Source organism: Typopeltis vanoorti, chromosome 25, assembly GCF_054136105.1.
Source record: "Typopeltis vanoorti isolate ZY-2024b chromosome 25, IOZ_Tvanoo_1.0, whole genome shotgun sequence".
NCBI classification, from domain to species: Eukaryota; Metazoa; Arthropoda; class Arachnida; order Uropygi; family Thelyphonidae; genus Typopeltis; species Typopeltis vanoorti.
In genome coordinates this window covers 53,649,276-54,225,991 of record NC_143573.1, presented here as the reverse complement: position 1 = coordinate 54,225,991, position 576,716 = coordinate 53,649,276, and the positions used below count along the sequence as shown (strand labels likewise).

Here is a 576,716-nt window from a genome sequence, read left to right as displayed (position 1 = left end):
ATGAAATTCAATTCAATTTTATCCTGCTCAAAACTAAATAGTGATCACTTCCAATTTCAAATCCTCTGTACACTCTGGTGTCCTGTACCAAGGAGAAAATAGCACTATCAGCAATAACATAGTCAATGAGACTTTTCTTATTTCTTACCTCTTCTCTCCATGTGAATTTGTGCACATTATTACGTTGGAACATGGTGTTAGTAATAACTAATCCATGTCCTGAGCAGAAATCCAACAACTATTTGCCATTATTATTAGCTTTGCTCTTTTCTCCAAATTTTCCCAATATATTTTTGTATGTCTGACAATCATTTCCTACTCTGCTATTTAGATCCCCAACAAGGACCAACTTTTCCTTTTTCATTGTGGCAGTTGGTTTTTCTAAAGCATCAAAAAATTCCTTCATTTCTACCTTAGTAGAACCTTCTGTGGGACCATAGGCAGAAATAAGTTTCATTGTCCAATTTCCCATTCTGACATTTGCCCACATCACTCTACTTGAGACTGCCTGCCATTCAAGGAGAGTAGCCTTGTATTTTGTGTTGAATACTATGGCTACTCCTTCTTTTCCTTAATTGTCATTTCTTGAATATAACATTTTGTATTTATTACTCAGAAAGATCTCATCAGTTTTTGTGTTTTTTGTTTCAGTCACCCCTATTATGTCAATTTGGTACATATCTAATTCCTCAGTAAACTCCATTTCTTTGCCATTCAGGCTTTTTATGTTGATAGTACCGATCTTTAACTCTGGTGATGTTGAGGTGGGTTGTTTTTTCAGATTTCAAAAAAAAAAAAAAAAAAAAAAAAAAACATTTCTTTTGTTTTGTTTGTATTTATTTTCAAACCAACTTTCAGTGATTCTTCTTGTAATGTTGTTAGTTTGTTTCAGATATCTGCATGTCTGTGAGCAATTAGACACACATCATCTGCATAGTCTAAACCCACCCAAAGTTTTATTTATTTTCCATGATATTCCTTTGGCATGTTTCATTGCTTTATCTTTATCTAGAACCAGTAGAAATAATAAGGAAGATAGCAGACATCCTTGTCGCACTCCAAATACAGTTTGGAAGGGTTGTGACAGATATCAATCATGCAGTACCTGACATTGGAATTTGTTATATCCTTCCTGTATGAGGTTTATTATCTTCTGTAGCATTCCTTTGTTTTGAAGTGCATTCTACACACAATCTCTAGCAATGGAATCGAAAGCTTTTTCATAATCCACAAACAGCAAATATAAAGGAGAGTTAAATTCATCCAACTGTTCGATTGTCATTCCCTAATGTCACTAGGGAATGTAAAGAGACATTTCCTAGTGTCAGTAGGGAATGTCTCTTTTTCCCAAATATCTTGGATTAGTGAGTAGAGCATATTTGTGATTGTGGTTGTATCAGATTTTAGAACCTCTGCTGGGATACCATCGTGTCCTGCCGCTTTCCCATTTCTCATTTCTTTAATAGCTTTTTTTTTTTTTTTATCTCCAATTTAGATCTTCGGCTGGTATCAATTTTTAATTCACCTACTCCTTTTTTTACTTTTGTTTGTATTCTCTCACTGCTATTGTTCAAGATTTGACTAAAACGTTGTCTCCACCTTTTCAATAGTTCTTCTGTTGACACTAGAATTTTTTCTACTGAGATTCTTCACTGAGACACTGGGGAGTATTTCTCACACATAATTTCAGCTTTATTTTTTTCCTTTCATCCACTAGTCTCCAAGTTTCCATCGGTAACTAATTTTCTTTCTTTCTTTTAGCATATCCTAAAACATGTTCTGCTGTATCATTAAGGACTTTTTTTACCTTTTTTTTCATTTAGCCTCTATATAATCATTCCTTATATCCTCTCCTCCTTCAATATTAATATCCTTTTTTCCCTTAACTTTATTTTAAACTCACTGCAGACTTCAGCATTTTGTAATTTAACAATATCAAATTTCTATCTATTAAATTCCCAGATGAGTCTTTGACTCCATGAGGTCTTGGGGGTAATAATAATAATAATAATAATAATAATAATAATAATAATAATAATAATGTTTTTCCCTGATGATTTTTTTGAATATATAACTGCATAGATCCTATTATTATATGATGATCTGAGCCAATATCAGCACTTCTTTTATTTCAGACATCTAACATTTTCCTATACCTTTGGCTGACAGAAATATGATCTATTTGATTCTGTGTTTTGTCATCTGGTGACACCTAGCTTACTTTACGTATTCTCTTATGCTGGAAGAAGATTGTGCGCCTATTACTAAGTTATATTTGTCACACAGTTCCACCAAAAGTTCACCATTTATGTTTCTCTCTCTCCAAAACCATACTTGCCCATTACATTCTCCAGCCCCTCATTACTTGTATCAACTTACTACCTCAGCATCCAGGGAATACCTCAGCATCTAGACATACATTTTATACACAAGCATTTACTCTCATAATAGATTTTGTAATGCTAAAAAGAACATCACCGCCGAGAACAAGAAGACTAACCCTGCTAACAAGGTTATTGGAGTTGTGGAGGAGGTTAATGAAAATGAATTAACCTACAAAATAGCAAAATTGAATCAGATCATCAGAGAAACAATGTGGGAATTACAAAAAGTCAAGAGATGTTTAAATGAGCATAGGAAGAAAATGAAAATTAAGCAGCAAAATAAAAAAGCACGCAGGTAAGTCAGGAAGTAATGGAAATCAGGTAAGTGATGTTAGTAAAAAGAAAGAAATTATTCGGTATAATGACTCTACAATAAAACATGCTATTCAAGAATATAAAGGAAGCAATTCAAAAACAGAAAAGAATAGTAAACGAAACTGTAATTGAAGTAGGTACTAACGACTTAACTAGCGATAAGTTCAGTATGAGAGAGGACATGAAAGGGTTGTTGGAAGAGGTGAGAGTTAAGCATGAGAAAGTGTAAATCATCAGTATTTTACCTCAACATGATAAAAATGAATTAAAAAGAAGGGCTATAATGTTAAACAATTCAATGTGTAGAAGGAATGGATGTGAGTTTTTGGATGTCAGGAGTGAGTTTGAAGGAAGATTGGATTTGTATAAGAGGAATGCCTTACACTTGAATGCATTTAGTAACAGGAATCTAGAAAAACTAATAACTGGTATGAAAACTAACACAGAGAGTCAGGGAAAATAAATTATAAAGGGAGGAATGGTGTGAATGTGAGTGTAAGAGCGACAATGTTATATAACTGTGTTAATGATGGGAATGGGCTTTGTCATGGAAATGTTGACAAGGGGAGAACGATTTTGACCTTGTGTTCTTCCGGCTCTGACCCATCAAACGTGTACAAAGATGTCTATATGTATAAGGCACTAGAGAAGAATAGAGATCTGCAAGTTGTCCAACTGTGTCATGCAGACTGCAGACAAGAGTATATAAAAGAACATGCAGGTAGATTATTATGTCTGTACACGAATGCTAGGAGTATTAGAAACAAAGGGGTAGAGTTTGTTGCCTTAGTCAATATGTTGGGACCTCAGATTGTAGACATTGGTGAGAACTGGCTATCAGAATCAGACACACTAACTGGTATAGAGTATAAAAGGGTACAGTATTTTTAGGAAGGATAGAGAGGAGGGTATTCAATCTAACGGATAAGCTTAGGTGTTGATGGTTATTCATGACTTATTTTTCACGGTATTAACAACACCACAAACACTTTTAATAACAAAAATGTTTTATTAACGCTTATATTTTGCTGATTTTCAACTCAGCATCATCAGAGCACAACACACATGTAAAAGTGAGTGAAACAATATAATTGCAAAAGACAAAAGATCTAAAGTCCTATTTTGGCGCCCTCTAACGGAAAAAAAAAAAAAAAAAAACTCTTTTTTTTTTAAGAAAAACTCCTGGATAACCGCTGTGTTTTTTTTTTTTCCTTCGTTAGAGGGCGCCAAAATTAGGACTTTAGATCTTTTGTCTTTGGCAATTATATTGTTTCACTCACTCACTGTCGATTTTACATGTGTGTTGTGCTCTGAAGATGCTGAGTTGAAAATCAGCGAAATATAAGCGCTAATAAAACATCTTTGTTGTTAAAAGTGTTTGTGGTGTTGTTAATACCGTGAAAAATAAGTCATGAAGAGAGGAGGGTGCATGCTGTTAATAATATTGGGTGATTTGAATCCAGTTAGAGTTGAGACCTATGATTGTAGTACTACTACTACTACTGCTACTGGTACTTCATGTGGCAGTGAGTTAAAAGCCATCTGGTGAGGTGGAATCTAACAAGATCAATTACATAGTGGAGTGCTGTTACAGACCTAGTGGATCGGTTGCTAGTGATGAAGAAATGCATCACCAAACAGACAAGATGAGCATAAAAAGAGTAATCATAATGAGAGACTTCAATTAGCCAAATATCGATTGGGTTGCATTAGAATCTCATAAGAATGATGAAAATGCATTTGAGCTGTTGCAAGGCAACTTCCTCAAGCAACATGTCACAGAAGAACCTCGAGGTCAAAGAGTGTTAGATCTGATTATAGTGTCAGAGGGCATTTCAGTTAAAGATGTAACTATTCTGCCTCTGGTTGGTGACAGTGACCATGCGGTACTCACTTGTGAGAAGTGACTAAATTTATGAATGTTCCATTCAGAAAAGGTTACATGCTGAACTACAAAGCAGGAAATAATGACCAACTGAGGAGTAAAATGGGATCTGCTGATGGATGGGAAGAATATCGACAGTGCATGGGAAGCATTTAAACAATGCTTAAATGATGTGATATCAGAGTGTGTCCTGATAGTTCAAAGAATAAATAGGGTAGGAGTCAAATGAATGTGTAATCTTATTAAGCAAGAGATTCGTAAGAAAAGGATGATGTGGAAGGCAGGGCCGTCGCCAGATTAGATTGCACCCTAAGGCAAACAATTAAATATCGCCTCTGATGGATTATAAGACAAAAATATAAGATTGGGTCTCTTGTAATAAAACAAAATAGCAATCTCCAATTGCTATTTTGTTTTATTACAACAGAAACATTAATGCAAAACAATGACATAATATTAATTAAATGTTTGCTCTATGGTGATATCAAACAATAAAACTGTTTATAAGCTCTTCTAAATTTAAATTATAAGCTATGTTTGCCTCTATCGATATAGTGGCTAGACCAACCAATCTTTCTTGGATCATTACTGTTTGCAAATAATTTTTAATCAGTTTAAGCTTGGAAAAACTTCTTTCCATACTCAATAAGCCAACACGAATTGTTAGCGTAGCGACGACACCTACCGCGATATGGCTGAAAGCACTCTTATTAAGCTGTGTTGTGAGGCAAGCTGCCTCTATGCTACACCCTGTCGATGGTAGTGGAAGGAAGACCGTGTGCATAAGGATGATATCTGTTATGAAAATTATAAGCAGCAGGCTAGAATAGTCACAACTGTTGTATGGAAAGCAAAGTGTGAGTATGAAAAGAAACTGCTCTGAGTGCTATAGACAACCCACAAGAATTCTATCGATATGATGAAAGTAAACAAAAGAATAAATATGAAAGAATTACTCTTCTAACTGCAGATGGCATGAGGATTACAGATACAGAAGAGGTTGTCCAACTAATGAGTGCACATTTTGTTAAAAGCTATCAACCTGGTGTACACAACATTGAACCCACTGCTACCTCTTCACTGGATGAAGAAACCCAGGTGTATGAGGACAAGGTACTAGAGCTATTGCACAAACTGAATAAGAATTCAGCAATAGAGACTGATGGGATATCAGCATGTGTGCTAAAAGAGTGTTCAGCTGAACTGGCTATTCCTTTGACCAGGCTGTTTAATGTGTGTCCCAGAATAGGGAACATTCTGCAGGAATGGAAAGAATATATGGTAATTCCATTGCACAAGGGTGGTGCAATGACCAATGTATCCAACTATCAACCAATTAGGAGTGATGGTGAAGAATTTGGAAAAATTGGTTAGGGCTCACATTCAGAAATGGGTTGATAGTGAATCTCTACTTTGCAATGAGCAACATGGGTGGTTTACTAAGGGAGGGTCATGTTTTAGCAACTTTCTCACATTCTATAACAATGTTACCATTGAACTAGACAAGAGGAATGGATACACCATGATACTTTTTTGGATTTTGCTAAGGCTTTTGACAGAATACAGCATGGTATACTGTTGCATAAATTGGAAAATATGGGTTTGGATTATAGAATGTTAGCTGTCTATTATGTTAGCTAAGAGGATGGCTGACTGACAGATATCAAAAAGTGGTATATGGGGGGATATAAGTCTGGAAGATTTAAGGTAATCAGTAGTGTACCACAAGGATCACTGCTTAGTCCACTGTTATTCAATCTATACATTAATGATATTGGGAAGGATTTGACAAGCAACATACAGCTATTTGCTGATGATGCAAAGATAGGTAGGGTAATCACGAATGCTGCTGATATGCAGCACTTGCTGAATGATTTGAATAGTCTGTAATTATGGACATGGGAAAACGGTTGTCAGTTCAATGTCAGTAAATGGCAAGTCATGCACTTCAGTGTGATTAGATATCCAGTCATATTATATTGGTGGAATTGACCTAGAAGAAACTGATGAGGCTAGGGATCTTGCAGTGTGAGTAGATAGGAAGTTGAAATTTAGGGGCCATGTAGCAAAGATTTGAAATACAACTCAAAAGATAACTGCAATTCTGAAAAAATGTTCACATATAAAGATTAGGATGTCATTTTGCCTCTTTACAAAGCCTTGATAAGACTTCACTTGGGCTATTGTGTGCAGGTCTGGTCTACTGTTGTGATGCTGATATGCTGGAGAGAGTACAAAGGAGAGTGTTAAAAATGATATCAGGATTATGGAATACTAATTATGAGGACATATTGAGAATTTGTAGGCTACAGACACTAGCAAATAGGAGAAAGAAGGGTGATACGATTGAGACTTACAAACTTCTGAAAGGGTCATACAGGATTTCAATTTCATGGAATTTTTCAATTTATGGAAGGTGGGAAAAGGACAAGAGATCATCCTTGGAAGCTGAGAATGAATGCTGCTAAGAGGGAATGAGGGCTAGATTTTTCTCTCATAGAGTGGTACGTGATTGGAACAAATTGCCATTGGATGTTGTGAGTGCAAGCAGTGTGAATGAATTCAAGAATAGTATGAATAGCAAGTGCGTGTAGTATGTGGCCTCTCTCAATGAGTAACTGACTCCCTGGAGGTCTCTCTTAATAATAATAATAATATTAACAATTCCCACAGCTTTATTAATATCAAGGTTGCTTAATTCCTTGTATAACTTTTCCTCACTCACACTTAGTCTCTCCTCATTATCATCCACTGCTCTCAAACTCTCCATGATGTCACATTCATGATGTCGTCCTACCATAATACTCTTTTATTCCCTTGCTGGCTGTCATCCTACCATAATACTCTTTTATTCCCTTGCTGGCTACATGTTGAAAGCAATCCCTAAGGATTTTTTTTTTTTTTTGGCTTCATTAGCTACCTGCTGCTCATACTGAACTTTTGCTACCCTTACCAACCGAGTCGCCCTCCTTGCCTGTTCTTTGTATTCCTTGTGGAACTAATTATTACCACTCCTATTATGTTGCCTCCATAATGCCTTTTTTTCTTTGTATTGAATGCTTAATCTCTTCATTTATCTATTGCACACCTACCTTATTTAACCTTCTGACCTTTAGAATACATTTAAACATTGCTTCTACTAGATAGTTCTTGAATATCACTCAAGCAGCATTGATCTCCTTTCTAGCCAACTCCTCATTCCATGCTACACCTTCAAGCTGTCTCCTAAGCTTCTCATAATTACCAGCCTCAGATTTCCACATATACCCTTTCCTCACACAGGTCGTCACATAGTTGGCAACCAAATCACATCATTTTCCCTCTTACCAACTGGAGGGAAATTTGACACCTCATAACATCTTGGATTTGATCAGATGATCAAATCCAAGAATCTCAATCCTCATGTGCTCTCTGTACTTACTGCCTTAGGTAGTTATACCTCAAAAACTCAAGAAATTCATTTTATTTACTTCCAGTTGCTATCTCATCATCCCAGTGTATATTGCCATACTGAAAATCACCCATGATCATCACCCTTTTTTTCCATTTGCTTGGCCAATTTGTTTATACATTTCCTGGTCACTACCTTCAACATTATCAGGTCTGTAGCAACATTCAATGATCTATCTCACAGCATTCTGCCTCAAAACCACTACCACTATTACTCCCTTGCATCTCTACCTTGTATGGACATAACTCTTTTTTTATTATCAGTAGCACTCCACCTCAGTGGAGCACTCAGGATTTAATCTTGGGGGGGGGGGGTTTGAGTATACAATTTGAGAATACATACTACACATTGCATACAGCCTATGACTGAGCATCTGCAATGATTGCTAATTCATAAGTGGTATAGTATAGAAATAGAAGGCACAACACAAGATAAATAAAATAATGAATTTCAATTAGGATAAGATTTTTGGAAAATTTTCTAGTGGTTTTTTTTTTTTTTTTTTTACTTTTTCTTTGGGGGGGGGGACAATTGCTCCACCTCCCTCTTTTATCCTTTCTATCTTCACAAAACACATCATACCCTTCTTTCTCTATTCCTGTCAGGATGTCATCATCATCCATTCATGTCTCTAATTACAACAATTTTTGGGTGAGGGAACTGAATCATCAATGCAACCATTTCATTTTCTTTGTTTCTGATACTCCTAGCATTCGTATACAAACAAAACAGCTCAATCCTGGATCTAGAACAACTTTTACTGATTCTTATTCCACTTATTAGATGTGAGTTCTCCATACCTTCCTCGAGCTATTTCTTTTTCTACTTACTCAACCCAGAATTTTCTTTAAATCCTACTTTCCAGGTCATCCCCTTCCCGTTTTGTCTACACACACACACACACACACACACACACACACACACACACACACACACACACACACACACACACACCCTGTTAGAACATCAACCTTTCTCACACTATGTTCCTCTATCTATCCTGAGTCTCCTCCTTTCCCTGTTTGTCATGCCCGCTTATTCTCTCATTTTCTACAGTCATGCTACCTTTTTCATTCATAAGCACCACTTCAATCTCTCCTTCCTTACTCTTCCACCCTTTCACGTTGCTTCTTACTTGCTCAAATTCATTCTCTGTACTCGTTACTCTGCTTTCCAGTAGCAGTCTCTCCAAACGACTTGTACCAAAACCATTAAAATGCAGTCCATCACTCTTATACAATTCAATTATTCCTTCAAACTCATTCCACACATTAACAAACCAAGCTCCTTTCTCTTTACACATTTCTGTAAACATATCATTCATTCATAATTCTTGCTCTCCACCTCATCTCATCTCATCTCTATCATACCTGTAAAGCACACTGACTATCTTTCCTATCACACTATTATCTTTTATCTTTCTCAACAACTTCCCGATATTCAATCTTACATTCTCCTTGTTCCCAGTCATTTGTCCGTACTACCTCTACAACTCCTTTGCTCATTTACTCCTCATATCCAACACCTCAATCACTCTACTCATTTTACCTCCCAGAAAACAAATCTTATACATCTTCTTGCTTACCAAATCTCTAATAATCAAATCATCATACAATGACTCACAGGTCTTTCATTACCTTTTTCATACTGACATCATTTGTTTTTGTCTTCTTCACTCTTCCATACATATCTCCAATTCTCTTCATTTCACTCTGCATCCATCACATCTCTTGCCTCATCTTTACCAATTCAGGCTTTCAAATCTTCCATTATTATTTTGCTATCATTAGCTCTTGCTAATTAATCACCAGTCACATACACACACACTTGTTCACCATCATCCTCACTTGCCACCTTACCATTAATTGAACTATTTTTCAACATCATTATCATCAGTTTTATTATCAATCAAACTTTTTTTTCTTGCTATCTATTCTCTCTGAACATTCGCACAATCTTCAACTGCCATGTCAGTTACAACATCATGTTCTTTGCTTGTATTTAAGCAAGTCTCACAGTCCATCAGAATATTGCATTTTCTACATGCCTACACTCGTTCTTTTCTCTTATTCAGCCTCTCTACAGAAATATCCACATCTTCCCATGCATACATACTGCATTCATAGCACTGTACAGTTTTTGAGAAATTCATGCCATTTACTTTATTTGTCTTCTGTGCAGACCTGCACAATGATTTGCCTTTCACTGCCATGTTGTATCAATGTGCAAACAGCTCTTCCCATACTATGACCAGGTCCAATACTCTCACACCCCCTAGTCCCCTCCATCACATGCTGCCTTAAGTAATTATCTCTTGGTAGGTGAATAAATTCCCTTTCCTTCCTGCCATATGATTTTTCTCCATTCCAGTTTTCTTCATTATCTCTGTAGTTGAACTTCCCCCATATAATCACTCGACTTGTAATCATTCTGCTAATTTGCTGATGCATGTCTTCCAGATCATTCCGTGAAACCCCCGGCCTATAGCAACAACCAAGTGTATATCCCCACCACCACTTATCTTCTCCATCTTCCCTGAAAATACATTCTATCCTTGTAACTACATCTGCTGTTAGCCAAGTCTCACTAATGCCTATAACTTTCGGTGAGGTTGCACTAGCAAATGCCAAAAACTACTCCCTCTTGTTTCTGATACTTCTGGCCTTAGTATATAGAAACTGCAGCATGAACTTTAGTAATTCACACAGTTTATAAGAGCATCTGAAAGAGGTCTCCATCGTGATAACTACCACCAGAGTGAGAGAGATATCCATGAAATCTTTTCAAAACCATTACAGTAAAACTCTTTGGGTGGGTTTTTATTTTTTTTTCAAAACTTCTTACTTCTGCTTTTGCCTATTCATCATTTACAAAATGCCTTAAGATGTGTCTTTAATTCAAGAAATAAAGTCAGATGCATCCAAGCCCAGGTTGTGTACAAAGAAGGTTCCACTACTTCAAATCAATCTCTGCAATAGTTGCTGAAGTGAATGGACTTGTGTGTGATCGTACATTATCAAGCGCTGGTTTTTGGCGCATACACTAATTCATTGTTTCAACTTCTTGAAGTCTATTCAATACCTTGAACTGTTTTCCCTTGAATCATAGTCTTGGTGAGTGATCATTCTCAGAAGCAGTCAGCATGCACCAATGGAAAGTTGAGTTTTGAACACTCTACCTCACCAAGAACTATAATTCTTTGTGAGGTAGAGTGGTGATATTCCAGAGACAGTATTTTGGTCCATTTTCTTTGTTCTGATAGGCAGTGTGGGAGACTTTTTCAAAGGAATGTCAAATACACTGGCAGGAATCCAGATCTTTCCCCATTTAGTAGTATAGCCAATACAGCTTCAGGACACCATCCACTAGAAAGTAAGCAGGGACTGAATCAGGAAAATTTACAATGTAGTAGTGAAATAATCCTACTTCCACTTATTCTGCCAGATCAAGAGGAAGTCTAAGTACAACAGTATGCTGGGGACTGTCAAGGCCATGCATAGACAAAAAAGTGGGTTTCCACTGTGAGAGTAGTATTTTCTCAAGTCATACACCATGTAATGCATACCCCTGCTCTTTATTTAGCTCTTCCTCCATGCTAACAATGAAACACAAAATAATCAAACATAGGATCAGAAAATTACTGTTGATCACAAAAAACAATCCAAAAAATATAAAAAAAAGACAAATCTAAATTTAAAAAAATCAAAAACTTAACAAAAAACCAATGATGACATACCATTAGTTTTACATTATGGCTACTTTTATATGGATAACATAATATACGGCTACTTTTCTATGGATAATATAAAGTGGCAAAATAGTGATATACCAATTTACTACTACAGTAATCTACCATTCATCTAACCACGTTAAGAAGGCAATTTGCCATTCTGATAATTGAAGGATCAGATAATTGAAGTACAATTACACAGTACTGTACCAAAAGTCAAATGACATGCAAGGATCGGTTAGTTGAAGGGTGTTATTTTGAAGGTCAGATGAATAGTAGATTAATGTAGTATACTGAAAATCTATGATTTTTGCATTGATTTTAGCTGACTAACCTTCCTGGGTCTAATTCAATGATAAGACTTAAATAAAGGTCAAAACTAGTCTGGACAGTGGTAATGCATCATGTTATACACATCTGAAAGGTGATGTGCATTATGGGATACATAGGAAATTGATGTGAAGGCAACAGCCTCTATATACAAGAAACCAATTGTGAAGATACACATGCACAAATTTTGTTAGCTTATTCACAAACTTTTGTTAGCTTATGATTGGGTAAAGAACAATTGCATGTCTATTATAATTTAAATAGTCTATGTCCACACTGGAATATCAGTGAATCCTTACCGTCTGCTTTATAAGGAAGGTGTTAAGATTAAGACTTCAAATTATACACCAATCTTTGTATATAGTTGGGGTTAAAGTATTAAAGAGGTTAGTGATGACCAAGATTCAGAAATGGACTGACAACAGCAAAATTCTCTTTGAAGGGCAGCAGAGGCTTGCTAAAGGAAGAGAGTGTTTTAGTAATATATTATTGTTAAATTGTGAATGAAGATATTTATAATTAATAATACTTCATTCATAATTAACATGACCTACCATATCATAAGCAGGATTTATTTAAATTTATTTTGTTAGTCTCTTGCTTATAAAATGTTATTCATGAATTCCTTTTTAGTTTTGTTAGTTAATTTTATTTATGTAATTTTTAAATATATTATAGACATGAAAAGCCTCTATATTAAAGTGTCATTTATTTTTATTTGCTTTATTCTTTTAATAATAATATTAGAAACTGTAATGAGAAGATTCTTTGTGATATCATTTGATTGGTTGTTGTGAGAAAACATGCAAATTTCTCCTAACGTGTGTTGGAGCGTGAACTACTATATACCAAGGGAAAAACAAATTTTATGTGAGCTAAACCTTCATAAGAACCAGTTTCTGGCGGGAAAAAGTAAGGAGTGGATACAAAAATGAAAGTAAAAAGAGAATCGGGTAGGGAAGTATAGAGAATGGTAGCTGGAGACTAGAAGGGAATTTTGACATGCTGAAAACGGTATTTAAAGGACCAGGAATCGCTTGGTATTTTGATATTTCTTTGTATTTCTTTTAAGTTTGTGTCACTACAAAGTAAAAGTCAATCAGGACTTTAAAGATGTTGTTCGATCTACTTATGATGTATTGAAGCTATATCCTGGTAAGATTACCTTTACTATACTTAGCGAGAAGTAATGAAAATTAATTCCTCTGAAAGTAAATTGTTCCTAGTTGCAGTATTCAGCGAGTCAAGATTTAATATGAGATGTGCTAAGACTTTTCCCTCTTCAAATGATAAATGCTATGTTATTGAATTGAGTGTTCCTTAACTGAATGAGAATACTGTGAAGCCTATTTGATGTAATTTAGGAATCTCAAACTTACATGAACTAAAATTGATTAACTGAGCCTAGAGAATCCAAATGAATGTCTGAATGTTTATGAGTTGTATTCTTCTGAATATCTTGAACTGATTTGATATTTAAAAATGTTTTGAAACGTAACCTTAATCAGAGTAAAGTTATGATAGAAGTCCTTTGTAACAAGAAGAATAAGATCTGTTAAATATAATCTTTAATTATAAAATTTAAGCTCAGCTGAGTAGTATACTAGTGACTTAATGAAAGCTTTGTATTCGTTTAATTGTATTGTTCCTGTTGGAATACTGTGTTATAATGTAATTTATGTGAAACTGCATTAAATAATTTTGTTTGAATTGAATCTTGTATTTGCCTGATTGTTTCATTGCATTGCTCATTAAAATAATTCGAATCTCAGCGGGAACCCTATGTAATAAAAATAAAAACCTCGGCCTAAAATCAACTTATGATAATCTGATACAGTTGAAGATTGATTTATCTAAGTTGCTCTTGCAATTTCTGAATATGGAGTGGCGCAGTATAATATAAATTTTCTTCATATTCGACTGATATATTAGCCTACAACCAATAAATACCAACGAGAGAGAGTTATAAGATGATAAAACGTGATTGAGAAGAAGTTATGATCCAACACTATCTTATTACAATAAGGTGACAAGTGCATTGCAAGTGAAAGTTTTTTTTTTTTTTTTGCATGGAGAGTGGTATGTGATATGAATATACTGACTAGAATTTGGTAAGTACAGAAATCATGAATGCACTGAAGAAGACAAAGCATGATGAGTGATGTTTGTGTATAACTGTGGGACTTGTCAGCATGTCCCACGGTAGAGATACATGCACTGTGATATATCTAGATTTTGCAAAGGCCTCTGATAGATTACCACATGACAAGCTTGTAATTGAATTGAGATGAATGGACTGATTAGTAGATTAGGGTATTAGATTGGAGACTGACTAATAGGTACAAGCAAATTGTGTATGTGAGAGCAATATTCTGGAAAAGGAAAGTCACTCGAGTTCTAAAGGGTCTGTTTAGGGCTGTTGCTGTCAGCTTAAAACTTACTGAACCAACTTTCTTTTTTTTATTACATCTACTTATCCTTTGGAACACTCTCTCTCTCTCTCTCTCTCTCTCTCTGAATGTAGTCTTCCCCGAGACTACATTCAGATGTTCAAGAATTACATTAATAAATGTCTTCTTTTTCCTTAACCACTTGCCATACACAGGTATTAATGTACAACAGGTTTTGCAACCTTTTGCATGTAGTCTTCCCCAAGACTACATTCAGATGTTCAAGAATTACATTAATAAATGTCTTCTTTTTACTTAACCACTTGCCAATACACATGTATTAATGTACAACAGGTTTTGCAACTTTTTGCATGCATTTGATTTAAAAAATAAAATAAAATAAAATAAATTATCCACAAACTACCAGTCTTGACTGTTTCATTTTACTAATCAACTTGTGCAGAACCTAAAGTATGCACATGTTATTATAACCCAATTCTTTAATGATCTGATTGACACATTTTAATCCATTCCTCAATTTCACTGCTGGTGATCTATGATTTTCTCTGACTATTCATCTTTATGTTTAGGGAAATCGTTATTTTCTCTTGGCTGTCCACTTTATGATAAATCATTAACATCATTTCTGCCATCCCTGTTTTTGTTCTCTGTATCCAATAATATACAGTACTCATATCTACAGCTGCTTCACTATAAAACCTTATTATAATTAGTATTAGTAAATTTTATTCATACTTGCACTCATATTTTCATATACATAACAAATCTGATTATTGAACATTGTTTTATATGCTTTTATAAACATGTAAAAGACTCATCAGGGGGTGTTTAAGGGTCAAAGCTGTATAGCTGAGAGGAAACCTCCACATAGTCTTTAAAGGAATGCGGAGAACCAACCAGGGCTTCTGACCTAATGTCCAATCCTCAACTTCTCATAGTGCACCCTGTTGGGTATCTACCTGGATACTGAACAAAAGAGGATGGGCTGGCAATTTGGGATTTAGCTGACCAAATTGTATTCTTATTGGCTTAAACCAATATACAAAATGATAGTACAATATGACAAAATTTCATGCTGGCTGCGGTGTCGCCCGGTCAATCAAGGCCCCCATTGTTTTCACCAGGGAACCAGGGCGAACAGCAAAAAGTCAGCTACTGGAACAAATCTGAAAGCACACCCCAACTCAACATCACCAGATTTAAAGATCAGTACCATCAACATAAGAAGCCTGAATGGCAAAGAAATGAAGCTAGCTGAAGAATTAGATAAGTACCAGTTCGACATATCGACATTCAGGAGTGACTGAAACAAAAAACACAAAAACTGGTGAGATCTTTCTGAGCAATAAATACAAAATGTTGTATTCAAGAAATGACAATCAAGGAAAAGAAGGAGTAGTCAGAGTATTCAACACAAAATACAAGGCTAATCTCCTTGAATGGTAGGCAGTCTCAAGTAGAGTGATGTGGACAAATGTCAGAATGGGGAATTGGACAATGAGACTTATTACCGTCTATGGTCCCACAGAAGATTCTACTAAGGTAGAAGTGGAGGAATTTTTTGATGCTTAAGAAACCAACTGACACAATGAAAAAGGAAAAGTTGGTCCTTGTTGGGGATCTAAATAGCAGAGTAAAATGATTGTAAGACAAACAAAAATATTTTGATAAAATTTGGAGAAAAGAGCAAAGCTAATAATAATGGCAAATAGTTGTTGGATTTCTGCTCAGGACATGGACTGGTTATTACTAACGCCATGTTCCAACATAAAAATGTGCACAAATTCACATGGAGAGAAGAGGCAGGGAATAAGAAAAGTCTTATTGACTATGTTATTGTTGATAGTGATGTTTTCTCCCTGGCGCAGGACACCAGAGTGTACAGAGGATTTGAAATTGGAAGCGATCACTATTTAGTCTTGAGCAGGGTAAAATTGAATCTCATATTAAAAAGAATAACATGTGAAAAAGTTTTAAAGTGAATAAAAGTTGAGCAGCTCTCAGATGTGAGAGCTGCTCAAACTAAAATATATAAAGATTATTGAAGAAAAAATGAAAGAGTTTGAGAACAGGAAACAAAGCTTGGAGATTCAGTGGCAACCCATGAAGAAAACCCTGATTAGTTCAGCCAGAGAGGCAAGTGGTGACGTTGTCAGCAAGGACAGAGAAATCACAACTCCATGGTGGACACAGGAAGTTGAAGAAGCAGTGAAGGAAAAGAAGAAAGCATATCAAAAGTTCCTGGAAAATAAGTCAGTGCTCTTAGAGAAAACAAAGACAAATGCAACCAAGTGAAACACTCTGTAAAACTAGCTAAACAAAAGTCATGGAAAACTTTGGCAAGAACATAGAAAATAAATATCAAGAAGGTGGTAAGATATTATTATTATTATTATTATTCAGGCCTCCATGGAATCAAAAGACTCATGGTGGGAGGTCCTCCCTAAGAACACAAAGTCTGTCAAGACTCATCGAGGGGAGGTGCCCCTTAAGAAACACAAAGTCTATTATACTACTCCTTAAACTCATTGACCGTTCTCACTCTCACCACTCCATCAGGCAATGCATTCCACGGATCAACTAACCTCCACACAAAGAAACCACTCCTCACCCTCTTGCTGACAGTTTCCTATCGTAACTTCCACGGATGGCCTTTTGTAATCACTCCTTCCTGTTGTTCAACCAAGCGAAAGAACTAACCAGTGTCAACCCTGTAACCACCTCTCAACAGTTTAAAAGTCTCAATCATATCACCTCTCCTTCTTCTATCCACCGAACTCTACAGTTCACATTCCCTGAGCCGATCCTCGTAACTATCTTTGTACAGTCTTGAAACCATCTTTGTCATCAGTTAATTTATCCCCTTCAAATCCTGGGGACCAAATCTGAGAACAATAGTCCAAGTGTAGTCTGATCAGAGATTTATACAACAGAATGATAACCCTTTTATCTCTGCAGGTCAGAGTCCTTCTCATTATTGCAGCAATCCTCTGTGTTACCTTTGCAATATGTCCCCTAAACTTCGGGTTTCTATCAATCATCAACCCTAGATCTCTTGTCTCCCCTACTTCCTCCATTATAACTCCTCCCATAGAGAATGCAGCATCCTGTCGATGTTTCCCAAACCTCAAGACCTTACAATTTGCTACGTTAAACTGACATCCCACATTCATTTACCCATCTATCTAGCTTATTCAAATCCTCTTGCAGGGCTACCACATCTGCACTATTACTAATAATCCTTCCCAGCTTCGCATAATCCGCAAACAACTGAATATCCCCTTGCAGTCCACTGGCAATGTCATTGATATAAAGGTTAAACAATATAGGTCCTAGTACTGAGTCCTGTGGGACCCCGCTTGTAACCCTCTGCCTCCTTGAAACTGCTCCCCCATACACAACTCTCTGATACCTATCAGACAGCCAATCCTGAATCCAGTTGACCAATCTGACATCCAGACCCATGTGCTCCAACTTAAATATCAGCTTATCATGTGGCACCCTGTTAAATACCTTCGCTAAGGCTTAAAAAATTGCAGATTATGCCTTTCCCTCATCTAATGTTCTTGTTTCTTTATTATAAAAGGCTAGCATATTGCTTAAACAAGAGCGCCCTTTCATAAATCCATGTTGACTCTCAGAGATAACATTATCCTCATCTGCCCAATGCTGCATACGGTCCCGCACCACTTTCTCCAAGATCTTAACAACTACTGATGATACACAGACTGGCCTATAATTAGACACCTCCAGTCTGTTACTACCCTTATGCAATGGCACAATCTTACCTTCCTTCCATTCCCTGGGCACCTTTGCCAAAGCCAGACTTTCATTGAAAAGCCAGGTTAAAGGCAATGTCAGTTCTCTAGCACATTCTCTCAAAACTCGTGGTGAAATACCATTCCGTCCCAAAGCTTTACTGACATCCAGAGTACTCAGTAAATGAAACACACTCTCCTCCTGTACATGTAAACCTCAAACCAGCCCTATCCCTCTAGCATTAAAACTGACTCCTTTAGGATGAAATACTCCAATAAAGTGTTCATTGAACAATTCCACTATGTCCTCTGCATCAGTCACTCTATTCCCATTTTTATCCCACAATATCATTCTTCCACAGTCATTTCTCCTCCTACTGGCCACATAGCTAAAAAATTCCCTAGGATTTTCTTTGGATCTTAGGACCAATCTCCTCTCATATTCCAGTTTCGCTTTCCTTACCAAACTAGTCACTCTTCTGGCCTGTGTCTTATATTCTTCATGCATCTTCTCTTAACCTGTCTTCTTATATCTCTTCCATAGCCTCTTTTTTGCTTGCAATTCTTGTTTAATATTGTTTGTCATCCACTTTACTCCAAATTGTGTCCAATTCTTGACTCGTGGTATACAACTTACCATTGCTGCTAACAAATATTCGTTCGCAATTTCCCACACACTAATGATTTCCCGGCCTTCCAATTCCTCCCTCCATGAAATTTCCCTAAGTTGACATCTAAAAGTATTATAATCACCTGCTTTATAATTCCAAATAAGTTCCCGTCTCTTTGATACTCCTGCATGTTTATTCATTTTCCAAGTCAAAACCATATGGTCACTCTCTCCAACTGGTGGGAGAGATGTCAACTCAGTTATTATCAACTCTTCTGATGCTATAATCAAATCCAAAACTCTTGAACCTCTTGTTCCCTCTGTTACATGTTGCCTAAGACATTTGTCCCTCAAGAATTCTAGAAATTCCATTCCCCTATTACTAAATGCATCTTCCTCTCCTCAATTTATATTACTGTGGTTAAAATCCCCCAAAACAATCATTCTTCTTGCACTTCCCAAACTTAGCTGTATAAACATCTCCTGGTCCCCATCCTCTGTGCTCCTGGGTCAGTAGCTACACCCCACTAAATATCCTGTGTTGCCCACCTCTACCTCATATGATATGCTCTCAAAATCATTTATCTCATTTCCTTCCAAAGCCTCCACTCTTAGAGGACACAGGTTGTCACTTATCATAAGCAGTACCTCACCACCATGCTTTCCTCACCTATCCTGACGAAAAATGCTGTATCCAGCAACTTCTATGCCTGTTATTATATCCCCTTCTGTCAACCACGTCTGTGATCCCAGTAACTTTTGGCTAGGCTGATGCTATCTGCACCACCAATTCCTCTCCTTTATTCCGGATACTACTGGCATTAGTATAAAGCATATAAATGCTACTGTTTCTATACCCAGCATTATTCCTTCTAGACTCCACTGGGCTCAGTGTTACCTGATGCCATTTCCCTTCTCCCAAGTATCCATTCCCACAAGAGACCACCCCTGCTATCGTCCTCCCTGGGACACACTGACTCGTTCAGAACAGCAATCACTCCAGATGCCTACGTCCTTCCTCATTCAAATGTAAGTGGTCTCTTGCATACAATTCCTCTCTTTCCTCAAACGCACTCCAAGCATCCACATATGCCAGTCCTCTCTTGTCACACATTCTCGCTATTATGCCATTCAATATCACCACTCTTCTGCTCAGCTCGTCATTATCATACCTAGGCAACACGCACACTATTTTTCCTCTTTCTGTCTTCTTCTTCCGTAGAGCCTCAAGAAAAATCTCATATCTCTCGCTGCCCGATTTACATTACCACTCAAGTCATTTGTTCCTACCATCAAAATCATCTCATCCACCCTTTCACCTCTCTTAATTGCCATAGCCACCCTTTCTATTGTTCCTCCTGGCAAACACTCCTCATGCATCCTATCTTGAACACCATTAATCATTGAGTCACCATACATTATACCTCTTACCATTCCCTCCCTCCAATTGTTTCCATTCTCTCCTCTTCTTTCATTCCCATAGGTCTCTCTCATTCCCTTTCCTCTACTGCTATTTTCTCTTCTAGCATTCCCATACTTCTCTTTCCTTCTGTTTCTATTCTCTCCTCTTCTAGCACCACCATACATCTCTCTCATTCCCTCTCTCCAACTGTTTCCATTTTCTCCACTTCTAGCACTTCCATATCCCTCTCTCATTCTGTCTCTCCTACTGTTTCCATTCTCTCCTCTTCTAACACCCCCCCATACCTGTCACTCATTCCCTCTCTTCTACTGTTTCCTTTCTCCTCTTCTAATGCTCCCAAAATTCTCTTTCTCCCTACTCTGATTCAGCTTGCATTTATCTCTTCCATTCTCCTAATCTTATCTTTCATACTTCTGCTCTCATTCACAAGACATTCCACCTCCTCTTTCAACTCATCTATCTTCCTCTGCAGGTCAGTCACTCTTAATCTAAATTCACTCTTCCAAACAAAACTATCTCCTAAACTTTCACAGTCACTCACGCCTTCCACACTATCAACTATTATTTTCTCATTCATATATATATTTTTTCATTCTCTCCTATCACACTGCTTGTCTTCCTACATTCATTCCCCGTTCCTGGAGCAACATGGTCGGATACTGATATTTCGAATGCACTTATTTCCTCCCACTGCCTGCATTTTGTGCCATATGCTCTCCGCTCACCTTCACAAGCCACATATCCAATTCCTGAGACACATACATGCCGCAAGTACTGCATACCACAAAGTCACTTATGATAATGCTTATAACAGAGTTCTTAAATGGCGGAGGACTTGGTGATACGTCACTTGCAACTGCAGCTGAATCCGTCATCATTCCTTACTGCCGAGTAGTGTAATCGTTAATTATTCAATTAATAAATTCCGTTAAATAAATATGAAAAAAAGTATAAACAATTGCAAGCAAAACAAAACCTTTAAGTACACTAAATAAAATGAAATATAACTAAATTCAGTAATGAAGGAAAACTTAGCTTCATATTCTGGAGGTTGCTGAAGAAATGGAAGAAAGAGTGCTGTGAAACCAGTTAGAGATGATAAAGGTGACATGAAAAAAGGGAGAAAACGATATCCTTGAAGTGTGGAGAAATTACTTCGAAAAATTGGTAAATGAAACAAGCAGTGATAGCACAGTGGTAATAAACACTCAACAGGCATGCAGTCAGGAATACATATCCATAGTTGAAGTAAAAAAAGCATCAAAGGCTTGAAATGTGGAAAGGCAGCAGGAGTAGATGATATTTGACCAGAAATGCTGAAGTATGGTGGTATAAAAGTCTTACAGTGGCTGCACCGCATAGTTCAGAAAACCTGGACAGAGCAACGAATTCCTGATGATTGGAGTAGAGCTCTAATAGTACCCATATAAAAAGGGAAATAAAACTGAATGTGAGAATTACAGAGTTATTTCCCTACTGAGTGTACTTGGCAAGATCTATGCAAGTATACTTAAGAAACGGTTGAGAAGAATTGTGGAAGAAAAGCTTGGTGAGGAACAAGCTGGATTCAGGCCAAATAGAGGCTGTCAGGATCAGATCTTCACTTTACGACAAATAGTTGAGAAATCATGAGAATATAACAAAGATCTGTATTTAAGTTTTGTAGATCTAGAAAAGGCATATGGCAAGTTGCCAAGAGAGAGAGAGAAGCTATTCAATATGCTACAGTTATATGGTTCAATCGGGCATTATATCAAGCAATACTTTATTTGAGTTGTAAGTCAGCAGTTAGAAATGAAGGAAATACAGGAAGATGGTTTAATGTTAAATCTGGCATGAGACAAGGATGTAAATTATCCCCGTTGTTATTCGTTATCTATATGGATCATGTTATGAAGGAAAATGGTATTAAACATGACATCATAATTGGAGATGTTAATGTCAGTTTTTTGCTTTATGCAGACGATGTTATACTTATTAATAAATCTGCTACAAATCTGCAAGATTCCCTGACTAAATTGAATAACTGTTGTAATAGATATGGTATGAAGGTCAGCATTAAAAAGACGATGAAAATAGGTAGAATTGTTGAAAATGTCAACTGTGTTGTGAACGGGGAGCCTGTGGAACAAGTAAAACATTTCAGCTACTTAGGCACAATTTTTACTGAAGATGGTAAATTAAATATCAAAATAGAAAACAGAATCAATAAAGCTGGTATGTTAGGAAGTCAATTGAATAAATTCATTTGGAATAAGAGAGAAATTAGTCAGAACACTAAATTAGCTGTACACAAGAACAGTGTTCAAACCAGTTTTAACTTATGGATCTGAGCACTGGGTCAGAAGTAAAACACTTGATCAAAGACTAGAGACCACAGATATCAGAGTCCTGAGAAAGATTAGAGCATGAAGAGATGGCATCAATGGCAATATCATATTAAAAATGAGGATATTAGGAAAGAACTTGACATTGTCAACATCCAGGAATGTGTTAGTAGAGCTAATCTCAGGTGGTATGGTCACTTAAACAGAATGGGCAAGGAAAGATTAGCAAAACAAGTGTTCTCTGCCAGGTTGGCAGGAAAACAACCCAGAGGAAGACCAAGATATAGGTGGATTGATACAGTACAAAGTGCCTTAGATGATAGAAATATCGTCTAAGGCACTAAGACACCCCTTGAGGCTACATGTTAGGAATTTGATAATGATGACGATGATGATGAAGACTCATCAGTGTGTACAAAAAAACAGAAGCAATAAAATCTCAACACAATGCTACTATATACTACACTGAAGCAAAAGGATGAAGGAGTAAAATAAGACTAGTCATAGTTTCAAAGCTATCCACACTGGAATTAAGTCTCCCAACTAAAAGATGATAATTAATAATAATAATACTGAATGAATTTATTCAAAATATGAGTGTGTCTTAAATATGTGCAAACTTAACTAGATAATATGTAATACAGCATTCATTTGTAAAATTCAAGTTTTACCTGAGCTGGGATCCATTAACTGAAATTCACGTCTAAGAGACAAGAATTAGATACTGGAAGACAAAAATATTAGTATATAAGTTAAATGAAAATGAACATACAATTTTAACTTTAATGAACAATTATTTATTATACAAATTTTGAACATAATAACATAAACATAATAAATATAAATTATTAATTATACCTATTATATTAAAAGCTTCTTTTTAAAAAATGTATCTTAAAAAGTTTTTTCACTTGGTTACACTATTAGTTAAAGATGCAAAGAAATTATCTTCTTGGTTTCATCCTTTATCCAAGTGTAAGCAAAAAAAAAGGTTTGCTCGTGAAGTATCTTCACGGCTGGACTACTTGTATATGGGGACTAATGATCCCAATCCAGAGGATTTTAGTAATAAGATGTGATACCTTTTGACTACTTGTATATTGGAAATATATGACTTCTGCATTACTTCAACCTTGGTATTTCTTCTGGGACTGGCTCTCACTCAGGAGACCTCAATCAAGGTCAAAACTAGTCTGGGTAGTAGCCCTATCCATTTTTTATTTTATTTTATTTATTTATTTTTCATAATAAATGAAGTTTTAAACTTCTGAATATTGATTGGCAAGCATAGATGCTTCTGATTAGTGATTAACCAGAAATATGTTTGCATGAATTGTACATTAAAATATGAACTAATCAGTAAAAGAAATGTTAGCATGATAATTGGTATAACTTCAAATTTCAGGTTTAACAAATAAAAATAAGCATGTTTTTTGGATCCGGTTCTTTTCTTTTTGCAATTATTTTTAAAATTCAGGGAACTCTTCATCATCTCTTAAATTTTAGACCTATAAGAAGAAGAAGAAGCATTAAGGATGATATGCCATTGAAGGATAGTGTGGCAATCAGTGTTTAGGATACTTATTACAGATGATCTTGAAGCTTGAGATGCTTAATGACTGCATTTGTCATATGAATAGGAGGAATGAAAAATGGACAAATCTGTGGACAGCATGTGAGGTCAGTGAGAGAAGATCATTTATATACATATTGAAGGGGGGGGGGATGATATAATGAGCCCTGAAAAACAACTGAATTAGTAGGAAAAAAAAACTGTTGGGAGAACACCCTCCATCATCACACAAAGTGAATGCCCTAAGAGAAAAGTGGTAATCCAATTACAAAGTGGAGTGTAGACTATAAGATGGAAAATGCCAAATCCTAACAAACAGCATGGACATGATAAATGTCTATCAAACCAGCCTCTGAGCCTAAAACATATAAGGTATTGCTGCTTGCTTCATGGTACTTAACCAATTTTCAAGCCATCCATGGAAGCTGTATAAGAAAAGTGTGAGCAGTGGAGTGAGAATCAGGCTGAATGGAGAGTGATTGATGAGTTTCATGCAATAGAATGCACTGCCTGAAAGAGTGGTCACTGGAAACTGTGAATTGAGTTTAAGGCATGAATCGATGATCTTTTTGCATGAAAGAGTATATATAAAACCTCATGCAATGAATCCTATGGCTCCATGGAGATCAGGTGTTAATAATAATAATAATAATAATAATAATAATAATAATGTCAAATGCAATACTAAACAAAAGGTTTCTACAAACCTTTCCATGGCTCTTGTCCAGATTCGTGATGTATGCAAAGATAGCCTCCATAGTGCAATTGGAAGAATGGTATGTTGTGCCTTTAATTGGAAATGGCTTAAGTTCAATTCTGGTCATGACGAAAGAAATCTTTGTATGTTTTTTTTTTTTTAATTGAAGGTGAGTTAGCTGATCTCTTATGGGGGTAGCAGGATTTTCTCCCGGAAACTTCGGTTTTTCATCCTGCATACAGAAAAATTGGCCTCAAGAACACACACAATTTATAGACAAAAAAAAAAGTACTAGTGGTAGTGGGCAGTAGATGCCATTTGTGTAGGTGAGGATGGTAGTGGCAGTTCACTGTAGTTGGTGGATTACGTGGTGGAGCCAGAGAGTTGTGGGGTGGGTGCCCTCCCCCTGTGAGTCTTTGGACTTCTTGGAGGTATCACATAATGATAATAATAATAATAATCTGCTGAGGTACTGACTAGCAGAATGCATACCGGTAGTCACTGATCAGTGGAATTCTCAAAGTGTTGAAGAAGTTGACTGTTCATGACTTTCTACATTATTTTAGACAACACTGAAGCAAGAGCAAGTTGACAATTTGATAACTGCTTATCACTTTTTTTTTAATAAAAAAATTTTGGAATTGACTGTATGTGGGTTTGCTTCCATGTCATAGGATAGATGCCAATTGAATATAATGTAATGCAGAGATTTCATGTACAGTTGTTAGTTCTGGAGTGCATCTCTTTAACATCACTGGTATAATACCGTCAGGACTAGAAGCCTTTTTAGTATATAGATTGGTCAAGAATCTTTTTATTTCTTATCACATATCTCCTGCTGGAAGAAGGACAGAGCAAGCATGCAATACAATGTTTGGGTAAAATTGGAGGTGGTTTTCCTTGGTTATCTATGCAGAAGTTGAACGAGAAGAATGATGTTGGGGAATCAGCTTTATGTTTAGATGGTGTTGCAATACTACCATCTGAATGAGAGAGAGAAGTCGGAACACACACACACACACACACACACACACACACACATGGACCAAAACTGCACCTAACAGCATCTGCAAAGGAGGAGAAGGAAGGACTACCATTGGCACAGGTAAGTTTTTTCTACACTTGGTCCTCTTGCCATGAGATTTAGTCCTATTGATGATGGTTTTGCAAGTGTTATGCTTCTGTGTAGGCTATGAGTGAAGATGACATTTTTGTTTCAAAAATTGTGTTGGCTGTAATATTCTAAGCAATGTTCTGTTCACATCATCCTTTACATAAACTATTATTATTATTATTGTATGGGCACCTCCATGGATTCTGAAGACTAATCCTGGGATATCTAAACTATCCACACAACTGATCATACCTCTCCTTGAACCAATTAACAAAGGACTAACAACTGACTCTGGCAACCCATTTCACTCACTCACAACTTTCCAAACAAATAATCTACTCCTTACAACCCTACTAACCACAACTTCCTGAGATCCTTGTATCAATTCTGTAAAACCCTTTAAGCAATTTAAATGTATCTATCATATTTATCCACATAACCAGTGTCATATCCATGTAAAGGTGCTGCAAATGCCTTTACAAAATCCAGCAGAATCATTGTGTTGTCATTTCCTTTATCCAATGCAGCTGTCACTCTATTATAAAAATTAGGAAATTACTAAGACATGATCAACCCTTCACAAAGCCATGTAGCCCACCATATATTGTCATATTCTTATTCACACATTATTGTGTTATCTTTTGAAAAATTTTACCAGTACTTTTACCACCACTCTTCAGATACTGATTGGGTTATAATTTGCTACTCTAGTCTTAGAACATTCCTTATGCAAGGGAAGTAATTATTTTGTCATCTTTCCACCCCCTTAGAACTCTACCAGTGCTGAGATTAAATTAAAAAGCCTAGTCAGAGGCACTGTCAGTTCCTTTACACATTCCCACAAAACTCAATCTGATATTCCATCTAATCCCAAAGCTATATTTATATTAAAATTCTGCAATATCCCAAGAACCTCCAATTCATCCATCTTTGTTTTCACATAAGTCTCTGTCACATAATGTCACAGCATTAACCACACCTGTATGATATACCTTGGTAAGCAGTCACTCAATAACTCAACTATCTATCTGCTTCTGTCACTCATGACCATCAGCACTCATTAAATTCATTCTTCATCTTACTTGGCATAAGAAAAGAACTCATTGGGATTTCTTTTGGCCTGCTGAGCTAGTTTCTTCTTGTAATCTGATTTTGCCTTCCTTACCACACTGGCAACTGTTCTTGCCAGTATGGTAAGGAAACACAAATTCAGGAAAACTTAAGCAATTAGGGTGGAAACAGATCAGTTTGTGAAGGCACCTATGAGGCAAGTGAGTGTGAGAATGACCCTTATACTATTCATGGGTTTGAAGGTCATCCACCTTTTTATGTACCCTCCACAGCATCATCTTTTTCTGCAGCTCATAATTAATGATATTACTCATTGATTTACCTTCTACCTGATTAACCCAGATTACTTTAGGTATACAATTTAGTATTACTTCCTCTTATGCTGCTTAAATAAAAATAAATATGAAGTATGCAATCAATCAAGGTTGTGCAGAAGAATTAATGAAGGAGTTGTGGATCTGTGGTCTGTGTTTGATGGAAAGAAGGTTATATGATGCTGATGGACTGCATCTATGTGGCTTTGGTGTCTAGAGAGAGCTTTGTTCACCAAGCATAAGGAAACACAAATTCAGGAAAACTTAAGCAATTAAGGCAGAAACAGGTCAGTTTGTGAAGGCATCCATGAGGTGAGTGAGTGAGTGTGAGAATGACCAAGGGCAGAATCTAGACTCAAGCAAAAATATTGAATAAGGTAGTCAATTCAGGAAGTAAAGATGAGTGGGGACTTAAAGGGATGCTTTAGTTTTTATATACTAATGCCAAAAGTATATGGTCACTTTTGAATAGCCAAGGTGACTATTCAAAACATATTATCTCCAATTGACAAACGTGACCATAAGGTCTTGACTTTGGATATTGTAAAACATGAGGGATATTCTATCAATAAGGTGAAAATGTGGAACTACAAGGCAGGTATTTATAACAAGTTCAAGAAGAAGCTGAAATCTGTGCAATAGCAAGGGATGGATGTTGTTGGTAGTGGTGGTGCATTGGTGATAATTAAATAGCATCTAGAGTAAGCAATATTAAATTATATAGCTAAAGCAAAGAGAGTTAGTCAGGTAGGAGTTAGATGAATGAGTAATATCACTAAGCATGGGCTGCAGAAGAAGAAAATGCTATGGAGGGTATATAAGGGGAAATGTGACCAGCAAACTCATGAACGGTAAAGTTTTGCATTTTGATATAAATAGATACAAGCTGTGTACCACATAAATGGAACTGTACTCTAGGAAACAGATGAAGCTAGAGATTTAGGAGTCATGATAGACAGAATGTCAACATTTAGAAGACATATTGCTAAGAGTGCTAAAATAGTTCATAAAATTAGAAGTAGAGATATGATTCCTTATCTCTACTTGTCAGTGTGTTTACTGAAGACCATATTAACAAGTAGAGATAAGGAAGTTGCTATTCTATTTTATAAGGCCTCAATACATCCACATCTGGATTACTGAGCTGAGGCTGGTCTTCTGGGTTTCTTGGGGGATGAGGAAGCAGTGGAGCGGATTCAGAGGCAAGTGAACAAGATGGGGAGTAGCCTGTGGAATGTTCCCTATGAGGATATACTGAGGGTGTGTGTATTGCAGAAGTTGGTTGATCCGAGAAAAAGAGGAGATATGATAGAAACATTTAAATTGCTTAAAGGGTTTTATAGGATTGATGAAGGGGAAATGTTATAGCACTTGGCTAGAGGAGCCAGAACAAGAGATCATCCCTGTAAGTTGAATAAATCTATGGTTAGTAGGGATATGAGAACTAGATTTTTTACTTGTAGAGTTGTGAATGAGTGGAATGGGTTGCCAGAGTCAGTTGTCAGTGCTTTGTGTGTTAATGGTTCAGGGAGAGGTATGACAGATTATGTCGATAGTTTGGGTCTCCTGCAATGAGTGCTCAGACTCCATGAAGGTGTGCATACAATAATAACAATAACTAGCTCCCATGCACTACTAACATACTTCCCTTGCATGGTTTTATGCCACGCAACAGCTTCCTGCTTCCTCCTGAGCTTGTCATAATCGCCTGCCTTGTAGTTCTCCATGTACAAAATATTCATCATGTTTTATAATCTCCCAAATCAAGACCACACTGGTCACTTTCACCAATCAGATGCAATGTGACCACCTGTTATAGATAGCTCTTCTGATCCTACGACTAGGTCCAATACTCTTTTACCCCAAGTTTTCCTTCATTCACATACTACCTCAAATAATTATATCTCAGCAGGTGTATAAATTCCATTTCCTTCCTGCAATGTGATCTGTATCTACATGGTTGAAGTCCCCATAAGAATTACTCAACCCACATTCATTGTATTAGTTTGCTAATGCATGTTTTCCATATCATCCTTGGAAATCCCTGGCCTCTAGCAGGGGTTTGCAGAGATGATGTGAAAATATTATTCCCTTCACATTTTATCTCTGTAACTACATTGTCTGCTGTTAGCCAAGTCTTGCTAATGCCTATTCTGGCAAGGTTGCACTAACCAATGCCAGAAACATTTCCTTCTTATTCTCGCTACTTCTGGCATTAGAATAATAAAGAATTGTGTTGTTCTTAAGATGCTAGTTAGAAAACTAGAAAAGTGCAGGCTGTTTCTGTTTTGTTATGGAGAGATATCAGAGAGTAGTTTATTCAGGAGTAGAGTCCAAAAGAAGGCCTGTGACTAGTGGTGTGCCTCAGGGTTCTGCTCTTGGACCACTGCTATTTAATTTATTCATTAACGATATAGGAAATGATCCAATGGTGCAAAGTTCGGTAAAGCAATAGTTAATACAGATAAGGTCAAAATTTTGCAGGATGATTTGGATAGATTGGCAAACTGAGCAAAGGAGAACAAAGTGTAAGGTTATGCATTTTGGGGTGAAAAGATCAAAAACCTGTATAACACATTTGTGGAACGGTACTCCAGGAAATTTATGAAGCCAGAGACTTGGGAGTGTTTGTGGGTAGGGAGCTAAAGTTTAGGGGGGGGGGGGGCAAGCAAAAGTGACTAAAGCAGCTCATCAGTTCACTTGGTTGATGAAGAATACTTTGATGAGCAGAGACAAGCAGGTTATTGTGCCTCTTTATCAAGCCTTGATAACAGTCCATCTTGACTACTGTGCACAGATCTAGGCACCAGGGTTTCTTGGTGATGGGGAGGAGGTGGAGAGGATCCAGAGATGAGTGACCAAGATGGTAGCAGATCTATGGAATGAACCTTATGAGAACAATTTGAAATGTGGGTTACAGAAACTGGTCGACAGGTGAAATGATTGAGACATTCAAATTACTGAGGGATTTTTACAAGATTAATTCAAAGGAAATTTTTCAAAACAGGTGTGGTGGTGGTGGTGGGAGAACTAGAGGCCATCCATGGAAAGTCACTAAGAGTGTAGTTAACAAGAGTGTTAGAACTAGGTTTTTTGCTTGGAGAGTGGTGAATGAGCAGAACAGGTTGCCAGAGTCTGTTGTGGGTGCCATGACTATAAATGAGTTCAAAACAAAGTATGACAAATACTGTACAAATGATGAATAGTTCTTGACATGATGTTTAGGGCCTTCCTCAATGAGTCTAAGGACTCCTTGGAGTTGCCTGTAATAATAATAATAAATAATAATAATAAGTTTTCATTTTGTGAGTTCCCAGGTTTACGAGCTCTTTTTTTTTCCAAGTATCATGTATCAGCAAAATTGAAAACATGAACATTAATTGCAATAAAGACATAGTAAACATTAAGAAATATGGCATTTCATACCACACATATAGCTTTACAATAAAATACTACTGTGCTTGTGTCAGTTTGTTCATGAGGACAAGAGCATCTCACTTGCACAACATAAAGCAGTTACCCAACATTACAAAGAGTGGTTGTGTCGCTCTTTATTTTTGCTGTCTTTTCCTATTTCAAATTTGTCCCCCCCCTCCTATAAATACTGTATAGTATGCCAAATAAAAGTAATACTACAGAGAGTTAAGTTAATAAAAAGAAACAGTGAAGTTTCTTATTATATCTTAAGAGAGTTATGTTAATAAAAAGAAAAGAAGATTAACATTAGAAACAAAATATGAGATCATAAGCACACATGCTGCAGTAATGTTAAAAATCTTTGTGCGAATTATTACCTAAGAACTTCAACTGTTACATGCTTGATTTTAAAAGCTATGTGTTCATTTCTTTGGATAAATAAATCTTGTATCACAATAGCCTTATGGCCATATTCTAATCTTAAAGGTACCTGTGACATAATTATAAACAACAAATTACACGATAACCACAATTAACTTTAATGAAAGTATAGATAATTTGTTCTTAAAATAACAGCATTTCATCACTATGTAGAAACATGCAAATCAAAGAACAGGAATCGGTTTACCAATTAAAAACAGTTGTCACAAGCTAAATATTAATATATTAATAAATCACATTAAAACTATGTTTGCATTTTTAAACTATTTTAAGCTTGAGAGAGAGAGGAGAACATAATTAATGAACATCATAACTAATAGAGCACAATGTATGCTCCTCTTCCTCAAGCTTAGAACAAGAACTTCTCACTATCAAATCTTTAGTGGAATTAAATTATTATAACTCTCATCAAATCCAGCACCCAAATAACTCCTATGCTTCAACACTTAAGGATTCTTCAACCCTATCCAATGTTTCTACATTACATTACATTGAAAACCAGGTGACCAAATCTAAGCACAATAGTTCGAGTGTGGTCCAAACAGTGCTTTATAAAGTGGCACAACCACCTTCTCATCCCTACATGTTAAGAGTATTTCTTATCATATTGGCACTACGATGTGCATCTTTTCAACACTTGCAATATGCTTCTAAACTTCAGTCTGCTGTCAGCCATCACTCCCAAATCTTGAATCTCATCCAATTCCTGCAGTAGTGTGATCAATATAGTACACAGCCTTACATTTCTGTACTCCAAAATGCAACACCTTGCACTTATTAATATTTAAACTACAGTCCCACTCCTTTCTCCAAGTCAAAAGTCCATTCAAATCTTCCTAATGGGAATTAATATCAGCAGCAGTGCTACTCATAATTCTCCCCAGCCTTTGCATCACTAGCAAACAACTGAAGTCCACAGTCAGTAGATGATATATCATTTACAAACAAGTTAAACAGCATGAACATGAACACAGTAAATTTATTAGATTTTGCCAAATGGTTTTCAATAGAAAAGAATACAGTACCATTATTAATCTTTTTCCAGAATTTCATGGAGTTAGAAGATTTAATGCTGGTGCTGGCCTGGTTGGCTGAGTTGTTAGTGTATCCGCTCTCCAGCCAAAAGGCTGCAGGTTCGAATCCTGCCGTGGACATGGATGTTTGTGATTGTCTGTGAAAGAACTAGTGGTGGTAGTTGGCGGTAGATGGCATTGGTATTAGATGATGAAGGTTGGTGGAGTAGTGCGATGAAGAGTTGTAGAGTTGATGCCCTCCCTCGAAGAGTCTTTGGACTCCCTGGAGATGTGATATAATAATAATAAGCCAAAACACTCATCAATCCCAATATCACTCATACCTTTTACTGAAAACATTTGGCTTGGAATATTCACCACCCACTCTACAGTACATCCCATTCAGTTACCACTCACCATGGAAAAAAAACTTTTCAATTTCTTACTCACATGACCTTAATAGAGTTTCCAGAGATGACCACTTGTGCTTCACCGTCCAGTGCCCTGAGCAATAATTTCCCTATATATGTCTCATGGACTCCTCTCACCAATTTCTTGTCTCGTATCACTTCTTCTTCTATCCACCATGCTCATCAGACAATATTTCTTTAATCTGTTGTCATACTCAACATTCCAGAGTCATGAGTCAGTCATTCATCTTTGTACTCTTTCTAATGTTTCCATACCATCTAGATACACTAGATCAGTGCAGAGAAATCCAAATGTGGCCTTATTAGTGACTTATACGGTAGTCCATATCCCTATTTATCAGCCTTACAACCACAAATTCTAATAAATCAGCTTGTGGCAATTTGTATAACTGACAACTCTGAGGAGAAAGTGAGTATTCAAACTTTTGAATTGCATGCAAAGGGGTCATGTGGTAGCGCTCAACAGGATAAAAAGCAAAACGCCCCTCTAAGTGAATTGATTTTGAAAAAAGCTCTTTTCATGAAAAAATAAAGTTGCAAACTTGGATGTCTTGCAATGTCTCAAAAACATTATCTAGATGATTTCACATATGGAAATATTATTATTAGATTGAAGAAGGCTGCACAATTACTGATGTTGCCAGAGAGTTTGGAATCTTACATAACGTTATAGCCAGGCTCTGGATAGCGTTTCAAACCAATGGAATGTGTAACAGTTGTTTGCTAAGTAGTCGCCCTTGTTCTACCAAGGAGCTTGAAGACAGATTTTTGGTCAAAACAGCAAAACATGATGTACCACAGCAGGTCAGGTTGAAAGCTCCATTCAAGCACATATATCTCAACAAACTGTGGCAAGACATCTGCGACAAGTAGGCCTGTAGTTTGTGTCCCTTTATCCACAGCTCATCACAGAATATGTTTTCAGTGGTGTTGTATCCATAAAAATTAGACAAGCCACTTATGGGATAACGTATTCTTTACAGCATTACCATGAAAGTGGTAATGCTTACCATCATGAGAATGTTCTCGAAAGGGATAGATACAGCAGTGCTGGGATCATGGTGTGGGGAGGCATCATGCTATAAGTACTGGAAAAAGGACTATAACTAGTGAACAATATTACAACGAAGCTTTTCAACGTCATGATCAATTGTTCCATGGTGCTGTAGGTGAAGAATTCATTTTTATGAATGACAATCCCACACCACATTGTACACGAGCAGTTGAGATAATTCTGGAGACCGAAGATATTAATCAAATCAAGTAGCCAGCACATTCCTCAGATCTCAACCCCATAAAACATGTTTGGGATGTAACAAGGAGAAGCATTGCTGCTTGAAATTACCCTTCAGAAAGCAAACAAGGCACAATTCTTGATCTGAAGGAGGAGTGGGCCAGTTTGCCTCAAGAACACCTGAATCACTTGGTGCAAAGCCCTAGTATGACATTGTGAGAGCTGCATCACAACTCAGGGTAGACATATTCCATACTGAAATGTCTCTCCTCATGGGTTCCTATAAGTACTCTACATTAATTCCTTAATTACGTCCTTAGAAAATTTGTAACTTTTTTCAAAAACAAGTTGCAAGTTAATTTGTATGAAATTTATAACACATTCTTTGTGTAATATAATTTATCAGTATGCTGGCAATAAATTTATGTCCACATTTGACTGCAGTCATGGAATTTTTTTTCATATACAGATAAATATGTAGTTCATCCATAGCTTTAAATTCTGTGCGTGTGTGTGTGTGCGTGCGTGCGTGCGTGCGTGCGTGCGTGCGTGCGTGTGTGTGTGTGTGCGTGCGTGCGCGTGCGTGTGTTCTCTCTCTCTCCTCCTTCTTTTTTGCAGCCATTTTCTGTCCACTGCTGGAAGAAGGCCTCCTCCAGTTCCTTCCACCTTTCTCTGTTCTTGGCAATGGTTGACCAATTTTTCCTAACAAAATTTGATAATTCATCACTCCACCTTCTTTTAGGACGTCCTTGGCCTCGTTTCCCTTCTTTTGGAATCCAGTTCATTAGCATGGTGGTCAATCACTTATCTTCTCTTTTGGACAGATGTCCAGCCCATTTCCATTTTAGTTGCTTGTGGTGAAGCATGAGGTCACTGATATGAGTCTGGCTTCTTATCCAGGTGTTTCACTTCTTATCTTTTAATGTGATGTTAGCATCATCCTCTCCATTTTTCTTTGAGTTGTTGCTAGTTTATTTGTCAATGCTTTTGTTAGAGACTAGGTTTTACAACCATGTGTGATGACTGGAAGTGTACACTGGTTAAATGTCTTCCTTTTTAAATGGAGTGGGACATCACTGTTGTGAAAAATGCTTTTTAATTTTCTGAATGCACTCCATGCAAGTTGAACGCTTCTATTTATTTCCTTTTGGAGTACGTAGTTCAGATCAACGAGATGACCTAAATATGTATATGAAGAGACTCTTTCCAAGAAATTGTGTTCTATTATTATGTTTTTTTTGGCATTACAAAATGATTAAACATGATTTTAGATCTTTCTCTGTTTATTTCTAGACCAACTTTTCTGCTTTCATGATATAGGCCTTCTATCATTATATTAAGGTCTTCTGGAATGTTTGCCAAAATTATGATATTATCTGCATATAAATATGTGTATACATACATACATACATACATATATATACATATATACATATATATATATATATATATATATATATATGTGTGTGTGTGTGTGTGTGTATACATACATACATATATATATATATATATATGTGTGTGTGTGTGTGTGTGTATACATACATACATATATATATATATGTGTGTGTGTGTGTATGTGTGTGTGTATACATACATACATATATATATATATATATATATTTATTTTTTTTTTTTTTTAATTGGAATTTTACTGACTAGAAACACCGAGATAAGACAAAAACTTTAATTAGAACACAACTAGTTTCGTCGGAATGCTGACTTCTTCAGATGTACATACTATCACAAAAATCTGGAAAAATTAGCAAGATAAAAAAGTGAACTTCTCACATAAACAAGTTAGAAATAACAACAGTCAAGTTTGAACTGCCATCCGCGTGGCAGGTATGGCGGGAGGGGTTAGTGAGTGGGAACCATCTCGAGAATGCCAAAATTAAATAACTGCGCTGTGTGAATCAGGTAAGATATAACTTAAATTATTGTTCATGTGTGAAGGGTCCAGAACTATTTCTTTTGATTCTAAGATGCATCTTTCTAGTTCATCAGGGCATTTATGGATATTTCTAGTAAGATTCCAGTCCATCTGGTGTTGACGCACTTCTAATTAGGGTTGGCAGAGAAAAGGACATGACTGGAGAGGGTACTTGCATGGATTCTGTTGTACAACATATCATGTTGATGCTCTTCGAGTGGTAGTGAGATAGACTTATCGGTTTGCCCATAATATGGCTTCCTTCAACTACAAATGATTTTATATACTTATGGGAACTGAAGTTGGTGATGTTTTGGCTTGGGTTAACTCAGGAAAGAACGAAGTTTTGGTAGGGTAGTGAAGTAAGTTTTAATATTAAATTTCTTCATAATTTATGCCAATTTGGGTGATAGGGAACTCACATACAGCAATGGAATGTGTGCAATAGGGTTAGAGTTATCTCTTGTCAAGGTTAAAGACGGGGGTATAGACAGTTGCTTCAAGGTGAGTAGCCATTGTTTAAGAAAGTACTTTTGATATTGTTAAGTTCAATTTGAAGCTTTTCTTCTTCTGAAATTAGAGATCTCGCCCATTGAGCCAGAATGGTGATAATTACAAGTTTCTGCAGAGGGAAGTGATGAGAGGAGGCATGTAAGTATTTGTCTGTATGAGTTGTTTTTTGAAAAATAGAAAATTTGAGACAATTAGGCATCCTAGTAATCTTTAAATCTAAAAAGGAAAGGACATCGTTCACTTCAATTTCTGATGTGAATTTGATGTTTTGGTAATTGTTCAAATGATCTAGGAAGGTTTGTAAGTTTTCTGGACCATACTCGCAGATGAGGAAGATGACATCTATGTATCGAAGTCACAGTTTAGGTTTTAGTGTATCACTAGAAATTGCTTTCTCCTCATAGTTTTCAAGAAAAATGTTGGCTAACACTGGAGACAAAGGGCAGACTATAGCCAAGCTGCTGGCTTGTTTAAAGATTTTCCCTTCAAATAAGAAATAGCCAAAGTTTACATAATGCATTAATAAGGAGAAAATTTTACACAAAATTTAACACAAGAAAACTGAAAAAATTAACAAGATAAAAAAAGTGAACTTCTCACATAAACAAGAACAACAGAGTTTGTTTTTTAAGAGATTGAGGACTTATTCAGTAGGAACATTTGTAAAGAAAGAGAGAGAGAGAGAGAGAGAGAGAGAGAAAGTCAAAGCTGGCCATTCTGTCAGACTCCTTGAGTTGTAAATTTTTTACCTTAGATATAAAATCCACAGAGTTCTTGATATATGAGAAAGAATTTCTAGTGAGATATTTTAAGGATGAGGCAAGGTATTTTGACAGGTTCTAATTGGGTGAGTCAATGCTTTCAATTATCAGTCTTAAAGGTGTGTCTGCTTTATGAATCTTTGGAAGGCTGTATAAATGGGGAATCAGTGGATGAAGAGAAAGAGATAATCTGGTGTGTCTTGGAAGTTCCAAAGTTGACTTGAGAAGGTTATTGGTCTGGTTGTGAAGTTCCCTTGTAAGGTCACTTTTGTAGAAGAGAGAAAGTATTAGACATTAATAATTCGTTGATCTTGGTGCAGCAATCAGATCTGTTAAGGACGACTGTTGCATTTCCTTTGTCTGCTGGTAAAATAAAAATGTCGTTGTTATTACGAAGTTGGTGGATAGCTTTTCTTTCAGCACAAGATAAATTATCTGGAGGCGGATGACTGTTGTTGATTGTAAAAATAGCTTCTATTCTGAGTAGGTTCGCTACTTGTTTTGGGAGATGTGAGGCAGGCTTTTCTATTTTTGTGAGAAACAGTTCATTCGGAATAGAGGTAGGAGACAGGACGAAATTGAGTCCTCAAAAAAGTAGCTTATTTCTGCTGTAGAAAGATTTTCAAAAACTATCTAGTAGATGCAATGTCTAAATGTATTCCAAGGGTGAGAAGGTTAAATAAGGTAGGTGTGAGATGGATGAATAAAGAGATTAAGCATGCAATACAGAGAAAAAGGGCATTGTGGAGGCAGCAGAAGAGAAGTGGAAATAACCAATTTCATGAGGTCTACAAAGACCAGGCAAGGAGGGTGACTTGGTTGGTGAGAGTAGCTAAAGAGAGGTATGAACAGCAGTTAGCTAATGAAGCCAAAAAGAATCCTAGGGAGTTCTTTCGATATGCAGCCAGCAAAAGAAAGAATGATTATGGAAAGATGACACTGATTGGAAAAAATGGTATAAATACAGCTGTTGCGGAATGTGTGGTGGAGATACTTAATGAGCAATTCATAAAGATCTTTCAATCTTGTGAATGTGACTTCATGGAGAGATTGAAAGCACTTGATGATGGGGAGGAGAGACTGACTGTAAGTGAGCAAGAGGTGTTTGGGGAGTTGAGTAAACTAGATGTAAATAAGGCTGCGGGACTTGATAATATATCACTGCGTATTCTGAAGGAATGTGCCAGAGGGTTGACACCTGCCTTGACATATTTTTTTAATACGAGTCTTGCACTTGGTCAAGTTCCTAAAGAGTGGAAGGAGGGCAAGACTGTGCCACTTCATAAAGGAGGTGATCGAACTCAAGCATTAAACTATAGGCCTATCTCTGTGTCAGGTGTTGTGGTTAAGTTGTTGGAGAAGCTTATGAGAACTAGGATCAACAGTTAGGTTGACAACAATGGTATAACCTTTGATGGACAGCATGGATTTACTAAAGGGAGGTCATGTTTTAGTAATCTACTTACTTATTACAATAAAGTGACTGCTTCCTTGGACAGAGGAAAAGGATACACAGTAATATACTTGGATTTTGCAAAGGCTTTTGATAGAGTACCTCATGATAAGTTGACAGTAAAACTAGAGCAGATCGGGTTGGATATTAGATTAGTGCATTGGATTGGAGACTGGCTATCTGATAGGTATCAACAAGTTCTGTATGGGGGTTCGATATCCAGGAAAAGGAAAGTCACTAGTGGAGTGCCTCAGGGCCATTACTATTTCACTTGTATAATAATGATATTGGTGAAGATTTGGATGGAGATGTTCAGTTGTTTGCAGATGATGCAAAGTTGGGATGAACCATAAAGAGTAGTGAGGATGTTGTGGCCTTGCAAAAAGACTTGAATAAATTGAGTGATTGGGCACAGAAATGGGGATGTGAGCTCAATGTTGTAAAATGTAAGGTTTTAAAAACGGATACTTTTAAAACCTTACATTATGGAAAACAAAGATGGGATGCAGAATTTATGCTTGGTGAGAATATATTGTTGGAGGTAGAGTAAATAAGAGATCTGGGAGTGATAGTGGATAAAGATCTAAAATTCTGAGGACATATCGTCAAAATTGTGAAGACAACACAAAGGCTTCTGGGAATGATGCAGAGGACACTGACGTGTAGAAGTAGAGAGAGAGATTCTTGTTCCGTTGTATAAGGTTTTGATAAGGCCACACATGGACTATTGTGCCCAGATTTCGTCACCGGGCTTTCAGAAGGATGAAGAGATGTTGGAAAGGGTCCAAAGGCGACTGACTAAGGTAGTTTCTGACCTTTGGAATGTCAAGTATGAGGAAAGATTGAAAAGATGTAATTTGCAGAGTCTGGTGGAGAGGAGGAAGAGGGGAGATATGATAGAGACCTACAAGTTGGTAAGGGGTTGTTATAAGATCAATGGTGGAGAAGTTCTACAGAGAATAGTGGTGGGAGATCAGGGGGAAAACCTGAGGTCATCCCTGGAAACTGTATAAAGAGGGTGTGAGTAGGGGAGTGAGAGGCAGGTTTTTCGTGCAGAGTTGTGAATGATTAGAATGCCTTGCCTGAGAGTGTGGTGTCTGCAAGGAGTTTGAGTGTGTTTAAGACACGGTATGATGAGCTGTATGTGTGATAAAAGGACCTCCCGGATGAGTCTTTGACTCCGTGAGGTCTTGGGGTAATAGAAGCACAGTGCGAGCTGATATTTTCCACCTCATTCCAAGATGAGTTATCGAAAGATGATTTCAGGCTGTTTTCTAATGCATCTTTTATAGAGAATACAGAAGCTAAAATATATTTTGTGTTCCTAATTTTTTCGTTTAACAATTCAAGTTTTGCTCTAAGGTTGATACTATATGCACATTTTGTGCAAATAGATTCCTTAAAATGTAAAAAATTGGGGATGATAGAGTGGAACTTATATCTTTTCAAGAAAACTAACCTGTTTATGAAAAATTAAATCTTTTTCAGAATCTTCTGATACTCCTTAATGCATTGTAGAATAACCTCGTCAGAAGGTAAATAGATATTATTAAGGGTATTTACTTGGATTGTAGACATTTTATATTGGAATTTTACTGACTAGAAACACCGAGATTAAAAAAAAACTTTAATTAGAAAACAACTAGTTTTGTCAGAATGCTGACTTCTTCAGGTGTACATACCATCACAAAAAAATGGAAAAATTAGCAAGATAAAAAAGTGAACTTCTCACATAAACAAGTTAGGAACAACAATAGTCAAGTTTGAACTGGCATCCGTGTGGCAGTTATAGCGTGAGGCTTTAGTGAGTGGGAACTATCTTCAGAAAGCCAAAATTGAATTACTGCGCTGTGTGAAGAGTCCAGAACTATTTCTTTCGATTCCAGGATGCATCTTTCTAGTTCATCAGGGAGTTATTTAGGAGTCTGATAGTTGATCAGCTTTGACATTCTTTCTTTACAAATATTCCTACCACAGAAGTCCTCAATCTCCTAAAAAACAAAGGGTTTTCTTTAGGAGATTGAGGACTATTTCTTATTTGAAGGAAAAATCTTTAAACAAACCAGCAGCTTAGCTATGGGCAGCCCTTTGTCTCCAGTGCCAACTTCTTGAAGACTTTGAGGAGAAAGCAATTTCTAGTGCTACACTAAAACCTAAACTGTGGCTTCGATACAAAGATGTCATCTTCCTCAACTGGGAATATGGTCCATAGAACTTACGAACCTTCCGAGATCATCTGAACAATCGCCACCAAAACATCAAATCCTATATCCTCATCTCCAACCTCAACAGGAAGATAACTCTAACCCTATTGCACACATTCCATTGCTGTACGTGAGTTCTCTATTGCCCAAATTGGCAAAAATTATGAAGAAATTTAATATTAGAACTTACTTCACTACCCTACCAAAACTTCGTTCTTTCCTGAGTTAACCCAAGCCAAAACATCACCAACTTCAGTTCTCAGGAATATATAAAATCATCTGTAGTTGTGGGAAGCCATATTATGGGCAAACCGATAAGTCTATCTCACTACAACTCGAAGAGCATCAACAGACTGTGCAAGCGCCCTCTCCAGTCATGTCCTTTTCTCTGCCAACTTTAATTTAGAAGAGTGTCAACACCAGATAGACTGGAATCTTACTACAAATATCCATAAATGCCCTGATGAACTAGAAAGCTGCATCTTAGAATCGAAAGAAACAATTCTGGACCCATCACACATAAACAGTAATTTAAGTTATAGCTTACCTGATTCACACAGCGCAGTTATTTAATTTTGGCATTCTCGAGATAGTTCCCACTCACTAACATCTCATGCTAAACCTGCCAAGTGAATGCCAGTTCAAACTTGAGTGTTGTTGTTCCTAACATGTTTATGTGAGAAGTTCACTTTTTTATCTTGCTAATTTTTCCAGTTTTTTGTGATAGTATGTACATCTGAAGAAGTCGGCATTTGAACGAAACTAGTTGTGTTCTAATTAAAGATTTTGTCTTATCTCGGTGTTCTAGTCAGTAAAATTCCAATATAAAATGTGTACAATCAGAGTAAATACCCTTAATAATAATAATAATAATAATATATATACAGGGTGTTCGGGATAAATTTGACATATTTATAATTAATTATATTTTTCCGTAAGTTACATGTATTAACACACACTTCTCTTCATTTAAAAGTTTGGACCCTTCTTCATTCATATACAAGATGTCAGAAAGGATGGATAGCTGGAACCCACCTGAATCATGGAAGAGAATAACTTGTATCATGATGATTCGTGCCCGCCATCAAAATAAGGATATTACGACTGCTGCCCAATGCTCCCTGAATACAGTAAAAACAATCAGGCATGAACTAGAGACTTGCAATGGTGACTACGAGGATGTAGCAAGAAGAAAGATCCCTAGCAGACGATCTGATTGCGTTCGTACAGCAGAATTCCTCGCAAATCTGCAGGAACAGGTGTTGAAGAACCCTGGCATTGGAATTCGGGCTTTGTTCGTGGAGTTGCTAACTGTAGTCAAGCCCTGGATAACAAGGGTAGCCAATGGTAGGCCGTATGTATGGCAGCAGGATTCGGCCCCTTGCCACACCTCTGGGAAAAGTCAAAAATGGTTGTCTGAAAATTTCTACGACTTCACCAGTCCAAATGTTTGGCCTCCAAACTCCCCAGACCTTAACCCCATGGATTATTTTGTATGGGGCGCAGTTGAAAAAGACACCAATCGCACTTCCAGTAATACAAAAGCCCAGTTAATGGATAAAATTAAAACAGTTTTTGCGGCCCTTCCCAGGGAGACTGTAGCATCAGCTTGTTCGAGGTTCCGAAGCAGAATTGAAGCTGTGATCGATGCTAATGGTGGTTATTTTGAGTAAATCTTGTTGATAGTATTGTAATTAACTCTGCCTGTAATGTTTTTTTGTCAATTCATTAAATTTAATAGATACAAAGAAGATTTTCTTTTTCCTTACGAAACTGTCAAATTTATCCCGAACACCCTGTATATATATATATATATATATTTACTTTAATAAATCTGAAAACCCTGCTTTAGATGACCAAACATGGAACTTTTTCAAGCCACTTCTCTCCAATAAACAGAATGATGATATACATTTCTCACATAAGCAAAATCACAAACATCTACCCAAAGAAGATTTGAACCAGAAACCCCGATGTTGAGGAGTGAGTGTTATCCTTGTTTTTTGCACGGATTGCAAAGTAATTATGTTTTAAATATAACAAAGGTAATTCCCTTCAGATTCCAGAGAATGCAGTATTTTCCGAAGAGAAGAAAGAGTTTTGTATCCTAGAGTTCTGTTACATCACAAGTGTCATTAAAAAAAACAATGAATTTCTGTTATTATAAAAGATCTCACAAATGAAGAAGGTATACAAAGGAAGACTGGTTGAAGAATGAAATTTAATAAATTAGAACATTATTATTATGAATATTTTGTAGATAAGCTTATATGATTATTATACATGACTTTTAATTTTTCAGAAAAAGACAACATATACTAGAATATTAATTATAAAAACTTAATTTAATTAATACCTTCCTATATTTTGGCAATGTTACATTGCCATCATCAGGATCACAAAAAAACAGTGCTTATGTCTTCCATGCACTAACACTGAGCAAATGAGACTGAATAAAGGCAACAGAAGTTTAAGACTCTAGACCTGACTGCTGTTGCCTTCATTAAGCCTCATTTGCTCAGTGTTAGCAGCTGCGTGCACATATCATTGTCTTTTGTGATCCCTGATGATGACAATGTAACGTTGCCAAAATACAGGAAGGTGTTAATTAAAGTTTTTTATAATTAATATTCTAGTATATGTTATAATTTCCTGAAAAATTAAAAGCTATTATTATCAGTAGTAGTAGTAGTATTTCATGGGAATCTCCATGCAATTTGAAAGCTCATTACAGAGTTCCAGACTATCTGCACACAGCATATACCTCTCCTGAAAGCAATCACCAACAAAGAGCTCATTCAATGTCTGCAGCTTACCAAACCTCTAAGGTTCATTCCTGCAAATATCAACTTCTTCCAATCAATTCTGTCTTGAGCACATCCAATCCAGGATTTCCCATTTCAGCTGTCTTTTTCCATAGGAAGACCATGGTCTTCCTATGGATTGCTTTACATCAGGTCTCATTTTGAATGCTCGTTATGTTGGCTAACAAGTTCAACATAACAGTGAGAATTATCTCTGGTACCTTAAAGTCTACTTCTCTCTAATGGTTGCTTATCCTTTTCCACTTCATTCTTCCTTTCTTCAGAAGAGAAGATGCTGTCATCAAAGAAATAAATAAAATTAGAGGCATCAACCTTTCCATACATCAAGATATCTATCTCTCCCCCTCTCTCTCTCTCTCTCTCCACCTCCAGTTTGACACCTTACCTCAGATCTCCCATCTGGGTTCCCAGGACTGGTGGGGAAGACTCTGGAATGAACTACAAACTTCAATCAGATACAAATAAGTATCTGATCAAAGATATCAAACTGTCAAACCTCCAACACTCAATTTATTGTGACATTTCTGGAACCAGCTAAAGAGATTCAGGACTAGACAAGGTCACTGTGCATACATATTACATATGTGGGGAATTTCACAATCATCCTTTTACATGTATGGTGCTGTGCAGACCATGCATTGTATCACTGATGACTGTCCCTTGCACTCCTTTGCAGGCCTTAGGAACTTGCAATTACGCTCAAATAGTGCTATGGGCTGGTTAAATGAATTGCCAAACTGTATGTATTTTTGCTCATTCATTTCTTGTATTTTTACTCATATGTAAATAAATAAATTGAATGCTTTTTTTGCCATTTTCTTCTCACCCATTTCTTTCCACATGTCCAAGCTCTGATCTCACAAGTTGGTAGTGGGGTATCTATCAAGTTTATATAATTCTTGATTATGTCTTCTCCCTTCGCAAGTTATGTTATCTCTTACAGTACAAATACTTTTCTAAGGATTTTATGTTCAAAGACCTGCATAGAGTTTGGTCTGTTACGCTGCAGATTGATACTCCACATAAAAATAAATCTAAAGTTATCTTTGTATATTTCTATTTTAACTCTACTTGAAAAAATTTTGGAAAATAATAAGTGATGTAGTGAAAGAATAATAAGATCTATTGAGGGCAGTATTCTAGCTTGTAAATATTTCTGTGCTAATTTTATTATCTTGAGCAATCAATGTTTCGAGATAACTGAAGAAAGAGGCATTTTTTAATCTCAGGTAATCAAAGGTAAACTGATCATTTTCGCCTTGGTTGCTGTTTCTACATACTTTTAAATATTTGGTTTAATCTTATTTAATTTATAACCCTCATTTTTTCAGAAGAAATTTTGAGTTTTCTGAATGTTATTCTAATGTCTTCAGCATTCCAAAGATGAAAGGCTGAATAAAATAAGAGTAAAATGGATGGAAAAGATTTGTGCTTGAAAAGATCAAACACAAATCTGGAAGAAGATGCCATGTAAGCAACACAAGATGAATGCTGATAATAATCAGCTGAATGAAGAGTGCAAAGATCGAGCCATGAATGTGACTCAGTTGGTAAAGACAGCAAAAGTTCAGTATGAAAAGAAATTAGCCAATCAACCTAAGAAAAGTCATAGTCAGTTCTGTTGATATGTGGCTAGTAGAAGAAAAAATATCTATGAAATGATGATGCTAATTGATGAGACTGGCAGATTAGTAAAAAATGCAGAAGATAAAGTTGAAGTATTCAATTAGCAGTGAATTAGCATATTTCATCCTCATGAAGATAACATCATGAGCAGCTGGAGAGTAGAAAGTATGGCAGGTGAGAAACTGATTGTGAATGAGTACATAAACTTGATGTTAATAAGGCACTGGGACTTGACATTATATTGTTGCATGTTTTGAAGGAATGCTCGAGAGAATTAACATCGCCTTTGGCACACCTGTTTAACATGAGTTTTGCAACAATCTTGCAAGTCCCAAAGAAATCAAAGGCAGGAAAAACTGTTCCATTTCACAAAGGGGAGGACTGATACCAAAAATTATAGACCAATTTATATGTCTGGAGTTATTATTAAGGTCCTATAGGGTGGGTTATTATGATGGAGGATTTCAACTATGGGAACATAGACGTAGAGCTGTAGAGAAGGTGCCCTCTCTCGACGAGTCTTTGGACTCCTTGGAGGTGCCATATTAATAATAATAATAATATATTGGAAGGAGGAGAGGACATATGGGAGGAAGAAAATGGAATTTATGCAGTTACTACAGAATAATTACCTGAGGCAGCATGGGATGGAATATACCAGGAGTTTGAGAGTGCTCGATCAAATAATTGCATCTAAGAATTTGACTATAACCAATAAGACCATGTTGCTGCCAGTTGTTGAGAGTGATCATATGGTCTTGACCTGGGAGGTGGCTAAATGTGAGGAATTTTTAGTTAAGAGGGGGTATATGTGGAATTACAGGGCTGGTAAGCATGACAAGCTTAGGAGATTGATTGGATCAGGTCATGGCATGTAAAACTGCAAGGCTGGATGTTGATAGTGCATGGGAAGTGGAAAAGGAGCGTTTGAGGAAAGTGATGGCAGACTGCATACCTAGAGTCAGGAGAGTAAATCTAGTGGGAGTGAAATGGATGAATATCATTATACTGATACCAAAAATTATAGACCAATTATAATTCTGGTATCAGTATAATGTCTGGAGTTATTATTAAGGTCCTATAGGGTGGGTTATTATGATGGAGGATTTCAACTATGGGAACAGAGAATTCAAGGAGAAACATGACCAGCAGGCACAAGAACAGTACAAAGCACAGACAAGAAAGGTAACCAGTATAGTAAGAAAAGCAAAAGCAAAGTGTGAAAGGAAATTAGCAGTGCAGGTCAACGTTAATCCCAAACAGTTCTTTCAAAATGCTGCAAGTAAAGGAAAGAATGTTTATGGCAGAATGATTTTAATGAATGCTGATGGTAGATAGGTAACTGAATCAGTTGAAATAGTAGGATTACTAAGTGGACACTTTGCAAGAGTATATCATCCAGGTGAAGATACTGGAGTAACAAGAGAAGCAAAGGCTTATATGGGAACTGAGGTAAATGAAATGGAGATGCATAGCATGTTACAGAACCTTAATGTGAATACAGCCATGGGATTAGCCAGCTCGATGGTATACCAGCCGAGTTCTATGTGAAGGTGGTAGGGAATTGTCAGTGCTCTTGACCACATCGTTGAATCTAAATCTTGGCTCTGAGTTAGTCCCAAGGGAGTAGAAAGAGGGGGAAAATGATTCCATTGCATAAAGGAGGCTCCAAGACTGATGTAGCATATTACCAGCTGATCAGCATATCAGGAGTTGTTGTCAAGAGCGAAGTACAGGAATGGATAGATGAAAAAGGGATACTGTACGGGGAAAAACATGGTTTTGTGAAGTGTAAATTGCGCCTCAGTAACTTGCTCACATTTTATGATACAGTGAAAGCTGAACTGGATAAAGGATGGAGTTTATAGTGATACTGCTAAACTGAAGAGTGATATCCCAAAAGAAAAATGTCATTAATTGAGTACCACAGGGATATATCTTGGTACCATTATTGTTTAATTTGTACATTAAATGGCACTGGGAACAGCTTAACTACAGATAAGCAGTTGTTTGCAAATGATGATGCAAAGTTGAACAGAACTATGAGATGCTTTACTTCTAATTTGCAGCCTCAATCTTATTCCTCCTCCCCACCCCTGTGAAGTGGGGAGTGGGAGGAATATGAAGGTAGGAATAATTTTTCCTGCCTTCACCTTGCAGAAGGATCAAAATAGAGTAAACGAATGGGTAAATGATTGGAACTTTAAGTTTAATGAAGCAAAGTGCAAAGTTGAAATTTCCATTCATCATACTGCAAGTGAAGAATCTAATTCCTGATGCTCTTTGCTAACCACATTCTTAACTGTTTTCCACAAACCCCCATGATCTGCCTCTTCTAGTCGAGTAGTGAAAAATTTCCTCTGTACCAGTATTATAAAACCCTTTTACCAACAATGCTTTTGTGATATTCCATCTTTTCTGCCTATCAGCAAGCTTCTGCAACCCAAAAACCCTCAATTCTTATATGGTGTATTCACAGACTATCCTACTCCCCTACCTCTGAATCCTCTCCACAACTTCCTCATTCACAAAAAATCTAGGTAATCAGACCTGTGCAAAGCAATCCAGATATGACTATATTAGAGCCTTATAAAATGGAATGATAACTTCTTATCCTATTCTTAGTGTTCTTTGATAACCAAGTAATCATATGTGCTATGTTGGTAAGCAATAATACCCTCTGAACTTCAATTCCCCCTCTACCAACATCCTCAATTCCCAGCTTCATCAATTTCCTCAAGTATAGTGCTGTGAATGTATTACAAAGCTTGTAATCTTTTCATCCCAAAGTGTATAACTTTACATTTTTCAACATTAAACTGGTATCCATTACCTTTTACCCATATAGTCAGCCTATTTAAACCATTCTGCAAGCTCTCTGCACTGTCTTGAACACTCTAATATAACATTTTACCATACATCAATCATCTTTTTTTTTTTTTTTTTTATAAAAAAGTGAGTAAATTACTAAGGCATGACCTACTCTTCAGAAAGCTATGCTGTTTCCCATAAAGTATCTTATTCTTATCCATCCATTCATTACTGAATTTTGTCTCTGGCCAACTTCTTAAATATCTTTATCACAACCCTACTTAGTCTATAATTCATTACATCTGTCTTGGCAAGTCATTTATACAATAGAACTATTTTGTCCTCATTCCACTCCCTTGGGGCCATAGTCGAGACTTAAGTTAAACAACCTAGTTGGAGACGACAAAAATTACTTTGCACATTCTCATACTAAGTGGAATGACATCAAATCTACTCCCATGGCTCTCTGCACTGTCTTGTACGCTCTAGTATAATATTTTATCATGCATCAACTACAATTATTTTATAAAAAGTGAGTAAATTACTAAGACATGTTGCTGTTACATCTGTCACTGCAATATCTCAATATCTGGATGAGAGACCCTTGCAAAATTATTGCTTAACTATTTCATCAGCTTCTCTCACCTCTCTTTATCCCTTTATCCAACTCAACCATCACTCTATTATATAAAGTGAGTAAATTATTAAGACATGATCTACCCTTCACAAAGCTAAGCCATTTCTCATATATTACCTTCACCACTACTTTAGTCTGTAATTCACTACATCTGTTCTGGAGGGTCCTTTATGCATCACCAACCATTAATGTTATACTTATATAGTCATTTCTTTTTTTTTTACTTATCATATAGTGAAAGAACTCTGAGATTTCCTTTTGACCTGCTCAGTTAATCTCCTCTCATAACTTGATTTTGTTGATCACCTTTCTCCTTATAAACCCATCACAACATTTTCTTGCAGCTCTTGCTAAATGATGCTAATCATCTTTATATTAATCTTACCTGATTAATCCCCTGACCTAGGATATATAGCATGATATTGCTTCCATCAGACATTCCACTGACCATCATTTCTCATGCCTTAGTACTGCTTCAAGTTTCCTTCTAAGCGTGTAATAATCACCTGTTATACAATTCTAATTGTCTTCAAATTTTCTTAAACGACAAATTCCATGTGTTTGGCAGCCTTCCTACTCAAGACTGCATGACCAATTTCTCCAGTTGGATAGAATGGGGTTATGGATAACTTTGGACAGATGCTATGACCAGATCCAGTGCTCTCAAATTCTCAGTCCCCTCTATCATATGCTGCCGGTAATTACCTTTTGCTATAAATAAACATAGATGTTACAGATATTTTAAGCATTTTACATAGGCTGACCATACATCCTGATTTGACCAGGACGGTCCCAGTTTGAAGGTCCTGTCCTGGTGTCCCAGCCAATTTGTGAATTGTCCCGGGAAAACATAATATTATATATTATTATTGCTATTGCTATTGTACATTATCATGAGTGGGAGGAAAGTAAAAATAGAAAAACAAATAAGTTTATAAAAATAACGATGCTGCGCTAAACTCTAGAATACATGTAATCAATCTGCATCAAGACCACTTCAATTGTGGCTAGACTACTACTAACTATAAAATTATGTGCATACAGAATCTATACAGGCATGCAAATCACGTGTCCATGATATAGCATCGTGCGTGTTTACAACTCTGTTCATCCATTCTAGTCTGATTCAGTGCTATTCATGATGTGAACTCGATGTGTGCCAAGAGTGTTCTTCTTTGTTCCTATCCCTGTCATGCCTAAAACGAATTTTAAGTTCACAGATGAACACTACAAAAGGGCTTTCCTTTTCTTGAGATATTGTGATGAAGTGTTGATTGGGTGCGATGTGATCATTGTGCTTCCGTTTTCTTTATAGCACATGGCAGGTGGTCAGACAATAAAGACCACTTGAAAAGTGCTAAGCATAAAGCTGGTTTGTTAGCAGCGGTAGGTTGTTCTTCATTTACATTTTTGTATTTCAAAAACAGTGATCCTGCAGAAAAGGACCTAGTAATAACAGCTATAAAAGCAACGCTTTCCATTCCGTTTCACATGAATTAAATTTCAGAGCCTCTTGATTGTTCTTCTAAACTGATTTCGAAACTTTTTGAACAAAAATTTGCACTCCTATCTCAGTATCTCCCATAATGCAAAACACATCTCCTTGTGGATATGTATAATGTTATGCATTAAGAGAAGGGCCACTATCCAGACTAGTTTCGACCTTTATTGAGGTCTCTTCAGTGGGAGCCAGTGCTTCTGCCTGATATCTCCACTTCTGGGTCTGGCTCCCACTGAAGAGATCTCAATAAAGGTCAAAACTAGTCTGGGTAGTGGCCCTCCGCAAGGATGTGTTTTTTGCATTATGGGAGATGCTGAGATAGGCGTGAGGTTAGCTTAGTTCACCTTTGCTACGAGTTGCCCGGTGTTGTACTACCTTACCCCAGTCCTGAAGATATTTTCAGGTGCAAACTTTGTTTGCTCACACTTAGATAAAGGATTAAACTAAATTTATTATTAGGGTGAAGAAAAATGGGTTGGAAATGTTCTCCCATTTCAAGAACCAAAAGATAAATTTGTGTAACCTCTGTCATGTCATAGAATGTATATTCTGCTTTCCTGGTACTACTGCTCCAGTCGAAAGAATATTTTCAGTGATGAACAATGTGTGGTCAGAAGAAAAAAGTAGAATACTGGAATCAACTGTGAAAAGCTCGTTGTATTATAAAATTAATATTGAACTCACCTGCACACAGTTCTATGACAAAATAAAAAACAACATGCAATTTTTAAAGAAGGTTCACTCAAGTGATAAATATGAGTAGTATACTACAGATCAGAAGGAATAAAGACAGTGGATGAAAATATTAAGAATTTTGTTTAAAATAATCATTAATCTCATCAACATTCATAGACTAAAAACTATTTTTAAAGTTTAACAGTTTTATTCCAAAAAACTAAATAGACATTTAAAACATATATAATTAATAAAATACTTTTAATTTTTTTTTAAGTTAACAGTAAACCTGTTTAATTTGCTTTGCTTGGAAGAATCGTGCTTAAATGTGCAATTATTTTGATGCCAATTAAACAATTTAAAGTTAAAAGTCAATATTAATATATTTGTCATACCAGTTATTGTCTTGTATAGAAGTGTCCTGGTTTGGGAAAATCTAAATATGGTCAGCTTAGTTTTACATGCAGTTTGAAACTGCTCAGAGTTGAATTTTTTTAAATCAACTACATCTTTCTGTGCTTTTGCAAGAACTATCATTATGTCCATGACAATTATGTATCAATTTCACCTCACTTCTTATTGTAAAGTTCTAATTCTTCTTATTCTTTCTAAGTTTTGGGAAGTGATTGCTGTTAATTGTTTATAATTTTTATCTCATCTTATCTCATCTTCTTTATACTGTCTTTTACCTTGCAGTGTCAAGGGTTTATTAATCATCAGACTTCAAACTGTTCACAGGATAAGCTGGTCAGCCCTATGTCCTGATGTATCCTATGTCCTGTAGTGTTGAGTTCTCAAGGCCGGTTTGCCTGTTTTGCAGGATAAAAAAAAACCCAGTATAAACTGGGGGAAAAAAACCCTACTGTCCATGCCCAAGACTGGCTAACTTGGCTATAGCTGAGGAAGATCCTTCAGCTCCTCATGTCGCCGATGGGAATTGAACCTTGGACACTCCTTCCCCAGGCATATGGTTGCAAAGCGCACAGCCACTAGGCTAACTGTGCAGACTATAATTTTTATATATTTATTTATTATTTCTAAATTAATTCATTAATATAAATCTATTTCCACATCTCTGAACTCTAATATTCTTTCCTCCTACTGGCTAGCTGTGACAACCCAGAACATATGATATTATACATATGTCTCGTTTTTGTATCTACTGGTAACAACATTTAAAATAATTTAAATGTTGTTACCAGTTTTTCTATCTTCTCCCCAAAAGAAGCTCATGATATATTGAGTGAAATATATAGGAGTTAATAAATTATATTTAGTTTTCTCTTACATGTGTGAAATCGTTATTCAAAAAATATAGTGTGTTGGTTCAGTGTTGCAAAGTATCAAGTTTTGAAATTTGGTAAGCAACTATGGAATGCAAAGTATACATGTCTTGGGGAAACTTTAAAGGAGGTAGAGGAGATGAGAGATCTGAGAGTGGTTGTGAACAAGGACCTGAAATCCAGGGGCAACGTTGCACAAGTTGTGAAGTCGTCACATCAGATAATGACAATGATGTGGAGGACCTTGACATGCAGAAATAAACAAGTTATGATTCCAGCTTATAAGGCCTTGATCAGGCCTCATATGTATTATTGTGCACAGATTTGTTCACCAGAATTTCATGATGACAAGAATACGTTAGAAAGGATCCAGAAAAAATTTACAAAGGTGATCAGTGATCATTGGAATGTGGTCTTTGGAATAACAACAGATTGAAAGAATGTAAATTGCAAAGCCTCATGAATAGGAGGAGGATGGGAGATACAATTGAGACATAATTTATTCAGGGCTGCTATCAGGTTGATATGGAGAAAAGTTTTCATAGAAGAGGAGAGAAGGGGTGGTAGAACAAGAGACCATCCCTGGAAACTGTATAAGAAGATTGCAAAGGAGAGAGGAGAAGGTTTTTTAAATGGAGAGTGGCTGGTAAGTGGAATGCATTGCCTGAGAGCGTTGTGTAAATGAGTTTAAGGCATGCTGGATGAGCTTTGGTTGTGATAGTTTGTACCTCCCGTGATGAGTCTCTGACTCCATGGAGGTCAGATGTCAATAATAATAATGCAACAGATTCCATTCAATTTGGCCACATTGGGAATAGCATAATTTGGCCCAATTAAGTAACTGTCCCAATTAAAAGAAGTTACAGGTCAAGAGTCGAAAAGGTGTATGTACCTATCCTAGCCATAAATACAGTTACAACTCGAACAGCGCATAAACCATTTATCTATCAGTAAATCATTTACAGCTTTCAGCATACAAACTGTTGGATTGTGATAGAGTGGAATTTTATGAACTCCTATCTTATCACAATCTAACATGGGTTTCCAAACAAAAAAGGGAAATAAATACAGTAAATTGCCTCTAAGTGTAAAATAAGTAATATGTATATGTATATCAAGTGTGTTCTGTTATGAAGAGGTTAAATAAGTATATATTTTGTGCCATTCGCGAATGAGGTTAAATTAATATTGAAAATGTAAAACATTATCAGAGCTTTATAAAATAACATGTATAAAAGAATTATAAAATGTAAGCACAAATTCAACAGTTGGGGGGGGGGGAGTCAAGTCCAAAGGTTACGGAGCTGTGCGCGAGGAAGCGGCTCGCCCCAAGCAAACAACATGACGTCAGCGTACGTGCGATAGCGGGGGAGAGATATGGATGCCATGACATAATAGCACGTGAGAGTTCGCTGGACATCGAATAGGGCCAGAAACGCCGAGAAGAAAAGAGGGAAATATAAGGGTCATGCGACCCTGAAACAAGGCTTTTTGTTTCTGGATCTCCTGTGTGTTCCTCTCTCGTGGTGGCGAAGGGTGCCAGTGTTGCCGGAAGAATCCCGGCACAGGGCACTGGCACCCTTCACCACCGAGACCCGTAGCTGCCTATTAGCAGCTACGGGTCTCGGCAGCCGTATTCTCTGTGAAAAGAAGCAAGTCCGGCTGTCCACAGAAGGCCAGTTTCCTGTGAACCTATGAAGCACTAAAGAACTGAAAGGGGAAGATAAGTAAACTTTGTTTGTGTTTCACAGAATATGAAAGAAAGATTTGTGCCACGTTAATATGTTATGGAAAAGGAACATTAATGATATAGGATAAGATTGTATTGCTATCACTTTAGAGGGATATTGAATTTAATCTTACTATCTGTCGATGTGTTTAAGTTTGCTTTTATAATGAATGAAATTAAGGATATGTTTAGGGTGAAGAATTGACAAATTATAAAGAGATTGTGAAAGATATGAATGTTATCTTGAGTAGTCTGACAGAGCTACGGAGTTTTGGAATAACTGTGATAATAATACATAAATAATGCATTAGAGAGAGAGTGTTAATATAGTTCTTACTTTAGATAGCTGCTACATAATATGTTATAAGTGTAAGAGTAGTGTTTGAATGTTTTATGCTTTGTATGGATCTCTCTTAAGATGGGATTTGAATTAATGTTATTAAGTGAATCTACTTTTGAGAATTAATAAACCTTGCTTTTGATTCTAACAAAGACTTTCTGGAATCCGATGCACCTCTTATAAAATATTAATGCGAACCTATGCGGGATATTAGAAAAGGGTATATTTTGGCCACATCTGCAGAGTTGATAGGTATCATTAAGTACTGTCCTGAGATTACCTCTTGGTTGTTAATATTAATAATCTAATAGTGCTAAGTGGCGCAGAGAAACAAATAAATTTCTTGGCATTTTACGAGGGGTAAATCTCAGACACGCTGATACTCTGGTACTGCCTCGATCTCGAGGAAATTCCATTGTCCCTCAGAGGTACCACGTGTTACCCAGTCGAATGTATAATGGAGATATAACACAAAGGTTGAAAATAGTTGTAATAAGAAAGAAAGTGACACAACAAAACCACATGTATAACATGCATGTAGAAGTGCTCAATGTTCAAAATGTTCCCCTATTACCTTCATGCAAACCCGAAATGGCCACATATCGATGGCAGCACACATGCACAACATCCAACAGAAATGTTGCCACTACTTGCTCTAAATCCAGCTTCGGGCTGGTAATGCTCGGGTACTGTTTCTTGCAGGTTACTCTCTCAAGCTCCAACCACAATTTCAAGTCCAATGGATTCAGATCAGGACTTCCAGATAGCAAATCAGAGGGTGATATGTAGTCTGGCCCATTAACCTCCAACCACTGTTGTGTAGTCCTTGCCTTGTGCACCGAGTCCTGTTGGAAAGTCCACTGTCTTCCATGAAACAAGGTGTTGTTCATGGACCGTACCAAAGGTTACAGTCTTGATACACCTTGGCAAATGTTTTGACCCCTTTCTCACAGAAATGCAACTTGGATACCCCCTGATGTCATCCCCCCATCAAACCATCACTAATGCGGGATGATGACCTCTCTGAATCTTAGGTGCTATGGCATGTGCTGTGCAACCATCCAAGGCATATATCCAATCATTTTGTCAGTTAAACGACTTTTTTTTAGGGTGAAAATCTCATCTGTGAAAAGGATATCTCTGTGTCTGTTGTTTGCATACCACCAGAGAAGTGCCTTTGATTTTATCGCCCTCTGTCACATAATATTCAGTGTTAGGAAATGTTCCAGTAGAATGACGATAAGCTCTCACTCCCAGATCATCAGTTAGTACACGATATTGTTCTCTGCAAAACATTCACAGTCCTCACAAGCTGTTGCGTCCTAATGCAGAGTGGTTGACCTGTTCTTTAGCAGTCAGATATGTCTTCTGTATCATAATAACGGTTAATATTCTGATACACAAACATCCTACTAATCCCAAGTGTTTTTAGCATGTTGAAAATAACAGGTGGCTGTATTCCAACCTTGTGACATGCTATTAGAGCTACACTTTTTTCATAATCTCTCCATTGCATGTTAACCTGTGCAACTAGCCAACTCTCTCTACTGATAAACACATGAATGCTGGCTACAAACTGCACCACTAACAGAACTGGGCTTATGCAATTCTGTAGGCCGGATGGTACAGTTGGAGAGTTGTAGGGTAGGTGCCCTCCCACAATGAGTCTTGGACTCCTTGGAGGTGTCAAGTAATAATAATAATAATAATTTCATTTATTGACATACATATTAAACATGTATGCTGTTCTTAGCAGCTAATGACATCATAGAATTGGCTGCAATTAAATAAAATCAGTGCAGATATAATATTGTCTTCCTGGATGAAATAGTTGTAATCTAGTAATAAATTTTTCTAGCATCTTGGATAGTCTTTTGTTCAAGCTCAGGTGTGTCCTCCTTGTCACTTTCTTTTCTTCTAATGTCCTCTGATGTTTTGCTTATATCCCCTCCTCAAATCTTCATTTTCATTGTAGTATTAAAGCTACCATCAATGGATGTAAACGATTCATAGTTTCTGATGTGGTTTATGTTTAATGAGATGTCATTTTCACTAAACATACATTCCCAGGCAAACAATCACCTGTTAGTTCCACAGTGCTACCAACTGTCCAGCCAGCACCATGACTGTGTGTTAAGAGTTAAGAGGAATGGAGTTCCATGGTCGAGCAGCTGCCCATAAACCAAACATTTCAACTTTGAACGCTAAGCGCAACCTACAGTGGTGGCTCTTTACACCAGCGGTGTAAAGAGCAACACCACTAGACAGTGGACAACTGGAAACATGATTTGGAGTGATGAATCACGCTTTATCATGTGGCAGTCCAATGGGAAGATCTGGGTGTGGAAAATGCCAGGAGAACAATTCCTGCAAGAGTGTGTAGTGCCAACAGTGAAATTTGGAAGAGGTAGAGTTATAGTGTGGGGGTGTTTTTCATGGAATGGACTTGCCCTTCTTGTAACTCTACATGAAAATCTAAATGCAGAAGGTTACAAGGACATTTTGACCCAATGTGTAATGTCTACAGTAGAAGATCAATTCGGTGATGACTATTGTCTGTATCAGCATGACAAGCTACCTGCCATAAAGACAGGTAGAGAATGGTTTGTGGACAATAACGTTCCAGAAATGGACTGGCCGGCGCAGAGCCCTGACTGAATCCCATAGAACACCTTTGGGATGAATTAGAATGCCGACTTCACTCCAGATCCCAACGATCCACATCACAAAACTGCTCTGGCTACAGTTCTTCAGGAAGAATGGGCTGCCATTCCTCCAGAGACGTTCCGATACCTGGTAAAAAGTTTCCCAAGAAGAATTAGAGCTGTCATAGAAGCAAAGGGTAGACCCATCCCATATTAATGTCCACTACTGGAAAGTGTGTCACAGGGAAAGTCTGATTACAGTTTCGGGTAGATGTTGGGATACTTTTGATCAGATAGTGTATATACATATACTGATGAGTGAGAAAGCAAGGAGAATGGGATGGAAATCTGAATGGAACTAAACAGAAGCTAAAGGAGTTTTAATTTGTATAAGTGGTTAAAAAGTAGTATTCATGTTATTTTTTGTAGCATCCTGCTGATTTCTCACTAAATTTTTTTAATAAAATAGATGCTGCTATTAAGATTACTTTTTATTTTTATGAACAAAAAAAAAATATCATCATCTTTCCCCTTAACTTATCAAAGTAATTTTAACGTCAAAGAAATGTAATTAATACTACAGCATGGTGATTAATCCTATATGCTTAGTCTATTATGTCTCCTAATTTTGTGTGTATTCTCTGGACAGTTTATCTTGCAGGATTTAAAAAAAAAAAAAAAAAGTTCATACCATTACAAACTTACTCAACCTAAGCAAAAAATCGTTTGCTTCGGTTGGTTTAAGAATTTGGTTTTCATATGACCACTTCAACAACCCATAATATTATCAAGATATACACACAAACTTTAACTTTTAATTGTTATAAAAGAAAGAACCTTTTTTTTTGGTAACAAATAAAAATCAGCAAGGGAAGAACTTAATCACTCCTAGTGAATACGGTAATTTGACTAACTACTGGCTTAATCTGTGAAATTTAGTAGTAATAACAGAACTCCAGTTCTGTTATTACTACTAAATAATTCTGTTAATCCTGTTAATAATTCTGCAACTAATTAACACATTCGCTGCCACGCTACTTCGGCATAGTCTGTTCCCATACGCCGAGCAATTTCACTTCTTCAAGGTCAGTATGGTACTCTCATTGCCAGCGGTCAGCGTCATAGGAGTATACTCGTAGTTGGCTTGTGCAGAGCATATACAATCTATGAGAATACACAGTTTTGATGCTAGCTCCACAAGCCAAGCATTTTCACTTCTTCAAGGTCAGTATGGTAATCTCGTTGCCAGTGGTAAGCATCATACAAGTATACTTGTAGCTGGCTTGTGTAGCTGGTTTACCAACTACGAGTATACTCGTAGTTGGCAGCGAATGTGTTAAAATCAACTGTAGAATTTACATCATTCTAGAAAATATTATATAATATTAAGGATCCTGAGGTGATGGTAGTTGAATAATGTACTCTCCACCCTGTATGCCTGTTACATCATGGACATTCTTGAGCTGGCTATCAGTGACTGCTAAGGGTACAGACTGGCTGCTACCAGTCATTAAAAAGCTAGAGCTAAACAATTGTGCCTACTTCATTTTAGAAATAAAATGCACTACAGGATTTTTATATGCATATATTTGCTAATAAAAAACTTCAGGCAACACCAGTCTATCTTTGTGTCAAATTCATAAGTTCCAAACATGTGATTTCAAACTGGAACATACAACCTGTATAAGACTGATGGATATAGCCTGTATAAGAGTGATAGACTGTGTTTGAAAGGTTCTGGTATGAATGATTTGGAGACACTGCTGATGCTGAAAGGTAGAGAAATGAGTGCATAGAATGAATCTGATCAAGTAAGAAGCAATATGAAAGAGCAGGAGAGAGTGAAGTGGTGGTTATGAATAAAGAAGTGGGTAGCATGAGTACAGAGAATGAAAGAACAAGTGCAAAAAAAAACGGAAACGGGAAGGCTCGGGATGGACAGGGGAACACAGCAGAGAAATTGATGCTCCAAAAGGATGTGAATGTGTGTGTAAACAAAAAAGGAAGGGGATGACCTGGGATCAAGAGAAAAGAATTAGATTTGAAGGTTCTAAGATGAATAACGAGAAAAAGAAATAGCTAGAGTTAAGTATGGAGAAGTCACATCTAATAAGTGGTATAAGTAAAACTTGCTATAGATCCACGAATGAGCTGTAATGTTTGTATACAAATGTTAGAACAGTAAGAAACAAGGCAAATGAAATTATTACATTGATTGAGTGACGTGATTGTGAAGTGTATACGGCTTACTCTACCACGGTCGGGTAGGCTGCGTACAAGCAATGTCTAAATGTATTCCAAAGGTCAGAATGTTAAATAAGGTAGATGTGAAAAGAATGAATGAAGAGATTAAGCATGCAATACAGAACTAACAGGCATTATGGAAGCAGCATAAGAGGTAATAATAAATTCCATGAGGGAAAGAAGGGCAACTTGGTTGGTAAGAGTAGCAAAAGTGAAGTAAGAGCAGCAGTTAGCTGATAAAATCAAAAAGAATCCTAGGGAGTTCTTTCAATATGTAGCCAGCAGGGAAAAAAAAAAAAAAAAAAAAAAAGAATGATTATGAAAGGATGACACTGATTATAGAAAAAAAATGGTATAATATAGCTGTTGTAGAAGATATAGTTGGGATATTTAATGAACAGTTCATAACTGCATGTTGTGAATGTGACATCATGCAGAGATTGAGAGCAGTTGATGAGGAGGAGAGACTAGCTTTAAGTGATCAAGAAGTATATGAGGAAGTCAGTAAACTTGAATCTAAGAGAGATCTATCTCTCTTAGAAAATGTTTTTCCCCCCCGACATCTTAGATCTCTTTTCCTTTGCCATTAACTCTGGGTATTTCTCTTGGAAGAACAAAATCTACAAGCAGATAGAGGGAACCGCCATGGGTTCCCCCCTCTCACCCCCCCTTGCCAATTTCTATATGGAAGATTTCGAAAAACGAGCCATTAACTCAGCCCCACTCAAACCTTATATCTGGCTAAGATATGTAGATGATGTGTTCTCTATTTGGCCTCATGGCCCAGACACGTTAGACTCCTTCCTCAGTCATCTCAATAGCCTACATCCAAGAATCCAGTTTACTATGGAAAAGGAAAAGAACAATTGCTTACCCTTCCCAGACACCTTAGTCACACGCCTGCCTAATGATACACTTGCCTTCACTGTATACAGAAAACCCACACACACACACACACACAGGCAGATACATTCACAAACTCTCCCACCACCACCCCTCTCAACAATTTGGCATTATTAAAACTCTTACCAAGAGAGCCACAATCTTTCTTCCAGTGTAACCGCCCTCACTACTGAGCTTAACCACATACAAAATACTTTCCTCTCCAATGGCTACAGTCATCACAGTATCAAAAAAAAAATCAACTCCCCCCCCCCAATTCCCCGTCCTTCTCGTCAACAAGAATTTAAAAATGCCATCACCATACCCTACATCCATGGCACATCCGAAAAAATTAGCCAAGATACTAAAAAAGTACAACCTACACACAGCATATAAGCCCCACCGCAAACTTGCTACCCTTATCAGTTCTACGAAAGATCAGTTGCCTCCTCTCTCTCTGCCTGGAGTTTACAAAGTACCCTGTTCCTGTAATCTGGCATACTTTGGACAGACAGGCAGATCAGCATCCATCCGCTTAGAGGAACACAAGTCTTACATCTGCAAAGACAACTATGGCCATTCAGGCTTGGCTGACCATGTTTTGGATACCACCCACATGGTATCTTGGAAGAAAACCACCATGCTCCACCACAGCAAATTCAAGAAAGAGAGAGTTTTCTTGGAAGCAGCAGCAGCTCTCAAAAACCAACCAAATCTGAATAAATACGGTTGTATTAAGCCTCCAAAGATTTGGGAAACACTCATCACCAAAGGTCCCACTTTACATTCTAGGCCACCTACTACTGCCCTTAGAGGGCGCTCCAACTAGATAGGACTTTAGTGTCACCCACGTGGTTGGGCTCAGTATTGTTTATTATTTGTGTGTATTTTACATTAATTGTTTTTATAATACCCGCAGATGTCCTAGTGACTAGGACGAAATATAGGAAGTATTAAATTCTATTTTAATTTTTTTTGAGTGTTGTAAAAAATCCATTAAGCCTCCAACATGATGTCCTCACAGCACTTAAGCCCCTACACACAAGGAGGAGAGTGTGTTTCATATACTGAGTACTCTGGATGTCAGTAAAGCTTTAGGATTGGATGGTATTTCACCACGAGTTTTGCGAGAATGTGCTAGGGAACTGACAGTTCCTTTAACCTGGCTTTTCAATGAAAGTCTGGCTGCAGGAAGGGTGCCCAGGGAATGGTAAGATGGTGCCACTGCATAAGGGTGGTAACAGACTGGAAGTGTCTAATTATAGACCGGTCTGTGTCATCAGTAGTCATTAAAATCTTGGAGAAAGTAGTGAGGGACCGTATGCAGCATTGGGCAGATGAGGGTAATGTTATCTGTGAGAGTCAACATGTATTTGTGAAAGGGCGCTCTTGTTTTAGCAATATGCTAGCCTTTTATAATAAAGTTACAAGAACATTAGATGAGGGAAAGGTATATACTGCAATTTTCTTAGACTTAGCAAAGGCATTTGACAGGGTGCCACATGATAAGCTGATATTTAAGTTGCAGCACATAGGTCTGGATGTCAGATTGGTCAACTGGATTCAGGATTGGCTGTCTGATAGGTATCAGAGAGTTGTGTATGGTGGAGCAGTTTCAAGGAGACAGAGGGTTACAAGTGGGGTCCCACAGGGCTCTGTACTAGGACCTATATTGTTTAACCTTTATATCAATGACACTGCCAGTGGAGTTCAAGGGGATATTCAGTTGTCTGCGGATGATGCGAAGCTGGGAAGGATTATTAGTAATAGTGCAGATGTGGTAGCCCTGCAAGAGGATTTGAATAAGCTAGATAGATGGGTAAATGAATGTGGGATGTCAGTTTAATGCAGCAGAATATAAGGTCTTGAGGTTTGGGAAACATCGATGGGATGCTGCATACTCTATGGGAGGAGTTATACTGGAGGAAGTTGGGGAGACAAGAGATCTGCGGTTGATGATTGATAGAAACCTGAAGTTTAGAGGACATATTGCAAAGGTAACACAGAGGATTGCTGCAATTATGAGAAGGACACTGACCTGCAGAGATAAAAGGGTTATCATTCCGTTGTATAAGTCTCTGATCAGACCACACTTGGACTATTGTTCTCAGATTCGGTCCCCAGGATTTGAAGGGGATAAATTAACTGTGGAAAGGATACAAAGACAGATGACAAAGATGGTTTCAGGACTGTACATGGATAGTTATGAGAATCGGTTGAGGGAATGTGGACTGCAGAGTTTAGGAGATAGAAGAAGGAGAGGTGATATGATTGAGACTTTTAAACTATTGAGAGGTGGTTACAAGGTTGACACTGGGGAGTTCTTTCACTTGGTTGAACAGCAGGAAGGAGTGATGACAAGAGGCCATCCCTGGAAGTTACGAAAGGAAACTGTGAGCAAGAGGGTGAGGAGTGGTTTCTTTGCATGGAGGGTGGTTGAGCCGTGGAATGCATTGCCTGGTAGAGTGGTGAGGGCGAGAACAGTCAATGAGTTTAAGTAGAGGTATGATAGACTTTGTGTTTCTTAGGAAGGACCTCCCACGATGAGTCAAAAGACTCATCGTGGGAGGTCCTTCCTAAGAAACACAAACATCGTGGGAGGCCTGAATAATAATAATGCCACTAAACCAACTCAGCTCTCTTTCTCCTTACATTAGTATAGAAACATAACAAACCCACTCTCCTTGAGATCATTCTACCAACATCAGTCCTCCTTACTCTAGCTCTTATGCAACACCTCCTCGACTCTGACTACTCCAATTTTCCTGTTCCATACTATGTTTTATATCTAGTAATAGAAGAATTTGATGTGTTTAGTATATTACAGAACCTTAATGCTAACACTGCCACTGAGTTAGATGGCACATCAGCCCATGTTTTAAGGGAATGTGCAAGAGAATTAGCACCTCCTCTAACTTGGCTGTTTAATTTAAGCCTCAGTTCTGGTAAAGTCCCAATTGAGTGGAAAGAGGGGAAAATTATTTCACTACATAAGGGGGGGGGGGGGGCTCCAGTACACTAAGGTAGCAATTTATAGACCAATCAGTATATTGGGAGTGGTGGTTAAGATTCTGGAGAAATTGATAAAAATTAGAATTCAGGACTGGGTGGACAGCAATATGATACTTTATAAGGGGCAACATGATTTTGTGAAGGGTAGATCTTGCCTTAGCAATTTGCACACTTTCTATAATGAAGTAATAATGGAGTTGGATGAAGGAAATCCTTTTTCAGTGATCCTGCTGGACTTTTCTAAGGCATTTGACAAGATTCCACATGGAACTCTGTTGCATAAATTGGAGCAAATGGGTATGGATCTGAGGCTAGTGATGTGGATTAGAGGATGGCTAGTGGATAGATATCAAAGAGTGGTTTATGGTGGAGTGGCGTCCAGCAGAAGGCAGGTGATTAGTAATGTGCCTCAGGACTCAGTGTTTGGTCCTCTATTATTTAATTTGTACATCAATGATATTGGGAATACTTTGAAAGGAGATATCCACTTGTTTGCTGATGATGCAAAACTAGTAAGAGCAATAGTTAATTCAAATTATGTGGAAATAGGCTGATGGTTTGGGCTAAACTAAATGGCTGCCAGTTTAATGTGGTCAAGTGTAAGGTAAGATCACATGCAGTTTACTATATTAATGGAACTGAACTGCAAGAAGTTGATGAGACTAGTGACTTGGGAGTTACTGTGGACAGAGAACTTAAGTTTTGGGGGCATATTGCAAAGGTTGCCAAAACTTCACATCAGATTACATGGTTACTGAAGAACATACTGACAAGCAGGGATAAGGAAGTAACTGTCACACTTCATAAGGCATTGATAAGACCTCATTTGGACTATTGTGCACAGATCTGGTCACCTGGATTTCTTGGTGATGTGGAAATGGTAGAGAGGATTCAGAGGTGGGTTACAAAAATTGTTGCAGGCCTTCAAAAACTAGTTGATAGACATAGGAGAGGAGATATGATAGAGGCATATAAATTATTAAAAAGGTTTTATAGGATTGATACCGATAACTTTTTTAAGACCAGTACAGGAAGGGAGAGAACAAGGGGTCATTCCTGGAGATTGTGTAAGAGTGTGGTTAACAAGGGTGCTAGGACTAGATTTTTTGCTTTGAGGGTTGTAAATGGGTGGAATGCATTGCCACAGGTGGTTGTGAATGCTTCATCTGTGAATGAGTTTAAGAGAAAGTATGACAGGTATTGTGTGAATAACAGTTAGTATGTCAATGCTGGGTCTCCTGCAATGAGTCTTTTGACTCCATGGAGGCACCTTATATATAATAATAATAATAATAATATTGTCTTCAATTCCCCCTTATGCTCATCCTTATACATTCCATCACTCTACCTTGCCACAGTCACTTCTTCACCTTTGCATCCTTCTTCCTGTCTTTCTGCAACCTACTCTTAGCAAACAGTTGTTGCAAATGTTAGTTTGATTTGATTGCTTATCATGATTTACTATAACAAAATGTAGATTTCTGTATATATGTTTATACTCCTGATGAGGGCAACTTTGATATAAATATGTCAGTCTTCAACTTACAGACGCAACTCACAACTACTTATACTTAAGACAGTCATCTCATTAATACTGTACTGAATATCACCTCACTTCTACAACCCATAGACCAGATTGTTATTGCTGCCTTCCAGCCATATTATTTAAGAAATGCTTTTGCTCAGACTACTGCAGTTACTGAGGGTGAGAAAAAACTTACTTTTCTCCCAAGACCCCTCCCCCATGGAGTAACTCATTGCAGGAGGTCCATTTGTCCTACACAGCTCACCATGCCTTAAATACATTCAAATTCTCTGCAGACACCATACTCTCAGGTAATGTAATCATTCACAACTCTCCAAGCAAAAAACCTCACACCCTCATTAAAAGCTTCCAGGGATGCCATCTTGTTCTCCCCATCTCCCACCATTTCATGAAACACCTCTTCAACATTAATCCTACAACCTCTTATCAACTTGTATATCTCTATCATATCATCCCTCCTCCTGTTATTCACCAGGCTCTCCAAATTGCATCTTCCTAATCTTTCTTTATATTCGACATCCAGGAAATCAGAATTCAATCACTTCTGGACTCTTTCCGATATATAACTTCATCCTTTTAAAACCCAGGTGGCCAAATCTATGCACAGTAATCCATATGTGGCCTAATAATGGAACAAGAATATCCTTGCTTCTACAAGTCAGTGTCCTCTGCATCACTGCCAGAATTCATTGTCCTGTTCTTACTATTGGGGCAATGTGCCTTATTCACTATCATCCCACGATCTCTTATTTTTTCCACTTCCATATAATCTCTCTGTACAAGAAATGTAGTGAGATGACAACAGAAAGCATGTTTGGAACAAGCTTCTAAAACTATATGTTCATGCAATCACAGAATTTGACAAAAAAACAAGACCTAGCAAGATAGCACTACTAGCTAAAAGAGCTGGGGTTGAATGTGGAAAATGAACATGTCAGGCAGTTAGTGGGAAGGCTCTCAAATGAAGCCCTTAGAGCAAGAAACACACAAAGTTGAAAAAGAGAACAAGTGCAGAAGAACAAGAAGCTGAGCTCCTCAAAAATGCTTCCAGCAAAAAAATGGCAGAGGCATATGTTTTTGTTGATAAGACAATCTAGTTATTAGAGATGCCAATATGGAATTATTTAGCAAAGTAGACAAAATGGTGCAAGCAGCAAATGCTTTATACAAAAAAAAAAAAAAAGACAAACTGCGAGACTCAGTTGGGCATCATGCAATTTTTTTCGAGGTGGTCCATACCAGCTGTTATCACATCACTCCCTGAAGATGAACCTACACCTGCAATTTCTGGTACATCTGATGAGCCATCCTTAGAACTTTGTTGCAATTCCTGAATTTGAAGAATTTTTTGTCGATTATCTGTCCCCCCCCCCTTGCCTCTTCTGAGGAACTGTCCAATAAATAAAGCAGCAGCATTGAAGAATTACTCTTGCTCCATGTATTTCTAGCTGATTATTTTACCATATTCATTATACATTGTATTATTTCACTATAGCAAGAGTAACAGTGGGTAAAAATATCACAAAAACAGGTCTACGCATATTAGCATTCAGATTAGCTGTTAAAATATCCTTATGGTTCATATAGTGATTCTAGGATCTTTGCAGCTGAAGACCAACTATAATTAGTATACATTTATACTAATTGTTAGGACAATGACTTTGACATAAACAATATGGAATTTTAAAGTAATTAGTATGCATTTATACTCCAGATGAGGACTTGGATATAAGCAATACGTAAAGTTATTTTATTCAAAACACTAATTCCAGAGATCTGGCATAGTGACTATGTTCATTCTACACCCAAACACTTATTTCAGAGGATCACTCACTTCCAGCCTACAGATATACAGGCAGCCATACAACACTGTTCCAGACCGTATACAATGTAACTAAGTAAATAAAGCATTTATTTACGTCAGATACGCAAAAGAAAAAGCTAGAATAATTTTCGAAAAAAAAAAAAAAAATTCTGAATTGCCTGGCTTAAGAGAACACGACTAGTTAAAATAAAATATTGTAATGCCATCCATTTTTAAAAGTGTTTCCATATCACGTTTACGGATAATTGTAGTATTAGCGGTTCTAGCACTTTTTATTTCACGAAGGACTTGGTCTACATTTTAAACAACTGTAACAACAGCAGCGATGGATAAATTTAGCCTGCAGTATATCTCATGGTTCATCATCGTCACTGAATTTAATAGGTAGCATTGCCGCGTTTTCTTTTCATTGGAATAAACAGAATCCTTAATTGGATTTTATCTGTTATTATTAACAGCAATAAAATCAAATAACAGTTATAAACAGTTCCAGTGGAGCACTCAGGATTTAATCTTGGAAGGGGACGAGCGCTCAGGATTTAACCTTGGCGGGGGGGGGGGGGGATTGAGTAGACGATTTGCGAATACACACCACGCATCGCATACGACCTATGGCTGAGCATCTGCAGTGATCGCTAATTCATAAGTAGTATAGAAATAGAACACACGACACAACATAAATAAAAAAAAAATGAATTTTAATTAGGATATAGCCAAGATTTTTGGAAAATTTTCTAATGTTTTTTCCTTTTCATTGGGGGTGTCCGGGCCCCTTGGCTCCCCCTCTGGGTGTGCCACTGAACAGTTCATAAGTCACATTAAAACCGTGTTTTCTGGTTTTTCGATGTAACGACATCGTAGGGTCCACGAAAATCACGCATCGATTCGGCAACGTCACATCAATGAAATCGTCGTATGAGCGAACAAAGCGTCGTAAAATAGGCATTGGTCACAATCGAAAATCGTCATATGAGCGGCTAAGCGGTAAGACGCGGCTTAACTTATTCGTTGGCTGAAAGCGTGTGATCTATTAGCGCATACATTCAGCCAACGAATAAGTTAAGCCAAAATTATCAAATATAACAGCACTTTTTAAACAGTTGCAAAAATTTCTGCATTCATGACATTTTGATATCTTCTACTGAGATATTTTCATCAATATAATATAAATATGTATAAGATATTAATGATAAGATATAGGAAATTATTCCTGTGTATTGGCTATTTTATGCAAGAAGGACTTGAAACCTTTAGGAAACACTTCCAGCAATTATTAAGATACTCCCATTACTCATTGTGCATGTCGCATTTCTTCAATAATACTTTGCGGTTTCTTACTCTTCTAATTAAGTAACTATAATTCAGAAATTATGTCCAACAAATTAATGTTTACATCAATATAAATGTTTATAATATTATTAGAACGTAAAAAGAATAATTCAACTTTACCGCTTTCAAATATGATAAGTAGCGCCCCCTCTTTCATATTTTTTAACTCAATTATTTATACATGTGTTATTATACAATGAAACCTGTGGAGAAATCATGACTAAACAAACACACGCAATAACCACAGTAATAAGTTTCAATAAGTAAATATTTTAACCTAAGTATCTTTGTTGTACCCCCCATACAGTTAGGGCGCATGATTACAATGGAATCCCAATATGTGTGCAGTAGCGGGTTATAGAATTAAATTAAAATATAACTGGAAAAAAAATTACGTAATAATTGTGTTAAATAATTTCTTTATATATGTTATCTTATTTTAATGTAATTTTTTTCAGTTATATTTTAATTTAATTCTATACCACGCTACTGCACGCATATTGGGATTCCATTGTAATCATGCGCTCTAACTGTATGTTATTCCTAGTGTTGTTTGAATTAACTGACGATGTCCTAAGATACTTAGGATGAAATATTTACTTATTAAAACTTGTTACTGTGGTTATTACGTGTGTTTGTTTAGTCATACATGTATTATGATATGATAATCATTACAAAATACCTTTGTGAGATTCGGCGCATATCGGGGAGGGCTATCCCCAAATTACAAATTAAAATTCACTCCACTCAACTCGACCTCTCATAAAAACGTATTCTGAAGGCTTAATTGAATGTGATCTTGTCCGATATTCCTCTTTTACGGAGGATGGGTTTCCGGTAATAATGATAACGGTATTTGTTTACTTTAGCTAGGCTTGCCAGACGTCCCGTATTTTACGTCGAAATTTGCTGTCCCGTATTGTGCTTGTTTTATCCTTTCAATGAAAAGATAAAATTATAAATATTATGTTAAACAATTATAATTTTCAATATTCTTTTCGAAAAATAGCCAGCTTGCTTGGCCGAGTGGTTAGCTTATCCACTTTCCAGCCAAAAGGCAGCGGGATCGAATCCCGCCGTGGGTATAGATGTTTGTGATTGTCTGTGAAAATACTAGTGGTGGTGATTGGGGGGTAGATGGCGTTGGTGTAGATGATGATGATGGTAGTTGCGATTCCTTGCAGTTGGTGGTTTGAGTGGTAGAGAGGAAGAGTTGTAAAGTAGGGGTCCTCCCTTGATTAGTCCCTGTATTTTTTGGAGGTGTCGTAATTCCAACAGATCAAGTAGCACAATAACACCGACTGCTGTGCGCAGACTTTAAAATAAGATCGAAGATAAGAACTTCTGGATGCCGTGGCATGAAGACAATTAAGTGGTTTCGCTTAAAAGAGGGGAGTGTGAGGAATCGTTTTAGGGAAAGGGTGTTAGAGAGGATTTCGGATGGACTGGAAAGTGTACAGGATTGGTGAAACATAATTCAAAAGTAATCCTGAGCTGTGCAATCGAGGTGCTTGCTGAGACATCTGGAATGTTTACAGAGCAGAAGGAGGGTTGGTGGTGGAATAATGATGTACAAGTGGCAGTGACAGTTAAGAGGAAGGCAAAGCAGAAGTGGGATGAGTCAAGAGTGGAAGAGGACAGAGAGGTGTACAAAGAGAGAAAGCAAGAAGCCAAGAGAGTTGTGGCACAGGCGAAGGCAATGGCATATCAAGACCTATATGATCAATTAGAAACAAAGGAAGGACAGAGAAAAATTTACCAACTAGCGAAATGTAGAAATAAAGCAGCAAAGGACATCTTACATGTGAGGCAGATCAAAGATGCTGAAGGAAGAGTATTATGGAGGGATGTGGACATAAGAAACAGATGGAAAATATACTTTGAGGGATGTGGACATAAGAAACAGATGGAAAATATACTTTGAGGGACTTTTGAATGAGGAAAATGCAAGGACTCTCAGAGGAGATGGGCAGCCTTCTGAGGGGATGGTGCAGAACATCAGTAGAGTGGAAGTGATGGAGGCCATGAAGAGGATGAGGAATGGAAAATCGGTGGGACCCGACAGAATTCCAGTGGAGGCATGGAAGGCACTGGGGGAAGAGGGAATTGACCTGCTGTGGGACCTGTTCATGAAAGTTTGCCAACAGGAAAATATACCCGAGGAATGGAGGGAGAGTACTCTTGTCCCCATCTACAAGGGTAAAGGGGATGCACAAGACTGTAAAAATTACAGAGGAATAAAGTTGATGTCCCACACAATGAAGATCCTAGAAAGGGTTCTTGATGGTAGATTGAGGAAGGAGGTGGAGATTGCAAAGGAACAATTTGGCTTCATGCCTGGTAGATCAACAACAGATGCTATCTTTGGGTTACGGCAGATGATGGAAAAATATCGAGAGAAACAAAGGGAGCTATATCTGGTATTTATTGATCTGGAGAAAGCATACGACAGAGTGCCAAGGCAAGAAGTCTGGAAGTATCTGAGGGAGAAGAAGGTGCCGGAGAAATATGTCAGGTTGGTGCAGGAAAATGTACAGAAATGTGAAGACAAGTGTTCGGACCTGTTTGGGACAGACAGAAAGTTTTCAAGTAACAGTTGGCTTGCATCAAGGGTCAGCATTAAGTCCGTTTCTGTTTAATATTGTGATGGAGGTGGTAACAGAGGAGGTGAAAGAAGATGCGCCTTGGACAATGTTGTATGCAGATGACATCTTGCTGTGTGCAGATTTAAGAGAAGAAGCGGGAACTAAACTGGAAAGATGGAGAAAAGTACTGGAAGAGAGAGGTATGAGACTGAGCAGAAGTAAGACAGAGTATATGTGTTGCACAGTGGGCGGCGGCCAGGAGACAGATCTGGAGCTGGAAGGATATGTCATCAGGAAGGTGAGAGACTTTATATACTTAGGTTCAACAGTGGAAGATGGAGGAGCTGAGAAGGAAGTGGGATGCAGGATACAAGCGGGTTGGAGGAACTGGAGGGAGATGGCTGGAGTGTTATGCGATAAGAGGGTGCCGATCAATCTGAAAGGCAAAATTTATAGGACAGCAGTGAGGCCAGCTATGACATATGCTATAGAAACTGTGGCCCTGAGGAAAAATAATATCAGCAGGATGGAAGTAGCAGAGATGAGAATGCTTAGGTGGATGTGCTGTGTGACCAGAAAGGATCGTCCGAGAAATGACTATGTCAGGGGAACAGTGAAAGTTACGAACTTAGGAGCGAAAATACAGGAGGCAAGGTTGAGATGGTTTGGTCGTGTGATGAGGAGGGAGGACGAATATGTGGGAAGAAGGGTCATGCAGATGGATATGCAAGGAAGGCGGAAGCGTGGGCGGCCAAAGAAGAGATGGAGGGAGCTGGTAGAAGAGGACTTGAAGATGAAGAACTTAGATGTGGTGACAGCCCAAGACAGGACGGTGTGGAGGAGACTCATTACAAACAGTGACCCCATTTAAGTGGGAGATGCTGCAGAAGAAGTAGAAGAAGATTCCTTGGAGGTGTCGTGTAATAATAATCCAACTTAAATTGATTTGTAAGCCATAAAAACTGACAATTCGAGGAAATTAATTGTGTTTACCAGTTTATGGCGGTGACGGTCCCTTTTTATTTGGTATAAGCATTTTATTTATAATTCTGTACAGATTTATTGCATTTACTTATTTTCAAACAGTTATTTGGACATTGTATGGGGTGGTATCGGTACAGTACGTGGATGTTATTTCAATAATTATTAGAAAATAATATCTCGCCTTTTTCGAATGTGGGATATTTGGTTAATACATAAAATATATAATTAAAGGTGACTTAATTTTCTTTATTAATTACACAAAGGTAAATTAACTTTTGTTTCTTTCCTTAACCCTTAACAAAGCCAAAACGAAAGTGCGTTTTGACCGATGATTATTCGAGAGAATGGAATTTTATTACAAAAGGAAAACATAACGATGAAGTTCAATGCAAAATTCGAATATTACACAACACATTAACTCTCAGAAACGCAAATTGAGTATTTCGAGTTCCAGCTCCAAAAGTATTGATACTTATTTCGTAAAACCAAATACCAGCAATGAAAGAAAAGTTACTGCTGCCGAAATAACTATGGCATTTCATGGCACAAAGCATCGTCATTTTTTTGGTCACCCATATCCCGTATTTGGTTTTCCAAAATCTGACAACCCTACTTTAATGGTATATTACCATTACACATAGCTAAATTGCAAAGCAGTTACGTCTCAATCCAGGGTTCTTCAGTTACACTGTATCTCGTGCAAGCTAAACTAAACTAATATGTACATTTCAAATCGTACATGCTTAGAAATAAGTTCAATGGACATAGCGTGAGAAACAAACAACCAATGCACCCACCTTAAAAAAAAAATAATGTAGGACCTCCTTTCACTGCAATGATTATAGCAATCCTGCGCGGTTAACTTCCCATAAGAGCATACGATAGCGATCAATGCGAATTTTGAACCGTTCTTCCTGTAGACATGTAATGAAATCATGGACTGTTTTAGGGAGGATGTCCATTGATCTCACCCGACAATTTCACCCGAAATTCGACATCCTGATAAGGGTTAAAAAAAAAAAAATTAAAAAATGACAACAAAAATGACATTAAAAAAAAGCCTAGAAAATGCTTGTTTAGTCCAGCTTTAGAGAATCTACAAGAATTTCTTTATTCTTCTAAGTTAATATCATAGTTGTTACTAAGAACTTTACAAAGTAAGAGACAACCTGCTTTCTAATTGAAAATTCGGAGCAGACTGAAAAACAAAACAACAACAAAAAAAAAAAAAAAAAAAAAACAGGAAAACATTTCTCCGTTTTTTTCCCTTCTGAATTACTCACCAAAGTTGCCGAATATAAGTTAGTCATGAACCAAATATATATATATATATATATATATATGGCCGCTTTAGTTCTAAGTCTGAAAGACTCAAGGGACAGTTCAATATCCACAGCAGCCAATCCTAGTTAGCTGGCCGAAGACCATCACTAATTATAAATGGCATCCGGCAAAGAGAGGTGTCGCAAATCTTGAAATTCCTAACTCTAACGAAGTATATTATTTGCCTGAAATAATGTTCATTGTCTATTATCTTGAGTTTCACGGGACGAAACATCCTCTTGCAATGCCTGAGATCGATTAACTCAGGAATTAATCGAAGAAAGGATTAGGAAAAACCAGATTCGAGCTAAGACCGCTTTCTTCGGGTGATATGGATGCACACGACATGTCTATTATTAGATATTATACTACAGGAGACTAACTTCATGTCCTTTTGGGGCAAGAATAATTCTGGTAAAACTTAGAAGAGCCGCAACCTTTGACCGATGCGATGGTAAGGGAGTAAGTGAGTATGTGCATGGCTAGGTGGGTGGCCAGGAGATGAGATGCAGAAGCTACGCCTGCCCTCCACAACACATTAGTTACACTTCAGGTGCTCATATATCGGCATTTTTCACAGATTCCTTAGCAGCCCTTCAAGCCATTAATAACTGCTACACTAGCCATCAAGAAATACTTAGAGACATAGCAAAAAACATAAATAAACTACATAAGGATTCCGAAATAATCTTCCAATGGATCCCATCCCATGTGGCATTAAAGGGAAACGAAACTGCAGATGAAGTAGCAAAAATGGCCACAACATCAAGTGATACCACAGATTTCGATCTTTTTAAAACCACCCAAAAAGAAAACATAAAAATAACAATTCTTCAGAATATGACTCACCACTGGTACTCAGCAGAAAATCCAGGAGCTACCAGCAACTCCAAATTTAATCGCAGTGCCACTACCACGATATCTCGCCGATCACACAAGACCAGTAAAGTTTTGCAATGGCATAAAAGTCTTCCCCAACTGCAAAATCTGTAACATCGAGGAAGCATCACCAATGCATTTGCTAAACTGTATGAATATTTCCAAATGTGAACTGTATAGCAACCCAGAAAAGGTGCTGTATAAAATACATGAACTTGATCTCTATGATCTGGTGTAATAATACCAAGGGATAATTATATATATATATATATATAATTGTGTAATAATACCAAGGGATAATTATATATATATACAGTATATATACGTATGCCAGAGTAAATTGATGTCTTTGTTTACTAAGGAGGCTGATGTTACTACCAAGTCTGGTTTTCTTTTAGCGTTTATTATTGAACAGGCAAAACGTCCGTACACGGAAGCAGAATTTGTCAAGAAGAGTATTGCACAAAGACTCGTATAATAAAAAAACTACTCAAACTGACTGAACAGATGCCAGTCTCCAAGCATACAACTGAAAGGAGAATTTCCGTTATGAGTGCTGACATTGTAAATAACTTGCAACATAATTTGAAAAACTGTTTTGCATTTAGTCAGGCTTTGGATGAATCTACAGATATTCAGGACAAACCAAAACTAGCTACATTTGTCCACTTTGTATCTCAGGACCTGGACGTCAAGGAAGAGTTATAGGACTTGACAGCTTTGAAAGATACAAAATGTGGCTCTAATATCAAAGAAGCTCTCGACTTAAAAAAGTTGAGAGCTTCGTTGCACTTACAAAAACTTCGGAATCGCGCGAAAAAATCGTCAGCATTGCAACCGATGGTGGTCCAGCTATGAGGAGTAAAACTAAAGGGCTCATGGGACTCCTTGAGAATGATGAATAATAACCTGCTTTCCTATCTGTATATTGCGTTATTCACAGGGAACATCTAGTTGCCAAGTGTTTCAAATTTAACACGTAATGGAATGGAAGTAGTTCTAAGAATTGTCAATTTTAGTCATTCAAATGTTAAAACACACCAACAATTCAAAACCATTCTCGATGAGTTGAATTGTGACAAGATTTCTAATGAAATATCATGGTTTAGCTCTTAGTAAGATGGCTCTCAGTTAGCAATGTAATTGGGTCTAACAACAAAATATGTTTAATACATTGAATGTATTAAACATTTTTTGTTGTTAAACCCAATCAAACAGATTCTTAGAGAGAAGGAGAAATTTCTCCCTCATAAAGACATTCAGTCGTTGTCAGACAACATGGCATTTTTCACCGATCGTTTCCAGCATTTACAGATATAAACGTTTCACTTCAAGGGAAAGAAAAACTAATAACCGATAAGGTACAGACAGTGCTAAGCTTCCAAAGCAAACTACATCAAGGTTGAAAATAAAACTTTTGATCACTTCATTTGTGTGAAGAAATACTGAAGAATTCGCCAGGAGTGGATTTAGAAACGGGATCTTATGTTAGCAAATTAAATGATCTGGCCGAAGAACTCGGCAATCGATTTGAGAACTTAAGACAACATTCGCTTTTTTGAAAAATCCTTTCCTCACGAACGTGCTTGAACACGGTTTCCTCTTTCAAAACTAATTGTGATGAATGTCGCAGCTGCAGAATTGGAGCTTTTGGAACTTCAACAGGATGAAGGACTGAAGCTACTAATGCAAAGTGGATGTTCCGTAATTGAGTTTTGGAAACGGTATCCAACATTTATGCAATGTGCCAGAAACCTGATCTCCATTTTTGGGACCATGTACTCCTGTAAAGAGCTATATATACGACTCTTAAATTTGTTAAATCTAAATATAGATCTGTTTTAAATGATGAACATTTGAACGAGCCTGAAAGAACTGATTTAACTAATTACATGCTTCATTTTAAGGAGCATACTAAAAAAATGGATACAAGGAAACCTCTGCTAGTAAATAAGTAACTAAAATTTTTATTTCGACTTTAAAATTATTCTAATTGTTCAAGGTCAACTTCATTTAATGTGTTTCGAATTCAACTTTTTATTGCAGTAATTTTTATTAACCGTGTTTTTCTCTCTATCTCCTCTCTTTTTTTGCTGTCTCCTCTTTTATTTTTATTTATTTTTCCTGGTATAGCGAGAAGAGCCGCTGATGCGTGCCGCATGCGCCTCTCGAGCCACCCCTATGATATTATATATTTCTATTCATTCATTCATTTCGTATGGTGATACAACGGCCATGATCCCCCTTTTACGGGGATGTACGGCACCACCTCAATTCTCTTCTCCTATTTTTATCCGGGCTCGGGACCGGCAAAGCTGACAATTCAGATCTATGGCTGGAGGGACTGTCTTAAGTATTCCTGACTGTATCCATGTGCCAGATGAACTGGGGGGAAAAAACCTGCTGTCCACGCCCAAGACCCGCTAACTTGGCTATGGCTGAGGAAGTTCCTTGAGTTCCTCACGTCGTCGATGGGAATCGAACCTACGACACTCCTTCCCCAGTCATATGGTTGCGAAGCGCATAGCCACTAGGCTAACCGCGCGGACATATATTCCTATGAAGACTATGAAGAGGATCTCCACTTCTCTTCCTATGAAGTTGAGAACACATCAGTATGTGTATTTGTTATAATCGATATTGTTGTGTAGAGGCAAACTAGCAAAGAAAATAAGCATAAGAAACCACTTGAAAACGGCCCACGAACCTATAATATTTATCTCTGATTATGGTCCCATCTTGTTGTTTGACTGCATCCACCTGTTTATTGGTGTTCATTAGTTGCTGTTTAGCTTTTCTAAGACTGCAGTTGTTTTCAATTATTTGTTGTATGAATTTAGAACTGAATTTTCTTATTTCTTTCGTGATAAATTTTTTGATCGTTTTGAACAATTCAGTGTCTTCAATTTTATTCTGTGGGTTATTTGCTTATTCCATTTCTCTTCGTTTCTTCATATGCTGTTTTCTTTCTTCAGAAATTTTCTCTTGTTTCTGTTTTGTGGTACCAGCTATTTTAAATGAGCATTGTAAAAGGTTTTAGGTAATAACGTCATTATTTTCTATGGATCAGCATTGTAATCTACAATAAGATTTTAAAATCTGTTGTTTAGTTCATGTTGGAATATATCTTTTTTAACGTTGGTTTGTGTACATCCATGTTTTGCTTTGATCTTGGAAACATTTTCTTGTTTCTTTTTGCCAGTTTATTTGAATCTTACTGCATATCATACGATGGTCACTTCCAATGTTGAAGATGTTTATAACAGAACAGTCCTGAAAGATGTTTTTTTTTAATATACAGTATAACTGAGGATAAACTCAATTTTACTAGTTTTTCATTTGAACTGTTCCATGTCCACTTCCTATGTGTTGTTGACTTGAAAATAAAAGGATTTGTACAGATCAGCTCTCAAACTATTTTTGCACACACACACACACACACACACACACACACACACACACACACACACACACACACACACACACACATATATATATATAATCACTTTAGATTTTATATATATATATCAAATCACAAAAAGGTAATTTTAATGAATGGAAAGTAAGTGAGATTAGCTCAAATTTGAAGATCTTAAAAGCGTAGAACTAAATTTCGATCACGGAATAGTATGTATGCATATAAAATCTCGTATCACTGTTTTTAAACCTAAAACAGGAATAACGAATAAATATCACTTGTATGCCATAACTCTTCCTACCATACAGAATGCCCTAACTCTTCTTATCAAACAGAATGCCCTAACTCTTATTACCAGAATCAAGGAGCATTAAAAAATTAAAGGTAGGCTTCAACCCTGAAGAACCGTTCCAGAACTTCACGTATATTGCTAAATCCAACCTTACTTAATTGCAAAATCAAATCATTTAGTAGTCCTGGTGGTCAAAAACCTTCATCACCAAGACTTCGCCATCTTCTCAAATGAAATGGGTAAAAAAAGACTGCTGAATAATACATACAGAAACACAATGACATTAAACAGCAACACAAGAATCACACAGAATCTAAATACTCAGCTGAATAAACTAATTGATCGAGTATGTATGGCCTATCGATACGACAAGGAAAACCACATCCATGCTATCAATAACTAGAACCATATCAAAATATTCATAAATCCAAGGAAATATAACAGAGAGCTAATCCCCTGTGCAGCAAAGAAAAATGACATTAAACAGCAACACAAGAATCACACAGAATCTAAATACTCAGCTGAATAAACTAATTGATCGAGTATGTATGGCCTATCGATACGACAAGGAAAACCACATCCATGCTATCAATAACTAGAACCATATCAAAATATTCATAAATCCAAGGAAATATAACAGAGAGCTAATCCCCTGTGCAGCAAAGAAAGGAAGTTTACGAAGATTTTCAGCACCTTGATTCTACTCTAATTGACATAGTGGCAAAAAGTACGAAGCTCTTCAATTCCTAAAACATATTATCCGAAAATCCAATCTCATCTCCATTCACACCAAAATCCATCTGTACAAAACCAACTGCCAAGCCATATTTAGATGTGATCCTCAGACATGGCACATTTCAGGTAACTTTAAATTTTTTTAAATTAATTGCTACATGAATAGAAAGGCATAATTACATATTCATGTAAATCAGCCTGATGAACTCACATGTTAAAAATGATTAATAACAAATGTTAGCCATCAAACGCTGTGCCATGAAGTTTGACCCTTTCTGTTGAAATATTATTTGTCGTAGTACGCACATCATCATCATCATTATTATTATTAAAAAAGAACTATGCAAATTGTATCAGCACACCTAGAACTGCAACGGTTGTCATAAGTTTCCCATAAAACATAGTAACCACAGCAACTAACGCTAAAAAAAAAAAAAAAAAAGGAAAGAATTAGTTAATCGGTAATCCCACTGGTTCCACAAAAGCTAACGCCAGTTTCGAAGTCATTGGATTACTCCGCCTCATCATCCTTTTACAGCGACTATTAGCTCCTAACTACTTTTCATAAATACAGTCATACCCTGACTTATGCTACCCCGACTTACGAAAATCCGGAGTTACGCGGTTTCTTATATGTACGTATTCCCTTCCCGCTTCACGCCTCGCCACTAGTCGTATCTTTCAGGCGCCGGCCGCATTCGCCAGTGTCACACATGCTGTGAACAAGCACTGGCGTGTTTCGCGCGGTCTCCATTCATACACGATTTTTATAGTCTACGATTTTTTATAGTGAACATTAAACAATCGCAAGAACCTTGCGATTGTTTAATGTTATGTTCTTGATAAAAATTTTATCACATAAAAAATAATAATGTCATCCAAAAGAAGTAAGTCCGATTCTTCTACACCTAGCAAGAAAAGAAAAACATTGCCTTTGGAACAAAACTCAACATTATTAAGGGTTTTGAAGGCGGAATGAAAATTTGTGACCTAGCAAAGAAGTTCGATCTACAGAAATCCACAGTAAGAACAATCATAAAAGAAAGGTTTACAAATTTTGGAGGACATCGATTCTAACGAGGAACGAATTGTAGCCACAAGGCAAGAAATAACAAAATCATTAGCTTGCTATGAAGAAATTTTGCGTGACAAGAAAAAGACATTATGCCGTCAGACGAATCTATTAGATTTTATGAAACCATCGACGTCGAAATAACTTTCTTTTTTTTATGTACGAAAAACTACAATTATGATTATATTTCTTAAAAAATATAGGTGTTTTTGTAAACCTTTGGTCCCAATTGTATGTTTGTATATATAAATTACATGCAAAATTATACCCCGAATTACGCGAACTCGACTTACGCGCTTTTTGTTGGTCCCACTTACCGTGTAACTTCGAGGTTTTACTGTATATCATTTGAGATCCTTACATCACACTACATTTTATTCATGTAATCTATGTTCATATATCTACTTGTATACACATGTGCGCATGTATACATTGTAAATAATATTATGTATGAACATTATTATTATTATTATTATTATTATTTTGACACCTCCAGGGAGTCCAAAGACTCATCGAGGGAGAGTGTGCCGACAGCATCGAACGATTGGCCCCCCTTTCAACTACTAACCGCGCTCAAACTTACTTAACTGAGCTATTAGTAGCAGCGGCTCTACCAATCGGCCAACCTTTGCCGACCAAAACATTAAAAATTTTGATTGATAATAAAAAAATATATTATTATTATTATCAAACCTTCATGGAGTCAAAAGAGTCACCCCTTCCAACTACTAACCGCGCTCAAACTTACTTAACTGAGCTATTAGTAGCAGAGGCTCTACCAATCGGCCAACCTTTGCCGACCAAAACATTAAAAATTTTGATTGATAATAAAAAAATATATTATTATTATTATCAAACCTTCATGGAGTCAAAAGAGTCACCCCTTCCAACTACTAACCGCGCTCAAACTTACTTAACTGAGCTATTAGTAGCAGAGGCTCTACCAATCGGCCGACCAAAACATTAAAAATTTTGATTGATAATAAAAAAATATATTATTATTATTATCAAACCTTCATGGAGTCAAAAGAGTCACCATATTACATTTATCAAAAATGAATCTACTTGCTAATTTGTACACTGAGTTTTTGTAGTAATGAAAATGGAATGCAGACCTCCAGGGAATCAGGGACTCATCGAAAGACGCTCTAAATCACCCAAACTAGCTATCTTACCTTCCCTTAAATTCATTCACACTAGATGCACTCACTAACCCCTAAGGGTAAATTATTCCACTCGCTCACTAATCTCTGGGAGAAAAACCTAACTCTTATCCTTTTCTTGACTGCAAATAAATTTAACTTCCATGGATGCACCCATGATCTCTCCCCACATTCTATATAACGAAAAATTTCATCAGTTGATATAACACCCATTCAAAAGTTTATAGACCTCTATCATATCACCTCTCTTTCTCCTGTTAACCAGAGCCTGCAATCCACATATTCGCAATCTGCCCTCATAATCTAAATCCCATAAACCAGATATAATCTTTATAACTCTTCTTTGCACCCTTTTCATAGTTTCTTTATCCCCTTGGAACCCGGGAGTGCAAATCTGCACACAATAATCCATGTGTTCTCTTAATAAAGCCTTATAAAGAGGCAAAATGACTTCTTTATCCTTACATGTCAAGGTTCGCTTCAACATCGCAATTATCCTCTGAGTTGTATTTGCACTTTTGCTATATGACCTTTGAACTTCATATTTCTAACCACCAATACGCCAAGATCCCTTGCCTCTTCAGTTTCTTATAGCATAACCCGCTATGGCAAATCCAGGTTATGCAACAGCTCTTAAATCTCATTTTCATGAATCTCTAACTCTTCATCCAATGTAGCAGTAGCACTGTGCACCATGTTACACACACCTGGTTGATATACAGTATCTTACCAAAGTGAGCACTCATTAACTGAATAATCTCATTAGCTTCCGACACTCGAGTACCATCTGCATTCAGTAAAGTTATTCTTCCACATTCATTATTTCTTTTACTTGCGACATAAAGATAACTTTTTTTTTTTTTGGATTGCCTTCAGCTTGCATGGCCAATTTTTTTTTTTCATACTCTGATTTAGTTTTCCTCACAATACTCGATACTTTTCTGGCCTGAGCTTTATATATTTCATAACTCCTCTCACTTTTATTCTCACGATATTCTTTCCACATCATCTTCTTCTTGTGAATTTCTTTCTCAATAAGGTTCGATATCCATTTCATTCCCAACCTATTTATTCTTCGAACACTAGGGAACCACTCAGATACCAACTCATTCAAGCACTTTTTCAAAGATTCCCATGCATTGCTGACATTTTTTCCCATTCACTAACTGATACCATCGGACAAAAGATAATATTCTCCTAAGTTGATCATAATTTCCAGTTTTGTGGTTCGGCATGCAACCTGCTTTAATTGGAGCATCAATGCAATTAGATATTTCCCAAGAAAATACAGCATGATCACTGTCACCAATTTGGTGGTAAAATAGCCATATCCTTGACAGAGATCCCTTCTGACGCTATGAGCAAATCCAACACTCCTTCACCTCGAGTTCCTTCTTTCACGTGGGCAGAAAAGACGTGTATAGGAAGGATAGCCTGCACTGGAATTCATTTAGCATCAGAAACCTAATGGAGAGAGAGAGTCAGGGAAACTACATCATCAAGGGAGGAATAGGGAAAAGATGTGTGAAAGAAGATCAGCTATGGTATGCAAACGTGATAAAGATATGAATGTCTTCGAATTATGTATGTGGCGAAGATGTGGAAAAATATGCTGTACATTCAGACGTTTCAAGTATGCCTGGGGAGGAAAAAGAGAAAATTCTAAAACAAGACCAAACATATTGCATATCTAATTGTAAGAATAGGGTAGGTGGAAATTTATTATGTCTATACACGAATGCCAGGAGCATTAAAAACAAAGGGGTTGAGTTCGTTGCTTTATTGAATACGATGTGGCCTAAGACTGTTGGCATCAGTGAAACTTGGCTATCAGAATCAAATATGATAAGTAGGATGGAGTGTAATGGGTATACTATTTTCAGGAATGACAGAAGAGATAGGAGAAGAGGCGGAGTGCTAGTAATGATATCAGATGACTTAAGTCCAGTTAGGGTAGAAACACAAGAAAACAATGATGGTAACAATATCCCATGTAGTAGATTTTGAGTCTATCTGGTGTAAAGTGGTGGTTAACAAAATGAAATATATGGTGGGTGTTGCTACAGAACTGGCAGCTCAGTTGCAGTGAACGAAGAAATGCATCGCCAATTTAGCCTTATGGGTACCAAACGAATGATCATTATGGGTGACTTTAATTTTCCAAACATTTATTGGATAGAAGAAACTCATGATAAGAAAGAAGAGGAATTTATTGAATTGTTGCAAAACAATTTTCTCAAGCAGCACACATCTTACACATCTAAAATCTCACATCCATATCTTCTACATAGCCTGCGCGTGAAATCATTTACTATCATCACACTCCTTAACTCAGTATACTGTCATATCTGGTATTAATCCAACAATTTTTCCTCTCTCATATTTCTTTCTCGCTTCTTCCAACAGGTCTTTCATATCTTCTTTTATAATATATTTGTCACTACTTCAATTATTAGTACCTACCAAAACTACCATCTCTTTTACTTTTCTTTTTTGGTTTTCAATTACGTTTGTCATATTTTTAATTTTCGCTCCAGGGAAATTAGAAGTGGTGTTCCCTCGGCAAGCACACATTTTAAAATTGAGTCATCATACCATGTGACCTATTTTTTTCTTATATTTTAACTGACTTATCTTGTTGTTATTAATATTTTGACCACCAAGGTCGTACTTTTCTGCCTGTTCTTATTCTGATCCTTTTTCTTATCGTGTCTAAGTTCAGTCAAACGATTTCCCAATTCCCGGTAGATTTTCTATAATCGAGATATTTCAAATGTCATCTTATTCTCGAATAAATTACCATCATCACTGCAGCAATAATTTTGTTCATTGGGTCAAACGCTCTCCTTAGTAGCAACAACTTAAGCTTTAGACTGCCTTGTGATGAGTTTTTGGCGCTATTTTTAAGAGTAGTAAAAACGAATAATATTTCTGCAATTATATTATGAAATACTATAGCACAATAATTACACTAAAGATTACAATAATATACTAAAAATACACAATTAAATCTAGAAAACGCTTAATAAATCAACAAAAAGGACAAATCTCTCAGGAGCTTTCTAACAGCACTTCTTTTCATCCAATAATAATATCCTTAATTGTATATATGTAAATACAGCGTGTAATAATAAATTATTATATTGATATGGAAAAAAATAAGTATATTTATATTTAAAAAAAAAAAGAGAGAAAGAAAGAAATTAGCGTACTCTGCACAATGTACTGAATTTTTGTACTGAACAGAAATGCAATATGTTTTTATTGTATAGATATGCAGTGCCGTAATTAGTCAAGTGTAACAGGTACACAGCCATATGACCCAGTACAAAGATGGCCTGAATTGGGGTATCAAAAAAAAATAAAAAAATAAAAAAACAAATCATTATTATAGTTTCATTTATAAACTTTGAATTTTGCCGCGTGGGGGGGCCAATTCCGTAAAAACGTTTTTGGTTAGTTAAAAGGTAACCGATCCCTACACGTATTTCTATCGTATTTGTTTGTTTGTTTTTTCAAAAAAAAAAAAAAAAAAAAAGGTGGGGAAAGAACAAAAACAAAATCTTGCACAGGGCCCATGAAAAGCTAGTTACTGTATATGCAAATACTCTGTATGATAAAAAAAAATATTATGGAAAAAAATTATTCCTAACTTACGTAGTATGTATATTTATGTAAGAATGTAATTTACTGATTATTTACAGAATATTTACATTTATAACATGTGAAGTGTATAAATGTAAATATTCTGTATAACACTCTGTCAAACCTAAAGAAAACACACCATATTATCTGTCTTGTTTAGCTGTAGATAACTGCAAAGCATTAAGGATATGAATGGGGGGGGAAATTATTATTATTACGTGACTAGAAGCCCAAGGACGCATCGCGGCAGGGCACTCTACACCGTTACACATCTCACCGTCTTCCCTACTACTTAATTCACAAACTACATACAATGGCAATATTACCATTAACGCTATTTACCGACCACTACCAACAACAGTATTTTATGTCTGTAAATTACGTGATCTCATGGCCGATTTGCATGAATGTGGGATGAGCTGCGTTTCAGGGAGTAAAAACTCTGCTACCTCGATATGAGATCGGCTAACTGACCCTCAATGGAAAAAATTCTTACAAAAAAATTGCATTTTTTATTGTAAAAAAGTGAGGTTTACTTTTTAAAGATAAAGGCCTGTGTAGCTCAGTGGAAGTGGCACTTGTGTCCTCTGCACTTGGTCGCTTGAAGTCAGACTTAAGTTCAAGTCTAGTCGCTGACTGGAAGAACTTTTTCTAAGCCTTTCTTCGACCGATTCCCGAGTTAGTCGATCTCTGGCACGGGCAAGAGGGTTTTTCCTCCCGCAAGAATATCGACTCACATTATTTTTCAGACAGTAACACATCTTGGTAGGGTTAGGTACCAAGAGATGACAGCACTTGTTTGCCAGCCTCTTCATCGGTGGCTGCTATAATTAGTGATAGACATGAGCCAGCTATCTCTGATCGGCACTGGTGGAGATTGAACTGCCCACTCAGTCTCCAAAAGTTAAATAGGGTATAAAGGCCTCGCTTACTCTCTATAAGGGAATAAAAGGCGTTAGCAGATTTTGATTTTTTGATGGCAACAGATACATTTGATGTTTCACAAAAAGAAAAAAAAAATGCTTAAAATTATTAAAATTATATTATATTAAAATTAAATGTATATTTCTTAAAAGAACACCAATTTTGTAGACATTGCCTTTCTTCATTTCAACTGATCCAGAAACAGAGATTTACAGTTCGTTTATGCTACTTTTGATGTATACTTTGAGATTTTCCAAAAGATATTTTTTTCATTCCAGTCTATTTTTTTTTTCCTTTTCTTTTTGGTCTTCCTTTACTGAATAGAGAAGACTGGCATTAGAAACAAGTATCTGACATGTGAATTACAATAATAATATGAAAAAATCAATGGTAGAAAAATAATTGCCTCATTACGAGTGCCGCTAGCTTTAGTCAAAATGCTGACAAAGTGTCGTGACAAATGATATATAAAGGATAAAACCGGATATATACAGGGTGTTCGGGATAAATTTGACATATTTATAATTAATTATATTTTTCCGTAAGTTACATGTATTAACACACACTTCTCTTCATTTAAAAGTTTGGACCCTTCTTCATTCATATACAAGATGTCAGAAAGGATGGATAGCTGGAACCCACCTGAATCATGGAAGAGAATAACTTGTATCATGATGATTCGTGCCCGCCATCAAAATAAGGATATTACGACTGCTGCCCAATGCTCCCTGAACACAGTAAAAACAATCAGGCATGAACTAGAGACTTGCAATGGTGACTACGAGGATGTAGCAAGAAGAAAGATCCCTAGCAGACGATCTGATTGCGTTCGTACAGCAGAATTCCTCGCAAATCTGCAGGAACAGGTGTTGAAGAACCCTGGCATTGGAATTCGGGCTTTGTTCGTGGAGTTGCTAACTGTAGTCAAGCCCTGGATAACAAGGGTAGCCAATGGTAGGCCGTATGTATGGCAGCAGGATTCGGCCCCTTGCCACACCTCTGGGAAAAGTCAAAAATGGTTGTCTGAAAATTTCTACGACTTCACCAGTCCAAATGTTTGGCCTCCAAACTCCCCAGACCTTAACCCCATGGATTATTTTGTATGGGGCGCAGTTGAAAAAGACACCAATCGCACTTCCAGTAATACAAAAGCCCAGTTAATGGATAAAATTAAAACAGTTTTTGCGGCCCTTCCCAGGGAGACTGTAGCATCAGCTTGTTCGAGGTTCCGAAGCAGAATTGAAGCTGTGATCGATGCTAATGGTGGTTATTTTGGGTAAATCTTGTTGATAGTATTGTAATTAACTCTGCCTGTAATGTTTTTTTGTCAATTCATTAAATTTAATAGATACAAAGAAGATTTTCTTTTTCCTTACGAAACTGTCAAATTTATCCCGAACACCCTGTATATCCGGTTTTATCCTTTATCCAAGTGTACACTTGGATAAAGGATAAAACCAAATATATATAATTAGTAGCATAGCCAAGTGAAAAAACTTCCATAAACTTATTTCTAATCCAGAGAATTTTAATAATAGGGTGTGACATCCTTTGGCAATTCGTATGGGTATATGTGACTTCTCCATTACTTTCACCTTAGTATCACCACCTCTGGGTCTGGCTTCCACTGATGAGACCTCAATAAAGGTCGAAAAAACCATTCTGGATAGTGACCCTTCCCTTAGTGCATAGTATTATACATCTCTGCAAAGAGATGTGTTTTGCATTATCGGATACTAAGGCAAGTGATGAGAACTTATACCACCTCTATAAAGAGTTGTCCCAGTACTGAAAGAACACGTGCAAACTTTGTTTGCTTACACTTGGATAAAGGATAAAACCAAATATATATAATTAGTAGCATAGCCAAGTTAAAAAACTTCCATAAACCTAATACAATATATTTAATGTCTGAAATAGTGTGGGTTCTACGGTCGATTTTCTTGAATTTAATTTACGGCACAAAAAAACTCAAGTTTCCGAGAGAAAGAAAGAAAGAAAAAAAAAAAAACACTTGCCCATGCCAGAGATCGATTAACTTGGGAACTAGTCGAAAAAAGGCTTAGAAAAATTTGCTCTAGTTGCCGACTAGATTCGAGAGCAAGTCTTCCTTCGTGCGGTCAAGCGCTGTAATCAAAGACTTATTTTGAAACGACCAAAAGTTGCATTATCTTAAGTCAAATGGCACTGATTTTCTTATTATTCAAAATTTGCCTTTGCAGTTTTGTGTTGAAAAAAGCTGTTATAAGTTTGAGTCCAGTTCTCACTAGAGAAATACGTTATGGAGAAATGTTTTTGGCTGGAACCTGTAGTTATTAATACCTAAATCAGAAAAACCGATCATACAACTCATATAGTTCTAGGCAATAATATCTTTCATGGTTTAGGAATGGCAAAACGTTCTTTTCTACTCTTTTCTCAAAGAGTAGAATAATCAAAAATCAAATTATGTAGATTTTAAAATTAATTAGATTAAAAAAAAATCCAATAACGCCTTTTATTTCCAAAAAGGAGTAGGCGGGGTTGTTTTTCCACCATCTAACTATCTGTGAATGGTGTGAATCAATCTCTATGCAGCTTAACAGAGATAGATAGCCCAATAATATCACTAATTTTAACCTACATCTGTTGAATCGAATAGAGCAGACAAGTACTAGCTCATCTACCCTAACCCTAACATGGTATATTACTTTCTGAAATAATGTGGATTCTACAGCTAGTTTTATTATTAGATATGAACTCAAAGATTCGCAAGAACTACTGGTGAATCTGACTGATTTCCGATTTTCTAAAGTTAGTTGGGACTAAAATAAAACAGAACAAAATAGATATATAATCTTTGTCAAGTAGCTTTATTTTATCCTCCTACATGTTTCGCCAATTTTTCTATTGGCATCCTCAGGGAATACAAACTAGTAAGCTAAAATGAAGGTTACGGACTAGGTTATAACTGATGGTTCTAAATCATACAAAAAATTGGTATTGTGCGTGACAAGGTGCGTGTCTCGTTAACATGATTTATTCGTTATGGCTCATGACGTAATTGTTATGAAAGTTCATTTCTTTGATGTTCAATGATCTGATAAAAGTTTTCCAAATTTCTGGTAAAATTAGACCTTGATTCTTGTTTAGGTTTTCAGTTTTACGGGGGACTGTAGCTGCTTCTTTAAAGGTTCTTGAATGGTAGTTATCTTCTATGTAGAAGATTCTACCATTCAAGATATTATATCTGTCAGAAATAACAGACAAGACATTTCAGGCCTTTAGAAAGGCCTGAAATGTCTTGTCTGTTATTTCTGACATATCCTATGTGTTCTTTCTTTTTCGTTTCAAAGCTTCTAGAGGTCTGACCTACGTAACTAATACCACATGAGCAAAGTATATTATATACTCCAGAGCACTTGTAGAATGGGTGAGGATCTTTCGGTGATCTTAAAAATTTCCGAATAGTGTTGATTGGTTTGAATGCCACTCTGATCTTATGTGGTTTTAAAAGGTTAGCTAATTTTTTGGAAAGGTTGCTGACAAAAGGAATCGTAATTGTACTGATGTATTGGACGTCATCACGTTGTCGATGTGGTATATCAGTAAAGAGAATCTTGTATTAAAAACTTATATTAAAAACTCAAAACATTTTATAGATAAAATAAAAAACATCCCCATTTTTGAAGAGGATATACTAGCAAGCCTGGACATTACATCTCTGTTTACTAACATTCCAGTGGGTGAAGTCATCAACGTCTTAGACAACTTGTTCCCAAGAAACATCACTACTTTGTTCAATCACTGTTTAACTTCTAACTATTTTATTTGGCAATAAACGTTCTACAAACAACTCACTGGATTAGCTATGGGTAGCCCCCCTCACCTCCTTGTGCTGACTTATTCATGGAATATCTAGAGAAAAAAATCTTAACCGAGATCATTCCAAAACCGAAAATTTGGTACAGATATGTAGATGACATCTTTATCATTTGGGATCATACGAAAGAAGAACTAATGAATTACCTCAACCAAATCAATAGTTTCCACAATACCATCAAATTCACATTAGAAATGGAAAAAGATAAAAAACTGCCATTCCTTGACATTTTAATAAAGAAACAAACCAATAATAGTATCAACCTATCTGTATACAGAAAACCTACAAATACTGGACGTTACCTCCATTTCAACTCAGCTCATCACATAGCTCAGAAACTTAGCATTATCCATAGTCTCAAGAAAAGAGCTATACAGTATACGACAGACAAAGATGACCTTCTAACGGAATTAACTAAAATATCCAGAGAACTTTCTTTAAATGGTTACCCAAAATGACTCTATAACAAGATTCTCTTTACTGATATACCACATCGACAACGTGATGACGTCCAATACATCAGTACAATTACGATTCCTTTTGTCAGCAGCCTTTCCAAAAAATTAGCTAACCTTTTAAAACCACATAAGATCAGAGTAGCATTCAAACCAATCAACACTATTCGGAAATTTTTAAGATCACCGAAAGATCCTCACCCATTCTACAAGTACTCTGGAGTATATAATATACCTTGCTCATGTGGTATTAGTTACGTAGGTCAGACCTCTAGAAGCTTTGAAACGAGAAAGAAAGAACACAGGATATGTCAGAAATAACAGACAAGACATTTCAGGCCTTTCATGCCACTTTGCCTCTACTAACCATCACATTGAGTGGGATAAGAGCCTTATGCCATACATAGAAGATAACTACCATTCAAGAACCTTTAAAGAAGCAGCTACAGTCGCCCGTAAAACTGAAAACCTAAACAAGAATCAAGGTCTAATTTTACCAGAAATTTGGAAAACTTTTATCAGATCATTAAACATCAAAGAAATGAACTTTCATAAAAATTAACGAATAAATCACGTTAACGAGACATGCATTACCAATTTTTTTTTATGATTTAGAACCATCAGTTATAACCTAGTCTGTAACCTTCATTTTAGTTTACTAGTTTTTATTCCCTGAGGATGGCAATAGAAAAATTGGCGAAACATGTAGGAGGATAAAATAAAGCTACTTGACAAAGATTATATAAAAAAAGTGTAATAGTCTTATGAATAATTGTCAAGAAAAAATTCAACACAGAACAAAATAGATGTTTAAAGGATTTTCTTTGATTTTTTTTATTCATTATTGATGTGAACGGGATAACATTTTCCAGGGTGATTCCACTATCCTCATTTTAGGTGCTTGAACGAAACTAAACTGGAACATTTGGTGTTATGATGTTTACATTTAGGCCACTACATTTCATATATCTTTTTTGAAAATGTCAACACAGATTTGAAGTCATAAAAATTAAAAAAGTGATAACCTACTTTTAAGAAAGTAATTTTAATCTTAAAATTTTGGTTAAATGTCTAAAGGATTTTCAGTACAAGTCGATTGTACAACATAATATGCAATTAACAGAAATAGTCCAAAAAGTGCTACAAGAACTTTAGAACATAAAAACGAAATAATAATAATAATAATAAGTAAAAATCTTTTCCGAATTAAAAAAAAAAATAAAATTATGGAAGCATGACAGATTCAAAAGGTTCTGCAGTTTCTTCCTTAAGGAAAGAAACGTGGTTTATTGTTCTTACCAAAGTTTGGAAAATGTTTAAATTTTACGTTTCCTTAAAATAGCGTTCCATAAGGAATCTTCTGTTGGATTGGGTATAATATTTGTCTTACTCCACAGCAGAACTCTGTACTTATTAGAGATGACATGACATGTTCAGCAAGCCACGTTCATAGATGTTCAGTTATTTCGACCTTGTGCGGGTTAGAAATACCTGATATACCATTTATGTTTATCATAACGTAAAGGGTAGATCGTCCAGATAGTCATGAATAAGATAGTCAACAAAAACAATGGGGGGGGGGATTAAGTGCCAGAAGATTGTCTATTGGTGAAGAGAGAAAGATGGAGATTCTCATGATAGGACGAATTTCCCCACAGTTGTTGATAGTTTTTAAAAATTTCAAAATGCGTTTAGATACACGATTATTATGGGAATGTGGTATACGAATTATTGCTTCTTAAACATAAGAGACAGGAATCCCATAGCTTGAAAGCTAAATTAATTAGGGCTTCATCGAAACAAATAGGCTGAGTTGATGTAATAGAATTGTTTACGTTATAAATTATCTGATGATAATAACACATGGATACGATGTATCAAGATCTTAATATTCCCAATATTTTGACTAGGATGATGCTAAAAATCTGCATAAATATATAATGATCTATGTGAATTTTTTCTTTCAAAACACTGACGTCAATTCTGACATATTATTATTTTACGTAACACCTCCATGGGGGGGGGGGGGTGTTACGTAAAATTTTTAAAAGTTTTTAAAAATTTCAAAATGCGTTTAGATACACGATTATTATGGGAATGTGGTATACGAATTATTGCTTCTTAAACATAAGAGACAGGAATCCCATAGCTTGAAAGCTAAATTAATTAGGGCTTCATCGAAACAAATAGGCTGAGTTGATGTAATAGAATTGTTTACGTTATAAATTATCTGATGATAATAACACATGGATACGATGTATCAAGATCTTAATATTCCCAATATTTTGACTAGGATGATGCTAAAAATCTGCATAAATATATAATGATCTATGTGAATTTTTTCTTTCAAAACACTGACGTCAATTCTGACATATTATTATTTTACGTAACACCTCCATGGGGGGGGGGGTACAAAGACTCATCAAGGGAAAGGCACCTACTTTACAGCTCCCCATCTTCACCACTCCACCAACCGCAACTACGTACATCATTTACACCAACGCCATCTACCGCCGACCACCACCACCACCACTAGTATTTTCACAGAAAGTCACAAACATCAATTCCCCCTGGCGGGATTAGAACCCACAGCCTTTTGGTTGGAGAAGCCAACCAGGCCAGCATGGAATATGTTTGAAGAAGAATCAGTAGATCAGAAAATTGTAATACTTGTTTTCTATCTTTCTTTTTTTTTTTTTTTTGTAATGTAAACTTTTCTGGAATGATCAGTATTTATTTGGATACGAAATTTTCTACAGCAAAAGAAGCAGGGTCAGCTCAGAAGTCAGATTATCGGGCCTCAGACGAGGTCTGGGTCCTTCGTCTAGCTATTTATAGGCAATTAATCAAAACGTTTGGTATTCTAACGTTTCACCATGATGTTAACTATAATTTAGCATTCTGAAGCTGCTAACTCCACCCTTGGTCATTATAGCTGTCCCAGGACCATCAAGACTTTTAACTAGTATTCTGGTAGAGGTAAGGTAGAACTGCCGCCATATTGTAGTCCCTAACTCTAACACTATGTATTAATTTTATCTGAGATTGATTAACCAGTCGAAGAAAATTTTAGATGTTCCTCTAGTAGGTGACTGGAATAGAATTTAGAATATTTATTCTTCAGTGGCTTACCTCGACAAGTGATACTCTTCTAACCAGTTCTTCAACCGGTTCATAAGATTCCTGAGAAAACAGACACGCTGGGATGCGTGTGTTTTCGGAAACTTGGGTTTTTCATCCTGTGAACTCAATAAAACAGAGGAACTCACCCTATTTCGGGCAATAATAAACTGTATTAGGATAAAGTACCACAAGATAGCAACATGTGTCTGTCGAATCTTCACCAGATGCCATTTATTTGTGATAGTCTTGGACCAGGCTATCGCTGATAAGCTAATCGTGCAGTCTGACTTCCCATCAGGTGCCAGATATTTGGGCTAAAACGGCCTTGCCCACATCCTGTGAGAATAAAAGGTCTTCGCGTATTTATTTTATCCATTTTTATATGCCTACTTACATTTTATTCAATGCTTAGTTAGATTTAAAGTTCATTATCAGAATGAGAGAATACAACCCTGTAATGAGAATGGTAATATTTCAAAAGTGATGTTTGGGGTAGTTTGGTTTGTTTTCTCTCACAGTCTATTAATCTTAAAATCTTAGCGATCTCTAAATGGAAATGAATTTTGACCAAGATTTAGTCATTTAATCTCAGATAAAAATTTACTGAAAACTTTGTAAACAGACTCAAGATCGAAAAACTATTATTATTATTGTCATAAGAAACCTCCATGGAGTTACAGACTCGTCGCAGGAGGTCCGCTGTTACACACAGTTTATTATACCGTGTGTTAAATATGTTAACCGTCTCTGCACTCACTACACTCTGAGGCAATGTATTCCAATCATGCACTACTGTCCATTCAAAAACCTGCTCCTCATCTCCTTGCTCAAACTCTCCTTATACAGCTTTCAGGGATGATCTCCTATCTTCACCCATTCTATGCAAAACCTTCTCGACATTAATCGTCTAGTAACTTCCTAACAGCTTATATATCTACTCTCCTCTTTCTATACACCAATTTCTGCAAATTGCATTTTGTCAATCTGTCTTCATACTCAACATTCCAGAGACCAGTATCATTCCGATTATTCGCTGTGTTCTCACAATTTTAGCAATATGTCCTCCAAATTTTAAGGTCCTTGTCTGCAATTATTGCGCACTCTACATCCCATCTCTAGTTCTCAGATTTCAAAACCTTACACTTTTCAAAATTGATTTGACATTCCCACTCATTTACCCATTCAGCTAGTGTATTCAAATCCACTTGCAAAACCACAGCTCTACTCCTAATAGCTCTCTCCCAAGTTTATATCATCTGCAAACAACTGCATATCACAATTCAGACTTCTCCCAATATCATTTACATACAAATTAATCAGCAATGACCGAAAACAAAAAGACTTTTGGTGGTAAATCACTAGTAGCTTTCTTCTTCTGGGATATCGCTCCTCCATAGACAACTCTCTGATACCTATCAGAAAGACAATCTCCAATCTAGCGAACTAATCTACTGTTCAGATCCATCCGTTCCAATTTAATTACGAGCTTGTCGTGTGGCAATTTATCAAACGCCTTTGCCAAATCTAAATATACCACTGTATATGCAAACGCTCTTATTCAATGCATTTGTAACTTTATTATAAAAAGTAAGCAGTTGCTAAAACACAGCAGATTTCAGAAGATTGCTAAAAAGGATGTAAAAACACTTAAATTTTGTTACCTGACATTTTACTATGCGTTGAAGATTATGTTGATTATTCTACAGGATTATCTTGAACCGCACTGAATTCTGAAGAGATTTTGTTAAGAGGAAGCAGTTGATTAATAGAAAAGCATACAAGGAAAGTTCTTCCTAAAAATAGGTGATAGAGAGAGAGAGAGAGAGAGAGAGAGAGAGATGGTTCTGTAATAATTACTACTGTCTTATCATTATATATCATTATCATATAACTTTTCATTTAAGATTATTTCAATCAGGTCATCATTAACATCAATAGATAGATCTTCGATGTTCAAAATCTGAACAAAAAAAAATATGAAGTGGGTGTGTGAATTCGTCACCTGCTTGGGAACCATCAGTTCCCAATAACCATATTGTCAGAAAAGCCTCATAATATATTCAGATTGAGCCGAAACAAGTAAAAAAAGTGCGGCCATCAGTGATTGCCTCTCTGGAAATGATGTCAAGAAATTTACCAATGGCATTTATTTTAATATTAAAATATTTAACTGTAACTTCTAATTGGTAATAAATAAAGAACTAATCCGTCATCCATTTTTTTATGAAATTCGGGTTATAATTCGAGTATTTGCGAGCTAAAGAATTCATCAGTTACAAATATCAAGAAGACGTTAAATTTCTTTTGATTTCCGGAACAATTTATTTCTTATTGCGTCATTTTCCACATAGGACAGTTGGCGTCATTCGATTAAGCTTGGAAAACTGCTCCTTATTCACCAGAATAAGGTAGCTAGCTTTTGATATAATATGAATCAAATGACTCCTGATGTTGAGTACTGTTTAGAATGGTGGTTACTTGTCCTTTTGAAGCAATATGAACTGCAGATTTCATTTTACGCTATTTTTTCTTATCATCCTTCGGATAATATTCTTGAGATAACCTTTGTTTTGGTTGCATAATGCACGATCTTTCAGAGGATAAGCATTTGTCTGAATTATAGATTTTAGAAATCAATTCACCTCTTAAGGACTTGTGTAGCTCAGTAAAAGTGACGTTTGCACTCACGTAGCTTGACCGTACGACGAAAGACTTGGGTTCGAATCTAGTCATCGACTAGACGAACATTTATTATTATTATTATTCGTGACACCTATTGTATTTCCACCTATTGCGGGTGGAAACCTATTGTACAACTCTCCATCTCCACCACTACACCGAATCTCTATTACCAATCATGTGTGTTCTGAAGGGCCGATTTGTCTGTATGTGGGATGAAAAACCCTACTACCACCGTATGAGATCGGCTAACTCACCTTCTATTGAAAAAGTCCATATAAAGATTCCTCCCGTCATGACAAGACTCGAGCTTAGGCCTTTTTCAATTGAAGGGCGCAACGTACCGTCGTTCTTCCAATTGCGCTACGGAAGCCTTTCTTGACTGGTTCCAGTGTTAGTCGATTTCTTGCATGGGAAAGCGGGTTTTTTCTCCCGGAAACTCGGGTTTTTCGCCCTGTAACAATAAGAAAATCGGCCGTTGAACCCATACTATTTTCAGAGATTAAAAATATTGTGTTAGGGACCATGAGGAGGCAGCACTTGTTAGCCGTCTCCTTCACTGCGTACCGATTAATTAGTGATAGCCTTGGGCCAGCTATCTCTGATTGGCTACTAGTGGAGATTGAACTGCCCACTCAGTCTCCAAAAGTTAAATAGGACTAAAACGGCCTTGCCGAGTCGAGAACAAAAAAAAGGCGTTAGCTGATTTTTTTTTAAATTCACCTCATAACCAGATTATCAACTCCTCCCCTCTGAGGTACTGTCTTCAAGGCTATGGTAGAGTGACTTAAAATAATGATCAATTCAGAAATTTTCAGATGTGGTCATGGCTTTCATGAGAGAGTTGTCTTTACAATCACAATAATGGAAAATGTCATAACCAATCAAACGTCAGTGATCGGTAGTATGGTTTTCCTTACAGTGACTTCCTGACCAACATTTCCTTCACTGGTAATAAATCAAGAATTACTTTGTATTGCCTTTGGGAATCACACAAAATGTAGTTTTCCATGATCTTATTTATCATATAAATCTCCACAGAATCAACCCTCTCCAACTACAATAGTTATTCTTCAATTATGTTGAATCAAGTAACTCTTATGTGAACTGTGCAGATGAGAACTACACTGCTTAGAAAGAAGTCAACGGACATCCCCAATGTGCAAGGTGCATCATCAGATAAAATTCAAAGTAATCAGATCAATTCAAATCAATGAAAAAGAAGACAATAAAACTGTTTATTATATTTGTTATATTTATTACAAACAAAGATAAAGTTCATAGTAGTGAAAAGTGCTTCACTAGTTAATATCACGGTTATCCGTAAACGTGACAATATTATTGACGAAAAAAATTTAATGTTGTATATTAATGACTAAACAGGTTGGCGCGCAGGGTCGACAATACCAGCCGTGCAACACATGCATTTACACGGGGCGACAAGTTTTTTTAGGGCGGCAAAATTGGCCTAAACTATTTATAATATAATAATAAAAAGCTCATTTATTCCTTCTCTGTTGAAACCAGACTTCAGGATGTCGTTAGTTAAATGTTTACATAATAAAACTTCATTGTACTGTGTTTTTTTTTTTAAATCATAATTTAAAATAACGTAGTATTATGTTGTGTTTAATATCGCACTGCCAGTGCTAATATCAGACGATGTGACAATAACAGAAAAAACTTCAATCTTGCATTTATTTCCGATTCCATTGTTGGCCGTGAGTTGACCTTAACCTGAGATTAAAATACGTGCATATTTATCAAAATTGCTTAATTAAAGTAAATTAACATATTCTTAATGAATATATAATTACAAGATTAGATTATATATAAAATTTCAGAATGATTGAATTAATTTGAAATTTTGTGCGACGTGACAATGGTAGTTATTCCATCTTCGAAGTGCGATTTCCATTGTTTCTGATTTTTAAGCGAGAATCCGACCAGTCTGCAGTGCAGTGTTAACATTGATGTGATGACTGTCTTTTCGTGTTTTACAATAAGGGAGCCCAGGGAATGCAGTCGGTCCTGAAGTAACCTTCAACGATACTTTAAATGCGGACGCTCTTTTCCCAAGAGGCGAGTGTAGTCTTTCAAACTAAAGCTTATTAAAACTTATTTACGTTTCAGATCCTCTGTCCAAAAAGAAACCGAACTTTTATTCGAAAATAGAAGAAACTAGTGGCGCCACCTGTTGTATTTTTTCGTTATCGAAAGCGGCAACCTTCATTAGTTGTGTCAACTGTTTATGACATTTGTTTCATTAGAAGCCGAGTTATAGTGCCAAGAGTGACAAGTGTTTTGACGAACGGTCGGTCGTCACGATATTCATGCCGTACGCGAATTCTCGCTATCAATCGTTTCAAAACTTCGAGATAAAACTCACCATTGACCGTTTGGCCAGGCGGCACGAATTCTTTGTGGACAATGCCCTTGGAATCGCAGAAACAAATCAGCATTGTCTTTACTTTTGACTTCTCCAAGCGACTTTTTTTTCTGATGTCCCTCTTCTATTGGTCTCCACTCAGCACCCTAGCGCTTTGTTTCGGGCTTATACTCAAGACACCACGTTTCGTCACCAGTAACGATCCTTTCAAGAAAGTTTGAGACCTCAGGAGTGGTTTTAATGAGGTCCTTGCAATGTTCAATTCGATACATTTTTTGGTCGTCGTCAACTTGTGGGGGAACAAATCGCGAAATCAATTTACGAAGGCCTAAACTCTCGGTCAAAATGTTGTGCACAGTTAATTTTGGAATCCCCAATTTATCTTCAATCAATCTCACAGACGTTTTCGTGTTTACTTTGATGAAATCACGCAGTTTATGAATGTTAACTTCGCTCAGTCCAGTTTTTGGATGCCAGGCTGTTCGTCATCCTCAAGCATCTCATGACCAATTTGAAATCGCTTAAACCACTCGTAAACTTGCGTACGGGATAAGCAGTCATCATCGTATGTTTTATGGAGTATTTGATGCGTTTCGGTAAAACTTTTACCAAGTTTAACACAAAACTCAATTGCAGCTCTCTGTTTGAAACTCATTTTCCGACCGTTCGTCAAAACACGCTGTTACTCTTGTCACTATAACTCGGCTTCTAATGAAACAAATGTCATAAGCAGTTGATACAACACTAATGAAGGTTGCTGCTTTCGACAAAAAAACAACAACAGGTGACGCTACTAGTTCGTTCTATTTTCGAATACTTCGGTTTCTTTTTGGACAGAGGGTGTATGTCTCGATCACGTGTCCCTTGTCCTTCAATCCGCTAGATTGCAATTTTCATTCCCTCATTATCTCCATACTCAACATTCCAGAAACCAAAAACCACTTTGGTCAATTGTCTTTGATAAAACCTTTCTAACATCTCGTCATCCTTTTGAAAGACATGCCAGCAAAGGTTGGTCGATTGGTAGAGCCTCTGCTACTAACGGTTCACGCAAAAGTTAAGCAAGTTTGAACGCGGTTGGAAGGGATCAATCGTTCGATGCTGTTGGCACACTCTCCCTCGATGAGTCTTTGGACTCCCTGGAGGTGCCAAATAATAATAATAATAATAATATATATTTCTCTTATCATTATAAAGGAAGTTAATCATCGATGATTGTTTACACTTTTTATGAAAATAATGTATACGTAGCAAATAAAATACCATTGCACGCAATTCAAATAATTTCTTGTGAAAATTGTGCAAACGGCGCCTAATTTTCCGCAGAAAATAATGAAAACTCTACGAAAAACTTTTAAAAAAAGACCGCGCAACATAATCCTAATTTGTAATGTTTTTAGCAAATCGAATCCGATTTTTTATAAACTATAATCGTACCGCAAATTGCTATACTTTTTTCTATGTGGATTTTTCATGTTTTTTTTTTTTAATATTTTTTAGGTTGTGTTGATAGTATTTGTGATGTTAATGAATTTTGGAGCAATGAAATTATTGATTTTTCAAATAAACTAACTTTTAATAATTGCCACTTTGTTATAATTTAATAAAATTTTACAGCAGGTGCATTTACTCTACGTTTGACGAGTATACTCGTGTTCGCTTGATTTAATTACCGATGCAGATGCACATTTTCAGAACAAAATTCCACTGTTAAAGCGGTTAATTGTCTTTCTCTTTCTGTAAAAAATATAGTTTATGATAATTTTTCATTAACTTATGAGTTTTCATTAGCTAATGCTACTATTTAGAATTTATGATGAGACATGTTGAAGTCTAGCATAACATCATGCCTTTTGAGATGTCCTTAAAAGAGTTTTTTTTTTAGGGGAAAGGGGAGGAAAAATATGCTATTGCACGGTCAACAAAATTCCTAGGGCCGATCCTCTCCGTACCAGTTTTAAATTCTTGTTCTCCATCCACCAAATTTGTATCTGATCGATACTCTGGTAAGAATATTTTTAAGTTTTCGATAGATTCTAAAGGAAGTGTAATGTTCATATTTTTGTCTTGAAGCATTTTGCTCACAGGGTTTATTCTGTTAAGTAAATCGTGCCAAGTTATAAGAGAGCAAATAAATTTATAGTCCTTTATTTTAGCACATAATGCTTGTGCTTCATGCTGAGTTTCTTTATTAAAATTTTCATTATTTAAAATTTCAAAAAGTGCATCGTAAATTTCTCCTGATATCGTAGAGCAGTGCTTCCCAAACTTCTGGATGTCAGGGCCCCCTTTGCAAAAATTAAAATATTTCACGGCCCCCCTCTAAAAAAATCGTAATAGAGAGATATATTATTATAATATTTATTGTATTTATATTCAATACAAAACATACACAGCGAATATTGCAAAAATCAAATGCATATATTACATTTTTTGCCTCTTACCGTTTGGTTCTGAAGACGATGCAGGCTGTTCTGGTAAAATATGAAATACTGTTTTCTTTTTTTTTTTTTTTGAGTCTGTTTCTGCTTCTTCTGATTGTTCGCGGAATTTTTTTTTATTTTTTATCAGCCACTTATCCATCTCAGGGTTAAATTTTTTAACGTAGAATAGATCAAATAATATCGCCACTTACCGATACTGGCACACCACAGACTGATAACATGAAATTAGTGAATATTACCTGAATAAGGGAATCCCCGGACCAGGAACATTTTTCTCTTTTGTGACTTTTCTCCCTTTACGGTAATTAAGCCTAACGCGAAACAGACAGCAAAGGCAGGTTATTAAAACGTGCATATGATTGGTGCGGTATTAACAAAAGATCGCGCAAACGAAAGATAAAAGCATAGCTCACACTTGAGTTGAAATGCTAACTCTCTTCAATTCCATATGTGAAACTGCCATAACATTCATTATATATATATATATATATATATATATATATATATATATATATATATATATATATATATATATATATATAGTTGTCTCTAATTGCACTATTTGTTGAGAAATATATTACACAGACTCCTCATACCTTATTCACTGGCATAATAAAAGTACTTGTTTTTATTGCCTCTGCAGTATAGTGGCTGCTAGGGAGGGGTTGTTGTTTACCCACATGAACTTGTTTAAGCTTTTTTTCATGTGTGAAGTATATGCAAAACTTTTATTGGTAACAGAAAACTAGCTCGGATGACAGTGATAATATAAAAAGAGTTTTGATATGTATATAAAGTCAATATCAACAGTTCCTGATTAGGAACGCATGATGAAAGGGACAGGAAGATTTGGAGCTTCCCTGGAGAGCATTTGAAGTAAATACAATTAACCACTGCTTTGAAATGAAACATATGAATAAGCAATATTTACTAATATTCATTAAGCGAAATACGCAGGAAGCAAAGTTTGTGAACCAACACCAATGTGTGAATTTTTCCATTAAAATATATATATATAAAAAAAAAGAATTAATAAATAATAAAAGTTAAATACGTTTCTTTTAAAATAAAAAAAAATCTACTTAGTCTTAAAACATTTTAAATTTGTTTTCATTATTTCACGGCCCCCTTCAACAAAACCTACGGCCCACAGTTTGGGAAGCACTGTCGTAGAGAGCGGATTGCATTAATTTTACTTTCCTATCGCGTTTCTGATGGCTGTTTCAATGTTAATTTTTTTTTACGAACTTTAAAAGGATTTCCCAACGTTTGTAAGAGAATGAAAAGAAATTGTATATTTCTTGAATAATTGCAGAGAAACTAATTGATTTTGCATTCATTTTGGCTGCATCGTTAATGATTAAATTTAGAGTATGAGCAGTACATGGCATGTAAAAAACTCGAGGATTTTTGTTCAAAAGCAAATTTTGGAGCCCATATTTTTTCCCTTTCATATTTTCCCCATTGTCATACCCTTGACTTCGAATGTCTTCAATGGGAATGTTCCATTATTGTTGCACATAAACCACATCCTGTCTAATCTGATATATCTGCAAAACCTAAAACGTTTTCCTGATCTTGACAATTCCACTGTCACAGGAAACAAAGCGAATAATAATGGTGATTTCTTGTTTTACTTGCATCAGGTGTGCAGTCTAGATTTTCGATTTTTTTTTATTTTAATAAAATTGTATCCCTGATTGTGTTACGTAAGTAACCAATATTTAATTTTGACTGTCTTTACTCAAATAGTGTACTCTATTGTTTTGTTCTAGGGCCCTTTCAACATGATTTTCCATAATGGGATCAAACTTCGCAAACAGTTCGACTAATTTTAAAAAAATTGCCATTATTCCTTTCATATAATTTATCAGATGATCTGCGAAAAGCTAAATTTTGGCTACCAAGGAATTTTATAATTTCAATCAAGAGTTCTAAAACACTCGTCCAATGTTTCTTTTCCATTTCATACATGCATTGAGTCTGGCAATCAATAGCAGTTTTGTTTTTTAAATTTTTATCGAGTTCCTTCCATTTTACGAAATTTTTCATGTGAGTTAAACTAGTCTCATGTTTATGCAAAGTTGTACTTACATTTCTCCATTTGTTATAACCTTCTACAAGACTACTTGATTCAGTAGGTGCGAAAAGTTTGCAACAAAAGCAAAAAACAGAATTTAAAGTTTCGGAATAAATGAGCCATGTTCTTGGCACGAGCTCCCCGTTTTCCATTTTTCTATTATAAAACGTGTCGCCAAATTTACGACCAAATGATTCTCTGGGATATATTATATTTTTTTTGAACAGGCCCCATTTCAATTAAAACAACTCATAATTTTTCATCAATATTTTCCCATTCACCTGGATCTTCTAAATTTAAAGAGACTAGCAATGCGTAAGTTTCGTGGTCAACTACAACTAAATCTTCTCCTAACTGTTTTTCACTTAAATCATGCGTCTTGTTATCTTGTTCAATAGTTGCAATAATATTTTCATGCAAACTGAATGATGTGCACGGTTCTTCAACTCTGATTTCTGATGTATCGAGTTGGTTACAATCTGCATCAGAATATTTTAATATTTTAACAAATTTAATAAGAGCCCCAGTTTGTTTCTTAATACAACATCTGCTTCTTTCGCAGCATGACGCTTACGATTTTGTGCACCGGATAACTTTTTTTAAATTTTTGATTCCATTTCTATTTTATACTCACAAGAAATTATTACACAGCACGACACAGAGACGAAATAATAGTCCGCACTGCGCTACTATCAGTAACCTACTGAGATGCGTACCATATGACTGGTTAACTAGCAACAAATGTTTTGTATACGTTTCTGCGCATAAAAACCGTTCACCGTTTCACTTGAGATAGACTGCAGTAGACACAACATTTAGCCTGCTCTCACTGCAAAATTGTAAACAGCCTGCTGATCAAAGAGGCGGTAATATACAATTTTTTTTAAAATTTTTATTCGGTGTCTCCGGCCATATTTATTTCAATATTGATCATTCTGTGTAGCTCAGTAGAAGTGGCGTTTGCACTCTACAGCGCTTGACCGCACGAAGAAAGGATTTGGTGGTTCAAATCTAGTCGCCGACTAGAGGAAATTTTTCTAAGCCTTTTTTCGGACGGTTCCCGAGTTAGTCGATCTCTGGCACGGGCTTTTTCTCCCGGAAACTCGGGTTTTTCGTCCCATAAACTCAAGAAAATCGACCATAGAACCCACACTACTTTCAGACAATAAAAATATTGTTAGGGTTAGAGACCACGAGATGGCGACACTAGCTTGCCGTCTTCTTCACTGCGTACCGATGAATCAGTGATAGCCTTGGGCCAGCTATCTCTCTGATTGGCTACCACTGGAGACTGAACTGCTCACTCAGTCTCCAAAAGTTTGATAGGGTAAACGGCCCCGCCTACTCCCTATACGGAAAGAACATAGGCGTTAGCTGATTTTTGATTTTTTGATTTCATTCTAAGAATTTTTGTTTTTATGATAAAAACTGTTTCTTAAAAATGAACTTATGAACCTTCTGCTGGCGACGGCATCCGCATGCCCGCCGGCCCTGGGTACGGAAGTTCGACGACGAAAGAAGACACAACAATTTGACTACGAGCTTCATGACGAAACGCCACAATCGCCAGAAGATAAATTTAGAGTGAATGTGTTTTATACACTTCTAGACATTGCGTTGTGTTCGTTAATAGAACGTTTTGAACAACTAAAAACATATGATAATTTCAATTTCTTGTATAGATTCTCTTGAAGGACTGCGACAATAAAGATGTAAATGCAATAGAACTATTTGACGAGTTATGTGCTTTTCCGGGATATTTTTCGGAGGATAATTTAAATATTCAAAAGCCCATTCGATATTCTTAATTTTATTGTGTCCAATAATTTATCTTTCCCTAATTTTTCAATTGCTTTAAGAATACTATTAACCTTAGCTGTTAGTGTAGCGAGCGGTGAACGTTCCTTTACCAAGTTGAAATTGATTAAAACCTACTTAAGAACAAGTATGTCACAAAAAAGGCTTGTTGGTTTGGCGTTAATAGCCAAACTAACAAGCCATTTTTAAAAGCTATTGAAAATGATATATGTGCGAAATTAGACGTTAAGACCATTATTTATAATTTTGTGAATACGAAATCAAAAACCCTAAAATTTTAATAAAAAAAATTTCAAGTATATTTATGTAATTTAATTTATTTTCTGTTATTCTGTAAAGATGTTATTTTTTGAATATTTATATGAAATGTTCTAATTATTTCTGAATTATTTTTTTATTTTCTCATCTATCTTTAGTTTCTTTTATTTTCCTAAAAGATAGTTCCACTTATAAAAATTCTTAAAAAATTTTTACAAGTTACTAAGAATTTATTAACTTGTAAAGCCTGTGTAGCTCAGTGGATGTGGCGTTTGCATACCACGGCACTTGACCGCACGAAGGAAGACTTGGTTTCGAGTCTAGAAGAAATTTTTCTAAGCCTTTTTTCGACCAGTTCCCGAGTTAGTCGATCTCTGGCATGGGCAAGCGGGGTTTTCGTCCTGTAAACTCAAGAAAATCGACCGTATAACCCACATTATTTCAGACATTAAATATATTGTGTTAGGGTTAGGGACCACGAGATGGCGGCACATTTGAGCCGTCTCTCTTCACTGTGTACCGCTTAATTAGTGATAGTCTTGGGCCATCTATCTCTGATTGGTACCAGTGGAGATTAAACTGCCCACTCAGTCTCCAAAGTTAGATAGGGCTAAATGGCCTCGCCTACTCCCCGTATACGGGAATAAAAAGGCGTTAGCTGATTTTTTTTTTGGTAAAATGCAAGAAGTTTTTAAACTTTAGGTCAAATAAATTTTAACTTTAATTAAAATTCATTTTAATTTTGTATAATCCCTGTATCATTATATTCAACGATTAAAGTGAAGTGGCTTTATCAAAATTTGCTTTAACTTTTGAGAATTTTTTGAATACAGTATTTGGGTTTTTAACAATAATCCTGCCTAGTCAACACCCCTGGTTCGTTACATTTAGCGAACTAATGTGTGGATGTTCTGTCAAAATTTATTTAAGAAATTTCAAATAATTTAGATTTTTATTATTGTAAAAGAACCACACACGCCCGGATCGTTACAGGGGCGATTAGATAGAAATTGCATGCGGGCGGCAAAGACCCTAGCGCCGGTTCTGCTGGTAACTAACGTGCCGAAGGAGTCAACGACTCATTGTGAGAGAATCTCCGTCACACACTCATCATGCCATGACTTGAATGCACTCACTGTCTCCACACCCATCACACTTCTATGGTACGCATTCCATCCAGCCACAGCTCTCCACTAAAAAATCTACTTCTCAATCATTTCTTCACGTCCTTTTTATACAGCATGCAGTGAAGGCATCTTGTTTTTCTCTACCCCGTCCCACGGATACACATTAATCTGGTAATTACCCATGACCAACTTATGTCTCGAACACATGCCCCTTGTCCTTCAATTCACTAGATTGCAATTTTCATTCCCTCATTGTCTTCACACTCAACACTCCAGAGAAAAGAAACCACTTTAGTCAATTTTCTTTGAAATCTTTCTAACGTCTCGTCATCCTTTTGAAAAGCCGATGACTAGATCTGTGCAGTCATCCATATAAGGTGTGATCAAAGCCTTATACAAAGGAATCATAACACCCTTACTTCCACATGTTAGTGTTCTCCTCATCATTGCCATAATGCGTTGTGGGATCCCTTAACTTTTAGTGAAATGCATCCGAAATTTAAGGTACTAATCCACTAATTCTCAAAGATATCTCCCAACAATCTCATACTCCACATAACATTTGTGCTTCCCAAATTTTAAAACCTTACACGTCACTACATTGAACTGGTAACCCCATTAATTCGTCTATTCAAGTCCATTTGCAAGATTTTGCATCATTCCAACTTTGTACTATCTGCAAATAACTGTAGATCACTTTCAAGTCCTTCCCAATATCATTCATATACAAATTAAACAGTAATGACCCCAAAACAGGCCCTTGGGGAACACGCCTAGTGACTTTCCCCCTTCTGGGATATTGTGCTCCCATACATGTCTTGCTGATACCTATCAGACATTTAATCTCCAATCCAGTGCAGTAATCTACTAACTCAATCTATTCCAGTTCAAGTTTAATTATCAGCTTGTCATGTGAAAATCTATCAAATGATTTAGCAAAATCTAAATATACAATCATGTACGCATCCATTTTATCCAAGACACCTTCACCTTGTTATAGTAAGTACATTGATAATACACATTCTTCCTTTAGCAAACCCATGTTGTACATTCAAGAGAATGTAACCCAATTCCCCCTCTAACACCTTCACCAGAACTCCAGTGGTGAAGATGTTAGAGGGGGGATTAGAAGGTGGTTCTCTTTATGAAGTGTAACAATTTTGTCCTCTTTCCAAACCTGGAAAAATCTAAGCTTCATATTAATGAAGTAAATTAAAGCTGTTATTAATTATCTAGAATATTCCAAAAAGACACGCAGTGATATACCAACAAGTACTGCATCCTTATTGACATTGAGTTTTCTGAATTTCTCACTCATCATCCATCAGTGGCTTCTTCTCCCTACCCATTTCTCTCAAGATCTGGATTATGTTACTTTCACGAGGAGGAAATACACATACCGGCCAATGAATTAGACCCTTTATTTTACATATAAGCATGTAACGGCCAATAGTGATCCTCTTCAATTCTCTGTGCATAGTTTGGATAAGAATAGTCTTCATTAAATGCTTCAGTCAATTGCTGCACAGGAAGTTCTGTTTGTCCATAATAGCCTTCTCGATGACGGGCGATCTCGTTCCTGATAGATTGTCTTAGGCCACAGTTATACCTCTTAGACATGCAGTATGGTTTGTTTTTACACTGCTCAAACACCTAGGATATCTCAATTTTGGAAAACCAGTCAGCTCTGCTGTTTTCAAAATTGTGGCTCCATCCAGACAGGTGCCCATATAAACTCTTTATTGAACACAGCAAGTTTCTTTGTTTTTCCCATTGTGATCAACACTGCTGACGATTATTTGACTCACAGCATTCTTAAATAGTTGCCTAGAACACGTGGTGCTCACATGACCAAGTATTTTGCATATACGTTGTGTACAATAGCGTACTCAGGATTTAATCTTGGTGGTGGTGGGGGGGGAGTTGAGTAGACGATTTGAGAATACACACTACGCATCACATGATCACATACGACCTATGACTGAGTATCTGCAATGATCGCTAATTCATAAGAAGTATAGAAATAGAAGACATGACACAACATAAATAAATTAAAAAAAAATAATTTTAATTAGGAAAAGATTTTTGGAAAATTTTCTAGTGTTTTTTTTCCTGTTCTTTAGTGGCGCCAGGGCCCACTCCCCCCCCCCCCCCCCTGGATGCGCCACTGGTTGTGTAAGTGACGTTTACGCATATCTACATAAAGGTTTCTAGTTCAGTGGCTGTTATGTGTATTCTTATGAAATGCTTCATTTAACATCTCTACTATATCTTCCTCAGTAGTTATCATTCTCTCTAACCAGTATAGCACTTAATAATCCTTAAAATCGCTCAACACTGAACAAAAAATCACTTTCCAAACTAGGTCAGATAAACAGTAGAGTACCGTATACAAGGGGTGAATTTTATTTTCCTGTGTGAGACAGTCATCCAGCTTATTGGAGGTTTCAAAGGGACTGTTCGAAAGAAAATCTATGTTTGGTCTCAAGTGAAGATATTTTACATAATCATTTCCAGATTGTGTAAAACACACATTAAATACAAGAAATGCATATACTGATACAAAATTAATAACGGAAAAAAACTCACGTACAAAGATTATTTAATAGTATAATTTTCGCCTGTGTGTCACAGGCATCTTCAGTACATTGAGCTTAACGTACTGAAGATGCCTGTGACACACAGGCGAAAATTATACTATTAAATAATCTTTGTACGTGAGTTTTTTCCGTTATTAATTTTGTATCGATATGTTTACTCATGGTATACCTCTTTTAAAACTTAAATGCATATACTGCCTGAAAGGAATACCCTTCACTTGAGGGATAATGTAAAGGACACATTTACATAACATATATAAAGTGAATAACATGCTAAGCTTCAACTACATCACACGTTAATCCAATAAAAACTGCAGTTTTTTTTTATAAATACACTTCAATTAATATACCTTATAATTCATTTTTCGGCAAACTGTTCATTCATTCAATGATCTGTAGTTTCAATGAAATGTGATTTAAGTTAAGGGGATAATAAATCCCTCATTATTTCAAAGCCGAATAAGAAACTCGAAATCTAAGAGTTTCATGCCAAAAAACTTCTGGCGAGACCAAGCGTAAGTCAACAAAGTATAGTAAAGTAAGTTCGGTTCACTTAAACCTTGGTATTGTTATGTTCTACTTTTGTGTCGTCTAGTGTGCTGTGTGACTGCCTTATTGTTATATCTCTAACTGTCTTTACTTTAACTTTACAGTTAACATTAATTTTTGTATCACTTAATATCAGATATTCGATTGCCGACAAATTTGTATTGATTAAAGACTGCGCCAGCCGGCAACTAAACTCTGATACAATATCCAAGAGTACTTAAAGAAAATGTAGGATCATGAGGCATGCAGTCGTGGTCCCGATTCTTATATCACTATTGGTTTCCCCCTTAATGCACGGCACGTAAATTTTCAAACGGTAGCTCAATCCTCAGAAAGCATGGCATACTCATTTGATTGTATATAAAGAAACAGATTTATTATGGCACAAAGACAAGTATACATGTTAATCAAATCCTTAATCTTAGAGAGTCTGGGTTCCCTATACTTAATTAATCACATCCAAAACTTCTATATTATAGTTCCTTACTTGACACAAATTTCTCACTTCTATACGTAACATCTATTCTCAAACTCTTATATTATAACTAAGTTACCTAATATTATCACACATGTAATATTGCATATATACACAAGACAACTCAATAATTCTGACATGAACTTCTCTAGGGTAATACTTCTTACTCTTACTTAATCCTCCCTCCAAAATTTCAGCTAACATTTAATTACGTTCTGTCCATATAACATTACTGTTCCTAAATTACACAAACAGTTCGGACCTCGGCCTCCTATTCGCCTGGCGAATAATATGCTTTCTTCTCAACCGCAGACAAAAGTGTCCAAATCACTGACTGTTCTTATAGCACTACACGGAAGTAGTATGCTTCCTTAACTTCTGCTTCCTTATTCCACAGTTGCTTTAATCCAACATTTAACATAAGAAAATCTTACGCTTACCGTTCTTGCTTTGAACTGGATATTCTGGTCTGCTTACAGTATCTTCACTGATGGCGGCCTTGCTATTCCTTTGTTTCCATACGGACCGAAAACACTCATACACAGATTTGAACACTGACGTTGATTTCATCAGTGGCTCTTTCTTCTTATGGATCTGAAAACATTGTAGTTGCAGCCTTGGCCCACGCAGCATACATAGCAAAGGGGAATTCTTGCTGCACGTGGCGGCAAGCTCTACACAGTTCTCCGACCGGAAACTAGGTGCCGACGAAACCCGGTGACAAGAGAAAAAGAGAGCGATTCGCAAGATGCAAGACGTTGCTGACTATAAGGGTGAAGCAAAATGCTTTTTTAATCAATGCTATCTGATAAGGATTGCTGTGTGAGGAAAAGTTTATGCGCTAAATGCTCTGCCTGAGTGAGTGTAATTTAGAGATCTTCATTTGGAAGTAGGATGGCCTTCGGTCTCCTGTATTTTGAGAAGTCTGTTTCATTATAATTGGCTGCTGGTTGCACTAATTCATTTGGATGTGAAGAGGATACTGAGAACTTTACTGCTGAAGACTGCATGAAAGAGTAGATGTAGGGGATATTTGTATCCCGGTGGAGTTGGAAATTTCTGACATACCATGGTGCGTTCACGCTACAGTTATATGGTGTCAATGGGACATTATATCAAGCAATACGTAGTCTTTATTTGAGTTGTAAGTCAGCACTTAGAATTGAAGGAAGCACAGGAAGATGGTTTAATGTTAAATCTGGTAATAGATCTGGCTAGTATAGCTGTGTCGTCTGCGTATAGGGCAATAATGGATGACATTGGATTGTGCGGAATGTCCGCCATGTAAATCGCGAAAAGTATCGGTGCCAGAAGGGACCCTTGAGGAACTCCTGCCAAGATGCGTTACTGGGTAGATAATATATCACCCTGCCAAAACCTTTATACCTCAAAACAGCTCCCTCACTCGGCAGTGTCGTCACGCATACGGCGACTGCCGATTGAACGCCGTGGCCACGGACAGTTTTTACATGGCTTAAAACATACTCAATTCAGACATTAAATATATTGTGTTAGGGTTAGAGACCACGAGATGGCGGCACATTTGAGCCGTCTCTCTTCACTGCGTACCGCTTAATTAGTGATAGCCTTGGGCCATCTGTCTCTGATTGGGTACCAGTGGAGATTGAACTGCCCACTCAGTCTCCAAAAGTTAGATAGGGCTAAATGGCCTCGCCTACTCCCGTATACGGGAATAAAAAGGCGTTAGCTGATTTTTTTTTTTTTTTTTAAAACATACTCTAGCTTATACATATTTACTTGGCAATTTATACATGATTTTATATTCTAATTCATTTACAACTATTCTCTATTAAACTCATGGGTTATTTTAACACTGTTCAGAGCTTAACACTTGGATATTTACATGTTCTTGGGACATTAGTCGGTACATTTCCCATCCGGAGGCATAAGCATGTCCTTATCCACTCCTTCTGAGACAACTTAATGTTGGGTGGGAAAAAAGGTGACTCATCATTTTTTTCCGACACAACAGTATTATCCAGGTCTACCTACTCACTGATGAGACCTCAATAAAGGTCGAAACCGGTCTGGGTAGTGACCTTCCCTCATAATGTGAAACAGTAATACATCTCCTAGGAGCTGCGTTTTACATTATGAGAAAATATTAAGGACAGTGATCGAAACTTGCTCCACCTTTACTCCGAGTTGTCCTAGTGTTGTACTACCAAGTGTTGACTTACGCTTGGACTCGCCGGAAGTTCTTTGTCATGAAACTCTTAGATTTCGATCTTCGAGTTTCTTATTCGGCTTGGAAATAATGAGGGATTTATTATCCCCTTAACTTAATTTACGTCGCCGAAAAAAATAGCCTCTTGGCTCTTTATTGTAGAAATGTGATTTTTTTTGTGAAATGTTGGTTTTCGACGAATTGCCTTTTGATAAATATATTTTCGATTTATTACCAATCGATATACTGTATTTTCAATTCATTGCCGATCGATGAATTGTTTTTTTGGGGAACTGCCTTTCTATTAATTTTTTTTTAATTAATTGTATTTCGATGAATTGTTTCTGGTGAATTTTCTGGATACTGCGAGAAAGAGAGTGCAAATGATGGTATGATAGTGAGCATGAATAGCAGCGAGCAAGTGATTCCAGACATGTAAGCAGAATGAAATGAGGAGAACTGTAGATATGCATAGAAGAAGAATCAAAAATATCAATGTTAAAGAAAGAGGTAACAAATAATTTGAAAGTTGCTCTGTATAGAAATTCAGTTATAAGAAGTACAGTGAATGAGATGGTTGACAAAATTTGTTTTTCTGGAGAAAGAATGTGCAGTGCGATTGAGGCATTGGATATGAGGAGTGAGTGAGAAAAAGAATTGGTAGTTGTAGTAGGAATAAATGATTTGGGTGGTAACAAAGAGAATTTGAGAATAGATATCAGGAGACTGTTGAAGAGAATAAAACAGTATGGTATGAAAAGTAGTTGAAGTGTTGTCCCACGTATGACAGCAAAGAATAGATTTAAATGAACTGAGTACATTTATAGACTACATTTAAATGTTTTTTGTATAAGCTAGGTGGAGAATATTGCTGAAAGGGAAGAGTAATGACTGCAGTGAATAGAAGATCTGCAGAAGTAAGAAGTGATGTGAAAGAGCAGGAAAGTGGGATAGGTAATTTAATCATGGTAATATATCTCAGAATAAAGAGATGGCATCTGGAGACAAAGAGAAAGAATTGACCTCAATAAGTTTAGTTTAATCCTTTATCCAAGTGTGAGCAAACAAAGTTTGTGCCTGAAAGTATCTTCAGGACTGGGGTAAGGTAGTGCAACACCAGGTAACTCATTGCAAAGGTGGAGAAAGCTCTCTCATCACTCCTATCTCAGTATCTCCCATAATGCAAAGCACATCTCCTTGCAGATATGTGTAATGCTATGCATTAAAGCAAGGGCCACTACCCATACCGGTTTCGACCTTTATTGAGGTCACACTTGGATAAAGGATTAAACTAAACTTATTATAGTCTAACCAAGTGAAAAATATACTCTCAACATCTTTCTCTGAATCCGGAGTAATTTAATAATAAGGTTGCACACCTTTGGCAATTCCTATAGGTTAGGATGACCTCTCATTGCTTCTGCCTTGGTATCTCCACTACTGGGCCTGGCTCCCACTGACGAGACCTCAATAAAGGTCGAAACCGGTATGGGTAGTGGCCCTTGCCTTAATGCATAGCATTACACATATCCGCAAGGAGATGTGCTTTGCATTATGGGAGATACTGAGATAGGAGTGATGAGAGAGCTTTCTCCACCTTTGCAATGAGTTGCCTGGTGTTGCACTACCTTACCCCAGTCCTGAAGATACTTTCAGGTGCAAACTTTGTTTGCTCACACTTGGATAAAGGATTAAACTAAACTTAATATAGTCTAACCAAGTGAAAAATAAACTCTCAACATAAATCGACCTCAACTAAATAGCCATAAAATCATAAAAAAAATGACTCAAGAAACAAAGGATAATCTACAATTAGAAGGCCCCTCCCCAAAAGAATGGACCAAACACTACAACCAGCTTCTAAACAATAATAATCAAATTGAAATTAAAACAAGTAATAAGTCAAGAAACAAATGAAGAACCAATACATTTTAATGATTTAAAGAAAATACTGGAAAAACAAAAAAATAGAAAAGCTACAGGAGAGAATGGAATAAATTCAGAGCTATACAAATATAGCTCTAAATCATTTCAATTATGATTAATTAAATTCCTAAACAGAATATGGGAAGAAGGAAACATCCCACAAGAATGGAAGACAGCAATAGTCATAAACATATTTAAAAAAAGGAAACAGAAAGGATTGCGGAAACTATAGAGGAATAACTCCATTAAATACGTGGTATAAAATACATCTAGATATAATTAAAAGTAAATTAACATCATGGGCCAAGGAAAGGTTGGTCGATTGGTAGAGTCTCTGCTACTAATGGCTCACGCAAAAAGTTAAACAAGTTTGACCACCGTTAGTAGTTGGAAGGGATTAATTGTTCGATGCTGTTGGCACACTCTCCTCGATGAGTCTTTGGACTCCCTGGAGGTGTCACATAATAATAATAATAATAATAATAATAATAATAATAATAATAATAATAATAAGTTATTGGAGAATTAAAAAATAATAGAATTTAACCTGCCAACATATGACCTTCCTGGATTATGAGAAAGCATACGATCAAATTAACAGAACAAAATTAATTAATTAATTAATGAGCACCTCTGTGGTGCAATTGGAAGAATGACGGTATGTTGTACCCTTCGATTGGAAAAGACCTGAGTTCGATTCTCATCATCACAGGAGGAATCTTTATATGGACTTTTTTCAATCGAAGGTGAGTTAGCCGATCTCATACGGAGGTAGCAGGGTTTTTTCAACCGGACACTCGGGTTTTTCATCCCACATACAGACAAATCGGCCCTCCAGAACACACGCAATTTACAGACAAAAAATGCTAGCTGTGGCAGTGGGCAGTAGATGGCACTGATGTTGTTGATTGGCGGTAGAGGTTCGGTGTAGTGGTGGAGACGGAGAGTTGAACAACGGCTGTCCTCCCATGATGAGTCTTCGGACTCCTTGGAGGTGTCACGAATAATAATAGTAATAATAATACTGATTGAATTGAAAGCTCCACCTCATATCACCAAAGCAATAGCAAATATAATGGAAGAAAGTTATATTAAAATTAAAATTAATAATGATTGCTGGGCTGGTTGGCCGAGTGGTTAACGTATCCACTCTCCAGCCAAAAGGCTGCGGGTTCGAATCCTGCCGTGGGCATGGACGTCGTGACTGCCTGTGAAAATACTTGTGGTGGTGGAGACAGAGTTGTAGAGAAGGTGCCCTCCCTCGATGAGTCTTGGAATCCCTGGAGGTGTCATGTAATAATAATAATAATAATAATAACTGAAAAAATTAAAACCAATAGAGGTCTCATTCAAGGAAGTGGATTATCACCAATACTCTTAAATATATATATATATATATATATATATATATATATATATATATATGGAAAAAATTTCAAGAGAGTGGAGGAAAAATAAAATCATAGGAATTAAAATAGGAAATAAAGAATTAATCAGCCTTTTTTACGCAGACGATCAAGTTATTTTTGCTGAAAATGAAGACCAATTACAGAAAAATCTACAAGTATTGAATGAAACTACAGAACAGTATGACAAGAAAATCTCGATAAATAAAACAAAATCAATAGTATTTCAAGGCTAAGAAATTAAAAGATGCAAACTTGTCATCCACAACAAAGTAACAGAACAAGTGAATAAATTTAAATATCTAGGAAACTATATAAGCCCAAATAGAGAAATTGACATTGCATATAAAAAGCAAAAATCCTAGTGGTTATTGGAACTTTGAACAGACACTTCAGAAAACAGATGTCTAGAACAACCCAAATACCAGCCATACCAATTCTTAAATATTGGAATATAGCGAAACATGAACTTGAGGAGAACGAGATAAAAGGCAAATAGAAACTGCAGAAATGAAGTTCCTAAGACTGCTCGCAAGCTATAAAAGAATAGACAAGATAAATGAAGAAATAAGAAAACAATTTTCCATAATGAATATAACAGAAGAAAAAACTGGAAAAACCATGTAGAAAGAATTAATGAGGATAGATGGCTAAATATTGGCTGGCAATATAAACCAAAGGGATACTGATTAAGAGGAAGACCTAGGAGGAGATAGGCAGAAGACTTTTTAAACCCTTGAAGAAGTTACAGGCAAACAATTGCCTGATAGGGGAAGCCAAGAAGAAGAAGATGAACAGAAGTTGCTTTTTAGTGAATCCATGCTCTCCATTAAAGAAGATTATGGAAAAATCTTCTTTTGAAAAATTTTCAAAAGGACAAAGAGATACTGGAAATAGTCCAGAGATGATTGAGAGATGGTTTCTGGTCTCTGGAATGTTGAAGATGAAGTCAGGCTGAGGAAATACAATTTGCATTCTAAGATAGGTGGAGAAGGGGAGAGGATATGATTGAGACATTTCAATCGGTAATGAGTTATTGCCAGATTAATGTGGATGAGGGATTTCATAGGATGGGGAAGACAGGGAGGGAGGGAGGGAGGGTATAGAAGCCATACCTAGAAGCTGTATGAGGAGCATCTGAGCAAGAGGATGAGGATTAGGAAGGTGCCCATGGAGAGCGGTAGTTAGTTAGAATATACTGCCTGAGAGTGTAGCGAGTGCAAAGGCAGTGAACATTAACAACAATCAGCATCAACAAAGCTTTTTTTTTTCTTTAAATGAAAAACAACAACAACAAATAACTAATATAGTATTACTATAGTTATCAACAGTTACTGCTTGAATCGTTATCTTCTTGCCATAACCTTCTAACTGTATAATAGATTTAAGGTGCAATGCGCAATATCGTTGAGCCATAGCTATAGGCTAAGTGACATGGCAAAAATATCAAATGAATTTACATATTTCTGCCATGAAGAAATTTCTATCAGTGGAAGGAGTTTTTAAGTCTGTTTTGATTGATTGAGATTATTATTATTATTATCATTATTGTTGTTATGTAGAATATCCTCCATAGAATCCCATAGTATGTTACATGAGGTCCACTCAATTCATACCATACCTATTATATTTCTCCTTGAACTTATTCACAGGAAGTCACTCATGACTGACTCTGATAAACCATTCTGCTCATCCACTATAATCCAAGTGAAAAATCTACTCCTGATAGCCTTATTAACCACATTAACCTACGTAAGCATGTATTAAAAATTTCATCTGCATCAATCCTATAAAACACTTTTAGTAACTGATATGTTTCTATCACATCCCCTATTTTCTTTCGCTTATAAGCTAACTTTTGCGACATACAAACCCTCAATCTGTTTTGAAGGAAACAGCATTCCACAGATTACTCTACATCTTGGTCATTTCCTTAAGGATCCTCTTTGCAATTTCATTTCCAAGGAACCCAAATAACCAAACTGTATAAGGCTTTTATACATTTTATACACTTTTATTGTACAAAAGCCTTATAAAGAGGGATATCTTTCCTTATCTCTGATTTGGGTATGTTCTTCAATCATAATCGTCATGCTATTCTGGCTTTAGAAGTCATTGTTGATTCTCTGAAGAGGACAAGCTAGTTTTCTTTTTACTAATGGTTTGGAATTTAGGGTTTGTTTTAGTAATATTTCTGTTTTCATTCTTTCAAAGTGTTCAATCCATTTATGTTTATATTTTTTAATATTTTCTATTACTGATTCCTAGTTTAATTCTTTCATAATTTCTTCATTTCTTTTGTGATCAAATAGAGTATACTTTGCAGTTTTTCTCATAAATTTCATTTCAGCTGATATTAATCTTTGTTTGCCTTTTTATTTTATTGTCCAGATTTCACTTCCATACAATAGGACTGGTAGAACTAACATATTGTATACTTTTAGTCTGGTTTCTTTTTGAACTAGGTTAGGTTTAAATATAGAGTTGTCATTGATATATTGATATAAAGGTTAAACAATACAGGTCCCAGTACTGAGCCCTGTGGAACATACTTGTGACCTTCTGCTTCCTTGATGTGGCACACCATACACAACTCTCTGATACCTATCAGACAGCCAATCCTGAATCCAGTTGACTAACCCGACATCTAAATGCATGTGCTGTAACTTAAATATCAGCTTATCATGTGGCACCCTGTCAAATGCCTTTGCTAAATCCAAGAAAATGACAGTATATGCCTTTCCTTCATCTACTGCTCTTGTAACTTTATTATAAAAGGCTATCATATTACTAAAACAAGAGCACCCCCCTCACAAATCCATGTTGACTCTCACAGATAACATTATCCTCATCTTCCCAACGTTGTATACGGTCCCTAACTAATTTTGGCAAGATCTTAACAACTACTGATGACACACAAACTGCCCTATAATTAGACACTTCCAGTTTGCTACTGCCCTTAGGCAATGGCACTATCTTACCTTCCTTCCATTCCCTGGACACCTTCCCTGTAGCCAGACTTTCATTGAAAAGCCAGGTCAAAGGAGCTGTCAGTTCCTTAGCACATTCTCTCAAAACTCGTGGTGAAATACCATCTAGTCCCACAGCTTTACTGACATCCAGAGTCTTATTTGGAACACGTTTCCATCCACACTTTTATCGTTACTCCAGGCAAACACTCCTCTGGCATCTTATATTGAACACTATAGATCATCGAGTCTCCATACATCACACCTCTTACCACTCTGTTCCTTGATTGCTCACCTGCATCCCTCACTCTCTCTCTCTTATCTAACCCTTTCTTTCAGTGTTCCCCTACTTACCTGCTGCCCTGGGATCACTCTATCCCTGGTTCCAACACTCCCTCGCATTCTTTTCACTTCCTCTCTCTGACTGTTTCCATTCTCTCCTCTTCTATCATTCCCATACCTCTCTCATTCTCTCTCTCTTCTACTGTTTCTATTTTCTCCTCTTCTATCATTCCCATAACTCTCTCTCTCACTCCTCCTCTAATTAGCCTTGCATTCACCTCTTCCATTCATCTATTCTCATCTTTCGTACTTCTCATGTCATCCCGAGACATTCCACCTTCTCTTTCAACTCATCTATCTCTCTCTCAAGTTAGTCACTCTTACTCACCATTCATCCTCCAAATCAAGACCATCTCCGAAAACTTCACAATCATTCAAGTCTTCCACACTTCCCACTTTTATTTTTTCATTCATATTTCACTTGTTATGCTCACCTATCACACTACTTGTCTCTCAAGATTCTCTCGCTCCTGACGCAACGAGGTAAGATATTGTAACATCTAACTGACTGAATTCCTCCCATTGCCTACATTTTATGCATATATACACTCCCCCTTCTCTCACCCACCACATATTCAGCTGCTGGGACGCATACATGCCGCAAGTCCCACATGCCACAAAATCCTTTATTATGTTATGCAAAATAGAGTCCTTGATGACATGCCATTTGTAATTGGAGCTGCGGCTTCTGCCATCATTGACTTAATGCCAAGGAATTACTACAACTAAATACTAAATACTATGTAATCTATTATCTATTAATTTGTTATCTATTGCTATTTTAGTTCTTACTAGATCTTGTCCTTTAAAGGCCATCGTTTTTGATTTTTCTGTTATATTATCATTCCATAATCTTTGGCTATTTCATTTACATTTAAAATATCTTTTTGTACGTTATTTTTTAAAATTTGTAATTATTATTTGGTCATCAGCAAAAAAGGAGAGTGTTTAATAGGAGAAAGTGTAACACCTTAATGGGAATTTTTATTTCATTTTATTATTATTTCATTTAGATAAATATTAAAAAGAGTTTGATAAATTTAGCTTAATCCTTTATCCAAGTGTAAGCAAACAAAGTTTGCACCCTGAAAATATCTCCAGGACCGAGGTAAGGTAGTGCAACACCAGGAAACTCCAAGCAAAGGTGGACCAAGCTCTCATCACTCCTTGTCTCAGTATCTCCCATAATGCAAAGCACATATCCTTGTGGACATATATACTGCTATGCATTAAGGAAAGGGCCAATACCCAGACCAGTTTCGACCTTTATTGAGGTCTCGTCAGTGGGAGGCAAACCCAAATGTGGAGATACTAAAGCAGAAGCAATAGGAGAGGTCATATTTACCTATAGGAGTTGCCAACAGGTGTACCACCTTATTAATGAATTACTCTGGATTTATTTCTGGAAGTTTATTTTTCACTTGGTTAGACTATAATAAATTTAGTTTAATCCTTTATCCAAGTGTAAGCAAACAAAGTTTGCACCTGAAAATATCTTCAGGACTGAGGTAAGGTAGTGCAACACCAGGAAACTCCTATAGGTAAATGTGACCTCTCCTATTGCTTCTGCCTTAGTATCTCCACGTTTGGGTCTGCCTCCCACTGACGAGACCTCAATAAAGGTTGAAACTGGTCTGAGTATTGGCCCTTCCTTTAATGCATAGCAGTATACATGTCTGCAAGGAGATGTGCTTTGCATTATGGGAGATACTGAGTCAAGGAGTGATGAGAGCTTGGTCCACCTTTGCTCAGAGTTTCCAGGTGTTGCACTACCTTACCTCAGTCCTGAAGATATTTTCAGGTGCAAACTTTGTTTGCTTATACTTGGATAAAGGATTAAACTAAATTTATTATAGTCTAACCAACTGAAAAATAAACTTCCAACATTAAAAAGAGTTGCTAAAAAGGAACATCCCTGTCGGACTCCTTGGTTTATCATTCTCATATATGATAGTTCATAATTTAATCTTATTTGTATTTGATTATTTATATATATGCTTATGATAAATATGTATTAATCTTTCTTTTAATGTGTTAAATAAAATGCTTCTTTTAACTTTGTCAAATACTTTTTCAAAGTCAATAAATGTAATATGTTTTTAAATTGTATTGTCTTCTTTTCTTTATTATTAATTTTATGCAAAATGCCAGGTCTATACATGATCGTCCTTTTCTAAATCCATTCTGCACTTCTAAAATAAAGTTTTCAGAATATTTTATTAGTTTGTTATTTAAAATTCTGCTATATATTTTTGTTTATTATTATTATTATTATTATTACATGACACCTCCAGGGAGTCCAAGACTCATCAAGGGATGGCACCTACTCTACAACTCTCTTCTCCACCGACTACGACGAACCACTAATCCATCATCTACACTAATGCCATCTACCCCCCTCCACCGTGACTACCAGCGTTTTCATGGACAATCACAAACATCCATGCCCACGGCAGGATTTGAACCCGCATCCTTTTGGTTGGAGAGTGGATATACTAACCACTTGGCCAACCAAGATGGTTTTGTAACAGGAATTAGAATATTTATACCTCTATAATTTTTAGGGTGATCTGATCTCCAATACCTTTTTTGAAGATAGTGATCACAATTGCTTTTTTCCATTCTATTGGTGGCTTACTTGTTGAATAGATTTTATTTAAAAATAATAGGAGTCTTTCTTTGAACCTTATTCCTGTATATTTGTATAATTCTGAACATAACTTATCTTCTCCAGGTGATTTTTCATTTCTTGTTTCTTTCAGGCTGATTTCTAATTCTTCTTTAGCTATTTCCTTTTCATTTTCATATTTATCTTTTTTAAAATATTTATCTGTCCACAATTCTGTACAGAAATTTAGAAATTCTTCTAATTTCAATTCAGTGTTATATTTTAAGTTTTTTTTTTTTTATTATTTGTACTTATATGTTTCAAATACCTTATGTACATTGGGTCTTATTTTATATAAATCATGTTCTAAAATGTTCTTCAACAACCCAAATAATCCAATGTGCTGTTTTGGCCATTTTTGCAACATGTCTTCTGAACTCCAACTCTCCATCCAGGGAGTCCAAGACTCATCAAGGGATGGCACCTACTCTACAACTCTCAACACCCTTCTAGTTCTCATCAATTTCCTAGAATGCAGATTCCATCATTATAATCTTTTTATCCCAGAGTGTATAACCGTATATTTCCTACATTAAACTATTATACTATCTAATTATTTATCTGCAAACAACTGAATATTTCTCATCAAATCATTTACTATATCATTAAGGTAAAAATTAAATAGCAGCAACCCTGCAACCTTCTCCTGGGATGTCCTTTATATACTATTCTTTGCCTTGGATGAGGATGAGCTAATGAATTGGATGAGGGGGGCTAATGAATATATTATTCATTAGCCCCCTCATCCCTCATATCCTTATCACCAGCTTCATATTCATCTTAGTTTATTGCAATTTGCAATATGTGTAGGTAACAAATTCCATGTATGTCTTGCAGAATGCTTCTACAAAGTCCAGCAATCTCATCATGTGGCTATTCCCATTATGAAATGTAACTGTCATTCTATTATATATATACAGGGTGTTCAGGATAAATTTGACATATTTATAATTAATTATATTTTTCCGTAAGTTACATGTATTAACACACACTTCTCTTCATTTAAAAGTTTGGACCCTTCTTCATTCATATACAAGATGTCAGAAAGGATGGATAGCTGGAACCCACCTGAATCATGGAAGAGAATAACTTGTATTATGATGATTCGTGCCCGCCATCAAAATAAGGATATTACGACTGCTGCCCAATGCTCCCTGAACACAGTAAAAACAATCAGGCATGAACTAGAGACTTGCAATGGTGACTACGAGGATGTAGCAAGAAGAAAGATCCCTAGTAGACGATCTGATTGCGTTCGTACAGCAGAATTCCTCGCAAATCTGCAGGAACAGGTGTTGAAGAACCCTGGCATTGGAATTCGGGCTTTGTTCGTGGAGTTGCTAACTGTAGTCAAGCCCTGGATAACAAGGGTAGCCAATGGTAGGCCGTATGTATGGCAGCAGGATTCGGCCCCTTGCCACACCTCTGGGAAAAGTCAAAAATGGTTGTCTGAAAATTTCTACGACTTCACCAGTCCAAATGTTTGGCCTCCAAACTCCCCAGACCTTAACCCCATGGATTATTTTGTATGGGGCGCAGTTGAAAAAGACACCAATCGCACTTCCAGTAATACAAAAGCCCAGTTAACGGATAAAATTAAAACAGTTTTTGCGGCCCTTCCCAGGGAGACTGTAGCATCAGCTTGTTCGAGGTTCCGAAGCAGAATTGAAGCTGTGATCGATGCTAATGGTGGTTATTTTGAGTAAATCTTGTTGATAGTATTGTAGTTAACTCTGCCTGTAATGTTTTTTTGTCAATTCATTAAATTTAATAGATACAAAGAAGATTTTCTTTTTCCTTACGAAACTGTCAAATTTATCCCGAACACCCTGTATATAACAGTGGGTAAGTTACTCAAGTACAATCTACCCTTCAATATGCATTTCTGTCTCATGGAGTATCATATTTCTATTTATCATTCTGAATTATGCCACTTCTCCAATTCTTTAACACCACTTCTCAAGAATGATCACTATGTAAATTTTTATTTCTGTCTTGGGGACTCTTTTATGCAACAGAACGATTTTTCTCTCTTTCCATGTCTGTGGGACTCCTACCACACCCAAGAAATTAAAGAGCCTTGTCAGGGGCACCACTAATTCTTTTGAACATTCTCACTTAATATATGAGCTGACATTCTGTCTGTCCTATAGTTTTATAACTCTGCAATACTATAAGCACCTCCAATTCAGCTACTTTTATTTTCATATCAGTTCCTGTCATATCTGTCACTGCATCATCTCCTTCTTAATCAACTTGCAAAGTTATCACTCAGTCAACTACGTTATCTGCTTATGTCATATCCCTACCATCAGTATTCATTAAAGTTATCCTTTTGTAGTCATTTGCCTTACTCATTACACAATAAAAGCACTCTTCAAGATTTCCTTTGTTCTGCTCTGCTCTGCTCATTTCCTCTCATAATCTAATTTTGCCTTTCTTATCATGCTGCTCACCCTTTCTGGGCTATAATCTTTACTGTTCATAAGATTGCTGATCACTTTTCTCCTTATATATCTTCCACATTGTTTTTTATACAACTCTGGTTTAATGATTCTATTCAGTCTAACTCTGACCTGATTTATTCTTCTAATCCTTCATGCAATCTCTTTGTCATGTATCATTCAGCAAAAACATCCTTACATTGATTCTCATAACATGATACTGCTTCAAGCTGTCTCTAATGCATGTCATAATCACTGTCCTGATGTATCACGTATACTCTTTCTCAACTGCAAGTTACATGTGTTCAGCAATCTCCCAAGTCAAGACTGCATGATTACTCTTCCCAATTGAAGGCAATGTAGGTTATGTACACATTTCTAATGCTGTCGCTGATACAGCACTCCCATCTCATAAGTTTCTTCCATTTCATGTTATTTCAGGTAATGATCTATGATATGTTATTATCTGCATAAATTCCATTTCCATTTTGTCATGTGGATTTTCTTTCTTCTTTCCAGCTGAGGTCCCCAATAATAAGTACTGGGCATGCACTTATTGCACTGATGCATATCATCTACAGGTTTTTTTTATAGTCCCTCGCATACAGCAGCAGTTATTAACATTAGACCTCCAAGAAGTCAAAACACTTACTGTGGGAGGTCAACATTCTCATACAAGAATATCATCAAACCTTGCCTTAACTAAATATCAACTTGCAAGCAACTAAATATTTAGTCTTGTTAGCCTCTATCTCACACCAGACAGCCTTAAGTGCACTTCCATCTGCATCTCTGTCCTCTTGTTCTTTTTGGCTGCAATTTGCCAGCTATCATCAGTAGAAATCGTTTCATCATCCCATTCTTTCTATCCTATCTGACAATACTATAATCTTCTTACATTCAATAATTATATCATTCCCTGTCAAGTAAGTCTTACTAATGCTTATCATTTAATGCTTAATTGGAGAGGGCGCTAGAGTCGCTGAAGAACATGGCAGGGGATTTGAGCTGTGCTGAAAAAAGTGCTTTTTTAATTGGTGCATAGTGTGACTTCTGTCGAGATTTGTGCTACGTTGTTTTTCTGTAATACAAGTGTCCTTCAGTGGTTGTTTTTGGAGTTAGTTGTCTCTATATCATGTATTTTTGGTTACCGAGAAGGCGGGGTTGGCATTGGATGCATAGCGGTAAACGAGAAGAAGAATACAACATAAGTTTTCATTATTTAGATATTTAGTATACATAATATGTTTTATACTAATAGTTAGCTTATACTTATGTAGTTATACTCACTTATACTTATTTAGCATTTAGTTGTAATAGTTCCTCGAAAGTATTTTGAATAATGGTGGCAGAGGCAGCTAAAATTGCAAATGTCATATCACCAAGTCCTTCCCCATTTAAGGACTGCATTTTGAGTGATATAATAAGGAATTTTGTGGCATGTGGGACTCGTGGAATGAATGCATCCTGGCGGTTGTGTATGTGGCAGGTGAGAGAAGGGGAAATACGTATATGCACAAAATGCAGGCAATGGGAGGAACTTGGTGAGTTAGAGATGACTATAACTGACCTCACTGAGACTATAATGGACATCATTGAGCCAGACGTGGGAGATTCTCCATGTAGAGAGATGAGTGGTACGATAGAGGGCAAGAATAGCGAGAGAAATATGAATGAAAAAATGAGAGGGGGAAGGGTGGAAAGGTTGAATGATTGTGAAGTCTTCGGAGATGGTCTCAATTGGGAGGGTGAATGGCAAACAAGAGTGGCTGACTTGCAGAGAGAGAGAGAGAGAGATGAGCTGAAAGAGCAGGTGGAATGTCTCGGGAATGAGATGAGAAGGGAGGAGATGAGATTAGGCAAATGGAAAGGATGAATGCAAGGTGAATCAGAGTAGCAGTGAGAGACAGTTATGGGAATAACAGAAGAGGAGAGAACAGGAACAGTAGAAGAGAGGGAATGAGAGAGAGAGTTATGGGAATGATAGAAGAGGAGAGAATAGGAACAGTGGAAGAGAGGAAATGAGAGAGAGTTATAGGAATGATAGAAGAGGAGAGAATAGGAACAGTGGAAGAGAGGAAATGAGAGAGAGTTATGGGAATGGTAGGAGAGAGGGAATGAGAAGAATGAGAGGGAGCGCTAGAACCTGGGATAGAGTGATGTCAGGAAGGCAGGTAAGTAGGAGAACACAGAGAGAAAGTGATAGAGGAGAGAGAGAGAGTGAGCAATGCAGATGAGCAATTGAGGAACAGGGTGGTAAGAGGTGTAATGTATGAGGACTTGGTGATCCGTGGTGTACAAGATAGGATGCGTGAGGAGTGTTTGCCTGTAGGAATGGAAAGTGTGGCTATGGCAATTAAGAGGGATGAGATGACTGAGAGGCAATGTAAATTAAGCGGTGGGAGATATGAGATTCTTACTTGAGGTGGTACAAAAGAAAAAGCAGAGAGGAAAGATGGTATGCATGTTGAGTAGGTATGATAGTGACGAGCTGAGCAGAAGAGCAGTAATATTGAACAACATAATAGCTAGAATGTGTCAGAAGAGAGGATTGAAATATGTGGATGCTTGGAGAGTGTTTGAGGACAGAAAGAAATTCTAAAGGAATTCTATGCAAGAGACTGCTTGCATTTGAATGAGGAAGGATGTAGGCATCTGGAGAGATTGCTGTTCTGAACAAGTCAGTGTGTCAATGCAGGAAAACTAGAATACCCAGGATAAATGGTAACAGGGGTGGCCTCTTGTGGGAATGGGTACTTGGGAAAAGGGGGACGACATCAGGTAACACTAAGCCCAATGGAGTCTAGAGGGGATAATGCTAGGTATAGAAACAGTTGCATTTTTATGCTTTAAACTAATGCCAGGAGTATCCGAAATAAACGAGGTGCTGCTGATAGCATCAACCTGGCCAAAGATTACTGGGATCATTGAGACGTGATTGACAGAAGAGGATATAATAACAGGAATAGAAGTAGCAGGGTACAGCATTTTTCGGCAGGATAGGAAGGGAAAGCGTGGTGGTGGAGTACTGCTTATGATAAGTAACGACTTATGTCCTCTAAGAGTGGAGGTTTGGAAGGCAATGACACTAATTATTTTGAAAGCATATAGTGTGAGGATGAGGTAGGTAAGACAAGATATTTAGTGGGGGAGTTGCTACAAACCAAGGAGCACAGAGGGTGGGGACCAGTAGATGTTTAGACAGTGGAGCTTGGCAAGTGCAAGAAGAATGATTGTTACGGGAGATTTTAACTACAGCAGTATAAATTGGGAAGAGGAAGATGCATGTAGCAATAAGGGAATGGAATTTCTAGAATTCTTGAGGGACAAATGTCTTAGGCAACATGTAATAGAGGGAACAAGAGGTTCAAGAGTTTTGGATTTGGTCATAGCATCAGAAAAGCTGATAATAACTGATATGACATTTGGAGAGAGTGACCATGTGATTTTGACATGGAAGATGAATAGACATGCAGAAGTATCAAAGAGACAGGAACGTATGTGGAATTATAAGGCAGGTGATTATAATAGTCTTAGATATCAACTTGGCGAGGTTTCATGAAGGGAGGAATCAGAAGACTAGGATATCATTAGTGCTTGGGAAACCGTGTAGGAATATTTGTGAGCAGCAATAGTAAGCTGTATTCCACAAGTGAAGAAGAGGACACAATTTGGTATAAAGTGGATGATAAACAATATAAAAACAGGAACTGCATGTGAACAAGAGGCTATGGAAGAGATATAAGGAGACAGGTGAAGAATATATGACACAGGCCAAGAGAGTGACTAGTATGGTAAGGAAGGCGGAACTGGAATATGAGAAGAGACTGGCCCAAAGATCTAAAGAAAATCCTAGGGAATTTTTTAGCTATATGACCAGTAGGAGGAGAAATGATTGTGGAAGATGACATTGTGGGATAGAAATGGGAATAGAGTGACTGATGCAGAGGACATAGCGGAATTGTTCAATGAACACTTTATCGCAGTATTTCATCCTGGAGGAGTAAATTTCAGTACTAGAGGGATAGAGCAGGTTCGAGGTTTAGAGGTGCAGGAGGAGAGTGTGTTCCAAATACTGAGTACTCCGGATGTCATTAAAGCTGTGGGACTAGATTAGTATTTCACCACAAGTTCTGAGAGAATGTGCTAAAGAACTGACAGCTCCTTTGACCTTGCTTTTTAGTGCAAGTCTGGCTATTGGAAAGGTGCCCAGTGAATGGAAGGAAGGTAAGATAGTGCCATTGTATAAGGGCAGAAACAGACTGGAAGTGTCTAATTATAGGCCAGTTTGCAGCAAAATGTAAGGTCTTGAGGTTTGGGACACATCAATAGGACACTTCATACTCTATTGGAGGAGTTGCACTGGAGGAAGTATGGCAGACGAGAGATCTGGGGTTGATGATTGACAGAAACATGAAATTCAGGGGACATATTGCGAAGGTGGTGAACCAGAGGATTGCTGAAATTCTGAAAAGGACACTGACCTGCAGAGATAAAAGAGTTATCATTCCGTTGTATAAGACCCTGATCAGACCACAATTAAACTATTGTTCTCAGCTTTAGTTCCCAGGATTTGAAGAGAACTGTGATTTTTAGAACAGAATTTTAATTGTTAAAAGGGTAGCGAGGTGGAGATAAGAAAGATGGTTTCAGGATTGTACAATGTTAGTTATGAGGATAGGCTGAGGGAATGTGGACTGCAGAGTTTGGTAGATAGAAGAAGGAGAGGTGATATGATTGAGTCTTTTAAAGTGTTGAGAGGTGGTTACAGGGTTGACACTGGGGAATTCTTTTGCTTGGTTGAACAGCAGGAAGGAGTGATGACAAATGGCCATTCCTGGAAGTTATGAAACTTCCAGGAATGGGCTGACCACCTTACCCTGTGAACGGTTTGAGGTCCGATGATTAATAAATCCTCGCCACCACAAGGTAAAAGAGAATAAAAGGAAGATGAGATGAGATAAGATGAGAGACTACATAAAACATTTCTTATTGGTCATTCTTGCATTCACTATTAAAATTTTAAAATTAAAACTTAACACTATTAAAAATCAACCAAGACATTAAATGTTTTCTTCATTCCAGTGAAATGTTTTTTTGATTAACTTGTAAAAAATGTTTAACTATAAACACTTGAAGAAATGAAATCAGAGCAAAATAAAATTTAATAACACTATTTTGTGCAAATGATTTTGAAAATTTTAAACTGCAGCTAGATCATTTTTAAGCATGTGGCAGGAATATACAAGCTCATGGAGCACTAAAGCATCTTATTTATTTATAATTTGCTGTTTTCCAATCTTTATTTACACATGGGCAGCATATTTTTTACATAGTGATGTATACACATTGACCTCCATATATTTTTTAGCAGCTGTTTAAGATTTCTTTGTATTCAGGAACAGAATCTTTACATGTCCCCTATTACTGGGAAAACCTCCCAAGCCAAAAGACATTATGGATGCATGCAGGAAAACTTTTGCACTTGTGGCATCTCTCCTAGACACTACTTCTACACATACAAATGTTTATTATTATTATTACATGACACCTTCAGGGAGTCCGAAGACTCATTGAGGGAGAGTACCTTGTCTACAACACTGTCTCCACCCAATTCTCCAACTACAATCATCATCTACACCAATGCCATCTCCCAACCACCACTAGTATTTTCACAGACAATCACAAACATGAGTGCCCATAGCCTTTTGGCTTGATATGCTAACCACTCGGCCAATTAGGCCGAGTGATTAGCTGCCAAACCAGGTCATTTTGTAGCACTAAAAGTATGAAACCATGTATTTTCTGCAACTTAAAATTTGAAAAGGTGTTATAATTGTCACTTGTAGAAAGTACATAGTAACACCTATTTATTGATATTATTATTATTATTACGGGCGACTCCAAGGGATCCTTAGACTCATCGAGGGAGGCTCTAAACATCATGTCCATCACAACTATTTGACATTCACACAGTATCTATTATAATAAATTTAGTTTAATCCTTTATTCAAGTGTGAGCAAACAAAGTTTGCACCCGAAAATATCTTCTGGACTGGGGTAAGGTAGTACCAGTCCTGAAGATATTTTAAGGTGCAAACTTTGTTTGCTCACAGTTGGATAAAGGATTAAACTAAATTTATTATAGTCTACCCAAGTGAAAAATAAACTTACAACATCTTTCTCTAAATCCAGAGTAATTTAATAAAAAAGGTGGCACACCTTTTGGCAACTCCTATAGGTAAAGATGACCTCGCTATTGCTTCCACCTAGTATCTCCACTTCTGGACTTGACTCCCACTAAAGAGACCGCAGTAAAAGTGGAAACTAGTCTGGGTAGTGGCCCTTCCCTTAATGTATAACATTATACATATCCACAAGGAGATGTGTTTTGCATTATGGGAGATACTAAGATAGGAGTGATGATAGCTAGGTCTACCTTTGCTACATGTTCCCCGTTTTGTTGTACTACCTTACCCCAGTCCTGAAGATATTTTCAGGTGCAAACTTTGCTTGCTTATACTTGGATAAAGGATTAAATTAAATTTATTATAGCCTAACCAAGTGAAAAATAAACTTTCAACAGTATCTATTAAACTTTGCCTTGAACTCATTCACTGTCACAGCACTCACAACAGACTCTGGCAGCTTATTTCACTTATTCACCACTTTAAAAGTAAAAAAAAAAACAGCTTTAACAACCCTACTAACCACACACTTGCCCAGCTTCCATGGATGTCCCCTAGTCCTCCCACCACCAGTCCTGTTCTCAAAAATATCCTCTGAATTAATCCTATAGAAACCATTCAGCAATTTGAATGTCTCAATCATATCTCCCCTTTTCCGCCTATCAACCAATTTCTGCAACCCACAAATCTTCAACCAGTTTTCATAAGGTTCATTCCATAGACCTGCTATCATCTTGGTCACTCGCCTCTGGATCCTCTCAACCTCCTCGCCATCAAGAAGAAACCTAGGTGACCAGATCTGGGCACAGTAATCAAGATGGGGTCTTATCAAGGCTCGATATAGAAGAACAATAACTTGCTTATCTCTGCTCGTCAAAGTATTCTTCCGCATCCAAGTGATTTGATGAGCTGATTTAGCCACTTTTGCAATGTGCCCCCTAAACTTCAACTCCCTATCCGCAAACACTCCCAAGTCCATGGCCTCATCAATCTCCTGGAGTACAGTTCCACCAATGTGATATACTGCTGCTAATCTTTTCACTCCAAAATGCATAGTCTTACATTTTGCCACATTAAATTGACATCCATTCTCCTTAGCCCAGACCTCCAATCTATCCAAATCATCCTGAAAAATTTTGATATCTTCTGCATTCACTATTGCCCTACCCAACTTAGCATCATCAGCGAACAAATGAACCGTTCCTCTCAGATCCTTCCCTATATCGTTAATGAACAAATTAAACGGCAGTGGTCCAAGAACAGAACCCTGTGGCACACCACTAGTCACAGGCCGCCTTTTAGACTCTACTCTTGAGTAAACTATACTCTGGTATCTCGTTTACAGATTAGACTTCCATGTGGTATCCTGTCAAAGGCCTTAGCCAGGTCCAGCAGTATCACCGTAAACCCATTACCCTTATCCAGTTCAGCCGTCACTGTGTTATAAAACCTGAGTAAGTTACTGGGGCATGATCTACCCTTCACAAAACCATGCTGTCCCCCATACATTATCTCATTTTCATCAATCCATTCCTGTATTTTTCCCTTGACTACTTTCTCCAAGACCTTGACAATGACTCCTGATATGCTGATCGGTCAGTAATTTGCAACAGTAGTCTTGGATCCTCCTTTATACAGTGGAACTATTTTCCCCTCTTTCCACCAATCGGTGTTCCTTAAAATCAATCTGCCGTGTACAGTTTTTCTTTTACTTGCAGCATATTGAAAGAACTGTTTGGGATTCTCTTTAGCTTGCATGGCTAATTTCCTTTCATAATACGTTTTTGCTTTTCTCACCACACTTGTTACCCTTCTGGCCTGTGCTTTATACTGTTCATGTGCCTGCAAGTCACCTTTCTCCTTAAATTCCTTCCATAGTTATTATTTTATATTTGCAACTCAAGCTTAATGGTGTTATTCACCCTTTAATCCCTACTTGATTTACTATTCGAACTCTAGTTTCATGGCTAATTTCCTTTCATAATACGTTTTTGATTTTCTCACTACACTTGTTACTCTTCTGGTCTGCGCTTTATACCGTTCATGTGCCTGCAGGTCACCTTTCTCCTTAAATTCCTTCCACAGTTGTTTCTTTTTTTGCAACTCAAGCTTAATAGTGTTATTCATCCATTTAATCCCTACTTGATTTACTATTCGGACTCTAGGTATACAATCAGCCATAACCTCCTGCAAATGTTCCTTGACCACTTCCCACCCCATCAACATCCAGCCCTTGCAGTTTTACATGCCATGGCACTGAACCAAGCAATCTCCTAAGCTTGTCATACTTGCCAGCACAGTAATTCCACATGTACCCTGTCTTAATCGAAAATTTCACACTTTTAGCCACCTCCTAGGTCAAGACCCTATGATCACTCTCACCAGTAGGTGGCAACATGGCCATATTCATTACAGTCAAATTCTCAGATGCTATTACTAGATCAAGCACTCTCGAACCACTAGTATTTTCCATTACATGCTGTCTCAGATAGTTATCCCTCAGTAACTGAATAAAATCCAGTTCCTTCCTTACATGTGTCCTCTCCTCCTTCCAATCAATGTTACCATAGTTGAAATCCCACATAATAACTACCCTCCTTCCACTCATTTCATCAATTTGTCTATGCATACTATCTCCACCATCTATTCCATCACCTGGTCTCTATAGCAGCACCGAAGTGTACATTTTGTTCTGTTAGTCTCAATCTCAAACCAAATAGCCTCAAATGATCTCTTTTCACTATCCTGCAATACAACTTCTATTCTCCTTGGTTGCAGTTCATCAGCTATCATCAATAACACTCTTCCCCCCAATTTATTCTCTCTGTCCCTCCTGAACACACTATACCCTACACATTCTATCCCAATAACTATATCATCTTCTGTCAACCATGTTTCACTAATGCCAATAACCTGTGGCCAGGAAGAGCCAACCAAGGACAAAAATTCTTCCTTCTTGTTCCTAATACTCCTGGCATTAGTATACATGAAATGCAGAGGTCCATTTGTCCCACCCCTATCTTGATGCATTATACTAACTATCCCATTCTGATTTCTTGTTTTTCGTACTGGCTCGGGCACATTATAAACATTCTTACACTCAACTGCCTCACTAATATGTGCATATCCACTTCCTCCCCTCCTTAATAGTTCTAGTTTCTCTGATTTGCACATCCACTCTCACTTCACTCAGCAACACTTTTTCCAGTCTTTGCACACCAAATCCATTCAAATGTAAGCCATCCATCTTATTCAAATCCTTTCGCCCTGCAAACTCACTCCACACATCCACAAACTCCACACCACACCATCTGCATATCTAATCAATGGCTACAAAAAGCAAATAAAATATGTATAAACTTGAAATTTCAAAATTCTTAACTAATAAAATTTTTAAAAAAAAAAAAAGGCTTATGTATTTAAGAGAACGGCATATGGTAAACAAGCAGTGAAGCTAGTTGGGGATTGTTATCAGGTTGACATGGAAGAGATTTTTCATAGAATGGGAGAGGGGGGGGGGGAACAGAACAAGAGGTTATCACTGGAAACTGTATAAGGAGGGTGTGAGCAGGGGAGTGAGGATCAGGTTCTTTGCATGGAGAGTGGTTGGTAAGTCGAATGCATTTCCTGAGTGTGTTGGGAATGTAGACACATTGAATCAGTTTAAAGCACGGATGGATGAGCATTCTGTGCAATAGTGTGTACCTTCCACAATGATTCCATGGAGATCAGATGTTATTATTATGGGCATCTCCATGGAGTCAGTAGACTCATCGTGGGAGACCCAAACTATCAAAACAATATCTATCATATCTCTTCTTGAATTCATTTACAGATGAAGAACTCACAACTGAATCAGGCAATACATTCCACTCCACCACCCTCCAGGTGAAAAACTTCGTTCTCACACCCTTGTTAACCACACTTTTCCCCAATTTCCAGGGATGACCTCTTGTTCTTTCATCACTATCACACAGCTGAAATATTTCCCCTGCATCAATCTTATAAAAACCTTTTAGTAATTTAAATGTTTCTATCATATCCCCTCTTTTCTGCCTATCAACCAACATATGCAATCTACAAGCTCTCAATCTATCAATGTTAATAATAATAATAATAAAATTTTGTCTTGTTGGTTAACAGACATGAAATTATTCCATTTTTTAAAAAGTAGCTAAATTATAGAAATCCATTTGTTTTATTTCTGGATTGGATATGATATGAATACATGTAATTACTCGAAATCAATGTTTCTGTCTTTTACTTTTCAACTTTGTGATATGGTGGAAAAGTACAAAAAAAAAAAAAGAAAAAAAATCATTAAATTTTGGTTGCCATTTATATCATTTTTATGGCCTATTTTTAGAAATACACCTATAAATTTTTTGGTTTATGCAAAGTATTATAAGATTTGGTGTGAACATGGTATTCAGATTATGAACATTAATGAGCACCTGATGTAAAGAGAATCTTCCAAATGAACAACACTTTTATCTGGGTTTGGCAAAATGAATAAATACATACAAACAGAATATTTACAGATATATTAAACCTTATTATCATTCAGCTTTATTATTAGTTTTTTATTATTATTCAGCTTTAGCTCTAAAATAACGCTGTACAAGATTACTCATGACTTCCTGAAAAATAAATTTAAAAAAAAAAGACAATTAGTTGGATACAAATATGTATTTAGAAATGTTTTATATTTACTTCTTTTTTTACTTATTTAAGACCACATGCACAAATAAGATTGCTTTTAATCAATTTAACTATGAGGGCTGTTATGCCAACTATGAATAATCAATGAGTTAAACTCATAGCAATTCATTAATTTAAAATGAATGTTACTTCTACATGTTTCACTCTTTTTGTTAACAGCATCTTCAGGAAGATATTTAACACAAAGAAAAAAATATTTCAACCTTGTGCAAACATTTTCAAAACCATTGTTTTTATAAACTGAAAGATATTAGATTGACAGCTTAATCATACATATCATTAGGCACATCATGCGAAGTCTGCACATTGTTGTGCAAACCTTGTATGCATAACTGGTCCCAAATGTTAAATACATTAATTAATTACTTCCAGATGTCATGGAGTATAATTTCATTGTTTCTATTTAAGGCATGGAAGATGCTTTCCAATCTCCATTATGATGTTCTGTAAGATGTGTGCCATGAGTACACTTCTTTCTTCCCTCTTATTTTCAACATTGCCTAAGTGTTATTTTTTTATGTATTTCAAAACTTTTCCCAGCTTGAGTCATGTAAACCTTTCAAAAGGAACAAGGAATCTTGTATAACTGAGGATCTGTTCTCAAGAGAATGAAAAACTGTTGAAAGTTTATTTTTCACTTGGTTAGACTATAATAAATTTAGTTTAATCCTTTATCCAAGTGTGAGCAAACAAAGTTTGCACCTGAAAATATCTTCAGGACTGAATATGGTATCGTACTATCTTACCAGGGTAGGTAGTACAACACCAGGCAACTCGTAGCAAAGGTGGAGCAAGCTACCAACACTCCTATCCCAGTATCTCCCATTATGCAAAGATACTGGGATAGGAGTGTTGGTAGCTTGCTCCACCTTTGCTACGAGTTGCCCGGTGTTGTACTACCTACCCTGGTAAGGTAGTACAACACCATATTCAGTCTTGAAGATATTTTCAGGTGCAAACTTTGTTTGCTCACACTTGGATAAAAGATTAAACTAAATTTATTATAGAATGAAAAGCATACCACCCACAAAATGTTCTAGCAAATTCAATACCCCAGAATACATGAAATGCTATAGACTGTATGCTTTCCAAGAAGGTTTCAAAAGTAGAAAAAGACTATAAATATAGGTCATCCAGAAAACATTTGTAAAAAAATGGAACACAAAAATACTAATTCTCTTGCTACTAACAAATTTGCAACGTCTTTGGTTATGCCATTACCCCTAGGTACATCCCAAATACTCTATCACATGATAAAACATTACTTATACACAAGTTTATTTAGAGCTTCCTATTTATTAAATTTCATCTACCAGAAAGCAACATTACAGAATTAGAGAAGAGCACTTTAAGAAGGTATAATTATTATTATTATTATTACCCAATACCCTGGAGTCAAAGACTCATCTTGGAAGTCCTTTTATCATACACACAGCTCATCATACCATGATTTAAACACATTCAAATTCTCTGCAAACACCACACTCTCAGGCAAGGCATTCCAATCGTTCACAACTCTGCAAGAAAAAAACCTGCTTCTCACTCCCATACTCACACCCTCTTTATACAGTTTCCAAGGATGATTTCTGTTTCTCTCCTGATCTCCCACTATTTTCTGTAGAACCTCTCCAGCATTGAGCCTATAACAACCCCTTAGTAACTTATAGGTCTCTATCATGTCTCCCCCCTCTTCCTCCGGTCCACTAGACTCTGCAAGTTGCATCTTCTCAATCTTTACTCATACTCGACTTCCAGAGGTTAGAAACTACCTTAGTCAGTCGCCTTTGGACCCTTTCCAACATCTCTTTGTCCTTCTGAAAACCAGGTGACCAAGTCTGGACACAATAGTATGTGTGGCCTAATCAAAGTCTTATACAATGGAACAAGAATCTCCCTACTTCTACAAATCAGTGTCCTCTGCATTATTCCTAGAAGCCTTTGTGTTGTCTTCACAATTTTGGCTATGTGTCCCCTAAATTTCAGATCCTTATCCACTATCACCCCCAGATCTCTTATTTTCTCCATCTCCAACAATATATCCTCAACAAGCATAAATTCTGCCTCCCATCTTTGTTTTCCAAATTTTAAAACCTTACATTTTGCAACATTGAACTCACATCTCCATTCCCATGCCCAATCACTCGATTTATTCAAGTCTTTTTGTAAGGCCACAACATCTTCTCTAATCTTCATGGTTCATCCCAACTTTGCATCATCTGCAAACAACTGAACATCTCCATCAAAATCTTCACCAATATCATTAATATACAAGTTAAACAGTAATGGCTCTAAAACAGATCCCTAAGGCACACCACTAGTGACCTTCCCTTTTCTGGATATCACTCCCCCATAAACAAGTCGTTGATACCAATGAGATAGCCAGTCTCCAATCCAATGCACTAATCTAATATCCAACCCCATCCGCTCTAGTTTGACTATCAACTTATCATGTGTTAGTCTATCAAAAGCCTTTGAGAAATCTAAGTATATTACTGTTATCCTCCTCCTCTGTCCAAGGAAGCAGTCATCTTATTGCAATAAGTAGATTACTAAAACATGACCTCCTTTTAGGAAATCCATGCTGCCCATCAAAGATAATACCATTGTTGTCAACCCAATTCTGGATCCTAGTTCTCACAAGCTTCTCCAACAACTTAACCACAACACCTGACACACAGATAGGCCTATAGTTTGATGCTTGAGTTCTATCACTTCCTTTATAAAGTGGCAAAATCTTGCCCTCCTTCCACTCCTTAGGAACTTGACCCAGTGCAAGACTCATATTAAAAAAATATGTCAAGGCCGACATAAACTCCCTGGCACATTCCTTCAGAATATGTGGTGATATATTATCAAGTTCCACAGCCTTATTTACATTTAGTTTGCTCAACTCCCCATATATCTCTTGCTCACTTACAATCAGTCTCTCCTTCCCATCATCAACTGTTCTCAATCTCTCCATGAAGTTACATTCACAAGATTGAAAGACCTTTATAAACTGCTCACTAAGTATCTGCACCACACCTTCTGCAACAGCTGTCTTTATACCATTTTCTCCAATCAATGTCAACCTTCCATAATCATTATTTCTTTTGCTGGCTACATATCGAAAGAACTCCTTAGGATTCTTTTTGGCTTCATTAGCTAACTGCTGTTCATTTCTCACTTCATTACAAAGACCAGGCAAGGCAGGTGACTTGGTTGGTGAGGGAACCAAGTCACCTGCCTTGCCTGGTCTTTGTAATCCTCATGGAATTGGTCATTTCCACTTTTCAATAATGCCCTTTTTCTCTTTATCTCATGCTTAATCTCTTTATTCGCCCATTTCACACCTACCTTATTTAACCTTCTCACCCTTGGAATACATTTAGACATTGCATCTACTAGATAGTTTTTGGAAGTTTGCATGACAATTATGCCATTATCATACTGAAAGTAGACAAAGGAAATTCTACAGCTATTTTAAGTACTGTATATTATGACATCAAAATCACCACTCTGTTATCGGACTCTTCCACTTAATCAGTAATTCACCATGATCCACTTGGTTGTCATACAGAAAACCGAATGATATGATCTCTAATATAACCGAATTCACAGAAGACCTTAAAAAAAACAACTTAAGTCACGACATCCAACACCACCAGGCTGGATGATGTGATTAAAGTACAAAAAGCGGACATTCCCTTTTTCAATAGTTGAAGGAAGAAGCTTTCTCACACATCTTCTTTTAATACAGAGATACTGTCAGACATACAAATTACTCCACCACATATATTATCTTTACTCTCCTCTGCTTTCATCTATCTTGCACTTCCACTTGTTTTATTACTCTTCCATTTTTGGCTCTCACTCTATTTCCCTTTCTCTTCCATTCTGTCATCTTTCTCTCACTTCTGCCATCCTCTTGAACTTCCATTCATATATCCACATATTTTCTAATCTCTTGCTTCAGTTCTCTTGATTCATTCCTCAAATCTGCTTCCTTTCTCATCACTTCCATTTTTCTTTTTCACAATGCCCTCTTCTCCTTTACTTAATTGCACAATCAAATTCATTCATTCATTGTCACTTTTTCCTGTGATCTGATTTTTACATTACCCATTGTAACCCCCCCCCCCCTCAGTGCTCAACTCTTAACTAGTTTTCTATGCTATTGCTCAACCCAGAACCGAGAAAGGTGATAAATCTCTCAATAATTTGCATTTCCTAAATTCGAGAGAGAGAGAGAAATGTTCACATACCCTTCCTTCACATAGATAAGATAGTGGTTGATAGAGATATCAAAACATAGCAGGTAGTGGAGCAGAGTATATGAGAATGCAGGGGTGACCAGTGATATACCACAGGACTCTATGTTTGGACTACTGATGCTTAATTTGTATATTAATGACATGGGATGATTTTAAGGGCATATCTGGCTATATATTGATGATACTTTAGATGGCAATAGTAAACAAAGATGAGCAGATCTGATATGACAGATTGTGGATAAAGTTTAATGACTATCATCTGACTTCCATGAAGTCAAAGACTCATCATGGGAGGTACACTATTGCACACAATGCTCATCCAACCATACCTTAAACTGATTCAATGTGTCTACATTCACAACACACTCAGGAAATGCATTCGACTTACCAACCACTCTCCATGCAAAGAACCTGATCCTCACTCCACTGCTCTCACCCTCCTTATACAGTTTCCAGTGATGGCCTCTTGTTCTATCCCCCTCTCCCATTCTGTGAAAAATCTTTTCCATGTCAATCTGATAACAACTCCTGACTAGTTCATTACTTATTTTTTCACGGTATTAACAACACCACAAACACTTATCAACAAGGATGTTTTATTAACGCTAATATTTCGCTGATTTTCAAATCAGCATCATCAGAGCACAACACACATGTAAACGCGACAGTGAGTGAAACAATATAATTGCAGAAAGACAAAAGATCTAAAGTCCTATTTTTGGCACCCTCTAACGGAAAAAAAAAAAAAAAAAAAAAAAAAAAAGCAGTTATCCAGGAGTTTTTCTTAGGATAACCGTCTCCCAAATTTTTGGCAAATTAATGCAACCATATTTGTTAAGGTTGGGAGAATTCTTCAAAGCCATTGCTGACTCAAAAAATAGTCTTTCAGATCTATAACGACTCCTAAATAGCACATTCGTTTTTCTCCATCTAATCCTGTGTGAAGGAGTGTCCAAAGCGTGGTCTGCCAGTCCCGACTTGCCATAGTAATAGTAGCGAATGTATCTTTCATGTTCTTCCAGGCGGATGTTCACTGATCTTCCTGTTTGCCCATAATAGGCCAAGTCACAGTCACATGGAACTTCATACACTCCTGGGTGTGCTAAAGGGTGAAGTTTATCCTTTGGTGAGCGGATCAGAGTTGCCAGCTTGACATGAGGCTTGAAGGTGGTGCGAAGGCCATGTTTCACCAATACTTTGGCTATCTTTTCCGATGTACCTCTGATATAGGGAATAGAAATCGTCATGTTATATTCTTGTGTATTAGGGGGTGGCAAAGTAATGGGCCTATGTAGTATTTTTTCTATTTTGTAGGGATTGTAGCCGTTGGCTAAGAACGTATGGCGCAGGTACTGGAGTTCAGTGGTCAGAGCTGTATCGTTAGAACAAATGGCTCTGGCTCTGTGTGTCAGTGTTTTTAAAATGCCGTACTGTTGGACTGGATGATGATGTGATTGTTTATGTAGGTATCTTCCTGTGTGTGTAGGCTTCCTGTAAATAGAAAAAGATAGTGATCCATCTGAAAGGCGGGTGACTAATGTGTCAAGAAATGGTAAACAGTTATTTGATTCTTTTTCTACTGTGAAGTGAATTTTGGGGTGTTGGCTGTTTAGGTAGGTGACAAAAGCATCCAAAGTGTCTTGTCCATGGGGCCAGATGGCAAACACATCATCTACATAGCGCAACCACACTAGTGGCTTGTATGTAGCTGTGGTAAGTACTTTGTTTTCAAAGTGTTCCATGTAAAAATTTGCTAACGGGGGGGAGAGGGGGGAACCCATAGCAGTACCATTAATCTGTTTGTAGAATTTCCCCCCCCATGTAAAGTAACCTGCATTCATGGTAAATTGAAATAATTCAAAAATATCTGGGGGAAATTTAGACTTGATTAATTCAAGAGTTAACTCTTGAATTAATCAAGACAAGATTAATTCAATAATCTACAAAAAGCTGCATATCACTAGTTAAACCCATCCCAATATCATTAACATACAAATTGAACAACAATGATCCCAAAACTGACCCCCAGTGGTACATGTACATTTAATGTTGCAAAGTGTAAGATATGCACTTTGCACTGAAGCAATTACAATCTATTTGTTACATGAGTAGGGATGCGCTACAAGAAATTGATGAGGCTAATGAACTGGAAGCAACAGTGGAATAATATTACAAAAGTGGATAAAATGGCAAAGATTGCTTGGATGTTGAAACACTAAGAAGTAGAGATAAGAAAATCATTCTCATTTCTACTAATCAATTAAGAGAGGTGTATCTCACCTTTTTCATAAGGCCTTGATATAACCATGTCTAGATTAATATGTTAAGATTTCAAAGAGATGACAAAGTTGTGGAAAGTATTATAAGGCAGGTAAACAAGATGGTAAAAGGACTATGAAATCCTTGCTATGAGGACAGATTGATGGTATGCAGGTTACATAATTTGGTTGAAAAACAGAAAAGAGATATGATAGAAACAGTAAGTTACTAAAAGGATTTTATAGGATATATGAAGAAGAAATTTTTATACACAGTATGCCTGTTATGTAATAAGACAACGATTATTATATCAAAACAAAGAATTATATTTGGAATTGTTAATTACACAGATTCAAAATAATCTCCCTCCAACTCCACACAACGTTTACATCTGTCATACAGGTGTTTGAAGGCATGGAAGAAGTCCTGAATGGGAACTTTCTTCAGTGTCTGAGTCACCCCCGTGTTGGACATCCTCAGTGTCACTGAAGTGCACTCTTTCAAGGGACACTTCATTTTTGGGAAGAGGGAAAAAGTCTACAGGAGCCAAATCTGGCGAACAGGTGAATGTTCGATCACACAGATTGACTCTGAAGCCAAAAACTGCTTCACAGGCAGTGCACAGTGTGAAGGAGGCACACTGTGCATTGTGCAACAGCAACCAACTGTTGTTGTAGAGCAGTTCTTTCCAGACATATGCCAGTGTACAGGCATTGCATTACTCCAAAATAATACTGACTGTTCACTATGGCACCTTCAGGAACAAATTCATGGTGGATAAATCGGCAGCATCAAAAAAAACCATGACCATTGTCTTGATATGTGATTTTTGCAACCTGACTTTCTCTTGTTGGGGAATTTCATTTCCAGATCAAAATGAAATCACCAACTTTTATCACCAGTGATAATTATTTGCAACACATCATGATCTTGATCAAGTGCATGGATGAAATTTGACAACATGCAACCCTGTGCGTTCTTTGTTCATGTGTCGACATGTGCGGTACAAACAGCAAACAAATTTTCCTCTTCTGATTATCTTTCTAAGATTAATCTGGTCATTTCCTTACTGACATCAAGCAGTGCAGTGAGTAGTCTAGTAGTTATTTGCCTGTCATGGGCAACAATTTCCCTAGATTTCACCACATTTTCATTTATCCATGAAGAAACTGGCCATCAACAGCATGGTTCATCTTCCAGGGACTCCCTCCACTTTTTAAACATTCAAAACCAGCAGAACACCTGTGCACAGGTCAGACAGACTTTGCCATAAACTTTCTGTAGGTCTTTGTACATTTCTGTAGCAGTTTTTCCTACTTACAGTAAAATTTTATCACAGCTCTTTGCTCCATGATGTAATTTCTGACACAATTCTATTAACACACTCTTACTTCAATGGTTACACATGAAAACTGCTGTGTTATCTGACTTGACAGTTGCATCTGTGATTACAACACACTCTAGTAGTCAAAACTATAAACACATTCGTTACTTTTATTCAGAGGACTGTCCTGTAAAAATCAATCTCAATACTTAACAGGCACACGGTGTATGACAAGAGGAAAAAAAGAGAGAAAGAGAATAAAGAGTTATCTCTGGAAATCCAGTAAGGGTGTAGGCAGAAGAGATACAAAGACTGTTTTTTTTTTATTTTATTTAGAAAAGTGAAAGTAGAATGGGTTTTCCATAGGAAAATGTGAATATATATTATTGAATGAGCTTAAGAAGTGGTATGAGAGACATAATCTGGGTTGGTGTGTGTGGGCTTCCCATGATGAGTCCCAAGATACATCAATATAAACAAATAAACACCCATTCCCCTTTTGTGTTACGCTCAATAGCTCGTCACAGCCAAGTAACTTCACTTCCTCAAAACTTGATTAATGTTCTCATGGATCAGTTAATCCTATCTTCACAATGTATCATGGCTGTCAAAATGAATGTGTTCTGCTGGCCAGGTTGCCTGTTTTGCATGATAAAAAACTCAAAATTTAAATGGGAAAGCCTTACGAGTTCCATGTGAGACTGGATAACTCACAGTCAGCTGAAAAGCCGTGATACGGATTCTCTGCACTTGAAATGGAATTTGAAGACAGGTCTTTCCAGCTAAAGGACATCATTGAAACTGAGATCTTATATGAAGGCAATCTAAAGCACTTTTTTGAAACTGACAAAAATGATAAAAAAAAAAAAAGACTATTTAGTTAAACATATGAAATACTTACATTATATTGGTATTGCTCATCCTCTCCAAGTTCTTCATATTCTATGTAACAACATCTCTAAGGAAGGGGAAAACAAAAAGAAAATAAGTTCATACATCATTGTTGTAAAATGAGAAAAAACAATTAAAGTATTTGTCAAGAATTGTTTATTTTTAAGATATGATAGCTGCACAATCTAAATAATGAAAAGAGACTATGGAAGAAAAATAATTATAATAACTAATATTAAAATAACTAACTTGTGAATGGGAAAGAATTTTGAACAAACTTGGTTCTAATATGACTGATTATGAATAAAGTTTAATGGCTGCCAATTTAATGTTGCAAAGTGTAAGATATGCACTTTTGCACTGAGGTGGTGTGAGTGCCCCAACAGTGAATAGGTTTAAGGAGATGTATGATATGTACTGTATTAATGGACAGAGTAGGTCTCCGACGATGAGTCTTTTGACTCCATGGAGTGCATATACAAATAATAATAAGAGTAATAATATTCTGTTTAGCTCATATATATATATATATATATAATATAAACTGACTAAAAACTCGAGAATTATAACAAATTGAGATTTATTTGAAAACACAACATGCTTCGTCGGGATTGATTTCATCAGGCGTTAAGAACATAGAAAGCTATTAAAAGACACTGAAAAAAACATTGAGACACTCTAAAGCTATGCAATTATAAAGCTATAATATTCGACTGTAAATTACATTTATTATGAACTTGAGCTATAGTCCATGTTAAAGTTCTATTGTTGTACACTTGTGCGTGTGTGGAACCATGGGATCTCCAGTATCTGATAGTAGAGCTGAAAGAGTAGGCAAATTATAGCTGAGATTATTGTTCATATGAAGAGGGCCCAAGGTGATTTTTTTTTAATCAACAATGCAGCGCTCTACCTCATCGTGGCAAATGTGTAGGTTTGAAGTTGTTGTCCAATTTACTTCATGTTGGCAGCTTTTGTTGTTCATGTCTATTGAAAACAGGACATGGCCTGATAGGGCAGTAGCTCTGGTTCTCTTGTAAGCAATGTCTCTCTGGTGTTCTTTGAGACGTAGGAGGATAGATTTCTCTGTTTGGCCATAGTAAGGTTTCCGCACTCACATGTGACTTTGTATACACCTGGGAATTGTAGAAGGTTGTGAGATTGTTTGCAGTTGCTGAAACTATTTTTGGAAGAGTCGAGAAGCACGTTTGACTGTTAAATTTCTTTAAGATTTACTCAGTTTTTTGGATAGTGTACTGATATATGGCAAGGAGATATAACCTTTGGAGTCATCCTGTGTCTCTATGTTGCTATGTTGATGGTGGGATAATTGTTTGTTGATACTTTTTAAAGAGTAGCCATTGCTTTTAAAGGTCCATTTAAGATGTTGCAGTTCTTTTTTTTTAGTTCTTCTTCATCTGACAGTACAGATCTGGCACTGGATGGTGATGTGAGGACGCATGCAAATATCTGTCCGTGTGTGTTGGCTTTCTATATATAGAGACTTTTATTGATTCAGGCATCTTGGTGAGTTTAACATCTAGGAAACAGAGGGAACTATTTTCTTCAATCTCCATGGTCAATTTGATATCCTGATGGAGGTATGATATCAGATATCATACCTCCATCAGGATATCAAAGAGACACAGGACGACTCCAAAAGTTATATCTCCTTGCCATATATCAGCACACTATCCAAAAACTGAGTAGGATGTTTGTATGTTAAAGAAATTTAACATACAAACATGCTTCTCGACTCTTCCAAAAATAAGATCAAGTTTCAGCAACCACAAACAATCTCACAACCTTCTACAATTCCCAGGTGTATAAAAAGTCACATGTGAGTGCGGAAAACCTTACTATGGCCAAACGGAGAAATATATCCTCCTGCGTCTTGAAGAACACCAGAGAGACATTGCTTACGAGAGAACCAGAGCTACTGCCCCATCAGGCCATGTCCTGTTTTCAATAAACACGAACAACGAAAGCTGCCAACATGAAGTAAATTGGACAACAACTTCAAACCTACACATTTGCCATGATGAGGTAGAACGCCGCATTGTCGAGTCAAAAGAAACTTACAGTTTATAAAAGTAATTTACAGTCGAATATTATAGCTTTATAATTGTATAGCTTTAGAGTGTCTCAATGTTTCTTTCAGTGTCTTTTAATAGTTTCTATGTTCTTAATGCTTGATGAAGTCAATCCCGACAAAACATGTTGCGTTTTCAAAATAAATCTCAATTTGTTATAATTCTCGGATTTTTAGTCAGTTTATATTAAAATGAACATATCCAACCTTCAAGTTAATAGTAATAGTCACACACACACACACACACACACACACACACACACACACACACACACACACACACACACACACACACATACACACAACTAAAACATTATGATCAAGTCAATGGCAGCATGCTGGTACAGAGATTGTTCTCATGGACGTCACTGAGTTCTCTTATCCCCATATAAGAATTAGTGGTAAAAATTTTGAACACTAATTCTTACCCATGAATTGTTTTGGACCAAATATTGTCCTGTGATGGATGGCAATGTAAGCCAATGGACTTGGCCATTGGCCTACATTGCCACCATTGTCTTGTGACACAGAGCAAGACAGTGCTCTGTGTCACAAGGTTCACATTGTGCAAGCATGGTTCGAAGAACATATTCAAGTATTCTATATCCTCCCATGGTAACTAATTCTCCTGATTTGAATTTCATTGAATATTTGTGGGATCATGCAGAAAGCAACAACTGCCAGTTGAATGCAGTGTAAGCCTGGTGTCATCGATCTCTGGAATGTTATTCTGTCTAGTTAGTCCAGAATACCTCAGGAGATCTTCTGTGGTATAGTGAAGCCAATGTAAGATAAGTGCAAGTAGTCATCTCAGGCAGAGAACATCCAAAGCTACTAGGTAGGTAGCAATAATATTTTGACTTTGTGTGTGTGTGTGTGTGTGTGTGTGTGTGTGTGTGTGTGTGTGTGTGTGTGTGTGTGTGTGTGTGTGTGTGTGTGTGTGTGTGTGTGTGTGTGTGTGTGTGTGTGTGTGTGTGCTGTTTATTATTATTATTAAATTTTGTTGTCATCATAATCAAAATTTCATTACAAGTTTCCTAGTAATTTTTACATCATTCATTAGAGTTGATAATTTGATGGAATTTGAAGAATTTGTAGGTGGGAGAGTATTGGACCTGGTCATAGAATCAGAAGAGCTATCTATAAAAAAGGTGACCACATTGCCTCTGATTCTCCATTTGGTGACAGTTTTACAATCTCCCAAGTCAAGACCATGTGGCCTTGACTTGGGAGATTGTAAAACATGAGGAATGTTCTATCAAGAAGAGGTATATGTGGAACTACAAAGTAGGATTATGACAAGATTAGGAAGAGGCTTAAATTTGTGCCATAGTATAAAACAGAGCAGGGTAAGGATGTTAGTAGTGCATGGGATATAGTTAAAGGTCATCTAGAGGAAGCAATATTACATTTTATACCTAAGGTAAAGAGGGTTAATCAGATAGGAGTTAAATGAATCAATAATATCACTAAGCATGAGCTGCAAAAGAAGAAAATGCAGTGGAGGGTATATAAAGAGAAATGTGACCAGCAAACTCATGAACAGTAAAAGGCTAAGGAAAGAAAGGCGACCAGCATCTCAAGGAAGGCAAATCAGATTATGAGAAGAATCTAGCCATGCAGGCCAAAAGAAATACCAAGAGTTCTTTTGTTATGTGGCAAGTAAGAGGAAGAATAACTATGAAAGATTAACCTACATGAGTGATGATGGTCATGAGGAGACAGAAGCAGATAAAATAGTTGAATTACTTAGTGACCACTTTGCAGAGGCATATCATCCTAGTAAGGTTACTGCTTTAGAATACGTGACAGACACTGATATGGGAACAGAGGTGGATGAATTGGCAGTACTTATGATATTGCAGAATCTCAATGTTAATACAGCTGTGAGATTAGATGAAATATCAAAATGTGCAATGTATTCTGACTAGGCTTTTTAATATAAATCTTAGCTCTGGTAGGGTTCCAAGGGAATGGCAAGAGGGCAAAATAATTCCCTTGCATAAGGGAGGTTCGAAGACTGCAGTAGCAAATTATAGACCAATCAGTATCTCAGGAGAGGTGGTAAAAGTACTAGAAAAATTGGTCAAAAAAAGAATTCAAGTATGGGTTGATAAAAATATGATACTATATGAGGATCAACATGGCTATGTAAAGGGTTGATCGTGCCTTAGTAATTTACTAACTTTTTATAATAGAGTAACAGTTGAGTTGGATAAAGGAAATGGCTACATAATGATTTTGCAAAGGCATTTGACAGAATACGACATGAAACTCTGTTACATGTCGTATTCTGTTACACAAAATAGAACAAATGGGAATGTACATGACACTGTTTAATTGGATAAGAGGGTGACTGCTGGAGAGATATCAAAAGTGCAGAATCAAGGTGAAAACAAGTGACTAGTGGTGTGCAACAAGGTTCAGTGCTGGGACCATTACAGTTTAATTTGTCATAAATGATATAAGAAATAACCTGAAAGGAAATATTCAGTTGTTTGCTGATGATGCGACATTAAGTAGAGTAATAGTTAATCAAAGTAACATGGAGAGCTTGCAGGAAGATTTAAATAGGTTGTCAGAATGGGCAAAAGATAATGGGTATCGGTTTAATGTGGAGAAATGTAAAGTTATGCATTTTGGGAAAAATAGATTATAAGCCATGCATCACATTGATGGCACAGTACTCCAGGAAACAGATGAAGCTAGAGATTTTGGGGTGGTGGTAGAAGACAGAGAGTTAAAGTTTAGAGAACATATTGTTAAGATTGCTAAGGTAGCCCATAAGATTACTTGGCTATTGAAGAACACATTAACAAGTAGAGATAAGGAAGTTGTCATTCCTCTTTATAAGGCCCAGATACATCCACATCTGGATTACTGTGCTCTAGTCTGGTCCCCTGGGTTTCTTGGGGATGAGGAAGCAGTGGAGAGAATTCAGAGGTGAGTGACCAAGTTAGTCAGTACCTGTGGAATGTTCCCTAATAGGATAGACTGAGGGTGTATGGATTACAGAAGTCAGTTTATAGTAGAACAAGAGTAGATATGATAGAAAAGTTTAAGTTTCTTAAAGGGTTTTATAGGATTGATGCAGGGGAAATGTTTCAGCACTTAGCTAGAGGGACCAAAACAAGCAGTCATTCCTGGAAATTGAATAAAGGTGTGGTTAGTAGGGAAGTGAGAACTAGATTTTTTGCTTGGAGTGTTGTGAATGAGTGGAATGGGTTGCCAGAGTCAGCTTCAAGTATTTTGCCTGTTAATGGGTTCAAGGAGAGGTAGATGGAGGTGCCCATATAATAATAATAGTAATAATAATAAAATTAATGTCAATATTCTGTATAGAGATGACTAAATTTTGTTTATATGTTAATATTAATTAAATTCTTAAATTAAATTAAATTAGTGGCGGTAGATGGCATTGGTGTAGTTGCAGTTCGTTGTTGTTATGGAATGAGAGGTGGAGACAGAGTTGTAGAGTAGGTGCCCTCCTTCAATGAGTCTTTGGACTCCCTGGAGGTGTCATGTAATAAAAATAATAATAAAATAATGTACAACATTCATATCAGAAGCTCCAGAGATAAGGTCTTGAATTTCTTTAGTTCCTGCAGGATGAATATCTTAAAGAGCAAATGATGAAAGCAATGGAAAGTTTTAATGTTCAATTTGGTATGAAATATTTCAATATGTGTGAAATATGTGAATGAAATATCAGTATTTCTCTAATTCATTGGTTGAATTAGAGAAATGGCAAATATTTAGGTGATGATAAAACCAAGTAATGAGAGTTTCATCAAAAGTGAATATAAGTAAAATTATAAAATGGATGATTATGGAAAGATCCATAGTCAGCTTATATTGATACCACGGTATTTTAAGTTCAAATAAAGCTGCAAGAGATTTACAAAATATGGAGATTAGTTAGAATATATATTATATTATATTATTATGTAACACCTCCAAGGAGTCCAAAGACTCTTCGAGGGAGGACATCTACTCTACAACTCTTGGTCTCCACCACTCACTCGATCAACAAACTATAATGAACCACAACGACACCAACACCATCTACTGCCCACCACCAACACTTTCACACACAAGCATCCAGGCCCACAGTGGGATACATCTGAAAAGGCAATGTACAACAATATTTTAAAAGCTGTGTGGATAAATAAAGTAGGAGCAAAATAGATGAATGTTGAAATTAAGCAGGTACTATGGATATGAAGTAGATGGTGCAAGCTAGTATAATAAGTATGACAAGCATAATAAGTAAAAGCAAAAGCAACATGAGAGGAGACTAAACAGTGAGATCAAAGGAAATCTAAGGAATTTACTTCCTTTGTTTCTATTTATTTATTTAAATATGTTTTTGTCTATTTGGCCTACTCTCAGAAGGTTGGGAACCTATAGCACTTTTGTACTATTAGTAGGCTAAGGGATATATTCTAAACTTCATCTAGACACTAAACATGAAATTTTTTCAAGCCACTTCAGACCTTTGCTAAGTGTGGTAGTGATCTCACATTGAGCAATGAAAATCAACTACCACCTAAAAACTTTTCAAACACATCTAAGCCATCATAGGATTCACAGTTGGTTAGAGAGCAGAAACACTGTGAACCAACCATACTGACCAATGAGACAAGTAAAAGGAAGAACAATTATAGAAATCTGAAACCTGCTGCTGGCAAACTGACCAGGCAGAGAATGTAGTGGAATTATTTAATGATCACGATGTAAAATAATTTCATACTGGTGAAAGTGATGTTAAAAAAAGTCCAGAATATACTTTTTACATTTGTATACAGAAAAAAATAGTGAACTGTCAGTATTCACATAGTCATTATTATTCTCTACAGAATTCAAATGGCTCTGAAATATAGTACACCTCCTCCCATTTCTCAAGTCATTATCCCCAAAAGGTTATTATTCCTGAAGAAACCAAAATAAAACAAGATGAAACATAACTTACTTGTAGCATATTACTTTCCCTTATATGAGAAAAGTAACATTAATGTTGGAAATCTTTGACTGAAGATACCTCATGTGAAGCACAATATACTGAAAGTATGCTACAGTAAGGTATGCTGCAAAAGATTCAAAATAGTGACTACAAAAATACATGAATTACAACCCCAGCAAGCACATACTAGGATGCAAATTTGAATTTCAAAAAGTTCATAGGCCTAGGAATAATATTATATGGACTAGGCATTAAAGACGTCTCATGGAAATAAAAAGTGACAAGTTTTGCATAAGCAAATTTTCATTCTGTATCAGCATTATGCTGCAAGTGTGAGTAGTATAATGCTGATATTGGGTCAGTATTTTATTTCATTTATATAAATTATTGTATATTAGCACAATAAATTAAAAATAATGACAGTGTGTAATTATAATAAATTTAATTTAATCCTTTATCAAAGTTTGTGCCTGAAAGTATCTTCAGGACTGGGGTAAGGTAGTACAACACCAGGCAACTCATTGCAAAGGTGGAACAAGCTTACATTACTCTCAACTGCAAACTTTCAACATCTTTCTCTAAATCCAGAGTAATTTAATAAAAAAGGTGACACACCTTTTGGCAACTCCTATAGGTAGAGATGACCTTGCTATTGCTTCTGCCTGGTATCTCCACATCTGGGCCTGGCTCCCACTGAAGAGACCTCAATAAAAGTCGAAACTAGTCTGGGTAGTGGCCCTTCCTTTAATGCATAACATTATACATATCCGCAAGGAGATGTGTTTTGCATTATGGGAGATACTGAGATAGGAGTAATGTAAGCTTGCTCCACCTTTGCTATGAGTTGCCTGGTGTTGTACTACCTTACCCCAGTCCTAAAGATACTTTCAGTTGCAAACTTTGTTTGCTCACACTTGGATAAAGGATTAAACTAAATTTATTATAGTCTAATCAAGTGAAAAATAAACTTTCAACAGTGTATAATTACTTACTGAAACAGACCATGTTGCTTTTGCACCAGCCTTTTTTCTGAACCAGTGATGCAGCCAATGAAATAAGTTCAAGATTTTCATAGGACTAGGAATAATATTATATGGACTAGGCATTAAAGAAGCCTGATGGAAATAAAAGGTGAAAAGTTTTGCACGAGCAAATTTCCATTCTGTATCTGCATTATCCTACAAAAGATAAACACATGTAATAATACTAAATTCATTATTACTACCACAAGCAATTTCAAATTATTCAAGTAATATATCTTACAGGACAATGCATTATTTGCATAAATTTACCTACCACTAAACCATTCAGTAAACTTTAGCTTTGCTCTCTCCCTCTTTCTAACTCATACTCAGACAATAATTCAAATCTGAAAATTTCATACTGATATGATTAATTGTTTTTGAAAGTCACCATGGAAGCCATCTGATGATATTGACTTTTAAAATATTTTCGAATAAAGTGATGGAACTGATACCATGACATGATAGCTATTGAAATCCCCCACCCAATCAAAAACTAATCTGGTAATATGATTCTTTTCTGATGTGACAATTGGTTAAAAAATTTAGAACTTATGTGCTTTGAAATGCAAAACTATTTGCATAATAAGAATACCTTATTTACAAATTAAAACTGGGTAGGAGAAGAGTTAACCTGAATGATATACATGTATAATTTAGAAAGAGAATCTTATAGCTACTATGGAAAGTTTTCAGACTAAAAGAGGAGAAAGAATCAAGAACAGAATGCCATAGAAATGCCATAAAAATCTATAGAAATGTCTGGTGATTATGCAGACTGTGAAAGAAATTAACTTTTGGTATGGAATACAATGCAACTATTTGGGTGACCCTCTCAGTACTGATAGGTCTCTCTCAAGAGAGACATGGAAATGATAATAATAAACTTTGAAGTTTTAAAATACAAAAAAAAAAAAAATAATAATAATAAATAAATAAAATACTTCAACACATTTTTAAGTAATAAGAACCATGGATTCTTAAGCACTTTTAATGTTTTGAAAAATTCAGCTTAATGAATGAATGTATCAGCAAATTGGTGCAGATCATAAAAAAAAAACTTTGTATAGAAATAGGTCTTTGCAGGCCCAATGTAATTTGAGAAATTTAATCAATATAGTAGTGCAAAGATTTCACTGTATATTAACAAGAAATTATTATTATTATAATAGACCCCCCCCCCCCAAAGAGTCAATGACTCATCACAGAAAGTTGCTTTGTCATACATATAGTTCATCATACCATGCTTTAAATACATTCAAATTCTCTGCAGATATTGTACTCTCAGGCAAGGTATTCCAATCATTCACAACACTCTATGCAAAAAACCTTATTCTCACTCATTTGCTCACTCTTCCATACACAGCTTCCAAGGATGATCTGTTGTCCCCCCCCATCTTCACACTATTTTATGAAAAATCCCTTCAACATTAATCCTATAACAATCCCTTACCAACTTGTACATCTCTTTATCACATCATCCTCATCACTCCAAGATCTCTTATTTCCTCAACCTCCAACAATATATCAATGCCAAGTGTAAACTATACATCCCATCTTTGTTTTCCAAATTTTAAACCTTACATTTCACAACATTGAACTTTCAATCACCATTCCTATGCCCATTCACTCAATCTATTCAAGTCTTCTTGTAAGGACACATCTGCTCTGCTCCTCAAAGTTCATCCCAACTTTGCATCATCTGCACACAACTGAATATCCTCATTCAAGTCTTCCCCAATATAATTAACATACAGGTTAAACAGCAATAGCCCTAAAACAGACCCCCCTGAGGAACACCAGTGACTTTCCTCTTTAAGGATACCCCCCCCACATGAAACTTGCTGATACCTATCAGATAGCCAATCTCCAATCCAATACACTAGTCTAATATCAACCCCATCCACTCTAGTCTAACTATCAACTTATCATGCAGTAATCTATCAAAAGCCTTTGCAAAATCTAAGTGTACTACTGTATATCCATCTCCTTTGTCCAATGAAGCCATCCCCTTATTGAAATAAGTAGATTACTAAAACATGACCTCCTATTAGTGAATTCATGCTGTCCATCAAAGATAATACCATTGCTGTCAACCTAATTCTGGATCCTGGTTCTCACCAGCCTCTTCAAAACTTTAACCACAACAACTGACACACAGATGAGCCTATAATTTGATGCTTGAGTTTTGTCACCTCCCTTATGAAGCAGTACAATCTTGCCTTCCTTCCTTCCACTCCTTTGGAACTTGACCCAGTGCAAGACTCATATTAAACAACCACTAAAAACACACATACTAACCACAGCAATGACTATTTAATTCGTAAATATTTCATCCCAAGTATCTTGGGACATCATCAGTACAGTAGTTCAAACAATACTAGGAATTGTAATTATACATAATTGTAATCATGCACCCTAACTATATGTTATTCCTAGTATTGTTTGAACTACTGTACTGATGATGTCCCAAGAAACTTGGGATGGAATATTTATGAATTAAATAGTCATTACTGCGGTTAGTACGTGTGTTTTTAGTGATGAATTCACTACAGGTTTTGTTATATAAAAACATCATATTAAACAAATATGTCAAGGCATATTCTGACTCCCTGGCACATTCCTTCAAAACATGTGGTGATATATATCAAGTCCCAAAGACTTATTAACATCAAGTTTGCTCAATTCTCTTGTTCACTCACTATCAGTCTCTCCTCCTTTCACTGTTCTCAAACTCTGCATGATGTCACATCCATAAGGATGAAATAGCTTTATGAACTGATCATTTACTATCTCAACTATATCCTCTGCAGCAGTTATCCTTATACTATTTTCTCCAATTAGTTGTCATCCATCATTCTTCTTTTTTTTTTTTTTTTTTTTGGCTATATATCAAAAGAACTCCATAAGTATTTGGCTTCTTTCTAACTGTTCTCATAATACACTTTTGCTACCTTACCAACTACTCCTTGCCTGTTCTTTGTATTCCTCATGGAAGTGATTCTTACCACTCATCTTATACTGCCTCCATAATGCCTTTTTTCTCTGTATTGCATGCTTAATCTCTTGATTCATCCCTTTCACACCTACATTATTAAACCTTTTGACCCTTGGAATACATTTAGACATTGCTTGGTATAGATAGTTCTTGAATTACACCCATCTCCTCATTTTATGCTATAGCTGCAACCTGTCTTCTGAGCTTTTCATAATCACCAGCCTTGTCATTCCACATAGACTCTTTACTCAAAAAAGTCTTCACATGACCGGCAACCCAGGTAATCACTTCATGGTCACACTTATCAACTGGATGGAGATTTGACACCAAGTTTATAATGACATTCTCTGATCTACTTTGAGGTACTGTCCCTTAAAAACTCGAGAAATCACTTTTCTTGACTTCCGGTTGCTATTTTGTCATCCAAATCTATACTGCCATAATTTAATTCACCAATAATGATCACCCTAAGTGATTATTATGGATGATTTCTCCCTATTTCGCTACCGTTTCCTCCTTGCATCTCTACCTTGTATGGACGTAATTCCCTTTCTATCATCAATAGCACTCCAACTCCCTCTTTGTCTTCACAAAAAAAACATCATATCTTCCCATCTCTTCCTGTCAGGATGTCATCCTCAACCAACCATGACTCACTTATTCCAATGATTTTTGGATGAACGAACTCAACCAATGTAACTGTTTCATATCTTTCTTTCTAATACTTGTAGCATTCATTATAGTAACATAACAGCTTATTTCTAGAACTATAACAAGTTTTATTGATACTTCTTGTTAGATGTGATGCCTCCATGCCATGCCTTCCTCAAGCCACTTCTTTTTCTCCTTACAGAATGTTTCTTACTTTTTATCCCAGCACCATCTTCAAATTTAACTATTCCTGTTATTGTTTTCCCAACTGTTTCCATTCCTTTCTTTTCTGCACACATATTCACTTCCTCTTGGAGCATAGATCTCTCTCATGCTGTGTTCTGTCCATATTGATTCTTCCTGTTTCCCTGTTCTGCACACTTCTTCTCTCATTTTCTACACTCATGGTGCCCACTTCTCCATTCATAAGCACCATTTCAATCCTTCCTTCCTTACTCTTCTGCTCTTTCACATCGCTTCTTACTTGCTCAGATTCATTCTCTGCCGTCATTACTATCCCTTCCAGTAGCAGTCTCTCTGAATGACTCATACCAAAATTATTCAAATGCTTCAACAAACTGACTACCTTTTCTATCGCACCATTATCTTGTACACTTCCCAACAATCTCCTGATATCCAGGTTTACATTCTCCTTGTTCTCAGTCTAGTTATTTGTTCCTACTACCAACTCTTACTTCTCATATCCAATGCCTCTATCACTCTATTCATTTTACCTCCTGGAAAAACAAACCTTATGCATCTTCTCATTCACCATAATTCTAATAATCAAATCCCCATACAACTATGACAGCAAACAAGCCTGTGTGACTGGCAAATAAGATAGCAAAAGTGAATAAGAGTGAAAAAATAATGCAAAATAATGCAATTGAAAACTGAGTTGGTGAAGATGAGGAAAGAGATGAAGCAGATGTGGAGAGAAATGAAGAGAATTGTTAATATACATGCTCAAGGGACATTTATTCTGATTTAATTTGGACAGTGAAATATAGCCACTAAACCTTTCTGGAACAGACATTCATATTTAAAACTGATTCTATGAATTAGTTAAGTATCATTACAATGGATAATATGTTCAACCCTAACTATGCTGTGTGAGATATCTGATATCAGATTTAGTAATTAAAAATTCTTCTTTCACTAAAAAGCTAATCTTTTCAGAATATGATAAATTACAGCCACAAGGAATCCAATAAACACTGGCCAGAGATAAAGCAGTTGTTTGTGCTTGGCTAAAAAATTAGGAAACATTTTGATGGGAAAATATGTAGATATCAGGTAAAACTTCTTCAAGATTCTGCCAATAGATTTTTAGATGTTAGAACAGTAACTTTGACCAAGTTGTTTAATCTAAGTCTTGGCTCTAGGTTGGAAATAGGGGAAATAGTTCCATTGCATAAAGGAGACTCCAAGACTGATGTAGCAATTATTAACTGATCAGCATATCAGGAGTCATAGTCAATGTACTAGAGAAGTCGGGCAAGAGCAAAATACAGGAATAGATAGACAAAAATAGGATACTATATGGGGACAACATGATTTTGTAAAGGGTAGATTGTGCCTCAGTAATGTGCTCACATTTTATAATACAGCAAAAGCTGAATAAAGGTAATGGATTTATAAGTATACTGTTGGACTTTGCAAAAACTTTTTACAGGATAGGCATGGAATTCTAATCAATAAACTGCAGCACTTGGGGATGGATATAAAGTTGGAGAAGTGGATAAAGAGAGTGGCTGATGGAGAGATTTATTATTATTATTATTATTCGTGACACCTCCAAGGAGTCCGAAGACTCATCATGGGAGGACACCTACTGTGCAACTCTCCGTCTCCACTACTACACAGTGAGTATTTATTCAGGAGCAGAGTCCAACAGAAGGCATGTGACTAATGGTGTACCACAGGGCTCTGTTCTTGGGCCACTACTATTTAATTTGTTCATTAATGATATAGGAAAGGATCTGAGAGGAACTATTCAGTTGTGTACCGATTATGCAAAATTGGATACAGCAATAGTTAATACAGGTGATATTAAAATTTTGCAGGGTGATTTGGATAGACTGGCAGTCTTGGCTAAGGAGAATAGATGTCAGTTTAATGTGGCAAAGTGTAAGGTTACACATTTTGTGGTGAAAAGATTACCAGCTGTGTACCACATTCATTTGCTAAGCACTTCTGCCTCTTCAATACCACTCTCCTGAACTTTCATTTCATCTCTTACTTCTGATCTCTTGCTTGCATCACATACTGCACTTCCATCTAGCAATACTTTTTCCAGTGCATTCACTTCAAAGCCATTGCAATGTAACCCATCATGCCTGTATAATTCCATTCTTCAAAAATCTAAACAGCAACAGGGTGGGCTTAAACCACCATTCTTTTTGTTAACGCCCAAATAATCTTAACTATCTCTTCATCAATACCCAAGCAACATGTGTCTCCTTCAACTCAACTACTGTTTCCACACTATTGCCTTTATTTGTCTCCTAAACTTTTCATAATCACCAGCCTTGTAGTTTCACATATATGTCTTCTTCACGGAAGTTCTCATTAAGCAACTAAATAAATTCCTTCATGAAACCAAAAGCTTGAGCATTAATAAAGAAACATAAATGCATTCATTTTGGGATAGCTCTGCATGTAATATGATCTGAAAATAAGTAAAGAAGTCTTCTGGTGAGACCAACTGTGAACTTTATTGATTCCCTTTCATATAGAATGGCAAAATTTCTATTACATGTATTAAGTGGATGCATCAGCCATTCCAGATCATTTATCAAAAAACTCTACACAATTTGTCAAACAGATAATGTTGTTTCCTTACAATCTCTAGTTAGCTTTGACTTTACCACTCTCTCTTTATATATATCCAGAGGATCTAGAGAGGATCCAGAAGCGAGTGACTAAGATGATAGCAGGTCTATGGAATGAACCATATGAGAACAGGTTGAAGATTTGTGGGTTGCAGAAATTAGTTGATAGGCAGAAAAGGGGAGATATGATTGAGACATTCAAATTGCTGAAGGGTTTCTATAGGATTAATTCAGAGGATATTTTTGAGATCAGGACTGGTGGTGGGAGAACTAGGGGGACACCTATGGAAGAGTGTGGTTAGCAGGAGTGTTAGAGCTGGGTTCTTTACTTTTAGAATGGTAAATGAGTGGAATAAGCTGCCAGAGTCTGTTGTGGGTGCTATGACGGTGAGTGAGTTCAAGGCAAGGTATGATAGATACTGTGAGAATGTTATATAGTTGTGTGGACATAATGTTTAGGGCCTCCCTCGATGAGTCTAAGGACTCCCTGGAGTTGCCCGTAATAATAATAATAATAATAATAATAATAATATATAGCCTCCTTGGCTGAAACCGTGACATGTTGTCTTAAGACTTTCTTCCCAATATGATGAATACATTTGAACTTGCAATATAGTTGGGTTATTTCAGCTGTAGAAAAAAAAAATTACAAATAAAAAAAATTATTATTACTATTATGGGCTACTTCATGGAGTCCTTAGACTTATTGAGGGAGGATCTAAACATCATGCCAAGCACTATCCAACATTTGCACAGTACCTATCATACTTTGCTCTAAACTGTATTCATAGTCATGGTTATCCACAACAGGCTCAGGCAACCTATTCCCACTCATTCACCACTTTCCAATCAAAAAAAAAAAAAAAAAAATCGAATCCTGACATCACTGCTAACTATACTCTTGCTTAATTTTCAAGGATGGTACCTAGTTCTCCCACCACCAGACTTGTTCTGAAAATTTTCCTCTCTATTAATCTTGTAAAAATCTTTCAATAATTTCTATATCTTAATCACATCATGCCCTTTCTGCCCATCAACCAATTTCTGTAACCCACAAATCTTCAACCTACCTTCATAAGATTCATTCCATAGGTCTGATACCATCTTAGTCATTTGCCTCTAGATCCTCTCCTACTTTTCCTCACCCACCCAGATCTGCATGCAGTAGTCAAGATGGGGTCTTACCAAGGCTCTATGAAGAGGTACAATAACCTGCTTGTCTCTATTCTTCAGGATATTCTTCAGTAACCAAATAAATGTAACCAATGAGCTGCAATATTCCCTCTAAAATTTAATTCCCTATTCATTAGCATTTCCAAATGCAGTAGTGTGAGAGATGAAGAGAGAGCGGGAATGCAAGAGGAACAGGAAAATGGGGAGAGCCTGGGTGGACAAGGAGACATCGCATTGAGAGAGAGAGAGAGAGAGAGAGAGAGCATAAATATTGAAAGAAGCAGTAAATGTGTATATGGAGATGGAGACTATTGCAATGTGAGTGGGGAAGTTGAGACTAAACAGATATATGTGGTAAGCGGTGATAAAGGTGATTGGGCAAGGGCAGGTGTTATGAGGAAATCACAACCAACAAGTGGCTTGGATAGGACTAGCTATAGACCTAAAAATGAACTGTTGTGTTTGTCTGCAAATGCCAGAAGTTTCAGAAATAAGGAAGATGAAATGGTTTCACTGATTGAGTTTATTCGCCCCAAAATCATTGGAATAAGTGAAACATGGTTGAACGAAGATGATATCCGAACGGGAATAGAAATTGGAAGGATACAGTATTTTCTGCAAGGATAGAAAGGGCAAGTAGGGAGATGGAGTGCTGCTGATGATAGTAAGGGAATTATGTCCACGTAAGGTTAACATGAAAGCGGGAAATAGTGGCAATTATTATGAGGCAGTGTTGTTTAAGGTAGTGGCTGATAGGAAGACATATTTAGTTGGATGCTGCTATAGGCTAGGGAATGTGGAGGGTAGTGATGAAGAAATGTATAAACAACTTGGTTTAGTGAACCAAGGAAGAGTAATTATTATGAGATTTTAATTATGACAGTATAGATTGGAATGAAGAGATAGCATTTGGGAATAAGGAAAATGAATTTCTCAAGTTCTCAAGAGATAACTATATTGGACAGCACGTAAAAGAGGGCACACAAGGATTGAGAGTTTCAGATCAGATCATTTCATCAGAGGATGTAATCTTGAGTGGGGTTTTGAGCTTTCCTCCAAGTGATCATGAAGTGATCACTTGCATTGACGCACCCAGGGAGAGGGCCCCCCCCCCAAAAAAAAAGAAAAAGGAAAAAACACTAGAAACATTTTCCAAACATATTTTCCTAATTAAAATTATTATTTTTTTAAATTTATGTTTTGTCTTTTATTTCTATGCTACTTATGAATTAGCGATCACATAAGGTGGGAATACCCCTATAGCACTCGGGAATCCTGGCCACTGCAATGTGGAGTGTGTATTCTCAAATCGTCTACTCAACTCGCCCCCTCCAAGATTAAATCCTGAGTGCATCACTGATACCTGGGTTGTGGCTAACACCATAATGCAGACTTCTGTAAGGAAAGGATATATGCCAAAGTAAAAGGCTGGATTATGACAAGCTTAGGAAACAGCTTGGAGCTATAGCATGTAACGAGGAGTTGAGTGGTAAGGAAATAGATGCTGCTTGGCAATTGACAAAGAAATACATAACAGCATCAATGTGTGAATGTATTCCAAGGGCTAAAATGCTGAATAAGGTAGGTGTAAAATGGATGGATGAATGAGGAGTTTAAGCATGAAATCTGGAAGAAGAAGAAGAAGAAGGTACTTTGGAGGCAGTACAAGAAGAATAATGGTAATAATCAGTTACATGAAGAGTACAAAGAACAAGCCAGGAGATAACTATATAACTTTCCACTCAGTTAGTAAGGAAAACAAAAGTGGATTATGAGCAGAAATTGGAAAATCAGGCAAAGAAAAACTCTAGAGAGATTTTAGATACATGGCAAGTAGAAGGAAGAATGATTATGGTAAGATGATGTTAATGGATGAAAATGAGATTCCGTAACTCAGTCGGTATAGATGAAGTCCTTTGGTCAGAAAGACCTGGGGTTTGATTCCCGTCCGTGACGTGAGGAACTTTTATTTGATCTCTTTCGACGAAACGCAAGTTAGCCAGTTTCATACGGAGGTAGGGAGTTTTTCGCTCAGAAACTTGGGTTTTTTTGTTCTCCAGAAGGGCAAACTGTCCCCCGTGAACATACACAGATTAAAATCAGGATTGAACTTTCCACTCAGTCTCCAAAAGTTAGATAGGCTAAAACAGCCTCACCTACTCCCTATACGTGAATAAAAAGGCATCAGCTGTTTTTTTTTTTTTTTTTTGTATACTTACGACCCAACCATAGGCCTAATTTATCAGTTACAACAGTCCTGAGCACGGAAAAAATTAGGGGGATTGAGATGGTACTGTATCTCTCTGTAAAAACGGGCTCACGGCCACTGTATCATCATACAAAATAAATAAATAAATAATGGATGAAAATAGTAGAATGGCAACTGCTGCAGAAGATATTGTTCAGATATTCAGTGGAGAATTTATATGGGTGTTCATCCTCATCAGGATGGAATTATGAGCAACTGAAGTGGAGAGGGCATAGGAGAGGTTAGCTTAATTTTGAGTGAGCAGGAGGTATTTGAGGAAATAAATAACTTTAGCATCAACAGGATTTGATGACATATCACCACGCATCTTAAGGGAATGTTCCAGGGAATTGGCAGTAGCACTGGAGGAATTGAAAGGATGAAATATCATCAGTTCTTGGGAACTTGTGAAGGAATATTTGTTAGCAGCAATAGCAAGCTGTATACCAAGAGCGAAGAAGAGAACACAATTTGATGTCAAATGGATGACAAACAATATCAAACAGGAAATGCAGGTAAAAAAGAGGTTATAGAAGAGATATAAGGAGAGGGTAGAGAACAGATGCATGGCATCCCAGACACAATATTTAGTGTTACGTGTGATTGTTTTGCTAGAAAGAGATCAGAAGCAACTTGTCCAAACTGATACTAAAAAATTCTGATGTCATTTTGGAAACTGTTCTGAAGGTTCGTGTTTTAAAATTGGTTCATATTCTATCCATTTTATACTATCCTATTCCACTGGTATCTGTTATACAGAACTTGGCCCACATTCAACCTATTCCTAAGAAAGGTAAACATCCTTATACCATCAAATTACCATCCAATTTCACTCACATTAATTCTTTCTTTTAGAGACACACACAGAAAACCATCTACACTCAACTTCTATGCAACCCTGAAGCTTCTCAACTAATAAATGATCACCAGTATAGATTTTGCTATTGTCAGTCAATAGATCTTGCTTATGTCACCTGCAGATAAATGCAGTGGAAAAGTTTTAGAAATTTCAAGTAAGAAAGTTCAAATTGTTCCTTATATTAAGAAGGCATTTGATTGGGTTTGGCACAAAAGACTATAAAGTAGGCAACCATCATATGGTGTGCATTTTGACTTCCACAACTGAGATGCCAACTTTCTGTCTGAATGCACATTACATTATGATTGTTTCTTCTTTTTCTTCACTGGGCATCTACAGATGCTGTATGGTCTCCGATGCTCAGTGATGTGCCACACCAGGCCTTGCCATGTAGTCCTGTTGTTTGCTTTTCTGGCAGCCTCAACTCTCTGAAGATCAGTCACTCCACACACACACCATCCATCCATCTCATTGATGGTCTACCCCTGCCTCTTTTTCCAGGAACTTCACCTTCTATTACTGTTCTGAGACGTCCCCCTTTCATCCTTTCTATGTATCCAAAATATTTTAACTTTCTTCTGTCAATATCCTTAAGAAGCCTTAAACTTCTGTTGATCTTTTCTAACACCCATTCATTTGTATGCCTTTCGGTATATGATATCCTCAACAGCCTTCTGTAACATCACATCTCAAAAGCAGATATCCGTTTCTTATCTGACTTCTTTAGGTTCTCACAAGTCTCACATCCATAAGTCGCTGTTGGAAAAACAACTGCATCCAAAATCCTCAACTTTGTTTCCATGGAGATAGATCCATCCTTCCAGATTTTAGACAGGTCTCTGACAGTTGTTTTAGCCATTCCTAACCTTTTTTTGACGTCTTCTGAACAGCAATTCTTCACATTAATAATGGATCCCAGGTACTCAAACTTGCTGACTTCCTCAATTCTTTCTCCATTAAGGTACACTTGTTTCTCAAGAGCTTCTCTGTTTGTATTTCCTTTCAGAACCATAATCTTTGATGTTTTAAGGATACTTGTGACATAAAGACTGAATAATATAAGCACGTAAACACAAGAAAGATATTTAATTAACCAAAATTTTCGGTCTGGAAATAGCAGACCATCTTTAGTGGCACTACAAGAATAGTTTTTAAAAAATAAAAATAAAATATAACATGGAATACTAACAATAGATCATTTAAAAATAGAACAAGCCGCTTGATGTTATATCACTAAGTATTAAAGGGAATATTTTTAAGCAGAGACATGATTGAAATAAAGATATTAATTAATAATATTAAATAACATAAAATTAATATGAATTAATGAGTTATCCTGATTAGATTTTCCCAGATTTTTGATATAGATATACAGTCAATTTCCTTGCATCTTTTGTTTAGATTTTTTTTCCTTATCTTTCCTACCTTTTCTTTGGAAATCTGCATTCAATTGTCTAATCCTTTCTTTGTTTCTCTGAATTTTCATTTTTCTTTTTTCTTGTGCTGTTTGAAGAGCTTTTTCTCACAATTATTTACAATCTTTCTTTCTTGTTGCTTTATTTAGTCTTCTATGCTGCTTCTATGAGTTTTGTTTCTTTCCATAGTTCTAATTCTCTTCCAGTCTTCTCCATACTTTTTGATTTCTTTCCAACTTTTACTTTAAATGTTTCATTTATAGAATTTAAATAAAATCTGATACTATCCACCTTTTGTTTCTTCTTGGCCTTTAATTTCAATTTCACTTCAGCTATCAATAATTCATGATCTGTCCCTCAGTCTGCACCGGGTAGTGTTTTTGCTGCTTGGATAGCACTCCTCCACCTTCTGCTCAATATAATCTATCTGATTTCTGTATTCTACATTAGATGAAGTGCATGTGTACAATCGTCTTCTATGCTGTTGGAAACAAGCGTTTGGAATAAACAACTGTTCTCGACACAAAACTCCAACGTCCTTTCTCCTGCTTCATCCCTCAGTCCTAAAGCAAGATTTCCAGTGATGCTTTGTTGTTCTTTTTCACTCACTTTTGCATTCCAATCACCTAATATCAAGAGAAAATCTGTTTTATAAGTACTGTATACTACTTGTTGCAAACTGCTGTAAAATTCTTCTACCTCTTCTTTACCTGAATCTGTAGTGGGTGCAAAAACCTGAATGAGCGTAGCATTCGCTGGGTATGCCTTCATTCAGATTAGAGTTATTCTATCGAACACTGGGTTGTTATCCAAAAGGTATTTTCTGTATTCTCTTCTAACTATGAATATTACTTCATAGTTTCTTCATAGGGTTCCATATCCAGAGTAATGCATCATGAAATTATCGGTATTAAAGTGACCCATTCCTGTCCATCTCAGTTCACTGATTCTTAAAATCTTAACTCGAGTTCCTCTCATTTCTTTCTTCACCAGTTCTAGTCTTCCTTGATACGTGCTTCTTACATTCCATGTTCCTATTTTATGTAAATAGGAAAGCGATAAAGCGAAGGTGGTAATGGTGAGATTACCTCTATCAGAAGTTGAACTTCCAGATGGCTTTGATCCAGCTTCATCATTCTTGTTAACTTAATTGGAAGTTCCTCTCTGCTCTTTCCCAGCAGCCATTTCAGTGGTGGCTGACCTGGATGTCTCATCTTCCAGCACTATATCAAAATAATTAGGCCTCTGTTCATAAGATTTTCTTGGCAAAATACATACCGAAGTCATTTGTTGTTGCCTACTTCTGTGTTTGTTTAGCCTACTAGGTAGTTCTAAACAAACTGCAAGAGATGAAGAAAAGTAAAATAAAAAATATTGGGGGAGGGTGGGAAGGAGCAAGAAGGAAAGAAAGAAAGATGAGTAGGGACCAGTCTACAGATAATATAGCAGATGTATATTACAAGAAATAAGGCATGGTCCAGCATCAGGTACCTTGGGTTTGCCACTCCCATACTCACTAATGTGAGCCCTTGAGATAGTTAACTGATATATCAGTGAATTTCTAATAATACTGCTAGTCTACAAATGAGTCTACAAATAAATACAAATGAGTTTTTTTTAATACAGCAAAAGGTAAAGTCAGACATATTTTTAACTTACCACAACTGTCTGGAATGCATTTGTAAGAATGGCCACTAGGGTGTTGATGAGAGCTATGATCATTAAAACATGGTAGAAGCCATACAATGCTTGTCCTACAGCCTGAGTGAAAAAATGAGTGGTAATATTTGGATTTGTTATATTGTTCTCATAGTTTGAAACTACTACATCAGCTGATTCCACTGGAGCCATGGTAAAGAGTGCCCAGAATAAAGTATTGATTGAATATGAAAACCTATGAAGAACAAAATAAAAATGAACAAGAAAGATAATATTAGATGTAATATTAGGAACTTTATTGAAATATTTATTGCGATAAAATAAATTATGGAATTTTGAATAAAAATACAAATACATTTCGCCAGGTGAATTATAGCATAAGAAGGAGAGAAACAATATAATAACTAATTGATGGAAGAACTTTTATGTTATTTGTTCTATTTATGCATTGAATTTTTAAAAGAACCATATATCTACTTCGAAAGAAGATAAAGGAAAAACTGTGGTGATGGTGGTGGTGGTGGTGGTAGTGGATAAAGACTATGAGAGGAAGACAGACTAAAAGGCAGTTGCCTTTTATAGGATACTTCCACCTATCAAGAAATTTGTTATAACTCTACAAAATCACAGATTAAATGATTAAATAAGCTCCTTGACAAAGTTGTAAGCTGGGATCAAAATACTTTGTATAAGTTGCACATCCATTTTTGGAAGGACTTCTTGTTTATATGGTCTACTAAAAATTCATAAAGAAGATTATTCAGTTAAACCCATTGTGAATTGTACTGACTCTCCCACACATAGAATTATTGCTAAGTTTCTTTCACATTTATTAATTGCCTGTACTGGACAATCCAGATCAACCATCAAAAATTCCACTCATTTCCTTGAAAAAATCAAGGGTATTGAAATACAAGTGTCAGATATGTTACTCAGCTTTGACACTGTTTCTCTATTTACATTTTGTTATCTGACACAATCAGTTTACTATATTATATGATGAACCCCCCCCCCCCCAACTTGCAAAGATTTTTGAATTTGTTATACAATCAGAATATTTCAGCTGAAAAAACATGATCCATAAACAGATTGAAGCCACTACCATGGATAGCCTTTTGTCTCTGCCTTTGGCAAACTATTTTTTGAACATCTGGAAGATACTTTGTTCTCATCTATTCATCCCCAAAACATAATGAAACCAAACCCTCTCTTTGGTTTCATTATGTTGATGATGATGTTTTTTTACTGTTTGGCCTCATTTTGAAAATGAATTTACTACTTTCCTACATTGAATTAATAGCCTTCATCAATGCATTCAATTCACCATGGAAAAAGAAAACAATGGCAGTTTACCATTTTTGGACATCCTTCTTACTTGCACAGCCTCCAGTACAATGTCAACCAGTGTTTATCGGAAACCTACCTTTACTGGCATACATTCATCAAAGTTTGCTCATCACACCTCTCAAAAAACAGGTGTTATTAAGTCATTAATTAATAGAGCACAACTACAGGTAGTTCTCACTTTACGAATTCCTGCTTTATGAATTTTTGGGTTGGAATTTTTATTTTAAATTGTGTGCAGTGAAGGAGATTACGCATATGTAATGATTAGTTAGAAAGAGCCTAAGTCACTCACCAACCTTCGGGATGCGAGCGTGTTATTCACAGTTTTCTTCAATTACACCTGAATTTTTATTTTGTTTTCTTTTTTTCACTATAACCTATTCAATTTTCCATCAATGTCAAAAAGAACAAACAGTGCAAAACCAGAAAATGAGTAAAAGAAATAAAGAAAAGCAATTACATTAGAGAAAAAATATGAAATTATTACCAGCCATCAAGTGAGTAGTACTGTTAAAGCTCTTTCTGAGAAGTTGGAAGTTTATTTTCAAGTGTAGGCAAACAATTCAGGTGCAAACTTTGTTTGCCTACACTTGGGTAAAGGATTAAACTAAATTTATTATAGTCTAACCAAGTGGAAAATAAACTTCCAACATCTTTCTCTAAATCCAGAGTAAATTAATAATAAGGTGGTACACCTTCTGGCAACTCGTATAAGTAAATATGAACTCTCCATTGCTTCTGCCTTAGCATCACCACTTCTGGGTTTGCCTCCCACTGATGAGATCTCAATAAAGGTCGAAACCGGTCTGGGTAGTGGCTCTTCCCTTAATGTATAGCATTATACATATCCACAAGGAGATGTGTTTTGCATTATGGGAGATACTGAGACAAAGAGTGATGAGAGCTTGGTCCACCTTTGCTATGGGCTGCCTCAGTCCTGAACTTTTTCTGAGAAATTTTCTCTTGCCGCTTGTACAGTTTGCACCATTTTAAAGGGTAAAGAAAAATATTTGAAAGTAAAAAAAAAAAAAAAACTATGAACGGAGTATGGCATAAACTTTGTCCTCAGTTTAATGATAATTGTGAAGCCTTTGAAGACCCAACAAAGATTGTGAATTCTGAAACTCAAGTGATCTTAGATATGACTAACCAGTAAATGGAAGTTTCAGAAGGTGATGTTAGTGAACTGCTTCAATCTCACACTATGGATCTATCACCTAATGATCGCCTTGAATTAGAGGAACAAGAAAGAAATGAAGAAAAAAAACACAAAGAAGATAACAAATATGACACTCTAACTCGGTTTTCACTTTAAAAAGGCCTAGAATAAGAAGCATTTATCAAAAAAGATCAAGCAATCTTTGAATCACAAGATTCAGACACAGAACAATTTAGTAAATTTTCCCACGAAATGAATAATGCTTCTGCTTCCTATTGAGCTATTTTAAATGAAAAGAAGTGAAAGTGAATGAAGCAGATGATACTCAAGGTCTTCTTTGAAATAAAAACAGATGCACCGAAGCTTGCTAATATATCTCCTTCTACATCGACAGCTGCTGATTCACCAAGTGATATGGAAATGAGCTTTTCTTTTTTTTTTCAAAGAATCTTTTTTAATTAAAAATTTTTCTTATGTTATTTTTTAAATACGGAAATCTTTGACCAGTAAAGTCTTTTCATATCATTTAATATTAGTTTTATATTTTATAAATTCCTTCTTACAAACATAACTCTCACTTATAGTATTATTTCTGAGGCAAATAAACTCCCGCTTTATGAATTCCCGAATTACGAACCATCGCCAGGAACCAATTAATTCTTAAAGGCAAGAACTACCTGTACTTTCACTATAAAAACTTTAATGGAATAAAATGGTTACAACCCTCATCGAATCCAACAGATAACTGATTTCTATGTTCTAATATCTAAGGATTCCTTGCAGACAGCAGGGCCCAATCCCTTATATTTCTGGTATCTCTGAACCTATTAGTAGAATTTTGAAATAAAGTATCACCTTAATCCCACATATTTTTCTATCAACAAAATTTCTCATCTATTACCATCCACAATAGACAAATTGTCATCTCTTTCTTTAGCTGGTGTTTACCAAATCCCTTGTGAATGTAATTTGTTCGCTTTGGGTAGACAGCTTATTCTCCATGTAAAAACAATTAATGAACATCAATACTACATTGAATATGTGAAACTTCAAAATTCTGGTCTAGCATACCATAGTATCTAGTAGGATACTATGGTGGTTCCAGATCAGAGTTAAGGAATACTATGTCTTATTATTTCTTAAGGAATACTTAATCCTGTGTCTGGAATACTATGGTCTTCCAGACACACGATTAAGCTTATCTTCTCCATTGAAGCAGTTTCAAATAAGAACACCTCTTCAAAGAAAGTTATGAAGCCCTTTTACATTAGTCTAACCTGAATCAGAATGATTATCTCCCCTTCTCTCTCTTCCCACCAAAAGTTTAGGAGATTCTCATTTTATGTATTATGCTATTATGTAAAACACTAGTGGTGGCGATGGGTAGTCGTAACCGTTTCCTATGCAGTGTGCAGGCACTGCATAGGAAACGTGCAAGACTCTAGTGGTCAAACATATGCCCCCATAATAATAATAATAATAAACTACTTATAAAGAAAAGAAGCCTTAATTTAGAAACTCATCTTTTGTTTATAGATTATGAAATCACTAAAGGATTTGACAAAGTAAAAAGATATATACTGTTTGATATATCACAAAAGAATAAATATATCTAATATTTTACTACATGCAATATTGAATATATACAAAGATAATATACAAAGAATGGTGAATAAACTATTATAAACTTGTGCTCCCAAATTTTATCGCTATTATAAGTATTTTTGCTCAAATTAATAATAAACGGAAATCATAACAGTGGGTACTAAGGAGCTGATTACTTCTGTACATCCTGTAAGAACTTATAGTGCATCAAGTCAGTTATCTTTTCAATTAAAATCAACCATGTATAAACGCCCACTATGTCTACCATGAGAAGCAAAGAAGGCGGCAACAAAGGCCAACGATGGAAGAGCACTTTGTGTCTTGCCAGTGCAGTGCCGTCGATCACCGACAAACACAATGATAAGAAAAAGAGTGCATTGTGCAGTTTCAGTTGCCACTGGCTACATGCTTCCTGCGCAAAAATAGATGAATAGTGCACAAACTATTAATGACCTTAACCAATCCTTCATCTGTTTGCTGTGTCTCTTTTCTGTAAAATAGCTTCTGAACTTAGGTAAACAAGTCAAAAACCTCGAATATCACCTTAACAGCGATGCAATGCAAGTGCACTCTTGCCTGCCAATGAATTCAGTGGCCTAACTGCATCAACAATACATGACTTGATTGAGGCTGAAAACAAGAAATTCAACATTGTTATTCTGAAATGGAAAGAATCAAATCACTAAAAGATGACATAAGTAAATTAACAGAAGAATGCAACTTTATTCTAGAAATATCGTCACGTGCCATCATTATGGTGCGATAAATAAAAGAAAGGACAGAACAAAATTTCCATGCCTCATGAAAGTGACTTGTGACACACTGCAAGCACATCTAAACTAATAACAGTAATTTAATAACAATTTAATAACAACTTGAACAAAAATGCTAAAATGGAGACAACAGTTGGGTCACTGACTACGAACAAGTTAAATTAGTAGAAAAATCAAGTGACGCCATTAGTAGCCACCACGGAGAGCAGTGTGCAGGCACTGCATAGGAAACGTGCAAGACTCTTGTGGTCAAACATATGCCCCACAGAGCCTTGCATATCCACTTCACTAACATCTTTGGCCTCAACCCAAGCCTTAATAGTTTCCACTACCATCTCTAGTATCAAATCTCACCTATTCTTTTTGGCAGAAACTCAAATTTCACCCCCCCCAGCCCTATTCATATCAACCTTCCAAACTACATACTCTTTAACTCCTTTTGACCCAAGGGCAGTGTCTATGCATATATCCACTCTGACATACCATGCTGGAGAGCACCCAACCTAGAATGGCTCAACTCTGAACTTCTTTGGATAAAAATCTCCCTTCCCCACTGAGTCAAATTCATTTGCTGTCTCTATTGCTACCCTAATGCCATTAACCAGTCTGAGCTCTGTAATTTCCTCTCCTTAAACATTGATTTTCTCCATTTCCACTTCTCTAACAGTGAAATCATCCTCTTAGGAGATTTTAATGTCTACAACACCAACTGACTTTCCTCGTCCAGTTGTACAGATCTAGCAGGCAGAGATGGTGAAACATTTGCCATCACCTTACACAAATTGTTCACATGCAAACCAAAATACCAGATAATCCAAACCACTCCCCAAACACCCTAGATCTCTTCCTCACTAATGACCCTTCCAAATACACAGTGAATGTAGTGGGGCCACCTGGGTAACTCTGACCACAATTTTGTGCTCATCTCCTCCCCCATGCAATAATGCTTACACAGCCACTCCTATACAAGAGTAGTTTGTCATTATAACAGTGCCAAGTGGGACAGCCTCCATGATTTCTATGCCTTATTCCCATGGTTGGACTATTCTTTTCAGCCTTCCAACCCAAATATATGCACTGAACATATCACTGAAGTAATCCTTACTGGCAAGGAAACATACATTCCTCACACTATTCTGAATTGCCATACCCTAACTAAACCCTGGTTCTCCAAAAGATTTGTACACAGCCAAGGCTATGTACAAATAAAAAATCAAGCATATCACAACTGCCTTACATTGAAAACTCCATCTTCCTTTAATGCTTGTACTCGAGCCCAAAATAGATGCAAGAAAAAAACTATCAATGCTTCCAAAACAGAGTTTGAAAGAACAAAAAGCAGAAACTTGCAGCCTGTCCAAACAGTAGCTGAGCCTTTTGGTTTCTTGCCAAAGCAACTGGTCATAACCTTTGCCCAATACTATTATACTCAGATGGCTCTCCTGCAACATCACCCACAGAAAAACCCTCCTGGTTTCACACTTTCCCTCCAATGCATGCATAACTGACAATGGTAAATGCCCCCAACCATTCCAGATGTCCAGTATACAATGCCCCTATATGCTTTTGCCAGAAAGAGATCGAAAAACCACTGTCCAAATTCTACACAAAAAAGTCTCCTGGCACTGATGACATTCCTCCAAATGTTCTGAAAGTTTGTGCACCAGAACTGACTCCTATCCTATGTCATTTGTATATATTCTTTTACTCCACTGGTATCTATCCTACAGCTTGGAAATTGGCCTACATTCAACCCATTCCCAAAAAAGGGCAACAAATCACTGCTGTCAAACCACCACCATATCTCACTAGCTTCAGTCCTATCTAAAGTAATGGAGAGAACCATAAATTCCCAACTCCTACACTACCTCGAAGGCATCAAGCTAATAAATGACTACCAGTATGAATTCTGTTGCTGCTGATCAATAGGAGATCTACTCACATATATTACCATCTCTGGGCAAATGCCATGGAGAAGATTGGTGAATCTCAAGTGGTGCACTTGATATCTCCAGAGCTTTTGGCTGAGTCTGGTACAAAGGTTTGCTAAGCAAACTACCATCATTTGGTCTGTCTCAGAATTTCTGCAGCTGGATTGCCAGCTTTCTGTCTGGATGCACACTATGTGTGATAGTGGATGGTTTCTTATCCTATCACCATTCAACTTCTTCTTCTTCTTGTGCCTTATCCTATCTATTTGGGGTCGGCCTTTTTACATGATGTGAACTTACAAAGCGATCCCAACTGATTGGTCACAGATCCTGATGTTTGGGAGGGGGAGGTATATTTGTCTGTAGAAGTGTGTGTGTATACAGGACCGGTTTGCCTGTTCTGAGGGGCAAAAAACCTGAGCTTCTGGGAGAAAAAACTCTCCACCTCTGGCTAACTCACCTTTAGTCAAAAGAGTCCTTGCATCATGGATGGGAATTGAACCCAGGACTTTCTGACCAAATACCGACTGAGATAGAGAGGCTCTCCTCTCACCTTCAATTACATTCCACAAAGTTCTGTACTCTCAACAACTCTCTTCCTTTTATATATATATATATATATATATATATCAAAGACATACTTCAGTTGATCTCTTACCCAATACACAGTTTTGCAGATGGCAGCACAATGCACTCCTCCATTTCATTTTATAAACCTTACTCTATACAACTCACCTCAACCTACAGAACATCAACTACCACTGCCCACAATTCTGATCTCCAAGCCATCCTCCAATGGGGTTCAGATAACTTCGTCAATTTCAATTCTAGTAAAACTCAATTCGGTCTTATTTCTAACAAAAAAAGAACCATTTTCTCCTAGTATTATTTTTGATACTCAAATTTCCAAACAAGATGAGATATCTCTTCTTGGAGTCACACTGACATCAAGCTTCTCCTGGTATAAACATACCACAATAATTGCATCCTCAGCTTCTAAAAAACTAGGATTTCTCTTTTGCTCAAGATATTATCTCACCTCTGAAGAGCTGTTAAACTTATACAAATCACAAATCTTCCCAGCTATTGAATAATGTTCTCACATTTGGAGTTGGGCACCTGTATGAGCCTCTCTCAAAATGCTTGAGTCAATACAGAGGAGGGCAACTAGATTGATTAATAACTCATTAAATGTAAACAAGTTTCTCCTTTCTCAACCCACTGCTAATATACAGTACTAGCGTACTACAGATTAATTAGCCAACCTCACATGTATGGGCCCAACATAAAAAAAAAAAAAAAAAAAAGATAAAAGATAAAAATAAAAATAAATGAAAAGTGTCTAAAAAACAATCTATAAACCGAGAAATAAAACATGGATGCCTTCTGTCTTCAACACTTTTTAATATTACTGTTATGTGCCATCCAGTTATTTTCAACTCTTGGTGATTTTGTGAACAAATGGCTCTCCATCCCACTTGGACTCTTGTCCTTTCTTTAAGTAATTGTAAGTTCAAGTTGGTAAGTTCATTTATGTTATCCATCTAACTATTTAGTGATCTTCTCATTCCCTCAGACCAAAGTAAATCAACTTCTGTTTAGCGATCATCGCCTCCAAGGACATTCTGTCTTTATATTCTCTAAAATCTTCTTACTGGTTATTCTTGCAGTCTGTGGGATTCTTAATCATCTCCTCTACACCCATAATTCAAATGAATCAATTTGTTTTCTGTCTTTCTTCTTAATAATCCAGATTAAACATTCATACATCACTAATGGAAATACCACTGCTTTAACAATTCTAACTTTCGTGACCTTACTCACACCTCTACCTTACATAATTTTTTTAGGTTTAGCATCGCTTTTTTTTTTCTGTGACTATTCCTTCTTTTAATTTCATCTTCACATTCATCATCATTTCTGATTATGAGCACCAGTAAATCATAACTTTCAATGATTTCTATTTTATCTCCTAATATAAATTAATTTAAATTGTCAGAAACCATCATTTTTGTTTTGCTGATGTTTAAATTAAAAGAAGCTTTGTTACTTTCCCTCTTAACTCAACCACTCCAAATCTTCTTTAGTTTCTGCTATGAGCAGAGCCAGCTGGAGGTTTTGCGGGACCTTGGGAAAAAATTATTAGTGGGGCACCTCATATTTGCTGGTGCCTTTTATCATTGCCGGTACCGGGTACTGGCAATGATATAAGGACAAAGAATTAATATAAATTTAATTAAAATATTTCCATATCAATACATTCTCTGAAACATCAAAAATTCTATTATCAAATTTCTTTGAAATGTGAAAGTGTGGGTCCCCATTGAGCGCAGGACCTCGGCCTGAGCCCCAAAAATCCATCATCTGAGCCGGCCTTGGCTATGAGGACTGTATCATCAGCATCTGCATATCTTAAATTATTTAAATTTTCTGCCACTAATCTTAATTCCAGTGTGATCTTTGTCTAAATCAGCCATTCTCATAATACATTCACTATAAATATTAAAAAGGTAGGGCATATACAACCCTGCCACACCCCCTTTTCCCGCCCAAACACTTTGTTTCCTCCAAATATTGTTTTTACTGAACTTCTCGGTTGTAACACAGCCCTCTTATCAAGAGAATTAGATGCTCAGGTATTCTCAATGATCTCATTACAATCCACTGTCTGTTGTGATCCATGAAATCAAAAGCTTTCTTATAATCAAGAAAACAAATGAATACTTCCTCTTGTTCTTTCCATAATCATCTTATGTTTGTAATATGGTTTCTAGTTCCTCCACTTCTTCTAAAGCCTGCAAGTTCTTGTGTCATTTCTCAAATCACATATGGCTCCAGTCTTTTTTGGAGGACTTTCAGCATATCTTTACTTGCATGTGAATTTAAAGCAATGGTTCTATAATTTCCCAATCTCTGGGATTCGATTTTTTTTGGAATCAGGATGAATACTGATGTTTTCCAATCTCTAGGCCAATATATTTTCTTCCAAACCTGCTGCCAAATTTCAATATATTCACTACTTCATCACCAGCTGTTCTAAATAATTCCACTGACACCCCAACAGCTCCTGGAGCTTTTCCTTTTTTGATATCACTTCACTTTTCATTATCATGGGTTCCTCAACAAATTCTCCTTCAATATTATTATCTTTCTTGTACAAATCCTCTACATACTCTTTCCACCTTTTTCTCACTGCTTCTTCTTCCATCAGACATGTTACTGAATTGCTTTTTACAACTCCTAATCGAGGGATAAACTTTCCTGTAATATCATTTATATTTCTAAACAGATCTCTTGTTCTTTCCATAATACTGCTTTCTTCAATTTCCTTCCACCTCTTGTTTAGATGTTTTTTATTATCTTTACTAACCTGTCTCTGGAAATCTGCCCTCAGATGTCTAACCCTTTCTTTATTTCTAAGAAGTTCCATTTTTCTTCTTTCCTCTGCTATTTGAAGAGCTCTTTCTCACAAATGTTTACGATTTTTCTTTCTTGTCGCTTTATTTAGAGTCTTCTTTGCTTCTTATACGACTGTATATTTTGTTTCTTTCCATAGTTCTAATTCTCTTCCTGTCTTCTCCATACTTTTTAATTTCTTTCCGACTTTTACTTAAAATGCTTCATTTACAGGATTTAAATCAAATCTAATACTGTCCTTTTGTTTCTTTTTAGCCCTTAATTTTAATTTCACTTCAGCTATCAATAATTCATGATGTGTCCCACAGTCTGCACGATGGAGTGTTTTTGCTTCTTGAATAGCACTCCTCCACCTTCTGTTGGCAATAACGTAATCAATTTGATTTCTGTATTGACCATATATTATTATTATTATTCAAGCCTCCATTATTCATTCTTCAAACACAAAGCCTATCATACCACTCCTTCAACACACCGAATGTTCATGCACTCACCACTCTATTATGTAAGCAATGCATTCCACGGTTCAACCACCCGAAATGCAAAGCAGCCACTCCTCACTCTCTTGCACACAGCTTCATTTTGTAACTTCCAGGGATAGCCCTTTGAGGGTTCCATCAAGTGAAAGAACTCCCCAGTGTCAACCCTGTAACTACTTCTCAACAGTTTAAAAATCTCAATCATATCACTTCTCCTTCTTCTATCTACTCTGCACCCTTTCTACAGTTTATCCCTTTGAAATCTTCAGAACCAAATTTGAGAAGAATAGCCCAAGTGTGGTCTGAGCAGGACTTTACAGAATAGAATGATAACTCATTTATGTCTGCAGGTCAGCATTCTTCTCAGTATTGCAGTAATCCTCTGGGTTACCTTGACCACCTTTGCAATATGTTTCCTGAATTTCAGCTATCTATTAATCATGATCCCAGATAAGTTGCCTTCCCTACTTCCTCCTGTATAATTGCTCCAACAGAATATGCAGCCTCGCATCGATACAGCCCAACTTCAGGACTACATTTAGCTGCATTAAATGGACATTCCCTATTCATTTTCCCGCCTGTCCTGTTTATTCAAATCCTCTTGCAGGGCTACCACATCTGCACTATTACTATTAATAATTCCCAGCTTCACATTATCTGCAAAGAAAAGAATGTCCTCCTGCAATCCATTGACAATATCATTGATATAAAGGTTAAACAATACAGGTTCCAGTACCGAGTCCTGTGTGATCCCAATTGTAACCTTCTGCCTCCTTGATATTGCCCCTCCATACACAGCTCTCTGATACCTATCAGATAGCCAATCCTGAATCCAGTCCACTAACCTGACATCTAAATCATCTAAATCCATGTGTTGCAACTTAAATATCAGCCTATCACGTGGTACCCTGTCAAATGCATTTGTATAAAAAAATAAATAAATAAATAAAAAAAAAAACACCTTCAGAACACACGCAATTTACAGTAAAAAAATACTAGCTGTGGTGGTGGGCAGTGGATGGCACTGATGTAGATGATTAGATGAAGTTTGGTGTAGAGGTGGAGACGGAGCGTTCTACAATGGGTGTCCTCCCGCGATGAGTCTTCGGACTCCTTGGAGGTGTCACGAAATAATAATAATAATAATAATAATATGCCTTTCCCTCGTCGATCGCTCTTGTCACTTTATTATAAAAGGGAATCATATTATTAACACGTTCGCTGCCAACTATGAGTATACTCGTAGTGGGTAAACCTGCTTCACAAGCCAGCTACGAGTATACTCGTATGACGCTTACCGCCGGGAACGAGATTATTGTAGTGACCTTGAAGAAGTGAAAATGCTTGGCTTGTGGGGCTAGCATCAAAACTGTGTATTCTCATAGACCGTATATGCTCTGTACAAGCCAACTACGAGTATACTCGTAGGACGTTTACCTCCGGTAACGAGATTATCGTACTGACCTTGAAGAAGTAAAACTGCTCGGTGTAGGGGAACAGACCATGCCAAAGTAGCGTGGCAGCGAACGTGTTAAAGTACTCCTTAACAAACTCATGTTGACTCTCACAGATAATATTACCCTCATGTGCCCAATGCTGTATATGGTCCTTTACTAATTTCTCCAAGATCTTACCTATTGATGAAACACAAACTGTACTATAATTTGACACATCCAGTCTGCTACCACACTTATGCAATGCCACTATCTTACTCTCCATCCACTCCTTGGGTACCTTTCTCTTTGTCAGACTTTCACTGAAAAGTCAGGTAAATGGAGCTGTCAGTTCTTCAGCACATTCTCTCAACCCATGGTGAAATTCCATTCTGTCCCACTGCTTTATTGTCATCGAGAGTATTCAGTATTTGAAATACGCTCTCCTCTTGCACTTTTAAACCTTGAACCTGCCCTATCCCTCTGGTATTAAAACCAGCTTCTCCAGGATGAAATACTCCAATAAAGAGTTCATTGAACAACTCCATTATGTCCTTTGCATCAGCCACTCTATTTCCATTTTTGTCAAACAATGTCTCTCTTTCACAATCATTTCTCCTCCTACTAGCCACATAGATAAAAAAATTCCTATTTTCTTTGGATCTCAGGGCCAATCTCATCTCATATTCCAGTTTTACCTTCCACACCATACTAGCCACTCTTCTGGCCTGAGTCTTATATTCTTCATGCATCTGCTCTCCTTATATCTCTTCCATAATCTCTTTTTTACCTGCAGTTCCTGTTTGTTATTGTTTGTCATCCATTTTACACCAAACTGTGTTCTCTTCTTCACTTGTGGTATACAGCCTGCTATTGTTGCTAATAAATTTAAAAATTTAAAATTTAAAAATCTCAATCATATCACTTCTCCTTCTTCTATGGTCAGGCGCTACGAACGTGCTTTGAAGAGCTCCTGATTCAGATAAGTTTTACTAGGAATAATTAAGTATATATGCGTAATTGTTTAAGTAAGAGCGGCTGTAAACGTTGTACGCTACCGATAGTATTAGTGTGGGGTTTTTTTTCTTGCTTAAACTAAATACGAAAACGTTAATATTAGACCTAGTAACCTGCAGAGAAAAAAAATGACGGCTGCATTGTCATTCCATGATTTTAATTTGGATTTCAGTAGGTTCGTTAAGTGTGAGGTCTGTTATATGTATTCCTTCGATTACATAAATGATTTGTGGATGTTTAGTGCGGATGGAAGAAGGGTGTGTGCGAAATGTGACCTGAACGAGGAATTGATGAATGCGAATATGAAGTTGATGACAGAAAGTGCTAGTACCGATTGTGTCGTGAGTGCACGTTTGAAAGAGAATGGCGAGAAAGACAGGCGAAAAAATGTTAAAAAATCAGGAAAAAAGAAAAAGAGTGATTTGACAACCGTAACGGATGTTAAAAGGGACGAAAGTGAGGCGGAAAGAAACGAAATTGAGAGAACGAATGAAAGTAGAAATGGCGTGGTGCAGAAACCGCAAGTAAAAAAAATCGAAAGAATGAATGATAGCGAAAAAAGAATGACTGATGGCGAAAGTTGGACGCATGTTGGAACGAAAGTACTGAACCAAAGAAAGATGAATGACAGTAAAAGTGAGAAGAATGATAGCGAAAGTTGGACGCATGTTAGTCCGAAAGTACAGAAACAAAGAAAGATATGTGAGAGTGAAAGTGAGAAGAATGACAGTGAAAGTTGGACGTATGTTGGACCGAAAGTACGGAAACAAAGAAGGATGAATGAGAGGGAAAGTGAGAAGAGAGGGTCGAGAGTTAGAAAGTTAGAAAGATTTAATGATAGAGTGAATGTGTCGCGAGGTTCAGAAGGTGAATTGGATTGGATGAAGCAAGAAATGAAATGGATGCGGAATGAAATTAAGAGAATGCAGGTCAAAACTATTAAAATAAATCATGATGGCATGAAAGAGTTAACAAAAGATGAGCGAGTGGCGTTGTATGGCGACTCCATTATTAAAGGTGTGCTAGAGGATAAAATGCACAAGGTATGTTTTCCAGGCGGTAAAATGAGTAGAGTGATTGAGGCATTGAACATGAGGCGGGAACGAGCAAAAGAGTTAATTGTATTAATTGGAACAAATGATTTGAGAGAGAACAAAGAGCATGTCAAAATGAATGTCAGGAGACTGCTTGGAAAGATAAAGGAGAATAGTGTGACAGGAAGGGTGGTCAGTGTGTTGCCTAGGTATGATTGTGGTGAAATGAGGCGGAGAGCAAGGATTATGAATGATATTCTGGCTGAAATGTGTGAGGAGATGGGAGTACAGTTTGTTAATGTGTGGAATGAGTTTGAGGGACGAAGTGAGCTGTATGGGAGCGATGGACTGCATTTGAGTGGTTATGGTGTGAGTCGCTTGGAGAGACTGCTGCTGGAAGGTAGAGAAGTGAATAGAGAGAATGAATCAGATCGAGAGGGGAGTGATGTGGAAGAGCAGGAGAGTAAGACAGGAGAGATTGAAGGAGTGGAAATGAATGTGGAAGTGAGTGGTATGAGTATAGAAAATGAGAGAATGGGTGTGCAAGAGGAGCAGGGAAACGGGGAGGCTCAGGGTGGACAGGGATACACAGCGAGAGAAAGGTGGATGCTTCAAGAGGAGGTGAGAGAATGTGTAGGCAGGAAAGTAATGGGATGATCAGGGATCAAAAGGAAACAGATGGAATTGCAAAGGGTTCTAAAATGAAGAAGCAGAAAGAGAAATGGCCCCAGTCCAGCATGGAGAGATCACATCGAGTGAGTGGTATCAGTGGAACTAGCTGTAGATCAAGAAATGAGTTGTTGTGTTTGTATACCAATGCTAGAAGTATAAGAAACAAGGCGGATGAAATGGTTGCACTAATTGCGTCTGTGCACCCAGAGATTGTCGGAATAAGTGAGACATGGTTAGATGAGGATGACATCCTGACAGGAATAGAGATGGAAAGGTATGATGTGTTTCGTGAGGATAGAAGGGGTAAAAAGGGAGGGGGAGTGCTATTGATGATAGAGAAAGAGTTATGTCCATACAAGGTAGAGATGCAAGGGGGAAATGGGGCCAGTGGTTTTGAGGCAGTATGGTGTGAGATAGAGGTGAATAGAATCAAATACTTGGTGGGATGTTGTTATAGACCTGGTAATGTGGATGGTGGTGATAGTGAAATGTATAGTCAAATAAGCCAAGCAAATAAGAAAAGGGTGATCATTATGGGTGATTTTAATTATGGCAATATAGACTGGAATGAAGAGATAGCAACTGGAAGTAAAGAAAATGAGTTTCTTGAGTTTTTGAGGGATAACTACCTCAGACAGGATGTAACAGAGGGCACAAGAGGATTAAGGGTCTTGGATTTGGTCATCTCATCGGAGGATGTAATTATCAATGAGGTATCAAATCATCCACCAATTGGTGAAAGTGACCATGAGGTGATTACTTGGGTGGTTGCCAGCAGTGCAAGGACCCCTGTGAAAAAAGGGTATATGTGGAACTACAAGGGGGGTGATTATGAAGAGCTCAGGAGACAGCTTGCAGGTGTAGCATGGAATGAGGAGTTAGCTGGAAAAGAGATCAATGCAGCTTGGGGGATTTTCAAAAAATATTTAGTGGATGCAATGTCTAAATGTATACCACGGGTGAGAAGGTTAAATAAGTTAGGTGTGAGATGGATGAATAAAGAGATTAAGCATGCAATACAGAGAAAAAGGGCATTGTGGAGGCAGCATAAGAGAAGTGGAAGTAACCAATTTCATGAGTTCTACAAAGACCCAGGCAAGGAGAGTGACTTGGTTGGTGAGAGTAGCTAAAGAGAGGTATGAACAGCAGTTAGCTAATGAAGCTAAAAAGAATCCTAGGGAGTTCTTTCGATATGTAGCCAGCAAAAGAAAGAATGATTATGGAAGGATGACATTGATTGGAGGAAATGGTATAAAGACAGCTGTTGCAGAATGTGTGGTGGAGATACTTAATGAGCAGTTCATAAAGATCTTTCAATCTTGTGAATGTGACTTCATGGAGAGATTAAGAGCAGTTGATGATGGGGAGGAGAGACTGCCTAAGTGAGCAAGAGGTGTTTGGGGAGTTGAGTAAACTAGATGTAAATAAGGCTGTGGGACTTGATAATATATCACCGCGTATTCTGAAGGAATGTGCCAGAGAGTTGACACCTGCCTTGACATATTTTTTTAATACGAGTCTTGCACTTGGTCAAGTCCCTAAAGAGTGGAAGGAGGGCAAGATTGTGCCACTTCATAAAGGAGGTGATCGAACTCAAGCATCAAACTATAGGCCTATCTGTGTGTCGGGTGTTGTGGTTAAGTTGTTGGAGAAGCTTGTGAGAACTAGAATCCAGAGTTGGGTTGACAACAATGGTATAATCTTTGATGGACAGCATGGATTTGCTAAAGGGAGGTCGTGTTTTAGTAATCTACTTACTTATTACAATAAAGTGACTGCTTCCTTGGACAGAGGAGAAGGATACACAGTAATATACTTGGATTTCGCAAAAGCTTTTGATAGAGTGCCTCATGATAAGTTGACAGTCAAACTAGAGCAGATGGGGTTGGATATTAGATTAGTGCATTGGATTGGAGACTGGCTATCTGATAGGTATCAACAAGTTGTGTATGGGGGTGCAATATCCAGGAAAAGGAAAGTCACTAGTGGAGTGCCTCAGGGATCTGTTTTAGGGCCATTACTATTTAACTTGTATATTAATGATATTGGCGAAGATTTGGATGGAGATATTCAGTTGTTTGCAGATGATGCAAAGTTGGGAAGAACCATAAAGAGTAGTGAAGATGTTGTGGCCTTGCAAGAAGACGTGAATAAATTGAGTGATTGGGCAAGCAAATGGGGGTGTGAGTTCAATGTTGCAAAATGTAAGGTTTTAAAATTTGGAAAACAAAGATGGGATGCAGAATTTATGCTTGGTAAGAATATATTGTTGGAAGTAGAGGAAATAAGAGATCTGGGAGTGATAGTGGATAAGGATCTAAAATTTAGGGGTCACATCGCCAAAATTGTGAAGACAACACAAAGACTTCTGGGAATGATGAGGAGGACACTGACGTGTAGAAGTAGGGAGATTCTTGTTCCATTGTATAAGGCTTTGATTAGGCCACACATGGACTATTGTGCCCAGATTTGGTCACCTGGTTTTCAGAAGGATGAAGAGATGTTGGAAAGGGTCCAAAGGCGACTGACTAAGGTAGTTTCTGACCTCTGGAATGTCGAGTATGAGGAAAGATTGAAAAGATGTAATTTGCAGAGACTAGTGGAGAGAAGGAAGAGGGGAGATATGATAGAGACCTACAAGTTGGTAAGGGGTTGCTATAGGATCAATGGTGGAGAAGTTCTACAGCGAATAGTGGGAGATCAGGGGAGAACCAGAGGTCATCCCTGGAAACTGTATAAAGAGGGTGTGAGTAGGGGAGTGAGAGGCAGGTTTTTTTCGTGCAGAGTTGTGAATGATTGGAATGCCTTGCCTGAGAGTGTGGTGTCTGCAAGGAGTTTGAATGTGTTTAAGACCCAGTATGATGAGATGTGTGTGAGATAAAAGGACCTCCTAGATGAGTCTTTGACTCCATGAGGTCTTGTTTAATAATAATAATAATAAATAATAATAATAATAATAAAATATTCCTTCACAATTTCTCTAGCACTAATGATATCTCACCCTTCCAATTGCTCCCTCCATGGAACTGCTCCAAGTTGATATCTAAGACTGTTATAATCATCTGCCTTATAATTCCATGTGCATTTTTTTTCTCTTTGATGCTCATGCATATCTATTCATCTTGCAAGTCAAAATGTTCTGATGCATTGACCAAATCCAAAACTCTTGAACCTCATGTTCCTTCTACTACGTGTTGCTAAGACATTTGTCCCTTAAGAATTCTAGAAATTCCATTCCCTTATTACTACATACAGTTTCCTCTTCCCAATTTATACTGCTGTAATTAAAATCTCCAATAACTATCATTATTCTTGCACTTCTCAAGCTCAACTGCCTAAACCAGGGCTCGCCAAACTTCTTTAACCATCGACCCCTTCAAGAGTTTCTTCACTTTTTATCGACCCCCTCTATTTTACTATTATGTAATTATAATAGGACAAGCAAAAAAGATGCTTGTATAAGTTTTTAGATTCTTTATTTTATAGTTAGTGTTTATTGTATGTATAATATAGTATGTATTATTGGCTTAACGTCAAAGGGATACGTTTTTGTTTTTGACATCCTTCTTAACATTACATATTTGATAGGAGGGATAAATAATATATAAAATATAAAATTTAATTTAGAAAACAAAATAACAATAATACAATCTTCCTTATATATATGAAAATAAGACTTTTATTAACTTAGTATACAATTTACTAACGTTGTCAATGTGAAGGGTGTGCTCCGTGAGTCTTGACAAGATTAGCAATGTTGGGTTCAAAATTAGTAAGTTTCAGCTTTAAATCACCATGGAATTCTATATCTAGCTTATTTCTTTGTTTTGTTAAAATGGAATTAACATGGCTTCAACATGTACGAGCTTGGAAATGCAAGCAAAAAGGGGAGTACCACTTCAGAAAGTTTTGGATATTTTTCTACAACATTTATATTCGTCCAAAAGTAACTTAAAGTCATATTTTCAAAAAGCATTTTAGCTTCAAGATGATTTTTAGAATCTGAAGCTGCCATTGTGGTTACTGGGGTGGGTTGTAACAAAATAATTAAAATTGAAGTCAGTAAGCAAAAGTAATAAGTCTAAATAATATACCTACTCACGCATTTCTATAGAATGTACCAACCCTGCTCAACTCTTCAACATAGAGAAGTTTAGTTTAGTTTGTGAATGAATAACGATTGAATTATAATATGTATGTTGATGAATTTTAGAACATTAACTCTCACTTGTATGTCGATGCGCAAAAATGAGACTGGGATCGAATACATGTCAGTATAAGTAAATAAGCAACCGCGCACGTGTTGCAATCTCGCTCCCACCGCACCGGCTGGGTGGGAACCACCGACATCCGTTTATTGGTAAATACGTCATTTTGGCCTATTGATTAGCCTAAGTAAATATTTTCATGACCTTGCTCCATCTTACAGGTCCTATTCATGTCACTGTTCCCACAATTCACTCTTAATTGCATTGTCATTCAGGATGGAAGTAATCCAAGTTAACCGAATTAAATATTACCCGTACAATGATATTTTTTATTTTTCTATATATTTTTCTTCTTATATTTTCTTATATTCATCTTATATTTTTCTATCGACCCACAATCAACCCCCTAAACCAAATCAATCCCTAATAATGTTATATCGACCCCTGGGAGTCGATATCGGCCACTTTGGCAACCACTAGCCTAAACAGCTCATGCTATATGCTTTCAAAACTATTAGTGCCACTGGCCTCCAAATTCTCGACTGTGAGAGAACATAAGTCATCACTTATCATAAGCAGTATTCCACTACTGCGTTTTTTCTTCCTATCATGTCAAGAAATGCTGTACTCTGCTGCTTCTAATCCTGTTAGTATATCAGCTTCTGTCACCTTAACCTTTTCCACCTTAGCAATAAGGAAGCCAAGAGGAAGCTACAGATTTCTTGGGAAGGCTCTATTTTAGAACATTCCTGGAACCCAATCTACCTCAGTGTGATTCTTGATTGCACCCTTTCATATAAAATACACATAGGAAGGATTTCACTAAGTCATATGAGCATTCACAGGTAACAGCTAATCAAATTGCTCACCAGCTGCTGCTGAATGGAAAATTCCATAAAAAGGACCCCAAAAATAAGATATTTAGAACAAGTGAGGAACAAAATATGATTAACTCAGATTTCACCATCACTGAACTCAATGCTGCCATAAACCTATTAAAACCTAGAAAATCTGCAGGCCTTGATAATATCTGTAATTAAGACAAATTAAGCATTTTGGATCCAGGAGACTAAAGAGTAGTTATTAAAACTATGCAACACTTACCTCAGAACCTTAAGGATACCAATGATCTCGAGACATGCTAAAGTGGTGGCCTTTCTTAAACCATGGAAAACTCCAACCGAAGCAAAAAATTACAGACTTATATCACTACTCAGCAGCCTCTTCAAACTCTATGAACAATTAATTTTGAATAGCTACAATCCCTAATTGAACCCCATCTTAGTGCTGAGCAGGCTGGTTTTAGACCAAGCAAATCCTGTACATCACAAATTCTCAACCTACCTCAATATATAGAAAATGGTTATGAGCAAAAACTAGCCACAAGAGCAGTCTTTTTAGACCTAACTGCAGCATATGACCATAAGCCATCTCACACTCAGAAATAAAATATACAGAATAATTAGAGACTATCACCTTGTTCTCTTGATCCAATCACTCTTGGAAAACAGATGCTGTTTTGTGAACCTGGCAGGTAGGAAGAGCCGCTGGCATCCCCAAAAAAATTGCACTGCCAGGGAAGCGTGTTATCACCATTACTTTTCAACATCTATGTCAAAGATCTCCCCATTTTCCAGGAACTAGAAATTTTATCTATTATTATTATTACTATTATTACGGGCAACTCCAGGGATCATTAGACTCATCGAGGGAGGCCCCAAATCATATTCATCACAACTATTCGACATTCATACAGTATCTATCATACCTCGCCTTAAACTCATTCACTGTCACAGCATCCACCACAGACTCAGGGAGCGCATTCCACTCATTCACTACTCTAAAATTAAAGAACCCAGCTCTAACACCTTTACTAACCACACTTTTGCCCAGTTTCCATGGATGTACACTAGTCCTCCCACAACCAGCCCTGTTCTCAAAAATATCTTCTGAATTAATTTTATAGAAACCCTTCAGTAATTTGAATGTCTCAATCATATCTCCCCTCCTCCGCCTATCAACCAATTTTTGCAACCCACAAATCCTCAACCTGTTCTCATACGGTTCATTCCATAGACCTGCTATCATCTTGGTCACTCGCCTCTGGATCCTCTCCACCTCCTCCCCATCAAGAAGAAACCTAGGTGACCAAATCTGAGCACAGTAGTCAAGATGGGGTCTTATCAAGGCTCGATACAGAGGAACAATAACCTGCTTGTCTCTGCTTGTCAACGTATTCTTCAGCAACCAAGTGATTTGATGAGCTGATTTGGCCTCTTTTGCAATGTGTCCCCTAAATTTCAATTCCTTATCCACCAACACTCCTAAATCTCGTGCCTCATCAATTTCCTGGAGCAAGGTTCCACCAATGCAGTAAACTGCCGCCAATCTTTTCACCCCAAAATGCATAACCTTACATTTTGCCACATTAAATTGACATCCATTCTCCTTAGCCCAGACCTCCAATCTATCCAAATCATCCTGCAAAATTTTGACGTCATCTGCATTCACTATTGCCCTACCCAACTTCGCATCATCCACAAACAAATGAACTGTTCCTATCAGATCCTTTCCTATATCATTTATGAACAAATTAAACAGCAGTGGTCCAAGAACAGATCCTTGTGGTACACCACTAGTCCCAGGCCGTCTTGTGGACTCTACTCCTGAGTAAACCACTCTCTGATATCTCTCCGTCAACCACCCTCCTATCCATCTCACCAACCCAATGTCCATTCCCATATGCTGCAATTTACTGATTAGAATTCCATGTGGTATCCTGTCAAAGGCCTTAGCAAGGTCCAGTAGAATCACTGTAAACCCACTACCCTTATCCAGTTCAGCCGTCACTGTGTTATAATACGTTGAGCAAGTTACTGAGGCATGACCTACCCTTCACAAAACCATGCTGTCCCCGATACAGTATCCCATTTTCTTCTATCCAATCTTGTATTTTCCTCGACTATTTTCTCTAAGACCTTGATAATGATTCCTGTTATGCTGATTGCCCGGTAATTTTCAACAGCAGCCTTGGAACCACCTTTGTGCAGTGGAACTATTTTCCCCTCTTTCCACCCCCTTGGGAATGACCCAGTCCTGATGCTCAAATTAAACAAAATGGTCAAGGGCACTGACAATTCTTTGGCCGCTTCACGTACGACACGAGTTGGTATACCATCCAATCCCACAGATGTATTGACATTGAGGTTCTGTAATAGACTAGTTACCTCTACTTCATTCATCACAGTTCCAGTATAAGTTGTTCGTTCTTCCATTCCTGCAAAGTCACCACCTAGATGATATACTCTTGCAAAGTGCTCGCTCAGTAATTCCACAATATCGACTGATTCGGTTACCTCCCTACCCTCAGCATTTTTTAAGATCATTCTACCATGAGCATTTTTTCTTTTACTTGCAACATACTGGAAAAAACTGTTTGGGATTCTCTTTAGCCTGCATGGCCAATTTCCTTTCGTAATCTGCTTTTGCTTTTCTTACCACCCTTGTTACCATCCTGGCCTGAGCTTTATACTGTTCCTGCGCCTGATGGTCACCCTTCTCCTTAAATTCCCCCCACAATTCTTTCTTTTTTGCAGCTCAAGCTTAATAGTGTTATTCATCCATTTAACCCCAACTTGATTTATTATTCGGACTCTTGGTATACAGTCAACCATTGCCTCCTGCAAACACTTCTTAACCACCTCCCATGCACTATCAACATCCAGACCTTGCAGTTTTACATGCCATGGCATTGAGCCAAGCACACACCTAAGCTTGTCATACTTACCAGCCCGGTAATTCCACATGTACCCTGTCTTAATTGTAAATTCGACTCCTTTAGCCATTTCCCAAGTCATGACCTTATGGTCACTCTCACCAATTGGTGGCAACATGGTCATGTTCGTTACTGCCACATTCTCAGTTGCAATTACTAGGTCCAGCACTCTCTGCCCCCTGGTATTTTCCAATACATGTTGTTGTAGATAGCTGTTCCTTAATAACCGCATAAAATCCAATTCCTTCCTCCCATGTGCCCTCTCCTCTTTCCAGTCAATGTTACCATAATTTGAAATCACCCATAATAATTACCCTCCTTCCACTCATTTCTTCTATTTGCTTATGCATACTATCCCCACCATCCACTCCATCACCGGTCTATAGCAGCACCCAATTGTATATTTTGTTCTGCTAGATTCTATCTCACACCAAACAGCCTCAAATGTGCTTTTTTCCCCATCCTGCAGTTCAACTTCTATACTCCTCGGCTGAAGCTCATCAGCTATCATCAATAACACTCCTTCCCCCTTTTTATTCACCCTGTCACTCCTGAACATGCTATACCCGTCGCATTCAATCCCACTAGCTTTATCATCTTTTGTCAGCCATGTTTCACTAATACCGACAACCTGTGGCCTGGAAGTGCCAACCATGGCCAAAAACTCTTCCTTCTTGTTCCTAATACTCCTGGCATTAGTGTACATGAATCGCAGAAGCCCATTTGTCCCATCCCTACTTTGATGCCTTATACTAACTATCCCATTCTGATTTGTTGTCCGTCGTACTCGCTCGGGCATAATATACTCATTCATACACTTAACTGCCCCCTAAAGTCTGCATATCTACTCCCCCCCCTCTTAATAAATCTAGTTTCCCTGAGTCTGTACATCCACTTCCACATCATTCATCAACACTCTTTCAAGTCTCCATACACTAACCCCATTCAAATGTAACCCATCCATCTTATATGTCCTTTCGCCCATCCAACTCATTCCACACATCCACAAATTCCACACCATTCTCCATGCATAACCCACGCATAAAGTCATTGGCAATTATGGCCCTCCTTCTAAACACTTCGCTGTCATACCGCGGTAAGATACTCACCATCCTAACTCTCTCACTCTTCTCTTTTGCTACCTCAAACAACTCCCTCACATCCTCTATCATTTCCATTTTGTCCTCTTTCAAATCATTCATTCCTGCCACGATTATCATCTCTTTCACCCTCTGTTTTTGCAGTCGAATAGATTCGCTGACGTCCTTTATGTTCGCACCCGGCTGGTACGACTTCGTGAAACTCTCAATTATTACGCCTCTTAATAGCGAATCCCCATACAGCACTCGCTCCTTCATTTTATTGACGTTTACGAACATTCTATTATTTGCCGTCACAGACTTCCGCCGGTTATTTGTCGGTACGTTCAACACACATTTTTCCATACGCTCCAGTTGTCTTTTAGCTCTGTGTATTGCACCATTCAAACGGGCAATTTCGCTACTCGCATTTATCTCACCATTTTCATTATCGATCAAATCATCCATTCTTTCTGTGTTTCTACTTTCATTTACACTTTCAGCGATGCTCTCACACCTATCTGGCACTACCATGCAATTCTCTAGCACACCGCCATTTTCTACATTCTGACTATCGTTAATGATATCACTCTCGACACACGAAACACGCTTGAAGTCCTCATTCTCTTTACACTTTCTACACATATTAACTCCACTATCACTTTGTAACCAGACTCCCACCGCTCTTCGCAAGGCATACATCTCACAGACAGCACATTGCATAAATTCGTTTACATCAAAACTCTTAAACAAACATGGCGACCTGGCCGCCATTTTTTTCTTTATCGGTGCCATGTGTACGCTATCTTTTCTTAAAAATAATAATTAAAATAACAGAAAACACGCAAAAATTGCACAGACACACGAAGAAACAAAAAGCAAACAATACTGCTTAAAATTCTAGTAAAATATCTAATGTTAACACAAAATACTACTAATCTTTTCAGGAGCTCTAGACAAGCCGACAATCTAATCATATCGATACCGATCTAATCTAATCTAATCTATGCTGACAACCTTGCCATAGCTACTCAATCAAAAATTTTCAAGTCCATTGAAACTTCTCTATCACTTGCCTTAAATAGTCTAACCACATATTATAGCAGCAGCAATCAATTAAACCCAACCCCTTGAAAATCCAAACTGGCCTTTTCCACCTTAACAATAAGGAAGCCAGGAGAAAGCTACAGATTTCTTGGGAAGGCACTAATTTAGAACATTCCTGGAACCTAATCTACCTTGGTATGACTCTTTCTTTGGTATGACACACCCTTTCATATAAGACACACATAGAAAAAACAAAGGCAAAAGTGAATGCAAGAAACAATATACTAAGAAAGTTTACTTCCTCCAAATGACTTGAGACCCTAGCACACTGAGATCTTCTGCCTTGGCCCTTTGCTATTCTTCTGCTGAATATGCCTGCCCAGTATGGTCCAGATCCTTCCATGCTGAAAAACTTGCATTGAATGAAAGTTGTTGCTTAATTACAGGATGCCTGAAACTAACACCACTAAAAGATCTGTATACTTTAGCTGGTATTGCACCTCTCCCCCCCTTCAATTCGAAGATCTGCATTCTTAGCTGACAAAAGAAGCAGAGAAATGAATGATGAATGCCACCCACTATTCAGCCAGACCACAGTGCCCTAAAGACTAAGATTCCGACACAGCATCCTAGCAACTGTTGGACAACCTAAAAACTTTCCAGAGACAAGTCTTCAACAATGGCTTGCACTATATTCAGAGAATAATACTGGTATTCCAACAACGAACATCTTCCACGTGGTGCCCACTTGGACTGGAATACTTGGAAAAGACTCAATAGACTTCGAACGACAAGATGCTGCAAACAAAACCCCATCAAATGGGACTACCTCACTTGACCAGATAATTGTGAGGGTGGGACAACCCAGTCCCATGAAAGAAGGTGTTCTATAGGAACACCTTCTTTCTTGTCCTTTTCTTCAATCTCCTTGCACAAAAGATGACCTCATATATCCTGCACAAAAAAAGAGCAGTTGATTGTGCAAGATACTGGAGGAACATTTGACCATATTTATTGTATATAACTTATGTATAGTTTCTTTCTTCATATTTTACTCATCATTCACTGTATAATTCACCTTATTAATATGATAAGTGTGAAATGCTTTTTTCATTAATATGCTGTTTTATTAGATAAATGCTGTTCTCATTTGTAATGCATTCTAATTTGTTGTAAATAATGTTCTACCACTTGTATTTGGATATGAAATAAATAAAGATTCTAAGATGAAAAGCCAAACGGCTATTTTTTTCTGGCGAGGTTGATACGTTAAGGGGATAAAAATCCCTTATTGGTTTCACTTACTGGCTGAAAAACAATAAAGGATTTTTATCAGCTTAACATAAAATAAAGCTTCTATCAACCATGTCTCAGAGATCCCAATAATCTTTGCAGAGGCTGATGCTATCAGCACCACCAATTCATCTCCTTTATTTGGATACTCCTGGCATTTGTATAAATAATAAAAATGCCACTTTTTCTATACCTATCATTATCCCCTTCACACTCCACTGGATTCAGCATACCTTGATTATCTTGATGGACCTCTGATTTCAGTCAGGATTTCTCCATGACTGCAGGTTGTAAAGGGTCTCCAGCTATTCCTTGGTTTTTCTCGGATACCAATTTGTTACTCTGGCTGTCCATCTGTTGTCTCTCATTCTGGCAAGATGTCCTGCCCATCTACTTTTGCTGTTGTAGACTGCTTTTATTACATCCTTGAGTCCAGACTTCTTCCTGATTTCTGTGTCTTATGTGGTCTATTTTATTTATATGACGCATTCTTCTTTCAATTACATGTTGAATTGTTATTAAGCTTTGTTCTTCTTTTAAAGTTGTGTTCCATGTTTCACTGGCTCTTATTTCTATATCTATGTTTTGGTGATTGTCGATTTATTTTGTTGAAGGCTATCCAAGTAGCTCTTTTTTGCCTTGCTATTTCATTTGATATATCATTATTCATTTTTATGGGATTGTCCGAGGTAGATGTAATCTTCAACTTTTTCGATGGTGTGGGATTTTTGAGTGATTGCATAATCTTTACAGTATTCGTTTTTCATCCATCTTGTTTTGTCCAGATATATTTCTAATCCAATTTTTTGGCAGTTTTGGCTTATGTCATTCAGCATCGTTTCTAATAGTTCAGGGAGTGCTATTAATACTGCATTGTTGGCGAATAATAGGATATTTAACATTCCACCGTCAATGTTTATTCCACCTTTCATATCAGTTTTTTGAATGATGCTGTGCAGAGTAGATGTGAAGAGATTAGGTGATGGTGATAAGATATCGCCCTGATATACTCCTCCACTTAAGTTAATTTTAATCGGGTAATTGAAAAGAGTGATATTTGTTGTGCCTTCTTTGTAGATATCTTTTATGAGCTGGATATATGCTATTTTTGCTCCTTGTTCTATTAAAGCTTGGAATACTGCATTATGTTCAAACATAACATTTTTATAGATTTTAAAAAGGTATTTGACACTGTTAAATGCCTTTTTAAAATCTATTAAAAGAAGACAAACTGGAATCTGGTATTTTCTGCATCTTTCTGAGTAACAGTTTGAATGTGGTCTATTGTCGAAAAGCCTTTTTTGAAACCGGCCTGTTCTTTGCAGCTATTTTCATTGATGGAGGTTGGTATTCTCTTTAGGATGACTCTGGTAAATATTTTATGTGTGTGATAATAGACAAACGGGTCTGTAATTACTGATGTCTTCTTTATTATCTTTTTTTATGCAGAATTATGGTCTTTGATGTTTTCCATTCAGTAGGTGCTTTCCTTAATTGTATATATCGAGTAAATCTTTTTGCTAGAGCTTTAAAGAGTACTAGTCCACCCATTAATTCATCAGAATTACCAGCAATTCCTAGTGATCAGTCATTTTTCATATGGTGGATAGCCTTTTTACTTCTTCAGGTAGGATAGATGGTATTTCCAAATTTTCATCAGGTACTGGCATTATGACCATCTGTTCAGATGAGTAAAGGTTCTCATAAAACAATTTTATTATTTTTTCCATCTCACCTCTGTTTGTGTGTCTGTTTCCTTGATTGTCTATGAAGGCTGATGGTAGTGGTTGCTTTAGACTTTTTTTTTTTTTCTACTTTTTTTAGGCTACTATGGAGCCTAGCTGCTTCTGCTAATTTTGTCATTCTATATATATTATAGCCGTCTTTGATGTTCTGCCTCAGTTTACGGATAATTTTATTCAAAATGGTCTTTTCTTGTATTTCACAACATTCTTCTTTTCTTCAGTAGTGATATCATTCTTGCTGATAGGCATCCCCTGGTCTTAGGGGGGAACTTCATAGGAGGCTCTTTCTTTGCAGTTCAATAAATGATTATTAAAGTTTGTTAAGTCTTCGTCGATGTCATTTCTAATTTCCAGTCGTTTCTTCCACATTTTTTCTAAATTCTTCTGGATTTATCTGTTTTGAGCATTTTTTATGGTTGGACTGTGCTCATATGTGTTTTTCATTTTTTTTATGTATTTTGAGGGTGGTCTTATTGGGCGGTGGTCTGAATGAACATCGCAGTAGTTTTTTCCAATGACTTCAACATTTTATTATTCTTATGTAATTTTTTACAGCAGTGGTGCACCAAGGAGGGGCCAAGGGGCTCTTCCCCCCCCCCAAAAAAGTAGAAAATTTTCCAAAAATCTTTTCCTAATTAAAATTCATTTTTTTTATTTATGTTGCGTTATGGATTAGCAGTCACATAAGGTGGGAACACCCTATAGCATAGATGGCGAACCTATGGCAAGCATGCCAGAGGTGGCACGTCAAAGATTATAACTTATAAATTATTCAACTTTTTTTTTAAAGTGTTATAATGCATACAATTTAAATTTTGTTTTACATCAGAGAGCAGCTATGAAGACGTGCATATGATTGCAGTATTGACAAAAGATCGCAGTACTCAAAGACAAAGGCAACTGACAATTGCTGAGTTGAAATGCTAAATCTCTTCAACCAAATTCCATAACATCTGAAACTGTCATAACAACATTCACTATATATTTCTTACTTTTAAGACATTCACGACGGGGATGTCGTTTATTGTTCTGATGGAACTTCTGATTACCAACGGGCTCAACTCACACAAAGTTTCAACCTTTGGTTGATGTTTATTTCTGCTTGTTTGCATTTGAGCTGGCAGGGGAACTCACACAAGCATTATATGACATGTTTCAATTCGTGGTAGAATTTTATTTGAAGTTAGCCTTTGTGATCTGTCATAATGACATCAAGAATTTCAAATGCAATCAAACAAACACTTATTTTGCATAATTGAAAAATTGGACAATAGTTATTAGTTAGATACTATGTTTCTGGTGCAACATATGGTTTTGCTTGAGTCTATACAGCATAGTTTCTGTGAGAGGGGACATGTGATTCATTAGTTAGCACCATTTTTATTCCAGCTGTCTGTAATTGCACTATTTGTTGAGAAATATATTACACAGACTGCAAAAGGCTCTGTACGTTATTCAGGGATACAATAAAACTATTTGTTTTCTTGTATCTGCAGTATAATGGCTGTTGGGGAGGGCATGTTGTTAACCACAGGGAGCGAGTCATTATTGCCTCGACGTGAACATGTTTAAACATTTTCGTGTGCAAGTTATACACGAGGGCGAGTTATTTTCTAAGAAATATGGTAAGCGTTTTGCTGACAAGTTGACATCCTTCTGCTGCTTCCCCTGCTCAGCTAACTTCGATGCTGAATTACAATGCATAAATATTTTTCTCGCTATCCTTTTTTTTTTCAAACCAACATCGTTAAAATCAATTTAATAATACAATAATCGATTTTACTGAATAATATTATAAATTTATATATAAATAAATATTATAAATAAAATAAAATATTATTTATAAAATTATAAATAATTTTTTATAAAATATTATAAATAAATGTATATATTATAAATTTATAAAATAAATAAATAAACTTAGATTAATTTTCTATTAATTTTTCCCTTATTAAAAACTGCCTGGCACGTCAGCAACTAGATTGGTAAATTTTTGGCACGCACACATAAAAAGGTTCACCACCACTGCCCTATAGCTTTTGGGAATCATGGCTGCTGTGAACGCAAAGTGAACGAAGTGATGCTCGGGTGAACTGAGCACTACTTCGTTTGCCTGAGCCTGGGAAAGAGGAGATCACAGGTATCGTGTATTGGCAATTACTGCAGATGCTCAGTCATATGTCATACGCAATATATGCAATGCAATGTGTAGTGTGTATTCTTAAATCATCAACTCAACTCGCCTCCCCCCCAAGATTAAATTCTGAGTGCGGCACTGTGTTAGAATGTAATCAATTTCATTTCTTGTCTCTCCATTTGTGGATTGCAAGTCTATCTTTTCCAGTTCTCTTTTTAAAGTAAATTATTCAAAACGTAAAGCCTTTCTGCTTCAACAAATTCTACCAGGAGTTCGCTTTGTTCATTTCTTTCCCCTTTCCCCACCGTCCAATGGATCCATTGAAGAAATTCCAATGGAATTTCTTCAATGGATCCTGTACCAATCTTTGCATTGAAATCCCCAGACACTATAGTGTATGTTGTTTTTTTCTGTAATGTTTTTCATAAGTGTTCATAGAAGTTTTCTATTTCTTCTTTGTCAGCTGCTGAAGTAGGTGCGCATAGACTACTATTATTTTTATTGTTACTGATTCTCCTATTTTTAATTTTAGTGTTCCTAGTCACGCAGAATGGATTGTGCAAGAAATAATATTTTTAGTTAGTTTTTCTTTTATGATGAAGCCAACTCCTCCAACCCCTTGTTGCATTATCTGAAGCTCCCAGGATTCAGCATTACCTGATGTATCCCCCCCCCTTCTCCCAAGCACCTATTCCCATAAGAGGCCACTCCTGCTACCATCCACCTCAACATGATTTCTCTGCACTGACACACTGACTTGCTCAGAGAACAGCATTCTCTCGAGATGCCTATGTCTTTCCTCATTCAAATGCAAGCTATCTCTCACATACAGTTCCTTTCTGTCCCCAAATGCCCTCCAAGCATCCACGTATTCCAAGTCTCTCTTTTGACACATTCTAGCCATACTATTCATCATTAATGTTCTTCTCTTCAGCTCTGTATTATAATACCTGGGCAACACACACACACAGTAGTAGCCTCGGATGTGAACAGACATGCCTGAAATCGCTCCTGCTTTTACCTTAATTTTGTGCGGTATTGAACAGAAAAACTGGATGCATCTAGTATCGACTGATAGCTTGTACAGTGATCTATCTAACAGTGAATAATTTACTCTATAGTTTCATATTTCTAAGCATGCATGAGTGAAATTTTATTCTATCTTTATAGACTGAATACTACTGGTCAGAGTATCTATTGTCCAGCAACCTCAAAGACAACGTGCCAGTCATAATAGGATTAGCTGCTACAGGCTAATCCTATTATGACATCAAGGGCAAGTGCCTTTCCTTCTCCCAACTGCTTCCAGTGGGAAGTACAAAGGTCACAAGAAACAACCCTCTGAAGCCTAACTCAATGGAAGCGTCATTTCTAGAAACAAGCAGGGAACTGTAAGTACATTATCTTAATCTTTGTACTTGTACCTTAGAAAATGTAGCAGTTCAATAGGAAAGCTATAACATCACAACTTTAAGTACTTAAGATGGCAGCATGGGATGAATTAGAGTTCGAAAAAGCCCTAGATTTGCTGCATAACGTAGCCAAAGTAAGCGGCAATTTAATGAATGATTTAAAAAAGGGCATACTAACCACAGTGAGTGAACTAACGAAGGTTTTTCAATAAAATGAAAAACAAAACTAAAGTATCAACAGAACTACAGACTGCTACAAGCCACCAGGAACAGGCTGACTTAGCTCAGCCTACACAGCTATACTCGCATAGTATTAAAAACAATGATATAAACAAAGACAAATCTGAAAACAACCCATGCTATAAACTAATAGTGAAACCAATAGCTCAGTTAAACAGCGAGGAAACTAAAAATATCATCAAAGAAAAAACAAAATCGGAATTACAAAAATGAAAAGTATTAATAACGGAGGAGTCTTAATTGAATCCAAAGAAAATACTGACATAGATTTGCTACATAGCAAATCCTAGTACGAAATATCTTCCAAGACTAATTATATATGACATTCCCAGTGAAACTGATTCGAATGCAATTGACTCAATCCGCATGCAGAATGAAGAAGTCTTCAAAACCGATACAAAGCTGACACAAAAATTCATCCTGACAAATAAAAAAACGAACAAGAGAAACTTAATTATTGAAGTCGATCCAATGGTGAGGACCAAATTGCTAAAAACCGGGTCAAAATGTTGTGGAGAATTTGCCATTGTGCAGACTACGTAAGCATTCTGAGGTGCTTTAACTGCAATAAATTCCACCATCACAAATGAGACTGCAGGGGGAAAAACCACCTGTCCATTCTGCTCTAAAGAACATAAGTTCAGTGAGTGCCCATAAAATAAGTCAGAGATGAACTGCATAAACTGCCAAAATCACAACAAGCATGCCAAAACCAAAAATGACTGCAAACACATGCACTAAGCAAAGACTGTCTGACATACAACTACTATAGCCAGCTCAAAATTCAAAACATAGATGATGGAAAGCAATAACAGAGCTAACAGAGCTAGCAGAAACAGCACTACATCCCTGGCATGCCTTCAAATAAATCTTCAATGCACCATAAAGGCTGTAAATAACTTAACAGAACTCATAAATATAAAAAATATAGGACTAGCATTAATTCAAGAACCCTACAACACCAACAACAAGATATGCAGCTTTCAAAGTAATTATAAAATATTTTCCAAAAGATCAGAAAGAAAGAGAGCTGCAATATTCATAGTAAACCCTGAAGTTGAGGCAATATTAATTATTCAGCACAGCAACAAGGACTCAGTACTTACTGAAATTAAGTACAGAGGAGTTAAAACTTAGGAATAGATAGCAACGCTGTTGCTATCTATTCCAAGATATATATTCCAAAAATGAGCAACATCATGGATTTTACCACCAACCACAGCCTAATTGACTTGTAGAAGTAAGGATGTTATGGTTCCTTTGTATAAGGCTTTGATCAGGCCACATATGGATTACTGTGCACAGATCTCATCACCTGGTTTTCAAAAAGATGAAAATGCATTGGAAAAAAGTTCAGAGGTGATTGACTAAGGTAGTTTCTGGTCTCTGGAATGCAGAGTATGAAGACAGATTGACAAAATGCAATTTGCAAAAATTGGTGGATAGAAGGAGGAGGGGGATATGATTGAGACATATAAGCTGTTAAGAGGTTATTGCCAGATTAATGTTGGGGAGGTATTGCACAGAATGAGTGAGGATAGCAGGAGAACAAGAGGTCATCCCTGGAAGCTGGTATAAGGAGGGTGCGAGCAAGGGAGTGAGGAGCAGGTTTTTTTGCATGGTGAGTGATTGGAATGCATTGCCTGACACTGTGGTTAGTGCAGAGACAGTGAATATATTTAAGGCACGGTATGATAAACTGTGTGTATAACAGTGGACCTCCCACAATGAGTCGTTGACTCCATGGAGGTTTTTATAAAAATAATAATAATAATGCACGTACTTAGCCCGCTAGAGGACACATTAGGACTTTTAGGAGAACAATAGCTTCATCACTTCATTCTCAGTTACTGTGTTGTAGTGCCTACGTGCACATGCCTTTTTTTGTAAGTTCCTTTTGAAGATGGCAACGTGACGTTGCCAAAATATCGGAAATATTTATTAAAGTGTAATTTAATTTATAATCATATCTACATTGTCAATTACTTAAGTGATTTAGTAATGCATAACCAACGTATAAGCCTGTCTATGAGAATTAACATCATCCAAGGAGATGCAATCGCACGGAAGGCCCGCCAATACGGTAAAATGAAATTGAAGTTGTCTAGACAATTAAATCTTTCAGACAACTTTCCTAAAACACTGCAAGGATAATCAGAAAATCCCGAATTGTGTAAAATTCAAGCACCGTTTTGTTTCACAAAAAGCTCTCCGTATAAATAACGACGACAGCTATGCGTTGCTTCGGGAGCAAATTGCCGCCATGCGGTTTCTCATAGCGGACATTAACAAAGCTATTCGTGCTTTTGAAGAGCTTTCATGCACTTTAAATCACTTTGGTCAATTTTACACGATGTCTCATGTACCACTGCAGACAAAGGAATTTGAAAAAATATGAGGCCGACAGATGAAAAAATTCGAAAAATTAAAAAAGAACTCGACCGTCAGTCCAAAACTTCCTGCCAACACCATTATCAACCTTTCTTCAGTCACCCTGAAGCCTGAAGCACTCAACACGCTTTCACGTGGCCACAACTTTGCCATTGCTCCCAGAAAAATACCTAGTGAAGATATGATCCAGATCAAACGCGGAATCCGCCACCTTCCATATCAAATTGCCAACAGTGTAAGACTGGATGTAGCTTGTGTCCTCTCCAAAGCAAGACCACCAAAAACCAACATATCCAACAAGGAATATAAAGCTCTGCAGGAAATGAGGAATAATAAAGAAATAATTATCACTGAAGTGGATAAGGGAAATGCAACTGTAGTACTTAACCAAAAGGACTACACAGGTAAGCTTAATATGCTCTTCTATTAGATCGGGCTACTTACCTCCCTATCGAATACAATCCCACCAACTCACAAATCAGAAAACTTCACAGGCTCCTTAAGAAAGTCACTTCTTGGCCTGTAGAAGTTACCAACAGATTAAAGCTGTTTAACTCTATTCCCCCCCCCGTATTTATGGATTCCCAAAAATACATAAAGAGAATGTGCCATTACGTCCCATAGTGGATGGCATTGATTTCCCCCACATACAAATTAGCAACACATTTGGCCAAAGCGCTCACATACTATACTGGCAACACACCATCGCACATAAAAAACTTAGCCCACTTCAAATCCAGCATAGAAAACCTTACACTCCAACATACTGACTTAATGGTCAGTTTTGACGTCCCTTATTCACAAATGTCCCACTCAAGGAAACCCTAGAGCTAATCCAAGCTATATTTCCTCCCGATATCTCAGCCCTGTTTCAGTTCACAATAAACTCAGGCTATTTTGTTTGGCAGGGAAAATTCTGCAAACAGGGGACAGCCATGGGTTCACTACTCTCCCCACCCTTGGCCAACTTCTTTATGAAGACTTTTGAAGAGAAAGCCTTAAACTCTGCCCCACAAAAACCAACCGTATGTCTTCACTACATTGATGATGTGTTTGCTATTTGGCCACATGGCTCTGATACACTCCTCTCTTTCTTAACACACTTAAACAACCAACACCCCAGAATCAAATTCACCCTGGAAGAGGAAAAAAACAACTGCATTCCGTTCTTAGACACACTAGTCACCCGCCAGCCTGATGGAACCTTGGTTTTCTCTGTTTATAGAAAACCCACCCATACAGGCAGATACTTTCACCAACAATCCCCCTCCCCTCACAACAATATGGAGTTATTAAAACACTATACAACAAGGCTAAACTAATCTGTTCAAATGACAATGCCCTAATCACTGAACTAAATCACATCCTCAACACTTTCTCAGCCAATGGCTACCCCCCCCCAAAAAAATCCAAAAAATATTGAAACCAGTAAACCACAACCCTCCCCCCTTCACAGCAAGGATTACTCTAAATCGATCACCATTCCTTACATCCGAGGCACCTCGGAAAAAATTACCAAAATCTTAAAAAAACATGACTTGACTTCTTGCTACAGACCACACAAAAAATTTGCATCCCTTATCCGCTCTCTTGTCCTACTTTGGCCAAACAGGCAGGACAGCGAATATCAGAATTTCAGAACACAAGGACTACATCCGTTTTCACCAGTATAGCCACTCTGGTCTTGCAAACCATGCTCTGGATACACGCCACAGAATACGGTGGAAGAAAGCCACAATAATACACAATAGCAAGTTCAAATTTGAAAGACTTTTCATGGAATAAGCCTCAGCCCTAAAAAACTTGCCAAACCTCAGCAAATTTGATTGCATGAGACTGCCCCAAATTTGAGAGACGTACATCAGGAGACCTTCAGCCCAACGGCCAAGAATACCTACATAGCCCGCTAGGGGCACCATGAGGACTTTTAGGAGAAACAATAGCTTCCTCGCTTCTTCCTCATTTACTGTATGTAGTGCCTGCATGCACGTATCTTTATTTTAAGTTCCTTTGAAGATGGCAACATGACGTTGCCAAAATATCGGAAATATTTATTAAAGTGTAATTTAATTTATATTCATATCTATGTTGTCAATTCCTTAAGTGATTCAGTAATGCATAACATATAAGCCTGTCTATGAGAATAATAATAATACTTGGAATATAGAGCAACGGCATTGCTGTCTATTTGGTATTATGGTTTAATGAAAACACAAACAATAGAGGAAAAAATTTGGAAGAGTTCATAGCATCAAATTCCCTGCACATACTAAACGACGACTGTAACACTCCATTTCGAAAATACCAGAGAAATGTGTGCCATTGATAGATCGACTTCATCGATCTATCAATGGCACACAATGCTATTTTACCCTGGGTTTCTGAATGGAAATACGAAGAAGAGGAAAACTGTTTTGACCATCGCATAATAAGTTTCATCATCAGTAACAAAAATTTAAATGGAATAGACAACACAAACCATCGCATTAACATCAAATACTTCACCAATAAAACGGACCTAGAGAAATTTATAAAAGCATTAAAAAGAGAATTTTCACGTCTAATCTCAGAACATCACTTTAATGCGAACAGCGAACAACCACTCAGCTTAGACAAAAACCTAGCCATCTGGGCATCAGCACAAACCGATATAGACTTCCTTGCTTCCGCACTTTCATCAGGTCTGATAAAATCCAGTGACCAAACAGAACAACCAAGAAGCTAAACATCGATGGAAGAAAATCAGTATCTTGGTCGAATGACGAACTAATCCTAAGAAAACGTGTTAACGTACTCAGACGACTATACCAAAGAACATACAATAACCAAGATTTAAGAGAGAGCAGAAGACAGAACTACTATAAATAAAATACAGCTATCAGTCCAAAATTACAAACACGAAAACAGAATCATGGAAAAAATTTTGTACAGTTTCAACCATATCGAATCCTTGGAATTGCATATATAAATTAACAGCAAGCAAGAACAAGACAACCTATACTATCAACTATCAAGAAAACAAATGGCACCTACACTAAAAACTTAGCAGAAACTGCAGCTATTACGATAGAGAAGTTTATTCCCAATGATGATGAATCAACAGATGAGGAAATCCACAAAACTTACTGACAAAGAATGGAAACAGATATAGACTTTCCTGACGACGACGACTCATTTGCAACTAATAAAATCGAATCAGTATTAAGATCAATGGATCCAAGAAAAACTCCTGGAGCTCCTAACAGCGTTTCTTGAATTCCCCGAATTCATAACAACTGTTTAAAACAAATGCCTAAAAAGAGGGCAATTTTCTTCCATATGGAAACACTCAAAAATTATACCTATAATCAAACCAGGAAAAGAAACATCTGACGAAATTAACAAATACAGACCAATCAGTCTCATAAACGCTGCTGGTAAGGTACTAGAAAAACTTCTAATAAACCAAATAATGCACTATGTCTACTCAAGAAGCCTATTAAGCAGCAATCAATACGCATTTAGACCTCAGTCCAGCACAGTAGACGCAATTATGGAGGCTAAAGAGTTCACAGAAGACAGTCTACAGCAAAAAAAAAAAAAAAGATGTACTACTGATCTCACTCGATGTGCAAGGAGCCTTGGATGCTGTGTGGTGGCCAGCCATAACCAATTAGTTAATATATTTAAAATGCCCAAAAAACTTATTCTACCTTACAAAAAATTATTTTACAGACAGAAGAGCAACCATGACATTAAAAACCACAACTGCAGCGAAATAAGTCAAATGAGGTTGCCCGCAAGGTTCCTGCTGTGGGCCAGGTTTCTGGAACATCAAGTATGACTCGCTTTTATGACTTCCTTTCACTACTGAAACAAAAGTAGCCTTCGGCGATGATAATGATTCGGGGACGGGACAGCTTACAGTTAGAAGTAACGGCCAACGAAGAACTCTTTAAAATTGCAGAGTGGGCACGCGAGAAAAAAGTTACCTTCGATAGCACCAAGTCTAAGGTACTATTGAAGTTGTGTGAATTATATGGTGTTAACATATGGATATATAAAAATATAAATGTAAATATGAGTATTGATATAAATATATATATATATATATATATGTTAATCAGTATACTTGTAAGCTACATGTAATATAAGCATTGTATGCAATGGAGCATGTAGGAATAAATTACCTTCTAGTAGGGTTACTATTGGGATCAAAATGCAAAACAAACACACACACACACACACACACACACACACACACACACACACACTCTCTCTCTCTCTCTCTCTCTAAGACTTCTTTTCATACAACCAAATCAAATGCAAGCATGAACCTCAGATTTCTTGCCACCTGATTCACACTGCCACTCAAGTCATTCATACCCACCATCATAATCAGTACCATCGACAGGGTGTAGCATAGAGGCAGCCTGCCTCACGGCATCGCATTAGGGAAATTAATTAAGGGCACTTGTTCAGACACATTGCATTAGGGCAACAAGATATTTTACAATATCTGATGTAGATGCAATAGATTTATTTGGAGAATTAAAAATTCTCTCAAAAATAATACAAGAGAAAAATGGTCCTCACCAAATTTTATCACATATATATATATATATATATATATATATAGGAATTTGTAGTATTAACTTGGTACTGGGATATGTTCATATTTATATATACTGACTATAACCGAGACTAACAATAATAATAGAACAATTAAATTTATTCAAAATGCAACATGTTTCATCGGATTCCGACTTCTTCAGGCGTGGGAACATAGAAAGCAAGTAAACACTATAAGAAACATCGTATCACTATAAAACGACTATTATAAAATCAGTTAGCTTTGAACTGTAGATACAGTCCATGTTGAAGTTCTATTGTTAAGTAGCTGCGTGCATCTGATTTCACTGCCAATATCGGATAGCAGAGCTGAAAGAGTCCAGTAGATTATAGCTGAGGTTATTATTTATGTGATGAGGGTCCATAACAATTTCCTTAGACTCGACTATGTGTCGGTCCACCTCGTCACGGCATATATGAAGGTTTGAGGTTGTTGTCCAGTTTATCTCATGTTGACGGCCTTCATCATTTGTGTTTACTAAGATTTGTAGATGACATATTTCTTATCTGGGACCATTGCACTTATAACCTTCAGTCTTTTTTAAATCATTTAAACAACTTCCACCAAGATATCAAATTAACAATGGAGGTTGAAGAAAATGGATCTCTTCCCTTCCTGGACATAAGACTTACTAAGTCATCTGATTCTATTAAAATATCAATCTTTAGAAAATCTACACACACACACAGATCAATACCTGCATGCGTCCTCACATCACTATCCTGCACAGAAAGTGGGTATCATCTCAACCCTAGCACATCATGCTAGATCTATACTGTCAGATGATGAAGATCTAAAAAATGAACTACAACATCTACAAAGAACCTTCACAAGTAATGGCTACTCATCGAAAACTATTAATAAGCATCTATACCACCACCATCAAAACAACTCAGAAACACAAGACAATCCAAAAGGTTATATCTCCTTACCATATATCAGCTTGCTCTCCACGAAACTAAGAAGAATTTTAAGAAAGTTCAACATAAAAACCTGTTTCTCTACTCTTCCTAACCTAAAATAGATTTTAAGCAAATACAAACAAGTTCACAACCATCTACAATTCCCAGGAGTGTACAAAATCACGTGTGACTGCGGGAAGCAATACTATAGCCAAACTGAAAAATCCATCCTCCTACGTCTAGAAGAACATCATAGAGACATTGCCTACAAAAGAACTAGAGCAAGTGCCCTGTCAAGCCATGTACTGTTTTCAGTAAACACAAATGATGAAGGCCGTCAACATGAGATAAACTGGACAACAACCTCAAACCTTCATATATGCCATGATGAGGTGAAGCGGCGCATTGTCGAGTCTAAGGAAACTGTTATGGGCCCTCATCACATAAATAATAACCTCAGCTATAATCTACCAGACTCTTTCAGCTCTGCTATCCGATATTGGCAGATGCGTGAAATCAGACGCACGCAGCTACTTAACAATAGAACTTCAACACGGACTGTAGCTACAGTTCAAAGCTAACTGATTTTATAATAGTCATTTTATAGTGATACGATGTTTCTTAGTGTTTACTTGCTTTCTATGTTCCCATGCCTGAAGAAGTCGGACAATCCGATGAAACATGTTGCGTTTTGAATAAATTTAATTGTTATTCTAGTCTCGGTTATAGTCAGTATATATAAATATGAATATATATATATATATAACTTAAATCTTGTAGAAATTTATCCCAACGTAACCACTGCCCTAAGGAGATACTGTTAACAATTCCTGTTAGCGCAGCAAGTGCGGAAAGTAGTTTTTCCAAGCTTAAACTGATTAAAAATTATTTTGCGAGAGCAATGGCCCAAGAAAGATTGGTTGGTCTAGAAATTATTTCGATAGAGGGGGACATAGCTTATAATTTAAATTTAGAAGAGCTTATAAACAGTTTTATTGTGGGATGTACCCATAGAACAAACATTTAATTAATAATATTATGTAATTGTTTTGCATTAATGTTTCTCTTATAATAAAAACAAAATAGCAATTGGAGATTTTCTTATATTTTTGTCTTATAATCCATCACGGGTGATGTTTAATTGTTTGCCTCAGGGCACAATCTAATATGGCAACAGCCCTGATCACAATCATCTCGTCCTGCTTAACTGCACACTTTCTATAATTTCTATCATTACAAACACTATTCAGGCATTCTTCCTTGCTCAGCTGCATTCCTCACTCTCTCTCTCTCTCTTCTAACATTTTCATTCTTTGTTCCCCTACTTACCTGTTATCATGGCATCTCTCTCCATCCCTGGTTCCAGCACTCCCTTGCATTTTTCTCATTCTCTCTCTTTTATTGTTTCTATTCTCTTCTTTCTATCATTCCCATAACTCTCTCTCTCTCTCCTACTGTGATTCGCTTTGCATTTATTGTTTCCAGTCACTTAATCTCTTTTTCACACTTCTCAACTCATTCCTGAGACATTCTGCCTCCTCTTTGAGTGCATCTCTCTCTCTCTCTCTGCAAGCTACCCACTCCTGTTTGCCATTCATCCTCCCAACTAAGACCATTTCCAAAAACTTCACAATAATTCAAACTACCACACTCCCACTTTTATTTTTTCATTTACATTCCATTTGTTATCTTCATCCTCTATCATGCCACTCCTCTCTCTAGGTCAGTATTCTCCTGAGTCTGACGCAATGCTCTCGAGGTCTGTTATACTAATTTCCAACTCATAAAGGTCTTCCCATTTCCTACATTTTTCACATATATGCACTCCCCGATGTTTCACCTGCTGCATATCCAACTGCTGGGATGCATACATGCCACAAGCACCAGATACTACAAAATCCCATAGTATGCTATGCAAAATGTAGTCCTTAAATGAGAAAGACTTGGAGACAAGCCATAAGTAAACTGAGCTGTGGCTGCCGCCATCATTCAAATAGTGCATGAAGAACCAAGCACTAAGACTTCTACAACTATAATAAAAATTTTGTTTTTAAGTACAATTTCCCAAACTGTAGATTACCTACAGACTATACTTTACATTTTGTAATTTAAAGTAGAAAACTCTAATAAAAATAATGAAAACTTATCTTTTTATTTACTGCTACCTTTGATTGCCTCCTACTCTGACCTCGCCCTCTCGGTAAGAATAAACCAGCAGCAAAACACAATATAAATAACAAAACAACTCCAAGAACAGCACTATTGTAGGAAACCTGTATCAACTGAAAAAATGTAGCACAATTCGTGACAAAAAAAAAAGCCACACTATATACTAATAAAAAACACTTTTTTTTTAAATTGTATATACACATGGACTTCACCATTAGGTGAAATCAAGCTGAGCAGGCAAAAGGAAATCCCAAAGAGTTCTTTTATTATGTGGCAAGTAAGAGGAAGAATGACTATGAAAGATTAACCTTAATAAGTAATGATGGTTACGAGGTGACAGAAGCAGATAAAATAGTTCAGTTACTGAGTGACTATGCAAAGGTATTTTTCATCCTAGTGAGGTTACTGCTTTAATATGTGTGATAGACACTAATGTAGGAAGAATTGGAGGTTCTTAGTATATTGCAGAATCACAATTGCGAGAATGTGCAAGTGAAATGAGAACACCTCTGACCAGGCTTTTTAATTTAAATCTCAATTTCCTTGCATAAGGGAGGTTCTAAGACTACAGTAGCAAATTATAGACCAATCAGTATCTCAGGAGTGGTGATAAAAAGTACTGGAAAAATTTGCAAAAAGAGGAAGAGAATTCAAGATTGGGTGGATAAGAATACGATACTGTATGAGGAGCAACACGGCTGTGTGAAGGATTGGCTATGCCTTTACTTACTTTTTATAATAGAGAAGCAGCTATGTTTGGATAAAGGAAATGGCTACATGATGATTCTGCTGGTTTTTCAAAGACAGAATGACAGAATGCTAGATGGAACTCTGTTGCACAAATCAGAACAAATGGGGGATGGATATGAAACTGGTTATGTGGATAAAAGGGTAGTTGCTGGACAGATATCAAAAAGTGGTAAATGGTGAGTGGTATATGCAGAATGAAGGCAAAAAACAAGTGACTATTGGTGTGTCACAAAGTTCAGTGTTGGCACCACTACTGTTTAATTTCCAGATAAACGATATAGGAAATAACTTGGAAGGAAATACTCAGTTGATTGTTGATGATATGAAATTAGGTAGGGTAATAGTTAATTAATAGTTATAGTTATTAATTAGTAATAGTTAATCATCCCACAAGCTTGCAGGATAATTTAAATAGGTTGTTAATATGGACAAAAGATGGGTGTCAGTTTAATTTGGAGAAATGTAAAGTTATGCATTTTGAAACAAATAGATTACAAGCTGTGCACCACATTATTATTATTATTATTATTATGGGTATCTCCATGGAGTCAGCAGGCTCATTGCAGGAGACCCAATCTATCAAAACAATATCTATCATATCTCTTCTTGAATTCATTTACAGACGAAGAACTCACAACTGAGTCATAAAATGCATTCCATTCATTTATCACTCTCCAGGCAAAAAACCTCGTTCTCACATCCTTGTTAACTACACTTTTCCTTAATTTCCAGGGATGATCTCTTGTTCTTCCAACACTATCACACAGCTGAAATATTTCCCCTGCATAAATCTTATAAAAACCTTTTAGTAATTTAAATATTTCTATCATATCTCCTCTTCTCTGCCTATCACCCAATCTCTGCAATCCACAAGCTCTCAATCTATCAATGTAGGTAGCATTTTTTACATCATTCACCAACTTAGTCACTCTCCTCTGAACCCTCTCCACAACCTCCTCATCTCCAAGGAATCCAGGTGACCAGACTTGAGCACAGTAATCCAAATGTGGAAGTATCAATGCCTTATCAAGGGGAATAATAACCTCTTTATCTCTGGATGTTAGTGTGTTCTTCAATAACCAAGTAATCCTATGTGCAATCTTGGACACCTTGGCAATGTGCCCTCTGAACTTCATCTCCCTATCCACCAACACTCCCAAGTTCCTAGCCTCATCAATCACTTGGAGTACTATTCCATCAATGTGGTACACAGCTGGTAATCTTTTAATCCCAAAATGCATTACTTTACACTTTTTCACATTGAACTGACATTCATTACCTTTTGCACATTTTGCCAGCTTATTTAAATCATCCTGCAAACTCTCAACATCAGCTTGATTTTTTATTGTGCTACCCAACTTTGAATCATCAGCAAACAACTGAATATCTCCCTTCGAGCCATTTCCTGTATCATTTATGTACAAATTAAACAATAAACTCTGCACCTCCATACACTGCTTTCTAGTATCTCTCCATGAGCCAATCTCTTATCCATATCACCAGTTTAGTATCCATCCCATTTGCTCTAATTTGTGCAAAACAGTATTCCATGGGCTATTCTGTCAAAAGTTTTAGTAAAATCCACTAGTATTACTGTGTAGCCATTTCCCTTGTCCAACTCAGATGTCATTCTATTATAAAAAGTTAATAGATTGTTAAGGCAAGATCGAGCTTTATCAAACCATGTTGGCCCCTATAGAGTATTCTGATCAACCTATTCTTGAATTCTGTCTTTAACCAACTTTTCCAATACTTTTACCACCACACCCGAGATGGCGATTGGCCTGTAATTAACTAACGCAGTCTTAGAGCCACCTTTATGCAAAGGAACAACTTTGCCTTCCTTCCACTCCCTAGGGACCATACCAGAGTTTTCAAACTTAAGTTAAATAACCAAGTAAGAGGTGTTGACAATTCCTTTGCACATTCACGCAACACCCGAGCTGATATTCCATCTAAACCTACAGCAGTGTTTGCATTTAAATTCTGCAATATGCTAAGTACCTCTGATTTATTAACTTCAATTCTCACATTAGTTATTACTATAGATATAGAGATATCCTCACTTAGGTGATAGACTTTTGAAAAGTGATCACTCAGTAACTCTACTATTACATCTGAATTGATCACCTCAATACCATCAGCACCTACTAAGGTTATCCTTCCAAATACATTCTTCCTTTTACTTGCCACATAGCAGAAGAACTGTTTGAGATTACCCTTGATCTCCTTGGCTAAGATCTTCTGATAATCTGATTTAGCTTTTCTTACTATGCTGGTAACCTTCCTAGCTTGAGCCATGTACTGCTCATGCATTGATGGAAATGTAGTCCAGGAAATAAATTGAGCTAGAGATTTAGTGGGGTAGACAGAGAGTTAAAGTTTAGAAGACGTATTGCTAAGGTTGCTAAAGTAGCTCATAAGATTACTTGGATATTGAAGAACATACCAACAAGTAGGAATAAGGAAGTTGTTATTCCACTAAAGCCTTGATACATCTACATTAGATTACTTTGCTCAAGTGTGGTCTCCTGGGTTTCTTGGGGGAATGAGGGGATATGATAGAAACATTTAAGTTACTTAAAGGATTTTATGGGATTGGTGCAGAGGAAATGTTTCAGCACTTAGCTAGAGGGACCAGAACAAGTGGTCATCCCTGGAAGTTGAATAAAGGTGTGGTTAATAAGGGTGTGTGGACTAGATTTTTTGCTTGGAATGTTGTGAATGAGTGGAATGGGTTACCAGAGTCAGTTGCGAGTATTTTGTCTGTTACTGGGTTCAAGGAGAGGTATGACAGATTGTGTGGATAGTTTGGGTCTCCTGCAATGAGTCTTTGGACTCCATGGAGGTTCCCTTACAATAAAAACAATAATAATAATATTTGTCAGGCTAGGTTGAGATACAGAGTATATCATTAATGGGGAAATTCTAAAGGAGATGGAAGAGATGAGAGATCTACAAGTGAAGGTAGACAGAAATTTGAAGTTCAGGAGTTACACTGTTAAACTGTGAAAACACCACACAGATTATGGCAGTAATGAGGAGAAACTTGATATGCAGAGGTAAAAATTTATTATTCCTTACATATGGCCTTGATCATGCTGTATGGACTATGGCTAGGCAGGCTGAGGGGATGCAATTTCCTTAGTTTTGAGTTTTGTGAACAGAATAAGAGAGGGGGATATGATTGAAATATATAAGTTGGTATAAATATAGGAAGACAAAGATGCCTGTTAGCTATATAAGGAGGATGTAAAGAACATGTTCTTGGCACAGAGAGCAATTGGTGAGTGGAATAAAATGACTGAGAGTGCAATAAGTGATGAAACTGTGAATGAGTTTAAGGCACGTTTGATGAACTTTTTTATGTAAGAGTGTGGACCTCTCGTGATGAGTCATTTGACTCCTTGCAGGTTTGATGTTAATAATAATAATAATAATAGTAAGCAATAGCTTGAGATTACAACAGGTCACTAGGCCTTATACTGGGAAAGATGATGATGATTAAAAAAAGTGAAAAGAAAAAAGGTAAAGATGTAAGTAAATATTAAATAAAGAAATAACTCAGCAATGTAATGAGGGAAAGGCTGAATGGCAAATGTCAAGAAATTGAAGACTTTATTATTATTATTATTATTATTATTATTATTTATATGGGCACTCCATGGAGTCAAAAGACTCATTTCAGGAGACCCACTCTATCCATTAACACAATACCTATTATACATCTCCTTAAATCCATCCCCTCCATGTGGGGTACCTGTTCATGGTGGAGGGGCCCTCTCAGTGATAGTACTGGCCCTTTTCATTCTTCCTCTTTTCCTTTGCATTTCTTCCCGCATTCTTTGCCTTACTTCTCCTGAGCCTTTTACACCATCCTTTTTACAGACCACAAACGGCTTGCCATCACGTTTGCTGTGCAGTGCAGTCCGTGAATATTCAGAAAGGGGGATCCTGGTGGTCTTGCACTACTTTGGCAAGACGGGCAGTCCTGGATGGCCCAGCCAAAATCAATCAGCTAGTGGGCTTGCCTGCAAGAGTCAATGGTGTTGCAGTAAGTCTCTCACCCCATGGTCTGGGGTCGGGATCTTAGGCTTGCTGTAGTGCTGGTATAGTATCCAGGGTAGCCCTGGCATTCCATTCCTCAGCACAGTCATTGCTTGCCAGGCAGTGGGCGTCCACGTCTGGCTCATTGGTGGGTGGGGGAAAGCTCTCGCGCCGAACCAAAAACTCCTTGAGTATGAATCCTTCATCCTCAAATGTTTCCGGGGCCCTAACAAAGTCCCAACCAAGTACTAATACCATAGATACAGAATACAGAAACAGAAGTAAGAAACAAAAGATGTATGATGCTAACATAATGTACCAACATTTTTAATCATTCATGCTACGGGTGAAAAACCAATACTGAAAAACCAACCAGAATGACTGGCAGGACCTCCCAAAAATGTTAAGAAATTACGTTCTGGAAATGTCCTTGTTGAAACATTATGTCAGCAACATTCCGAGAAACTACTGAGAACAATAACAACAACAACAACAATGAGAGGAATAGAAATTAGAGTAACACCTCATAAAATACTCAATTCCTGTACAGGAGTGAGATCAGAATGGAATCTCTTTGATGTTCCTGATGAGGAGATATGTTCAAAACTTAAAGATCAAGAAGTGACGAGTGTGAGGTGCATCCTGATACATAGGGATGGTCGCCTGGTTCCAACCAAGAATGTCATCCTTACTATTGATACACCTAAACTTCCAATACCTGTAAAAGCAGGGTATCTCAGTTGTCCTGTTAGAATGTACATCCCTAACCCACTGAGATGCTTTAAATGTCAGAGATATGGACATGCCCAAACTGCCTGTTGTGGTTCTACTGCCTGTGCCCGATGTGGTAGTAAAGAACATGATAACAAATCTTGCTGTGAAAAAAAAGCTAAATGTGTCAACTGAAAGGGAGATCATCCAACTTACTCTCTTGCATGTCTGAAATGGAAAGACAAAAAAGAAATACAAAGAATGAAAACAGAGCAAAATATAACATATCAGGATGAAAAAAGAAAGCTAGCCACTATCACACCTGCTCTGAGATCCTCTTATGCTGAGAAGGTAACAATTAAGAAAGTACCAACAGCAAATCAAACTTGTATGTCTGCTCCACCATCTGATAATTTCACCATACCTGCACCTTATGATCATGAGTGCTTCTCTGTTGAGCACATCAATCACATAACCTATGGCCTTACTCCAGACACAGCTCCAAAAATGGTCCCACTCAACAAAAACCCACTTGTCAAAAAAATTATGGCAAAGATATCACTTAAAGATAAACTACCAGACACTCCAACAGAAAAAATTGATACATCAGTATTCATTGAAAGTAAACTAAACCTACCAACTGACCCTAACACATTAGACGTATTGAATACCCTACCAGAGGAAGAGATGAACACTGGTCATCCATACTTCTCCAAAACAATTGATAAATATAAATATGACAAAGGTAAGTCCTCAACCTCTCAAAAACCAGACAAGTCTATAAAATCAAAGCAATAGGAAAATTTTTACAGTGGAACTGTCATGGATTTCGCCAGAATATCGATGATATCAAGATTTTGTTGCAGAAACACAAACCTTTCTGTTTCTGTCTACAAGAAATGTCCTTAAGATGCAATGAGGATCCTACCTTTAGGAATTTCACTATTGTACAAAAGGAGAGAACTGGAGGTGGTCCTGCACATGGAGGAGTAGCGATCCTAGTGGGCAGTCATATTCCTTTCCATCATGTCCAACTTAATACTCTCTAGAAGCAGTAGCGATTCTCTTCTCCATGGGATTTCTTATTACAGTATGTTCAATATATTTACCCCCAATTGCTGAGTTAAATGAAATTGATCTTGATAACCTTATCTCGCAACTGCCTGAACCCATACTTTTGATGGGTGACTTTAATGGTCACAATACTCTGTGGGGTGGTGCTAACACTAATAGACAAGGTCGAATCATTGAAAGACTCCTTGATAATAATAACCTTTCCCTTTTCAATAATAAACTCAATACTTTCTTCCATATGCCTACTCATTCATATTCTGCAATTGATCTTGCAATCTGCTCCCCTTCCATTCTTCCACTGCTCATGTGGGACGATGAAGAGAACATATATGGAAGTGATCACGTTCCTATTCTTTGCACAATGTCTTCGCAGGAACCATGTTCATCCACATGGATACCTATATGGAAAATGGACCAGGCTGGCTGGAACACTTTTTCTCATCTTGCAAAATTTAATGTGGATACCATAAGTCAAACATCATTGTGTAGGCAGCAGCAACCTCCATCCTGAAAACATCATCTCGGTTTCCACTCTATCCAAAACCTAGGTGGAACCCACAATGTCAGGCAGCCAAAAAAGACCAACACAGAGCATGGGATATATTTTGTAGATATCCCACCACATCAAACTTTATAGCTTTCAAATGTGCTCGAGTAAAGCAAGCAATGTGAGATGTCAGAGACCAAAACAATCATAGATCCAATTTACTACATCAATTAATCAAATTACCAGTCCAAAAATTGTACGGGATAAAATCCGGAAAATGAAAGGCAGATATATAGAACACATTGTTTGTCTACCTTAGACCATAATGGAAGTGTTATTGCTGATCCCAAAGCCATTGCAGACACTCTGGGAGAAACTTTTGCGAGAATATCAGCAACAGCTTCATATCCTCCTGAATTTTTAATTCTGAAAGAACAAGCAAGAGAAACAAAGGCTAAATTTTTCTACCATTGTTCTTGAGCCATACAATCAGCCATTAGTTAAAGAGGAACTAAAAATAGCTCTCCTACTATCTCACCCTAGTGCAGTAGGGCCTGATGACATCCATTATGAAATGATAAAACATCTACCATCATCTTCTATGGATCGCTTTCTCTAATTATACAATAGAATACTTGTAGAGGAAGAGTTTCCAAGTTCTTGGCATAACTAATTATCATTGCTATCCCAAAACCAGGAAAAGATCCAACACAAGAAAATAATTATCGACCCTTTGCTCTGACCAGCTGTCTTTGTAAGATACTAGAAAAAATGGTTAATGCCAGACTTCTCTGGTATTTAGAAAGCAACGGTCTTCTCTCCAATACACAATGCCGGTTCCATAGACATCGTTCAACTTTAGATAATTTAGTTTGTTTAGAAACTTGTATAAAAGCATTTCTGAAGCAATAACACCTTCTTTCCGTTTTTTTTTTTTTTTGACATGGAAAAAGCTTATGACACAGCCTGGAGATATGGCATATTAAAAGACCTCTATAACCTAGGTCTCAAAAGACACCTTCCTGTATTTATTAAAAACTTCCTGTCCAGGAGAACTTTTCAAATCAGAGTGGGAAGTACACTATCTTGACCATATCATCAAGAACAGAGTGTTTCCCCAAGGCTCTATCTTAAGTGTGACACTTTTTTGCTATTAAAATTAACTCAATCACTGAACATCTTCCTCCCATAGTAGACAATGCTCTATATGTTGATGACTTCACAATTTACTGTCACTCTCGTAACGAGGGTAATTGAGAGACAACTTCAGCAAGCAATTGATCATGTTTCTCTGTGGGCTCTTACTAATGGGTTTAGGTTTTCAACAAAAAAAAGTGTCTGTGTACAATTTGTCAAAAACACACTCCTCACCCAGATGCTGAATTAAGAATGGTCTGCACTGTTATTCCAGTAGCTACAGAACAGAAGTTCTTAGGATTCATCTTTGACAGAAAACTTACATTCTAGTACATATTCATCAACTAAGAGAAAAGTGCAAAAAAAACTTTGAACCTCCTTCACACTCTATCCTCTACTTAGTGGGGTGCTGATCGAGCTTCATTGCTCCATCTTTACAGGTCACCTATACATTCAAAGCTGGATTATGGGTCTCAAGTCTATGATTCTGCAAGACAAAGTGACCAGCAATAGTTGGATTCCATCCATCATCAGGGTATATCGATAGCTACCAGTACCTTTTGCACATCTCCCATTTAAAGTTTTTATTATTATTGTTATTATTCAGGCTTCCATGGAGTCAAAAGACTCATCGTGGGAGGTCCTTTCTAAGAAACACAAGTCTATCAAGATTCATCGATGGAGGTCAATCCTAGGAAACACAAAGGCTATCATACCACTCCTTAAATGCATTGACCATTCTCGCTCTCAGGGAGGACCCTCCTAGGAAACACAAAGTCTATCATACTACTCCTTAAATGCATTGACCGTTCTCACTCTCACTACTCTATCAGGCAATGCATTCCATGGTTCAACCACCCTCCATGCAAAGAAACCACTCCTCACCCTCTTTCTCAGTTTCCTTTCATAATTTCCAGGGATGGCTCCTTGTCAAGACTCCTTCCCACTGTTCAACCAAGGAAAACTCCCCAGTGTCAACCCTACAGTTTAAAAGTCTCAATCAATCACTTCTCCTTCTTCTATCCACCAAACTCTGCAGTCCACACTCCCTCAGCCGATCCTAACAACTAACATTGTACAGTCCTGACACCATCTTTTTTAACCGCCTTTGTACCCTTTCCACAGTTAATTTATCCCCTTCAAATCCTGGGGGCCAGATCTCAGAACAATAGTCTAAGTGTGGTCTGATCAGATTCTTATGCAATGGAATGATAACCATTTTATCTCTGCAGGTCAGTGTCCTTCTCATTATTGCAGCAATCCTCTGCATTATCTTCACTACTTTTGCAATATGTCCCCTAAATTTCAGATTTCTATCAATCATCAACCCCAGATATCTTGTCTCCACTGCTTCCTCCAGTTTAACACCTCCCACAGAGTATGAAGCATCCCATCGATGTGTCCTAAAACTCAAGACCTTACATTTTGCTGCATTAAACTGACACTCCCATTCATTTGCAAGGCTACCACATCTGCACTATTACTAATAACCCTTCCCAGCTTCGCATCATCCGCAAACAACTGAATATCTCCTTGCAATTCACAGACAATGCCATTGATATAAAGGTTAAACAATATAGGTCCCAGTACTGAGCCCTGTGGAACCCCACTTGTAACTTATTGCCTCTTTGATATTGCTTCACCATACACAACTCTCTGATACCTATTGGACAGCCAATCTTGAATCCAGTGAACTAATCTGACATTCAGACCCATGTGCTGCAACTTGAATATTAGCTTATCATGTGGCACCCTGTCAAATGCCTGTGCTAAGTCTAGGAAAATGGAAGTATATGCCTTTCACTCATCTAATGCTTTTGTTACTTTATCATAAAAGGCTAGCATATTGCTAAAACAAGAGCGCTACTACACAAATCCATGTTGACTCTCATAGATAACATTACCCACATCTGCCCAATGCTGTATATGGTCCCTAACTACATTCTCCAAGATCTTACTAACTACTGATGACACACAAACTGGCCTATAATTAGGCCACTTCCAGTCTGCTACCACCTTTATGTAATGGCACTATCTTACCTTCCTTCCATTACATGAGTACCTTTCCTGCAGCCAGACTTTCATTGAAAAGCCAGGTCAAACGCACTGTCAGTTCCTTAGCATATTCTCTCAAAACTAGTGGTAAAATACCATCCAGTCCCAAAGTTTTACTAACATCCAGAGTACTCAGTATATGGAACACACTCTTCTCCTGCACCTCTAAACCTCGAACCAGCTCTATCCCTCTTGTATTGAAATTGACTCCTTTAGGATGAAATACTCCAATAATGTGTTCATTGAACAATTCCACTATGTCCCCTGTATCAGTCACTCTATTCTCATTTTTATCCCACATTGCCATTCTTCCACAGTCATTTCTTCTACTACTGGCCACATAGCTAAAAAATTCCCTAGGATTTTCCTTGGATTTAAGAGTCAATCTTTTCTCATATTCCAGTTTCACCTTTCTTACCATACTAGTTGCTCTCCTGGCCTGTGTCTTATATTCTTCATGCATCTTCTCTTCACGTGTCTCCTTATATCTCTTCCATAGCCTCTTTTTTGCATTCAGTTGCTTTTAATATTGTTTGTCATCCACTTTACTCCAAATCGTATCCTCTTCTTCATTCGTGGAATAGCTTACCATTGCTGCTAACAAATATTCCTTCACAATTTCCTAAGCACTAATGATATCCTGGCCTTCCAATTCCTTCCTCCATGAAACTTCCCCAAGTTGACGTCTAAGACTATTAAAATCACCTGCTTTATAATTCCACATACGTTCCCATCTCTTTGATACTCCTGCATATCTATTCATTTTCCAAGTCAAAACCATATGGTCACTCTCTCCAACTGGCAGGAGATATGTCATCTCAGTTATTATCAACTCTTCTGATGCTATAACCAAATCCAAAACTCTTGAATCTCTTGTTCCCTCTAATACATGTTGCCTAAAACATTTGCCCCTCAAGAATTCTAGAAATTCCATTCCCTTATTGCTACATGCATCTTCCTCTCCCCAATTTATACTGCTGTAGTTAAAATCTCCCATAACAATCATTCTTCTTGCACTTGCCATGCTCAACTGTATCAACATCTCCTGGTCCGCACCCTCTGTGCTTCATAGCAACTCCCCACTAAATATCCTGTCTTACCTACCTCAACCTCACACCATATGCTTTCAAAATCATTAGTGTCACTGCCTTCCAAACCTCCACTCTTAGAGGACATAGGTCGTCACTTATCATAAGCAGTACTCCACCACCACACTTTCTCTTCCTATCGTGCCGAAAAATGCTGTACCCAGCAACTTCTATTCTTGTTATTATATCCTCTTCTGTCAACCACGTCTCATTGATCCCAATAATCTTTGGCCTGGCTGATGCTATCAGTGCCACCAATTCCTCTCCCTTATTCGAACTACTCCTAGCTTTAGTATATAGCATAAAAATGCCATTGTTTCTATATCCAGCATTATTCCCTCTAGACTCCACTGGGCTCAGCGTTACTTGATGTCATTCCCCTTCTCCCAAGTACCCATTCCCAAAAGAGGCCACCCCTGCTACCATCCTCCCTGGGACACACTGACTCATTCAGAACAGCAATCTCTCCAGATGCCAACATCCTTCCTCATTCAAATGCAAGTGGTCTCTCGCATACAATTCCTCTCTGCTCTCAAACGCACTCCAAGCATCCACATATTCCAATCCTCTCTTCTGACACATTCTCACTATTATGCCATCCAATATCACTGCTCTTCTGCTCAGCTCGTCACTATCATACCTAGTCAACACACACACTATCTTTCCTCTCTGTGTCATCTTTTGTACAACCTCAAGTAACAATCTCATATCTCTCGCTGCCCTATTTACACCACCACTCAATTCATTTGTTCCCACCATCACAATCATCTCATCCACGCTTTCACCTCTCTTAACTGCCATAGCCACACTTACTATCATTCCTCCTGGCCAACACTCCTCATGCATCCTATCATGAACACCACGGATCATTGAGTCCTCATACGTTACACCTCTTACCGCCCTATTCCTCGATTGCTCACATGCATCCCTCACTCGCTCTCCTGTAACAGTTTCTCTCTGTGCTTCCCTAATTACTTGCCTTTCTGACATCACTTTATCCCTAGTTCCTGTGCTCCCTTGCATTCCCCTCATTCCCTCTCTCCTGCCATTTCCATTTTTCCTCTTCTGTCATTCCTATATCTGACACTCATTCCCTCTCTTCCACTTATCCCATTCTCACCTCGTCTATCATTCATACAACTCTCTCTCTCTCTCTCATTCCCTCTCTTCTACTGTTCCCATTCTCTCCTCTTCTATCACTCCCATAACTCTCTCTCATTCCCTCTCTTATACTGTTCTTATTCTCTCCCCTTCTATCATTCCCATAACTCTCTCTCATTCCCTCTCCTCTACTATTGTTCCTATTCTCTCCTCTTCTCTCATTCCCATAACTCTCTCTCATCCTCCTCTGATTTGCCTTGCATTCGTCTCTTCCATTCGCCTAATCTCATCTTTCACACTTCTCATCTCATTCCCCAGACATTTCACTTGCTCTTTCAGCTCATCTATCTCTCTCTGCAAGTCAGCCACTCTTGTTTGCCATTTATCTTCCCAATTGAGACTATCTCCAAAGACTTCAGAATCATTCAATCTTTCCATACTCCTCACTCTTATTATTTTATTCATACTTCTCTCGCCCTCTACATGGAGAATCTTCCGTCTCTGACTCAGTGAGGTCAGTTATAGTCTCAACAAGGTCAGTTATGATCATTTCTAAATCACCAAGTTTCTGCCATTGCCTGCATTTTGCGCCCATACATTTTTCCCCTTCTCTCTCCTGCCACATATACAATTGTCAGGACGCATACATTCCGCAAGTCCCGCATGCTACAAAATCCTGTATGATATTGCGCAAAATGGAGTCCTTAAATGGGGGGAGGAGTTGGTGATATGCCATTTGCAATTTTAACTGCCACTGTCGCCATTATTCAAAATAATGTCGCTAATTAGTGTAAAAAAATAAACGCTAATAAGTATTAGGAAGTATAAATATAAGAAAAAGTACAAGCAATTACAAACAGAACATTTAAGTACACGAGATATAAATAAATAAAATGAAATAACTAAATAATGAAAACTTATCCTTCGTCTTGTCTTCCACCGTTATGCATTTGATTCCGACCTCGTCTTTTCAGTAACCAAAATACAATATATCGCGACAACAGCTAACTTCAAAAAACAACCACCGAAGGACACTCGTATTGCAGAAACAACTTAGCACTATAAAAACATAGAAAAACGGACTATTGACTGATTAAAAAGCACTTTCTTCAGCACAGCTCAAATTCTCCGCTATGTGCTATGGCGACTCTAGCGCCACCTCTATGCCTAATTATGTTGAAGCAAATGAATCAGCTCTATCACTTCGACAGAAACAGTTGTCTCTTAGTTATGCACTAAAGATAAAGTCTCTCCCAAATCATCCTACACGGAGTAGTCTCTTTTCTCTGCATTGGAAAGCTCAATACCACACACTTCAAACTGCCATATGTCCTTTTGGTATGCATGCTAAATTGACTGTGCAAGCTGTTGGTTTAATGTTGATGACATTGCCTACACTAAGCATAACAGCATCCCTCCATGGCAGGTTTGCACACCAACCTGCAATCTCTCACTCTGTCAGCTACAGAAGTCTCATACTCCATCATATGTTTAACCCCAATTGTTTAATGAACACAGGGCAGCACACGCTGATCTCTTGCCTATATATATTGATGGTTCAAGAACTAATACACCTCTGTTGACTATGCTGCTGTGTTTCCTGACATTACCATCTCCAACCAGATCCCACCTGATTGCAGTAATTATACAGCAGAGTTACATGCCATTCAGCTTGCACTTGTGCATATAAAAGAAAACTACTACCAAAAGTGTATAATTTATTCAGACTCTTTTATAATTTATTCATTGAGCTCTTTGCAAGCGATCTCCTCTCCTATGTATAATCCACATCCAGTACTCTATGAGGTGTTACACCTGTTTCACAAAATAAAAATCTTTAATTTTGATGTTCAGTTGTGTTGGATTCCCAGCCACATTGGAATAAAGGGAAATGAAGCTGCAGCTGCTAAATCAGCTCATATTTTCTGCATGTACATTAAACCCGAAATTAAACATTGGCATTCTAGTCAATGTATAAAGAGAAGAGAGAGTTGTTCTTGCTAGGCTCTGCATAGGTCACAGTCATCTTACACATTGTTATTTACTGAGGGCTGATAACTGTCTCGTGTGTGTAAAATGAAATACACATCTCACTATTTGTCATATTCATGTAGAGTGCCAGCGCTTTGCATGAGAGAGGAATGAAATTTTTGCCTATCTGGCCAGACCTCATACACTCAGGAAGATGACTCAGGCAGACTGCATGATGTTTTTAATTTTTTACAAAGAATTAGTTTATACAAACACATTTCACTGTAATTTTGTTTATATGTAAATACCATATTGCTTCACTTAACTTTTGTATGTATATATTACAAAATATGAAATATTTTATGATTATATTTGTGCAGAGATTAAGTACTAATGTATATATTATTAATTAGTTTAATTGTTGACCAATCATGTATTTCTGTAGCCTTTGATCTTGTATATTTGTTTAACCTTGTTGTAATTTTGTTAATATGTAAATACCACACAGCCAAACCTAATTTTTATACATACATATTGTATGATACATACAATATACATATGTACATACATACATACATTTATATATATGTACATACATACATTTATATATATAAATATATATATATATATATATATACACATATATACATATATATATATATATATATATATATATATACACATATATACATATATATATATATATATATATATATATACATATACATACATGCATTTATACATACATATTGCTAAAGAACTGATAGCTCCTTTGACCTTCGTAACTTTCGTGATCTTCGTAGCCAGACTTTCAATGAAAGTCTGGCTACGAAAAAGGTACCCAGGGAAGGAAGATAAGATAGTGCCATTGCATAAGAGCAGAAGCAGACTGGAAGTATCTAATTATAGGCCAGTTTGTGTGTGTCATCGGTAGATGGTAAGATAGTTACAAGTGGATTTAAAATCTTGGAGAAATTAGTGAGGGACTGTATACAACATTGGGCAGATGAGGGTAATGTTATCTGTGAGAATCAACATGGATTTGTTAAAGGGTGCTCTTGTTTTAGTAATAGGCTAGCCTTTTATAATAAAGTTACAAAAGAGTTGATGAGCGAAAGGCATATACTGCCATTTTCTTGGATTTAGCAAAAGAATTTGACAGGGTGCCACATAATAAGCTGATATTTAAGTAGTAGCAGGTTTGGATGTCAGGTTGGTCAACTGGATTCAGGACTGGCTGTCTGATAAGTATCAGAGAGTTGTGTATGGTGGAGCAGTATCAAGGAGGCAGAAAGTTACAAGTGGGGTCCCACAGTGCTCAGTACTGGGACCTATATTATTTAATCTTTATATCAATGACATTGTCAGTGGACTGCAGGGGATATTCAGTTGTTTGCAGATGATGTGAAGCTGGGAAGGGGGACATGGCGGTGAATTTGAGCTGTGCAGAAGAAAGTGATTTTTAATCGGTGAATAGTCCGTTTTTCCCCCGTTTTTCTACGTTTCTGAGTGCTAAATTGTTTCTCTGAATACAAGTGTACTTCAGTGGTTGTTTTTTGAAAGTTAGTTGCTGTCGCGATATAATATATTTCGGTTACCGTCGGAATCGAATGCATAACGTGAAAGACAAAACGAAGCTAAGTTTTCATTACTGTATTTAGTTATATTTCCTTTTATTTAATTATATTTAGTACTTAAATATTTTTTTTGCTTGTAATTGTTTGTACTTTTTTTTTCTTATTTATTTAATGGAATTTATTAATCGAATAATTATTAAAGATTACGCTACTCAGCAGTAAGGAACGATGGCAGATTCAGCAGCAGTTGCAAGTGGCGTATCGCCAAGTCCTCCGCCATTTAAGAACTCAATCATAAGCAATATCATAAGGGACTTTGTGGCATGCAGTACTTGCGGCATGTTTTCATCTTGGGAATTAGATATGTAGCTTGTGAAAGAGAGCGGAGAGCATATGTGTGCTAAATGCAGGCAGTTGGAGGAAATAAGTGCATTAGAAATATCAATATCCGACTTTCTTGCTCCAGGAACAGGGAATGAATGTAGGAAGACAAGTAGTGTGATAGGAGAGAATGAAAAAAAGATATATATGAATGAGAAAATAATAGTTGATAGTGTGGAAGGTGTGAGTGACTGTGAAAGTTTAGGAGATGGTTTTGTTTGGGAGAGTGAATTTAGATTAAGAGTGACTGACCTGCAGAGGGAGATAGATGAGTTGAAAGAGGAGGTGGAATGTCTTGTGAATGAGAGCAGAAGTATGAAAGATAAGATTAGGAGAATGGAAGATATAAATGCAAGGCGAATCAGAGTAGGAGAGAGAGAGAATTTAGGGAGTATGAGTGAGAGGTATGGGGGTGCTAGAAGAGGAGGGAATGGAAACAGTAGAAGAGAGGGAATGAGAGAGAGGTATGGGAATGCTAGCAGATGAGAGGATGAAAACAGTAGGAGAGACAGAATGAGAGAGGGATATGGAAGTGCTAGAAGTGGAGAAAATGGAAACAGTAGGAGAGAGGGGAAAGAGAGAGATGTGTAGGAATGCTAGAAGAGGAGAAAATGGAAACAGTAGGAGAGAGAGGTATGGGAATGCTAGAAGAGAGAATAGCAGTAGAGGAGAGGGAATGAGAGAGACCTATGGGAATGAAAGAAGAGGAGAGAATGGAAACAATAGGAGAGAGGGAATGGTAAGAGGTATAATGTATGGCGACTCAATGATCCGTGGTGTTCAAGACAGGATGCGTGAGGAGTGTTTGCCAGGAGGAACAATAGAAAGGGTGGATATGGCAATTAATGGGATGAGATGATTGTGATGGTAGGAACAAATGCCTTGAGTGGTAATGTAAGTTGGGCAGCGAGAGAAATGAGATTTTTGCTTGAGACTGTACGGAAGAAGACAGAGAGAGAGAAAACATAGTGTGCGTGTTGCCTAGGTATGATAATGATGAGCTGAGCAGAAGAGCGGTGATATTGAATGGCATAATAGCGAGAATGTGTGACAAGAGAGGACTGGTATATGTGGATGCTTGGAGTGCGTTTGAGGAAAGAGAGGAATTGTATGCGACAGACCGTTTACATTTGAATGAGGAAGGACATAGATATCTCGAGAGATTGCTGTTCTGAACGAGTCAGTGTGTCCCAGGGAGGATGATAGCAGGGGTGGCCTCTTGTGGGAATGGATACTTGGGAGAAGGGAGACAATATCAGGTAACACTGAGCCCAGTGGAGTCTAGAAGGGATAATGCTGGGTATAGAAACAATGGCATTTATATGCTTTATACTAATGCCAGGAGTATCTGGAATAAGGGATAGGAATTGGTGGCACAGATAGCATCAACCTGGCCAAAAATTATTGCAATCACTGAGACGTGATTGACAGAAGGGGATATAATAACAGGAATAGAAGTCGCTGGGTATAGCATTTTTCATCAGGATAGGAGGGGAAAGTGTTGTGGTGGGGTACTGCTTATGATAAGTGATGACCTATGTCATCTAAGAGTGGAGGCATTGGAAGGAAGTGAGATAAATGATTTTGAGAGCGTTTGGTGTGAGGTAGGCAAGACAGGATATTTAGTGGGGTGTTGCTACAGACCCAGGAGCACAGAGGATGGCGACTGTTTAGACAGCTAAGTTTGGCAAGTGCAAGAAGAATGATTGTTAGGGGAGATTTTAACTACAGTAGTATAAATTGGAGAGAGGACGATGCATGTAGCAATAGGGGAATGGAATTTCTAGAATTCTTGAGGGACAAATGTCTTAGGCAACATGTAACAGAGGGAACAAGAGGTTCAAGAGTTTTGGATTTGGTTATAGCATCAGAAGAGTTGATAATAACTGAGTTGACATCTCTCCCATCAGTTGGAGAGAGTGACCATATGGTTTTGACTTGGAAAATGAATAGATATGCAGGAGTATCAAAGAGACGGGAACTTATGTGGAATTATAATGCAGGTGATTATAATAGTCTTAGACATCAACTTCGGGAAGTTTCATGGAGGGAGGAATTGGAAGGCCGGGATATCATTAGTGCGTGGGAAATTGTGAAAGAATATTTGTAGGTAGCAATGGTAAGTTGTATACCACGAGTGAAGAAGAGAACAAAATTTGAAGTAAAGTTGATGTCAAACGATATTAAACAGGAATTGCATGCGAAAAAGAGGCTATGGAAGAGATATAAGGAGACAGGTGAAGAGAAGATGCATGAAGAATATAAGACACATGCCAGAAGAGTGACTAGTTTGGTAAGGAAAGCGAAACTGGAATATGAGAGGAGATTGGCCCTAATAATCAAAGAAAATCCTAGGGAATTTTTTAGCTATGTGGCCAGTAGGAGGAGAAATGATTGTGGAAGAATGATATTGTGGGATAAAAATGGGAATAGAGTGACTGATGCAGAGGACATAGTGGAATTGTTCAATGAACACTTTATTGGAGTATTTCATCCTAAAGGAGTCAGTTTTAATGCTAGAGGGATAGGGCTGGTTCGAGGTTTAGAGGTACAGGAGGAGAGTGTGTTTCAGATACTGAGTACTCTGGATGTCAGTAAAGCTGTGGGACTGGATGGTATTTTACCACGAGTTTTGAGAGAATGTGCTAGGGAACTGACAGTGCCTTTAACGTGGCTTTTCAATGAAAGTCTGGCTTCAGCAAAGGTGCCCATGGAATGGAAGGAAGATAAGATAGTGCCATTGCATAAGGGCAGTAACAGACTGGAAGTGTCTAATTATAGGCCAGTCTGTGTGTCATCAGTAGTTGTTAAGATCTTGGAGAAAGTAGTGAGGGACCATATACAGCATTGGGCAGATGAGGGTAATGTTATCTGTGAGAGTCAACATGGATTTTTGAAAGGGCGCTCTTGTTTTAGCAATATGCTAGCCTTTTATAATAAAGTTACAAGAACATTAGATGAGGGAAAGGCATATACTGCAATTTTCTTAGACTTAGCGAAGGCATTTGACAGGGTGCCACACGATAAGCTGATATTTATGTTGCAGCACATGGGTCTGGATGTCAGATTGGTCAACTGGATTCAGGATTGGCTGTCTGATAGGTATCAGAGAGTTGTTTATGGTGGAGCAGTTTCAAGGAGGCAGAGGGTTACAAGTGGGGTCCCACAGGGCTCAGTACTAGGACCTATATTGCTTAACCTTTATATCAATGACATTGCCAGTGGATTGCAAGGGAATATTCAGTTGTTTGTGGATGATGCGAAGCTGGGAAGGATTATTAGTAATAGTGCAGCTGTGGTAGCCCTGCAAGAGGATTTAAATAAGCTAGATAGATGGGCAAGTGAATGGGGGTGTCGGTTTAATGTGGCAGAATGTGGGGTCTTGAGGTTCGGGAAACATCGATGGGATGCTGCATACTCTATGGGAGGAGTTATACTGGAGGAAGTAGGGGAGACAAGAGATCTGGGGTTGATGATTGATAGAAACCTGAAGTTTAGGGGACATATTGCAAAGGTGGTGAAGGTAACACAGAGGATTGCTGCAATTATGAGAAGGACACTGACCTACAGAGATAAGAGGGTTATCATTCCATTGTATAAGTCTCTGATCAGACCACACTTGGACTATTGTTCTCAGATTTGGTCCCCAGGATTTGAAGGGGATAAATTAACTGTGGAAAGGATACAAAGACGGATGACAAAGATGTTTTCAGGACTGTACAAGGATAGTTATGAGGATCGCCTGAGGGAGTGTGGACTGCAGAGTTTGGTGGATAGAAGGAGAGGTGATATGATTGAGACTTTTAAAGTGTTGAGAGGTGGTTACAGGGTTGACACTAGGGAGTTATTTCACTTGGTTGAACAGCGGGAAGGAGTGATGACAAGAGGCCATCCCTGGAAGTTACGAAAGGAAACTGTGAGCAAGAGGATAAGGAGTGGTTTCTTTGCGTGGAGGGTGATTGAACCATGGAATGCATTGCCTGATGGAGTAGTGGGAGCGAGAATGGTCAATGAGTTTAAAGAGTGGTATGATAGACTTTGTGTTTCCTAGGGGGGGACCTCTCCTCGATGAGTCTTGACAGACTTTATGTTCTTAGGAAGGACCTCCCACGATGAGTCTTTTGACTCTATGCAGGCCTGAATAATAATAATAATAATAATAATAATAATAATAATAATAATAATAATAAAAGTGCAGATGTGGAAGCCCCACAAAGCGATTTGAATAAACTAGAGAGATGGACAAATGAATGGGTTGTGTCGGATTAATGCAGCAAAATGTAAGGTCTTGAGGTTTAGGACACATCGATGGGACACTTCATACTCTATTGGAGGAATTGCACTGGAGGAGGTAGGGGAGACAAGAGATTTGGGGTTGATGATTGATAGAAACATGAAATTCACTGCTCATGTATAGTTGTAACCTTAGTATGGCACAGTATGACCTTTGTAGTTTTTGTGCCAAATAAACTATAAACCAAACCTTAAACCCATTCACTGTTAAGGTGCTCACTACCTCCTCTGCTAATCCATTCCACTCATTCAGCACTCTAAAAGAAAATAACCTAGTCTGCACATCCATATATGAGGGTGGTCTGAGAAGTTCTCGGCCTAACAACGAATTTATAATTTCAAAATTATTTTATTTTTCAACATAATTTCCCTTAAGACCAATATGTTTATTCCAGAAACATTGCAGCACCATTATCCAATCCCTGTAGTGGTTCTCTGTAAGATCTGCAAAATACCCCTCTACAGATGTAATCACCTCTTGATTTGAAGAAAAACGCTGACCAACAAGGAACAGTTTTAGTTTTGGGAAGAGATAGAAGTCAGTGGGAGCCAAATCTGGGGAATAGGGTGGATGTCCAACAATTCATAGTGCAGATCCCTTAATTTTCCCATTGCCAAAACACATTTGTGGGCAAATCATTGTCCTGATGAAAGATATTTTTTTTCCTTCTGTAAACCAGGTTTTTCTCATGAATTTTTTCATTTAGTCTGTTTAAAAGATTGGAATGATATTCTACAGTTATTGTTTTACCCTTTTTCAAGATAATTAATAAACAAAATGCCTTTAGCATCCCAAAACACCGATGCCATGACCTTTCCTGCTGATGGAACCGACTTGGCCTTCTTTGATAGGTGGACAGATGCTGAACAACCAGCTTCTGTCCACTGTTTTGACTGTTGTTTGGATTCTAGTGTGTAATGGTGAATCCAAGTCTCATCCATAGTAATAAATCAGTTTTATGCTTGTTTTGCTCCAAGCACTGTTCAGAGATTTTCATGCAAGTGCGTTTTTGATCTCTGTGAGCAAGCATGGCACCCATCTTGCGCAAAGGTTTTTCATTTGCAATTCTTCATGCAAAATATGTCCTACAAGCTCTTTTGAAATGCCTATAGTCTCAGCAATTTTATGACTGGCGATCAATGATTTGTGGTATTGTTACACTTTTTGGACATCATTCACATGGATCATCTTCAAGGATGGTACGGCCACATTTAAACTTGGCAGCCCATTTCTTAATTGTCGAAAATGAAGGAGAAGAGTGCCCATAAACTTTTATGAACTTCGAATGAATTTCTTTTGGTGTTAAACCTTCTTTTACAAAGAATTTTATAACCACATGATACTCAATTTTATCCCTTTCAAGGGATACAGACAACACTTTTGTTTCAGACAGCTGTACAAAGCAAACTACTTGATAGAATGACTTGCAATTTCACATGGATGCTTATGATAGATGTACCAACTTAGAAAACAAAAAAAATCTTGCTGATAGTGTTGCCATCTATGGTCAAGGCTGAGAACTTTTCAGACCATCCTTGTACATGTATATACTCCAAATGATGACCTTAATATGAAGGTCGAAACATCAGGAAATTAAAAATTATTATTTATAATATGGTTGTAGAGTCCATAATTTGTCTAAAATGAATGAAAGTTGAATTAATGCAAAAGTTATATATTTTCCACATACAAGTAGTAAAAAAGATATGTCCTTTATTATTGAATACTTTGGATCAGAGAATGTAGTAGAAACTTTTTCTGCTTAGTTGCAAAATAAATTATACTTTTTAAGAAATAATATTCTTGTTCAATCCTTTAACCATATGGGATATATATGACCTCTGCATTAATTCAACCTCAGTATCTTCTTGAGTCTGCTCCTGCTGATGAGACCGCAGTAAAGATCAAAACCAGTCTGGGTGGTGACCCTTTCATAATACATAGCATTATGCATGTATGTAAAGAAGTATGGTTTGCATTATGGGATACTAAGGAAATTAATGGAGATAATAAAGCATCTGATATGAAGTCATCAGCATCTACATACAAGAGCTTAGTTATGAAGATACTTCACTGTAAGCTTTGCTTACATTTAGGTATAGGATTAAAACAAGAATATAATTTGTTGGCAAATATAATTTAAATTATACTGCTGCATATTCATCTCAACTGATTTCAACCTTTACTGAAGTTTAACCTGAGAGCTTCTAAATTAGTGGTGAAAATATGATAATTCGGTAGCAGAAAATTTGTTAATTTGCTAGCATAAGTCATTCCTCACAAAAGTAGCAAAATGGCATATTAACACGGTTTGACTATTCTTCAGATTGATGTAATATGACTACATGATGAAACTAATATAAAAACTTTGTTAAACTTAAAATACTTGAATAGTTTCATGCTTACAGGTGCACCTTGTCAGTAGCATGCTTTTTTTGTACATAAGATTAATAGCTAGCCATGTAAATGTATAATAGTAAGCAAGAAAAAAATAAAACAGATGAAAATTAAAATAAAAAAATTAACATGTGAAAGCAGGCATACTGGCATACTAGCTGGTATGATGCATATCATTGCCAAGGTTTGAATATTAAATTTCTGAAGAATGAAAATCAAATTTGGTGCAGAATGAAGCCATGAGGTGCAGAAACAAAACAATGAACAAGAACAAGTCACAGTTATTGCACCTCCATAGAGTCATATGGCTTGACTCTATGAAGATCTAATTATAATAATAATAATAATAATAATAATAATAATAATAATAATAATAATAATAATAGAAGCCAAGGAGGAATAAATGAAGTATGCATTGTAAACTATGAAATAAGAATGATGCATACTATAAAGATTCAAGCCTTAGAAATGAATACAATATAGAGTGACCTAGTTCAATTATAATCTTACTATGAGGAATTATCTGTTTGTTTTATAAACTGTCATGCATATTCAACTTCTCACTTTTTTTTTTTTTTTCTCAAATTAAAATGTCACTTACTCTTTCTAAAGGGGTGAAGTTATAGCAGAGGGCAAGGTTAGAGTTGGAGGTGTTACTATGTGGCAGCAGCAGGAGAAGAAAAAAAAATAAAAAGAAAGAAAGATAAGTATTTGTTACAATTTTTCCAAGTTTTTGCTTTAAATTTATGGAGAGTCTAATCTAGATAGAATGTCTAGTCTGTGGATAATTTGTACTTTAACGTAATATTTTAGTATAGTTTGTTAGTGTTGTCTGTGCAGTGTTTGAATAATGGCAGCATCCACAATTCAGTTTGCCGATATGGTATTGCCAAGTCCTCTGCCATTTAAGGGCTACATTTGATATAGCATACTGTGATTTTGTAGTATGTGGTGCTTATAGCATGTTTGCATCCCAGCAGTTAGAAATGTTGCAGGTGAGAGACCAGGGATGGCATGTCTGCTTAAAATGTAGAAAAATGTGGTGAAACTTGGTGATAAAAGAAATTAGCATAATTGACTTTGGCATTGTTACATCAGAAACAAGTGAATGCCAACCAAGAAGACAAGAGTAACAAGATTGAGGGTGAAGAGTATGAGTGGCATGCAAATAAGAATATAAAATTAGATAGTGTAGTAAGTTTCAGAGATAGATGGTGTAGTTTTGGAAGATGAAGTTGTTGGTGATGACTGGGAGGATGAATGTTGAGTGAGAGTAGGTTGCTTGGAAAGAGAGAGAGAGAGAGAGAGAGAGATACACTTAAGAAGAAACAGAACATATGAGGAGTGAGTTAGGCACGAAAGAAGATATTAGGAGACTGGAAACAGTGAATATGAAGTGAATGAGAGTAAGAGAGAGAGAGAGTTATGGGTTGATAGAAGGGGAGAGAGAGAGAGAGAGAATAGGAGAACCAAGGAGGGAGGGAGGGAGGGAGAGAGAGAGAGAGAGAGAGAATGAGAGGAAATCAAGACAGTGCAGGAACCAGGGATAGAAAGGCAGGCAAGTGAGAGACCAAGGAGAGAAAGTGTGAGGGGAGAGAGTGAGGGGTGCAGGTGAACAAGGAAGGAACAGAGTGGTAAGAGATGTGATGTATATCTGGAGTTGATGATCCATGGATTGCAAGATTGAATGCCAGAGTGTTTGTCTGAAGGAACAACAGACAGTGAGGCTATGGCAATTAAGTGAGGTGAAAGAGTGGATGAGATGATTGTGATGGTGGGTATGAATGACTTGAGAAGCAGCATGAATGGTGATGAGAGATCTTAGTTTCATGCTTGAGGTTTTGCAGCAGAAGAACGAGAGATAGAAGATAGTGAGTGTGTTGCCCAGGTATTATAATGCAGAGTTGAGGAGAAGAGAATCAGTGATGAATGGTATGATAGCCAGAATGTGTTGAAAGAGAGGCTTGAATTATGTGAATGCCTGGTATGTATTTGAGGACAGAAAGGAACTATATGCAAGAGATGACTTGCATCATTTGAATGAGGAAGGATGTAGACATCTGGAGAGAATGTTGTAGTTTCTGAACAAGTGAGAGTGTTGGTGCAGAGAAACTAGCATTATCAGGGTGGATGGTAGTAGGGGTGGCCTCTTGTGGGAATAGTCACATGGGAGAAGGGAGAACACATGGTGTAATACAGAATCCAGTGGAGTCTGAAGGGAATAATGATAAATACAGAAACAAACAGTGACAATGTGTTGATGTTTCTTTATATTAATGCCAGGAGTATCCAGAATAAAGGGGATGAATTGGTGGTGCTAACAGCCAGAGCATGTCCTTATTGGAATCAGTGAGACATGGCTGATTGAAGATGATATACTGACAGAAATAAGAAGTAGCATTTTTTGGCAGGATAGGAAGGGCAAATGCAGTGGTGGAGTATTGCTCGGGATAAGTGATGAGTTGTGTCCTCTCGGGATGGAGGATTTGGAGGGCAATAACATTAATGGTTCAGAGGCATATGGTGTGAGGTGAAGGTTGGTAGGACAGGATATTGAGTGGAGTGTTCATTGGAAAGACCTGGGTTCGATTCCTGTCCATGACGTGAGGAACCTTTATTTTGTCTCTTTTGACTAAAGCTAGTTTAATGGGGTGTTGGTTGGAAAGACCTCGGTTCGATTCCTGTCCATGATGTGAGGAACTGTTATCTTGTCTCTTTTGACTAAAGGTGAGTTAGCCAGTCTATATGGAGATAGAGGTTTTTCCACCTGGAAAACCTCTACCTTTCAACCCTCAGAAAAAGCAAACCGGCCTGTGAAACACACACACACACACACACACGGATCTAGTCATAAAATATATACTTAATCCTTCATTAGGAGGGCTCAACCAGTCCTGAGGGATGGTTGAGGAAAGGGGGGGAACCCCACACAAAATAAATGAATAAGCCAGGCAGCATAGAAGATGAAGAGCAGATGTTTAGGTAGATGAACTTGGTGAGTGCAAAAAAAAATTATTGTTATTGGAGATTTTAACTGCAGCAGCATAAATTGGAAAGAGGAAACTACATGTGGTAGTAAGAGAATGGAATTTCTGAGGAACAAATGTCTTATGCAACATGTAGTAGAAGGAACATGAGGTTCAAGAGTTTTGGATTTGGTTATAGCATTAAAGGAACTGATTGCAACTGAGATGACATCTATGCCCCAGGTTGGAGAGAGTGACCATGTAGTTTTGACTTGGAGAATGAATAGAAATGCAGGAATATGAAAGAGAAAGGAATTTATATGAAATTATAGTGGAGGTTATTATAATAATCTTAGAAATCAGCTTGGAAAAGTTATATGGATGGAAGAATTGGAAGGACCAGATATCATCAATGCACAGGAATGGAACCCGTGAAGAAATGTTATTAGTAACAATAGCCAGTTGTATACCTTAAGTGAAAAAGAGAACATAATTTAACAAAAAGTAAACCAAAACAATATTAAATGGGAACTGCACATGAAAAAGTGATGTGATTATAGAAGGGATATAAGGAGAGAGAGTGGAAAGCAGATGCATGAAGAATATAAGACTTAGGCTAGGAGAGAGAGAGAGAGAGAGAGTGAGTGACTAGTATGGTGAGGAAGGAATATGAGAAAAGATTGGCCTGAGATTCAATGAAAATCCTAAGGAATTCTTTTTTTGTTATGTGGCCAACAGGAGAAGGAGGAATGATTATGGAAGAATGCCACTGTCAGATAAAGATGGTTGTGTTTCAAATACTGAATACCCTGGATATCAATAAAGCAATGGGAATGGATGGGATTTTTCCATGGGTTTTAAAGGAATGCATTAAAGAACTGACACTCCATTAACCTAACTTTTCAATGAGAATCTGGCTATAGGAAAGGTGTCCAAGAAGTGGAAGGAGGGTAAGGTAGTGGCAATGCATGAGGAGAGAGAGAGAATTTCATACTCCCATTAGTAGAATGGGAGTATGAAACTATAGACCAGTTTGTATTTTATTAGCAGTTGTTAAAATTTTGAAGAAATTAGTGAAATATCATATACAACATTGGGTAGATGAGGATAATGTTATCTATGAGAGATCAGCATGGATTTGTAAAGGGACATTTTTGTTTTTAGTAATCTGATTGCCTTTTATAATAATAACAAGTGATGAGTTGATGAGGGAAAGGCATGTGCTGCAGTTTTTTGGATTTTAGAAAGGCACTCAAAAGGGCATCACATGATATGCTGATATTTATATTACAGCACATGGGTTTAGATGTCAGGTTAGTGAACTGGATTAAGGATCGGCTGTCTGATAGATATCAGAGAGCTGTGTATGAGGGAGCAGTATCAAGGAAGCAGTAGGTTGGAAGGGGTACCACAGGTCTCAGTACTAAGACCTGCATTGTTTAACCTTTAATATCAATAACATTGTCACTGGATTGCAGGGGGATATTCAGTTGTTTGCAGATAATGTGAAGCTGGGAAGGGTTATTAGTAATAGTACAGATGTGGAAACCCTTCAAGAAGATGAATACAATGGACAGATAAGCAAATTAATGGGGTATCAGTTTAATTCAGTTAAACGTAAAGTTTTGAAGTTTGGGATACACCGAAGGAAGGCTACATACTCTGTTGAAGGAACCATACTGGAAGAAGTGGGGAGGCAAGGGATCTTGGGGTGATGATTAATAGAAACTTGAAGTTCAGGAGACATATTGCAAAAGTGGTGAAGATAGCCTAGAGGATTGCTGCAATATTGAGAAGGACAATGACCAGCAGAGATAAAAGAGTTGTGATTCCATTATATAAAGCCTTGATTAGATCATGCCTGGACTACTGTGCTCAGATTTGGTCTCCAGAAGTTGAAGGGGATAACTTAACCTTAGAAAGAGTACAGAGGCAGATAACAAAATGAAATTAGGACTGTATAATGCTAGTTATTAGTAGAGACTGAGAGAATGTGGACTGCAAAATTTTATGCAAGAAGGAGAGGTGATATGACATTTAAAGTATTAAGAAGAAGTTACTGGGTTGACACTAAGGGGTTCTTCTCTATGGTAGATACAAGGGGAAATAGTCAGGACAAAAGGCCATCCTTGGAAGTTGCAGAAGCAAATCATGAGCAAGCAGATGAGGATCGGTTTCTTTGCATGGAGGGTGGCTGAACTGGGAATGCATTGTCAGATAGGATGGTGATAGCAAGAATGGTGAATAAGTTCAAGTAGTGGTATGATAGACTTTTTGTTGTCTAGGATGGGCCTCTGCATGATGACTCTTGTGACTTCATGGAGGTTCTGAATGATAATAATAAAAATAAAGTTCCATGAATTTGATGTAATAAACAAGACAAGACATTATTATTAACTTACTTCACAAATGACTGCAACTGAGTTTTTATTGTTCCACTTTCATCAATCCATGTCATTCCCTCATAATACTGATATAATCTGGTCATCACCAAAGCAAAAGAGAAAATTATTATAAAGCAAACAATTAGAAAATATGCAATTTTAATTGCAATTTTCCCAAGAGATATCTGAAATTAAAGAAGCAAACATTTTATTTTGCATGTCAACAACTGTTTCATTTGATGATAATACTAATTAACAAAATATAAGGAAACAGATCTTTAAATAAACAATGTGGAAAATTTCTTTTTTTGCTTGGTTACAAAGTAAATAACTTATACTATACAGGAAATTAATCCTTCAGCCAAGCATGAACAAACAAAGTTTGCAGGTGAAATATCTTCATGAATAGGCTACTCATAATATGAAGGCAGATTTACTTCACTTTAAATTGTACTAGTATCCCATAATGCAAAGCATATTTCTTTTCCAACATGTATGTTGATATGCATTATGGAAATAGTTACTACACAGACCAGTTTCCACCTTTGCATGTGAAAAAGTGAAGGTGTTCGTCATAGTTCTAGAGTAGTACAGGGGAGCAAGAGAGCCTGATAGTATTAGGAGAAAAAAAAAATATATATACAGGGTGTTCGGGATAAATTTGACAGTTTCGTAAGGAAAAAGAAAATCTTCTTTGTATCTATTAAATTTAATGAATTGACAAAAAACATTACAGGCAGAGTTAATTACAATACTATCAACAAGATTTACTCAAAATAACCACCATTAGCATCGATCACAGCTTCAATCCTGCTTCGGAACCTCGAACAAGCTGATGCTACAGTCTCCCTGGGAAGGGGCGCAAAAACTGTTTTAATTTTATCCATTAACTGGGCTTTTGTATTACTGGAAGTGCGATTGGTGTCTTTTTCAACTGCGCCCCATACAAAATAATCCATGGGGTTAAGGTCTGGGGAGTTTGGAGGCCAAACATTTGGACTGGTGAAGTCGTAGAAATTTTCAGACAACCATTTTTGACTTTTCCCAGAGGTGTGGCAAGGGGCCGAATCCTGCTGCCATACATACGGCCTACCATTGGCTACCCTTGTTATCCAGGGCTTTACTACAGTGTTTAGCAACTCCACGTAGCCATCTGAAGTCAACCTGAGGCCCTCTTGGTAAAAATGCGGAGGCATCACATTGCCTTCAGAGGATACACATCCGAAAACCATCACAGTTTGGGGAAATTTAGTCTGCATTACACGAGGAATGTCCTTTGTACTGTATGCAAGCCATCTGTTATTCTGCGTGTTGTGTTTTTGATCCTGGCAAAAGTTTTTCTCATCGGAAAAGAACCAGATTGTTTGTGGTTCCGCAGGATGTTTCACTTTGCTTAGAAGTTTCTTCGCGTTTATCAAACGTTTTTCACGGGCCTTTTCTGTAAGCAGCTGACCTTTGCGGCGCTTGTATGAGTAGTAGCGGAGGTCTTCATTGAGTGCAAGCTTCATAGTAGAGGCAGCAACATTCATTTCACGTGACAAAGCCCGAATTCCAATGCCAGGGATCTTCAACACCTGTTGCTGCAGATTTGCGAGGAATTCTGCTGTACGAACGCAATCAGATCGTCTGCTAGGGATCTTTCTTCTTGCTACATCCTCGTAGTCACCATTGCAAGTCTCTAGTTCATGCCTGATTGTTTTTACTGTATTCAGGGAGCACTGGGCAGCAGTCGTAATATCCTTATTTTGATGGCGGGCACGAATCATCATGATACAAGTTATTCTCTTCCATGATTCAGGTGGGTTCCAGCTATCCATCCTTTCTGACATCTTGTATATGAATGAAGAAGGGTCCAAACTTTTAAATGAAGAGAAGTGTGTGTTAATACATGTAACTTACGGAAAAATATAATTAATTATAAATATGTCAAATTTATCCCGAACACCCTGTATATACAGGGTGTTCGGGATAAAGTGTTTGACATATTTATAATTAATTATATTTTTCCGTAAGTTACATGTATTAACACACACTTCTCTTCATTTAAAAGTTTGGACCCTTCTTCATTCATATACAAGATGTCAGAAAGGATGGATAGCTGGAACCCACCTGAATCATGGAAGAGAATAACTTGTATCATGATGATTCGTGCCCGCCATCAAAATAAGGATATTACGACTGCTGCCCAATGCTCCCTGAATACAGTAAAAACAATCAGGCATGAACTAGAGACTTGCAATGGTGACTACGAGGATGTAGCAAGAAGAAAGATCCCTAGCAGACGATCTGATTGCGTTCGTACAGCAGAATTCCTCGCAAATCTGCAGGAACAGGTGTTGAAGAAAACCTAACATTGGAATTCGGGCTTTGTTCGTGGAGTTGCTAACTGTAGTCAAGCCCTGGATAACAAGGGTAGCCAATGGTAGGTCGTATGTATGGCAGCAGGATTCGGCCCCTTGCCACACCTCTGAGAAAAGTGACTACGAAAAGTGACTACGAGGTGACTACGAGGATGTAGCAAGAAGAAAGATCCCTAGCAGACGATCTGATTGCGTTCGTACAGCAGAATTCCTCGCAAATCTGCAGGAACAGGTGTTGAAGAAAACCTAACATTGGAATTCGGGCTTTGTTCGTGGAGTTGCTAACTGTAGTCAAGCCCTGGATAACAAGGGTAGCCAATGGTAGGCCGTATGTATGGCAGCAGGATTCGGCCCCTTGCCACACCTCTGGGAAAAGTCAAAAATGGTTGTCTGAAAATTTCTACGACTTCACCAGTCCAAATGTTTGGCCTCCAAACTCCCCAGACCTTAACCCCATGGATTATTTTGTATGGGGCGCAGTTGAAAAAGACACCAATCGCACTTCCAGTAATACAAAAGCCCAGTTAATGGATAAAATTAAAACAGTTTTTGCGGCCCTTCCCAGGGAGACTGTAGCATCAGCTTGTTCGAGGTTCCGAAGCAGAATTGAAGCTGTGATCGATGCTAATGGTGGTTATTTTGAGTAAATCTTGTTGATAGTATTGTAATTAACTCTGCCTGTAATGTTTTTTTGTCAATTCATTAAATTTAATAGATACAAAGAAGATTTTCTTTTTCCTTACGAAACTGTCAAATTTATCCCGAACACCCTGTATATATATATATATTTAATATTTTTAAAATATTTTAAAAAATTTATTAAAAATTTAATATTTTTATAATATATATATATATATATTATCATTCATATTTACTCGGTAGATAATGTTATAAAAAATTTGTTTGAATGACTATCATGTCTCTCTTATTTTATATAATTCTTTGCCTGTGATACCTGAAGAAGTTGATTTATTCAACGAAACTAGTAGAATTAAACTTAAACTAAACATTAAACTTTATTCTTTTTCATTCTCGGTATACAGTCATTCAAATTTTTTATATATATATATATATATAAAGGCCTTGGCGAATTTATATCATCATGTAACCAAAGGTTATCTTTTTATCCATCTCATCCAGTTGAATGAACCAAAATCCACAGATGAACTGGTAGTAGGTGGTAGCCTTTTTATCCATATGTTAGCATTCCGTATCTGGGATTGATCTCCAGTCATCCATGCAGTCAACCATAAGATGAAACTAAACAAGGAGACAGAAAATGAATAGTGTGAGAACTCTCACAATAAGAAGAAACAGAATTTTCTCTCCCTGTGATGAGTATTGCATAATGGTGGTAGTTCATAAAGACCTCAAAATTTTGTAATCTCCTAGGCCACTTCTTTCTAAGTATAAAAATAAACAGACTAACAACAAAATTTCTGCAATAAAATATCACTATCATCACCATAATCAAATTCCTGCCATGTACACTGAGGACTCCCTCAGGACATCATCACAGTACTACGTGAAAAAGTGGCATCATTACTAACTTCCCAATGACAATTTTTCTCCAAATTAATCTGCTGTCTGTCAAGATGCCAATATTATCATATCTTATATTTCTGACTTCTAAAGCACTTTTTACTGTATCAGTCAATCTAGTCCATCTAACCTTTACCCTCCCATTATGTTTAAGACTCTACCATTCGGTTTTTATTTACTTAATCTTGCTCAAAACTCTCATATCTGTGATCTCTAGTCTTTCTTTGATCAAGGGTTTTATTTCTAATCCAGCTCTCAGATTCACAAGTTAAAATTGGTTTGAACACTGTCATATACACATCTCATTTAGTATTTTGATGAATTTCTCTCTCTTATTCCATATAAATTTATTCAGCTGACCTCACGTGATACCAGTTTTACTCATTTTGTTGTTGATTTCTATATTTAATTTGCCATCTTCACTAAATATTGTGCCTAAATAGCTGAAATGTTTTACTTGTTCTATAGGTACTTCATTCAGGATGCAATTGATGCTTTCAATATTTCTGACTATTTTCATTGTTTTTATATTTTTATTGTTGACATTTATACAAAATTTATTAAAATACTCATTCAGTTTAGCCAGGGAAACTTGAAGACTTGTACTGGATTTATTTAAAAATATAATATCATCAAAATACAGGAAAGAGCTGAGATTAATATCTCTAATTCTGATATCAGGTTTTTATATCACAATAAAACTAAAATACAGTTTTATTAAGGTATACAAATAGATGATTTCTCATCTAATTGTCTTAAAGTGAAAATCTGATTCTGACATCTCCTATTTATATATCCACAATCAGATTTTCTAGTGAAAATCTGATTCTAGGTTCCCCAGAATCCAGCTTGTTTTTCTCCAAGCTTCCCTTCCACACTTTTTTTATCTATTTCTCAAGTATACTTGCATAAATCTTAATAGGAACACCTCACTAGGGAGATTCCTCTGTAATTCTTCCATTCAGTTTTATTTCCCTTTTTACAGATGGGTATTATCAATGGATCTGTGCATCAGATTTTGTTTGAATAACCTACTCAATACACTGTGCTTTCTCTTGTGGATTCATTCATTGTGATTGAGGGAAGGAAAGAAGATCTAGGGGAAAAAAAATAAAGAAAAGAAAACTTATGAAACTTGATATTCAGAAAAACTTAATAAATTTCCCTGTAAAATGGGAAAACCCCAGTATTTCTGCACTACCCGGTTGACTTTTTCAAATTGGGTAAAAGTTACAAAGATATTTGGACACCTTGAATAGTTATATACCATTTTACTACTTGTATGTGGAGAATATATGATTTCTGCTCTAATACAGAATAAGGTGTGACACCTTTTGGCAACTCGTATATGAAAATATGACTTCTGCATTACTTCAACCTTAGTATCACCTCTGGCTCCCACTGAAGATAACTCAATAAAGGTTGAAACCGGTCTGGATGGTGACCCTTCCCATAATGCAGCATCATAGATGTCTGCAAGGAGATGTGCTTTGCATTATGGGATACTAAGGCAACTAATGTGAAGTCTTAGCTTCCTTATATGAGTTGCCCCAGTCCTGAAAATACTTCAGGCACAAACTTTGTTTGCTTATTCTTGGTTAATGGATTAAACCAGGTATTATAATTTCTTGGTATCATTAATTTATATGATTTCTGCATTGATTTAACCTCAGTATCTTGCTGAATAGATCTCAATATAAGTTCAAATCAGTCTGGACAGTAATCCTTCCTATAATACATAGCAGTATACACATTCAAATGGAAGCATGCTTTGTATTACATGATACTAAAGCAATTGATGTGAAGTCAACATTCCCTCTATACAAGTATCCTATTAGTGAAGAGTCGTCAGTAGTGTGGCCGAGAGATCTAAGGCACTGGTTTGAGGCATTAGTTTCTTTAGAGGCATGGATTTGAATTACACCACTGCCAGTAGTTTTTTTTTTTTTTTTTTTGCTGGCCTGGTTGGCTGAGTGGTTAGCATATCCGCTCTCCAGCCAAAAGCCTGTGGGTTGGAATCCTGTTGTAGGATTGGATGTTTGTGACTGTCTGTGAGAGCAAGGATTATGAATGACATGCTGACTGAAATGTGTGAGGAGATGGGAGTACAGTTTGTTAATGTGTGGAATGAGTTTGAGGGATGAAGTGACCTGTATGGGAGCGATGGACTGCATTTGAGTGGTTATGGTGTGAATCGCTTCGAGAGACTGCTGCTGGAAAGTGGAGAAGTGAATACAGAGAATGAATCAGATCGAGAGGGGAGTGATATGGAAGAGCAGGAGAGTAAGACAGAAGAGATTGAAGAAGTGGATATGAATGGGGAAGTGAGTGGTATGAGTATAGAAAATGAGAGAATGGGTGTGCAAGAGGAGCAGGGAAATGGGGAGGCTCAGGGTGGACAGGGGTACACAGTGTGAGAAAGGTGGATGCTCCAAGAGGAGGTGAGAGCATGTGTAGGCAGGAAAGGAATGGGATGACCAGGGATCAAGAGGAAACAGTTGGAATTGAAAAGGGTTCTAAAATGAAGAAGCAGAAAGGGAAATAGCCCCAGTCTATCATGGAGAGATCAAATCGAGTGAGTGGTATCAGTGGACCTAGCTGTAGATCCAGAAATGAGCTGTTGTGTTTGTATACCAATGCTAGAAGTATAAGAAACAAGACAGATGAAATGGTTGCACTTGCATCTGTTCACCCAAAGACTGTCGGAATAAGTGAGACATGGTTAGATGAGGACGACATGACAGGAATAGAGATGGAAGAGTATGATATGTTTCGTGAGGATAGACAGTCAAACCAGATCAGATGGGGTTGGCTATTAGATTAGTGCACTGGATTGGAGACTGGCTATCTGATAGGTATCAACAAGTTGTGTATGGGGGTGTGATATCCAGGAAAAGGAAAGTCACTAGTGGAGTACCTCAGGGGTCTGTTTTATGGCCATTACTATTTAATTTGTATATTAATGATATTGGCAAAGATTTGGATGGAGATATTCAGTTGTTTGCAGATGATGCAAAGTTGGGACGAACCATAAAGAGTAGTAAAGATGTTGTGGCCTTGCATGAAGACTTGAATAAATAAAGAATTTATGCTTGGTGAGAATATATTGTTGGAGGTAGAGGAAATAAGAGATCTGGGGGTGATGATGGATAAGGATCTAAAATTTAGGGGACACATCACCAAAATTGTGAAGACAACACAAAGGCTTCTGGGAATGATGCGGAGGACACTGACGTGTAGAAGTAGGGAGATTCTTGTTCCGTTGTATAAGGCTTTGATTAGGTCACACATGGACTATTGTGCCCAAGATTTGGTCACCAGTTTTTCAGAAGGATGAAGAGATGTTGGAAAGGGTTCATAGGCAACTGACTAGGTAGTTTCTGACCTCTGGAATGTTGAGTATGAGGAAAGATTGAGAAGATGTAATTTGCAGAGTCTGGTGGAGAGGAGGAAGAGGGGAGATATGATAGAGACCTACAAGTTGGTAAGGGGTTGTTATAAGATCAATGGTGGAGAAGTTCTACAGAGAATAGTGGGAGATCAGGGGAGAACCAGAGGTCATCCCTGGAAACTGTATAAAGAGGGTGTGAGTAGGGGAGTGAGAGGCAGGTTTTTTTCTTGCAGAGTTGTGAATGATTGGAATGCCTTGCCTGAGAGTGTGGTGTCTGCAAGGAGTTTGAGTGTGTTTAAGACACAGTATGATGAGATGTGTGTGTGTGTGATAGAAGGACCTCCTGGATGAGTCTTTGACTCCATGAGGTCTTGGGGTAATAATAATAATAATAATAATAATAATAATAATAATAATAATAATAATAGTGGTGGTGGACAGTAGATCTCATTGGTGTAGATGATGATGGTAGCTGCGGTTCACTGTAGTTGGTGGATTGAGTGGCAGAGATGGAGAGTTTAGAGTAGGTGCCCTCACTCGATGAGTCTTTGGACACCTTGGAGGTATCAGTAATAATAATAATAATAATAAAGACACTTATACCTCCCACGCAAACTTTGTTTACATACACTTGGATATAGGATTAAAACAAGAATATAATTTCTTGTCTACTTCATTTACTTGACTTATGGACATTATGGGAAGAAGGGTAACTAGTGTGGTAAGAAAAGCAAAAGGAGATCATGAAAGGAAATTAGCAATGCAAGCTAAAGAGAATCCAAAACAGTTCTTTCAATATGCTGCAAGTAATAGAAAAATATATACGTAAAATAAGTAAAAGTAAGTAAAAAAGTAAAATAAGGAATGTATATTGCAGAATGATTTTAAGGAAAGCCAATGGTAGGGAGGTAACTGAATCAGTCAAGATAGTAGAATTACTAAGTGAATACATTGCAAGAGTATATCATCCAGGTGGTGACATTACAAGAATGAGGGGAACCAATGGCTTATACAGGAATTGAGATGAATGAAATGGAGGTCAATAGTATATTACAGAACCATAATGTGAATATATCTCTAGGATTGGGTTTAGTCCAGAGGGGTGGAAAGAGGGGAGAAAATAGTTCCATTGAATAAACGAGGCTCAAAGACTACTGTTGCAAATTACTGACTGATCAACATATCAGGAGTCATTGTCAAGGTTTTGGAGAAATTAGTGAAGAGCAAAATACAGGAATGGATAGATGAAAATGGGATACTTTATGGGGGGGGGGGGCAGCATGGTTTTGTGAAGGGTAGATCATGCCTCAGTAACTTGCTTAGGTTTTATAATATTCTAATCAGTAAACTGCAGCACATGGGGATGGATATAGGATTGGTGAGATGAACAGGAGGGTGGTTGATGGAGAGATATCAGAGAGTAGTTTATTCAGGAGTAGAGTGCAAAAGAAGGCCTGTGACTAGTGGTGTGCCACAGGATTCTGTTCTTGCACCACTGCTATTTAATTTGTTCCTTAATGATATAGGAAAGGATCTGAGAGGAACTGTTCACTTATTTGCCAATGATGCAAAGTTGGGTAGAGCAAAAGTGAACACACATGATGTCAAAATTTTGCAGGATGATTTGGATAGATTTAAGGTTATGCATTTTGGAGTGAAAAGATTAGCAGCAGTATATCACATTGGTGGAACTGTACTGCAGGAAATTGATGAAGTCAGAGATTTGGGAGTGTTGGTGGATAGGGAGTTGAAGTTTAGGGAGAACATAGCAAAAGTGGCTAAATCAGCTCATCAGATCACTCAGTTATTGAAGAATACTTTGACGAGCAGAGACAAGCAGGTTATTGTTTCTCTTTATTGAGCCTTGATAAGACCCCATCTTGACTACTGTGACCATATCTGGGAGCATGGGTTTCTTCTTGATGGGGAGGAAGTAGAGAGGATCCAGAGGCGAGTGACCAAGATGGCAGCTAGTCAATGGAATGACCCTTACGACAACAGTTGAAGATCTGTGGGTTACAGAAATTGGTTGATAGGCGGAAAAGGGGGCGATATGATTGAGACATACAAATTACTGAGGAGTTTTTATAAGATTAATTCAGAGGAAATTTTTCAGAAAAGGTCTGGTGGTGGGAGAAATAGGGGCCGTCCATGGAAACTCAGCAAGAGTGTAGTTAGCAAGGGTATTAGAACTAGGTTTTTTACTTGGAGAGTGGTGAATGAGTGGAATAAGCTGTCAGAGTCTGTTGTGGGTGCCATGACTGTGAATGAGTTCAAAGCAAAGTATGATAGATACTGTGCAAATGATGAATAGTTCTTGACATGATCTTTTGATGTTTAGGGCCTCCCTCGATGAGTCTAAGGACTCCTTGGAGTTGCCTGCAATAATAATAATGTTAGTCCCTATTTTTTAAAAAATTGTTTGGCTGCTACCCATAAAACAGTGTAATCCTATAATAATATTAGTTCTGTGGGTGAGTTAAATGATTGTTTTAAAATATAATTTTTAATTTTTTTATAGTTTTGATTTATTTATTTTTATATAATTTGGAAAGCTTGCTGTAGGAACCAAACATGGAACTTTTCAAAGCTACTTCAGTCCTCCAATAAGAAAGGCAGTGGCTTCACATCAGCTGATGAAATTCATCTCCTATCTAAAGACAATCAAAACATCCATGCTCAAGTATGCTATCCACTCAATCAATGAAGCCAGCATCTAACCTTAAATTAGACATGATGCACAAAGAATGTTCTTATGAAAAAAAGCAACTTAAGGCTAACTGGTTGGGATTAGTGTAACTGCTAAGGTCATGCTTCTAAACTTCTCTAGTATCTCCTCTAAGCTTCCCCTAGAGCAATATTTTATTTTTATTTATTTATTAGTCCCTCTCATTACTTTTATTTGCCACAGTTTTTATATATGGCTGAATTCAGGCATTTTTTTTTTAATTTTTAAAAATTTTTACAATAGTGTGTTACCTTAACTTAACTTACCTCAACTAAATTGCATTTAAAGTACTTTTAAAAATATTAATATGAATGAAAAACAGCTACAATATTTACTTTATGTTAAAAAAAAACAAAAAAAAAAAACATGAAAGTGGTGCGAACAAATTCTGTTATGTGCAGAGATTACTGCTAAAGAACAGAAGAAATGCTTTATTCCTTTATTAAAAAGAGTATATACTATTTGTACTTCAGGTACAGGACAACAAGATAAGCAATGGGTGCAACACATTTTTTTTTCTCTGTGCAAAATGACTTAAAACAATGGATTAAATCATGCTTGTCTGCGCGATTAGCCTAGTGGCTGTGCGCCTCGCAACCATATGCCTGGGAAAGGAGTGTCCTAGGTTCAATTTCCATTGGTGACGTGAGGAGCTGAAGGATCTTCCTCAACCATAGCCAAGTTAGCCGGTCTTGGGCGTGGACAGTAGGGTTTTCCCCCCAAGTTTATAGTGGGGTTTTTCATCCCACAAAGCAGGCAAACCGGCCTTGAGAACTCAACACTACAGGACATAAGATACACTGGGGGCATAGGGCTGACCACCTTATCCTGTGAACAGTTTGAGGTTTGATAATTAATAAACCCTAGACACTGCAAGGTAAAAGAGGGTATAAAGAAGATGAGATGAGATTAAAGCATGCTTTTTTTTTTATTTGCAGTACTTGTGATGTGTGCATGGAATGAACAAAGGGATCAACTGATTGACTGCTATTTATTAGACAAGATATCAAGATTTTCTTCACAAAATAAAGTCCCTTAACACTTTGAGACCTATTGATGTAAATATACATCGATCACGCGTGAACCCAGAATCCCATTGATGTATATTTACATTGGTAAATTAAAAATTCCAAAAATAATAATATATGCTTGAAATTCATTATCAGACTGTACTGTAGTTAAATTCTAATATCAACTATTTTTGATATTCTCATATATTTTTGATAAGTCCCAATAGGTCGAGGACTCAAAGTGTTAACTCCTGATTTGTTATTAGCAATAAGACTTGTCATTCTTTGTGGGTATTGTTCAAATGCCACTTGAGATGTAATTCTTGTAGAAAGGCTTATACACTGGCAACACATGACTATTAAATTATTTAAGGCATTTACAACGTATACTGGAATATTAATTAAAAGAAACTTGAATAAATACTTCCTATATTTCAGCAATGTCATATTGCCATCTTCATGGGAACATACAAATATGGAACGTGCACACAGGCACTACAAAAAGCAAATGAGGCCGAAGATAAGAAACTGCTGTTGCTCCTAAAGTCCTAATAGGCTAAATTGGGTTGTTTTGGCCTTTGGGCTAATGTTCTCATGATGTAAGTCTCCTAAATTTGGGGCAGTCTCGTGCACCCAAATTTGTTAAGGTTTGGAACGTTTTTAGAGCTGAGGCTGATTCTATGAATAATCTTTCATACTTAAACTTGCTGTGGTGTATTACTTTGGCTTTCTTTCAATGTATTCTGTGGTGGATATCCAGAGCATGGTCTGCAAGCCCAGAGTGGCTGTACTGGTGAAACCGGATGTAGTCTTTGTGTACTGAAATCCTGATATTCGCTGTCCTCCCTGTTTGGCCAAAGTAGGACAGTTTACAGCTGCAAGGGACCTGGTATACCCCAGGTAGGTCTGGGGGAAGTGGATGGTCTTTGGTAGAGCAGATAAGGGATGCTGACTTTTTATATGGTCTGTTGTTACAGACCATATGACCTGACTTCTTGTTAGAAGTCAGGTCATATTTTTTAAGGATTTTGGTTATTTTTTCAGAGGTGCCCTGGATGTATGGAATGGTGATAGATTTAGTGTAATCTTTATTGTGAAGGGGGGGGAAGGAGGTTGTGGTTTACTGGTTTTAATATTTTTTTGTTGGGGGGGGTTGTAGCCATTGGCTAAGAAAGTATGAAGGATGTGGTTTAGTTCCGTGGTTAGGGCATTGTCATCTGAACAGATTAATTTTGCCCTGTTATATAGTGTTTTAATAACCTCATATTGTTGTGAGGGGGGGGGGGGAATTGCTGGTGAATGTATCTGACTGTATGGGCAGGTTTTCTATAAACAGAGAAAACCAAGGATCCATCAGGCTGGCGAGTGATTAGAGTGTCTAGGAAAGGGAGGCTGTTGTTTTCCCCTTTTTCCAAGGTGAACAGGACTCTGGGGTGTTGGTTGTTTAAGTGTGTTAAGAAGGAGTGGAGTGTATCTGGACAGCCATGAGTTCTCCACGTTATGTGGATGATGTGTTCACTATTTGGTCACATAACTTGGTGAACCCATGGCTGTCCCTCTATCTGTTTGTAAAATTTTCCTTGCCAAATGAAATAGCCTGAGTTCGTTGTGAACTGAAATATCGGGAGGAAATTTGGCTTGGATGAGCTCTAAGGTTTCCTTGAGTGGGACATTTCTGAATAGGGAGGAGATGTCAAAACTGACAATTATGTCGGTGTGTTGGAGTGAGAGGTTTCTATACTGGCTTTGAAGTGGGCTGAGATTTGGGAGATTTTTTTCAATAAATTATCTAAATTGTTCTTTATATTGCTATTATCAAGATATATAAAGGGTCTTTTAATAAAAATATAAAAAAGTTCTATTTATAACTTTTTTTTCAACAATATACATATGCAAAAATAAATACAATTAAATCACTCCTTAATAAAAAGTTTGAAAAATGGACCTAACATTTAAATGAAACCTATTTTTTACAGGCCTGTTCAGAAAGAAACAATAATTAAATACTATTATTCATAGATACAACTCTTCATTGCATTTTAATTTAAAAAAAAAAAAAACTTTAAATTTATAAAAATTAAAAATGTTAAATCGGTATACAACATAGTCATATGTTCACCTTGTTCAATGATATAAAGTTTTGTATTCAAATCCATCAGTTTTTTTAGACTCACTATCTCTCACTCTCTCTTTCTTTCTCTTTTAATGTGGGTGTGCAATTCACCAGTTCACTCTAATTCACTCCTGCACTGAGTAATTTGGTTTTAATAATAAAAATTACTTAAATGTTCTAAAATCCCAAACAGGCAAATCTGCATGTCTATATGCGTGCTATGAGCATCCTCTTCACCAAAAAAAGTGTCGTGCATGATGCGACCAGAGAATGTTTTCTTGCATATCTTTTTCATTGCTTGCATGATATATCTTGTATAAGATGAGAGAAAAAGTCAAAAATTTTGGTATTTATTTATTTTTGATTTAGAGTTGAAAAAAAAAAAAAAAGATTGAGTGCACATTTCTGTTTAACATTCATATTAATTTTATGGTAAGCCATCTTGTGGGTTCTGTATTTTACTCCATACACACTCCCAACTAATTCGTTGTGTCAAGATTTACTTATTTCAACTGAAAAAACAAAAATAATAAAATTACATGCCATGGAAATCTGATATTAAGTAGATTTCACCAAGTTTTTATTTATTATTATTTTTTTCATGCATTCCAAAAGATAAAATCACAGTAATTGTGATATCACACAGTAAGTCATCACCCACCATAATATTTTAGGAGAAAGTGACAATGCCGAAGAATATTCTAAAACTAGTCTTAATAATGATCCAGAGTTACTCCTAAGTCAAACTGAGTCACATATTATTTCAGAAGTTGAACTAAATGATTTAATTCTGCTTGTGGAATTACTTGTTCTAGACTGCAGGGCTGGGATTTATTTCCTGATTTATGCTTATGTGTAGACCCACACTTCACTGCTCAGGTGTCCAAAACCATATTTGACAGAATATGTTAATCCTTATTCCCCAAAGTGTCCTATGTTTGTATATTGTGTTTCTTCAGGCTGGTTTGCCTCTTTTGAGGAATGAAAAACCCAAGTTTCCATTTGATTGAAAACACCTGATTAAGGTTCCTCACATCATAGACAGGGTTAACCCAGGTCTTTCCAACCAAAGGGCTCATCTAAATCAACTGAGTTATGGAGGCTCCAATAGAGGAATTTACTGGAAATGTAAACTATAGTAGTAATTTTCATACCCACAAAAAGAATTTTATCCATTTTACCATATGAAAGAAAATTTTAGCTATTGCACCGATGTAATTGATTTGAGATAAATGGCAGTGTTTCTAACCAAGCTGTTTAACGTAACTCTTGGCGCTTGGAAAGTTCCGAGGAAGTGGAAAAAAAGTCAATATAGTTCATTAAATAAAGAAATATAGTTCATTAAATAATGCTCCAAGATGCAGGTGTTAAATTGAGGACTAATTAGTATCTCGGCAGTAGTTAATAATAGAGCCTCCATAGCTCAGTCAGTATAGACGAAACCCTTGGTCGGAAAGACCTGGGTTCGATTCCAGTCTGTGACGTGAGGAACCTTTATTATTATTATTATTTATTATTATTTGACACCTCCAGGGAGTCCTAAGACTCATCGAGGGAAGGCACCTACTTTACAACTCTCCGTCTCCACCACTCAACCTCATCCACAAACCGCCTCATCTACACCAATGCCATCTACTGTCCACCATCACCACTATTATTTTCACAGACAATCACAAACATCCATGCCTACGGTGGGATTTGAACCCACAGCCTTTTGACTGGAGAGCAGATATGCAGGGAGTCCTAAGACTCATTGAGGGAAGGCACCTACTTTACAACTCTCCGTCTCCACCACTCAACCTCATCCAACAAACCGCCTCATCTACACCAATGCCATCTACTGTCCACCATCACCACTATTATTTTCACAGACAATCACAAACATCCATGCCTACGGTGGGATTCGAACCCACAGCCTTTTGACTGGAGAGCGGATACGCTAACCACTCAGCCAACCAGGCCGGCAACAAGTGACTTGGAAGGTAAACAAAATAAGGATGCTGAAAGATTTGAGTCAAGTGACCACAACAGGCGAAGGATAATAGTAATTGAGAAAGTAATTGATAATGGTAATTGAAAGAAACACGTTGGCTAGGTATGATAGTAGCAAGTTGAAGGGAACAGGTGAATAGCACAATGGTTAAGCTAGGCATGGCAAAAGTTATGCAGTCTATAAATATATGAAGTGAGTTTGATGGGAAGCTGGAGTAGTTTGAGCAATACTGCATTTGAACAAGTTTGGTATTTGACATTCAGAGGCAATGTTAGTTGAGAATGCACAGGAAAAAGTGAGTCATTTACATTTAACACTAAGGGGCATAAGAGACAAGATGGTAGATACAAGGATGAGAGTGATAGAAAGGGAGTATCTGGGCAATAGGAGCAGAGAAACAAGGATGATGAGAATGAAATAGATGTGGCACAGAGTACACAAGCTAGTATGAAGACAGCCTCAAACAGAATGGGATCTGTCATATCTAGGCAAGCATGAAACTATAGCAGTGGAAAGGCTCAAATAACATAAGACAATTTTGTGGCACATGCAAAACTCTTAACTGAGAATGGCACTCAGATGGGGGAAAAAATGGAGAGAATCTTCTGAGAGAATAGGAAAGACAAAAGAGGAGGTGTACTGTTAGTGGTAGCAGAAGAATTATTCCATTTAGAGTAGAGGTATATAATAATGAGGCTACTTTGTGCAAGGTTGAGATACAGGGTGTTCGGGATAAATTTGACAGTTTCGTAAGGAAAAAGAAAATCTTCTTTGTATCTATTAAATTTAATGAATTGACAAAAAAACATTACAGGCAGAGTTAATTACAATACTATCAACAAGATTTACTCAAAATAACCACCATTAGCATCGATCACAGCTTCAATTCTGCTTCGGAACCTCGAACAAGCTGATGCTACAGTCTCCCTGGGAAGGGCCGCAAAAACTGTTTTAATTTTATCCATTAACTGGGCTTTTGTATTACTGGAAGTGCGATTGGTGTCTTTTTCAACTGTGCCCCATACAAAATAATCCATGGGGTTAAGGTCTGGGGAGTTTGGAGGCCAAACATTTGGACTGGTGAAGTCGTAGAAATTTTCAGACAACCATTTTTGACTTTTCCCAGAGGTGTGGCAAGGGGCCGAATCCTGCTGCCATACATACGGCCTACCATTGGCTACCCTTGTTATCCAGGGCTTGACTACAGTTAGCAACTCCACGAACAAAGCCCGAATTCCAATGTTAGGTTTTCTTCAACACCTGTTCCTGCAGATTTGCGAGGAATTCTGCTGTACGAACGCAATCAGATCGTCTGCTAGGGATCTTTCTTCTTGCTACATCCTCGTAGTCACCATTGCAAGTCTCTAGTTCATGCCTGATTGTTTTTACTGTATTCAGGGAGCATTGGGCAGCAGTCGTAATATCCTTATTTTGATGGCGGGCACGAATCATCATGATACAAGTTATTCTCTTCCATGATTCAGGTGGGTTCCAGCTATCCATCCTTTCTGACATCTTGTATATGAATGAAGAAGGGTCCAAACTTTTAAATGAAGAGAAGTGTGTGTTAATACATGTAACTTACGGAAAAATATAATTAATTATAAATATGTCAAATTTATCCCGAACACCCTGTAAATAACCCAGGATATCTAATTATAGCTGAAGCAACTAATGCTACAAGGTTAATGCATTATGTCCTGTTTTGCAGAATGCAAAACAGGACATAATGCATTAAACAAAATAAAGTTATATGTTAATATAACTTTATTTTGTTTAAAAACAAAATAAAGTTATATCATAAGGCAGAATTAAACAAAATAAAGTTATATGTCTAGAGTACTTATGCTATAATAAAGGCTCCAAGTTTGAATGATGTCACTATACAAGGTGCAACAATTAAATTCCAGTAATGCAAACATAAAAACTATTTGCTTATTTGTAGACTAGTGGCTATTATTACCTTTGACGTAATCCCCTTGTGCAGCAATGCTGCAAAGATGATGCTGCCATAGTTCAAAACATTTCTGGAACTTACTCTTCTGGAATGATTTTTATTACTGTCATCACATAATGGATGTCAGGAAATCAGCATACTTTGAAGGCAATCTTCAGTTCAGGTGATAGCCAAAAGTTACAAAGGGCAAAGTCTAGTGAATACAGAAAATAGTCCAATTTTGAGATTGAATTCATAGCAAGAAATTCATGGACAGCTATTGCATCACATGCAACCTTAGTATCACCTCTGGGTCTGGCTCCCGCTGATGAGACCTCAATAAAGGTCAAAACTGGTCTGGGTAGTATACCCTTCCCATAATGCATAGCAGTATACATGTCTGCAAGCAGATGTGCTTTGCATTATAGGATACTAAGGCAAATGATGTGAAGTCATTAACTTCTTTATACGATCTGGTCTCTTTCAATGAAATGTGAGTTAGCTGGTTTCATATGGAAGTAGGAGGTTTTTTTCACTCAGAAACTTGGATTTTTGTCCACAGAACAGGCAAACCAGTCCCGTGAACACACATGGATTACAGTCAGGAATACTTAAGACCCAGCCATAGGTCTGATTTGTCAGCTGTGCTGGTCCCGAGCTCAGATAAAATTTGGGGAATTGAGATGGTGCAATACCTCCACATAAAAAAAAGGAAGGAAGGGGGGCTTATGGGCGTTGTATCATCATACGAAATAAATAAATTATAATAAGTACTAAAATAAAGAGCCAAAAGCCTTCAGTTCAGCAATGCAAAATTATATAAGCAAGGTGGATATTAGATTCAGCATTATTTCAAAGCCAAATGTAGAAACTATGTAAGTTTCGTAAGGTAAGTTGACCAGAGAGCTTACAGGAATATGCTCTCCGGCATTTATGAGTTGCTGTGCTTACCATTAGCAATAATAATAATAATATTATTATCATCATCATGATCACTGGATCTCCAGTGAGTCAAAAGACCCACTGTCACATATATAGCTCATGATACTGTGTCTTAAGTGCATTCACTGTTTCTGCACTCTGTTTTTCAGGTAATGAATTCCAATCACTCACTCACTACTCTCTATGGAAAAAACCTCTGCTCCTTAGCTCCCTGCTGACACCTTCTTTATACAGCTTTCAGGGATAGCCTCCTGTTCTCTATTTATTCTATGAATAAGAACTGCCATATTATTTTGTTAATAGTCCTTACCAACTTATATGTCTCAATCATACTCTCCATCCAGTATAATCTGTAGTTTGAACTCCTCAATCTTTCTTTGAATTCTTGAGACCAGAAACTGCCTCAGTCAATTATCTCTGAACTCTTTCTGATATTTTCTTATCCTTCTGAAAACTGGGTGACCAAATCTATCCATCAAATCTGTGCATGGAATGTAGCAAATATTATTCAGTATTTATAATCCATATGTGACCTCATCAAGGTCTTATACAATGGAAACATGATCTTCCTACTCCTACATTTCAGGGTCCTCCACATCATTGCCATTATCCATTGTGCTATCCTCACATGAGCAACGTGTCCTTGAAATTTAGGTTCTTATCCACCTATCACATCCAGATTCTTTATCTTCTCCACTTCATCTTAAGATATTCCATCCAACTGTATACTCTACATCCCATCTTTGCTGCCTGAATTTTAAAACCTTACACTTTGCAACACCGAAATGGTAACCCCACTCACTTGACATTTGCTCAGTCAATTGAAGTCCTCTTGTAATACCACATCTGTTCTATTTCTAATATTTCTCCCCAACTTTGCATCATGTGCAAACAACCACTTGTCCCCATTTAGTCCTTTTTGAATATTATTAACATACAAGTTAAATGGCTATCCCAAAACAGACCCTTGGGGCATACACCACTAGTAACTCTCGAAGAGTCACCAGTAAACTCTAGTAACTCTTGTAAAGCCACAATATCTGCCAGATTTCTAATATTTTTTTCTCAACTTTGTATCATCTACAAACCAATTGCTTTTTCCCCATTTAGTCCTTTTCCGGTAATATTAACATACACGTTTAATAGCAATAACTCCAAAACAGACCCTTGGGGCACATGCTAATAGTGACTTTCCTCATATCAGATTTTCTTCTTCACACCCAACTTGCTGATAGCTATCAGAAAGGCATCTCTAATCTACCACACTATTAGCCAACCCCTATCCATTCCAATTTAATTACTAACTTGTCATGTGGCAGTCTATCTAGGGATTTTATAAAATCTAAATATACTATTGTGGATGCATCTCCCTGTCTAATACATTTTCCACCTTGTGATAAGTAAGTAGAATGCAAAATCACAGTTTTATTTAGAAAACCCATGCTAGCCATTAAAGAGTATGTGCTTGCTCTTAATTCAGTTCTAAATGTCATTCTTACCTAATCTCTTGGACACTTGAATCACAACTCCAGACACACAGATTTTCTTATCATTTGAAGCTTGAATCTTATTGCCTCCAAGCAGAACAATATTGTCCTCTTACCACTTTTTTTGAACTTTTGGAGCTTCCTGTTCATTCACCATCAGTTCCTCCTTTCTTTACTACACTCTGCATGATATCACATTTACAAGGAAGAAATATTGAACTACCCATTTATTATAGTAACTATATATCCTCCACAGTGGTAATCATTCTACAATTTTCACAAGCTAATATTATCTTTCCATTCCATAGTCATTCTTTTTTCTGTCAGTCCCATAATGAAAGGCCTCTCTGGGATTTAAATTTTTTTTTTTTTATCTCATTGGCTAATTGCTTCTCATGCTGCACTTCTGCTATTCTTACCAGAGCCACTTTCCTGCCTGCTCTTTATACACCTCATGCAATTGATTATTATCACTTATCTTATGATGCCTCCATAATGCCTTCTTCTTCTTCTGAGGCTATAGCTTGCAACTATAGCTGAGGCTATAGTTGCAAGCTATAGCCTCAGCTTTTCCTAATTACTACCCTTACAGTTCTGCTTATATCCTTTCCTCACAGAAGCACTCATATTGCTGACCATTATCCAGGTGGTCACTTTATGGATGCTCTCACTAACTGGAGCGAGATTCAACAGCCCATTTATAATAACAACTTTTGACGAAATCCAAGACCTTTGAACCTTGCATCCTGTCTGTTACATTCTACCTTAAAAAACTAGAGAAATTCACTCTCTTCTTCATATGCTATCTCTTCATGCCACTCTGTGTTACTATAGTTAAAATCACTATGTGATTTTAACTATGGTAATGATCACTCTCATCTTGTCTGCTAGACTAATTTTCCTACACATTTCCATGTCACCATAGCGACATCCATTTAAATATTTCATATTGTCTACCTCCATCCCAAAACCATACTGCCTCAAAACCAATGTCACTATTTTCCCTTTACACAGGGTAAAATTCCTCTGCTATCAACAATATCACTCTCTCCTTTTCTGCACTTTCTCTCTACATGAAATATATCACATCTTTCCATCTCTATTCTTGTCAGGATGTCATCCTCATCCAACCATCACTCACTTATTCTGATAGGTTCTGATCAAATTCCAGGGAATTGGCAGCAGCATTGGCATACCTGTTTAATAAAAATCTTGCAATAGCACAGGTTCCAAGGGAGTGGAAGGAGGGTAAAATTGTTCCATTGCATAAAGGTGGTGATAAGGCTGTAGCTTCAAATTATTGGCTAGGTCAGTTTGTAATACCTGGAGTTGTGGTGAAGGTACTGGAGAGATTGATGAGAAGTAGGATTAAGAATTGTTTTGATAACAGCAGTATTCTCTATGGTTATCAGCATGGGTTTGTTAAGGGGAGATCATGTTTCACTAACTAACTTATGTACCATAACAAGGTGACAAATACCTCAGACAGGGGAGATGCGTATACAGTGGTGTACTTGAATTTTACAAATGCTTTTGATAGACTGTCACACAACAGGCTCTTATATAAATTGAAAGAGATGGGATTGGATAACAGACTTTTCAGTTGGATCAGTGACTGGCTGGCAAATAGATATCAGAAAGTTGTATATGGGAGTGTGGTATCCTGAAAGAGGTGTGCCGTACAGGTCAGTTCTGTGGCCACTGTTGTTCAATTTGTATGTTAATGACATTGGGATGGGTTTAACTAGTGATATGCAGCTGTTTGCAGATGATGCAAAACTGGGGAGAACAATACAGAGTCAAGTGAATATTATGGACTTACAAGAGGACTTAAATAGATTTCATGAATGGGTAGGTAAGTGGAACTATCAGTTCAATGTTGCAAAGTGTAAGGTTTGGAGATTTGGTAAGCAACGATGGGATACAAAGCATACACTTGGTGAGGAAACTTCAATGGAAGTAGAGGATATGAGAGATCTAGGAGTGATGGTGCACAAGGAGCTGAAATTCAGTGGCCACAATGCACAAGTTGTGAAGACATAACATCAGATAATGGCAATAATACAGAGGACAAGAAATACAGAAATAGAGAGGTTACGATGCCATTGTATAACGCCTTGATCAGGCCTCATATGGATTGTGCACAGATTTGGTCACTGGGTTTTTCATGGTGGTCGATGGTCTTTGGAATGTGGAGTACGAGGACGGATTGAAAGAATGTAAGTTGCAGAGTCTCATGAATAGGAGGAAGAGGGAGACATGATTGAGACATATAAGCTAGTCAGGGGTTGTTACTGGGTCGACATAGAAGAGATTTTTCCTAGAATGGGAGAGGAAGGTAGGAAAAAGAGGGCATTGTTGGATACTGTATAAGGAGGGGGTGTGAGCAGAGGAGTGAGGAATAGGTTCTCTGCATGGAGAGTGGTTGGTGAGTGGAATGTATTGCCCGAGTGTGTTGTTGGTGTAGACACACTGAATCAGTTTAAAGCACAGTTGGATGAATATTGTGTGCAATAGTGTGCACCTCCCATGATGAGTATCTGACTCTATGGAGGTCAGATGTTAATAATAAATAATAATAATAATTCAAAGTGTGTTCAGGGAGGAGAGAGAGAGAAAAGAATGGAGTTCGAGAGTTCCTGATCTAGTAATTGCATCTGAGATTTGTCTATAACGAATATGACCACACTGGCACCAACTGGTGAGAGTAATCATATTGTCTTGACCTGGGAGGCGGCTAAATGTGTGGAAATTTTCAGTTAAAAGAGGATTATATGTGGAATTACAGGGCTGGTAAATATGACAAGCTTAGGAGATTGCATGGATCAATGCCATGATATGTGAAACTGCAAGGGCTGGATGTTGATAGTGCATGGGACGTGGTAAAGGAGTGTTGGAGAAAGGTAATGGCCGACTACATACCTAGAGTCAGAAGAGTAAATTAAGTGGGAGTTAAATGAATGAATATCATCAATAAACTAGAACTACAAAAAAAAAAAAAAAGAAAGAAACAATTGTGGAAAGCATTCAAGGATTCAACGAGATTATGAAAGAAAGTTAGCAAAAGAGAATCCCAAAGAGTTCTTTTGATATGCTTGAAGTAAAATAAGGAATGCATATGGCAGAATGATTCTGAGGAATGCTGATGGTAGGGAGGTAACTGAATCAGTCAAAATAGTAGAATTACTAAATGAACACTTTACAAGTATGTGATCCAGGTGATATTGCAGGAATGAGACAGCCAAAGGCTCATATGGAAACTGAGGTAAATGAAATGAAGATGAATAGCATATTATAGAACCTCAATGTGAATACATTTCTGGGATTGGATGGTATACCAGCTCGAATTTTACATGAAGCAGCGAGGGAATTATCAGTGCCCTTGACCGTATTGTATAATCTAAGTCTCAGCTCTGGGTTAGTTTCGAGGGGATGGAAAAAGGGTAAAATAGTTCCATTGCATAAAGAAGGCTCCAAGACTGATGTAGCAGATTACAAACTGATCAGCATATCAGGAGTTGTCAAAATATTGGAGTAGTCAGTCAGGAGCAAAATAAAGGAATGGATAGATGGAAATGGGATACTCAATGGGCAACATGGTTTTGTGAAGTGCAGGTCATGCCTTGGTAACTTGCTTATGTTTTATAATACAGTGACAGCTGAGTTGGATAAAGGTAATGGGTTTACAGTCATAACAGTCGTACTGTAAACCATTACAGTGATACTGCTGGACTTTGCAAAGGCCTTTGGTAGGATACTACATGGAATTCTATTCAGTAAACTGCAGCACGTGGAGATGGATATAGGGTTGGTGAGATGGATAGGAGGGTGGTTGATGGAAAGATAACAGAGAGAAGTCTATTCAGGAGTAGAGTCACGCCACTAGTTCCGTGACTAGTGGCACGATGCAGGGTTCTGTTCTTGGACTGCTACTGTTTAATTTGTTCATTAACGATATAGGAAAGGATCTGAGAGAAACTGTTAAGTTATTGGCCAATGATGCAGAGTTGGGTAGAGCAATAATTAATACAAATGATGTCAAAATTTTGCAGGATGATTTGGATAGATTGGCAGACTGGGCAAAGGAGATGGATATCAGTTTAATGTGGCAAAGTGTAAGGTTATGCATTTTGGAGTGAAAAGATTACTAGCTGTATCCACATTGGTGTAACACTCCCAAGTCTTTAGCTTCAGGAAATTGATGAAGCTAAAGACTTGGGAGTGTTAGTGGATAGGGAGTTAATGTTTAGGGGGCACATAGCAAAAGTGGCTAATGTAGCCCATCAGATCACTGAAGTTACTGAAGAATACTTTTAATGAACAGAAACAAGCAGGTTATTGTTCCCCTTTGTCAAGCCTTGTCTTTATCAAGCCTTGATAAGACCCTATCTTGATTACTGCGCACAGATCTGTGTGCCTGGGTTTATTGACAATGAGGAGGAGGTGGAGAGGATCCAGGGGCAAGTGACCAAAATGGTAGTATATCTATGAAACATTATTATTATTATTATTATTATTATTATTATTATTATTATTATTATTAAACAAGACCTCATGGAGTCAAAGACTCATCTAGGAGGTCCTTTTATCTTACACACACATCTCATCATACCGTGTCTTAAACACATTCAAACTACTTGCAGACACCACGCTCTCAGGCAAGGCATTCCAATCACTCACAACTCTGCACGAAAAAAACCTGCCTCTCACTCCCTTACTCACACCCTCCTTATACAGTTTCCAGGGATGACCTCTGGTTCTCCCCTGATCTCCCACTATTCTCTGTAGAACTTCTCCACCATTGATCCTATAACAACCCCTTACCAACTTGTAGGTCTCTATCATATCTCCCCTCTTCCTTCTCTCCACGAGACTCTGCAAATTACATCTTTTCAATCTTTCCTCATACTCAACATTCCAGAGGTCAGAAACTACCTTAGTCAGTCGCCTTTGGACCCTTTCCAACATCTCTTCATCCTTCTGAAAACCCGGTGACCAAATCTGGGCACAATAGTCCAAGTGTGGCCTAATCAAAGCCTTATACATTGGAACAAGTATCTCCCTACTTCTACATGTCAGTGTCCTCCGCATCATTCCCAGAAGTCTTTGTGTTGTCTTCACAATTTTGGCGATGTGTCCCCTAAATTTTAGATCCTTATCCACCATCACCATCACCATTATGAGAACAGACTGAAGATTTGTGAGTTACAGAAACTGGTTGATAGGCAGAAAAGGGGTGATATGATTAAGACATAAATTACTGAGGAGTTTTACAAGATTAATTCAGAGGAAAGTTTTCAGAAATTGGTGGGAGAACTAGGGGTCATCCATGGAAACTGAGTAAGAGTGAAGTTAGCAAGAGTGTTGGAACTGAGTTTTTTTGCTTGGAGAGTAGTGATTGAATGGAAAAGGTTGCCAGAGTCTGTTGTGCATGCATGACTGTGAATGAGTTCAAAGCAAAGTATGATAGATCCTGTGCAAATTTTGGATAGTTCTTGACATGATGTTTTGGGCCTCCCTCTATGAGTCTAAGAACTCCTTGCAGTTGCCTGTAATAATAATAATAATAATAATAATAATAATAATAATAATAATAATAATAATAATCTCTTGCCTTATCTTTACAAACTCCACTTTGATGTTTGAATCACTCTCTCTCTCTCTCTCTCTCTTGCCTCTATTCACACCAATTAGCTGTCAGTCATACTCCCTTTCTTAGCATCAGTTTTACTCACTATATTATACCATTGTTACTGTCTTTCTCTGAATCAGTCTTGTCGACTTTCATTCCTATACTCATAGTTTCTCATTTTACCTTCTGCCCACTACCACTCACATTCTTATGCTTCTTGCCATCTTTAACCTAAGTCCAAGATTGGACTTATACTCTACATTCTCTAATCAAAAGGAAGCAGAACAGTATCAGGAGTACTCATAGAATAACTTTTTATTTAAGACTAAGGTACAGGAAAAGATAATTAAGGACAGAATTCAGGAATGGGTGGATAAGAATGCAATACTCTATGGGAGACAGCACAGCTATGTTAAAGGGAGGTCTTGTCTTAGTAATTTACTCGCCAATTTCTATAATAAACTGACAATTGAGTTTGGTAAAGGAAATGGCTGCAGTGTGATGCTGCAAGACTTTACAAAGGTATTCAAGAGGATACCTCATTGAAGCATACTATGTAAGTTGGAGCAAATGCAGATGGACATTATACTAGTTACAAGGATAAAAGAGTGGCTGATGGACAGACTTCAGAGAGCAGTATAAGGTAGAATATGCAGCTAATTAGTAGTGTGACACAGGGCTCTATATTTCAGCCACTGCTTTCCTTTGTACATTAATGACAGTAAGAATAATTTGCTGGGGAATATCTAGTTGTTAGCTGATGATGCTAAATCGAGAGAGGATAATATTAATACAGATGATGTGCACATCCTACACAACTGAAGAGACCGATAGCATAAGCAAATGATAATGGTTATCAGTTTACTATGGCCATTAAATACTATATCCATTAAGTCAAACTCCCACAATGGGAAGTCCTTGTTGTCACAAACCAAATTCATCAAGCTCTCCACCTACCTATTTAACCTTGTGACTTTTTGCCATATATTCCCACAATAGTTTCCCACCTAATTGATCACTGATCATTAATTGATCACCTCTTCAATCTATCCTATTCAAATGGCATCTACCTGACAACATGGAAACAGGTCCACATTTAACCCATCTCAACGAAAGGTGATAAAAGTCAATCCAGCTGATGAATGGAAGTTTTTACATATTATCCTTTGTAGCACCCTACACTCACTTTTGGTGAGTGTGGTGGGACATCCAATGTGGATAGCATTTGCAGTCACTCCGTGCACTTCCATCACAGTGTGGTATCACTAATTGTTGACATGGGATGACCCAATTGTGAACAATTTGCCGAACAGATAGGCCTGCAACATGGCATCCTATCACAAAGCCTCTTTCAAACTATCAGTTCTTATCTCACAGCCTTATCTAGACACAGTTGCACTGACTTGGAAGCATCATATTCCTCCAATTTATGCTGGTCACAAGACACATGACTTGTTACATGGCATGATATATTTTGCCCATTGAGTGCCCACTGATTTCTTTCCAAGGAGTGTAAATATATATATATATATATATATACGTAGGCTGTTCAATAAGTAATAAGACTAATTTTACTGTCTCGAACCCACTCATCACAATATTAATTTCTTTGGAATAAAGAAATGTTGCTGTCTGTATTAACAAAAGAGGTTGATAGATGGCGTATACGGGCTGATGTGCCAGAGTGTCAGGTGACTAAATGCAAGCTTGTTTCAGCGCGCCTACAAGCGATTAAATTTTGTGTACGTTTGCAAAAATTGGCATTGGACAAGCTTAAGAAGTTGTTGCCTTCTTGTTCCAGTCTTTCTTTCTATTCTGTGCACACATCCACTCAATGCTGCATTTGCTCCGGTGTCAAGAGTTTGGGAATCCATCGGGTGCAAACACATTTCAGTCCCAAATGAGTGAACACTTCCCACAGAAATATTCATGACAACCTGCAGCTGGCGTACTGTAATTCTGCGATCCTCCTTGATGATAATCGCTGCTGTGTTGATCATTGTCTCTGTGATGGATGTTGAAGGTCTTCCCTCACGTTCAAGATCTTCCACGTTTTGCCTTCCTTCCTTAAAAGTTTTATGCCAGCGAAAAACACTTGCCCTCGACATTGCTTCATCGTGGAAAGCTTTGCGTATCATGTTAAAAGTGTCCGATGTCGATTTTTGCAAACACACACAAAATTTAATCGCATAACGCTGTTCCAAGGACGCTTCCATTTCGATGGCTGGTCGCGGTTCATAGGCGTGCCGAAACAAGCTTGCATTTAGTCACGTGATACTCTGGCACATCAGCCCGTATACGCCATCTATCAACCTCTTTTGTTAATACAGACAGCAACATTTCTTTATTCCAAAGAAATTAATATCATGATGAGTGGTTTCGCGACAGTAAAATTAGTCATACTACTTATTGAACAGCCCTCGTATATATATATATATATGTGTGTGTGTGTGTGTGTGTGTGTGTGTGTGTGTGTGCATGTGTGTGTGCATGTGTGAAATGTATTTGTTGAGAAAATTAAAAGATATGTGGAAGGAAATTGAAACTGGAGAGAGAGAGAGAGCATATTAAATGTTTCAAAAGTGAGTGCCTATTAGGTGGCAAGAACACAACAAATGTTTGTAGAGTGCTACAATACCCACAATAGGATTGAAAATTATGTTATTAATGTTCAACATTCGGTTCAACACAGGAGAACGAAATGTACATTAATAAAGAAATTGCATGATTGAATGTTATCCTCCATAGAACAAAACACGAAATTAAAAAATTGCAGCAGCAGCAGCAGCAGCAAGAGCCTAGGAAGGACCGAGAAGAGAACGAAGCAGGCAGTTTGAAGTAGTAATAAAGAACAAGCAAACAAAAAAGAAAAACAAATTAAGGAGAAAATTATTTATGGAGACTCGATGATCACAGGAGTACTTAATGAAAGTGTGACAAAATCATGTTTCCCTGGTGCAAAAATTGAATGATATTAGTCATGAAGGATGCAAAAAGAAAATGACTGTCTTGATTGGCACAAATGATTTGAGAGGCAAGAAGTATTTTATGGATGTAAAGGAATTGTTAGAAGAGGCAAAACTGAAGAATGAGAAAGTGGATTATAAGTCTCTATGATAGAGGCAAACTGAGAAGCATTACTAGCTAATAAGTCTATACATAGGTTGGCAGAAAGAATTATGTAGGATCTGTGGATCTGTGGTCTGTGTTCGATGGAAAGAATGATTTGTACAATGCTGTGGACTGCATCTAAATGGTTCTGGTGTTAGGTGTCTAGAGAGCGCTTTGTTAACTGAGTATGATGAAGTGCATTTGTGGGAAGGCACCCATGAGGTGAGTGAATGTGAGAATGACCAAGTGCGGAATTTAGTCCCTCAAGCAGAAATACTGAATAGGGTAGTCAATTCAGGAAGTAAAGGTGGGTAAGGAATGAAAGGGATGCTGAAGTTTCTATATAATAATGTCAAAAGTCTCAGGAACAAGAGGAAAGAGTTTTTGGCATTAGTTAGTTCAACCTCGCCAAAAGTTATAGGCATTAGTGGGACTTGGATAAGATGTTGTAGTTACAGCGATAGACTGTGATGGGTTTAGAATTTTCAGGGAAGATAGGATAGAGTGGGAGAGATACTGCTGAAGACAGAGGATGAATTATAGCCAAAACGAATAGGAGACGGGTAGGAGGGTGGCTTTTCATTTGAAGCAGTTTGGTGTGAGATGAAGGCCAGTAAGACAAATTATTCGGTTGGCTGTTGCTATAGGCCAGGGAGCTCCACAGATGATCAGTAAGATGTGCATCAACAATTAGTACAATGGGTACTTGTACTAATTGGGAGATGTCAACTATGTAGATATAGATTGGAAGGAAGAAAGATCACATGGCAGAAGGTGGAATTTATACATCTTATGATAGACTTGAGGCAGCATATGAAGGAGGGGATTAGCAGAGTGAGACTATTAAACCTGGTAAAAGAATTAGAAGAGCTATCCATAACCAACGTGACCACATTGCCTCCGCTTGGTGAAAGTGACCATGTGGTCTTGATTTGGGAGATTGTACAAAATGAGGAATATTCTATCAAGAAGGCGTATATGTAGAACTACAAGGCAGGTGATTATGACAAGCTTAGGAAGTAGCTGAAATCTGTGTGCCATGGATAAAACACTGCTGGGTAAGGAAGTTAGTAGTGCATGTGATATAATTAAGAGTCATCTAGAGGAAGCAATATTAAATTGTATACCTAAGGTAAGGAGAGTTAATCAGGTAGGAATTAGATGGATGAGTAATATCATTAAGCATAAGCTGCAGAAGAAGAAAATGCTGTGGAGATTATATAAAGAGAAAGGTGACCAGCAAAGTCAAGAACAGTACAAGGCTCAGGGAAGAAAGGTGACCAGCATGGCAAGGAATACAAAATCAGATTATGTGAAGAATCAAGCTGAGTAGGCCAAAGGAAATCCCAAAGAATTCTTTCATTATATGGCAGTAAGAGGAAGAATGACTATGGAAGATTAACCTTAATGAGTGATGATGATGGTGACAGAATAAGAGAAAATAGTCGAGTTGATAAGTTACCACTTTGCAACCTCAACAAGTTTCATCAGAAAATCAATTTCACCTGTAAACTGCAATCTGATGACTGTCTTCCCTTTCTGGACTTTAAACTTACGAGATGTGCTGAAAATATCGAAATCTCCATTTTTAGAAAATCCACTCATACAGACAGATACCTTTATGCTTCTTCCCATCGCTACCCTCCACAAAAGTTTGGTATTATTTCAACCCTGGCACATCGAGCCAGATCTTTATTAACAGATGAAACAGAAATAGAATATGAACTCAATTTTCTTAAAAAGTCTTTTGTTAACAATGGATTCTCTCTTAAAAAGATTAATAAATTTCTCTCTGTCCACCGCTTTTGAAGATTCTTCTCCACCAAAAGCTTTTATTTCATTACCATACATCAGCTCTCTCTCTCTCTCTCTCTCTCCCCAAAACTAGCCAAAATGCTTCAGAAATTCAACATTAAAACTTGCTTCACTACATGTCCTAAACTTCGCTCCATACTAAGTAGACCTAAAATGAAACATCTTCCTACTCAGTATCCAGGAGTCTACAAGATTTTGTGTGATTGTGGCAAACCATACTATGGCCAGACAGCTAAATCCATCTTTTATGCATGGAAGAACACCAAAGAGACATTTCATACAACAGAACCAGGGCCAGCACACACTCTCTCTCTCTAGCCACGTTCTCTTCTCTATCAACTCGGATGAAGGCTGCAACACCTCGTAGACTGGCCACAAACTTCTAATATCCATGTGTGCTATGATGAACTTGAAAGAAGAATAATTGAATCTAGAGAAATATCGCTTGATTCATCTCATATTAATAACAGCCTCAGCTACAATATTTCTGATGCACACATTGCCACTGTCCAATACTGGTGCACTCGTGTCAGCTAACGCACGTAGTCAACTTCAGTTGGAACTCAAGCACGCATTCCTGTTTTTAAATGTACTTGTGTGTTTTATACTAGATCTGTTAATGTATTTTATCATGTCTCTGTCATTTTTTATTTAATTCTTTGCCTGTGATACCTGAAGAAGTTGAATTTCAATGAAACTAGTCGTATCTTAACATTAAACTTTTCTTTCTCGGTATAGAGTTATTTAAATTCATTTTTATACACATTTTCTACCGAGTAAATTATGATCAATAATATATATATATATATAATAGAATAAAAAAACCAAGTTTATAAAATTACTGGTATCCTTAATATATATATATATGTAGAAAGTATTTTACCTTGGGTATAATAAATGTTAACGATACCAAGCTATTTTAAATCTGGTTTTACTCCATTTCCCAAGTAAGCAAACAGACAAATAAGTCAAATTTGCAGCTGCAAGTGTTGCAAGTCTAGCTGGCCCTGCACATAGTGCAAGACCAAGATAACTCATGGTAAAAGTAGAATAAGCTCTGATCACTAATCTTAATATTTGCCCTTAATGCAAAGCACATCTCCTGGAGGAGATGTGTGATGCTTTGTATTAAAGGCAAGGGCCACTACCCAGACCGGTTTCGACCTTTATTGAGGTCTCATCAGTGGGAGCTGATGAGATCGCAATAAATACCAAGATTTTAGTAATACAGAGCTTATAAGTATTTTACCAGAAATATTTACCATAAGGTGTTTTAATCTTATTAAATAAAAATCTCAGGAGGAGATATAAATGTAGAGAGTATTTTACCTTGGGTATAATAAATGTTAAAGATACCAAGCAATTTTAAACCTGGTTTTACTCGAGTAAAACCAGCAGGTAAAATACTTTCTACATTTATATCTCCTCCTGAGATTTTTATTTAATAATTTTAAAACACCTTATGGTAAATTGTTCTGGTAAAATATTTATAAGCTCTGTATTACTAAAATCTTGGTATTTCGAGCATGGCTCCCACTGATGAAACTCGAATAAAGGTCGAAACCGGTCTGGCTAGTGGCCCCTTGCCTTTAATATTAAGCATCATACATCTCCTCCAGGAGATGTGCTTTGCATTAAGGGTAAATATTAATTTTAGTGATCAGAGCTTATTCTACTTTTACCATGAGTTGCCTTGGTCTTGCAATATGTGCAGGGTCAGCTAGACTTGCAACACTTGCAGGCACAAACTTGACTTGTTTGTCTGTTTGCTTACTTGGGAAATGGAGTAAAACCTGGTTTAAAATAGCTTGGTATCTTTAACATATATATATATATATATATATATATATATAACAATTTGTAGTATTAACTTGGAATTGGGATATGTTCATATTTGTATATACTGACTATAACAGAGACTAGAATAACAATTAAATTTATTCAAAATGCAACAGGTTTCATCGGATTGTCCGACTTCTTCAGGCGTGGGAACATAGAAAGCAAACAGACACTATAAGAAACATCGTATCACTATAAAAACGACTATTATAAAATTCAGTTAGCTTTGAACTGTAGTTACAGTCCATGTTGAAGTTCTATTGTTAGGCAGCTGCGTGCATCTGATTTCACAAGGGTGCCAATATCGTATAGTAGAGCTGAAAGAGTCCGGTAGATTATAGCTAAGGTTATTATTTATGTGATGAGAGTCCATAACAATTTATTTAGACTCGACTATGCAGTGCTCCACCTCGTCACAGCATATATGAAGGTTGGAAGTTGTTGTCCAATTTATCTCATGTTGACAGCCTTCATCATTTGTATTTACTGAAAACAGTACATGGCTTGACAGGGCACTTGCTCTAGTTCTTTTGTAGGCAATGTCCCTCTGAAGGTTATCGGTGCCATATGAGATGACATATTTCTTATCTGGGAACATGGCACCGATAACCCCCAGTCTTTTTTAAATCATTTAAACAACTTCCACCAAGATATCAAATTAAGAATGGAGGTTGAAGAAAATGGATCTCTTCCCTTCCTGGACGTAAGACTTACTAAGTCATCTGATTCTATTAAAATATCAATCTTTAGAAAATCTACACACACAGATCGATACCTGCATGCGTCCTCACATCACTATCCTGCACAGAAAGTGGGTATCATCTCAACCTTAGCACATCATGCTAGATCTATACTGTCAGATGATGAAGATCTAAAAAATGAACTACATGAAAGTTCAACATATAAATCTGTTTCTCTACTCTTCCTAAACTAAGATCGATTTTAAGCAAATACAAACAAGCTCACAACCATCTACAATTCCCAGGAGTATACAAAATCACTTGCGACTGTGGGAAGGAATACTATGGCCAAACTGAGAAATCTATCCCCCTATGTCTGGAAGAACACCAGAGGGACATTGCATACAAAAGAACTAGAGCAAGTGCCCTGTCAAGCCATGTACTGTTTTCAGTAAACACAAATGATGAGAGCCGTCAACATGAGATAAATTGGACAACAACTTCAAACCTTCATATATGCCATGACGAGGTGCAGCGCTGCATAGTCGAGTCTAAGGAAATTGTTATGGACCCTCATCACATAAATCATAACCTTAGCTATAATCTACCAGACTCTTTCAGCTCTGCTATCTGATATTGGCACACTTGTGAAATCAGACGCACGCAGCAGCTGCCTAACAATAGAACTTCAACACGGACTGTAACTACAGTTCAAAGCTAACTGAATTTTATAATAGTCGTTTTTATAGTGATATGATGTTTCTTATAGTGTCTATTTGCTTTCTATGTTTCCCACAGATGAAGAAGTCGAACAATCTGATGAAACATGTTGCATTTTGAATAAATTTAATTGTTATTCTAGTCTCAGTTATAGTCAGTATATACAAATATGAATATATATATATTTTTTCAAAATTCATTTTTACTCGGTTGCAATATTATAAAAAAGCTTTAATGACTGTTACCGAGAGATAAAAAGATGACAAGATATATTTAAAAAAGATACTACTAGTTTACTAGTTTCATTACATGAACATCCTCAGGTATCACAATCAAAGAAGTATATAAAAAATTACAGAGACATAAAATTGTAATAACAGAACAAGTATAAAAAGACAGTAGCGTGTTTGAAAAAAATGCAAGTATGAGTTCCAAACAAACGAATACTACGCGCTGTCGCGAGTGCACCAGTACTGAACAGAACAACGTGTGTGTCAGAGAGATTGTAACTCAGGCTGTTGTTGATATGAGAGGAATCTAGAGAAATTTCCCTAGATTCAACAATCTTTCTTTCGAGTTCATCGTAGCACACATGGATGTTAGAAGTTTCAGTCCAGTTTACAATGTTTATTGGCGGCCTTTGTCTGAGTTAGCTGAAAAGAGAACGTGGCTAGAGAGAGCGCTAGATCTAGTCCTTTTATAGGAGATATCTCTACGGTGTTCATCCAAACGTAGAAGGATGGATTTAGCAGTCTATCCATAGTATGGCTTTCCACAATCACACAAAATCTTGTACACTCCTGGAAACTGAGTAGGAAGATGTTTCTGTTTATGTTTGCTAAGTAATGAATGAAGTTTTGGAAGTGTAGTGAAGCACGTTTTGAAGTTAAATTTCTTGAGAATCTTGGCCAGTTTTGGTGAAAGAGAGCTGATGTAAGGCAAGGAGATGAAGGCTCTTGGGGAAGAGGGATCTTCACAAAAATGTGGTATTATTTCCACTTTAGCTCACCGAGCCAAATCATTACTTACAGAAGAAACAGAAATTGAAAATGAACTCCGTTTTCTTAAAAAAACGTTTATTAACAATGGTTTCTCTCCAAAGAAAACTGACAAATTTCTTTCTTCCAGGCACTCAACTACTTCTGAAGATCCCTCTTCCCCAAGAGCCTTCATCTCCTTGCCTTACATCAGCTCTCTTTCACCAAAACTGGCCAAGATTCTCAAGAAATTTAACTTCAAAATGTGCTTCACTACACTTCCAAAACTTCGTTCATTACTTAGCAAACATAAACAGAAACATCTTCCTACTCAGTTTCCAGGAGTGTACAAGATTTTGTGTGATTGTGGAAAGCCATACTATGGATAGACTGCTAAATCCATCCTTCTACGTTTGGATGAACACCGTAGAGATATCTCCTATAAAAGGACTAGATCTAGCGCTCTCTCTAGCCACGTTCTCTTTTCAGCTAACTCAGACAAAGGCCGCCAATAAACATTGTAAACTGGACTGAAACTTCTAACATCCATGTGTGCTACGATGAACTCGAAAGAAAGATTGTTGAATCTAGGGAAATTTCTCTAGATTCCTCTCATATCAACAACAGCCTGAGTTACAATCTCTCTGACACACACGTTGCTTCTGTTCAGTACTGGCGCACTCGTGACAGCGTGTAGTATTCGTTTGTTTGGAACTCATACTTGCATTTTTTTCAAACACGCTACTGTCTTTTTATACTTGTTCTGTTATTACAATTTTAAGTCTCTGTAATTTTTTATATACTTCTTTGATTGTGATACCTGAGGATGTTCATGTAACGAAACTAGTAAACTAGTAGTATCTTTTTTAAATATATCTTGTCATCTTTTTATCTCTCGGTAACAGTCATTAAAGCTTTTATATATATATATATATACACACACACACACACACACACACACACACACACATTTGACACTGTCTACTTGCCTGCCTGCTCTGTTCAAGTCTTCTCATAAAACCTCATCTACTCTACTCTAGTAGTTCTTTCTAATTTTGCATGTAAACAACTGTCAACAACTACATATTCCCATTCTTTCCTTCTCCAGGTTCATTAACATACAAGGAATACAGGAACAAACTCAAAACATTCTTTTGACTGAAGTGCATGAATCATTACATAGACAAATTCATTTTACTCATGAGGATGTCCACTAACTTATTTATACATGAATAGGGAATGTGGAGAGTGGTGATGAAGAAATGTATAAACAAATTGGGTAAGTAAACAAAGGAAGGGTAATTATGGTGGTATAGATTGGAAAGGAGAGAGTATTTGGGAATAAGGAAAATGCATTTCTTGAGTTCTTGAGAGACAACTATCTCAGGCAGCATGCAAAGGAGAGCACATGAAGATCGAGAATTTTAGAATTGATCATTTCATCAGAGGATGTAATTGTGAGTGGGGTTTTGCATTTCCCTCCAGCTGGTGAGAGTGATCATGAAGTAATCACCTGGGCTGTGGCTAGCCATATGAAGACTTCTGCAAGGAAAGGATGTATATGTGAAAGTACAAGGCTGATGATCACGACAAGCTTAGGAGAAAGCTTGGAGCTACAGCACGGAATGAGGAATTGAGGGGCAAAGAAAATAAATGCTGCTTGGGAACCGACAAAGAAATACATAATAGCATCAATGTGTGAATGTATACCAAATGTCAAAAGGCTGAATAAGGTGGGTGTAAAATGGATGAACAAGGAGATTAAGCATGAAATCTGGAAGAAGAAGAGGCACTTCGGAGGCAGTACAAGATGAATAATAGTAATAATCAGTTACATGAAAAGCATAAAGAACAAGCTAGGAGAGTGATTCAGGTAGTAAGGACAACAAAAGCACCTTATGATCAGAAATTAGAAAAAAATAGGTGATGAAAAACCCTAGAGAGTTTTTTTTAGATATGTAAAAAGTAGAAGGAAGAATGATTTTGGTAAGATGATATTAATGGGTGAAAGTGGGAGATGTGTGTAACTGCTGCAGAGTACATACTTGAGGAATTCAGTGAGCAGTTTATCAAAGTGTTTCATCCTCAATGTGAAATCAGAAGCTCAAATGTAGAAGATGAAATGAGAGAAGGCATAATGGTGGGCAAGCAAGAGGTAAATGAGAGATTAAGTAAGCTAGATGTCAATAAGGTAATAAGACTTGACATATCACCATGTGTCTTAAGAGAAATTTCTTAGGAGTAAGCATCAGCCTTGGCCTACCTGTTTGACAAAAGTCTTAAAAAGTATAAATCCCAAAGGAGTGAAAATGCAGAATTGTTCCACTTCACAAACGTGGTGATAAGGCTAATGGAAAAAATTGTAGGTTGATCTGTATATTTAGAGTTGAAGTTAAAGTTATTGGACAGACTGGTGAGAGATAGGATACAAAAGTGGGTTGATAACAGTGGTATTCTTTGTGCTTGTCAGCAAGGGTTTGTTAAAGTGAGGTTGTTTTACAAAATTGCTTATGCACAAGGTGACAAATGTATTGGACAATGGAGATGCATACACTGTGGTATACTTAGAGTTTGCAAAGGCTTTTGATAGACTGCCACACTATAAGTAGGTCACTAAACTGAAGATGGGATTGGATGATACCGTAGTGAGTTGGATAGATGAATGGTTATCACATAAGTATCAGCAAGCTGTGTATGGGGGGGGGGGGGGGCACTATCTCAAAAGAGGAAAGTCAATAGTGGTCATTTAATCCCTGTGGAACTCCACTTGTGAACTTCCTTTTTACTTGATAGTGATTCCCCCATAAACAACTCTTTGATATCTATCAGACAGCCAATTTACTATTGTTATGATGTTGCTTTCTCTAAAAATCTTAATGCTTTCCTTAATATAATTTCCTTCCCTATACTGTGATCTATCCCTTCCAGAATTTTCTAACCTTAAACTCCGAATCACTCTTTTGTAATTTCCCTATGAAAGTGAAAATTAGCCCATCAAGTAGGAGTGAATTGTTTAACCTTCTTTCTGGGGCCGTCTCTTTTTCAGACACTGACAAATTTGTTTTTTAAAGCTGCGCCAGTCAGAGTCCTAGGACAGAAGAATCGTTGTTCAGAGAGACCTTCCCAGAATTTTAACACTTCACTTATCTTACTAAAGTTCTACAGTGTCTGTAGAATTACATAACAAAACATGTTTATTAGGATCTTAGAGTACTTACAATTAGATTCAAATACACACAAGAATTTAATCAATTAAACACTAAATCAAACTGGTGAATACAAGTGAACATTCTAATAAATAATCAAACTCTAGCCTCTAAGTTAATCAATGATACACAAAACATTCACAATACAAAATTTTAAATCAGATTCTATCTACAATTCTAGCTCCTCACATTAATTTGATCACACACATGAGCATAAGTTTTCAGACAACCAGTCCAATGAAAACACCAATAAATTGCTAAACATATTAGTCATTCAAAGTTCCCTAAGTATCTGTCCATAATTTCCTTTCCACTAGAAACTGATTCGCCTTTCCTTCTAATACTATTGGAAAATAAGTAAGAAAGTTCTGTACATTACAATCACTGTGTCTGATTACCATCTCTGCCTGGTCCGTCTTCCTTTGTTGGATAAGACTCTGCACTTCCATCAGTTTGCGTCCACGTGGAGGTTGTACCTTTCTCTGCACTTAGCGATGCTAGCATTCGTCTCGATCTTTTTTGGGTCACTATGGTCAGTGTTCCCGCCTTTGGGAAATAACTTTCCGCTGCCTCATTCTGGTAGGACTTCTATCGATGGCCCGAAACAGTGGACGCCGACATCTCGCATACTACTCGTCCGACATCGTAGCACTTTCTTCTATTGGTCAGCAACCTCAGGTCCAAGCAAGAACAGGCACAAAACTCCAGAGAGCTTGAAGCTCGTGCAAATCCTTCTTTATTCTACCTCCGTTGTGCCCTCTTTTTCGCTGCAGAAATCTTCACACGGCCTTTCTCTTGTGCCCTTAATCTGTTTCGTCATAACTCTTCTCCTCAAGGAGCGCCCGTTTCAGGGAATGCAAGCTCAATTCACCTTCCACGTAAGCCTTTGCCTCAGGCATTACACTTTTGTTTACACTGGATACATTTCATATAGAATACATTTTGATTGCTACAACTTACAAAATGGAATTTCTACTTAGACAAACAAAATTCATTTTTCCTTTACACTTCACATTAAAGTTATTCATTTATACTCCCTTTTTACAATTTGTTTCCTTACTATAGTAAGGAAACAAATTGTAAAAAGTATCTCTTAGTTGTTATTTTATTCTTGTTAAATCTTGAATGAAATAATTTTTTTATGAAAATTCCTCATTCAAGATCTAGCACTATCCAGTTTACTAAACTGATGAGGTAGAAAGTATTTTACCTTGGGTATAATAAATGTTAAAGATACCAAGCTATTTTAAACCTGGTTTTACTCCATTTCCCAAGTAAGCAAACAGACAAATCAGTCAAGTTTGCACCTGCACGTAATGCAAGTCTAGCTTTAAGTTTAAGTTTTTATATTTAAGTTGCAATATATATATATATATTTAAGTTTAAGTTTTTATATATATATATTTGCAATATATATATTGCAACTTAAATATAAATTTATTACGTGGCACCCTATCAAATGGCTTTGCAAAATTAAAAAAAAAGAAGAATGGCAGTGCATGCCTTTCCCTCATCAACAGTAGCTTTCATCAATTTATATATACACTAATATAGGGAAAGACCTTAAAGATAGGAACATCAGAGGACTCCTGCAATCTGGGAAACTAGACATAATACAGAATGCAATGGAAGACAATAAGATACTAATCTTAGGGTTGGCTGAAACTTCACTGGAAAGAACGTGGTCATTTTACAACACATAAGGGAAAGAAGGTATATTTCTCTGGTCCAGATAATAACAGTGAAAAGGGAGTTGCCATCATTGTTAATAAAAATATAAGTAAAGCAGTAAAATGATACAACCCAGTCAGTGACAGAATCATAACAGTAAGATTAAACACCAACCAAATTCCAACAATGCTAATACAAGTTTATTATTATTATTATTATTATTATGTGACACCTCCAGAGAATCCAAAGACTCATCGAGGGAGAGTGTGCCAACAGCATCGAATGATTGATCTCCATGAGTCTTTGGATTCTCTGGAGGTGTCACATAATAATAATAATAATAATAATAATAATAATAATAATAATAATAAACGTGTATTAGCATTGTTGGAATTTGGTTGGTGTTTAATCTTACTGTTATGATTCTGTCACTGACTGGGTTGTATCATTTTACTGCTTTACTTATATTTTTATTAACAATGATGGCAACTCCCTTTTCACTGTTATTATCTGGACCATAGAAATATACCTTCTTTCCCTTATGTGTTGTAAAATGACCACGTTCTTTCCAGTGAAGTTTCAGCCAACCCTAAGATTAGTATCTTATTGTCTTCCATTGCATTCTGTATTATGTCTAGTTTCCCAGATTGCAGGAGTCCTCTGATGTTCCTATGGCAAAAATTTTTCCCCCATATTTTGATATTATTATTATTACATGGCACCGCCAGGGAGTTCAATGACTCATCGATGGAGGGCACCTACTCTACAACCCTCTGCCTCCACCACTCAATTCACCAACCAACTAAATCATTATCTACACCAACACCATCTACCACCCAGTACCAAGACTAGTATTTTCACAAACATCTATGCCCACAGCAAGATTCAAACCCACAGCCTTTTGGCTGGAGAGCGGATATGCTAACCACTCGGCCAACCAGGCCAGCGCCCACATCAAATGTAGAAGACTGGAAGACTACAAAGACCTAAATGAAACTATGGATACAATACAAAGAAAGGATATTTGAATAGTTCTAGGAGACTTCAATGCTAAGGTGGGATTCAATGCACATAATGATCACTTAAATAGAATCACTGGAAAATATGGACTAGGAATTAGAAATGAATGAGGAGAAAAACAATTGGAGTTCTGCATCAAAAGTGGAATTGGCAATCATTAAGCACAAGAGGAAGCTATACTCATGGGTAGCACCTGAGAATCAATGTAAGAATCAAATCGACTACATTTTAATTGACAGAAGATGGAGGACACTAATCAATAACACCAAAACACTGCCAGGTGCAGACTGTGGATCAGACCATCAATTATTAATCTCTAATTTAAAGATCCATCTGAAAGCAAACAAGAATAACAGCAACAAAAGATATGACTTTTCACAAAATCATAACAAATTTACAATGGACATTGAAACAGAGATCAAGAAACAAAAAAGCACACCTCAGGAACAAAGCACTGAATCACATTGGACATACCTAAAATAAACCATTGCAAAATCTGCAGCCTAAAATATACCAATAAAAAAGAAGAATGGTAGTCCATGGATTACAAAAGAAACCCTAGATTTAATTGAAAAAAGGAAACAAATTAAAACAACAGATTTGCAAAACTCAAATTATTTGAACCTGAATAAAGCTATTAAGAAATCTTGTAAAAGATAAAAACAGCTTATCCAAAACATCTGTAAAGAAATAGAAAGGCACTCCAACTCTAATGAAACAACAGATTTATTCAAGAAGGTTAAGGATATAACCAAAAAATTCAAACCAAAACTTAATATAATTGCAGAGGAAAATGGCAAGATCTTAAATGACACTAATGATATAGCCAGAAGACGGAAAGAGTATTGCACCAAGCTTTACAAGGACCCAGCTATTCAACAAGAAGATGAAGGAGTTATGGAAAACATGGAAACGAAACCAGAGATCCTCAAAAGTGAAGTAGAACAAGCAATCAAAAAATTGAGGAATAACAAAGTCCCAGATCCTGATTCAATACTGGCTGAAATGCTGAAAAACCTTGGAGAGAATGTAGTCAACTGGATACATGATTTATGCAACAAAATCTGGAAGATGGTCAAATGACTGGACTAGTTCCACCATTATCCCAATCTACAAAAAAGGTAATCATAACAAATGTGAAAACTACTGCACCATTGCCCTTATCTCACATACCAGCAAGATTTTACTACACATTATGAAGGAAAGATTACAAAGTTTTATAGACCGAACAATGTTTTTATAGTGGCCGAACAATCACTACCTATGATACACAGATGACACAGTGATAATAGCAACAAATGAATAGGAATTAAAATCCATCCTAAATCAATTAGAATGGGAAAGATTAGGCCATGGTTTACGAATAAATCAAGACAAAACCAAAATAATGGTTTTAAACAATGCAGAAGAGATAGATATAGAAGGAATTGAAATTGTCAACAATTTCAATTACCTTGGAGTGATAATAACAAAAAATGGATGTAAAAAAGAGATAAGAAGAAGAATAGCACTAGCTAAGAAAACGATGACTGATTTAACTAAGATCTGGAAAGACAGGACATCTCTAAAAAGACCAAAATTAAGCCTGTAGAAACCTTAGTTTTTTCTATCTTTCTCTATGCTTCTGAGTATTGGACAATGACAAAAGATGACAAAAGAAGAATTGAGGCATTCTAGCTCTGGTGCTGGAGAAGATTGTTAAGAGTGTCTTGGACAGAAAAACAAACAAACAAAATATCCTAGAAGAACTGAATATCCACACAAGATTGATAAACATAATTTCATTACTGATAAACATAATTTATTCTCATCTGTCCTATTTTGTATACTATCTGTTACTAATTTCTCCAAAATCTTAACAATGACCATAGAAGAAACACAAACTGGTCTATATAGTTTGATGCCTGCATGCTACCACTACCCTTGTGCAATGGCACTACCTTGCTCTCCTTCCACTGATTGGGCACTTTTTTTTTAGCTAGACTTTTAATGAATAGCCAGCTCAATTTGTTCAATGAAGCTGTCAGTTCCTTAGCATGTTCTCTCAAAACACAGTGAAATTCCATCTAGTCCCACTGCCTTAATAACTTCCAGAGAACTTAATATTTTAAATATATTCTCCTCATGCATTTCTAAGCTTTCAATCTTTCCCATTATTCAAGGAATGAAACCTGCTATTCCAGGATGAAATGTCCCAATAAACTGAATAATTAAACAGCTCCACTATCTATATCATCTGCACTAGCCACTTTATTCCCTTTTCCATCTATTAGGTTCATTCATAATAATTTTTTCTCTTACTGGCCATATATCGAAAGAATTTCATATAGTTTTCCTTGGATTATAGTGCTAATCCCTTCTAGTAGTCCATTTTGATCTTATCTTCCTGGCTTGCAGCTTATATTTCCCATGCAACTGCTCTAAAACTCTCTCTTTATGCTTTTCACAACCTCTTTTACATCCACAATTCCTGTTTGATTTCATTAGTCATCCATTCTAGGCCAAATTGTTTTATCTGTTACACTTAATGAATGCTGACAGAAGATAGGATATAATTGAATACACTTTTTGTTTGTCCATTTTTAGTTTGATCTTTTCTTGTAAAATGTGTTCATAGCATTCAACGGTTCCTTATCATAAAGTTTAGCATCAAATTTCCTCTTTCAATTTATTCTTTTATTTCATTTTTCTATACACTTTCCAAGTTCATAAAAAATGAATTTGAAAAATTGATGTGATATTATCATACTCAAACTCTGGAGTCTCTTTTAAGTTCCTTTATCATCCCCCCCCTCTAAATCTGTGCACTGTAGTCCAGACTATCTGAATAATGCTTTATACAATGAAATGATCACTTGGCTGCAGGGGTCAGTTTTGGGGCCATTGTTGTTCAATTTGTATGCTAATGATATTGGGATGGGTTTAACTAGTGATATACAGCTGTTTGCAGATGAAGCAAAACTGGGGAGAGTCAAGCAAATGTTATAGCCTTTTACAAGAGGACTTGAATAGATTGCATGAATGGACAGGCAAGTGGAACAATCAGTTTAATGTTGCAAAGTGTAAGGTTTTGAGAGTTGGTAAGCAATGATGGGATGCAAAGTATGCACATGGTAGGGAAACTTTAATGGAAGCAGAGGAGATGAAAGATCTAGGAGTGATGGTGGACAAGGACCTGAAATTCAGGGGCCACATTTCACAAGTTGTGAAGACGTCACATCAGATAATGGCAATGAAGCAGAGGGCACTGACAGCAAAAATAGAGAGCTTATGAATCCACTGTATAAGGTCTTGATCAGGTCTCATATGGATTATTATGCACAGATTTGGTTGCCAGGTTTTCATGATGATGAGGATGTGTTGGAAAGGATCCAGAGAAGATTCATAAAGGCGGTCAGTGGTCTTTGGAATGTGGAGTACGAGGACGGATTGAAAGAATGTAAGTTGCGGAGTCTCATGAATAGGAGGAAGGAGGGGGGGATATGATTGAGACATATAAGCTAATTTGAGGTTGTTATCGGATCGACATGGAAGAGCCCCTACTTCTTTGACCTGGTCATGGATGTACTAGTGGAGGATGTCAAGAAGGAGGCACCATGGAGCATGCTGTTTGCCGATGACATTGTTCTATGCGAATTATCCCAAGAGAAGCTTGAAAATACCCTGGAAGAGTGGAGAAAGGCATTGGAGGAGAGCGGCATGAGAATTAACCGGGTGAAGACTGAATATATGTCAATGGGGAGTGACGAGGATATCGTCATACGACTCCAGGGTGAAAGGCTAATTTCAGGGAAGAAATTCAAGTACCTTGGGTCGGTTGTCGAGAGGAATGGTGACCTGGATGAGGAAATACAGCACCGAATAACATGCAGTTGGATGAGTTGGAGGAAGATGAGCGGGGTCCTGTGCGACAAGAGAGTGAGTTGTAAGAGGAAAGGAAAGCTCTATAAGATGGTGGTGAGGCCGGCGATGCTCCATGGTGCAGAGGCGTGGCCTATAACCAAGGCACAGGAGAGGAAGATGGAGGTAGCGGAGATGCAGATGTTGAGATGGATGAGTGGTGTGACAAAGAAGGACAGGATAAGGAATGACTACATCAGAGGGACGGTTAAGGTGGGACCAATTGGCAAGAAGATACAAGAAAGTAGGTTGAGGTGGTTTGGACATGTTGAGAGGGTGAGGAGTATGTTGGTAAACGAGTGGAGTATATGGAGTTGGAGGGAAGGAGGAAAAGAGGCAGGCCCAAGCTCAGGTGGAGGGATAAGATGACAGAGGATCTTAGGGAGAAAGGATGGAGTCCGAAGGATGCCCTGGACCGGAGAACTTGGAAGAGGAAGGTTAAAGATTGGTGCGCCGACCCCGTTTAACATGGGATAAGGCAGAGTGAAAGAAGAAGAAGAAGAAGATTGGGTCGACATGGAAGGGATTTTTCATAAAATGGAAGGGGGGATAAAACAAGAGACCATTGATGAAAATAGTATAAGGAGGATGTGAGCAGAGGAGTGAGAAGTATGTTCTTTGCATAGAGAGTGGTTGGTGAGTGGAATGCATTGAATCAGTTTAAAGCATGGTTGGATGAGTATTATGTTTAGTAGTGTGTACCTCCTATGATGAGTCTCTGATTCCATGGAGGTCAAATGTTAATAATAATAACATCATACATCACAATTATGATAATTATATTGTGTCAATAATCTTCATAATCCTTGTAATGTATTCCCCTAAACTTCAACTCCTTTTTCACAGAATGTCTAGTTGTATATATATCTTGCATTTTGTTATGCTAACCTGGCAGTCCTCATTCTGGATGGCATGGTCAGCATTACTCCTCACAACTCTCACTATATTAGTATCATCTACAGCCAACCGAACATGTTTGATAAATTACTCAACATATCATTACTATGTAAGTTAAATAAATATTAAACAGTCCTAAAACAGAATCCTGTGGCATCTCACTAACGGCTTTCTTCTTCTGAGATACTGTTCCACCATATGCTACTTCTGCCATCTATCTGATAGTCAAATCTCCTCCCTAACTCACTAATCTATTATCCAACCATATCTTCACGAATGTAATTACTATCCAGTCATGTGACCCTGCATAGCTTGGTTTTGATGGAGACTGGAAAGACCTGGGTTCGAATCCCATCTGTAATGCAAAAAAGCTTTATTGGCACTTTACTATCAAAGATAAATTAGTTGGTCTTATATGGAGATAGAAGTTTTTTCCTTCTGAAACTTGGGTTTTTATTACTAAAAACAGGCAAATTAGTTTTATGAACTCACCTATCTATGGACTTAGAATACTAATGGGAAACCATCCATAATAATTCCCTAGTAATATGTAGCACTGCTACTCCACCAAAAACACACAGTCATGTAGCCAAAGGAATTAAGAAAATCTAGATGTACATTGTTGAATTTAATAGTCATTGCCCTTTGCCTAGCTCATCTGTCACCCTATTGTGACAGAGGGGTTAGACAAGGAGCAGGGAAGATTATATTTGTTGCTAAGCTGCTAAACGGTGTAGTGGTGGAGATGGAGAGTTGTACAATAAGTGTCCTCCCGCGATGAGTCTTCGGACTCCTTGGAGGTGTCACGAATAATAATAATAATAATAATAATAATAAACCACGACTGCCAGTAAAAAATCCATGTTAACAGCAATGAATAACCCTCATCTATTACAAATACTGGATCTTAGTCTTCATTAATCTCTCCAACACAAAATCACAAACTACGTGTAATTTGTAACTTCTAGTTTAGAAAGGTACTTTGTTATTGTGCATTGGTATTAAGGTATTTTTATTCTATTGTTAAACAAGTAAAACAATGACATATTAACTCTCTGGAACATTCTCTTAACCACCTTACCAGCCATTATGGATCAAATATGCATCCTCATAGGCTTCGTATCCATCATATATTTCAATGTAATGTCAATGGTATTACAATTTTAATATGCACTTTGCACCCATGGTAACTTGGACGTATATATACATCCTGGCCGGTAGTGTGGTTAAAATATATCATGCAGACTTTATTAACACTAAGTTTACATAACACTGTATATCTCTAATTCACTAGCTTCCACTTTTTTCACTATTCCATCCATGTTTCAGGTTTTGAAGAAATCTCTCACTCTCTCTTTCTCTCACCAGCATGAATTGTCTGTAATAAAATGATGAATAATTCTGCATGATGACTGTTTTCAGCAACCAAAATCATCCATCAATAATTATTCTTTTCCTAATAACTACAAATCTAAAAAAAATTACTGGGGTGTTTTGGCCTGTTAGGTAAGCGACTACTCATGCAATGTTTTCTCTTAGCAAAAATGACATGTTCCTAGCCTGCATATTATACTCTGTGTGATTATTCATTTGCTCTAGCTCTTCAGCAACCTCTTTCTTCATACTCATTGATCAGTTTTGCAACTGGTAGATTTCACTTCTGTCTTATTAAGATTTCTTACATTATCTGATACTGACTGCTTGATTCCTTTTCCCACTAATTCCTCTTTCCATGATATTGCTACAATCTGCCCTCACAATCTCTCATAATTTTATGCTTATAAGTACATATATTCTATTCCCCCACTGAAGCCTTCATATGACTGGCTACTACAATAGCATCCAATACTCAAATCCAGAATCCTCAATCTCCTGTATCCTGAAAAGTAACTGAAAACTTTTTTTTTTTCAAACACACACACACACACATACACACACACATGAAAAAAAGATCCTCAATGATCAAGTTGAAATGCTTACAAGAAAATGAAAATGGAAATATCTTGGGTATCGGAGCAGAATATTAATATCCAAACAATAAACAATTGTTTCACTGTAATGCATTCCATATTAATTATGGCTCTGTATCCAAAATTGATGCTTGACTTCCTGGGATTCTTTATCTTCATCCTTGGAGCCAACAAATCCAGGATGTAGGCATCTATCTTTAAAACTTTGCTTTCTCAGTTTAGACATTGCAATATATGCTTACTAATTGGCTATATATTTTATTCTTCTTTTTTATTAAAAATTATAGTTTTCTTAGGACATTCAAGTTCCATTTGAAAAACATGACCTGTCAACTCCAAGAATCTGAACTTGACTGAACTAGATACTGTAGGTTCCTTATAAAGTTAGTATATAACTGATGGTTGCATCTGCTCCTGCAGAGACCATTATCATTCACTGGACCAGATGTTTTTCTAAGGATTTTTCTTCTATCTAAAGGTAAAATCAAATACTCTACCTTGCTGTAAATATTCAGGTTTCACATTAATAAGTAGCAATCGGACAAATTATGGATTTATATATTTCATAACTTACTTTTCCAATGGATATCTTTTGATATGGAACAGAGAGATAGAGAGAGAAAGAGAGAGAGAGAGAAAAAAAAAAGGAATCACAACACCTTTTTATTCTATTATGTCTTCTACCACCTCTTATGGTTGGTGTATAATTATTAACCCTAAATATTTACTTTTTTTTTAAATTTGTTTCTCTATTTCAAGGTTCTCAATTTTCACACACATATCTCAGTTAACTGATTCTTCCTATTAAACATTCTGCTGGGTTTTTTTTTTTTTTTTTGGTTGATTAATTTTTAGTCCTGTCTCATGCTAATTTATCTAATTTTAAATATGGAATTCCACTTTGTCAGTTCTCAACATGTTGTTAATGTCATCTGAATATGCTTCAGCCTGAGATGGTTTATTTATTATAGTGCCTCTAGTATCTACTGGCAATATTTGAATAATGTATTCCAAAAGCAAAGTTTAAAAATACTGGAGCTAGATGATTGCTGTTTTTATCCTGGAGTTACAGGAAAGGTATCTATTAAATTGTTTCATCTTCCAATCTGTTCTGAATTTTTCATTGTCAATCTTGCAAGCCTTAGTAAGTTATCTAGTATTCCAAAGTTCTGATAAAATCTCATATCAGTTTTCTCTATATTCATCTCTGTGGTCAGAAAGATAGTCTGCTCTAACCACACTAGACACTAAATTGAAATCAATGTAATATGCTTATCCTCCACCCCAAATTCAGAACGCAAGAATCCACATCCCCCACATTTGGGAAACTTCAGAAAAAACTGCATATTTTTAAAGAGATATAATATACGGACCTCCTTCAAAGCCATAAAAATTAGCTACTCTTATGTGTTTACCAAAATATCCTTTCTGTCATCTTCATCATCCTGGTGTTTATGGTCCCTTGCTCCTGTAAACTAACATGCTTTGGACAAACTGGAAGAACAGTTAACATCTGTCTGGAGGAATCAAGAAATGATGTCCATTATTGACATTACAGCTGTAGTGTACATAATGGAGTCTGTATGAGGTGACAGACCCATGCAATGAAAAAAGATTATCAAATCCAATGAAATAAAAAAAAAAAAACACCCCTTGTAATACTGATGCAGATATAAATCTGAGGGACTATTTTCAGAATTTGCCCCAGCACTACAGCACTTTCCAAATCCAAGGCAGCCAAACAAATTTGGCTGACTTGCAATACCAAAAATCTGGGAGACCGTCTTCTTGAGACTTTTCAGCAAGATCCCATCACTACAACTAAAGAAGGTGCCCAGTTAGGAATGCAGGGTCCCCCACCTTCTTTTTTTTTTTTTCAATCAGTCTGTGTTTGTCTTCCTGTTTGTGTACCTGTGTGCATGTGCTTAGTTTATTTCCTTGTGCCCATAAAGATGCTCTGGTGAAATACAAAATATTGGCTTAATAATTTAATACCTAAATAAATGTAGTTAATTAATTATTACTCCTAGATATGTTCCCCTCTATACATCAACATCTAAGCATCTATATCCCAGATTAGTGAGCCTCCTGTGATGTATCCTATAAGTTATAGAGATATCTGAATGATAAAAATAATAACAATAATAATCATAATGATAATAATAAGAAAATTTTTAAAACCGAAAGATATACTTACAAGAAGAGGACCAAGTTGAAAATTCAACTGGCAAAAATACAACAAACGTCCAAATGCCATAATAGTAGCAACAGAAAATAATCCTTCATGAATAAGGGTTGCATCATTACCAGGCCAGTATTTTCTTTCAAGAAGATGATGATCTTTAGCTTTCTTAACCACAAAATATGATTTTCCCCAAAACAGAAAAATAAGTACAAACACTCCAAGATATGATACATCATACCTATTTTCAAAAATTTATCAAATTGAAACTGAAGTAAATTATTATTTTCACAAAAATATAGTAATATTACTTTCCTAACAAAATTTTATGTCTGAATTTGCATTAGTTATCCTAAAAGTACTGAATTCTTAGTTCCAAAGCATTCAAAAATTAGTGAAACATGAGATACTAAACCAAAAGTCACCAATTTATAAACCAAGTCCATGCTGTGCATCAAACCACATTCCCTAAGGATGCAACAAGGAGTAAGTGTAATCCGTGTATGTTCATTTGGTTGGTTTTCCTGTTCTGGGGGACGAAAAATCCGAGTTTCCAGGTGAAACCCTACCCACCACCCCCACCATATGAGACTGGCTAACTCACCTTTCGTCAAAAGAGACCAGATAAAGGTTCCTCACATCACTAATTGGTCAAACCTTTCTGACTAAAGGGATTCATCTATAGTGACTGAGCTATGGAGGCTACTATTCATTTGCCTACCAAAATCTCTAGATTATTCAAATCTTTCTGAGGAGCCACATCATCAGAGTTATTATTAATAATAACCCTCTTTAGCTTTCCAGTGATAATATCCCTGCATTCCAGTTATAATATCACTGAACAACAGTATTGAGCCCTATGGAACACTGCTTAGGAATTTCCTTTTCCCCATTACTGCTACCCCATACACAACTCTATAATATCTCCATTAAACAGCCAAGTCACAATCCAATTTACTAACCTTATCAAAATCCATATGTTTTACAAATTAAATATGAACTTATCATTTGACAACATGCCAAATTCTTTGGGAGAGTGTAACCCTGGAAAGCACATTTCTAATGGCAATTCACAGAAAAGACATCACCAGAAAATTGAAACAATATCATAATGATACAGTATATGAAAAACAAATGCAAAACAAGAAATATTTTAGAAAATATAATTTATTATATATATTTCTATATATAAATAAAATCTAATTAAATATTATTTATTTAATTAAATTTTATTTAGCTTTTTTTCATATTTTTATTTTATACTATATAAAGTGAAATTAATACTTTGTATTTTACTGATCAGTGAGTTCCCTAATTTCTATCTGAAGATGCATAATCATTTTTTACAAATGATTATTACTAATAAACCTTCCCAGCTTCACATCTTCTGCAAACAACTGAATATCCCCTTGCAATCCATTGATAATGTCATTGATATAAAGGTTAAACAATACAGGTCCCAGTACTGAGCCCTGTGGAACCCCATTTGTACCCCTCTGCTTCCTTGATATTGCTCCACCATACACAACTCTCTGATACCTATCAGACAGCCAATCCTGAATCCAGTTGACTAACCCAACATCTAAATCCATGTGCTGTAACTTAAATATCAGCTTATCATGTGGAACCCTGTCAAATGCCTTTGCAAAATCAAAAAAAAAAAAAATAGCAGTGTATGCTCTTGCAATATCAAAAAAAAATGGCAGTGTATGCCTTTCCCTCATCAACTGCTCTTGTCACTTTATTATAAAAGGCAATCATATTACTTAAGCAAGAGCACCCCTTAAAAAATCCATGTTGATTCTCACAGATAACATTACCCTCATCTGCCCAACACTGTATAGTCCCTCACTAATTTCTCGAAGACCTTAACAAATACTGATGAGACACAAACAGGCCTATAATTATACACTTCCAGTCTGCTACCACCCTTATGCAATGGCACTATCTTACCTTCCTTCCATTCCTTGGATACATTTCCTGTAGCCAGACTTGGATATTTTCAAATAAGTCTCGTTGTCCAGTTCCCCAGTGTGATATTTGCCTGTATCACTCTAATTGATACTAATTGATACTGTCTGCCATTCAAGAAGATTATCCTCCTATTTATTGTCATATGCTATAGCTACTCCTTCTTTTCCCTTATCATTACTGCCTTAACATAACATCTTATATTTGTTGCTCAGAAAAATCTCACCTGTTTTTGTTTTCTTTGTTTTGGTATTGCCTATGGTCAATCTAGTACTTATCCTATTCTTCAGTTAGTTCTATTTCCTTTTCATTGATGCTTCTTATGTTGATGGTGCCAAACTTGAACTTTGCTGATGTTGAGTTGGTATTTGTTGCAGGATTTGTTCCAGTAGCTGACTTTTTGCTGCTTACTCTGGTTCTCTGAAGAAAATAATAAGGGCTTTGTTTAACTGGGCAATAGCCAATAAGAATACAATTTGATCAGCTAAATCCCAATCTGCCAGCACATTCTTGTTCATTCAGTATTTGTGTAGATAACTACTAAGGGGGTACATCACAAGGTGAGGACTGGACATTATATCAAATACCCTGGTCAGTTCTCTGCATTCCGTAATAGATAAAATGGGGATCTACTCCCAGTTATTCAGCTTTGACCTTTAATTATTCCTTCTAGATTACTATATATTGTATATTTTCTTTTCAATGTTAGTTTTTTCCCTTTCGTTGCAGTTTTAGTGGTCATTACTATTAAAATATTTTTTTTTACATTAAAAAAAAGCATCACATATTAATTATGTATGTAACTCACTGGAAAATAAAGTGCTCAGCTTGAGATTAACACACTTATGATTTTTAATGCACTTTCCTGGCAAAAACACAACTTTCACAAACGAACACAACTTTCAACAATAAACACTTTATACGGTAAACAATTGACGTACATGCATGCTAAAGGGTATTTCCCCCTAATATATATTTGCTACTTATAACTACATGCGTGATGTGGGTAGACACAAATTTAAAAGATAAAATTTAATTTTTAAGTCGTGCAGTGAAAAATATATTAAAAGATAAAAGGTTACTATAATTTGTAAACCATGTTATATCAAAACCGCATTGAACAAGGGTTACTACAATTTATAGATCGTGTATTATCGAAACTGCATTGTATAAGTACCGCGTTATATAAGAGTTACTTGTATACAGATGCGTAGCTAAGGAGGAGTGGAGGGGGCAGTCTGCCCCAGGCAGCACTTTGAATCGTTTGAACTTTTGCAGTTAATTCTAAAATACAGTCTCAAGAACTCATTCCCAAATATTATAATACTAATGCGAATTTTCCTCACGACTGCTGTAAGTGAGAGGAGTTTTTCTAAATAAAATCGATTATGAATTACCTACATTACTATGAAATAGACTACGCCAATGTCATCGATGATTTTGTTAATAGAAAAGCAAGAAAAATAACATTTTAGGATGATGAAATTAAAGTTTTACTTCAAAAAAAAATATAGTGTTTTAATTTATTTCGCTGTGTGTCGTTTTGACTTTTTTGTAGTATTTTTGGTGTTTATTGAGAGGGGCGGTAAACTCAGGGACGGCCCGGGGAGGGGGCAAAAACTCTAGCTACTTCACTGCCGGTATAAGAAAACAAGCAACATGCTCTTGTACTCTACAAAGATAAAATGAAACTAAGCTGCATTTCAATCTGTTTATCTAGCTTGACCTCTAGTGAGAAAAAAAATAAAAATAAATAAAAATAAAGATAAAATAAAATAAAAATAATAAAAATAAAAGATAAAAATAAATCAGCTAACGCCTTTTATTCCCTTATAGGGAGTAGGCGAGGCCTTTATACCCTATCTACCTTTTGGAGACTGAATGGGTAGTTCAATCTCCACCGGTAGCCAATCAGAGATAGCTTGCCCATGTCTAACACTAATTATAGCAGCCACCAATGAAGAGGCTGGCAAACAAGTGCTGGTACCTAACCCTAACAAGATATGTTACTGTCTGAAATAATGTGGGTACTACAGTCGATTTTCTTGAGTTTACGGGACGAAAAACCCAAGTTTATGGGAGGAAAAACCTGCTTGCCTGTGCCAGAGATCGACTAACTTGGGAACCAGTTGAAGAAAGGCTTAGAAAAAGTTCCTCCAGTCGGCGACTAGACTTGAACTTAAGTCTAACTTCGAGTGACCAAGCGCAGAGGGTGCAAGCACCACTTCCACTGAGCTACACAGGCCTAAAAAAAAATAAAAATAAAATAAAATAGTGTTAAAAAAATTATTACAAACAGAACTACAATAATCTTTCCTAAGTCCTCTCGTATTGAGATTTCCTTCTGGGCTTGTTTCAGTTGCTATAATGGTTGCAGATGGGTCCTCCACATTCTAGGAATGATTAGTCCATCATTTTTGTTCAGGTTTGGATTACATTCAATCCTTTCACATGCTTCTTTAAATTCAAACCAGGTTTTGGTGTGGTGTAGGGATTTGGTGCCTTTCCAGTCGATTCTATGGTATGTATGGAGTGCGTGGCCTGATAGGTCGATTTTCCATAATGGAGGTATTTAATGTGTCATTTGTGTTCTTCTTTCCTGATTGGTATAGTGATTCCCATTTCCTCTATGTAGGGTAGGTTACATATACAATGGATTCTGTAAACCTCTGGGTAGGCCAAGTGTGGAAGTGGATCTTTGGAAGAACTGAGTAGACTTCTTAATTTTGTCGGGAGTTTGAAGATAGTCTTGATGTTGTATTTGTGTAGTGTTCTGTCTATTTTTTCTGAAATGCCTCTGACATATGGTATGGATATCGCATTCTTAAAATATTTTTTGTTTTTAGTGATGTTTTTGTGAAGGATCTTGTGAATTGTTTTTTATTATAGCCATTTATTTATAAATGTATCTTTAATGATCTCGAATTCCTGGTTTAGAGCCTGCTCATTTGAGCAAATAGTTAGTGCTCCATGTTTCACGGTGCTTATGACTCCTAGTTTTTGTACTGCGTGGTGGTATGAATTTTTGTGTATGTACTGCTCTGTGTGTGTAAGTTTGTGGTAGACAGAGAAGGAGAGACAGCCTGAGGGAAGATGTGTGATGAGTGTGTCTGGAAAAGGAAGAGAGTGGTTGTTTTCGATTTCATGGTGAATTGGATACATTTGTGTTGTTTGTTCAGGTGGCTGAGGAATGTATTTAGTGTTTTGCGGCTGTAGGGCCAAATGGCAAAAATATCGTCAACATATCTGAGCCAGACTTTAGGCTTTAGGATGGCCATATCTAGAGCTCGTTGCTCAAAGTTTTCCATGTAAAAGTTAGCTATTGGGGGAAAAAGTGGTGAGCCCATGGCCATACCTTCTTTTTGTAGGTAAAAATTGTTTTGCCACACAAAATACCTGGAGCGGTGTACGTGGGCAAAGAGGGCCATGATGTCAGGCAGAAATATGTTCTGTAGGAGAATAATAGTATCATTGATCGGGACATTGGTGAAAAGGGCAGTTATGTCAAAGCAGACTAATAAATCTTGGTCGTTGAGTGATGTTTTTGATTTTATTTATAAAAAGTTGTGTATTTTTTATGTAGGAGGGGGGAATGACCTACCAATTCCTTTAGTGTGGTCACTAATTGCTTGGCCAAGTGGTAATTCGGGCTGTCGATTCCTTCAGCTATCAGATATAGTGGTGTGTTTGTTTTGTGTATTTTTGGCAGGCCATAAATTCTGGGAGCACAGGCATAATGAGGTATTAGTTTTTTGGTTATTTCTTCTGGCCATGTTTCTTCTGAACCATAATCTTTGTCTTGCTAGGATTGAGTTGAAGTCCTCTGTTATTACTGGTCTTGTTAACTTTGTCAAGAATTAGTCCTAGTTCTTCCATGTCATTGCAAAGGAGTACTATATCATCAGCGTACCTCAGATTACTGATCAATCTACCTCCTATCCTAATTCCTGTCCTGAGCTCATCCAATGCTTCATGCATGATGTCCTCTGCATATATACTAAACAAGTGAAGAGAAAGTAAACATCCTTGCCTAACTCCTTTTCCAACTTGAAGCCAGTCAGTCAATCCAACACCTGTTCTTACTGTGGCTTCTTGCTCCCTATACATGTTGGCTATCAACCTGATAGTGTGTTGAGGAAAACCCATTCTTTTCATTACTTCCCACAGTTTCACATGCTCAACACAGTCAAAAGCTTTAGAGCAGTCTAAGAAACACATTACCAGAGGGAGTCTGAATTCTTTATATTTTTCTATGATCTATCTAAGGCAAAAGATCTGATATCTGGTGTGCTTAACTGTCTTAAAACTTGCTTGTTCCTCAGGCATCTCTGCCTCAACTTTGGCCTCAATCCTATTAAGCATGATCTTCAATAAAATTTTGCTTGCATGAGACATTAAACTGATAGTTCTATAATTCTTGCATGCCTTCATATCACCTTTCTTATGTAGTGGTATGAAAACCAACTTCTTCCAGTCTCTAGGCCATGTTCCTGTCTCCCATATCCTTGTAATAAATCTATGAAACACTCTTATCCCTCTGTCCCCTGTGGCCTTAATTAACTCTGCTGGGATTTCATCTGCACCTGGAGCCTTATTGCTGTTAAGCTGCTTAAATGCTCTTTCAACTTCATGCCTAAGTGGAGGAGGTTCCAAATTAAAATTTTCCTGGTGAGAGGGCTCCACATTTTCTTTATCCACTCTGCTGTACAGTTCCTCACAGTATTCTTTTCACCTGTTTTCGATTTCAAACTCTTCTGTTAGTAATGCTCCATTCCTGTCATTGATGACATTCAATTTAGGCTTAAACTAGTGATTTAAGTCACAAACTAAATAAAACATCTTTTTATAATTGTGCCTCCTCATCTGGAACTCTATTTCTTCACATTTATTAGTATAGAACTTTTCCTTGTCCTGCTTGCAGACTCTTCTGACTTCTCTATGTAATATTTCGTATTCTTCAGTCCCTGTTTGGTAATTAGATTGTATAAAATCAACTTTTTTGAGATAAATAATCAAAAAGATCTGCATGGTCATCTGAAATAGAAAAGCAGTAGAAGCAGCAAATGAAGGAAACAAAGTGAGGAACAGTGAGGAAACAATGTGCACTGCCACTCACAAACTGTAGTGTGCGAGTGGCAGTGTACATCATTAACTTTTGTTTAAGGGTTCAGATGTTCATGAAATGGATGTGGAAGACTTTTTTTTTTGTACAGAATTTTTTTTTCTGGCTTTTTTTTGTAGGTGTTTTATTGTTCTCTGTAATTTTTGTAGCACTTCTTTTGTTTTTTAATTTTTTTAAATTTCTTTCTTTTTATGGATGCTGTTCTGCTGCACTGCCAATATCATTCTTTGTTTTCTTTAAACCTGTAAAAACAATGAGTAGCTAGTTAACATCCACACAGTTCAGTTTCTTTCATTCTATTTATGTGCTATGTCCTTTTTTTTTTTTTCCCTTTGAGAAGCAGTTCCTCATACTGTTCCCATGGAGTGTAATATCAAGATTTTCATGAAATATATAAATGGGATCCTGATTTAGGCAGAGTTGATATTATAAAAAACATATCACTCATACAAAAAAAATATGCTAAAAATATAACAATAAAGTAATAAAGCCTGGTTGGCTGAGTGGCTAGCGTATCTGCTCTTCAGCCAAAAGGCTGTGAGTTCGAATTCCACTGTGGGTATGGATACTTGCGATTGTCTGTAAAAATACTAGTGGTGGTAGTCGGTGGCAGATGGCATTGGTGTAGATGATCAAGGAGGAGTGGTGGAGATGGAGAGTTGTGGAGTAGGTGCCCTCCCTCGATGAGTCTTTGGACTCCCTGGAGGTGTTATGTAATAATAATATATTTTAACAAAGAATGTACAATTAGGAAAACAGTTCAGGAAATTTAAAGACACTTACCAGTTCCATAAAGATGTGGAATAACGCCTGAATCCTTGTATAGCAATTTGTTTTACTTCAACCCAAATGAAGCCCATCACATGTGCTATTATCGGCAGTTCTAATCCTAGAATATTTATATCATCAGGAAAACCAAATGAAACTATATGAAAAATTCCTTTCATTAAATTTAAAAATATAATAATAATATCCACGCATTTAAATATGAGTTATAATATAAAGGTCAGAAAAAATACTTCACAAGAAATAATAATAATAATATTATTATTATTATTATGTTCACATCTCTTTGGAATATGAAGACTTGTGGAAGACTCATAATAACCATTATTACAATACCCATCACACTCCTCCTTGAACCAATTTACTGACAAAGAGCACTTCAACTGCCTCTGGTAACCAATTCCACCAACTCACCACTTTCCAAGAAACAACTCTAATCCTCGAACACTTTCTAATCACATTCATACACATATTTCCAGGAGTGTATCCTTTTCCTCTCCCTTATTGTCATCATCTACTAAAAGGAGTTCTTATTCAAGTCCTATATTTTCTGCCCAGTTTCTAACAAACCTTCAATCTATCCTGAAAAGGAGCATTCCATAGACCTGGCACTCATTTTCTCTGGATCCTCTCTGGTTCTTCTGCTTCCCCTAGAAACCTAATGACCAGACCTTGGCACAGTAGTCTAGATGGTGTCAAAGCCTCATAAAGAGGAATAATAACTTCCTTAACTATGCTTCTCAGCATGTTCATTAACCTCCAGGTAACCTATAACGAATTCTAACCACATGCCTACACTCTATCCTTATAGGAAGCATTCCACAGACCTGTCACTATGCTTATCCCTCATCTTTTCTGGATCCTATCTAGCACTTTCACCTCCTCAAGAAATCCAGATGATCAGGTCTAAGTATACAGTAGTGCAGAAGGTTTCAAAGCCTTATAAACAAAAAGATAATAACACCCTTAACTATGCTTCTCAGCATGCTCATTAGCATCCAGATAATCCCATGAGTAATACTGGATAATGAACTGTAAAATTCATCTTCTAAGCATAAACCCCTGTCTATAGTCACTCCAAATCCTTAGCTGCATCAATTCCTTCCAGTTCAATTCTATCAATGTAATGCACAGCACAATCTTTTCATCCCACAGTGCATATTGATACACTTTGATACATTAAAATTATAACCTTTCCTTTTCTCCATGTTATCAACCTATTTGAATTATCCTGTAGGAACTCCCCAGCCCTCGCCACATTCCTTTCACTAGCTATTGCTCTACTAGTTTTGTATCATCAGCAAACAACTGGATATTTTTCTTTAAATCATTTCCTGCATCATTTTTTAAATTAAGGGGATATTAAATCCCACATTGTTTTAAAACCGAATAAGAAACTCAAAGATCGGAATCAAAGAGTTTCATGCCGAATATAGTATAGTAAACTATAAAAGTATTGGCGACTACTAGCGTGAGCTAAAGCACGTAGTTCAAAGTACGTAGTACAAACTAGGGCAACTCATAGCAAAGGTGAGTAAAGCTCTGATCACTTTAGCTCATGCTAGTAGTCGCCGATACTTTTATAGTTTACTATACTATACTATATTCAGCATGAACCTCTTTGATTCCAATCACTGAGTTTCTTAAAACAATGGTTTTAAGAAAGTCAATCAGTTTTAAAACAATGTGTGATTTAATATCCCCTTAATTTAAATAATGTTTACATCGCCGAAATGAAGCCTATTGGCTCTTTATAATTAAGTAACTTAATGGTGCACCTTTTTGACAATTCGTATAGCAAGGTATATAAGTTCTTTTCTTGGTATTACTTTGGCCTAGCTACTCACCGATGAGACCCCAATGAGGGTTGAAACCGGTGCGGGGCGGATCTGGCTTTGAGAGACTCCACTTGGAGGTAGGTTTTTGCCTGTCTCTGAGTGGGGCCACCGCTGAGATTATGGCTCTGCTTGGTGGTGGGGTGAGCCTGCCACTGGGTAGAGCCAATGCTGAGAAGTTCTTCTGGGTGATAGGGTGAGCCTGTCACTGAGTGGAACAACGCTGATTTGGGCGATCTTTCGGGATTGTCTTATTTTTAGAGACCGCTTCACTTATACAAAAGGTTGAAACTGGTCTGGGTAGTGACCTCCCACCATAATGTATAATATCATACATCTCCTAGGAGATGTGTTTTACATTGTGGGAAATATTAAGAATAGTGATCAGAGCTTTACTCACCTTTGCTACGAGTTGCCCTAGTTTGTACTACGTACTTTGAACTACACATGCTTTAACTCACACTAGTAGTCGCCGATACTTTTATAGTTTACTATACTATATTCGGCATGAAACGTTTTGATTCCGATCTTTGAGTTTCTTATTTGGTTTTAAAACAACGTGGGATTTAATATCCCCTTAATTTAAATAATGTTTACATTGCCGAAATGAAGCCTATTGGCTCTTTATCTTTATAATTAAGTAATTTCCTGCATCATTAATGTACAAATTAAAGAGCAGTGGGCAAAGTAAAGGCCTATGTGGCACACTCTTAGTCATCCACTTTCTACTACTGTTCAATGTCTATGCCCATCACTCTTCACTCTTTTATGCATATCTCCAGCTTCATATCACATTTACTTTGATTTGCTTAACAGTGTAACATTCTATGTCATCCTTCTAATTGCTTTTTCATTTAGCAGGAAGATATATATAGTCCAGCAACATTATTGTATATGATTGCATAGTCATTTCAATTTATCAAACCCCAAACCTTCAATATATATCCTGAAAAAGAATATTCCATAGACCTGTTACTCATCTTCACTGGAGCCTTTCTGACTCTACTGCTTTCCCAAGAAACCTAGATGATCAGATCTCACATTTTATTATAAAATAAAGAGTAAATTACCAGAAAAACCTACCTTTAACATCATAGAATGTTAAAGAATGAAATTCTCTTACCATAGAATCATCATACTCTCTCATTCTCCTTATGCTCCCTCTATATCATATCTTCTTTTCTATACCACTAGCCAGATGTTTCTTGAGTCATTCAGACAAAGGTTTTGTCCTATCAAAAGCCTTTATGCAATCCCACTATCTTTCATTACTCCTCTATCATTTCCATCTTAGACTGTTTCTTTCATACCATTACTTATACTCTGTTCACTGTGTTCACCTCCATCACTTTACTTTCATTACAATTTTAATAATGCTCACATTTTCCTGAATTGTCATTCACCATTTTACTATTATGTTTTTTACTCTCCTAACATTTTTGGAACACACTTTCAAAACACTTCCAACCTATTCACTAACCAGACTCACTTTCCTTCCACAAATCATTTGTTCTTCAATACAGCATCCCAAACATAAACACTGAAGCAAACAAAGACCATCATGTTAAATTCTCTCTTGCCTTTTGTTCTGTTATGCATTCGCACCATATTGAACAATATACAATACATAAGTAAACAACTTTTTTTTTTTTTTTACTGTGTATGAAATTTTTACTTTACATGTGAAATTTCACAATGTTAGTTACACAGAGCAGTTATAAAACTGCTCTCTGCTCTTTTTGAAGATACCAAGGCATCTTTAAATTATAGTATAACCAAGTGGAAAAACTTCCAACAACTATGCTCTCTGCTCTCTATATATAACTGCCCCAAAATATTTCATGCAAAAACTTTTGTTTGCATGTGCTTGGTAAAATAAGGTCTGGATTAAATTATGAAGGAAGTATAGTGTGGAGCAGCAATGATCATTTACACAAGTTAAAAGAGCACTCTGGGAAAGGTGACATGGTAAATGAGGAAAGAGTAAGTACAGCATTACTACTCAGTATGAACTGTTATATTATGACTTTTATTCACACAACTGAAACACTGCCAAAAAAAAAAGAAAAAAGAAGAAGATATCATTCAAACAACAATTAACAATTTGACTGGTGATATAGTGCAATTCAGATTCTGTCCAATAATCTGAGAATAGTCCATTAGGTATATCATAAATTATGGACTGTTCCAAGTAATGCCATTTTGTGGAGATAATACATGTTAACTCATTAATGTTTATTGCAAATAGTTAGATACGTCTTTGAAATTTCACCAAGTGCATCGATAACAGCTGGGATGACTTTGGTATGTTTAAGACAAAGCTGACCAACTTTGATTGCCAGAATTAGATGTGTAGTATTTTTTCCCCATTTTTTTGGTGTTTATGTTGTTATCACTGGGGTAATACAATGTACATAATCCAAACTTGTCGACATTCAATGATTGCGATGTAAATTTTATTGTGTTCCAAAGGCTGATGATTTCGTATTCTCAAGTCCTAGAAAATTTTTGCTGTTTCATTTTCCAATAATGTCATGATTTTATGCTGCCACCACTTGTCATATGTAGAAAAATCATATATTTTACATATATGATCGTGGCGTGTACATACAATTCATTGCAGTAAAATTCTATGCAGAAAATTCATCACGGGAAAATGAATCACGTAAAAAGTTCATTGTTGGGAAAATTAACCATTTGGAAAATTAATCACACAAAAACTCATCATGAGAAAATTCTTTGCATGAAAATTTGAAATCTATGGTTATGTCATTCCCATATATGAAAAAAATAAATATTTTATGTATTATTTATTATTTCGACTATATTCAGCATTTTGATATTTTTTATTCTGTATAAAGTTAATAATATTCTTTCTTACTTAGTTACTACAGGCTCTGTAGATGGAATATCAATTTTTACAAAACTGGGATTGGATGGTTAAGGAGAAAGGGTACCATATTTAAGAATATTTAGGGATAATAGTTATTTTAAACTAATATTTATAGTTAACTATTTACATATTCCTATTAAGAATAATTAGGAAGAAAAGGCACAATATTTAAGAATATTTATTCTTCTAACTGTTCACTATTAGACATCCATCCAGGTGTGACATATTTTTTATCTGAACTAATTCAGAAGGTGACATGTTTCAGTTATTGTATACACATGTATTCTGAAAAATCAATGCACTTTTCGTTGCATAGTAATCTTGTGCACTTCTATCATTTGCAAAGCTAGTTTAACATGTTGACTGCTGTATGCAACAAGTGTGCCTCACACATACATTTTCTGCTAGCACCATGTGATATGTATCTGTTTCACAGGTTAACTTGTCATTATTCCGCAATGAATAATAACAAGTACCTGGATGGCTCAGTCGGTAGAGCATTAGGCTTTTAGCCTAAGGGTCCAGGGTTCAAGTCCCTGTTCGGGCGAAGTTTTTTTTTGCTGGCCCGGTTGGCCGAGTGGGTAGCGTATCTGCACTCCAGCCAAAAGGCTGCAGGTTCGAACCCTACCATGGGCATGGATGTTTGTGATTGTCTGTGAAAGCACGAGTGGTGGTAGTCAGTGGTAGATGACGTTGGTCAGATGATGAAGGTTGGTGGAGTAGTGAGATAAAGAGTTGATGCCCTCCCTCGATGAGTCTTTGGACTCCCTGGAGGTGTGATATAATAATAATAATAATAATAATAATAATAATAATGAAATAGCAGTGTTTCATTATTATGAAACACTGCTATTTCATTATTACACAGCAGCTATTTGAATGCATGGATTGTATATAAGCAAGGCCTGGTGCACTAGAAACCATGCGTGTCATATTGAATAAATATCTAAATAAAAACAAAAAATTGTTTTCACAGTGTGGTTAAATGAAATAATCACTAGAATAACATAATATCAAGATTCAGCACAGTGGCCTGTGGAGATGGAAAAAAATTAGTATCGTGGCAGTTAACGTGTTAAGATCATAGGTGCACTTTTGAGTAATTATATTAAAGAAACAGATAATATAATTACATAAATACTATGTAATTATGTTATGTCATATTATATCCAATACTAGTATTTTATGACACTAAGAAATTTTACATTTTATATTTAGTCTTCTTTACTGAAAAAATAAAAAAATAAAAATTAATAAAAATATATATATATATATGTAAGTGGGTGGTCTGAAAAGTTCTCGGCCTAACAATGAAAAAACAAATTCATAATTTCAAAATTATTTTTATTTGTCAACATAATCTCCCGTAAGACTAATACATTTATTCCAGCTATGCTCCAGTGCCATTATCACGTCTCTGTAGTAGTTCTCAGTAAGATCTGCAAAATACTCCTCTACAGCTGCAATCACCTCTTGATTTGAAGAAAACGCTGACCAGTGAGGAAGATTTTTTTTTTTTTAGTTTTAGGAAGAGATAGAAGTCAGAGGGAGCGAAATCTGGGGAATAGGATGGATGTTCCACTAATTCATAGTGCAGATCCTTTAATTTTCCCATTGCCAAAGCACCTTTGTGGGCATGTGCATTGTCCTGATGAAAGATAATTTTTTCTTCTGCAAACCGGGTCTTTTTGCACAAATTTTTTGTCTAGTCTGATTAAAAAATCGGAATAATATTCTCCAGTTATTGTTTTACCCTTTTCAAGATAATTAATAAACAGAATACCTTTAGCATCCCAAAACACCGATGCCACGACCTTGTCTTCTTTGGTGCCAACTGGTTTCTGTCCACTGTTTTGACTGCTGTTTGGATTCTGGTGTGTAATGATGAATCCAAGTCTCATCCATGGTAATAAATTGATGCACAAAATCAGTTTTATTCTTGTTAAAACGCTCCAAGCACTGCTCAGAGATTTTCATGCAAGTGCGTTTTTGATCTGCACGGCACCCATCTTGCGCAAAGCTTTTTTATTTGCAATTCTTCATGCAAAATATATCCATATATCCAACACGTTCTTTTGAAATGCCTATAGTCTCAGCAATTTCATGCACTTTGACTTGCTGGTCATCCAATACCATATTGTGTACTGATCAATGATTTCTGGTGTGCTTACACTTTTTGGACGTCCTTCATGTAGATCATCTTCAAGGCTGGTACGGCAACGTTTAAACTCGGAAGCCCATGTCTTAATTGACGAAAATGAAGGAGAAGAGTGCCCATAAACTTTTATGAACTTCGAATGAATTTCTTTTGCTGTTAAACCCCTTTTTACAAAGAATTTTATAACCGCATAATACTCAATTTTATCCATTTCAAGGAATACAGACAATACTTTTGCTTCAGACAACTGTATAAAACAAACTACTTTGTAGAATGACTTGTAATTTCACACCGATGCTTATGATAGATGTACCAACTTAGAAAAAAAAAATCTTGCCGATAGTGCTGTCATTTATGGTTGAGGTCGAGAACGTTTCAGACCACCCATGTATATGGATGCTCTCAAAGTGAAATACATAATTACTACCCTTGTGAACCATTCAAAAATAAAATGTAATCAGAAATATCATGTCATTAACAACCAACTACATAGCATATCCCTCTTCCACCAATGAGCTGTGGATTCAAAATTTGCAATAGACATGGGTATTTGTAATTGTTATTAGGTGAGAGATGAATTTCTTCATCTGAAAATACTAGTATTGGAGGAAAAGTAAAAGACTAATATTGCAGCCACAGATGGAAATTTAGCTTATGCTGATTTACATTATTATGATAGCATTTACATACTTTTATTATAATTTTCTTTAATATAATTATTCAAAAGTGCACTTATGATCTTAAACTAGCTCTAGTTCTGTAAATGATAACAGGGTACAACAGATCTTTCTTATGCAGGAAAAGTGGAGTCATTTTCAAAATACATGGGTATTCAATAACATCTTCTGAATTAGTTCAGATAAAATGTGTGCGTGTGTATATATATATATATATATATATATATATGAAACGTACTATTAACTCGGGGTTGGGATATGTTCATTTTTTAAATGAACATTTTTTAGAAAGCCAACACACACAGACAGATATTTGCATGCGTCCTCCCATCACCATCCAGCGCAAAAGTTGGGTATTATATCAACTCTAGCGAATCGTGCAAGATCTGTACTGTCAGATGAAGAAGAACTAAAAAAGGAACTACAACATCTTAAATGGACCTTTAAAAACAATGGCTACTCTCTAAAAAGTATTAACAACCAATTATCCCGCCACCAACGTAACAACATAGAGACACAGGACGACTCCAAAGGTCATATCGTCTTGCCATATATCAGCACACTATCCAAAAAGCTGAGCAGAATTCTAAAGAAGTTTAACATAAAAACGTGCTTCTCGACTCTGCCAAAAATAAGATCACGCTTCAACAACTATAAACAACCTCACAACCTTCTACAATTCCCAGGTGTATACAAGGTCACTTGTGAATGCGGAAAGCCTTACTATGGACAGACAGAAAAATCTATCTTACTACGTCTCGAAGAGCATCAGAGAGACATTGCCTATAAGAGAACCAGAGCTACTGCTCTGTCGGGCCATGTCCTGCTTTCAATAAACACGAACAACGAAGGCCACCAACATGAAATAGATTGGACATTGACTTCAAACCTACACATCAGCCATGATGAAATAGAGCGCCGCATTGTAGAGTCAAGGGAAATCACCTTAGACCCTTTTCATTTGAATAATAATCTTAGCTATAATTTGGCAGACTCTTTCAACTCTACTATTAGATACTGGAGATCGCGTGATTCCACACACGCACAGGTGTACAACAATAGAACTTTAACTCGGACTGTAGTTCAAGCTCATAACTGTAATTTACAGTCGAATATTATGGCTTTATAGTTGTATAGCTTTAGAGTGTGTCAATGTTAATTTAAGTGTCTTTTATTGTCTTTCTATGTTCTTATCGCCTGAAGAAGTCATTTTTGACGAAACATGTTGCGTTTTTTTCAAATAAATGTCATTGTGTTATAATTCTCGGGTTTAAGTCAGTTAATTTAAAAAATGAATATATATATATATATATATATAAAGGGTGTCCCAAAATTCACACAAGGAATAATTTTGATAGAAAACACAGGTTTTTAATTAAAAATTGTAATTTCTTATTGATTCATAAAGTATACAGTATAGGGTTATGCATGGAATAGCATATTGAGTAAATGGCTTCCACGACTTTGCTGGCACATACACACTCTTTTGTTGAAATTTTCCATGCCCGTTTTGCATAAATGTGGCTGAATTTCGTTGATACAGTGCTCAATTTCCTCCTTCAAGGCTTGGGTGGTCGTGGGCTTGTTGGCATAAACCTTAGACTTAAAAAAACCCCAAAGAAAAAAGTCCAACGGCATAAAGTCACATGATCTGGGCGGCCAATTCTGATCACCAAAACGGGAAATTACATGACCAGGAAATGACTCTCATGCAGTAATTGAATTGTTTCTCGGGCTGTATGGCATGTGGCACCGTCTTGTTGAAACCACATGTCGTCCACATCCATATCTTGCAATTTAGGCAAGATATGGATGTGGATTATCATGTCACGATAGCGATGTGGATTACGATGTCACGATAAAAAACTGGATTATCATGTCACAATAGCGAGCATCATTAACTGTTATTGCCCTACCAGCTGCATTTTCGAAGAAGAATGGACCGATGATGCCTCCAGCCCAAAATCCGCACCAAACAATGACACGTTGTGGATGCATTTGTTTCTCAACAATCACTCGTGGATTTTCTGAACCCCAAATGCAACAATTTTGTCGATTAACGAAGCCCTCAAGATGAAAATGAGCCTCATCGCTGAAGATGATTTTGTTCGAAAAATAAGCATCCACTTGTTGTTGTTCCATAATCCATTCAACGAACTCTCGTCGCTGTGTGTGGTCAGTAGGCTTCAGTTCTTGAGTCAATTGAACTTTGTAAGCATAAAGATGCAAATCTTTCGTGAGAATACGCTGTAGAGAGCTTCTCGAAATGCCCAATTCAAGACCACAGTGCTGAATTGATGTTCCTGGACTCTCAGTAACACTCTCACGAACTGCTTCGATGTTTTCTGTTGAACGACTTGTTGAAGGACGGCCAGAGTGTATAAGATCACTAATTGATCCAGTTTCCTTGAATTTTTTAATTAATCTTTTCGCAGTTGATGAAGTTAAATCACTATTCCGACCATATTTTGTACGAAAATTGCGAACTGTAGCTGCCAAACCTTCATTATTTTTAAAATATTGCTCAACAATGAAAATGTGTTGTTCTTTCGTGTAGCGCTCCATTTTTAATACCCCTGAACTGTCAGCTGTCACGCTCTCTTTTTTCTCGTTGGCAACACTTTACCGCACAAATGGCACTAAAAAATTAGTCTGAAATATGGTGTCCTTTCTCCTTTAACCACTCTATTCTAGTTTTGTAAATATTAATACTACATCAACAGAACTTGTAGTTTCTAAGTAAGAAAGAATATTATTATTATTATTATTTTTATTATTATTATTCAGGCCTCCATGTAGTCAAAAGACTCATCGTAGGAGGTCTTTCCTAAGAAACACAAAGTCTATCAAGACTCATCGAGGGGAGGTCCCTCCCTGAGAAACACAAAGTCTATCATACCACTCCTTAAACTCACTGACCGTTCTTGCTCTCACAACTCCATCAGGCAATGCATTCCATGGTTCAACCACCCTCCATGCAAAGAAACCACTCCTCACCCTCTTGCAAACAGTTTTTATAACTTTTTAAGACAAAACAGAAATTAGGAGACTCACTGATCCATAAAGTATTACTTTCACTGTATAAGAATAAAAATATTATGAAAATCTAATTAAAATCTAAACAAATAATACACAAATACATAAAAAAAAACTATATTTTGTGAGATTTATCTTGCACTGAATTTATTTTTCATATATCGTTATTGATGCAATATCATTTCAGTTTTCTAGCGAATAATATTTTCAGCAAATGTTTTGTGTGATGAGTTTTCAATGTGATGAATTTTCCTCAATGAATTTTCCAACAATGAATTGTCTGTGAACTGATCACGGCAGTATTAATAATTAGTTTTGCCTATCTTGCTGCAGGCACTGATCAAATGTTCTATAGTTTCATTTTTCTGATCCCATAATTGGTATTTACTGTTATTACTGATGCTCTCAATTTTTGCTTTGATTGAATTAGTTTGTAATGCCTGTTTTCTTGAGTGGTTAAAATAAAACTGTTTCTTTTTTACTATATCCATATTGCTGGCCTGGTTGGCTGAGTGGTTAGTGTATCTGCAGCCAAAAGGCTTTGGGTTTGAATCCCAGCGTAGACATGAATGTTTGTGATTGTCTGTGAAAATACTGCTGATGACCGTAGTTGCATTTTGTCATATAGTAATGGAGAGCTGTAGAGTAGGTGTCCTCCTCTTGACGAGTCTTTGGAGTCCTTGGACCACATCCTGGTCATGTCAATTTTTCCTTCAGTGCCTTGCAGAAATTAGCCATGAAAGGGTTTATTTTTCTAGCACATATATACATATATTGGTTATTTTGCTGTTCTTCTTCTTCTTTTTTTTTTTTTGGGGGGGTAATTGGATTTATTTCCTATTATTTTAGGCCTTCTTATCAAATAGTTTGGGGCACTTAATCAGTGCTATTATCGGTGTAATTTTTTAAACCAGTTTCTTCTTATTCAACAATTTGTCTCACTTACAGCAGACCCCATCTGCCTTGGTAGATACTTCTTGGCAAACTTTGATTGACAGAACTAGATATTTAGTAATTTTTTCCCATTTTTTTTGTTGTTGATGCAGTCATTAATTTTCAAGTTTTGTGGTCCAATTTGTCCATGTCTTTTGTCCAATCTACTATGCCAGCTGTTTATTGGATAACTGTTACAGTCCAAGAGTTCACTGCTCAAATTAGAGTAGTATTAAAATTCTTCCAAGCCTCCATGGATTCTGAAGACTCATTGTAGGAGGCCAAACACTTACAGACTACAACAATCATACCTTGCTTTGCACACATTCAATGTTGAAGCCCTCTCATCATTCACTTCAGCAATGCATTCTACTTGTTCACTATCCACAGCAAAAAATCCGTTTTTCACTTCTTTATTCACATGACCCTTATACATCAATAATTTCCCCTGTATCTATTTATTAGGCTCCTCTCACCATCTCAATTATATCACCCCTTCTCATCCTATTCACCAACCTCTGAAGACCACATTCCCTCAATCTGTCCTCATAGTCAATATTCCAGAGTCCTGAGACAGTCTTAGTTATTCACCTCTGCACTCTCTCCAATGTTTTCCTATCCCCAATATAGCCAAGTGACAATCTATGCACATAAATCTAAATGAGGCTAAATTAGCACTTTATCCATACATGTCAGCATTCTTTGCATTATACCTGCAATTTTCTGGGTAACTCTTATAACTTTCACAATGTGTCCCTTAAACTTCAGTTCCTTATCCACCAAGATGCCCAGATCCCTTGCTTCCTCCCCCTCCTGCAGCAAGGTTCCTCCGATGTGGTAAAACCTCCTTCCATCTTCTCTGGCCAAAGTTGCACAACTTTACACTTACCAACATTGAAATGGCATCCCCATTCTTCAGCCAAAGCGCACCAACCTATTCAAATCCTCTTGTAACAACAACATATAAGAATTTCTTGACAATGCTCTTCTTAATTTAGGATCATCAGCAAACAACTGCATATCTCCTTTTGCACCTTGAAATATATCACTGATATATATATATATATATATATATATATATATATATATATATATATATATATATATATAAGTTAAACAACAGTGATTTAATGCTTTAGCAAAATCCAAACAAAATCAAACGCTTTAGCAAAATCCAAACAAAATCAAACGCTTTAGCAAAATCCAAACAAATCACTGTATAAGCATTTCCCCCATCCAATACACTAGTCATCCTCTTGTTCCACCTGCAGCAACTAAAGTCAGCCTTCCATATTCACTCTTTCTTCTATTTCTTTCTTCTTCTTCTAATATTGGTATTATTATTATACAAATTAAGTGAATATTGAATCCAACATTATTTTATAACCGAATATATAGAAACTACAAGAGTTTCATGCTGAATATAGAAACTATAAAAGTTTCGGCAGATCCAAGCATAAGCAACCTTTCAGGAGAGGGGCAACTAGTGGTGACCCCTTTCCATAACTTACACTTACCAACATTGCTAAAAGGATTCTATAGGATTAATTCAGATGATATTTTTGAGATCAGGACTGGTGGTGGGAGAACTAGGGGACACCCATGGAAGCTGGGCAAGAGCGTGGTTAGCAGGGGTGTTAGAGCTGGGTTCTTTACTTTTAGAGTGGTAAATGAGTGGAATAAGCTGCCAGAGTCTGTTGTGGGTGCTATGACAGTGAGCGAGTTCAAGGCAAGGTATGATAGATACTGTGATAATGTTGAACAGCTGTGTGAACATGATGTTTAGGACCTCCCTCGATGAGTCTAAAGACTCCTGGAGTAGCCCGTGGTAATAATAATAATAATAATAATAATAATGCATAGCATCATATATGTCCGCAAGGAGATGTGCTTTGCATTATGGAGAATACTAAGGAAAGTGATCAGAACTTACTCCACCTTTGCCACGAGTTGCCCCTATCCTGAAAGGTTGCTTATGCTTGGATCTGCCGAAACTTTTATAGTTTCTATATTCGGCACGAAACTCTTGTATAGTTTCTATATATTTGGCTTTGAAATAATGTTGGATTCAATATCTACTTAATTTGTATAATTTTGCATTGCCAAAGTGAAGCCTTTTGGCTCTTTATTTGTAATTCTTGGTACCTTTTAAGATGTGACACCTTTTGGCAACTCGTATGGGAAAGTATGAGTTCTGCATCACTTCAACCTGGGTATTTTATTTTACATCTGGGTCTGGCTCCCATTAATGTGCTTTTGTGCAGAAGTGGACTATTTCCTGGAGGTATGAGAGGCTCTGCTTGGGGTAGCTTTTGCCTGTCTCTGAGTGGGGCCACCACTGAGATTATGGCTCTGTCTGGTGGTGGGGTGAGCCTGCCACAGGGTATAGCCAATGCTAAGAAGTTCTTCTTGGTGACAGGGTGAGCCTGTCACTGAGTGGAACAACGCTGAGTTGGACGGTCCTTCGGTCACTCGTAGGGAGTGGTATGGGGGATCACCTAATTTTTAGAGAGGTCTTTACTTAAACACACCTCAACAAAGATTGAAACTAGTCTGGGTAGTGACCTCTTCCCATAATGCATCATATATGTCTGCAAAGAGATGTGCTTTGCATTATGGAGAATACTAAGGAAAGTGATCAAAATTTACTCCAACTTTGCCAAGAGTTGCCCCTATCCTGAAAGGTTGCTTACGCTTGGATCTGCTGAAACTTTTATTCTGGAAAATTCTTGAGAGAATATAAAAGCTAAATATCAGAAAGGCTACAAAATATTCTGAAGACTATTGAAGAAACTTAGAAATGAAGGAAAGAGTAATATAAAAGGAATCAGAGATAATGAAAACTGAAGGTAAATAAAGAAATCTTATATGTTTGGAGTAATTATTTTGAAAGACAGGTAAATGAAACAAGAAGTGACAGAAGAGTGGCAGGAAATATTCAAAAGTAAAGTAACCAAGAGTATATATCGATACTTAAGGTAGAAAAAACCATTGCAAACTTGAAATGTAGGTAGGAAGTAGATATTATTCAGCCAGAAATGCTCAAGTATAAAGGTACATTTTAGAGTGGCTCATATTGCATAATTCCAAAGGCCTAGTTAGAAGGTCCAGGTGATTATAGTAAAGCTTCTCAACTCCTCTAAAGATCCCCTTCTACCCTTGGCCCACCCAAGGATATACCAAATCCAGTGCAACTGCAATTTATCTTACATAAGGAACAGGACATACAATTCCAGTAAGAAAATAAAACTACCACATTAAATTCCTTAATTATGGAAAATCATCAAAGGTGTAAAATGAATGAATAAAGCAAGCAAGTATGCAATCTTGAAGAAGAAAGAATTATGGAGGTAGCATGAAATGAGTGGTAATAATCATTTGATCATTATTAATGAAATAATATTTTGATTATAACTCTGTCAGAAGTAAAATAGTAATAAATAATAAAATAATTGAACAAATTAATAATTTTAAATACTCAGGCTGTAAACTATCTTACATAAATGAAATAGATATTGATTTAAAGATGATAAACTTTATAAAAATCACTGGAGTAATTAATAGAACCTTTAAACCTAACTACATACAAAAACACAAGACTTAATCTACAAAACAATAGCCAAAACTACACTATTATATGGAAGTGAGATATGGACCTTTGGAGAAAGAGATATATATACAGAGAATTCAGGCAGTAGAAATGAAATTCCTTAGAAAAACAGAAAAACTAACCCTATCAAATAAAAAAAGAAATAGTGAAATAATTAATAGTCTTAAAATTAATTCCATAACAGACTCAATGATTAAATATAGGAAAAACTGGCTACACCATATAGCAAAAATATAGAGAGAAAGTTTACCAAAAAAGATCTTAACATATAAGCCTAGAGGAACAAGGAATAGGGGAAGACTATGAAGAAGATGGACTGAGTCCGGAACAGGACACTTGGCCTAGAACCTGGATAGGAAAAAGAAGAAGTAGAATATTTTGTTTATTTGAGTAATAGTCATTTGAGGAATACAAAGACAAGCTAGGAAGATGACTCTCTTTGTAAGGACAACAAAAAAAAATTGCACTGTGAGCAGCAATTAGCCAATGAGGCCAAAAAAAAAAAAAAAATCTCAGAGAGTTAATGAACGGTTCATCAGGATATTATTTTCTCATTATTATTATTATTATTACCCAAAGAACTCATAGAATCAAAGACTCATCTGGGAGGTCCTTTTGTCACACACACACAGCTCATCATACCGTGTCTTAAACACGCTCAAACCCCCTGCAGACACCACACTCTCTGGCAAGGCATTCCAATCATTTACAACTCTGCACGAAAAAATCCTGCTTCTCACTTCGCACTCATAAGTATGATGCCATGCAGAAATTGAGTATGGAGATGACATAAGAGCAAGAAGGGCAGATGGTGAGTGAGGGGTATATGAGAAATTAATTAAATGGTATTAATATACCAACAGAACTTGATAGCACACCACCACTTCTTGAGGGAATATTCTAGTAAGTTAATGGCATCCCTGACATACTGAAAATAAATGTCCTGCAATGAAGCAAGTCCTAAAGATGTGAAAAGAAAGCAAAATAAGAACTAAGGATTTGAATTAAAAGCCACACTATGTGCCTGCCAACATGGCAAAGAAAAACTTGTTTTGCTAATCTTTCCTCTCCCTTTATGTATAAGTGACCATACTACCTGAGATTAGCTATGCTAACACATTTCTGGATGCTGACAGTGGCAAGTTCTTTCCTAATATCCTCGTTTATTAATATGATATTGCCATTGATGCCATCTGTTCATGCCCCTAATCTTTCTCGGGACTCTCATATCGCGGTCTCTAGTCTTATGTTTTAATTCTCACCCAGCTCTCAGATCCACAAGTTAAAATCGACTTGAACACTGTCCTGTATATAGCTAATTTAGTGTTTTGGCTAATTTCTCTCTTATTCCATATAAATTTATTCAGTCTACTGCCTACCATACCAGCTTTGTTAATTCTGTTGTCTATTTCCATATTTAATACACTATCTTCACTAAAAATCATACCTAAGTAGCTGAAATTTTTTACTTGTTCTATAGGTTCTCCATTCACAATGCAGTTGATATTTTCAATGTTTCTGCCTATTTTCATTGTCTTTGTCTTTTTAATGCTGACCTTCATACCATATCTACTACAACAGTTCTTCAATTTAGTCAGGGAATCTTGCAGACTTGTAGTGGATTTATTTAGAAGTATAACATCGTCTGCATAAAGCAAAGAGCTGAGATTAACATCTCCAATTTTGATATCAGGTTTAATGCCACTTTCCTTCACAATATGATCCATATAGATAATGAATAACAGAGGGGATAACGTACATCCTTGTCTACCACCAGATTTAATATTAACCATGTTCCTGTGCTTCCTTCAATTCTAACTGCTGACTTACAACTCAAATGAAGACTAAGTATTCCTTGATATAAGCCCATTGACACCATATAACTGTAGCATTTTAAACAGCTCCTCTCTCACTCTTGGCACGTTGTCATTATTATTATTATTATTATTACGGGCAACTCCCGGGAGTCATTAGACTCATCGAGGGAGGCCCCAAATCATATTCATCACAACTATTCGACATTCATACAGTATATATCATACCTCGCCTTCAACTCATTCACTGTCACAGCATCCGCCACAGACTCTGAGAGCGCATTCCACTCATTCACCACTCTAAAAGTAAAGAACCCAGCTCTAACACCTTTACTAACCACACTTTTGCCCAGTTTCCATGAATGTCGCCGTCAGCCCACAACCAGCTCTGTTCTCAAAAATATCTTCTGAATTAATTTTATAGAAACCCTTCAGTAATTTGAATGTCTCAATCATATCTCCCCTCCTCCGCCTATCAACCAATTTTTGGAACCCACAAATCCTCAACCTGTTCTCATAAGGTTCATTCCACAGACCTGCTATCATCTTGGTCACTCGCCTCTGGATCCTCTCCACCTCCTCCCCATCAAGAAGAAACCTAGGTGACCAAATCTGGGCACAGTAGTCGAGATGGGGTCTTATCAAAGCTCGATACAGAGGAACAATAACCATAACCTGCTTGCCTCTGCTTGTCAACGTATTCTTCAGCAACCAAGTGATTTGATGAGCTGATTTGGCCACTTTTGCAATGTGCCCCCTAAACTTCACCTCCTTATCCACCAACATTCCTAAATCTCATGCCTCATCAATTTCCTGGAGTACAGTTCCACCAATGTAGTAATATGCTGCTAATCTTTTCAACCCAAAATGTATAACCTTACATTTTGCCACATTAAATCGACATCCATTCACCTTAGCCCAGACCTCCAATCTATGCAAATCATCTTGCAAAATTTTGACGTCATCCGCATTCACTATTGCCCTACCCAACTTTGCATCATCCACAAACAAATGAACTGTTCCTCTCAGATCCTTTCCTATATCATTAATGAACAAATTAAACAGCAGTGGTCCAAGAACAGATCCTTGTGGCACACCACTAGTCACAAGCCGTCTTGTGGACTCTACTCCTGAATAAACCACTCTCTGATATCTCTCCGTCAACCACCCTCCTATCCATCTCACCAACCCTATATCCATCACCATATGCTGCAATTTACTGATTAGAATTCCATGTGGTATCCTGTCAAAGGCCTTAGCAAGGTCCAGTAGAATCACTGTAAACCCATTACCCTTATCCAGTTCAGCTGTCACTGTGTTATAATACGTGAGCAAGTTACTGAGGCATTACCTACCCTTTACAAAACCATGCTGTCCCCGATACAGTATCCTATTTTCTTCTATCCAATCTTGTATTTTCCTCTTGACTATTTTCTCCAAGACCTTGATAATGATTCCTGTTATGCTGATTGACCGGTAATTTTCAACAGCAGCCTTGGAACCACCTTTATGCAGCAGAACTATTTTCCACTCTTTCCATCCCCCCTTGGGACTGACCCAGACCCGAGGCTCAAATTAAACAAAATGGTCAAGGGCACTGACAATTCTTTAGCCGCTTCACGTACGACATGAGCTGGCATACCATCCAATCCCACAGATGTATTGACATTGAGGTTCTGTAATAGACTAGTTACCTCTACTTCATTCATCACAATTCCAGCATAAGCTGTTGGTTCTTCCATTCCTGCAATGTCACCACCTGGATGATATACTTTTGCAAAGTGCTCGCTCAGTAATTCCACTATATCGACTGATTCGGTTACCTCCCTACCCTCAGCATTTTTTAAGATTATTCTACTATGAACATTTTTCCTTTTACTTGCAACATATTGAAAAAACTGTTTGGGATTCTCTTTAGCCTGCATGGCCAATTTTCTTTCGTAATCCGTTTTTGCTTTTCTTACCACCCTTGTTACCATTCTGGCCTGAGCTTTATACTGTTCCTGCACCTACTGGTCACCTTTCTCCTTAAATTCCCTCCACAATTGTTTCTTTTTTTGCAGCTCAAGCTTAATAGTGTTATTCATCCATTTAACCCCTACTTGATTTATTATTCGGACTCTTGGTATACAGTCAACCATTGCCTCCTGCAAACACTTCTTAACCACCTCCCATACACTATCAACATCCTGCCCTTGCAGTTTTACATGCCATGGCACTGAGCCAAGCACACACCTAAGCTTGTCATACTTACCAGCCCAGTAATTCCACATGTACCCTGTCTTAATTGTAAATTCCACTCCTTTAGCCACCTCTCAAGTCATGACCTTATGGTCACTCTCACCAATTGGTGGCAACATGGTCATGTTCGTTACAGCCACATTCTCAGTTGCAATTACTAGGTCAAGCACTCTCTGCCCCCTGGTATTTTCCACTACATGCTGCCACAGATAGTTGTCCCTTAATAACCGCATAAAATCCAATTCCTTCCTCCCATGTGCCTTCTCCTCTTTCCAGTCAATGTTACCATAATTGAAATCACCCATAATAATTACCCTCCTTCCACTCATTTCTTCTATTTGCCTATGGATACTATCCCCACCATCTATTCCATCACCTGGTCTATAGTATACTTTGTATACTTCGTTCTGCTAGATTCTATCTCACACCAAACAGCCTCAAATGTGCTCTTTTCTCTATCCTGCAGTTCAACTTCTATACTCCTTTGCTACAAGTCATCAGCTATCATCAATAACACTCCTTCCCCCTTTTTATTCACCCTGTCACTCCTGAACATACTATACCTGTCGCATTGAATCCCACTAGCTTTATCATCTTCTGTCAGCCATGTTTCACTAATACCAACAACCTTGGCCTGGAAGTGCCAACCAAGGCCAAAAACTCTTTCTTCTTGTTACTAATACTCCTGGCATTAGTGTACATGAATTGCAGAAGCCCATTTGTCCCATCCCTACTTTGATGCCTTATACTAATTATCCCATTCTGATTTGTTGTCCTTTGTACTCGCTCATTGTCATATGCCTTTTCCAGATACAAAACTTAAATACAGATCTTTGTCATATTCCCATGATTTCTCAACTATCTGTCATAAAGTGAAAATCTGATTCCTGACAGTCTCTATTTGGCCTGAATCCAACTTGTTCTTCACCAAGCTTTTTTCCACAATCCTTCTCAACCGTTTCTCCATACTTGACATATACAAGTAAGTTGGCAGGCTTAGATGTTGGACATTATTCATAACTATTTTAATGGAACATCAAACAAAATATTAAATTATAAAACAATGTTTATTAATTTGGTTATATTCCAAATTTCAAATTGGATTATATTTTAATTTCAAAACAGTATCCTCTGAGCAAAACAATGTTACAGTTTACGATGTGTAACAATAAGTACGTGAAACAATTCCAACTGTAATGGACAAAAGATATGAAGTTCTAAATTGGCTCCCTCTAATGTATAAAATAAGTTATTACAATAGTGTAGGAGTGAATCGTAAGATGACTACCTCCTAAATTTCTGTCAGATTAATGCAGACATATTTGTTAAGGTTAAGAGAAGGCTTCATAGCCATTACAGACTCTAGAAATAGTCCCTCTGACCTGTAATGACTTCTATATAGTGCACTGGTTTTCTTCCATTTAATTCTGTGTGAATGGGTGTCCAAAGTGTGGTCTGCTAGTCCTGACTTGCCATAATAATGGCAGTAAATGTAATACTTATGTTTTCCAAGGTGGATGTTAATGGATCTTCTTTCCATAGTAGGCTATGTCACATAAGAGGGAACTTCATACACTCCAGGATCTGTTAGAGGATGGACTTCTTCCTTAGGAGAGAAAATCAGAGTTGCTAATTTGACATGTGGTTTGAATGTGGGATGAATTATTTTTTGATAGTACTTTGGCATCTTTTCAGATGTATCTTGGATATACGGAATAGGAATAGTAATGTTTTGTTCTTGTGAGTTTGAAAAAGGGGGGGGGGGGATAGGGAAAACCATGTATTTTATCTATTTTGTGAGAGCTGTAGCAATTGGCCAAGAAAGTATGGTGAAGATAGCTGAGCTCTGCTATTTGTTCTAATGATGTAGCCCTCTGTGGAAAGGGCTACATCATTAGAACAAATAGCTCTGCCTCTATGTGCAGGTATTATGAGGATTCCATACTATTGGAATGCCTATTCCCCCCCCCTCTATTGGATTGGATGATGAGGATGGACTAGTTATATAGATATCTTCCTATATGTCCTGATTTTCTATACATGGAAAATGCTAGTAAACCATCTGAAAAGGATGTGTAACTGATGTGTCAAGAAAAGTCAAACAGTTATTTGATTCTTTTTATAATTTGAAATGAATTTTAGGATGTTAGCTGTTAATGAAAGTTACAAAGGAATCCAGAATATCTTGCACATAGTGCCAAATAGCATACATATCATCAATGAATTATAATCACACTAAGGATTTGAAAGAAGCTGTGGTAAATACTTTGTTCTCAAGGTGCTCCATGTAAAAGTTTGCTAATGGGGGAAGAAAAGGAGGAAACCCATTTATCTGTTCGTAGATTTTTCCTTACCAAGTAAAGTAACGTAAAGTAACCTGTGTATATAGTTCTATATATAGTGAAGTGACCTATATATATATATATATATATATATATATATATATATGCTGATAATGATGATGACCAGCCTATTTTCCAACCTACTGCAGGGTGAAGGCCTCTCCCAATGAAGGAGGTTTGGGTCTACGATGGTGGTCTGAAAAGTTCTCGGCCTCGACCATAGATGGCAACACTATCGGCAAGATGTTTTTTTTCTACGTTGGTACATCTGTCATTCCATGTTGAATTCCATGACATAATTCTGTCATGGAATTCAACCCTATCAATAGCAGAATTGCTCTAGTCCGCCTGAGAGGAAAAACCGCTCAATATCACCATCATACAGGTCTATGCCCCAACCACAGATCACGAGGACTCTAAAGTAGAGGAGTTTTATGGTCAACTTAATGCAACAATCACCAGAGTGAATAGAAAAGACCTTTTGATTGTACAGGGCGATTGGAATGGCAAAATTGGAACAGACATCGGCAAGGATTATCTCCCATTTGTCGGACCATATGGCTATGGGGAGACAAACGAAAGAGGTTTTGAATTGATCAATTTTGCCTCACAAAATGAACTTACCATTACTAACACTCTATTTCCCCATAAACCTTCCAGAAGATGAACATGGACTTCCCCTAATGGTAAAGCACACAACCAAATTGACTTTATCCTTGTAAGCACAAGATTTAAAAACTCCATCAACCTCACAAGAACCAGATCATTTCCTGGAGCTGACATTCACAGCAACCACAATATGGTCATCGCAACTGTGAATATGAAAATGAGGGAAAGATTACCTACAAAATCAACTCATAAAAGATATAATATAGAAAAATTAAAAGATCCCCAAATAAATACACTATATAAATACAAATTAAAACAAATTTTTGACACACACTTCAAGAAACATAATAGTATCGAATCTAAAACCAAATACTTCTCACAAAAGATAACTGAGACAGCTGAAGAAATCCTTGGATTCAAAGGAAAATAAATAAACCATGAATAACCAACAATATTTTGGATCTATGCGATGAAAGAAGATATTTGAAATCTCATATTAATAGTGGTGATAATAGAGAGTGATAATAGGAAAACTGCAAAGTATACCCTATTTGATCACAAAAGAAACGAAGATATTATGAAAGAATTAAACCAAGAACCAGTAATTGAAAAAATTAAAAAATATAAACATAGATGGATGGAACACGTTCAAAGAATGAAAACAGAAAGATTACCAAAACAAGCCTTAAAGTACAAGCCGTTAGGAAAAAGAAAACCAGGACGTCCTCTTAAACGATTCAACGATCACTTCTAAGGCCGGAACAGGCCATACTAGGCCTAAATCTTTGATACGTATGATGATGATGATGATGATGATGATGATGATAGAGAACAGTATAAAAATATTACTAAGATTATTAAAAAAGAAATCGAACATGCTAGAAACTTATAGATATTGGATGAATGCAAAAATATAGAAGAGGACTTAAATAAAAATAATTCTAAAAGTGCTTTTCAAATTATCAATAAACTAACCAAACCTTTTACTGCAATTAATTGGAGCACAGAAGATGAAGATGGAATTCCTATCATGGATAACCAGAAAATAATTGATAGATGGAAATGTTATGCAACCAAGCTTTTTCAAAAGGACCTCAACTGACTGATGATATTTTGGGTGGAATTTTGCCAGGAGGTTTGGAGGAAGGAGATTACCCGATATTAAAAGAAGAAATTATTGCAGCAGTTAGCTCCTCAAAAATTGGAAAATCACCAGGAAGTGATGGTGTCACAGTGGAACTGATACGAGAAGGAGGTGACATCATCATAGACACCTTGCTAAATTTATTCCAGGACGTATGGAACACAGAGACTTGGCCTTCTGATTGGCGGACTTCTGTCCTTGTACCTATCCCTAAAAAGGGAAACAGCAATAAATGTAGCAAAATCCTGTTAAAAATACTATTGTCAAGAATTGAAAAGAAAATAGAAAGCAGACTATCAGATGAACAAGCAGGTTTCCGGAAGTCCAGAAGTACAATCGACCATATTTTTACAATACACATACTAGGTGAAAAATACATAGAACATAACAAAATAATCTGTCACAACTTTTTAGACCTTCAAAAAGCTTTTGACTCAATATGGCACAAGGCATTATGGAAAATTTTAGAACATTATGGTAATGACAACAAAATCATTAGGATTATTAAATCTCTTTATTCCTCATCTGATATGAGAATTGAAATTAAAAATTACAGCAGTGAACCGTTCCTGGCAGAACTGGGGGTAAGACAGGGATGCATCTTGTCCCCTCTTCTTTTTAATTGTTTTCTGGAATATGTCATAGCTGAAGCTCTTTATGAATATGACACTGGAATAGTAGTTGGCAGACTAAGAATAAATAACTTAGTTTCGCTGACGATATCGATCTTCTGGCAGAAAGTGAAGAAGAATTACAAGAGATAACCAGCCGTGTTTTTGGAACATTAAAAAAATATGGATTATACATAAATCTACAAAAAACAAAAACAATGAATCAGACATTGAATTCTTAAAGATACAAATTGGCAATAAGCAAATTAGAGAATGTAAAGAAGTTTACTTATCTAGGAAGCACGTTGAGTCAAGATGGTCGTTCAAAAACCAACATTAAATACCAAATTGCTAAGGCAACCGTGGCCCTACAGAAGTTAAAACCATTGTGGGGAGATAACAGAATAGCAATCACAACCAGACTAAGACTAATTGACACCTTGGTGAATTCTGTCCTTTTGTATGGTTGTGAGGCCTGGACTTTATTGAAGGAAGATGAGAGGAGACTCCTGTCTTTCGAAATGAAGACTTACAGAAGACTTTTGAGAATTCCCTATACCACTCATGAAACCAATGAAAATGTCCGAAAATTGACTGACTCAATAGATGGGAGAAAAAGGGAAAATATTCTGACAGTCATCAGAAGAAAACAGATGAAATGGTTCGGACATATGGAGAGGGCTAATGGCATTCCAAAGCAAACCCTAGAAGGAATCGTTCCGGGATCAAGGGTTAGGGGCCGACCTCGATTAAAATGGACTGATAACATCAAAAAATGGACAAATTCCTCCCTTTCTCAACTGACATCAAGAACAAGAGACCGAGATGACTGGAGGAGGCTAGCAAAGAGTATCACCTGCCAGCCATGAATGACCCAATGGTTCATTTAGGACTATGGGAGAAGAAGAAGAAGAGAAGACGTCTGTCATAAGCATCTGGGTGAAATTGCAAGTCATTCTATCAAGAAGTTTGTTTTATACAGCTGTCTGAAGCAAAAGTGTTGTCTGTATCTCTTGAAATGGATAAAATTGAGTATTGTGCAGTTATAAAATTCTTTGTAAAAGAAGGTTTAATGCCGAAAGAAATTTATTCAAAGAGTTTATAAAAGTTTATGGCCCCCTCTTCTCCTTCATTTTTGACAATTACGAAATGGGCTGCCAAGTTTAAACATGGCCGTACCAGCCTTGAACATGATCCATGTGAAGAACGTCCAAAAAGTGTAACAACATCAGAAAACATTGATCAAGTGCATGATATCGTAGTGGATGACCGGCAAGTCAAAGTGTGTGAAATTGCTGAAACTATAGACATTTCAAAAGAACATGTAGGATATATTTTGCATGAAGAATTGCAAATGAAACAGTTTTGCGCAAGATGAGTGCCACTTGCTCACAGCAGATCAAAAACGCACTCCCATGAAAATTTCTGAACAGTGCTTGGAGTGTTTTAACAAGAATAAAACTGATTTTGTGTGTTAATTTATTACCATGGGTGAGACTTGGATTCACTATTACACACTAGAATCCAAACAACAGTCAAAACAGTGGACAGAAGCCGGTTATTCAGCGGCAAAGAAGACAAAGTCGGTTCCATCAGCAGGAAAGGACATGGCATCGGTGTTTTGGGATGCTAAAGGCATTTTGTTTATTAATTATCTTGAAAAGGGTAAAACAATAACTGGGGGAATATTAATCCAATCTTTTAACCAGACTAGATGAAAATATTCATGAGAAAAGACCCGGTTTGCAGAAGGAAAAAATCATCTTTCATCAGGACAATGCACCTGCCCACAAAGGTGTTTTGGTAATGGGAAAATTAAGGGATCTGCACTATGAATTGTTGGAACATCCACCCTATTCCCCAGATTTGGCTCCCTTTGACTTCTATCTCTTCCCAATACTAAAACTCTTCCTCGCTGGTCAGCTTTTTCTTCGAATCAAGAGGTGATTGTAGCTGTAGAGGGATATTTTGCAGATCTTACAGAGAACCACTAAAAGGAGGGATAATGGTGCTGGAGCATCACTGGAATAAATGTATTAGTCTTAAGGGAGATTATGTTGAAAAATAAAAATAATTTTGAAATTTTAAATTCGTTTTTTCATTGTTAGGCCAACAACTTTTCAGACCACCCTAGTACTACTCTCATGGTGACCTAGTCCATATTGGGAGAGTGTATCTATATCTGGGTGAATGAATGTGTATGAAGATGGAAGACAATCACAAACATCCATGCCTATGTGTGATTCGAACCCGCAGCCTCTTGGCTGGAGAGCGGATGCGCTAACCACTCGGCCAACCAGCTCAGTATATATATATATATATATATATATACTGGGGGGCTCTGTCCCCCTAGCACCTACAGCCCCCCCCCCGAGTTACAGGCTGGTAAGCCAGTAAGCTGGTAAGACAAAAAAAGTGACATAAAAACGTTTCAAATTTTGGCTTATCTTTATATATATATATATATATAGCCTGTTCACTGAGCATGCTGAAATGCAATGCAAATTCAAGGAAACGTAAGTAATTAGTGTGGAAGCAAGTAAGTTTGTGTGAAGGCACCCATGAAAAGAGTGAGCGGGAGAATGACCAAGTGAGGAAGCTAGATTTAGAAAGAAAAAGTGAGTGGGGGACTAAAGGGATGCTGCAGTTTCTATATACTAATGCCAGAAGTATCAGGAACAAGAGGGAGGAGTTTTTTGCATTGGTTCGTGCATCCTCACCAAAAGTTATAGGCATTAGAAAGACATGGCTAACACAGATGTTGCAGTTACAGGATATGAATGTAAAGGGTTTAGTATTATCAGGGAAGATAGAATGGGATGGAAGGGATACTGCTGATGAGAGTGGATGAATTGCAGCCAATAAATATGAGAACTGGTGGGAGGGTGGCTGTTCATTTGAAGCAATCTGGTGTGAGATTAATGCCAGTAAGAGAAAATATACAGTTCATTATTACTATAGGCCAGGGAGTTCCACAGATTATCTTGAGGACAAGGATTGCCAAATTAGTACAATGAGTACGGATCAAGTGATTATTATGGGGAACTTCACCTATGGAGATATATAGACTGGAAGGAAAAAAATAACATGTGCAGGAAGGAAATAGAATTTATACACTTGCTATGAGATAATTACTTAAGGCAGCATGTGATGGAGGGGACTAGGGATGGGAGAATACTGGACCTGGTCACAGGATCAGAAGAGCTATCCATAGCCAAGGTGACAACATTGCCTCCAATTCAAGAAAGGACCATGTAGCTTGGCTTGAAAGATTGTAAAATGTGAGGAATATTCTATCAAGAAGGGGTATTTGTAGAACTATAAGGCAGGTCATTATGACATGCTTAGGAAGAAGCTTAAATCTGTACCGTGACATAAAACACTGCATGGTAAGGATGTTAGTAGTGAATGGGATATAGTTAAAGGTTATCTAGAGGAAGCATTATTAAATGGTATACCTAAGGTAAGGAGGGTTAATTGGGTAGGAGTTAGATGAATGAGTAATATCAATAAGCACAAGCTGCAGAAGAAGAAAATGCTGTGGAGATTATATAAAGAGAAAGATGACCAGCAAATCCAAGAAATTACAAGGCTCAGGCAAGAAAGCTGACCAGTATGGCGAGGAATACAAAATCAGATTATGAGAAAAATCAAACCGAGCAGGCCAAATGAAATTCCAAACAGTTCTTTCATTATGTGGCAATGATAAGAAGAATGACTATGGAAAATTAACCTTAATGAGTGATGATGATGATGAGGTGACAGAAGAAAAATAAAATAGTTGAATTAATAAGTTACAACTTTGCAAGGGTATATCATCCTAGTGAAGTTACTGCTTTAATGTATGTGACAGACTCTAATGTGGGGACAGAGGTGGATGAATTAGAGATTCTTAGGATGTTGCAGAATCTCAATGTAAATACAGCTCTGGAATTAGATAGGATATCATTTAGGATTTTGCGAGAATGTGCAAGGGAGCTAGCAATGCCTTTGACTGGGCTCTTTAGTTTAAGTCTCAGCATTAGTAAAGTTCCAAGGGAGTGGAAAGAGGACAAAATAATTCCTTTGCATTAAGTAGGGTCTACGACTGCAGTAGTAAATTATAGACCAATCACCATCTCAGCTGTAGTGGTAAAAGTACCGGAAAAATTAGTCAAAAAGAAAATTAAGAATGGGTGGATAAAAATATGATACTGTATGAGGGACAATATGGTTTTGTGAAGATCGGTCATGCCTTAGTTATTTACTACATTTTTATAATAGAGTAACATCAGAGTTGGATAAAGGAAATGACTAAAGGATCATTCTGCTGGATTTTGCAAAGGCATTTGACAGAATACCACATGGAACTCTGTTATGCAAAAATTAGAACAAATGGGGATGGATAAGAAACTGGTTAAGTGGATAAGAGGGTAGCTGCTAGAAGATATCAAAAAGTGGTACGTGGAGGAGAAGAATTGAGGCAAAAACAGGTGAGTAGTGGTGCGTAAGGTTCAGTGCTGGGACTATTGCTGTTTATTTTGTACATAAATGATATAGGAAATAACCTGAAAGGAAATATTCAGTAGTTTGCTGATGATGCAAAATTAGGTAGAGTAATAGTTAATCAAGGAAAAGTGGAGAGCTTAAAGGGCAATTTAAATAGGCTGTCAGTACGAGCAAAAGTTTATTCTTCTTTAAATCCAGGGTAATTTAATTAAAAGGTGGCACACCGTTTGGCAGCTCCTATAGGAGGAGATGACCTTGCTAATGCTTCTGCCTGGTATCTCCACTTGGGCCTGGCTCCCACTGAAGAGACCTCAATAAAGGTCGAAACTAGTCTGGGTAGATGGCCAATCCCTTTAATGCATAACAGTATACATATCCACATAGGAAATGTGTTTTGCATTATGGGAGATACTGGGTTAGAAGTGCCTGGTAGCTTGCTCCACCTTTGCCACCAGTTGCCTTGGTGTTGCACTACTTACTGGATAAGATAGTACAACACTATATATTTAGTCCTGAAGATATTTTCAGGCGCAAACTTTGTTTGCTCTCACTGGGATAAAGGATTAAACTAAATCTATTATAGTCTAACCTAGTGATAAATAAATTTTCAACATCTTTCTCTAAATCCAGAGTAATTTTTAAAAAAGGTGATAAACCTTTTGGCAACTCCCATAGGCACAGATGACTTGCTACTGCTTCTGCCTGGTATCTCCAGCTCTGGGCCTGGCTCCCACTGAAGAGACCTCAATAAAGGTCGAAACTAGTCTGGGTAGATGGCCAATCCCTTTAATGCATAACAGTATACATATCCACATAGGAAATGTGTTACTGGGTTAGAAGTGCCTGGTAGCTTGCTCCACCTTTGCCACGAGTTGCCTTGGTGTTGCACTACTTACTGGATAAGATAGTACAACACTATATATTTAGTCCTGAAGATATTTTCAGGCGCAAACTTTGTTTGCTCTCACTGGGATAAAGGATTAAACTAAATCTATTATAGTCTAACCTAGTGATAAATAAATTTTCAACATCTTTCTCTAAATCCAGAGTAATTTTTAAAAAAGGTGATAAACCTTTTGGCAACTCCCATAGGCACAGATGACTTGCTACTGCTTCTGCCTGGTATCTCCAGCTCTGGGCCTGGCTCCCACTGAAGAGACCTCAATAAAGGTCGAAACTAGTCTGGGTAGATGGCCAATCCCTTTAATGCATAACAGTATACATATCCACATAGGAAATGTGTTTTGCATTATGGGAGATACTGGGTTAGAAGTGCCTGGTAGCTTGCTCCACCTTTGCCACGAGTTGCCTTGGTGTTGCACTACTTACTGGATAAGATAGTACAACACTATATATTTAGTCCTGAAGATATTTTCAGGCGCAAACTTTGTTTGCTCTCACTGGGATAAAGGATTAAACTAAATCTATTATAGTCTAACCTAGTGATAAATAAATTTTCAAATAAATAACCTTACCTATTCATGGTACTGACGTATTATAGGTTTGTAACGTTTTGCAGGTTAGTCCCATAAAAATAATTTAAAATAAATAAACATATATATATATATTTATATCTATCTGACCCCAAAGCTCATATGACCTATAGCATATAGCAAGGTGGAAGAATAACAGCAGCCAATTCAGCAGAGCACTGCCCATTAAAGTATTAAGCATAATGTGAAAACTGAACATCTAGAGAGAGAGAGAGAGAGAGAGAGAGAGAGAGAGAGAGAGAGTTTGAAGTAGCTCTGTGTGAGAGAGGGATTATTAATATATATCAACCTGTCTACCTTCATCTCATATCATACTGCTTCAAAAACACTGCTAACGATTTCCTATGTAATCCCTTCTTGAGTGGGCACAATTCCTTCACTTCATCAACAACAGTTCTTCCTTTTTGCTCTTCTTATTCTCACAGAAAGCATTTTACCCTTATATCTCCTTTCTCATTAGCTTTCATTCTCATCCAACCATGTTTCACTTATACCAATGAATTTTGGGCATGTCAACTCTATTACTGCACACAACATACATATCAGTCTATACAACAAATTTGAATAAATAAATAAAATAAATTCTTTAATGTTTCTTTTTATTCCCCAGAGGTAATAGGTAGGGCTCCTTGTGCCCTATCTAACTTTTTAAGGCATGTGGAGAATGAAGCTATCAATGAACCACAGCATTTCAGGAGAGAAAGACAATATTGTAGACATCTACCACCAGCTTGTGGCCCTAACCCATAACACTCAAATTACTGTCTCTAATGGAGCAAGTTCTATGGGTGATTTGTAAAGATGTGGGGATAAAATCTGAATTTATAAGAGGAAAAAATCTTACCTACTTGCTTATGCCAAAGATTGACTAACTCTAGAACCAAACAAAAAAAAGTGTCTAGAAAAATTTCTGTAGTCAGCAACTGGAATTGAACCTGCAATGGGTACGTGCATTAGTTCAGATGGCTTAATGCTATGGAAGCTAGCACCATTTCCCCAGGTGTACACAATAATTTTGATCCAATTTATTTCTAATACTTGTTAAATTTTTGCATTTTTATTCTCATCAGTAGATCATTCTCAGGAAATCTGACTTGAACAATTCCTTAATTTTGATACTACTGGCTTTTATGAAGAAACATAACAATCATTTGAGAGAACTCGAGTATTGACATAAATCGTTGAATTATTAATTTTCTTTTTCATCACTTTCATTCCTTACTTTCCCCAAAAATAATTGTTCCCATTCTGTTGGGATTGGTCATCATTACATATACGTTAATGAACTTAATATATATATAGGAAACAAATTCAAACTCGCAGCATAGTAATTGAAGAAGGAAAATAACATCGAGTTCATTTACATAATCAATATTTAGCATTATCACTCTTATGATTCGTATTTCCCACCAAACAACATTTGGTTTTCAGACAGCTTGTAACTATGACTAAGTAATATGTTTTTATGACATTTACATCAATGCTGGCTTAGTAAATTATTATTATTATCACACCCTCAAGTCAGAAGATTCATCAGGGGAGGTTCATTCAACTGACAACATATTTATCATAATGAATCATGAAATCCTTAACACTCCCTACATTAACAACATTATTATTATTATTATTACTCAAGCCTCCATGGAGTCAAGAGACTCATGCGAGGTCCTTCTTAGGAAACACAAAGTTTATCATACCACTCCTTGAACTCACTGACCATTCTTGCTCTCACCACTCTATCAGACAATGTATTCGATGTTCAACTACCCTCCATGCAAAGAAACCACTCATAACCCTCTTGCTCACAGCTTCCTTTCATAACTTCAGGGATGGCCCCTTGTCATCGCTCCTTCCCACTGTTCCACCAAGTGAAAGAATTCCCCCAATGTCCACCCTGTAATTGCCCATCAACAGTTCAAAAGTCTCGATCATATTACCTCTCCTTCTTCTATCCAAACTCTTTAGTTCACATTCCCTCAGCTAATCCTCATAACTAACATTGTACAGTCCTCAAACCATCTTTGTTATCCGCCTCTATACCCTTTCCACAGTTAATTTATCCCCTTCAAATCCTGGGGACCAAATTTGAGAACAATAGTCTAAATGTAGTCTGATCAGGTTCTTATACAATGGAATGATAACTCTTTTATCTCTGTAGGTCAGCATCCTTCTCAGTATTGCAGTGATCCTCTGGCTTACATTCATCACCTTTGCAATATGCTCCCTGAATTTCAGTTTTCTATCAAACATCAGCCCCAGATCTATTGTCTCCCCTACTTCCTCCAGTACAGCTCCTCCAATCGAGTATGCAGCCTGCCATTGATGTATCCCAAACTTCAAGAACTTTACATTTTGCTGCATTAAACCGATACCCCATTCATTTGACCATCTGTCTATTTTATTCAAATCCTCTTGCAGGACTGCCACATCTGCACTATTACTGATAACCCTTCCCAGCTTCACATCATCTGCAAAAACTGAATATCCCCTTGCAATCCATTGACAATGTCATTGATATAAAGGTTGAACAATACATGTCCCAGTAATGAGCCATGTGGAATCCCACTTATAACTTTCTGGTTCCTTGATATTGCCCCACCATACACAACTCTCTGATACCTATCAGACAGCTAATCCTGAATCCAGTTGACTAACCCAACATCTAAACTGATGTTCTGCAACTTAATATCAGCTTATCGTGTGGCACCCTGTCAAATGGCTTTGCAAAATCCAAAAAAATGGGAGTATATGCCTTTCCCTCATCAACTGCTCTTGTCACTTTAATATAAAAGGCAATCATATTACTAAAGCAAGAGCACCTCTTAACAAGTCCATGTTGATTCTCACAGATAACTTTATCCTCATCTGCCCAACGCTGTATATAGTCCCTCACTAATTTCTCCAAGACTTTAACAACTACTGATGACACACACTGGACTATAATTAGACACTTCCAGTCTGCTACTGCCCTCATGCAATGGCACTATCTTACCTTCCTTCCATTCCTTGGGTACCTTTCCTGCACCAGACTTTCATCGAAGAGCCAGGTCAAAGGAGCTGTCAGTTCTTTAGCACATTCTCTCCAAACCCGTAGTGAAATGCCATCCAGTTCCACAGCTTTACTGGCATCCAGAATACTCAGTATTTGGAACACACTTTCCTCTTGCGGTTTCCAGTAATGTTCCATTCACTGGCAATTCTCTATGTAAATAATCTACTCCTCACATCCTTCTTCACCACACTCTTACATAACTTCCAAGGATGGCTTCTGGTCCTCCTCTTCTCACCTTCTACTCCTTGTGTAATCCTCTCTGTATGTAATAAAACTCCTTATTAATTTAAATATCTTTATCATATCATCTCTCTTCTTCTTCTTATCTACCAAACTCAGCAATCAACATTTCTTCAACCTCTCTCCATAGCCAAGATTTGAGTCCTGATATTGTCTTAGTCATTCATCTATGCACTTTCTCCAATGTTTCCACATCACAATGAAAACTGGGTGACCGAGTTTGGCCACCTACTTATCCCTGCATGTTAGTGCACTTCTTATCATAGCAATGTTATGATGTGCAGTCATTGCAATATGCCTTCTAAACTTCAGTCTACTGTCAACCATCACTACCAGATCTCAAATGTCATCCATTTCCTGCAGTACAGGACCATCAATATAGCACAGTCTTATATTTCTGAACTCCAAAATGCAAAACCTTGCACTTATTAACATTAAAACTACAACCCCATTCCTCTGTCTGAGTCAAAAGTCTATTCAAATCTTTCTGAAGGGAATTAACATCAGCAGTCACAACTTTACATCATCAGAAAAACAACTAAAGATCTCATGCTGACCATCATAAAAAATATCATGTCCATCAACCTAATATTGTATTCTACTCCTAACCAATCTCTCCAACACTGACTACAAATGCAATTATACAGACTAGTGTACAGTTGGAAACTTCTGCTATTTTGCCTTCTTTCCACTCCTTAGAAACCTCACCTACTGCAAGACGGCATAACTAACTGTTGTGCAGATTCCTTAAAAGTACACGATGTTATGCATCCATTCCCACAGCCTAATTAACAACTAACCCTATCAACACCAGATACATCTGTGATTCTTTCAATTCCAATTTTCCTAACACTTGCCTCTCCTTCTACATATTGCTCGGCACCATTTACACCAATATGATAAATGCTGATAAAGTACTGCAACTTCTGTAATTAAATTATATAAAAACAGTGAAATGTTCCCAATACAAAAAGGCATCCGGCAAGGTAACACCATATCTCCCAAATTATTTACAGCTGCACTAAAGGAAGTCTTTAAAGCCTTGATTGGGAAACAAAAGGAATAAACATAAATGGAGAAAGGCTGCATCATCTGAAATTTGTAGCAGATGATATTGTCCTAATAGCAGATAATCTTGAAGATTTGGAAGAAAGGCTAAATCAGGTAAATGAAGCCTCCAGAGTAATTGGATTAAAAACAAATAGAGAAAAAACAAAAATGATGATGAATAAATACATAAACCATAGAACTGTCACAGTTGAAAACCAAGAAATAGAACAAGTTACTTCATATGTATATTTGGGCAAACTGTTCTCCTTTGAGAATTGCCAAAGAAAAGAGATTGAATGAAGAATTCACCTTGGATGGATGGCTTATGGGAAAATGAGAGACATATTCAGAAGTGACATCCCTATGAGTCTAAAAAGGAAAGCTTTCGACCAGTGCATACTTCCTGTCCTAACATATTGCGGAGAAACATGGACTTTAACAGAAGTCCTAAACAAAAAGCTGAGAACAACACAACATCCCATGGAAATAAGTTTGAGATCTTATCCAGGTATTTGTCTTCCTATCTCTTAATGTTATTTTTAGCATACAAGTGGAGATGGGCTGGCCATATTGCCAGATGCAGTGATGGGAGATGAACTAGAAAAACAACAGAGTGGAGACCAATGGATGGAGCAAGACAAAGAGGAAGACCGAGAAGACAGTGGAGGGAACTGGAAAACAAACAGCAGGAGTGAGATGGATGGGAGAGGCAGAAAACCGAGTGGTCTGGAAAATCATTGGGGGGGCCCTTCATCCAGCAGTGGAAAGAACCAAAAGGTTGAAGAAGAAAAAGAAGATAAAGTACTCATTGAATAATATCACTATACGAATAATATCACTATACCCTTTGCAACAGTCACTCTGCTACATCTTTTGATGGTCATGCTACCATGACCATCAAAAGTATCAACCTGCTATAATTATTATTCCTATTGCTTGCCATTTAGTGGAAGAATTCCCTTGAATTAACTTTGAAGTCAAGGAAAAGAAAAAACATATTGAAATTCCTGGCAAGTAATTCAGCATATACTCCAAGAGAACAGAGAGAAAAATATAAGAAAAAAATTAGTAAAATTGGCTAAAAAAAAAGTCGAAAGAAAATTTTGGCAAGAACATAGAAAATAAATATTAGGAGATGGAAAAATATTCTGGAGGCTATTGAAAAGATTAGAAATGGAGGAAAGAGTACTGTAAAAGGAATTAGAGATGATAAAAGTGGCATGCCAACTAACGATAAAGGTATTCTAGATGTCTGGAGCAATTGCTTTTAAAGATTGCTAAATGAAACAAGCAATGCTAGTACGGTGATAGAAAACTCCCAAAAGGAATGCAGTCAGGAAAACATGTCCATTATTGAAGTAGAAAAGCCATCAAAAACCTGAAATGCGGAAAGCCAGTTGCAGCTGGAGTAAATAAACTTTGACCAGAAATGCTAAAATGTGGAGGTATAAAAGTGGCTGCACTGCATAATTCAGAAGGCATGGTACATCCATATGTGAATCACTTTAAGATAATTAAGAATATTTATTTTTATTATTATACAAGACCTCACAGAGTCAAAGACTCATCTAGGAGATCCTTTAATCTCACACACATCTCATCATACCGCGTCTTAAACACATTCAAACTCCTTGCAGACACCACACTCTCAGGCAAGGCATTCCAATCATTCACAACGCTGCACGAAAAAAAACCTGCCTCTCACTCCCCTACTCACACCCTCTTTATACAGTTTCCAGGGATGACCTCTGGTTCTCTCCTGATCTCCCACTATTCTTTGTAGAACTTCTCCACCATTGATCCTATAACAACCCCTTACCAACTTGTAGGTCTCTATCATATCTCCCCTCTTCCTTCTCTGCACTAGACTCTGCAAATTACATCTTTTCAATCTTTCCTCATACTCGACATTATAGAGGTCAGAAACTACCTTAGCCAGTCGCCTTTGAACCCTTTCCAACATCTCTTCATCCTTCTGAAAACCAGGTGACCAAATCTGGGCACAATAGTCCATGTGTGGCCTAATCAAAGCCTTATACAATGGAACAAGAATCTCCCTACTTATACACGTCAGTGTCCTCTGCATCATTCCCAGAAGTCTTTGTGTTGTCTTCACAATTTTGGTGATGTGTCCCCTAAATTTTAGATCCTTATCCACTATCACCCCCAGATCTCTTATTTCCTCTACTTCCAACAATATATTCTCACCAAGCATAAATTCTGCATCCCATCTTTGTTTTTTAAATTTTAAAACCTTACATTTTGCAACATTGAACTCACATCCCATTTGCTTGCCCAATCACTCAATTTATTCAGGTCTTCTTGCAAGGCCACAACATCTTCACTACTCTTTATGGTTCGTCCCAACTTTGCATCATCTGCAAACAACTGAATATCTCCATCCAAATCTTTGCCAATATCATTAATATACAAGTTAAATAGTAATGCCCCTAAAACAGACCCCTGAGACACTCCACTAGTGGCTTTCCTTTTCCTGGATATTGAACCCCCATACACAACTTGATGATACAATTCAATTGATCCAATCCAATACACTAATCTAATATCCAACCCCATCTGCTCTAGTTTGACTGTCGACTTATCATGAGGTACTCTATCAAAAGCTTTTGCGAAATCCAAGTATATTACTGTGTATCCTTCTCCTCTGTCCAAGGAAGCAGTCACTTTATTGTAATAAGTAAGTAGATTACTAAAACATGACCTCCCTTTAGCAAATCCATGCTGTCCATCAAAGATTATACCACTGTTGTCAACCCAACTCTGGATCCTAGTTCTCACAAGCTTTTCCAACAACTTAACCACAACACCTGACACAGAGATAGACCTATAGTTTGATGCTTGAGTTCGATCTCCTCCTTTATAAAGTGGCACAATCTTGCCCTCCTTCCACTCTTTAGGAACTTGACCAAGTGCAAGACTCGTATTAAAAAAATATGTCAAGGCTGGTGTCAACTCTCTGGCACATTCCTTCAGAATACGCGGTGATATATTATCAAGTCCCACAGCCTTATTTACATCTAGTTTACTCAACTCCCCAAACACCTCTTGCTCACTTACAGTCAGTCTCTCCTCCCCATCATCAACTGCTCTTAATCTCTCCATGAAGTCACATTCACAAGATTGAAAGATCTTTATGAACTGCTCATTAAGTATCTCCACCACCCATTCTTCAGCAGCTGTCTTTATACCATTTTCTCCAATCAATGTCATCCTTCCATAATCATTCTTTCTTTTGCTGGCTACATATCGAAAGAACTCCCTAGGATTCTTTTTGGCTTCATTACCTAACTGCTGTTCATACCTCTCTTTAGCTACTCTCACCAACTAAGTCACCCTCCTTGCCTGGTCTTTGTAGACCTCATGAAATTGGTTACTTCCACCTCTCTTATGCTGCCTCCATAATGCCTTTTTTCCTGTATATCACATGCTTAATCTCTTCATTCATCCATTTCACGCCTACCTTATTTAACCTTCTCACCCATAGTATACATTTAGACATTGCATCTACTAAGTAGTTTTTGAAAATCCCCCATGCTGCATTGATCTCTTTTCCAGCTAACTCCTCATTCCATGCTACACCTGCAAGCTGTCTCCTGAGCTCTTCATAATCACCCCCCTTGTAGTTCCACATATACCCTTTTTTCACAGGGGTCCTTGCACTGCTGGCAACCACCCAAGTAATCACCTCATGGTCACTTTCACCAATTGGTGGATGATTTGATACCTCATTGATAATTACATCCTCCAATGAGATGACCAAATCCAAGACCCTTAATCCTCGTGTGCCCTCTGTTACATACTGTCTGAGGTAGTTATCCCTCAAAAACTCAAGAAACTCATTTTCTTTACTTCCAGTTGCTATCTCTTCATTCCAGTCTATATTGCCATAATTAAAATCACCCATAATGATCACCCTTTTCTTATTTGCTTGGCTTATTTGACTATACATTTCACTATCACCACCATCCACATTACAAGGTCTATAACAACATCGCACGAAGTATTTGATTCTATTCACCTCTATCTCACACCATACTGCCTCAAAAACCACTGGCCCCATTTCCCTCTTGCATCTCTACCTTGTATGGACATAACTCTTTCTCTATCATCAATAGCATTCCCCCTCCCTTTTTACCCCTTCTATCCTCACGAAACACATCATACCTTTCCGATGTCATCCTCATCTAACCATGTCTCACTTATTCCGACAATCTCTGGGTGCATAGATGCAATTAGTGCAACCATTTCATCTGCCTTGTTTCTTATACTTCTAGCATTGGTATACAAACAGAACAACTCATTTCTGGATCTACAGCTAGTTCCACTGATACCACTCACTCGATGTGATCTCTCCATGCTGGACTAGGGCAATTTCCCTTTCTGCTTCTTCATTTTAGAACCCTTTGCAATTCCATCTGTATCCTCTCGATCCCTGGTCATCCCATTACTTTCCTGCCTACACATGCTCTCACCTCCTCTTGGAGCATCCACCTTTCTCACGCTGTGTACCCCTGTCCACCCTGAGCCTCCCCGTTTCCCTGCTCCTCTTGCACACCCATTCTCTCATTTTCTATACTCATACCACTCACTTCCCCATTCATTTCCACTTCTTCAATCTCTCCTGTCTTACTCTCCTGCTCTTCCACATCACTCCCCTCTCGATCTGATTCATTCTCTCTCTATTCACTTCTCTACTTTCCATCAGCAGTCTCTCCAAGCAACTTACACCGTAACCACTCAAATGCAGTCCATCGCTTTCATACAGCTCACTTCATCCCTGAAACTCATTCCACACATTAACAAACTGTACTCCCATCTCCTCACACATTTCAGCCAGAATATCATTCATAATCCTTGCTCTCCGCCTCATTTCACCACAATCGTACCTAGGCAACACACTGACTACCCTTCCTGTCACACTATTCTCTTTTATCTTTCCAAGCAGTCTCCTGACATTCATTTTGACATGCTCTTTGTTCTCTCTCAAATCATTTGTACCAATTAATGCAATTAACTCTTTTGCTCGCTCCTGCCTCATATTCAATGCTTCAATCACTCTACTCTTTTTACCGCCTGGAAAACATACCTTGTGCATTTTATCCTCTAGCACACCTTTAATAATGGAGTCGCCATACAACGCCACTCTCTCATCTTTCGTTAACTCTTTCATGCCATCATGATTTATTTTAATAGTTTTGACCTGAATTCTCTTAATTTCATTCCGCATCCATTTCATTTCTTGCTTCATCCAATCCAGTTCACCTTTCAAACCTTGCGACACATTCTCTCTATCATTATTTGTATATAAATTTTTGTATTTAAATTTCGTAGATCTGGAAAAGGTACATTAGAAGGTGCAAAGAAGAATGTTCTTTAAAATGCTACAGTTTTGTAGTATTAATAGAACATTATGTTAAGCAATACAGAGTCTCTATTTGAGCTGTAAGTCAGCAGTTAGAGTACAGAAAGATAGTTTGATGTTAAATCAATGCTCAAACCAATTGTAACTTATAGATCTGTGAGCTGTATTATATGGTTCAGAAATATAGAATGTCAAAAAGAAAGATAAAATAAAATACAAACTGCAGAAATGAGATATTTAAGAGCAATTCAAGAATACACAAAATTAGACAATATAAGAAATGAAGACATTAGAAGAGAGCTAGATATTTATAACATAAGTGAAAAGATCAAGGAATGTAGTCAGAAAAAAAGAAAGAGCATCTGTTTAAGATGGAAAAAGATCAGCTAACAAAAGAAGTGGATAAATATAGACCAAAGGGAAAGAGGTTGAGAGGAAGACCAGTTGTAAGATGGGAAGATCAGTGAGGCCACTACAGGCAAATGCCTAAACTTTGAGGAGAAGAAGAAGAAGAAGATCTGAAAGCTGGCTAACCCAGCTCACAGATCGATAAGTTAAAATTAAATAAAACACTTGATCATGCAGATGATACTACAGACTCGATGCTATATATTCATAATGAAATGGATAGCATGAAGTTCATGAAATAAATTTTACGCTGTTATTTCATTACCCTACGTGGTCAATTTTTACACTGTTATTTGATTATCCTCCGCAGTCAAACTTTGGAGATTGGAGACCATGGACATGAGACATCATTTAAACAGAATGGAAGAGGAAAGATTATCAAAACAAGAGTTCTTTTCCAAGTTTGCAGGAAAAAGACTGAGAGGAAGACCAAGATGTAGGTGGACTGATACACTGAACAGTGTTTTAGAAGACTGAAATATAAGATATGATAATATTAGTGTCTTGATAGATACAGATTCATTTAAAGGAAAATTGTCATTCAGATGATGGAGTGCTGTAGTGTTATTATGGTGTGCTATCATAACATTCTGTACACACTCTGAGGATACATATCAATAAATTGATGATGCTAAAATCTATCACACACTTCACTAAAATACAGCACTTGTAATGGAATCGATAGCATGAAGTTCATGAAAAAATTTTTCACTGTAATTATTACAATGTCATTTGACTACCCTCCACAGTCAAATTTTCATTCTACACTCTTTTTCTTTCCTCATTGAAAATTATCTTTGTTTTGATTTATTACAACTGTATGCATTCTATATTTTGCATTAGCAGTATCACTATCTCCAAGTGACATATATAATATATACACAAAAACACAAGGTAAAAGGATAATTAATAAATAATAATTTTACCTTGTGTTTTCGTGTACATATTGTACAGTACCATGGCACAAGTTTCTCTTAAACGGATCTCCAAGTGACTCTTTCATTATACATTATAGCATAAAAATGCTATATATATTTTTATATATTTAAAATCCCAAGAAGACCAGTGGTACAATCGTTTATTTTACATTGTCAGATTATTTATTTAACACTATTATTCAATTACAACAAATCAAAATAGCTATGGAGTTCTAAATCTTTTCTTACTTGATCAACTTACCTGTATGAGGTGCTCCATGTGAAACTCTGTTTTTGTCAAAATGAATTAACAGAAAACACAACAATACAAAGTTCAAGTAGGAAGCTAAAGAACTGATGTATTTATTTACAGGTGAATTCCAGTTTTTCACTAGTTGAGAGTTATATGCAACAAGTGAAGCTGCTGCCATTATTGGCAACATGATCATCCTTTTCATTATTACTAGGGTTCTTCCTACAGGACTAAGCCAATGCCATGATGTATATCCTTCTAACCATATTGATGTCAATACTTGTTGAATATTAGCATGTGCTAAAAACTAAATAAAATAATTTATAAACAAAACATTGAAAATATGTTACTTAACTAATTTAAAACAATCAATACAGAGACAACTAAGTGTATTATTGTTATTATTATAATTATTATTGTATGGTGCCTCCATGGAATCCAGAGACTCATTGAGGGAGACCTAAACTATACACATAATCTATCATACCTCTCCTTGAACCCATTATCAGACAAAGCACTCACAACTGAATCTGGAATCCATTCCATTCATTCACAAGCAAAAAATCTAGTCCTAACCCGACAACAAACCACATCTTTATTCAACTTCCAAGGGATGACCCCTCGTTCTGACCCTTCCAGACAAGTGCTGAAACATTTCCCCTGCATCAATCCTATAAAACCCTGCAAGCAACTTAAATGCTTCTCTTTTTCTCCTAAGAACCAACTTCTGCAATCCACACACCTTAAATCTATCTTCATAGGGAACATTTCAGAAAACACTCAGTATTATTATTATTATTTTCGGGCTACTCCAGGAGTCCTTAGACTCATCGAGTGAGGCCCTAAACATCATGTCCGCACAAATATACGACATTCTCACAGTATCTATCATACCTTGCCTTGAACTCGCTCACTGTCATAGCACCCACAACAGACTCCGGCAGCTTATTCCACTCATTTACCACTCTAAAAGTAAAGAACCCAGTTCTAACACCACTGCTAACCACACTCTTGCCCAGCTTCCATAGGTGTCCCCTAGTTCTCCCACCACCAGTCCTGATCTCAAAAATATCCTCTGAATTAATCTTATAGAATCCTTTTAGCAATTTGAATGTCTCAATCATATCTCCCCTTTTCCACCTATCAACCAGTTTCTGCAACCCACAAATCTTCAACCTGTTCTCATATGGTTCATTCCATAGACCTGCTATCATCTTGTCACTCGCCTCTGGATCCTCTCCACCTCCTCCCCCATCAAGAAGGAACCGAGGTGACCAAATCTGGGGACAGTAGTCAAGATGAGGTCTTATCAAGGCTCGGTACAGAGGTACAATAACTTGCTTGTCTCTGCTTGGCAAGGTATTTTTCAACAACCAAGTGAGTTGATGAGCTGATTTAGCTACTTTCGCAATGTGCCCCCTAAACTTCATCTCCCTATCCACCAACATTCCCAAGTCCCTGACCTCATCAATCTCTTGGAGTACAGTTCCACCAATGTGGTATACTGCTGCTAATCTTTTCACCCCAAAATGCATAACCTTACATTTTGTCACATTAAATTGACATCCATTCTCCTTAGCCCAGAACTCCAATCTATCCAAGTCATCCTGCAAGACTTTGACATCCTCTGCATTCACTATCGCCCTCCCCAACTTTGCATCATCAGCGAACAAATGAACTGTTCCACTTAGATCCTTCCCTATATCGTTAATGAACAGATTAAACAGCAGTGGTCCAAGAACAGAACCCTGTGGCACCCCACTAGTCACAGGCCGTCTTTTGGACTCCACTCCTGAATAAACCACTCTTTGATATCTCTCCATCAACCACCCAGCTATCCATCTCACCAACCCTATATCCATTCCCATATGCTGTAGTTTACAGATTAGAATTCCATGTGGTATCCTGTCACACGCCTTTGCCAGGTCCAGCAGTATCACTGTAAACCCATTTCCCTTATCCAGTTCGGCCGTCACCTTGTTATAAAACTTGAGCAAGTTACTCAGGCATGATCTACCCTTTACAAAGCCATGCTGTCCCCTGTACAGTATCTCATTTTCATCAATCCATTCCTGTATTTTTCTCTTGACTACTTTCTCCAAGACCTTGACAACAACTACTGATATGTTGATCGGTCGGTAATTTGGAACCATAGTCTTAGGTCCTCCTTTATGCAGTGAAACTATTTTCCCCTCTTTCCACGCCTTCGGGACTAAACCAGACCCGAGACTCAGATTAAACAACATGGTCAAGGGCACTGATAATTCCTTAGCCGCTTCACGCAAGACCTGTGCCGGTATACCATCCAATCCCACATATGTATTCACATTAAGGTTCTGTAATAGACTATTCACCTCCACTTTATTCATCACAATTCCCATATAAAATAATGGCTCCTTCATTTTTTCAATGTCACCACCTGGATGATATACTTTTGCAAAGTGCGCGCTCAGTAACTCCACTATATCGACTGGTTCAGTGACCTCCTTACCATCGTCATTCCTTAAAATCATTTTGCCATGTACAGTTTTTTTCTTGCTTGCAGCATATTGAAAGAACTGTTTGGGATTCTCTTTTGCTTGCATAGCTAGTTTCCTTTCATAATCGGCTTTTGCTGTTTTTACCACACTCGTTACCCTTCTGGCCTGCACTTTATACCATTTGTGTGCCTGCAGGTCACCCCTTTCTTTAAATTCCTTCCACAGTTGTTTCTTTTTTTGCAGCTCAAGTTTAATGGTGTTATTCATCCATTTAACCCCTACTTGTTTTACTATTCGGACCCTAGGTATACAATCAGCCATAACCTCCTGTAAATGCTGCTTGATCACTTCCCATGCTCTATCGACGTCCAGCCCTTGCAGTTGTACATGCCATGGCACTGATCCAAGCAATCTCCTAAGCTTGTCATACTTGCCAGCATGGTAATTCCACATATACCCTGTCTTAATCAAAAATTCCACACCTTTAGCCACCTCCCAGGTCAAGACCTTATGATCACTCTCACCAATAGGTGGCAACATGGTCATATTCATTACAGTCAAATTGTGAGATGCTATTACCAGGTCAAGCACTCTCATACCCCTAGTATTTTCAATTACATGCTGTCTCAGATAGTTATCCCTTAATAATTGAATAAAATCCATTTCCTTTCTCACATGTATCCTCTCCTCCTTCCAATCAATGTTACCATAATTAAAATCCCCCATAATAATTATCCTCCTTCCACTCATTTCATCAATTTGTTTATGCATACTATCTCCACCATATATTCCATCACCTGGTCTATAGCAGCACCCAACTGTATATTTTATTCTGCCAGTCTCAATCTCACACCAAATAGCCTCAAATGAGCTCCTTTCACTATCCTGCAATACAACTTCAATTCTCCTTGGCTGCTGTTCATCAGCTATCATCAATAACACCCCTCCCCCCATTTTATTCTCTCTGTCCCTCCTAAACACACTATAACCTACACATTCTATCCCAATAACTATATCATCTTTCGTCAGCCATGTTTCACTAATGCCAATAACCTGTGGCCAGGAAGAGCCAATCAAGGCCAAAAATTCTTCCTTCTTGTTCCTAATACTCCTGGCATTAGTATACATGAAATGCAGTGATCCCTTTGTCCCACCTCTATCTTGATGCGTTATTCTAAATGTCCCATTTCCATTTTTTGTCCTTAGTGCTGGCTCAGGTACATTATATACATTTTTACACTCAACTGTCTCACTGATGTCTGCATATCCCCTCCCCCCCATCCTTGGTAGTTTTAGTTTCCCTGGTTCTGCACATCCATTTTCACTTCATTCAGCAACACTTTTTCTAGTCTTCACACACCAAGTCCATTCAAATGCAGGCCATCCATCTTGTATAGGTCCTTTCGCCCATCAAACTCATTCCACACGTCCACGAATTCCACACCACACCGTCTGCATAACCTGCGCATAATGTCATTTGCGATTATGGCCCTCCTTCTAAAACTCCTCTCTGTCATACCGCGGCAACAGACTCACCATTCTAACTCTGTCACTCTTTTCTTTCGCTACCTTTAACAATACTTTCAAGTCCTCTCTCATAAAAAATTTATCACCTTTCAATTCATTCGTACCCGCCACAATTATTAATTTTTTCACCCTCTGTTTTTGCACTCTAATACTCTCACTTACATCCTTAAATTTCGCACTCGGTAAGTACGATTTAGTTACACTCCCATCTATCACTCCTCTTAATAATGAGTCACCATACAACACTCTTTCCTTCATTTCAGAAACTCGCCCACTCTTATGCTGGTTATTTAAGTTAGCCAAATCACTCTGGAAAGAGTTTTGCAGGTGCTCTAATTGCCGCTGCGCATTTTGTATCACTGCGCGCAACCTAGCGATCTCACTTCCTACAAATAATTCCTCATTTTTTTTATCATTCAAACCATTTTCTCTCTCTGTATAGTTGCTCTCACTCTTTCTTAGATCACCGCTCTCGTTGCCATCTTGTACATCGCAATTCCCTATCAAGCCACTATTTTCACTCACTTGAGCACTCGCCTCTGAATGTTCTCCACTGCTTCCTCTAGAGCACAGTAATCCAGATGTGCAAGTATCAAGGCCTTATAAAGAGGAATAACAATTTTCGTATCTCTACTTGTTAACATATTCTTCAATAGCTAAGTAATCTTATGGGCTACCTTAGCAACCTTATCAATATGTCCTCTAAACTTTAACTCTCTGTCTACCACCACCCCAAAATCTCCAGCCTCATCTATTTCCTGGAGTACAGTGCCATCAATGTGATGCACAGCTTGTAATCTGTTTATCTCAAAATGCATAACTACATTTCTCCACATTAAACTGATCCCCATTATCTTCTGCTCACAATGATAGCCTGCCTATTTATATCATCTTACAAGCTTTCTACATCGCCTTGATTAACTATTACTCTAATTTCATATCATCAGCAAACAACTGAATATTTCCTTTTAGATTATTTTCTATATCATCTATGCACAAATTAAACAGCAATAGTTCCAGCAATGAATCTTGTGGCACACCAATAGTCACCTGTCTTTGCCTTCGTCCTGCATATACCACTCTCCATACACCACTTTTTGATATCTATCCAGCAGCCACCCTCTTATCCACATAACCAGTATCATATTCACCCCCATTTGTTCTAATTTGTGTAGCAGCATTCCATCTGGTATTCTGTCAAATGGCTTTGAAAAATCCAGTATAATCATTGTGTAGCCATTTCCTTTATCCAACTCAGCTGTTACTCTATTCTATTATAAAAAGTAAGTAAATTACTAAGGCATGACCAACCCTTCACAAAAGTCATGATGTCCCTCATCCAGTATCATATTCTTATCCACCCATTGTTGAATTCTCTTTCTCTTTTTGACAATTTTTCAAGTGCTTTTACCACCATGCGTGAGATGCTGATTTGTCTATAATTTCCTGTAGCAGTTTGAGAACCTCCCTTGTGCAAGGGAATTATTTTCCCATCTTTCCTTGGAACTCAACCAGAGCTGACTTAAATAAAGAACCTAGTCAGAAGTGATGCAAGTCCCCTGCACATTCTCACAAAATTCAAGCTGATACGGATGTTAAAAGGGACGAAAGTGAGGCGGAAAGAAATGAAATTGAGAGAACGAATGAAAGTAGAAATGGCGTGATGCAGAAATCGCAAGTAAAAAAAATCTAAAGAATGAATGATAGCGAAAAAAGAATGACTGATGGCGAAAGTTGGACGCATGTTGGAACGAAAGTACTGAACCAAAGAAAGATATGTGAGAGTGAAAGTGAGAAGAATGATAGTGAAAGTTGGACATTTGTTGGACCGAAAGCACGGAAACAAAGAAGAATGAATGAGAGGGAAAGTGAGAAGAGGGGGTCGAGAGTTAGAAAGTTAGAAAGATTTAATGATAGAGAGAATGTGTCGCGAGGTTTGGAAGGTGAATTGAATTGGATGAAGCAAGAAATGAAATGGATGCGGAATGAAATTAAGAGAATTCAGGTCAAAACTATTAAAATAAATCATGATGGCATGAAAGAGTTAACAAAAGATGAGCGAGTGGCGTTGTATGGCGACTCCATTATTAAAGGTGTGCTAGAGGATAAAATGCACAAGGTATGTTTTCCAAGTGGTAAAATGAGTAGAGTGATTGAGGCATTGAATATGAGGCGGGAACGAGCAAAAGAGTTAATTGTATTAATTGGTACAAATGATTTGAGAGAGAACAAAGAGCATGTCAAAATGAATGTCAGGAGACTGCTTGGAAAGATAAAGGAGAATAGTGTGACAGAAAGGGTAGTCAATGTGTTGCCTAGGTATGATTGTGGTGAAATGAGGCGGAGAGCAAGGATTATGAATGATATTCTGGCTGAAATGTGTGAGGAGATGGGAGTACAGTTTGTTAATGTGTGGAATGAGTTTCAGGGACGAAGTGAGCTGTATGAAAGCGATGGACTGCATTTGAGTGGTTATGGTGTGAGTCGCTTGGAAAGACTGCTGCTGGAAAGTGGAGAAGTGAATAGAGAGAATGAATCAGATCGAGACGGGAGTGATGTGGAAGAGCAGGAGAGTAAGATAGGAGAGATTGAAGAAGTGGAAATGAATGGGGAAGTGAGTGGTATGAGTATAGAAAATGAGAGAATGGGTGTGCAAGAGGAGCAGGGAAATGGGGAGGCTCAGGGTGGACAGGTATACCCAGCGTGAGAAAGGTGGATGCTCCAAGAGGAGGTGAGAGCATGTGTAGACAGAAAAGTAATGGGATGATCAGGGATCAAAAGGAAACAGATGGAATTGCAAAGGGTTCTAAAATGAAGAAACAGAAAGGGAAATGGCCCCAGTCCAGCATGGAGAGATCACATCGAGTGAGTGGTATCAGTGGAACTAGCGGTAGATCCAGAAATAAGTTGTTGTGTTTGTATACCAATGCTAGAAGTATAAGAAACAAGGCGGATGAAATGGTTGTACTAATTGCGTCTGTGCACCCAGAGATTGTCGGAATAAGTGAGACATGGTTAGATGAGGATGACATCCTGAGAGGAATAGAGATGGAAAGGTATGATGTGTTTTGTGAGGATAGAAGGGGTAAAAAGGGAGGGAGGAGTCCTATTGATGATAGAGAAAGAGTTATGTCCATACAAGGTAGAGATGCAAGGGGGAAATGGGGCCAGTGGTTTTGAGGCAGTATGGTGTGAGATAGAGGTGAATAGAATCAAATACTTGGTGCGATGTTGTTATAGACCTGGTAATCGGGATGGTGGTGATAGTGAAATGTATAGCCAAATAAGCCAAGCAAATAAGAAAAGGGTGATCATTATGGGTGATTTTAATTATGGCAATATAGACTGGAATGAAGAGATAGCAACTGGAAGTAAAGAAAATGAGTATCTTGAGTTTTTGAGGGATAACTACCTCAGACAGTATGTAACAGAGGGCACACGAGGATTAAGGGTCTTGGATTTGGTCATCTCATCGGTGGATGTAATTATCAATGAGGTATCAAATCATCCACCAATTGGTGAAAGTGACCATGAGGTGATTACTTGGGTGGTTGCCAGCAGTGCAAGGACCCCTGTGAAAAAAGGGTATATGTGGAACTACAAGGGGGGTGATTATGAAGAGCTCAGGAGACAGCTTGCAGGTGTAGCATGGAATGAGGAGTTAGCTGGAAAAGAGACCAATGCAGCTTGGGGGATTTTCAAAAAATATTTAGCAGATGCAATGTCTAAATGTATACCATGGGTGAGAAGGTTAAATAAGGTAGGTGTGAGATGGATGAATAAAGAGATTAAGCATGCAATACAGAGAAAAAGGGCATTATGAAGGCAGCATAAGAGAAGTGGAAGTAACCAATTTCATGAGGTCTACAAAGACCAGGCAAGAAGGGTGACTTGGTTGGTGAGACTAGCTAAAGATCGGTATGAACAGCAGTTAGGTAATGAAGCCAAAAAGAATCCTAGGGAGTTCTTTCGATATGTAGCCAGCAAAAGAAAGAATGATTATGGAAGGATGACATTGATTGGAGAAAATGGTGTAAAGACAGCTGCTGAAGAATGGGTGGTGGAGATACTTAATGAGCAGTTCATAAAGATCTTTCAATCTTGTGAATGTGACTTCATGGAGAGATTAAGAGCAGTTGATGATGGAGAGGAGAGACTGACTGTAAGTGAGCAAGAGGTGTTTGGGGAGTTGAGTAAACTAGATGTAAATAAGGCTGTGGGACTTGATAATATATCACCGCATATTCTGAAGGAATGTGCCAGAGAGTTGACACCTGCCTTGACATAATTTTTTAATACGAGTCTTGCACTTGGTCAAGTTCCTAAAGAGTGGAAGGAGGGCAAGATTGTGCCACTTCATAAAGGAGGGGATTGAACTCAAGCATCAAACTATAGGCCTATCTGTGTGTCAGGTGTTGTGGTTAAGTTGTTGGAGAAGCTTGTGAGAACTAGGATCCAGAGTTGGGTTGACAACAATGGTATAATCTTTGATGGACAGCATGGATTTCCTAAAGGGAGGTCATGTTTAATAATCTACTTATTTATTACAATAAAGTGACTGCTTCCTTGGACAGAGGAGAAGGATATACTTGGATTTCGCAAAAGCGTTTGATAGAGTACCTCATGATAAGTTGACAGTCAAACTAGAGCAGATGGGGTTAGATATTAGATTAGTGCATTGGTTTGGAGACTGGCTATCTGATAGGTATCAACAAGTTGTGTATGGGGGTGCAATATCCAGGAAAAGGAAAGTCACTAGTGGAGTGCCTCAGGGATCTGTTTTAGGGTCATTACTATTTAACTTGTATATTAATGATATTGGCGAAGATTTGGATGGAGATATTCAGTTGATTGCAGATGATGCAAAGTTGGGATGAACCATAAAGAGTAGTGAAGATGTTGTGGCCTTGCAAGAAGACTTGAATAAATTGAGTGGTTGGGCAAGCAAATGGGGATGTGAGTTCAATGTTGCAAAATGTAAGGTTTTAAAATTTGGAAAACAAAGATGTGATGCAGAATTTATGCTTGGTGAGAATATATTGTTGGAAGCAGAGGAAATAAGAGATGTGGGGGTGACAGTGGATAAGGATCTAAAATTTAGGGGACACATCGCCAAAATTGTGAAGACTACACAAAGACTTCTGGGAATGATGCGGAGGACACTGATGTGTAGAAGTAGGGAGATTCTTGTTTCATTATATAAGGCTTTGATTAGGCCACACATGGACTATTGTGCCCAGATTTGGTCACCTGGTTTTCAGAAGGATGAAGAGATGTTGGAAAGGGTCCAAAGGCGACTGGCTAAGGTAGTTTCTGACCTCTATAATGTCGAGTATGAGGAAAGATTGAAAAGATGTAATTTGCAGAGTCTAGTGCAGAGAAGGAAGAGGGGAGATATGATAGAGACCTACAAGTTGGTAAGGGGTTGTTATAGGATCAATGGTGGAGAAGTTCTACAGAGAATAGTGGGAGATCAGGGGAGAACCAGAGGTCATCCCTGGAAACTGTATAAAGAGGGTGTGAGTAGGGGAGTGAGAGGCAGGTTTTTTCGTGCAGAGTTGTGAGTGATTGGAATGCCTTGCCTGAGAGTGTGGTGTCTGCAAGGAGTTTGAATGTGTTTAAGACGCGGTATGATGAGATGTGTGTGAGATAAAAGGACCTCCTAGATGAGTCTTTGACTCCATGAGGTCTTGTTTAATAATAATAATAATAATATACCCCATCTAATCCCACAGCTGTATTTACATTGAGATTCTGCAATACAATAAGAACCTTCAATTCATCCACATCTGTTCCCTCATTATTGTCTGTCAGATATGTTAAAGCAGTAACCTCACTAGGGTTACTGCTTGCATATATACACTTGCTGTATACCTTTGAAAAGTGGTTACTTAGTAACTCAACTATTTTATCTGCTTCTGTCACCTTGTCACCATCATCACTCATTAAGGTTAATCTTCCATAGCCATTCTTCCTCTTACTATCCTTTTGGAATTTCTTTCGCCTGCTAGGATTGATTCTTCTCATAATCTGATTTTTTATTCCTTGCCATACTGGTCACCTTTCTTTCCTGACACTTGTATTGTTCAAAATACAAACTTATTTAATACTGACCATTTACAAAGAAACTTACATTATAGCCTACCAGTTTTGCCAACAAACTGTCTGGCTTTTTCAAGGCATTTACAGAAAGACATAAAAGCTAGTAAATGCAAATTGAAAAGAACATATAAAACGTTGTAAACCAACTAGTAGCTAAGGTTACACGTTCATGTGACAGAGAGGACTTATTGTTCTTATTCATTATCACACATGCGTGTTTGTTGTAAACATGTAATGTGATTACTGGCTAGCTGCAGTTCAGATTGATTTAGAGAGAGGATCAGGTTTTTCCAGGAAATGTTTAGGATTGCACCCTGATTTCTGTTGAGGTTTCTGACAGTTATTAACACTATTGTGGCTTCGTTGAATAAACGATGTCTGTAGTCGTCATCCAGATATGGCATGGAGCTGTTTTGAAACTCTATCGTGGGGTTAGATGTACAGAAATGATGTGGTAAGCTGGAAGAGATACTTCTGTTGTGGTTTACATCACCAATATGTTCTTTTTGTCTGATTTCTAAACTCCATGAAGTTTGTCCGATGCAGGCAAGACCACAGGAGCAAGGAATGTAATATACTCCTGGATATTTGTAGAATGGCACCTTATCTTTTGGGATCCTAAAACTTGTCTGATGCTGGTGGTTGGTTTGAAGACTACTCTGATGTTGTAGGCTCTTAGTATTCTGGCTATTTGATAAGAAATTAACTTGATGAAAGGGATCACTACAGTAGAAATGTGCTGGGAGCGTGATTCTTCTTGTCTGGGGTTGTCACCGTATACATATTTTTTGATGATGTTTGGAGGATATCCATTTTGTGATAATGTGTTGGCTATTAGTGAGAGTTCAGTCTGTATATCCTCCTCTTCTGATATAAACTTTCTGGCTTTATATTTCAACATGTGGATAATGCTCAGTTTGTGTGTCTTGTGATGGTTTGAAGTATAATGAAGATATCTTCCAGTATCTGTGGGCTTTCTGTAAATAGATAATTTGACACTATTTGATTGTTTCTTTATCAAGAGTCTAAAAAATGCAGTTGGCTGTTGTTTTCCGCTTCCAGAGTGAATTTTATCTTGTTATGTATTGAGTTGATTTTATCCACAAACGATTTTAGGTTTTCTAAGCTGTCTTGCCATATAATGAAGATATCGTCAACATATCTCCACCATATAGATGGTCTAGGGGAGATTGTGGAGAGAATTTCTTTTTCAAGTTATTCCATGAAAAGGTCTGCACAAGATGGTGATAGTGGGCTTCCCATTGCTAGGTTTCTAATTGTTGGTATATGGTGTTGTTAACCTTAAAGAAATTAGATTGAAGGCAGTGTCTAAACATCTGTGTGATGTCTAGAGGAAAGAGATCTTGGATGATGTTTATTACCCTTTTCACCAATGTACCAGTAGAAGAGGTAATAAATGATCATGATCGTGATCATGAAGAGGTAATAAATGATCGCTGTCACATTCCTTTCCTTGCATGTGATTGTCCTTGTTTTGGAAGCCATTGTAATTCTGGTCTCTGTTGAATGTGTATCTTAAAAATGCATTGATAATGCTAACTTGAGCTAGCAAAATGTCAGGTTGTAAATACTTAACTTAGTTAATAAATTTAATTATTTCATTCCTTTGTCTATTGTAGTGTATTCCAAACATTTTTAACTTGAATTTTTGCTCCTGTATCGCTACCCTATCAAGCAATGCATTCCACTTAACTATCTTTTCAAGCAAAAGATGACCTGCTCTTTACTGCTTTTATACAATTTTCTGTGGCTTTTGGTCTAACCTTCAAATGAAAAATCATTCTTGAATTGATTTAGTAAAAACTCTTCACCAACTTGTCTCAATTCATATCATCCTTACTCCCATTTCACATGATCATCAGATGATGCCAAGAGTTGGATAACATCATCTAACCAGCATTCCAAAAACCTGATGTATCATAGTCTAGATACTTTACAAAATCCCTTATTTTCTTCAAAAACCAGGAACTGCAACTGTACACAGCAATTCAAAGGCAGTCTGAGTAAGACACTATATAGTCGAACTATATCCATTTTTACTTCTGTGTGCCGATGTCCTCTGCACTGTTGCTATAATCCATTATAGTAACGTGATTCAAAATTTTCAGATACTTATCATCCATCACACTAGTCCCCTTAATGAATCCTCCAAGTTTTTCAGTATATCCCCCACCCAAAAAACTGTGTGTGTGTGTGTGTGCGTGTCCCACACCCAAATATATACAGAGCAGCTTTCTAAATTTCAAAATTGTACACACATTAACAAGTGGTAATCTTGCAATATACTCATTTGAATCTGTCCCAATATTATTAACATATAAGATAAACAACAGTCCAAATGCATAACTTTGCACATACATTGCCCATGGAACTAGTTTGTTCAAATCTACTTGCATGGATTCTGCACTGTACTCTTACCACCTTCCTAACTTTGTATCATCAGCAAATAATTGTATATTAATATTCAGACCAACCCCAATATTAATACACAAGATAGGCAACAACGATCCAAGTACAGAACTCTGTGTTGTACAATGGGTCGTCTTCCTTCTCTCAAGTTCAGCATCTCCATGCATTATTCTTTGATACCTCCCGTGTCAACCACTCTACTATCCTTGTGACATGGATGGCAGAGTATCAAGTCAGCTACTCTACTCTCCATATTACAAACTTGTTTTTTATAATCCCTTTGAGTTTATATAACAATCAAAAGTGTAAGATACTGTCAAATGCCTTGTCAAAACCTTAAAGTATTGTGGTATCTCCATTTCTTGTAACCTGCAGTCACTATTTTATAAAACATGAGCAAAGTGCTAAACCTTTATCTTTAACAAAGGTATGCTTTAATTTTAACTAAAGCTAAAGTTGAAATTAAAGCTAAAGTTAAATCTAAAAGTAAGCTTATTAACACAAAGATATGCTGTCCTAGTGCTACAACCACACCTATAATTAGCTTTTCAAGCAACCTTAATGACTACCCTAGATAATGATTAAACCATAACTAGTTATCATTAGTTATTAACATGGTTAATTTTTTTTATTTTTTATTAACATTAGGTAGGAGATGAATTTCAATGCCTGGTGTGAGACCACCGTTCTGCTTTATGTTTGTCTCTAGAACAGTTCTACAATGTTTGGTCTCTAGAACAGTGTTTCCAGATTATGTGAAAAATAAATTAAAAATACAACATATATATATATATATATATATATAAAGTTGAGCAGCTCTCAGATGTTAACTGTAGACTAAAATATACAAGCATTATTCAACAAAAATGAAAGAGTTTGAGAAGAGGAATCAAACCTTGGAGATTCAGTGGCAAGCTCTGAAGAAAGCACTGATTGATTCTACTAGAGAGGAATGTGGTGAGGTTGTCTGCAAAGACAGAAAAATCAGAACTCCCTGGTGTACACAGGAAGTTAAAGAAGCAGTGAAGGAAAAGAAGAAAGTATATCAAAAATTACTGGCAAATAAGTCAGGTCAGCTTGTGCTCTTAGAGAATACAGAGACAAATGTAAGAAAGCTAAACACCATGTAAAACTAACTAAACAAAAGTCATGGGAAAACTTTGGTAAAAACATAGAAAATAAATATCAAGAACGTGGCAAGATATTCTGGAGGTTGTTGAAGAAGCTCAGAAATGGAGGAAAGAGTGCTGTAAAAGAAATTAGAGATGATAAAGGTGATATGAAAACTGGAGATAAAAAAAATCCTTGAAGTATGGGGTAATTACTTCGAAAAATTGCTAAATGAAACTAGCAGTGATGACAGCACAGTGATAAAAAACACTGACCAGGCATGCAATCAGGAATACATATCCATGCTTGAAGTGGAAAAAGCCATCAAAAGTCTGAAATGTGGAAAGGCAGCTAGAGTAGATGATATTAGACCAGAAATGCTCAAGTATGGAGGTATAAAAGTTTTACAGTGGTTACATTGCATAGTTCAGAGGGCCTGGACAGAAGGACGAATTCCAGATGATTGGAGTATAGCTCTCATAGTAGCCATATATAAAAAGGGAAATAAAACTAAATGTGAGAATTACAGAGATGTCCCTAATGAGTATTTCTGGTAAGATTTATGCAAGTATACTTGAGAAACGGTTGAGAAGGATTGTGGAAGAGAAGCTTGGTGAGGAACAAGCTGGATTCAGGCCAAATAGAGGCTGTCAGGATCAGATATTCACTTTACGACAAATAGTTGAAAAGTCATGGGAATATAACAGAGATCTGTATTTAAGTTTTGTAGATCTGGAAAAAGCATATGGCAAAGTGCCAAGAGAGAAGCTATTCAAAACGCTACAGTTGTATAGTGTCAGTGGATCATTATATCAAGCAATACTTAATCTTTATTTGAGTTGTAAGTCAGCAGTTAGAATTGAAGGAAGTACAGGGAGATGGTTTAATGTTAAATCAGTGTCAGACGAGGATGTGCATTATCACCTCTGTTATTCATTATCTATTATGATTACATTATGAAGGAAAGTGGTATTAAACCTGATATCAAAATTGGAGATGTTAATGTCACCCCCTTGCTTTATGTGGATGATGTTATACTTCTAAATAAATCTGCTACAAGTCTGCAAGATTCTCTGACTAAATTGAATAACTGTTGTGATAGATATAGTATGAAGGTCAGCAATAACAAGACAAAGATAATGAAAATAGGCAGAAGCATTGAAAATATCAGCTGCATTGTGAATGGAGAACCTATAGAACAAGTAAAACATTTCAGCTATTTAGGTACAATTTTTAGTGAAGATGGTAAATTAAATATGTAAATAGACAACAGAATCAACAAAGCTGGTATGGTAGGAAGTCAACTGAATAAATTTATATGGAATAAGAGAGAAATTAGTCATAACATTAAATTAGCTGTATACAAGACAGTGTTCAAACCAATTTTAACTTATGGATCTGAGTCAGAAGTAAAACACTTTACCAAAGACTAGAGATCGCAGATATGAGAGTTCTGAGAAAGATTAGGGGCGTGAACAGATGGCATCAATGGCAATATCATATTAAAAACAAGGATATTAGGAAAGACCTTGACATTGTGAGCATCCAGGAACGCATTAGCATAGCTAATCTCAGGTGGTATAGTCACTTAAATAGATTGGGCAAGAAAAGATTAGCAAAACAAGTGTTCTCTGCCAGGTTGGCAGGAAAAAGATCCAGAGGAAGACCAAGATATAGATGGATTGATATGGTAAAAAGTGCCTTAGAAGATAGAAATATAAGATCTGAGAATGTTTAGTTTGACAGGTAACAGATTGATTTGGTGGAAAATTGTAGGTAGGAAGTTAGTAATGATGTAAATTTTTCATATAGTACTATCATATCCTGTACACCCCTTGAGGATAAAGTCAGGAATTTGATGATGATGATGATATATATATATATATATATATATATATATAAAATTGTTAAAAATTGGGTAAAAAAATCCTTAGTCCACCCACAGTATATAAAATATACTATATGTTTGCAAATATCCATTCATGGGCAGAAGCAACATAAAAAAAAAATAAATAAATAAAAAAATAACTAGTTGCTTCTATGTTTGTATAATGGAACTGCTGTGGTCAAATCAAGTTGAAATTTTAATCTTTCCAGTTCAGGCATCACTATCCTTTTAGCTAGTTCCACTTCAGCATCGAAATGACTAATGGGTCGACCTGGAATGTATACCTTGCTAAAACAATCACTTAACAACTCAGCCATTTCTAGAACATCCGACACTTACCTACAATCCCTGATGACTAAGGTTATTCTTCCATGATCATTCTTACTTCTATTTCCTATATCATAAAAATATTTTCTTGGCCTGTTCAGCTAACTTTTTTTTTTAAACTATCATGTTCCACCATCCTCATAGTGGCTGTCATTTACCTCCAGAGAAAGAACCAGTTCCTCATCCCTTTGTTTAACCTTCTTACACAGCTTCCAGGGATGGCCTATTGTTCTACCTCTGCTTCCCAGTGTTCTATGAAAAATCTCTTTCATATTAATGTGGTAGCAACCCTCCACTCAACACAGACTCATATGTTCCAATCATATCCCTTCTCCTCCTCCTATTCACAAGACATTGCAAATATCATTTCTTCAATGTGTTTTTATACATCACATTCCAAACATGAAAATCCAAGTGACCAAATCTATGCAGAGTATGCAATATATGACCTTATCAATGCTTTATAACCTAACTATAGCCTCTTTACTTCTACACATATATATGTTTTATAAAAATGGAACCATAGAAAGTAAAGAGGTTACTCTTTACTTCTGCATGTATAAATGCTTTATACAATGGAACCATGGCCTCCTTACTTATATAATGGAACCATATCCTCTTCACTTTTATGATTACAGTTTTAGCCATGTGACCCCTGAGTTTATATGCTCTACCACTATGCCTAAATCTGTCATCGCTTCCATCTCCTTCAAAATTTCCCCCAAAATTGTACAACTTTTGCTTAGGTTTGCATGTTCCAGAAATGAACAGCTACATTTTTAGTGAGAATTTATTAATTCATAGATTAAAATGAATATAAGCACCTCCATAACTCAGTCAGTATAGATGAAGTCCTGGGTTCGATTCCCATCAGTAATGTGAGGAACCTTTATCTGGTCTCTTTCGACCAAAGGTGAGTTACCAGTCTCATATGGGGGTAGAGTTTTTTTTTTATCCTGGAAACTTGGGTTTTTCGTTCCTTAGAACAGGCAAACTAGCTCCGTTAACACACACTGCTACAATCAAAAATACATCCCCCCCAAGTGGCAGGCTCAGCAACAGGTCAGTTGGTACTAACAAAAGTCGCATCTAATGTAACATGTGGACCCTGTAGTGGAAGAGGGATAAATGAACAGAGGAAGGATACATTAAGATGAATATATTTCAATAGAAATGAAATGTGTCTCACCTCCTTTTGACAACAATCAATGGCCAATTGTAAACGAGGGTACTCAACTTTTCTTCTAGTGCCAATGTAACCCTCTTTAGCACGCAGCAAAACTTTGACTTCTTCCTTTTCCCGACACTGATCTACCAGATCTACACAGAACTGTCTAGTTTGTGCAGCTAATTTCACATACTCAGGCTGAAAAAAAAAAAAAGATTTGAGTATGTAGATTTTTGGACCAAAAAAACGAATGTGACAAAAGATAACTAACACTGGGTGGTACTAACAAAAGTCGCATCTAATGCAACATGTGGACCCTGCATTGGATAATTGCACAAAGGAAGGATAGATGAATATACAGGGTGTTCGGGATAAATTTGACAGTTTCGTAAGGAAAAAGAAAATCTTCTTTGTATCTATTAAATTTAATGAATTGACAAAAAAACATTACAGGCAGAGTTAATTACAATACTATCAACAAGATTTACTCAAAATAACCACCATTAGCATCGATCACAGCTTCAATTCTGCTTCGGAACCTCGAACAAGCTGATGCTACAGTCTCCCTGGGAAGGGCCGCAAAAACTGTTTTAATTTTATCCATTAACTGGGCTTTTGTATTACTGGAAGTGCGATTGGTGTCTTTTTCAACTGCACCCCATACAAAATAATCCATGGGGTTAAGGTCTGGGGAGTTTGGAGGCCAAACATTTGGACTGGTGAAGTCGTAGAAATTTTCAGACAACCATTTTTGACTTTTCCCAGAGGTGTGGCAAGGGGCGGAATCCTGCTGCCATACATACGGCCTACCATTGGCTACCCTTGTTATCCAGGGCTTGACTACAGTTAGCAACTCCACGAACAAAGCCCGAATTCCAATGCCAGGGTTCTTCAACACCTGTTCCTGCAGATTTGCGAGGAATTCTGCTGTACGAACGCAATCAGATCGTCTGCTAGGGATCTTTCTTCTTGCTACATCCTCGTAGTCACCATTGCAAGTCTCTAGTTCATGCCTGATTGTTTTTACTGTATTCAGGGAGCATTGGGCAGCAGTCGTAATATCCTTATTTTGATGGCGGGCACGAATCATCATGATACAAGTTATTCTCTTCCATGATTCAGGTGGGTTCCAGCTATCCATCCTTTCTGACATCTTGTATATGAATGAAGAAGGGTCCAAACTTTTAAATGAAGAGAAGTGTGTGTTAATACATGTAACTTACGGAAAAATATAATTAATTATAAATATGTCAAATTTATCCCGAACACCCTGTATGTATATTCATCTATCCTCCCTATAAAAATGAATATATTTTAATAGAAACAAAATGTGTCTCACCTCCTTTTGACAATATTGTGATGAGTGTGGGAAAAGTTATAATAGGTTCTGATAATATAGATAGTTAAACAACTAGTTTCATCACATATGCTAGTGGCTTCTTGGTTAGGAAGAACAAAAAGAAAAAGAATACAATCAGTGGTAAACATGAAGCATTACATAACTAAAACCAAATATTTAGGAACTGTTACATAAAAGTAAAAAAAAAAAACAGAAACATGTGGAGTTGGGAAGATGGCATGGGTCAGTCATTATTCAGTTGGTATGCATTCTAGTTTGCAGAAAAGTTAAAATCTAATGTGTGGAAAGATTTAATTTAAAATTTCCAAATATTGCATAAAATCATTCCCTGGTTTCTATTGAGTGTGCCTTGTGAGTAGCTAACCACTGTAGACTCTTTGATACTGTGGGCACTGAATTTGTCTTCTGTGTAAAGCATGGAGCTCTTGTCTCATTGATTATTGTGGTGAGTGTGGGAAAAGTGGAAAGCTGGGCCTGAGCCATGTTCTCAAGGTATGTGCTTATCCATGATGATTCTTTATATCTTCACTTGAACTATATTCTCTCTAACTGCATAGATGCTGATCTATGGTCTTGTTTAGATAATATGATCAGTACTACTTACAATAACATTTTTCTAGCCTCAAAAAACAGACAAATCAAAAAATTTAATGCTATGTATAAGAAAATTTCGTCCTGAGAGTCATCCTGCCTGATGAAAAAATGCTATCTAACATGTCTAATCATTACTTGACATCAGCTGAAGCTAGCATTTTAAAGAAAGGGTTCAACTTTGCTGTCATGACAGAACACATTCCTAAAATATATATTATTTGCAGTGTAGAAAAGGCCATTTACTTTCTACCTCAACCTGTTCCAAATGACATGAGACTGAAGACTGTGATTCTTCTCTCTTCCTCTCATCCCCCTAAAAAGACCATCAGTTTCCCTCAAAAAAGAGATTTTTCAAATTTAAAGAAGAACAAAGATATTATAATGCTTAAGCCTGATAAAGGCAATTTAACAGCCAGCAAAGGTTGGTCGATTGGTAGAGCCTCTGCTACTAATGGCTCACGTAAAAAGTTAAGTTAGCAAAAAGTTTACTCTACAAAACGTTGAGCGCGGTTAGTAGTTGGAAGGGGAGAGTAATTTAATAAAAAGGTGGCACCAATTTTGGCAACTCCTATAAGTAAAGATGACCTCACTATTGCTTCTGCCTGGTATCTCCACTTGGGCCTGGCTCCCACTGAAGAGACCTCAATAAAGGTCGAAACTAGTCTGGGTTGTGGCCCTTCCCTTGATGCATAACATTATACATATCTGCAAGGAGATGTGTTTTGCATTATGGGAGATACTGAGATAGGAGTGATGTTAGCTTGGTCCACCTTTGCTACGAGTTTCCCGGTGTTGTACTACCTTACCCCAGTCCTGAAGATATTTTCAGGTGCAAACTTTGTTTGCTCACACTTGGATAAAGGATTAAACTAAATTTATTATAGTCTAACCAAGTGAAAAATAAACTTTCAAAAAAATATTCTCTTCTTCAACTATTGGTGAGCAATGGATATTCTAAGAAAATGGTACAGAGAACACTATTCTCTAATTCTGCTCCACAACAAATTCCTGACATTTGCTACAGAGGCTCGGTTTCCATCCCTTATACTGGTAGACTTTCTCTCAGAATCACCAATTTCCTGAAATCTCATGACATAAGAGTGGCTTTCAAGTTCATTATGACTATACTAGCTCTGTTACATTCTCCTAAGGACCACAATCCATTCAACAAACATTCTGGAGTTTACAATATTCCATGTTTTTGTGGCCTTGCTTACATAGCGCAAGCTTCTAGACGTTTGGAAATTAGACAAAAAGAGCATATTGAGGACATTAATAAAAACAGAGAAGACAGCTCAGGCCTACCTTTCCACTTTTCCCACACTCACCACAATCCGTGTGTAGAGACTTAAGTGCTGTGAGGACATCATGTTGGAGGCTTAATGGATTTTTTACAACACTCAGAAAGGATTGAAACAGAATTTTATACTTCCTATATTTCGTCTCAGTCACTGAGACATCTTCAGGGATTACAAAAAAAACTAATGTAACATAAACACAAATAACAAACAATACTAAGCATAACCATGTGGGTGACAAAAAGAGCATATTGGAGTAAAAAGAGCTGCTGCTGATTCTAAGAATAGTCTCTCTTTTCTGAATTTGCTGTTGTGGAGCATGGTGGCTTTTTTTCATGCGATCCTATGGGTTGGATCCAAGACATGGTCAGCATGGCCTGACTGACCATAGTCGTGGTTGCAGATGTATGACTTGTGTTCCTTCAGATGGATGGTTGCTGATCTGCCTGTTTATCCAAAGTACACCAGCTTACAGGAACAGGGTACTTTATAAATTCCAGGCACTGAGAGAGGACGGAGCTGATCTTTTGTAGAATGGATAAGGGTAGCAAGTTTGCGGTAGGCTTAAATGCTGTGTGTAGGTTGTACTTGTTTAAAATCTTGGCTGTTTTTTCGGATGTGCCACAGATGTAGGGTATGGTGACGGCATTTCTAAACTCTTTCTGACGTGAAGACCGGGGAATGGGGGAGGAACTGATTATTTTTTTGATACTGTGATCGCTGTAGCCATTGGAGAGGAAAGTGTTCTGTATGTGGTCAAGATCAGTTGTAAGGTTGGTTCCACTGGAACAAAGATTGTGGGCTTTCGGTAAGAGTTTTATTAATGCCATATTGTTGAGAGGGGTGGTAGTGGGAGAGTTTGTGAATGTATCTGCCTGTGTGCATGGATTTTCTATATACAGTGAAGGAAAGTGTACCGTTTGGAAGGCGTGTAACTAAGGTGTCTAGGAAGGGTATCCATCGTAAACTGGATTCTTGGATGTAGGCTGTTGAGATGAATGAGGAAAGAGTCTAATGTGTCTGGGCCATGAGGCCAAATAGAGAACACATCATCAACATATCTTAGCCAGATAGAAGGTTTGAGAGAGGCTGAGTCTATGTCTCGTTTTTCAAAATCTTCCATGTAAAAATTGGCAAGAAGGGGTGAAAGGGAGGAACCCATGACAGTTCCCTCTATCTGTTTGTATCTGCTTATCTACTCAGCCCCTCCCAAACCTTCTATCTGGCTAAGATATGTTGATGATGTGTTCTCTATTTGGCCTCATGACCCAGACACATTAGACTCATTCCTCAGTCACCTCAACAGCCTACATCCAAGATTCCAGTTTGGCTTCAAACTCAGCCATAAATTTTAGGTTTTGGTGTTGAGTATTTAGATGTTCAAGGAAGTTCAGGAGAGATTCATGGCCATGGTTCCAAATCAGGAAAATGTCATCAATATATCTTTTCAGAATAGATCTAGGAGATAAAATGAAATTTAGGCCTTTACTGTGGATACTTTTCTCTGCATTAGAAAGATCATAAGTTGACTTGTTAATCACAACTTTATCAGGAGAGGTGTGGTTTCAAAGAAGTCAAATTACTTTGTGTTTTTTTAACGGCTTCGAATTTTTTAATAAGTTTCAGAGAAAGTTGTAAAGGTTTTACAACCTTTCAGACTGTCATTGTGCTGTGGTCAAATACTGGCATTCACGAGATGCTATATGCTTGCATATGCCCAACAATGAAGCCAACAAGGAAACAATTTTGAATGCGCAGACTTATGTAGGCTGATGTAAGCTGAAACTAGTTGTGTTGTACTAATAAACTTTGTTTTCATTTCTCTCAGTTCTAGTCATTCAATCTTTTTATAAAAATGTACAACAATCGAGTAAATCAATCCTCATACATATATATATATACAATAAGCAGTAAGCATGAATCATTACATAACTTAAACCAAACATTTAGGAATCATGACACAAAAGTAAAAAAAAAAACAGAAGCATGCATAGCATGGAAGATGGCACAGGTCAATCATTGTTCAGTAGGTGTGTGATAGTTGCAGAAAAGTTCAAGTCTGACATGTGGAAAGATTCCCTGGTTTCTGTTGAGTGTGCTTTTTGAGTGGCTAACCATCATAGACTCTTTGATGTCTTGGGCACTGAAGTTGTCCTCTATGTAAGGCATGGAGCTCATGTCCCATTCAATACTGTGGTGAGTCTTAATGGAATTTTTGCAACACTCAGAAAGGATTAAAACAGAATTTTATACTTCATATATTTCGTCTCAGTCACTGAGACATCTTCAGCGATTACAAAAAAACTAATGTAACATAAACACAAATAGCAAACAATACTAAGCCCAACCACGTGGGTGACACTAAAGTCCTAACTAGGTGGAGCGCCCTCTAAGGAAAGTTGTAGGTGGCCTGGAATGTAAGGTGGGACCTCTGGTGATAAGTGTTTCCTAAATCTTAGGAAGCTTAATGCAACCGTATTTATTAAGATTTGGTTGATTTCTGAGAGCTACTGCTGATTGTAAGAATAGTCTCTCTTTTTTGAATTTGCTGTGGTGGAGCATGGAGCAATTTGAAGCTCCCCCCCCAAAAAAATTGCCTTCTTGCTATGGTGGGTTAAATAGTAGATTACTATATATATATTGTCTTGCACTGGATTAATTATTATTATAATTATTATTCCTAAAGGATATATGTGTAACTGCAAGCCAGGTTATATAGAAAACTCAGCTTTGAGCAATAACACAGGATAAACAATTAGATGAGAAGAAGATCAATGCTGCTAAGTCAATAAATATTTAGCACTAGCCATTGAATGCATTCCAAAAAAGATCCAGTGGTTAAATAAATATATTATTATTATTATGATGATGATGATTCAGGCCTCCATAGAATCAAAAGACTCGTTGTGAGAGGTCCTTCCTAGAAAACACAAAGTCTATCATACCACTCCTTGAATTCATTGATCGTTCATGCGCTCACCACTCTATCAGGCAATGGATTCCATGGTTCACCCACCCTCCATGCAAAGAAACCACTCCTCAACCTCTTGCTCACAGCTTCCTTTCATAACTTCCAAGGATGGTCCCTTGTCATCGCTCCTTTCCCCTGTTCATCCAAAATGAAAGAACTCCCCAGTGTCAGCCCTGTAACTACCTCTCAATAGTTTAAAAGTCTCAATCATATCACTTCTCCTTCTTCTATCTACCAAACTCTGAACTCCACATTCCCTCAGCCAATCCTCAAAACCAACATTGTATAGTCCTGCAACCATCTTTGTTATCCACTTCTGTACACTTTCCACAGTTAATTATCCCTTTCAAATCCTGGGGACCAAATTGGAGAACAATAACCCAAGTGTGGGCTGATTAGGGCTTTATACAATGGAATGACAACTCTTTTATCTCTGCAGGTGCAGGTCAGCATCTTTTCAGTATTGCAGCAATCCTCTGGGTTACCTTCACCACCTTTGCAATATGTTCTCTGAATTTCAGGTTTCTATAAATCATCATCCCCATATCTCTTGTCTCCCCTACTTCCTCCAGTACAGCTCCACCAACAGAGTATGCTGCCTCCCATCGATATATCTCAAACTTCAAGACTTTACGTTAGGGTGACCAGATTTTCAAAACAAAAAAAAAGACATTTTGAATTTTTCAGCAATTAAAAAGAGGGGATAAAAACGGGACACTTCTGGTATGCTATACATAAAAATTAAATAACATATAATTATAATTACTATAATGCACACTTGTGTGCATTATAGTTATGGAGTATCAGCATTATCATTATTATTATATTTATATGAAGACATTATTTCTTCCAAAAGTGTTGGTTCTTTCAAGATGCACTCATAAAGTCAATACATGAAATGTCAAAGTGTGCTGCCATACTATGAGTTGTCCTAGCCGAACCTTATAGGAAGCTTGAACACTTAAAGTGCCTGTACATTCACTGGTCTGACAGCTGTTTCAAACTCACTGGTTTTCGTCAGAGACAATGTTTAAGTAAAGGTCTCTCTAAAAATTAGGTGATCCCGCGAACCACTCCCTATGAGTGACTGAAAAGATCGTCCAACTCAGCATTGGTTCCACTCACTGACAGGCCCACCCCACCACTGAGTAGAATTGTTCATATTCCAGGGAAAAGCATCCACCGACAAGTCCCCTCAGGGGCCAAGCCAGAAAACACTCCCCCTAGAGACTCAAAATGCACTCTCAAGGCAAACCCCCCGAAATCTAATTCACCTCACCAGGAACCAGATTTGGAAGAAATCTATGAAAGCAAAAACTCTCAGTACTAAGAAACTCAAAGCATCAGAGAGGTGTATTTTCCGTAAGTGAACTCTTGGTTGGTGCGTAAAGTATTTACTAAAATAACGAGCCAAAAGGCTTCACTTCGGCGATGCAAAATTATATAAATTAAATGGATATTAAATCCAACATCATTTCAAAGCTTTTGAAATGATGTTTTGAGTGTTCGTGCTTCCTATGAGGTTCGGCTAGGGCAATTTGTAGTATGGCAGCAAGTGTATTCATGCAAGCTCTCTGGTGAATTTTCACACAAAACTTTTATAGTTTCTGTATTCAGCTTTGAAATGATGTTGGATTTAATATCGACTTAATTTATACATATTTGGCTTGTTTCAATTCAATTGCTATTTCTCGCATTGCGTAAGGTGCCAGGATATTCACTAAAATTGATTGCCACTTTGCTCATCCACATGTAAATTTCTATTGAAATAAATTTCTCCCTATTGCAGAGGTGCAGTCCATTGACTTCAAAGAAAAGTTGTGTTCGCTGCATGAAATACAAATGAACCTACTTAAGCTACAAGACATTTACTTTCATCAGTTAATTTCCCTTTTGAATTTTTTGTGAAAAATGATGTAACGTCTTGACTTGAACAGCGAGCAGTGGCTGCCAATTTATGTTTTTGCTTCGTCAAATGCTGTTTAATATCAGAACGGCCTCCATGTTCAATTGAAAAATCTGAACAACACACAGTACATTGCAACTTGTTTGTTGTTTTGTCATCTTTCAAGAAGAGATATTCTTCTTTTAAATCCCGAGTGAAATGCCACTTCCTTTTCGGCATGATAAAATCTAGATGAAACATCACCACTCACAACATATACTCACTTTAACTTTCACAATTACTAACAGATCGGCATAAGAAGCACAAAACAATGGTATGGTAGACAAAGTAACCTTGTTACTGCCCGGTGCAAAACTGCTGCCATTGGTGGCAGTATTTTCGTCCTATCATAACGGTTGATAATTGTCATAGCATACATGTTTTCGATCTCTATCTATCACATTTCACCAGCAGAGACATTATTCTTTCCGTATTCGAACATTCAAGATGCCATGAATTCAAAAAAGGGACAAAATGGGACTAAAGTTAATAAAAAGGGACAAACAATTAGCGCCCCATTAAGGTTTTGTCAGGACAATGGAACTAGAGTCTAAAAAAGGGGACAATCCCTTTAAAAAAGAGACACCTGGTCACCCTACTTTATTTTGCTGCATTAAACAGATAGCCCCATTCATTTTCCCATTTGTCCAGTTTATTCAAATCCTCTTGCAGGGCTGCCACATCTGCACTATTACTAATAACACTTCGTAGCTTCACATCATCTGCAAACAACTGAATATCTTACTGCAATCCATTGACAATGCCATTGATATAAAGGTTAAACAATAAAGGTCCCAGCACTGAGCCCTGTGGACTCCACTTGTAACCTTCTGCCTCCTTGATATTGCCCCACCATACACAACTCTCTGATACTTATCAGACAGCCAATCCTGAATCCAGTTGACTACCTGACATCTAAACCCATGTGGTACAACTTAAATATCAGCTTATCGTGTGGCACCCTGTCAAATGTCTCTGCAAAATCCAAAAAAATGGCAGTATATGCCTTTCCCTCATCAAATGCTCTTGTCACTTTATTATAAAAGGCAATCATATTACTAAAATCAAGAGCAACCCTTAACAAATCAATGTTGACTCTCTCTCAGATAACATTACCCTCACTTGCCCAATGCAGTATATGGTCCCTCACTAATTTCTCCAAGATCTTAACAACTACTGATGAAACACAAACTGGTTTATAATTTGACATTTCCAGTCTGCTACTGCTCTTATGCAATGGCACTAGCTTCCTTCCTTCCATTCCTTGGGTACCTTTCCCATAGCATGATGCAATTGAAAAGCCAGGTCATTGAAAACCTGTTAGTTCTTTACCACATTCTCTCAAACTCCGTGGTGAAATTACGTCCAGTCCCGCAGCTTTATTGATATCCAGAGTACTCAGATTTGAAACAAACTCTCTTCTTGCATCTATAAACCTCTAACCTGTCCTATCCCTCTAGTATTAAAATCTACTTCTCCAGGATGAAATACTCCGATAAAGTGCAGATTGAACAACTCCAATAAAATGGTGAATAGTGAGATTAAGCATCTTAATTAGTAATACACAAACCTCTGTGGAGTAAGCAAATTCTTCATGGGGGAATCTATCATATTGAAGCTTAAGGCCATTCATGCTCCCAACATTTATAAACGTATTCCCCTTATCCTTCACTCTCAAAAAAAAATTTACTTCTCATACACCTCTTTACCATACTGTTATACAACTTCCAGGGATGGAAGTTGTGTAACAGTATGGTAAAGAGGTATAGATTATAGTATAGATTATAGTAAATATAGATTAATATAATATAGATTATAGTAAATATAGATTAATATAATATAGATTATAGTAAATATAGATTAATATAATATAGATTATAGTAAATATAGATTAATATAATATAGATTATAGTAAATAGAGATTAATATAAAGGATAATATCCTTTATATTAATCTGAAAAAAAAAACCTATGTTAAATATCTTCTTCATACAGGCTCATTTCCACTTATGTTCTGAAACTCTGCAATCTACATAACTTTGATTTCTCCGCATAACATTCCAGATTCCTGATGCCTTGGCCATTCAACTCTGGACACTCTGTCCGGTGGTTTCACATCATAGTGAAAATTAAGTGAGCATGATAGTCCATGTGTGATCAATGACCAATGCATTACAAGTGAAACAACCACTTTCTTTGTCAATATACTTCTTATTATAGCAACAATGCGGTGTGTAGTCCTTTGGCTTCTGCACTTCTGTCCACTATCACTGGTAGATAGTGGTAGTCAGTGTCTTGCCCAGGTATGACAGTGATAAGATGAGGCAGAGAGCAAGGATTATGAATGATATGTTAGTGGAAATGTGTGAATAGAAATGAGCGCAGTTTGTAAATGTGTAGAATGAGTTTGAAGGACAAATTATTATTATTATTATTATTATTATTATTATTATTATTATTATTACCACAAGACCTCATAGAGTCAAAGACTCATCTGGGCGGTCCTTTTATCACACACAGCTCATCATACCGTGCCATGAACACATTTAAACTCCTTGCAGACACCACACTCTCAGGCAAGGCATTCCAATCATTTACAACTCTGCATGAAAAAACCTGCCTCTCACTCCCCTACTCACACTCTCTTTATACAGTTTCCAGGGATGACCTCTGGTTCTTCTCCGATCTCCCACTATTTTCTGTAGAACTTCTCCAGCATTGATCCTATAACAACCCCTTACCAAGGATTGTTATAGGATCTTACTATCATATCTCCCCTCTTCCTCCTGTCCACCAGACTCTGCAAATTATATCTTCTCAATCTTTCCTCGTACTCGACACTCCAGGTTGAACTCCAAATGAACTGTATAAGAGGGATGAACTGCATCTGAATGGTTTTGGTGTGAGTCATCTGGAGAGAATGCTGCTAGTATGCTGGAAGGGAGAGTAATGAGTGTAGAGAATGAATCTGAGCAATTAAGAAGTAATGTGAAAGAGAATAAAATTAATAAAGGAGAGATTAAAGTTGTGCTTATGAATGAAGAAGTGAGTAGCATTAGTGTAGAGAATGAGAGAACAAGTGTGCAAGAAAAACAGGGAAATGAAAAGAGGTGAACAGGAGAACATAGCGTGAGAGAGGTTGATACTCAAAGAGGATGTGAATGAGTGTGCAGACAATCAGGGAAAGGGATGGTCTAGGATGTAGAGAAAACAGATTGATTTGAAGCAAGTTCTAGGATGAATAAAGAGAAAAAGAAAAAAAAACGAAATTGCTAAAAGAAGGTGGAGAAGTAACATCTAATAAGTGGTATCAATGAAACTTGTTACAGATTGGGGAATGAGCTGTTGTGTTTGTATACAATGCTAGAAGAATCAGAAACAAGAAAAATGAAATGAGTGACTTGACTGAATTCTTTTTCCCAAAAAAATTGTTGGAATAAGTGAGACAGTTGCCTGATGATAACATCCTGACAGGAATAGAGATGAAAGGATATGATGTATTTCATGAAGACAGAAAAAGTAAAAAGAGGGGCAGAGTGCTATTGATGATAGAAAATGAGTTATGCTCATACAAGGTATAGATGCAAATGGGTGGTTTTGAAGCAGTATGATATGAGACAGAGATGAACAGCATGAAATACTTAGTCAAATGTTAGTAATGTGGAGGGTAGCGACCATGAAATGTATAAGCATATTAACCATGGAAATAGGAAAAGGATGATCATTATGGATGATTTTAATTATGGTAATATAGAATGGGATGACGAGATAGCAAGTAGAAGTAAAGAAAATCAGTTTCTCGAGTTTTTGAGGGACAACTACCTCAGGTAGTATGTAATAGAGGGCATGTGAGGATTGAGAATCTTGGATTTGGTTTATAATGACATCTCACCAGTGGATGTCATTATAAACGATGTCTCAAATCTACCTCGAGTTGGTGAGAATGACCATGAAGTGATTACCTTGGTGATTGCCAGCAATGTCAGGACTCCTATGAGGAAAGGGCACATGTAGAACTACAAGGCTGGTGTCCATGAGAAGCTCAGGAGATATCTTGCAGTAGCATGGAAGGAGGAGCTGGTTGAAAAAGAGATCAATGTGACTTGGGTGCTATTTAAAAATTATCTACTGTCTAAATGAATTCCAAAGGTGAGAAGGTTAAATAAGGTAGGTGTGTGCAAAGGATGAATGAAGAGATTAAGCATACATAACTATTAAGCAAATACTACTAAGGAATAATTACCTGAGACAACATGCAATAGAATATACTATGGGCTTGAGAGTGCTCGATCTAGTAATTGCATCTGAGAATGTGTCTATAATGAATATGATGACACTGCCACCAATTGGTGAGAATGATCATATGGTCTTGACCTTGGAGGTTGCTAAACATGTGGAATTTTTAGTTAAGATGGGGGTATACATGGAATTACTGGGCTGGTAAGTATGATAAGCTTGGAAGATTGATTGGATTAGTGCCATGGAATGTAAAACTACAAGGTCTGGATGTTGATAGTGAATGGAAAGTGGTAAAGCAGTGTTTGAGGGAGGTAATCACAGACTGCATATCTATAGTTCGGAGAGTAAATCAAATGGGAGTTACATGGACGAATAACACCATCAAACTGAAACTTGATGGTGTTAAAAAAAAAAGAGGGAATTTAAGGAGAAAGGTGACCTGCAGGTACACGAACAGTACAAAGCACAGGACAGAAGGGTAACTTGTGTGGTAAGAACGGCAAAAGTAGATTATGAAAGGCAGTTAACATTGCAGGCTAAAAAGAATCCCAAACAGTTCTTTTGATATGCTGCAAGTATAAAGAAGAATGTATGACAGTGATAAGATGAGGCAGAGAGCAAGGATTATGAATGATATGAATGATTATGGCTGAATGATTTTAAGGAATGCCAATGGTAGGGAGGTAACTGAATCAGTCGTAATAGTAGAATATACTTCGCAAGAGTATATCATCCAGGTGGTGATATTGCAGCAATGGCTTATACAGGAACAGAGGTAAATGAAATGGAGGTGAATAGCATATTAGAGAACCTTAATGTGAATACAGCTGTAGGATTGTATGGTATACCAGATTCAGTTTCACAAGAAGCAGAAAGGAACTGTCAGTGCCCTTGACCATATTGTTTAATCTCAGTCTCAGCTCTGGGATAGTCCCGAGGGGAAAATAGTTTCATTGCATAAAGGAGGCTCCAAGACTGATGTAGCAAATTACTGATCGATCAGCATATCAGGAGTCTTTCTGATCTACCTTTCACAAAACCATGTTGCCCATACAGTATCCCATTTCTATCTATACATTCCTGTATTTTGCTCTTGACCAAGTCTTTCAAAGTATTGGAGAAATTGGTCAAGAGCAAAATACAGGAATGTATAGATAGAAATGGGATACTGTATGGGCAACATGGTTTTGTGAAGGGAAGATCATGCCTCAGTAACTTGCTTACGTTTTATAATACAACTAAGTTGGATAAAGGTAATGGGTTTAGAGAGATACTGCTGTACTTTGCAAAGGCCTCTAATGGGATACCACAGGGAATTCTTAACAGTAAACTGCAGCACAAGGGGATGGATATAGGGTTGGTGAGATGGATAGGAGGGTGGTAGATGGAGAGATCTCAGAAAGTAGTTTATTCAAGAGCAGAGTACAAAAGAAGGCCTGTGACTGGTGACATGTTGCAGAGTTCTGTTCTTGGACTGCTTCTATTTAATTTGTTCATTAACGATATAGGCAAGGATCTGAGAGGAAATGTTCAGTTATTTGCGATGTTGCAAAGTTGGGTAGAGCAATAGTTAATACACATGATGTCACACATTTTGCAAGATGATTTGGATAGATTGGCAAACTGGACAAAGGAGAATGGATGTCAGTATAATAGAATGCAGAAATGTTTCCAGCATTTCAATTTTGTTGGCAAAATGTAAGGTGAAAAGATTTTGGGTGAAAATATTATCAGCAGTATATGTTATGTCCTCCACAGTATTTTCTTCTGCAGTTCGTGCTTAATGATATTACTTATCCATCTAACTCCTGCCCGATTACCCCTCCTTACCTTAGGTATACAATTTAATACTGCTTCCTCTAGATCATAGGTTCACAAACTTTTTTGGGCCACCGCCCACTTTGCAAGACATAAATTTTGTAATCCCCCCCATTATAACAGTTTTCCTCGTTCAAGCTGTTTGATATTTTTGATGTAAATAGCAACTAATGATACATTACTGCTTATGCCGTTAAATTTTTAAAAAGAAGTGGCCAATATGTGCTTCATCTTCAACACAGTTATTGCTATACCAATTTTGGTGAAACGTAGCCCATATGTAAAGATTGTAAAATATATGTGCAAATAACATTATGCACAGTTTCATACAATGGTTTAAATATGAAAATGTGGAATACAATTAAGAGATTCCATTGCATTAGTAAGAATCTTATTGTAATAATTAAAATACCATTAAATAATATATTGCATTTTAAATGATTATCTAATCGCAAAATCACGAAAATAATTAATTTTTAAATATATATTATTAATTTCTTCTATAAAGAGCCTGCGACCCCTAGACCACCTGAAACCCCCAAATGCTTCTGATCCCACTATAGTCCCCCTAGAAGGCTTCAGCGCCCACTGGGGGGGGGCGGTACCGCCCACTTTGAGAACCTATGCTCTAGTAGATCAATGCTTCTCAAACTTATGGATGTAAAGACCCCTTTGGAAAAAATGAAAATATTCCACGGCCCCAATCAAAAAATAAATCGTAATACAGACATATATTGTTATAATATTTATTGTATTTATATTCAATACAAAACATATACAGCAAATAACGCAAAAATTAAATGCAAATGTTACATTTTTAGCATCTTACATGCAAATTGGATATGACACCATTATCTTATATTTTTATATAATTTGTCATTCAATTTAGTATGTGTCGAAAAACATTTAGTTTGTCGTTTTAATTCTTCAGCCTTTCTTGGATAAAACTCAATTGTCTTACTCTTATATTCCTCATGAACAGAATCTAAATGGCGACAAAGTTTACCAGGTCACATGCAATCATTTGATAACTGTTTCCAGCAGGTTACACACATAGGTTTGTTTGGATCATTATATGACGATACAAACCCATATTTCAAATAAGAAGGATTGTATTTTCGATTTTTTTTATGCGCCATTTGAATGGCAGGCAATATCAAGTAGAGTGATGTCGGCAAATATCAGAATTGTGCCTATGATCCCACAGAAGGTTCTTACTAAGACAAAAGAGGAGAAATTTTTTGAGGCTTTAGAGAAAGCAACTGACACAATGAAAAGGGAAAAGTTGGTCATTGATGGGGATCTAAATAGCAGAGTAGGAAATAACTGTCAGACATACAAAAACATTCAGATAAAGGAACAAAGTTCAGGAAAATTCAGATAAGGGAACAAAGCTAATAATAAAAGCAAATACCTGTCAGATATCTGCTCAGGACATGGGCTGCTTACTACTAATAATGTTCCGACATAAAAATGCGCAAAAATTCACATGGAGAGAAGAGGCAAGGAATAAGAATAGCCTCATTGACTATGTTATTGTTGATAGTGATGTATTCTCCATAGCAGGACACTAGTGTACAGATGATTTGAAATTGGAAGTAATCACCATTTAGTCTTGAGCAGGATAAAATTGAATTTTACATTGAAAAGAAAGTTTTAAAACAAATAAAAGTTAAGCAGCTCTCAGATGTAAACTGCAGACCAAAATACACAAACATTATTCAAGAAGAAATGAAAGAATTTGAGAACAGGAACCAACCCTTGGAGATTTGGTGGCAAGCCCTGAAGAAAACATTAATTGATTCAGCCAGAGAAGCATGTGGTGATGTTGTCTGTAAGGATAGAAAAAGCAGAACTTCATGGTAGACACAGGAAGTTAAAGAGGCAGTGAAGGAAAAGAAGAAAGCATCTCAAAAGTTCCTGGCAAAAATGTCAGCTTGTGCTCTTAGAGAATATAGAGGCAAATGTAGGAAAGCTAAACACCATGTAAAACTAGCTAAACAAAAAGTCATGGGAAGACTTCAGTAAGAACACAGAAAATACATATCAACAAGGTAGCAAGATATACTGGAGGTTGTTAAAAACGGTCAGAAATGGAGGAAAGAGTGCTGTAAAAGGAATTAGAGATGATAAAGGTGACATGAAAACTGAAGAAAAAGATATCCTTGAAGTATGGAGTAATTACTTTGAAAAATTGCTAAATGAAACATTCAGTGACAGCACAGTGGCAAAAAACACTGACTAGGTGTGTAATCAGGAATACACATCCACACTTGAAATAGCCATCAAAAGCCTGAAATGTGGAAAGGCAGCTGGAATAGATGATATTCAACCAGAAATGCTCAAGTATGAAGGTATAAAAGTCTTACAGTGGCTGCCTGCATAGTTCAGATGTCCTGGACAGAGGGATGAATTCCAGATGATTGGAGTAGCACTTTCATAATACTGATATATAAAAAGGGAAATAAAACTGAACAGGAGAATTACAGAGGTGTCCCTAATGAGTGTTTCTGGTAAGATTTATGCAAGTATACTTGAGAAACGGTTGAGAAGGATTGTGGAAGAGAAACTTGGTGAAGAACAAGCTGGATTCAGGCCAAATACAGGCTGTCAGTATCATATTTTCACGTTACGACAAATATTGAGAAATCGTGGGAATATAACAAAGATCTGTATTTAAGTTTTGTAGATCTCGAAAAGGCATATGACAAGGTGCCAAGAGAGAAGCTATTCAAAATGCTACAGTTGTATGGTGTAAATGCCGTAGCAATGGGGCATTATATCAAGAAATACTTAGTCTTTATTGAAGTTGTAAGTCAGTAGCTAGAATTGAAGGAAGTACAGGAAGATGGTTTCATATTAAATCTGGTGTCAGACAAGGATGTACATTATCTCCTCTGTTATTCATTATCTATATGGATCACAGTATGAAAGAAAGCTGTATTAAACCTGATATAAAAATTGGAGATGTTAATTTCAGCTCTTTACTTTATGCAGACAATGTTATACTTTCAAATAAATCCAGTACAAGTCTGCAAGATTCCCTAACTAAATTGAATAACTGATGTAACAGATATGGTATAAAGGTCAGCAATATCAAGCCAAAGACAATGAATATAGGGTAGAAGCATTGAAAACATCAACTGCAATGTGAATGGAGAACCTATATGCATGATTTTTAATGAAGACAGTAAATTAAATATGGAAATAGACAAAAGAATCAGTAAAGCTAGTATGGTAGGAAGTCAAACAAATAAATTTATATGGAATAAGAGAGAAATTAGTCAAAACACTAAATTAGCTGTATACAAGACAATGTTCAAACTAATTTTAATTTATGGAGCTGAGAGCTGGGTTAGAAATAAAACACTTGATGAAAGACTAGCGACCACAGATATGAGAAAGATTACGGGCATGAATAAATCCCATCAATGGCAATATCATATTAAAAACGAGGATATTAGTTAAGAACTTGAATGTGTTAGCAGAGCTAACTCAGGTGGTAATGGTCACTTAAATAGAATGGGAGAGGAATGATTAGCAAAACAAATGTTCTATGCCAATTTAGTAGGAAAAAGACCCAATATATAGGTGGATTGATACAGTAAACAGTGCGTTAGAAGATAGAAATATAAGTTCTGATAATGTTGGAGTATTGACAAATAACAGATGGATTTGGAGGAAAATTGTAGATAGGAAGTTAGTGGTGATGTAAGTTTTTCATGTAGTACTATCATATCCTGTACATCCCTTGAGTACATGTCAGGAATTTGATGACGATGATGATGAGTTTTAGCTCTAGAAGTGATCCCATTTAGTGGAATCATGCATGCTATTTCTAATAGGATGTCTTCATTCTCCCCTTTTCAAGCACAAATTACCTTAATTACCCATCCCTTGTTCCTCCTAGAGGATCAAGGGATGGGTAATTAATTGTGCTCCTTAATCGTGCTAATGGTGAATATTTCTTTTTTTTATTATTTATATGTGCTTCATAATTCAGTTAACAAAGCCAATACAAATCAATAGAAAAAATAACATACTTTCTGCACCCTAATGTTTATATAACACAAATTTCAATATACTGGCATTTGTAACATGAAAATATAATAGCTGATTAGCATAAAGTATAACAAGCAACTATTATTTATTCAAAACTAAAGATGTTCAACTCTAACTAAAAATTATTAAAAATATAATATGAATTGTTACCTTAAATTCTTCATCCAGATATACTAACTTTTCAAATTCTTGAGATAGCATAAATGCACAGAGTATTGGATCATCTGAAGTTTGAATAATATAAGAAGGATTTGAAATTGCTCTATAAATGTTTATTCGACCAGAAGACAAGCTATATTCATAATCATTAGTTATTTCTGTACACTTGTTACATGAACCTAAAGTTGATAAAGTACAAGAGATATTGATAATTATAAAAGCAAGTTTCTTTTGTGAATGAAAGACTATTTTTTTCCTTATTTTCACTATTCATATGAAAGATAATTTTAGAATTACCATATAATGGAGAATATATATTACTGTATTCTCCAAAGAATTCCCAGATGTTGAAGAAATATCAACCAGGTGTATGTAGTATTGTGCACAGTGCTACTGCTACGTTGGATGAAGAGTTAGAGGTTCATGAAAATGAGGTTGAAGAGCTTTTGCATAACCTAAATAAGAATTTGTCAATAGGGGCAGATGGAATATCTGCCCGTTTGTTAAAGGAATGTTCAGTGGAATTGGCTAGGCCTTTCACACATTTGTATAACTTGAGTCTCAGCTCAGGAATGATACCACAGGAATGGAAGGAATGTAATATAGTTCCATTGCACAAGGGTGGTGCAAAAACTGATGTGTCTGACTACCGACTATTGGTATTTCTGGTATGGTAGCAAAGATTTTAGAGAAGTTAGTAAGAACTCGCATACAGAAATGGGTAGACAATCATTCTATACTCTGCAGTGAACAGCATAGGTTTACTAAAGGAAGGCCATGTTTTAGCAATTTGCTCATATTTTATAACAATGTTACTGCCAGTTGGATAAAGGAAATGGATACACTATGATAATGTTGGATTTTTCTAAGGCATTTGATAGGATACCACACGAAAGGCTGTTGTGTAAACTGGAGAATATGGGATTGGAACATAATCTATTGACTTGGATCAGGGAATGGTTAACAGACAGATATCAAAAAGTGGTATACAGTGGGTGTGAATCTGCCAGATTTAAGGTAACCAGTGGTGTACCTCAGAGTTCAGTCCTTGGGCCATTATTGTTCAATCTATACATTAATGACTTCAAGCAGGGTCTATCATCAGATTTGCAATTGTTTGCTGATGATGCAAAAATAGGAAGGGCAATCAGGGATGCTACTGATATTCAGCAATTACAAAATGATTTGAATAGACTGGAAATCTGGGCAAATTAAAATGGCTGTCAGTTTAATGTTAGTAAGTGTAAAGTTATGCACTTTGGCGTGATTAGAGATCCAGTGGCATATTATATTAGCGGGGTTATGCTACAAGAAACTGAAGAGGCAAGGGATCTTGGTGTATTGGTGGATAAGAATTTAAAGTTCAAAGGTCACATAGCAGAAGTTGCAAATACAACTCAGAGGATGATTTACATGCTGAAGCGAACCTTGACATCTAAGGATAAGGAAGTAATTTTGCTTCTTTATAAGGCTTTGATAGGACCACACTTGGATTGCTGTGCTCAGATTTGGTCTCCCGGGTTCCAAGGGGATAAAGAAGATGTGGAAATAGTGCAAAGAGGAGTTACGAAGATTATATCCGGATTATGGGATTTAGATTATGAGGACAGATTGCGAGTATGTGGATTACAGACTCTGGTTAACAGGAGAAAGAGAGGTGATGTGATAGAGGTCTATAAACTTTTGAATGGGTGTTATAGCATTTCAAATGACGAAATTTTTCGTTATATGGAAGGCGGGGAGAGAACACTGGGGCATCCATGGAAGTTAAGGTTGTTCTCAGTCAAGAAAGGGATAAGAGCTAGGTTTTTCTCTCAGAGAGCAGTGAGTGAGTGGAATAATTTGCCCTTTGGGGTAGTCAGTGCATCTAGTGTAAATGAATTTAAAGGAAGGTATGATAGCTGGGTTGGGTAATTTACAGCCTCCTTCGATGAGTCCTTGACTTCCTGGAGGTCTCAGATAATAATAATAATAATAATAATTTTTAAAAAAATCGATTTACAATAAAAAATTTCATAATACATGGGTCTAGTCTTGGTATCACTCATCTTTATTCAACATAAATGCTTTCACAACAGGGTTGCTTAAATGTCATTGATAGATAACTGGGAGGAGACCTGCATATATCTTTTAAGGAAAGCAAGTTTTTGGAACTAATGGTCAATCCTTTGCATGGTGAACACCATTAGTAGATATCCACTAGATGCTGATTGAATGAATGAATGAAAATAAACTGAAAATTTGGGATGTAGTTAACCAAATTATATTCCGTATTAAACTAGAAACAACATGATGAAATTTCATGATAGGTGAAGGAGTCACTTGGTTAAACAAACTGCACTGTTTTGCTCAGAGAATCTGGACATACAGTGAAAAGTCAGCTACTGAAACAAATACAATGTCAAAAGAGCTGAAGATGGGAATAATCAGCATAAGCGTGGATAGGCTTATGTGTTCATCAGACATGTTGTAATAGGTTTCACGGTATAATAAGAACACAGATGGTTAAGAAAATAACTATTTATTAACTTAAAGCTAATATTTCGCTGGTATTATATCCAGCATCTTCAGAGCACACAACACAAAATTTGTTACAAATGTAAGACAACCACAATCCGGTGTAACAGTGGGGGCTAGTATAAGTGATTGCAGCGTGCAACACAAGACTAAAGTCCTACGCAATAATAACCACATTATAATAACCAAATCAGACAAAGGAAACGGCACTGTAGTAATGGATACAACAGAATATGAAAGCAAAATGCATGCACTGCTCCAAGACCAGTCTACATATCAAATCATAGATCGAGATCCCACCAACTCACAAAAGAATAAGGTGTGCAAGTTACTGAACAAAATCACTTCCTGGCCTAAAGAAATTGTCAAAAAACTCAAACCCATGCACGTTAAAGCACCCAGAATATATGGTGCTCCTAAAATACACAAACAAGGTACACCTTTGCATCCTATTGTAGATAGTATAAACAGTCCTACATATAAACTAGCTAAACATTTAGCAAAATTACTAACCACTTACACAAACAATTGTCCCTCTTTTGTTAAAAATTCTACCCACCTAAAAAGTATTTTAGAAAACCATACCTTAAATAGTTCAGACCTAATGGTGAGTTTTGATATCACCTCATTATTCACTAATGTACCACTGATTGAAACACTTAACTTACTAAATTCACAATTTCCTCCAGATATACTTCAGCTATTTAAATTCACAGTACAGGCGGTTATTTTACATGGAAAGGGAAAATATACAAACAATTAGATGGGACAGCTATGGGTTCACCCCTTTCTCTCCCCTTAGCCAACTTCTACATTGAACATCTGGAAAAACTAGCTATCAACACAGCCACTCTCAAACCTAGTCTCTGGCAATGCTATGTTGACGATGTGTTTGCTATTTGGCCACATGGCCCAGACACATTGAATACATTTTTAGTGCATCTAAATAGCCAGCACCCTAAAATCCACTTTACAATGGAACTAGAAGCCAATGACTGCCTGCCCTTCTTGGACACACTGATCACACGTCTTCTAGAAGGTTCCTTATCATTTTTGGTTTATAGAAAACCCACACATACAGGGAGATACTTACACAAACAATCACACCATCACCCTTCTCAACAATATGGTATCTTAAAAACACTAACCCATAGAGCTAGAGCAGTCTGTTCCAATGACATTGCTCTCACTGCTGAACTTTCTCACCTACGTCAAACCTTCTTAATCAATGGTTATAATCCCCACAAAATAGATAACATACTAAATGCTACCCATAAATTCCCTCTATCTACCACAGAAGACTACAACAAAACCATCACCATCCCATACATTAAAGGCACATCTGAAAAGATATCTAGGGTGCTTAACAAACATCAACTACGCACAGTATTTAAACCTTATATAAAATTAGCAACTCTCATCCATTCACCTAAGGACAAATGCACTCCTTTATCACATCCAGGTGTCTATGAAGTGCCCTGTTCTTGCCATCAAGCCTACTATGGACAGACAGGAAGAAATGTGGACATCCGCCTCAGTGAACACAAAAAATATATCCGACACTTTCGCTATGGTAAGTCGGGTCTGGCAGACCATGCTTTGGATACCCCTGACTTGTAGAAGCTTCTGTGCAAAAGTAATGCACAGAAGCTTCTACAAGTCAGAGAGGTTGTTCCTGGAATCAACAGAAGCCTTAAAACATACTCCAAACCTTAACAAGTATGGCTGTATAAATCTACTAAAGATTTGGGAGACAGTCATCCTAAGACCAAATTAATATTTTTTAATTTATATTTTTTCAATTTGAATTTTTTTGACTACTATTTCAAAACTTTGATTTTTTTTTTTTTTTTTACCTAGATGGTGCTATATTAGGACTTTAGTCTTGTGTTGCACGCTGCAATCACTTTATTATTATTAAATAATAAAGTGATTGCAGCGTGCAATCACTTTATTTATGATCTTTATTTATAATCACTTAATCACTTTATGAGGAGAGGTCCTCTTGCAGGACGGAGGAGATTAAAGACTAATGAAAGTCTCGTCGACGGAGCGACCCACGGCAGGAGCACGCACCCGGCAAGCAAGCACAGGCGGTGATGAGCCGTAAGGCGAGCCGTCAGTAAGTGCAGTAAGAAATACGCCCTAATAAATAAATTAGGGCGTATGGGCATATTTCTTACCATTTATTAGGGCGTATTTCTTACTGCACTTACTGGCGGCTCGCCTTACGGCTCATCACCGCCTGTGCTTGCTTGCCGGGTGCGTGCTCCTGCCGTGGGTCGCTCCGTCGACGAGACTTTCATTAGTCTTTAATCTCCTCCGTCCTGCAAAAGGACCTCTCCTCTTATACTAGCCCCCACTGTTACACCGGATTGTGGTTGTCTTACATTTGTAACAAACTTTGTGTTGTGTGCTCTGAAGATGCTGGATATAATACCAGTGAAATATTAGCTTTAAGTTAATAAATAGTTATTTTCTTAACCATCTGTGTTCTTATTATACCGTGAAACCTATTACAATCAGCATAAGGATAATATGAAAGGAAAATAAATCAAATTGATAGAAAAACTAGAGAAGTACTAGGTGGACATAATTGCTTAAATTAAAAATGGCAAGAAATTATATTCTGTAGTGGCTTGAACTAGAAACTATAATCCAGGATACCACCACTTATCAAGAACACAAATTAAACAATTAAGTAAGCTGCTTGATCAAGTGTTAGTTGGGATCAAAATACTTTGGACAAGTTGCACACTCATTTTGGAAGAACTCCTCATTTATATGGTCTCCCAAAAATTCATAAAGAAGGATATCTAATAAGACCCATTGTGAACTATATTGACTCTCCCACCTATAGAATTGCTAAATCACACTCATTAACTGCCCTTACTGGACGATCCAGATCATTCATCAAGAATTCCATACATTTTGTTGAAAAAATCAAGGATATTCAAATATAAGAGTCAGATTTGACAATGTTTCCATCTTTACCAGCATTCTGTTATCTGACACTGTTGATTTACTGTATGATGATCACCCTCCTGATATGGCAAGGAGTTTTGAATTTGTTATATATTCAGGATATTTCAGAAGGAAAAACAAGATCTATAGACAGATTGAAGGCACCGCCATGGATAGCCGTCTGTCTCAATCTTTGACAAACTATTTTTTGAGCTATCTGCAAAATACCTTGTTTTCATCCATTCATCCCCAACCCTCTCATTGGGTTCATTACGTTTGCGATGTTTTTGCTGTTTGGGCTCATTCTGAAAATGAACTTAACACTTTCCTAGAACAGATCAATAGCCTTCATCCACACATTCAATTCACCATGGAAAAAGAAAAGGCTGGTAGTTTACTCTCTGGCTAAATCAATCAATGTTTTTTTTTTCTTTCAGGATTTGCTACTGACTCTCCAAGGTTTGGTTCCTGTTCTCAAACTCTTTTATTTTTTCTTGAATAATATTTGTGTATTTTAGTCTACAGTTCACATCTGAGAGCTGCTCAACTTTTATTCGCTTTTAAACTTTCTTACATGGTCTTCTTTTCAGCATGAAATTCAATTTTATCCTGCTCAAGACTAAATGGTGATCACTTCCAATTTCAAATCATCTGTACACTGTAATGCACCAGTGGGGAAACATCACCATCAACAATAACATAGTCAATGAGACTTTTCTTATTCCTTGCCTCTTCTCTCCATTTGAATTTGTGCACATTTTTATGTTGGAACATTCTGTTACTAATAACCAATCCATGTCCTGAGCAGAAATCCAACAGGTATTTGCCATTATTATTAGCTTTGCTCTTTTTTCCAAATTTTCCCAAAATATTTTTGTATGTCTCACAATCATTTCCTACTCTGCTATTTAGATTCCCAACAAGGACCAACTTTTCCTTTTTCATTGTGTCAGTTGCTTTTTCTAAAGCCTCAAAAAATTCCTCCACTTCTACCTTAGTAGAACCTTCCCCATTCTCATATTTGCCAACATCACTCTACTTGAGACTGCCTGCCATTCAAGAAGATTAGACTCATATTTAGTGTTAAATACTATGGCTATTCCTCCTTTTCCTTGATTGTCATTGCCTGAATATAATATTTTGTATTTATTGCTCAGCAAAATCTCACCAGATTTTGCGTTTTTTGTTTCTTTCACCCCTATTATGTCATTCTGGTACTTATCCAATTCCTCAGCTAGCTCCATTTCTTTGCCATTCAGGTTTCTTATGTTGATAGTAATAGTACTGATCTTGAACTCTGGTGACGAGTTGGGGTGTGTTTTTTGATTTGTTCCAGTAGCTGACTTTTTGCTGTTTGCCCTCGTTCCCTGGCAAAAACAACAGGGGCCTTGTTTAACTGGGCGATGCCCCAGCTGGCATGAAATTCTGTCATGTTGTACCATCATTTTTTATTTTGGTTTAAGCCAATAAGAATACAATTTGGTTGGCTAAATCCCAAATTGCCAACCCATCCTTGTTCGTTCAGTATCCAGGTAGATACCTAACAGGGTGCACCACGAGAAGGTGAGGATTGGACATTAGGACAGAAGCCAAGTCGGTTTTCCACATTCCTTTAAAGGTGATGTGGAGGTCTCCTCTCAATTATACAACTTTGACCCTTAAGCACCCCTACTAAACAACTTGGATACTAAAATTTTTCTGGTCCTGATTGCATCTCTACAGCTGTACTCAAATGCTGTGTCAAGAGCTAATATCGGTTCTTTATTGTCTCTACAATCTTCTGTACTCAACTGGCTCTTATCCCAGTGCATGAAAGTAAATATATATAAAACCTTTTAAAAAAAAAGGAGATAAAAGTTTGCTGTCCAACTACCAACCAATTGCTACCACCTCTATCCTCACCAAAATAATGGAGAAAGTCATCAACAATGGATTTCTTTACTACCTAGAGGCCCATCAATAAATCAATGACTACCACAAGGATCCACTGATTTAGACCCATGGCTGACCTCTTAGCCTTCTTCTCCCACCACTGGACAAATGGCGTGTAAAAGTTTGGAAAAAACATGTGCTTGCTCTACATTTCTAGTACTTCTTATTGTGTTTGGTGCACTTAAAACCTCTAAAAATTCTCAACTCATACATCTTCCTCCTATATTTTTAATATCTGGAGGCCATCATAGGTGAGATACGTTACAGTGCTGTGCTGGATTCCATAAACAGCCTCATGAATTTAAATTTACATATGCATAATGAAAACATTGTTTCTTCTGTATTTTATGGTGTGTCCATTATGGGAATCTATGAAATGTATGCTCTATCTTTGTGCCTAATGAAATGCCTCTGTGACAAATGGGAAATATTAATGTAAAATAATTAAGCAGTAATTATTATCCCAAGACAAGTATTATCCATTAAGCCACAATATGATTATCCATCTATATCTGTATTAATACTGGTAGATAAATTAACATACAGTAGATTAATACTAGAATGGTAGATATAGTTTAAAAATAGCTATTTTAACTTGAATTTAATATTTCATTACTGATATACAAAACTTACAGTTTGGCAAGTGGGGATAGTCAATAGCGTGTCCTCTGTTCATCAATATTCTCACTAAGCGATAATTTCCTAATATAGCAGCCAAGATTAGGGGTGTGATATGACAATCATATTCAGGACTACTTTTGTATGTATGATATTCAAGAGTTTCATCCTTTTCTCTATAGAATTAAAATAAAAATATCAAACTAATGATAAGTATAGGAGGAATCATAAGCATAATTACAGGCATATTGGACTGTCTGCATTTATTTCATATCATATTAAAATTTAATGTATTTATATCTGAAAGCATACCAATTCTGTCACCTAATTAGAACTGGGAAATATATTAGAATATATATATATATATATATATATACTAGAATTTGGTAATTATTATAAATTTAGTTTAATCCTTTATCCAAGTGCAAGCAAACAAAGTTTGCATCTGAAAATATCTTCAGGACTGAGGTAAGGTAGTACATCCCTTGGCAACTCGTCGTAAAGGTGGACCAAGCTCTCGTCACTTCTTGTACTGAAAATAATTATTATTTTCAGTTAGTGACCAGTGTGTAGGTGATCAGCCAGCACATTCTGGTAGCTTGCAGCATTTAAGGACCTCTTCACACATTAAGGGACCTAATGTGTCACTTGAGAAGGCTCCTGATACCATCACTTCCTTGATGCAATAACCACATCCTTCCTGTCAACTTGGTACAACAGATAACGGAATTCAATGGACTATATGAATCTGGTAGACTCTGCAGAGGTCCAGTTTTGATAGTCCCAACACCAGGTGTCGGGACTATCAAAACTGTGCAATGCTGATGACGATCTGTCAACAGTGGTACATGATTAGGGCAAGGGCTCTTGTAGCCTATAGTATGCAGTGTACAGCATACCATTTGCTTGCTGATGCTGCTTAGACCTCTGACATTGAAACTGAATGTGATTTGTGCTGCTCTTGCCCTGTACAAGACTGGACAGTCTATATCAGGGGTTGGCAAACTGCGGCTCGCGACCCGCATGCGGCTCTTTGGGTACATACATGTGGCTCTGAAGTAAAATTGAAAATAAAAATAAAACTATCATAGTTTCATTTATAAAATTTTTAAATATTATACAGAGGGAGTGGAGGGGATGGTTGAGCACATGGTAGGCAGGGCAGCCAAACAAAAGTGACTAATTAGGATTAGGTTTTATGGTGCCTCAACATCTGAGGTCATTTGCAGAGCAACAAAGTGACTAATAAGTGATCACACGTGTGTGTTAGCATTTCAACTCAACTTGTGGCTTGCTTTTATCTTTCAGTCTTGCGATTTCCGAAAAATATATAAATACTGGGGTTAACTCACAACACACTTTGTCCAAGTATTACTTAGCACTTCTGAAGATATAGCGAGCCTTGGTTGAAGGAGGAAAACCTTCAACAATAAAAATCAATAAACAACAAGCAATTGGTTGAAATGTGGTTATGTGGATAACAGTGTTCACTTCAAATCTGACAAAACAGCAAGGGAGGGTGAAAGAAATAAAACCATATTGTTGTTCATTTCACCCCTCTTTTATTACTCATCATTCTGCCGCTACAAATTAAAATAGCGGCAGAATGTTCATTCCATGAACATTCTGCCAATATTTTTTATTTTTATTTCCATTTAAGTATCCATTTAAATTTAAGTATCCATTTTATTTCAATAATTTTTACTTACTTTTCAATTTTAATTTGTTTTGTTTGGATAATTAAAATATATAGATTTATTTGGTTAATTTAAGTCTGCCTGTGGACCACCTGTCTCATCGTTGCAGACCACCTGTGGTCCATTGACCATAGGTTGAGAAACACTGCTATAGAGCAGTGGTGGCGAACCTGTGGCACGCCCGAGAATTTTGCTGGCACGTCAACAATGTACATATCATATCCTTTTATACGCTTATAAATTATTCCACTTTTTTTCAATTGTTACAATACGTACAAGTTAAATTTTGTTTTACAGGAGAAAGCAGCTATGAACACACGAATTTCATTGGTGCGGTATTAACAAAAGATCACGCGACCCAAAGACAAATGGAACCGACAATTTTTGAGTTGAAATGCTAATTCTCTTCAACCAAATTCCATAGCATCTGCAACTGTGATAACACCATTCACTATATATTTCTTAGTTTTAAGACATTCACGACAGGGTGTCGTTTATCGTCCTGACAGAACTTCTCATTACCGGTGGGTTCAACTCATACAAAGTTTCAACCTTTGGTTGATTTTTATTGCCTTGTTTGCGTTTGAGCTGGAAGGGGAACTCGCACATGCATTATATGGCATGTTTCAATTCGTGGTAGAATTTTATTTGAAGTTAGCCTTTGTGATCTGTCATAATGACATCAAGAATTTCAAATTCAGTCAAACAAACACTTATTTCATGTAATTAAAAAATTGGACAATAATTTTAATTAGATACTGTGTTTCCAGTGCAACATATGGTTTTGCTTGCCTATACAGGGTAGCTTCTGTGAGAAGGATACATGTGATTCATTAGTTAGCGCCGTTTTTATTCCAGCTGTCTCTAATTGCACTATTTGTTGAGAAATATATTATACAGACTGCAAAAGCCTCTGTACCTTATTCAGGGATACAATAAAACTTTTTTTTTTCTTGCATTTATATATTAATGGTTGTTGGGGGGGGGGTGTTGTTTTTTGTGTGGGAGGGATATATGCAAAACCTTTTAATGTATTTTTTCGTAAAGTGAAATCAGGGGTGCCAGTTATATGCGAGGGCAAGTCATATTTGACAGTAAGCGTTCGCCGACAAGTCAAAATCCTTCTGCTGCTTCTCCTGCTCCGCTGACTTCTATGGTGAGTTATAATGCATAAATATTTTTCTCACTACCATTTTTTTTTTCTTTCAAGCCAACATCATTAAAACCAATTTAATAATACAATAATCAATAATTTTATACTGAATAATATTATAAATTTTTGGTGATCAGAATGGGATATGTCAATGAAACTTATCACAAGTTAATTTAATGATGTTGGCCTGAGAAAACTACAATATCGTAGCATTAGTGCTGTGATTGATAACTAATTTAAATGCATACTTTTAAATTTGTCAACACATGCTACACCGTATACATAAGTGTATTAATACTCCTTATGATTATGCCATAATTAATTTTCTCCTCCACATATGCTTGTGAGTCATTATTTTATTATTATTATTATTATTACGGGTATCTCCATGGAGTCAGTAGACTCATCGCGGGAGACCCAAACTAAAAAAACAATATCTGCCATATCTCTTCTTGAATTCATTTACAGACGAAGAGCTCACAACTAAGTCAGGCAATGAATTCCACTCATTCACCACCCTCCAGGCAAAAAACCTTGTTCTGACACCTTTGTTAACCACACTCTTCTTTAATTTCCAGAGATGACCTCTTGTTCTTCCATCACTATCACACAGCTGAAACATTTCTCCTGCATCAATCCTATAAAAACCTTTTAGTAATTTGAATGTTTCTATCATATCCCCTCTTCTTCGCCTATCAACCAATCTCTGCAATCCACAAGCTCTCAATCTATCAATGTAGGGAGCATTTTTTATATCACTCACCAACTTGGTCACTCTTCTCTGAACCCTCTCCACAGCCTCCTCATCTCCAAGGAATCCAGGTGACCAGACCTGAGCACAGTAATCCAAATGTGGAAGTATCAATGCTTTATAAAGGGGAATAATAACCTCTTTATCTCTGGATGTCAGTGTGTTCCTCAACAACCAAGTAATCCTATGTGCAATCTTGGACACCTTAGCAATGTGTCCTATGAACTCCATCTCCCTATCTACCAATACCCCTAAGTCCCTAGCCTCATCAATCTCTTGGAGTACCTTTCCATCGATGTAGTACACAGCTGGTAATCTTTTAATCCCAAAGTCATGATTTTACACTTTTCCACATTGAACTGACATCCATTACCTTTTGCCCATTCTACCAGCTTATTTAAATCATCCTGCAAACTTTCAACATCAGCTTGATTTTTTATTGTGCTACCCAACTTTGCATCATCATTTGAATAGCTCCCTGTATGCCATTTCCTATATCATTTATATACAAATTAAACAACAATGGCCCAAGCACAGAGCCCTGAGGTACACCACTGGTCACCTGCCTCATCCTGGACTCGGCTCCTCCATACACCACCTTCTGGTATTTCTCCCTGAGCCATTCTCCTATCCATATCACCAATTTAGTATCCATTCCCATCTGCTCCTATGACATCTGAGTTGGACAAAGGAACTGTCTAAGGCCAGTTCCTTTGTTAATAGTTTGCTAAGGCAGGATCTACCTTTAACAAAACCATGTTGGCCTCTATAGAGTATCATATTCTGATCCACCCATTCTTGAATTTTGTCTTTAACCAACTTTTCCAATACTTTTACCACTACTCCTGAGATGATGATTGGTCTGTAATTAACTACAGCAGTTTTAGAGCCACCCTTATGCAAAGGAACCACTTTACCTAACTTCCATACCAGAAGTTCAAACTTAAATTAAATATTCAAGTAAGAGGGGTTGACAATTCATTTGCACATTCACGCAACACCTGAGCTGATATTCCATCTAAGCCTACAGCAGTGTTTGCATTTCAATTTTGCAATATATTAAATACCTGTGATTTCTTAGCTTCAATTCTCACATTTGTTATTGCTACAGGTACAGAGATATCTTCACTTGGGTGATAGATTTTCGAAAAGTGATCACTCAGTAACTCAACTATTACATCTGATTTTGTCACCTCAATACCATCAGCACCCACTAAAGTTATCCTTCCAAAGTCATTCTTCCTTTTACTTGCCACAAGAAGAAGAACTCTTTGGGATTACCCTCGATCTCTTTGGCTAAGGTCTTCTCATAATCTGATTTAGATTTTCTTACTATGCTGTTAACCATCCTAGCTTGAGCCTTGTACTGCTCATGGGTGTACTGATCACCTTTCTCCTTGTAAATTCTCCATAACATTTTCTTTTTTTTGCAGATCAAGCTTGATACTACTGCTCATCCATCTAATGCCTGCCTTGTTTGACTTCCTGACCATGGGGACACAATCTGATATTGCTTTCCTTAGATACCCACTGATTTTATCCCATGCGCTGCTAACATCTTTCCTATGCAATATGCTCTGCCATGGGATGGCTGCAAGCTCACTCCGAAGCTTGTTATAATTGCCTCACCTGTAGTTCCGTATATACCCCTTCTTAACAGAAAAATCCACAGATTTTGCAACCTCCCAAGTCAATACCACATGATCGCTTTCACCAATTGGAGGTAACGAGGACACCTTACTTATGCATATATCCTCTGAACCAATAACCAGGTCCAACACTCTCACACCACGTGTCCCTTCAGTTATGTGCTGTTTCAAGTAATTATCTCGTAGAAGATGTATGAACTCCATTTCCTTTTTGCTACGTGATATTTCCTCCTTCCAATTAATATCACCATAATTAAAATCCCCTATAATAATCACTAAACCTGCACTCATTGCACTAATTTGTTGATGCATGAATTCAATATCTCCCCCTGCTCCCTGGCCTATAGCAGCATCCAACTGTTCCGAAATGAATTTTGTAAAAGACAGTTTAAGAAATAGAATGACTGATGAATCTAGTTTTACGTGTGTATTACTAAAAGTGACAAAATATTAACCTGATATAAAGCATTTGGGATCTAATGTACAACAGCAAAAATCTCATTAATAAATTGATAATATGTTGATACTGATTTGTATACGACAATGTGTATGTCAAATTATGAGTTCATATTTATGAAATTCTATGTTGATTTTTAAACTTGTCTCAATAAAATTCTGCAATTTATTTTGTATTAATTAATGTTAATTAATAATTCCAGATAATGATCGGATGTTATGTATACTGAGTCTCAGTAAACAAAAGAAATTTCTTGGAAAACACAGCAAAATATAGACAAACCAGAGAAATACACATAACATGTGCAACAAATTTTACGAGATGATTTGCTGCTCCATCAAACCATATTTATTCCTGCAATACTCTCTCTCTCTCTCTCTCTCTTCATAAGTTTTTTTTTTTAATTATGCCATCATAAATTCACTTGTTCATGTTTAGAATTTATAGGATTGTGCTATTCGCTCTACCCGGCAAATTACAGGACACATATCACAAATGATAATTATTAATTATCCTTTACCATTAATGAAAGTGTTTCTATTATTATTATTATTATTATTATTATTCAAGCCTCCATGGAGTCAAAAGACTCATCGTGGGAGGTCCTTCCTAAGAACATAAAGTCTGTCAAGACTCATTGAGTGGAGGTCTCCACTAAGAAACACAAAGTCTATCATACCACAGTTTAAACTCATTGACCATTCTCGCTCCCACCACTCCATCAGGCAATGCATTCCACGGTTCAACCACCCTCCATGCAAAGAAACCACTCCTTACCCTCTTGCTCACAGTTTCCTTTCGTAACTTCCAGGGATGGCCTCTTGTCATCACTCCTTCCTGCTGTTCAACCAAGCGAAAGAACTCCCCAGTGTCAACCCTGTAACCACCTCTCAACAATTTAAAAGTCTCAATCATATCACCTCTCCTTCTTCTATCCACCAAACTCTGCAGTCCACATTCCCTCAGCTGATCCTCATAACTATCATTCTACAGTCCTGAAACCATCTTTGTTATCCACCTTTGTACCCTTTCCACAGTTAATTTATCCCCTTCAAATCCTGGGGACCAAATCTGAGAACAATAGTCCAAGTGTGGTCTGATCAGGGTTTTATACAATGGAATGATAACTGTTTTATCTCTGCAAGTCAGTGTCTTTCTCATTATTGTAGCAATTCTCTGTGTTACCTTCACCACCTTTGCAATCTGTCCCCTAAATTTCAGGTTTCTATCAATCATCAACCCCAGATCTCTTGCCTCCCCTACTTCCTCCAGTATAATTTCTCCCATAGAGTATGCAGCATCCCATCGATGTTTCCCAAACCTCAAGACCTTATATTTTGCTGCATTAAACTGACACCCCCATTCATTTGCCCATCTATCTAGCTTATTTAAATCCTTTTGCAGGGCTACCACATCTGCACTATTACTAATAATCCTTCCCAGCTTCGCATCATCCGCAAACAACTGAATATCCCCTTGCAATCCACTGACAATGTCATTGATATAAAGATTAAACAATATAGGTCCTAGTACTGAGCCCTGTGGGACCCCACTTGTAATCCTCTGCCTCCTTGAAACTGATCCACCATACACAACTCTCTGATACCTATCAGACAGCCAATCCTGAATCCAGTTGAACCAATCTGACATCTAGACCCCATGTGCTGCAACTTAAATATCAGCTTATCATGTGGCACCCTGTCAAGTCAAATGCCTTCGCTAAGTCTAAGAAAATTGCAGTATATGCTTTTCTCTCATCTAAAAAATAGTGACCGGCATATTTTATTCAAAAGCAACTAATTAATTAATCCTAAATTAAATTATTTCAGTTTAAAAGCCAGAAAAAAAAATCATAAAACTAACAAGTACAATAATATTAAATTACATTAATTACATAAATTACATTAATAAAAGATGTTTATTGGTGTAATTATTTGTGTTACAGTTACAGATATAAAACGTGTTACAGAAACAAATTTAAACAAAAAAATACATTTTTAAAAGGTAAGTGTAATTAATGTAATTTAATATTAATTTACTTGTTAGTTTTATGATTTTTTTTCTAGCTTTTAAACTGAAATAATTTAATTTAGGATTAATTAATTAGTTGCTTTTGAATAAAATATGCCGGTCAATTTTTTTTATATATGAAATTGTGCTGAAATCTATTAATTCTGAATACCTTTTTTTATCCCAAGAATTAAAGATCATTAAAATCAATGCTGAATGACCACAATGTATTTATAGTTTACATGAACAGACAATTACATCAAAAAAGCTAAAAGATGTTTATCGATGTAATTATTTGTCTCCAAGCTTCCCTGCTGTGGAAAATTATCAGCGCACGCCCGCCCATGCATACGGTCAAATTAACATGAAATTTGTAGCGTGGGTTGCATAATCCACATGACAGCACATCCAGCCGAAATGAGCACACGATGCCACTGATATATATATATATATATATACAGTAATCCCTCAATTAATGCGCCCCCGATTAGTGCATTTTCAATTAGTGCGATTAGTGAATTTCGATTAGTACGTCTCTAAACTTCGATTAGTGCGCCTATATGCATCTTAAAAATAAATGTTACAGATTTTAAAAATTTTCTATCTATACATTTTTTATGGCTGACTATTTTAAAAAATCACTCACCAGAATGAAATAATTTAGTTACTGATTTGAAACATTTTACAAAGTTATTTTTCATGGCATACTACCATGTACTCTATGTTCCAGATTTCTACCATCAAAATTTATGTCATCTGCTAATTACATAGCATTTTCCTGATCATATCTCGTACCTCCTTTGCAATTATTTTCTTTACATTTTTTTTCTTTTATTAATTTTAAAGTATTTTCCCAACCTTTCATCATGAGTAAAAGAATTAGTGAGCAAAAAAAGTGAAAGTGTGAAAATGATTTGAAAAGTAATCTCATTGGAAGAAAAACTTGAAATAATAAAGAAAGTGAACAAGGCGAGTCCAGAGCAAAGATAAGACAAGAACACAAAAATGGGTGAATCAACTATAAGAGCAGTTTTAAACAAAGCTGCTGAATACAAAGAGAATTGTATTCAGCAAAGTAAGGCTGATTCAAGTTCACCATGCATGCACTCGAAATCAAAGTATCATAATGATTGAATTAGAGAGACTTCTTTCTACATAGATCGAAGATTGTAACCAAAAACAGATCCTGCTAAGAACTGACTTTAGTCTTTATTAAATCAAAAGCATTAAGTCTCTTTGCAACCTTGAAAGAAAGGTCTATCAATGATGGAAGAGAAGAATTCCACGTTAGTGCTGGGTGGTTTGAGAAATAGCCTACATAATGTTCTAATCAGAGGCGAAGCAGCAAGTGCCAATAAGGAGGTGGCCGCAAATTATCCAGAGATTTGAAGAAAATTGTATAAGAGGGCTATTGTAACCAACAAATATTTGATGTCGATGAAACTGGTTTACTTTTTGGAAGCCAATACCTTCCAAGACTTTTCTGGCCAAATAAGAGAAATTTCAGCATGGTCATAAAGTCGCAAAGTTGAATGAAATTACTGCTAGCAATATGTGATCCATTTGGAAGTACATTCTTCCACATTGTACAAATGATTTTAGAGGCTTTTCAAATGAATCTGAGTTAATTAAATATCATTCTGAGAAACTGAGTGATTCCAACCTACTAAATTTAGATGCACAGCGGGAAGATCCTGAAGAACACGAAGAAAATTTAATCACTGACAAACTCAAAGAGATTTCACAGAAACAAATTTAAAATATTTTCGTGCAACCGAAACTTTTAAGTAGCAATGCTTAGAGACTAGCCCTTGTGAAGAGAGAGAATCAGGAAAATTTGCAGAAGAGGCAGTTGTTTGGAAAAAAAGAAACATGATGCCAGTCAGAATAATAGATTTATATTTTGAATATGTTTTATTGTCTTTCAGCTTCATAGTTTTCCTTTAACTAGGCCCTGAGACATACCCTAATTCTTTTATAAAAAAATCAAGGGTAAAAAAAGACATTTGAGGAATGAATTAAACTTTTTTCCATAGGTTTTCTCTGTCATTTATTATACTCGATTGGTGCGTTTTTGATTAATGCACCTGTTTTAAAGAACGCATTAGGCGCACTAATCATGGGATTGCTATATATATATATATATATTTTTTTTTTTTTATGTTGGGCCTATATACTGGAGGCTGGCTGGTCAACCTATAGTACGTTAGTACCGTATATGGGTGATCGGTTGTGAAAGGAGAAACTTGTTTACCTTTGATTTGAACACCTGTATATTGTATTCCTTGGGAAATACATCAGGGGAAGACTGTTCCACAGTACTGCAGTAGCAGGGATGAATGAGGAGGAGAAGAAACTTGTTCTGTGGGTTTCGAGGTGTACCATAAAAGGATGTTGGGCGGCAGCTGTACGTGTTCCAATGGGCTTGGTACAGGATGGGGGAATTATTGATGCTGTTTCAGATGAACCTTTCCCGTTATATATTTATTATGGTCGTGATTTACCGCACCATGTTTTATTTCACGTGTAACCGTTATAATAAAACATGTTACTGGTGAGATTTATTTTTATTATATTTTCAAATTATTGTCATATATTATTTTGAATAATCATCTAGTTCTTTTTATATAATGTATTTATATAAAGTATTAAATAAAATATATAGTTTAGGGTGCTTTTCAACATGGCTACGAAGAAAAAACTAAGAAAAACAACAGATGAGCATCATGGCTTTAAAACTGAATGGACTGAATCTTTCACGTTCATCACGAACTCAGATGGCCTTCCAACCTGTCTTATTTGCCAAGAAAAACTGGCGCACAACAAAAAGTCAAATTTGGAGAGACACTTCACGACAAAACATGCCACATTTGCAAGAAAATATCCTGTTGGTGACACGAGAAAGAGAACAGTTGAAGAACTTCAGAAAAATGTTGAAAAATCAAGTTCTGTATTTAATTATTGGAGAGAGTCTGCCAATGATGTTAATATTGCAAGCTTCGTAGTGAGTCAGGAGATCGCTAAGAGAGGAAAACCATTCACAGATGGTGAATACATAAAATGTTGTTTTGTTAATGCTATATATATATATATATTTTTTTTTTTTTTTTATGTTGGGCCTATATACTGGAGGCTGGCTGGTCAACCTATAGTACGTTAGTACCGTATATGGGTGATCGGTTGTGAAAGGAGAAACTTGTTTACCTTTGATTTGAACACCTGTATATTGTATTCCTTGGGAAATACATCAGGGGAAGACTGTTCCACAGTACTGCAGTAGCAGGGATGAATGAGGAGGAGAAGAAACTTGTTCTGTGGGTTTCGAGGTGTACCATAAAAGGATGTTGGGCGGCAGCTGTACGTGTTCCAATGGGCTTGGTACAGGATGGGGGAATTATTGATGCTGTTTCAGATGAACCTTTCCCGTTATATATTTATTATGGTCGTGATTTACCGCACCATGTTTTATTTCACGTGTAACCGTTATAATAAAACATGTTACTGGTGAGATTTATTTTTATTATATTTTCAAATTATTGTCATATATTATTTTGAATAATCATCTAGTTCTTTTTATATAATGTATTTATATAAAGTATTAAATAAAATATATAGTTTAGGGTGCTTTTCAACATGGCTACGAAGAAAAAACTAAGAAAAACAACAGATGAGCATCATGGCTTTAAAACTGAATGGACTGAATCTTTCACGTTCATCACGAACTCAGATGGCCTTCCAACCTGTCTTATTTGCCAAGAAAAACTGGCGCACAACAAAAAGTCAAATTTGGAGAGACACTTCACGACAAAACATGCCACATTTGCAAGAAAATATCCTGTTGGTGACACGAGAAAGAGAACAGTTGAAGAACTTCAGAAAAATGTTGAAAAATCAAGTTCTGTATTTAATTATTGGAGAGAGTCTGCCAATGATGTTAATATTGCAAGCTTCGTAGTGAGTCAGGAGATCGCTAAGAGAGGAAAACCATTCACAGATGGTGAATACATAAAATGTTGTTTTGTTAATGCATTTGAAGAACTTTTTCAGGATTTCCAAAACACAGCAGAGATTTTAAATAAAATTAAAAGCATACTGTTATCTGCCAAAACAGTAGCAGATAGGACAGTCACAATGTCCTAAAATGTGACCAACCAACAAGTCAAAGATGTTAAAGTAGCTCCAGCTTTATCAATTGCGGTAGAGGAGTCTTGCGACATCAAGGACACAGCTCAAGTTTCCCTTTTTGTGCAGTATGTATCATCTGAGGGTCCGAGAGAAGAACTTCTGGGATTATTGCCACTCAAGGGTCAAACGTGTGGAGAGGACATAGCAAATGCCATCCTTGAATGCATGGAAAAAAATCGTATCCCACTCAATAAAATTGTGTCAATTGCAACCGATGGTGCAAAAAGTATAACGGGAGCAAAAAAGGGTTTTGTTTCAATTTTATAAGGAAAAATTAATCATGAAGTGATTACTTTCCATTGTATACTCCACCAGGAAGTACTTTGTGCACAAACATTTACAGAAGAAATTGGTAAAATTATAGAATTGGTAATTAAGATTACCAACACCATTGTAGCAAGGGGACTTAACCATCGACAATTTCAAGAGTTGCTAAGTGAAATGGAGAGCAAGTATTCAGATCTTCTCCAGTACAACAGGGTTCGATGGCTTTCCAGAGGCGACATGTTAAAGCGTTTTGCATCTTGCATAAATGAAATCAAACTATTCCTCGACAACAAGGATGTTCAAAATCCTGAATTAACAGATCAGTGGTTGCAAAAATTGTACTTTATGGTGGGCGTTACATCATAACTGAATCAGCTCAATTGTAAATTACAAGGCAAGGGAAATACTGCTTTTTCAATGCTAGAGGAAGTTATTTCGTTTGAAAAGAAATTGATTCTGTTTGCTGAAGATTTAGACAGGGGAACTTTAGTTCATTTCCCAAACTTGTCTCAACATCGCCAAGAAAACAATGCCATCATTAACAAAGATTATTTAAAGACAGCAGTTTCAAACATGTGAGAATCTTGTCTTCAAAGTATAATAAGTTTAGTTTAATCCTTTATCCAACTGTGAGCAAACAAAGTTTGCGCCTGGAAGTATCTTCAGGACTGGGGTAAGGTAGTACAACACCAGCCAACTCGTTGCAAAGGTGGAGAAAGATCTCATCACTCCTATCTCAGTATCTCCCATAATGCAAAGCACATCTCCTTGCGGATATGTGTAATGCTAAGCATTAAGGCAAGGGCCACTACCCATACCGGTTTCGACCTTTATTGAGGTCTTGTCAGTGGGAACCAGGTCCAGTAGTGAAGACACCAAGGCAGAAGCTTTGCATTATGGGAGATACTAAGATAGGAATGATGACAGCTTTCTCCATCTTTGCAACGAGTTTCCCGGTGTTGTACTACCTTACCCCAGTCCTAAAGATACTTTTAGGCGCAAACTTTGTTTGCTCACACTTGGATAAAGGATTAAACTAAACTTATTATAGTCTAACCAAGTAAAAAATAAACTCTCAACATCTTTCTCTGAATCCGGAGTAATTTAATAATAAGGTTGTACACCTTTGGCAACTCCTATAGGTTGGATGACCTCTTATCACTTCTGCCTTGGTGTCTTCACTACTGGGCCTGGCTCCCACTGACGAGACCTCAATAAAGGTCGAAACCAGTATGGGTAGTGGCCCTTGCCTTAATGCATAGCATTACACATATCCGCAAGGAGATGTGCTTTGCATTATGGGAGATACTGAGATAGGAGTGATGAGAGCTTTCTCCACCTTTGCAATGAGTTGCCCGGTGTTGTACTACCTTACCCCAGTCCTGAAGATACTTTCAGGTGCAAACTTTGTTTGCTCACACTTGGATAAAGGATTAAACTAAACTTATTATAGTCTAACCAAGTGAAAAATAAACTCTCAACAACTTTTCTTCAAAGGTTTCAGGAATTCAGAAATAATAAAGTGACTCTAGCGTTTATTACAAATCGTCTCAATGCCAATGTGAAGGAATTAAATTTTTCTCCATTTGATATTGACATAGCTAATTTTGAAATGCAATTGCTGAACTTGACAAGCAAACACTTATGGAGCTCAAAATTTATACGTCTTGGTACTGAAATAGAAGAACTGGAAAAATAAAAATGCAATCTGATTTCACAGCACAAGCAGACTGTTATAAAAGAACTACAGAAGGCAGACTCAATGATTTTCAATACTTGGAATAGTCTTCCGGACTCATATCATGAGTTGAAAAAATTTGCATTTGGTGTTCTCAGTATCTTCGGGTCTACATATTTATGTGAGCAATCTTTTCCAACATAAATTTCATTAAATGTAAATTGAGGAACCAAATTACTGATGCCAACTTGGAATTGTGTCTTAAATTAAAAACAACTAGTTACAAACCGGACATACAGAAACTTTCTAAGGAAATGCAAGCTCGCTCACACTGATTAAAACCAATGAGAGCAATTTTTTGTGTGATTTTTTCCTTCATTTAATAAACATATAATTAATATTGTAACTTGTTATATATTGCTATAAACTTACTATAACATTACTTTAAATTTTCCTTATCTGTAAAAATATATTTATGGCTCTCGAATAATTTTTAAATTGTTGTGAGGGACAGGTTTGGCTCTTCTGCCTCAAAAATTTGCTGACCCCTGGTCTATATCAACCCCAGTCATCAATGGTGTGTGGTCAGCCACCACTTACTTGCTGGGTATTGGTCCATCCACTGATTGTATACTCACAGTAGACTTTGATATGGTTACCTTCAATAACCCTACGGTTCTTACCACTTGGGTGACAGAATGACCCAACTATCTTGTGCCAATAATACATCCATGATCAAAGTTGCTAAGATTGCCACATTTACCCATGTTCGTTGATTGTGAGACACTTAGAAAGACCGGATGCCTGCCTATTTACTGTATGCATTTGGTTTGGGTACATGTTACACTGCATGCTAAGATGCCAGTCTCAACTTCCCATCACCTCTATTTTTAATATTTTGCCCATCGAGTGTGTGTGTGTTTGTGTGTGTGTGTGTATATATATATATATATATATATATTTCTAGTATGCATTCAGTTTGGGTACGTTTCACTGCACACTGAGATGCCAGTCTCAACTTAACATTACCTCTATTTCTAATGTTTTGTTCATCGAGTGTGTATATATATCAGGGGCGAATATTCTGGGTGCGCTATGGGTGCGGTGGTCATCCACAAAGGATCAGTATCACCGATATTATATTTTTGCATTTATTCCTGTTAAAGACTCTCCCAATTGTTTGCAGACTTAAAATTGAACACAATATACTAATGCTTCATTGTCCTCTTCAGGAGGGTAATAAAGCATTAGTGCTTCATGAAGAGGGCACTTTTCACCACTTAAACATTGCATCACATTCAAGTTAATAGGCTGGGTGTGCTTTCGAAATGCATACACCTTTGAGACCTTTGAAAAGATGTAAAGAGGGCGCAGTGGGTCAAATTCTTAGCTTTCTAATATTTTTAAACCACTGAAAAGGCAGAGCCAGGTGAGCTAACATTTTGAACTCACCCAGCACCTAACATCTGTGAATGGTTATTTTGTCAACCAATCCAATTGAACATTGTCACTTGTCATGAGTTGAGCACTTTGTGTAATCAATGGCTGTATTACAAACAGCTGTATTACAAATTTTCTGGAACTGAAAATTTGAAAGTGAATGTTAGGAGGAAAATGTTAATTGTTTTTCTTTTGCTTGTGCAGTATAGCATCTGTTGAGGTTGCAAAGTTTTTTAACGGTATATAGAGACATTTTTATTTTAGTCTTCAGAAACAACAGACAGTAAAAAATATATATTCCTGGATAAAAATTAATATTCTGTGTATTATAAGACATTGTTGATCTACAACAAAATACCAGCATATGTGAGATTGATAAGACAGAAAAACAGCTGACACTAAACAAAAAAAAAACAAAAAAACTAAGCAATTTAGGATTCCTGAAAGTGTGGATAATTCTGATAATGAATGGATGTTATGTACACTGAGTCATCTCAGTAAACAAAATAAAATTCTTAGAAAACGGAGCGAAACATACATAAACCAGAGAAATACACATAACATATTCAACAAATTTTATGTGATGATTTGATACTCCATCAAACCATATTTATTCCTGTAATACTCTCTCTCTCCCCATAAGTTTTGTTTTTATTTTTTAAATTATGCCATCATAAATTCACTTATTCATGTTTAGACTTTATAGGATCGTGCTATTCGCTCTACCCAGCAACTTATAGTACACACATATCACAAATGATAATTATTAATAATTCGTTTACCATTAATGAAAGTGTTCTACTCACACTTATTCTTTCCTATTCTTATATGCCTTATAAATGATGGTTCACATATTTTCATCTTTGAGTATTTGAAATATACCAACCAAATATAGCATTCATTGTTGTTTTCTAATAAATCGTAAAACAGATTATTCCCCACTCTACACAGAAGTATTCAAAGTTATCCTGGAATCAATTGCATTGGACCAATTAAGATGAGCTCTGATGCGCTATGCCCTCTCAAAACTTTCATATATCGATAAAAATGCAATCACACGGCCATGGGCATCTGCAGGGGGAGGGGGGCACTTCCCCCAGGATCGATTAAAAAATTCCGCAAATTATAATTGTAAAATTGATTGAGATATGTAATCTTACACCCTCTGTCTTAAAATTTTATTATGGGTTGGCCTGTTTCGGCCCATGGCAGGGTAGTCATAGAACATGTGTTTTATTGCAGCAATAAAACACGTGCTCCTGTTTTTGGTTCATCTTTTGATGATTTGTGAACAGTGACCGGTTAGTTTGCCCTCTGTGTCTAGTGAGTCACTAGACACAGAGGGCTATGAGTGAAGTGTGAATTGTAAATTTATAGTGAAACAAATTTAAACAGAAAAATACATTTTTAAAAGATAAGTGTATGCAATTTAATATTATTTTACTTGTTAGTTTTATGATGTTTTTGCTTTTAAACGGAATTTAATTTAGGATTAATTAATTAGTTGATTTTTAATAAAACATGCCGGTCAATTTTTCTTTATATATGAAACTGTGCTAAAAACTATTAATTCTGAATACCTTTTTTTTCCCAAGAATTAAAGATCATTAAAATTGATGCAAAATGAAAATAATGTATTTATAATTTACATCGACAAATAATTACATAAAAAAAAGCTAAAATACATTTATTGATGTAATTATTTAATTAAATCAATAATTATAAAAATTTATTGATGTAATTATTTAATTAAATCAATAATTATAAAAATTTATTGATGTAATTATTTGTCTCCAAGCTTCCCCCCCCCCCCTGGAAAATTTTCTGCTGACACCTGCCCGTGCATACGGTTAAACTGACGTAAAATACCAAGTGGGCATGTGATGCCACTGATATGTGGGTGGGTGGGTGTGGGTGCATGCAAAATAAAATCTACACCAAGTAACTTATTCATGGCCTGATGAAGGCCAAGACCTTATACAATGAAACAATTATCTCTTTATTTCTGTTCTATTCATCATTACCAAAATCTGTGTAATGTTCAAGCAATTCTAGAAATGTAGCCCCTAAACTTCAGGTCTTTTTTTTTTTTTCATTTTCACTCTCAAAATGTGTAGGATTGTCCAGAATATTGCAATATATATAGTAATTCAAGATTGCTGTAAAGTATGTCAATGCTCTCATTAAATTCCTGTAACCTTTTTCTTAAAACATGGAGTGCAATATTAATGAATCCTATTGCCCTCATTAACACTGAGTTTACTATTCCTCCTATACCACATGCCCACTTGCAACCAGTTCCTACTCTGTTGCTCCCTCCTCCACACCCAAGTATCCCTGATGGCATCATGTCACATTTTGATGAATAATTATCAACCTATAATAATTCATTCTTTTCTATTCACATACTGAAAAAAACATCTCTGAGATTTTTCTTGGTCTGCTTGGCCTCATTTTTCACTTGTTCATGAGTCATTGTATGCTGTTGAACAGAATTTACGTAACTGATTTCAGATTGCATGTTGGATCTCTCCATTCCCATTTATATCTTATTTAACCTCTTGACTTTTGGGATGAATTCAGATATTGCTGTTATTAAATAGTTCTTGAGAAGTTTCCAAGAAGCACTGATCTTCTTTTTATCTACCTCCTTTTTGCATGACACTGCTGATAGCTATCTCCTGAGTTTTCCATAATTACCAGTTTTGTAGTTCTATGTATATTCTTCACTCCCAGAAGTCATTGTCATCACTCTTACCATCTGGAGGATGATTTGACAGCTAATTTAAAATATCATCCTCTGATGAAATGACCTAATCTCAGAGTCTTGATCCTTTAATGTCACATAATGAAGATAATTGTTCCTCAGAACCTCAAGAATTTCATTTTTCTTGCACTTATCTTCATAACAATTCCCCATCTCTTGTTTATGCTAAGTCAATTTGCCTATGCATTTTTTGTCATGATCTTTCACATTTTCAAGACTATAAGCAACATCCAACTAAATAACTCATTTTTCCACCTGACACCATGCTGCCTGAAAACATCTAGCATTATTTTGATCGTGTATCTCCATCTTGTGTAAGCATTATTCCACTGTTGTCATCAACAGAATCCTCTTTCCCTTCTTGCATTCCTATTCCCATGAAAAAACATTATATCCCCCCATCTTTATTGCTGTTAACATATCATCCTCAGCACATGATGTGCTGAGGATGATATGTTATGTTTAGATATGTTTCAGTTATACCATTTTTTTTTTTTTTTGGATAAATGCACTCAATCAATGAACAAATTCCCCTTCCCCCTTTATTTCAGCTATTCTTAGCATTCATAAAAAATATAGTAACTTGGTATGGAAGCTATAAGCAGCCATCTCTCAGTTGTGAATTTAAACCAGACTCTGACACTTCCACCTTCACTCATAATTCTTTCTCCGACTCAACTCCTGTTGCTGAATCCCAAGCCATCCCATTCTTATGCTGACTGCCTTCATACACCTATTCACTACTGCTTCTTCTGTATTTACTTCGTGTCTACTTGTTTCCTATCTAACAAGTTTTCCTGTTTTTCATTAAGTCCCGTTTCACTCAGTTTCATGTCATATTCCATCCAGTGCTCTCACACTACACTACCATCCCTTCTTTCTGATCATCTGCAAGCTCTTGTTCAGTCTCATCTATCTCACTCTCCTGCTCTTTTCAGTCCTATCATTCACCTCTTTCATTATGCTTCCAGCAAACAATCTCAACAGGTCTGTGTTAAGGATAAGTGCTGGGGAAAACTCATGAAAAAAGTTTAATGGAGTGAAACAGCACTAGGAAATTATTAAAAATGGTATTTAATACTTCCAATATTTCATATCAGTTACAGAGACATCATCAGGGAGAGTACAAAATGAAATGTAACACACACAAAGACAGCACAAAACTAACTGACACACATGGACTAAAGACTAGAATCCTAAGTAAGTGGGTGCCCTCTATGGACACTTGTTGGCAGCCTAGGATGTAAATTGGGATCTTGAAGTATTAGTGTTTTCCATATTTTGGGAAGTGTTATGCACCCACACTTATTAAAATCAGGTTGATTTTTAAGAGCAGCAGCAGTAGATTCTAAAAGCAGTCTTTCTCTTCTAAATTTACTGTGATGGAGCATGATGGTATTTTTTCAATTGATTCTGCGAGCTGTATCCAAAGCATGGTCTGCAAGGATAGACTGACCATCATCATGACTACAGATGTCTTTTTTATGTTCTTCCATTTGGATGGTAGCTGATCTTCCTGTCTGTCCATAGTAGGACAGCTTGCAGGAACAAGGAACTCTATATACACCTGGAACTGAGAATCCCAAGCCATCCCATCTAATTTGTGTTTAGTGGAGCAGTTAAATGTAGATAATCTTAAGTGGGACTTGAAAGTGGTGCAAAGATTGTATTTCTTTAAGATTCTGGATATTTTCTCTGATGTGCCGTAGACATTGGGATAATGATTGCATTACAAAAATCTTTCTGAAGAGAGGGTCATGGATTGGATAGGATTATTATTATTATTTTTTTTTATATTGTGGTAACTGTAACCATCAGATAGATAAGTGTGGTGTATATGACTGAGTTATGTTGTAAGATTGTAAGAAATACAATCTTTGCACCACTTTCAAGCCCCACTTAAAAGTAACCTACTATGGACAGATTTTAAAAGTTGGCCTACTATGGACAGACAGGAAGATCAGCTACCAATCAAATGGAAGTACATAAAAAAAAAAAAAAACGTGTTGTTTCAGTTAGTTTGTGCTGCTTTAGTGCTGTTTTATTCCATTAAGCTTTTTTTTTCATAAGTGACACTAGATTTGTTCAAACATAATCCATCATTCTTATACAGTTCTATTCATCTCTCAAATTAATTCCAGACCTTCACAGATTACACTGTTTTCTTCTTGAACCTTGAACACCTTTGCCAACATGGCATCACTAGTGTCGCAAGAAGTAGTGGTGTGTCAAGAGGGCTCCCATTTGTGATATGTTTTCTGATATAATTAATAGTATATAAGTGTGTGTTCATGAGCAAGAGTTGATATAAAAGTTGTGCTTGCAGTGTTATTGGTGTGTGGGATTTTTTGTATAGGTTGATTTACGAATTATTCTTTGAAATTAGAGCTTAGTATACTAACCGGCGAAGGCAAGATGTCGGCAGCTTTGTCCATGCAGAAATTAAATTTTGATTTCAGTCATTTCATGAAATGTGAGGTGTGCTATATGTATTTGTTTCACTATACAGACAAATTGTGGATATTTAAGGTGGATGGAAGGAGGGTTTGCACGAAGTGTGAGCTGAATGAGGACTCGGTGAATGCTAATATGCTGATGACTGAAGGTGTTAGCAGCAAGAGTCCCACGAGGAGGATGAGTGCTGATTTGATAGAAATGGACGGTGTAAAAGAGCAGAGAAAAAGTGTTAAAAAAGTTTTGAATGAGCAATGGTAAGAAAGAAGGAAGCGTTGTGAATGTAGTGGAAGTTGGTAAGTAATATGCAGTTGGAGATATGACGAGTGGTGTTGACTGCAAACACCATGCGTCATACACACATGTGTGTATGACGCATGGTTCAAAAATTCGAAAGAATGAATAAGAGCTAAAGTGTGAAACAAGGTTCGAAAGTTCACAAAGAATGAATGACAGCAAAAGCATGGCGCAAGATTCAAAAGTTGAGTTGGGTAAGATGAGGCAAGAGATAAAATGGATGCAGAATAAAGTTAAGAGAATTTCAGATATGTATGGAAGAGTGTCTGCATGGTTAGCCGAGTGGTTATGCGCTTCACAACCATATGCCTGGGAAAGGAGTCTCCTGCATTCGATTCCTGTCGCTGACACGAGGAGCTTAGGATCTTTCTCAGACATAGCCAAGTTAGTCGGTCTTGGGCATGGACCCCAGGGTTTTTCTCCCCAGTTTATCCGGGTTTTTCCTCCCACAAGCAGACAAACTGGTTCTGTGAACACACGCTTCTACAAACAGAGGATACCTCCAGGAATAAGAAGTAACCAACCTATTCCATAGAATTCAGTTCCGAATGCCTACATAGTAAAAAGTGTAGGTCTGCACGTTAGCAAAAATCATGAATGGATGGAAAAGTGAAAATGATGAAAACAAATAATGTTGGTATAAAAGAGGTAACAAAAGCTTCGCGAGTGGCATTGTATAGTGATTCAATTATTAAATGTGTGCTGGACAAGAGTATGCATAAAGTAAGGTTTACTGGAAGTAGAAAGAGTAGAGTGATTGAGGCATTAGATATGAGAAGCAAGCAAAAGAGTTGGTAGTTATAATAGGTACAAATGACTTGACTGCAAACAAAGAACACGTCAGATTGGATATCAGAAGGCTGTTGAGATGGAGAAAAGAGAATAGTGTGATAGGAAAGGTAGTAAGCCCAGGTATGACAGTGGTGAGATGAGATGGAAAGCAAGGATTATGAATGATATGTTAGCGGAAATGTGTGAGGAGAAAGAAGTGCAGTTTGTTAATGTGCGAAATGAGTTTGAAGAACGAAGTGAACCATAAAGGAGTGATGGTCTGCATTTAAGTGGTTTTGGTATGAGTCGCTTGAAGTGACTGCTGAATCGGATCAAGTGATGAATGAATCACTTACCACTTGATCAGATGATGAATCTGATCAAGTGCTAAGCGATGTGGAAGAACAGGAGAGTAAGACAGGTGAAGAGGTAAGCGGCATGAGAATAGAGAATGAGAGAACTGATGTGCAAGACAGACAGGGAAATGGGGAGGCTCAGGGTGGACAGAGGAACACAGCATGAAAAAGGTAGATACTCCAAGAGGATATGAATGCATATGTAGACAATAATTAGAAGAAACACACGTATAAACCACAGTGAAAATTATTTAATTGTAAATATTTCATCCTAAGTATCTTAGGACATCATCAGTACAGTATTTAAACAAAAATTAGGAATAACATACAGTTAGGGCGCATGATTACAATAGAATCTCATGAAAACGTGCTAAAGTAGTACAAAAAAAAAAAAAAAAAAAAAAAAAAAAAAACTTAATTATTTAACACAGTTTTGTATGATAATTTCCCATACTTTAGGAATAGTAAGAACGTCGTTGCGGTTTAGATTTGGTCTGTGTAGTAGGGCTTCAGAACTTTCTTTGTATAAACGTTCATGTTTAAATATAGATCTATGTAAAAGTTTAGCCTTTTCCCAATGGATCCTATGGTTTGGATTTTCAATTCTGTGTTGAGAGAGGCCAGATTTCTGCGCTTTAAGAACACGAATGTGGTCTTGATGTTCCGAGATGCGTTTCTGAACAGACCTACCCGTCTGTCCAAAGTAAGATAATTTGCATGAGCATGGAATCTCATAAACACCAGGTAACATCAAGGGTGAGAATTTGTCCTTAGGAGAAGGTAATAAGTTGTAAATTTGGTTGATAGGTTTGTAAGTAGTGGCAAAAGGCAAAATTGTATTTCTTCATAATTTTAGAAACACGTTCTGAGATGCCTTTAACGTAAGGTATGGGAATCCTATGCACTTCTTCCTGTCTGGTTTGATGTATGCAGAAGTGACTGATGATTTTTTGAGTTGTTTTGGGATTATATCCATTTAGGATTGCTGTATTTTTGATAACTTCTAATTCCTGGTTTAAAGATTCTTCAGAGGAGCAGAATTTGTGTGCTCTGGAAACTAGTGATTTAATAATGCCAGATTTCTGAGATGGATGATGAGCAGAAGAATTGTGAATGTAGCGACCTGAGAAGACGGAAGTGGCAATGGAACCGTCTTCTTTTCTTTTGATGTGTAAATCCAAAAAAGAGATACCCTGTGGAGATTCTTTTTCTAACGTAAAGTTGATGCGATGATGAAGAAGGTTAATTTTATCTAGAAACAGTTGTAATTCAGGTTTGGGATGATTCCATACTACAAATACATCATCGACATATCTTAGCCAAATTTTTGGTTTGGATTCAAAAGTGAATATTTTTTCCTCAAGGTGTTCTAGAAACAAATTTGCTAGGTTTGGTGATAAAGGAGATCCCATTGCTGTTCCTTCCTCTTGCTTGTAAATTTGACCTTTCCAGGTGAAGTAACCTGGAATAGTAATCTCCTTTATCACCAAACTTAGCAAATTTGTTTCTAGAACACCTTGAGGAAAAAATATTCACTTTTGAATCCAAACCAAAAATTTGGCTAAGATATGTTGATGATGTATTTGTAGTATGGAATCATCCCGAACCTGAATTACAACTGTTTCTAGATAAAATTAACCTTCTTCATCATCGCATCAACTTTACGTTAGAAAAAGAATCTCCGCAGGGTATCTCTTTTTTGGATTTACACATCAAAAGAAAGGAAGACGGTTCCATCGCCACTTCCGTCTTTCGCAAGCCTACATTCTCAGGTCGCTACATTCACAATTCTTCTGCTCATCATCCATCTCAGAAATCTGGCATTATTAAATCACTAGTTTCCAGAGCACACAAATTCTGCTCCTCTGAAGAATCTTTAAACCAGGAATTAGAAGTTATCAAAAATAGCCATCCTAAATGGATATAATCCCAAAACAACTCAAAAAATCATCAGTCACTTCTGCATACATCAAACCAGACAGGAAGAAGTGCATAGGATTCCCATACCTTACGTTAAAGGCATCTCAGAACGTCTTTCTAAAATTATGAAGAAATACAATTTTGCCTTTTGCCACTACTTACAAACCTATCAACCAAATTTACAACTTATTACCTTCTCCTAAGGACAAATTCTCACCCTTGATGTTACCTGGTGTTTATGAGATTCCATGCTCATGCAAATTATCTTACTTTGGACAGACGGGTAGGTCTGTTCAGAAACGCATCTCGGAACATCAAGACCACATTCGTGTTCTTAAAGCGCAGAAATCTGGCCTCTCTCAACACAGAATTGAAAATCCAAACCATAGGATCCATTGGGAAAAGGCTAAACTTTTACATAGATCTATATTTAAACATGAACGTTTATACAAAGAAAGTTCTGAAACCCCACTACACAGACCAAACCTAAACCGCAACGACGTTCTTACTATTCTTAAAGTATGGGAAATTATCATACAAAACTGTGTTAAATAATTAAGTTTTTTTTTTTTTTTTTTTTTTTTGTACTACTTTAGCACGTTATGCACGTTTTCATGAGATTCTATTGTAATCATGCGCCCTAACTGTATGTTATTCCTAATTTTTGTTTAAATACTGTACTGATGATGTCCTAAGATACTTAGGATGAAATATTTACAATTAAATAATTTTCACTGTGGTTTATACGTGTGTTTCTTCTAATTATGAACGCACCACAGGTTTCGTTATTTATAAAAAAAAAATATGTAGACAAAAAGGGAAAGGGATGAGGGGATGACCTGGGATCAAGGGAAAACAGTCGGATCTGAAGAAGATTTGAAGCTATTTCTTTTTCTCCTTATTCCATGAATAAGGAGAAAAAGAAATAGCTTTTTAACTCGAGTTAAGCATGGAGAAGTCACATCAAATAAGTCATGTCAGTGGAACTAGATATAGATCCAGGAATAAACTGCTGTGTTTGTAAACAAATGCTAGAAGTGTAAGAAACAAGACAAATAAAATGGTTGCATTAATCGAGTCTGTTCACCCAAGAGACATGGTTGGATGAGGACAACATCCTTACAGGAATAGAGATGGAAGGGAATGATATGCTTTGTGAGGACAGAAAGGGTAAAAAGTGAGGGGGTGTGTGCTTTTGATGACAGAGAAAGAATTATTTCCATGAAAGGTAGCGATGCAAGAGGGGAATTAGAGCCAGCAGTTTTGAGGCAGTATGGTGTGAGATAGAGATGAATAGAATGAAATGCTTAGTGGGATGTTGTTATAGATGTGGTAATATGGATTGTAGTGACCATGAAATGTATAATCAAATTAGTCAAGCAAATAAGAAAAGAGTGATCATTATGGACAATTTTAATTATGGCAATATAGACTAGGATGATGAAATAGCAACCAGAAGAAAAACATGAGTTTCTTGAGTTTGAAGGACAACTATCTCAGGCAGTATGGTACAGAGGGCACACGAGGATTTTAGGGTCTTGGATTTGATCATTTCATCAAACGATGATATTATAAATGAAGTGTCAAATCACCCTCGAGTTGGTGAGAGTGACCATGAAGTGAATACCTGGGTATTTGCCAGCAATGTGGGGGCCTGTGTGAGAAAAGGATATATGTGGAATTACAAGGCTGGTGATTATGAAGAGCTCAGGAGATAGCTTGCAGGTGTACCATGGATTGAGGAGTTAGTTGGAAAAGAGATCAATGCAGCTTGGAGGATATTAAAGAACTACCTAGTAGAAGCAACATCTAAATATATTCAAAGGGTGAGAAGGTTAAATAAAGTAGGTGTGAAATGGATAAATGAGAGATTAAGCATGCAATATAGAGGAAAAGGTATTATGGAGACAGCATAAGAGAAGTGGTAATAACCAATTCCATAAGGATTACAAAGGTTAGGCAAGGAGGGTGACTTGGTTGGTAAGGGTAGCAAAAGTGAAGTATGAGCAGCAGTTAGCTAATGAAGCCAAAAAGAATCATAGGGAGCTCTTTTGATATGTAGCCAGTAAAAAAAAAAAAGGAATGCCTATGGAAAGATGACATTTGGACAAAATGGTATAAGGACAACTACTGCAGAAAATATAGTGGAGATACTTAATGAGCAGTTTATAAAGGTCTTTCATTCTTGTGAATGTGGCATCGTGGAGAGACTGAAAGCAGTTGTTAATGGAGAGGAGAGACTTACTGTAACTGAGCAATAAGTGTATGGGGGTTTGTGCAAACTTGATGTTAATAAGGCTATGGGAACTGATAATATATCACCACATATTCTGAAGGAATGTGCCAGGGAGCTGACATCTGCCTTGACATATCATTTTAATATGAGTCTTGCACTGGGTTGAGTTCCAAAGGAGTGGAAGGAAAGCAAGATTGTGTCACTTCATAAGGCAGGTGATAGAACTCAAGCATCAAATTATAGGTCTATCTGTGTATCAGGTGTGTTGTGGTTAAGTTCTATGAGGAGCTGGTGAGAGCCAGGATCCAGAATTGAGTTGATAATACCAACAATGGTATTATCTTTGATGGACAGCATGTATTTGCTAAACGGAGGTCATGTTTTAGTAATCTACTTATTAAAATAAAGTGACGGTTTCCTTGGGGGGGCAGAGGAGAGGGATACACAGTAGTATACCTACATTAGTGGTAGGGGTTGGATATTAGATTAGTGCATTGAATCAGACACTGGCTATCTGATAGGTGTCAGGAAGTTGTGTGTGGGGGGGAGCAATATCCAGGAAGAGGAACGTCACTATTGGTGTGCCTCAGCAGTCTGTTTCAGGGCCATTGCTATTTAACTTGCATGTTAATGATATTGGCGAAGATTTGGATGGGGATATTCAGTTGTTTGCTGATGATGCAAAGTTGGGACAAACTATGAAGAGTACAGAAGATGTTGTGTCCCTACAAGAAGACTTGAATAAATTGAGTGAATGGGCATGGTAATGTTCAATGTTGCAAAATGGCAGGTTTTAAAATTTGGGAAACAAAAACTGGGATGTATAATTTATGCTTGGTGGGGATATATTATTGGAGGTGGAGAAATAAGAGATCTTGGATTAAATAGTAACTAAGGATTGGAAATTTAAGGAATACACTGCCAAAATTGTAAGGACAACACAAAGAATTCTGGGAATGATGCAGAGGATACTGACTTGTAGAAGTAAGGAGATTCTTGTTCCATTGTATAAGGCTTTGATTAGGTCACACATGGACTACTTGCCCAGATTTGGTACCTGGTTTTCAAAAGGACATAGAAATGTTGGAAAGGCGACTGACTGGTAAGGTAGTTTCTGACCTCTGGAAAAGTGGCGGCCCATGAAGCTTTAAGTGAGAGTGCTGCCTATACAAAATAATTTTAAAAAAATTCATTTTTACCTAATTAGTAACCAATTTATTAATAAATAAATCTGTAAATTTATTTAGATTTATTTATTAATAAATTGGTTACTAATTAGGGAAAAAATAATTTTTTTAAAATTATTTTGTATAGGAAGCACCCCCACTTAAAGCTTCACAGGCCGCCACTGCTCTGGAATGTCGAATATAAGGAAAGATTGAGAAGATGCAGTTTACAGAGTCTAGTGGATAGTAGGAAGAGTAGTAATATGATAGAGGCTACAAATTGGTAAGGGGTTGTTACAGGATCAATGTGGAGAGGTTTTACAGAAAACAGTGGGAAATCTGGGAGAACTAAAGGTCATCCCTAGAAGCTGTATAAAGAGGGGGTGAGCAAGGGGGTGAGAAGCAGGTTTTTTGCATGCAGAGTTGTGAATGGTTGGAATGCCGTGCATGAGAGTGTGGTGTCTGCAGAAAATTTGAGTGTGTTTAAGGCACAATATGATGAGCTGTGTGTGTATGACAAAAGGACCTTGTAGATGAGTCTTTGACTGTATGGTGTCTTGGGGTAATAATAGTAATAATGATTTTTGCTCAACGTTTCAGCTTATCACTTTCATATGTGGGCTACAAACAGACTAAATTTAATAACACAACATTAGCTTTCAATAATAAATTTAGTTTAATCCTTTATCCAAGTGTGAGCAAACAGAGTTTGCATCTGAAAATATCTTCAGGACTGAGGAAAGGCAGTACAACACCGGGCAACTCGTAGCAAAGGTGGACCAAGCTAACATCACTCCTATCTCCTATAGGCAACTATAAGAGATAGGAGTTGCCTATTGACAACTCCAATAGGTAAAGATGACCTCTCCATTGCTTCTGCCTTTGCTCCAAGTTGCCTGGTGTTGCACTACCTTGTGTTGCGAGACCTCAATAAAGGTTGAAATTGGTCTGGGTAGTGGCCCTTCCCTTAATGCATAACATTATACATATCTGCAAGGAGATGTGTGTTTTGCATTATGGGAGATACTGAGATAGGAGTGATGATAGCTTGGTCCACCTTTGCTACAAGTTGCCTGGTGTTGCACTACCTTTCTGCAGTCCTGAAGATATTTTCAGGTGTAAACTTTGTTTGCTCACACTTGGATAAAGGATTAAACTAAATTTATTATAGTCTAACCAAGTGCAAAATAAACTTATAACATCTTTCAATAAATGTCATTTTTGAATAATCTGTTAACATCTATTCTGAAGTTCCCCTTTTTATCCAACCAAATCATTCATTTCTACTACCATCACTAACACTCTTGTTCATTTACTCCCTACAGCTAAAGCATCAATCATCCTGACATCCTTCCAGAGGAAAACAAACCCGTGAAACTTTGTCATTCCACACTTCTAATAATGAATACAACACTATTCATTCATTCATTATCTACCTTTTTCACTTGATTCTTTTAAGCTTTAATTCCATGTTGCATCTTCTTCACCTCATTTTTTTCATATTGCTCATAGAATGGCATCAACAAGTAGCATATGGTGGGATAGAAATAAGGTGAAGGTACACCACAGGGCTCCATATTATAATATCATTTGTAAATTTTAAATGTTGCTGTTTATTCTACTTCTTCTCCCTTCTACATGTTAGGCCTACTGACCTGTTACAAAGCTATCTTAAGCCCTTATAAGTTGTACCTGTCCCAAGGATAAGGTGACTAGCCTTATGCCTCTCGGTATATTCTATGGCTGTAGCTGCATGTGTTCATGGGGCTGGTTTGCCTGTTTATAGGAGAGAAAATCCTGCTGGCCACTGAGAACTCTCAGCACTGCCATTCATTACCCCCCCCCCTCCAGGACCTGGGTGACAGCAACAGCTGAGCCTCAATAAAAACTTCATGGGCTACAGCATTGCCATTCATCACCCAAGCTTCCAACCGGTTTCGACCTTTATTGAGGTCTCTTCAGTGGGAGCCAGACTAAGAGGTGATGATACTAAAATGGAAGTAATGCAGAAGTCATATCACCATATACCAGTTGCCAAAAGGTGTCAACACCTTATTATTAAAATTCTCTGGATTAGAGATAGTTGATGGAAGTTTTTTCACTTGGCTATGCTACCAATTATATATTTGGTTTAATCCTTATTCCAAGTGTAAGCAAAGAAAGTTTGCGCCTGAAGTATTTTCAGGACTGGGGGTGAACTCATGGTAAAGGTGGAGAGAGTTGTTAGTGAGTGGAATGCATTGCTTGAATGTGAGTGTAAATAGTGTAAATAACTTCAAAGCTCATTATGATAGATATGTTTCTAGTTGAGTGGGCCTCTCACGATGAGTCTATTGACTCCATTGAGGTTACCAATAGTAATACTACTACTACTAATAATAATAATAATTACTTTATATTTCATTGTTTTGATAGTCCAAAAGTCCAGATGTGCTCTGATTAAGGCAGTGTGCAGCAGCAACCAAATTCTTTTTTATTTGTTAGTGTTCTCTTTATCATAGTAACAATATGTTATATAGTATCACAACTTTTGCAATGTGTTCTCTGAGTTTCAGATATTTGTAGATCATAACTCCAAACCCTATCATCAATTTCCAGACACATTTCTACCACCATACAGCCTTATATTCCGTTTACTCTTCAATGTGCAGAACTTTGCACTTATATTATAGAACCTTGGAATCACTATTTTAATGCATAACATTAAATAGCAATACACTCATATGTCCAAGCTTATTTAAAATTTTTTCAAAGTAGACTTAAAAAATTTAAATGGATAAATATAATTTAGTTTTGCACTAATAGCAGTAATACTTCCAACTAATCCAGCTACATCCCTACATTTAGTTTTCAACATAAAGATAGATAATAGATCTACCTGGACTGGGATGTATACGTCACTCAGTTATTTCTAAACCACAAGGCAATTTCCTACTTTCTGCATTGAGAGTCCCTGTAGCTTAGTCAGTATAGACCAGGGGTCGGCAACCTGTGGCTCCGAAGCCACATGCGGCTCTTGGCTGAACAAAGTGTGGCTCTTTTATATTGAATTAAAAGATACATAATTAATACAAACAACTAAATATTGGTTTTTGATATGGCCTATTCATGGCACTAGATACTACTATGCATGTGCCGTGTGTTACGCATGAAATTTTATGACATGAACAACTGACAACTACGTTACATTTCAATTGCAGAACTACAAATGGAGCTTCTGGAAATTCAGAATAAAAGCATCTAGGTACAAAACTTCAGGAAATGGTTGCACAAATTGAAGAAAATGAGGAAACTATGGAAGAAAGAAACACCACAGGAAATCATATTTAATTGTTGGAATTTTTTCCCAACTAATTATTCAAATGCCAGGCGAGTTGCTTTTGGGGTTTTGACTATTTTCGGTTCAACATACAATTGAGAACAATTTTTCTCTTCAATGAATTACATTAAAAATAAGTATATGAACAAATTGACTGATGAAAGTTTGAAAGCCGAATTACTATTAAAGTGCACGACATACAATCCAGATTTAAGTAAATTGGCTGAGAAGATGCAAAATCAAAAGTCTCATTAGTGAATTTTAAATTAAAACAATCAAATATCTATTAAAATAATATTGTATTATTTTTGTTCGGACTAATTCTTTTTGCAATACAAATTCTGACTTTTTTGCAATATTATACTTACTTAAACATGTTTTGTGATTAAAAACTTAATCAAACTTAATGTTGTTTTATTTATTGAACATATAAAAAATGTACATGCAAACATAAAAGTGATATTTGATATCTGGAAGTACTGAATTAAAAACAAATTTGCCTAAGTTTGAACTAACTGCAACTTTGAGTCACCAGGAAAAATCGAATTGAAGTTGCAGCTCCCAAAATTTTGTTTTAATTTTTTTTTTTGTGGAATGGCTCTTTGGATCAAAAAGGTTCCCGACCCCTGGTATAGATGAAGCCCTTGGTCAGAAAGACCTGAGTTTGATTTCTGTCCAAGACGTGAGGAACCTTTATCTGGTCTCTTTTGACTAAAGGTGAGTTAGCTGGTCTTATAAGGAGGTAGAGGGTTTTTTTCACCCAGAAACTTGGGTTTTTCGTCTCTCAGAACAGGCAAACCAGCCCTGTGAACACACACACACACACACACACACACACACACACACACACACACACACACACACACACACACACACACACACACACACACACACCAATCTGCAGTCATGAAATAAATACTTAATCCCTCATTAGGAGGGATGAACCAGTCCTAAGGGATGGTTGAGGAAAGAGAGGAAATCCATACAAATAAAGAAACAAACTTTCTGCATTCACTAAGGAAATTCTTCCATGGTCATGTTTTTCTATTATGCATTCTGTTACCTTTACTTTCATAGTCTGATTCTGCATTCCTCAACCAGCTGTCACATTTGTCTTCAATCTATTCTCGTAGACCTGACATAATCTAGCATCCAACTACCTCTGGATCCTCTCCACCACTTCTTTATCCCCATGGAATTCAAATGACCAGATCTGTGCACTGTAGTCAATAGTTGTGGCCTTATAAAAGGAATAATAAACTTCCTATCACTCCTTTTCAGTGAATGTTCCTTTTCCAAGTTGAAATTGATTAAAACCTACTTAAGAACAAGTATGCCACAAAAAAAAGGCTTGTTAGTTTGGCACTAATAGCTACTGAAAATGATCTATGTGTGGAATTAGACGTTAAGACCATTATTTCTAATTTGGTGAATATGAAATCAAGAACCCTAAAAGTTTAATAAAAAAATTTCAAGTATATTTATGTAATTTAATTTATTTTCTGTTATTCTGTAAAGATTTTATTTTTTGAATACTTATATTAATATTAATAAAATGTTCTAATTATTATTTCTGAATTCTTTTCTTATTTTCTCATCTATCTTGAGTTTCTTTTATTTTCCTAAAAGATAGTTCCACTTATAAAAATTATTAAAAACTTTTTACAACTTATTAAGAATTTAGTAAAATGCAAGAATTTTTTAAACTTTAGTTCAAATAAATTTTAACTTTAATTAAAATTCATTTTAATTTTTTTAGCGATTCAGATCGGTGAGAAGGCTATAATTCCTGTATCGTTATATTCAACGATTAAAGTGAAGTGGCTTTATCAAAATTTACTTTAACTTTTGAGAATTTTTTGAATATTCGGGTTTTTAATGATTATCCTGCCTAGTCAACACCTCCGGTTCATTACATTTAGCAAACCAACGTGTGGCTGTTCTGTCAAAATTTATTTAAGAAATTTCAAATAATTTAAATTTTTATTATCGTAAAAGAACCACACACGCCTGGATCGTTACAGGGGCACTTAGATAGACATTGCACGCGGGCGGCAAAGACCTTAGCGCCGCCTCTGTATAAGAAGTACATACAATTATTCTTTCTTGGATAAAAATTGGTGTAGAGTTGTCTGGTGGAATTTTTTCTTTCTTTTTTCTTCGTATAAAACTCGGTAGCAACGGATGGAATTTTCAATTTCCTGACGAACTTTCAGTGATCGCTCACAATTAGGATCGCCATTCAAGATTTTTTATTTAAAATTTTCAGCAATTCTAAACATTTCGTCCATTTCTTTGAGGGTAAATTCCTTCGATGCCAAATCAATTTGTTCGTCATTATCATCGATTTCAGCATCGTAAGCACGTTCTCTCTCGAGGTTAATTAGGTCTTCGTCATCCAGCTCCTTATCATGTGACTGAAGCAGGTCCTGAACATCACCTTTTTCAATTTCTTTTAGTCCTAGATCAAAGCCCTAGAGTTTGCAGCATGGTCTAAAATATGGCAAACAGTTGATTCATTTAGACTGTACTCTCTTGCAATTTTGGCTTTGGTTATGCCTGCTTCATACTTATTTATCATATGCAACTTATCTTCTAAACTGATCACTCTACGTTTCTTCTTGATAGCTGTAGACTTGAAATCATCCTTGTTTCTTTTAACATTCATTGTAGGGGTAAATAACAAGAGAAATAAATATCCACATGTACGTCAGGCAAGAGCAGATAGTTACTGGTAAGTGGTGAGAAGGCACCGTCGGATAAAAACGAAGCGATACCAGGAGAGTGGCAACTCGAAGTGGTTGCATATGTAGTGGGCTACATCTCGCGACAGTGATAATTTGAATTGGAGCGCAATAATTGGAATTTTGGTATCAATTTATAAACCGCGATAAATTGAGAATCGCGATAATTTAGGTATTCCTGTACTTATACTATAGGATAGTACAAGTTGTCAATTATAATGAGACTGATTACTACAAACACAAAAGACCGAAGGCTATTCTTCTCTCAACTGACTCCATGGAGATACCCGTAATAATAATAATAAAAAAAAACTGATCATAGCTAACACAACTGCCCTCAGAGGGCGAGCTTAACTGCTCACAAACCTCCCATTCCCAAACAACTCTCATTACAGATAAAGGGGAATAAGAAAAGCACTAGTGCTTCACCCATCCTGTCAGTAATGTTAATGGTAATGGTAGTGAGCCAAGTGCTGTGGACGTGTCTAAGGAGAGATCCTGATAGAGATAAGTTATTCTAGGAATAATTAAGTATATATGCGTAATTGTTTGAGTAAGTGCGGCTGTAAATGTTGTGCGCTAAAATAAATCATGATGGCATGAAAGAGTTAACGAAAGATGAGCGAGTGGCGTTGTATGGCGACTCCATTATTAAAGGTGTGCTAGAGGATAGAATGCACAAGGTATGTTTTCCAGGTGGTAAAATGAGTAGAGTGATTGAGGCATTGGATATGAGGAGGAGCGAGCAAAAGAGTTAATAGTATTAAGTGGTACAAATGATTTGAGAGGAGAGCACAAAGAGCATGTCAGAATGGAAATCAGGCGGCTGTTTGGAAGGATAAAAGAGAATAGTGTGTCAGTAAGGGTACTCAGTGTGTTGCCTAGGTATGACTGTAGTGAAATGAGGCAGAGAGCTAGGATTATGAATGATATGCTGGCTGAAATCTGTGAGGAGATGGGAGTACAGTTTGTTAATGTGTGGAATGAGTTTCAGGGACGAAGTGAGCTGTATGGGAGCGATGGACTGCATTTGAGTGGTTATGGTGTGAGTAGCTTGGAGAGATTGCTGCTGAAAGGTGGAGAAGTGAATAGAGAGAATGAATCAGATCGAGAAGGGAGTGATGTGGAAGAGCAGGAGAGTAAGGCAGGAAAGATTGAAGAAGTGGATATGAATGGGGATGTAAGTGGTATGAGTATAGAAAATGAGAGAATGGGTGTGCAAGAGGAGCAGAGAAACGGGGAGGCTCAGGGTGGACAGGGGTACACAGCGTGAAAAAGGTGGATGCTCCAAGAGGAGGTGAGAGCATGTGTAGGCAGGAAAGGAATGGGATGACCAGGGATCAAGAGGAAACAGTTGGAATTGAAAAGGGTTTTAAATGAAGAAGCAGAAAGGGAAATGGCCCCAGTCTTGCATGGAGAGATCACATCGAGTGAGTGGTATCAGTGGAACTAGCTGTAGATCCAGAAATGAGCTGTTGTGTTTGTATACCAATGCTAGAAGTATAAGAAACAAGGCAGATGAAATGGTTGCACTAATTGTGTCTGTTCACACAAAGACTGTTGGAATAAGTGAGACATAGTTGTAAGAGGATGATATCGTGACAGGAATAGAGATCGAAGGGTATGATGTGTTTCGTGAGGACAGAGGGGGTAAAAAGGGCGGGGGAGTGCTATTGATGATAGAGAAAGAGTTATGTCCTTACAAAGTAGACATGCAAGACGGAAATAGTGCCAGTGGTTTTGAGGCAGTATGGTGTGAGATACAGGTGAATAGCATCAAATACTTGGTGGGATGTTGTTATAGACCAGGCAATGTGGATGGTGGTGATAGTGAAATGTATAGTCAAATTAGCCAAACAAATAAGAAAAGGGTGATTGTTATGGGTGATTTTAATTATGGCAATATAGACTGGAATGATGAGATAGCAACTGGAAGTAAAGAAAATGAGTTTCTTGAGTTTTTGAGGGATAACCACTCAGACAGCATGTAACAGAGGGCACACGATGATTAAGGGTCTTGGATTTGGTCATCTCATCAGAGGATGTAATTATAAATGAGATGTCAAATCATCCACCAATTGGTGAAAGTGACCATGAGGTGATTACCTGGGTGGTTGCCAGCAGTGTAAGGACCCCTGTGAGAAAAGGGTATATGTGGAACTACAAGGGGAGGGGGTGATTATGAAGAGCTCAGGAGACAGCTTGCAGGTGTAGCATGGAATGAGGAGTTAGCTGGAAAAGAGATCAATGCAGCTTGGGGGATTTTCAAAAACTATCTAGCAGACGCAATGTCTAAATGTATTCCAAGGGTGAGAATTAAATAAGGTAGGTATGAGATGGACGAATAAAGAGATCAAGCATGCGATACAGAGAAAAAGGGCATTGTGGAGACAGCACAAGAGAAGTGGAAATAACCAATTTCATGAGGTCTAGAAAGACAAAGCAGGGAGGGTGACTGGGTTGGTGAGAGTACCTAAAGAGAGGTATGAACAGCAGTTACCTAATGAAGCCAAAAAGAATCCTAGGGAGTTCTTTCGATATGTAGCCAGCAAAAGAAAGAATGATTATGGATGGATGACATTGATTGGAGAAAATGGTATAAAGACAGCTGTTGCAGAATGTGTGGTGGAGATACTTAATGAGCAGTTCATAAAGATCTTTCAATCTTGTGAATGTGACTTCATGGAGAGATTGAGAGCAGCTGATGATGGGGAGGAGAGACAGACTGTAAGTGAGCAAGAGGTGTTTGGGGAGTTGAGTAAACTAGATGTAAATAATGATGGGGAGGAGAGACAAACTGTAAGTGAGCAAGAGGTGTTTCGGGAGTTGAGTAAACTAGATGTAAATAAGGCAGTGGGACTTGATAATATATCACTGCATATTCTGAAGGAAAGTGCCAGAGAGTTGACATCTGCCTTGATATATTTTTTAACACGAGTCTTGCACTTGGTCAAGTTCCTAAGGAGTGGAAGGAGGGCAAGACTGTGCCACTTCATAAAGGAGGTGATCGAACTCAAGCATCAAACTATAGGCCTATCTGTGTGTCAAGTGTTGTGGTTAAGTTGTTGGAGAGGCTTGTGAGAACTAGGATCCAGAGTTGGGTTGACAATGGTATTATCTTTGATGAACAACATAGATTTGCTAAAGGGAGGTCATGTTTTAGTAATTTACTTACTTATTACAATAAAGTGACTGCTTCCTTGGACATAGGAGAAGGATACACAGTAATATACTTGGATTTCGCAAAAGCTTTTGATAGAGTACCTCATGATAAGTTGACAGTCAAACTAGAGCAGATGGGGTTGGATATTAGATTAGCGCATTGGATTGGAGACTGGCTATCTGATAGGTATCAACAAGTTGTGTATGGGGGTGCGATATCCAAGAAAAGGAAAGTCACTAGTGCAGTGCCTCAGGGGTCTGTTTTAGGACCATTACTATTTAACTTGTATATTAATGATATTGGTGAAGATTTGGATGGAGATATTCAGTTGTTTGCAGATGATGCAAAGTTGGGACGAACCATAAAGAGTAGTGAAAATGTTGTGGCTTTGCAAGAAGACTTGAATAAATTGAGTGATTGGGCACGGAAATGGGATGTGAGTTCAATGTTGCAAAATGTAAGGTTTTAAAATTTGGAAAACAAAGATGGGATGCAGAATTTATGCTTGGTGAGAATATATTCTTGGAGGTAGAGGAAATGTGAGATCTTGTGGTGATAGTGGATAAGGATCTAAAATTTAGGGGACACATCGCCAAAATTGTGAAGACAACACAAAGGCTTCTGGGAATGATGCGGAGGATACTGACATGTAGAAGTAAGGAGATTCTTGTTCCATTATATAAGGCTTTGATTAGGCCACACATGGACTATTGTGGCCAGATTTGGTCACTGGGTTTTCAGAAGGATGAAGAAATGTTGGAAAGGGTCCAAAGGCAACTGACTAAGGTAGTTTCTGACCTCTGGAATTTCGAGTATGAGAAAAGATTGAGAAGATGTAATTTGCAGAGTCTGGTGAAGAGTAGGAAGAGGGGAGATATGATAGAGGCCTACAAGTTGGTAAGGGGTTGTTATAAGATCAATGGTGGAGAAGTTCTGCAGAGAATAGTCGGAGATCAGGGGAGAACCAGAGGTCATCCCTGGAAACTGTATAAAGAGGGTGTGAGTAGGGGAGTGAGAGGCAGGTTTTTTTTCGTGCAGAGTTGTGAATGATTGGAATGCCTTGCCTGAGAGTGTCTGCAAAGAGTTTGAGTGTGTTTAAGGCTCAGTATGATGAGATGGTGTGTGTGTGTGTGATAAAAGGCCCATCCAAATGAGTCTTTGACTCTATGAGGTCTTGGGGTAATAATAATAATAATAATAATAATAATATTTATATATATTGGGATGATTTTTTCACCCAGAAATTTGGGTTTTTCATCTCTCAGAACAGGCAAACCAGCCTGTGAACAGAGAATAGAGTATATATACTCTATATAAAAAGATAAACCGAAATTTGAAACGTGACATAAAAAAGTTTTTATGTCACGTTTTTTGTCTTACCAGCTTACCAGCCCAGAACTCAGGGGGTTGGGCGGTGTAAGCGGCGGGGGGGTATGCACCCCCCATGTATATATATATACATATATATATATATAATGGATAGTGTGGGTCTTCCATCTGTATAAATAATAATAGCAATAATAATAATACTGACAGATTCTCAGATGCTCCTATTAGGTACAGTATTCTTGCATCGTGAGCTCCTTAGCTTCATCATGCTGCTTAAGTTTCTTATCTGTAAACTGTCTTTCCCTTTTATAATAAATTTAGTTTTAATCCTTTAATCTAGTGAGAGCAAACAATGTTTCTGCCTGAAAATTTCTTCAGGTGCAAATCTTCCTGAAGATATTTTCAGGCACAAACTTTGTTTGCTCTCACTGGGATAAAGGATTAAACTAAATTTATTATATTCTAACCTAGTGAACAATAAACTTTCAATGTCTTTCCCTTGTTTTGCTGTCTTTTTCCTTTCTCTGGTATATGATGAAAGGGGCGAATGCAATCAAAAAATGTACTCATTCTTTATGATCAAATAACCTGTCAATCCTTATTAAGAAACCAAATAAGAGTGAGCTAAAGAAATTTAATACTTTATTAAATAAAATCACAAGATGGGATAAGAAATCCCAGAAGAATAGCTCAATTCTGTGGCTTTCCCAAGTATCATAAGAAAGTCTGCCTGATAAGAATGATCAATAATTGTATCAATAATCTTCAACCTAAAGTAGAAACAAGAATTTCCATGTTTTTATGGAACCTACACCGGCTATCTAGTTTATTCAATAAAAATTCTGCCCATTTTGTGATCAAAGTTAAGGACATCGAGATCGGAATTTTTATTATTTCCTAAGGAACCATCAGCAGATATAGTTCCCCAAATTTTTTTCCAGGCATAGTTAATACTTTTTGATTTTGTAATACACTGAGTTTATTGCAGTTGAACGAAGATCTATATGCAGAATGATAGCACAGAAATGAACAGATCATTCACTTCTTTGCATCTAGCAAATTATTATATTAAATAACCAGAAGATTGCAGTTCTGTAAGTGCTCCTGATCAAGGACATTTGCCATTATGCTGAATCAGAACATATCAATTTCCTTAAAAAAATTAATAATCTCTCTAATCATATAAAAGATATCTTGGGGTAAAAAAGATAAAACTTATCCTTTTGAGCTGTTTTCTTATTCAAGAAATAGATAGAAACTCAGCCCTATCAGCTGACTGAAACTGACCTTCACAGGCAAATACATTCAAAAGAATTCAACACATCACTTCTCACAAAAAATGACACCATGAAAATAGTGCTAAACACATAGCTCATACCACTCCATTGGCTTAACATTTCTGGAAGAACTTGAACACTCAAACCTATGAAAGTTATTCCAAAAATCATAGTTTTTGGAATCATACAAAATGTAAGTATCCAGGATACCTATAAAGTTTGTTTCAATAATGAAATACTATGAGTTGACATACTGAAAAGAATTATAACACCAGAGGAAAACTCAAGTAAAAACTTTATCAGTGTAAAATTTTTGCCTAAGTATCATAGGCATCATCATCAGTACAAGATCACAGAAAGAAAATTTAATGTTGAAAGAAACTACTGTAACTCAAAAGAAGAGTCATTCCAAATTGCAAAAATATCATCCACATTTCTGAACTAGTCTAGGTGAAATGTTATCAAAAATGCATTGCTCAAAGTTAGAGATAGTAGGAGAAATACGATTGTCCATGGTTGTTCCTTTGATTTGCTGATATAATTTGTTTTTAAAGGGAAAATAACCTGAATGTATTACAAAATCAAGCTTAACAACATCGGAAGGAAATTCTTCTTGAAGCAATTCAATGGCATCACATAAAGGAACATTAGTAAACAAGGATACAACATGTAAACTAATCATAATATCTGAAGTATTCATATGAAGATCAGAAATTTTATTTTTAAAATCCCAAGTATTTTTTTATATAAGTAGCAATTCTTCTAGTTGAGCAAGTAAATTAGATAAGAATTTAGAAATTTTAATTTCTAAATTCTTATCTGATAAAAAAATGAGACATTTTATACAGTCTATGAGTGGTCTAAAATACCTGGTTTATGAAATTTTAAGAAGACCATACAATCTAGGTGGACAACCAAAGAAGGTTTTAAGCGTTTTTCCTTTGATCTTCATCCCAAATAGAAGCATTATTCTATGCTAATAAAGTTGTTTTACCTATAAAGTTCAAGTTTCAACTACTGTTAAATGATAAATCAAATTTCAAGTCTAGAATGACCTAGCATGGTGTTGACACTAGTCACATAAACCTTCTTCACAATCATTAGGCTAATTCACAGGAGCACTTTTAGACAAAGAATATTTAGATATGGAAAAATATGAGGCAAGGATACATTGCCACAATCAAAACTGGAATAAATAGATTAAACATTCCAAACAATTTAGAAAATACTGCATCTCATCTCATCTCATCTTCCTTTTACCCTCTTTTACCTTACGGTGTTGAGGGTTTATTAATCATTGGACCTTCAACCGTTCACAGGATAAGGTGGTCAGCCCTATGCCCCAGTGTATCCTATGTCCATTGTGTTGAGTTCTCAAGGCCAGTTTGCCTGCTTTGCAGGATGCAAAACCCCAGAATAAACTGGGGAAAAAACCCTACTGTCCATGCCCAAGACCGGCTAACTTGGCTATGGCTGAGGAAGATCCTTCAGCTCCTCACATCACCGACGGGAATCGAACCTAGGACACTCCTTCCCCAGGCATATGGTTGCGAAGCGCATAGCCACTAGGCTAACTGCACGGACTGCATTACATAAAATACTGCATTACATAAAAATTTATTACACACATACACACACAATTCTACCTTTTGCTTCTATTCCTTTCAGGATGAGTCTGAGGTATGAAAGAACTGTATAAGAATCATGGACTGCATTTGAATGGTTTTGGTGTCAGTCATCTGGACTGACACCAAAAGCTGCTGGAAGAAATTGAAATGAGTCATGTGAAACGGTATCAGTGGGAGTCAGATGTGATGTAAATGTGCACGAGAGTGTACCAGGTGAGACTGAAAGTGTCACCTATCACACCTGATAGTGTGACTTCTCTTATCTTCTGAATGAAGATAAGAGAAGTGCAAGGTGATGTGTCACAACAGGAATACAAGCTGGACAGAGAAATGGAGGACAGAGAAGATAGGGAAACCCAGAATTCACAAAATTCAGAATCCACTTTCCAGTGTAAGGAAAGTGGATTCTGAAAGCAGTAATGATGTATGGGGATGGTCAGCATAGGAATGGGATGGCCTGAGATACATGAAGAGTAGTTGAGTCTGGTGAGATACGTGAAACAAAGGTGAGCAGATAGAGGTAGATAAAAAGTCACAGATGGGGGTGGCATGAATAGTACTGGTTACACACACATACACCAAGAAATAAACTGCTATGCTTATTCACAAATGCCTGGAGTATCAGAAGTATAATTAGGGAGATAGTTGCAGTAATTGAGTTTATTTGCCTACAAATAGTTGGAATAAGTGAAACATGGTTAGATAAGGATGATATCCTGATAGGAATAGAAATAGAAGGGTAGGATGTTTATCATGAGGATAGAAAAGGCAAGAAAGGAGGGAGAATACTATTGATAATAGCAGGGGAAATTACATACCACACAAGGTCCAGATACAAGGGGAATATAGAGGCAGTGCTTTTGAAGCTGTATGGTATAAGATGGAGATTGATAGGATGTGATATTCACTTGAATGTTGCTAAAGGTAGGGGAATGTTGAGATGAAGACAAAGAAATGGATTATTGAGCAAGAGAAAGGTTCTTGAGTTCTTAAGGAACAACTATCTTAGACAACATGTAACAAAGTCACACAAGGGTTGAGACTTCATCATATCATATCATATCATATCATATCATATCATATCATATATCATATCATATCATATCATATCATATCATATCATATCATATCATATATCATATCATATCATATCATATCATATCATATCATATCATATCATATCATATCATAATCATATCATAATCATATCATATCATAATCATATCATATCATAATCATAATCATATCATATCATATCATATCATATCATATCATATCATATCATATCATATCATATCATATCATCATAATCATAATCATATCATATCATATCATCAGAATATACTTGTCAATGGAGTGTTTAATCTTCCCCAAGGTGACAAAAGTCACCACAAATAGATCACCTGGGTTGTTTCCAGTCATATGAGAAGAGGGGATATATGTGGAACTACAGGCCCAATGAATATGAAAAACTCAAGAGACAACATGGAGCTATATCATGGAAAGAGGAGATGAGTAGAAAGGAAACAGATCCTTCTTGGGCATTGATCAAATGCTATTTAACAACTGCAATGTCTGAGTGTATTCCAAACATAAAAAGGCCAAATAAAGTAGCTGTAAAATCAATGCATGAAGGGGATTTAGCATGAAATCTGAAAGAAGAAGAAGAAGAAGAAGGCACTGTAGAGGTAAAAAAAGATGCATTGTTAGCAGGGCTGCATTTATACTTTTGGAGGCCCGAGGCACAATATCATTATGAGGCCCTCAAAAATAAGCATTTTTTTAGTTTATTGAAAATAAAAGTCAACACTTCCATAATAACTAATTTTAATGACACAATACAGCATTAGTATACATATATTTGCATTTAAAAAAAAGTATAAAAATAAATCAGTTAAATTTAAATAAAAAAATTAATAACAAAAAGTCTTTTTTCTGGCTTTGGTTTTAGCAAATATATCTATAATGTCATCATAAATGATCGAGTCCATTACATCTGATTCAATGCATAATAACGACAGGTCACTTGTTTTATTTTGGTGCAAGTTGCTTCTTAAATAATTTTTTATTCGTTTCAACACTGAAAATGAGCGTTCAGCACTTGCATTTGAAATAGACATCGTCAAAAATATTTTTAAAATTGTTTCTACGTTCAGAAAAGTAGACCTTAACCCATCGTTTATAAATTTGTATATATTTTTAATTGAAGAATTTTCTTCCTTTATCATTATTAAAAATTGCTTAACTTCATCAGTAAATTTTTCTGGATCAATATCAGTCCCATAAGTTTGTAAAATTTTATCAATACTAGTCTTGTACTTGTCTTGATCTATATCTTCCTTCAAAAAAATGTCAAACATATCTAATACGTTGAAATAGCTTTTTGTTCTTTCATTAATTTCCAAAATTAGCTTATCGCAAATGATTAAAAGCAAAATTTTCTTTCCCATGTAATATAATCTCATTGTTAGATTGTGAAACTTCGTCACTCATTTTTTTTCGATTTTTAACTCTTTCCTTTTCATCTTTAAATTTTGTCCCATCTGTTAATAAATTTGCTTCTTCATTTACAGCAGCAAAACTATTACTTATATCTAAAATAAAACCAACTAAAGAGTGTAAAAAATTATTAGCTAAAAACAAATCCATATCGGGATCTTGTAGAGATTTACTAGTAGCATTTATTCATTGTAACATTTTGTCCCACATAACTGTTAAAATTGCTGTTTCTGGTTTGTCAAAACATTCAGCCAATGATGAGCTCTCTAATTTAGAAATAGGTTTTTCATGAGGAGAAATGGATAGTTCAAGTAATGCATCTTTAATTTGTTTATATCCATGTTTCAAAGCCAATATAGCGTCAGCACTTGCTGACCACCTAGTTTCACTTCATCTTTTAACTGTTAAAGATTTTTTTTTTTAAATGTTTAAGGAGTATACCCCATCTTCTTGTTGAAGATGAAAAGTAATTATATACATTTTGAATAAAACAAAAATATTGCACTGTTTCCAGACAAGATTCCGCAGCATAGTTGCCAATTAAATTTGAGGAATGACTAGAGCACAGTATATAATGTGCAGAGGGACAATGTTTTTTGAACCTAGCTTGTAAACCTGTATAGATATCTTTCATATTGGAAGTGTTATCATAGCTCTGCCCTCTGCACATTTTTATATCCAAAGATAATTCTTCTAATTTTTTTAATACTACCTCTTCTAAATATAAGGAATTATGTTGTGTAATTCTGATGAATGTTTCTCTAATGTCAGAATTTGGGGCAACATACCTAAATATCATAGCTAGTTGGTCATTATGGGCAATTTGCAATAATACTCATTGAATTGAGTATTATTGCAAAATAAGTAGCTTCCTTAATTTCTGATATAATATTTCTCTTGTTTTTTTAGCTATTAACGCTATGAATGCATCACAAGTATGGTAAGAAAGATAATTTGATCTGCCAGAACCACAGCTGGCGTACATTTTCATGTGATGTTTTAAAAAATCATCAAATTCACTTAAATAATTTAAACACGATAAATAATTTCTGCAAGAATCAGAAAAAATATCATTTGTATTTCTACTAAATGCTAGCCCTAGTTTACTCAGTAACTTAATGGTAGCTATTATTCTTTTTAAAACCTCTCTCCAATAATTTTCTTCACATTGTATTTGTTTGATCAATTCAGAATCAATTCGACTATTTACAGAACTTGATTTTCTTTTCGATATGTGCACATTGCTCTTATATGCTCAGTAGAATGCACGTGATCACACAAGGTTCGTGTTATATAATCATTAAAACCCTTCATTAAGCTGTTATTTGACTTAGAAAACAATTTACAAACAAAGCAGTAAATTGCTTTGCTGGTTTCTGAAAAAATTAGCCACTCTTGTTTCTCCTTTGTTCCATTCGCCTTTTTATAGTAAAAATGTGATATTATTATTATTATTCAGGCCTCCATGGAGTCAAAAGACTCATCGTGAGAGGTCATTCCAAAGAACATAAAGTCTGTCAAGACTCATCGAAGGGAGGTCCCCAGTAAGAAACACAAAGTCTATCAAACCACTCTTTAAACTCATTGACTGTTCTCGCTCCCACCACTCCATCATGCAATGCATTCCATGGTTCAACCACCCTCCACACAAAGAAATCACTCCTTACCCTCTTGCTCACAGTTTCCTTTCGTAACTTTCACGGATAACCTCTTGTCATTACTCCTTCCCGCTGTTCAACCAAGCGAAAGAACTCCCCAGTGTCAACCCTGTAACCACCTCTCAACAGTTTAAAAGTCTCAATCATATCACCTCTCCTTCTTCTATCCACCAAACTCTGCAGTCCACATTCTCTCAGCCGATCCTCACAACTATCCTTGTACAGTCCTGAAACCATCTTTGTCATCCGTCTTTGTATCCTTTCCACAGTTAATTTATCCCCTTCAAATCCTGGGGACCAAATCTGAGAACAATAGTCCAAGTGTGGTCTGATCAGAGACTTATACAATGGAATCATAACCCTCTTATCTCTGCAGGCCAGTATCCTTCTCATAATTGCAGCAATCCTCTGTATTACCTTCACCACCTTTGCAATATGTCCCCTAAACTTCAGGTTTCTATCAATCATCAACCCCAGATCTCTTGTCTCCCCTACTTCCTCCAGTATAACTTCTCCAATAGAGTATGCAGCATCCCATCGATTTTTCCCAAACCTCAAGACCTTACATTTTGCTGCATTAAACTGACATCCCCCATTCATTTGCCCATCTATCTAGCTTATTTAAATCCTCTTGAAGGGCTACCACATCTGTACTATTACTAATAATCCTTTCCAGCTTCGCATCATCCGCAAACAACTGAATATCCCCTTGCAATGTCATTGATATAAAGGTTAAACAATATAGGTCCTAGTACTGAGTCCTATAGGACCCCACTTGTAACCCTCTGCCTCCTTGAAAATGCTCCACCATACACAACTCTCTGATACCTGTCAGGTATCAGAGAGTTGTGTATGGTGGAGCATTTTCAATCCAGTTGACCAATCTGACATCCAGACCCATGTGCTGCAACTTAAATATCAGCTTATCATGTGGCACCCTGTCAAATGCCTTCGCTAAGTCTAAGAAAATTGCAGTATATGCCTTTCCCTTATCTAATATTCTTGTAACTTTATTATAAAAGGCTAGCATACTGCTAAAACAAGAGCGCCCTTTCACAAATCCATGTTGACTCTCACAGATAACATTACCCTCATCTGCCCAATGCTGTATACGGTTCCTCATTACTTTCTCATAGATCTTAACAACTACTGATGACACACAGACTGGCCTATAATTAGACACTTCCAGTCTGTTACCACCCTTATGCAATGGCACTATCTTACCTTCCTTCCATTCTCTGGGCACCTTTGCCGAAGCCAGACTTTCATTGAAAAGCCAGGTTAAAGGAACTGTCAGTTCCCTAGCATATTCTCTCAAAATTCGTTGTGAAATACCATCCAGTCCCACAGCTTTACTGACATCCAGAGTACACAGTATCTGAAACACACTCTCCTTCTGTACCTCTAAGCCTCGAACCAGCCCTATCCCTCTACCATTAAAACTGACTCCTTTAGGATGAAATACTCCAATAAAGTGTTCATTGAACAATTCCACTATGTCCTCTGCATCAGTCACTCTATTCCCATTTTTATCCCACAATATCATTCTTCCACAGTCATTTCTCCTCCTACTGGCCACATAGCTAAAAAATTCCCTAGGATTTTCTTTGGATCTTAGGGCCAATCTCCTCTCATATTCCAGTTTCGCTTTCCTTACCACACTAGTCACTCTTCTGGCCTGTGTCTTATATTCTTCATGCATCTTCTCTTTACCTGTCTCCTTATATCTCTTCCATAGCCTCTTTTTCACATGCAATTCCTGTTTAATATTGTTTGTCATCCACTTTACTCCAAATTGTGTCCTCTTCTTCACTTGTGGTATACAACGTACCATTGCTGCTAACAAATATTCTTTCACAATTTCCCACGCACTAATGATATCCCGGCCTTCCAATTCCTCCCTCCATGAAACTTCCCGAAATTGACGTCTAAGACTATTATAATCACCTGCATTATAATTCCACATAAGTTCCCATCTGTTTGATTCTCCTGCATGTCTATTCATTTTCCAAGTCAAAACCATATGGTCACTCTCTCCAACTGGTGGGAGAGATGTCAACTCAATTATTATCAACTCTTCTGATGCTATAACCAAAATATATTTACATTTCTGACATATGTTCTATTGCGTTCTGTATATTCTTTTTTTAAAATTTTCGATTTTATCAACATTCTGGATCATATTTTTTAAAATATGCTCGACAAACTGTTCATAAATAATAAGTGGCCGCACTGCTATATCGGTAGGATAAGAGATAGCTTGCTTGCTGGTAAGTACAGACTCCGATTGAAAATTTTCTTCAGAATCCTCTTGATTTGTTTCATTTACTTCTTTCTCTCCTATGTTTTCCACATCATTTTGATGTTTTTCATTTTCACTTTCATTTCCTCCTGATAATGATACCAATGTATCGTTTTCATTCCGAGAACTGTGAAGTACAACTTCAGTTCTATGAAATTCTTCATTTTCAGTACGCAAGAAAGACAAAATTGTCCCCTTTTGACTATTTAGCTGTTTTTCATTTTCTCTAAATTGTTTTCTTTTACTAGTTCCAGATTCAAATTTTCTTGACATCATTACATGTATTAATCTATCAAAAGCGAAATAAATATTTATTAAATCCAAAATAAACATAAATAAAATAAACAATTATGTTAAAAGTTTAAAAAATACAAAAATAGCAACAGTATTATCTTGGTTTTGTTAAAATAAACGAGTAACAGTAAAATAAGAATAATAATTAACTGAATAATATATTCTTACCAACTGCGACAACTACTTTAACCATATAATTAGGTATATACACTTGTATACAGTATACTGCTTTACAAGTACTAGCCAAATAACGGTAACTAAACTATCAGTTTAATTACTGTTTTTTGGAATTTCTTTTACTGTTCTACGATATTTGACTCTTTTTGGTGCACAATTTATTTATTGTCTCTTCCGAAAAATATAAACGAATTTCACATGTATACAATAAATATTAATATTAAAAAAATCTTGGTAATATTAAACTAGCAACCTTGTAAGTCATTTTATATAAATAAATGACTAACTTATATCGATGGATTATAAATAATTATGCAACTTCTACAATACTTTATATTTAATATTAAATTTTCTAAATAGTTTAAAATCTTTTAATGTAATTCTAAATATATATATTATTTACACTTTTAAATATTCTATGTAATTGATTCATAATTAATTTAAAGAAAGATGTAATTAAAATCTTTCTGTGAAAGATTTAAATTGCAGTGTTGATTATTGATTTTGATAACGTTGATTTTGTTTGACAAGCTTCGTTGACAAGCATCATAGTTGCTACAAAAATTCTGAATACCGAAAAAATATTAAAAGGCATGGTAATAATTTAGTATAATTTAGTAAAAAAAAAAAGAATTTAAATGCAATCAAATTAAATTTGCTAACCAAGGTAAAAATTGGAACTTTATGAACTGTGAACTGTCAAGTTCAGATATTCTCACTAAAAATAAAAATTTAGAATTTAGGGTAATAAAAATTATAGCAAAAATCATCATATTTATGGAATTACAACATTTATTTATTACAAGATTTATTCAACTCCAGCTTTGATTTTTTTAAGTTGCAGTAATAAGCATAATAAATCCAGCTTTAGTTAAAACGTAGAGGCAATAAATAGTAACGATAACTTGCTATGCTCGCTAATATCAACTTTTTTACTCGATGTTTTACCCTCAAATGACTAGAATCTTGATGCACAAAAAAATGAACTGAAAAATCAATTTAATTTATAAATAATAATAAACTTGAAATTCAAATGCTCTATTTATGTGATATAGAAACTGCTCTTACCCAACTAATTAATACAAATAGCAGCAGCACACAAAAAAAACCTCTGTTGTCTCTAGAACGTGTTTCACAATGATCGCAAAAACTTTCTTTAACTCAAAAACTTATTTACTCTGTTTACAATTTCCACTTATTAAACTTCTAGTATACTTGCAAAGAGGTTAGCTAACTCTCTATTAAGTTACTTTTACAAGCTGTATATCAACTTCAAATATGCCAATAGATTCTCTCAATGACACTTCTTGTTACTGTTAATCTAAATCTTAATTGTCCCACTAAAGCACATTATAAGAGGAATTGTACAAAGGTATATAACTTACAAAAGCTCTGTATCGCACATTCAGTCAAAGGTCTTGCACAAAAAGTTCTAAGGCAATTTTCTCATTTCAGATCTTGAGCTTTCTTCAGGAAATCTAGCTTCAGAAATATCTCATTGGGAAAATAGCAGACTATGAACTGCGCCCTGCGGTACTCATATACAGCTCCGGCAAAAAGTTATTCTCCCACAGCGAAAAGAAAAACTTCCGAGCGAAGGTGCTTCGGGTAATTTGTCTCGCTTTTCTCCTCTGCTTGGACTCGCCAAAAATGCCTGGGCAACTGCCTACTTTTTCTGCCGCCTCCACTAACTCGAATTGCCGCCAACTGCCAACTGGAATTCCTCTCTGGCCTGGAAGCTTTTCTCCAGCAATTGGAACATCTCCTTTTGGCAACTCGAAGTCTTCTCTTAAGATTGGAAATGGGAAGCCCTCTCTCTCTTTAGCGACTTCTCGATCTGGGAAGCCCTATATGCTTGGCTCTGTCCTCTTTTATTATGCCTTATCTGAGACCTCGCACGAAGTTTGTAACCACAAAGAATTCGGTATGATTCTTTTATCTTAAGTTTCAAGTTCAGCCCGCTCTTTGTTCTCTTCTGTGCCTTCTTTTCATTGTAAGTTGGTGACCATCAGAAAGTTGTTTGAACCTTTCTGACTGACTTCAGAGGTGTTTATGTGCAGAGCTTGTAAGCCTTTCTCATACACACAAAATTTAATAAACAACCTTTCTAATGCCAACATGTAGATCTATTACATACAGCTCCAGCAAAAAACATTGCCTTTGTTTTTAACATTCTAACATATTCTTATTAAAGAAGTATATACAATTAATTTCGAAAGGGCTATTTACAAAAATATCTAATACAAAATATACAGACAAACAAGGTTATTTTTTACAACATTCTTATGGAACTTGACCTAAGTAAAAAATCGATGTAATATGCTTTGGAATATTTAAGCTACAATCGGGTTTTTACAATATTGATAAGAACAATAGTCTAAAAGTCCAGGTAGTCAGCGAAAACCATCTGTGACAAAATGAAACTAGTTTATTTATTTAAAAACACAAAAATACAAATTTATTAAGTATATCTTTATAGAGTTTATAATTAAAAGGACTCTAATAATAATAATAATAGATTTCTACAGATGTGTCTCATCTTGTTTTGGTATTATCAAAATTATCAAATTATTCTGAAACATTATGAATTTTGCTATTTTATTATTATGACGCTAATATTTCTTCAAATGAGGCATTTTTTACAAGAAAACTGGCTAAGTTATGTTGAATATATCTGTTGTCAAATATACTCAAAATCCTTTTGACCGAATAAAAAGGCAGAATGCTGATAAAACTGCATCAACATTCTATTTGTTAAAATGCAATTACTCCCCTCCTCCACCGTTAACGGATTATTATAATTATGTGCACTGTATTTCTTGGATTGACCCTATTTTGCTGCACAATTTACTTACTGCGTCTCTTTCCAAATAAAAACGAATTTTACATATGCAAAAATAAATAATCAAAATGTTTGTTTGCATTGGAAATATTATGTCAAATATTTATATTTTTAAATAACATTTATTAAAATAAATATGACATTTTGCTTCCTTTCCTTGCAAAATAAGATTATATGGGTCGCACATTTCAATTTTAGGAACGATATTTTATTACTTTTTTATTTAATTTTTTATTTATTTTTATGAACAACAAATGGTGTTAAACTGCATTACTCAGGGTTTCCGATTGTGAGTCTTTTTAATTTATATCCAATGGTATTTTATCAGAGATTCTATGCCTTTCTCTGATCTTTTGCTTAAAACTGTTGCAGTTTTAAGCAAAAGACAAAGTACAATTACTTTGGAAAAATAGTGAATTCGAACAAAAAGAAAGTGCGCACATGTTATCTAGCAGTATTTGCGTGTGTGTGTGTGTGTGGTGATAATTTTGGGAGGGGGAAATTAGCATTAAAGGCAAATTAATTCTGTAATGAAAATTTTGGAAATAAAATTTCATTTTGATGCATGCACCTACACATGTTTCAAAAGATAAACTGTAGGGAAAATATCGCTACTTCAAAACTACCGCATAATATCGAAATTAGTCGAAAATATGTACGTAACAGTTGACTTCATAACTGCTGTTTATTTTGATTTGTAGTGGTGATTAGGGAGGAAACCAAGAAAGTTGAAATGCAAAAACCAACAGATTATGTTATAAAAATTATGCATTACATGATATGATTAAAGAATTAGGTATGATAACTCACCTTTGAACTAAGATTATGAATAAAATAGGAAACTTAATTTGGAACAGATGGAGGCTGTATTCATTTTTAGATTTGGATTTTCATGAATTTATAAATAACTGTTTGACAAAAATAATTATCTTCAATCAAGTTCTTAGAGAATTTTAAAATGTATTGGCAATTAAAATAATTAGCAAAAAAATTGATAGTGACATTGATCTTCCAAAGTGATGCAATATGAAGTGAAGAAAGTATGAAAGGATTTCTTATTTTACGCTGCCATTAAAAACTATAATTATACGATAAAAACAAGCAGCAAAATGAATATAACTCATAGGTATTTAGTCTGATATAACTTAGATTCCGGTTGTAGTTAAGTGTTCTTTTCATCGTGAAGGATTATCGCACCTTCTAATGGACATGATGGTCAAACTACACTTCTTAACCATATTCTTTCAGCAGGTGGACAGAATATTATCCAAGTTTGCTGGACGTGTATATACGTCCAGCAAAGAAATGGTACTGTTAAATTGTGAATGAAACTATGTTGTGTAATTTATTTTTTTCATTCACATTTAACATTGCTTATTATATATTAATCATAATTTGTATAAAAAATTAATTATTGTTCCTTAATTAAGAATTACTATTTGAATATTTATTCTAAACTTAACCTACTATTGATTTATTAAATAATAATATGTATGGAAATTTATGATAACTAAAATATATATGTAAAGTAACGAAAAGTGTTATTATAAATAATTGTATACGTAATGAAAGAGCTGATTAAGTAGCTCAAATATTCTGTTTATTCTTATTTGTAAAAATTTAATGTTATGTAATCACTTATGTAGTAGTAGAGCGTTGTATTACATTAGCGAAATGTTTCCGTTCATGCGTTGTCATGGAGACGCATGAAATAAACAAGCACGAGTCGAAGAGTGCGTGACCTTGGAACCAGAAAGGAGAAAGGAGGCAATAAGAATTTTAATGAGAGAAAAGGGAAGAGTTTTGCGGAGCCTGAAGGAAAGTAGGATATAAGCAAGGAAGTGAAAGAAAAATTATAAATTCTTTAGGGCAGAAGTTCAAGAGAATAGTGTTTAGAAGTGAGCAGAAAACGTAGTGAAACTTATACTCAGCTGCAAGTGAAATCAACTGTTGTTATAGAGGAAAAATTGATGTCGTAATCAGATAAATAAAGAAATGGACATTCAATGGGAAATTCTGATTAGTTCCAGTTAATCTTGGATTACGTCTTAATTGTGTGTTGCCCTGAGAAGAATTATAATGAATTTATCTAGTTGCAGAAAAGTAAACAAGGAAGGATATCAGTACCTAATTGCTGTTGTTTAGAGTAGCGAAGTGCGATTAACAGTAGTTCAGTTAAAGCGTTGAAGAATTTTATTTAATGTGTTCCGCTAGCTCAAATAAGTTAATTCATAAGTGTGCTCAAAATTAATTGATGTATTGAAGATTGTATCTGGTAAGAGTAGTCATACTTGTTTGTTTATTCTAACATTAACATAAGTTCAAAGTCCGAAATAAGATTGCTTGGAATATTGTCTACCTTGATTAGTGCTTCCTGTGAATTTAAACATTAAGTACAGCTGATAGATATGTGGAGGCTGATTCAATAAGAAGTTTCGTTTTATTAACTTGAGTTAAGAAAGCTTGTGATTTTGAAGCTGTGAATTGTATGTGAAAGTTTAGAACATTGAATTGGCATGAGTGACTTAGCAAGATGTATTAAGTTGATTGTATTATTTCATTTTAAAGCAGTATTCTTGTATTTGTTATATATATATCATATATTAAATGTTTTATTTTTTTGATCTAAATATTGTGTTTGCCTGAATTCCTTTTTATTGCACCGTTCATAAAAAAATTCGAATCTTGCGGGTGCCCCAAGTAGAATAGTAAATAATTCGGCCTAAATGAGAAGACTGCTAACTTAATTAAGAATTGATCCTACTGTTTTATATAGACTAATCTAAAAATAGGGTGGCGCAGTATAATTATAAATTTCCCTACTTTTGGATCGGTGATCAATTTGCAATTAGTTGTTTTATTAATAAGAGTGACTTGAAACAAGATGGCAGATTAGAACACAACATGAAAATAGAATGTCACGACAGTACGCTTACATAGATGAATTTTATGGAATACAGAGTTCCTGTTAGTTTTATATTCTAAGGAAAGAACAATGTATTTCAAATGGAAGCGGGAAGCCTCATACATTTTTCAGCGGCCTCTAGTTTTTATATTATGAATTTAATATTTAAAAATAAGTATTTTATTTTGCAACTATAACTACGCTGTTTTTTTATTGTGCTTTCTGAGGAGTAAAGTTTTAAAATGAGTCCCCCATCTTGCGCCTAATGGTAAATGCAGCCCTGATTTTCAGTAATAATCAGCTGCATAAGGAGTACAAAGAGCTGGCCAGGAAGTTGACAGGGTTAGCAATGACAGTAAAAGTGCAGTATGAGCAGAAATTAGCCAAACAAGCCAAGGAAAATTCTACTGAATTCTTTTGGCAAGAGAAGAAATAATGACTATGGGAGAATGATGTTAGTTGATGTCAATAGTGGGTTGGTAACTAATGCAGAGGATATAGTTGAGGTATTCAATGATCAGATTATCAGGATATTTCATTCTTGTGAAGGCGACATCATAAGAAGCTGAAGTGTAGTGGGTAGGAGGTATTAATGTTGAGTGACAAGGAGGTATATTAGGAATTAAGTCAATTTGATGTTAATAAAGCAGTACGAATTGACAATATATCATTACATATTTAGAAGAAAGGCTTTGCAACAGGGGAAAGAGTGGAAAGTGTGAAAATTGTTCCACTTACAAAGGGGAGAGGATAAGACCAAGGCTACAAATTACAGACTTATCTGTGTGTCTGGAGTTGTTGTTAAGGTTGGTGAGGACCACAATTCAGAATTGGGTGGATAATAGCAGTATTCTCTATGAGGGGTCAGTATGTTTTTTTTTTAGGGGAAGAAGAAGTCATGTTTTAGCAACCTACTAATGTACTACAACAAAGTGACAAATTCACTGAATAAGGGAGATGCATATATACATGGTAGATTCTCACCAATTGGTGAGCGTAATCATAAGATCATGACTTGGGAGGTGGCTAAAGGAGTGGAATTTACAATTAATACAGGGTACATGTGGAATTACAGGGCTGGCAAGTATGACAAGCTTAGGAGTGTGCTTGGCTGAGTTCCATGGCATGTAAAACTGCAAGGGCTGGATGTTGATAGTGCATGGGAGGTGGTTAAGAAGTGTTTGCAGGAGGCAATGGTTGACTGTATACCAAGAGTCCGAATAATAAATCAAGTAGGGGTTAAATGGATGAATAACACTATTAAGCTTGAGCTGCAAAAAAAAGAAACAATTGTGGAAGGAATTTAAGGAGAAAGGTGACCAGCAGGCACAGGAACAGTATAAAGCTCAGGCCAGAATGGTAACAAGGGTGGTAAGAAAAGCAAAAGCGGATTATGAAAGAAAATTAGCTATGCAGGCTAAAGAGAATTCCAAACAGTTTTTTCGATATGTTGCAAGTAAAAGGAAAAATGTTCATAGCAGAATGATTTTAAAAAATGCTGAGGGTAGGGAGGTAACCGAATCAGTCGATATAGTGGAATTACTGAGCGAGCACTTTGCAAGAGTATATCATCCAGATGGTGACATTGCAGGAATGGAAGAACCAACAGCTTATACTGGAATTGTAATAAATGAAGTAAAGGTAAATTATCTATTACAGAACCTCAATGTCAATACATCTGTGGGATTGAATGGTATACCAGCTCGTGTCGTACGTGCCGTGGCTAAAGAATTGTCAGTGCCCTTGACCATTTTGCTTAATTTGAGCCTCGGGTTTGGGTCAGTCCCAAGGGGGTGGAAAGGCTGCTATTGAAAATTACGGCCAATCAGCATAACAGGAATCATTATCAAGGTCTTGGAGAAAATAGTCAAGAGGAAAATACAAGATTGGATAGATGAAAATGGGATACTGTATCGGGGACAGCATGGTTTTGTGAAGGGTAGGTCGTGCCTCAGTAACTTGCTGAAGAATAGGATGACAAGCAGAGACAAGCAGGTTATTGTTCCTCTGTATCGAGCCTTGATAAGACCCCATTTCGACTACTGTGCTCAGATTTGGTCACCTAGGTTTCTTCTTGATGGGGAGGAGGTGGAGAGGATCCAGAGGCGAGTGACCAAGATGATAGCAGGTCTGTGGAATGAACCTTATGAGAACAGGCTGAGGATTTGTGGGTTGCAAAAATTGGGTGATAGGCAGAGGAGGGGATATATGATTGAGACATTCAAATTACTGAAGGGTTTCTATAAAATTAATTCAGAAGATATTTTTGAGAACAGGGCTGGTTGTGGGAGGACTAGGGGACATCCATGGAAACTAGGCAAAAGTGTGGTTAGTAAGGGTGTTTGTTAGAGCTGGGTTCTTTACTTTTAGAGTGGTGAATGAGTGGAATGGGCTGCCAGAGATGCTGTGACAGTGAATGAGTTTAAGGCGAGGTATGATAGATACTGTATGAATGTCGAATAGTTGTGATGAACATGATTTGGGGGTCCCTCGATGAGTCTAAGGACTCCCTGGAGTTGCCCGTAATAATAATAATAATAATAATAATAATAATAATAATAATAATAATTTTTAGATTATCACACGAAAAGCTAGTAATTAAATTGAAATGGATGGGATTAGATAACAGATTAGTGAGTTGGATAGGTAACAGTAAGTTGTATATACAGGAGTGGTATTTCAAAAGAGTAACATTACTAGTAGAGTACCGCAAGGATATGTCTTGGGATCATTATTGTTTAACTTGTGTATTAATGCTATTGGGACAGGCTTAACTGAAGATATGCAGTGGTTTGCTGACAGTGCAAAGTTGGGAAGAACTATGAGGAGCAGAGCAGATGTTTTGGTCCTGCAGGAGGATCTCAATAGTGAGTGGGCAATTGAGTGGAGCTATTAGTTTAATGTTGCAAAGTGCGAGGTATTAAGCAATGTTGGGATGCAAAATATACAATATACGAAGAAATTTTGAAAGAGGTGGAAGAGACAAGAGATCTGGTAGTGATGATGGCCAGAGACACAAAATCCAGGGTTCATGTTTATAAAATTATGATGATAATGAGAACTGTGACAATTAGAAACAAAAAAGGTTTTGGTGTTTTTGGTTCCCTTCAATAAGGCCATGATTAGGCTAGATATGGATTACTGTGTGCATTTGGTTTCCCATTCTTCAAGGAAAGGAGAATACATTAGAGAGGGTCCAGAGAAAGTTCACTAAGTTGGTTTAGGTCTATGGAATGTGGGATAAGAGGACAGATTGGGTGAATGCCACTTACACACCCACGTGAATAGGAGAGGGAATATGTTGAGATCCATAAGTTGGTGAGGGGTCTGTTATTTTAAAGCTTGATTGCTCCAATTTATGTTATTCACCACTTATACATCCAAGCTATATAGTGACAGCTAGTTGTGGAGTAAGATAACAATATATCATATATAATTTTATTTTAGTTGTTTAGAATGTTTCAGATTCATATCCGTGATGGTGCACTTACTTCAAAATCAGAATCGTATTTTGATGGTGCACTTACTTACTTGTGCACATTCAAAGAATGAAGCACAATTATAAAAATAATTAAATATTTACTGTAAGCATATATCATAATTATATACAATAAATACAATTCTCTATATTAAGTAATTCTCTCTGAGGAGATCTAACACTAATATTCTCTATAGCAGCGTTTCTCAAACTTTCCTGCAACGGAACACTTCACAAATCCTGAAATTTTCACAGAACACCTTGGTTATTTTGTAATGCATTAATTAATAATTAATTGTTAATTTAGCTGATTTTTTATTATTAATTAATAATTGATCATTGATTATTTATTAATAATAAATTAATCATCAATTAAACATAAACATCGTTAAATTAATTTGTGCTGATTTTCATTGACATATCCCATTCTGATCACCAAAAATTTATAATATTATTATAAGTACTTACGAGTGAATGCAGACTTTTTCTCCTGTGTGCTGGTAGTTTCCCCCCTCCTTTTGTACATCATAGGGATTGCTTTGTAGGCTGGTGGTGGATGACTCACTATCTGTTGCATCACAACTTCAATAAGAGATTTTTAATACCAAAAGTAAACAAAAAAATGTCTCTTATTCATATTAAAATTTAAATCTGCAGGCCTATTAGTTTTAAAAAATCACTGCACTACGGTTTCGTAGTGCAGTGATTTTTTAAAGCTACAGAGGATACGCCACCCATTGTTGTAATCAGCATCGGCTTGCAGGCAATTTTTATGATCGGTCATAAACAGCGGTATTCTCTTTTCCAATCGTTGAAAGATTTCTATGTGGGAAAATTAACGATAATTCATGAATATTTCCATGTTTAAAAATATGCCACTTGGTCACTAACATTTGCTACACAGATGTCATTTCCTTCAGTTTTGAGAACAGAGGATATGCCGCCCATTGTTATACTCCTCTTGCAGGCAATTCTTATGGCCAGTCATAAACAGCGGTATTCCCTTTCCCAAATATTGAAAGGTTTCGATGTGTGAAAATTAACGATAATTCATGAATACTTCCACATTAAAAAATACACAGCTTAGTCACTAACATTTACTACACAGATGTTATTAAGTGTTCTGGGCTTGACATATTCACGAATATTATTCTCTTCCTTTGGAGCATTTATTTGATTGATTTTGCTCATTCGTTCTGTCTTTTCTCTCAAATTCCTTGGAATACTACAAAGTTAAAAGGTATCACTTAACTAATATGATTGCATATATCTTCTTTAGGTAGGCAGATTTCCTTAAACACATCTTTCTTTCATTTTTTTGCTGAAGTAGACATGAAGAATACTTGCTCAGACAACATGGACATGGCAATCTACATTTAATTGAACAGTTCCAAATGCATTTACAATAAAAGGCAATTGTAATTTATATAATCATAATTATATAATTATAAATAAGGAAATTATATAATTATAATTATATAATAAGGAGGAAGTTATGGCAGCAGATCTCCATTATCCACATATTTTGGTCTCCATTCCTTTACAGAGATTAAAGAGGCAGATGGTACCAACCATTTGTCCATTCATTCCATTCATTCCTGACATGAACCAAATCAAAAGTTTCACAAACTGTTAATTTAGATATAGTCTTCAAAACACAGTGCATCACTCAACAGAAGAATGGATGATTTATACATTTTTGTTTCGCCTGCACAGTTTTTTGTTTAATTTTGTGACCATTCTTTATAAATCTTGATCACAATAAAATGAATTATTTCATTTGTCTTCAAAACACTGCATCACTAGTGATCTTCAGAAAATTGAAAAAACTTTCAATTTCCTCAAGAAAACAAGAAGTTAATAAAGACTTTTTTCAGCACATGGTAAAAAGGGAGAGAACAAGGGGTCACTAATGGAAGTTGTGCAAGAGTGTGGTTTAGCAAGGGTGCAGGACTAGGTTTTTTTTTGCTGGGAGGGTGGTGAACAAGCAAAATGGATTGCCAGAGGTGGTTGTGGATGTTTCATCAGTGGAGTTTAAGGAAAAGTATGACAGGTATTGTGTGAATGATGGCTAGTATGTGAATAACGGATATCCCATAATAAGTCATCTGGCTCCATGGAGACACCAGTACAATAATAATAATAATAATAATAATCACTCAAACAATAGGAATACATTAACTGAGCAATTCCAAATGCATTTCCAAAAAAAACTAACTTTACTGCAGACTCTATCTTGCTCCTTGGACATATATCACTTGCTTCTCATATACGAAGTTGATACATTATACTGTCCATCAATTATTAACTTCACAGTTCCTCATTGAAGAGTAGTTAAAGATGCATACAAAAACTTTTCCAAGATGACAGAACTTAACTCAGTAGTTTTTTAGACCTTTTTGGTTCTCTTTCCCTGCTTGCATACCTCTTTGCTTGCTTTGCTTGCTAGCATTCTGGTTACTAGAAGGAGAGGGGGATATGATTGAAATGTATAAGTTGGTAAGGGGAGGGGGTCATTGCCAAATTTATGTAAAGGGGATTTTTCATAGAGTAGAAAGAGACAAGAGGTCAACCCTGGAAGTTGCACAAGGAGGGTGTGAGCAAGGGAGTGAAAAGCAGATTCTTTGAATAGAGAGAGTGCTTGATGAGTGGAATGCATTGTCTGAAAGTGCATTGAGTGCAGAAACTGTGAATGGCTTAAATTATAGTTTAATGATCTTTTTGCATGAGAATGTGGATCTACTCATGATGAGTCTTTTGAATCCATAGAGGTTTGATGTTAATAATGATAATAATAAGAAAAAAATTTTGCGATTTGCATTAAAAAACTGAGGCTAAAGAGATTAAACGTTTTTCCTGATCTGTAGATTAGATTCTTCATTGTGAATGCAGTTTACATTTTCTCCATTTATTTATTTGTTTAGTTTTTTGTCTTTTTATTGTTGACTTTCATAATGAATTTGTTACAGCAGTTATTCTATTTAGTTAATCTTGAAGACCTTGTAATGGATTTTCATAGGAGAAAACCTCATATGCATAAAATAAGGAACTGATTTTAATATCAAGTAAAATGCCATTTTATTTGATAATATGATCGTAGCAAATGATGAATAACAGTGGATAGGATATATTCAGCATCTTACACCTGAATAATGGTTTTAATTTTACATCAAAACTATCATTCAGGTATTTTCCCAATCTACAAAACTTAAATAATGATAATTATTATTTTCCTATGATTTCTTAATGATTTGTCTTAAAGTAAAAGTTTTTTTTCTTAAAAAAAGTCTGATCCTAATGATCCTAGCAGGATCTTCTAGATGCATTTCTCTTCCAATTTTTCTTATTATCTTCTTAAGTATAGCTGCACATAAATCTTACTCAAATACTCAGTAGGGAACCTCCTCTGTAATTCTTATATTCAATTTTATTCCTCATTGTAAATGGTTACTATGAGAGCTCAACTGTAATCATCCAGAATTCAACCTTTGGACTTCTGAATTAAACAGTGTTACCACTGTAAAACTTCCATACCTTCTTATTTAACAATTTCTAGTTGAATAGCATATACTCCAGCTACCTTTACCTATTTCAGGTTTCTGATAGCTTTTTTCTATCTTGAGTACTGAAATGTGCTCCTGACTGCATTTCTCTTGAATATTTTCTATCCCTGTCCTCTCGTTACTGAGTCACTCTCATTTAACAATCTTTTAAGGTGATTGTGCTATACATTAAGAATATCTTTATATTCAGGGTTTTTTTTTTTGTCACTTTTACCAGTACTGTTTTCATCCATTTCTACAGTTTTTTTTTTTTAATGGTCTCCAGAACATATTACCACCTTCATATTTATCTTCTACATTCTGTATCAAAGTTTTACTTATGATTTTTGCTACTTGTATACATAACTTACCTTACATATTTCTTTGGGGCATCTGCTGACTTACCTACCAAGAACTTTCAGTATAATTTATTATTATCCAACACTTCATCTTTAACCTCTTGCTTTGTCAGTAAGTTTGAGTTTTTCTATTCTTGAAAACCACTTTTTCACATGCTTTCTTTGAAATCAATTAATCAACATTTTCTTCAGACTGTGCCACTGGTATTCCAACCTTAATAAATACTATAGAAATAGAATACACAACACAACATAAATTTAAAAAAAAAAAAGAATTTTGGAAAATTTTCTAGTCCTTTTTTCCTTTTTCTTTAGGGGGGGCCAGGGCACCATGGCCCCCTCCCTGGGTGCACCAATGATGCTGACCATCATATAGAATCTTATGTTCATCAATCCTACCATTTCAAGTCCTAACAATATATTATCCCCAGACAACCAAGTTTCACTTATGCCAATTATCTTTGGCATAATTGATTCAATCAATACTACAAACTGAACTGTTTTATTTCTGACTATGTACTTAAGTATACGAGCATAACAATTCTCACCTCTTTGAGATCATCAATCAACAAAATCACATTTTACTCTCTCTGCTATAGTGAACTTCTCTCTTCATCTAACCCTCAGGGAAACGTGATTTTGTTGATGGATGATCTCAAAGAGGTGGAGAATTGTTATGCTCGTATACTTAAGTATACGAGCATAACAATTCTGATTTTTATTTAAATTCTTATCCTCCCCCACCATTTTGTACTGCATGACTTTGCTCTACTGCAATCACTTACTCAACTTTGTATCCATCCTCTTCCCCTCCTTCCACACAATGCTTCTCAAGCTCTCTGACTCTTAGTGGTACTAATTTGGCCAATGCATACCCGATGCACGGCTCTCCTGAAATTACAGAAAGAAAAAAGTATCGTCATCACCAGAGCGGATAAGGGTAATGCCACAGTCGTTCTTAATACCAGTGAATACAATCGTAAAATGAACATCATCCTCCGCGATCGCGCTACCTACATCCCGCTAGAACACGACCCACAAAAACACAAGTTAAGAAATTAAAAATCTTACTTAATAAAGTATCTTCCTAGCCCCCTGACATCATGAAAAAACTTAAACCTTTCCGCTCCCGTCCCCATGAATATACAATTTACCAAAAATCCACAAACCCAATTCCCCACTCAGGCCTATAGTAGATGCCACCAATGCACCTTGCTACAGACTGTCTAAACAGCTGGCCAACTCTCTGACCACTCTCAATAGAAGGTCCACTTCCTATATAAAAAGCTCGACCCACTTTAAAGCCCTCATAGAAAATTTAACCTTGAATAATGCAGACATATTGGTAAGCTTTCATATCTCCTCTTTGTTTACCAATATTCTCTTAACTGGCACTCATCCCTCTTAGTTTATCCGTCTGACATCTTAGATCTCTTTTCCTTTGCCATTAACTCGGGGTATTTTTCTTGGAAGAACAAAATCTACAAGCAGATAGAGGGAACCGCCATGGGTTCCCCCCCCCCTCTCACCCCCCTCTTGCCAATTTCTATATGGAAGATTTCAAAATGACTGAGGAAGGAGTCTAATGTGTCTGGACCATGAGGTCCAGACACATTAGACTCCTTCCTCAGTCATCTCAAGAATCCAGTTTACTATGGAAAAGGAAAAGAACAACTGTTTACCCTTCCTAGACACCTTAGTTACACGCCTGCCTAATGATATACTTGCCTTCATTGTATACAGAAAACCCACACACACACACACAGGCAGATACATTCACAAACTCTCCCACCACCATCCCTCTCAACAATATGGCATTATTAAAACTCTTACCAAGAGAGCCCACAATCTTTGTTCCAGTGGAACCACCCTCACTACTGAGCTTAACCACATACACAGCACTTTCCTCTCCAATGGCTACAGCGATCACAGTATCAAAAAAATAATCAGTTCCTCCCCCATTCCTTCTTGTCAACAAGATTTTAAAAATTCCATCACCATACCCTACATCTGTGGCACATCCGAAAAAAAAGCCAAGATTCTAAAAAAGTACAACCTACACACAGCATATAAGCCCCACTGCAAACTTGCTACCCTTATCCGTTCTATGAAAGATCAGCTCCCTCCTCTCTCTCTCTCTCTCTCTGCCTAGAGTTTACAAAGTACACATATTCCTGTAAGCTGGCATACTTTAGACAGACAGGCAGATCAGCATCCATCCGCCTGGAGGAACACAATTCTTACACCTGTAAACACAAATATGGTCATTCAGGCTTCAGCTAGGATGAATTAATCAATTCATCCTAGCTGAATTGATTAATTCAGCTAGGATGGTATGTAGTGAAGTTGTGTGCAGGGAAAGAAAAATAAGAACTCCATGGTTGACACAAGAAGTTAAAGAAGTAACTTTAACTTCTTTAACTGGAAAAGAAGTAAGCATACCAAAAGTTCCTTGCAAATAAGTCAGCAGATGCCCTAAAAGAACAAAGAGAAAAATGTAAGAGAGCTAAGCTATGTGTAAAAGTAGCTAAACAAAAGTCATGGGAAGACTTTGGTAGGAGTATGAAAAATCAATATCAGGAAGATGGCAAAATGTTCTGGAGGCTATTGAAGAAGCTTAGAAATGGAGGAAAGATTACTGTAAAAGGAATCAAAGATGATAAAAGTGACATGAAAATCTGAAGATAAGGATATCCTAGATGTCTGGAATAATTACTTTGAAAGTAATTACTGTTAAACGAGCCAAGCAGTGACAGAACCATATTACAAAATTTTTGAGAAGAATGCAAAGAGGGGTACATATCAATACTTGAGGTAGAAAAAGCCATAAAAAACCTGAAATGCAGAAAGGCAGCTGGAGTAGATGATATTTGATCAAAAATGCTTAAGTATGGAGGTATAAAAATTTTGCAGTGGCTACACTACATAATTCAGAGGGCCTAGTCAGAAGGTCGAATTCCTGATGATTGGAGTACAGTTCTCATAGTACCCATCTATAAAAAACAGAATCTAGAAAAAAAGAGAATTTGGCCTGGAGGTTGTCAAGATCAGATTTTCACTTTAAATCAAATAGTTGAGAAATCGTAGGAATGTGACAAGGATCTGTACTTAAATTTTGTAGATCTGGAAAAGGCATACAACAAGGTGCCCAGAAAAAAGTTTTTCAAAACACTACAATTATATGGGGTGAATGAAACATTATAAAAAGCAATACATATTCTATATTTATATTGTCAGTCAGCAGTTAGAATTGAAGAAAATTCAGGAAGACAGTTGGATGTAAAAATCAGGGGTAAAACAAGGTTGGACATTATCTCCACTCTTATTCATCATCTATATGGATCACAGTGTAAAAGAAAGCAGCATTACAGCTGATATTAAAATTGGAGATGTCAAACTTAGCACTTTGCTATATGCAAAGTGCTAACTTTGACATCTCCTTTAATATGTTGAACTCCTAAAGACATCTAGTCTACGTCTCCTGGATTCACAAACTGAATTGAATAACAAATCTGGCTGCAACAAATCTGGCATGAAAATCAGTGATAAAAAGGCCAAAACTATGAAAATAGGCAGGAGCATAGAAAACTTCAGAAAACTGCATTCTGAATGGAGATCCTATAGAACAAGTAAAAAATTTCGGCTGTTTAGCCGCAGTTTTTAGTTAAGAAGGCAGGTTAAATCTGGACATAGACAACAGAATAAGCAAAGTTAGTATTGTGAGTAGCATCTCAATAAATTTATATGGAATAAGAGAGAAATTAGCCAAAACACCAAACTAGAAGTATACAAAACATTGTTTAAACCAGTTTTAAGTTATGGATCTAATATTGAGTTAAAAATAAAGCACTTAATCAAAGACTAGAGACCACAGATATGAGGGTTCTGAGAAAAATTAGAGGACTGAACCAATGGCATAATCATATTAAAAATGAAGATATTAGAAAGGAACTTAACATTGTCAGCATTCAAGAATGTGTCAGCAGAGCTGACATCAAAGGGGGTTTGGCCACTTAAATAGAATGGATGAAGAAAGGTAAGCAAAACAGTTTGATGCCAAGATGGCAAGAAAGAGACCCAGAGGAAGACTAAGGTCTAGGTGGATTGATTTGGTCAGAAGTGCCTTAGAAGCATGGAATGCTAGAAATTACAATATTGGAGTGCTCACAAGTAATAGATTGAGGAAAATTATAGGAGATTAATAATAATGTAAACTTAATCATGTAGTGCCATAATAGTAACACGAACACCACTTGGGAGTACATATCAGGAAACTGATGATGATTGAGACTTTTAAACTGTTTAGAGGTGGTTACAGGTTGACACTGGGGAGGTCTTTCGCTTGGTTGAACAGCAGGAAAGAGTGACGACAAGAGGCCATCCCTAGAAGTTACGAAAGGAATCTGTAAGCAAGAGGGTGAGGAGTGGTTTCTTTGCATGGAGGGTGGTTGAACCATGGAATGCATTGCCTGATGGAGTGGTGAGAGTGAGAACGGTCAATGAGTTTAAGGAGTGGTATGATAGACTTTGTGTTTCTTAGGGGGGGGGGACCTCCCCTCAATGAGTCCTGATAGACTTTGTGTTTCTTAGGAAGGACCTCCCATGATGAGTCTTTTGACTCCATGGAGGCCTGAATAATAATAATAATAATATTTTACATCGGTTATGCTCTTCTTTAAACATTAAATTTCCTCCTCCATACATGCAACATGATTCTTCATTTTCATTAACTCTTACTTAAAGTTTTCCATGTAATTTCTATTATTACTATTGCAAGCACTTACATCCATTTTCTGATTATTCCTGGTAGCACTGTTGTCATTTTTGGAAAGTCCTAGCCTTTCATTGCACTTCTTGCATATTATAGTACGTTCCATAACAATCCATATAATACATTCTAACAATCCATAAATTTTTAATGTTTTCGGACATATACATAAAACAATTGTCACATCTGATCCACTGTGAAAAGTCCACAGAAAAACTCAATCTCTGAGCACGCTGCTGGCATATGCTTTTTTGCTGCCAATGTCACGTTTTCGTAACAATGACTAGCACTTCCACGTTAATCAAGATAACAACTGAAGTGAACACTTAAAAAAAAAAAAACACAATACAATGATTATATCCAGCCTGTCTGTCACACAAAAGCACTATTATACAAATCTGGGTCTGGCTCGCACGTCTTTCTTTCACTACGCATTATTCCTGCTTCCTATGTAGAGTCTGCATGTTACTTAGATGCGACTTCTTGTTTAGTACCACTCCCAACCAACCTGTCGCCAAGCCTGCCACTGGGGATGGATATATTTTTGACTGTAGAAGCATATGTTCACGGGGCCGGTTTGCCTGCTTGCAGGATGAAAAACGCCAGATAAGCTGGCAGAAAAAACCCTACTGTCCGAACCCAAGACCTGCTAACTTGGCTATGACTGAGGAAGATCCTCAAGTTCCTCACGTCCTCGACAGGAATCAAACCTGGAACACTCCTTCCCAAGGCATATGGTTGCGAAGCACAAAGCCACTAGGCTAATCATGCGGACGAGTCTGGCTCCCACTGATGAGACCTAAATAAAGTTTTAAACCAGTCTGGGTAGTGGCCCTTCCCGTAATGCATAGCATTATACATATCCATAAGGATATGTGCATTGAATTAAGGCAACTGATGTGAAGTCATTAGACAAGTAGTCCAGTCATGAAGTGACTTCATGTTCAAACCTTGTTTGCTTACACTTGGATAAAGGATGAAACCAAGAATATAATTTCTTGACATCTTTAATTTGTAGTATAACCAAGTGGAAAAAATCTTAACACTTCTCATTGTGACACTAGCACCATGTATCATCTTTGAACATCATTATGAAAATCTTTATGCTAGAACATTGGATTGGAAAGACTAATCCATGTCCCAAATAGAAATTCACCAAGCACTTGCCATATTATTAGCTTTGCTGTTTTCTCTAAATTTTCCTGAAATATTTCTGTATGTCTGATATTCTTTACCTACCTTACTATTTGGATCTCCAACAAGAACTGGCGTCTACATTTTCCTTAAGCCAGCTATCTTCTTTAATGACAAAAAAAACAAAAAACATCCTCAATTTCTTACTTAGTAAAACTTTCTGTAGGTCCACTGACAAAAATAAAAAATAAATCTCACTGTCCAATTCCCCATTTTGAAATGTGCCACTATCATTGTACTTGAAATTGCCTGCAATTCAAGATGTTTATAGTCATTAATTAATAATAGTTCACCTGCAGGAAACAGCAGCGTGTGATATGGATAAAAGGTGTTGGAATGTAAACTAACTTAAAAGAAATAGTTCTCTATAATGGGAACATCATACAAGAAATTCTTCATGTTCTGCATTAAAAACACAACCGCTCACTAGGACATACAAGCAGAGTGAGTGGAATAAGGTTATAGTAGTGCAACCCTGCCACTACTAGAACCTGTAACATGATAACGGAATCAACAAACTTCAACAAGGTGTTCTAGAGGTCATTCTAAGCAAAAAAAAAAAAAAATTCGAACACATTATTGAAGATTGTTGGTTGCATCAGAGAGCACCCTGTATGTGGAAGAACTGTAAGGCAGGTGATTATGTAAATTCGGGTGACAGCATGGATTCATTTGCCTCTAAGGTGTTCTGATGAAGATGATAATAATATCATGGCTCTTTATTATTATTACTACATGACACCTCCAGGGAGTCCAAAGACTCATTGAGGGAGGCACCTACTCTACAACTCTCAGTCTCCACCACTTAATCCACCAACTACAATGAACTGCATCATCTACACCAACACCATCTACGACCCACCACCACCACCACTACCACTAATATTTTCACTTTTCACAGACAATCACAAACATCTATGCCCATGGCAGGATTTGAACCCACAGCCTTTTGGCTGGAGAGCAGATACGCTAACCACTCGGCCAACCAGACTGGTTTAAACATTTCATTTATCTACTTGACTGTAATTTATTACAGAAAGCGAGTATATTACTAATACATAAAACTATGCTGTCTCACACAACATATGATATTTTTTATTATGCATTCCAGATATCTGGCTTTAATTAAATTTTACAATGTTATAATCCACTTCAGGATTAGGATACTAACCAACCTATAATTTGTCATTCTCATCTCTCTCTCTCTTTCTCTTGCATCCACTTTTATGTAATGAAACCATCCTTTCTCTTTCCACTACCTCCTTGGAAAGTTGCTTCAATTGAGACTAAAACATCTAGCTGTGGATGCTGTTAGTTCTCAAACACTTTCACACAATACCTGCTAACTATCCTATCTACTTATACTACAGCATTCACATCAAGATTTCCAATATTCTGACCACTTCCAGTTCAGCCATCTTTATTCTCACATTTATTTCTGTTATATCACTAAATGAATTTCTTCACCGATAACTTGATATTTAACCTGTTTCTTGTTATCAGATGTTTTATAGAAGCATATGTGGTTGACAAAGTAACATTTAAAAAAAAATGGTTACCACACATATGAGAAATTAGAATTTAATATCATTTCCTATATATTTCACTCATTCTAAAATGGGCATCATTCAAGGAGAATGTAAAAGATTGGTTACAACATTCAAATTATGAAATACAATTACGAGTCATGCACTTCCTCGTATATCAGTCACAGCTGAGTGAAGAAGAAAAAGTAATATTAAAGTTCCACAGAACCAAATATAGTTCTGTAGTTCAAGGTTAACTAAAAAAATAAATAAATAACAGTAAATAAATAAATTATTATGCACAGTTTATGAAAATTACTTCTCAAAATTTTAAGACAGACATACCATCTGATTGATTAAGATGAGGACAATGATACAGGGTTTTGCAAGTTTTAAGGAATACACAATTGAATTTAAATCTACTATAGTGCAAAATTTTAGAATGATTCCAATGAACACTTATGTCATGAGAAGCAAGGCAAAGCCAAATTCTCTGAATTCTAACAATCTTATGCAGTCTTGGTGTTCTTGGATTCTAATTTAGCAAAATGGCTGAGTAGTAAGGTCAGCTGAAACAGAGCACTCAATAAACAATTTATCCTTGATAGATCGTAGGATAAATGAATGGAAAACTTTGATGGAGGCCTTCATCCAGCAATGGGTAGAAAATGGCTAATGATGATGATGATGATGGTATGAAATAAGCTCACTTCTGCTAGTTTGAATGTAGTGTATAGATTGTATTTGTGAAGTTATGCAGAAGTCAGATTGTAGTTTGTCTGTAGGATGATAATTATTATTTTTGGATGGTAGCTTCATTATATCCTTAGATGTCAAAGTGATTCTTATTTTATTGAGTTCTTCTAATAGAAAGGAATCCAAAGAACAAATTGTGAAACTTCTGTGAACAAGACTGCATGCAGAGAATGATTCTGATCAAGTGGGAAGTGATGTGGAAGAACGGGAGAGTAAGACAGGAGAAAATGAAGAAGTGAGTGGCATGAGTATAGGGAATGAGAGAACAGGTGTGCAAGAAAGATAGACAGGGAAATAGGGAGCTCAGATTAATTCCAAACCCCCCCCCCCTGCTAGAAACATCTTTATTGTTGAATTTAAGGCAGATGCACATCCATAAAAATGACAATATTTTAGTACTAAAAGCACATAAAGCAAATGTAACTGTAGTACTGGATTTGAATGTGTATATAAATAAAATGAGAGATCTATTTAGTGATGTCAATTCTTATAGATAATCATAAAGTGACCCCACATACAATATTGATAATAAAGCAGATGATTTAATAAAATATTTTTGCAAGAAAATATCCAAGTTTACAAGGACGATGTTCTACTTAGATCTATTGTGGATGCTAGATATTTACCTACATATTACCTAGGCAAATATTTACCTATTATACTGTCTCCACATGCAGAAAAAATGTCTTCATACATAAAAAAATCTCTAAAGACTTCATTATAATAGCAATTCTGAATGTTACGTGTACTAACGTCTCAAGAGAAGACACGATACTAATATTAAAAGATATTAAAGAGGGCGCTATAAAAGAGGGCACTAGTGAGCCAAGCGCTGTGGACATATCTAAGAAGAGCACCTGATTGAGATAAGTTATTCTAGGAATAATTAATTATATATGCGTAATTGTTTGAGTAAGAGTGGCTGTAAATGTTGTGCGCTACCGATATTATTAATGTTGGGGATTTTTCTTGCCTAAACTTAATAACGAAATCGTTATTATTAGACCTAGTAAGCTGCAGAGAAAAAAAAAATGGCGGCGGCATTGTCATTCCATGATTTTAATTTAGATTTCAGTCGTTTCGTTAAGTGTGAGGTCTGTTATATGTATCCCTTTGATTACATAAACGATTTGTGGATGTATAGCGTGGATGGAAGAAGGGTGTGTGCAAAGTGTGATCTGAACGAGGAACTGATGAATGCAAATATCAAATTGATGACAGAAAGTGCTAATAACGAGAATGTTTAACTTGTATATTAATGATATTGGCGAAGATTTGGATGGAGATATTCAGTTGTTTTCAGATGATGCAAAGTTGGGACGAACCATGAAGAGTAGTGAAGATGTTGTGGCCTTACAAGAAGACTTGAATAAATTGAGCGATTGGGTACGGAAATGGGGATGTGAGTTCAATATTAAAAAAATATGTCAAGGCAGGTGTCAACTCTCTGGCACATTCCATCAGAATACGTGGTGGTATATTATCAAGTCCCACAGCCTTATTTACATCTAGTTTACTCAACTCCCCAAACACCTCTTGCTCACTTACAGTCAGTCTCTCCTCCCCTTCATCAACTGCTCTTAATCTCTCCATGAAGTCACATTCACAAGATTGAAAGATCTTTATGAACTGCTCATTAAGTATCTCCACCACACATTCTGCAACAGCTGTCTTTATACCATTTCCTCCAATCAATGTCATCCTTCCATAATCATTCTTTCTTTAGCTGGCTACATATCGAAAGAACTCCCTAGGATTATTTTTGGCTTCATTAGCTAACTGCTGTTCATACCTCTCTTTAGCTACTCTCACCAACCAAGTTAACCAACACCAACCTGGTCTTTGTAGACCTCATGAAATTGGTTACTTCCACTTCTCTTATGCTGCCTCCACAATGCCCTTTTTCTCTGTATTGCATGCTTAATTTCTTTATTCATCCATCTCACACCTACCTTATATAACCTTCTCACCCATGGTATACATTTAGACATTGCATCTACTAAATAGCTTTTGAAAATCTCCCAAGCTGCATTGATCTCTTTTCCAGCTAACTCCTCATTCCATGCTACACCTGCAAGCTGTCTCCTCAGCTCTTCATGATCACCCCCCCCCCCCTTGTAGTTCCACATAAACCCTTTTTTCATGGGGTTCCTTGCACTGCTGGCAACCACCCAGGTAATCACCACATGGTCACTTTCACCAACTGGTGGATGATTTGACACCTCGTTGATAATTACATCCTCCGATGAGATGACCAAATCCAAGACCCTTAATCCTCGTGTGCCCTCTGTTACATACTGTCTGAGGTAGTAATCCCTCAAAAACTCAAGAAACTCATTTTCTTTACTTCTGGTTGCTATCTCTTCATTCCAGTCTATATTGCCATAATTAAAATCACCCATAATTATCACCCTTTTCTTATTTACTTGACTAATATGATTGTACATTTCATTATCACCACCATCCAGATTACCTGGTCTATAAGAACATCCCACCAAGTATTTGATTCTATTCACCTCTATCTCACCATACTGTCTCAAAACCACTGGCCCTATTTCCCTCTTGCATCTCTACCTTGTATGGACATAACTCTTTCTCTATCATTAATAGCACTCCCCCTCCCTTTTTACTCCTTCTATCCTCACGAAACACATTATACCTTTCCATCTCTATTCCTGTCAGGATGTCGTCCTCATCTAACCATGTCTCACTTATTCCGACAATCTCTGGGTGCACAGACGCAATTAGTGCAACCATTTCATCCACCTTGTTTCTTATACTTCTAGCATTGGTATACAAACATAACAACTCATTTCTGGATCTACAGCTAGTTCCACTGATACCACTCACTCGATGTGATCTCTCCATGCTGGACTGGGGCCATTCCCCTTTCTGCTTCTTCATTTTATAACCCTTTGTAATTCCATCTGTTTCCTCTTGATCCCTGGTCATCCCATTAATTTCCTGCCTACACATTCTCTCACCTCCTGTTGGAGCATCCACTTTTTTCTCACGCTGTGTGCCCTTGTCCACCCTGAGCCTCCCCGTTTCCCTGCTCCTCTTGCACACCCATTCTCTCATTTTCTATACTCATACCACTCACTTCCCCATTCATTTCCACTTCTTCAATCTATCCTGTCTTACTCTCCTGCTCTTCCACATCACTCCCCTCTTGATCTGATTCATTCTCTCTATTCACTTCTCTACTTTCCAGCAGCAATCTCTCGAAGCGACTCACACCATAACCACTCAAATGCTGTCCATCGCTCAACCCCATCTGCTCTAGTTTGACTATCAATTTATCATGAGGTACTACTCTATCAAAAGCTGTTGCGAAATCCAAGTATATTACTGTATCCTTCTCCTCTATCCAAGGAAGCAGTCTCTTTATTGTAATAAGTAAGTAGATTACTAAAACATGACCTCCCTTTAACAAATCCATTCTGTTCATCAAAGATAATACCATTGTCAACCCAACTCTGGATCCTAGTTCTCACAAGCTTCTCCAACAACTTAACTACAACACCTGACACACAGATATGCCTATAGTTTGATGCTTGAGTTCGATCACCTCCTTTAGGAAGTGGCACAATCTTGCCCTCCTTCCACTCTTTAGGGACTTGACCGAGTGCAAGACTTGTATTAAAAAAATATGTCAAGATAGGTGTCAACTCCCTGGCACTTTCCTTCAGAATACATGGCGATATATTATCAAGTCCCACAGCCTCATTAACATCTAGTTTACTCAACTCCCCATACACCTCTTGCTCACTCACAGTCAGTCTCTCCTCCCCATCATCTACTGCTCTCAATTTCTCCATGAAGTCACAATATGAATTGCTCATTAAGTATCTACATCACACATTCTGCAACAGCTGTCTTTATACCATTTCCTCCAATCAATGTCATCCTTCCATAATCATTCTTTCTTTTGCTGGCTACATATCGAAAGAACTACTTAGGATTCTTTTTGGCTTCATTAGCTAACTGCTGTTCATACCTCTCTTTAGCTACCCTCATCAACCAAGTCACCCTCCTTGCCTGGTCCTTATAGACACCATGGAATTGATTATTTCCACTTCTCTTATGTTGCCTCCACAATGCCCTCTTTCTTTGTATCGCATGCTTAAATATGCATCAACAAGACCTGGTTGACAGAAAATGATATAGTTATAGGGATAGAATGTAAGGAGTATTGTATTTTCAGGGAAGAGAGAGAGAATAAGACAAAAGTATTGCTAATGATAGCAAAAGAACTTCAACCAACAAAAATAGAAGTTAAAGATATTTAGGTTTGCAGAAGATGGTTCATTTGAAGCTATCTAATGTGAGATAGAAGCCAATAGGACAAAATACATCAATAGTTGCTCCTGTAAAGCAGGAGTCCACAAAAATATATGGATGCAATACATTGGCATATTAGCACAATGAGTGCAGACTAAGCGATTATTACAGGGGACTTCAACTATACTATCTTCAACTTTACATCCCTTCTTATTCATGTGTTGAGGCTTAAGTGCTGGGAGGACATCATGTTGGAGGTTTAATGGAATATGTACAGTACTAGGAAAGGATTAAAAACTAATTCGTACCAACCTGGTGCGACCATAAAGGATGTAACTGAGTCTATTAGAGAGCAAAAGGAAAGGGTGAAAGAAATGATTGTTGTGGCAGGTATGAATGATTTGAAAGGAGATAAAATGGAAATGATAGAAGACCTGAATGAATTGTTTGAGGTAGCAAAAGAAAAGAGTGAGAGAGTTAGAATGATTAGTCTTTTGCCACGGTATGACAGTGAAATGTTTAAAAGGAGAGCCATAATTGCGAATGACTTTATGCGTGGGTTATGTATGATTAGTGGTGTGGAATTTGTGGATGTGTGGAGTGAGTTCGATGGGCGAAAGGATCTATATAAGATGGATGGCTTGCATTTGAATGGTTACATTGTAAGGAGACTTGAGAAAGTGTTGGTGAATGTAGTGGATGTGCAAATTCAGGGAAACTAGATTTATTAAGGGGGGGGGGGTAGATATACAGTCCTTAGGGAGGCAGTTGAATGTATGAATGAATATAATATGCCCAAGCGAATAAAGACAACAAATCAGAGTGGGATAGTTAATATAAGGCATCAAGGTAGGGTTGGGGCTAATGGGGGTCTTAAATTCAAGTACACTAATGCTAGGAGTATTAGGAACAAGAAGGAAGAGTTTTGGGCCATGGTTGGCACTTCCAGACCACAGGTTATTGGTATTAGTGAATCATGGCTGACAGTAGATGATATAGCTAGTGGGATTGAATGTGATGGGTATAGTGTGTTCAGGAATGACCGGGAGAATAAAATGCGGGGGGGGAGTATTGTTGATGATAGCTGATGAGCTACAGCCAAGGAGAATAGAAGTTGAATTGCAGGATAGAGAAAAGAGCACATTTGAGGACATTTGGTCTGAGATTGTGGCTAGCAGAACTAAATATACAATTGGGTGCTGCTATAGACCAGATGATGGAAAAGATGGTGGTGACAGTATGCACAAGCAAATAGAAGAAATGAGTGGAAGGAGGGTAATTATTATGGGAGATTTCAACTATGGTCGCTTTGATTGGAGTGAGGAGAGGACACACGGGAGGAAGGAATTGGATTTCATGCAGTTATTAAGGGATAACTATCTGCGACAGCATGTAATGGAAAATACCAGGGGTCAGAGAGTGCTTGACCTAGTAATTACATCTGAGGATTTGGCTGTAACAAATATGACCACATTGCCATCAATTGGTGAGGGTGATCATAGGGTCTTGACTTGGGAGGTGGCTAAAGGTGTGGAATTTTCAATTAAGACAGGGTACATGTGGAATTATCGGGCTGGAAAGTATGACAAGCTTAGGAGTTTGATTGGTTCAGTGCCATGGCATGTACAACTGCAAGGACTAGAAGTTAATAGTGCATGAGAGGCAGTTAAGAAGTGTTTGCATGAAGCAATGGCTGACTGTATACCTAGAGTCCGAATAATAAATCAAGTAGGGGTTAAATGGATGAATAACACCATTCAGCTTGAGCTGCAAAAAAAGAAACAACTATGGAGGGAATTTAAGGAGAAAGGTGACCGGCGGGCACATGAACGGTATAAAGCGCAGGGCAGAAGGGTAATGAGTGTGGTAAGAAAAGCAAAAAAGGATTACGAAAGAACATTGGCCATGCAGGCTAAAGAGAATCCTAAACAGTTTTTTAGATATGTAGCAAGTAAAAGGAAAAATGTACATGGCAGAATGATTTTAAAGAATGCCGATGGTAGGGAGGTAACTGAATCAGTTGATATAGTTGAGTTACTGAGTGAGCACTTTGCAAGCATATATCATCCAGGTGGTGACATTGCAGAAACGAATAAACCAGTAGATTATACGGGAATCGTGGTGAATGAAGTGGAGGTGAGTAGTCTATTGCATAGTCTCAATGTCAATACATCCGTGGGATTGGATGGTATACCAGCTCGTGTCGTACGAGAAGCAGCTAAAGAATTGTCAGTACCCTTGACCATTTTGTTTAATTTGAGTCTTGGGTCTGGGTTAGTCCCGAGGGGATGGAAAGAGGGGAAAATAGTTCCACTGCATAAAGGTAGTTCCAAGACTGCTGTTGTAAATTACCAACCGATTAGCATATCAGGAATCATTGTCAAAGTCTTAGAGAAATTAGTCAAGAAAAGAATACAGGATTGAATAGATGAAAATGGGATATTGTATGGGGGACGACATGGTTTTGTGAAGGGTAGATCATGCCTCAGTAACTTGCTCACATTCAATAACACAGTGACGGCTGAACTGGATAGGGGTAATGGGTTTACAGTGATACCACTGGACCTTGCCAAGGCCTTTGACAGGATACCACATGGAACCCTAATCAGTAAACTGGAGCAGATGGGGATAGATATAGGGTTGGTGAGATGGATAGGAGGGTGGTTGAAGGAGAGATACCAGAGAGTGGTTTATTCAGGAGTTGAGTCTAAAAGACGGCTTGTGACTAGTGGTGTGCTACAGGGCTCTGTTCTTGGACCGTTGCTTTTCAATTTGTTCATCAATGATATAGGAAAGGATTTGAGAGGAAGTGTTCACTTGTTTGCTGATGATGCAAAGTTGGGTAGAGCAATTGTGAGTGCACAGGATGTCAAAATGTTACAGGATGATTTGGATAGTTTGGAGGACTGGGCTAGGAAAAATGGATGTCAATTTAATGTGGCAAAGTATAAGGTTATGCACTTTGGGGTGAAAAGAATAGCAGCCGTATATTGCATTGGTGGAACTGTACTCCAGGAGATTGATGAAGCCAGGGATTTGGGAGTGTTGGTGGATAGGGAATTGAAGTTTAGGGGGCACATTGCAAAAGTGACTAAATCAGCTCATCAAATCACTTGGCTTCTGAAAAATACTTTAACATGCAGAGACAAACAAGTTGTTGTTCCTCTGTATCAAGCCTTGATAAGACCACATCTGGAATACTGTGCCCAGTTATGGGCACCAGGGTTTCTTCGTGATTGGGAGGAAGTGAAGAGGATCCAGAGACGAGTGACCAAGATGATAGCAGGTCTGTGGAATGAACCTTATGAGAACAGGTTGAAGATTTGTGAGTTGCAGAGATTGGACAATAGGCGAAGGAGGGGTGATATGATTGAGACATTCAAATTACTGAAGGGTTTCTACAAGATTGATCCAGAAGATATTTTTGAAAATATGACTGGTGGTGGGAGGACTAGGGGGCCATGCATGGTGTTAGAGCTAGGTTTTTTACTTGGAGAGTGGTGAATGAGTGGAATAAGCTTCCAGAGTCTGTTGTGGGTGCTACGACTGTGAATGAGTTCAAGGCAAGGTATGATAGGTACTGTGTCAATGCTGAATAATTGTTCTTGACATGATGTTAGGGCCTCCCTCGATGAGTCTGTCGACTCCTTGGAGTTGCCCGGAACAATAATAATAATAAAATAATAATAACTGTGATAGAACATGATGCTTTTATGTGATAGAACATCATGCATCAATTTTAATGCTTCCAATATTTTGTCTTAGTCACTGAGACATCTTCAGGAATTACAGATAACTCTTGTAACACACACTCAAATACAACACAATACTAAGTGAAACATGTGGGTGACTCTAAAGTCCTGTCTAGGTGGTGCACCCTCTATGGGCATTTGTAGGTGGCCTAGGATGTAAAGTGGGGCCTCTGATAATTAATGTTTCCCAAATTTTGGAAATTTTTATGCAACAGTATTTATTTAAATTCAGTTGATTTCTGAGTGGGTTGCAGATTCTAAAAGAATCTGCCATCCCACTTTACATCCTAGGCCACCTACAAACACCCAAACAAATGTTCGAGAGAAGCAGTATCAGACTGAATACCTGCGACCAGGAGGATAAACCAAGTATGGATTAAGTGGATGAGTAGTGATATAAAGAAGGAGCTGAAAGAAAAAAAAAACACTGGAGGGAATATAGTGAAAACAGTGATCAGCATGCTTGTGAGCAGTATATAGCACAAGCAAGAAGGGTGACTAGTATGGTAAGAAAGGCTAAATCAGATTATGAGAGAAAATTAGCTAGGCAGGGCAAAGTAAATCCAAGATTTTTTTCATTATGTAGAAAGTGATTATGAAAGGATAACTTTAATTACTCTCAATGGTAGGAAGGTGACAGAAGTAGAAGAAATAGTTGTGTTACTAAGTGATCATTCTACAAGGGTGTATCATTCAGCGGAGATTTTGCAATTGCTGATGTTACAGACATTAGTGTGAGAATTGAGGTAGACAACCTGGAGATGCCATGCTCTTCATACTGAAAAATATCCATTCGTGCTGGAGGTTTAATGGAATATTATCAGCAATGAGAAAAGATTAAAACTAAATTTTAATGCTTCCAATGTTTCATCTCAGTGACGAGACGAAATGTTCAGAGACATCTTCAGGGATTACAAATAACTTTTTGTAACAGCACACACAAATACAATACAATGATAAGGAAAACAAGTGAGTGAAACTAAAGTCCTATCTAGGTGGTGTGCCCTCTATGGGCATTTGCAAGTGGCCTAGGATGTAAAGAGGAATCTCTGATAATGTTTCCCAAATTTTGGGAAGTTTTAAGATCCGTATTTGTTTAAATTAGGTTGATTCCTGAGTGCAGATGCAGATTCAAGAAACAGTCTTTCTTTTTTGAATTTACTATGGTGGAGCATGGTGGTTTTTCCAGACCATGTTTTGGATACAACCCACAAGAGATCCTGTGGGTTGTATCCAAAACGTGGTCTGCAAGGCCAGATTGACCATAATCGTGATTGCAGATGCATGACTTTTGTTCTTCTAACTGGATGGCTGCTGATCTGCCTGTCTGTCAGAAGTAAGCCAGCTTACAGGAGCAAGGTACTCTATATACTCCAGGCACTGAGAGAGGAGGGCGCTGATCTTTGGTAGAATGGATAAGGATAGTATGTTTACAGTGGGGCTTAAAAGCTGTATGGAGGTTATACTTTTTTAACGACCTGGCTATTTTTGTGATGTGCCATAGATGTAAGGTATAGTGATGGCATTTCTGAAGTCCTCCTGAAGAGATGGTCAGGGAATGAGGAAGGACTTGACTATTTTTTTAATTCTGTAATCACTGTAGCCATTGGAAAGAAAGGTGTTGTGTATGTGTTTGGTTGAAAGGGCAGTTTCACTGGAACAAAAATTGTGGGCTCTACTGGTTAGAGTTTTAATAATGCCATATACAGAGAAAGAAAGGTTACCATTAGGAAGGTGTGTTACTAAGGTGTCTAGGAAGGGTAAACTATTGTTATTTTCCTTTTCCATCGTAAACTGGACTCTTGGATGTAGGCTATTGAGGCGATTGAGGAAGGAGTCTAATGTGTCTGGGCCATGCCATGAGGCCAAATAGAGAATACATCATCTACACATCTTAGCCAGATAGAAGGTTTTAGAGGAGGAAGAGTTATGAAAAACGAGGCATAGATTCTTTATTTATTATTTCTAATTCCTAAAAGGTAAAATCCTGGAATAGGAGAATAGGAATAGGATACTCTATGGCAGGCAACATGGAATGACAGAAGAATTATATAAGGGAAATGGCTATACCATGATACTACTGTACTTTGCAAAGGCATTTGACAGAATTCTGCATAGTAAACTATTACATAAGTTGGAGCTAGGGGAAATAGATATATGAAGCTGGCGGCATGGATAGGGGTTGGTTAACAGATAGACATCCAAGAGTAGCATATGGTGGAGTGGAATCTAGGAGAATGAGAACGACTAATGGATACCTCAGGGTTCTATATGAGGACTACTACTCTTTCATTTGATATAGAAAATGATTTGAGGGCAGAGAGATGATATTCAGAAGTATAAGAAGTTGTTTGCTGATGACACAAAACTGAAGAAAGCAATAATTGATAAAGGTGATGTAGATATCCTGCAGGATGATTTAAAGAAATTGGCATTGTGGACAAAGGATACTGTTATCAATTTAATGTTTCAAAATATAAGGTTATGCAATTCAGGATAAAAAGGTTACATACTATGTTTACACTGATGGTACTGGATTGCAGGAAATTGATGAGGCTAGGGATATGGGAAGTGATGATGGATAGAAAGTGAACTTCAGAGGGAATGTTGCAAAAGTTGGCAAAACAAAGGCTATTTAATTCGCCTCAAAATACCTGGTTTGCCACTATTTATTGCCACAATCTTTCTTCTGGATCTGCTACATAGATGATATTTTTGCTATCTGCCAACATGATTTTTGAATTAATCCCCTTCATGAAATCAACAATTTTCATTCATGAACCAAATGCACTATGGAAAAGGAGAGTGCTGATAGTTTGCACTTCCTAAACATCCTGCTACTGTCTCCTTTAGCACACTGTTCAGTTAACATTAGGATATTATTCTGTAAATTATTATTCTGTAAATTATCTATAAATAACATATCTATAAAATAGTTTTATTTAAACATAAACAAAACAAATCAATTTTGAATTTAAGGAAGTCTCTAGCTGAAAATCTCTGAATATAAAATATATGATTTGCTTTCCAATGCAGGTTTACGAGCACCCTTTAATAAATATGTGTGGATTCAAAATTATCTTAGGAATTCACATGAAGTCTTCCTGAAATTAAATAGTGACTATATAAATAATAAAATAATACATATACATAATAGTAAGTAAATGAATAATTCAAATCATACTTAAGTGCATTCAAAAGAAGTGTAGTAATTTCGATATTTCCAGTTGAAACAGCATACAATAGGGTATCTTTTATTTCAATTTCTGGTTGTTCCAGCAGAAATTTCACAAGCTGATAACTTTCAAGTTTAACAGCAATGTGAAGACCACTTAAACCTTTATAGTTTGTACAATTTATATTTAAATCAGGATTCTTCTGCAATAAACATTTTAAAACAATGCTTTTTATATCTCCGTATCAATTAATCTAAAAATTATAATTAACTAATGCAGTTCCATAATAATTCAGATTATAAATATGAAAATAATTAAATTCCTAGATAATTATATTGAAAAAACATATAAGAATATTTGAATTAGTGACACAAGGAGAAAGGAGGAGGAACACAGAATTCACATTGGGATTGTGTAATATCCTAAGCATCTCTAGTTCATCAACCACCATTATCACATCAATCCCTAGTATATCTGTAACTGCAATATCTCCAACTAGAATAAGAAGTATAACCTGTGCTTTGTATTGCTCATAAGCTTTCTGATCGTCCTTTTTATATTCCATACTCAATGTTTTTTTTTTATTTTAGCAGCTCCTGCTTAATGATGCTACTCATACATAAATTGTAACCTGATTTATCCTCCATGACTCTAGGTATGCAAACAGATACTGCTATTCCCTTCAAACACCCATAAAAATTATAAGTAATAATTAATTATAATTAACAAAATATAATTATAATTAAATTATAATTGCAAGGAAAGGATTCTAGCAATCCAAAGGAAATGGACTGCTAACACACTTCCCTTGCAATTTCTTATGCAATAGCACTGCTTCAAGCTGTCTCCTAAGTCTGGCATAATTACAAACTGTGTAGTTCTACATATACCCCCTTCTTAACTGAAAATTCCATGCATTTAGCAACTTCCAAAGACAAGAATTCAGGATCTCTCACTGGGGAGACAAAATGGGTACCTTGGCAATCAAAGTACTTCAGATGCTATTTCCAGATTTAAAATTCTTAAATTCTGAGTCCATCCTCTCTGTCACATGCTATTTCAGGTAATCATCTTTTAACAGCTACAGAAGCCAGTGGATAACATTAATTTCAATTAAAACTAGCTTTTTGTGCATGTTCAGGGCATTAAAATATTCAAAAGAACATTTGTTAACTCAAATGCAGACTATCTGAACGTAATAGCATATATTCTATTACTATGCTATAAACCTTACCAACTGAGAAAGAAATAGGCACAACCACTGTGTTGCATAAGTATAGAATACTGTTGCCAAGGAAGCATTCAAGTGTCATGTCATACTTGTCTTGTTGACCAAATGATACTATTTTATTATATATATATATATAGAGAGAGAAAGATTTATTAAGGCAATTCTAATTGAGGCTGTTTGAGCACACATTACCTCAGATGACTTTCCTTTCTGACAGATATCTTATACATTGAAACAGACATTTCCTTCATGAAGGAAGTCAGTAATGTCTGCAAATAAACATAAACTGAATCAGCAGTTATGTCTGCATCCCATTTCAGACAGCATTTGATCATACAGAAGAAAATAACATGTAATGAAAAAGGTTTCTATCATTCTGGCGAAGACATTGCAATGCAGATATGATACAGACTGATGCATTCTAGAATAGACGTAAATGAATTGGGTGTTACTAAATCTGAATGATAATATATGAATTTTATGGATACTGGCCCATGTGTTATAAAGATATGCAACAGAATTGGCAGTGCCTCTGACCAGGCTATTTAATTTAAATATTAAGTATTACGGTCCTAAGAGAAATGGCAGATTATGTGAAGTCCATTTCCCTTCGTATCCATAACTAGAAGTAGTTATGGATACGAAGCTAGCATCGAGTAGAATGCAGGAGAATATAGGTGATCAATAACTCTGCCTGCAGTATTCGATGGGTGGATTGAGTAGCTCATCGATACTGTTGCCGGTCCCAAATCCAGTTAAAGGAGGAGGGTTTGGCAATGGGCTAACAACCCATTCCTAGAAAAATTATTTTGTTGAGAAGGCTAAACAATATGAAACTGGACTAACTCTACGGAAATGATGTATGCAAGGAAAAGGTTAACAAGAAATGGTCCCACAGGGCTCAGTATGGACCTATATTGTTTAACCGTTATATCAAGGACATTGTCAGTGGATTGCAGAGGATATTCAGTTGTTTGCAGATTATGTGAAGCTGGGAAGGGTTATTAGTAATAGTGCAGATGTGGTAGTCATGCAAGAGGATTTGAATAAGCTAGACAGATGGAAAAATGAATGAGAGTTTAATGCAGCAAAATGCAAGGTCTTGAGGTTTGGGACACATTGATGGGATGCTTCATACTCTATTGGAGGAGATGTACTGGAGGAAGTATGGGAGACAAGAGATCTGGGGTTGATGACTGATAAAAAACCTGAAATTCAGGTGACATATTGCAAAGGTGGTGAAGGTAACACAGAGGATTGCTGCAATAATGAGAAGGATGCTGACCTGCAGAGATAGAAGACTTATCATTCCATTGTATCAGACCACACTTAGACTTTGTTCTCAAATTTGGTCCCCTGGATTTGAAGGGGATAAATTAACTGTGGAAAGGTTACAAAGACGGATGACAAAGATGGTTTCAGGACTGTACAAAGATAGTTATGAGGATCGGCTGAGGAAATGTGGACTGCAGAATTTGGTGAATAGAGGGAGAGGTGATATGATTGAGACTTCTAAAGTGTTGAGAGGTGGTTACAGGGCTGACACTGGGGAGTTCTTTCGCTTGGTGGAAGAGCAGGAAGGAGTGATAACAAAGGGTCATCCCTGGAAGTTGCAAACGGAAGCTGTGAGCAAGAGAGTGAGGAGTGGTTTCTTTGCATGGAGGGTGGTTGAACCATGGAATGCATTGCCTGATGGAGTAGTGAGAGCGAGAATGGTCAATGAGTTTAAGGAGTGATAAGATAGACTTTGTATCAGGTTTCCTTGAGGTTTCCTAGGAGGGACCTCCCATGATGAGTCTTTTGACTCCTTGGAGGCCTACATAATAATAATAATAATAATAATTATTATTATTATTATTATTATGAAATGGAACCTGTGTAGCTCAGTGGAAGTGGCGCTTGCATCCTCTGCGCTTGGTCGCTTGAAGTCAGACTTAAGTTCAAGTCTAGTCGCTGACTGGAGGAACATTTTCTAAGCCTTTCTTCGACCGATTCCCGAGTTAGTCGATCTCTGGCGCGGGCAGGCGGGTTTTTCCTCCCGGAAACTCGGGTTTTTCATCCCGTAAAACTCAAGAAAATCGACCGTAGAACCCACATTATTTCAGACATTAAACATATTGTGTTAGGGATAGTGACCACGAGATGGCGGCACATTTGAGCCATCTCTCTTCACTGTGTACCGCTTAATTAGTGATAGCCTTGGGCCATCTATCTCTGATTGGTACCAGTGGAGATTGAACTGCCCACTCAGTCTCCAAAAGTTAGATAGGGCTAAATGGCCTCGCCTACTCCCATATACGGGAATAAAAAGGCGTTAGCTGATTTTTTTTTTTTTTTTTTTTTATTATGAAATTCAGAACATGGAATGTCAGGATGTTATTACAGGCTGGTAAAATGTAAAATGTAGCAGAAGAATTATTGAAATATGGTATGGATATCACAGCCTTACAGGAAATAAGATGGAAAGGACAAGGAGTAATTAATAAAAAAGATTATAAGTTATACTTTAGTGGTCCTATAAAACAAGGAGAACATGGAGTTGGTTTTATTATCAACAAAATAAGGCCTACAAATCACTATTAGGATTTACACCAATAAATGAGAGAATATGTAAAATACATATTAAAGGTAAATTTCATAACATTACATTTATATATGTTTAAGCTCCAATTGAGAATGATGATGAAAATGTTATTGAACAATTTTATGATGATTTACAAAAAGCATGTGAAGGCATACCAAAAAATGATGCTATGATTGTACTAGGAGACTTTAACAGTAAATTAGGGAAGGAAGATATATATAAAGAGGTGTTTGGAAGATATAGTCTACATGAAGAAACTAGTGATAATGGTAATAGAGTTGCTCAGTTTGCAACAGCTAATAAATTGAGAGTAATGAGCACAAATTTTCCACATGAAAATATACAATTAGAAACATGGATTATTCCAGCTACTAATGAGTGTAATCAGATAGATCACATTTTGATTTCTAAAAGATAGGCAACATCAATCATTGATGTAAGAGCATTTAGAGATGCAAACTGTGACTCTGACCACATGTTGGTTGGTGCAAAATTGAGACAAAGAATATCAATAATAAATAGGGGGAAAACAGAAAGCATTGAGAAATGGAATACTGAGGCTTTTACAAATAAAGAGTGTTAAATCATACAAAGAAAAAAATAGAAGAAGACATTAAAGAATTTGAAAATCAAAATAATATAGAAGATAAATGGAAGATAATTAAAAAATCAATTATAAATGCAGCAGAAGAAATAATAGGGAAATATAAAAGAATCAAAATGGAAGAGCTAATAGAGAAAAATATCAAGAAAAGAGAAAGGAAGGAAATAAAATATGTAATCAAAAGAAAAAAGAGATGATGAAGAGGAAAAGAGAGTTAATAAATGAATATAATAAACACAAAGGAATAACAAAATATCATAAAGAAATTAATTCACAGTGCAAAATTTTAATCCTCAAATAATAGGATACAGGAATAAAGAAGGGGAAACAATAACTGAAAGAAGAAATCATGAAGAGATGGAAAGAGTATAGGCAGTTCCCAGGTTACGGACAAGATATGTTCCTGAGAAAGTCTTTAGGTTGAATTTGTATGTAACTCGGATCCCTGATGAATAATACATATACGATAATAATAATAATAATACTATAATGGCTCATATGTGGGAATAATAATACAGTGTAATACTGTAATATTAATAATAATAATACCCCTGTAATGTAATAATAAGGTACAGAAACAATGGTGCTCTTTCTTTTAATTCAAACAGAACATAAAAACAAACTCAAAAAACAAAATTGCTCATCAAGGTTAACAAATCCTGCTTCAATGAGACAAGAATTAGGCTTCAGCTAATTCTTTTGTTGTAAACTTTCTTGGCTCTGGATCTTCTGATTCTTTGTGTTATTGTGTTTCTATCAGCTGCTTCTCTATCTCCATAAGGTCTTCATTGGTTAATACTTGTGAATGGGACTCTAGTAAGTCAATGACATCATTTTCAATGATCCAATTGCAGTGTATTTCAATGGCTTCGGTGATGTCTTCTTCTGTGAAGCCACAAAAATCATCACAGAATTGAGGGCACAGTTTATTCCATACCCCTTTCATTGTTGATTGATTCACTTCCTCTCAATCAGCAATGTTTTTGATGGCATCATAGATGTTATAATTCTTCCAGAACTCTCTAAAAGTCATCACATCATCTTCCATAGCCTTGAATACTTGCGGATATGTACACCATAAGTAATAAGCCTTAAATGCAGAAATGACTCCCTGGTCCATTGGCTGTAGTAGCGATGTAGTGATGGATGGTAAAAATATAACCTTTACCTTAATTCTTGTAGATAAGCTTATACGTTGGTAACATATGACTATTAAATTATTTCAGAAAATTACAACATACTGGAAAATTAATTAAAAGAAACTTTAATAAATACTTCCTATATTTTGGCAATGTCACATCACCATCTTCATGGGAACATAAAAACATAAAACGCAGGCACTACAAAGAGCAAAAGAGGCAGAAGAGAGAAAACTAACATTGTTCCTAGAGTCCTAAAGGTGCCCCCCCCCAGCAGGCTATATTGGGTTGACTTCATCTTGCAAACCATATAAGAAATTGGCATCCCTTACCTGCTCTGCCAAAGACCAGCTACTTCCCCTAGACCTACCTGGAGAATACCAGGTCCTTTGCAGCTATAAACTTTCTACTTTGGCCAAACAGGCAGGATAGCAAATGTCAGGATATTGGAATACAAAGACTATATCTGGTTTCACCAATACAGACAGTCTGGGCTTGCAGACATTATTATTGCTATTATTGTTTGACACCTCCAGGGAGTCCAAAGACTCATCCAGGGAGGGCACCTGCTCTACAACTCTGTCTCCACACTCAATCCACCAACTGACCACACCAACGCCATCTACAGCCAACCACCACCACTACTATTTCCACAGACAATTACAAACATCCATGCCCACGGCGGTATTCGAACCCGCAGCCCTTTGGCTGGAGAGCGGATACGCTAACCACTCGGCCAGCTAGGCTGGCCAAGTGGTTAACAAATCATTGATGTAAAAGCATTTAGAGGTGCAAACTGTGACTCTGACCACATGGTTGGTGCAAAATTGAGACAAAGAATGTCAATAATACATGCTCTGGATACCTGCCACAGAATACACTGGAAGCCACTTTACTACACTGTAGCAAATTTACATATGAAAGATTATTCATGGAATCAGTCTCAGCTCTAAAAAACTTTCCAAACTTCAACAAATTCGGGTGCATCAGACAGCCCCAAATTTGGGAAACTTGCATCATGAGAACTTCAGCCCAACAGTCAAGACAACCCAATATAGCCTGCTAGGGACACCTTTAGGACTCTAGGAACAACATTAGTTTTCTCTCTTCTGCCTCGTTTGCTCTTGGTAGTGCCAGCATGCACATATCATAGTTTTATGTTCCCATGAAGATCGCAATGTGACATTGTTGAAATATGGAAGTATTTATTAAAGTTTCTTTTAATTAATATTCCAGTATACGTTGTAATTTCCTGAAATAATTTAATAGACCTTTACTTTAGGATGAAGGTCATCTAAAGATGTTGGATGTCCAGGAGCATTGTCCAGCACAAGCAGAATTTTAAAGGGAATTTTCTTTTTTGAACAATAACATTTCACAGCAGAAATAAAACAGTTCAAGAACCAATCTTCAAGCATAGCAAGTGTGATCCAGCATAAAGAGTCACACACCCACTCACAATGCAGATTTATTTACATGCATGGAAGAAACTAGTTATCAAATTATTAATTTAATTATTAAATTATTAATTATCCTTATGGGGAGCCTTGGAAGCCTTTTCGTAAGTACAGAATACTGTAAGTCAGGTCGTCCATAATGGGACCGCCCGTATTTTGAAGGATTGTTATCAGAAGAAGAAATTAATGATAATGAAGATGAAGATAGGAATTTGAGGGGAATTTAGGATGAATGAAGAAAAAATAAAATAACCAACTTATGAAGAAGTAAGCTGCATACTCAATGGGAGGAGTTAAACTGGAGGAAGTAGGGGAGGCAAGAGATCTGAGGTTGATGATTGATAGAAATCTGAAATTTAGGGGACATATTGCAAAGGTAGTGAAGGTAACACAGAGGATTGCTGCATGAGAAGGACACTGACCTTCAGAGATAAAATGGTTATCATTCTGTTGTATAAAACTCTGATCAGACCACACTTAGACTACTGTTCTCAGATCTGGTCCCCAGGATTTGAAGGGGATAAATTAACTGTGGAAAGGGTACAAAGGCAAATAACAAAGATGGTGTCAAGACTGTACAATGTTAGTTATGAGGATTGGCTGAGGGAGTGTGGACTGCAGAGTTTGGTGGATAAAAGAAGGAGAGGTGATATGATTGAGACTTTTAAACTGTTGAGAGGTGGTTACAGGGTTGACACTGGGGAGTTCTTTGGCTTGGTTGAACAGCGGGAAAAAGTCATGACAAGGGGCTATCCCTGGAAGTTACGAAAGGAAACTGTGAGCAAGAGGGTGAGGAGTGGTTGAACCATGGAATGCATTGCCTGATGGAGTGATGAGAGCGAGAACGGTCAATGCGTTTAAGGAGTGGTATGATAGACTTTGTGTTTCCTAGGAGGGACCTCCCTAGATGAGTCTTGATAGACGTGTTTCTTAGAAAGGACATCCCGCAATGAGTCTTTTGACTCCATGGAGGCCTGAATAATAATAATAATAATAATAATAATAATAATAATTATGAAGAAGTAGGTAAAATTATAAAACAGATAAAAAATTTTAAAGGGAAGCACCAGGCATAGATGGAATAACAGGGGAGCTAATCAAGAATGCTGGAAAACCATTATGAGCAAAAATCCAGCAATTAATAATTGAAATATGGAATGAAAAAAAATTACCAGAGGAATGGAAGATTGGAGTGATTCAACCAATACATAAAAAAAAAAAAGGGAGATAAACTGAATTGTAATAATTATTATAGAGGAATCACATTGCTAAATGAAACATATAAAATTTTATCAAGTTTAATAAATAGTAGATTAGAAGCATATACTGAAGAAATTTTAGAAGATTACCAATCTGGTTTTAGACCAAAAAGATCTATCACTGATAATATAATTATGTTTTAAGGAATAGACATGAAAAATGTATAGAATATAATACAGAATTATATAATTTATATATTGATTTTAAACAGACTTTTGATAAAATAAATAGACAAAAAATGATTAATAGTCTTAAAAGATTGGAATCTCACAAAAATTGGTTAGAATGATTGAAATAACACTAGAATGATCTAAGGAAAGGTTAAAATACATAGTGAGTTAACAGCATTCGAAATAAGTTCCAGAGTGAGACAGCAAGTTTGCAAGTTTGTTTAATTTGACACTTGAATATATGATAAGAAGATTCAATAATAAGAGGCTATATTAATAATAAATCTGTACAGATACAGATTTGTGCATATGCAAATGATATTGCAATAATTAGTTGTACCAAAAAAATTTAGAAAGTAAGTTTAAAGAATTAGATTTAAATGCAAAATAATAATAAAAAGTTGGTTTACAAATTAATTAACAAAAAACTAAATATATGCAATATGGAAGAAATGGAAATAGAATAGCCTCTAAATAGTATAGATGGCTATAATTTTGAATCAGTAAATCATTTTAAATATCTAAGATCCCTAATAACAATAACAAATAACATAGCAGAAGAAAGAAATAATAGAATAATAGCTGGAAATAAATGCTATCACATGCATAAAGGATTACTGGGTAGTAAAGTTATATATAAGAATTCTAAACTATTTATTTATAAATGGATTATTAGACCAGTAATAACATATAGATGTGAAGCATGGACTCTACCCCAAAAAGAAGAGAATAGGTTAAGAATTTTTGAAAGGAAAATAATGAGAAAAATTTATGGAATTAATTATTATTATTATTATAATTATTCAGGCCTCCATGGAGTCGAAAAGACTCATCGTGGGAGGTCCTTCCTAAGAAACACAAAGTTTATCAAGACTCATCGAGGGGAGATCTCCCTCCCCCCCCCAACAAGACACAAAGTCTATCATACCACTCCTTAAACTCATTGACTGTTCTCGCTCTCACCACTTCATCAGGGAATGCATTCCATGGTTCAACCACTCTCCATGCAAAGAAACCACTCCTCACCCTCTTGCTCACAGTTTCCTTTCGTAACTTCCAGGGATTAAAGAGAAGAATGACAAGAGAATAAGAACAAATAGTGAAATTAACAAATTAATAAATGGAGAAGATATTGTTAGATTTATTAAGGAACAAAGAATAACATGGATAGGCCACTTAGAAAGGATGGAAGAAAGTAGAGGAGTTAAAAATATATATAAATGGAAAATAATTAGACAAAGAAGAAGAGGAAGACCTAAAAAGAGATGGTTAGATGAGGGTGAGAAAGACCTTGGAATTCTTCAAGTTAAGAATTGGAAAAGTACTGCACTGAATAGAGTTGAATTGGAAAATATTGTGAAGCAAGCCAAAACCTATAAAGAGTTGTAGAGCTGAAAGAAGAAGAAGAATAGATGATCACTAGTATGTTTCACGGGACTTTGTTCTTAGGCAGATGCTATTAAATCCACTTAATGATAGAGGAAATGACTAAAGAGAGAGAGAGAATATCAAGTTGTCTGCTGATTATGGAAAACTGTGGAAGGCAGTAATTAAGAAAATGCTATAGAAATCCTATAGAATGAAGTGAATTAGACTGACACTGACATTGGGGACTAAGAATAACAAGCAGTTTAACATGCTAAGGCTATGCAATGGAAAGCAAAGATTAAAAAACGTATCACATTGATAACTGGCCAGCAGGAAATTGATGAAGCTAGAGATTTCAGAGTTATAGAGAAGAGGAAGTTGAAAACTACACCGACAAATAAAAATAAGGAGGTTTCTATCCTCTTTATAAGGCACAGATATGGCCACAGAAGAACTACTGATCACAAAATTGGTCATGTGGGATACAGCAGATGATCCAGAAATTAGCGACCAACATGGTGACAGGTGTATGCAACTCTCTCTGAGTACAAATTGAAAGTATATAGATAACAAAATTTGGCTAATAGCCAGAAACAGAAATGTGATAGAAATATACATGTTAATAAAGTCTTCTATAGATTTATGCAGAAGAAATATTTCAATGCATGACAAGAAGAAAGAGAGCAAGGTAACATCCCTGTAACAGCATGGTTAATGAGGGCATGATGGCTAGATTTTTTGCTTCAAGAATGGATGGGGAATACATGGAATGGGTTGCCAGAGGGAGCTGCAAGGGCTTTGTCGGTGAATGTTTAAGAAAAGGCTTGATAGATATGGAGTGAATAGTGGTTAGAGCAAGCCTTCTGTGAAGTCTTCAGACTATACTGTATTTCAGTATAGTCTGATTTTTTTCTTCATTAAATCAGATCATTTAACCAAAAAGAAATGAACTTTCATGAAAATTACATTAAATATCTTAACAAATAAAACGTTGCGCTTGCGACACGTGTATTATAACACTGTATCATGCACATTGATAACTTTATATAATTTTTAGAATTGTCGGTTACTTTCCTAGTTTTTGTTATTTTCTATTGCTTATCAGTGTATTCCTTTGAAAATGCTGACAGATATCAGTCAGTAAAACATTGGATATTAAACTAATATTTACTTGACTAACATACAGAATTAAGTCTTTAATTTATTAATACTAATAATCAAGAAAAAGGTCATAACACAGCAGTTTGTTGATTATGTTGTCTATTTCCATATTTAATTTACCATCATCACTAAAAATTGCCTAAGCAGCTGAAATGTTTTACTTGTTCTATAGGTTCTCCATTCACAATGCAGTTCATATTTTCAATGTTTCTGCTGATTTTCGTTGTCTTTGTCTTGTTATTGCTGAATCTCATACTAAATTTATTACAACAGTTCAGTTTAATGCAGCAAAATGTAAAGTCTTGAAGTTTGGGATACATCAATAGGAGGCTGCATACTCAATTGGAGGAGTTGTACTGGAGAAAGTAGGGGAGACAAGAGATCTGGGGAATGATGATTGATAGAAAACTAAAATTCAGGGAACATTGCAAAGGCAGTGAAGGTAACACAGAGGACTGCTGCAATACTGAGAAGAATGCTGACCTGCAGAGATAAAAGAGTTATCATTCCATTGTATAAGACCCTGATCAGACCACATTTAGACTATTGTTCTCAAATTTGGTCCCCAGGATTTGAAGGGGATAAATTAACTGTGGAGAGGGTATAGAGGCAGATAACAAAGCTGGTGTCAAGACTGTACAATGTTAGTTATGAGGATCGGCTGAGGAAATGTGGACTGCAGAATTTGGTGAATAGAAGAAGGAGAGGTGATATGATTGAGACTTAAACTGTTGAGAGGTGGTTACAGGGTTGACACTGGGGAGTTCTTTTGCTTGGTGGAAGAGTGGGAAGGAGTGATGACAAAGGGTCATTCCTGGAAGTTGCAAAAGGAAGCTGTGAGCAGGAGAGTGAGAAGTGGTTTCTTTGCATGGAGGATGGTTGAACCACGGAATGCATTGCCTGATAGAGTAGTGAGAGCACGAAAGGTCAATGAGTTCAAGGAGTGGTATGATAGACTTTGTATTTCCTAGGAAGAATTTGGTGAATAGAACATCCCATGCTGAGTCTTTTGACTCCATGAAGGCTTGAATAATAATAATAATAATAATAATGATGATGATGATAATAATAATAATAATAATAATTTATCAGAGAATCTTGCAGACTTGTACAAGATTTATTTAGAAGTATAGCATCATCTATGTAAAGTAAATATGTAAAGCTGAGATAAGCATCTCCAATTTGATATCAGGTTGGATACGCTTTCCTTCATAATGTGATCCATATAGATAACGAATAACATAGGGGATAATGTACATCCTTGTCTGACACCAGATTTAATGTTAAATCATCTTCCTGTACTTCCTTCAATTCTAAATGCTGACTTACAACTCAAATAAAGACTAAATATTGTTTGATATAATGCCCGATTGACACCATACAACTGTAGCATTTTAAACAGCTTTTTTCTTGGCACAATGTCACATGCTTTTTCCAGATCTACAAAACTTAAATACAGATCTCTGTTATATTCCCATGATTTCTCAACTATTTGTCGTAAAGTGAAAATCTGATCCTGAGAGCCTCTATCTGGTCTTAATCCATCTTGTTCTTCACCAAGCTTCCTTTCCACAATCCTTCTCAACTGTCTCAAGTATACTTGCATAAATCATACCAAGAATGCCCAGCAGGAAAATACCTCCATAATTCTCACATTCAATTTTTTTCTTCTTCTCCATTCTACGTGTTAAGCCTACTGGCCTATTACAGAGTCTTAAGCCATTCTAAGTCATACCCGTCCCGAGAATAAGGTGAACTTGCCCTATGCCTTCTGGTATATTCTATGGCTGTAGCTGCATGTGTTCGCAAGGCCGGTTTGCCTGCTTGTGGGAGGAAAAATCCCAGATAAACTGAGGAGAAAAACAGTGTTGTCGACGACCAAGACTGGCTAACTTGACTATGTCTGAGAAAGATCCGTAATCTCCTCATGTCGGTGATGGGAATCGAACCCAGGAGACTCCTTTCTCAGTCATATGGTTGCGAAGCACAGAGTCACTAGGCTAAATGCATGACCCATTCAGTTTTATTTACCTTTTTATATATGGGTACTGTGAGACTCTACTCCAATCATCTGGAATTCGTCCCTCTGTCCAAGCCTTCTGAACACTTTTATACTGCCATACTTGAGCATTTCTGGTCGAATATCATCTACTCCTGCTGCCTTTCCACATTTCAGGCTTTTCATGGTACATATTCCACATTTAGTAATTTTACGAAGTAATTACTCCATTCATCAAGGATATCTTTTTCTCCGGTTTTCATGTCACCTTTATCATCTCTAATTCTTTTTACAGCACTCTTTCCTCCAGGAGCTTTTTTCAATAACCTAGAGAATATCTTGCCACCTTCTTGATATTTATTTTCTATGTTCTGCCACCCACCATAGAAAATATTTATTTTCTATGGTGGACTGTAGAGTTTGGTGTATAGAAGAAGGAGAGGTAATATGATTGAGACTTTTAAACTGTTGAGAGGTAGTTACAGGGTTGACACTGGGGAGTTCTTTCGCTTGGTTGAAGAGCGGGAAGGAGTGATGACAAGAGGCCATCCCTGGAAGTTACGAAAGGAAACTGTGAGCAAGAGGGTAAGGAGTGGTTTCTTTGCGTGGAGGGTGGTTGAACCGTGGAATGCATTGCCTGATGGAGTGGTGGGAGCGAGAACGGTCAATGAGTTTAAAGAGTGGTATGACAGACTTTGTGTTTCTTAGGGGGGGTGGGGACCTCCCCTCGATGAGTCTTGACAGACTTTATGTTCTTAGGAAGGATCTCCCACGATGAGTCTTTTGACTTCATGGAGGCCTGAATAATAATAATAATAATGTTCTTGCCAAAGTCTTCCCATGACTTTTGTTTAGCTAGTTTTACAAAATGTTTAGCTTTCTTACATTTGTCTCTGTATTCTCTAAGAGCACAAGCTGACTTATTGGCCAGGAATTTTTGATATGCTTTTTTTCTTTTCCTTCGCTGCCTCTTTAACTTCCTGTGTCCACCATGGAGGTCTAATTATTTTCTCTGATTTTTTTTTCAATGTTTTCTTCACGATTTGCTACTGAATCTCGAAGGTTTGGTTTCTGTTCTCAAACTCTTTCATTTTTTCTTGAATAACGTTTGTGTATTTTAGTCTACATTTCTTCTTACATGTTCTTCTTTTCAATATGAAATTCAATTTTATCCTCTCAATACTAAATGGTGATCACTTCCAATTTCAAATTCTCTATACACTCTAGTGTCCTGCACCAGTGAGTAAACATCATTATTAACAATAGCATAGTCAATGAGACTTTCCTTATTCCTTGCCTCTTCTCTCTATGTGAATTTGTGCAAATTTTAATGTTGGAAAGGTCTGGTTGGCCAAGTGGTTAGCGTATCCGCTCTCTAGCCAAAAGGCTGTGGGTTCGAATCCCGCTGTGGACATGGATGTTTGTGATTGTCTGTAGAAATACTAATGGTGGTGGGCAGTAAATGGCACTGGTGTAGATGATGATGGTAGTTGTGGTTCGCTGTAATTGTTCAGTTGTAGAGCAGGCGCAATCCCTCAATGAGTCTTTGGACTCCTTGGAGATGTCACATAATAATAATAATAATAATAATAATAATAATAATAATTGTAATAACCAGTCCATGTCCTGAGCAGAAATCCAACAGGATGTTTGCCATTATTATTAGCTTTGCTCTTTTCTCCAAATTTTCCCAAAATATTTTTGCACGTCTGAAAATCATTTCCTACTCTGTTATTTAGATCCTAGCAAGGACCACCTTTTCCTTTTTCACTGTGTCAGTTGCTTTCTCTAAAGCCTAAAAAAAGTCCTCCACTTCTACCTTAGTAGAACCTTCTGTTGGACCATAGACACAAATAAGTCTCACTGCCCAGTTCGCCATTCTGATATTTGCCCACATCACTCTACTTGATATTACCTGTCATTCAAGAAGATTAGACTCATATTTAGTGTTGAATACTATAGCTACTCCCTCTTTTCCTTGCATGTCATTGCCTGAATATAACATTTTGTATTTATTGCTCAGAAGGATCTTACCATGTTTCAGTCACTCCTATTATGTCGATCTGGTACTTATCCAATTCCTCACTTAGCTCCATTTCTTTGCCATTCAGTTTTCTTATGCTGATAGTACCGATCTTGAACTCTGGTGATGTTGCATTGGGATGTGTTTCAGGATTTGTTACAGTAGCTGACTTTTTGCTATTCACCCTGGTTCTCAATTAAACAATGGGAGCTTTGTTTAACCAAGAAAAGCCACAGATGGCATGAAATTCTGTCATGTTGTACCATCATTTTATTTGGGTTTAAGCCAATAAGATTACAATTTGGTCGGCTACATCCCAAATTGTTAGCCCATCCTCATTCATTCAGTATCCAAGTAGATACCTAACAGGGTGCACCATGAGGAGGTGAGGATTGGACATTAGGTCAGACGTCCTGGTCAGTTCTCTGCATTCCTTTAAAGGCTATGTGAAGATCTGCTCTCAGTAATATGGCTTTGAACTTTAAGAACACTCTTTTTACTTTAATTTACTAATTTATCATCCTATTTACTTTAAACTATTTAAAATTAAAAAAAACGTTTTTTTTTCCCAAATAATAAAATCAGTTTAATATTCTTATATTTGAATTGCTTCATACATGGTTATTGCCACATTAAAGGCGACTTAGCAAAACATTCATGATATAGTAAAACAGAACTCTTCCCCAAGTGTACTGCCAAACTTTCTCAGGGCATTTGATTAAAGTTACTTGATTATTGGATTGGTCATAATGAGCTTGTTCATTTGTTTCATGCCTAAGTAATTAGCTTTTTTTTTTTTTTTTTTTTTTTTTTTTTTTTTTTTGTAGGGGGAGGGGACAGGATTTATGGTAAATATTTTTTTTATATCTTGCTAATATCAGGGGTATGGGATATGGGAGACAGGATCATGGCCTAGAGACTGAAAGAAGTCAGTTTTCATACCACTACACAAGAAAGGTGATATGAAGGCATGCAAGAATTATAGAACTATTAGTTTGATATCTCATGCAAGCAAAATTTTATTAAAGATCATGCTAAATAGGATTGAGGCCAAAGTTGAGGCAGAGATGCCTGAGGAACAAGCAAGTTTTAAGACAGGTAAGCACACCAGATATCAGATCTTTTGCCTTAGATAGATCATAGAAAAATATAAAGAATTCAGACTCCCTCTGGTAATGTGTTTCTTAGACTGCTCTAAAGCTTTTGACTGTGTTGAGCATGTGAAACTGTGGGAAGTAATGAAAAGAATGGGTTTTCCTCAACACACTATCAGGTTGATAGACAACTTGTATAAGGAGCAAGAAGCCACAGTAAGAACAGGTGTTGGATTGACTGACTGGCTTCAAGTTGGAAAAGGAGTTAGACAAGGATGTTTACTTTCTCCTCACTTGTTTAGTATATATGCAGAGGACATCATGTGTGAAGCATTGGATGAGCTCAGGACAGGAATTAGGATAGGAGGGAGACTGATCAGTAATCTGAGGTACATTGATGATACAGTACTCCTTTGTAATGACATGGAAGAACTAGGACTAATTCTTGACAAAGTTAACAAAATCAGTAATAACAGAGGACTTCAACTCAATTCTAGCAAGACAAAGCTCATGGTTCTCAAAGGAAAAACAAACAGAGAAGCTTTTGAGAAACAAGTGTATCTTAATGGAGAAAGAATTGAGGAAGTCAGCAAGTTTGAGTACCTGGGATCCATTATTAATGTGAAGAATTGCTGTTCAGAAGATGTCAGAAAAAGGGTAGGAATGGCTAAAACAACAGTCAAAGACCTATCTAAAATCTGGAAGGATGGATCTATCTCCATGGGAACAAAGTTGAGGATTTTAGATGCAGTTGTTTTTCCAACAGCGACTTACGGATGCGAGACTTGGAACCTAAAGAAGTCAGATAAGAAACGGATATCTGCTTTTGAGATGTGGTGTTACAGAAGGCTGTTGAGGATATCATATACTGAAAGGTGTACAAATGAATGGGTGTTAGAAAAGATTAGTAGAACTTTAAGGCTCCTTAAGGATATTGACAGAAGAAAATTAAAATATTTTGGACACATAGAAAGGATGGAAGGAGGACTTCTCAGAACAGTAATAGAAGGTAAAGTTCCTGGAAAAAGAGGCAGGGGTAGACCATCAATGAAATGGATGGATGGCATGTGTGGAGTGACTGATCTTCAGAGAGTTGAGGCTGCCAGAAAAGCAAACAACAGGACTACATGGCGAGGCCTGGTGTGGAACATCACCGAGCAACGGAGTGACCATACGGCATCTGTAGATGCCCAGTGAACATAGAGAGTGCTAATATCAAGTGGTCTTGATTATATATGTTACTTCCAATATATGCTACTGTCAATTCCAAGGAATTGGCAGTAGCATTGGCATGAGTGTTTAATAAGATTCTTACAACAGCACAGGTTCCAAGGGAGTTGTAGTGAAAGTACTAGAGAGAGAGAGAGAGAGAGAGAGAGAGAGAGAGTAGAATACAGAATACAGATTTGGTTGAAAACAATAGTATTCTTTGTGGTTATCAGCATGAGTTTGTTAAGGGAAGATCATGTTTTACTAACTTTACTTATGTACTATACAAATTATGAAAAATACCTTGGACAGGGGAGATGCATATACAGGGGTGTATTTGGATATTTCAAAGGCTTTTGATAGACTGCCACACAACAAGCTCTTATATAAATTGAAACAGATGGGAGTGGATAACAGACTTCTGAGTTGGATCAGTGGCTGGCTGTCAGATAGGGATCAGAAAGTTGTATATGGGAGTGCAGTATCCTTAAAGAGGCAGGTCACTAGTGGTGTGTTGCAGGGGTCAATTTTGGAGCAATTGTTGTTCAATTTGTATATTAATGATATTGGGATGGGTTTAACTAGTGATATGCAGCTGTCTGCAGATGATTCAAAGCTTGGGAGAGCAATGCAAAGTCAAGCGGATATTATGGCCTTACAAGAGGACTTGAATAGATTGCATGAATGGGCAGGTAAGCGGAACTGTCAGTTCAATTTTACAAAATGTAAGTTCAGTACCATCATCAGGGTGTAGCATAGAGACAGCCTGCCTCAAGCGCAGTTTAATAAGGCGCTCTCATTCGTAGCACCGTTGATATGCTAACAATTCCTGTTAGTGTAGCAAGTGCAGAACGAAGTTTTTCCAAGCTTAAATTGATTAAAAATTATTTGCGAACAGCAATGACCCAAGAAAGATTGGTTGGTCTAGCAACTACATCCAAGGAGGTGGACATAGCTTATAATTTAAATTTAGAAGAGCTTATAAACAGTATTATTGTGCAATATCCATGTAGAGCAAACATTTAATTAATATTATTATGTAATCATTTTGCATTAATATTTCTCTTCAAATAAACACAAAATAACAATTGGAGATTTTCTTATATTTTTGTCTTATAATCCATCAGGGACAATATTTAATTGTTTGCCTAAGGGCGTGATCTAATCTTGGTGACAGCCCTGTGTAAGGTTTTGAGATTTGGTAAGCAATGATGGGATGCAAAGTATACACTTGGTGGAGAAACTTTAATGGAAGTAGAGGAGATGAGAGATCTAGGAGTGATGGTGGAGAAGGAGCTGAAATTCATTGGCTACATTGCACAAGTTGTGAATATGTCACATCGGATAAAGGCAATGATGCAGAGGACCCTGACACAGAAGTAGAGAGGTTATGATACCATTGTATAAGGCCTTAATCAGGCCTTATATGGATTATTGTGCAGATAATCTAAGAAACTAAAGACAGTCTGTCAGAAATGAGATCACCATCATTTGAGAAGGCTTATACAGACAAACAGAACTTCCTGTGTGCAACAATTGACCAATGCATTTAATGAAGGCTGTTTCTGACCCACATCTCACTGAACTATGCACAGGGAATTTAAAAGGATTTGCATTGGCAGATGTATAACAATATGTAAAATAAAAGTTTTTAATTCAGTGTCCAGTATGTGTATATGTATGCAAGCAACAAACTCAACTGCATCAAATGTGTAAATATAATCCAGTGCAATTATATGTATTCTAAATACAGTCATATATGTATCAATCTTTTCGTACTGTGAAATTCTACTATTTTCTAAAGCTTGTTCATTGTACATGAATTATTATTACTTTGCAATAAATTAAAAAAATCATCCTTAAAAATGTTCCATAAGAATAAAGTCAATGTAGGGTGTCATGTTTTTTAATCAAACATAGTATATATGAAGACTGCGTCAGCTTTACAAGGATATAATTTAAAATGACATTATGATTCCAAGAATAAATCTTATAATCAACATAAAGGAATGTTGCGAAAAGAATTAAGAAAACAGAAAAATATGTCGAAAATGGATCATTCAAGGAATTAGTATTAGTCTCAGTATTAATATTACTTCCAAACCCCCATGGAGTCATAAGACTCACTGCAGAAGGATGAACATTCACAGACCAGAATGACTATAATACCTTGTCTTGAACAAATTCAATAGAGCATTCACTACCCAAGAATAAATGGCAATCCTTTCCACATGTTTGTCACCCTCCAATCAAAAAACACTTCTTCATCTCTTTACTTAGATTACCTTTGTACAATTTCCATAGGTGACTTCTCATTCTTCCATCACCCATTATCTTATGCAATAATTCCTCTGTATCTATTTGATAAGTTCCTCTCAACAACTCTTATACACCTCAATCTTATACACACCACCAAGTATATGTGGAACTAAAAGGGGGATGATTATGAAGGGCTCAGGAGACAGCTTGCGGGTGTAGCATGGAATGAGGAGTTAGCTGGAAAAGAGATAAATGCAGCTTGGGGGATTTTCAAAAACTATCTAGTAGATGCAATGTCTAAATGTATTCCAAGGGTGAGAAGGTTAAATAAGGTAGGTGTGAGATGGATGAATATGGAGATTAAGCATGAGATACAGAGAAAAATGGCATTGTGGAGGCAGCATAAGAGAAGTGGAAGTAACCAATTTCATGAGGTCTACAAAGACCAGGTTGGTGTTGGTTAACTTGGTTGGTGAGAGTAGCTAAAGAGAGGTATGAACAGCAGTTAGCTAATGAAGCCAAAAATAATCCTAGGGAGTTCTTTCGATATGTAGCCAGCAAAAGAAAGAATGATTATGGAAGGATGACATTGATTGGAGGAAATGGTATAAAGACAGCTGTTGCAGAATGTGTGGTGGAGATACTTAATGAGCAGTTCATAAAGATCTTTCAATCTTGTGAATGTGACTTCATGCAGTGATTGAGAGCAGTTAATGATGGGGAAGAGAGACTGACTGTAAGTGAGCAAGAGGTGTATGGGGAGTTGAGCAAACAAGATGTAAATAAGGCTGTGGGAATTGATAATATATCCCCACGTATTCTGAAGGAATGTGCCAGAGAGAGTTGACACCTGCCTTGACATATTTTTTTAATACGAGTCTTGCACTTGGTCAAGTTCCTAAAGAGTGGAAGGAGGGCAAGATTGTGCCACTTCATAAAGGAGGTGATCAAACTCAAGCATCAAACTATAGGTCTATCTGTGTGTCAGGTGTTGTGTTTAAATTGTTGGAGAAGCTTGTGAGAACTACGATCCAGAGTTGGGTTGACAACAATGGTATAATCTTTGATGGACAGCATGGATTTGCTAAAGGGAGGTCATGTTTTAATAATCTACTTACTTATTACAATAAAGTGACTGCTTCCTTGGACAGAGGAGAAGGATACACAGTAATATACTTGGATTTCGCAAAAGCTTTTGATAGAGTACCTCATGATAAGTTGACAGTCAAACTAGAGCAGATGGGGTTGGATATTAGATTAGTGCATCGGATTGGAGACTGGCTATCTGATAGGTATCAACAAGTTGTGTATGGGGATGCGATATCCAGGAAAAGGAAAGTCACTAGTGGAGTGCCTCAGTTGTCTGTTTTAGGGCTATTACTATTTAACTTGTATATTAATGATATTGGCGAAGATTTGGATGGAGATATTCAGTTGTTTGCAGATGATGCAAAGTTGGGATGAACCATAAAGAGTAGTGAAGATGTTGTGGCCTTGCAAAAAGACTTGAATAAATTGAGTGATTGGGCACGGAAATGGGGATGTGAGTTCAATGTTGCAAAATGTAAGGTTTTAAAATTTGGAAAATAAAGATGGGATGCAGAATTTATGCTTGGTGAAAATATATTGTTGGAGGTAGAGGAAATAAGAGATCTGGGGGTGATAGTGGATAAGGATCTAAAATTTTGGGGAGACATCACCAAAATTGTGAAGACAACACAAAGTCTTCTGGAAATGATGCGGAAGACACTGATGTGTAGAAGTAGGGAAATTCTTGTTCCATTGTATAAAGCTTTGATTAGGCCACACATCGACTATTGTGTCCAGATGTGGTCACTGAGTTTTCAGAAGGATGAAGAGATGTTGGAAAGGGTCCAAAGGCAACTGACTAAGGTAGTTTATGACCTCTGGAATGTTGAGTATGAGGAAAGATTGAGAAGATGTAATTTGCAGTCTGGTGGAGAGAAGGAAGAGGGAGATATGATAGAGACCTACAAGTTGGTAAGGGGTTGTTATAAGATTAATGGTGGAGAAGTTCTACAGAGAATAGTGGGAGATCAGGGGAGAACCAGAGGTCATCCCTGGAAACTGTATAAAGAGGGTGTGAAAATTTGGAGAAAAGAGCAAAGCTAATAATAATGGCAAATATCTGTTGGATTTCTGCTCAGGACATGGACTGGTTATTACTAACACCATGTTCCAACATAAAAATGTGCACAAATTCACATGGAGAGAAGAGGCTAGGAATAAGAAAAGTCTCATTGACTATGTTATTGTTGATAGTGATGTTTTCTCCCTGGTGCAGGACACCAGAGTGTACAGAGGATTTGAAATTGGAAGTGATCACTATTTAGTCTTCAGCAGGATAAAATTGAATTTCATATTGAAAAGAATAACATGTAAGAAAGTTTTAAAGCGAATAAAAGTTGAGCAGCTCTCAGATGTGAACTGTAGACTAAAATACAGAAATATTATTGAAAAGAAAATGAAAGAGTTTGAGAACAGGAATCAAACCTTGGAGATTCAGTGGCAAACTCTGAAGGAAACATTGATTGATTCTGCCAGAGAGGCATGTGGTGAGGTTGTGTGCAAGGATAAAAAAATTAGAACTCCCTGGTGGACACAGGAAGTCAAAGAGGCAGTGAAGGAAAAGAAGAAAGCATATCAAAAGTTCCTGGCAAATAAGTCAGCTTTTACTCTTACAGAATACAGAGACAAATGTAAGAAAGCTAAACAGTGTGTAAAACTAGCTAAACAAAAGTCATGGGAGGACTTTGGCAAGAATATAGAAAATAAATATCAAGAAGGTGGCAAAATATTCTGGAGGTTGTTGAAGAAGCTTAGGAATGGAGGAAAGAGTGCTGTAAAAGGAATTAGAGATGATAAAGGTGAAATGAAAACAGGAGAAAAAGATATCCTTGAAGTATGGAGTAATTACTTTGAAAAACTGCTAAATGAAACAAGCAGTGATGACAGCACAGTGGTAAAAAACACTGACCAGGCATGCAGTCAGGAATACATATCCATACTTGAAGTAGAAAAAGCCATCAAAGGCTTGAAATGTGGAAAGGCAGCAGGAGTAGATGATATTCGACCAGAAATGCTGAAGTATGGTGGTATAAGAGTCTTACAGTGGCTGCACTGCATAGTTCAGAAAGCCTGGACAGAGGGACGAATTCCCGATGATTGGAGTAGAGCTCTCATAGTACCCATATATAAAAAGGGAAATAAAACTGAATGTGAGAATTACAGAGGTATTTCCCTATTGAGTGTTCCTGGCAAGATCTATGCAAGTATACTTGAGAAACGGTTGAGAAAAATTGTGGAAGAAAAGCTTGGTGAAGAACAAGCTGGATTCAGGCCAAATAGAGGCTGTCAGGATCAGATCTTCACTTTACGACAAATAGTCGAGAAAGCATGGGAATATAACAAAGATCTGTATTTAAGTTTTGTCGATTTGGAAAAGGCATATGACAAGGTGCCAAGAGAGAAGCTATTCAATACGCTGCAGTTATATGGTGTCAATGGGGCATTATATCAAGCAATACTTAGTCTTTATTTGAGTTGCAAGTCAGCAGTTAGAATTGAAGGAAGTACAGGAAGATGGTTTAATGTTAAATCTGGTGTGAGACAAGGATGTACATTATCCCCTCTGTTATTCATTATCTATATGGATCACATTATGAAGGAATGTGGTATTCAACCTGATATCAAAATTGGAGATGTTAATGTCAGCTCTTTGCTTTATGCGGATGATGTTATACTTCTAAATAAATCCGCTACAAGTCTGCAAGATTCTCTGACTAAATTGAATAGCTGTTGTAATAGATATGGTATGAAGGTCAGCAATAAAAAGACAAAGACAATGAAAATAGGCAGAATCATTGAAAATGTCAACTGTGTTGTGAATGGAGAACCTGTGGAACAAGTAAAACATTTCAGCTACTTAGGCACAATTTTTACTGAAGATGGTAAACTAAATATAGAAATAGACAACAGAATCAGCAAAGCTGGTATCGTGGGAAGTCAATTGAATAAATTCATATGGAATAAGAAAGAAATTAGTCGGAACACTAAATTAGCTGTATACAAGACTGTGTTCAAACCAATTTTAACTTATGGATCTGAGAGCTGGGTCAGAAGTAAAACACTTGACCAAAGACTAGAGACCGCAGATATGAGAGTCCTGAGAAAGATTAGAGGCGTGAACAGATGGCATCAATGGCAATATCATATTAAAAATGAGGATATTAGGAAAGAACTTGACATTGTCAGCATCCAGGAATGCGTTAGCAGAGCTAATCTCAGATGGTATGGTCACTTAAATAGAATGGGAGAGGAAAGATTAGCAAAACAAGTGTTCTCTGCCAGGTTGGCAGGAAAACGACCCAGAGGAAGACCAAGATATAGGTGGATTGATACGGTACAAAGTGCCTTAGACGATAGAAATATAAGATCTGATAATGTTGGAGTCTTGACAAGTAACAGACTGATTTGGAGGAAAATTGTAGATAGGAAGTTAGTAATGATGTAATTTTTTTCATGTAGTACTGTCATATCCTGTACACCCCTTGAGGGTACATGACAGGAATTTGATGATGATGATGATGATGATGATGATGATGAAGTTCTACAGAGAATAGTGGGAGATCAGGGGAGAACCAGAAGTCATCCCTGGAAACTGTATAAAGAGGGTGTGAGTAGGGGAGTGAGAGGCAGGTTTTTTTCGTGCAGAGTTGTGAATGATTGGAATGCCTTGCCTGAGAGTGTGGTGTCTGCAAGGAGTTCGAGTGTGTTTGAGGCTCGGTATGATGAGATGTGTGTGTGATAAAAGGACCTCTCAGATGAGTCTTTGACTCCATGAGGTCTTGGATAATAATAATAATAATAATAATAAGCTCTGAAGACCACATTCCCTCAGTCTGTCCTGATACTCAATATTCCAGAGTCCTTAGACATTTAGTCCTGAGTCTTAGTAATTTGCATCTGCACAATCGCTAATGTTTTCTAACCACAAGATAGCCAGGTGATGATTCGTATGGATTTCTGTGCACAGAAATCCATACAAGGACTAATTGGTACCTTATACAGGCGAATGTTCTCCACCTTATATATACATCAGCATTATTTGCATTATAGTAGCAATTTTTTGGGTAACTCTTACAATTTTTGCAATGCATCCTCTGAACTTCAGTTCCCTATCCATCAAAATCCTCAGATCCCTTGCCTCCTGCTGAAGAAAAGTTCCTCCAATACGATAAATTTTATTTCATCTTCTCTGTCCAAAGTGCATGATTTTACACTTAGCTAGGCTGAAACGATATCCCCATTCTTCAGCCAAAAGCACCAACATATTCAAATCCACTTGTAACAACAACAACACATTAGAACTTTGTGACACTGCTCTTCCTAATTTAGTATCATCAGCAAACAACAGAATATCTTCTTTTCCACTGTGAACTATATCAATGATATATAAGATAAACAACAGTGGTCACCAGAAGAGAATCCCATGGCACTCCAATCATCACCTTCCTTTTTCAGGATGCAGCACGTCCATACACAACTTTCTAACTCCTATTAGTCAAGCAGCTTTGTACCCAAACTACCAAATAACTACCCATCTCCATCCTGTTGAATTTCAACAGTAGTTTATTATGCTGTACTCAATCAAATGCTTTAACAAAATCCAAATAAATCACTGTATAAGTAATGAAAATTGAACTGATTTAAAACTTAAATTAATTTAATTTAAAATACGAAAATTTATCTGCAGTAAATGCATGTCAGTGTTGTCAAGCTGCAGATTTGATTGCTTTTGTAAGCAGGTATGATGAATTTATTACATATTGTTTGTTAAAAGTTGTGAAACTAATCTCTCCAGCGAAATGAACACAGATACAAGACATCATTTAGTTTCGACAAACAATTATGCAAAGAGCAGAAGACATTGGAAACAGTTGGTTTGATCAACTTTTGGAAAAGATAAAAGAAATTAAATATTTTAGTGGTATTGAATGACTGTACTAACGTAAATGACTCAGCCCAACTCATAATCTTCAAACTATGGAATATATGATAATTTTATACCAGTTGAAAATTCAAATCCTTTTTGAAAATTTCTGCCAGTCTATCAAAAAGTTAGGATTAAACATTAAAAACCTGGTAGCAGTCACAAGTGACAGATCAACAAATAAAAGTGGTAAAAATGTTGAGCTTACAGACAGAATAAGAAAGAAATGATACTGGATCTCTAACATGTTGTGAACTTAGTTATTTCAACTGTAAATTTCAGAAAGAATAATTTCTTTCCAAAATTGAAGCTGAATATGAAGATGTAAGTTTACGAGGGTGATCGAAAGGTTCTCCGCCTTGACCATAGATGGCAACACAATCGGCAAGATTTTTTTTTTCTTTCTAAGTAGTTTGTTTTATACAGCTGTCTGAAGCAAAAGTGTTGTCAGTATCTCTTGATAAAATAAAATAAAATGGATAAAATTGAGTATCACGCAGTCATAAAATTCTTTGTAAAAGAAGGTATAACAGCAAAAGAAATTCATTCGAAGCTCATAAAAGTTTATGGGCACTCTTCTCCTTTGTTTTTGACAATTAAGAAATGGGATGCCGAGTTTAAACGTGGCCGTACCAGCCTTGAAGATGATCCACGTGAAGGACGTCCAGAAAGTGTTAACAACACCAGAAATCATTGATCAAGTGCACGATATGGTATTGGATGACTAGCGAGTCAAAGTGTGTGAAATTGCTGAGACTTATAGGCATTTTGAAAGAATATGTAGGATATATTTTGCATGAAGAATTGTAAATGAAAAAGCTGTGTTTAAACAAGAATAAAACTGATTTTATTCATTGATGGGATGCCGAGTTTAAACGTGGCCGTACCAGCCTTGAAGATGATCCACGTGAAGGACGTCCAGAAAGTGTTAACAACACCAGAAATCATTGATCAAGTGCACCATATGGTATTGGATGACTAGCGAGTCAAAGTGTGTGAAATTGCTGAGACTTATAGGCATTTTGAAAGAATATGTAGGATATATTTTGCATGAAGAATTGTAAATGAAAAAGCTGTGTTTAAACAAGAATAAAACTGATTTTATTCATTGATGGGATGCCGAGTTTAAACGTGGCCGTACCAGCCTTGAAGATGATCCACGTGAAGGACGTCCAGAAAGTGTTAACAACACCAGAAATCATTGATCAAGTGCACCATATGGTATTGGATGACTAGCGAGTCAAAGTGTGTGAAATTGCTGAGACTTATAGGCATTTTGAAAGAATATGTAGGATATATTTTGCATGAAGAATTGTAAATGAAAAAGCTGTGTTTAAACAAGAATAAAACTGATTTCGTACATCGATTTATTACTATGGATGAGACTTGGATTCACCATTACACACCAGAATCCAAACAGCAGTCAAAACAGTGGACAGAAGCTGGTTGTTCAGTGCCAAAGAAGACAACGTCGGTTCCATCAGCAGGAAAGGTCATGGTCCTTTCTTTTATGTTACACGGTGATCAGCATTTATTTTTGAAATTATGGACTCTACAACCGTGTTAAAATAACTCTTTTTATTATCCCAACGTTTCGATCTTCATATCAAGATCATCATCTGGAGCATACATAAATATACAAGACAAGCTGCATTACATTTCAAACCGTAAGCTAGAGAAACAATGATTTTATCACATGCTACTCACTGGCATGACCTCTAGTGAAAAAAAAAAAAAAATTACGTCAAGCTAGATTTAATTTATGATTACATGAACAAACATTCTTGCTTACAGATGGTTTTTTCTTCCAGTAACAGTGATGTCCTATTTCTATTATTACAATTGTTATTTTTGATTTAAAAAAAAAATTATTTATAAATTACAACATGAATAAGCATTCTTTCTTAGATTTTTTTCTTTAACAGTGATGTCCTATTTTTAGTATTAAAGTTGTTATTTTAGATTTAGAATCGTGGATTTTTTAAAGTCCTGTTTATAGTTGTTCTTAGAGAGGAAGGATTCGTGGGACAAATATATGCCTTCCATATGTATGGGATTTTTAGACCATCATTATTATTTAGATTGGGTTGGTTGATAATGATCTCACAAGCTTCCTTAAATTTGCGTTCATACCATGTTTTGGTGTGATGTAGACAACTAGTGCCATTTCTAGATACACTTGTCACATCTTCCATCGGGCAATCTTTCCTTCACAGTTTACCGGAAACCGACACATACTGGCCAATATATACACATAAACTCCTATCACCACCCAACACAAAAACAAGGTGTCATCAATACCCTAAAAAACAGGGCTCTGAAGATCTGCTCCAGTGAACAGGCACTGAAAAACAAATTTAAAGTGATCAGCAATACTTTTCAAAAAAATGGATACAGCCAAAACACTATTAACAAAATTCTCTACAAGACCTCAATAAAAAACAAAGACAAACCAGACTACAGTAAAACTATAACCATTCCCTACATTAAAGGGACATCAGACAAAATAAACAGAGTACTACAAAAATAACCTCAAAGCCACCTTTAAACCTCTTACAAAATTAAAAAGCTTACTCAACTCATACAAAGACCCACTCCCTCTGCTGGCCCGCATTTACTGCACCTGCAACACCATACATAGGAGAAAGAGGACGCATAATTCCAATCAGACAAAAAGAACATAAACGACACATCAAATATAATAATTATGGTGAAGCTGGCCTTTCTGATCATGCCCTGAACACTTTACATAGAATTGACTGGAAAAGCACTAGTTGTCTACATCATGCCAAAACATGGTATGAACGCAAATTTAAGAAAGCTTGTGAGATCATTATCAACCATCCCAATCTAAACAATAATGAAGGTCTAAAAATCCCATACATATGGAGGGCATATATTCATCCCACGAATATAAAAATCTAAGAAAGAATGCTTATTCATGTTGTAATTTATAAATAATTTTTTTATTATTTTTTTAAAATCAAAAATAACAATTGTAATTATAGAAATAGGACATCACTGTTTCTGGAAGGAAAACCATCTGTAAGCAAGAATGTTCATTCATGTAATCATAAATTAAATCTAGCTTGATGTAATTTTTTTTTTTTTTTCACTAGAGGTCATGCCAGTGAGTAGCATGCGATCAAATCATTGTTACTCTAGCTTACGGTTTGAAATGTAACACAGCTTGTCTTGTATATTTATATATGCTCCAGATGATGATCTTGATATGAAGATCGAAACATCGGGATAATAAAAAGAGTTATTTTAACACAGTTGTAGAATCCATAATTTCAAAAATGAAAGGTCATGGCATGGGGTTTTGGGATGCTAAAGGCATTTTGTTTATTAATTATCCTGAAAAGGATAAAACAATAACTGGGGAATATTATTCTGATCTTTTAACCAGACCAGATGAAAAAATTCGTGAGAAAAGACCCGGTTTGCAGGGAAAAAAAAAAATCTTTCATCAGGACAATGCACCTGCCCACAAAGGTGTTTTGGCAATGGGAAAATTAAGGGTTCTGCACTATGAATTGTTGGAACATCCACTCTATTCCCAGATTTGGCTCCCTCTGACTTCTATCGCTTCTCAAAACTAAAACTCTGCCTCGCTGGTCAGCGTTTTTATTCGAATCAAGAGGTGATTGCAGCTGTAGAGGGGTATTTTGCAGATCTTACTGAGAGCTACTACCTGGACAAGATAATAGCATTGGAGCATCGCTGGAATAAATGAAGGGAGATTATGTTGAAAAATAAATATAATTTTGAAATTATAAATTCGTTTTATAAATTTTTATAAATGCATTTTATAAAGTGGCAGAGGAAGGAATGATGGAGTGTAGAGTCAAATGGAGTCTGGAGGAAATAATAAGAGGTATAAAAATACTGACAAATCATTGATGTTTCTTTATACAAATACCAGGAGTATCAAGATAAAAAAGATGAAGTAGTGGCATTGATAAGCTCAGCCAGTCCAAAGGTTACAGGGATCAGTGAAACATAGTTGACAAAAGATGATATACCAACAGGATTAAAAGTAGAATGATGCAGCATATTTCAGTGATTGTTCTCCACCACCCAGGTGATTGCCCACCCAGCCCCTGGGTGCTAGCCAGCTATATAAAGATGCCTGTGAGGAAATGATATATCTGGAACTATAAAGCTTAGAAGCTCAAGCTTGGAGCTATAGTATGGAATGAGAAGTTAAGCAGGAGGGAGATAAATGCTGCATGGGAATTCACCAAAAGATATTTAACAACATCAATGTGCAAATGTATTGTAAAAGACAAAAAGCTGAATAAAGCATGTATCAAATTGATGAATGAAGAGATTAAGCATGAAATTTGGAAGAAGAGAATACTTTGGGAGGGGGGGGGGGAGGTAGAACAAGAGATCATCTCTGGAAACTGTATAAGGAGGGTGTAAGCAAAGAAGATTCTTTGTATGAAGAATGGTTGGTGAGTCAAATGCATTGACTGAGTGTGCTGTGAATGCAGACACACTGAATCAGTTTAAAGCACAGTTGGATGAGCTTTTTGTGTGATAGTGTGTGCCCCTTATGATGAGTCTCTGACTTTAAGGAGGTCAGAAGTTAATAATAATAATAATAGTAATTATTATTATTATTAGTAGTAGTAGTAGTAGTAGTATAATTATTATTATTAAATGTAAAACATCTGAACAATTATAGAACTTTAAAAGCTGAAGTATGGAAATTGTAGCAGCACACTTGGAACTACAACAGTTACCATGCATTTCACATAAAACATATTAATCACAGTAACAAACACTAATAAAAAGAAAGAGAAGAAAGTTTAATTAATCGTTAATCCTAGTGGCTTCTGTAAAGCTAATGAAGTCAGTGGATTACTCTGCTTCATCATTCTGTTACTGCAAATATTAGCATCTAACTTATTTTCATAAACATATCATTTCCATTTCTTACATTACATTACCCTATTATGCATATAATCTAATCTAAAATTATTATTATTGGAGCGAAGTGGAGGGAACTCATATTCATTATTATATCATTTCCATTCCTTCACTCTATGTAAGATACACACACATAAACATATTTAATTATTCAAATAATGTTCTTAGTCTTTTATAAACCTTATTTTAAATGAACCAAAAATAAAGTATTTATTGCATAAAACATAATTAAATTAATGCTAATATTAAAATTACTAAATGTAATTTAATAATATTATTAGGTAAAAATGCCTATTACTATGTATATATATATTAGTGTAATAATTTTATTATATAATATATCAATATTACTATGCATAATGCAAAAATATTACTATGTAATATATGAAAATACAATGTAATAAAACATTAATATTACTAAAATGTTTATAAATAATGAATTTATTTTGTACTGTATAGTTGTAAACAGTAAGAAACATAATATTTTAAATGTAAATACTAATCCGTGCGGTTAGCCAAGTGGTTATGCACTCCACAACCATATGCCTGGGAAAGGAGTGTCCTGCATTAGATTCTCGTCGCTGACATGAGGAGCTAAGGAACTTTCTCAGACATAGCCAAGTTAGCCGGTCTTGGGCATGGACTGCAGGGTTTTTCTCCCCAGTTTATCTGGGGTTTTTCCTCCAACAAAGCAGGCAAACTGGTCTTAAGAACACAACGCTTCACAGACAATTACACATGGTTGAATGTGGGGGGTAACGACCCTACCTCGTAGTGAGTTATGAAACCCAAAAATGGGAGGCCATGGCCCTACATGGGACTGTAGTGCCAAAGAAGAAGAAGAAGAAATGTAAATACTATGTATAATGACATTTTCTCAAATGTTGAAGAAAAAAATATGCACTGCAATATGTATTATTAATTAACTTATGTAACAGTGAATTATATATGGTAAATTACCACTGTGATTATTATTAATAATCAGGGCTATCTTAACAAGTTTGAGCACCCTGGGATAAAAAAATTTGGTGCCTTAATCACATTGGATTGAGCAATAATTAAATAATATATATAATTCATTAAATAACTTTCATTGCAAAAACTTTTATTTTAAAATATATCGACATAGCACATTTTTATTTAATTCAACATTCAACATACTCGGTTCTTAAGTATCCTTGGATCAATGGCATTTATTATCATTATGATATATTGATATGATATATTATGATATATATCAATATCATTTAGCCCAATAGATAAGGAGGCCCTGTTAATAATAGCAATACATGAATGACTATTTTATATCAGTTGCGTGTTATGCAAATTATAAGGATATTATTTAAAGTTTGTCCTTAACTAAGTAGTAAAATATAGTATTGGTATCTAAATTGTACAGGGCATATGTTTGTAATTACGTGTAATTTATTTGAGAGATAATAAAGTGTTTATTATTAAAAAAAAACATAATAATAATAATAATAATTATTATTATTTCTCAAAATTAAAAACGTTGTGAATTGCTATAAAATCTACTGAATGCAGAACATTAAACCATTCGCAAAGAAGAATACAGAGGTACCGTTTATGTGATGTCTGTAAAATTGCCATTTCTCCAAATTCTTGTTTAGTTATGTAAAGTACAATTTTCGTGTAATAACAGATTTGAATAGATAAAAAATTATTATATTTACTTGTATAAAACTCTGTACTGATGTTAAATTACCAGTATTTATTACATCAAAAAATTTATTTTCAATGTCAAGCAGAGCTGGAAGAAAAAGGCTACATCTCTGCTGTGTATAAGTCCTATATTTTCCATTATTATACAACTTTTCCAGGAAGCTACAATAAACTTTTTGGGCATTATCTGAAAAGAACAGAAAAGGTTTAAACATTAATACAATGAAACAATATTTAACTATGAATATTGTAATTATTGTTATTATTATGCATCTACCTTCAGAGAGTCTAATGACTCATTATGGAAGGTATCCCTTTTCTCTTAATGAAACATCCAAACATCTCTTATACTTCAATGCATTTTCTGAAGATGACTTCACATTTCCCACCAGTAATCTATTTTAAGTATCGCTGCATTACACCAATGCAGAGATTCTTAAAATGGAGTTCATGGATTCCCAAGAAACCCATGGATAGATTTCAGGTGGTTGGTGAACTTGGATTGAAAAAAAAAAACTACAACTTTATTTTCACTAATTCCTCTAACTAAAATTTAGCATTCCTTTCAATTATAAATGTAGGCAACAAACCAGTAGTATCAGTAGTACCTGTGACTTTGCAATCAATAAAAATCACAGATATTTTCATATCATATTACAGTTGTTGCAGATATCTTGAAATATGGTTTATTAGCTCCACCACTTTAAAATGTCAAAATTATGGAAGTTATTAATTCCACAGGTAGGGTGCACATGATCACAGTCTTCCTTCTATGGAAGACTGAGATCGTGTGCACACTGATGTCTCACTAGTGCGACATAGCTGGATAACTATTGGACAAATAGTCGTTGTTCATTTCTATGCAGATTTATCAAACAATTACAAACCACGATAACTAATAATTAAGGAATTGACAGCGTACACTAGAAATATAAATTAAAACAATTTTAATAAATACTTTCTGATATTTCGGTAACATCATGTTGCCATCTTCTTGGGAACTTAAAATAAAGAACAGGTGCATGCAAGTACTACATAACAGCAAATGAGAAAAGAAGCGACCGTTTTCCTAAAGTCCTGATGGTGCCCCCCCCCCCCCGACGGACTATATTGGTAGATATTGGCATTTGGGCTGAAGTTCTTCTGATATATGCTTCCCAAATTTGGGGCAGTCTTATGCACCCAAATTTGTTGAGGTTTGGCATGTTCCTAAGGGCTGAGGCTGATTCTATGAATAGTCTTTCATATTTGAACTTGCTGCAGTATATTACTGTGGCTTTCTTCCACCTTATTCTGTGGCGGGTATCCAGAGCATGGTCTGCAAGCCCAGAGTGGCTGTACTGGTGAAATCGGATGTAGTCCTTGTGTTCTGAGATTCTGACATTTGCTGTCCTGCCTGTTTTTCCAAAGTAGGACAATTTACAGCTGCAAGGGACCTGGTATACACCAGGTAGGTCTAGGGGAAGTGGTTGGTCTTTAGTGGAGCGGATAAGGGATGCCAATTTTCTATATGGTCTGTAACAGGCGGTTAAGTCATTTTTTTTTAGGATTTTGTTGATTTTTTCTGAGGTGTCTCGGATGTAGGGGATGGTGATGGATTTAGAGTAATCTTTTTTGTGAAGGTGGGGGAGGTCGGTTGTGGATAACCGGTTTTAAGTATTTTTTGGATTTTTTTTGGGGGGGGGGGTAGCCATTGGCTGAGAAAGTGTTAAGGATGTGATTTAGTTCAGTGGTTAGGGCTTGATCATATTGAATAGATAAGTTTTGCCCTGTTGAATAATGTCTTAATAACTCCATACTGTTGTGAGGGGAGGGGAAATTGTTGGTGAATGTATCTGCCTCTATGGGTGGGTTTTCTATAAACTGAGAAAACAAGGTGTCTAGGAAGGGGAGGCTATTGTTTTTCTCTTTTTCCAGGGTGAACTTGATTCTAGGGTGTTGGTTGTTTAAGTGTGTTAAGAAGGAGAGGAGTGTATCCAGGCCATGTGGCCAAATAGCGAACACATCATCAACATAGCAAAGCCATATGGTAGGTTTTTGTGGGGCTGAGTTTAAGGCTTTCTCTTCAAAAGTCTCCATAAAGAAGTTGGCACAGGGGGGGAAAGTGGTGAACCCATCCATGGCTGTCCCCTCTATCTGTTTTTTATCATGTTGGAGGCTTAATGGATTTTTTAAAACACTCAAAAAGAATTAAAATAGAATTTAATACTTCCTATATTTCGTCCTAGTCACTAGGACATCTACGGGGATTACAAAAACAATTAATGTAACATGCACACACAAATCTTACAATACTAAGCCCAACCACGTGGGTGACACTAAAGTCCTATCTAGGTGGACCGCCCTCTAAGGGCGGTAGTAGGTGGCCTGGAATATAAGGTGGGACCTCTGGTGATGAGTTTTTCCCAAATCTTCGGAAGCTTAATGCAACCGAATTTATTAAGATTTGGTTGGTTTCTGAGAGCTGCTGCTGCTTCCAAGAAAAGTCTCTCTTTCTTGAATTTGCTGTGGTGGAGCATGGTGGTTTTCTTCCATGATACTCTGTGGGTGGTGTCCAAAACATGGTCAGCCAAGCCTGAATGGCCATAGTTGTGCTTACAGATGTAAGACTTGTGTTCCTCCAGGCGGATGGATGCTGATCTGCCTGTCTGTCTAAAGTACGCCAGCTTACAGGAACAGGGTACTTTGTAAACTCTAGGCAGCGAGAGAGGAGGGAGCTGATCTTTCGTAGAAAGGATAAGAGTAGCAAGTTTGAGGTAGGGCTTATATGCTGTGTGTAGGTTGTACTTTTTTAGTATCTTGGCTATTTTATCAGATGTGCCACGGATGTTAGGTATGGTGATGGCGTTTTTAAAATCTTGTTGACGAGAAGGACAGGGAATGGGAGGAGGAACTGATTTTTTTTTGATACTGTGTTCACTGTAGTCATTGGAGAAGTGGTGGTGGGAGAGTTTGTGAATGTATCTGCCTGTGTGTGTGTGTGTGTGTGGGTTTTCTGTATACAGTGAAGCCAAGTGTATCATTAGGTAGGCGTGTGACTAAGGTGTCTAGGAAGGGTAAACAATTGTTCTTTTCCTTATCCATAGTAAACTGGATTCTTGGATGTAGGTTATTGAGATGACTGAGGAAGGAGTCTAACGTGTCTGGGCCATGAGGCCAAATGGAGAACACATCATCTACATATCATAGCCAGATAGAAGGTTTGAGTGGGGCTGAGTCTATGGCTCGTTTTTCGAAATCTTCCATATAGAAATTGGCAAGGGGGGGGGGGGGTGAGAGGGGGGAACCCATGGCAGTTCCCTCTATTTGCTTGTAGATTTTTTCTTCCAAGAGAAATACCCAGAGTTAATGGCAAAGGAAAAGAGATCTAAGATGTCAGAGAGAAAAACGTTTTCTAAGAGAGAGAGAGAGATAAGGTGTCAGTTAAGGATATATTGGTAAACAAAGAGGAGATATCAAAGCTTACCAATATGTCTGCATTATTCAAGGTTAAATTTTCTGTGAGGGCTTTAAAGTAAGTCGAGTTTTTTATACAGGAAGTGGACCTTCCGGTGAGGGGGGGGTCAGAGAGTTGGCCAGCTGTTTAGACAGTCTGTAGCAAGGTGCATTGGTGGCATCTACTATAGGTCTGACTGGGGAATTGGGTTTGTGGATTTTTGGTAAACCGTATATTCGGGGAGGGACGGGAGCGGAAAGGTTTAAGTTTTTTTGTGACGTCAGGGGGCCAGGAGGTTACTTTTTTAAGTAAGATTTTTAATTTCTTAACTTGTGTTTTTGTGGGGTCGTGTTCTAGCGGGATGTAGGTAGCACGATCGCGGAGGATAATGTTCATTTTACAATTGTATTCACTGGTATTAAGAATGACTGTGGCATTACCCTTATCCGCTCTGGTGATGACGATACTTTTTTCTTTGCGTAGTTTCAGGAGAGCAGTGCGTTGGGCATACGATAAGTTGCTTTTTGGAGGTGAAGAATGAGCAAGGATGTTGGCTACATCAAGTCTGATGTTGTTGGCTATCTCTGATGGTAAGTGACCGATCCCCCGTTCGACGTTAACCATTACATCGAGCACCAACACTTCCTTCGAAGTGACGGCAAAATTATGGCCGAGGCAAAGGGCGCTGACGACATCGTCGTTCAGCCTTTTGGAAAAGAGGTTTACTACTGTCTGGAGCGGTTGAATTTGTGGTTGTGGTTTGTCTTTAACCAGGTTGCCAAAGTTCAGAGTTAAGAACAGGTTTCTTAACCCTGAACTTCTCCACCGTTCTTAACCCTGAACTTTGGTCGATTCTCTCTGGCATTTCGGAAACTTCCGTACAGAGAGAATTTCAAAAAATAAAAAATAAACACGTCAAGAAATATAGCAACCTGGTTAAAGACAAACCACACCCACAAATTCAACCGCTCCAGACAGTAGTAAACCTCTCTTCCAAAAGGCTCAATGGCGATGCCATCAGCGCCCTTTGCCTCAACTGTAATTTTGCCATCGCTATGAAGGAAGTGCCGGTGCCTGATGTAATGGTTAACATTGAACGGAGATCGGTCGCTTACCGTCGGAGATAGCCAACAACATCAGACTTAACATAGCCAACATCCTCGCTCATTCTTCGCCTCCAAAAAGCAACTTATCGTATGCCCAACGCATGGCTCTCCTGAAACTACGCAAAGAAAAAAATATCGTCATCACCAGAGCGGATAAGGGTAATGCCACAGTCGTTCTTAATACCAGTGAATACAATCATAAAATGAACATTATCCTCCGCGATCGCGCTACCTACATCCCGCTAGAACACGACCCCACAAAAACACAAGTTAAGAAGTTAAAAATCTTACTTAAAAAAGTAACCTCCTGGCCCCCTGATGTCACGAAAAAAACTTAAACCTTTCTGTTCCCGTCCCCCCCGAATATACGGTTTAACGAAAATCCACAAACCCAATTCCCCACTCAGGCCTATAGTAGATGCCACCAATGCACCTTGCTACAGACTGTCTAAACAGCTGGCCAACTCTCTGACCCCCCTCACCGCAAGGTCCACTTCCTATATAAAAAACTCGACCCACTTTAAAGCCCTCACAGAAAATTTAACCTTGAATAATGCAGACATATTGGTAAACTTTGATATCTCCTCTTTGTTTACCAATATATACCCTTAACTGACACCTTATCTCTCTTAGAAAACATTTTTCCCTCTGACATCTTCGATCTCTTTTCCTTTGCCATTAACTCTGGGTATTTCTCTTGGAAGAAAAAAATCTACAAGCAGATAGAGGGAACCGCCATGGGTTCCCCCCCCCTCTCCCCCCCTGCCAATTTCTATATGGAAGATTTCTAAAAACGAGCCATAGACTCAGCCCCACTCAAACCTTCTATCTGGCTAAGATATGTAGATGATGTGTTCTCCATTTGGCCTCATGGCCCAGACACGTTAGACTCCTTCCTCAGTCATCTCAATAGCCTACATCCAAGAATCCAGTTTACTATGGAAAAGGAAAAGAACAATTGTTTACCCTTCCTAGACACCTTAGTCACACGCCTACCTAATGATACACTTGGCTTCACTGTATACAGAAAACCCACACACACAGGCAGATACATTCACAAACTCTCCCAACACCACCCCTCACAACAATATGGCATCATCAAAACTCTTACCAAGAGAGCCCACAATCTTTGTTCCAGTGGAACTGCCCTTACTACTGAGCTTAACCACATACACAACACTTTCCTCTCCAATGGCTACAGCAAAAGTATCAAAAAAATAATCAGTTCCTTCCCCATCCTTCTCGTCAACAAGATTTTAAAAATGCCATCACCATACCCTACATCCATGGCACATCTGAAAAAATAGCCAAGATACTAAAAAAGTACAACCTACACACAGCATATAAGCCCTACTGCAAACTTGCTACCCTTATCCGTTCTACGAAAGATCAGCTCCCTCCTCTCTCGCTGCCTGGAGTTTACAAAGTACCCTTCCTGTAAGCTGGCGTACTTTGGATAGACAGGCAGATCAGCATCCATCTGCCTGTAGGAACACAAGTCTTACATCTGTAAGCACAACTATGGCCATTCAGGCTTGGCTGACCATGTTTTGGACACCACCCACAGAGTATCATGGAAGAAAACCACCATGCTCCACTACAGCAAATTCAAGAAAGAGAGACTTTTCTTAGAAGCAGCAGCAGCTCTCAGAAACCAACCAAATCTTAATAAATACGGTTGCATTAAGCTTCCGAAGATTTGGGAAACACTCATCACCAGAGGTCCCACCTTACATTCCAGGCCACCTACTACCGCCCTTAGAGGGCGGTCCACCTAGATAGGACTTTAGTGTCACCCACGTGGTTGGACTTAGTATTGTAACATTTGTGTGTGCATGTTACATTAATTGTTTTTGTAATCCCCGTAGATGTCCTAGTGACTAGGACGAAATATAGGAAGTATTAAATTCTATTTTAATTCTTTTTGAGTGTTGTAAAAAATCCATTAAGCCTACAACATGATGTCCTCACAGCACTTAAACCTCTACACATGACCTCTATCTGTTTGTGGAATTTTTCCTGCCAAACGAAATAGCCTGAGTTCATTGTGAACTGAAATAGGGCTGAGATATCGGGAGGAAATTTAGCTTGGATTAGCTCTAAGGTTTCTTTGAGGGGGACATTTGTGAATAAGGAGATGTCAAAACTGACCATTATGTCATTATGTTGGAGTGTAAGGTTTTCTATACTGGCTTTGAAGTGGGCTGAGTTTTTTATGTGTGTGGTGTGTTGCCAGTATAGTGTGAGAGTGCTTTGGCTGAATACTTAGCTAGTTTGTAAGTGGGGGAATCAATGCCATCCACTATAGGACGTAATGGCACATTTTCTTTGTGTATTTTTGGGGGGGGGGTCTAGAGTTATATGGCTTTAGTCTGTTAGTAATCTCCACAGACCAAGAAGTAACCTTCTTAAGAAGCGTATGGAGTTTTCTAATTTGTGAGTTGGTGGGATTGTATTCAATGGGGAGGTAAGTAGCTCGATCTAATAGTAAAGCCTTAAGCTTACCTGTGTATTCATTATGATTGAGTACCACAGTGGCGTTCCCCTTATCCGCTTTGGTGATAACTATTTCTTTGTTTTTCTTCAATTCTTGTAGTGACTTGTATTCACTAATGGATATGTTGGTTTTTGGTGATTTTGCTTTTGTGAGAACACAGGCTACATCCAATCTAATATCATTGGTGATGTGGTTTGGAAGGTGGCGAATCCTGTGTTCAATCTGAATCATGAATTCTCAGCTGGTAATTTTCTAGGAGCAATGGTAAAGTTGTGACCACGTGACAGAGCACTGAGTGCTTCAGGCGTCAAGGTAACTGATGAAAAGTTAACTACAGTGTTGATTTGTAGTTATTGTTTGGACGTCGAGTTCTTTTTTAGTTTATCAAACTTGTTGATATTTCGACTCCGTATTCGTTTGAATTCTTTATTTGCCGCAGTACACGAGACATCATGTAGAATTGACCAAAGTTCGTGATTAAGCGCATTTGAAAGCTCATCCTCTGGCGCTAAAACAGCTCTGTTTATGTCGGCTAAGGAACCGTGTATAGCGGTAATTTGCTCCCGAAGTAAAGCCTGGCTCGCCCGGTTGTAGATACAGAGAGCTTTCTGTGAAACGAAACGAAACGGTGCTTAAATTTTACTCAATTTGGGATTACCTGGTTATCCCGGCAGTGTTTTAGGAAGGTCAGACAATTCAGTTGTCTGGATAACTACAGCTTCAGTTTGCCGTTATGGTGGGTCTTGCATGCGAAGGAATCTCCGTGAATGATCGTAATTCGTGTTGAAAGGCTAATACGCTAGTTAAACATGATAACTAATAATTAAGGAATTGACAGCGTACACTAGAAATATAAATTAAAACAACTTTAATAAATACTTTCTGATATTTCTGCAACGTCATGTTGCCATCTTCTTGGGAACTTAAAATAAAGAACAGGTGCATGCAAGTACTACATAACAGCAAATGAGAAAAGAAGTGACCGTTTTCCTAAAGTCCTGATGGTGCCCCCTGGTGGGCTATATTGGTAGTTATTGGCCTTTGGGCTGAAGTTCTTCTGATATATGTTTCCCAAATTTGGGGCAGTTTTATGCACCCAAATTTGTTGAGGTTTGGCATGTTCCTAAGGGCTGAGGCTGATTTCATGAATAGTCTTTCATATTTGAACTTGCTGCAGTGTATTACTGTGGCTTTCTTCCACCTTATTCTGTGGCGGGTATCCAGAGCATTCACCAGTACAGCCCAGAGTGGCTGTACTGGTGAAATCAGATGTAGTCATTGTGTTCTGAGATTGTGATATTTGCTGTCCTGCCTGTTTGGCCAAAGCAGGATAATTTACAGCTGCAAGAGACCTGGTATACAAGAACATATATCAGTATATATATCAGGAATATATATATACAGGGTGTTCGGGATAAATTTGACAGTTTCGTAAGGAAAAAGAAAATCTTCTTTGTATCTATTAAATTTAATGAATTGACAAAAAAACATTACAGGCAGAGTTAATTACAATACTATCAACAAGATTTACTCAAAATAACCACCATTAGCATCGATCACAGCTTCAATTCTGCTTCGGAACCTCGAACAAGCTGATGCTACAGTCTCCCTGGGAAGGGCCGCAAAAACTGTTTTAATTTTATCCATTAACTGGGCTTTTGTATTACTGGAAGTGCGATTGGTGTCTTTTTCAACTGCGCCCCATACAAAATAATCCATGGGGTTAAGGTCTGGGGAGTTTGGAGGCCAAACATTTGGACTGGTGAAGTCGTAGAAATTTTCAGACAACCATTTTTGACTTTTCCCAGAGGTGTGGCAAGGGGCCGAATCCTGCTGCCATACATACGGCCTACCATTGGCTACCCTTGTTATCCAGGGCTTGTTAGCAATACAGTTAGCAACTCCACGAACAAAGCCCGAATTCCAATGCCAGGGTTCTTCAACACCTGTTCCTGCAGATTTGCGAGGAATTCTGCTGTACGAACGCAATCAGATCGTCTGCTAGGGATCTTTCTTCTTGCTACATCCTCGTAGTCACCATTGCAAGTCTCTAGTTCATGCCTGATTGTTTTTACTGTATTCAGGGAGCATTGGGCAGCAGTCGTAATATCCTTATTTTGATGGCGGGCACGAATCATCATGATACAAGTTATTCTCTTCCATGATTCAGGTGGGTTCCAGCTATCCATCCTTTCTGACATCTTGTATATGAATGAAGAAGGGTCCAAACTTTTAAATGAAGAGAAGTGTGTGTTAATACATGTAACTTACGGAAAAATATAATTAATTATAAATATGTCAAATTTATCCCGAACACCCTGTATATATATATACATACAAGAATGAATATATATATATATATATATATATATACAAGAATATATATCAGAACACAAGCACTACTTCCAATTTCACCAGAAAGTGTTCTTATTACAGAAACTGGATGCTCAATATAAAAGAGAATCCAAGAACAATATTAGCAACAGCAAATCTGAGAAATCTGACTTGGTGCTGCACAGAATAGATACAGCCCCATAATATCCTACAGTCTGAAACATGCTTACTTCATTGATGTTGGAAAAATTTGAATGTTTGTTTAAAGGTGTTGAGGCTTTACTTCATCATACGAACTTAAATCGGAATGACTGCCTATCTTTATCTAAGATAAGGGAAAACTTTATTCCAGTCACACATCACTAATTTTTTTTAAATAGCTAATCAATAATGAATATCACAATATTCCCTCAGTTATGCCATTGCACTGTTTTATATATAACATCACATGGCTCTTACTTTTTCAAATCAATCCATTGTTCGTGTTCTACCTTGAATTAACTGTCGTTGCCACTAATGATGGTGTGTAATATTCAGGCTGAAATATATGGCCTTAAATAAATAGCATTACTTATTCCATGTGATTTTCATGTTAATTAAAAGAAACGTCTCATGGCACAAGTATCTCTTCAAGAACTAACATAAAGGAATTATCTTGCCTTTCTTTCACATTTTAAGAATTATACTCTTGTTGAGACTCAAGCTGAATAACTAAATGAAATAACTGCTAATTCTCTAGGATTCTCTGGGATTGGATGGGATATCATCTCTCTCTCTCTCTCTCTCTCTCTCTCTCTAACATCTCTGAGTTAAAATCTCAGGAGTGGGAATCAAGTTGTTGGAGAAATTGAAAAATCCATGAATGGGTAAACAGGAATGGGCTACTATAGAGTGGACAACATGGCTTTGAGAAGGGTAAGTTGATGAGGTTTGACCTACATATGGTCAAACCTCATCAACTTACCAGCACTACCACCTAATTATAGTGGTAGTGCTGGATTTTGCAAAGGTATTTCACAACTGACATTTTTTGATACTCAGTATTTTTCTGTGGTTTGTAATTCTTATTGAAAGGCTTATACGCTGGTTAAACATGATAACTAATAATTAAGGAATTGACAGAAAGGGGAGACAGTTTATCTTTGGAAGATGGAAACCGTGCTGATAATTTGTTGATAGGAGGAAAAGTAGTCACTAGTTGAATGGAAGGAAGGTAAGATAGTGCCATTGCATAAGGGTGGTAGCAGACTGGAAGTGTCTAATTATAGGCCAGTTTGTGTGTCATCAGTAGTTAGTAAGATCTTGGAGAAAGTAGTGAAGGACCGTATACAGCATTGGGCAGATGAGGGTAATGTTATCTGTGAGAGTCAACATGGATTTGTGAAGGGGCACTCTTGTTTTAGCAATATGCTAGTCTTTTATGATAAAGTTACAAGAGCATTAGATGAGGGAAAGGCATATACTGCCATTTTCTTAGATTTAGCGAAGGCATTTGACAGGGTGCTACATGATAAGCTGATATTTAAGTTGCAGCACATGGGTCTGGATGTCAGATCGGTCAATTGGATTCAGGATTGGTCAACTGGATTCAGGATTGGCTGTCCAATAGGTATCAGAGAGTTGTATATGGTGGGGCAGTTTCGAGGAAGCAGAGGGTTACAAGTGGGGTCCCACAGGACTCAGTACTGGGACCTATATTGTTTAACCTTTATATTAATGACATTGTCAGCGGATTGCAAGGGGATATTCAGTTGTTTACAGATGATGCGAAGCTGGGAAGGATTATTAGTAATAGTGCAGATGCGGCAGCCCTAAGAGGATTTGAATAAGCTAGATAGATGGGCAAATGAATGGGGAATGTCAGTTTAATGCAGCAAAATGTAAGGTCTTGAGGTTTGGGAAACATCGATGGGACACTGCATACTCCATGGGAGGAGTTATACTGGAGGAAGTAGGGAAGACAAGAGATCTGGGTTGATGATTGATAGAAACCTGAAATTTAGGGGACATATTGCAAAGGTGGTGAAGGTAACACAGAGAATTGCTGCAATAATGAGAAGGACACTGACTTGCAGAGATAAAACAGTTATCATTCCGTTGTATAAGACCCTGATCAGACCACACTTGGACTATTGTTCTCAGATTTGGTCCCCAGGATTTGAAGGAGATAAGTTAACTGTGGAAAGGGTACAAAGGTGGATAACAAAGATGGTTTCAGGACTGTACAATGATAGTTATGAGGATCGGCTGAGGGAATGTGGACTGCAGAGTTTGGTGGATAGAAGAAGGAGAGGTGATATGATTGAGACTTTTAAACTGTTGAGAGGTAGTTACAGGGTTGACACTGGGGAGTTCTTTCGCTTGGTTGAAGAGTGGGAAGGAGTGATGACAAGAGGCCATCACTGGAAGTTACGAAAGGAAACTGTGAGTAAGAGGGTGAGGAGTGGTTTCTTTGTATGGAGGGTGGTTGAACCATGGAATGCATTGCCTGATGGAGTGGTGAGAGCGAGAACAGTCAATGAGTTCAAGGAGTGGTATGATAGACTGTGTTTCTTAGGGGGAGGGGGGGATCTCTCCTTGATGACTCTTGATAGACTTTGTATTTCTTAGGAAGGACCTCCCACAATGAGTCTTTTGACTCCATGGAGGCTTGAATAAAAATAATAATAATAATTGTATTTCTTAAGAATTCTGGAAATGAGTTCTGAGATGCCAGAAATGTAAGGGAATTAGAACTCGACATACTGTTTCCTTGCTATATGAGCTAGGATTATAGGAATTAAAGGAATCCTATGGTCTGAAACATACTTATTTCATTGATGTTGGTATAAATTTGAATGTCTGTTTAAAGAAAGTGTCGAGGACTTACTTCATCATCCGAACTTAAATCAGAATAACTGCCTCTCTCTATCTAAGATAAGGAAAAGTCTTATTCCAATCAAATACATCACTAATTTTTTTTTGTAGATAGCTAATGAATAATAAATATTGCAATATTCCCTCAGTTACGCCATTGGACCGTTTTATGTATAACATCACACTGCTCTTACTTTTTCAAATAAATTGCTGGAGAATTTAATCTAAATTCATATTGAGAAGTGGGGGAAAGCATCTTAATTCTCTATAGAGGACAGCATAGTTGTGTTGCTCAACATGTATATTAATGATAATGCAATTTGTCTGGATAGCAATATACAATTACTTGATAAAGATTCAAAGTTAGGAAGGGTGATAAGGAAGGGTGACATTTTCAATATAGAATCCTTGTAGATCTGAACAAGCAAGTTTATGGACAAATGACAATGAATATCACTTCAATACTAAATGAAAAGTAAAGCATTTTGGACTGAGGGCATTACCCACACAGTATTATGATAAATAGTAGTCTGCTACAAGACCAATGAACCTAGAGATGGAATGACAGAAGGAGAAGAAGAGTCAAAGTTTATGGCCACACTCTAGGTGGTAGAAGTCATAACATCAAATGACTGCAGTATTGAAGAAAATATTAACCAGCAGGAATAAAGAAGTTATTCTTCACTGTACAATACCTTGATAAGACCAAGTATTGACTACTATGTTCAGATATGATGTAGTCTACAGAGTTTAGAGTAATAGATGGAAGAGGAAAAATGTGACAGAAACATGTAAGTTGGACCTTTTATACACATAAATGAGATTTTAGAATTCATGCTAGGTGTGTGTGTGTGTGTGAGAGAGAGAGAGAGAGGGGTGGAGGGAGGGGTAACTCAGTATTATTCCTACACTCTGAATCCATAAATTAAGGAACAAAAGTAAAATGATGATAGTGCAAAAACTGCATGATAAATTTTTATGCAATTCAGTGAAAAGCATTATAATATGAAATATGAAAGAAACACTCAGAAAAACTGTAAATAAACAGTTTAATTCACTAAAAAATGAGTACATGAAGACAACTTTCAAAAACTAAAGGTCAAAATGAGGTTGTCAAAGTGTCTCAATAAGGAATGTTGTCACCCCCTCACAGCCATACAGTGCACATGATGATGTCCAGGAGTTCAGTTGATAATAACAGCCATTGCTCCTGTAAAGCTTTCCTAAGTTCCTCAAGGTTTTGGGGGGAGGGTTGAGAGACATGTCAACCTAGAGCATCCCAGACATTGAGGTCAGGAAACCTGGCTGGCCAGCACATATATACGATAGCCTCTACATGAAAACATTTCATGATGAGGATGAGCATTATTATCTTGCAGGATAAATGCCTCTATTATTGCATCCTGGACCCCTATGGATGAACATAGGGGTCCAGGATTTCATCTCTATAAGTTGCAGAATTCATGGTTCTGCTAGGAAGCATATCTTCTTCTTCAATCTTTTGGTTCTGTCCACTGCTGGACGAAGGTCTCCCCCATGATTTTCCAGATCACTCGGTTTTCTGCCTCTCCCATCCATCTCACTCCTGAAATTTGTTCCAGTTCATCCCTCCACCTTCTTCTCGGTCTTCCTCTTTATCTTGCGCCATCCATTGGTCTCCACTCTGTTGTTTTTCTAGTCCATCTCCCGTCACTGCATCTGGCAATATGGCCAGCCCATCTCCACTTAGCCTGTTTCATGTATTTTACAATATCCATGACACCTGTTTGAGATCTTATCCAGGTATTTGTCTTCCTATCTCTTAATGTTATTTTTAACATACTTCTTTCCATGCGATGTTGTGTTGTTCTTAGCTTTTGGTTTAGGGCTTCTGTTAAAGTCCATGTTTCTCCTCCATATGTTAGGACAGGAAGTATGCACTGGTCGAAATTCCTTTTTAGACTCATAGGGATGCCACTTATGAATATGTCTCTCATTTTACCATAAGCCATCCATCCAAAGTGAATTCTTCATTCAATCTCCTTTCTTTTAGTGTTACACGGTGATCAGCATTCATTTTCGAAATTATGGATTTTACAACCATGTTATAACTAACTATGCCAAAACATGGTATGAACGCAAATTTAAGGAAGACTGTGAGATCATTATCAACCACCCCAATATGAACAATAATGAAGGTCTAAAAATCCCATACATATGGAAGGCATATATTCGACCCATGGAACCTTCCTCTCTAAGAACAACTATAAACAGGACAGTAGAAAATCCAGGATCCTAAATCAAAAATAACAATTGTAATACTAAAAATAGGATATCACTGTTACTGAAAGAAAACTATCTAAAAGAAAAAATGTTTATTCATGTTATCTTAAATTAAATCTAGCTTGATGTAATTTATAATTTTTTTTTTTTCACTAGAGGTCATGCCAGTATAATAACATGTGATCAAATCATTGTTTCTCTAGCTTACGGTTTGTAATGAAACTCAGCTTGTCTTGTATGTTTGTGCATGCTCCAGATGATGATCTTGATATGAACTTCATTCAATCTCTTTTCTTGGGCACTCCTCAAAGGGTAACAATTGGACCAAATATACATATGAAGTAACTTGTTCTATTTCATGGTTTTCAACTTTGACAGCTCTTTGGTTAATATATTTATTCATCATTATTTTTGTTTTTTCTCTATTTATTTTTAATCCAATTATTCTGGAGGCTTCATTTAGCTGATTTAGCATTTCTTCCAGAACTTCAAGATTAAAGGAAGCATATACAGGTCAGTAAATCCACCCAGCAACATGCCTTAACAAACTATCACACTACTTCCATCAAAAGTGAACCTTTCCAGATATTAGAGAGATGATGGATGATAATGTGTCCAAGGTTGTCTTCAGATCACAGCATGCCTTGTATTACTTTGTAGAGCAAATTGGGAATCATCTGTAAGCAAATTAACTGATCCTAATTGTTCTTGGGCCCAATCGACATGGAGCCTGGCTGATTTCAATATTCAATATGCTCCTTTCAGGGTAACATGATTCAGGGTAACACTCCTGTTTCAACAAGCAGATAATTAGAGATATCTGTCACCCACTGTGGTGGTACTCCATGGCCTTCTTTCATGTGATTGAGCCTATTATGGACAGATAGGAAGAACTGTGGACATAGGCCTCAGTGAACATAAAAAATACATACAGCACTATTGCTATGGTAAATCGAGTCTAGCAGACCATGCCTTGGATACCTCTGCACACAAGATCAATTGGATAAAAACAAAGGTGCTGCATGGAAGTTGTTATAAGTCAGAGAGATTGTTCTTGGAATCAACAGAAGCCTTGAAACATACTCTAAACCTCAACAAGTATATGGCTGTATAAATTTGCCAAAGATTTGGGAGACAGTTATTTTAAGACCTAATTAATACCTGCTTTCTCTCTGTGTTTTTTTTTTCCAACATAGATGGTGTCTAATTAGGATTTTAGTCTTTGTGTTGTACATTACAATTGTTTAAACTAGTCCCATTGTTATACCCAACTGTTGTTGTTTCGCATTCCATAATAAACTGTTTTTGTGCTCTGAAGATGCTGGATAGAATACCAGCAAAATATCAGTAATCAGTTAATAAATAGTTATTATTTAATAACTAGTTATTTCTTGCCCAATATGGACCAGGTTACCATGGGAGTAGTGGACCCAAAACCTCCCGCAATGGGAGCAGCTTTCAAACCCTGCAGTAGGTAGAAATAAAGGCTGTTCATTTTTTTTTAAGCTAGTTATTTAATAAATAGTTATTTTCTTATCAGTCTGTGTTCTCATCTATACCATTAAAATAAATCAACAATAGGAGTGATGGTGGACATGGACCTGAAATTCAGGGGCCACATTGCTGTTGTGAAGATGTCACATCAGATAATGGCAATGATGTGGAAGACCCCAACATGCAGAAATAGAGAGGTTATGATGCCATTCTATAAAGCCTTGATCAGGCCTCATATGGAGTATTGTGTAAAGATTTAGTCACTGGGATTTCGTGGTAATGAGGATATTCTGGAAAGGATCCAGAGAAGATTCACAAAGGTGGTCAGGTGTTTGGAATGTGGAGTACGAAGACAGATTGAGAGAATATAAGTTGAAAAGCCTCATGAATAGGAGGAAGAGAGAGGATATGATTGAGACATCTAAGATAGTCAGAGGTTGTTATTAGGTTGACATGGAAGAGATTTTTCAGAGAATGGGAGAGGGGAATAGAACAAGAGGCCATTGCTGGAAACTATATAAGGAAGGTGTGAGCAGAGGAGTGAGGTGCAGGTTGTTTGCATGGAGTGGTTGGTGAGTGGAATGCATTGCACGAGTGTGTTGTGAATGTAGACACATTGAATCAGTTTAAGGCACAGTTGGATGACCATTGTGTGCAATAGTGTGTACCTCCTACGATGAACCTCTGACTCCACAGAGGTCAGATGTTAATAATAATAATAATAAAAGGTGTGTGGTGTCAGATAGCAGGAAAAAGATGCAGAAAAAGACAAAGATACAGCTTGATTATTACAGATGATAGAAGACTTTCTAGGTGATATTCTGTGGTAGATGACTTTTGTCACCTGGAGAAACACCAACATCCTGCTTACTTACATGCAGTATGAGTAATTGCATTTTGTGGGAATGCGCTTCACACTGAAATCATTGAACTAGGCAACCATCTTCTTCAAGGGTACAACAGGAATGCAGTTTCTATAGGCTGGCTGCCAGATAGTACAGGACTGAACCTATTGATAACACTTTAGTAGGATTCTCAATCAGCTAGTAAATAATCTTGTTAACACTTACTCTATCAGGTTGTATCTGGAGGGAGTCTGAGTATAACAGCTTGAAGGGACACTATTAAGGTCACACTAGATTAGGTTCTGTGCACTCCCTATGTGGGAGTCATAACCACAAATCCTTCACTTGTACTGCATTCTCCTACTGCATAAATTTTCCCACTTTTCTAATTATGAAAGGTTGAGCATTATTACTTCAGTTAAAAAATAAAATAAAATAAACTCCCACATGAAACATCAAAAAATCCAAAAAATAGAAAAAAATAAAATAAAAGTATACCAACAAGAAATCCAAAAACTCTACGTAGAAAAAAAAAAATTAGACTTTACTAACATCCATAGTTTTAGTACCAAAATCAGTGATATAAATCACAACTTCAGACATCCAAACTAGTCTGTTACTTATCACTCAACCTCAACCGACATTCTCAAAAGACATTCAACAACTCATCTAAACTGTCCACAGTATATCGCGCATGATGCCTTCAGTTCTAGGGAAGAATATGTGCTTTTATCTGGCCTGATATCCAATGCAAAAAGTTATCAGACTTAGAATCTATTAGACCTAGTTGTTGTGCTATTCAAAAAGTTTGGTCTTTTTTTTTTTTTTGAGCACACCTCATATATATCAGGGCCAAATATTCCAGGTATGCTAAGTGTGCAGTGCACATCCACGAAACAGCAATATCACCGATATTATATTTTTGCATTTATTCCCATTAAAGACTCCCCTAACTATTTCCTTGCTTCACGTGATTCCTCAAATTAAACACAATATACTAATGTTTCATGAAAAGGGCACTTTTCGATGCATAAAGGTTGCATCACATTTGCATCAATAGCCTGGATATGCACTCACAAACACATACATTTGAGCCCTTTGAACAGAGGTACAGATGGTGAAGCAGGTCAAATTCTTAGTTTTATTCAAATTTTAGTCAAATTCCCAGTGGTTTTAAACCATCCAGAAGGCAAGTTAGGTTGAGTGCTGAGACATTAGTACCTAGAAATAGTGGTTGTGATCAGTTATTGTGTCTGACGAAAGCATGTAGCATAGTCGTCTGTAAAGTGTTTTTCCATTAAGTGTGTCATTCAAGTTGTCTCTAATTGCATAAATATATATATAGTATATATTATAGTACACAGATGTACCTAAATATAGTATACAGATGTTAAATGTTTGTTTATGGTATTTAGTTATAAACAAAGCTACTTGTTTTTCTTCCTTGTGTAATGTAGCTGCTACTGAGATTAGAAAGTTTTTTTAACAGTACATTTTTATTCTAGTCTATGGACACAACAGATGCTATAAAAATTTATCTATTCCTGAATAAAAAGGAATACTTCTGTTTATTATAAGGAATTGTTCATCAACAAAATACTAGCATATGTGTGATATCTATTATCGATAAGACAGAAGAGCAGCTGACACTTAAAAAAAAATCATGAATGTAGGATTCCCGAAAGTAGAGATAATTCCGATAATGATGGGATACTATTATTATTATTATTATTCCTGACATCTCCAAGGAGTCTGAAGACTCACCACGGGAGGACACCTACAACTGTCTCAACTGATACAACTGCCTCAACCACTACACCGAACCTCTACTACGAATCATCTCAATCAACGGCATCTACTGCCCACCTCCACCACCACTACAACAAGTATTCTATGTCTGTAAATTGCGTGTGTTCTGAAGGGCTGATTTGTCTGTATGCAGGATGAAAAAAACCAGAGTTTCCGGGAGAAAAAACCCTGCTACCACCGTATGAGATCGGCTAACTCACCTTCGATTGAAAATCGTCCAGATAAAGATACCTCCCGTCGTGACGAGAATTGAACTAAAGCCTATTCCAATCAAAGGACGCAATGTACCGTCGTTCTTGCAATTGCGCTACGGAGGCGATTATGTATCCTGTTATTACGTAAAATGTATACTCAGTCTCAGTACACAAAAGAAAATTCTTAGAAAACAAAGCAAAATATACATAAACCAGAGAAATACACATGCTACTCTATCAAACCACATATATTATTCCTACCATGCCTAAATGAATCACTTGGGCATCTCTATATATTATTATTATTATTATTATTCAGGCCTCATTGGAGTCAAAAGACTCATCGTGGGAGGTCCTTCCTAAGAACATAAAGACTGTCAACACTCATCGAGGGGAGATCCCCCCCCCAAGAAACACAAAGTCTATCATACCACTCCTTAAACTCACTGACCATTCTCGCTCTCACCACTCCATCAGGCAATGCATTCCATGGTTCAACCACCCTCCACGCAAAGAAACCACTCCTCAACCTCTTGCTCACAGTTTCCTTTCGTAACTTCCAGTGATGGCCTCTTGTCATCACTCCTTCCCGCTCTTCAACCAAGCGAAAGAACTCCCCAGTGTCAACCCTGTAACCACCTCTCAACAGTTTAAAAGTCTCAATCATATCACTTCTCCTTCTTCTATCCACCAAACTCTGCAGTCCACATTCCCTCAGCCGATCCTCATAACTATCATTGTACAGTCCTGAAACTATGTTTGTCATCTGTCTTTGTATCCTTTCCACAGTTAATTTATCTCCTTAAAATTATGGGGACCAAATCTGAGAATAATAGTCCAAGTGTGGTCTGATCAGAGACTTATACAACGGAATGATAACCCTCTTATCTCTGCAGGTCAGTGTCCTTCTCATAATTGCAGCAATCCTCTGTGTTACCTTCACCACCTTTACAATACGTCCCCTATTGCAAACCCCAGATCTCTTGTCTCCCCTACTTCCTCTAGTATAACTCCTCCCATAGAGTATGCAGCATCCCATCGATGTTTCCCAAACCTCAAGACCTTGCATTTTGATGCATTGAACTGATACCCCCATTCATTTGCCCATCTATCTAGCTTATTCAAATCCTCTTGCAGGGCTACCACATCTGCACTATTACTAATAATCCTTCCCAGCTTCGCATCATCTGCAAACAACTGAATATCCCCTTGCAATCCACTGGCAATGTCATTGATATAAAGGTTAAACAATATAGGTCCTAGTACTGAGCCCTGAGGGACCCCACTTGTAACCCTCTGCCTCCTTGAAACTGATCCACCATACACAACTCTCTGATACCTATCAGACAGCCAATCCTGAATCCAGTTGACCAATCTGACATCCAGACCCATGTGCTGCAACTTAAATATCAGCTTATCATGTGGCATCCTGTCAAATGCCTTTGCTAAGTCTAAGAAAATTGCAGTATATGCCTTTCCCTCATCTAATGTTCTTGTAACTTTATTATAAAAGGCTAGCATATTGCTAAAACAAGAGCGCCCTTTCACAAATCCATGTTGACTCTCACAGATAACATTACCCTCATCTTCCCAATGCTGTATATGGTCCCTCACTACTTTCTACAAGATCTTAACAACTACTGATGACACACAGACTGGAAGTGTCTATAATTAGACACTTGCAGTCTGTTACCACCCTTATGTAATGGCACTATCTTACCTTCCTTCCATTCCCTGGGCACCTTTGCCGAAGCCAGACTTTCAGTGAAAAGCCAGGTTAAAGGCACTGTCAGTTTCCTAGCACATTCTCTCAAAACTCATGGTGAAATACCATCCAGTCCCAAAGCTTTGCTGACATCCAGAGTACTCAGTATCTGAAACACACTCTCCTGCTGTACCTCTAAACCTTGAACCAGCCCTATCCCTCTAGCATTAAAACTGACTCCTTTAGGATGAAATACTCCAATAAAGTGTTCATTGAACAATTCCACTATGTCCTCTGCATCAATCACTCTATTCCCATTTTTATCCCACAATATCATTCTTCTACAGTCATTTCTCCTCCTACTGGCCACATAGCTAAAAAATTCCCTAGGATTTTCTTTGGATCTTAGGGCCAATCTGATCTCATATTCCAGTTTTGCTTTCCTTACCACACTAGTCATTCTTCTGGTCTGTGTCTTATATTCTTCATGCATCCTCTCTTCACCTGCCTCCTTATATCTCTTCCATAGCCTCTTTTTCGCATGCAATTCCTGTTTAATATTGTTTGTCATCCACTTTACTCCAAATTGTGTCCTCTTCTTCACTCGTGGTAATACAACTTACCATTGCTGCTAACAAATATTCTTTCACAATTTCCCACGCACTAATGATATCCCAGCCTTCCAATTCCTCCCTCCATGAAACTTCCCGAAGTTGACGTCTAAGACTATTATAATCACCTGCATTATAATTCCACATAAGTTCCCATCTGTTTGATTCTCCTGCATGTCTATTCATTTTCCAAGTCAAAACCATATGGTCACTCTCTCCAACTGGTGAGAGAGATGTCATCTCAGTTATTATCAACTCTTCTGATGCTATAACCAAATCCAAAACTCTTGAACCTCTTGTTCCCTCCGTTATATGTTGCCTAAGACATTTGTCCCTCAAGAATTCTAGAAATTCCATTCCCCTATTGCTACATGCATCCTCCTCTCTCCAATTTATACTACTGTAGTTAAAATCTCCCATAACAATCATTCTTCTTGCACTTGCCAAACTTAGCTGTCTAAACATCTCCTAGTCCCCATCCTCTGTGCTCCTGGGTCTGTAGCAACACCTCACTAAATATCCAAAAAAACTGCCGGGCATCAATCCCGGTACCTCTCGCATGCTAAGCGAGCACTCTACCATATAAGCTACGACCCCTTGTGTTTTAACTGAATATAGATTTTAACTGAATTACTAAATGTAATTCAGTAATTTAGAATGGCAGTTTGATATTGGTTAGTTATTTATACTTTGCAAACAGATCTCTTTCCCTCTCCTTGTAATTTTTTTTTTAATTATGCCATCATAAATTCACTTATTCATGTCTAGACTTTATAGAATCACATGCTACCTGTGATTCTACATATAAAAAATTAATAATTTATTTTCTATTAATGAAAGTATCTCTACTCACAATTCTTTCCTTGACATTTCCCATTTTCACATGACTTATTAGTGATGGTTCACATATTTAAACCTTTGAGTAATTCAAATGTTATTATTATTAGACACCTTCAGGGAATCCAAAGACTCATCGAGGGAGGGCACCTGCTCTACAACTCTGTCTCCACTAAATCAACCAGCTGACCTCAACTTCACCAACACCATCTACTGCCGACCACCACCACTAGTATTTCCATAGACAATCACAAACATCCATGCCCAAGGCGGGATTCAAACCCATAGCCTTTTGGTTGGAGAGAGGATAAGCTAACCACTTGGCCAACCCAACCAAATATAGCATTCTCCTTCATTATTGTTTTGTTCTCCCCACTTTATGCATATTTGGCTACAATTAATTGATAAATTAAAGTAGTCAAAGTTATCCTACAATTAACTGCATTGGACCGATTAAGATGAGCACTGATACGCTATACACTCTTAAAACTTTTATACATGAATAAAAATGCAATCCTACAGTCAAACCAATGTGAATTTTGTAGAGCTGGTTGCATAAGCCACACGACAGCACACCAAACCGAAATGGGCATGTGATACCACTGATATATATACATATATATATATTGAATAAAGTTGGAGATAAGCTACATTTCAGTCTAACACTGATTAACTTCAATCAATCAGTCAGTCAGTTCTGTTAATTTATTATCTAACCATAAATGTCTTTTTGTATCTTGATATAAAATTTCTACAGCTTGTACAAATACATGTTCTTGTAATCTAATTGGTTTTATATTACTGATTTCTTCATTATTATTTTCTGTTAATAAATTTGGGTCATACCATAAATTCTTATAATGTTCTATCTATTCATTCTCTTGTAGAATTTTTTGAACTTTGTGCTGGATCTCTTTCTTCATTGTTTTATTTCCATAATAATTTGCATGCTATATTTTGTCTTCGCATACTGGATATCCTTTTTTTTTTCATTACATTCCATAAATTTTATCTCTGTATTACTCTTTCACATCTCAACTCTCAAATATCAAAAGCTTTCTCATAATCTATCACGATCAGATGAGCCTCTAAATTAAATTCTCATCATTTTTTTTTCAATAATTTTGAAGTTGAAAGTTTTTTCTCTTGGTTAGACTATAAATTAAAGATGCCAAGAAATTATAGAAATTATATTCTTGGTTTAATTCTTTATTTAAGTGTAAGCAAACAAAGTTTGTGCCTTAAGTATTTTCAGGACAGGGCGACTCATATATAGAGGCTAATGACTTCATATCACTTGCCTTAGTATCCCATAATGCAAAGCATATATCCTTACCAACATGTATAATGCTATGCACTATGGGAAGGGACTCTACCCAGACTGGTTTCGACCTTATTAAGGTCTCATCAGTGGGAGCCAGACCCAGAAGTGGTACCAAGTTGAAGTAATGCAGAAGCCATATTTCCATATACAAGTAGTCAAAAGGTGTCACACCTTATGACTCAAATACTCTGGATTAAAGATAGATGTTGAAAGTTTTTCACTTGGTTATATTAGGAGATGGTTATATATAAGATAAATATTGTCTATAAATATTGACACATAAATATTGTCTATACACAATCCTCCACATCTGAAATCATTTTGTTCTTCTGAGCATAGATTGATTGCAATATTTTTGTATTTATTCAAAATTTCACTGTAAATTTCATAACCTGTATTTAATAAACGTATTCCTCTGTAATTTCCACAATCATCTATGACTCCTTTCTTAAATATAGATATAACCTTAGCTTTGACCGATCTAATGTAACCTCACATTTCTTTTAGATCTTTTAGTTCTTGTAAACTAACTGGTTCTATATTAGTATTGACTTTTACATTATTATTTTCTGTTAATAAATATGGATCATGATATAAATCCTTTTAATATTCAATATATTTTTTCTCTTCATAACGTTGATTTATGCTGTATCTCTTTCTTCATTGTTTAATTTATGGCAGTGAGATATGGACAATAAAAAAAGCAGATGAAAGAAGAATTGAATCATCAGAAATGAAATTTCTGCGCAGAACTGAAGGAGTCACAATAATGGACAAAATGAAAAGCAGCGAAATCAGAAAAAAAACTTGGAATTACAACCTCCCTAAATGAAACAGTTATTTGCTATAGAGAAAAATGGAAAGAACACATACTAAGAATGAATAGAAGCAGAATACTAAACAAATTCTAAATTACCACCCAAAAGGTACTCGATGCAGAGAAGACCCTTAAAAAGATGGAACTGAGTGTGGAACAGACCACTTGGCCTATAAGCCTGGAAAGGAAGAAGAACCTTAGCTTTGACTGATCTAATGTAACCTCACATTTCTTTTAGATCTTTTAGTTCTTGTAAACTATCTGGTTCTATATTATTATTATTATTATTATTATTATTTCGGGTGACTCCAGGAGTCCTTAGACTCATCGAGGGAGGCCCTAAACATCATGTCCACACAACTATGCAATTACATTCTCACAGTATCTATCATACCTTGTCTTGAACTCGTTCACCGTCATAGCACCCACAACAGACTCTGGCAGCTTATTCCACTCATTTACCACTCTAAAAGTAAAGAACCCAGCTCTAACACCCCTGCTAACTACACTCTTTCCCAGCTTCCATAGGTGTCCCCTAGTTCTCCCACCACCAGTCCTGATCTCAAAAATATCCTCTGAATTAATCCTATAGAATCCCTTTAGCAATCTGAATGTCTCAATCATATCTCCCCTCCTCCACCTATCAACTAGTTTCTGCAACCCACAAATCTTCAACCTGTTCTCATATGATTCATTCCATAGACCTGTTATCATCTTAGTCACTCGCCTCAGGATCCTCTCCACCTCCTCCCCATCAAGAAGGAACCGAGGTTACCAAATCTGGGCACAGTAGTCGAGATGAGGTCTTATCAAGGCTCGGTACAGAGGTACAATAACTTGCTTGTCTCTGCTCGTCAAGGTATTTTTCAACAACCAAGTGAGTTGATGAGCTGATTTAGCTACTTTTGCAGTGTGCCCCCTAAACTTCATCTCCCTATCCACCAACACTCCCAAGTCCCTGGCCTCATCAAATCTCTTGGAGTACAGTTCCACCAATGTGGTATACTGCTGCTAATCTTTTCACCCCAAAATGCATAACCTTACATTTTGTCACATTAAATTGACATCCATTCTCCTTAGCCCAGAACTCCAATCTATCTAAGTCATACTGCAAGACTTTGACATCTTCTGCATTCACTATTGCCCTACCCAACTTTGCATCATCAGCGAACAAATGAATTGTTCCACTTAGATCCTTCCCTATATCGTTAATGAACAGATTAAACAGCAGTGGTCCAAGAACAGAACCCTGCGGCACACCACTAGTCACAGGCCGTCTTTTGGACTCTACTCCTGAATAAACTACTCTTTGATATCTCTCCATCAACCAACCACCTATCCATCTCACCAACCCTATATCCATTCCCATATGTTGTAGTTTACGGATTAGTATTCCATGTGGTATCCTGTCAAACGCCTTTGCCAGGTCCAGCAGTATCACTGTAAACCCATTTCCCTTATCCAGTTCAGCCGTCACCTTGTTATAAAACTTGAGCAAGTTACTCAGGCATGATCTACCCTTTACAAAGCCATGCTGTCCCCTGTACAGTATCTCATTTTCATCAATCCATTCCTGTATTTTTCCCTTGACTACTTTCTCCAAGACCTTGACAACAACTCCTGATATGCTGATCGGTCGGTAATTTGCAACCATAGTCTTGGGTCCTCCTTTATGCAGTGAAACTATTTTCCCCTCTTTCCACGCCTTCGGGACTAAACCAGACCCAAGACTCAGATTAAACAACGTGGTCAAGGGCACTGATAATTCCTTAGCCGCTTCACGCAAGACCCGTGCCGGTATACCATCCAATCCCACAGATGTATTCACATTAAGGTTCTGTAATAGACTATTCACCTCCACTTTATTCATCACAATTCCCGTATAAACTAATGGCTCCTTCATTTTTTCAATGTCACCACCTGGATGATATGCTTTTGCAAAGTGCGCGCTCAGTAACTCCACTATATCGACTGATTCAGTGACCTCCTTACCATCGTCATTCCTTAAAATCATTTTGCCATGTACAGTTTTTTCCTTGCTTGCAGCATATTGAAAGAACTGTTTTGGATTCTCTTTTGCTTGCAAAGCTAGTTTCCTTTCATAATCCGCTTTAGCTTTTTTTTCCACACTCGTTACCTTTCTGGCCTGCACTTTATACCGTTCGTGTGCCTGCAGGTCACCCCTTTCTTTAAATTTCCTCCACAGTTGTTTCTTTTTTTGCAGCTCAAGCTTAATGGTGTTATTCATCCATTTAACCCCTACTTGTTTTACTATTCGGACCCTAGGTATACAATCAGCCATTACCTCCTGTAAATGCTCCTTGACCACTTCCCATGCTCTATCGACGTCCAGCCCTTGCAGTTGTACATGCCATGGCACTGATCCAAGCAATCTCCTAAGCTTGTCATACTTGCCAGCACAGTAATTCCACATATATCCTGTCTTAATCAAAAATTCCACCTTTAGCCACCTCCCAGGTCAAGACCTTATGATCACTCTCACCAATAGGTGGCAACATGGTCATATTCATTACAGTCAAATTCTCAGATGCTATTACCAGGTCAAGCACTCTCACACCCCTAGTATTTTCAATTACATGCTGTCTCAGATAGTTATCCCTTAATAATTGAATAAAATCCTTTTCTTTCCTCACATGTGTCCTCTCCTCCTTCCAATCAATGTTACCATAGTTGAAATCCCCCATAATAATTACCCTCCTTCCACTCATTTCATCAATTTCCCTATGCATACTATCTCCACCATCTATTCCATCACCTGGTCTATAGCAGCACCCAACTGTATATTTTATTCTGCCAGTCTCAATCTCACACCAAATAGCCTCAAATGAGCTCCTTTCACTATCCTGCGATACAACTTCAATTCTCCTTGGCTGCAGTTCATCAGCTATCATCAATAATACCCCTCCCCCCATTTTATTCTCTCTGTCCCTCCTAAACACACTATAACCTACACATTCTATCCCACTAACTATATCTTCTTCCGTCAGCCATGTTTCACTAATGCCAATAACCTGTGGCCAGGAAGAGCCAATCAAGGCCAAAAATTCTTCCTTCTTGTTCCTAATACTCCTGGCATTAGTATACATGAAATGCAGTGATCCCTTTGTCCCACCCCTATATTGATAGGTTATTCTAAATGACCCATTCCCATTTTTTGTCCTTAGTGCTGGCTTGGGTACATTATATACATTCTTACACTCATCTGTCTCGCTGATGTCTGCATATCCATTCCCCCCCCTCCTTGGTAGTTCTAGTTTCCCTGGTTTTGCACATCCATTTTCACTTCATTCAGCAACACTCTTTCCAGTCTCCGCACACCAAGTCCATTCAAATGCAGGCCATCCATCTTGTATAAGTCCTTTCGCCCTTCAAACTCATTCCACACGTCCACGAATTCCACACCACACCGTCTGCATAACCTAAGCATAATGTCATTTGCGATTATGGCCCTCCTCCTAAACTCCTCTCTGTCATACCGCGGCAACAGACTAACCATTCTAACTCTGTCACTCTTTTCTTTCGCTACCTTTAACAATACTTTCAAGTCCTATATCAGTATTGACTTTTACATTATTACTTTCTGTTAATAAATATGGATCATGCTATAAATCCTTTTAATATTCTATATATTTTTTCTCTTCATAATGTTGATTTGTGCTGTATCTCTTTCTTCATTGTTTAATTTCTTTAATAATTAGTAGGCTAAGTCTTGTCTTCAATAGTCTTCTTCTATTCTATTAATAAATCTGTCCCAAGAATCTTGGTGAGCTTTCTGTACTATGGTTTTAGCTATATTTCTTTTGTTTTTGTATATTTCTTCTGTTTCCTTTATATGTTTCTGAAGAATTGATTTGAATGCAATTGCTTTTCTGTGTTCCAATTTTTAACATTTTTCTTTTTAATATTTTATTTTCCATTCGAAATACTTCAGATGCTGCTTTATGAATTATCTGTATTTAAAGTTTTCGAATTTCTTCTATATTTTCATTGATTTTGGATAAAATCAATGAAAATAAATTTTCATTGATTTTACATAATCTGTTAATTGTGACTAGTATGACATTTCTAATGCTTTCTTCTTGTTATAGATATACGTTGTATGCTTTTTTTTTTATTAGTATTTCTATTTTAGAAACTACAAAGTAATGGTCTGAAAAATTTTCATTCATCTGTAAACATGTACATCTCAGACATATGGAGCTAGTTTCTGATTAGTAATGATATAATCAATTATGAATCACATTCCTCTGCCATTCCAAGTATATTTATTGATACTATTTTTTTGAAAAACATAGTTATTTTAATTGAAAATACAAAAATCTCATAGTTATCAACCACTGTTATCTATGCCAATTTCTCCATATTTTCCTAAGGCATTTGGGATTAGATTTTTTCCAACTCTAGAATCAAGAACTCCTTATTATAATTATTATTATTAACATCTGATCTCTATGGAGTCAGAGACTCATCATAGGAGGTATATACTATTGCACACAATGCTCATCAAATTGTGCCTTCAACTTATTCAATGTGTCTACATTCACAAACACTCAAGCAATGCATTCCACTCACCAACCACTCAAACTGGTCTGGGTAGTGGCTCTTCCCTTAATGCATAGCATTATACATGTCTGCAAGGAGATGTGCTTTGCATTATGGGAGATACTAAGACAAGTGATGAGAGCTTAGTCCACCTTTACCACAAGTTGCCTCAGTCCTGAAGATACTTCAGGTGCAAACTTTGATTGCTTACACTTGGATAAAGGATTAAACTAAATTTATTACACTCTCCATGCAAACAACCTTAACCTCACTCCTCTGCTCACACCCTCAAACAAATTCCAGTGATGGCCTCTTATTCTACTCCTTTCTCCCATTCTATGAAAAATCTCTTCCATGTCAACTTGATAACAACCCCTGAATAGCTTATACGTCTCAATCATATCTTTCCTTTTCCTCCTATTCGCAAGGATTTGCAACTTACATTCTCTCAATCTGTCTTCATATTCCACATTCCAAAGATCTGATCACCTCTGTGACTCCTCTATAGACCCTTTTCAACATATCCTCATTACCATGAAATCCCAGTGACTAAATCTGTGCACAATATTCCATATGAAGCCTAATCAAGGCCTTATACAAGGGCATCACAACCTCTCTATTTCTGCATGTCAGGGTCCTCCACATCAATCCCATTATCAAATGTGACACCTTCAGAACTTGTGCAATGTGGCCCCTAAATTTAAGTTCCATGTCCACCATCACTCCGAGATGTCTCATTTCCTCTAGTTCCTTTAAAATTTCCCAACCAAGGGTATACTTTGCATCCCATCATTCTCACCAAATCTAAAAACTTACACTTTTCAACACTGAACCGATAGTTCCACTTACATGTCCATTCATGCAATCTATTCAAGTCCTCCTGTAATGGCATGACATCCACTTGACTCTGCACTGCTCTCCCCAATTTTGCATAATCTGCAAACAGCTGCATATCATCAGTTTAACCCATCCCGATAGCATTAATATACAAATTAAACAACAATAGTCCCAAAAATGACCCATGCAGTACACCACTAGTGACTTTCATCTTTCGAGATAAGGCAACCCCATATACAACCTTCTGAAGAGGGCACTAGTGAGCCAAGCACTGTGGACGTGTCTAAGTAGAGCAATTGATTGAGATAAGTTATTCTAGGAATAATTAATTATATATGCGTAATTGTTTGAGTAAAGCAGCTGTAAACGTTGTGCGCTACCGGTATTATTAGTGTTGGAGATTTTTCTTGCCTAAACTTAATTACAAAATCATTATTATTAGACCTAGTAACCTGCAGAGAAAAAAAAAAATGGCAGCAGCATTGTCATTCCATGATTTAAATTTAGATTTCAATCGTTTCGTTAAGTGTGAGGTCTGTTATATGTATTCCTTCGATTACATAAATGATTTGTCGATGTTTAGCATGGACGGAAGAACTGTATGTGGGTGAAGTGTGACCTGAACGAGGAACTGATGAATGCAAATATGATGACAGAAAGTGCTAGTAACGAGAATGTTGCGGGAAACATGAGTGCACGTTTGAAAGAGAAGGATGGTGAGAAGAGAAGCAAAAAAATGTTAAAAAATCAGTAAAAAAGAAAAAGAGTGATTTGAAAATCATAACAGATGTTAAAAGGGACAAAAGTGAGGTGAGAGTGGTGGCAGGAAACGAAATTGAGAAAATGAATGAAACTAGAAATGGCATGATGCAGAAATCGAAAGAATGAATGATAGCGAAAAAAGAATGAATGATGGCGAAAGTTGGACGCATGTTAGACCGAAAGTATGGAAACAAAGAAAGATAAATGAGAGTGAAAGTGAGAAGAATGATAGCGAAAGTAGGACGTATGTTGGACCGAAAGGACGGAAACAAAGAAGGATGAATGAGAGTGAAAGTGAGAAGAGGGAGTCGAGAGTTAGAAAGTGAGAAAGATTTAATGATAGAGAGAATGTGTCGCGAGGTTCGGAAGTTGAATTGGATTGGATGAGGCAAGAAATGAAATGGATGCGGAATGAAATTAAGAAAATTCAGGTCAAAACTATTAAAATAAATCATGATGGCATGAAAGAGTTAACGAAAGATGAGCGAGTTGCGTTGTATGGCGACACCATTATTAAAGGTGTGCTAGAGGATAGAATGCACAAGGTGTGTTTTCCAGTTGGTAAAATAAGTCGAGTGATTGAGGCATTGCATATGAGGCAGGAGCGAGCAAAAGAGTTAATAGTATTAATTGGTACAAATGATTTGAGAGAGGACAAAGAGCGTATCAAAATGGATATCAGGAGGCTGCTTGGAAGGATAAAAGAGAATAGTGTGACAGGAAGGGTAGTCAGTGTGTTGCCTAGGTATGACTGTGGTGAAATGAGGCAGAGAGCAAGGATTATGAATGATATGCTGACTGAAATGTGTGAAGAGATGGCAGTACAGTTTGTTAATGTGTGGAATGAGTTTGAGGGACGAAGTGAACTGTATGGGAGCGATGGACTGCATTTGAGTGGTTATGGTGTGAGTCGCTTGGAGAGACTGCTGCTGGAGGGTAGAGAAGTGAATAGAGAGAATGAATCAGATCGAGAGGGGAGTGATGTAGAAGAGCAGGAGAGTAAGACAGGAGAGATTGAAGAGGTGGATATGAATGGGGAAGTGAGTGGTATGAGTATAGAAAATGAGAGAATGGGTGTGCAAGAGGAGCAGGGAAAAAAAGAGATTAAGCATGCGATACAGAGAAAAAGGGCATTGTGGAGACAGCATCAGAGAAGTGGAAATAACCAATTTCATGGGGTCTACAAAGACCAGGCAAGGAGGGTGACTTGGTTGGTGAGAACTGCTAAAGAGAGGTATGAACAGCAGTTAGCTAATGAAGCCAAAAAGAATCCTAAGGAGTTCTTTCGATATGTAGCCAGCCAAAGAAAGAATGATTATGGAAAGATGACACTGATTGGAGAAAATGGTATAAAGACAGCTGTAGCAGAATGTGTGGTGGAGATACTTAATGAGCAGTTCATAAAGATCTTTCAATCTTGTGAATGTGACTTCATGGAGAGATTGAGAGCAGTTGTTGATGGAGAAGAGAGACTGACTGTAAGTGAGCAAGAGGTGTTTGGGGAGTTGAGTAAACTAGATGTAAATAAGGCTGTGGGACTTGATAATATATCACCGCATATTCTGAAGGAAAGTGCCAGAGAGTTGACACCTGCCTTGACATATTTTTTAATATGAGTCTTGCACTTGGTCAAGTTCCTAAAGAGTGCAAGGAGGGCAAGATTGTGCCACTTCATAAAGGAGGTGATCGAACTCAAGCATCAAACTATAGGCCTATCTGTGTGTCAGGTGTTGTGGTTAAGTTGTTGGAGAAGCTTGTGAGAACTAGGATCCAAGGTTGGGTAGACAATGGTATAATCTTTGATGGACAGCATGGATTTGCTAAAGGGAGGTCATGTTTTAGTAATGTACTTACTTATTATAATAAAGTGACTGCTTCCTTGGACAGAGGAGAAGGATACACAGTAATATACTTGGATTTTGCAAAAGCTTTTGATAGAGTACCTCATGATAAGTTGACAGTCAAACTAGAGCAGATGGGGTTGGATATTAGATTAGTGCATTGGATTGGAGACTGGCTGTCTGATAGGTATCAACAAGTTGTGTATGGGGTGCGATATCCAGGAAAAGGAAAGTCACTAATGGAGTGCCTCAGGGGTCTGTTTTAGGGCCATTACTATTTAACTTGTATATTAATGATATTGGCAAAGATTTGGATGGAGATATTCAGTTGTTTGCAGATGATGCAAAGTTAGGACGAACAGTAAAGAGTAGGGAAGATGTTGTGGCCTTGCAAGAAGACTTGAATAAATTGAGTGATTGGGAATGGAAATGGGGATGTGAGTTCAATGTTGCAAAATGTAAGGTTTTAAAATTTGGAAAACAAAGATGGGATGCAGAATTTATGCTTGGTGAGAATATATTGTTGGAAGCAGAGGAAATAAGAGATGTGGGGGTGACAGTGGATAAGGATCTAAAATTTAGGGGACACATCGCCAAAATTGTGAAGACTACACAAAGACTTCTGGGAATGATGCGGAGGACACTGATGTGTAGAAGTAGGGAGATTCTTGTTTCATTATATAAGGCTTTGATTAGGCCACACATGGACTATTGTGCCCAGATTTGGTCACCTGGTTTTCAGAAGGATGAAGAGATGTTGGAAAGGGTCCAAAGGCGACTGGCTAAGGTAGTTTCTGACCTCTATAATGTCGAGTATGAGGAAAGATTGAAAAGATGTAATTTGCAGAGTCTGGTGGAGAGGAGGAAGAGGGGAGATATGATAGAGACCTACAAGTTGGTAAGGGGTTGTTATAAAATCAATGGTGGAGAAGTTCTACAGAGAATAGTGGGAGATCAGGGGAGAACCAGAGGTCATCCCTAGAAACCATATAAAGAGGGTGTGAGTGAATGATTGGAATGCCTTGCCTGAGAGCGTGGTGTCTGCAAGAAGTTTGAGTGTGTTTAAGGCTCGGTATGATGAGATGTGTGTGTGATAAAAGGACCTCCCAGATGAGTCTTTGGCTCCATGAGGTCTTGGGGTAATAATAATGAATAATAATAATAATAATATACCTATCAAACAGCCAATCACTGATCCAACTCAGATGTCAGTTATCCAATTCCATCTGTTTCACTTTATTTAACAGTTTATTGTGTGGGAGTCTATCAAAAGCTTTTGCAAAATTCAAGTACAAAACAGTATATGCATTTCCCCTGTTCAAGGTATTTGTCATCATTTATAAGTACAAGTAAATTAGTAAAACATGACACCCTTTAACTAACCCATGCTGATAACCCCAGAGAATACTGCTGTTATCAACCCAATTCTGTATCCCACTTCTCACCAATCTCTCCAGTACTTTCACCACAACTCCAGATATACAGATTGGCCTATAATTTGAAGGTACAGCCTTATCACCATCATTATACAGTGGAACAATTTTGCTCTCCCTTGGAGCCTGTACTGTTGTAAGACTCTTATTAAAAAGGTATGCCAATAATACTGCTAATTCCCTGGAACATTCCCATAATATGCACAGTGATATGTCATCAAATCCTATTGCCTTATTGACATCAAAGTCGTTTATTTCCTAAAATACCTCCTGCTCTTAGTAAGGAAAACAAAAGTGCAGTATGAGCAGATATTGGCAAATCGGGCAAAGAAAAATCCTAGAGTTTCAGCCATCCTCTCCTAAGCTCATGATTCCACCCTGATCTGGATGAAATGCCCTTATAAATTGATTAATAATACTTCAACAATGTTTTCTGCAGAAGTTACCATTCTACTATTTTCATCCATTAACATCATCTTACCATGATCGTTCTTCCTTCTACTTGCCACATATCTAAAACACTTTTTCTTTGATTTTTCTTTGCCTGATTTGCCAATATCTGCTCATACTGCACTTTTGTTTTCCTTACTAAGTCAGACTCCTGGCTTGTTCTTTATACTCTTTTTGTAACTGATTATTGCCATTATTCATCTTGTTCTCCCTCCAAAGTATCTTATTCTTTAAGATTTCATGCTTAAGCTCCTCATTCATTGATTTTACACCAACCTTATTCAGCCTTTTTGGCCTTTCGAATACATTCACATGTTGATGCTGTTATTTCTTTGTCAGTTCCCAAGCAGCATTTAATTCTTTACCATTCAACTCCTAGTTCCATGCTATACCTCTAATCTGTCTCCTAAGATAGTCATAATCAACAGCCTTATACGAGGGTGGTCTGAAAAGTTCTCGGCATAACAACGAAAAAAACGAATTTATAATTTCAAAATTATTTTTATTATTCAACATAATCTCCCTTAAGACTAATACATTTATTCCAGTGATGCTCCAGTACCATCATCTTGTCCCTGTTGTGGTTCTCAGTAAGATCTGCAATATACCCCTCTACAGCTGTAATCACCTCTTGATTCGAAGATAAATGCTGACCAGTGAGAAGAGTTTTAGTTTTGGGAAGAGAAAGAAGTCAGAGGAAGCCAAATCTGGGGAATAGGGTGGATGTTCCAACAATTCATAGTGCACATTCCCGCAATTTTCCCATTGCCAAAACACCTTTGTGGGCAGGTGCATTGTCCTGATGAAAGATGATTTTTTTTCTTCTGCAAAACCGGGTCTTTTCTCACGAATTTTTTCATCTAGTCTGGTTAAAAGATCAGAATAAAATTCCCCCATTATTGTTTTACCCTTTTGAGAATAATTAATAAACAAAATGCCCTTTAGCATCCCAAAACACAAATGCCATGACATTTTCTAACGATGGAACCGACTTTGTCTTCTTTGAACAACCAGCTTCTGTCCACTGTTTTGACTTACTCTTTGGATTCTAGTGTGTAATAGTGAATCCAAGTCTCATCCATAGTAATAAATTGATGACCAAAATCAGTTTTATTCTTGTTAAAACACTCCTAGCACTGTTCAGAGATTTTCATGGGAGTGCTTTTTTTGATCTACTGAGAACAAGCGCAGCACCCATATTGCGCAAAGCTTTTTCGTTTGCAATTCTTCATGCAAAATAACAATTCTACACATTATTTTGAAATGCCTATAGTCTTAGCAATCTTCCAATACCATGTTGTGCACTTGATTAATGATTTGTGGTGTTGTTACACTTTTTGGACGTCCTTCACGTGGATCATCTTCAAGGTTGGTATGGCCACGTTTAAACTTGGCAGCCCATTTCTTAATTGTCATAAACGAAGGAGAAGAGTGCCCATAAACTTTTATGAACTTCGAATGAATTTCTTTTGCTGTTAAACCTTCTTTTACAAAGAATTTTATAACCGCACAATACTCAATTTTATCCATTTCAAGGGATACAGATAACACTTTTGCTTCAGACAGCTGTATAAAACAAACTACTTGATAGAATGACTTGCAATTTCACATGGATGCTTATGACAGATGTACCAACTTAGAAAAAAAAAATCTTGCCGATAGTGTTGTCATCTATGGTCAAGGCCGAGAATGCTTCAGATCACCCTTGTAATTCGACACATATCCTTTCGTCACAAAAGTCTGCATATGGCTAGCCACAACACCGTGATCACTTCATGATCACTCTTACCAACTGGAGGAAAGTGTGAAACCCCACTCACAATTACATCCTCTAATGAAATGATCAGATCTAAAAGTCCCGATCCTCATATGCCCTCCTTGATATGCTGTCTGAGATATTCCAATCTACACTGCTAATTAAAGTCACCCATTATAATTACCTTTTATTTGTTCATTAATTCAAGTTGTCTATGCATTTCCTCATAACCACTTCCACATTCCCTGATTTATGGCAACATCCAACTAATAAGTCTTCCTGTTAACCACCACCTTAAACCACACTGCCTCCTAACCATTGCCACTGTTTCCCTCTTTCATGTCTATCTTATGTGAACAATTCCCCTGCTATTATCAGCAGCACTCCCCTTCCCTTCTTGTCCTCTCTATGCTCGTGAAAAATACTGTATCCTTCCATTTCTATTCCCGTTAGAATATCATCTTCATTCAATCATGTTTCACTTATTCTAATGCTTTTGGTGCAAATAAACTCAATCAGTGAAACCATTCGATCTCCCTCATTTCTGATACATCTAGCATTTGTAAACAAACACAGTAAATTCATTATTAGTTCATTATTAATATACATATATAATATATTCATTATTATTATTATTATTATTATTATTATTATTATTTGACACCTCCAGGGAGTCCAAAGACTTATCGAGGGAGAGCACCTGCTCTACAATCCACCAACTGACCGCAACTATACCAACGCCATCTACCGCCAACCACCACCACTAGTATTTCCACAGACAATCACAAACATTCATGCCCATTGCGGGATTCGCACCTGCAGTCTTTTGGCTGGAGAGCGGATATACTAACCACTTGACCAGCCAGGCTGGCAAAATTATTAATATAGTCGTTTTAATTATAGTTATTTAACTGGTTTTGTAGGTGCTCATAAAACTCTTCAGAATCCTCTTTTCTACCTTCTTCAGGACATATATCTCTATGATATTTAAGTAGCTTCAATTTTAAAAAAAATTTAACTGTTATAATTCAATCATTTATAAAATTGTACTTTTGTATTATATTTTTCCATTTATTATTATTAAAAAAAATGGGCACTCCACTAGAAGCTCTGATATGCTGGTCCATTCCATTCCAGTTATTCTAATTGACTACCCTTCTCTAACTTCCCAACCCAAGGTGGAATAGAAAAGATGATTTTTTATTGTATCCTGTAAGTAATGACCTAGTGAAATTGTTAAGATACCTACCAAAAGTTTAAATAATTCTCATCATTCTCCCAACACCCTGGATCTTTTTTAACCAGCTCTCCTTCCAAATCCATTGCTGACATTATGTTGAAAGTTTATTTTTCACTTGGTTAGAGTATAATAAAATTAGTTTAATCCTTTATCCAAGTGTGAGCAAACAAAGTTTGCACCTGAAAGTATCTTCAGGACTAGGGTAAGGTGGTACAACACCAGGACAACTCATTGCAAAGGTGGAGAAAGCTACCAACACTCCTATCTCAGTATCTCCTATAATGCAAAACACATCTCATTGCGGATATGTCTAATGTTATGCATTAAGGGAAGGGCCACTACCCAGACTAGTTTCGATCTTTATTGAGGTCTCTTCAGTGGGAGCCAGGCCCAAGTGGAGATACCAGGCAGAAGCATTAGCAGGTCATCTCTACCTATAGGAGTTGCCAAATGGTGTGCCACCCTTTTTTAATAAATTACTCTGGATTTAGAGAAAGATGTTGAAAGTTTATTTTTCACTTTCTCCACCTTTGCAACGAGTTGCCCTGGTGTTGTACCACCTTACCCCAGTCCTGAAGATACTTTCAGGCGCAAACTTTGTTTGCTCACACTTGGATAAAGGATTAAACTAATTTTATTATACTCTAACCAAGTGAAAAATAAACTTTCAACATCTTTCTCTAAATCCAGAGTAATTTATTAAAAAAGGGTGGCACACCATTTGGCAACTCCTATAGGTAGAGATGACCTGCTAATGCTTCTGCCTGGTATCTCCACTTGGGCCTGGCTCCCACTGAAGAGACTTCAATAAAGGTCGAAACTAGTCTGGGTAGTGGCCCTTCCCTTAATGCATAACATTAGACATATCTGCAATGAGATGTGTTTTGCATTATAGGAGATACTGAGATAGGAGTGTTGGTAGCTTTCTCCACCTTTGCAATGAGTTGTACCACCTTACCCCAGTCCTGAAGATACTTTCAGGTGCAAACTTTGTTTGCTCACACTTGGATAAAGGATTAAACTAATTTTATTATATTATTGCTGACATTAGTTCTCCTCTTTGCAACTTTGTCCATAACCTTGCCTATGTTTGTTTCTCTTTTCTACAGATCATCCTTCCTTCTCCTGGCCAATGTCAACATTATACCTAAGGCTAAAATTTCTAAAATAGTTCATCCAATCGGGATGAACTATGAGATTTCTACGCCGGTTTTCCACAATCTAATTATTGCTTCTGCTCTGCTGATCCAAGCATTTGCTCTAATCTAATAGAGGAAATTATTACTGCTGGGATAAGTGTCTGTATTCTCCCATCTGCAAAAAATCCCCACCCCTGATCTAAGCCTCAGTTTTCCAATAAATGTGCGAGAGCAATCTGAGCTAAAAATGCAGCATTCACTCAATGACTCAAGGTCTCACAATCTGGTCCCTTGCTAAGAGTAATAAGAAAAACTTCTATTCTACTATGTTTTCACACTTCTCCCTCTTTCTCTCTCTCTCTCTCTCTCTCTCTCTCTCTCGTCTTGATGGAACAATGGCAAGATCTCCTAAAGATAAGACAGACTGTGAAGCACTGTAGTCTTCTGATCCAATACCTGTTTAGATGATCAAAGCAAATCTCTTCCTACTAATTCATCCCCAGTATTCTTCTTCGACAATATCAGCAGTATCAGTAATATTGATAACATTAAGAATGCACTGTGACCCACATAACGAAGATGAGCTTGTGCTACAAAATTAAAAAAAATCTTGCATTGCTTTTACTATCGTATTCATCTGTTATTATCCAAAACACTTCCTAAATTCCAAATCTGCCAACATTAGAATATTTTTCTCACATCTGGGGGTGGTGCACCTAAAACCATCCTCACAATGACAGATTGTATCTAGAAGTGTATGTAGAGGCTTAAGTGCTGTGAGGACATCATGTTGGAGGCTTAATGGATTTTTTACAACACACAAAAAGAATTAAAATAGAATTTAATACTTCCTATATTTCGTCCTAGTCACTAGGACATCTACGGGGATTACAAAAACAGTTAATGTAACATACACACAAATAATAAACAATACTGAGCCCAACCACGTGGGTGACACTAAAGTCCTATCTAGTTGAAGCGCCCTCTAAGGGCAGTAGTAAGTGGCCTGGAATGTAAGGTGGGACCTCTGGTGATGAGTGTTTCCCAAATCTTCGGAAGCTTAATGCAACTGTATTTATTCAGATTTGGTTGGTTTTTGAGAGCTGCTGCTGCTTCCAAGAAAAGTCTCTCTTTCTTGAATTTGCTGTGGTGGAGCATGGTGGTTTTCTTCCAAGATACCCTGTGGGTGGTATCCAAAACATGGTCAGCCAAGCCTGAATGGCCATAGTTGTGTTTGCAGATGTAAGACTTGTGTTCCTCTAAGCGGATGGATGCTGATCTGCCTGTCTGTCCAAAGTAAGCCAGCTTACAGGAACAGGGTACTTTGTAAACTCCAGGCAGAGAGAGAGGAGGGAGCTGATCTTTCGTAGAACAGATAAGGGTAGCAAGTTTCTGGTGGGGCTTATATGCTGTGTGTAGGTTGTACTTTTTTAGTATTTTGGCTATTTTTTCAGATGTACCACAGATGTAGGGTATGGTGATGGCATTTTTAAATTCTTGTTGACGAGAAGGACGGGGAATGGGGGGGGGTTGATTATTTTTTTGATACTGTGATCACTGTAGCCATTGGAGAGGAAAGTGTTGTGTATGTGGTTAAGCTCAGTAGTGAAGGCGGTTCCACTGGAACAAAGATTGTGGGCTCTCTTGGTAAGAGTTTTAATAATGCCAAATTGTTGAGAGGGGTGGTGGTGGGAGAGTTTGTGAATGTATCTGCCTGTGTGTGTGTGTGGATTTTCTGTATACAGTGAAGGCAAGTGTATCATTAGGCAGGCGGGTGACTAAGGTGTCTAGGAAGGGTAAGCAATTGTTCTTTTCCTTTTCCATAGTAAACTGGATTCTTGGATGTAGGCTATTGAGATGACTGAGGAAGGAGTCTAATGTGTCTGGGCCATGAGGCCAAATGGAGAACACATCATCTACATATCTTAGCCAGATAGAAGGTTTGAGTGGGGCTGAGTCAATGGCTCGTTTTTCGAAATCTTCCATATAGAAATTGGCAAGGGGGGGTGAGAGGGGGGGAACCCATGGCAGTTCCCTCTATCTGCTTGTAGATTTTGTTCTTCCAAGAGAAATACCCAGAGTTAATGGCAAAGGAAAAGAAATCTAAGATGTCAGAGGGAAAAACGTTTTCTAAGAGAGATAAGGTGTCAGTTAAGGGAATATTGGTAAACAAAGAGGAGATATCAAAGCTTACCAATATGTCTGTTTTATTCAAGGTTAAATTTTCTGTGAGAGCTTTAAAGTGGGTAGAGTTTTTTATAAAGGAAGTGGATCTTCCGGTGAGGGGAGTCAGAGAGTTGGCCAGCTGTTTAGACAGTCTATAGCAAGGTGCATATTGGTGGCATCTACTATAGGCCTGAGTGGGGAATTGGGTTTGTGGATTTTTGGTAAACCGTAAATTTGGGGGAGATGGGAGCGGAAAGGTTTAAGTTTTTTCGTGACGTCAGGGGAGCCAGGAAGATACTTTTTTAAGTAAGATTTTTAATTTCTTAACTTTTATTTTTGTGGGGTCATGTTCTAGCGGGATGTAAGTAGCACGATCGCGGAGTATAATGTTCATTTTACGATTGTATTCACTGGTGTTAAGAACGACTGTGGCATTACCCTTATCCGCTCTAGTGATGACGATACTTTTTTCTTTCTGTAATTTCAGGAGAGCAGTGCGTTGGGCATAAGATAAATTACTTTTTGGCGGCGATGAATGAGCGAGGATGTTAGCTATGTCAAGTCTAATGTTATTGGCTATCTCTGACGGTAAGCAATCGATCCCCCATTCGATGTTAACCATTACGTCAAGCACCGGCACTTCTTTTGGAGCGACGGCAAAATTACGTCCGAGGCAAAGGGCGCTGACGGCATCGTCGTTGAGCGTTTTGGAAGAGTGGTTTATTACTGTATGGAGCGGTTGAATTTGTGGTTGTGGTTTGTCTTTAACCAGGTTGTTATATTTCTTGACTTGTTTATTTTTTATTTTTTTGAAATTCTCTCTGTGCGAAAGTTTCCGAAATACGGAGAGAATCGACCAAAGTTCAGGGTTAAGAACGGTGGAGAGCTCTGAATGTAAGTAATGTAAGGTATCTTGGAAGAAAACCACCATGCTCCACCACAGCAAATTCAAGAAAGAGAGACTTTTCTTGGAAGCAGCAGCAGCTCTCAAAAACCAACCAAATCTGAATAAATACGGTTGTATTAAGCTTCCGAAGATTTGGGAAACACTCATCACCAGAGGTCCCACCTTACATTCCAGGCCACCTACTACTGCCCTTAGAGGGTGCTCCAACTAGATAGGACTTTAGTGTCACCCACGTGGTTGGGCTCAGTATTGTTTATTATTTGTGTGTGTGTTACATTAACTGTTTTTGTAATCCCCGTAGATGTCCTAGTGACTAGGACGAAATATAGGAAGTATTAAATTCTATTTTAATTCTTTTTGAGTGTTGTAAAAAATCTATTAAGCCTCTAACATGATGTATCTAGAAGAGAGTTATTTATTCAATAGATAACTCTTCTCTCAATGATCCTGTTTAATCATTTTCCATGAATGATCTGTTTCTGAACTATGTTTTTTCTACAGGTATTTCCATTGAAATTGCTGCAATGAACTAGCTTCCACTATTCCTCCACTTTCCTCTAATCATTTACAAACATGGTTTAAAAATAATCATAATTTACAATTATGAATCTTTTTACAATTGTTTCTCTATTTTAATATATCATTAGTTTCTGGTTTCGTAACATGTATATCAGCATCTGTGATGTGCCCGTTATTAATATTATTATTATAAAAATAAATGTAAACCATTTGAAATCGATGTATTTATTAGATTCTGATACTTTGCAATAATTTTTAATCTTCTGCAATAATATAAAATTGGCAAGTGTTGAGATATTTGTTATGTTTTGTGAAGACATTCCATTTGTGCTAACAAGACAATGCGTTAGCTATTATACGTAACTTCATACACATGTGTGCATGCTCGCCAAGGAGTTTGATGGGAGATCAACAGCTGAGAGAGAGCATTTGGTATCTTGGGTAACAAGGAAAACAAGTAGAGAGCTAATGGAAATTTGAGAATGGCAACTGGAGAATTTTGTTCTTAGGAAGTTTTTAAGTTTTGTGTGATAGTCAGGAAAATATTAATACAAGATTCCAAAAAGGAATCATAGAACTGTGAGTCTTTAAACCGTAGGAGTTGAGACTGTCAACAAATATTTAGTAAACAAAAGAAAATATTGCAGTCGGTATGGACCACTAATTGAATGTTCGAGGAAAAACTGAATAGAAAATTTCATCTTCTCTTAAGAACATTGGATTACTATGGAAAAGGCACTTGGTGAAATTTGAAACTGTAAAGTGGTTTAACATGAAGAGCTCTACTTAGATCTGTTGTTTTTGAAGTAGTAGAATAACTTTTTTTTTTCTCTGGTACAAAAATTAGTAAATTGTGCATCAAATTGAACTGCAAGAGGTAAGAGTATTTATACTTCAGTGAGACAGGAGGAATAATATTGCTCATGGAAAAGAAGAAGAAAATTTTTATATTTTTGGAAAGGGCCAAACATGAAAACTGATTCTGATGACCATTTATTTTTGTTATTGTAAAAACAAGGTGTTTAGTCTGGTAGACATGATTAAGTATATGTCAAACAATTCCAATAATAGAATGAGTCAGAGAATGAATGATTTTAATATTTTTGGATTAGGAAATCTCTAAAGTGTAGGTTTATTTTAAAAGGCCTGGGATCCAGTTAATTTTGTAGTTATTTATGTAATTTTATTTAAAGTATATATATTGTTTTAGTTTCATTAAATATATTTTTTTTTATTTGGTCTTGAGTCAGTGATTTTCTGGATTCTAAAAGAAATAGTCACTGCACCAATCGGAATTGAACCCTTGTGTAATTAATAAGCACTCAATGTCAAACAAAAATCTCTTATGAATAAAAATAAAAACAAACTCTTTACAACGTGCAGCACCTGGTCAACATCAATATACTGTTCAACTGCTAATTCACTGAACCGCCTTCTCATCCTCTTCCTTCATTCCATATACCTCTATCCTTTTGTACTGTTTTATCCAAACCACTTTCCCCAATGCATGTAACCTTCAACTCTTCAAGAAAAACATCATCAGATTCCTTTCTTCTCTCTGATCAACTACCCACACGTGGGAATTACATGTTATAGGTCTTGAGACTTCTCAAAGATGTGAAGTTTATATATAAAAAAAAAAAAAGTGCCTGAGAAAAGTGCTGGCCTGGTTGGCCGAGTGGTTAGCATATCCGCTCTCCAGTCAAATGGCTGTGGGTTCGAATCCTGCCATGGGCATGGATGTTTGTAATTGTGAAAATACTAGTAGTGCTGGTGGGCAGTAGATGGGGGGGTTGTTGTAGATGATGATGGTAGTTGCAGTTCACTGTAGTTGGTGAATTGAGTGGTGGATATAGAGAGCTGTAGAGTAGGTGCCCTTCCTCAATGAGTCTCTGGACTCCTTGGAGGTGTCATAATAATAATAATAATAATAATAAAGACTGAAATATAAGATCTAACAATACTCAAGTCTTGACAAATATTTGACTGATTTGGAAGAAACCTGTTGATGATAATATCACCCTGTAGAATCACACTGCTGGTCAAAGTCCTTCCCCAAATTTTTTCACTCTTCTCTATGATAGGACAATCTCATTCAGTGGTTTCCTGCTCTTTCTATGATTTCATCTCCCCACCTCATCCTCTGTTCAACAAATCTGAACAACATTAAAATATTTTTGGGAATCCAAACTCGAGTAAGCACCATCTCTATATCATCTTTCATCCTCATTACATAGCCAGCCCACTTTAATTGTCTGGCTTTTCAAATAACATCAATGATTTTGGTTACTTGTCTAATGTCTGGAAATTTTTTACATTCTATGCAGATAAACATTTAATTTCCAAGATACTTCTCACTATTGTTCATTTTTCTATCAAAGACCAAGTTTACACAACACATATCAATGTGGGCAATATAATGACATCCAGCAACTTCATTTAAAAGAAATGGACCAATCTCCAGTAATTATTCCATGCCTTAATTACTCTTGATTGTATTTCTAGGTCATGCCTATTGTTTAAGGACATTATTTTTCTCAGATAGGTAAACTCTGGCACAAATTCAATGTTGATGCCATCTAGCAAGATAGGAATTTTTAACCTGCTAGTAATGAGTTATGTTCTTGTGGAATTTATTCCAAGTCCCACCAGTTTGCTTGCATTGTTCAGTTAATTTATCATCTCCATCAATTCAGTGTGGTTTTCTGAAATTATGAGAATAGCATCAGATATTGAGAAATAGTATCAGAAATAACTTGTGAGAATCTATTCTCACAATTTATTCTCAGAAATTGTTGATAGGAAGTTAGTAATGTAACTTATCATTACATTATTATTGTATCAGGATATATATCAAGAATTTGATGATGATGATAAATTTATGCAATACAGATTTTAAGAAAGAATTACCCAACAGGAAAACAGTTCTGAAATTTTTGAGAAATAAATACTTACCATAGAGAGTATGCAATGCAGAGAATATACTGCTTATGAGTACTACATTTGATCATTTTAAGAAAATATGAACAAGTTGTTAGTTTTTCTTTTAGGTAGTGAGTGCAATTATGTGATATAGACTTGACTGATGAATAAGAATGGGGTCATCCAAATCACATATGTGAAATTACAATGAAACTTATGGGACAGATATGGGAAATAGAGAGGATACAGATGTTTTAAATGAAATTAAGCAGGAGATGCACAAGAAGTTACTACAGCAAAAACAAAAAACAGGAGATAGGTAGTGAGCAACAGAATGAAAGCCATAAAGTTAGAAAATTAATAGAACTAGTGTGGAAATAAAAATTAGAATATTAAAAGAGGTATAAAGCAGACTAAAGGGGATCCAAGGAAATTTTTCTGTTATATGACTAGCAAGGAAATATAATGATTGTGAGGAATGACTTACTAGTTGGGGTTAGTACTATGATTATTAGTACAGCGAATATTATTATTATTATTATTATTATTATTATTATTATTCAGGCATCTGTGGAGTCAAAAGACTCATCGTGGGACGTCCTTTCTAAGAAACACAAGTCTATCAAGGCTCATCGAGGGAGGTCCCTCCTAGGAAACACAAAGTCTATCATACCACTCCTTAAATGCATTGATCATTCTCGCTCTCACCACTCTATCAGGCAATGCATTCCATGGTTCAACCACCCTCCATGCAAAGAAACCACTCCTCACCCTCTTGCTCAGATGTTTCCTTTCGTCACTTCCAGGGATGGCTCCTTGTCATGACTCCTTCCTGCTGTTCAACCAAGTGAAAGAACTCCCCAGTGTCAACACTGTAACCACCTCTCAACAGTTTAAAAGTCTCAATCATATCACCTCTCCTTCTTCTATCCACCAAACTCTGCAGTCCACACTCCCTCAGATGATCCTCATAACTAACATTGTACAGTCCTGGCACCATCTTTGTTATCTGCCTTTGTACCCTTTCCACAGTTAATTTATCCCCTTCAAATCCTGGGGACCAGATCTGAGAACAATAGTCTAAGTGTGGTCTGATCAGAGTCTTATACAATGGAATGATAACCATTTTATTCCTGCAGGTCAGTGTCCTTCTCATTATTGCAGCAATCCTCTGTGTTAACTTCACTACCTTTGCAATATGTCCCCTAAATTTTGGGTTTCTATCAATCATCAACCCCAGATCTCTTGTTTCCCCTACTTCCTCCAGTTTAACTCTTCCCATAGAGTATGCAGCGTCCCAAACCTCAAGACCTTACATTTTGCTGCATTAAACTGACATCCCCATTCATTTGCCCATCTATCTAGCTTATTCAAATCCTCTTGCAGGGCTACCACATCTGCATTATTACTAATAGCCCTTCCCAGCTTCGCATCATCCGCAAATAACTGAATATCCCCTTGCAATCCACGGACAATGTCAATGCTAAAACTACTTTCTAACCACTCTGCTGAGATATTTCCCAGTGACAACATAGATGGCATTTCTAATGAAGTGAGAAATTAAAGAATTGAATGTGTTCAGAATATTAAGTAATTTGGATATTAATAGCATTGTGTGACTATGGGATTTAAAGGAGATTTGCTAGAGAATTAACATCACCCAAAGCTGATATATAATTATAAGCTACTTGATATTTCTGAAATATTAGCTGTACTTGAAAATTTGGTTGGGAAGCTGATTTTGCCCAGACTGCAGCATAGGAAATTAGATTGCTTATATCTAACAAAGCATGTTAGATAATAAGGTAACAGATGGGAGAGGAGAGGCACTGGCTGATAAATAGATAAAAGTATTTGTGTATATCGAAGAACAGTGGACTTTTCACATTTGGTTCCATATGAACAGATAGGAGAATTATCAAGAATGTTGCTGCTGTGATAGTTCTAGAAGAGAATTTAATGAAATGGTAGCACAGGCAGCTTAATGCTGATGTGACATTAATTCAATGTAGCTAAGGCTTTAATTTTTTGTTTATGTAAATCCCACTGACACAGGTTGTAACCCAATTGAACATTAGTATCACGAGTATATTAAATGACAGACAATTCAGAAACCCTGCTCTAGAATTAAACATGAAACTTTTACAAGCCTCATCAAGTCTCTGATAAGCAGAGTAGTGTAGGTGATGAAATTCACAGTGGATAGTTCTCCGGTCTCTGAAGCACGTGTCGGGTGATTTGAGCAGTGGTAGGGAAAAGTGTTTTTTAAACGGTGTAGAGTGTGAATTCTTTTGTGAATTGTGCTGCATTTTTTTCTTAGTAACACAAATGTTATTTAGTGGTTCTGCTTTTGGAGTTTCATTGTTACCGAGAAGGCGAGGTCACAGTCGACAGCATTGCGGTGCAAGAGAAGATAAGTTTTCGCTATCTAGTATAGTTGAATATAGCGTTATATATATATGTATATATGTGTGTGTGTATATATATATATATATATATATATTAAGGTTACCAAGTAATTTTATAAACTTGGTTATTTTACTCCTAATCCCAAGCAAGCAAACAGTTAAGTTTGAGCCTGAACGTAGTTCAAGTCTAAAGGTGGTGCAACACTAGGGCAATTCATTGTAAAGGTGGGTAAAGCTCTGATCACTATTCTTAGTATTTTCCATAATGTAAAGCACATTTCACTAAGAGATGTACACTGCAATACATTATGGGTGGGGTCACTACCCAGACCGGTTTCAACCTTTTTTGTGGTCTCCTCAGTGAGTAGCTAGACCCTAAATACCAAGGTTTTGGTAATACAGAGCCTTATCAACTTTACCTATACAAGTTGTTACAAGGTGTTTGTATTTTGAATAATCTCTGGAGGAGATATGGATGTAAATAAGTTTTCTTACCTTGGGAATAATGTATATTAGGGTTACCAAGTAATTTTATAAGCTTGGTTATTTTACTCCTAATCCCAAGTAAGCAAACAGTTAAGTTTGCGCCTGAACGTAGTTCATGTCTAAAGGTGGTGCAACACCAGGGCAACTCATTGTAAATTTATATATAAATTCATTTATATATATATATATATATATATATATATATATATATATATATATATATAATAGATAGATTCAATTATTCATTGTAGGAAATATCTCTTTGGTTTTCTTCCATACATAAAAGGATGGATTTAGCTGTCTGTTCTTCCTTTTATGCATGGAAGAACACCAAAGAGACATTTCCTACAACAGAACCAGGGCCAGCGCTCTCTCTAGCCACGTTCTCTTTTCCATCAACTCGGATGAAGGCCGCCAACATCTTATAGACTGGCCACAAACTTCTAATATCCATGTGTGCTATGATGAACTTGAAAGAAGAATAATTGAATCTAGAGAAATATCACTTGATTCATCTCATATTAATAACAGCCTTAGCTACAATATTTCTGATGCACATATTGCCACTGTCCAATATTGGCGCACTCGTGTCAGCTCATGCACGTAGTCAACTTCAGTTGGAACTCAAGCACGCATTCCTGTTTTTAAATGTACTTGTGTGTTTTATACTAGATCTGTTAATGTATTTTATCATGTCTCTGTTATTTTTTATTTAATTCTTTGCCTGTGATACCTGAAGAAGTTGAATTTCAACAAAACTAGTCATATCTTAACATTAAACTTTTCTTTCTCGGTATAGAGTCATTTAAATTCATTTTTATATACATTTTCTACCGAGTAAATTATGATTGATAAGATATATATATATATATATATATAGAAGAGAATACAATTTAGAAACACATATTGCATTTATTGGCTTTGAAAAAGCATCTGACAAAGTTAAAAGAAACATATTATTTAACATATTAAAAGAAAGACAAATACCAAATAATATCCTAAAAGCTATCACAAGTATATATGAAAGGAATCAAATACAAATAAGATTAAATTACGAGCTATCATATACGAGAGATATAAACCAAGGGGTCTGACAGGGATGTCCCCGCTCAGCAACTCTTTTTAATATCTACTTAAATGAAATAATAATAAAATGGAATAAAAATTTACATCAAGGAATTAAACTTTCTCCTACAGTAAACTTAAACACTCTCCTCTTTGCCAACGATAATTGTTGGCAAAGAGGAGAGTGTTTAAGTAATAATAATTACAAATTCTGAAGATAAACTACAGAAAGCTATTTTAGATCTAAATGAGATATCCAAAGATTATGGTATGATAATATCAACAGAAAAATCAAAAACTATGGCCTTTAAAGGACAAGATCCAGCAAGAACTAAAATAGTAATAGATAACAAGATCTTAGAACAGGTGAATTCATTTAACTACCTAGGATGTATGATCGATCACATATGAAAATGAAAAAGACATAAATGTAAAAATTGCAAAATATTTAAAAATAACAGGTGTAATTAACTCTATATTTAAACCAAACCTAGTTCAAAAGCAAACCAGACTAAAAGTATACAATACATTAGCCCTACCAGTCTTAATGTAAGGAAGCGAAATCTGGACAATAAAACAAAAAGACAAACAAAGATTAACAACAGCAGAAATTAAGTTTATGAGAAAAACTGCAAAGTATACTGTTACGTCTCGTTCTTTCCCTTGTTTCTGTTCTTTATCTCACTCTTGTTATAATTTATTATATCTTATTTATTATACTTCCTACACTTAAGTTCCCTATCTTATATTATCCTTTCTTTTGCTCCTAAGTCGACTGTGCTATTGTTATATCTCTTATCTAGCCCTTGTTATAACTTGTACTTTCTTTCTATTCTTTATTTTCTATTATATTTATCCTATATTCCTGCGTATCAGAGATTTCGTTTCTGACAAATTTATTTTAGAACAACTGCGCCAGCCGGTAACTAATTCCTGATACTTAATTGATTATCTTGGTAACATTAGTTAACATAGGGATCACATGGTGAGCAGTCGTTGCTCCCTTCTCTACCTTGCATAAACTGTTCCCCCTCACTCACACAGGTCCGAAAGTTTTTATAAGTGGTAGGTCAGTCTCAGAACAACAGAACTTATAAACTTTGGTTTAAAAGAATACATTTATTATAGCACAAGAAAAGATACACGTTTGATCAGAGATTCTAAATATACTTGAAATAATAACTTCATTACTATATTACCCGCTTGTTCAGAATTGAAAGTCTGAATCCCCCCCCCCTTTTTAGATTAAGTGATCCAAAATTTCATTCTCTAAGCTTAAGTATTTCAACTAGATATCTCTGCATTACAATTAAGCTCAAACTCGATTCATCTTTACAGAATTAATCAATACTCATTTTCTATATACAATTGTAAGTAAGGTTTACACATGGCATATCAAATTCACACTATTTTAAACTCTAACATGGAAGACAAAGTTCAACTCTGTCAAGTTTCTATGCCCCACACTTTAAGTGTAAGTCAGGCTAACATTCAATACCACAGCTATTAGCTTCTTCCTAACAAACTGTTCAAGAGTTATGTTCCCTTTTCGGCACAAATTTAGAATAGCACAAGTCTTCTTGACACAGACAATAGGTCCAACACAGTCACTAAGACACTATGAGCAAACAAATGCATGGAGCTCTTCAAATCCTTGCTCCCTTTTTTTTTCTTTACGTTTTCAATTATATAAGATAGATAAAAAGGTTGTACATTACCATCTTAGTTCTATGGCTACTGCGACTTACTTATTTCTTCTTCAAAGATTGTTCTTCACTGACTTTACATTGGTGTGGTTCACCAATGGCTCCTTATTGAAAATCTGGCTTCATTCCACAGGTAGCTTTGTTCAACTCGGTTATAACAGCAACCGGGAGATTGTTGCTGGTCACCAACGACAAGCTTCCTCAGCTATCCAGGCTCGAACAGGAATGCAGGAACAGAAAAACAAGAGAGAGCGTTTGAACCATGCGCCTCTCCTTATATCTTCCTTGTGGTCGCCCTCTCTCGTTGTCTACGTCATGCACTTAGCTATAGCCGATTGGTTACTTTAACTCTGAACTGTTTAACATGGTTCTAAAACACAGTTTTCCTTAGCTTATTTTACAACAATAATTTTAGCCAAATTGACATACCTTTGAATCATAATATGTACAGTACTCCGTCATCCCTGTTCTTTTAAGTATAAGCATGTCCTTTCCTTAAGTTTCTATTCTCTCTATGTTGGGTTGGAAACAAATGACCCACTATCCGTAGGCCAGTTATTTCTGACACAACAATACCCTATTTATGATAATAGAAAAAATTAAAAAATATAAACATAAATGGATGGAACATGTTCAAAGAATGAAAACAGAAAGATTACCAAAACAAGCCATTAGGAAAAAGAAAACCAGGACATCCTCTTAAACGATTCAACGATGACTTCTAAGGCCGGAACAGGCCATGCTAGGCCTAAATCTTTGCTATGCATGATGATGATGATATATATATATGTGTGTGTGTGTGTTTATATTTAGTGTTTATTTATATATATATATGTGATACAGTGTTCATATATATTTTTAGCGATTAGTTTAGTAGTTATTTACTTGGCAATAAGGAAATTCATGAATTAGATATTTCGATAACCGACCTAGTTGCTTCAGGGATGGGAAATGAATGTCGGGACATGAGTAGTGTGATAGGAGAGAATGACAGCAAAGTATGAATGAGAAAGTAAGAGTCAGGAGTGTCGAAGGCTTGAATAACTGTGAAGTTTACAGAGATGGTTTTAATTGGATAAATGAATGGCGAGTAAGAGTGACTAACTTGCAGAGAGGGATAGATGAGCTGAAAGAGGTGGTGGAATGTCATGTGAACGAGATGAGAAGTATAAAAGATGAGATTAGGAGAATGGAAGAGATGTATGCAAGGCGAATCAGAGTAGGAGTGAGGGAAAGTTTTGGGAATGATAGAAGAAGAGAGAATAGGAGAGAATGGGAACAGTAGAAGAGAGGAAATGAGAGAGAGTTATGTGAATGATAGAAGAGGAGAGAATGGGAACAGCAGAAGAGAGGGAATGAGAGAGAGCTCTGGGAATGATAGAAGAGGAGAGATTAGAATAAGTGGAAGAGAGGGAACGAGAGAGAGTTATGGGAATGATAGAGGAGAAAATGGAAACAGTTGGAGAGAGGGAATGGTAAGAGGTGTAATATATGGTGACTCAATGATCTGTGATGTGCAAGACAGGATGCGTGAAAAGTGTTTGCCTGGAGGAACAATAGAAGAGATTCTTGCTTGAGGGAGTACAAAACAAGATGAAGAGAGGAAAGATAGTGTGCATGTTGCCTAGGTATGATAGTGACGAGCTGAGCAGAAGAGCAGTAATATTGAATAACATAATAGCTAGAAAGTGTCAGAAGAGAGGATTGGAATATGTGGATGCTTGGAGAGCATTTGAGGGCAGAGAGAAATTGTATGCGAGAGACAACTTGCATTTGAATGAGGAAGGACGTAGGCATCTGGAGAGATTGCTGCTCTGAATGAGTCAGTGTGTCAATGCAGGGGAAACTAGAATATCCAAGGTGGATGGTAGCAGGAGTGGCCTCTTGTGGGAAAAGGTACTTGGGAGAAGGGGAACAACATCACGTAATACTGAGCCCAGGGGAGTCTAGAGGGGGATAATACTGGGTATAGAAATAGTGGAATTTTTATGCTTTATACTAATGCCAGGAGTATCCAAAATAAAGGAGAGGAATTAGTGGAGCTGATAGCATAAACATGGCCAGAGATTATTTGGATCACTGAGATGTGGTTGACAGAAGAGGATATAATAACAAGAACAGAAGTAGCAGGGTACAGCATTTTTCGGCAGGATAGCAAGGAAAAGCGTGATGGTGGAGTACTGCTTATGATAAGTGATGATTTATGTTCTCTAAGAGTGGAGGTTTTGGAAGGCAGTGACACTAATGATTTTGAAAGCATATGGTGTGAGGTAGAGATAGGCAAGACGGGATATTTAGTAAGGTGTTGCTACAAACCAAGGAGCACAGAGGGTGGGGACCAGAAGATGTTTAGACAATTCAGCTTGGCAAGTGCAAGAAGAATGATTGTTATGGGAGATTTTAACTACAGCAGTATAAATTGCGAGTAAGAGTGACTAACTTGCAGAGAGGGATAGATGAGCTGAAAGAGGAGGTGGAATGTCATGTGAACGAGATGAGAAGTATGAAAGATGAGATTAGGAGAATGGAAGAGATGTATGCAAGGCAAATCAGAGTAGGAGTGAGAGAAAGTTTTGGGAATGATAGAAGAGGAGAGAATAGCAGCAGTAGGAGAGAGAGAGAGAGAATGAGAATAATAGAATAGGAAAGAATGGGAACAGAATATTTTGGATTTGGTCATAGCATCAGAAGAGCTGATAATAACTGAGATGACATCTCTCTCCCCAGTTGGAGAGAGAAAGATCATGTGGTTTTGACTTGGAAGATGAATTGACATGCAGGAGTATCAAAGAAAGGGGAACGTATGTGGAATTATAAGGCAGGCGATTATATAGTCTTAGACATCAATTTGGGGAAGTTTCATGGAGGGAGGAATTGGAAGGCCAGGATATCATTAGTGCTTGGGAAATTGTGAAGGAATATTTGTTAGCAGCAAAAGTAAGCTGTTATTTAAATGAAGGGGATATTAAATCCCACATTATTTCAAAGCCAAATAAGAAACTCAAAGATCGGAATCAAAGAGTTTCATACCGAATATAGTAAACTATAAAAATTTTGGCAGATTGTAGCGTAAGCTAAAGCACATAGTCCAACACTAGAGCAACTCGTTGCAATTATTTAAGTAATAGTAATCTATATTCCACAAGTGAAGAAGAGGACACAATTTGGTGTAAAGTGGATGACAAACAATACTAAACAGGAGATGCATGTGAAAAAGAGGCTATGGAAGAGATATAAGGAGACAGGTGAAGAGAAGATGCATGAAGAATATAAGACACAGGCCAGGAGAGTGACTAGTATGGTAAGGAAGGCGAAACTGGAATATGAGAAGAGATTGGCCCTAAGATCCAAAGAAAATCCTTGGGAATTTTTTAGCTATCTGGCCAGTAGGAGGAGAAATGATTGTGGAAGAATGACATTGTGGAATAAAAATGGGAATAGAGTGACTAATGCAGAGGACATAGTGTAATTGTGCAATGAACACTTTATTGGTGTATTTCACCTGGAGGAGTAAATTTTATTACTAGAAGGATAGGGCAGGTTCGAGGTTTAGAGGTGCAGAGGAGAGCATGTTCCAAATACTGAGTACTTTGGATGTCAGTAAAACTGACATCCAGAGTACTCAGACCCTGATCAGACCACACTTAGACTTTTGTTCTCAGATTTGGTACCCAAGATTTGAAGGTCATAAATTAACTGTGGAAAGGGTTCAGAGAAGATAACAAAGACAGTTTCAGGACTGCACAATGTTAGTTATGAGGATCAACTGAGGGAATGTGGACTGCAGAGTTTGGTGGATAGAAGAAGGAGAGGTGATATGATCGAGACTTTTAAACTGTTGAGAGGTGGTTACAGGGTTGACATTGGGGAGTTCTTTTGCTTGGCTGAACAACGGGAAGGAGTCATGACAAGGGGCCATTCCTGGAAGTTACAAAAGGAAACTGTGAGCAAGGGGGCAAGGAGTGGTTTCTTTGTATGGAGGGTGGTTGAACCATGGAATGCATTGCCTGATAGAGTGGTGAGACTGAGGACGGTCAATGAGTTTAAAGAGTGGTATGATAGACTTTGTGTTTCCTAGGAAGCACCTCCCGCGATGAGTCTTTTGACTCCTTGGAGGCCTAAATAATAACAATAATAGAATCTCCACTCTGTTGGCCAAAAATAGAGGTGTATTCCACTCACATGCAAATGTAATGTTTTTTACTTTGGAATTTGGAGATATGCTGCAAGCAATGAAAGAAGAAAGAGATCTTGAGATAAATAATGGTGAACAAAGAATTGCAGTCTAAAGAATACTTTGCACATAAGGTGACGACAATGCAGAAAACTGCTGCTTTGGTGAGGAAGATACAGACAATTCACATATGCAGAAACCCTGGAAAGGGGTTCAGAAGTGAGTAACATAAAAGTAATATCAAGCCTGCAAGAAAAAAAAAAAAAGACTTACTACATCTTTTACAATATTCTTGAATGTGAAAAGGCTATGAAGAAAAGCAATTTTTACTTTCTTTTATTTTTTTGCTTGTAGAGTGGTAGACAATTTAAATATATATGTAAATCTTCTTCTCTTATTTGATGTGTCATCTCCTATCGGAGGTCAGCGACCTCCGATAGAAGATGTGATACAAGAACCAGTAATAGAAAAAATTAAAAAATATAAACATAAATGGATGGAACACGTTCAAAGAATGAAAACAGATAAATTACCAAAACAAGCCATTAGGAAAAAGAAAACCAGGATGTCCTCTTTAACGATTCAACGATGACTTCTAAGGCCGGAACAGACCATGCTAGGCCTAAATCCTTGCTATGCATGATGATGATGATGATGATATATATATATGTGTGTGTGTTTATATTTATATATGTGTGTGTGTGTTTATCTAAAAGTTCACGTGATTTCTTCATTTGGCTGTCCATCGAATTTTTAACATTCGTTTGTATAACCACATCTCAAGGGCTTCAAGTCTTTTTATTGATGTTGTCTTCAAGGTCCACGTTTCTGCACCATACAGCAGTACAGACCATACATAGCATTTAACCATGCACACTCTAAACTCTAAATTTAAACTGCAATTACACAGTGTTGATTTCATCAAGAGAAACTTTTTTTTTGCCATTTCAATTCTAACTTTTATTTCCATTTCTGGATTGCAATCTTCATTTAACCAGTATCCAAGATATTTAAACTTTGCCATTCTTTATATTTGTTTTCCATTTAAAGAAAGTGCTGAATCGAGAATTGGTTTCTTGTTTATGACCATGAATTTAGTTTTGGTGATATTTATTTTTAATCCCATTTTTTCACTCTCTTCATTCACTAGTTCCAGAAGATTTTGAAGATCCTGAATATTGTCAGCCATGAGAGCTGTGTCATCAGCATATCGGATGTTACTGATGATTTCACCATTTACATTAATCCCTTCCTTTCAAGACTTTTTGAAATATGGCTTCTGAGTATATGTTAAAAAGAAGAGGTGATAGCACACATCCTTGCCTTACTCCTCGTTTGATGTTAATGGAGTCTGTAATAATGTCATCAACTTGAACAGGGGTGCGCAGCAGCTAGGTTCTCGTTCCTGCACCCTGTTAGTATCCATTAGGGGAAGCTAAAGCTGCTATCAACCTTGCCTTACTCCTCGTTTGATGTTAATGGAGTCTGTAATAATGTCATCAACTTGAACAGGGGTGCGCAGCAGCTAGGTTCTCGTTCCTGCACCCTGTTAGTACCCATTAGGGGAAGCTAAAGCTGCTATCAACCAAACGCAAGTGATCGAACTAAAATGCTCCAAAATTCCTGTCCTAAAGGATCTAGGATTTAGGATTTAGGACCTGGGGCCAGGCCTAAAAATAATATCATTTAATATTGAAGGTTTCTCCAGTGTCAAGCAAGATCTCATTGCAAATATTTGCAGAGATAATGACTGTGATGTGCTCTGCCTGCAAGAATCTCACAGAGGAGAAGGTGTTACAAGCCCATACATCCATGGCATGAAATTCATCAAAGAAATACCCCACGATAAATATGGTAGTGCAATATTTACAAAAGAAAACTTGATTCCATCATCCATTGATTCAATGAACAACAGAAACATCGAGATTATTACAATCACATTTAAAAATATCTCAATCACCTCAGTCTATAAACCACCAGAAGAAGCTTTTTCCTTCCCTGACATCCTCCTCAATAATAATGCATACATGACTAATGTTGTAATAGGTGACTTTTACAGTCATAGTGTTAACTGGGGTTACACAAAGTCCAACAAAGATGGAGAACGTTGAAAAATGGGCTGAAAACCTTTCTCTAAACCTGATACATAATCCAAAACTCCCTGCATCTTTCAATAGTGGCAGATGGAAGCGAGGCTATAACCCTGACCTCATATTTGTTAGCTCAAAAATATCCAACATTTGTGTTAAAAAGGTTTTAAATCCCATTCCACATACTCAACATAGACCTATAATGATTCAATTCAACCCAGCCATTATGCCTGTCATAGTCCCTTACAGACGACGATTTAATTTCCAAAAAGCTAATTGGAAGGGTTTCATGGAAGATCTCAACCGCTCCATAGAACAAGTCCCTCCAAAACCTCAAGAGTATCCTGAATTCATAAAACTGAGAAAAATCTTTGCCAGCCTGGTTGGCCGAGTGGTTAGTGTATCTGCTCTCCAGCCAAAAGGCTGCGGGTTCGAATCCCACTGTGGGCATGGATGTTTGTGATTGTCTGCAGAAATATTAGTAGTGGTGTTGGGCAGTAGATGGCAGTGGTGTAGTTGCAGTTAGAATGAACTGTAGAGTAGACAGAGTTGTAGAGGTGCCCTCCCTTGATGAGTCTTTGGACTCCCTGGAGGTGTGATGTAATAAAAATAATAATAATAATAAATCTCCATCAAACACTGTAGCATCCCTCCGAGGATGCGGCACAAAAACTACATTCTAGGCCTTTCCAGTGAAATACAAGCCCAGTATGCTGATTACTTACAACTTTACAACACCAACCCCTTCTCAGAAGAGACTATCCAAGCAGGAGAAAAATTAGGCTCCAAGATGGCAGAGGAAAGGCGTTCCTCATGGAAAAAAAGAAATAGAAGCTCTTGATATGACCCATAGTAGCAGAAAGGCATGGAACGTAATCAATAGAATTAGGAAAGATTTCAATAAGCCATATGAGCATCCGCAAGTAACAGCTAATCAAATTGCTCACCAGCTGCTGCTAAATGGAAAATTCCCTAAGATGCAACCAAAAATAAGCTACTTAGAACCCCAAGCGAGGAACAAAATGTGATTAACTCAGATTTCACCATCACTGAACTCAACACTGCCATAAACCTATTAAAACCTAGAAAATCTGCAGGCCTTGATGATGTTTGTAATGAACAGATTAAACATTTTGGAACCAGGACTAAAGAGTGGTTATTAAACCTATACAACACTTGCCTCAGAACCCTAAGGATATCAACTATCTGGAGGCATGCCAAAGTGGTGGTCTTTCTGAAACTAGGGAAAACTCCAACAGAAGCAAAAAATTACAGACCTATATCACTACTAAGCAACCTCTTTAAACTCTATGAACGATTAATTTTGAATAAGCTACAATCCCTAATCGAACCCCATCTTATAGCTGAGCAGGCTGGTTTTAGACCAGGCAAATCCTGCACATCACAAATTCTCAACCTCACTCAATATATAGAAAATGATTATGAGCAAAAACTACAAGAGCAGTCTTTGTAGACCTAACTGCCACATATGATACCATAAACCATCTCACATTCAGAAATAAAATATACAAAATAACTAGAGACTATCGCCTAGTCCTCCTGATCCAATCACTCTTAGAAAACAGACGTTGTTACATGGACCTGGGGGATAGAAAGAGCTGCTGGCACCTCCAAAAAAATGGCCTCCCCAGGGGAAGTGTGTTATCACCATTACTTTTCAACATCTACATCAATCATCTCCCCATCTTTCCAGGAACTAGAAATTTTATCTATGATGATGACCTTGCCATAGCCACTCAGTCAAATAATTTCAAGTTCATTGAAACAACCCCATCACTTGCCTTAAATAGTCTAACCACATATTATAGCAATAATCAATTAAAACCAAACCCCTTGAAAACCCAGAGTGGCCTTTTCCACCTTAACAATAAGGAAGCCAACAAGAAGTTACAGATTTCTTGGGAAGGATCCCATACAGAACATTCCTGGAACCCAGTCTACCTTAATGGACTCTCGATCACACTCTTTTATATAAAACACACACAGAAAAAAGGGCAAAAGTTACTGCAAGAAACAATATACTAAGAAAGTTTACTTCCTCCAAATGACATGCAAATCCTAGCACACTGAGATCTTCTGTCTTGGCCCTTTGCTATTGTTTTGCTGAATATGCCTGCCCAGTATGGTCCAGATCCTGCCATGCTAAAAAACTTGATCCAGCATTGAATGAAAGCTGCCACTTAATTACAGGATGCCTGAAACCAACCACGAAAAGACCTGTATACTTTGGCTGGTATTGCACCCCCCTTCAATTTGAAGATCTGCATTCTCAGCTGACGAAAGAAGCAGACAAATGAATGATAAACGCCACCCATTATTCGGCCAGACCACAGTGCCCCAAAGACTAAGATCCCAACATAGCTTCCTGGCAACTGTTCAACCACCTAAAAACCTCCCAGAGACAAGACTTCAACAATGGCTTGCACTATATCCGGAAAATAATACTGGTATTCCAACAGACAAACATCTTCCACGTGGTGCCCACTTGGACTGGAATACTTGGAAAAACCTCAACAGACCTCAAACGACAGGACACTGCAAACAAAATCTCATCAAATGGGGCTACCTCACTGGCCCAGATAACTGTGAGTGTGGGACAACCCAGTCCATGGAACACCTTCTTTCTTGTCCCTTTCTTCCATCATCTTGCACAAAACAGGACCTTATATCCTTCCCAGAAAGAGTAGTTGATTGTGCAAGATACTGGAGGAACATCTGACCATATTTATTGTATATAAATTATGCATAGTTTCCTTTTTTTCATATTTAATTATTATTTCCTGTATAATTCACCTACCAAATTTAAGCTGTTCTCATTTGTAATGTATCCTAATTTGTTGCAAATAATGTTGTACCACTTGAAGTGGTAACAACAGCTCACAAATTGACTACATTTTGACTAGAAGAAAACATCTTAAGGTTGTGACAAATTGTAAGGTAATTCCAACAGATCAGGTAGCACAACAACACCGACTGCTGTGCGCAGACTTTAAATTAAGATCGAAGATAAGAACTTCTGGTTGCCATGGGATGAAGACAATTAAGTGGTTTCGCTTAAAAGAAGAGAGTGTGAGGAATCATTTTAGGGAGAGAGTGTTAGAGAGGATTTCGGATGGACTGGAAAGTGTACAAGATTGGTGGAAACATAATTCAAAAGTAATCCTGAGCTGTGCAATCGAGGTGCTTGGTGAGACAGCTGGAAAGATTAGAGAGCAGAAGGAGGGTTGGTGGTGGAATAATGATGTACAAGTGGCAGTGACAGCTAAGAGGAAGGCAAAGCAGAAGTGGGATGAGTCAAGAGTGGAAGAGGACAGAGAGGTGTACAAAGAGAGAAAGCAAGAAGCCAAGAGAGTTGTGGCACAGGCGAAGACCATGGCATATCAAGATCTGTATGATCAATTAGAAACAAAGGAAGGACAAAGAAAAATTTACCAACTAGCGAAATGTAGAAATAAAGCAGCTAAGGACATCTTACATGTGAGGCAGATCAAAGATGCTGAAGGAAGAGTATTATGGAGGGATGTGGAAATAAGAAACAGATGGAAAATATACTTTGAGGGACTTCTGAATGAGGAAAATGCAAGGACTCACAGAGGAGATGGGCAGCCTTCTGAGGGGATGGTGCAGAACATCAGTAGAATGGAAGTGACGGAGGCTATGAAGAGGATGAGGAATGGAAAAGCGGTGGGCCCCGACAGAATTCCAGTGGAGGCATGGAAGGCACTGGGGGAAGAGGGAATTGACCTGCTGTGGGACCTGTTCATGAAAGTTTGCCAACAGGAAAATATACCCGAGGAATGGAAGGAGAGTACTCTTGTTCCCATCTACAAGGGTAAAGGGGATGCACAAGACTGTAAAAATTACAGAGGAATAAAGTTGATGTCCCACACAATGAAGATCCTAGAAAGGGTTCTTGATGGTAGATTGAGGGAGGAGGTGGAGATTGCAAAGGAACAATTTGGCTTCATGCCTAGAAGATCAACAACAGATGCTATCTTTGGGTTACGACAGATGATGGAAAAATATCGAGAGAAACAAAGGGAGCTACATCTGGTATTTATTGATCTGGAGAAAGCATACGATAGAGTGCCAAGGCAAGAAGTCTGGAGGTGTCTGAGGGAGAAGAAGGTGCCGGAGAAATATGTCAGGTTGGTGCAGGAAATGTACAGAAATGTGAAGACAAGTGTTCGGACCTGTTTGGGACAGACAGAAAGTTTTCAAGTAACAGTTGGCTTGCATCAAGGGTCAGCATTAAGTCCGTTTCTGTTTAATATTGTGATGGAGGTGGTAACAGAGGAGGTGAGAGAAGATGCACCTTGGACAATGTTGTATGCAGATGACATCTTGCTGTGTGTAGATTCAAGAGAAGAAGCGGAAACTAAACTGGAAAGATGGAGAAAAGTACTGGAAGAGAGAGGTATGAGACTGAGCAGAAGTAAGACAGAGTATATGTGTTGCGCAGTGGGCGGTGGCCAGGAGACAGACCTGGAGCTGGAAGGAAATGTCATCAGGAAGGTGAGAGACTTTAGATACTTAGGTTCGACAGTGGAAGAAGATGGAGGAGGTGAGAAGGAAGTGGATGCAGGATACAAGCAGGTTGGAGGAACTGGAGGGAGATGGCTGGAGTGTTATGTGATAAGAGGGTGCCGATCAATCTGAAAGGCAAAATTTATAGGACAGTAGTGAGGCCAGCTATGACATATGCTATAGAAACTGTAGCCCTGAGGAAAAATAACATTAGCAGGATGGAAGTAGCAGAGATGAGAATGCTTAGGTGGATGTGCGGTGTGACCAGAAAGGATCATCTGAGAAATGACTATGTCAGGGGAACAGTGAAAGTTACGAACTTAGGAGCGAAAATACAGGAGGCAAGGTTGAGATGGTTTGGTCATGTGATGAGGAGGGAGGACGAATATGTGGGAAGAAGGGTCATGCAGATGGATGTGCAAGGAAGGCGGAAGCGTGGGCGGCCAAAGAAGAGATGGAGGGAGCTGGTAGAAGAGGACTTGAAGATGAAGAACTTGGATGTGGTGACAGCCCAAGACAGGAAGGTATGGAGGAGACTCATAATAAACAGTGACCCCACTTAAGTGGGAGAAGCTGCAGAAGAAGAAGAAGAAGAAGAATGTTGTACCACTTACTTACTACTACCACTTGTGTTTGGATACAAAATAAATAAATCAACTTGAACAGATGCCTTTTGGTTCCAATATAAGTTTTCAATGATCCTGATGTCTTTACCATCTAATCCAATTCTTTTTAATAGTGCAATCATTTTAGCATGTTGGACTTTGTCATATGCATTTTTGAAGTCGATGAAGCAAATGAATATTTCCTTGTTTTGGTCAATACATTTTGGAATAAGATCTCAGAACAGAAAAGAGCCTTTCTTGTTCCCAAACCGTTTCTAAAGCCGAATTGGGTATCACTGATGGTATCTTCACATTTTCTGCATATTCTCTTTTGAATTATTTTCAGAAACATTTCGAGAATGTGACTCATTAGGCTGATAATTCAATAGTCATTACAAGTTTTTGCATTTGCTTTTTTAGGTAACATGATGAAGGTCGACTGTAACCAGTCTTGAGGAATTATGCCTGTATCGTAGATCTAATTAAATAGCTTGACTAATATATTAATGTTGTCACCTTCTAATAACTTGACTATTTCCGCAGGTATTCTATCCGGACCTAAGGCTTTACCATTTTCAGCTGAGTTTAGTGCACATTCTACCGCTGATTTTAAAAATGCATGGACCCTCCATATGTTCATAAGTATTTTCTGGGTTCTGTCTGTTATCAGTAAAGAGTGCTATATATTTCACCCATTCTTGTATTTTTGTCATCCTTTTCGGAATTGTTTTTTCTTAAATATATTTGAGGTCTCTTTCAGCTTTTTGTGTAGATTAAATTCATCATGCTTTTCCTGTAGAATTTCTGTTTCTTAACATTTTTCATTCATCCAGATTTCTTTTGCTTCTTTGATCTTGTGTTTAATAATTTTCTGAACCTCTTTATATTTTGTTGGACACTGATTTTTATATGATCTGCATTGATCCATGAGAGAAAGAATTTCATCAGTTACATTTCTCTATGATTATTAACTGACTTAAGGAATTCACAGTGTACACTAGAATATAAATTAAAATTAAACTTTAATATATATCTCCACTATTTCGGCAACGTCACATTGCCATTTTCAAAGAAACTTACAATAAAGACACATGCACGCAGGCACTACATAGAGTAAATGAGGATGAAGCAGGAAGCTATCATTTCTAAAATATTCTTGGCCATTGGGCCAAAGGTCTCAAGATGTATGTCTCCCAAATTTGGGGTAGTCTCATGCAACCAAATTTATTGAGGTTTGGCATATTTCTTAGGGCTGAGGCTGATTCCATGAAAAGTCTTTCAAACTTGAACTTGCTACAGTGTATTATTGTAGCTTTCTTCCACCGTATTCTGTGGCATGTATCCACAGCATGGTCTGCAAGACCAGAGTGGTATACTGGTGAAAACAGATGTAGTATTTGTGTTCTGAAATTCTGATATTTGCTGTCCTGCCTATTTGGCCAAAGTAGGACAGCTTACAGCTGCAAGGGACCTGGTATACACCAGGTAGGTCTAGGGGAAGTGGTTGGTCTTTAGTGGAGCGGATAAGGGATGCCAATTTTCTATGTGGTCTGTAACAAGAGGTCAAATCATTTTTTTTTAAGATTTTGGTAATTTTTTCAGAGGTGCCTCGGATGTAGGAAATGGTGATGGATTTAGAGTAATCCTTGTAGTGAATGCGGGGAAGGGTTGTGGTTTACTGGTTTCAATATTTTTTGGATTTTTTGGAGGGGATAGCCATTGGCTGAAAAAATGTTAAGCATGTGATTTAGTTCAGTGGTTAGGGCATTGTCATTTGAACAGATTAGTTTAGCCCTGTTGTAAAGTGTCTTAATAACTCCATATTGTTGTGAGGGGGGGGGGATTGTTGGTGAATGTATCTGCCTGTATGAGTGGGTTTTCTATAAACAGAGAAAACCAAGGTTCCATCAGGCTGGCGGGTGACTTGTGTGTCTAGGAAAGGGAGGCTGTTATTTTCCTCTTTCTCCAGGGTGAATTTGATTCTGAGGTGTTGGTTGTTTAAGTGTGTTAAGAAAGAGAGGAGTGTATCAGAGCCATGTGGCCAAATAACGAACACATCATCAATGTAGTGAAGACATATGGTTGGTTTTTGTGGGGAAGAGTTTAAGGCTTCAAAAGTCTCCATAAAGAAGTTGGCCAAAGGTGGGGAGAGTGATGAACTGAACCCATGGCTGTCCCCTCTATTTGTTTGTAGAATTTTCCCTGCCAAACCAAATAGCCTTAGTTCATTGTGAACTGAAATAGGGCTGAGATATCGGGAGGAAATTTAGCTTGGATTAGATCTAAGTTTTCTTTGAGTGGGACATTTGTGAATAAGGAGGAGACGTCAAAACTGACCATTATGTCAGTATATTAAAGTGTAAGGTTTTCTATACTGGCTTTGAAGTGAGCTGAGTTTTTTATGTGTGATGGTGTGTTGCAATGTTCCCTCTAATTTTTTGCTGTGTGTGTGCGCAGAAATTTGCGTGTGTGCAAAATTTGCCTTCTTTTGAAAAGTATGTGCACACCCATACGAGTCACCTTACTGATGATTTAAGCAAAAAAAGTTAAAAGATTTTAGTTCACTCTTTACCTTCTGGTGTCAATGGGACATCAGCCAGGTCACCCCAACTCCCCACCATGTTCCCACACACGGCAGTAGCCTCTCCAGTAAACAGTCAGAAATCACGATTCACAAGCCTTGGGCAGGACTCGATCAGAGGACTTCGCGCATCCGAGGCCAACACGATACCGACTGTACTAGATAGGATTCTAAGTGTGTGTATTATTACCATCACCAAGTAAGTTGTGTGACATCAATCACAGAGCTAACATAAATATTTTATATGTATTTAATATTGATCTGATCAGAAGTAAGAAATAAAGTAAAAAAAAAAAAAGATAACACTAGTGACTGATTGCCTTTAATTAAATTTTCTAACTTTGCAAATAACTCTAAACATACATAATAAAATATTCCAATTACTAATTCTCACCTAGTTAAACATTCATAATAAGTCCGTTACTAATTCTCATCTTGTTTAGTTCTAGCTTTTATCTCTTTATTTTTTCTCTCTTCTGTCTTTGGCATTCACCCACTCTTTATACACACTATCTAAATTAATTGAATTTCCATATAATTGGTAACTTTTCACTCTTATTAGCAAATCCAAATGACATTCTCCTAAACGGTTTCTAAGTTGGTTTTTTATTTGATTCATTAGACTAAAACCTCGCTCACAGTCTGCATGAGGAAGGTTCCTCCAATATCCATCAACTTTGCCAAATCACAAAACTGCTCATTTTGAAGAGCAAATACAACCATTTGTGTAAAATTTGATATCATTTTGTATTTAATTTTTTCTTCTACAGAAAATTTGAAATCATTAAACTGACTAATTATTTCTGTAGTATCATCCAGAAAATCATGATATTTAAGACAAAGGGCATTAACATGTTCACTACCAAATGAGAAATCACAATGTGAAATAGAGGAGATATCAAACACTGACCATTCTTGTATCTCATTCTCAGGGAATCTGTCCTCTAAATGCGCACATAAACAATTTATAAAATTTAACAGGGGCCTAGTATCTACTGGTTCAGTCTCTTCTTGTTTAAATAAAGCATTTACTCTGTCACTCCAGCAAGCGTCACCTTCTGAATACTGATTCCTGATTTTGTTAATCTTCCCTCTGGGAAAATGACTGTCTAGTGGTGTAAGGTTACTCCTTTGTAAAATTTTGCACAGAAAATTTTAGCCATTTCTTCAAAAACATCACTTAAAACATTAACAGCTACTTTGAATGTCACGTTAGTTAATTTATTGTGACAATAATTAATCACAGGATCATTTGATTTGTCTTTTTCAAAATATGTGATCAGTTCCTCATAGTTTCTTATTATTGCCTGTAATGCAAAATGTCTGGATAGCCACCGCACTTCATCGAGTGGTCTGAAGGCAATAGCTTCATTTTCAGACGCCTCGACAATTTCTTTAAATTCATGTCTTTTCACCGTGGAACGAGAAAAGAGTGTGTACACTGTTCTCATTAATGTATCAATATCTCTGATTAGTTTAATTTCCTTCCACGTATCACAGATTCCCAGATGACGGTGAGCTACACAGTGTTGCTGGACAAGATGTGGAACTTCTAATTTAAGTTTTGCAGCAACACCATTAACTTTTCCCAGCATCACTGAAGCTCCATCAGATGTAAACATCACCATTTTTTGGAGATCAAGTTTCTTTTCTTGATAAAACTGTTTAACATGGTTTTTTCTCCCGAAAACATGGGTTTTTCATCACGCATACAGACAAATCGGCCCTTCAGAACAACGCAATTTACAGAAAAGAAATACTAGTTATGGTGGCAATGGAGGTGGGCGGTAGATGGAGATGATTCGTAGTAGAGGTCCGGTGTAGTGGTTGAAACAGTTGTAGGTGTCCTCCCACGATGAGTCTTCGGACTCCTTGGAGGTATCAGGAATAATAATAATAATAATAATAATAATAATAATAATAATAATAATAGCTAACACAATGGAGGAGGCATCACATGCCTGCAACTGAATTATTCTGCCAAAATATGTTTTATATTCATTACAATCTTTAGGTCTAAACTTAAAATAGAGAATGAGACATTTGTTAACAGTTATATCAGTGCTTTCATCAATGATTAAGGTGTGGAAATTTGCAGATGCAATTTGCTCAAATGTCATTTTCAACAATTAAATTGATTGTTTCCAGAAATTCAAACGCATAATTTTTACTTTGCCAGCTGTCTGGAAGTTGAACATACTTTTCCATATGTTCATTAATATGTTGAACTGAAAGTAAAGAGTTATTCATCTTAACAACTAATAAGACACTGTCAATAAGAACTTTAATCTGCTCTTGGTTTGATCGTTTTCTCTCTCTTGGTCATCTGAACTTTCACGTAGCATATGCAGTACTCCTGTAGCTGGCAATGAACAATTTTGTTGCCTAAGTTTGTGTACACCATCCAGATGTATTTTATTTGTCATCAAATGGCATTTCAAAAAGTCCAACTTCCAAGTGACATCAAACTTCTTCCCATTAGCAAAATCCCCAGCAACCTTTGCATCACGACAATAAATACAAACAACACCAATTGTAGCATCATACATAAATATTTCACACAGCTGAATGTTTATCAACTCATGAGCTTTTGGCATAGCAGTTTTCACTATTTCATCCAGCCATTCACTTTCAAAGCAGCTAGCAGTTCGTTTTCGCTTCACACCTTTTCCTTCCTTTGAATTTGACATGGTGGTGCATCAGTTTTTTTGCAATTTTGTTATCTGAAGAATGTTTTTTATTGTTTTTATAAATTTACAAATGTACACTATTCACTGAATAACTTGGCAAGGCAAAAGCTGAACCAACACTAAACATTGCCGAGGGCAACACAAGAGCTAAAAGATATGCCTAGAGGCTAGATTTAATTAACTTGGTTGTATCTCAATGCGTGTACATGAATGTTATTATTTAGTCTACTATTTTAAAATTCCTTTTAAAAATTAGAGAATTTTGAAATGCTAGAATATTTTTACGTGTACTCTAATTTAAGTTTTTAAAAGTATTTAATTATTTTTATTAAAATTATGAAATCACTGTTTTAATTCGTCATGATCTTGAACTAATTTGATCAGCCAATCACGTTTGGGAATTTTCCATGAGTCAGGCCTGAGATGCAAACAAACAGTGACCATTCTATATGCTACTTAAAAATTACACATTTAAGCCACATCCCTTTCACTTTGGTATCAAATCGCTAGCCTCAAATAGGGTTACTGTTAATAATTTATAAGTTTTGCGCAACTACGAGAATGTAATAAAAAATGCGAGGTTATAGACTTGAGCGTTGCTGAGTTACCGTATTTTTTAAAGAATTTATAGGTTAATGTTTAGGTGGAACTTCTTTAATTAATAAATTTTAATTTCATCTTGAAAAATCTAGTGTGCGCATATTTTTTGCTTTGTGCGCTAGTTGTAAAACATGTATGCGCGCGCACATGCGCACAGCTTAGAGGGAACATTGGTGTGTTGGCCAAAGCGCTCACACACTAGTATAGTGTGTGAGCGCTTTGGCCAAATGTTTAGCTAATTTGTAAGTGGGAGAATCAATGCCATCCACTATGGGATGTAATGGCACATTTTCTTTATGTACTTTAGGGAGTCCATGAGTATGGGGGTGGGGGTATAGAGTTAAACGGTTTTAATTTGTTGGTAACTTCCACAGGCCAAGAAGTGACCTTCTTAAGGAGCCTATGGAGTTTTCTAATTTGTGAGTTGATGGGATTGTATTCAATAGGGAGGTAAGTAGCCCGATCTAATAATAGAGCATTAAGCTTACCTGTGTAGTCCTTTTGGTTGAGTACTACGGTGTCATTTCCCTTATCTGCTTTGGTGATTATTATTTCTTTGTTTTTCCTCATTTCCTGCAGAGCTTTATATTCACTATTGGATATGTTGTTTTTTGGTGGTCTTGCTTTGTTGAGAACACAAACTACATCCAGTCTAATATCGTTGGTGATGTGGTTTGGAAGGTGGCGAATCCCACGTTCAATCAGGATCATTATATCCTCGGCCGGTATTTTTCTGGGGGCAATAGCGAAGTTGTGGCCACGTGAAAGAGCACTGAGTGCTGCAGGCATACGGTGGCATTTCCCTTATCTGCTTTGGTGATTATTATTTCTTTGTTTTTCCTCATTTCCTGCAGAGCTTTATATTCACTATTGGATATGTTGTTTTTTGGTGGTCTTGCTTTGTTGAGAACACAAACTACATCCAGTCTAATATCGTTGGTGATGTGGTTTGGAAGGTGGCGAATCCCACGTTCAATCTGGATCATTATATCCTCGGCCGGTATTTTTCTGGGGGCAATAGCGAAGTTGTGGCCACGTGAAAGAGCACTGAGTGCTGCAGGCTTCAACATAACTGAAAAAAGGTTGACTACGGTGTTGGTTGGAAGTTTTGGTTTGGAAGTTGAGTTCTTTTTTAATTTCTCAAACTTCTTCATGTGTTGACCCCGTATTTTTTCAAATTCTTTATCTGCTGCAGTGCACGAGATATCATATAAAATTGACCAAAGCTCGTGATTTAACGTGTTAGAAAGCTCTTCTTCAAGTGCCATAATAGCTGTGTTTGCGGCAGCTAGGAGCATGCGCATAGCGGCAATTTGTTCCCATAACAGGGCATAGCTGGCGTGATTATAAATTCAGAGAGCTTTTTGTGAAATGAAACGATGCTTGAATTTCACAAAGCGTGAAAATGGCAATGTGACGTTGCTGAAATATTGGAGATATATTATTATTATTATTATTATTATTATTATTATTAGACACCTCCAGGGAGTCCAAAGACTCATCGAGGGAGAGTGTGCCAACAGCATCGAACGATTGATCCCCTTCCAACTACTAACAGCGAACTTGCTTAACTTTTTTTGTGAGCCATTTGTAGCAGAGGCTCTACCAATCGAATATTAAAGTTTAATTTTAATTTATATTCTAGTGTATGCTGTGAATTCCTTAAGTCAATTAATAATCATGTATAACCAGCGTATAAGCCTTTCTACAAGAATTACATTTCTCTATGAAAATGCTAGCTCTTGATTCAGATCTTGACTCAATTTGTTTCTTATCTCTGTGTTTTTTAATTTTCCTAAATGAAACCTTTTTTGTTGATGTTTCTTAAGTATAGCTTTCAGTCTAAGTTTTAACTCTGCCACTAGGTTATGATCAGAAGCAATATCTGCACCAAGATAGGTTTTTGTACTCTTTATAGAACTTTGAAATCGTTGATTAATTAGCAAGTAATCATTTGGTTTCTGACTATATTCCCATTATTATCCTGTGGTGATCGCCAAGTATACAGCCTTCGGGATGGTAGCTTAAACCATGTGTTTGTGATTATTAGCTCCTCTTCCTGGTAGAATTGAATAAGACAGTCGCCTCTCTCATTTCTTGTTCCCAGTCCATGTTCACCAACTACATCTCCACTTCTACCTTTCCCAACTTTAGCATTGCCAGTTGTTGCATTTAGCATTGAAATCACCCACAGCGATGTTAATATCGTGCTTTTTGGTGTGTTACATTAGTTCTTTTAATTGATCATAAAATTCTTCAATCTCGGTATCACTCTTGTCAGCAGTAGGGGCATAGACCTGTATAAGATTAACATCTAGTGGTTGACCTCTCGATTTTAATAACATCATCCTGAGTAGGAGATGAAGCTCAACAGTGACTTATTGACATCTTTGTTTAATATTATTCCAACTCCGTTTTGATAGTTGTTTTCACTACTTCCAGAGTGATACATTGTCATGTCATTAACTTGAGTTTTGCCTGATCCTGGCCACCTAACTTTACTCATTCCTAAAATCCCAATTTCAAGTCTTTTCATTTCTTGGATAGCATTTCTTATCTTACCTGCTTCATACAAGGTTCTGACATTCCAGGTTCCTAGTTTTAATGAACACACCATTTTCAGTCCGGAGATTCTTCGCACCCCTATCCCATTTGAGGAACACTGGGAACTCGGGGCCATTTGTGTAGATTTGCTCACCATGGTGGTTAGTCTGGAGAGAGAGTAGAGTAGTAGTTTCTCCATTTGCTTTCTGCCCTGCAGTATTACAGACATACACAATAAACTGCATTGCCATCTGCAATTTTCTAATCACAAGCTTTACCATCATCATGAGACTTCAATCTTGTGTCAGTACACTGACAAAGCTGCTTCCCTTTGTCAGAGGATTGAATCCTTTAATTTTCCTTGTAACCCTAGGTAGGGAGCCCTAACCAGGTACTGATAGCCGGAGCCAGCTGAGCCTGGGTTGTTATAGAGGTCTGTTTCTCTGAAGATTCTTTCGCAAATTTCATCATTGGGATACGAATCCTCTTCCGCTGATTTGTCCGTTGTTCTTCACAGAGGTCTGTTAGCATCCTTGTAGGAAGTGTACCCTACGAAAGGTCCCAGGGAGCACAACGTGGATGTGAATATGTATATGTGAATGCACAAACTAATTGAATTTCAGGTGCGATATAAGCAGCACTGAGACATTTTAGAAAAAAACACAAGTACCAAACTGGCAATCATTATTCCGCTACTTTCTATTGGACATGTTAAGAAAAGAGCAGAAGCAGCAGCAAGAAGCTACCTAACATCTCTTTCCCATCCAATTGAAAACATATCAAACTTGCTTCTCTTCTTCCTCGTTTATACCTGGAACAGCCTTTCATGTGAAGTGTTTCCTCAACTGCAACTTCCAAATTCTCAAGAAAAATGTTAATAGATTTCTTTTTTCTCAACCCTCACCTGCATTCTATAGAAATGATGTACTATAAAAAAAATAATAATAATAAAAAACTGACTATTTTGATAAAGACATATCAGAAACAAGAAATCAAGGATATCATAAAAACATGCAGAAAGACTGTAATTATCAGGTGTTATTGCTTGGATAAAGACAAGTGATTCGAATCTATTCAAGACTACAAATGAATTTAAGGAGGTGGTGTATGCAGCGTTGTAGTATTTGGAATGACACACCTGCAATGACTTCACTTTTAATTTCATAGAGGTATTCTAATGATAAATAATCAAATGAATATAATTTTATTTGAAATATAAACGTAGCATTATACGGTGTAGGAATTCTTTTACCTTTCTTATTGACAGCTGATTTGTCCTTAGGCTTCATTGTTTATTCTTTATGACTAAAAAATAAAAATATATAATACATATAATGTCAAAAAAACTTACAGGCCCATGCACTGAGCAAGTATAACATTAACTTACATATCATGCTTAACTTATTTGTGAGGGTCATTCACCTGAGATGACATAATCTGTTCAGAGGTAATTTAGGCAAAGGATGAGTTTTATCACCAGGGGGAGTTAGACCACTAAAAGTGTTTAGAAAGTATACTGTGGTTGGTATCTATCTAGGGTGGGCTTCTTGATTACCTAATGCTCAACCTGCCAGCCTACCCACTGTCACTGATCTCTAGTTCTGTTAGTTTCTACCACCACTGATTTTAATTATTGCAGAAACACTACAGACATAAGACTCATCACAGAAGGTTCAAGGTCCACTGTTCTTATTCCTTCCCCTTGTGCAGTACTTTGAAACTTCGCTCTAATGTTATTTCTTGTGATTTCCTCTCAGTAGCTTACATGTCAAAATCATATCACCCTTCATCTTCTAGCTACTAAACTCTGCATAAAACAACGTTTTAAATTATTTAGTGTGGCTTTTTTCCTTATAATAGTGATTCATTTTTTTTAGGTTGAATACAAGTATTCTTCAGTGGTGTTTGTTAGTCTCATTTTGTTGTATGGTGTTCCTTTTTCTAGTTTTACTGTTAGTGTTACACATTCTGCAAATGGCTTCCATAAGGAAGTGAACATTAATGGAATGGAAAGCTTCAGCTGGAAGATTGAGTTTTGCTCTGGATTTTTCTTAGTGGGTATGCTGCAAAAATTGTTTTATGTATATATCAAAACATGCAAACAGTTGGTGGACTTATGGTGAATAAAAAGAAGGAAAATATTAATGTGTGCGAGAAATTGTGTTGATAGGATAGAGCAGTGGTTCCCAACCTTTTTCCACTTGTGTACCCCTTTTAAACCCATTTCTATAAATTCTACCCCTTGTTTTTAAAATAGCTGTTTATAAATACTGACAGTTATTGTTCCATATTCTGTGCAGTTAGCCTGGCAGCTGTGAGCTTCGCAACCATATGCCTGGGGAAGGAGTGTCCTAGGTTCGATTCCCATCGAAGACGTGAAGAGCTTAAAGATCTTCCTCAGCAATAGCCAAGTTTGTCGGTCTTGGGCATGGACAGCAGGGTTTTTTTCCCTTAGTTTATTCTGGGGTTTTTCCTCCCATAAAGCAAGCAAACTGGCCCTGTGAACACATGCTTCGACAGACATGGGATACCACCAGGAATAAAGAGCAACCAACCTATTCCATGGGATTATTGGTTACGGAAGCTTATACAGTAAAATGTGTAGGCCTGTGCAAAAGAGTAACATATGATGACGACGATAATTGTTTCATAACTACGTTTCATTTACGCCAGCCTGGCTGGCCAAGTGGTTAATATCTGCTCTCCAGTCAAAAGGCTGCGGGGGTCGAATCCCGCCATGGGCATGGATGTTTGTGATTGTCTGTGACAATACTAGTGCTGGTGGGCAGCAGATGCAAGGGTGACCACATTTAGTACTTTCGTACTAGATCTAGTACTTTGAGGTGTGATAGATGAGAGTTTAACAAAATCATACCAACCTGGTGCGAACGTTAAGGATGCAAGAAAGTCAATTAGGATGCAAAAACAGAGAGTAAAAGAATTGATAGTAGTAGCAGGGATGAATGATTTGAAAGGAGACAAAATGGCTATGAGAGAGAATTTGAAGGAATTACTTGAGGTAGCAAAAGAGAAGAGTGAGAGAGTTAGGATGGTGAGTCTGTTGCTGTGGTATGACAGTGAAGAGGATAGAAGGAGGGCCAAAATTGCTAATGACTTTATTCACGGATTATGCAGGAGGAGTGGTGTGGAATTTGTGGAGTGAGTTTGATGGGTGAAAGGATTTATATAAGATGGATGGTTTACATTTAAATGGATTTGGTGTATGGAGACTTGAAAAGGCGTTGTTCAATGAAGTGGAAGTGGATGTGCAGAATCAGGGAAACTAGAGTTATTAAGGGGGGGGGGGGAGTAGATATGCAGACTTTAGGGAGACAGTTGAGTGTATGAATATGTGTAATATGCCCGAGCGAGTGCGAAGGACAACAAATCAGAATGGGATAGTTAGTATAACACATCAAAATAGGGATGGGACAAATGGGCTTCTGCAAATCATGTATAACTAATGCCAGAGGTATTAGGAACACGAAGGAAGAATTTTTGGCCTTGGTTGGCACTTCCAGGCCACAGGTTATTGGCATTAGTGAAACATGGCTGACAGAAGATGTGAAAAATAAACTTTCAACATCTATACTCCAGGAGATTGATGAGGCCAGGGATTTGGGAGTGTTGTTGGATAGGGAGTTGAAGTTTAGGGTGCACATCACAAAAGTTGCTAAATCAGCTCATCATATCACTTGGTTGCTGAAAAATACTTTAACAAGCAGAGACAAACAGGTTATTGTTCCTCTGTATCGAGTCTTGATAAGACTCCATCTAGACTACTGGGCCCAGATTTGGGTACCAGGGTTTCTTCTTGATGGGGAGGAGGTGGAGAGGATCCAGAGACGAGTGACCAAGATGATAGCAGGTTTATGGAATGAACTTTATGAGAACAGGTTGAAGATTTGTGGGTTGCAGAAATTGGTTGATAGGCAGAAAAGGGGTGATATGATTGAGACATTCAAATTACTGAAGGGTTTCTATAAGATTAATTCAGAAGATGTTTTTGAGAATAGGACTGGTGGTGGGAGGGCTAGGGGCCCATACATGGAAGCTGGGCAAGAGTGTGGTTAGCAAGGGTATTACAGCTAGGTTTTTTACTTGGAGAGTGGTGAATAAGTGGAATAAGCTGTCAGTCTGTTGTGGGTGCCATGAATGTGAATGAGTTCAAGGCGAGGTATGATAGATACTGTGTGAATGTCGAATAGTTGTTCTTGACATGATATTAGGGCCTCCCTCGATGAGTCTAAGGACTCCTTCGAGTTGCCCATAATAATAATAATAACTAACGTTTTGCATTTTGTTTACTTTACTTGTTTTTCTGCCATTACTGATTATTTTTTTGTGTACCCCTGAACGGCCCAGCACGTACCTCCGAGGGTATGCATACCACCAGTTGGGAACCAATGGAATAGAGTATTTTGTTTCAAAACAGGGAATAATCAGAAATGGTTTACATCGAAAGTGCTATTAATGCTCAAAAGGAAATGGAGTGGAAGAGCTCAGGGAGGGGCAAGAGTTAATGAAGGTGAAGAGTGAAATGAGCATCTGGAGATTGAGATTTAATATCTAAAAAAGAGAATGCCAATGTGCATAACAAGGAGGAAGTTATGAAGCCAGACATGAAGAAAGTGTTAAAGGATAATTATTATTATTATTATAATTATTATTAAGAGAGACCTCCAGAGAGAGTCAGGAACTCACTGAGGGACACCAGTGCCATACCTGTTCTTCAATTCATTTGCACTAATTGCACACAACATTCAAAGGCAATCCCTTTCAATCAAATGCACCACTCTATGAGAGAAAAATCTAGCTCTCAACCCCTTCTTAGCATCATTCATTCTTAGCTTCCAATACTCTCTTGTCCTTTCCCACCCTCCATAAAATGAAAAATTCCATCGCTTGAAATCCTGTATGATCCTTTCAGAAGTTTGTATGTCTCAATCATATCATCACTGTTTCTCCTGTTTGCTAGTGTCTGCAGTCTACAAATTCTCAATCTGTCTTCATAATCAGTATTCCACAATTCTGATATCATTTTTGACATCCTCTTTTGTATTCTCTCCACTGTATCAGAATCACCACAGAAACCAGAAGACCAAACTGGACACAATAATCCAAGTGAGGTCTTATCGTGGCCTTAAAGAGGCAAAATGACTTCCTTATCTTTACATATCAGGGTTCATTTCAGCATTGCAATTATTCTCTGAGTTGTATTTACAATTTTTGCTATATAACCCTTGAACTTCAACTTTCAATCTATTAAAACTGCAAGATCCCTAGTCTGATCAGTTTCTTTTACCATAATCCCACCATATAGTATGATATTCAATATCCAATTACACCAAAGTGCACCAAAAGCAGCTTACATTTATTAATATTGAACTGATAACTATTTTCATATGCCCACAATTCCAGTCTATTCAAATCATTCTTCAGGTACTGCATATCAGCAGCACTCCTGATTACCTTACCTATCCTTGAATCATTGGCAAATAGCTGTATGTCGCATGTCAGATTCTTCCCAATGTCATTAATGTACAGCTTGAATAACAGTGGACCAAGGACTGATCCTTGTGGCGCACCACTAGTTACCTGAAATTTTGCAAGCTCACATCCCCTGTACACCACTTTTTAATATCTCTCAGTCAGTAATCCTCTTATCCATGCTGTATTCTGTCAAAATCCGAAAGTATCATAGTGTATTCATTCCTCTTGTCTAACTCAGTGGTAACATTATTATAGAATGTGAGTGAGTTGCTGAAACATGATCCTCCTTTAGTAAACCCATGCTGTTTGTTGCAAAGTAGAGATAATCTGTCAATCCATTTCTGAATGCGAGCTCTAACTTTTCCAAAATCTTCACCACCATCACTCCTGAGATACTGATTGGTCAAAAGTTGGATATATTGGTTTTTGCATCACTCTTGTGCAATGGGTTACCACACATTCTTTCCACTCCTGTGGAATCTTTCCTGTTCTAGACTCAAATTATATAGCCAGGTCAAAGGAATACTCTTTTAGCATCTGTGCTGATATCCCATCAGTTCCTATTGCAGAATTCTTACTGAGTTTGTGGAACAGCTCTAGTACTTCCTCCTCATAGAGTGAAGAGGTAGTGGTGAGTTCAATGTTTGCATATATCAGGTTTATAGTTTTTAGTAAAATGGCTATTCATTTGTTGTACAATCACTGATGCATCAGTCACTTGCATAACATCTGCATACAATAGAATTATTCTTTCAAATTCATTCTTTCTTTTACTTGGGTTGTCTTTAACTTGTCGAGCCAGTTTCTTTTCATATTCAGACTTAGCTTTCCGTACAACACTTGTGACTTTTGGCCTGCTACTTATAAGTATCATAACTGACCATCCTTATGTACACAGCATAAGCATTCACAGCATTCTTTCTATATCATCTTTTTCTTACAAATCTCTTGCTTAATTAGATTACACACCCATTTCACTCCTCCTCTATTTATTCTTTGAACTCTAGGGACACATTCTGATATCACATCATTTAGTGTATTTTTAAACTCTTTCCATGCACTGTCGATATCCTTCCCATCCAACAACTAATACCAGCATACTCCTCAGGTGGTCATATTTCCTGCTTTGTAGTAGTTCAGCATGTAACCTTTTGTAACCTTGCAGAATGAGTGAAGACCCGAAGATAAAGACATTCATGTTTGGTATTATGGATGGTGTAAACAGAAGAGGTAGACCATACAGAGAATGGATAGATGACATAAAGGACTGACATGGAATGGATGTACAGAAACTGCAACACTGTGCACTGGACAAAGAAAGGTGGAAGAAGATAGTGAAGGAGGTATCAGACACCAACAAGCAGTGAGCCCATGGTTTGTGATGATGATGATGTAACCTTTTCTGAAAGGAACATGCATAAATTTAGCCACTTCCCAAGTGAGTACTGCATGATCACTGTCATCAACTGGAAGCAGAATAGTAACATTTTAATTGAAACCTCCCTAACTAAAATCAGATATAACACACTCTTTGACCACAAGTTCCTTCTGTCACATGCTGCTTGAGGGAGGCATTTCACAAGAGCTCAATAAATTCAGTTTCATTCTTCTCATGCGATTTCACAGCTACCCAATCAATATTCACATAATTAAAGTTCCTCATTATGATTACTCTTTTCACATCCATCATATTTATTTGGTGATGAGTTTTTTTGTCATTAGCAACCAATCCATCAGGTCTGTAACAACATTCCCACTATGTATTTAATCTTGTTTGACTCCATCTTGCACCACATGGCTTCAAACTCACTGCTACATGAAAAACTGTTATTAGTACTGCAGTCATAGGTCTCAACTCTAATAATCATATACATTATTGTGGGAATTCAGTAATTAGGGGTGGTGTGAATAAAAAGGTGCATAAAACTTGTTTCCCGTGTGGAACATTGAAACAAATAACTGATGCTTTGCATGGAAGGAAGGAGTGGAGATCAGAATTAATGGTAGTTCTGAGCACAAATGACTTGGATGGTGAAAAAAAAAGTAACATGGATAGGGATGTGGGGAAGTCATCATGGGAGATAAAGAAAAATATTATTGTTGGGAACAGTAGCTAGTATGCTATCCATATATGATATGAGATGAGAAGGAGAACAGCTATATGAATACCAAGATGGCTGAGTTGTGTGAGGTAAAGGATGCTCAGCTTGTGAATCTCTGGAGTGATTCTGAAGGGAAATTGAAATGGTTTAAGGCTGATGAATTGCATAACTGCATTTGAATGGGTTTGATGTTGGACAGATTAAAAAATTATTGTTTGTGGAGATAACACAGAATCAGGATGAATATATTAGTTAGTATAGCTAAGGATCAGAGAGAGGAAGGGGGGAGGGGGTAAGAAGCAGGTTGTGGAAGGAGAGGAGAGGAGGAAGGTGGATATAATGTTGAAAATGTAGTTAGGACAGCACAAAGTGATAGAATGTGTATAAAGGTGGAGATGAGAGGGATGTTGGAAGTATTTACACTTGGTTATACTATAAATTAAAGATACCAAGAAATTATATACTTGGTTAAATCCTTTATTTAAGTGTAAGCAAACAAAGTTTGTGTCTGAAGTATTTTCAGGACTAAGGCAACTTGTGGTATGACTTCACATCACTTGCCTTAGTATCCTATAATGCAAAGCACATCTCCTTGCAGACATGTATAATGCTATGCATTATGGAGTCACTACCCAGAACTATTTAAGTGCGGGGTTACCTCTCCAAAAACTTGTGCAATCAGCCAGATCACCCAACAATGAGCAACCTGAGTGATCATTAAATCAGCATTGGCTCCCCCACCACCAAGCAGAGCCATAATCTCAGCAGTGGCTCCACTCAGAGACAGGCAAGGCCCTACCCCCAAGCAGAGCCGCTAATATCTCAGGGAACAGACAGCCCCTTCTACGCAAAGCGCATCCGTGAAAGCCAGACCCAGAAACAGCGATAGCTGAGCCTCAGTTAAAACTTCATTGGCTACAGCCTTGCCACAACCACTTCCACACAAAAGCACTTCAGTGAAAGCCAGACCTAGAGGTGATACCAAGGTTGAAGTAATGAAAGTCATATTTTCTTATACAGTCGCCAAAAGTGTGACACCTTATTATTAAATTATTCTGGATTAGAGAAAGGCTGTTGGAAGTTGTTTCACTTGGTTATACTATAAATTAAAGATACCAAGAAATTATGTACTTGGTTTAATCCTTTATCCAAGTGTAAGCAAACAAAGTTTGCGCCTGAAGTATTTTTAGAACTGGGGTAACTCGTGGTAAAGGTGGTATGACTTCACATCACTTGCCTTGATATTCCATAATGCAAACCACATCTCCTTGCAGACATTATATGCAAGGAGATGTGCTTGCAGAAATTAACAGAATAGTATATCTAATATTATACTGCTATAGGCTAGGGAATGAAGAGAGTAGTACTCATTATGAAATATTTAGACAAATTAGTTCAGCATACTTTACCATAATATGCATTATGGGAAGGGAAATGGGAGTGACCAAATGAAAAAGAAAGAGAGAGAGAAAAGTGTAGTATCGAAGTTAGAGTAGGGAGTGATGATTTTCTCAGAAAAAGTGGGATGTTATGTTTGTTATGTTTGTATACTAATATAAGAAGTATTAGAAATAAGAGAGCTGAGATTGTTCCATTGATTGAGTCAATATCCAAAGAAAACTGGTGTAAGAGAAACTTTGTTGACTGAGGATGATGTATTGTTGGAAATAGAAATGGAAGGATATAGAATTTTCAAAAGGATAGGAAGGTGAAAAAACATAGATGGAGTACTGTTGATGATGGCAATGTGTCTATTTCGAGTGGAAGTTAAAAATAGTATACATGTGAAGATTTTGAATCTGTCTAGTGATAAGTTAAAATTAACAGAATAGTATATCTAATATTATACTGCTATAGGCTAGGGAATGAAGAGAATAGTACTCATTATGAAATATTTAGACAAATTAGTTCAGCAAGTAAAAAGTGGGACCCTAGTATGGGAACAAGGAGAGTGAACTACTGAAAAAGAGAGGCAAAAGGCTTCACTTCGGTGATGCAAAATAATTCAAATCAAGTGGATATTGAAGTGATCAGAGCTTACTCCACCTAAAGGTGGAGTAAGCTCTGATCACTATTCTTAGTATTTCCCATAATGTAAAATGCATCTCCTAGCGGACATGTATGATGTCCGCTAGGAGATGTATGATGTCCATTAGGGGGGGATGTCACTAACCAGACTGGTTTTGACCTTTATTGAGGTTTCGTCAGTGGGAGTCAGACCCAGATGTAAATGTAAATACTCAGGTTGAAGTGATGCAGAACTTATACTTTACCATACGAGTTGCTAAAAAAAGGTGTCACATCACAAAAGGTACCAAGAATTACTAAAAAAAAGAGCCAAAAGGCTTCACTTTTTCTGTGAATTTGTGTGAATTTGTTGAATTTCTGAAGCAGCATGTGATAGAGGCAACTCAAGGTCATAAGGTGTAAGATTTGGTGATATCCTCACAGGATGTGGTTGTTAATGAGGTAACATTGCCTCTGGTTGGTGTTAGTGATCATGAGGTACTGATTGGAAACAGGAAAAGGTTACTGTTAAAAAGGGGATAAATGTAGAATTATAAGGTGGGTAATTATAAGAAGCTCAGTACTCATCTAGTATCTATACACTGGGTTTTCAGATGTGCAGAAAAGATGTTGACAGTGCAAGGGTAATGAGAAGGCAGTATCATGCAGTGCATAACTGGTTACCAAGAGTTAAACAAATAGAGAAGGAGCAAAATGGATGAACAGTGAAATCAAACAAACAGTATTGTAAAAGAAATTATGGAGGAGGTACAAGACAGTCAGTAGTGATTAGATGCATGAGGAGGATAAAGTACAGGCTAGAAAGGTGACAAGAAAGATGCATGGTAAAGAAAGAAAAAGTGAAGTATGAGAGAAGACTGGCCAGTCAGACCAAAGTTAATTGAAGGGAATTCTTCTGCTATTATATGTGACAAGCAAGAGGAAGAATAATTATGGCAGGATGACACTGCTGGGTAGTTACGGTGGTAGAGTGACCACTACAAAGTAGTGGAATTATATAATAAGCATTTTATCAATGCATATCATACTGGTGTGAATGAAGCTGTGTAACACATGGAAGGGAGGCAAATATTAGGAGAATTAGAAGTGAAAGAATCAGAGGTGTATCAGATGTTAATCGGGTTATATCTTAATAAGGCTGTGGGAATGAATGACATATTATTATTATTATTATGTGACACCTCCAGGGAGTCCGAGGACTCATCATGGGAGGGCACACTACTCTGCTAAATACATCTCATCCTCTCCACTACTACTTAATTCTCCAACTATAACACTACTACCATCAACGCCATCTATAGTTCATCATCACCAACAACAGTATTTTTTGCTGTAAATTGCATGTGTTCTGGAGGCTGATTTGTCTGTATGCGGAATGAAAAACCTGACTTTCTGGGAGAAAAACCTTGCTTCCACTGTATGAGACCAGCTAACTCACCTTCAACTGAAAAAGCCCATATAAGGATTCCCCTCATCATGACGAGAATCGAACCCAGGTCTTTTCCAATCAAAGGGTGCAATGTTCGACTATTCTTCCAATTCCGCTATGGCGGCTGTAATATCAATATGTATTTTTGAGGAATGTGCAAAATAGTTAGCAATACCCATGATTTGGGTATTTAATGAAGGTTCCTAAGGAGTAGAAAAAAAGCAAAATAGTACCACTCCACAAACATGGTTCTAGGACGAAGTTTCTAATTATAGACCAATCTGTATATCTACAGTAGTCAAGGTATTGGAGAAGTTGGTAAGGAACAGAATATAGGACTGAGTTGATGGAAACATTTATATATAAACATTTATATATAGTGATCTTCTTGAACTTTGCAAACACATTTGACAGATTACAGCAACTACCTCATGACAGATTTGTGTGTACAAGCTGCAGAGCTTAGGAATGGATAACAGACTGGCTAGATGAAATGAAGTTTCTCTCTCTCTCTCTCTCTCAGAATGATACCATCAAGTTGTGTATGATGGAGCAGTGTCTCAAAGAAAGGAAAGTAACCAAAATGTGCCATGGGATTCTTCTTGGGCATTACTCCCATCCCTGCTGCTTAACTTATTTGATATTTATATCTCATATAGACTGACTGGGGATCTTCAGTTCTTTGCTAATGATTCAAAGTTGGGGAGAATTACAAGGAGCAATAGTGATGTTAATTTTCCCTTCAGGAGGTGAAGGGAAAATTAACATCATGGAACTGTGCTTCAGGAAGTGGATAAAATTTGAGATCTGGGGTTGGCAGTGGACTAAAGTTTAGAGGCCACGTTGCAACTGTTGCAAAGGCTGCACATCACACCATTGCTATGATAAGGAGTATGTTGATATGTATGGATTAGGAAGTGATTGTGCCATTGTATAAAACACTGGTCAGACCATGCTTGAACTACTGTGCTTAGATTTAGTCACCTAGTTTTCACTGTGATGTGGAAACATTGGAGAGGGTCCAGGGACAAGTGCCTAAGGTGATGTGTAAGCGTACTGTTGGAATGTTAGTTATGGAGAAAGTTAAAGAAATGTAAATTAAAGAGTTTAGTGGATAGAAAGAAGAAATGATAAGATGGAGAAGTTAGTGAAGGGATTTTATCACAGGAGATTATAAAGTGTAGAAGGTGAAAGTGGAAGAACAAGAAGTCACCCCTGGAAATTGTGTAAAGGTGTGTAGTGAAGAATGGAGTCAACAGCAGATTTCTTACATGAAGAATTGTGAGTGAATGGAATAAATTGCCAGAATGGTTTGTGAATGTGGGAAGTGTTGATGATTTTAAAATTTGGTATGATAAATATGCTATCTGTTGAGTGAACCTCCCACAACAAATCCATTATCACATCACCCACATGAACTGTTACCTTTTCTTGAATTTATTCACATTGTCTGTATTCACCACCTCTAAAGGCAAGTATTTCAGTCACAAACTGCTCTAGGAAAGAAAAATCGAGTTCTTTCCACCACCCCCTTCCATCCCTTTCTTGACTGCATTCATTCTCAATTTATCATAGATGCCCTCCTGTCCTCTTGCTATCCTTCCTAAAATGAAAAATTAAATATACCGGTATCCTGTATGACCCTTTCAGGGTCATATAGTTTCATATGTCCTCAATCTTTTTTTTTTTTTTGTCTTGTTCGCATACTAGCAAATGGTCTGCACACATAGTTCAGGTGTGATCTGATCAGAGCCTTGCCTTATTCAATGGAACTAACACATCTTTATCGCTACTGGTCAGCATCTTTTTCAGTATTGCAGCAATCCTCAAAGTCATTTTTACCATCTTGGAATATATCACTAATGTTCAATTTTCTATCCACCATCATCCCAAGATCTCTATCCTCTTCACTTCCTTCTGGGTAATGCCTCCATAACACTGCTGGAAGCACAACAGGGCACTGCAGCTTTCAACTGAACATGATCTGAGTTCAATTTTCACCACAATGAGAGGAATCTTTATATCGGCTTTTTCAACTGAAGGTGAATAAAGTTGATTTTATAAGAAGGTAGCAGGGTGTTTTTATGTTGGAAACTCAGGTTTTCATTTCACATACAGGCAAAGTGATAAAACATAATCAATAAAGAGATAAAATTACTATCCAATGGATGGTAGATGGTGCAATGTATAATCAGTTGATAGTGGCATAATGTGTAGATTATGAAACATGACAGTATGTAAATGGAAGATTAAGTAATGTAGATGGCTGATGGGGTGTGTAGTGTAGAGTGTCCTCCCATGAAGAATACTTGGACTCCTTGGAGGTATCACATAATAATGATAATAATTTAACAATGAAATATGAAATTTCCAACCATGGATTCCAAAGTTTAATCTTTATACTTAGCTCATTAAACTGGTATTTTCCTATCCATTTTTTCATGCCCACATTATCTATTTATCATTTTCTATTACCATCTCTTCTCTGCTTCAACAGTGTCAGTCAGAGAGGAATCTTTATATCGGCTTTTTTAACTGAAGGTGAATAAAGCTGATTTTATAAGAAGGTAGCAGGGTGTTTTTATGTTTGAAAAATTGAATATCTCCCTGCAATGCACTGACAGTAGATTTATCATAAAGGACAATGAGTTAGAAAACCCACTTGTAATCTTTCTTCTATCCGATACTGCTATCCCACACACCACTCTGACATCCATTAGACATTCTCAATTGCCACTCGAATTAGACTCATATCTAAATTTATTTGTTGCAACTACAATATCAACTTCTCCTTTTAGCAACTTGTCAAGTGATTTACAAAATCCAGAAAAATTCCAGCATATGCATTTTATCACTAACTGCTCTTGTTACTTTATTATAATGTGTGATTAGATTCCCAAATGAGTGTCTCCAACAAATACATGACATCCATAAATATTATCCACATCTGTCTAATTCTGTGTGCAAGCTCTTACTGATAACTTTTCCAAAAATGTAACAACCATAATAAGAAATACAAATTGATCTATAGCTTGATGTTTCCATTTTACACAGTGAACATCCCATAAAACAAATGGTAAAATTCTTTTCTCTTAAAACACATGATAAAATCTCATCCGACTTTGTTGTTAACAACTAGGGTGCTTACAATTCTAAAAAGTCAGTGCCAATCTGTCAATTCTCTCTCTCTCTCTCTCTCACACACACACACACACTAAACATTGCTGTGCAATTTGAAATATTGCAATGGCTACTTGATCAATCTAATAAGTTGATGAGGTCACAATCAGGACTCCTAATGGCCAGATAACCTTGTTATCTGGCCATTAGGATCCTACCACCCTTGTTAACTACACTCTTATGCAGTCTCCAGGGATGGCTCTCTCATTCTTTCCCTTCCTGCACTGGTCTTAAAAAAAGTTATCAGTATGAATCCTACAAAACCCTTTTAATAATTTATTTGCCTCTATCATATCTCTATTCTCCTACATCCATCAACTAGTTTTTGAAGCACACAGACCTTCAATCTATCCTCGTAGGAAACATCCCACAGGCCTGCAACAATTTTCGTAACCCGCCTCTAAATCCTCTCCACCATTTCCTCATCACCAAAAAATCCAGGTGACCAGATCTGTGCACAATAGTCCAAATGAGGTGTTATTAATGCCTTAAGTGGGACAATCACTTCCTTATCCCTGCTTGTCAGAGTGTTCTTCAATAACCATGAAATTTGATGTGAAGTTTTGGCAACCCTTGCAATATGCCCTCGAAACTTCTCTGTTTAGAATATTTACCAAGTTCTTAGCCTCATCAACTTCTTGCAGTTCAGTTCCATTAATATAGTAAACAGCATGTGATCTCATCGTTCCGAAGTGCATCACCTTACACTTGGCCATGTTAAACTGGCAGTCATTTAGTTTAGCCCAAACCATCAGCCTATTTAAGTCATCCTGCAAGATATACACATCATCTGAATTGACTCACTCTTCCAAGTTTTGCATCATCAGCAAACAAGCGGATGTTTCCTTTCAAAGTATTCCCAATATCACTGATGTACAAATTAAATAATAGAGGACCAAGCACTGAGCCCTGAGGCACACCACTAGTCACCCGCCTTCTATTGGACTCCTAAGCCACTCTTTGATATCTATCCACTAGCCACCCTCTAATCCAAATCACTAGCTTTGGATCCATACCCATTTGCTCCAATTCATGCAACAGAGTCCCATGCAGAATCTTATCAAATGCCTTTGCAAAGTTCAGCAGGATCACTGAATAAGGATTTCCTTTATCCAACTCCATTATTACTTGATTATAGAAAGTGAGAAATTGCTAAGGCAAGATCTACCCTTCACAAAACCATGTTGATACTTTATAAGAAAACATGGTTTTCTTATAAAGTATCATACTGCTGTCCACCCAGTCTTGAATTCTAATTTTTATCAATTTCTCCAAAACCTTAACCACCACTCCCGTTGTACTGATTGGTCTATAATTTGCTACCTCAGTCCTGGAGCCCTCCCCCCCCACTTATACAATGGAATAATTTTCCTCTCTTTCCACTCAATTGGTACTTTACTAGAACTGAGGCTTAAATTAAACAGCCAAGTTTGAGGAGGTGCTAATTCTCTTGTACATTCCCTTAACACATGGGCCGATATGCCATCTAACCCAATGGCAGTGTTAGCATTAAGGTTCTATAATATACTAAACACCTCAAATTCTTCTATCACTAGGCTCTCTCATCAGTCAATGATACATTCAACATTGCAATATCACAACCAAGATGGTACACTTTTGCAAAATGATTACTAAGCAACTGAATTATTTGATTAGCTTCTGTAATTTCCTTACCATCAACACTTTTCCTTGCCATATAGTGAAAGAACTCCTTAGGATTTTTTTTTTACTTATCAGCTAGCTTCCTCTCATAATTAGCTGTGGCCTTCCTTATCATGCAAGTTACTCTTCTTGCCTGTACCTTGGAATGCTTATCATCTTTATTTTTATACTTCCACCACAACGTTTTCTTTATCTGCAACTCTTGCTTAATAATATTATTCATCCATCTTACTCCTACCTGATTCCTCCTCCTGACTCTGGGAATCCAGTCAGATACAGCTTTCATTAAATACTCTTTGAAAGTAGCACACTCAGGATTTAATCTTGGGGGAGGGGGTTGAGTAGACGATTTGAAAATACGCACTTCGCATCGCATATGACCTATTACTGAGCATCTGCAATGATCGCCAATTCATTAGTATGAAACAAATGACATGACAAAACATAAATAAAAAAAATAAATTTTAATTAGGAAAATATTTTTGGAAATTTTCTAGTGTTTTTTTTTTTTTCCTTTTTCTTTGTGGGGAAAGGGTCCCTTGGCCCCCCCTCTGGGTGCACCACTGCTCATTGATAATCTCCTATGCACCATCAACATCTCTCCCCTGTCCGCACAGTTAGCCTAGTGGCTATACGCTTCGCAACCATACGCCTGGGGAAAGTGTGTCCTAGATTCGATTCCCGTCAACGGCGTGAGGAGCTTAACACGTTCATTGCCAATCATGCGATATCGCGCGATGCGAGTTCTCACCAAACGGCCGACCACGCGTTATCGCGTGGACGTTGCTAACTAAATAAAAAAATAAAAAAAATTTGGCCACCACACGAAATTCCAATTTTCAGCTTGGCAATGAACGATATCGCGCGATGCGAGTTCTCACCAAACGACCGATCACGCGTTATCGCGTGGACGTCGCTAACTGAATAAAATAAAAATAAAAAAAAAATTGCCCACCACGCGAAATTCCAATTTTCAGCTTGGCAATGAAAGTGTTAAGGATCTTCTCCGCCATAGCCAAGTTAGCCGATCTTGAGCGTGGACTCTTTAACCTAACAATCTCTAACACCTCCCTCAAATCACCTGCCACACGATTTACGCTGTCTCCCAAATCATTCGTCCCCAACCATTAAAATCATTTCATCGATACTATCACCTCTCTTCACAGCTCTAGTCACACACTCTAACGAACCTCCGGTTTTTATTCTACGCATCATTGAATTTATTGTAATGTTAAACGCGCTAAATATTCAATTATTATTTAATCTAATTACTTCTTTAGAAAAACTGACTCAATGAAATGGGCGGTATAAAACGAGGTCAGCTTTCTTCTTAACGTCACAATTATTAAATGGCGATAAGGTGACACCCAGTAACAGTTATTTTCAAATGTTAAATACGAACTAAATTAAAAAGTTAAATTCGAGAATTGCATTACTATTATATCTAATATAGTATGAATATAGTATGAATAATTCTCAATTTTGTCAGTTTTGGTGGTCGAGAATAATAGTTTTCGGACTTCACTTAGCCATAAAATTCCGAAAATTGCTGAGACCACCATTCTAATAATTTTAATCAACTTAATAATTCGTTAATGTATAAAATTATTTTATTTTGCATAAGTTTATTTCATATCTGGTATTAGTTCGATGAATGGAACACATGCGGAGAATGTTATATACCTGGCTGCTTAAGTGAGACTTCCAGCGATGAGTGAGATTTCTGTTGAATTCAAGATTTATTAAAAGTACGAAGCATGTTATCGCAATCAAAATTTAATAATAATAACAATAGCTGCCAATGACGAATTTTTATTTGTGGAAGGGGGATATACGAAGTGCGTATCAGTATCTTTTTTTCGCAAATATAATGTATATTTATTATTATTGAAAAAAATGGTTGTGGGGTGGGGGAGTTAAAAGGGAAGCTGATTTCTCAGATTTGCCATATTGGCTTTTTTTTTTATAACCAAATTTGATGTTTTGGCCTTTTTAAAATGTTGACGGTCATAAAATGTTTGCTTTCGCCATCTTCTGGCTTTTCTGAAAAATCTTTACTTTCATATATATTTTTCTTTATAAATTTAGCTATCAAAATTTTTCTAGCGGTTTCTTGTAGATATTATCAAAATAATAATAGATGTTGCCACCAATTGGTAGAGTGATTATTATTACT

At 37.0% G+C, this 576,716-nt stretch overlaps 1 protein-coding gene across 3 annotated transcripts; it reads right to left on the bottom strand.

Moving 5' to 3' along the window:
- Positions 1–133,186: 133,186 nt before the first annotated feature.
- LOC150092751 (short transient receptor potential channel 4-like) lies at positions 133,187–576,289 on the bottom strand. 3 transcript variants are annotated; one of them, XM_090414697.1, is made up of 15 exons: positions 576,224–576,289; positions 559,899–559,951; positions 488,499–488,674; positions 456,301–456,494; positions 376,082–376,242; positions 368,027–368,214; positions 349,612–349,788; positions 332,568–332,865; positions 291,369–291,474; positions 283,508–283,733; positions 234,389–234,555; positions 164,074–164,308; positions 150,207–150,392; positions 142,170–142,226; positions 133,187–133,350 (listed from the first exon to the last, which is right to left on the bottom strand). In XM_090414697.1, exons 2-15 carry the CDS (start codon positions 559,933–559,935, stop codon positions 133,300–133,302), a joined length of 2,259 nt encoding a protein of 752 aa, XP_090270823.1. In that variant the 5' UTR covers positions 559,936–559,951; positions 576,224–576,289; the 3' UTR covers positions 133,187–133,299. The 3 variants fall into 3 exon arrangements, with proteins under 3 accessions (XP_090270823.1, XP_090270824.1, XP_090270825.1); XM_090414698.1 differs by lacking the exon at positions 349,612–349,788; XM_090414699.1 differs by lacking the exon at positions 349,612–349,788 and having other exon boundaries at positions 368,027–368,100.
- Positions 576,290–576,716: the final 427 nt, after the last annotated feature.

Coding starts and splice junctions, on each gene's coding strand:
- LOC150092751 (XM_090414697.1), bottom strand. CDS start 559,935: ATGAAGCCTAAGGACAAATCAGCTGTCAATAAGAAAG. Junction 488,675..559,898: donor ATCAGCTGTCAATAAGAAAG/GTAAAAGAATTC, acceptor TGTTCTTTTCAG/ATAATGCCCAAAAAGTTTAT. Junction 291,475..332,567: donor ACATGGAGCACCTCATACAG/GTAAGTTGATCA, acceptor TAAATATTCTAG/GATTAGAACTGCCGATAATA.